The 576,716-nt window shown below is 29.7% G+C and overlaps 5 protein-coding genes and 1 pseudogene across 7 annotated transcripts; 2 read left to right on the forward strand and 4 right to left on the reverse strand.

Moving 5' to 3' along the window:
• The first annotated feature begins 6,166 nt into the window (after nt 1-6,166).
• On the forward strand, nt 6,167-7,629 carry LOC121115403 (venom allergen 5). The gene is made up of 6 exons (XM_040709619.2): nt 6,167-6,369; nt 6,430-6,588; nt 6,642-6,791; nt 6,858-7,009; nt 7,070-7,382; nt 7,439-7,629. Exons 1-6 carry the CDS (start codon nt 6,196-6,198, stop codon nt 7,550-7,552), a joined length of 1,062 nt encoding a protein of 353 aa, XP_040565553.2. The 5' UTR covers nt 6,167-6,195; the 3' UTR covers nt 7,553-7,629.
• Nucleotides 7,630-46,818: 39,189 nt separating this feature from the next.
• LOC121114098 (uncharacterized) lies at nt 46,819-483,401 on the forward strand. 3 transcript variants are annotated; one of them, XM_071887047.1, is made up of 7 exons: nt 46,823-47,002; nt 78,453-78,561; nt 144,931-144,985; nt 219,137-219,882; nt 299,426-299,791; nt 461,996-462,229; nt 480,610-483,401. In XM_071887047.1, exons 4-7 carry the CDS (start codon nt 219,262-219,264, stop codon nt 482,950-482,952), a joined length of 3,564 nt encoding a protein of 1,187 aa, XP_071743148.1. In that variant the 5' UTR covers nt 46,823-47,002; nt 78,453-78,561; nt 144,931-144,985; nt 219,137-219,261; the 3' UTR covers nt 482,953-483,401. The 3 variants fall into 3 exon arrangements, with proteins under 3 accessions (XP_071743147.1, XP_071743149.1, XP_071743148.1); XM_071887046.1 differs by lacking the exon at nt 78,453-78,561 and having other exon boundaries at nt 46,819-47,002; XM_071887048.1 differs by lacking the exons at nt 78,453-78,561; nt 144,931-144,985 and having other exon boundaries at nt 46,819-47,002.
• On the reverse strand, nt 190,909-192,494 carry LOC121115402 (venom allergen 5). Its single transcript, XM_040709618.2, has 6 exons — nt 192,313-192,494; nt 192,131-192,253; nt 191,921-192,070; nt 191,705-191,856; nt 191,314-191,638; nt 190,909-191,261 (listed from the first exon to the last, which is right to left on the reverse strand). The coding sequence occupies exons 1-6, from the start codon at nt 192,481-192,483 to the stop codon at nt 191,148-191,150; spliced, it is 1,035 nt and encodes a 344-aa protein (XP_040565552.1). The 5' UTR covers nt 192,484-192,494; the 3' UTR covers nt 190,909-191,147.
• Nucleotides 199,052-200,743, reverse strand: LOC121114099 (venom allergen 5). Its single transcript, XM_040707953.2, has 6 exons — nt 200,530-200,743; nt 200,193-200,471; nt 199,981-200,130; nt 199,775-199,926; nt 199,398-199,719; nt 199,052-199,346 (listed from the first exon to the last, which is right to left on the reverse strand). Exons 1-6 carry the CDS (start codon nt 200,707-200,709, stop codon nt 199,230-199,232), a joined length of 1,200 nt encoding a protein of 399 aa, XP_040563887.1. The 5' UTR covers nt 200,710-200,743; the 3' UTR covers nt 199,052-199,229.
• LOC121114097 (phospholipid hydroperoxide glutathione peroxidase-like) lies at nt 436,044-437,697 on the reverse strand (annotated as a pseudogene).
• An 82,019-nt stretch (nt 483,402-565,420) lies between the features above and the next one.
• On the reverse strand, nt 565,421-566,499 carry p23 (cytosolic prostaglandin E synthase). Its single transcript, XM_040707948.2, has one exon. The coding sequence runs from the start codon at nt 566,222-566,224 to the stop codon at nt 565,685-565,687; it is 540 nt and encodes a 179-aa protein (XP_040563882.1). The 5' UTR covers nt 566,225-566,499; the 3' UTR covers nt 565,421-565,684.
• Nucleotides 566,500-576,716: the final 10,217 nt, after the last annotated feature.

The raw sequence follows: 576,716 nt of genomic DNA on the forward strand, positions 1-576,716 counted from the left end.
AGAAATGTAGATTTTTGCTTCAATAAGAAGACAAATAAACTTTTTTATGTAAATGAAATATATATGAGCTTAGAGACTTTATCATATTGACTTCTTTAATTTCGGGGACTGGGAAGGACAACTTCAAAATATTTTTAGTTGAATTACATCTTAAGTGCCAAGAACTCTATATCATTTCTTTAATGGCCTAATGTTTTCATATCTATGAAAATGTGTATTCATAGTTAATAAAATAGCAATGAAATTGATGATACTTTGTAATTACTTAAATTAGATTCTTTTGATCCTTCGAAAATCATGAACTAAGGATATGAATAGTTGATTCAGTCTGTATGAAGTTTTTTATCCATTTTTGCTCGTCAACTAACATATGAATACAAAATCATCGTTATGAATTAATTACATTATTATTCAAAGATCAATGGCGGATATAATGTTTCATGTTATTTGATTTGAATTAATCTTACCTTTTAATCTTGTACAAACCCAAAACATTAAATTTACACTTTATTTTGAAAGGCACATTCATCATTTTAAATTATTTGTTTGATAAAGTTTTAAAAAAGTTTACTTTTTAAAACCCTTTAGAATATATCTACTTTTATTTTGAGCTGTTTACATAATGTCAATCCATAATTTTTTACTTAAAAACATTTCTTTAAAAAATCAAATATTATTCCAAGGTAAAAGAGCTGCTTAAAGTACCACATGATGTTGATATTAAATTATAATTCGCAAAAAAAATAACATTGCTTTATAATTGTACAAAGTGCATTTGAGTTCACCAAGTGAAATTTATTATCAAAATTGATGTTTGGCACTATAACAGGTTGGATGATTGGAGCTTGTACTCCTCCAGATAAAATTACAGCTCATTGGATAAAAATTATTATACTGTGTTCTTGATAATAAACAGTGGAATTTAATAACAACCTTCGAGGCTAGTTTTTATATATAGTAAAAGGAAAAAGGATATTGAATTTGTTATTTTTAATGAAATGAAATATTTGTTTTCTCAAAACGCATTAGAGACATTAAAATACCTCATTTTTACACCAGCAAAAGAAAGAAACTAAAAGCATTGGCATGACATTGAAAGTGTATAGTATGAAAAATAAAATCACTTGCTCTGAATCAGTTTATTTAAGGTGTTACTTTTTCTAGTTAACAATCTGAAAAGGCTTTATATTTTACTAAACTAAAAACAAAAGTATTTCATTGTTGAGAAGGGAATATCTAAGTATACAGACCTGCAAAGTAAATGGGGCATTTATTAGCATATTGGACATAGGATCCATAGTTAAGATGTTTCAAAATTGAGCTAATAGGATAATATTAACAATATGAATATAGTCTATTTCTATGATTCATAATTGTTTTTTGGAGTGATGTTTTAAAAACTTAAATATTGATATAGTTTTTGTTAGTAATGCATATTTGTTCAAAAGTTTGTTTATTGTTAAATTACAATACTTATACCGTATTTATTTAAGGACGTATTAATGTTGAAGGTCAATTCTATCTCCATATGATCTGCCCTAAAGAATAAAAATAAGAGTTTCAGAAAAAAAAATATGTAGGGAAGGTTGGTGCATAATTTAAACTTAAAGAGTGTTAATTAATAAAATAAACAAATGTAATTAATTTTAATATTAGTATCGGCTCCCAAAAATTTAGGATGAATTTAGAAAATAAGAATGCAATTGCTGTTCTAAAATATAAGCCAATTAAAGTTTGGTATAAAATCAAGTTGAAATGAAAGATAATTTTTGGGGATTGAAAAGTAATTTGTTCCGCTATGTGTTATTTATAAATTTGTAAATGTGGTTTTTGGGAAAGTTACGTTGATCAAAATCACCCAATACACTACAATTGCAATATTTATTTATTTTTCGAATTATACATTCATTAAAAATTTTCTTCTTTTGAAGTTATCCCATTCACCTCCTGACACGGTGAGGGGCACCCCAGTAAATTTAGTTACACGTCCCTATCTCGGATGTTTATTAATAATGAATAAAGTCATTTATATTCAATTAATAATCGCATCTCTACACATCCACTTTACCCCAAAAATTGTGTGGGCTGGTGGAATAGGGGAGGGGAACCCATTTTTTCACTGAAATTTATTCTAACCATTAACCCAACATTAAAGAGTATTGCAATGCTTATTTCCCCCAAAAAGTAGTTATAGTGACCATGTACAAGGTTGATCTTATCTATTTTCAATCTAGAAAAACATTGTTCGAAAATCAAAAAGGAAGAAAATAATAACTTGTATTTATGTACAGAGAGAGCTGAGATGGTTCGAAAAAGCATAGAATATATTTAATGTTTTCAAGGCCAAGAAAATTATTCACCGTTGAAGCCACTGCAAATACGCAAAACAGCTGTTACATCCCACAAAAAGGAGCAGACAATGTTTCAGCTTCAGTAAGACATGTCTTTAGAACAGAAAATCGAGCCGGAATCATGGTCTTCGGTGTTGTGGAATTTGCCCTCCCATTTTTGTGGAGGGGAAGAAGAAGCTAAAAACATAGGACTATTCCAAACTTTTGTATAAGAAAGTGCTACTTTGGACCAAAGAAATGTTTGGGGCACTTTGTTAAGGTATATACAAAATCCCGACCTACGGTGCAAAAAACAAACAAACTTGCAGCATGCGTGATCTGTGGTCTAAAAGAATTTTAGGGATCGCCATAGAATTGCTGAAAGTCAATAGTCAAATGGCGGGAATCAATTTTTTCGTAGAACATTTGACATGGATAAATTATTAATCTTAAGCAAATAATTTTTTTTTTCTATACGTCGCTCCGTTTAGTTGCACCATTTTCTGGAAAAAAGTCATCTAAAGATAGCCATAAAATTTACAGATAAGATATTATGGGTCAAATAAAGAAAACAATGGACGTGTATTAATTAAATTATGTAGTACCTTGTACATCAATTTTAAACCGACATTGGCACCTTCAATCATTATTACTGTACAATATGAAAGTACTTTATCTTATCATTTTTTTTAATTGCAGCTACTTAAAATTAACAACTTTTGCACAATACTTTACTCTTTAATTCCTGAAAATTTCATTCAATTATCTTAATGTTTAAGAAAGATATCTTGTTTAATTGAAATATCATCTCCATTAATGGCTTAAATCCCCTGTAAATCTTGACTATGTCCACTTTACCATGTACAAGAGTGATGACTGAGAAAAAATGTTTGTTTTTTTACGTCGTCATATTTCTTGAAAATGGTTACGATCAAGTCCCATATAAATTGTTTGTATTCTTTCGTTTCACTTATCATTTTTATAGTGTCAGTCCTTATTTATTTGTTTTAGTCAAGACTTAAAACCGGCCCTATCAGCCTTGGAAACCGATCCTTAAGACTTACGCTACATTGGACAGTCAGTACTCCCACTGATTAAAAATAGACAAAATAAAGCAGAGTGATTTCATCAAGGACTGAACATTATAAGTTTTTAGGACTGAACTGGACGATACTGCAGTCTTCAATACTAAATAAGTCTGACACAACATTACTCATCCCCAGGCTGGCCAAAATTAGTTCCAAAATTTGGGGAGGATGACATATAAATATGGCAACAAATCAGGGAAATTTTTACTTTTATTGCATTTAAAAGTAAGGTCAATGGCGCATATGTTAATGTTAGAGACATTACTTATATATATTAAAGCATAATTCTACTCTTCTGAAGGTTCTTTGTTATTAATGTTATATATCCACAAGGATTGAAAATACTTAGTTCGACCCAAATACGAAGTTTAATTAACCGTGTATGCCCCGTTCCATAAAAAATACCCAAAACCTAAGCCTCAGTTATACATAGATAATATGAATGTATTTTTTTTATATTAGTTCACATAATCGGATATACATTTTTACTTATACTTTTACGTACCATATGTTCTCTAAAGACTACTATATCTAAAATAGCTAAGAAATATCTTTTTTGTTAAATTATAAAAATATATTTTTCACATTTTTAAATTCATTTATCAACTTATCATCTAACAAATTAAATAAAATATTTATTTGACTTCAACTGGATTACGTAAGGAATATGATTAAACAGATGCAAAATAATATGAGTCACATAGAAAATAATATTTTAGATGTGCCTTTAGAAATATAAACAAACTTGTGAGTAATAAAACAAAAAATATCCCTTCTGTTACTATGATCTGAATTTTTTTTTTGTAAAAGTTAATTAACAAAACTCTACCAAAATACCTATAAAATATATTTAAAAAAAATTATTTTCTTAGTATTTATTTTAAAATAATCAAAATTCAGGCGTACTAATACTAATATGCCCTCAGTCGGAAAAAAAAATATTCAATTTTATTAAGTAGACCCCTTAAACTTGACTTCCTTTCACGTAGTCGACATATTTAGAGAATAGCAAGAAAACTGTTCCACTGAGCTCACAAAAATATTACACAACCTTTGAAAATAAAATAAAGTTTATACTCCACTCGAAGTATGAAGTAGAATGATAATTTAGTCTATCTGTAGATAAAAACAAATGTTCTATTTAATCATAACTTTTTTAAAGATAAAGTTGTATTACTATACATATTTAAAAAAAGGAATATGACACAAAATCTATTACTATTTTGTCGTTTTATGCATAGAGTTAAACAAAGGAAAAAATATGGGTCCCAAGAGAAATATAACTAAAAAGAAACAGAGGTAACAAATAAGAATTGAAGCAACGTTAAATTAAAAAATTGATCATTGAGAACTAATTATTTGTTTTTCAATCATTTTGAAATTGGAAAATTTATTAAGAACTACATCGATTTTGGTGTGCCTTCTGGAATGAGTTAATGCCGAGTTCTGAGCTTTTACTGCATGTTCTCTTTTTGGAAACTTTTCCACTCTATTGTATTGTGAAATATTATATATTATAACAAATTCGGTAATAAAATTCAATGTGACATAAAAAAAAAGTAATAAAGTTTTTCAATTTATTTGACGGATAACACAGAATAAAATTTGCAGGGTCAAAATTTGATTGTATAAATTAGAGCCAAGGATTGAATATATTTTTGAATGTTGAAACCAAAACAGATTATGGATTTTCTCAAATGTATCAGTTTTCAAAATATCTGGGATAATTGTAATTTGAGAATTTGATCATTCATACTCAGTGTTATTTTTTATCATTAAGACAATTAAAAGATATGTTTAATAAATCTATGCAAAATAGTTATATCATATTATAGCTTATATAATTAAAAAAGACATATCAAAGAAATATGCATTGTGTATAAGGGGGGCGGGGGTGAGGTGTTAGAATACTATTATTATCATAATAATGTTAACGATTAAAATATTAAATAATTATGTCATACTCTTTAATAAATTATAATAATTAATATCATATTATTTCTAACTTAATTAAAATTCAGTAATTATTTGTAATATTTGAAATCTTTTATCTGTATACTCTCCCTAAATTGATCTCTTCAATGTTTCGATCTTGAGTTGGCTCTTCTTTCTTATACATAAGACTAAGTGGTTTTACTCTTATCAATTTGCATACCCTCGTCTCTCTTGGCATCCGAATTCGAGGACATTACGAGATGTATGATCAAGTTACACGTATCCCCCTTCGACTGATTCTAATTTTCATTAAAACCTAACTTTTAGAGACATAGGAGTTCACTCACTGATTGAAAAATGATATCTTAGACAATAAATTTTTTTCAGTTAAAAGCATGTCTAGAACTCAAATTTTTATTTGTCTTAGTATAATGGTTATAACTTTATCTTGTAGTACGTAATATATCTTTCTTTTATATTTCACATGTTAATACCAAATTTTGAAATATGAAATTGTAATATAACCAAACCCCAAACTAGCCCAATTCAAACAAAACGGAGTATTATTATATTTCATCAGACGATAATTTTTCTAAAATATATCAGTTTTTTAAATTTAGCATATTTTACTTAATTGACCATACTTTTTTATGTCTATAATAACAAAACAAAAAAATATTTGGAAACTGAATTAAAACGTAATAAAATGTCAAATTCGAAATACTAAAAAAAGCTATTTAAAAAAAAAGCAAACACCTGTGTTTAAAAGCTCAATGAATCAATTTATCATATAAATACCGAGCAATGTTTAACTTAAACTAAAATCATTTCAATGATTAACAATGTTGAGAGGAATTTACTTCACAGTATGTTTTATCGTTTGCATTAAAGAAGCCTTCAGTGAATGCCAAACATTGTCTGGGAATCGATGCTTGACAAAGAATGATCCTGGAGCTGCTGAATATTTTAATTATTTCGGTTGGAAGTCTTCATGTTTTGATTACAATGGAGGAAAAGTAAGTTCAATCAAAATTTTTAATTGTTTTTTAATTACCAAATGGGATTTATTTTTCCAGTATTGTATGATCTCAATAGGTAATTTGAGACCTTGTAAATGTACAAATGGAGGCTCCGGAGGTGGAGGGAATGATGGTAGCAATGGTGGTACCGTTGGCCAGGGTGGAAGTGATAATGGTAGTGACAATCTAAAATGTGACAGCTCAACTGTTGAGAACGTATAACGAATTGACATATCCTTTCACTTTAAAATTAGTCCTATATTTATTAGTTTGGAGAATGTTCTGGATTAAAACAAGCATTCTGTCCTTTGACATTTTTTAAAAGTGGAGTTACTCACAGGAATACACTCTGTAAATATTGCGGAGAGGATAAACAAACATGCAGCAGCAAGATTTGTACGTATGACATAACTTCTGAGGTGCAATCATATATATTATATAAAAAATACTTTACAAAAACATAAAATAGCTTCATTTGACTCTAGGAAGATAAACAACGCATTGTCGATAAACATAATGATTTGAGATCCAATGTAGCATTAGGAAATGAAAAGAAAGGGATTGGTGGACCCCAGCCTTCAGCAGCAAACATGAACAGATTGAAATGGGACAGTGATCTCGCAAAAAGTGCACAAATGTAGATTCAATTTCTAATGAATAACTTTAATATATTTGTAACATCCCACATCCTCATCAGGTGGACTTTACAATGTCAGCGAGGTCATGATAATAATCGATTAACACCACAATTTGATGTTTGGGTCGGACAAAATATAGCCTCTTCATGGAACTCAGTCAAGACCTCATCAAGATATTATGAAACAATGATTCAGGGATGGTATAATGAAGTCAAAGATTTTCCTTCAAAAAACGTTGAAAAATATAGTTCTGAGGGAGCAACTGGACAAGTTGGACATTACACAGCACTGGTTTGGGCAGCCACTACACGAGTGGGATGTGGATTCATTATGTACTATGATGATACAATGCCTTTATATCCCTATAAAAAGGTGTGTGGTTCACTTCTCTGCTTAATCATTTCTAAATAATTTTTCTTACCTTGTAGATGTTGGTGTGTAACTATGGTGTAGGAGGAAATTTGTTTGGTGAGGCAGTGTATAAAATTGGGAAGCCAGGATCAGATTGTCCAAACGGGCACAGAGATGGCCTCTGCAATTAACTTATGTTTGGAAGTTCGATACAATAATAAATGTACTCTTTATTATTTATTTTTTTAAATACATTTAAATTTATGAATTTGTTCTTCAATATTACATCCTTATTATTCACAATCATGACATCGCCAACAAAAATGAATGAATAAATAAAACAAACAGTCCCAAAAATATAATTCCACGAGACTAAAATCATCAACCCATAACATTTGAAACCAAATACTTTTTTGAAAATTTTAGAAATACCGTTAAATATTTAATTGCATTATCCATGTGGTCTTTAGTGTATCTGTTTGTGTAAATGATTGGACCTATCTTCGTATTAGTACCGTCAATTTTAATTCTATTTTTCCCTCACAGAACATACTATAAGAATTTTTTTCCAGCGTCATAATTAAGTGTTATTTTGATCGTGCTTTTTATTTATTGAAAGTATCAAATTACATTTTTGTACAAACATTTAACAAAAATTTTGATCATTAACGATATATATTTCTAAAAAAAGGACATTCCATATTAAATTGAGATTGAGAGTTAAAAAATATCCGAAATATGTTCGCTTTTGGATTGAAAGGGGGTGTGTCACATTGCTCGAAACCCAAAATTTTCAATAAACAACTTTAAAATATTATTGATTTCACGGTGAGGTTTTATATTTTTACTTTACTATAAATCATTATTTTAATCTTGCAGTAAAAAATGAGGAATGACTTCAAAAGACAGGTTACGTTTTTTCTCTTTTTTTGTTTCTTATAGTACATATTCTCTGATTTGGAAATAATTAATATATTTTGTAAGCTGGAAATATAAACATATAAAATAATTTCATTCTTTTTTTGAAAAAGAAAATATAAAAGTTATACAAATTTGGTAAGGATAATAAGATTTTGAAACAAATCTAATGGTGTAAAAAACAGTTCTAAAATGTAAATAACATTTATTGTTGACCCAGCGCAAAAACATACTATCTAAAAAAAAAGCTTGAACTGTCAATATTTGATTGACTATATCTTCACAAAACTTAATTATTAAACTTTTGCTATCATCATTGAGTTACTAGACTCTAATTTTTTTTTTAAAGTTTATACTTGTTATAATTACAAAATATATAAAATGCACTTACCATATTTGCAAGAAAAATATATTAAATTAATCTAAATTAAATGAAATCTGTGTTGGATTGTGTAATAAAGATTTGATTTTAAGGACATATAACTATTTGATTAAAGTAAAAGGTGATACAATTTACTAAAAATGTTGTTATATACTAGTATATGTAGCTATTAAAAGTAAGATATTTTTATAATTATATGCGTAAAAAGCTTATATTATGGATTACACACTACTGCACCCTAATAGTAGGTGTAAAATAGTCACAACTTTTCAGAAGGAATGCAACAATGTATTGCAGATAGTATTGTTTAAGTCACAATTTATAATATAGATTGATAGTACGTTGCAGTTAGCATATTTTAGCTTCTGAAATGTGGAAAATATTTACTTTTGGCAAAAACATGTATAATCAAAACATCCAGTTATGATTACCACCAAAAAATTAGTAAAATCAACTTTTATGTATTCTCAGTTAGTATGTTTTCGCGCTGGGTCAACAATACAAATAACTATGTCATATAAAAAGTATTGAATAGGAGGTAAGCCTCATTTTCCTGACAAAATCATGAATGTTTGAAATTCCAAATTCTGATTATTTTTGTCATTGATCTGTTATATTTCAACTTTGCATTCTGTTCAAAAGCCAGCAAAACATTGTAATTAATATGCAAAAGAATTTAAAGTGATGTTTAGTTAAGATAATAAGTTAAAATATACATAGTTATAAGGAGGAACCAAAAAAGAAGATAATACATTATCCTAAATGTAGTGCAGGTTCATTGGCCTCAACACTCAACTAAGTGTTAATTTACATACATATTTAAAAAAATGAATTTTACATAAACGGTGATTTTTTTTCACTGTTTTTGTAAAATAAGTTTCCTTTTGCATATAATATAAATCCATACAAGCATGGATAATCATTAGAGAGTGATTTTAAGCTTTAAGTATTCTCTATAAAATGAGGATATATACATAAATCATCGAGAATATTTTAACATATATATATATACTCGTATTTGAATATTTATTTAATATTTGCATATAAAATTCACATGTATTTTGAACCCACTTCTGCAATAACATAAATGCATAATATTATTTATAGGAATGTTTTATATATAAATTTATTATATTGCTTAACATAATGCTTTATCATAAAGTCACACTTTCAAAACTTTTATAATCTTTAAAGTTGCAGAGTACTTTGTTGAAAAATAACACCGTAATTTATGTATTAAAACGATAACATTTTTTAAAAATGCAAGTGATAAAATAATAAAATATGATCCATTAAAAGAGTGGTTCTTAAACCTGTTTATTCTCATACCTCATGTTATGATTTCTTTATGTTTTTATAAAGTAAATTTCTTTTTTTTTAAACATCATAGCAAAGTTCTGAAACTTAGCAGCCGTTTGTGCCTGAAATTTCGGCTTTTAATACCTTACGTAGTGAAACAGTTTTTGAAATAAAGGATCACTTATGCAATGGTCAATCCTCAATCTTTGACCTCTTGTCTCAGTGTGTTCTGGATGTTAGATTGTCATGAAATGTCTGACAGTATAAAAATAATAATAGTTGTGTCTGTACATTTGTAATTGCATCCATGAATTTTCAGAACCTAAACTTTTTAAATAGATAATTCAAATATAATTTATAAGATATGAAATCCATGGAATTATAGAGTTTATCAAAAAGAAAGACATTTTTTATTAAAACTTCAAGTTAATGCATAGTTTTATACAAAATGATTGATTTTCTTCGTATAACATCTTTCTATATTGTTATACATTAAAAAAACACGTAAAATGTATTTGTAATTGCATCCAAAAAATTAGAGACATAAATTGTTTAAATAGAAAATTCAAATATAATTTATAAAATAAAAAATGCATAGAATTATAGTGTTTATAAAAAAAAGGAATTTTGTGCATTTGGGCATGCTAAAAAAAAAAAAAGAAAACCAAAAATCAACATAATTACCCAAAAAATTTGAGAAGTGCTTGGGAGAAAAGCAGCTTAACTGTCATGAGGTTTCATTTGATCAGCTACTATCAATTATGACAAGGGAAAGGGGTTACAGAAAGAAAAAACACTGAGCTAAGCAATAAATACTCCGATTTGGATCTTCAATGATGTTCTGAGTCCAACAAGGGCTTACAATTTTAACTCTCAATCCTCAAGGTAACTCTCCGTCTTTTATGAGTATAGATAAATGTTCAATCAGGCTTTGAATATATTTGAATGTAGTAGAAAATGAAGTTCACTACTTAGGAGTTAAATAAAAATGATAACAGCTTATTAAAAGAAAACTCATTCGTCAAATTATCAATTGTATTAAAAAAAAAAAAAAAAACGGTTAAGCTAAAAATACAAACGATTTATATCACTAGTTATTACTCAGGTATTACCACACTAAATATTATAAATTCATTGCACTTGTGCAACAGCCAGAGGAGAAAGCGAGACATATGTTATCACTGAATTAAAACTATTGTTAATATCAGATGCTTCTTGTATGATTTTTTTTTTTTCGTTGAAGGGGGGAGGGAGGGATGAATTACTTAGTGGAGAACGTTCTACATTTAACATAGCATAATTACAGGTAAAAAATAATCTCATATATAAATTTAAATGTTTAAATTTCGTTATGTGTTTGTTTTTAAATCAATTTTCACCAAAGATAGGCCAGAATTATTTTTTTTAGACAGAAATGTCATCACATCCACAACACTGGGAACTTTTGCCCTGGAAAGTTTCGCCCTCATACATATATTATAGCATAAATGTATCTTCCACGTATAATTTAAGGTCTTTCTTTACTTAAAGTCCTTTGTAATTACTTATGAAATTATGGCATTTGAGTAATTAATCTCAAATAATTATTGTTTCTTATTATAATGAATTCTATCCTTTTGATATTTTCCTTTTTAAAACATATTAAATTGATATTAAATACATTCACTTTACATTACTGAATGCAAAAATGCATTACAAATGATTTCAATTGGGGGAGACTGATTTTAAATCTTAAATTCCAAAGGCAAAACTGCCCGGGGCGTAATATCCTAGAACCAACGAGACACGATGAGTGATGCCTTTTCTTTTCAGCTGATCACGGGGGTACTTTAAATAAGAGTAATACACTTCACAGAGTTTAAACCTTTTCTACTTGAGATTCGCATAAGGAATTTAGTAAAAAAATAAATTTCAATAAAAAGTTCTAAAATTCGTAGTTAATAAAAAACTATCTCTTATCAATTTTTGTGGTATTTTACTATTCTTTATAGAGCTAATTGGACCAGATAAATTCTTGGAAATACTTTTATACACATATTTCATTGTTGTTGTACTAGGCAAACAAGATTGTACATGGTGAAAAAATTTGTTTACACATCATTAGTGTAAAATTACCATTTTTTATAACTCCAAAGCTGAAATTGATTAGGAAAAAACCAACAAACAAACACAGAAAGCTAATCAATAGAAAACTGTGTTAAAGAGAAAATAAAAATGTTAAAAACACATCAATTTGCAAAAAACGAGAAGGTATTATTTTTGAACTTATAGTAAGTTTCGTTTGTTAAACAAGTAAAAGTATAAAAATCTAAATCAAATGATGCATTTATCATGTATAGTTTAGTGAAAAATACCAATAATTAGCTTATTCCCAAAAAAAATAATTTGCTCCTAAATTGTAATTTGGAGCAGAATGAAACCATGTTAAAATATTTAGAGGTGTGCAAATTAAGAAATGGTTTTTGTTAAAAAGTTGATAATAAAAAATCCTAAGTGAAGAAAATATATTATTTAATCAACTAACTATTGCTCAAAATACCTGATTTTATAAAATAATGTCGATATGAAATTCATGAAAAATTATCTAACATTGTTTACTTTTTTCAAAATATTTATCACTATACTGTTGTTTTACAAAAAATACCATGACAAGTTTTTTGATAATTTCATTATGAAAATTATGATTATTGTTATCTTAAAAATTTATACCAGTGGTAAATGTTTTGCTTGTTACTATCAACGAGACAACTTAGTATATTAAAAAGCCAGATAAAATTATTTTTATAAATTCGTATGACGAGAAAAACTTATTTTACAAAAAGTTCGATTATTAATTTAAAAAAATACTAATTTAGTTCATTCATTTATAGAGTCCATACTATAGCAAATATAGTAATACGATGCTAGTAGTGCGCAAATTTTTATTTTTGATAAAAAAACAACAAGTGGAAATGCAATTATTTTTCTTGTAAAAAATACATAATTTAAATTGCAAGGCATTATGAACAAAAAATCATGTCTTTTTGTAAAATGTTCAAGAGTGAATAGGAAGTTTAAATATTTTATTACTTATTTCTTCCTACTAAAAAATGATAAATATATTTTTTATTTAAGAAAATGTACCTCTCCCCTTATTCAATTAAAAAAGTGGAAACGGAAGGAACTGAGATATGTCTCATTCTGTAGAAAAAAAAAGAAGAGTTATGACGTATAATTTGACAATAATGTAATAATAATTTATCATTTAAAGTCGACAAAGCTGATTATTCTTTTTATCAGCTTTTGTTTTTAGATTTTGAACGACCAGGTATGAAATATCGTGGTAAAATAGTATTCAATTTGTCCTCTGAAATCATTTGTAAAACGGCGAATCAAAATTTCTTGTCAAAATATCCGATAAGAATCATAGGAATCTACTATTTTTATCACTTTTTACTGTTTTATAAACTACTTTATTGATTTATCTTTTAATTTACAAACGAAATTTTCATGTTGTTTTCAATGAGCTAAGAATGAATAGGTACATGTCTTTTTTAAATTTTACAAATATGGCTTTTTTGATTGTTTTATTGCTCAAGTAAAAAAAAAGAAGAAAGTCAATACTTAACTCTAATTTGTGTATATAAAATAATATATGTAATCGGATAAAATAAAGATATATGAATAATATAAGTAGAATTGGGATTTTGTGAAAGTACTAGGAGAAAGTGGAAGCAAGACATATGGTGTTACTGAATTCACACCCTGTATAATATCAACTGTTTGTTAAAGGATTTTGTAAGAAGAAAATTAATAGCTGTTATAAAAAAAAGAAGATTCTACATATAAAATATCATTAGTGCAAAGAAAATATTATAATTATATTTAAATTCATATTTAAGAAAGAGCACACTCAACAACCGTTTTTCCTTTTCTAATTGCTAATTTTAGTTTTTTATTAACAGAGATTCCTTCTATCAACATTAAATAATATTTCATTGAAGTCCCGAATATATTATAGTTTTTAATTTTCAAGAATGCAGGTTTTCTTATACGTAGGCTACTATATTTATTTTTGGGCTAATAATGAAAAGGGGACTATTTATCATCAAAAATGATTTTATTGCTTTTCAAAGTATTCTCCAGCATGATTAATACACTTTCGCATGCGCTCAAACCAATTGTCGAAGCTCTTTTTCTACTCCGATTGAGACACCTCCAAAACATGGTTTTTAAACGCTTCAACATCATCTTCTGGCGACGAAAATCGTTTACCACACATTTTTTTCTTGATATATGGAAATAAAAAGAAGTCATTGCGTACCAAGTCAGGGTTGTACGGCGGATTACCGATCAGTTCGACGTTTTGGCCTCTCAAAAAAAGGCGCTGGTATAGGCCGATATGTGAAAGCTACAGCCGTTTTTCCTTTTGCAAACGTTAAACTTGGTTTTTTCTTAACGGAGTTTCCTTCTGTAAATATTATATAATATATGATAAAAGTCCCAAATATATTATAGTATTTTATTTTCAAGAATACAGGTTTTCTTTTAAAAGTTAGTTCACTAATCATCTTAGAAAACAAAAAATACCAAAATGAACTTAAACCAATGATGAATTATACTTAACTATTATAAGCTTACAAATATTTTATTTAATTATGTTGGGAAAAGACTATTTGCGTTCTTCCATTATTTATCTTTATTACAAAATTATGGCTTCCAGGAGGCGGTAGAAGGCCTGTCACCCCCTGGCCTTGTAGTCCTCTGTCGTGGCATCCAAGTGCTTTCTGATAGTGGCTTTGAATGTCTTAGTGCTTGGATTAGATACACTGCAGGTCACATGGGTGGATGTTGAGGGGTTTAGCATCAGGGTTCTAGGGCTGAGGCCAAAATGTCAATAAAGAGTTAAAAAGACTCATTCAAAGTGACCTTTCCACCTTGACAAGGCTTTTTCCACGAACTTTTTTGTTCTTTTGACAGTCTGGAATAAAACCACGAGATCTCTTCCATGGATCCTCATGCACTTGAGAGGATTGGCTTGGGCTGTTTTCTTTATATTTTCAGATCCAGTTTGGCTTTTTTGACGTTGATTACGTTCAAGTGAATCTTTCTCGACTTCTAAGTAAGCTAGAGTGCACAAACTTATTTTGTCTTTTAATTAATTTTTTATACTTTAATATATCGCAATATGTATTAATTTCAATCACAAAAACTTCATTAATTATTGAATTTGTAAGTGTTCATAATTCAATGCACCACCCGGTACATCAAGTAATACAGTCTCATTAGTCTCCATTTTAGGTTATTACTTGTAAATATCTTGTAGCAAGGAAAAAAAATGCATTGACTTTGATGAATTCAATCCATTTTCGATAATGTAGAATTAACAAAAAAAGAAATTGATATAATGCGTAACAGGAAGTTATATTTTAGTGTTGTACATGGATACATTGCCAAACTAAAAAAAAAAAAGAATACTCAAATAGAAAAGATATAGTAAATTTACTTATTAGCCTGTCAACATGAAATCAAGCTAAAATGATTTATATCAAAATTGAGTCAGTTTTACATTTTTATTCTTCAATGAATTATCGTCAAACTTATCTTCACATATTATTGTGATTAGTCTATTAAAGTGTTGCAAATTTCAGTTAAATTAAAAAAACTTCATCTTCACAATGAAAGAATGATAGTGGATCAATTATACTTAAAAACCCTTATTGGGCCAAATTAAGGTTTATAAGTTAAATGAAGATTATAAAATATATTTAACATTCTTGGGAATATCAAATAACCAAAAAAAAATAATTATAAGAAATATTTAATGGACCTAAATATGTCTATAAATAGTTGAGCAATAAGTATATAAGATATAAAAAATAATTTGGACATAATTCTTTTTTTACAGTTATGTTAAAGATAGTATTTTTTATTGTTAAATCATTTATGTACATTCACTGGGTAAATTTTTATACGCATCTACTTCTAATTTTATATTTTAGTCTGCTCTATTGATATTATTGAAGTCCTGATATTTGATATTATCGGATTGATATATGATATCTATAATATAGTTTGGGTATATTTGTATACTTATGTCGTTATGTGTCATATATACTCCAAAACTACTTTATGGATTGAGTTAACTTTTGATATGTAAGTGCCTACGGACATAAAAAAACATCACATAAAAAGTTACATAAGCCGTCGTTAAGTCAGTTTTTTGTTTTAATTTGATAATTTTATTAAACTGACCTGCCAACAAATTGTGGTTCTTCTTGCGTTAGTCCCTTGCTTGAAACTAGTAGTGTATATCTTAGAAAGTATTTTTTAAGAAAATAATTCTATGATAACAAAGCAAAACTAGAATGAACATTCCGTAGAGCTCAAAACATTCGCCATAAATCAAATTTAGATATGTATCTCAATTTTTTATCAGGTTTTATAGGCCAATTTCTAGCTGAATTATATAATCAATATTTTCTAAATAGACCTGCTCAAGGAGTAAAAACGGGAATCATAACTTTTTTCCCAAGAAAGCAAAATATTTATAAAAAATAGAAAACTTGAGCCCAGTAACTTTATTGGAAATATAATATAAAAATTATGGTGGATGTCTGACGGAACGTATGCAACCAATAATGGAAAGAGTGCCCCCGATACTCAGTTTGGCTTTAGAAAGTGCAGGCAAATTGAAGATGTAGTAATGTCTCTCCAATCGATTGTTAAATTTTCGAAGCAGAAAAGCTAAAGTTTTGTTTTTTTCTTCTTGGATTTTGAAAAAGTTTTCGATTCTATAGAACATTCCTTTCTGTTGAGTAAGATGAAAAATATAAGATATCCACAATTATATTGCAAGTCAATTAAAAATATAATATCCTATGCAACATCAATCATTGTTATGGAAGTAGACCTAGTGGTAGAATTGCAGAGAGGAATGCGTCAGGGGATCCCATAAGTCGTAGTCTCTTTTCTTTGGCAGTGAGAATAATACAAAGAAAAAATTGACCTGGCATGAGAGGGAATGGTCTTGGGAAATGGGGAATTAACTAACCTTTTTTTTGCAGATGATTGCACGGTCATACTAAAAAGCGACAAAATCAAGGAAGAAAGAGCTAGCCTATATAAGCTCCTGAAAGAATACGGAAAAGAGTCTGGCTTAGTAATTAATGATAAGAAAACATAGATATTGACAAACTCTGGAGAAAAAATAAACAAAATTACCCCTACAAATATCGTTCAAAAAGTGTAGGTCCTTAGCAATGTGGTTTCAATGGAGGATTGGATATCCCAAAACATACGTTGTATCGATGAGAAAATATCACACTCAATAACAAAAGTTCAGCTATGCATTAGTCTATTTTTTTTTCAAAAAAGAATGTAAATTCCAATATTTAATTATAAGAGAAAAAGTAATCTTGAGGAATAGAATCTACAAAAAAAACTAACATGTGCTTGCCATTTATAGATAGATATATATATATTGATCAGATGAAAATATCAAACAAAAAACTTTAATGTGCTAAGATTTAAAAAAACAAAAACTTACTGTATAAAGTCCCATTAATTCTACTGAGTAGAGACTAATTTAAATTTAACTTTTTATATTAATTAAAAAATATATAAAAAGTATCATTGTCTTTCTTTTTGTTCTTTTTGAGAATCTTGATGAAATTAAATACGAGAAAATTAGTTCACAATTTGAAGGAACACAATATAGTCGAGAGACATCAAAGCATTTAGAGGCTCAGAAAGGTATCTTGATCGTAGATATATTATAATACAAACTATCAGCCAAATAAGTATAATATTAAATATAAGTATTTGATGGGACTCTAATTTTCTACTATAATGTATATTTCATATATTTTGCTAACAAGTGAAATAAATTTCGAGACATTACTGATAACGTAATTTACTAATGAAGGCTTAAAGAGAAGGCTTGCGAGAGGATATACGAAATAAGATATTCTCATGTTTTACTTCATTGATAGGTATATCATTATTTATAAGAATAGAATGTATTTAATTTATGAATTTACTCAATATTAATAACAATATTTTACAATACAAGCGAAATTTTTATAAATGTTGATAATTATTTTTAATATTACTCATGAAAAAAATTATCATTGTAGTCCCCACCTCTCAATTTTTGAATATATTTGTATGGATTAGTTTTCATTTTAAAAGAAGTTTCTTCTATATGTTATAAAGCAATATCATTTACTTGACAAAGCTAAATTTCTTGCCATGTCCTTGAAAATTTGACTAAAATATAAAACAATAAAAGAAATGTTCTTCATCACATTCAATAATGAAAGTTTCCAGAATGTATAGGTCTTCTGCTATTAGTTTAAAAATATCAAAATTTATGAAATATTCTTTCGGATTTTTTTTCTTGAACATATAATTTTCTCGAACATAGATCTGTAGATTTGAATTTCTGAAAATATGGAAACAAACAACGTACACACTATAAAAAGCGAAACTAACCGGAACTATTTTTAGATTCCATGCCTTGTAATTACAACGACATTCTGGAATGAAACAATGATTGACTATATCAGTGGATTTCAATGCAAGTCACTTAGGAATAAACCTTTACCAATTAGAGTAGTCAACAACAATTGTACGTTTTTACTACATACCTACACATTTAGAAGTATATGTTTGTAATAAATGTAAATTGTGGTAAATTATGATTAAACTGATTTGGGACTATTATATTTCATAGTAATTTTTTACCATTACAACAATCCACTAATTAAAAGTTGTCTTTATAAAACTTATGTAAAAGTCTTCTAGTTGATTCTGTATCTTGTTCTGAACTCGATATATTTCCACTTTTAGGTTGAAAAATATTGAAAAACGACACTCTGCTTTAGCCCCTGATAACTTTTTCATAATACATTGTGATGAGGATATAATGCTTATATTATAGAAAAATATTTAATGTATACTTAAAAAAATCCCTATAAAAAATATCAATCTCTGAGGGTTTTTGTTCCATTTGTTTTTTTTAATTTATCACATTTTGAAATATTAAAACTATTTTCTTAGTTTGAAGTAATTACTTTATAATTTCGATTGTATTATAACATTCCCAAACAAGAAGTTTACTCTATTCCCTTATGAAGTTTGGTAGTTTTTATTGGATGAATTCCCTCCCGTTGTCCCTTGTTGAGTTCAGAATCCGATTTTGAACATCTCTTGAGATGCATGATCAAGTTCAAATTATATTCCTTTGATTACCTCGATCTTCCTTTTACGAGGCATGACGTCATGAAATTGTCATTGAAATAGAAAAAGTATGATGATAATTTTTTTTTCCTATTCTTACCCCCGGAGTATATGTGACGACAAAGCCACCACATGGTCACAGAAACTCCAATTTAATGCTGTAACCCGTATGTATAGCATATACCCCAGAAGTTGAGGTGTATTTCATATCAAAATGCAATCATCACATTGCTAGAAATAAAATAAAATCCCAAATGGAATACTTATATAAAAGACTTAAAACAAACACCACTTCCAAACCAAAAAATAAACTAAAAATTAAACATTAACATAAATACACCACAATGAAAATAAGATCCTCTGTTCAAGTAAATATCAACACACATAATGTCATTTCACAAAAGTTCCTGATTACTTACTTAATCACAAGCTCCTATAAAAACATTTCTAAAACGACCTCATTCGATCAATAACAAATAAAATGTCTTCCTTGTTCCATTGCAGATCTCAACTAAAGCCCTATATATTTCATATTGCACTTTGTAGGGCATCACATCTCGTTATAAGATGTATAGGAGATTCTGGTTCATCTCCACACAATCTGCATGAGTCATCCTCCACCATGCACATCCTCTTTAGATGTTTCTTCAAGGGAATATCAACTGTACCAAAACTTAAAACCTTTTTGATTGATGTTCTTCTCTCTTTATATATTTATATATCTCTGACAAAATATGATGATAATATTGACTATTTGATTGTAAACTCCCATAAAAATGGGATCACTACGAGTTACTGAGATCCGTTTTGGATTATGCACGCATAGATAGATTTGGTTATTATCTTCAATTTTTTTTACTAAATCTCCCCCCCCCCCATTAATTGTTCCCTTGTGTTATCAGGCTACACAATCATGAATAATTCATAATCAATGATGCATTACATTTAGTTACATAATTACATTTTTATATATAAATTGGTGCATTACATCATTACTAACTATCGATAAATTAGAAAATATTTTTTGTGTTTTATTGTCATATTTCTATGCGTTACAATTGGCAATGCACTTTTCATGATATTTTCAATATCATGAAAAGTGATTTACTACTTCAGAAAATGACTCTTGACTCATTAATTTTTTGAAATATGTTTATCGAAACTCATTTTCTAAAATAAGTCTACTTAAGTTATAAAATTACTGATTACACTATCCAACAAAATCATACATTTTTTATGTACAAGAACAGCATATGCCCAACTTAGTACAGTTTGATTCCACTGATTACAAATATAGCCCTTATTTTTCTCTCATAGCCCTTTGGCCTTCAGAAAAAGGCGATATATTTTTAAGGTTCAAAGCTGTTTAAGCCCTCAGTTTTTTCAGATAGGGTTAATAATGTTAATTTTTAAAATGTCTGCATCATACTGTTAACTCAAATTATCTTTGTTTTAAGTGGAAAATGAGTTCGTTATATTCAGAGGCACATAGCTTAAAGGTTCTTTTGAGGGTCGAAGTGTCTAGAATTACAGTAATAATTTAGCCTTGTTAACTGATTCAATGTCAGAGATCTAAGTAATTTGATTGTTGAGAACATCAACGGCACCAAAGGTTTCAAGTCGATAAAGTATTTTCTAAGCATACGATACAAAATGGAGTATACATTAAAAGTAGCTTCAATGACAGAGCAGTGGATGAAGGATAGGAATTATTTTTGTTCCTCACTGGGCAATTCATTCAAGTATTTGTATCTTTATTTAACTTCTATGTCCTTGTATAAGGATACAATTATTCTTTACTATATATACCATGAGCGACGAATGTGTATTAGGGTCTTAATTAAATAACTTTTGGTGAACATTAGGAAATTGTAAGTTCAATTGCGTTCGTTTAGATAAAAAAAATACGATTCACAAAGTTTGAACAATTTTTATGAATATTTAGTGCCAGCTCAACGGCCCTAAAGTTTTGAATTTTTTTGGAAAAAAACCTTATTTTGTTTGAATATCATTCGAATACTACACACCACGGATTGTTAGTAAAATTAATCACAGTTTCTTCCAAAAAGATGGACAATTTCAAAACTTAAGGGCCGTTGAGCTACCTCTAAATATTCATATAAATTTTTCAAACTGAGTAAATTGTATTTTTTTATCACAAGGAACATATTTTAAGCTTTAATTTCTTACTTTTTCACGAAAATGATTTTATTGGCACCTTTTGCACTCCTAAAGAAAAACTTCATTGCATATCATATTAAAAAAAGAGGGCACGGGTTAAGAACTGGTCTCTTAGAAAGGGGGCAAGATTTATTCTATGAGATGACAAATTGACTAAAGTTGTCAACTGATCAATTGATTTTCTGTAACAGTTCACATACTTCCTTGTAAAGTATGGGCAAACCTGCGAATTGGGGCATTGTTCTTATTGGGACTATAAGGAAAAACACATTTGAAGGACTTGATATGCATAGTAAATTTACATTGGCCAAAATAAAGAAAGAAGACAGAAAAACCATCTATATAGTCCAAGATTTTGGAATAAGAGCATAAAAATAATTGTAAGTGTATTTGTTGGTCCAAAGTTTCTAATTCTACTTTCTAAGCTTAATACTGACGTAAAATTAAACAATTTACGTGTATGTTGTTTGTAAGTATACTTCTCCTAAAATGCAGGTCCTATTTTTATTAAATGTAATATGGTGATCTAATATTCTCTTGAAAGTGTAAATACTAATTTTGTGAAAAGTCAGGTGTTCTCAAAATCTTTTTTGGAATAAAACTGCAAATAATAACATTATATAAATATTCTCTTTTCTTTCAGACTTTTTGATTTATCATATTTCCTATGAAATCATTTTAACCGCTCATTTGAGTCATTTTACACTTACTAGGAATTGCTCTTGGTTCACATCTCTTATTCAAAGTGATATATTTCATTTTTTTTGAATAAATATTACAAGTTTAAAAACCAATTTTTGTGATTTTATAATCAAAAAACTTTTTTAGCATAACATGTTATCAAAATAGTATGAATTTGAACATATTGCCAAATTGTATTGCTTATATAATCTAAATTTAAGTTAATTTAATTGATATTGAATCCCACCAAAAAAAAAAGACATTTCTTTGCTTTCCTAATAAGCTATTATATAATCAAGACTCTGAATATTTAAAGAATTCAGTTTTTAATTCTCCTTTATTTTAATTCAAGGTTTATTTGAAGAAAACTTTTAACAAAAAAAATTATATCAATGGGAAAATTATAAAATTACTTAATTTGTTCCTTTTTAGTAATATATTTTTAAAAGAAAACTGAAAACCCTTTATAGTAGATAGTTTCTATCCAGACTTTTTTGAGATGAGGTTATCAGCCATTTTTATATTCGAATTTACTTTTTGACAATAACAGAGAAGTTGATATGAGGTTTCTTTTAAGGTCTTCAAAAAAGCAGATAATGGTTTCTTTGTTAGTTTTGTGTTTATATTCAGAGGAGGTTCAAAGTCTATATGGGAACCATTTTTGCGGCCAAACTGTATAAGGGTTGGACATATTTATTTTGTAATATAATCAATCGTTACCTGACGCTTCTTCACTCTTCACAAAGACAATAATAGTTTGTTTATTATTCTAAATTTAGACTTACTTGAAATATGTTTCATATCCATTCGAACATTGATGGTGTAGAATGATTTGATGATAATATCTCTATCATTTAACTTCGACGAATTCTACGAGACGATTATTGTGTCCAAATCAAACGTTTCCTTCAAATTAAGGACGGCAACGGACAGGACGCCAAATTACGAGGCCAATACACTCCTATACGTTTGAGTTTTCAAAATAGGCAGGAATAATTTATAGGAACATTAAAATTTTGAAAATACTTATTTTTTCAAATTTACTCTTCTTAATGGATAACACTATGTAGCTAAATTTTGGCCTGACGGCTGGAACCAACATTAGTTAGCGTTATTTATCCCAATGACTTTTAAAACTCCAATTGCAGTAGATTCATCCCTTAAATATTTTTTTAATCACTTTCTTTAGTATAATTTGATTCAAAGAATAAAAAATAAAGCTAATAACAAATGATAAACATTCCTATATTCCAAAGGTTAAATTATTTACTAAGAAATCTTGAAAATAACTCCTCCAAAATGTGTTTGATTATACAAAATCCAGTATAAAGATGATCATATATGAGAGCTAATATATTCAATTGCTTTATATAACAGCTTAAACTATAAAAAAACATTATATAACAACTTCAAAAAAAATTATATCACAAGAAACTTCGATTTTGCTTAATTCCTTAAGTTTAAATTTAAATTTTCTAATATTGGACTCAAAATGTTTTTACGTTGTAATAAAAGATTTACTCTTTATTTTAAGCTATATTAAAATCCAACTGAAAAGATATCGATTTCTATAAACGACCCATTTTTAAAGAACAGTATTCAAGATGGGAGGGGGGGGGGCTACATTGAAATCTGAATAAATGAAGAAGATGAGTTACATGCCTGGATTTTGAAGCATTATACAACTCTAAATCTTTTATCTTCACGTCCGTGTGGATACCAAAGTTGCAGTTGAATAAGATTCAAGAGTGAATAAGTGTCTGTTCTAGGTAAGAACAAGTTATATTTAACGTTGCTTTATTTGTCAGATGGAGGTGCATTGATTAATTTTAATTAAATATCATAGTATTACAATTATTCCATCTGAACTAAGAGTTTTTGATGTCAGTATACATTAAGTATATTTCCTTCTCTAGGAACGATCAAAACAAAAACTTCAGCACATCGAGTTCAACAGAATAATTACTCCTGAGCGTGTTGTCCATACAAGTACGTCATTCAATTTTTTCTTTGAGTAGATAAGTTTTTTTTTTCAAATTTTCTGAATAATATATATTTTTTTCAGAATGATTCGTACTTTACAAACTACTGCTGTATTTTTTATAGTAAGCTAAATAAACGCATTTTCATTCGTAATTTATAAGAATTATTATTTAAAAAATACTTTAATGAATTTATTAATTCTACGTAGCCCATTTCATAAGAAAATTGAATAAATAACAAATATTTTTAGCGTAACATTAAATTTTAACAAGTTTGTTATAAAATTAAAAACAATTTTTTTACTTTAATGAACAAAGTTAGCTTTTTGACACAAAAAAATAAATATATAATATATTTATTAATAAGTATACCAAAAAAAGTATTAAAGTATTTATTAATAAAAAAAATATGCCCCTTAAAATGTGTTTTGTATTAGAAAATTAATTTTTCTAACAATATTAAAAATATTAACAACACAGGGGAAAAATAAGGTGGGGATGTTTTCTACAAATGAATTGAAGACAATTATTATTATTTATAAACAAGGTCTATATTAAAGATATACGTCTAAAAAAATTTTGCTCCATTTTGTAGTAATCCCATTTTTTACAGGATTGTACTAGCAAATAGTCAACATTATCATCATATTCTTTCTTGACATTAATGCCAAATTGTGACATCATGCATCATAAAAAGAAGATCGAAACAATCAGAGGAAAGTACTTCTAACTTGATCATCCATCTCAAGAGATGTTCGAATTTAGATTCCGAATTCTGCAAGGGACTACGTGAGGAGAATAAATATAAGGAAAACTAATAGACCTCATAAGGGAGTAAAGTGTACTTCATCGGTGGACATGAGATACCAGGATCCAAACAATAAAGTGATACATTCACTGTGAGTAGAGAGTTTTAATTTTTCAAAATAGGACCACTTAAAGAATACAAATGGAACTAATTTTTGAAAATGTATATTTTTTATATAGATCTTTTTTTTAAAATATACATTGAATATTTTTTATAATATAAACTATGATACTCCTCATCACTATGTATTATAAATAAGTTAAAAGGTTCTAAAGACAAGTGTCGTTTTTTATCATTTTTCAGACTAAAAATGGAAATGTATCGAGTTCAGAAGAAGATGAAGAATTATGAAAAACCACTTTATAACTATGTAAATTACTTTTACATATTTTTTATTAATCCTACTTTTCATTTGGGGATATTTCAGACTTCAGATGACTGAGACAAAACTGATCATTTTCGGATCCTGCACTCAAAGATAAATTCTTTTTTTGAGTTGATTTTATTTCTACTAAATGAGTGTTACCCTGTGTTATTGAACAATTTGATTATAATTTTTTATAATAGGTTTAAAAAAAAGGAATTCATATTTTTTTTTTTCTGTAATCAACAAAAATGTATTTTATTAACAAAAAAACAACAACTTAAAAACACACAACGCAACATGGGTCTTTAAATTGTTTAGCTGTAGATAATACATAGAAATAAATCAAAAAAGACGATTTGCAAAAAATCCATAGATGGGAACCATTGCAAATGTTTTTCAGACATCAAATGGAAAAAATAAAATAAATAAATCTAGAACTGACAATCAAAATATCCAAAAATTTTTAGGGTAAATACTTATACTAGTAACACATAGGCTAACAAATCTTGAAGAAAAGATATCTAAAAAAACATTATTTAGTTGTTTTTTTAATTAACAATAATTATTTCGACCCAATATATAACGGGGAATATTAAAATATCATAGGGAAAAATATATATAGTTGGCTAATAGATATAAGTACGACTATGACTCTATATTATGTATAATATAAGAGAAAAACTAAATAAGGAACGATACAAAAATAACCAAAATTTTAAAATATCAAAACATTTAATATGTGATATTATTTATAAATAGCGCTCCAAGGGTAAAAACTTACTGAACCGTTATGGTTCCACCAATTCGAACCGTGGTAGAACCCTCTACTATACTAGCCCTAGCTATAACTTTCTACTGTATCCTCTACTAATACAAAATTTATTTCCAAAATTTTTAATCCAAATGTTTTTCTAGTTTAGTGCTTAGGAGGTAGGACTTATTTGTGACTTCAACATATGCATACTACTTAAATAAGTCTACTATCCCTTATAACCATGGATATAATTTCAATTGAGTTTTGTCACACTTCATATCTTTTTAAACAAAGTAATGCGTATTTAGGCTTAAATATCCAAGCAAGCCTGTGTTATTGCATAATTTGTTTTAATGGCTCTCAATAACAATAGTAAGCTAAAGGATTACTGATATTATATTAATAGTTCTATGAAGAATATAAATAGAACAGTATACTCTATGCCAATGCAATAAAGTTAAATTAAATTGAAATGAAAATGGTAGAAGTTTTATCTAAATATACTTAAAAATAGATATAAGTATATAATTTTTTTTTGAATTATCCGTAAAAGTCTTGAATAAATTTGTCATAATAATATTTCTTATTCGATATTTTCTTACGTTTTTTTTAATCACATTATATATTCAATACTAAAAAAGAAAAGCAATATTTAACAATTAATAAAAATACATGATAAACATTTGATTTATTGTTTCATTATATATTTGATCCGAGCATTCTACATAACTAGTTTGAAGGATATGCTCGCCCCGGATGTTACAACAATAAATAGGCTAAAAATTAATTATTTTACGTAATAAAGCAAAATCTAAGCAAATTTAAACCAAACTGAATAAAGCTTTTATGTAAATTATACATTAGTTATGTAACGACACCAACTTTTTTTTATAAGTTTCACGTGAAAATTAGAATCAGTACAAAATGTTGTAAGGATAATTCCAACAACAATATTTCAAAAAGAATAAAAAATGATTGAACAAAAACATATACAAATTAATGGAGCGACGTAGCTCAATGGACAACGCGCTCGGGAGAAATTATTCTCCAGAACTCAATGTGAGTAGTTTTGCGCCCCACTCATTCCTAGAGAAGGAAATTTAATTTATGTTATGTACTTCAAAGAAGATTACTAGGTCAGATGTAGTAAATGTAATACTATAATGTTAACTTATATTTAATCAGTGCAATCTGAACAATTAAATGAACATTTAAAAAAAAAAACTTTGGGGGGGGATTTGATATGATGAAATTACAATCAAATAATGAATATTTATGTTTTTCAAATTCCCATTGGCTTAGTTTTATGTTTGTATTAAATTCCAAACAACCTTTTTAAAATAGAAATTATCCTTAAATTATATTCAATATTATTTATACAATAAAGCATTTTTTTTAATAAAATATAATAATTTTACAACCTATGCCAAATAATATTGTTAAACCGGTATACTAAAGGGGATAAATCAATTTGTCATTCAATGGCTTCATTTAATAAAGAGGCTTCTGTGTTTCCAGCAGATATTTTCACCATTACACAAGGTATAGAAGATCTTCTCAAGTACAAAAATACTGAAAAGTGTATTAATCAGTTCAGACTCCAAATCAGCAATTGCTACAATCTTTAATCCACTACTATAGAAGTTTTAAAATGTAAAGAAACCATTACCAAAGGCAAGAATGATAAATATATACATCTAGAATGGGCTAAGGATATTCTGAAAATAAAGGAAATGAATTTGCAGACCATTTTGCAAACAGGGGTACTGAGAGCCAAAACCAGTTTACTATTGGGACGCCTCCAGTTACACAAAGAAGATCATTCATGACTTCTTCCATCAATATTAGTGTGACCGGTACAAAAAAAATCAAAGTATGAAACATAAACATGCTATGCTTAATAAACCAAAGTCGAAGTGTATCAAGCTTGGAAGAGAAAAATTCAGACTCATTGTACAAGCTTACACTGGAAATGACCCTTTTCTAGCCCACCTAAGCAAGTGGAAAGACATAAGCTCGTGACGTGCAATGTATTTATGGAAGAATTAGAAAGTGCAGACCATGTCATCAATATATACATCGCCATATCTAACGAGAAACATCAAGCAATGAATGCGGAAAACAAAGACTTTCGTATTTTGAAATTTATGAAATGTAAAAAAGTATAAAATATAATTGAATGAAATTTTAATGTAACTAGGTTTTAGAATCTACTGGAGTAGCACAAATAACTTGTTGTGGTGTCGTGTTCGTTGTCTTATATTTGTGCAATTTTATTTTATGTATGTAGGCAGGCAATAAAAATATTTTCAACGCTGTAAATTTGCGATTTGGCATTGGACATTAAGATGTCTATTTGGGCAAATAGTAAAGTGTTCCATCAAGAGCTCAATCCCTCTTAGACCTTTTTAGGTACGACCGTTACTTATAACTCAGAGGAGTGTGCTAAACTGATCTTTGAAAAATTTTGATTTGAAATTTTTGAGTATTTTGATTCCTTTATTTTAGTCGAGCCAATTTTTAAAAAAATCAAAAAAAAAATCAATATAAAAATTTAATTTTGGTTTGGATCCTTTAATCGTAAGACAATGTAGTTTGAAGGTTATAAAACACTTTGCCATAGGATTTTGTTCAAAAGGAACTTATCGCTCAGTTTTTGAATTTTTAGTCACAAATGACAATCATTTTGAGCGTAAATATCACAAGTTTTATTTAAAACATGTATTTGGCATTATAAGCTATAATTCATCTGAAACTTTCATTTTTTTAAATTTTATTCAGGAAGATATCAATCAATCTTTGATAGCATAATAATTTTTTTTTTCTATAAAATTATACTTCTATCAATATAATTTTTTTATGCAATTTGATTTACTATCATGGAATCATAAAAGTCTTTTTTTCATAACTTAGGCCATAAAATAAGAAGTTCAATTCGATATTATTGCTAAACTAGACTTTTTAAACAAAATACTCTTTTATAAATTAGATCCAAATTATTATTCCTTTAAATAAACTTTTTTAGTGTTAAAAGAATTAATACCCAAGATGTGATTTTTTTAGACAAAAACTATAAAAGTATGGAGTTTTTGTAACTTTGAAACTGTATTTTGTCACAATTGGAAGATGGTAAATAAACTAAAAGCACAGTTATATAATCAAAATAAAATAAAAATTAAATTTTCTGTTATTTGAATAAAGTAGAATACCTCTAGTATTCTCTAAATAAATTTAATAGTCAAGGACATACGAGTGTCGTTGACAAGCCCTTGCAAATTCTGAATGGTGCTACTGGTACGTATTGAGGTTATGTTTAGTTAGTAACATCTCATGGAAGATTACACCAACTTTCAGACAGATCAGTCCAGTTATTTTTATTGATATTCTTTTGAATCAAGGAAGTGGAGTGCTTTTTAAAAAATGGACGAAAAATAATTTTCGGTGTTGATTAAAAGTTACTTTATGAAAGACAAAAAACCTCAAGGTACTAAAAAGAAGATTGATAAACATTATGGGGACTCTGCACCTTCAACTAGAACAGTTTATAAGTGATTTCAAATTTTCGGAGTTACTATATGGGCACAAGTGATGCTGAAATATTATCCAAGCCCTGTTGAGGTTACTACCACATATATCATTGATAAAATCCATGATTTAGTGATGGATGACAGAATAGTGAAAGTGTGTGGAAATTGCAATTGAAGTAGACATCTCGTGTTGGAACGGTAATTCCATTAATTTTGCGACCACAACTGCATTTTGTGTTAGCTGGTGCATTGTCGTGATAGAAAGGTCTATTTCATGGGAAAATCGTGGTCATTTTTATTGCATCTCGATTTTCAAACAGTCCAATAACAGTGAATAATAAGCTTCTGTCCTAGTTTTACCCTTTCCAAGATAGTCCAAATGACAGTTGCCATAATTTTTTGGGCCGATTCCTCGATTCAAACAAATACCAAAAAGAAAGAAATAGACAGATCTGGCTGAAAGTTGGTGTGTGTTCCTTCAAGACATGCTATTAACTAAAAATAATCTCGATACGTGTCAGTAGTATCATTTCTGGGACTTTACTCAGACTTTTCAAAGGATCCTCATTTGTAAGTATATTGGTTTACATTTTTCCGTGTCTAAGGTAAACCAGGTAAAATAGTGGACCAAAAACTAGAAAGTTTTGCAACTTTCCCTGATATCTCATAGCTATGTTACATGTTGATCTATTAAACATTTGCAACTTTCGCTGATTCAATCCCCCTATAAACTAGTTTTAACACAAACACCCACTAATTGAGAATAAGTCTGCTGCAAACTTTTGAGTATATAAATTGTCTAGGAAATCAAATATTAACTAACTAGTTAATTATGAACTGATGAATAATATAATCGAAGGCTTTTAAAAAATAAATAAGCAAGGCTGAAAAATGCTATTTCAAATCTATCTCGAACAGATTTTGCTTTGCTAATCTCCTTTTTACAAATCTTTTCTGCGTTGAGTCTATGAAAAATGGTATGGCCATTGAATTTCTATCAATTTAGGATCCTGGTAAGAATATCAAAGGGCGTATTTAACTGTGTGACAAGACAATAATTAAAGTAGGGTATGGGTCTTTTCCCTCTTTTTGAGATACCGGTATTCATAAATGGAGTTTATTCACTTTTTGAAAAATTACCTCGTAGACTTTTTCTAAAATTATGGAATGATGGATACTAAAAATTCTATAAAATTAAAATGGTAGATACGAGAGTCCTAGAGCCTTAAATTTTTCCTACTTTAGTTCATTAAAACTTAAATATTTCATCTTTATCAATTGGGACAGCTTAAATGATCTTTAATGGTTAGGTAATAAGATTTTCCTTTGCTTTGTTTAATGGCAAGTCTTTTTGAGCAATTTTTTAGGCACAGTTTATATGTACCTGAAAAGCAAAGAGGCCTGAGTTTATTTTTGATTTAGGTATCATTTTCAATCAGCTTGAAATTAATTTTCCCTTTTCTATTAGGTTCAATTAATTTTCCCTTTTCTATTAGGTTCAATTAATTTTCCCTTTTCTATTAGGTTCAATTAATTTTCTACATATTCTGATTAGTTAGTCTATAGTTTCATATTCCAAGATGGAGTCAAGCTCATTTTCTACATTAATATCGTTCAAGGCAATTAATTTTTGTAAGAATTCCAACGTCTGATAAGGCGAAGTTTTGTAATTTGATGATCAATTATGTTTTCAACCTTGGATTCAGTTGTATGACCGTCTGAAAGAGAAATATTTAGTTTCTAAAATGATCTCAAATCAGTGATAGGAATTATAAATTAAATATAAAGAGGCAAATGATTTTATATTTGGTGGATATTTTTTGTCAATTAACTTTTTACAAATTATTTCTTCTCTCTTACATCTTATTAGACTGGATTGGTAACCTAACGCCTTTTTCTCAAAACTAGTTTTTAGTCCTCTCTCAGAGAGTTGATTTTTTCCTCTTTAGTTCTGTTTGCATCTTTCTTTGTTTTGTATATAAAGATTCGTAGTTTCAAAGTCCAATGCCCCCATCCTTTGGATTCCCTTGTGAAGACTGATATCCTGTCTGAAATACGTTTCATGTCACCTAATTGTCTTATTTTTTGTTGTTCAGATATTTGGTCTTATATACAGTTATTTTTTTTGTATTTAATTTTAATTCGGTGATATTTCTCGTTTTAATATCTTTGGATGTAGTTTTGGTGAAAGCCGAATATTTGGTTCGTATGTGGGCATACTTAAGATATTTGTAGTACTGTATTTGATGAAATAATTCTACATAATTCATCTCCCCCTTCCCCTTCACTAGTAATATTGATGGGAGCATCAAAAAAGGTTTTATTTAAAACTTTAGTCAGCCTGAAAGAAGTTAATTGAATATTCTAGTACGCTCCCTTTTGTTTAATCTTTTAAGAGTGTGAATTAATAGAGGCTTCGTATTTAGTTATAGAGTACTATTCGAGGAACTGACAGTTCCCCATATGGACAAAAAAGTACTTTGTAGTCAATTTAATTTAATAAAATATATTTCACGTGGCTTTTATTTCACTACTGGGATTATACCTTTGATCAAAAGTGGACGAAAAAAAAAAGAACTTAAAAAAGAAGCTACCAACTGAAAATAAAAAACTTATAAAGCTAAAATATCAAGGTATTAATATATGAGCTAAAATAAACATATGAATTTAATTTGTCAATCAATGACATTTATTAGATGTGAATATTATATTAATTTGAATAAGCAGGTACATAATTGGTTGGATTAATACTTAACATTAATAATGAGATAGATTAAACATTTTTCTACTTAACCCTTCATTAGTAAACTGGAATTTTTCATAACCCAATATTTATAAAAATGTTTCTTATTCCTTTGAATGTACATTTTATCACCTAAATTTTCAGTATGGTACTGCAACATTCATTCAGGTAATAAGTAATTATTTATATATCTTGATAATGCCTTGTTAGGAGTTATTTCTAAATAAATCATTTTTTAAGGGATGTATAATGTTTTTAGTAAACTGTTTTACTTATAAGTCATTCCTTTTAATTTCTCGAATTCTTCTTTTTTTCAAAAAACAGTACCTATACAATTATAATATTTATTCTAATATTTTAAATAATACACGTAACTTCACCAAAAATAGAACTTAATTTTTAAAATTTGCCTAAAGTAATAAATATTTTATTGGCATTTTCTTAAAGATAAAAATTAATTTTTTATAATAAGAATAACAAATTATATCGTTGAAACTTCAAAAGTGTAATAGTTCAAAACAATAATGAAAATTTAAATGACCCAAGTCTTCTCACGGTTCAATTGTGTTTATCGTGTATTCGAAATTATATACGTTTTATTTTCGGTTTTTTTTTAGTGTCCACTAGTTTTGCCTCTAACTATTTTGTCTTAGGACATTTTGCCTTAAATTTTGCTTGAGGACATTTTGCTTTAAAGCCATTTTGAGTCAAATGTATAATATATTAATAAATAAAATTTATTGTCGTTATCGTTTACTTTTAGTTGAAATCAAAATATGTAATATTTATTACTATAAAATGCAATAAATGCTTATTTTCTGTGTGAAAAATAATGAAATTTTACTTTTGCCGTATATGGCGCTTCGTTTTCAATCCATGAATCTTTTCTAATATGAACAATCCATCATGTCTAATGATAATTACTTTTGCAAACTGATTAGCAATTCTTCGTTTCCTAATTTTATTACCTATCTTGCCTCAGGTTCGAATTCATTACATAGTTAGATTTTTTTGCTATATGCATAGAAATTTTGGACATTTTTCTTACAAATAATAACCATGCGTTTTATATTAATACACATTACAATTGTTATACTAAAAAAACCAAGGGATATTTTTTTAACAAAAAATAAAAAAGACGCGTATAAATATTCTTATATAAAACAATTCATAATAGTCCTGAGACAAAATGTCTGTAAGGCAAAACTTCCATAAGCAAATGGGCTAAGGTAAAATGTGGTGAGGCAAAATAATTTTTTACCTATTTCACAAATTTCGTTTTAAAAAGAATGATAACTAACGGAGAAAATTTTTTTGCTCTATTTTAAAAATTTACAAAGTTTTGTTAAAGATAAAAAACCCTAAACGAAGAAATGTTAATTAAATTCACTTTCCGTGCAAAAACCTTCAATTCCTATATATATTAACTATGCATACTACATTTAATTTACAAAACCATATGGTTTTTGTATTTTGTTTTTTTTTACAATTGTGTTGTATTTTTGTCAACAACTGTACCCTTTCATATAGTTTAATAAACAGAGACGATTATATTGGTTATGCCCATTGCTTAAAATGTAATTTGAACAAACAAGTAAGGGATAGTAAGTTTTGACTTTTACGTCTAATAAACCTATATTTACAATACCTAGATACATATATTCCCATCGTAAATATGTGGGAAAACAAGATTATTTTATGAGCTATAAATTTGATTAATATACAATTTACAACTTTTCATGTAAATACTCTTTTTTTCATTACATACAGTATTAATAGTTTTGGTATTTTGTATCTAGGCTGTTCAGTCTTTTGTTTTTAATACTCGGAGTTACATAAGTATATTTCAAAATAATGTAAGAAGGGTGGTGTTTCAACATAAAGACAATATTTAACAAAAAAAAAATGGAGCAAATCTAATATATATATCATATTGTACATTGTCTATGGCGTTAAGATCATATTAGTACTTGTGTGCAGAGGCAACTTACTGATGATGTATCTGTCTGATGGTGTTTTTTTTTAAATGTAGAAATATTGCTTCCCATCAAAATTTTAGTGCAGTTTAGAGCATCACGACAACAGCTGCTCCAGATATAAAGAATAATGCATTTAGAGAAGAGGATTATTTTTTCCGGGCTACGTTGAATCTAAAACAAATTAAACATATTGTGTCCTCTAGGACTCTCTGATTGCCTTCATCAAGGAGACAATTACCAACATGCTCAGGATCCCACTCATCAACGCTTGCTCCTCTTTCCCAGCCCAGATCCAGGTAGTGATTGATGCCTGTACATAGAAACCAATATTTTATACATATATTTGCGTCTACTATCGAGTTTATATTCAAATTTCTAAGTTATGTTACAAAATCAAGTATTTTAACTATTGTTTAAAACCTTTATTTGATTCAAGAGATTTATATTAGCCCCGACATAGCCCTTTTGAAATAAAACCTATCAATTACTCATTTATGTATATGGAAAATCAATTTTGGTTACTTGAATGTAATATGCGGTGCCTCCCTGGAGATAATAAGATTTTTTTTTCCAAAGAAAATGTAAAAGATTACAATATATATGATATACTTAACCCATAAGTGCCGATGTTCAAAACTAAATGGTAAAATACTTATGCTAAATTATAAGTAAAGACATCGACTTTATAAAATTAATCTTACTCCATTGAAACTAAATTTTATCTATGAACTTTTTAGTACACTCTTGAAAGATTTAAACAATAGGGATAGGAAATGAAATTTTGTTCATGTAATAAAGTATTTTCTAGAATTATTGGTCGGATTTTGGAATTTTAAATAAAAGTTTGGCTAATAAAATATATTATTTACTTAAAAAGTAGAATCGTGATGATATTTCAATGACATATTTGGTCAATTAGGGAATATATATTCAAATTTGTGAAATAAGTTAAGATCAACAAGAGTTTAAATATTATGTTTGAATTTTTTATGCGTAAGCATTGCATTAAAAATAATATAAATAATGTTTATGAGACAAAGTTTTGTAATTGTTGTTGTTATCCTGAAAAGTGTTATTTTCAATGTTCAATTTAAACAGAGAATACTAAAGTAATGGCAGAATCGACAAGAAGTCAAACCAAAGATATCTGGTTACTTGAACACGAAGAAGCCCAAATAACTGGTGCAAAGTTACATTTAAGAAGGCTGGTTTTGCTTGTTTTTTTGTATCACCATACAACATAGAAAAAAATCATTCATTATAGTGCTTCAAAAGTGAAAGTGGATGTTATATTTTTTTGGGAAAAAGCTGGAATTCCTGTTCGTCCTCAACCTAATGCTATTATACAACTCAAAAAGCTTCATTGTGAGTGGCAAAAGCTTAAAAAAGATAAAAATCGTACATCTAAAACTCATCAATCGTATATAATTACCTTCGAGAGTAAACTAGTAAATTTGTTTGACATTGCACATAAAATGCACTCATTCTTATCAAGAATCCAGAAGATAAAGAATTTATTTTGGCGCAGAGAGAGAAAGGACGTAGCAGATATATAGGCGTAGAAGATAAAGCCCATTCTAAAAAAGTAATGAAAAGAGCAAAGAGGCGAGATATAGAATCCAAAAGCCTACAAAAACCATAACATCCACTCAAAAAAAGAAATTTATTGCTTACCATAATATTGACGAAGAAAGTACATTGGTAGATAAGGATAAGGATTATGAAGTCCATCACAGATCACATCAAAAAGTCAAAAGTATTGTAATTCCTGAATTGGATGAATCGATAGACAGAGCAAAGCTATTTGATCGAAATACAACCTTTTTACTTGCATCAACAGTTAAACGTATTGGCAAAAGTATTCAGGATTTCAACATCATCAGGTCATCGATACGGAGGGCAAGGATACATGAGAGAAATAAAATACACAGTAACTTCAAAGACAATTTTTGTCCTAAATCTTCTTTAACTTTGCATTGGGATGGCAAATTATTGAAAGACCTAACAAAGAGAAAAATGGTAGATCGTGTACCTGTAATTTTATCTGGATTCCGTACTAGTCAACTTCGGGGTGTTCCTAAGTTGGCCTCTGTAACTGGTGAGGCCCACACAAAATTTATTTATCAGTTGCTATGATTGGAATGTCAAACATTTAGTGAGAGCTCTATGTCTTGATACAACAGCAAGCAACACTGGGAAAATCAATGATGAATGTGCATTACTTGATTAAAAATTGAAAAGAAAGCTTATATAATTACCCTGTCGACATCATGTATTTGAATTGGTTTTAGCAAGTATTTTCTCCATTTGTATGGGCCCCTCATCTTGGCCTGATATTCAAGTTTTTAAAAGGTTGCAGAAGAAGTCAGAAAAAATCGACAAAACATACTTTAAGACGGCCATGACTAACGATTTGAAAGTCATTTAAGATATTAATAATAATATAATTTACTTTACTAAGAGACAAATCCATAGTTTTCAAATAAGAAATGACAATAAAGAGTTGTTAGAACTGGCTATTATTTTTCTTGGAGGTATTCCTCCTCAAGGTATACCCTTTATTGCACCAGGAGCTATGCATCATGCTCGTTGAATGAGCAAGGTATTGTACGCTCTCAAGATTGATTTGTTTCGAGATCAATTCAAGCTCACTGCTAAGGAAATTATAGGAATTCGCAATATTTCTACTTTTATCGTGAAAATATATATCAGAGCTTGGTTCACAGCGCCTGATGTTATATTTGCACCACGGTATGATCTTGAATTTCTCTTAAGCTTGAAATTTATAGAAAGTACAAATCCAGAAATTTCAAAAGCTGCAACAAGAATTTTTTCAAGGCATCTGTGCTATTTAAACGATCATAATATAGCCTTGGCATTTTTTGAACCAAAAGTGTAATCTCAAGAAAAAAGTAATATGGACAAAGCAATTAACAATTCGCGAGGCCCATTAATCCATGAAATACACCAAAGTGAGTATTAATAAATTTAAAAAATATTGGGCAATTATCCTTATCAAATTTTATTTCAAAAAACACCCTAAGCTTTTTTACATGTTTGGAACAACAAATGCTTTCCGTCAAAACTTGGAATTCAAGAGAAGATTATAAGGGTGCATGTTCAATCATTAACAACCTAATAGGTGTTAATTATAGGTGTCCTTATGTCATTAATAATAAAAGTAAATAAAAGGCGAGAATGCATAAACATAACATTGATTATAAACAAGAGATCAACTTCCCATATGTCAATTTTATTTGTATATTTAGAAATGCTATCAGGAAATACTCGGTACATATGTTTTTTTACACCTCCATTCTGTTCTCTTGACTTAGTAAATGAAATATCCTTTAAACTGTTTATAATATTTTGTCAACAATAAGAATTTTTTTAGGAAAACAATATAATCTTCAAAAATCACTATGCTTACAATACTGGCAAGAGGTATATTCTTTTATTTTTTATTTAATATTATGTAAAGTACTGTTGACAACCGATGAACTAAAATTAATTAATAAATTTTGCATGTGGATTAAAAAAACTCATAGTTAGGTATATACGTAAGTAAATTAATTAATCTATCGCCTGTTATGGGGCAATTAAAAGAAGCTGCTCAATAATATTGTTATTTTTTCCATGAAAAAAGGTCCTTGAAATACACAAGAAGATACTCTCTATTTTTTTTTAAAGTGAAATGATTTTTTACAAAAATAATAATAATTTTTTTAAGTATCCCTCTTAGCTATGTTATTTTAAATGTTGAAAAAATAGTTAGTATTTATGAAGACAAAAATATTTTTCAATCATAAGTATATTCTTACATTTTTATCCGTAAGTGTAAGGGGGGGGGGTTATTTAGTTAAATGTTACGTATTAGTAAGTATGAAAATCATATGAATTTTTATCTGGCTCGTTTATTTTTCGGAATTACTAATCTTCAGAATTAATTTTCTTTTCCTGACATGTCGTCCTTTTTATTTAACGCCTGAGTTGTTAACTACTTTTCCTACTACATCCAATTATATTCAAAACCTAAATAATCATTCGTGTATGCTCATAAAGGACAGTGAGTAATCTTGAAATTCTGTTCCAGAGTTCTACTTGTAAGTCCTTGTTGGACTCAGAGTAGAATTGAAGATAAACATTGAGGTAATTCTTGTCAATGGCAATATTTATTCCTTTCTCCCCTCTTTCCTTGTCACAGCTGATTGTAGCTGGCTTAATGAAACGTCATGACAACTGAGCTAGTTCTCTCCAAATATTTTTTCACAGTTGTCAAGGTTACCATGTTAATTTTCTGTTTTATATTTTTAAGATGAAGAGAATATATACGATATTCATCGGTAATTATTTGTACTTTTTGTAAACCTTGCGTAAAAGCGTCATAGTGTGTTACATAGGGGCTTGTTTCTTTTCTTCAAGTGGTTTATAGTAAAAAAAAAAGTATTTGAGGGGAAAATGTATATATAATTATCTACATTGAGCAAATAATGATAAGGTTTTTTGAATATGAACTTTGATTGAATTCCTTGCCTTGAAATAGTAATTAATTATAAAATTTGTCATGTAGTCATAAACAGTTTGAATTTTTTACCGAAATATTATTGATACTTCATTCTTGACAACAATCATCCACTTATGTCGTAAATTTATGTAGCATAGTCTAATAATTAAAATTGTTAAAATATACCTTGTAGATCTATTTCTGTTATAAAAAGTTATATCGGCAACACACAAAGTATATAAAAAAAGTGCAAATTCCCAAGAACTTTATTGTATTATATACAATATACATATGTTACTTAATTTTTGCCATCGTCTTCAAAGTAACATCAAATTGTGTTGAACATTCTTTATTTTATGTTAATTAAAATATTTATCAGCACCTTCCCACCTCCTTCTAATTTTTTAATTAAAAACATTGTTTTTAATAGTAGTTATTACTTTAAATTAGATTATGTGGCTAGAATGGTTTACTTTGTTCATAAATGGTTCTTTTTTTTTTTTGTAACTGTAAATTATGAGTTGATAACATAAGTAAAGAAATTTTTTTTAAACCTGGAGTTTTGTAAAGATATCTTTTTTATTTGGGAAAAGTTTAATGACTTGTATAACGATGACATTTTCTTTCTTTTAACTCTCTTTTTTTTTGTTTAAGCCAATGAAGATTTGGTGACTTTGAATGTCCTTGAGGTATGACAGTTTGACTTAAATAAATTCAAAAACATTTTCATAAATTTTTCTGTTGTAATGACATTGGAATATTTAATTATCAAAAACGTTTTTTATGGATGTGTTGTGCTTTAGACAGCAATTCAATTATGTTTCCAAATGTTATTTTGTAAAAATACATTCTTACTAAATAACGCTGATTTGTTTCCAAATTTTTGAAACCACTTCCTACAACATCATACTAGTGCAAAAGTGTTTTTTAAGAACTATTTATCATCTAAACTATCACTTAAAACTTGCCAAAAAGTTTAAACATACAGTTTGCACGATCAAAATTGGTATGCTGCAAAAAAAGTTTATACTCTCCTATTTTTTGCAATGGCGAGGTTAAGTTCAGAAATTAAAAAAAAATATTATTTAAATAGTTTCTTATTGTTTTTGTTAGAAAAAAAAATGATTCAAAAATGGCACATCGCTAAGGAAAAAGATTAATAGTTGCTCTTTTTGACATCAAAATTTCTAAAAAGAAAATTGCAAAGCTCTGTGGAGTTGGAATTTAAACTGTGGAAGATATTGTAGTTGACAAAAAGGGAATGAAAGAAGCAAGAGCAAATGCAAAAAAGTTTATTTGTAAAATAAAAATAAATTGATGTATCAAAAACCTACTAATGCTTTAATATTTCACTGCTTTACTCACTATTTTGTTTACTGCGCCCTTTATATTAGTATTCCAATACATATAAAAGTCCTTTTTTTCTTCTTCAAAAACTTATTTGTAAACTTTTTTTTTAAACTTTGTATTGTAGTTCTATTTCAAAGCACATGTTTATACTATATTTGACATTTAGTATCTTACATCTAAATCAAAAAGTTAATGGATTTCTTAATAAGTTTATTGTTTTGATCCTAGAATCAATATTTTTTTCCAAATTATCTAGGTATTTATTCTTCTAAACATAATTTTGAATAATTTTGAACAAAACTACTATATGTATTTTGTTGTCAGGTTTGGATTTCCTATTGATGACTGCTGACGCCTTTAGGTGAGCCTGAGTCGTCGATAGTATAGCCACCAGCTAATTTTCTTTTTTCAATTATACTACGACTGCGTCGCTAACTTTCAGTTCCAAGATTTTTCTTACAGGTAAAACCCTCTACATTCATAAAAAAAAAAAATGGAAGGATGACTCTGTGCGATCCTTGAAGAAAAAGCAGAGCCTCTCCGTTTCATATTTTTTGACTTGTTATTGAAAACTGTTGACCTAGCAAGACGATATCTGAGCCATCTCTCTCTTAAATCGGTGAATGATTTCTCATGACAGATATCCCTCCCACTTTATCCCACTTGATCATTTTATTTAGACTTTGAAAACTAAAAGAATTGGGGATTTGATACTTTCATTTTCACGAGCTCCTTTTGAGCATATTGTAGATTAAGAGACTCTAAAGTAATGTAAAATGGAGGTGTGTGGACCCATATACTTCCTTCTTTTTTGTCTTGTTATATGACGTATGGAAATTATACTGTTGGTCGTAACAAAATTTAAAGAAGACACCAAAGGAATTAGTTTATTTACCCTAAGGAGAAAATTCCCAAATACTTCATTATCACATATCTACTTTTAAAGAGGTCATCCAATATGCCTCATTCTAAGGTATAGCGGAAAAAAGCTCTCCTGGACCCATGGTAATTATTTTCTCAAAAAAATAGGAGCCCATGTTGTTCTTAAAATAATTTCATATTCTTTTAGTACAGAAATACGGACTCAGCTTTAATCGTCTAAGCCTGGAATATGTTAAGAGCTTCCACTGTATTTCGGTACTACATAAACTGACGCCCCAGGATTATGAAGTCTTTCTTCCGATATAGAAAGTATTTTTTCATTCTAGAGGAACTGTCTTTTAACATGGTCAACGTCTACTCTAACTTCTTCCGTGAAAGGGATGTACCAAAGAAGATTAATTATCATTGGAAATACATTTACATTACAAGTCGTTACCTTCTTTAAGTAATTGAACTCAAATTTACGGAATTTTTTTATATATTTAGTTATTTGTAAAATAACTTAATGATAATTTTTTTCATGCCTTTTTCTTCGGTCGAGGAAACATGGATTCCATGCAACTTTGTTAAGGTAGTATATAAATTTTTTTGATACGCTTGCTACAAATAATCTTCAGCGGGTATAATTAAATTGGAGTTTTGGACATTAAGCATTTAGACCAGAGTCTTTTTTGAAGTCATCCAGTGTCTCAAGGAGTTCGCAAATCAACTTTTAAAGAGTGTGAGGGTCACTTGATAAAAACAATGTAACGTCATCGGCGTAAGTATGCATTTTAAATTTAAATCTTAGTGCTCATATTCATTTATCAACTTGTTGGAGGTATTTTGTTTATATAAGCTATTTACAGCTGCAATGAAATGATTTGGTGCAAGTATGTTACCTTGTCTAACTCCTCTTTTTATATTAAATTAGGGGTTGCATCCAGGTGCATTGATAAGGGAAGTTACTTTTCTCATGGTACAAGATATCATCTGAATAAATTTTGCTATCAAATGCCCTTTCAAAATATATTAGAAGCACTGCATAGTTTAATTATCTTTTATTTGATTCAACAATCGCATCTTGAATGCTTCTTGGGATATCCTCGGCAAGTCTGTTTTTACAAATCACTTCTGGTTTTGAGTGATGAATCATGGTAGAATATTAAGCAGTCTTTCATTTAGATTTCCAGGAAGTATCTTGAACCAAGTATTCAAAAGTGATATTTGTCTTTAGTTTTTTAAGTAAAATTTATATTTTCCTTTTATATGTAGATGAAGGAAGACGAAGGATGTAGCCTTTTTGAACGATTCCCTCCTAGCATAATTCCAATACGGCACTAAGCAACGAAACAAACTTTTGATATAATTCAATGTGGGACTGTATATTACTATCACTTCAGTCTTGGGTATGCATATCTCATTGTTCTACTGATTCTTAACAGTTTGGAACCCATTAACAATTTTTTGGAAGTACCAGTATTCAGAAAATGTGCACATTTTATAATCAATACACCCTTGGCATGCATATAATTTAGAATAATATTCCGTAGCTTGTTGTGCAATATATTGTAGATCATTTGAGATGTTTCCAGTGTCTATTATCAGGGCACTTAGTTTTGAAGATATTTGCTGTTGTTTTTCTAGATTTTAGATTTTTAAAGGGCATTTTTCAAATTAGGCGGGCCTCCACCAATTACTTTCTTAATAGGAGTCTTATTGTATCGTGTTACATACGAGTATGTATATTTCAAATTACAATATTGTATTGTTCATTTCATTAATTAAAAGTCGTCAATTTAAAAATCATTGATTATAAGAAATAATCAAAATAAGATATCATATAATTTTTAATTTGTACAGACCCTTAATTTCAGTTCTACATATGCCTTTAATATATCTTTTGAACCTCAAAATATTCGATTTTATAATGAAAATTCAGTATTTAACTCCATTTATGTGATATGCAGTCAATGATCATAAGTAAATCTTACTATTTGTGTAATTTTGTATTCAACAAATTATATTTTTTATGTACGTTGTTTAATGCTGATATAAATATACTTGAGATTGAAGAATTTTCTTAAGTTTTGAAAGTTACCATCAAGCATAAGCACTCTTAACAATTTTCAACAAACATTAAAGCTTGTTGTATAATTCATTATAATAAATATTTTGAAATAAACAAATAGTTTGCCTTTATTCTTAATTAAATAATATATTAGGTTTTTATTATTCTAATAAAGAGTGCATTTTTATGCTCCAAAAATATATTTTTGATGACGACACTAGTTTGATGTCAACAATGAAGTCATTAGTGAGCACAAATTGTTCCATTTAACGATTGTTTGGACTGTGTGAACGCCTACTTAAGACTTAAGAACCAATACTTTTTAATAGATTTAAGTCATCAGTCATATTATTGACACAATGCTACGTGGCAATAAGTAGATGGACCTCTAAAATATATAAGCATGATTAAAGTTTCTAAAAATATGACCTAAAACGCCTAAAAAGCTATTTGTATTTAGCAACCTATACAATGTTTTTGATTTTCTAAAGCTGCTTTCCTTATTTTTTAACGATTATAGAGAGAGCATATAAGCATGAAGTGTAACCGAGTGTGTTTGCTGATGAATGACGGAGAGTAACCGTGAGAATTTTTCCTGGAGAGTTAGAGCTGTAAATGAACTCAGAGTAGAATTGAGGATCAAAACAGAGTAATTTCTGTATATTTGCTATCTTAAAATATGATTTGGATTTGGAATTGTGTTTATTTATAGGGTTTTTCATTACGGATGATTTAATTCTTTCTCCCGTTCGGGAAAAAATGACGCCATATTTACTTTCTTCTTTTGACATTTAGAAGCTTCATTAGTATATATTTCATCAACAATAAAAAATAAAAGATTAAAAACGAAACTACTCATTGGAAAAGCTTGTAACCAACCTGTTGGACAGACTAGGTCTCCCAAGGGTTGACTTCAATACAAAAAAAACCTTTATTTCATGAAAGAAAAAATGGTTCCCCTTCAAAATTACTACCTCATCAATTTATGCAAATAAGTCAAATAATACAAATGAGAGTATGAACTACACATTCTCTAGCAAGAAAATTGAAACGACATCACATACTTTCTATGAGTGTTTGGGTGAGTCCTTTGGTAAGAATGTTTAAATTAAAATTAAAAGAAAAACTACGAGTGTCGACGTCAGTAACTGATTGGGTAGTGGCCACCCATCCTAATCTTCCCAGGGCTTTTATGATGGAGGCCATTATCAGTAAAGTGTAGATTATAATATATTCTTGCTGATGTAACAAGAAAGACATACCAACAAATCTGGAAGGTGTGATAGAGAAAGAACTCGACGTTTTATCTAACTTCCGACAATGGTCGTTAATTTGAACTTTTGGGTACTGGTATAAATGAAAAAAAAGGAGAAAAAAGCTGTGATTTCTATAGTCGTTTTTGTTATAGTTGTTTTTTCTTTAACCCATATCAGATATATGTAATGATTGTGTTATATTCAGTTAGAATGTTTGTCTATTTTTGTATGTCAGAATTATAAATAAAGATATGCCTATTGGCCTCTAAAAAAGTATACATTTCATCATAAAGCAAAATACACTACAAATTATCCAAATTTATTATCGGAATAACTATTCAATCCTGAGGCTGATTTTCATTGCAAAATCAACTTCTGCAGTAAAGGTTATTTTTAGCTCAATGGCTTTGTAAATAAGCAAAACACGCATTATTGCTCAGGGAGTAGTCTACAAGTGATTCACAATACATCCCGAAAAAAATACTATTAAGTTTGGATTTCATAATGAAGGGATCATTGGGAAATAGTTTTTCGTTGACGTTGATAAACGTCATGTTACCGTGAATGGAAATTGCTATTGAACAAGGATAATTGATTTTTGTATCTCAATTGTAAGGTATCAACTTGGCAAACATGTGGTTTAAACGGTTCCTCTTGTCCCATAGCAAACGTTACAATCGATTTACTGTAAATAAAATTTAGTGAGCACGTTTATTACGAGAAATGGACCAGTTGATTGTCAAACTTTACATAATTATCTTCTTGGTCAAATAAAAGTTATTGGTCTACACCATTGTTTCCCAAAGTGGGCAGTACCACCACCCCTCAGGGGTCGTTGCTGTGAGGTCGATTGGGGGCGGTAGAGCAAAAACCAGTGATTACATCAAATAAACAAATTTATCAATAATATTAAAAAAAATATGATAGCAAGGTAGCAGCTTTGAATATTTTGAATATTATTCGCATGATATGATAGAAAAACATAGTTTCGAGATGGTATTATTGTACTTCACTATTGGTGCCTTTATATTTTATCCTATCTCAGTATACTATTACTCTCAAATACAAGAAGTCTACAAACAATGAATACTTATACTTTAGTTAAAAACGTGGAATAAAAAAAAAGTAAGATCCATAACCTAAAACCTAAATTATGTACCTCAAAACTTGAAGCAAGTCCTGAAAGGGCGTCAAGTAATTATAAAACTGTATTATGATCATTTTAGCATCAATACTCTTTTATTTATTTAATTAATTAAACCACAAGTCTCTCAGAGTCATTAAATCTATTTGTCTGGTGCCGAGAAATGTTCGAGGCACGAAAAAAATAGTGGAAATATAAATTTAATCAGTTCTCAACTATCAACTAACAGTTTGCATGCTTCCTACAATATACTTTTGCTGATTCCTAGATCTGGTATTGCTAACACGATCGGGCAGTAAGCAAGATTATGCGAACAGTTGTACATAAGTCACCAGGCCAAATTATGATGTCTATACCTCTCACTAATAACTTAGTTTAAGGAAATATAGATTAAATGGCAGAACAAATAAAAAATAAATTGTGCAGCATTCTTGCTGCAACACCATTTACATTGCAGTTAGATTAGTCATTTTACTTGGAAATGAATATATGCTTCTAGCTTATGTTTGTGTTTGTCAAAGATGAAAAATTTGTTGAAGAAATGATATGTGTAAGACATCTTATAATAAATACTGAAGGAGAGTCGTTTTTTGATATCATTGATAATTTTTTTCAAGAGAAAAATAACTCAATTTCTAACATTCTTGCGGTGTAATAGATGGTGCACCATCCATGATAGTTCGTCATCGTTGTTTCTATAAGTTTTACGAAAAGTTATACCTTGTGTGTACTTGCAGTCCTCTTTGGAATCCACTGGCAACATCCTGTAGCATAAAAATATTAGAGGTCGACTTCACAAATCAATAAATACTGTTATCATAGCAGTAAATAAAATCCAAGTACATTCCCTCAGATCAAGAGTGTTCGACAGCTTGTTATTGAAAATAACAAAGAGCTTTAACATTTTTTTCCTACACACATAAGGTATACGGAGGCACACTAATGGCCATGTGGCGTTCGTATTTTGAAATTATCTCCAGGATTTATTGTTTTTTATACAGTTTTGTCAATTAAATAAAACAAACATACATTCATACAGATAGATCCTAGGGTTGCCAAGCTATTGAGATCTAAGTGTCTTGTAGATTTAAAATCCCAACCCTGTAATTCTAGTTATAGTTATCAAAGAAAGAAAAGAAGATGGGACAACGATCCATATCTTGTTGCAATGAAAATGTAAAGCATTTTGAAAAAGCGACCACGAGCAGAAAGAGGTAGAGTAAACATGTGAAACAATTTAGTAAAAGCAGAGGGGGCGGGGGGAGATACGAAGTTTGCATGACGGATGCAAAACTGTTACCAAATACTAAGGAATGTTTTACACTTATACAATCTCTCCCCCTTTTCACTCTTCTTCTCTTTTTCTCATAAAGAGCAACATCGTATCAAGAATTTTTTTTTTCCTTTTATTCTGTAGAAGAAAATGAATGGTAGTTTTATTTTACTCCTTGAATAGTGAAGGCTTCTTTTGCTCCTCGAGTTTCTTGAAATAATTGATCTCTTTTTGCTTAAACATACATCCTAGTTAATGAATTATATTTATTCAGTATTAGTGAGTTGTGTTAAGTGACATTGAAATTTAAATCAATTATTATTACCACCACATTATAAGGTAGAGTTTTTAAATTATTTTCATAGTTCATCTATTAATTTAGTAACATCTGATATTATTGCATAAATATCAATTTAAAGATAATAATTTTTTTGAAGTTGTCATTAAATAATCACCTAAAAGTTAAATATTTTATTATTTACTTGAAACATGAGTTAATATACATATTAAATGAATCCATGCTAAAATTGAAATACTCAGACAGAAAGATTGCCCCCTCTCCCCAATTGTAATCTTGACTTCATTCCAATATATATATAACTAATATCTATCTATTTAAAAAAATGTTAATATAAACTTTGTAAATCTAAAAAGTAAAAACCATCTTTACTTCAAACAAATCATTTTAAATTTACAAATTCTGATAAAATCATATACAAATTAAAATGTATATTGCACAACAAAACCCCATAAATTTGATGTAACAAAACAATGAAAATATTTCTCAAATATTGTTGATAACTGTATTTTTAGAACGTTGATCTTGTAACTATATCAATTATATACTTGGGTTTCAAAACTAAACATATGACCATTTTTGTGTCTTAAAATTTCGTAAGATAGTTTCTTATACAGACCAACGGATATTATTTGTTCGAACCCAGGGTTTTCTAATAATTTAGAGTATATAAATGCTCTTAAGACTAACTAATTTCATAAACTAATTGTTCATAATCAGAAGCGTGTAAAATCGATCATAAACATATTTTTACTAGTAGGTGATTTAAACAGGGTTGATTATATTCCAAACCGGATCTTCTTTATTTTTAAAAAGTTCATCATAATTCCCAAAGACATTCATTAGTAGAAATATATTAATATGCAATACAAATCGTGTGTATTTTATACATTTTCAAAAAAAAAAAAAAAAAAATGGTCACCCTGACGATTGGAAGAATCCTTTGGAGAAGAGCCCTTTAGCTGTCATGACGTTTAATTAGATCAGCTTTGACAAGGCAGGATTAGGAAAAGGAAATTAACAAAGACATTGTTAAGGAATTACTTGGATTTCAGCCCTCAATTCTACTGGGAGTCAAACTAGAAATTAACAATTATAGCTCCACCACAAATCCTCACAGGTTACTCTCCGTTTTTTATGAGCACAATTGAATGATCAAACGAAGTTCCCTACTCAATAGTTAAATAATAATGACAAAAGAAAATTCAGTCTTCAAATTACCAATTTAAAAAAACAAGGCACCAAAAAATGCACTCCATTTCCATCACAAATTATAAAATTTGTTTCTAGAAAGAGGGAGTGACTCTTTCTTGTTGGTAATCTGAACAGGACTTTTTTTTCTCCAAAGCTGTTGGCATCATCATTTAATTATCTAAGACAAAAATATAATTAAGAACTAATGCTTGTCCTCATGACAGACAAAGTGTTGTAATAAGAGTTTGCTCGGGAGTTTTAAGTGTAAATCTATGTTGAACTCAGGGTAGAATTGAGGACTGAGTAAGATTTTTCTTATTTCCTTCCTCTCATGGTAACTTGCCTCTAATATAATAAAATGTCATGAAGGCTTAGGTTCTCTCCTTCTTAAAGATTCTTCAAATTGTCAGGATTCACACGTTCAATATCGGTTGTTTTTGTTTTTTTTAATACCGGCAGGGAATGTTTCATGTATTACTGTTCATAATTTAATACGTTTCGCTAGCTGAAGTCCCACTCTATAGCTCCTATTTCATTTCACATCATAAATAGTTTGTACACTTCAAAAACACCATTACGGAAGTAACAACTTTTTATCATGCTACATGAGATCTCATAGTTAATATATACTTATATATTTTTGCTTACTAAGTAGGGATTGAATTGCATCTAAGTGTTTCAACTAAAAGTGCATTGATAGCATAAGTTGAAAGGTGATGACACTAGTGGTATATATATATTTAACAAGCATATTTATTATTTGTGAATATTAAATGCAATTCAGTACTTATAACGTTGGTTTTGTACATAACTTTATAAAAAAATTAAAATTATTTAGCGTAAGTCTGTGTTTCTTTTAACCACAATAGCTCTTTTTTAAAGGGAGGGGGAGAAAGAAATTAAATATATAATGTCAATAATTACTCAGATATAATTACTTAATTCTACTCTCAGTCCAGTACCGACTTATAATTTATTGTCCTCAAAGTTACTATTAATCTTTTATGAGCGGACACACATGTTCAATTAAGTTTTAAATATAATTGAATATAGAAAAAACGACACAACTCACTACTGTCACTAATAATGACAACAGTTGAGGAATACAAAAATCAATCTTTTTATTAGTAATTCCAAAAAAAACATGGCTACTAAAAATACACACGATTTACAACACTACTTATACCCTTGGTCTGAAGAAAAAGTACCTTTTCAAATATTATTGTTCTTTAATTTTATTTTTTTTAGGGAAAGAAAATGGTATTTTAGAAATAATCACTCTTATTACCAATCCCTTTTCCTGCAAATAAAAATCTTCCATAAGCCTACTACATATCATTTGCGCTTAAGGCCATTTTCGTTTAATATTTTTAGTAGAAAAAGTATCTAAAGTATATAATTGCCGATCTGATTTTGGTAACAGAGGTAGTACAAAAATATTCTTATCAAGAAACACTAGTTCGGACCCACAATAAGATAAAATTAGAATATAATAACAACAAAAGTGAAGAAATAATATTATTTTGTAGATTCTTATGGGTTTGATATCTGATTATATGGCAGTATGACTTGATATGTTTACTCATTTCTATGTTTGAGATATTTTTAAGGAGGAAAAAGTACATGAATACTAACGAAAAATGTTATTAAAATATAGTAAAATATTCTCAATTATAATAATTATATGATTATACTTGAAGTATACTTAAATATAATTGAATCCATAGATGAAGAATATTAAAAAAACTATCAAAAACATATTTTAAAAGTTGTAATAAAAGGCCTTAATATATATATTCTACTATTTTAATAGACTTTTTTACTTACTTTTCCTGGGTAATGAATTAAGTGCAACACGGGGGAAAACAGATATTGTATCTATGCATTGGGCTTTTAATTCTTGTCTTCACCTTGGAAGACAAGAATTAATGCTCTGTAAGATTTTGGTAAGATTTTTGTAAATGTATTCTGACAAACGTAACTTTTTACTGATTTTTTAAATCACTTAATTTAATTTTTATATCAAGTGAATTATACCATTTTTTAAATATAAAAACATTTTTGTTTTTGTTTTAAAGATGAACGTGAATGATCTTAAACTGGCTAAAAATGTATATTATATATATATAGTTAAGAAATCTCCTTAATAAATCCATAAAAACCATATTTAATAGAATAATATTATCTTAGTTGGACTATTTATATATATCAAAGTAGTATTTAGTCAAATAATTAACTGAAGGATTAATAAGACTTTATCAAAAATATTTCATATATTGCTAATATTTTTGATTTAACAACTTAAACTAACTTTAATAATTAGCTCAATGAAAGACATTGTGTGTAATTTTGATTTATAATCACTTTAAAAATAGTATTTGCAAAGAGGTATAAGGACCAACAAAATTATATTTTCTTCTTTTTCTCTATTAGTAGAATTGTTATGAAATGAATAGTAATATTGATTAAAAACATAGTGCGTTTTCAATGAGTAGATTATTTCTAGTACAATTGTATGTCTATTTTTTCTACTTCAAGAAACCTTTAAAAAAGTATTATTACAATATACATTGTGTACATATTTTAGAAAGTCTTTCCATATGAATGAAAAAAAAAACACCCTCACACAATTCAAAGTATCTAAAAAGGAACATTGATCCTTTTCCATACGGACCTAATGATTCAATTAATCTTAAATGTACTATTCATAAAGGAAAAACCAAACAGGGTACATCTATTGTAAAAAAGAAGCAAAAAATAAGAATATCAAAAATGAGGTCATTATATTATATACATAAATATACTTCAATTTTGATAGTTTCTCTTTTATTGTAAGAACGATCAAATTTTGTCATAATAAATGAATTTTTTTTTCTAAAATAATTATGTATTATATTTCAAATATACCTTTGAACGGTAAAAATGTAAGTATTGTTTCTCTTAATCAATTTTTTGTATGCACTAAACAAAAAAAAAAGTTTAAAAAGTAAACATTTATACTAGATTTAATAATAAGGATAAAACTATTCTGCATGTTTATAAATATTTAAATAAGTTGCATTTGAATTTAAAAAAAAGTTTTGAAGTCAACAAACAAAAAACTATATTTTTTTAATTAAGTATTGCTATTATTTGTTTGCATATAACAGGCACTCAATATCAAGGTGGTCTAAAACGTTTCTGACTTCAATGTGAAGAAGACAGATCTCGTAAATAATAGCAACAGACATATATCTAGCATCTGTTACCAAAGTTTCAGCCACTGAATGCGAAGTTGTTATACAATAGTCAAGTGTGACTAGCTTTTTTAAGAGTGGTACCATCTGTAAGTTGAAGTTGGAAACTTTTCATACCGTCTTTTGGTAGTCTAATAAATTGATCCGCTAATTTATATCAATATATTTTTTGTTTCAAAATAAATTATTTAAATAATGTTTAGATAATTTTGAGTGGACTAATGAAATGTTGAAATTTTGTTATTTAATTTGATGATTAAGTTATATATAAGAATGTCTTTATTTAATTAAAATAGTTGATTTATTAATCATTATTTGATGACATGAAATTATTACTTGAATATCAAAAGAATAACAATTTTCTATATGTACCATAACATAAAAGAGTATTATACAAAGTACCTTTTCAGATAATCATTATTAGAGATGTGAAAATTGCTAGAATCCGGACTAATGTAAATATTTAAAAAAAGTTAAGTTAGTAACTTGCAAATATTTGTTACCTTATTAATAATTTTCCACAATTTTGACACACTTAAACTGAATCAACAGACTAGGAAAAATATTGAGACTTCTGACATAAAATATGTTGTCCTTTTCATACTTTGATGATAATTTCTCTCTCACAGATTTTACACAAATCGGGATTCCATTAGTTTTGTTGATATTTTATATTTATTATCAATGATAAGGTTTGTGATTTTTGTTGAGGAAAGTGAGCACTTTTGCAATTGATATCTAGCTCATCCGTTTGATGCATTGCATTACAAAAGAGAATGGATCAATATATCCACTATTATTATTGTTTTCGTTTTTCCTTCTACGTTGATCAATCTCAACTATTCTTGCAGTCCCAATCAATGAAATAAATATGTAGACCGGTGTTCAATCCTAGGATTATAGACCACGCTAGTATTTGTGGTTGTTTCAAATGAAAATGATCATTATTTTGTATTTGTTTTCAAAATTGTAATAGCGATACAACCATTTTATTGCAATAAGTTATAATTAGTTCCAATCGAAAGGAAAATCTTAATGGACATCATAAAACATAAATTTTTTTAATGATTTACTTAATATAAAATTCAAGACATAAAATTTCAAAGAAAATAAGATTTGCATTATCTTAAAGTTCATTATTTTATTTTATTTTGCTTCTACCATCAGTGCTAAGATTAACTTTTAAATCTTGGCTTTCAGCTGCAAAAGTTGCCCCACTTTAGTTACTTTATTAGTTGACTCATCAACTTTATTAACTGATGGGGTGTACTTGTTAATAAGTTGGCATAATAAATTGATAAATTAATTAATGTTCAATTTACTTGAAGGTGTTTCAGCAAAAGTAATATCAATTTTTGTTAATATTTTTGTATGAAATATATTTTTTTTTGTTGGTTTATCAACTTTAAGACATTAAGGTGTTAATGTGATAATTATAGGATTATTTTTATCTATTGGACTCTATTTTTTTTTGTTTTGATTTCTGTGACTTTTTTACCCTGACCTTAAAATTTCTTCAATCAAGATTTTACTATTTTCTACAGCTAAAATGCTCTTAAAGCTCAGTTTTCATAATCGTTTATTATAAAGCAATTAATGAAATGATTATAAAATAAACCCCTCAATTTAATGTATTTAACAGTATAATAAACAAATGAACGAATATAATAATTACATCAATTTTATTACTTTGTTAGTTTTGTATCTATTCTATCATTTTTTGCACTAGCAAATATTTAAAAATCTAAAATGTAAGAAATTTACAAACTTCTTTTTTTAAACAATTTTAAAAACATAACGTGGGGTTTCAATAAAATAATTTTTTTTGTCAAAAAGCAAAAACATTAGTTGTTTTATTTATCATAAAAATTTACTAAAAATATTAATTACTTATTAATTACGAATTTTGGATTTTAATGAGATTGATATTATTTCCATTAATAAAAGCTACAATATTGCATTTGTTGTATCTACATTTGTACGCATTAGTCCGCACGTTGAAAGAAAACAATCCAAGATTTTATAAGGAAAAACACTAAATCTTGATTAATTATAACTAAATTTATCAATAAATCCTAAACAATAAATTATAAAATAAATTAATTAATACAAATAATCATATTGAATAAATAAAGAGAATACTGAAAAGTATTGGCGATAAAATTAAGACTACAAGGAATAATCAGCATTTTTATAATTGCAAGGTGTATTATATCTCAGTTTACTAATGAAGGGTTAAGAAGACATACAGTGGATACTCACAATTATGTTTTGGAGGCATTTTACTTGTAAAACATTTTTCTTTAAATTTTATATCAAATAACAAATTATTGAATCGTAGTCAAAGTTTTGGACAATATCCCAAAATATCTCCCTGGAATAAATCTGCCTGCAATTATTTCACTATAGTTTATACTTTTTGGTAAACATAAAAGTAATTATTTTCGCTGTATAGTGCACGGATATATCCTAAACATATTTTTATTTTTCTCAGCTATAGTTTATTTACTTTTCTTTTCACATATTTGTATTTTGAACGTTGATGACTGAGCTCAAACAAACGGTTGTAATCTTTTCTTAAAAATATACTGACTTATGTACATTAATAATATATTCAAAATATTGTAAAGTACAAACAATTTCTTTAAATATAGTTTACTTTCGATTTAGATTAATAACATGTAAATATAATTGGAACTACAATTAAATTCAATTAGGAGCTTATAATTATTCAATTTTCGATGTTATATATATTTTATACTATTCACCTTTTTGTACAATGACAATGGGTTTAATTAAGATAAACCAGTCAAAAAAAATTAAACACAAGTATTCTTTACATTCCTTTGTAGAAGAGTTGGAAGCATAAAATTTGGTTTAAAAATTTGAAATAAAAATAACAAATAATGTTTTGCTGCCAATGGTTTTTAATTATTAACAAAAGCAAACAATTATATTTAAATTATACAATGCCAAAAAAAATATATAACAAAATCACCTATGGATCGAAAATCCCGTGTAATTATTATTAATTTATATTATATAAAATGCTAACTCAACACAAAATTGAGGATTTTCTCCAACAAGAATATCCTCAATTGCTATGTATCATTGAAAAATAAAATAATATAAGGCAAAACATATGTTTAATTCTTAGATCTAAATATCAAATCAGTTGTAAATCTCGTTAAACTGAAAATAGAATAAGTAAATAGAGTTTGTAATGATTATAAAATTATTTTTATGTGTCTAAGCGATTTTTGTAAGATATATCATAGAGAAATAAATCCTTTGACATGATTTTTTTTCAATGTACTTTAAATTAGTCGTTTCATTTGTAGCTTTTGTTCTGTTTTTCGTCATTAAATGGATGTTTTAGATCATGATATTTTTTTGTGGTCAGAAAATTGACACTGAGAAAATAGTCATTATGGAAAATTTCTCATAATTTACTAACAAAATCAGAATATCTCTTCAAACATATATTTTGTCAAACTGAACACCGAGCTCATTGCTTCAAAAATTCAAGAGTACATTAATTACCCATCCATAAATAAAACAATTATTAATGTTGTATGTTATTTTTAAGTAATATATTCACGATAAAACCTGGAAGTCTGGTTAACCTACTATAAAACAAATGAAAATTCACATATTTACAATATTCTGGGACCTGAAAATTATATAGGAGTAATAGGAGAGGCCTACATACTTTTTAGAGTAATGACAGTGATTTTTAACTGCTTGGTTGCCCTGTCGAAGTTTTAATCAACCCATGGGCCCAGGCTTTATTTTATAAAATTTAAAATGGATTGTGAAGTGGCGGCAGTGGTTTTGAACCTGTTTGATGTCGTTGCCGTAGCCTTAATCAATCTATAGCTACGGGGTTCATTTGAATTATTAGGAGATATCTTTAATGCTTTGTGGAATGAGGAAGGGGGTTTAACGTCCAGGGTATCTTTGAAGTAGTCTTAAACTACCAATTGGCTCTGGGTTCATTTTGAAGTATTTTTGTGATGTAGCAGCAGTGGTTTTTAAGAAGCTGCTGCGTGGCACTGTCATTCAAAAACAAGTTTTGTACTCATATATTCTGATTTTGTAAGTAAATTACGGGAAACTTTTCAAATTGTTTGTATAACTATATTTTAAAAAAATGCAACGTTTCTTATTATATATAGAACGACAAATTTCATAATCTGTTCTTGTTAACAATTCAAAATAAGAATATTTTATGATTATAGTCCATTTTTGCATTAATCCATTTCAGGTGATAGGTAATTAATTAACTGCTACATATGTATATATACTTTTTTTAAAACATAAAATTGTTGGGCCTTGGAGGTTGAATCTTTTCATAGGCACATCCCTTGAACCTGATCAAGTTAAGACGGGGATGCTGATTTTGGGGAGGGTGGTCATATAAGGGGGCTTATTGTATATCAAAAACACAAATATTGTTTTTTACAGCCCAAAGAAAATATGTAGGGAGTTGATATATAAACCAAAACGTGATTGGCGTCTAAGAAACATTTTCTAAATTTATTCAAAGTTTGTAAAACTTATCTGGAAATTGGTTTGTTCATAAATTTTACACATAGAAATTAATATTTAGCTGAAATAAGTTCCATTATCTAAAACAAAATCATTTTCCCCCTTTTTTCATCAAACATACATTTTTCTTTTTTAATCTGAAATGCCACAAAACGATGAAGTTTTTACTGGAAATTATAAAACTCAACTTTTATAAATATTATTTTTAATTTCCAAAAAAAAAATTACATGATGTATTTAATCACTGCGTATATTGTCCTCTATCGTGGTGTACCAGTGTTAGCTGATTGAGGCATTGAGGGCCTTGGTGTTTCGATGACAGACAATGGCGTTCTTCCCCTCAGCATGTAAACCTTAGGTGTAGTAATCAGTGCAATAGTTAGGCTAGAATTGTAAAAAAAATAATCAAACGACTCATTCAAAAGAGTGTGGTAATGGTAGAGAGGGGGTTTCTTCATTGTTGGGTTTCAAAATGGTCTTTCCACCCTCACAAGGCTCTTTCCACCCACTTTTATGATAGTTCTTGGGGCAGTATGGTACAAAAACAGAGATATCTTGCATGGACCCTCATGGACTTGAGGGGATTGACCTGAGCTGTTTGTTTAACTCTTTCTTTTCCAGTTTGGCCTTTTTGCAGAGCCTTTCTTCCTTTCCAAAGTTTGGACTTGCTGATTGCGAAAATAATGGTCCTGGAGACTCCCAAGTGCTTGGAGTGTGTGAATGGAAATTCGTTAATCACGGTTAAGTGTCATTTTCTCAAATTGTACGTATAATAGAGACTTCAGGTTTATTGAGTTTTGTAACTATTTGCTTATACTTTGATATATCGAAATATGAATTGAATTCAATCAGTCAACCTTGATTAGTTATTGAATTAGTAAGTATTAAGATTTCATTGGACCATCAGGTTACAGAATATCTTAAATTACAGTTTAATTGATATTATTTACTTGTTACGTGAATTATAACCTAAACTGGACTATTTGATGAAGCAACCACGAATGTGATTTTTATGCATTGTTTAACTAACAAACGTAACAGATCGAACAAAGTTACTCTTATAAACTAGTTTTATACAATTTTTTGTAATCTAATGATAACGATAAGAAAACTCGAAAATTCATTATGAAAAGTATGTTTTATTTGCTTCATGCACAAACATAATTAAAAAAAACTATGCAAACTAAAATTTGATACTTTTTTATTCAGAATATATTTCATTAGAATTAAAAAAAGATAACCATATTTAAACATAAACTAAGAAAAACATACATTATGGGCAAACATAGCAAAGAATTAAAGGATTATTGAAGCATTATTAGCATGTGCCAAATGTCGATGATTATCTTTAAACATTTCAATATAATAATATTTAATATGTTCATATAAATTTTTACTAGTAAAGTCCATAAAAAGTCGGTTTAATAAATATTTATTTTCTATATAAAAATAATATTTATCTTATTTGAAATAGTAAGGCCTAATTTTAAACAATTGGAATATAATTTTTGATATTTCAGAAACAATGGAATACAGAGGGATGTTAAAATAAAATTCAATGATAGCCCAAATTAATTATGCAGGAGTATATCTTAAGCAATGTAAAAAAAAGTCGGGCCAATTATATTTTGGCTCAGACTTAGACTCAGAAAAAATAAACTATATAAAGTTCCTGACAACTAACACAAAGAAACATTATATATCACCAATATTTAAACAGAATTTGTATTTTGAGTTTACCGTTATGCTATGGTTTTGTTTTTTTATTTTTATTTTTGATTATTCCATTTAAATATTTAAAAACACAAAAGGTCTTGCATGTATTGTCAAATCAGGGAATATATTTGATATTAATTTATTGAACAGTGACATGAATTGTGAGATATTTATTTAATAGAATCGTTCCTTCAATAATTTTTAGCTCTTGTTAAACAAACAGAAAAAATCAATAGACAGAAGATAGATGTCTTTTTAATTTTGATGTGAAGCATTGTTTTTATAAATTCGTCTACTTCATCTTTAACCTAAGGAAGCTAAATCTAGTATAAAACAAAAATTAAAGAATAAAAATGTACCTAAATAGTATAATTTTGTATTGGAGAGCTCTTAAGAGAATTTTAAAACAACCAATGTACTTATAATATTTTGTATGGAGCAAAACAATAGACAGCGATGTAGGTAATAATAATAAAAAATTATTAATTCTAATTCCATAATACATTTACACTTATACTCAATATGAGATTATAGACAAGTTATATTGACACAACCATAGAAAAAGTAAAATAAATTGCAAAAATCTACTAAAGCTAAGTGTGGATTTCAATGTTCAACTCTCTTTAGTTAGTTTAAAATACTTTTTTTAAACTATTAAATGTGGCGAAACGGCAGAAAATTTATTATCTAATGATATGAATATTTATATTGAAGTGTTAAAAATAACAGGAAAGTATTAATGTTAGAAATAGAAGGAAAAGTAAAAAAAGAGTTTATTGACAAGGTATAATTTATACAGTTATGGGATTACAAAAATAGATTTTTTTTTTCATATGTTTAAAAAAATGTTTTCTTTTTGAGAGAATTAGCATAAAATTAGAAGCAATTTGCATAATTTTGTTACACAAATTTCTTTAAAATTATTATTGATATACAGCTTTCTAATAGAATTGTTGTAAGTATGCATAGAAGAATGAAAATTTTTGTTTGATAAGTATCTTTATATCTACGCAGCAAAGAATTTAATCTGATTATGCATCTTATCAATGAGATATGTTTATGCATTATGTCCCTTTTTATACTTTATTTTGCACTAACAAAAATTCGACAAATTACTATATATCCTTTACTTTCTCAAGAACTTTACATTAAAAAAAGTTGGCCGATACGGAAGGTATAACCTAGACTATAAAAGTATTCGGTCCAAAAACAAACAAAACCCTTGGTTTTAAGCTTGAGGGCGTTCATAGAATGTATCTTGGGGATAATATTTGACAAATCTTTAATTACTTTGACAAATTGTTGTTTTTTTCATAGAAAATTTGACAAATTTATGAAACTTTAAACGTAATGTTTTTTAAATGTAAATTTGTCAAATATAATTTAATAAAAAAAAACACATAATTTTACAAGTGTGACAAATGACAAATATTATTTTATACAAATGATAAAATGTGATATTTACCTTTTTTTTACTTAAAGAAAAAAAATTGAAAAGTAGAAAAGTTAAAAAAAAAAATCAAAGAAAATTGTTAAATTTATTTAAACTTTTCTTGTAAAAAATTTAAAAATTTACTTTTTATCAACTTAATCACAGTGTCATTAAAAAAAAACATAAATTCTCGGGTTTAAAAAAAAAAAAATTAAAATCGACAAAAGAACATTTTAATTCTTTTTATTCGATAATTGCATATATTGTTAATAAATGTGCCTAAAATGGTTTTTAAACTTCAAAGAGTAATTGCAAAACTTGCTTTAGACTAATTGATTGCATAATGTATTTTATAGATATGCATAAATGTTAAGAAAAGCTGTGTTATAAACAGTTGTGTAAAAAAATTTAATACATACATAGAACATGTTATTACAATTATTTAATATTACTTTATTTAACGACTAATAAAATGAAATTGTATGAATGTTTTCAATTATTCTTATATTCAGAAAATAAATTTAATTTGTAGAAAAAAAAATTAATTCGTACGCTTTATGTATGTTTTTTTTTTGTTTTTTTTTTTTGCACAGATAGATTGATATTAGTATTATTTACATAAAGAGTAATGTTATTTGCAGTTTTATCTTTAAGAAAAAGAAACAGTAAGCCAAGTTAAAAGCAAGTAAAAGTGGGTCACAGTTTATCAAATACAATAATAAACCACTAAGTCACTTACAAATGAGGGGGTAAGTATTATAACCTATCCTATTTGAGGAGAGGAAAGGGGATGATTTTAAATCTTGCATACCTGACATGTATGCCAATAGGGTATACATGTAATATAGGGAATAAGGGATCAAAATTAGGAAAATAATAACCCTGTTTACTTTTTGGAAAAGGTTTAAAAAAGAGTAATTTGAGAAAAATAGTAAAATATTTATTTTGTTATACAAAAAAAGTCAAAAAATTCGCCCAGTATTTTATTCATTTTTTTTAAGTGAGGGAGAGTAACAAAAATGTTCCAATGGAAATTAAAAAAAATATCACAAAAGTCTTTATGACAGGAGAGGGGAATTACGCTAAGAAAAAAAGCATATTAATATCTTTAAATATTAATAATTACCTCTGTTAAAATAAAGAAGCTTTGTAACATAAAATATTTTTTGGTTGGAGGAGAGAATGAGACACTTTAGTAATTTTTTACTTTCAAAATTAAATTTGTAAAAGCATTTCACATTCCATTGAAGACAAATTTTAAATTATATACCCTCCTTTTTTTTAAGGGAAAGTTGTTGTGGTTTGAAATGCAAAGTACTAAGAATTAAATTTGCTACACATATTAAACCAAATATTTTTATAAATATACTTTTTTGAATTATATATTTCTGCATTTTTTTTTCATAATTTAGAATGGAAGAATCTCGGAAGTTATTTTTCGGGATCTAAATATATAAAATACAGTGACGTATTTCCCGTAAAAATGGCTTCTATGCTACTTTTCCCCAACATTCTTCAGATTTCAATGTCACATATTACATATTTAATACATATATTGTCATGTATCTAATGTATATATATTTGTGCAAAAATGTCACTAGCACCTATATTAAGTCAAGCGATAACACTATTAAAAATTTAGTATCAATTTGATAAAGTGTAGTTAAATAATATCATTTCAGAGTAATAAGGTGTTATTCAAGGGTAATGACGACATATTAGGATCAGATTTGCATTCTCAATACAAAGAATTAGCCAATAAATATTTTTTTGAAGTGGATACCTTTTTAAATTTACATTATCTAAATAGACTCTGAAAATATGGAATGTTTTATTCTTCCTCATGATGAAAATAAACTGTACATTAAATTTTGCAGGGTTTCTCAAACTTTTTGAAACTAAGTGCTCCTTAGCTTCCACATAAACTTATATCGCCTCTCCCCCAGAAATACATAAAACGTTTTCTTCCAAAATGAAAACAACTGACCCATTATTAATTAATTATTCAATAAAACCTGACATCCCCCCGTTTATTTAATAATTCACTACTAAGCGACCTCCGATTTTTATATTTATTCTGTATTAAACCTGATTTCTTATAAACTTGAAAATATTTGTACCTCAGTCCCACTCTTACTGTTTTTCCCTCGTCTTCCCTTTCTCTACGTTTAGGATGTACCTATATAAAAACTTATTTAAAAAAAAAGTACATTCGGTTGAAACTTATTAATAAGAAGACATATATCCCCATATTGATAATTTTAAGTTGGTTCCTTTGCTTGGGAAGAAGTAAAGAAACTGCAGTGAAGGTCTGGAATCTTGAAAAACAATTAAATATATCTTCACCTTGTTTGATGGAGGTCAGATATATTTATTTTGGTATTATGGTTTGATAGAACAATTTGAGCTTTAGACTTAGGTCAAAGACGTATTTTATTGAGAAGGTATAATTTGTACGTTATTTCATAATTAACTCTTTTTTTTTTTTTTTAAATGCTTATTTAAAGGAAGTTTAAATTTAATACACACATTATTTCCAAAGTGGTTAATTTTTTTTCATATTGCAGTAAAGTTTATATAAATGGCGTATAACCTTTTTTCAAATTCGATGTATTGGAGCTGAATTAAGTATAACAAGACATAAATATATATAATAATTTCATTTGTCCTTCTTTCGTTTTTAAAATAAATTTTGTATGTTTTTCACATCACTAAGATTAAAAATAAACTTAAAACCATTTAATGATCATTGTATCTAGTCACTACAGGTTAAAAAAAATTTACACCAGTGTCTTATTCTACGAGGAGCTTAATTGTCATTTTTAGATTGACAAAAGCAATGAAAATTTCAAGTGCTCGATAAAAAACATATAAGAAATCCTAATTGAAATATTTTTGTCGTAGTATGAAATAATTGCTAATCAAGTAACTTGCAAGGTAGTATAACTTAACGACTTCAGTAATATGTTGTAACATTAATAGTCAATCTTTATAAAAATTTTGTAGATTTCTTATAATTATTTTTAACTTGCAAATGATTATAGACTTTCTTTAGAGTTGCAAACAATTATTGAGTTTTCTAAGTATTGTAAATGCTTATTTAGAAAATAAAAAAACTTAAATAAACTTCACAACATGCATTTGTTTTCTTTACAGGTAAGAATTGCCACTTTTTTAATGTCTAACTTTTACTAGGTAAATAGGATCTTAATTTTTCATTAGTCACATCCGACTAAAAGTAATGCCATTGTACAAAAAACATCAAATTTCATTACATAATAACTCCGTTAGCATAAAGGAGTAGGATAACGAAAAGAAAATCAAGATACTTATTTGCAATAAAGCAAAGGTTGAATAATTTTGTGACCCATATATAAAAACATGAAATGCCCCAAATTATACTTTTTTCCTGAAGTCATGTTAGTTTTATAATATTTTTAGTTTCTAGTAGCTAACAATTAACAAATTAACCTTATTTTAAATTATAAATGCTTTATTTATATAATTTAAATGCCCTAATCAAATGAACATATTGATTGATTTAATACCTTAGTAAATGAACTGCACCATATCGTTAAAGAAATGCGACTAATGTTTGTTGAAGATAAATAACATTGCTAATACAATTTCTTGCGTTTTATGGTAGTGTCAGTTCTTATGTCGTTTCCCATGATAACGTTTTTATAAACCATTTGAAGCTGCCTTTAATGTCCAATATTCCTCAAAATTGAAATTTGCATTTTTAAGAATATATTTACCAACATTGTGCAGTTTCATCATTACACCCATATCAATTTAGGATGAGCTAAACACGAATTTTAAAAACATTTTCCCGTGGTAATTATGATAAACTATTAAGCTTCTATAAAAATCAATAACTCATTTGCTACTTCTTGCCTCAGTTCTTATTTAATATCTATAAATTTTAAGAAATTAATCAATTTTATTTGTACCTACAGCCTGTACCCAAATGCCTGGATGGCCTTTATTAGTTTTTTTACAATAGAATTTGTAGACGCTAGTTCATTATTTTTTTACAATACTTTTGAATTTCTGTTAAGAAATGTTTAAATGTAACTATTTCGTAGTGTTTGTTTCGCATATAATGTATTTTTAGAAATTAAAATACATACTACATAAGAAATTGATAGATTTGCTTTAGTTTCTACCTTACTATGTTATATTTAGTACTTAATTAATTGTACTTTGGTTTGATGATTAAAATAGTTTACATTTATATATTAAACTTTAAGTCTTTGATTTAATATATGTATTAGGATTAAAAAATAATATTTATCCCATTTGAATCTAATTGCAATTTCGATGAAATTGATGAAATGTCGAATATATAACAGATTGAATATAATTTGCAAAGCAAAAATAATGATCAAAATATAGATTATATCATTGGTTAGTTACGACCCAATTTCGTAAATGATCTATTATTGGTAGGAAATTTAAATTTCTATCAGAGAAAACTCCTAAAAGTATATTTTTAAATTCCCAAAAAATATCACATCGCTGTCTTAATCCTTTTTTGCAACGTTTCCTTCAAAAAATATTTCCATCTTAAAAGGTTCTCTTTACTAATGGGGCGAACTTTGTTCTCAGTAAGTCAATGTTGTCAGCCGCAGTGAGGCAGTAGTCATTTGAGAACGAGATGAGGAGAGTCACAGCATTGTTAAATCTCCCTCCAAAAGGTTTTTGTACAATTCTTGATCAATAACTTTCTTCATGCCTTCTCCTGGAGACTTCTCTATGCTTTTGTTGTTTTTCATCCTCCTACGGACGTCGTACACAGTGAATCTGAATACACCGATTGGTAAGCAGTCTCTGTTTGACTCATCTCTGCACAAAGGAATTCTGATATCTGAATTTGTTTGTCCTTTTCCGTGATAATCTTAGACTTGAGAAAAATGTACATGTTATAACCACTGTGGCTGATTTATCAACCAAACTTTTGAATTTCAAACTTCTTGAATATACGTCATAAAACACATTAAGAAAGAAACTTAACTTTTTTTCAAAATTGAAAATCCGTACCCTATATACATATGTACATATTTGGAGTTATTAAACTTCAGAACTCTAGAGAAAGAGTGAACATCAAACCTTTTGAATAAAACAATGCATTTTATTTCTTAATTTCCCCCTGATAAAGACAAAGTTGAATTTTTCAATATAAGGGGAAAAGGCCCTTTGTCTTAGTTGAGTCATAAAATCTATGATTTATTCGTTCTACAAATTAGTGTTGTTGTCAAGATAGCAATATTTTTTTAGTAGTTCCGTTATCAAAATTGACATCGGTATTGTGATATTTTTTTGACTGAAAATTTATGCAAAAAAAATGTTATATTTTTTTGCTATTATTCTTTATTTTTAAAGGAGACAAAGATAAAATACAAATTTTTTTCAGTTCTATGTATATATAAAATAATATTTTAAGTCCATTTCTTAGGGATAAAGTTAAGTCGGAAAGGATTTCAAAATATTTCCTCTATTTTTATGTAAACTCTCAATATTTGTTAAATGAGCTAAAAATCTTTTTACATTTCCATATATCCAATAATAAAACTTATCTATGATCATATTTCAAAAAGATAAATTTATTAATCTTTTCACTGCTTCAAAAATATGAATTGAAATTGTTTATAATAATCTTATTCATGGATATTGTGTTTTTGATAGTTTTTAGCTCGATAATTATAAATTTTCCTAAAATATTTGCTTTTCGGGAATACAACCTGCTTTTTTGAAATTATTTTATACAAACTCTATATAATTTCGTTTCCCCCCCCCCTTGAAAGTTATATCTAGAAGAAAAAATGATAAAATATACTCTTTAGTCAAATGAGTTGAAAAAAAAGAAGTTTTTATTTATTTCTCTAAATCGTATAAAATATCGGGTGATTAAAGAAAATGAACCCATTCTAAGAAAGTCTTATAATTGTATAATTTTTATAGCAATGATAAAAATCATAGTTTGTTGTAAAATGAAAACATACCATTTTATAATAAAAATAAGAGCATTCTAAAAAAACTAAATACTTTAAAAGTTATTAAAGATTTGTTGGTTGAAAAAATGTATTATGATATTTATTAAGCTATCAAGATTAATTGATAGGCCATGGGTTGAAAAGTCAAGGCCTTAACAAAGAAAACATGTTTTTTTCGCTCAAAATTGGCCTAAAAAAAGATTATCAATATTATTTTATCTGCTTTATGAAGGGGAGTCCCCATAATACTTTTTGAGCAATTGCATGGCTTTAATGGTATTTTTTTACCATCAAGAAGCAGTCAGAAAATAAAACAAAAATTATATTTATCTATTGTTTTATAAATAAAAAAAGGTGCGTGATACTTAGCACAATAACTCACTGCACAAACTAAAAAACAGAAATTTTGACAGCTGTCATTTCAAGGTCGGTACTAACTAAAAATGGAATTAATGAAAGAAATAGCGCCATCTATGGTTGAATCTTGAGATTTCCAGACAATCTGTTAGTACATATATGATATTGAATATTTACTTTGGTTGGTGACAAAAGCAAGTATTTTGTGCTGATTTCTTTTTTTTTTCATGTTGATAAAGATAAATACAATTAGGAACACAACAATTTTATCCAAGACCAAAGATTTATTTACGAGTGTTACCTACAAATATTATTTACACAAACAATGTTTGTATATCATTTTTTCTTAATTTTTTATATATGTCTAGCTTTGTGAAATAAAACTGTTTGTATAGGAAGTGGTTGGTTTTAAATTCAGAATCATTTGTAGTCAGATCCCATTGAAATATTGGACAATTCAATCAATGTCAATTTAAATATATGGTATTTAATTATGCCTTATCTCCATTAAACCTTTCATTTAAACTACTTTGGTGATAAATTATCTTTTAGAGTCTTGCCAAAAAAAAGTGTTTAAATTTATCTCCCAGTAGCTATCACCATGACTATAAAAAGTTTGTTTAACTATGTGTAAAAAGTAATAATTTATGACCCATTACCACTTATATGAAATTGAAACTTATTTTATACTAGCTGAAGAGCCCGGCATTGATAGGAGTTATTATACATCCATGAACATAAAAATTGTATTATACAAATGATTATTTCCAAACAAATCCTTTGATGTTACTCTCCGTTTCATTGATACTTTCATTCATTTAGTACTTATTAAATTGCAATTGTTTAAGAAAAAAAAAACCTGGTAAAGGTATTATAATTTGGTATAAACTTTGCGTAAAGTACATCCTATTTTCTTTAAAAAAAGAGTTCAACTAAACATCTATAAGATTTCATTCATTTTATACACTGCTCCCTCTATATTAAACGCCTTAGTTTTTTTATACTTTATGTATGTGATTTACATTATGGAAACATATATACAGTGTACCCTGTGGCTATCTTACATATGTATAGACAAGCTTTGCTTTATTAACATGTTAATACTTTCTGAGTATTTTTCCAGCGCTACGATAATTTGTAAAATACGTTGCAGAAATTCACTAACAAATCATTTCGAAATTTCTTCTCTCAACATTTAGTATAACAAGTAATTTGATACAGTATTATTAAATTCATGGATTTAATAAAGCGAATACATTAATTTAAAGATCAAATACACATTTTACATAATCTACCACATAAATAATATAATTTTAACTTTTGTTTAGTCAAATGTGCATAATATTTCAAAAGGATCTATTCAGAATGAATAGATATATTGTAATTTGATGAATAGTTAATATGTTGATTATGGAAACAATATTTAGCTTAACAAATCCTTCTTAATGGGAGTATATATTATTAATTATAAGATGAGTTTCAAAAACCCTACTACATTTAATGACGTTTAGCAATAGGCCATAATGTATTAACTTAAAGATAAAAAATATTTCATAAATATTTAGTAGATATAAAATTAATATCTAAATTGGCTACGTAATAAATATTATTCTGCTTCATTTGGTATTAAAAGAGATTCCCCTAGCAATTGTTATGTGTTATATTTACAAAATAAAGTTTAATAAATAATAAAAGCACTATCATCTTGCAGATTAACAACATACAAAGAGATGTAAATTACATGAATATACAGTAGAATGCTCGCTATTTAGTAAAGTTGACCAAATTCAAAATGATTATTGATCACAAAATGTGTTTCAATATTGGTAAAGACTTACTTAAATAAATTTTCTGAGCCTTCAAAACTCTTTACCCAGCAGTCTTTTAAAATGAGAAAAAAAATCTTTTTAAATATATGGGCTATGAAGAGAAAAAAAATATCTTATAATTTTTTTAAATAGTCCTTAGTATGTAGTCAGTTTTGTGAGTTAAAATTTATGAAGTAATTATAGACGGGACACAAAAATAAATACATATATAATATTGACTTTTCAATTTTTTTAGTAATTTTAGAATATATTTTTTCAGGAATAAATTTTCTTTGTTATTTTTTTCTGATTATAACAAATTTTATTCAACACTTCTTTTCTATATTAAACTTACTAAGTGGCATAATTACTTAATACTCAGAAAATTAATTCAAGAAATCAGACTTTTGAAGTTTAGATTCCAAAATTCATCTTGAATTATGTGTAACAATTCAATTTTTATGTTTTTTCTCTGGATCATATGTTTTATGGGATTCCTTTGTTCTTGATGATACATATTCTTCAACCTTTTGAGAATGAGACCGAATATCTGATACAGTTAAATTTGCACCTTGTGGACATTGTAATAACTGATTATTTGCTGTATCAAATGGTTAGACAAGGTTGAGTTTTGTAATTTTCATGATTGGTCTTTAAGTTAATGTAATATAAGTAAATAGTTGGACGAAAATTTAGAAATTCTTTTGTAGGAAATAATAGTCCTTTTTGTCTTTTTTTGCGACCTTCTAAGATAAAGTCAACTTCTTTTTTCTTGTCTTAAGGTTTGAATCGAACCAAGTACATTTAAGGAGATCTACTGGATGCGCAAAGAAGGAATTTGTCTCAAATAAGGCTGATTGTACAATTTTTAATTCAGAGTTGAGATACTAGTTTATTTGATTTGTTGAGAAGAAAAAATGTTTTGATCCATATTTGATACGAAGGATCACTTTATATGGAGTAATGTAGATCATAGACATTTAAAATAATTATAAAATGTATTTTGAGGTTCATTGATAGATTTTTTGATTGACTGTATAATCTTTACATGGTAAAGCACTGGTAATGCAGATTGCATTCTTCACTGTTCAAAAAAAAATTTCATGTACATAATGTGGCCCGTTTGTACAATCTGATAAATCTGGAGAAAATACTGCTTATGTGTGGTCAAACTTTTATGTAAATATATATCTATGTCTGAAAAGTTTGAAATTTGAAGGCCTATCTTACTTGTAAAAGATTTTGGCCCTGTTGTTTTTGTATTATAGTATTCATTTTTTTTTTGAAAGTCAGTTCGTTCATGTGATGTAAACAAATAATTGATTGCAACAGTATTTCCGATTTTTATTCAATTTGTCTTATTATTCCAACTTGATCTACACTATCACTTCCAATAGATCTGAGGGAATTGACACTGCCAGATTTAGCAATGATGGCATTTAATTAATTCGCAATGTGTAGTTTTTTCCTCCTATTAGAGTGAAATGATCAATGTATATAGATTTTTGTTCTAAAATCATAGTAATAAGTTCTTCCAAGATTATACATTTTTTCGAGAAATGGAGATAAAAATGTTGTTCTATCTTTACATCCATTTTATTTTTGTGTTTGTCGAGTCACTAAGTAACAATATTTTCTGCTTGATTAAATACATTTGTTGTGGGGAGCAAATTTTCCTACCTACAAAATTTGAGATCTTTGACTAAGGTATTGCACTTGCAACTCTCACAGACAATACTCAAGAGTACTTGACTTGATTATGAGAAGTTGTAATTTTTTTTAAATTAGTATTGTTTCTTTTCGTAAGAGGAATCATCAGCAATTTTATCAATGGTTTCATCATCAGAATTTTCAAAGTTTTGACATTTTGGAGTATCTTTCTTTTCTTTCTCCAATATTTTGCAAAAAATATGCATGTATATGTCCATTTATATTTTAAATACTAAAAAAGTATACAGAATTTTAATAACTTTATATAATTTGTTGTAATAAGAAAAAAGTAAAAAATAAGTTTTAATCTTGACAAAATATATTATTCCACTAATATTTTTTGTGTGCCATAAAAAACAATAATCTTCCATTCGGTCAAAGTTCCAATGTACCGGAAGTACTTCAAAATGAGATTAGATTAAAATAAAGAATTTCTTATTACCAAAATGACCTATGAAAAGAAAAAAATATTTTACAATTTTATTTGCTTTATGAATTTGAAATTACAAAATGAATTATGTAAAGAAATTGTAGAATATTAATTTACATTTAAAATTGATTGAACATTCTTGTATGATCATAAAAGATAGAGAGTTATTTTGAGGATTTGTGTTGGGAGTTATATATGTAAGCGCCTGGTGAACTTGAAGTAGAATTGAGTAATTCTTTCCAATGTCCTATTTTTTTCCTTTCCTCCCTTGTCACTACTGAATTTAGCTGATATAATAAATGTCATGACAGCTAAGTTGCTCTTCTCCAACGCATTCTTCAAATTCTTAGGGCTACCATGTTGATTTTCGATTTCTTTTTTTAAAATATCCATAATACGCTAAATTTTTATAACTAATCATAATAATCTTGGAAGGATATAAAAAACTTATCATTTCTTATAATTTTAATTTTTATAAATCAAAATCCCTCATACCAATAAGTAATAATGGGTTTTTCAATAGGGACGCTTATATTTTACGTTGATAGGTTTCAAAAACGACGTCATATTTGTTATTGTTTCTTTGACAGCTGTGCTCAGAAATAATTTTAATTTCTTCATGGAGAAGCACACACTCGAGCAATACTTGCAAATGATTAAAAATTTGTTTGGTGAAAAAATTTGAGTCCACATACACGCTACATAATGTTCCTGTACCGGTGAGACACAAAAATGCATGAGGTGTAAAAAATAATGCTGCCGTAAGTGCATCAATTCAAGATAACCCAAATTTGTCTCTTACGCGCTGTTGTCAATCGTTGGGCATCTCTGTGACATCGTTTTGGCGAATTTTGCGAAAAGATCTTAGCCTACACCCGTATAAGATCAAGTTGACACAAGAACTGAAGCTGCTTGACCACTTGAAACGTCGGGAATTCGGAAAATGGGCTGAAGGAACATTCGAAAATGATCCTGATTTTCAACGTATAATCATCTTCAGCGATGAGGCACATTTTTGGCTCAATGGCTTTGTTAACCAGCAAAATATACGCTATAGGGCCGGAAAAAACTCACACGTGATTCATGAGGCCCCATTACATCCCCAAAAAATTACTGTTTGGTGTGAACTGTATGCTGGCGGTGTCATTGGGCCGTACTTTTTCGTCGACGATGACAATCGCCACGTTACTGTGAATGGAAATTGTTACTGCACCATGATAATCGATTTTTTTTTTTTGCCTTGAATTAGAAGATATGGACTTGGACGATATGTGGTTTCAACAAGACGGTACCACTTCACACACAGCAAATGTTACGATCGATTTATTGAAGAGTAAATTTGGTGAGCGTCTTATCTCCAGAAATGGACCAGTCAATTGGCCGTCTCGCTCCTGCGATTTAACGCCTCTAGACTATTTCTTTGAGGTCACGTGAAAGCCCTGGTCTACACCAATAATCGGTCGACGTTAAAAGAGCTCAGAACAAATATTCAACGTGAAATTGCTGCAGTTTCAGCCAATATATGCGGAAAAGTAGTCGAAAATTGTGTTCAAGTGGTGGTCATTCAAACGACATCGAATTTTATTCATAAATTAACTTGAATGTATTTTAACGGCAAGTAAAGACATCGTCGATATCTCAAACTGTTTTCGTTTTATTTATTTTTTTAAATATGGGCGCTGTTAATGAAAAACCCTTTTCCACATTTTTCATCATGTATTTAAATGTTTCTTCAGTATTGTTATAATAAATATACACCTTATGTGTCATAAACTAAATATGTTTTATGTATACATGCACATTTGTGGTTGCAAAGAAACAAAAACAAATGAAACATTCATCAATTGTTTGCAGTTCTACAAAATTGCAATATTAATTATTTATTTATGTGTTTACATATATTTGTTTCCTTGCTTTTCGTTCTTAATTCTTTTTTGAGGAAAAATCTTTTCTTTTTTTTTCAAATGTACAACTCAATAGTTACTACACAGCTCTTTAGCACGTTCCTGAACACGTTATCAACTGATCCACATCACTCCATTTTCAAGTTTTTATATTACCGGGACAATCAAGTTGTAAATCAATTAAGCAATTACTCCAATTAAATTTTTAGTACAAGGAAATATTAACCGTACTTTGATGTTGGACAGATTTTATAAATATACTTCAACTATAAAAGTTGGAACAGCTGAGTTTTAAGGAACAACAAGTGCTTCTACATATCAATGACGGAGAATAACACTGATGATTAGGTGGGGTGTTTTATGCGTTTATCCTTGCTCTACTTGGAGAAGACTTGAAGATTGACATCGTGGCAATTCCAGCCATGTTCTCTACTGCACATTGAAGGGTACTTTTGTTTATTCCCTTCCTTTCACTGATGCTTGTAAATAACTTACAAAAACGTAATGACTCTCCTCCAATCAATTTTCAAATTCCCATGGTTACAACTTTAGAGATATCATTGTCCCTATTTAATACACGTATATAGTATATTATATTACGTCATCATTATGGATGATGGTTATCTTGAAATACCCATAAACAACAAAATACTTTAATAATAATATAAACCCATATAGTCAACAACTATTTTTTTAAAAGCTATTATATTTTTTGTATGAAATTCCTTCATTTTTTTAAAGTAACTATAATAATAACTAAGATAACTAAATAGTAACTAAGTAATAGAATCATCTTCAATGTTGATTTTTTTACAATTCGACCTTAACTGATTAATTATACACCAATTTCGACAGATGTTTCAGATAAATTCTGATACGAACGTAATAAAATACACAATTTAGAATCACACATGACGTCATCAATACTTAATCTACAAAATTGATAGATACTGAATTTTAAATCAGATTATTATAATACAAACCTTTGTATGAGACCAGTCGAGACCAAGGCAATTCAAGAAAACACAATGCTAGTTACTAATTGTTTAAAAAAATTATTCCTTCATCTTAAGTTTATGATGCAATCTGCGATGTCCATAGAATGGGATTAATATAGAAATTATAATTCAAGGCTAGTTCTACTAGACTATTTTACATGATTAATTATGAGTATTTTCTACACACAAAATAACTTGTATTCCAATACCTTTTTTTATAACTAATTAATGCCTACAAATGGCATTAATACGTCTTACACTTCATTAATTGCAAGTTACCTATTTCATAAATAGACGATTTATGTTCGAAACATGTCAACTACTAATTGGTCCTAAGCATGTTTTCAAACTTTAGTACTTAAGTATAACACTTGTGATTATTTATTAAATTTAAATTTACGTATTTAATTTCTATTAAAATATGTAAAAGATTTTGTTTAAGTAAAAACTTTTACTAGTATAAGCAAATTGTACAAGTTTCAATTCTTTCGTCTTAAAATATATTACTAAAAACAACTTTTAGCATTCTAATTACCAACTATTAACTGATGCTATTATCGTATTTTGATGTGTTAAAACTTAACTGTTAATATGTATTTATTAATAACATAACTATGGGTCTTTGACCATTATAATGTACCACAGAATACTTATATATTTAGTTAATTGTTTTAAATCGCCAAAAATTACAGTATTAATTTACGAAAGACTGTTGGAATATTCAATTATTGACATACCCTCAATCCAAGTATTGTGAATCTTTCATTTGAAATTGGTTATCTGGTTTTTGGTTGTAACTTGTAGAAAATCAAAACTGGTAGACAATAAACATATACACAACATATCAAACCATTGAGAAATGTCATCGTTGTACAGTAGAACTTCGATTCTATGGAGTCCTCAAAAATTATCATCCTCAATAATCTAATAAATATTTCTGAATTTGTCGAACTAAAGGAATTTTGTTCAAGCGTTGATTACTAAAACTGTAAGAAATATGAGTTCTGAGATTGGAAAACTAAAATTAATCAAAAAATGAGTTGATAACCTTGATAGGGTGTAGAAAGAAATTAACCCTTTAAGACCCACAAAGAATTATTGATCTTTTTAATCTTATTAGAACTATTTTTTTAAATAACTTCCATAGGTTTGCCAGAATTTGATGGGACACTGGTGTCTTTCTGGGTGTGAACAATAACTTTTATTATTTATATACAAGATACTAAAGTTACGCTATGGAGTCGAATTCTATGTATTTATTAATTATTTCGATATACTTGATATTTATAATTCAAACAAGTATTGATTCTACCTTTGACAATTGATTATTATTGATATAATAAATGCTTCACATGTGAAATGTAATGAAGCAATTTTTATCTTTTTCCAAACATAAGGGTAGATTAAAAGCCATACAAACGACCAAAGTTCGATTTCCTATATCTGTTGCTTGCACAGTGAGGACATCTTTTTCTTTTTGTTCAAACTCCTGAATATGTCCACTATTATTGTCCAATTTAACAAATACATTTTTTCTTTTCATTGGTCTGGACAATTGGGTTGTCCTCTTTTGTTTAATATTTAATAACACTCTTGTCAATTATAACTTTGAGTTCAAGAAGCGAAAATTTATTTGAATATTTAATGTGGTAAGAGATATAGCTATTTAAGCAAACTATATTTAGAATATCAAATATGTATACTTCGTCTAAAATGCTATCAATTTGGTTCCTAATAGTGCTGTTAAAAAGGTTAAATTATCTGATTGTTTGGCTTTTGTTCCATCTATGAACAACTCTACATTCAAAAATAAAATATTTATAAAAATAGTTACATGTAGATGTATTACTTGCTTATCAGTCTACTAATGAAGAGTATTTTATTATGAATACTCTAAAAGGACAACACCATAATAACATCCCAAACAAATTTTAAAATGTAATAAAAAGAGAAGAAAATTACCTTTCAACCACAGAGGGACACCAGTGTCCCGACAACTTTAAACTGCCATAACATTTGCATTTATGATGAAAACATAACAAAATTTTGATCAATTACTACTGATAATATACAAATATTAAACAATCAATAAAAAGTTTAAATTATCCATATATAAAAAAAGCACATGATAAGTAGAATGTCATCTTATGGAATTTCAAAAAATGACACAGTTTGAAGACTTATATAGGATGAATAAAAAGTTCTATAATAAAAAGTTTTTTATAAATTTTAGAGATCTACTATTACTCTTTCCGGTAATTCAAAAATATCATAAATATAATGAAAAATAATGCGAGGACTAATGAATGAAAATACGGGACACCAGTGTCCTGTGGATGCGAAAGGGTTAACACAAATCCCATACTTAGTTAGTAAATGCTTAGACAGGAGTTACTTCAATAGCAATCCAAGGCTATATCCCCATTCTATCAAGGACTCACACATTATCCAATTCCCAAATAATAATCATCTTATCTCTCTGTTTATCATGAGTGTAAATACATTATATTTAAATGTTCTTTCTTCAAAAGTTAAATAGTAATGATAACTGCTTTTGAAAATAATAAAAACTGTTTAGGTAAGAACTTAAAAATTTATTGTGCTTGTCTTGTCAGTTGGCGAGTGATTCAATTGAGATTAATCAAAAATGTCTTTTTCTTTTCCTACTGCTTTTATATTCAAAAGCTGTGGTAGCTTCTTCCCAGTGCACACACATATTTGCACTGATTAAAGACAAACACAAAGGATCAATCTATATTTCTATGACACTGCCTACAATATTGTAATTTGTATTAGAAATTTGTCATACTTTTCAGTTATCTTATTGTTTTGACATTATTTAGTTTGCAATTTTTAGAAAATCCCTCTTATTTGACAACTTTATGGTTCACTGGTTTTGAATTGAACTAGCTAAGGAATTGTTGGTGTACCTGTTTCCAAAAATAACAGTTCTTAGACCCTTTGAAGGAAAAAATATTATTTGCAATACTATGTAATAATAAATCCCACTCAAATTACTCTGATTTTATATAATATAATGTTTAATTTCTTATCACAAATTTGCAATGATTAAGTATTAAAAAAAATAAAAGATTTCATTATGAAGATATTTTAACAGTTCCCATAAATCGCCAATAAAACTTTCCTAAAAAAAATCATGATAATGCCCAATAAATAACAACATTATCTCTCTGGCACATTATAAACAGTGTTTCTTGTTGTCAGCTGTCAATGCTTGAATTTCTTTGATGACTATTTTTAAATTTGCCTTTTGCATGAAATTGTGCTCCTTGTGCAGAATAAGTTTTTTGTCCAATAATAACACATCTTTTGAGTAATGTTGTTAGAAACTATAACTCATTAATTAACACTTATTCATTCCAAAATGACATGGTATTGCAGCATATATCATTATCATTAAAATATTTGCTATTTTTTCGGCAATGTGGCTTTTCGACAAAGTAACTTTAGAATAAAAGTCGGGAATTTCCCTTGCACGAAAAATTACAATATGTCACCCAAAAATAGTTCAAAACAGGTATTAACATCACTCATCTTTTAAGGAAATATAATAGGGTAATTCTAAGGTAATGTATTATAAATCTTTGTGGCTAAAAGTTGCCTTCATAAAGAATATATGTAGGTAATATATACATCAATCATATTTGACATGCTGTATTGCAAACTTATGAAGACCACACTAATACTTTGAAAACGTCATCCATTCCGCTATAAATAACAACGATTTGATAGGATTAAACTACAAATGTATAATGTTGCTTAAATTTATGTATTATTACAAAAAAAAAAAAAAAAAATGATGAATTATATTATTTAGATATAAAACCATCTTAGTTCTATTCCTTAAACCTTATTTACATTTTCCCATTTGTCGCTAAAATATGAAATAAATGTATGTTCATTGTAGGTACCGTAGAGCAGAATTTTTTTTTCCAATTTTTCGAATTTCGATTATGATAAGTGGAGAAAAGTTGTGATACGGTATGATAAATTACCTATGCAAAATTAAATTGTCCTACAATGTCATCTTTAGGTCGTATATCTCGATCAGTTTACGAAAAAAGACAAAAAAAATTACCTAGTACATATATAGATGCAAAAAATATATATTTACTTGACTTGCATAAATAATTTTGATAGACATTTTTTAAAACTATAATAAATGTAAAAAAGTTTTCATATAGTTATCCTATGGAAAAAAAGAAAAATTTGGTAATCTGCGTAGAGTGTGCATCATTTTTTTTTTAATTTTCAGAAAGAAAAGATAATTTTGTTTTGTTATTTTCTCTTTTAGCTCTATTAGCGTAGCTTTTTATAAAAAAAAACTTTTATTTTCATTGGTTATAACAGGATTCGGAAAACTATTACACGCTTGCAACTGCTGGTACACGTTAGCATATTCTCTGGCACGTACAAATTATAACACATTCCTGTTGTTTGCGTGTGTTTTTTACCATTATTGTTTATAGTGGTACACTCATTAATGAGAAAATTTGAAGTTGGCACTCCATGTCTCAGCGGTTGCCTAACCCTGGGATAAAACAATGTCTACCATATAACATTTAAACTAAATAATGATAAATGCTGTATTTTAATTTTTTGGTGGAATAAACACCTTTTGTCTCCTTTCAAACAGTGAATTCGATGTTTTACCTTAAGAATAATGAAATATACATCGATTTCTTAATAACAATTGACATCTTTTCTGAATTATACTTATTCAAATTCGAAAAATGTTGAAAAACAAATCACCTTATTGTGCATATTTCAAAAATTGCGACTAAGAATGGGAAAAACATACATGTATAAGTAAATATCATATAAAATTGTATCGAACAATTTTTGTAAAAAGAAGATATATTTATGAGGGTCATTTATTTTATGTAACAATGGTTTTATCTATTCCATTATTGTAGTTCCAATCTTTTATTTCTATCTAGAAAAAAAGTATTGATAATTATATTTCACATACACTAATGAACTAGCCTTATTGCCGGTACACATACATTTTCAATGTTATTTGAAATAATCACTTTGGAACAGTTTTTCAAACCCTAAACTAACTTATTTAATGGAAAAAAGTGTAAAAAGGAGTTCCAGTTCCTGATTATAGACATTTTTGTTATCTCAGGATCAAGTTTGACCTCTTGATCTAAGTGAAGACGATCTTCAAAGTTTTTCTAATCGTTTCAGGACATTGTAAATCATAAAGCGGTATATTTCTTGTTGTTTGATCATATCAGGAGTACTCTTGTCGGCGTGGAGAAAAGTTGGAACCTGTTACTCTTTTACTATCATCTTTTTTTTTTAAATTTGGTACAAATATGTTAAAATTCTTTGATTTGTGGGTAAATATACCTTGTTTTTTGTTTTAAAAAGTTATAGAAAATATTTGAGTCCTTAAAAAATAGAATTGACTAGGTGTTAAGAGACTTTGTAAACACTTGTACTTATTAGGTTTGGGATGTGGTAAAAAAAAACATATATCCTAGAAGTGTTGCTAAATAATAACGCCACTTGGTATATGAATTTGGTAATACTTTTTTAATTTGTTGTATAATGATTAAAAAAGAGTATAAGGATAACTTTTGAGTTTGAAAGTATTTACCTTATAAAAGGACTCCATACCAACAAATTTCAAAAATAAATGTTCTTTGAAGAATTATTTTAAATTTTTCACATTCCTATATTCGATATTGTTTGCACTACGAACTTATTTTTTAAGGTATTTATCTTAAAATATATAACAAAAGAAATACAACATAAAAAATATAAATATAAATAAACGTTGTAGTTTAAAAGATAAAGAATTTTTTAGTTACAAAAGTTCATAACATGTCTATACAAAAAATAAACATTCAAAAAAAAGCTCATCACTTAAAAATGCATTCTTCTTAAACTTTATGTGTACATTAGATTAATAAAAAAATACCAACAATAAAGAAAAACATAAAATGCCCCAAACAGTCATAAATCTCAAAATTGACACGTAGTATTTCCATATTTTAATGCCTATTGAAGACCCCGACAATGCAATAACAAAATTAATATAAACATTCCATTTTTAAATTTAATTCAAATTAAAAAAAATAAAGTCATTTAATTAAAAAAGAATTAACACTTTTTCCCCTACCACAGGACTACTACCCTTTTTTATATGCTACAACAGGGGTTCATATTGAGAAGGCTAACAAAGGTCTTGAGAGAGCATCTTCTTCCTTGGAGACAACACTACTTACAGAATAAGGTATGACATATTATTTAACAGGCTCATCTCCATTAGAGATGGTGCTTGATTATAATTTGAATAACTTATTATTTTTTATATACTTGAAAAATGTTTCAATGATCCTTACCATCTTAAAAAATCAAAATTAAACAAAAAATACTTTAAAATACTTGATCGATTTGCCAAGATTATATAGAAAAACACAATACAATTATATTTTAAAACAGCTTTTGTGATCTATTATGAAAAAATAACTTTGACTTGGGTGACAAAAAAGTTTAAATGTCAAATATGTATGCCTATTAAAATAATTATATATGTCTTCTGTATCAATCATAATGGCGCATATTAATGATTTTTGTCGTAGCTTTCGTCTAAGATTATATTTGCATACATTCAATATAAAAAAAAGATAAATTCTTATTGTTATTAGATGGATAGAAATAGGGTTATAACCCCTATACATATATGTATAAATACATAGTATGCTTTAATTATGTATGCAGTCAATTTAATTAAAATAAACAATGTGTCTGGTCGTTAAATTGTTCTCCATGTATATAACTTTATTTTCTCTTTTTGTACACAAGTCCATTCTTTGTTTTTGTTTGACTGATGTAACTATTACTAATTGTATCTGCAATAGACTGTGTCAAAAATTAAATAATTCAAATAAAACAATAGGACGAAAACGATTTCTGGTTCATTATGCTAACACTATAATGAATATATTTGTCCAAACTATATATATATATATGCAATTATTTGAAAGACAAATAAATTCCCTGTAAAAATTGTAGCTTTGTTCAAAGAAATTGTAAGAAGTTTAGTTAATTTTTAAATACCAAATACAATCATTTTCTCTTCTCTAATGATTACTATTCATTATTTATCAAGTGCAATATTTTTCTATAAAATTTAAAAAAATAATTAATATTATTCTCACGTACACAAAGTGATTATTTTAAAACCTTACTACTAATACAACTAATCTATTCCTTCTTGGAAACATAATCTTTTTTTACAATTAAATGCATTGCAATATTATTTTCATAAAAAGCAACAGGTGTAAAAATAAAGGATAATCTTTGGATTCTCAGACAACTTGACCTAATTTCTCTTAAAAAGGGATTAAATAATGAGGAAATAACCTTTACAGCCTGATAATGCTTTAAAAAATAGTAATTTCTCAAATATTTAATTAGTTTTTTTAGTTAAGTATTCTCCTTGAAAAAATCTAAGGTATGAACCAGATTGAAACAACGGAATATCGTAAATTTTCTATCATTGTCAAAATTTATTCATTAGATTTTTGAATAATCAGTCGAGCTCGAATACTTTAAAAAGCAGTTAAATATTGGCATTCCTCTTATCTTTGTATTAGAGAAAATAAAGATCCAAAAAGTGTTTATTTTAATTCCTCACAATCCTATATAACTATTTATGGTAAAATACATATTAGCTATAAAGCATATCAAAGCGTTATTAACATTAAGTCAGATATTGTAGTAATGTGCTGTCGATGCACAAATGAAATCCTCACAAGGTAAATAAAGATTTAAATTAAACAAATGAGGATCTCATATAGTTTTCTGAGGCGTATCCGTATGAAATCCCAATAATAATACTTTTTTTTAAATTCCATGCTTTGATTCTAAGAATTATTTAAGAGCTTTGATTTGGTTTTAAAAATACTTGTTGTATAATATGTGCTATCCATATATGACAATTAATTCTAGTTGTCTGCATATATGTTATACAGGTTGCAATATTATTTTTTTGGTTTCTGTTGCTCTGGATAGGCGGCAATCCCGTCTTTGGTTAGTGAACTTACAGTTATAACGCATTTAATGAACTAAGTTAAAATCAACCCCTAAAATAAAACGAAACGAAACTTTATCAATTCAGTACAACAATTATTGCAAATTCGTCATTTAAATTTTGTATTACTACTCCATCAATTTGCAACCATCATTATTAATTAAAATGGTAATTATACTTGTGAATTTTTTTTAAATTATATTTTAATTATTGGAATCTGACTTTTAGCCCTCCATTTTCATAAGGTTGTGTGTATCTTATAAATAATTTTTTACAGTTGTTTGATTATTTTTGTGCACCTCATTCCTCACATTCAAAAATGGAAGAATCTAAGAAATCAAAAGGAAAAACAAACAAACAATTTTATTTTTTATAACAGGTAATCATGGTTACAAAACTTCAATTCAAAATTACTAAGTATGCAAATAAATCCCAATCCAAATAAATAAAGAATTTTATTTCATCGGATTCAATGTTTTAGGAGAACAATAAAAAGGATTTGTGATTAGTTGTGGATTTAAGAGGATATGTAAGTAACTTATTATTGAATTATTTGAAATATCAAATTATATTTTCCTAGATCAAAATATCATTAATTTATAAAGATTGGAATACTCTTTTTTCGTTTAAACTTCCGTTGGTTAACTAAGATATTAAGATTGAGGACTCAAAAATTAGAAAATTTTAAAATCCTATTTCACTTTTACATATTTTTAAAGCAATTTTTGAAGTAAAAGTTGGCAATTCAACCGTTTTCTAGACATGTTATTCATATATCCATCTCCATTCTGAATGATGGCTTCAATAAAGTGACGAACAGAATCACAGCTGGCTTTGATGAAGTCTGAGGACAATTTTTTCCACTTCTTGGAGATCACGGCCTTAAGGGATCATCCTTTGGATGATAAGTCTTGTTCAAGTCTTGTTCGATTTACCCTCGAAAACGTATTAAACAAAAAGTCTAGGGGGGTTCATATGAGTTGAGGGCGAAAGCCAGAAATCTACCTTGGAGAAGGCAGCTATGTTCTCCCTGCAGAGATGCTGCACCTTCTTGGACGCTAGTTGTAACTGAAGAACGTGCTCTTCAACCATAGTAAGACATGGTAACTGGGGACCTTGTAGTAGACGCTTGTTATTGACTTCTTCGTTGACCTTGAAGAAGTAGGGAGCCATCTTGCTGCCGTTGGATACCAATATCCCATGACCTGAGCTGGGTATTTGGTCCTAAATGTTCCCTCGACCCAAACTTTTGATTCAGCCAAGAACTGATCATTTCTCTGTTCAGAACAGCGTCCACTGTGAAGATCGACATTTGCATAGAGGAGATCGCACACCCTTTGCCGTTTAGTTGTTCCATCCAACTTACAGTCCAGACACGGTACCAAGGGACTAATGACTGCTGCAATTTATTGCCATTACGCTTGAGAGTACAAATTTGGCCTCCATAAAGGCCTGTGAAATTTGTTGTCCCATTTTTTACGAAAAGGGAGAAGGGCATTATGAAGTTGGATTCTCTTTTGCAACAAGTTATCGGACAGAACAGGGTATATTTGCTTAGATCAGATTATTGTAACACCTCTTATTTTCAATTCAAATAAAGCGAAAAATAAGAAATTTGTTTTTCTCCTACCTATTATTATAAATATTTATGATAATATTCTAATCCTACATAGTACTTTCTTCGATGATGTAATTTAATATTACTTTCTATTATTTTATGAAAATGAAGCTACACATTTGTATTTTGATATGATATTATAAGTGTTTATCTTGTAATTAAATATTTATACAAGGGATCAACAAATAATGGGATTCCTGTCCTTTTGGCAACAGAAAATAAGTATAGAATAACATAATACTTTGTTTATTTATAAAAAGTATCAATTATGAAATAGTTATCGAGGTATCACTGTGCGAGGCAAACATCAGTAGCTACAATTTTTTTAATAGTGTAGCTAGTTTTCATAAAATACACGCAATCTCATTAAAAACTAATGTGTACTAACTTGTTTCCAAAAAAATCGTTTAAAATAATTAATATATCATTGAAATATTTGTAAAAAATAAACATTTAATAGTTTAATTATAAAAATAACAAATTATATCATGTTTTAAACCCGTGTTGTTAAGATTACTTTTATATAAGGATTTATTTTTCTTAATGAGGCCAAATGGATTAAATAGTTGAGAAAGAGTAACAATATATAGATATAAATAAGATTATATTTTTGCTTAACAGTTTATCTTGCAATACAATATGTTACATTATATTTTTAATGTTTATTTCTACCCAGTTCAGTAAAAAGGATGTTCACTAAAAGATGGTTAACATCTCAAGAATCACTCAAATTGTCAAAAGAAAAAATTGAAGCATCTAGCAGACTATAAAAGTGTACACAAAATATATTTATGAAAGACTGCCAATAAACTACCATAAAACTAATGACAGTGTCATTGTATTAACGGGTTTTGAATACCACTTAATGATGTCTATTAAGTTTTATAACGGGAAGAAAAAATGACTTTAGATGGTATTAAAATATATAAATATTTTTTTAAAGCAATCAATTTAATGTATTTAATTTCTTAAAAATAAAAGCAACTTTTTGGAACATTTTGTGTAAATGAATATTAGACTGGTTCATTTTTAACTTTTTTTAGAGATGTTGAGCTCTCATAGGGTTAAAGTATGCATTTGGGGGAAAACAATGCCTCACAAGTTTTCATTTTTTCACTTCTCTGTTAAGAAAGACGAGTATCTGGAGTAGTTCTTTTTCTAACATATCCTTTACATAGGGATTTGGACAGCTTTTGCAAAATGACTTTTGATAAAGTATTTCGCATATGTTTTAGGCTGACCCAGATAACTTATTCGGATCTTAAAATCCCTTTATGTTAAGAACACCTAGCAAGTCACACTTAGGTGATAAACTCAAAATTAAGTTTTAATTCTTTAGACCCTTTTATCCATTATGGAAGGCACTTTCTTTTTCTTGTTTCAAAATCATTCTCTATATTTCTCAAAAATCGAATTAATTTTTGATTTATTCACATCTTCATGAGGGAATGAACAAAAACATTCTTTTGGAAAAAAAACAATTTCTAAAAGCATCTTTACGTTGAGATTTTAGACTCCTCACAATTCTTTTCATACCACCTCCATTTTTTATCTAATTTTCTCAATATAAACGTATCCTCTACGTGAGAGAAAACAACACCAATACCTTATTAAGGCATACTACAAAAATATTTATAGAACCTGGACAAACATGAATACCCTGAAAAACTGAATGGTTCAGTTTCAGTGATTTGAAAATCATATTTTCTACTTCTATATAAGTGGGCCGTTTAGGAGAATGATCGCCATTAATCGGCTTTCTATCTAGTATAATCTTACTCTTCATCACTTTTGAAGCAAGATCTTGCTAAAGTGCCTTATGATAATTACATTCAGAATAAGCCCCACTCCTTTTGCAACCTTTTAAAACTTGAATATCAGGTCAAGATAAAATACCCATCAAAATTGAGAAAATACTTTCAAAATCCAATTTAAATGCATGATGTCAACTTGGTAAGTATAGAAGATTTTTTTTCAATTTTGTCTCAAGCAATGTACATTACACATACACCATTTATCTAACCAATGTTTTTAGGTGTAGTTTCAAAATATGGTGCTCCTACCAAATGATTTACATATGAATCCTCTAGCAGCTGGCATATTGCTTTTGCATGGGCCTTACCAGTTCCAGAGACTTACTTAGAAACACACAGAAGTTAACTTCTACCGAGTCCAGATATAGTTAGAGGTATTCGATCAGCCATTTTTTTTCCTGTATAATTGTTATCACAACCATGCACTGTACTTTCTTTGTCACATATCAATTCTTTACTTGAGTGCATGTTCTTGGTGGTTGTAGCTTTTTGAAGTCTGGGTCTTGCCTCTTCCCTGTTTTTGTTAATTTTTTGAAAGTTATATTCTACGTCCATATTCTGTCGATGTTTTGAGTGTTCTCTCTTTGCGCCAAAAGAAAGTAACTATCTTGTGGATTTTTTATAAGAATGACAGCATCTTTTTGTGTAATGTAGAACAAATCTCTTAGTTTACTCTCACAGGTATTTATATCTGATTGATGAGTCTTAGACATTTAGATTTTTATTCTTTGTAAGCTTCAGCCACTCAAAATAAAGCTTTTCTAATGGCATAATGACATGATCTTAAAGACAGACAGGAATTACAGCTTAAGCCCAAAGAATATAATTGCCAATATCACTTTTGAAGCAATATCATGATTTTTTTATGTTTTAACTCCTTGTCAATTGTGTTCTTTGTTTAAATTTAATTCTTATGAATAAGTTAAGTTGTAATATTACAAATCAAAAAGAAAAAGCTGTATTATTGAACATGATAATATGCAAAAGTAATCTAACCAATCAATGCCATAGTTATTTGTTAATAATCTAATACCAACATTGAATGACGAATAAATGTCTATCCCTTAAAATTATGTAGTTTTAACTTAAATATTTAGCTGCTAAAGTAAAGAAAAATAAATAACCTTTAGAGTTATTCTGTTACAAACAAAAAAAAACTAATTTATAAAAAGTAATATCAAAATTTCTTCTTAAGATAATCTACTTATATAAAATTAGTTGGAATTACATTTTATTATATTTGCTTGTAGTGAGTAGATAATGGAAAAAGAAAAATAAAGTTTATAATAAAAATCAATTAAAAACTGGGCGTTAGGCCATTTCTAAAACTTATTTATAATTCATCAAAATTTGCCAATTACCGTTTTTTTACCCTAATACATATTTTTAGCTGATAGGAGATCAACATTTCCGGGGAAAAATGGATCAGTCCAAAGCATATGATAAAAAGTTATATATTCAATGCTTGATTTTTGAGAATGAAATCACTTCTACATTATGTTTAAACATAAATGTAAAATGTGCTAATTAAATTAATAGGATTGATATTAAACGGTTAAGGACGCCATGTTGGAGGCATAGTTATTGATGTATTTTTACAAAAAATAATATGATGGCTTAAAAAGAGAAACATAGGTGTTTGTTACTATCAATTTTAAATTATTATCCCTCCAAGATTAAAAAATTCCGGAATCATAGAATCACGTAAAGAGTTTGATACGCTTTACGGTAATACCGGGTGTAGTCTTTAGAATCTAAAAGTTCTGAAGCTCCCTCACCCCCCAAAAATCCATGAAAAATGCACCTTATTTCATTGTTTTTTATTTGTAACTTAAATTAAATTGTTTTTGCAAAACTTAAATATAAAATTTCAGATATGTTACTGAATCCACTTGTGAGTTCAAAGCTCCTTTTCAAGATTAATTTGATTAAATAGCGTCATTAAAATCCTTGCATTTTTTATTGTAGTTGGTAAAACACTCAATTGATGGATGCATATAATACATCATTGGATAACTATTGAGTTATGAAAGAAAGAATCTATAAAAAAATAGAATTTTGTAATAAAAAAAAGTATGGTTATGAGGGACAATATTTTTTACCTAAAATATCTTAATTATCATATCTACTGATTTTGATTAAAAAAATACCAAAGCAAAATGAAATCACTAATCACTTAAGAAAAAATTATAATTATTTAACTAAATCCTTGGTTTTATAAATAAATTCTTATAATACACATTTAGGGTAATTTACAGAGGGTCCGAACGCCTCGAAGAAATGTTAACTTTAATGTTCTTTATAAAGAAATCGTGCATTCTATTTTTATTTTTTTTCAACATTCTTTATTTGGTTTATATATTATATAGAACATACATAAATAAAGAAACCGTAGCAATTGCGTAAAAAGTACATAAATAAACTTTATAGTTTATACTTAATGCTCCGGGGTAGAAAATCAACTAATATTCTACAAATAAATCCTTAAAAAAAACAGTAAACATGCAAATTAACAATTAGGATAAATATTTGTTAAAATTTTTTAACACCCATTTTAAAATACTTTTATGATTCTGTGAAGTAGATAGAAGATACCGGATTTCCTCTCCTGCAAAATTCCATGACTTACATCCTGATTTAGAAATTTGATTGTGAGAGAGACATAGCGGGCTGAAACTGCCAAGATGATATCTCTCAACACATTCTACCAAATAGTCTGATAGATAGTTGGTCGGTCAGTGATGAGGGCTTTACAATTAAGAATTACAAAGTTCAGAGCCTTGTTACCTCAAAATTTTCAACCTACTTTTTTGAAATTCTAAGACAAATAAGACCTTTAAAATAATCAGCTTTTTTAGATTTATGGGCACAAAATATTTAGGGATATATAATGTTTTGTTTTTAAAAAAGTACACCATCAATCGATTTGAAGTTTTACTAAATTATTTAGAAATGTTTGAAAGTTACATTAGAATCTCTATTGATATCGTAGGTTGAAGTAGTAAAGAATTGTTGTGACGTAGCCGTTAAGTGTCCTCCAATTTGGAACATCTAACGATGCATAACTTACACTATGACCATGAACATTACGCGTCAATTGGTTTAAAAACAAAAGATTTACTAAATTTTATGAAGATTACTTTTCTAAAAACTAATAAATGCAAAAAAAATAAAAATTATATGAACTTATAAAATTTTTCATTTATACAAAGCCCAATACTGAAAACCAAGGTAAAACATTTATTTTCAATTAAAAAAGCTTTTTTATAACAAACTTATTCATATTTAATTTAAATTTACAATGATTGGCCGATTTATTTTTTTCAAATTTTTGGTTAAAAGTCATGTTGATATATTTTTGTTATGTATGTACATTTTTTGCTAAAGTCAATTGTATAACTTGAATTTTTGTTTTTTGCAAGAAAAAATTATATTACACAATAATCTTCCATCATTTTTGAAAGAAAACTTAACTTAAGCAAATATACCACCCATTTTTTCATTCACTGACACATTTTTCAATTGCATTAAAATATTCGTTTTTTTCTATTCCAATTTATGCATTAAGAAGGACAACGAACTAATTACGGGAAAAATTTCACTTCACATTTAATTTATTGTTTAGAAAATGTATTTATTTATTTTAGGACATTGCAAAATTTATCAAACCTTCGTTGTGAAACATGTTTTGGCAACCATGACAACGCATATTTGTTTGTTTTGTTTATTTTAACATTTTTGTCATCCAACAAACAAAAGAACTTTTTGTACTTGTTAAAAGGTCGTTTTATTTTTTAGGATGACCCTGCAAATATTTGTTGAAAATTGGTATAATTTTTTAATACGTGTAATCGAGAACATATAAATACTTGGCTATTTTTATCATAATAAAAAAAAAGAGTTTTTTCATTTATGATGCGTCATCATCAATGTAATTTTGAACAAAAAACATTACAAACTATAAAACTATAAGGCCTAATATTTCATATAAATATTTTGGTTGTTACATTTGCTTTATATTCAATTTATTAAGATTTGGTGATATATCTTAGAATATTAAACGCACTTATTAGCCTTTAATGCACTTATAGCATTTTTCTTAACTCCAATATGATCTTTTCAAGAGTAATTGTCTATCATACATATTTTTTATTTTAATTACGATAAGGAATTTTGCAAAGTTATGTAAAATTTTCAGCGCCTCGTAAAATTTATAAAAATTATTTAATTATATCAAGAGAAGTTGATTAATTTTTTCAAATCCATAAATCTTCCTTAATTATACGTTGCCTGCCACATAATTAAATTAGAAACGATGCTATTCTATTAATATACTGTTTTTAATTAGTTTAATTGATAACATAAAAATACTACGGGAGTGTTATAATGATATCAAAAAATTTTTACATACGTGAATATAATAGTAATTTTGAAGAAAAATAAACATAATGATAAATTCTCAATTATATATAGTAGCCTTCATATTTAAATTTTTAGAATAGGTTACGAGAATGAAAAATTCCAGCTTCATTTGACGGAGTGATGACTCCAAATATGCAGTAACAATTAATTAAGATTTAATCAGGGTCATTTTAAATAACGAGGCTTCATTATGCAACTAAACTAGAGCTGGGACACAAAAAAAGAAGTCATGTTCTTATCCTATGTCTCTAAATGTAAGATGTCGGAGTAGTACCAAAAGGCAACTTGTGTGCTATCTCCTCAGCACCATTATCATTTCTAAAAATGCTGCAGAGACTGTTGCCACCTCACTTCAGACTGTCTATAACATAAAGAAGTTTATTACAGCAAATAAAAACCAAAGCTTTTAGAGCATCACTACAGGGTAGTTCTTTGAAAAATGAGCACTAACTAATTCCATAATTAATTAAGGTTGAGTGATTGAAAATAGCTCATATTTTGATATACTAAAGTGTAAACACTTAGTTGCAGAATAAAAAACTTGAGCTCTGTAGCTTATGCACAAGTCAAGAGTTAGACACTTGAACATGATCAACCAATTTCCATTCGCACACTCCAAACGATTAGGTGTCACCAGGACCAACGTCCATGACATAAGCAAGTCCAAAACTTTGGAGAGGAATAAGGGATCGGTCAAGAGGCCAACTGGAACCGGAGGAGTTAAAAAAAATCCCAGGACAATACCCTCAAGTCCATGAGGGTCCATGCAAGGGATCTCGGGGTTTAAAACACAAATATCCAGAAAACTACCTAAAAAGTGGATGGACAGAGCCTTTTGTGGGTGGAGAGTCAATTTTTGACACCAGCAATGAAATAAACCCATCTCCGCCAAATGCAAAACATATTTGAATGAACAATTTGAGTTATTTTGAACTCTTTTTTGACACTTTTGCCATTGATGCCAAACCCCTTAACTACACCTTTTGTGTACATGTCGAGGGAAAGTCCTCCAATATCCGCTATCCAACCACCGAGGCCCTCAATGCCACTGTCAATCATTAATAAAACTTATGACAGAGGAATACATCTGTACCATAACCTGGAAGCCATTTTTGCCACTACGATTGGCTACATTAATGGTTGTCAAAGCTCATACACACATCTATTTATATTACTAATTTAGTTGAAGTTCTATTGTTAATTAATAAGTTATATTTTGTTAATTCCAAGTATTGTCTTGAAGACTCAAGCCTATTTGATAAAAGAAATAATCTTTAAATGACGTATTACAAGAAAAATAAATCGAGCAAAGTAATGGGAAGCAGACTAGATTATATTCTTGTCTCATCTAACTTAGCAAAGTTCCTCATGGAATTCAGAGCTCTTACATCTCCGATCATTCACGAATTATGGCAAACTTTAATCTCTCTAAGCTAGAATATAAAACAAATTGAAATTAAATGTATAACTCCACAATAATAGTTCCACTCGTCAATAAATTGAAAAAGATATTAACGAATGCAGATACTTGCTTCACAATAAAATACTTTCCTTGCGCTCAGCCCTCCGACGTGTATAAGAAAGGTAAAAAAAAATTCGTTAGCATGGGTATAATTGTTGCATTCCAACAACCAAAGGAAACAAACTGTCATCAAGAGCTAAAAAAAGCAATAGTAGACTCAATATTCAAAAAATATCTGGATAACATCATTCGAAACAAAAACGAAAACAGAGCAATAAGATCTAAATCAAGGCTGATTGAAAAAAATATCAAGATTTACTGCCCTTCTCCACCAAAGAAAAAAATATTCTAAGTCCAATAAATTTTTTGCTTTACGACTGGAGAATGGAAAAGTATCTCAAAACTCCACACGAATTACACAAAAAATCTTGTCTTTTTGCTTCGAATTTTTTATATATGTAGTGACTAGAAAAACAAGGTACTTCCTGCTTTTATTTAAGATAGTGATAGTGCCAAGACGAGGATTTAGATGACGTTGGTAAGAATCAGCAGCAAAAAATTGATGGAAGCGGTCTCAATTCATCCATCTCATCCAAAGAAATACAAAAATATATACTGATTTATAGGAACTAATTTAAATTCCCAGGTTTATCGGGCTTGCCTTTTTAATTTCATAAGATATTTGTGATAAAACTATGTCTCACCTTAAAAGACTTTATCAAGAGATTTGGAAATTAAGTTCCATTCCAAAATTCATGAGTGAAAGGGTTTTAACTGTGATACTAAAGAAGGACAAAGACAAACTAAATATAGCAAATTAGAGACTGATAATACTTCTTAATACCTAGTACAACATTCTAACAGGAATTATGAACAATAGAGTAGTCCAGGCACTTCCATCCATTATACTGCAATCACAAAAGGGTTTCATGTAAGGATGACAAGCAGAAGAGATTTCAAGATCGATCCAAGACGCTATTGATACAGATATGGCGAATGGGAAGGACTTTTCAGTGATGCTGGTGGACCTTCAAAAGGCCCTCGACTCCATCTTCCATAAATATATACTGACGCAGATAAAAAGATTAGGGGTTTCCCTGAAAATGATTCGTATGGTAGCGGCTATATTAAGATACACTCTTCTTCTAAACTTAGGTCTTTATGTGGGAAAGATTATTTCGAGTTTACTTAAGGATGAAACCAAAGAGATCCTTTGTCTCCAACCCTTTTCTTTAAGGCATGGGACTATGCATTAACCAACCTTAAAAAACCTAGATACAACTATATTTCCACTTATTATTTTATAAAAACAATAAATTCGATTTTTTTTACTAATTAAATACAATATTTCGCAATATTACAGTAAAATCTTAAGGCAGTGGTGTTCTTGTGCATCTAAATTTACATATCAAAAATCGTCACATTCCAGTAAGGAATTTTTTTTTTCTTAATATGGGCCTGTTTAAAAATATGACAAATCTTATTTTCGTTTTACTTGATTGTACGGTACACTACAGCAATAATTTTTAAATGAACCTGTTGTATTCAAAGTATGGAGTAGGATAAAAATCACTTTATAAACAAATTGAATGTGATGAACCTTGATAATATATATTATTTGGGGTTTGTATGAATATATATACCTGTTTAAAATCATTCCAAAGTACAAAGGATAGATTCAAAATGGTAAAATAAATTTAAGGTATTTTGTATTATTTTGTCTTATTCTAAAAGATTTTTTTGTTGCTAACTCATAGATTTTTATTTTTTAACGGATTTATTTTCTTAAAAAAATCCAACAATGTTTTTAATTTAGTCACGTATTGTCAGAAAACTTGGATATTCTTTATTTTGAACATGGAAGAAAAAATACATTATAAAAGTTGAATTCTGCAGACATACTTCGAATGTAAAAATTAATTGATTTTTTTTGTTTTTTAAGAGCAAAAATATTTTAAAATATTTCAAATAAAGTCAAAAGTTCGATACAGTGTTACCAAGGGGATATGAAAGATGTATTTTTATCACGTTTACATACACAAATATAAATAATATTGTTGTGTCATTATACATAGAATGCCCCATTAAAAGTAACAACGTGTATTCAACTAGAAAAAAACAAGCTTTAGGTAACTCACGCTATCTTTGGGAAGATACATGTTTTAAAATGTTCGAAACATATTTTCCTTCAAATGATAAGAGGGTACTTGAGCCCCTTAAGAGTTTCTGAAGCCCGCTAACCCAATAAATGTATATCAAATCTTTTAAATATTTATGGGTTTGTTTTTGGTATGATTATATATGGAATCCAAACTGATCAAACATATCAGTTTGAAGTATGACAAGTAGACATATAACGTCACCAAGCTATTTGGTTCCTTCTAGATCATTAAGAACATGTTTTTGACCGCCACAACATCTCTTTTTTTCTATATTTATCTATATATACCTACTTTTTTCCGTACATTCTCTCTTCTGTCCTTCCTTTGTATCTTTCTGCATCATTTTTTGATTCTTTTTTTCTACTTTCATTCTATCTTTCTATTCCGTTGTATTCAGCCCAACAATCTAAGCACCCTCTGTTAGTATATTTATATATATATATAATAGTGTGTGTGTGTATTTTTATAATAGGTCCAACACTCTTGAGCATAGGAGGCTGAAAATTTGTATGAGTGCCTCTTTTGATCCTGGTAAGGCTAAAACGTGTGTGATGATTTCGGAGGGGCACTTTACATACTCAAAAGAAAAAATATTTATTGGGAACTTTATCTGTTATCTTTTTTACTCTTTTTTTTCGTTGCAAAAAAAAAAAAATTCCAATTAAATATTAAATTTGTAGATATAATAAAATTTGTAAGAATTAGTCAATATCTGTCAAGCTCTGAATACTTATTCTTCTTTTTCTCATCAAACGTTGATTTTTAATTTTTATAAAAAAATGCCACATGGTATTGTGAAAATAAACATTATAATTTTACTTAATACAATATAGACGATTTTCGACAAGACTTCCTGCTCCCTTGTTGGCTCAAGCAACCCCGGGTAACCCTTAGCTAGTGTATAAACAAAATAAAACATTATTGTAATAAGTAAATATATAATAGGGTGTTCATAAATTTCGACAATAAACTTGTAAAATATCTATAACATTTTTGTAATGTCATTTCTCAAGGAGCATAAACACACGGCATCCGCAATGGGTCACAGAAACTGCAATTTAATGCAGCAATCCGTGTAGCATATACTCTTAAGGTGGAATATATTTCAGTTATAGATTTTAATCATCCTATCCACAATAATAAAGGCACTTTAATCATGTTATATATATAACACATTCGTATCTAATTTTAATGGAAAAGGGTAGATTTAATGTGTGATAAGAATCTTTCATGAGTGAAAGCCAATTAGCCACATATATAGAATTTATAAGCAGAATATTAAAAATCTCAAAACCAGTCTTATAATAATTCTGAGTAATAAATAAATGAACTTTTAATTTATACCTACGTCGACTTGAAACTACTTTGTATGCATTTTGAAAGTAAAAATACTAAAATTTCTTTGTTCTTCTCAATACTTTTTTTTTAGCCAGCATTGGTTTCTCAACACCAATAATGTATATCCTCTGTAAATATTACAAAATAAATAAATACCAGATTTAATATATCGATTATATTGCATAAATCATAATTTTATTTATAGAAAATATTATTGCTTTACGTATAAAAATAAACAATATTTGTTGTATTGAAAAAAAATCTTTTTAATTTATCAAAGTATACTTACATGAATGTCCTGAAAGAAAATTACAGGAAAAAATATTTACAAAAGATTTTTATATACATAAAAATAACTAATATGCATACATGCATTTTTTAAACAGTTTTCAATTTATGTATAAAAAAGAAAGTATGATAAAACACTATTATTTTTTTATAAAAACACTGAAGTATTAATCAAACGGATATACCGTGAAATATTATGAGCCTGTTAGTCATTATGAAATACTTTGAAATTGAAGTCATTCTATATATGATTAATTCCATGGAAAATTTTCATTATTAATGTCCAATAACCTACAAATTATTGTAAAACTCAATAATGAAATTTTAGATCTGTATCTTAATCCAGCTCTTTGTTAAGATCCCCTATTTATAAATAATTTGATCAAAAATCTTAATTAAGAGCCTTACGCTTTACATTGTACCTTTTTATCTACTTCACTGTCTGATGTATATAACTCTTGTTTGACAGCTATTAAGGTATGCAATACAATAATATAATCTTTGAACCTCATTGTATAAAAATATGAGAAGTCTGTAAAAAGTTGTTTCTTTTGAATAAACTCAATGTGAAATTCTATGGCACAGATCATAGCCTTAAGTTGTTCTATTTTAAACTAGTGCATCTAACATTTTCTAGTGGAATATTATCCCAATCATCCTCTGCAGCTGCTTTTATGTAATCCTAGCTGACTCTTGGAACAGCATTTACATTCGTTTTGAACTTATCTTTTCCATGGAGTTGGAATCAGGAGAAGTAGGAAGCCAAACAAGCTTAAGGGCAAATTTTAAAAAGCTAAATGCAAGCCACAAACCACAACAGTACAATATGGACAGATGATCCATTTTGTTGGAATCAGAGAAGGAGTTACTCAAAACTCATTAAATATCAAAGGCAGTACCTTAACAATTTGAAAGTCAAAGTTGGAGTTCTTTTTTATCTAAACTCCTTTAGAAATACCAAAACCAAGGTATGTTTTTAAATTATGGTTATAATTTCTAATTTTGACCGGCTAAACTATTGAAACATCTTAGTGCATTCAAAAATCCCTATAAATTGAGAAAAAAGGTAGACAAACTGATGGAACTGTAATTTATCAAAAACCTATACACATGAGAAAAAAACAACTTTTATCTTGTTTATCATTTACAAAAGAGTAGTTATAATTCTCAAATATCGAGCTCTGAAGTAATATAGATTTGTTTTCAATTAAAGCATTATTTTTTATTGAAGAAAAAATAAAAATAAGAAAAAATAGATTTAGTTTATAATACCTCTGCAAATAATTTTTTCATTTATATAATTGAATACTAACCTAGAAAATACTAATACTATATTTTTTAAAATACTTTTGTTGTCAAATAAAGTAAAATTATTTATGCATTAAGTGAACTTTTTTTATTTATCATCAAGAAAAAGATAGACATCCTTCCTTATAAACTAAATCTTTGAAATGTTTTTTTTTTATATATATATATATTTTCTTGGTGTTTTCTTAGAATTGGATGGTATTAAATGAAATATTAAACCATATTTGGCATTCCTTTTTCGTTGAGTGAAGTTTTTTTTGAATTAGTCTTATTTTTCTTTTTAAAAATTAGCTGAAATGTATAAAAAAGCTGTAAATACTCAAAACATTCCAATTTAAAATTACTCCTTAAACTTTATTTAAGAATGATTTGTTTAGTTTTATAGAAAAACAACTACATATTATACTTATTAATCAAATTGCTATAACTGTGTTACAAATGAAGTAAACAGCTTATAAATAAATACACCAATAGAACAAAAGGTATAAGTAATGGAACATGAGCATTGTTAACTTATCAGTAGTTTGTTTGTATACTCTAAGATAGTGGCACCATCTTTGACTGAATGTTGTTTATTGCAGTTTGTAAAATTATTGGCTTATTTCAACTAGACCAACTGCATTTGAATTTAATGTTATTAAAATTTATCATTCGCTAATGGTTTTATGAATATACCAGACTGTTGTAAAAATTGATAACCTAAAACTTGTTACAGCATCTAATTACAAAATTATTCTTTTTATTTTCAACTGAAGGGGGTTATTACTTAACCAAACGACAGTTGGGAAAAAAACATGTTTTGTTTTTATTCCATATCTCTAAATGCAAAATTAACAAATAATACAATCTCCTCCCTGGCAGTGTCAGTGCCAAGAAGATTGAAAAAGCTGTTAGCATCTCCTTCAGAACAGGCTTCAATATCATTAAATTCATTATAGATTTTTACAGCCCAGAAGAAACAAAACTTTTGTACCACAATAAGGCTGAATTTTGGACACAGGCTTCATCGTCCAGAGCTGCCAATCTGTTCTCCAGCCTGTCGAGACTCTTATTGCTAATAAAGTAAAATATGTAGATTGAAAAATATTTTTAAATACAATATTTAAGCAAATCACAAGTTGGTTTTGAGAGGTATTGTCTTGCTTCCATAAAAATTACTGCAAGTTCCGGGTCCCAGCACTGTTGATTGTGACTAACATTTAAGGATTTTGCATTTAAAAGAAAAGAAAAATATTGATGGACTTTTCCTTTGAAACTCATATTGTAGCAAAATCCACTTCCATTTCATACTTTCTGAAAAATTTAGAAAAAAAATCTGAAATCCTACTTCTCCAAATTCATAAAGTTCTCTAGTAATATGCTTGGTTAAACATATGTTCAAGTGTATCCCTTTTTCATGGTGTAGTTATAAAACTTTTCTTTTTTTCCACTCACCCCAATAGACAATTGTATATTCACTTATCTAGCGTCAAGATTTACAATACTAAAGATTTTTTCTTATTTTATTATCTATACAGCCATAAATCATTTTTTTTAACAATATTTTCATACTGTTATTGTAAGATTTTTGTATTTTAGAACCACTGAATTTTTATGCTTTTTATATATTTCTTTCAATACAATACGTATATTGCTTATTTACATGAATAATTTGTATCTTATTTAGGCTAAATAAAGTTTATGAAACAATTGATTCGTGGGTAATTTATATGGTAATTTGTATCCGCATCACAGCATTATATTTATTGTTGACTTCCGGTCAGGAAATCTAAGACTGCTGTTAGGCTCTAATAATTTTTATTGGATCAAGCTAATTTGGTCTTTTTAAAAAGATCAAATTAGATCCATTCCACAGAAAAAAATTATAGATCTTTCACGGAAAAAAACCCCATTGAAAACTCAGTCTAGAGTCATTTGATAGGTGAAGTGTGGATAACATTATATGGTTTCAAAATTAAAAACATGGAAAGAATGGTATCTTATGAATTTGGAGGTATTTCATGGGCGCAAGCACTAAGATGATAACTAGCATGACCCAATCGATTGAGTCAGACCAAAAATATTGGCTCACATTTAGAACATGATCAAGTTTTGCACGACGGTCTGAGTCCAAAATATTGGTCCACAATAAGAAAATGATTAATTTTTGCACAACAGTTTTGACCAAAATATGGGTACAAATTGGTCTTGAAAAAAACCCCTAACCAAATGCTAAAAAAATTGGACCGTGTTTTACCATAGATTTTAGATGTTCGATACATAATTATTTCAATTTGAAACTATTTAAAAAAAAAAACATAATTATAAATTTGATATATCGCTACTTTGTTATTTCAGAATTGTCAGAAAAAATAATGAATTGTATATAGCTTTATTGATAAGTCTTTCAAATAGAAAGTTATTATGTTTTTTTACTTTTATCCACGAATCCATTTACGTGCTATGTTAAATTATCAAAATTGCCCAGGAAATTCTTATGGGTAAAGTTTTTCATCAAATATGTAAAGCGTAGGTATTTAATTGTATACAACATGCAAAAAAGGAAACTTTGTACAAAATCTCGAATAATGAGTTAATTAGGTATCCCCCTTCTCAAGAAAGCTGTATACTGTAATTTTTATAAATAGTAAATACCTTATATTAATAGTATTCATAACGTTTAAAATTTGGAGTTAATTTATTTTTTTAATATATTCGTTCTAAAATCTAAAAAAATCAATAAATTATAAGTTCAAATTGCAATAAAACTTAAGTAATTAAAAAGCCGAATACTCCATAAATAGTCCGTTCATGACCCAATATACATGTTTGGCTAAAAATAGTTTTAAAAATTTTAAACTTTCATAACTCATAAATATTTCGAGATATCATTGTAAAAATTTTCATAGTAAATAAGTAATCAATTTTCAACAAAACTATGTAAATTTGTGATTATTCATTAACGAGCATGGAAGGCAGGCGTGATATTGTCTGCATGATTCACTTCTTGGAGTAAAGTAACCTTGATATTTTTATGTCCTCAAAGGTCATGAAGATTAGCATAACCTTAATAAAACGCACGGTACACAGATACATGGAGATACAAAGTGTCAAAGATTGTCCTCGATATTGTATATAAAGGGGTCTGATACGCACTGTAGAATCTATCGGACGCAAAAAAGACAGTTTGTGATGGCTTGGGGAGCCATCAGCAGATCTTGTACGACAACTACAGTCGTTATACCCTCTGGAGTTAAAATTAAGAGCGTAGATTAAGTAAACACCATCGTGGAGAAAGGTTTTCTTCCATTGGCAAATTCCCACTTCAAAGAAGAGACTTAGATATTTCAACAGGATATAGCTCCTTTTCATACGTCTAATATGACGCAGGATTAGTGTAAGACTCATCTATCTAGCTTTTAAAGCCTGGACTTTTGGCCTCTATCCACTCTTGGTTTAAGACAATGTGTTTTTAATCTTGCCCATTTTGGAAAACAGGGCTAGCAAGAAACCTCATCCAATTTTGGATGCATCTTGGAAATCCTCTCTAATTCGAGAATAGGACAACATTCCCATGGATATAGTCCATGCCTCCTGCATTGCCTTTACTTACAGATTCAAGGCTTAAAAAAACTTTGATTCTTATAACTATTAATATTAGCCAATATCTAACATATACAGGATAGCCCTGACCATCACACCAATGTGTTTTAAAAATGCTATTATTTTAAATTCAATTGACTTATTTTTTAAGGAATGCATAATATATGTATATTATATTATTACTTTAATGATAAATGAAAAAGGTGTAAGAGAGTAAATTTTATGTGTTTAAGGGAGGAGGAATTTAAATTTTGGTTGAATATTTGTGAGTACCATTTATAAAAAATTAATTATGGACCTTGTATTTGAAAATACATTTGGAAACAATGACATTTCTTAATAACATTTTTTTTCAAATTATATTTTTTCTCTGCATTTTTCAACATTTTTTTTGAAATATTTGTAAAATGAAGTTTTTTATTAGTTTGGAGTCTTCAATAAAGTGCAGACATCTATTTACTAGATTATACTATACATTTTTTATATAAAATATCAATAATATTTTTAGTTTCCACAAGATTAGGAGAAGTAGGGGATTGCCCTCACTGCCCACATCCCGGACTTTGCGTCTATGATAAGTGAAAACCTTGAGATTAAAAAAATGCAACAAAATTTAATAAAATAAATACATTACTCTAAATATGTAGCTCAATAAACGTTTTGGTTTGGGGTGTTATTATTGCTCAAATAACAAGCATTAACTCTTTTTTATATCTTAACCTTTCCTGCAAAAAAATGTAGTTGGTTTATAGTCAATTATTCTTTATGGAATTATCATTCCATAGTTGTTGGGAATATTTATGAAGAAGGATAAACTGTGGGACAACTTAAGAGGGATTACGGTGGAATCAATATTTAGATTATCCAACCAACAGTAGAAGTTGCCACTAAAAACAAGATTTAAGAAGGATTTAGGCTACCTATTTCATTTTTCATGGAAATTTCTTAATTCGAAGAAAGATAAAGGGAGTGTTTGCGAAAATATAAATCGACGACTCAAAAAACTAGTTGACATTAAACAAGAAATATGCCCTCAAATCATTCATGCCAACCCCTAGACAAATAAGCTGCAAAAATTGTTCGAATATAATTTTGCAACCTCCTTCCTCTATACTTAAAAATCAGACAAGGATAACATTATCAGCTTTTTCTGTAAGACCTCAGTAGATATCTCATTTCATCTTCTTTTCGATTATAAAAATGTTTGATAACCGCATATCAGAAAAGTAAAGAAAGAAACTCTCTCCCACAGATGAACTCGTCGTACCCTCTATCGGAGGAAAAGTCGGATACGAGGTGGAGGCAACACTTGCTAATGTTCTACACCTGGATAAATAAATTAATTACCATTCCAGTTGGGCTGTAAGATATGATTGTGTGTTTTACGACCTATATTTAATAATTAATTTAAAATTGATATTATTTTACTTGTGTCTTTTAACAAGATTGGAAAATCAAAATTTATTTAATTTTGTATCAAAATTTAACTCTTTGATGCCAAATGTTTTCTGTTTTTCTAAATATTTCTAAATTATGCAATTCATTTAAAATATTTCAATAAAATTTAATTTTCTTTGGCATTATATAGTCAGAAAAGTTGTTGCAAACTGTTTACGGCTTACAAAAGCTAATGTAAATTAAACCAATCAAAGTTCAAAACACTGATTAAGAACAAGCATACAAAAAAAATTGACAGCTGACATCAAATTATTGTACATTTATTGAAGTAGCACAGTAATAACCTTTTTATTTTCTGTTAAATAATAATTAAAATGTTTTATTGTTTATGATGTAACTAAATTATGGCTCAAAACTATATATTATGAATAATGAAGTATTATATTTCCTACAATTTTTTTCATCAGTTAATGCCATGAACTGTAATGTGCAAAAAATATCCACTTTAAAACCATACAAAGAGTTAATTATGTAAATACATTCATAAATAAATATATTATTTAATATCTAATTTTGAAAAAAAATGATTTCATGTCTAAGATAATTTAAAATATTCATAATAATTACATATTAATATATATTTTATATTTCATAATTATTATTTTCAAAAAAAGTATAAAAATAGTTGTTTTTTTTAAACACAGTACTAGCAAGAACTAAAAGTAAGATAGTTATTGTGAAATAAATGCACGTTAAGTGAAACTGATTAACAAAGATAAGTTATTTGATACAAGTGTTTTTCAATAATTGAGCTGAAGGTTTCTTCCAAGCGGGATTTTTCGGTCTTATTCTTTTATTTTTATTATACATTGGACAATACAATTCAATAAGTTTCCTTAACTAAATGTATTATAATGTTGTGTCAACTTTTGTAAACTTAGGGGAGTCAAACCGAACCAGTTTAGGGTCGACTGAAGTCATTAAATAAAATAAGGAAATAAATAAATAATCACTTTTATTATTTTGGCAACTTTTTTGCTCAACTTTTGAGCAACTTTGATATTTTTCAAATTTGTTGTATTCTGTTTTTTTATATATTAAAAGAATCAGATATGAACAGCAACACGTGTTTAAAAAAATTGATGTAGTTTAATAGTTAAAAAGGAAGAAAAATCGATAAAAATATTAAAACTGATTGATTTTAATTTGAAAATCGACTTACAATTTATCGAGGTGAACCAAGTAAATAAGTGTTTGAATTGACACAATACATACTTATTACCTTGGGGTTAGTATAAACCTGTTTTAAAAAAGAATTAATATTTTCTTGTATACCTATATACACGACAATGCTATTTTATGGAAAACAAAATATTTCTTGTTTTGGGGTTGTATTCCCCAAATAATGTTTTCAAAATTCGGCAATGCTTACTCAAAACATCAACGTTCTGTCTTATAATCCCTTGAAATCCTACAAGAAGTGGACTTTTATTGACTCTTGAGGAATAAAAGACCTCCAAAACCATTTAAATAATTAGCTATATTTCTTGCTCCGTTTATTTAATGGATCTCTACTTTGGCGATTTTTTACAAATACACAAAGGCTCTGTCCAAACGCCATGTTACAATGAAAAAGCACACATATTTTCCTATTTTAGGCTTGTATACCCTGAAACGACATTAATTGCACCTGATTTCTTTGAATAAATTAAAGATATTTCATTCTTTTCTAAAAATTAGTTAGTTTCCAATATGGATAATAGTATTTAAATTAATAGTAAAATAATCAATTATTTATTAAGATCAAAATAATGAACAGCGGACTTCAATATGTGAAAAATAAAGGTTCTCTTGAAAAAATTAAGTTTTTAACTAATATTTCAAAGATAAGTCAACAAAACTTATTGATTTTTTAATACAATAATCAAATGATACTATAAATTTTGTGGCTATAGCTTTTTGATGTTTAAAAAAGGGCTAAATATTACTTTTCTTGTTGAGAATCGGCCAAGAGGAAATTTTTTCTCAAGTTTGGTCTGATATGATATTTTCTAGAGCGATTTTGACCAATATATCTGTCAAGATCACAATCTAAATTAGTAGACCAAAATTTTATCATTTTCAAATAGTTCATCAAATTTTTTAGTCTCAATAAACAAGCGTAAAGATAAAATCAGCACTTGTGTGCACCCCCGATTTGATGACAAGAATTTTGGTCAAAATCATGTCCACAAAAAACAAAATCAGTACTTGTGTGCACCCCCGATTTGATGACAAGAATTTTGGTCAAAATCATGTCCACAAAAAACAAAATCATCGCTGGCTTTCAATAAATCCAATGGATATCGTCATTGTCATAAAAACAAAGTTTCTAGTAACTATGATGGTACCTTGGATCGTCTGAAGTGAGGGTAATATCATGCATCCTCACATCTTCAGAATTGGTCTGAGGGTCAACACAGATATCTATTTGAAGGTGATGGAGAACATATTTGCTAGCTTTGGTGGAACAGAAAGACTCAGAACATTGTCATGTCTCAGACTAGTCACTAAAGTGGCTGAGTGAGAAATGCTATGACTTAATTGGGAAGGAAATATGGTCCCTATAAATCCAGATCCTAATCTTATGTTTGATTTTGTTTGAGTTCACGTTGAATCTAAAACAAATTGAGCATATCATACCATTAAAATCTCTCTGATTGCATCTATCAAGTAGAAAATGAACAACAGACCAAGGAACTGCCACGTCAACGCTTGTTTCTAGGCACGGATCTAGGCCATGATTGATGTTCAAGACAAATACATCAAATACGCTATATTTCAACATTCATATATCCAAATCTAGCAAATTTTAAGTAAGAGTGCCAGAAAATGTGATCTCAGTGACAGTTTAAATATTTTTGACATTGCGCCAATTTGATCTTAACACTTGTATGAAACTAATTTTTTCAATCACAATCAATAGACCGATGTTATTCTTATCCTCATTTTCGAATTGTAAAAATGTGATGCATCACATTTAACATCAAAAGGTAAGTACTGTTCCAATGTTCATAATTTTGAAACACGCATAATGTCATCAACAACTCATCTATAGAAACGGTGTAGACCGAATTTTAAATGAGAACGACCCATACCGCTTTTTTCATTGTCACCGATCTGAACTGATTTTTTTTTAATATCTGTTTATACAAAAGGCCCAAGATCAATAACTCTCCCTGCTTTCCCTTTCTACTCCCACACTTTTGACAAACAAATAAAAAATTTCATTATATTTTTTTTATTAATTTTCTTGTTATTTCTTAATTAATATACTTCTTATATAGCTTTATTATACACTTACTTTGAAAAGATTTACTTTTATTATTTCATTCTTTTCTAAAAATAATAGAAATTAGATAAGTGTATATTTTGAGTATGAAATGAGTATTGTTTATGTATACAAAAGTTTTCTTCTGGAGATTATAAATAGTATCTTCATTGTAGAACCAAAAAACATTCGATAGTCACGTCAAGTAGAGACGGAAAACCCCTTGTAAAATATTTTGTGTATGATATTTTTGTTTCATTTTCTATGCGAATTCTTAAGTTATCATATAATTCCTTTATACATTTTTGGGGAGATTGGGCTTTATCTGTTTCTATATTATTAACGATTTATGGAATTAAGTATCGAAGTTTGAAAAAATATTTTTATCATTTTTTATTATGTATCAACCCCAACAATCAATAGGAAAAAGAGAAAGGAAAAGAGTTGTAAAAAATATCTCTTACAAAGCGGGAGCGGATTTTTTTTAGTTTGCAAGCTGTACATAATATTTTATTTTGTAAGTATATTATAATCATTATGTATATTTCTTAGATATGTGAAAATTGTCGAAATCCTCATAACCATAAATTAAAAAAATATACGATAGTACTTTGTAAGATATATATACTTATTTTTAAGCCTTTGTTAGTGATATGGGATTTTCTGTACCCTATTTTTTTTTAAATTGATTCAAATTATTTAAATATAACTTATATCGGCTTAACTATTTATTATGCTTTTGAAACATCCTTCAAAAAATGCCATTTCTTAGAATAATCCGTAAATTTCGAAAAAAATTGGCTCTTAACTCATCCTTTTGCGTTTTCTCTTTTTTCCATTTAAGGTATACGTGTTGGTACAAATTTAATATCATCTGTTAATCTATACATCACACATAATCTTATCATTATAACTAGTACATTTTGGACATCTGAAGTTTGTAAAAAGTAATGAATATTTCATGGAATTTTTAATATAAAAAAATAAAATATTTTTTGACGATGATAATTATCAATTATATCCTTTTATTTTATTTATACCGCCATCCAACGTTTTTAAATTAGTTTTTTAAAATATAATTCGTTTAGATTTTGTGTAATGTTCTACCCCAGTTCAGTGACTACGTAGCAAAAGGATGTTAAAAAATAGAGGCTTAATTATTTATACCTATTTTTAAAATTAAACTGTCTTACAGAAAATGAGCACTATAGTTTTATTGAGATCACTGTTTGCAGATTGTCGTCGATCATAGTTTGCCTACATATAATTTTCCTTTTTATACGCAATCACAAGGATTAAGATAATTTTTACATATATTTGCTTTTTTCTGCACAGAACATGCCTAATAGTATATGTTTTACACAACGGAAAATCTGTATATGTGTTCTATGGTTATAAATTAAGTGGTCCATAAAGGTGAAGTAATATTTATTTACTGTTTTTTTAAGAAAAGGGAGTCATAGTTTTCGTACGAATATAACGAGATAAGTATTTTGGAACTCACAAACGGTTAATAGAATCTACACTCTGCAAAACTTTATATTTGTTGCTTCAACTACTATTCTAGATTATAAATCCACAAGTATAAAAAGTTACTCCGAAAATTTATGCAATTTGCTCACTAACATCTATATTATTACTATAATTCATAATTTATTAGGGACAGACAAAATTTAATATTAATTATATTTTACTTTGAAATGAAGTAACGGATACTGGCTTTGTCAAAATAATCATAACAAAATTTTGGATTTAAAAATATTCTTCCTTTTAGATAAATATGACATACGAGGTTGTAAATTTTTTATTTTTTGTATATAATGTTCCGCTAAATTCTTCATTCTTAACTTAACTCAGATTTTATTTTTCAACATATGTCAATTTGAGCAATTTAATTATTGCATTTATTCTGGCAATTGTATGTAATAAAAAAGATTTTCTTTTAATTAAATAAATGGTGGAAAGTACATTTATTAGCTTCTAGTATATATCAGAGTCTAAAATATACTAGAACCTATAATGTCTGTTAAAAATATATTAAAAGAATGACAATACATTTATTTGTATAAAAGTAAAGAATGAAGTGTCATTTCTGACATGGATAAACATTTAAGTGACTGTAATGTCTGAAACTTGGAACAGTTATTCTTTAAGAATAATTTATTCCCTTATTCCCTTTAAATTTAATTATTTAAAAAATCTAGAGAACAACATTTTAGAGTTAATATCATTGATATTTACTTGGATTGAATTGGTCCTTGATCTGAAACATAGAATTGGTAACGATCTACGTCCCGACATGTCCGTCACTGTTATTGGTACTTCAAAATACTTTAATATTTTAGATCAACCTCTGCAATAATTTTAACAAATACAAAAAAAGAATCGGTCATAGTTTTTCTCTTATAATAAAATACTTTGATTTGCCAATTAAGTGATTTCAAAAAAATATTAAAACATCTTATATTTTTGATAGTAGTTATCAATTATTTTTCATGGACGTTTAATTAAAGTGTATATGATTCATATAAAACTTGATGAAGATTGATCAATGATTACGTCAATGGTTATTATATATATGATACCATTATTTAACAAAGGTTAATGAAGGGGGGATACGTGGGGCTCTAAATTGTAAATGTTTTAAGTGTGTAAAAATAAAAGAAACTGAAAGTTAACATTTTAACATTGACATAATGAAGACTGTCTGGGAGAAGAAAAAAGTTAAACTCTCATGACCTTTCATTAGATTAGCTACAAGTAGTTAAGATAGGACGTGTATAATCACAAATCCTACTCAGTATTTTTCGAAAGACATATGTAGAAACTACACCTTTTTCGATCAACAAATCTACTCTGAGTCCAACAGAAAATAACACTAATTATACCCTAAAAATCTTCGTTGTTACACTCTGTCATCCATGAGCACCCACAGTTGTGGATACTTTTATTGCAAGTTTAAAGGAAATATCCTTAAAATCTAGGGTTAGGTCCTACGGAACGTTACAACTTTGGAATTACTACCTCCCTAGTATTTATCAAAAATAACTCGATATAAGAATCTCAGTTTTATTTAGTATATAAACTTAAGCAAATTATAAAACATATATTGCAAGGTGGTGTGACAGTCTCTTGCTTGCTATTTAGAATAGTTGCAGACTTTAAAAAAAAATACAGGGCCCTCTGTGTGAGTAAAATACACTTATTTTTTGTATTAAATAATATTATCGCACAAAAAACTTGCACTACTTTGCCACAATACTTTATAACTTTCTGTTGTTTTGTTAACAAACTAATATAACTAAACGAAGCTCATACCCGATTGACAACAAATGATGAAAGTAGTTACAAAAAACATTTATACTTTTTCATTAGTTATAAAACAATGTGAATATATATTAAAAATATGTCTTTTTAGTGTGGTCCTGAGACCTATTTAGTATGAAATGTAGATGCATAGCTCAGTGTTACTTTACAAACACAAAAATACACAAAGTTTTTTTGTTGATCAGCTGTCAATGCCGTAGTGTCACTTGATACGACATGGCTGTTTCATAGTTTATTATTTTTTGACATAAATATTCGAATTAATAAGTTATTTTGTACTTCTGCTCCGTTTCAAGAAGGACCGGTATACAATTTCTTGTTGATCCCTCGTAGGCGTTGCATATTTATGTATATACATATATTTTGGCCATTAATTATTTCTATGGATAATATTTGTCTATCATATACAAATGAAAATGTATAGCTACACCTATAATAAGCAATATTATAATACAGTATAGAATAAAGAATAATTTGTAGAATTTTAATATTATTCATATATATGTGTGTAATTCATTTTAAAAATTATGAAGAAATAATAGGATAATTATAGAGTGGTAGTAATTAAGAGATAATTAGCAGTTGGTATGATTTACTTATTTGACTAACTACATTTTGGGCAATTTTTTTAAATTATTTTCGGATGAAAGGTTACATTAAAAAATAAAGGTAACGACGTCAAGGGAATTTACAAAATTATGGTCCTTTAAAAAAAAAATCAATCCATCAATAAAATGAAGGATAATTTGATGTCTATCTCCGAATGATTTGTATAATTAGCGCATGTAGTGTCAAATGAAATTTTTCCCCCAAATTATATAAAGTAAGATGAATATTTTTATTAGTCACAGCCATTACTTAAAGAAAAACTAGAATTATTACCTACTTATTTCAAAACACGTAGTTGATTATTTAAGAATCTGATATATTTATGTGTAATTGTTTTTGGAAAACGTTGAGGTTCAAAGTGCTACAATTTGCATAGTTTATCAGAAACATTATTTATTGTTCAAACGCGATACATCATTTTATAAATGTAAAAGAAATCATACAACAATGTACATTTTTATCTTAAATATCTTTAAAACAAAATGTTTTATTTTAATTTTATTTTTATAGATAGAAGCATTTTTAAAAAGAAAAAATAAAACAACAGAATATTATGACACTTATAGAATCTACTGATTCAAATTTAACTTGCTAACAAAGTATCTGACAAGCTGAGGTATCATTTTTTTGTACCACTCACTACCAAAAAATGTGTATAAAATTACCTATATAAAATTTTATATATTATCCTTTTAATTCTCGTATGGAGGATTTTAACAATTTTTTGCCTTAAAAACTTCATGGGTGCGCAAATGTAGGTATTACGCAAATATATTTATAGAAAAAATGAAAATTTCTTATTAATGGCTTTCCAGTGTTGCAAATGTATCTTTGAAAAAAAAAATCCTTAATTTCTTCCTAAGAACATTTGTAAGAAAAGTCAATTAGTCACATGAATAAAAAAATATTTATCAATTTCAACCCAGAAATATAACTTTTTTATACAATAACAATGTCGATATATTTTTTTAATTAGGAAATTCAACTTTGCGTTGTTTAGTTACAATACAGTTAAACATATCTAGCATGTGTATACACTCAACTTATTTCTAAAAATTTGGCATATTATAATCTTGAAGCCTCAAAAATTATTCCTTCAAAAATGAAGAGGTTCTGTAACTCCAATTATTTTGGCGGAGAGAACATTTGAAAGTTTGTTAGTAATTTTTGTGTTTTCTAAATTTGATTTATTCGAATATTTTCACTCTAACAAAAAAGATACATTTTAAATCAAATAGCTACTTTATATGAAAAAGGAATTTGTTAAGAATTAAATATTAAATAGAGAATGTCATTAGAAATAAATTGTTTATTGGTCCATTCCAAAATGTTTTGTTTATTCATCCTGCACTAGTGAACATCATTTTTAAAGTGCAGTTGGTCAACTGACTTAAAAAGACTATTAAATATAACGTATATATATTAATTATAATATATATTTCAGTTAAACCATTATAATAATTACATCATTCAAATATTTTATCATTCTTTTAACTATTTCATTAATTTGGAAGGCTTAAATATCAATTCAAAGTTAAAAATACTTGTATGAATATAAGTCATTGAGCAAAAATAAAACAATATTTTAAAATAACTATTACAACAAGATTTTTTTGTTTCGTCAAAGTATAATTTGTTATCCTAATAAGAAAACGTTAAATAATGTTTCAATTAATGAATATTTCTTGAAATATTTATAAATTTATGCTTATTTTGGGAATAAAATTCATACGCATTAGTTTTGATGATAGTGCATGGATAATATATAAGTTTATACGCCTCTGGTATCACATTTGGAAAAGAAGAATCCAAGAGATCATAAGAAAAAACAAAGGAACGGCTTTGAAGCAAAGCATTTAAAAACAGGGTTGCCTACATAATTCCATTGATAGTAACACTAGTATCCTTGGACTGAGTTCACATCTGAGTGTCTGAATTAATAGGTTGCAGTATTTTATATAATATCATCAATTGACTGAGAAGCAGAAGGAGGTCAAGCTGGCCCACTGCAAGACTCTTTTCTATAGGCTTAAAACATCCAATGCAGGTCACACCATTATTTTCTCAGATGAGAAAATATTCACTATTCAACGCAAAAGTAACTCACAAAATGACAGATAGCCCAAGAAGTCCAATAATTCCAGCTCTATCAACTTCTTGGGCGTCATCACCAGCATAGGGAAGGTGATGCCACCGTTCTTCTTTTGAAGGGAGAAAAGGTTCATTCTACTGTGTGTGTGTGGAGTGCTTGAGGTCCATTTTAATTCTAGGATTGCAGGCAAACGTCCCTGAGTCCTACGTGTGGCTACAGGACTCTGCCTCCTACCACACGTCCAAAATAAGCCAAAAATTCATCAGGACCACCTTGTACGATATTAGGCCTCCAAGACCTGGGCGTCTAACTTTCCTGATTACAATCCATTGGATTACTTCTTCTTAGTAAAGTTGTAGAGGGAGGTATGATCAAAGAACCACAACAGCGTAGCAGCCTGAATGCAACCATGAAGAATGAGATGGCGAGGATCTCGTCTGCAGATGTGGAGAATGTCTGCAAGAGGTTCAGGGCCAGGATCGAGAAAGTGATTGCCGTTGAGGGCAGTTACATTGAATAAAATAATACATAAATGTCAAACATTACTTTATAGTTTGCATCTCTATGTAGTCTACAATTTTAAAAAGACACTTTAAAATTTTGTCCGAATTTATCTCGGCAACCCTGTAAATTCACAAAACTTTGATAAAGAATAAATCAATATACAAGTAAATCCTACAAAAGGCATTATTAAGATAAATTAATGATTACATATAATTTCATTAAATGTTTCAAAAGCATACTGACAAAAATTGGCGATAAAATCTATTTGTAAAGTATTATGAAACATTTGTTTATATCTCAGGGTGTGTGATATCCCTATTCACTAACAAAGGGTAAAGACATATCATCGGTAGTACTACAAGGGGATTCTTATCAAGCAAAACATAACCCAAAAGTATGTCAAAAGAACATGTAAAGAGTGGCCCACAAAACTTTTTTTTTTTATATTGCTATAAAAAAAACCAGATGGATATTTTTCAACAATTTTTTTTTATTTGAAAGCCTCAACATTCCAGCTAATGATGAAGCACCACTTTATTCATCTGGTCGCCGTGGCTGGCCTTACAGTAGTCCATTCTGTCGACCCAAGTTTTCAATACATTTTCGATTGTGTGAGCTTCAATAGTTGCAATGGCGACTCCAATTTCGTGCTTCAAATCATCAATCGTCTCAGGATGGTTGGCGTAATATTTATCCTTGACAGTTCCCCACAAAAAATAGTCCAACGGTGTCAAATCGCAGCTACGAGGTGGCTAGTTGACGTTGCCGTTTCGGCTTGTGATGCGATTGTCGAAGACAGTGCGCAAAAGATCTGTTGTAACGTTGGCTGTGTGGCCCGATAGCGCTCACCATTGACTGTAACGGCAGCTCCTTGCTCGTTTTCTTGTTTTTTGCTTTCGGCAACATCAGCAATGTTTTCAATTAAGCGCACTGGACAACCACAGGAACGCGTTGTTTTATCCATTAACGAACCAGTTTCGAAGACACACTTCACAAATTTATCTACAAACTACCTGAAATGCGCTTTATTTCGACCGACGTAATTTTCTTGCAGTTTCGTTTGAAGACTTTCCATTTTGGAAGTAAGTCTTCAGTATTTTCCAATTTTCTTCGAACGTAAACGTAACTATTTCGTAAGCCGGAGACCTTTTACAAAATATTAAACACAATGAAAATGTTACTACAGCTGTCAGACGTCAAAAAAATGGTAGTTCAAAATGCTACCGCTAAATGGCCACCTTGAAGGATGTTTCTAAGAAATATTTGGAATAGTTAAAACACACTATTACAATTTCATCTCAATAGGCACATGGTCCCCCAGCTCACAAAATGTGAGTCTTATGTAGAAGTTTGTATGGATCTTGTATATGGACCAATATGCACGTCTATGTCAGCCAGGTCTCCCTCATCAACACCATGAAGGAGGAGTGCTGCAGGTTTGAGAAAGTAATGATGAAAGTCCTTTGCAGCCGCTTCAAAAACCCTCAAATACGGTTATTGATGTTAATTGATGTTTCATTAAATAAAATTAATTTAATATTTCATAAGTTTGTAAAAAAATTGGCATTGGGAAAATATCATGTCTTTTAGGAATGAAATATACTAATTATTTTTTTATAGAACTATAAGTCAAGAACAAAATATTTAAATATGAAAAAATCGAAATAAACACTTAAAAAATAAAGCCACATTACATATGAATATTATATACATTGTAAAGAAAATATAAATTTGCAAAAATCCGCATAAAATAAATGCAAGTGATGGATTATTGAAACATTTTTTATTTGTGTTTATGACGTTGAAAATCCTTTCTTTTTTTTTGTTTGATAAGATGTACTGTCATAAAAAATTGTTTTTATTGACTTTATTTTAAAATAAAATATGGGTTATCATTTCCAAATGTTTTGATTATATCAACAAAGCCCGTAATGCCCTCTACCGTTACATAAATATATATATTTTTTAAATTAAGTGAAAATGATTAGTAATAACCACATAAGACATATTTTGTCAAAATGTTCGTATTTTTACGAATGCTTTTAAATCGTATTCATAAATCTTGATTTAACGTCTGCTGTCTTTTAATATATCGTGAAGTCTATTTTTTGAATTCACCAACTATTCATAGGTTAAATAAATTCAGGGTTTTTTTTTAAAAAATGGAAGTTAAAGTTAAAAAGCTCAATCTTAAAATATATAAGGTATATGTAAGGTGGTCTTTTTTTTATCGATCAAGATTAATACCCAAGGTTACGCCCTCCAAAGGTTTGTCTCTCCAACATCTTCTTTAAATTATTGTTGATTTCTCGGTTTGTACTTTATTTTGGTATATTTCCTCTCTCAACTTAAGGCGTCTACAGTCTCTCCATCCCACACCCTGAAGACACCCCTGCAGCCTCTTTTGTAAATAAAGCTTTATAAGGGATTAATCAATTTACTCTTTGAGAATAAATTTTTACCCATGATTCAAGCTCCGGAGACAATATCCTGTACATCACACTTAATGTAGCAAGTAAATTTGAAACGGAACTTATGAAACTACTTTATATGATATTTCCTGAATTGACTAAATTATTTTAAAAGCAGAAAGGTCATTTTTTTTTTTTTTTTTTTGCTTAGGTGAATATGATTAATCTGCTTAGCACTTATCCATTGATTTGAATCCCCATATGTTAAAAAAAACAGAGAGTTTTCTACGCAGAACGTAGCGTAGGATTTATCCCGAATAAACTTTACAGAGGAGAATCTAAGCAACTGAGATGTGCATCACCATTTCATGTCAAGGATGGATCAACAGATTTAATTTATAAAAAATCTTCAGAGTATGTTAAGAACTATAGAATGCTTGCTTACAAAGAAAGGAGAATTCCCAAAATTATGGTAGCATGAGTTTTAAATTAAACATATTTAAAAAACAAAGAATGCAAGCTAAAGAAATTGCAAATATTACTGAGTCTTGTAGGACAGATAACAACTTAAAAATTGGGTTAACTTTATAATATTAATAAAATTGTAGATTAAATATAAGAATAATCATAGATTAGAAATATATAATTTCAATAACTTAATAAAAATATTTTATTTTAAAACTAATTATCTTTCATTTTTTATGTCCAAGTTAATTGTTCTTTAAAACATTTCAAAAAGTAGTTTTTTTTAAAGTAAAAACAGTATTAAAAGCTTCATTATTAAATATGTGGGTATTTATGTGTATATTTGTAAATCCTAAGCAATTTTGGTTTGTAAAAAAAAGACATTGCAATTTTAAGAATGTTTAGGGAAAGAGTAGCTGAGCTATCATAGCGTTGCATTTGCTATAACCCGCTATAAGATGATGTAAATGTACACAAAGTCTACTTTATATTTTGCAAAAACATTGGGAAAAAATTACTTGGATGTGTGATCTTCAATTTACATTCCTTACAGCAAAGACTTCTACCAATAAAAATGGATTTTTAATCACTTATCGTGCGTGTAAAGTTTTTGAAAAAAAAAAACTTTTACGAATTATAAACTTCAACTACTCTCTATTTCAAAATGAAATGTTCTGTGATGTCAAATATATATTATTTGTAGAAGTGGAAAAGTCATGAAAAAATAAACTTTGGATCTACAAAAATTACAGACATAGCATTTTCTCTCCCTCATAAAAAAATATTTCACAAAAACTTCTAATTTTGACAGGGAATTTGCACATTAAAAATTCTTAGAACATATAACTTTAAAATGAAAATACGTACGGATGGGAAAATGTAGAAATTACATGAGTGGAAAAACCACCACTGAAAGAATGTCATAAAAAATAGGATCACATAGGGAAAAAGAATCAATGATGCTTAAATGTAGTATTTTTTTATTTTGCCCTTTTTTTGTGGTTGCAAAATGAAAAGTAATTGTGTTTTTTCGAAGCTACTATCACTAATACATAATTCCTGGAAAGGGATCTTCTTTTTCTACTTCTAGTGTTGTATCGGTCCTTATTTGAGACCGTGGACTGCATCCAGTCTGGTCCAGTCTCATCCAGCCCAGTCCCACTTTTCTGTACTTTAAGTAGGTAAAATCGATCCCGCATGCCGTCAATGAGGATGTTTTCCTTTTTTTATAGTTCTGCCATATAATGAAGTAAATAATATAATAAGTAACAATATAATATGTTCGTTTTATAATGGAAAAAAAGAATATTATCCCCATGATATGTACAATAATCTTAATAAATATTTTATATATCTTATTTGGCTTAATTAGCTATCAATATTTGTATGAAAAATTCCAAGGACGGGCTGTTAAGGACCTATATGACAGGGCCTAGGATGAAATCGAATAAAAAAGGACCGACACAACACTATCTATTACGTAAAATTATAAATAAAACTAGATGAAAAAATTGAGTTTGCCTAGTAAAGATGGAAAGTTACCTGGAGAATGTTTTTCGGAGTTATCATTAAAAGTACTAGATGGATTTAGAGTAAAATTGAAGATCAACATCGAATTAATTCTTACCTTATGTTCGTGGTTAGTTTTCTCTCCCCCTAGTTACAGCTGTTTGTAGCTGATCTAATGAAACATCATGACAGATAAACTCCTCTCCTCTACAATATTTTAAAATTATCTGGGTTCCCATGTTGATTTTCTTTTTAACGTGCCTAAAATACAACAAGTTAGAATCATTCGAGGTCAATATAAATAATGCTACTTCTTGCTTGTTAATGCGTTATATTTTTTAAAAATTGGAAAATTAATTGAATAGTTTTTAAATATCTTTCTGCTAGCAATATTTATTTTAATTTTTTTACTCACCAAAATTTAAGTAATACCTGTTCCTAGACAATTTGGATTCTAAAAAGTTTGCTATCTTTAATTATTATTGAGTCCAGCTAAAAAAACAACATTCTCCTTATTGAACTATAATTCCCACAAAACTAATTTATTGCAAATTTACAAGAATTGGTATTAATAGTCACTTTTGTATAATAAATACAATATCTAAAACCAATCTCTCTTTTACATTTTCAATATATAATGCATTAAGATTGTATGTATGTACAAAAAACCGATAAAATAGTATGAAGTACATATTTGCACCAGAAATTAAATAAAAAAATGTGTATTAGAATACCAGTAAGTTACCAACCACGTTAAATATTCATTTAAATAATGTATGAATAAAAAAATTTCGCAGATGTGTTCATAATTAAATTAACTTTTTTTTGCCGCATGAAATTCATTTCTCCATTTATTATTATGTTCTTTGTTTTTTTGGAACAAAAAAGTCAACAAAGTAAATCCCTTAAATCATTTATAGCATAATATGATCAATAATGTATCATGTTTGAAAAGGTGAATTCTCTTGATAAAGTTATTTTGTCGTTGAAGTATATATATTTATAGTTATATAAAATTTGATTTGTGTCTATTTATATAATAAAGTCAACCGAAAATAAAATGAATGACCGAAACAATTTGAAGAATCTGTGGATGAGATCAATTTAGCTGTAATTACGTTTTATTATATTAACTACAAGCAGCTATATGAGGACGGAAAGAAGAACTTATCCAAGTTTGTATGAAACAAAGACGTTGAAGAATATCCTATATACACAGTGTGCTTAGTAAAACTGTGGACTTAAATTTAAATCAATTAGGATGACTTTTACAAAATATTTTGAAATATTAAGTTACGCGGTTAAAAGTAGAAAATATTCCGGACAATAATGAAGCAAACTTTCAAAAATCAACATTTTGTCAGTATGAAGACGAAATTACAAAGGATGTTCTATTTGTTCCACCCCTAAGTGAGTATCAAGGAGATCAATAAGGTCGTGAGGTGCTCCCAGAGTCTGGTTAACAAGCTCAAAAGCATTAGTAGCTTAAAGTCAGAGCCTTGCAAGGTCCCCTGGCAGCAGTAGACTCCAGAAAATCAGGATCATGGAAGACATGGAGACTAAGATCACAAGAAGTCCGACTAAGTCAATGAAGCAGCATGCAAAGGCTCTCAATATCATTACTTTTATTAAGAGAGGAGGTATGTGAAGGTTTTGCCAACCTCATTTTATATATTACGACATCTGCAAATGCTTTCGACAACAACAGGAGACAACAAGGTCAAGAGATGCAAGCAATTGTTGACTTAGTTAAACAAACTGACCACCCTCCTCCCCGGATTGTTCTTCTGTCAACATTGTCATTTGGAGCGTAGTCCTAAAGAGGACCTGTGCTTCCCCTCAACGAAATTTGGATGACCTCAAGGCCTATGTCGAGTAGAAGTGGGCGCCCCTGTCCGAGGCCTTCATCAAATAAGTACTGCAGTACCTTTAAGACCATGTTGAACGGCAATACCAGGCAAAATAAATTATTGCGAAAAATAGAGTAATTTGTTGATAAAGAATTATGTGATAAATTATCATTGTTGTACACCTTTTCATTCTTGCAAAAGTTTACCCTATTTGTTCATTATCAAAAAGTCCTCGATTTTACCATAAATTTCATTGCTCTATGTACTTATGTATATATGTGTTTGTATGTGTATGATTTGGGATGTTCGTATAAAGTAATAATAAAATTTACAGGCTTTTTTATAAAGATCACTCTGGAGCAAGGTTCATGAGTTTCCTTTTAGTCATCAATACATAAATAATAAGACATGATTTCAATATTGATCTTCAATTCTTCACATAATCCAACTAGGACCAACATTTTCATTCATGCTTACACACACTTGATTTATACAAATACGTTCTCTCTTCAATGACAAAGTAGAATGATAACAGCTTTTGAAAATAAAAATACTACCCAGATTACCAACTAGAAAAATCTTAAACGCGTTTTATAGATTATATTTAATAAAACACTAGATATTGTTTAGTTAAGGTTTTTAGGTATGACAGTACTTTAGTATTTGAAAGAGTAAACTAATGTATTGTAAAAAAACTCAATAGATTGAAAATATTTTCATTTATATAATATAAACCTCAAAAGTAACAACCTAACAGTCGAAATGAGGAAATATTGCCACAGTTAATAATAAAGTCATTATATTTACAAATTCGAAAACTGGCAACGAGGTTACAACATACTAAATCCCGTTAACCCAATGTAATTTCCCAAGGTATATTTACTCCTTTCAGTTAAAATTAACAAATGTTGACTCCATGAGAGTGAATCTGTAAATAGATGAATATATAATGCCATAAAAATAATTATTTGCCTTGATTTTTATTTCAGGTATGTATATATTGTTGGTTCGATAAATCAAAAGTCAGAAGTTTAAACACAGCTGATGATCGTATAAGGCTATGTAAGAAAATAAAATTTGTTTATTATTAATATCTAAATAGTCATGTTTTTAGATATGCAATAAACTTCAATGGTATTGTGGGAGGAAGTTCTGACAGCCTATATATGTACATTGTAGACCTTAACTCATAATTATTCTAGATAGCATCTTCAAAATAAATTGATAAATAGCTACATCAATATAAAAATATATATATTAAGAATATTAAAAGTACTCGTTATAAAATTTGCATTGAAGTTTGATACCCTTCAGCACTACAGGGTAAGGGCTCTAAAATAATAAAAAAATTAAAGCCGATTTCACTTCTACATATTTTATTTTGTGCCATTTTTATGGCAAACTTTTGAAAAAAAAAGTTGGTCATTTAACAATTTTCTACACTTTTTTCTCATATATCCCCTCCATTCTACATGATTGCTTCAATTTGGTGACAACCAGAAGCACAGTCGGCCTGGATTAAGTCCAAGGACAAGTTGCTCCATTCCCCCGTGATCCCATCCACTGAATAGTTTCCACTGTGAAGATCTTCTTGTAGGATATCGACTTGTACGCGTAAGAGATCGCACATACCGTTTCACTTGTTGCTCGGACGTTTTTGATTGCACAAAAACAAAAACACATCAAATTTTAGATTTTTGTTAGCAATTTCGATTGGTGAAAATTACAAAATTTCAAAAATGAGGTAAAAGAGCCTGAAAAAGGATTTTAATTTTTGAGGATCTCCCCTTGAATGGAATTTTTTATTTTTCTTATTTTTTATTTATTCTCATACTTCATAAGCAGTATCCCTTATAGTTAGTTGACCAGCTTTTGTACATTTGATTTTGAAACTCCGCATAACATTAATTTCTATAACTTCAGCCACTTACAATAAAATTAACGACTGGGCTTTCATTTTTATTGATTTGATTTAGAGTTCAATAAGTTAATTCTGATCAATGAAAATTCAAAATTATACTCTTTTGTATCACATGAGAAAATGAATTTGAATCAGCCATGGAAAATCAGCAATATCACTTCCAAATTGAAACCTCTGAAACACTATAAAAATATTCAATTTCTTAAAAATATAATTTTCAAATGATTGTATGTTTCACAAAAATAGCCTTTAAAAAATAACTTTTTTCAATTATAATTTTTTTTATCAAAATACAACAGAAGATTGAATAATAAATCCCCCTAAAAATGGGATACCCTAATTCACACGCTAAAAACAAACATTTGGAAGAAGTTGATCTTTTTGTGACCTTTGATCTATATACGACATTAAAACTATACTTTTTTAAAGAATATTATAAAGTTATTGCTTTTTGTATTAAAGGGTTTTAATTGTCACAACATTGACGAGTTTTTTCTTATAACTTTAAAGATAAGTTACAAACACCAGGCATTCACGGTTAAAAATGTAATTTTTTGTGTTTGGTGGGTATTTATATATTGGAGAACCTCTGAAACCTCTGAAAGATAATACAAATTCCAAGGTGATCAAACTATCTCTGCCGCAAAATATTTTTTTTTTAATGTACTTTTTCGTCCAACCAATTATCAAATTAAAAAAAGATAACTAAATTCTTAAACATTTATCCATTATAATTTATTTTATTCAATAAATCACCTTAGAGTCAGAATCAGAGTCTCTATACGAGGCCGTAAGGACAAGAAGGCTACTCGGTACCTTGTAAAATCCTGGAGTTCCTACTTGATCCGACTGATAAGTTCGCCTTTGATCTTGCAGGGGGCTGGGTGAGTTTTCGGTTCAATTGTCCCCCACACAAAAAAAAAATCAATAGATTTAGATCTGGTGAGTTTGGAGACCAAAAGTGTGACGAGATAAAGTAGTCAAAATTGTCTCGGAGCCAATGCCGACTTTTTTTTTAAAGTGTGGTAGGGAGCCAAGTCCTGCTGCCATGCGTAGGTTCGCTTATTACAAACCATGCCGATCTAGGGCTTCACTTTAGTCTCTAGCACTTCCAGGAAAGCATAAGTGTTGACTTTGAGGGGATTGGGGAACAAATGAGGAAGCATGACGTGGCCTTCGAATTTAACCACCACAAACACCGTGATATAGTCTGAAAATTTCGTTTACATGACCATGATGGACATATCTCGGTCCTCATTGACGATTTCCTGGATTATGGCCACAAACTCCGGCCCCTATTTGACAATCACTTCGACCTTTGACATCATCCTGCATTTCTGTTGCTTCAAAATCACCTTTAGAGGCCTCAAATTCCCTTTTAATATTCCGAAATAACGTCAGACTGAGTCCCACATTCAGAGCAATTGTTATATTGTCGCTTCCGGTGCAAATTCAAAGGAGGCCTCTTTGTCTTATCCTAATATTTGGAACAACAAATCGTCAAAAGATTTTTTTTTTTTTGCAACTGGTACAAATTTGAGCAAGATATCTATAAAAAAAATCTGCTGTGTTTGCTTAAAAGAGTGCACCAAAGTGAAGGAATAGATAGCTTGTGCAGTTTGCACCCTGTATTTATACCACTACGCAACTTTTTCTATTCCCAAAATAATAGATCAATCCCACCCTCAAAGATTTTATTTTTATTTTGGTGCATTAATCTTAGTATTAAATTGAGTTAATAACTGTCTATTCACTTTACTTTCATAATATATAATTATACACTTCCTTTTTTCATATTATTAGCGTTCCATATTTTTTTAAAGTATTATTTCGCTTGCAACGTAGTTGTTTTTTTAAAATATTTTTATTAAATATGACGAACTAAACATTAGTTACACACACTTGTTGCTAATGTGTTATATTTTAGATAAAAATTAATTAACGGAAAACGTCCAAGCAAAGTTTTCTTGTTAATATTACGTGATACTTTATAACTAGATTAAGTCTCAAAATGATTTAGTAAGTCTATTCTGACAAATAAATATTGTTTATCGATTTGAAAAAAGGTCTAAAGCAAAAAGGACAAAACTAAATATATATTATATATATATTGAATGAGTGAATAAACTTATTGGTCAAAAAAGATAATCTCTTTATTTTCTATATAATACATATGTCTAATTTTCAAACTTGAAAAATCTGTAAGTAAATGAAAAAGTTACTTTTATTCAACCATATTTATGTATCCAGCTGGTTTTTCATCTTTTCTTGTTCGTTTATCTTATTTCCCCTTTTTTATTTAGTTTTTTTTGTCATTTTATAGTGATAAATTATTCAAAGGCTTATTTTTTATTTACAGATAGGTATAGTTTGTCCATTCTATTTCTAATATATATTTCTCTTCTTAATGTTGATGAGGAAAAAAAAGTTAAAAATTTTACAATATTTGTTGGGGATGTCGTAAAATACATATCTTGACAATTCTAACTACTAATTTTTGAAACATGAAACAACAAAGTTAAATTTTGTCTTTATTTATTTTTAAAAATATGTTCTTATCTTTCGAGAACTACCTTAGATTTTTTTCTCTGATGATTTATTATATCATTTCTTATCATTTTACCTTTTACAAAAAGATTTAAAGTCTAAGTATATTTGTTATTCAAATTATACAGTTATGGACAAGTACTTAAATTTCTTTATCTTACATAAAATCAAAAATTGTTCAATATCTGATCTGTTTGTAAAAAAAATCTACTTTCTAGAACAATTATAGATTGCTTCTATTTTTAATTCCCTAAGTATTCACAAAATAAGATCTGGTTCATATAAAATGAGAAAAGATTACTTCTTTAGTGATAATACTTATTTTCTACAAAATACTCAAAGTTTCCTATTGAAGTAAAACAGAAAATTGTTCTTCAAACTTTATTGAAAACGGGTTGGTAAAGACAGTAAGATCAAAATTAAATTAAATGGACGGTCTACCCTCTTTCTGAAGGCCGAACAAACCTTATGGATGTAGTCGTCATGCAACCTTGACAGAGGACTCAAAAGATCTCACATACCTGTGATGATTGCTAGAAGCAGCTTGCTCGACCTTTACCATGATGGAATAATCAAAAAGATTATAATTGTGGGAGCTGGGAGTCCACATGCTGCGGAACACAATCAATAGAACAACCTCTTCTCCATTGTGGCCGTTGTAATGAGATGTTTCTTTCTGTTTACTCTTGATTTTTCTTGCAAGTAATCTTAATTATACTTTAGAGCGTAACTTTGCTCACATACATCATCTTGCCATAATGTGAATCATCCATACAGGATTTCTGGTAACACAGTTATTGATATACTTAACCATTGCCTTTATTCTTATTAATCGTTTCCAACCTTGCCCAGACTTTCTGGCATTTGCTTTTCGGGTTTCAAATATCTATGAAATACTATACACGGTTATTTGATTGATCTTGTAGGTCTGTTGACATATCAGTTGATGTCTTATGACGCCCGAGCATTTCGAGCAGATGAATTCTATTGGCTTCAATTTGGTCGTCTTTGAAGAAAAAATCCAATATTTGTTTGTAATAACAATTGAAGAAGATTAGTAGAATATAACATCACCTCACTTTTGTAAAAACTCCTATCAAAATATTTTAACATGATTTGAAGTTAAAACTTAAATATGACACATGGGGTAAAAATGGCCCATAAAATACCTACCAAACATTTGTGATGTCAATTATAATTTTATGTACAACCTAAAGACAATTTATCGAAGTACATAGAAGCAGCCAAACCTATAAACAAAGTTGCAAAACGAACACCACATGAACAATATTTGATGACTAACCTATTCACCTGGATGTAAACACAAGAATACCCAACTTGTCAATTTATTAGGTATTGATAATTAGAAAAAAAAAATATGCAACACCATTATCACCCGTCAGCTAAAACCTTCATACCTTATTTTTATTTTCGCCTTTGAACACAAAAACGATCTTGATAATATTCAATTGCAGTAAGTTTGGCCTTTAACGCTTTTTTTTAAATCACGTTTTTAAGAGTATAATTTTGATATAACGACATATTTTGGAATAAAATAACTATATAGAGGAAAATTAAAGGTAATAAAAATGGATAATAAAACTTTCCCATACTCAAAAAATATTTAATATTAAATTATTTTGAATAAAGTTCTTACAAAATGGTTCTCGTATTACAAAAAAAATCAAATTTTTGACCAACTGTTAAAAGTAATGAATGATTTAGAGATATGGAAAGTTCAGAAGATAAACAAAAACAAGGTTCTTATTTTACTAACATTTAATCAATAGATACTAATAAAATACATTGGATATGGAACAAATGTAAATTGTGAATAATCTCTCGCCTCTAACAGATTAATTACATATTACAATGATTCAAATAGTCAACTTTAACTATATTTAATTTCGAAACATTTTTGAAAGGATTATTTCCACCGGACGTTCCAAGATCTGCATTATGTTATATAGTATAATTTATAGCTACGTCAAAAAAAATTGAAATGGGACTTTTGCTCTTGATACAGAAAAACTATATTAACTCAATATTTTAGAAAAAATAAAATATGGGTATGTGGGAAAAATATTATTTTTAAACAGAAAAAAAACCTTGAACTATTTGATTATTATAAACTAAAAAATTCAGTTAAATTTTAACTATAAACAATGATAATGGAATAAATATTTTAAAAATCTCCAAAAATAACAAATTTCCAAAATGATATCAATTATCCTGAAATTTGGAAAGCAATATTCTTTCATAATATTACAACTTTTTAATATGTACCTCTCATCATCGAATTGTAAAATTGTTATTTTTACCCACTCTAAAGTAGATTCAAATATGGGCACAGAGGAAAGTAAATTAGATTTGTCTTTATCAAAAGTACTCTTGTGCTTACATAATTAAGATTAATATAGAATGAGTTATATATTTAATTATAAATATTCTTAATCACCATTTCTAGAGGTATAAATTCTAAGCACTGCTGGTATGTAAGAAAAATTAATCAAAAAATGACTTTGTAACTCAGATAATTTGAAAAAAAGGTGTGGAGGAAAGCGGGATATTTGCCATACTGTGTAATTGTAATAAATTATAAGGACAGCAGTATGTTAAAAAGATGAAATTGATATTGGACATGTTCACACAGAACATTTGAATTTTTTTGGAAGAATAATGCCCTAGCCGTCATTACATTTTATTACGTTAGCTACAAAAACCTGCAATGAATGAAATACATACAAATGCTACTCCGTTTAAGTAAAGGCAAAGAGAAGAGTTACTCCGTTGTACATCCTCAAATATACTCAGAGTCTGAGTACTCACCTTAATAAGTTCACAGGTGAGGAAATGTTAAAATAATGCAAATATAAGTCGATCCCCAAGTCGTTGCTAACAAGTAAACTTACTTCAATATTTTCATTGAGTCAAGTTCAAGTCCTTCAGAAAACGAAAGATACTTTATCAGCTACCATTCATCCATAGACTGTGTGATCAATTCGAGTTGCAATTCTGGAGTCCAAGTCTCCATCTTGCCGTAACACTCCCTAACAAATACCTAATTTTACACTTAGATACTGTGACTTTAGTATTAGATGTTCTCTCCTCAAGTATTAAAGAATAATGATTACAGCTTAAGAAAATATAATAAAAATCATTGTTCATTTTACCGAATTAAAAAAATTAACACACGGAAAAATGATTAGAATGAAATTTTTTTTGGTTGTTTTAGATGAGAAATGACCTTTTTTTTGGTATATAAATATTTGTCAAAAGTCATTTTGTCGAAAAATATTTCTATAATTATGATTACAGAGGAGAAAATGAGCATATTTTAAGAATGTGAGAATACAATTTTCTTGTACAAGTTAAAACTTGGACTAATAGATTGTGCAAGTAATGAGAAGGTTTTCAATTTCCCTTCCTTAATTTTCCTTCATGGTACATTACTTAGTTGTTTTAATGCCTACTCATGTTGCTATTACATTGAAATTACAAATTGTTTTTTATTTGTTCTGAATTGAATGACACTTGTTTTTTTCATTTAATAACGAGAATACAGGGTGTCCACGATAAATTGGCACTACTTTAAACTTCATCCAGATCCATAATCTGGATATTCGGGGTTAAATCATACTAATATAAAAGGTTGCGTGAACAATACACTATAACTTCCACCACAATTGTTTTGACAACAAATAATAGTCATCATGGAAGATCTAAGGAGAGACGCCATCCTCGAATTGGCTCGCGTGGCACACAAGCCGTCCGCTATCTACAAGCTTCTCAACTACCCCAAGACCACGGCGTACCAGGTCTTCAATGCCTGGGAGGTTGAAAGGAAGGTCTGCCGCAAAGCCCACAACATGAGAAGTGACCGAATCCGCACTCCCCGCTTCCTTGAAGGCCTCCGGAAGTTCATCAAGGCTTCGCCGGGGACTTCCTTGACCAGGTTGACCAAGAACCGTGGAGTGAGCAAGCAGCTGGTCTCCAAGGCTGTGAATGAGGACCTCGGGTACAGGTCATACCGAATGGCCAAACAACCCATCCTCACGGCATCCATGATGGCCACCAGGCTCACCAACGGTAACCGTCTCATCAATGACCTGAAGAGCCATGGAGAAAGAATCATCTTCTTCTCCGACGAGAAGAACTGGGCTGTTGACAGAAGCTACAACGTCCAGAATGACAGGTGGCTCGCCAAGGAGGGAGAAGAAGTCCCTACGGTCTTCACCACAAAGTTCCTGGCCTCCGTGATGCCCCTGGGTGTCATCTGCAGCACCGGTGAGGTGATGCCTCCTTTCTTCTTCAATCCCAAGGAAAGGGTTAACACGATAAGGTACTGCAAAGTCATGGAGGAGTTCGTCATCCCCTGAATGAAGGATACGGCCGCTGGAAGGGAGTTCATATTCCAACAAGACTCAGCACCCGCACACATTGCCATGAGGACCACTAACCTCTTCAACTCCCACGACATCACTTTCTAGGATCGCAACACCTGGCCCTCCAACTCACCCGACCTCAATCTGTGTGACTACTACTAGTTGGGGAAGTTGGAGAGGGAGGTGTGCAAGGTCAGCCACAAGAGCATCGCGGCCCTGATGGGTTCCATTATGAGGAAGTGGAATGCTATCGATTCTTTGGAAGTCATCAGGGCATGCAAATCCTTTAGGGGCAGGATGGAGAAGATGGTGGCTGCTGAGGGAGGACATGTTGAATAAATTTATTGTTGAATATACACCCTGTAAAGGACTTTCTATAAATGTTGTTCCATATTTAAATTATAATTCCTAATTTATGCTGTTCATTTCCATTACGACAACATTCCTTTCTTCACATTCAGCACTTTTTATAATTTGTATATTATTATAATAACACAATAAACCATTTAGAACTATTTTAAATAGTGACATGAAAAATATAGGAATCCTCGTAAGTGTGAAAAATTACGTATGCTTGTAACTTATAAAAACTACATTTTGGCTTATCGAAATCACTAAATTATTTATAGGTATACAAAAGTGCAAAACTAGACTATTAGCTTGGAAATATCCTGGTTCCATTATAATCATACTTTTTTGAGAGGTGTTACTTTTTATACAACTACAAATTACGTCACATCATATTTCATTTTTTCTGCAGAATTCGCTCATTTTACCTTCTCAACTCATGATATATGTACTATTTTATCCTGTTATAGAATGCATTTAGTTAATATAGTTAAAAGAGTGAACTCATAGAGGTTGCATGTTTGTTGTAGACTAATATTCAAGTACACTCGAAACACTAGCGGGATAAAATTGTATAACTTAGCCCACTTATTTGGACAAATATTAGTCATGTGATATTCGTTTCGCCTCGTAGTTGATAACTTTGGTACTCCATTCTCACTTATACCTTTGCATTTTTTTATTTTGACATCGCAAGGATATAGATAATTTTCACATCTTTATAATATTGTTCATTTATGATATGTTGTCTCAAAATCTCATATTTGTTATATTTGCTTTTAAATCTTCATTTCACACAATTAAAAAATCAAAAAAATCTTCAAAACCATATTTCACCTTTAGGAATATGTCATTGACTCTAGAACAGCCAAGAATGTCAAAATTACACCCTTAGTTTCTTTAATATCAAATAAATAAAACTATTTCTTCCTTTGAGCTGTAATTTATGATTTTTCTCTTTTCATCTATAAAATATAGGCTAAAAATGCTTGAACATAACAAAGAAAAATTCAAAATTATTTTTTTTAAATTTATTATTATAGCTTAATTATTTTTTACTTTATTTTTTGTATGTGATTTATGGAGGGGACCCCCCATGACACTTTTAAAAGCTATTGCATAGCTGGAAGGTTTTTTTTATGAAAAGACAGTGTAAAATTAAAAAACGAAATTATTTAGGATCCATTGGTCGGAAAATTTCCAAAGAGCGTCACAATTAGAACAATAACTCACAAACTAAATAACTTTTTTTTACAAAAATTTTGCAGCTGCCATTTGAAGATTAGTACAAACTCAAAATGTATTTAATTTCAAATATTGACCCCCTCTATTGGTGAAAGCTAGAAATTTTAAACCCGTGTGTTACTTTCATCTTATGCAACAAAAAATTAATATTGTTAAAATTAACTGCAAATATACGTTAGAGCGGCTGAGAATATCATTTTAACATCACTTATGTTTTTGATTCGTTCAGAGTGACTAAACGCTACATGACATGCCGAGGTGCTACGCAAATACGGATAATCTAGTATTAATTAACCATAAAACTGAAAAAAGTAAGTTTATCTTTACTCATTTCAATCAATGGAAGCATCATAAAAAATTGATAAAATGACGTGCTTAACAAGTTTTCAAATATAAATGATGGATGGTATAAGATCTGTTATACATTAAACAAAACATTTCAAAATAAAAATAATAAGTTATCAGCTTTGATCTATTTGAACAAAAATATTTATTTTAGAAAGGGACAAGAACTTAAGTCGAATGCGCGTAAACTATAACTGTAAATTCAATGTTTTTATCAATTAAATGTTCAAGTTGACAAAACGCAAAATAATAAATATATATATATATATATATTTAAATTAAACCATATCAAATTTATTGCAATATCTTAAGTTTAAAGTCTTGTATATTGACTGTCTTATGTATGAAGCTATTTATTTTAAACCATATTAAAACATAATTATGAGAAAAATTGTTCGTATTTAAAACAAAGACAAATTTAATCACTTTAATATCATTAAGAACATGGGAGGTTCAAAATGGGCCCACATGTGTTTACATTCATTTTTAATCACTTTAAACATTTTAAACTCATAATGTATGGACAAGTAACTTTTGTTGTATGTGAACTTTTTTGAGGTTTATTAGAATCATACTAGAGTTATACAATTTAATAAATAAATAACATTTTTGCCAAGAAAATTATGAGTAAATGGCGTTCGTTTGGAAATTAATCCAGTTTTTTATGCTGAAAAAAATTAAGTTTAATTATTCATTTTTCATATATAATATATTTCAGTACTTATAATTCATAATCTATGAAATTGAGAAAGTAAATATTATAAAACTAATTGTAAGAAGTAATTACTATTTTAGAGGCAGGAAAATTTTATTAATTTAATTCAAAATAATTTGATTCGATTACTTATATTTAAATTTTAAATCTTCATACTTCTCAAAATATTCATTACTTAGTACTGGAGTGTATCGATCTATCGGTATTGGAATAGGCAGGAATTGGCTTTTTGTAAAGTATAGGCAGCTGCTTTATATTGCGGATTCCACATATACTTATAAATAATTATTTATATGGACAATTTGAGATCATTTTTGGAAACAAAATTACGGTACAAATAAAAAAATAGGTTGATCAGACAATGTAATTCAGACAAATTGAAAAAAAGTGGTAATCAACAAAGAAAAATAATAAAAATTTGCAGTTTATACACGAAATTTACTTGAAAGTAATAATGTAGAAATAAATTCAAATGATGAAATACTCTATACATTTGAATGTTTTAAAAAGACCGAAATGTTAGGAATGGGGTTGACTCTGAAATAATAAAGTAACTTTTTCACTGTATATTTGTTTTTGTATATTTGTTGAATAATATTGGTTATAACAGAACTGAAGTCGAGTACATATATTCTGAGTCCAGTTCAAGTCATCAGTATCTCTCAGTATCTTTTTTAATGGTACCATAAAAAACACGAGTTAGGAACTGAAGACAGTTCAGGAGCAATTGATCTCATGTGGCTGAAACACATAAAATAATTAAAATAACCTTTCGTTAGTGTCCCATGTATTTTTTTTAGTAGTGAAGCAGTAAAAATTATATCAGAGGCTGAGAGGAGAGAAGGTTGACTTTAAATATTGAACAAAAGAGTCCCAAATTCCCAATATGAGCCAACCAGAAATTAATTCGTTTCTTAGCACGGAGAGTAATTAACTTTTTTATATTAAAATTTATTAACAACAAATTATGAATGATACATTTTTGTATTTTTTTCCTATTTATAATTAATATAAAATTTGATCATGAAATAATATCTGTTATTTGATTATAAAATTCCGATATACATAATAAGGAATTGGATTTGGAGCCAGAATTGGCTGAGAAATTTATTTAAGTATATCCCTACTTATTACAAATAGTCAAATTACGTAAGTACTTATTGTTATAAGAAAATACTACTTATAAGTAAAATTTTATGTGATTTTAAAACGAATGCAATAGTTTTTATAATTGCAGCCTGAACAATTTTGTTTTATTTTCCAAGACTGTAATTATTAAAGTTAAACTTTTGAGGTTATAACTTTATAGTATAAGATTTTTAAACCTTATAAATAACAGAATGAAACAATTATGATTAGTTGGAAGTAAAAGTATTGATCCTTGTAGAACTCATAATAAAATTTAGAATCGACATGAGAGTAATTCCTGGATATATATTTCCTACATACTGAGTGGGATGTGAGTGGCTCTTCTCCCAAACATTCTTCCAATAGTCAGGATAACCATGTATTTTTTCAGCTTATTTTTTTATGCATTACGGAAGTTCATACTTTCTACAATATTGTATCGTATTATGATTCCATATGAATATTGTGATATCCTTTTATTTATATCAAGTTATGTGAAAATTAGATTGATATTGATAAGATAAATTTAAGATATAAAATAATCATCCTATAAATAATTAGCCTGGATAATTTATATCTATTACTTGTAATAGATTTTTTTCCCCTATTAATGTTTGTCCTCTCGAAAATTAAAGTAATACTTACATGACAGTCCGACTCAATAATTTCTATTATTATATATACATTTTCGAGCATTGACATTTCAGAGCGTCGTGTATCTTTAATATGCTAATTATATGAACAGAAACGATGAAATCAAAATCGTGCGTGATTGGTTTTTACATACTGTATCAGAACCATCAGCACTATTTACATTTTTAGCTGCATGGGCTACATTTTCCCCTTCTTTGAAGAAAAACCGTAAAATAAGGCCTATTTTCATTTTACTGCTGTCCATCTTTGACAATTGCTCAAACGAACCTAAGTCAAGAAAACACATAATCTTTTTAGCACCATTAATTATAAGTCGCTCAAACTTATACAAAACAAGATACACATTACTAAAGCCACCTAAAGGAAAAATGATGGATTTATTTTTGTTACACCAAGAGTTTTGTCGATTCTTATTTAGGAAAGAAAACTGCAGTCTCGACCAGTTCAGTCACCATAAGGTCCACTTAAGTCCTGCATATTAGTCTTAAAACGGAGTAAGTTTGTTCTTATATAACTTTAACCAACTTTATTTCTTCTTTTGTATTACGTCATCGTACTGACAGTACTAAAACACCGATATTTTTAATAACTGGTCCATGATAGGACTAATAGGACTCGAACAAAAGGTATAGGGACTGAGAAAATACTTACTTCAAATATTAGTTCTTATGTTTGTCTTTATAATATGTTTAATCTCAATTTAGTATGGAAACGTTTAAAAAAGTTTTTCTTTTTTCTTTTTTGAAAAAAGTTGTTAGAAAATTTCTGTTTAACAATTTTACGAAATAATTTTGTTTTACTCAAAATTTCAATCATGATTGTATCCTATGCATACATACAACTTAAGTTCGAAGAAAAGAAAGCTTTAGATTGGCATACATACATACTTACAAAAAATATGTAAGTATATTTATTGTATTGAGAATGGGGAAAAAAGTTTACCCTAAACTTAATTTAAAAAAACATGAATTTTTCGTCTTAGTTTTTTACTAAACTTAACTTTAATACACACCATATACTATACAAGCAAAGGCAAATAATCAATATAGACTGTACCTATGGACATAAAATAGTTAGAAAAACGATGTTGCTTAAGAAGATGGCAAATGGCTCGACAGACACGCTAGTCCCTGGCTAGTGACTAATCAGTCAGTCTAGTACAAAGTAGCATGTATCTATTCTATTTGGCTACGCATTACCATCTGTCAATATCATATACATAAAAAATATATTGAAAACAAATATTACTGTTGATTTTTTAGTAAAATATATTTTTAGAAAATAAATTTTGCAATATCTCATTTCCTGTGTAGCTCAGAAATGTTTTTTGAACCAAACTAACATTTCTAAGCGGTCCAGTATTCTTGACTAGTAGATTATATTCAGTGATAGCAAAAAATTGACAAACCCGGTGGTTAGTGGCTAACTTTAATGACTGTTTAACTTTCATATAACTCTTGTTTATAAAATTAATATCCGATTTGTATAGTTGAGGGTTTGCTACGTAGGAGCTAGTATGTAAAAATGCATAAATGTACACTTCTAAATTCGGTATAAAAATGGTTTACTTATTTTAAATGATAAGGTACCCTATAAAGCGGAAGTAAATATTATACAGAAAAACGTGGAGATGCCCTTTTTTACTGTGTAATGGTAACTGCTCACCATTTATTGTGGGAATGTCCTCATTGTAATATAAGATATAGATTCGTTCTAACGGTTTAAGTAACTCTTTTGCGTGCAAGCTTCAAAGGGAAGATTTTTTCACATTTTTAAGTGAGACAAACAGTCAAAAAGCTAATAATGTCCTTACCAAGGAACACTTTTGTACGCCCTAAGGTAACAAAATGAACAAGACATAACAGGACTTCTAATCATTTCTGATAAAAATCATGTGTATTTTGGACAAGTTAAAAAAGAAGAAACCAAAAATAAATACCAAAACTCTGACGATTCAAAAGATGTTTTTGAGGAGAGTAGTGTATCTGTTATGATGTTTTTATCAAATCAGTTATAATCAACTGTGAGAAGGAAGTCAGGTGGAGAAAGAAATAAACAAGAATATTGGCAAAAATGACTTTGATGTCGATCCTCAATTCTATTCTGGGTCCAACAAGGAATTACAATTCAAACTCTGTAATAAATTCTCAAAATTACTCTATGTCTTAAAAATTATACGTAAACGTTCCATCACTTTTTGAATATAATTGACTTTAATTAGGAAAGGAAATTCACTAACACAATTTTACTAAAGAGGTAGTGATAACAAATACTAAGTAAATGTACATTCATTCTTCAGATTACTTATTCCAAAAAACCAGTACAGTTAAGAATAAAAAACAAATTATATCACTATTTATAATATTGTACGTGAGTGTTGTAAAGTATTTATAAAAGTAGTTTTTATATGATCTTCATTATGAAATAAGTATTAATATTTTTTTATTATTGATTTTGCTGATTCTGTTTTGTTTGTGTTTCTGGACTTCATGTTAGTTTGTTAAAATTTGAAAATATATAAAGGGCAAACTAAAATAAAGTAGTATGTAATAATCCCCTAGGTATATTTATCAAAACACCAGTGGCGGTACCCGGTGTTGCTCAAAAATAATAAGCGTTGACGAACAAATGAACTTTGTTATAAAAATAGAGAAGATAAATCTTCAAGTAATCCTCAGTGTAATTATCTATTTTTCATGAGCACATTCAAAGGTAGTTACTCAATATTTAAATGGCATTTCTTCCAAAAATCGCCTAATAATAATTAATACATGATAAATGACGAGCCAGGGAGTACTTTACTCATGAAACTAAAGTACTCTCTGACTCAACATGACCTACACACGCTCGTTGTGAACCTTCATCTAGCTTTACATTAATTATTTTATAATATTATTTAATTTCCTTGTTTTAATAGGAGCTTTAGCTACACTCGCTTGTTGTTAAAAATGAGTCTTTAACTTATAATTTACAGTATAGAGTTGTATTTAATGAGTTATCATAAACGCTGCAAAGATTTTATTTATTTTTACATACCTATCTTTTACAATTCTATACACATATAATCAATTGCATTTTCTTCTTTAACCCTTTTGTGGTCTTCTTACTTTTTAAAAACAACTTTATTTTACGGGTCAAAATGACCTACTTTTAAATATTTACTTTAAATACCGTATTTTTTTAAGTTAAAGATAAATTATATTTTACAAGATGAATCAACAATATTATAACTATTTTTTAATTTTAATATTTATGAATTCTATATACAGTAATTATAAAAAACAAATTTAATTCTAAGTCACATAAATTTTTTTCATTTTTCTTTAATTTACTAATAATTGGTACAAAAAACAATACAATTGAAAATGTACAATAACACCATAAAAAGCTTAAACATGTTTGATTAAAGAAATAAATCCTACTTTTGGCTTAACAGATGTATTTTGAACGTGACGAACTTATTTTACAGTCTTTTTGGGAGTGAGACAATTGACATGCTCTTCTTTTTACTGATATTGTACTAATATCCTGAGTTTTTAAAAAATTTAATCTCTCTTGAATAGCTTTAACAATAGCCTTTGACAGTTCTGTACGTGGAAGCCTTTTTCTCCTTGCAACTTGTGATTCTACAAGAAGTTTGCTGAAATGATCCAAGGAAAAGCCTTCTTATGTACTTTTTTCCTACAAGCCAATCTGGTTTGGCATTGTCCCATATTGCAAAGGAATTATTAGCTGATATATTATTGATGTTGTGGAATATAATAAGAGGACATCAAGAAGTGACTACTTTGCAGCTTAAGTTCCTATAATATTTTGAGGTTATCTACACCTCCTTTAATTGCATTGTAATTAATCATAATATTTAGTTTCTTGTTATTTCAATTTCTTAAATAAGCGTTTTTATGAATTGTAATCATAAATACCATATTTTTGCTCTCTTTTTGGAGGATAAAAAATAATGAGGTGATTGGTGTATATGCAAACATTCACGAATAAATTTTCTTTTGTCTTTCTTGGAGAAATACAGGGTTTTTAATTCAACTTCTTTTTTTTAACTATTCCCACCAATGCCATTTTTCCCTTTTATAGCAGTTGATCAAAATCACAAGTAATTTTCAGCAAAATTGAAATTTTTTTAAATCTAATATTAAGGTCTATTTAGGAAAAGTCAAAAAACTTCAAGTCCGAAAAATGTCAAAAAGAGATAGTTGTCGTAGAGTAAAATTGAAAATAGGTCATTGTAACCAGGATGACAATATAAGTTCTATTATGATGCGCAAGTTTAATTTTATTATTATAGCTTGTATCAAGTATCTATGCAGTCATCAAAATACAATCAAAAATCACTTTACGGAAATGATAGACATATAAGTACAGACAAACTTTTTTTTATTAATATAGAAATTATTAATATAAAAATATTATATCATTTAAATTATTAATCAATTCCAATAAGATTATGAATTAATCATTATACTTTTCTGTAAGCATAAAATAGAGATTGTGTGTGTGTCCTTTATGCGTGCCCGCACTGTTGAATCTAGGAGACTGACATTTTGCATAGATTCTTCTTTTGAATCTGGTTCAAATAAGGGTTCCAATTTTGGGCGGGTTCATTTAAGGGGGATTAGGCTATACCCAAAAAGAAAAACCTTTTCTATGGAGATCAAAAAGACTAGATATATAGGTGCTTGATTTATAAATCAAAAAGTGACTAGGGTCTAAGAAAGCAACTAAATGAAAAATGTTAGTTGTTCTTTTTTCAAAATTAGTACTAAAAAAGTTTTTTTCTTTGCCAATTTCGATTTTGCAATTTTTCATTATAATTAAAATATAAACTTCTTATCCTTTTCAATTTTTTTATACATATATGTCGGTGTGTTATTTTATGTTTATATCAAAGTATATACATTTTTCTAAATCATAATTATACTACAAAGGTTACAAGAGCCAATAGTATTTAGATTAGATTATTTGGGAAGGGATGCTATGATGTGATATGATGATGAAAATGTGCGGATTACCTTACATAACCGAATTGATATAGTGGGATTAGCATATGAAGCTATCAAATATAGTCAATTTCCCGCTATATTGTTATTCTCATAACAAGAGAATTAGTATTGTCAGGATCTTTTTCGAAAACAACATAACATTCATGTTATAATTATTATCATATGTAGTAAACATAAATATTGTTTGAATAATTTTTCATTTATTAATAATTATTTCATCCATTGTTAATTATGATTTCCCAATCCTTCCTGGCCAGATTAACACTGGGTAATCCGTTCCTAGTACTTCATATTTGTGAAGTAAAAAACATTTTTTTGTTTTTCAAATACGCCAGGACCAGATACGAGTTGACAAAAGTATCAGAGAACCTTGCGCCTTCCCTTCGATACATATTTTAGAAATGTAGTATTTTGCCGAAGTGGTTATCTTCAATACGCAAAAGGAGAGGGGGTGGAAAAATAATAATAAAACAGTTTATAATTATTCACTCGACATGTAAAATAATATTAAGGGTTTGGAAATTTTTTTGTATTTCTAAGATTGATAATACTTTCACTTGACCCCCCTCTCTTTGTGATTGTTAATCGAGGCAGGCAATGGTAAAGACTAGGAAATATCACGGAATAAATCTTAACTGAGTTTTATGGACTTCATTGTATGGTGTCTTTTGGAAGTTTTGGCAGTTAAGATTTATTTCATTTTTTTAAGGTTGCAGCATAGCCCTAGTATAACTCAAGAACAGCGCTAATATATTAACAAATCATGACCGAGATTCGAATTTTTTTAACATTAATTCCAAGTCGAATGTATGTTTGTATTTTCATTTTTCTAAATTATGACGTGTTTTTAGCTTTGATTCTGAATTTTGAGCTTTAAGAAGATGGCTTAATTATCAATGGCACTTTTATAAAAATCTAATTTGAGGTTTAAGATCTGCTCAAAAATGATATTATTAATTGAACACGATTTTTTAATAAATTATGCATCTGTAATAAAACTAAATAACATTGGAAAGATCAATTGTTGTTCAAATCATCAATAACTTTATATTGGATAAGAGACAAGATGTGTTTAGTTCACATTTAGACAGTTAACAAATCAGGTTCAGCCTGCAGCATTACTATCTCAAAAGGACTTAGAAAATATTTTTTTATAATTATTGAGTTGTAAAGAGGAGACACTCCCTTAAATTACCCAAAAACTTTATAATAAATACTATAAAAAAAAATTCTTGTTTAAAAAAATATATATATTTATTTAAAAATAGAAAAAATCATTTACTTATATTTGATTTTTTTAAAAGGAGAGGAATAAATGGATAATCAGATTTAACACATTCAAAAATGAAAGTAGACGATAAAATTTAAAATGTATGCAAATTATATTTTTCAAAGAATTTTGATCATATATTTCTTAAAAAGAATTTAATTAAACTGTCAAGGAGTAGGTAAATATTAAGAGGAAATTTTTGAAATATATAAGCATTTTAATGGACTACTTACTTCAAAATATATCATTTTTTTTTAGTAAGTAAATAATCCATAAAATAAAAGCTTAACTTTAACACATAGATAATTTTTTAATTAACATATTTGACTATTGATAGTAATTTTTTGTAAATAAATAGCACATTACATTGAAATAAACGCTTGTAAAAACAAAACTTTTTTGTGGAAATTATTTCCAAAACTTTTGAAAGCTGTTACATATTTATTGATTTTAATATTTAACGATTTAAAAAGTTAATTTTTTTTAACCAGACATTGATTAATTTTAAACTTTTTTTAGTTTTTCTCTCCAATTTTGTGAATCGACATTTCTATTTCCAAAAAAATTACATTATCATTTAATGGTTCTTTAATTGGTTAGATGGAGTTGCACTGATTAAGTATAGGTAAATATGATAGTATTATAATTACTCCATCTAACCTAGGAATCTTTGGGGGAAATCCTTATACATAAAGTATATTTATTTCTCTAGAAATCACCTGGGCACAAACCTAAGTTTAAGAGAATAGCTTCTCAATTTATTTTTCTTCCAGAATTCCGTTTAAAACTGTTGTTTGAAAAAAAAAATCGATCTGTTCATTCTCAATAATAAAGAGAAAAAGTAAAAAAAAGTTTAAAAATAATTCTAAAATATTAATATTTTTGCACAAATGAGTTGAAATTTTATATAAGAACAATATTTTTTTATTTATTTTTTTAAAAATTCAAAAATTTTATTGTCATATACTTCAGAAAGTTGCAGACTATACGCAGTATATGTGTACAGGCTTCATGGTTATTATTATTTTTTTTAATAGAGAGGAGCCATTTTTGAAGGATAACATTTAAATATTAGGTTACGGAAAATGACATTTCTCATTTCTCGCTCTTTTTTTAAATTAAATATATCTTGTTCATTATTGGGCACATCCGATCATACAATAAAGCGTTGTAAAGATATACTGCAAACGCTTATTGAACAGTTTTGTAGTTAGTCGGTTCAGTCGATACTAAGTAAGTACTAAGTACGATCGTAAGTAGAGTATGTAGGTATCAACAGAAGATATTCGCTAAATTGTACATTTTTACTACTTGAAAGAGAAAAACGCGTCAAAAGCAACCAAGGAAATTTTCAATGTAGACGGGGCTAATATTTTATTGAGTTTTTGTTGCACAACAGTGGTTTGAGCGATTATTTCCCCAGCTCAATTCTGCTCTCTACTTTGAAGAACTCGATCGTTTGAAGCTATCAATCGAACAGAAGCGGCCAGCATTGGTGAATAGGAGACAACAAGGCATCATCAATTGAATTCCAGATCGCAGACTTGTTTAATGACGCGCCAGTAGCTCCAGAGCTCGGATGGAAGTTCTTATGCTTTCACCTTAACTGGCATCAAGAGACTACGACCTTTTCCTGTCTATTGCCAATACGTTTGGATGTACAAATTTGTCCCCAATAGATGCCTATGAAAATTGGTTGTCCTAGAAGGCATTATGAAGTTGGATTCTTGTTGTCAACAGAAACGTGCATACTTGGTTTAAATCGGATGATTGTAATTTTTCTCATAAAGCATTTCAATAAAGGGAATAAATACTAAAGTATTTATTCCCCAACCTATTATTAATGACAAGTTATGTGTCGTTCTATAAAACTTATTTTTTTCAAAAAGTTCATTCGAGTTCCTTGTACCTTATAAAAAGATACTCTTCTTTAAAGGTATCTAATTTCACCTAGAGAGTACTATAAAAAACAATTTAAAAATATTTTCTTTTCTAAATATTTTTAATTGTAACTTTACAACCTGTTAGTAATAAAACTATTTTACCTTTTAAATTTTTAAAGCATTTCTATAAATTGGAATTATGGAAGACTTATTACAGTACTAAAATTCGTTTTCACTTGTATATCAATATTTTATAACTTTAAAAAAATCTACTGAATTGAAAATATGTATAATTATATTTATTTATGGTTTAAAATACCCATTGTTAGAAGTTTTTCTTCTTTTTTTAGTTAGTACATGTATAATGTTAAACTTTGTATTTGTTCGTTGTGAACAATAGATAATTTAATGCGTATTATAGTGGAATACTAATAATATACAAATTTAGTGGAAATTAAATATAAATTATACTGTTTAAATTACTCTCCCTCCCCCTCAAAAAAAAATCATCATTCTTTTGAAAGAATTAGGGTATTCTTTATTCTCAAAATAACTTGAAGTTATCCTTTTTTCTTTCCCATGACATGCAGGTATATTTTCTATTATTTAAAAAAAAACCTTTTTAATTAAGTTAACATTCTTAAAAAAAATATTTTCACTAGTCTTCTCTAACCTTTAAACGTTTTTTTTGTTCTGAAAATAATTTTATCAAACATTTCATTGAAGTAATATAACAAAAAAATGATAACTAAAATCTACTCAGACTTACATAAGGTTTTTTTTTTTTTTAAATATATTATTTTATTCAACATAAATATATAAAATACAAATGGTGAACAAAAATTAAATTATAATTAAAAGAATATAATGTACGAACACATTTCCTTATAGTATGACATCCATCATCATATTTTAAACTTCAAATACTCTTATGTGAAAATATTAAAGGAAAATCAATAAGAACAAGAAAATAACAGCTGGCAAAGTACAACAAAGCTAGTTCGTGTGTATTACATAAATAGCATAGGATTACTGTGTTGTTTCTGATGTAAAAAATACTATTTGACTCATTTTACTTAAACATAATATAGAAAGGTTGTTTTTTTTGGTATCTTGCATATTTGAAAAAAACAAAAAACATAAAGGGTTTAAAAATAATTTTGTCATATTTACAGAAGGGTAATTTAAGATGAAATAATATTTGAAATATAAATGTACCATGCATAACATACACTTATTTTTACCTTTAAGCATATTTAAGTTAACCTTTAAGTTAATTTTGAATTGCTTATTTTATACTTAAAACTTTATTGTTGCAAATTTAAGTCAACTTATTTTATAATTACAGTTTTTTTTCTTTAAAATGATTGTTTTTAATTTTGTTGTTGTAAACTATCGGTAATGATTTTAATGTGTACTGTACTTGGTATCATTACATTTTTTTATCTTCTCATCTTACTTTTTTAAATATAGGTAGTATAAAAATGACAATAAAATATATTTACAAATTTTGAGACTCGTAGATTCATTTTTATACGAAAAAATATTTAATATAAATTAGGCAATTTCAATTTTTAAATTGTTTGAACTACAATTCAGAGTGTCTTCCGTATTTTTTTTCAACCCAACTTTTTTTATATCTGTACTTAACCCATTAAAGGCGATAGAATAATTAATTACCACCACATATAAGTATAAATATTTCAAATCTACATGCAGTATTTAACAAATCATTTTTATCTGTCGTCTGAAGTACTTTTCTTAATATTATTCAAAAAAGAAAGGTATAAATTATTTATTTGGGCGCTGTATTACTCAGCCTCACCTTAAATTGAGAGCTGGGTTCAAATGATAATAATGGTTCCTAGGAAAGGCCAATATCAAGTAAAGTAAAAAAAAACTACGTAATAAATTACAATTTGAAATGTTTTGTGATCCTTGATGTAGCTCCAACTCAACTTTTCATCATTTCCGTTCCTTTTTTACACTTCTATTTCATTTTGGAGTTAGATTGTTAAATAATGAAACTCGTGCAAGTGGGGTTTTATTTTTATACAAAATATCTCACTGTTAACAACATTTTAGAGACAGTTTAAAATATATCCATTTTCTAAGAAAATACATTAAAACTAATTTAAAAAAAGATATATAATCCTGACATTTTCTGACAGGGTTTCCAAATTATAAGAAGGGCATAGCAAGAGTTGATCTCTTGGATGCAATAACATTTATCTATGGAGTAGGAAGTATATCAAGGAATATGTCCTGAATAATTATCACTAGTATTGGGTTAAATTTGTATTTAATAGTCAGGGATAGGAGCAATTCTACCTTTCATCATTTGGGGGGTAGTGGGAGGTTAGTGGGGGTGGCTTAGTACAAAATTATCGATAGAGCTATATAAATAGGTTTTTAATATATAAACTTGCAGACGGTACCTGCATTGCAGCCCCGAATAAAGGGGCATAGACACAAAGCATGAAGCTATAAGAAAGAAAACAAAGAATAAACCTAGAAGTGCAGAAACAGAGAACAGATGTAAAAAGATACAGAGGGAGTAGGGAAGAAATAGAGAAAAGGCAAGAGATATTGAAAGAGATAAAGCAAATAAGGTTTTATTTTATTCAAAAACAGACTCTTATACACCTCAGAGGCCGAAAAAATATCATAGGAGCATGCTCATCTATTTTATAGGTCTACTTGCTAAATTACAGACTAATTTGCTCGACTGTTTTTGGATTCCATAATTACACACAAAACAGACCTATAAATATGTTTAATATATGGTTTAAAAATTTGGGAGTGGCAGTTTTCAGAAACTTTGTGAAGGGGAAAATGTCCTGCTTCAGCGAAAAATATGTAATAAAAACCTTAACAGCCGTAATGTTCCGTTTACAGTTGGTGATCAATGCCGAGGGTGATCATATTGCATAATACATCAGCTAATTGTTCAATTAAAATTTCATATTCCAGAAAAATCAAGACCAAGACTTTAACACTATAAGCCCGGCGATTATACACCTACCTCAGAGTACGGCGGAGGTCTTTGACGTTCTTCTACATAACAGTGTAAAAATATAATCTAATAATAATAAATTTGTTAGGTTTTTACTCAATGATACATTTTTATTGATACATTACAATATATTTCTACATCAAAACCTTATAAAAAAATATATTTATTTTTAACTTCTATAAAAATAGAATAACACTTTTTTGACTGTCTTGTTTATTTATTAATTTTGCTCTCAATATAAGAAACCACATATTTCCTTAAGGAATAAAATTTTACATAATTGCTGGAAACACATTTTCCACATACAAATCTTTATCCTTGACTGCATCTATCCTTTATTCTATTTAGTTTGGCTCTGGAGCATAACGGACTGATGATTTCTTTCTTCGTTGGTTTCAAAAATTTCCACACCGATTTCGTTGCAAAGAGGTTCAGCGTCATTTTCAACAAGTTCTTCAATTATTTTCTTAATATATTCTCGCCAGCTAATCTTTACACCAGTAACTTCTTTGTACAGAATGTTACAGTTGACTCCAGTAAAATCCAAAAGGTTTTAAAACACTTGAAGGGGCCATCGTTTTTATGGAAATTTTGTGAAATTTTGCTGTCCATCGTTTTTTTAACCTTTATAGAAGTGAAAAATTTGTCCCACATTATGTCCTGCTCTTTTCCCAAATATTGCTGCATCAATTTCATAACGATATGTTCAGACGCAAATGCATTGGTCGGCTGCTGTTGATCCTTTCTTAGGTATGGAAATACTTTGAGGAGGTACCTAATTTTTAAATCTACAGCGAGCCAAAATTTTATTCCAAACTTATCCGGTTTGCTTGCAATACATTGTCTGAAACGGCATCTTGCTTTCGTAGGGAAGAGTTGCTCATCAATATTAATACAGTCATTTGGAATATATTTTGTTTGACAGTTCTCAATAAATCGATCCCAAATGGTAGAAAATAAGGCAAATTTCTCATTTGTCAGGCGATCAGATCTAGTTGGCTTTTTATCAAATCTGATGTACCTCAATATATCATAATGACTATCTCCGGACATCATATTTTGAATAATAGGGCAGCTTCAATTTTTAGACCATATTGCTTTAGCTGGTGTGCCTTTTCCCATAACTCCTCGGCCGTAAGAAATAGCAAAAAATTTCAGTAGATCATTTTTACTTACAGTAAAACTATCATCATTTCTTTATCGATGAGCTTCTGAATTTGTGCAGGTTATAATATTTTCTATGATGAATTTATCTATGAATAGATGGAATGAACTGAGTGCTTTGTCTTTTTCAGCTTGTCGTTCGGAAAATGGTGGTGGGGTGGGTTTTGCAGAGAATACATTGTGTGAAGTTGCACGGCCTGTTTGTAAGTGAGAGGGTGACTATATTGTACATAGTATCTTCCTTACCAAACAAAACATTATCATGATCTGAAACGAATATATTTAATGTGTATATAAGAGAAAGTAGACGGGCATCGACTAGGAAATTTGAAATATTTTAAACTTATACAGATAATAATACACGCTTTCAATACGTTATTTGTAATACATAGGTAGAATAGAACGAAATCATTGAGATTTGACCTAGAAGGAGATTGCTATTTGATGGTACATTTTCATTATCGTCAATTAGATAATCTTGGGTATAGTCCTAGACTTTCATTCAGAAAAGAATTCAAGGATACTTCTTTGTCACTATCTATCCCAGATCTACAAACATAATAAGAAAAAATTATTGTTCCTTGTTGCACTTTTTATTGAAATAATAACTTGAATAGTATGGACGCCATTTGGACATCCCTTGGGCTTCTTGGTAGTTTTGTGTCTAGTTGTGAAGTAATTATCGAAAAAACTTAAAATTTTATCCAGTCGTAGACTGGAACAAAAAGTAAAAGTGGAGAAGACAAATATTCTTAGAGTTATAATAGTTTCAAAAAGGAAATGGACGTCATTTTGACTTTTAGCCTCTACAGTCCACTAATCTGAATCCTTTTTACTTCACAATATGGTTGCATATTAAGTCCATAACTTATAAAATCTGCAGCAACACCATCCCCAGCCTCAAGGCCTCTGTGCCATCCGGTTACAGGAGGATGTCCAAGACTTACTTTTGGAAAGTAAGTATTGTTTTATGACCTTGTCCAGACGCTGTAATTGAAGCATTTATATACCAAATTAAAATATAATCTTCATAATGAGTGAATGAAAATCTGTTTTTAAGATTTTCCAGTTCAACCTCATTCTGATCTGTTGATCATGGTTTTTGTGGTAAAATCATAGCAGTGAAACACTTTTTGGTCACTTGTTATATATAAATTCACTTAAAAATGAAAAACAAATATTTTAACTATTATATTGTCAGTATATACTCAAACCAAATTACAAATATGATTAATTTCAATATGGATGAATATTTCTTTCAAGAATTCAACTTATACAAGAATTTTAGTATTTTAATTCACAATTCTACGTGAAAAATGAAATAAATAGTGACGAACCTCTTACAAATTAAAAAAGCGTAATTTTGAATCTGTTTCATTACATGATTATTTTTTTTATTTTGGAGTACTATAAAATCCCATGTTGATTTAGTACTTTAAAAAAATAATTATCACTTATTCATAAGTATTTTAACAAAATAAAGTAAATATGATTAATTTGTTTTACCCATTGATTATTCATTAATTTTCCAATTATTTAGAATTTAAATCGTTTTAATTGAAATTCACGTATACAAATATAAAATATTAATATTTAATAAAAATTTTCATTTGTATTGATTTTTATTTTTTTCATAATATTACTATTCTTTAGAGAATAAGAAATTATTGAATTATTTTGGGAATATATTCATTTCAACTTATTTGTTGTTCCCATGAAAGTCCCTTTGGAATAGTAATTTTCCAATTTTGGAAGTCCTAGTGACTTTCCTGATGCTATTGTCAGCCTTGTCAAATCATACCCTTAAATCTATTTGCTTGTTGTTGATGGTGTCAACGGTAAAGGTATTTTCATCAGAGAAAAAATTTACCCGGTTGCTGTTGTGTCTAAGATTATTCAAGAGTTGCTCACATTGCTGAAGATTGAGCTTTTTTTACGTTGGCACAGGAGGCCTGTCAATTCTTATTAGCTACCTTCCTCCAGCCTCTTGTATGGCGTTTTCCACAGTTGAACGATGCACCTCTAGTACGTATGAGGACGATTTAAATAACCCAATTTATCTGAATATAGTAAGATTAAAAACAATATTTGGTGATATAGCTTGTTCACTAAACACCTTCTTCTTGGCTTACTCTGGCATCTTCATCGTTGGGTTGACCTTAAATTGCCTCCAGTATGTCTTCAGGTTTCAATTTGGTGGGTCTTCCACTCCTGAGTTTGTCTTTCAGGTTTTCCCATCAGCCAAACGATTTCTGATCAGACAGACTGTGGTATCTCTGATGTTTAAGGCCTTCATGACTTTAGAGCTTGCAAACGATACAAAACCAATTGTGACAGAAAAAAAATTACTTTCTAGGATTTATTGGTATTTAATTAATTATAATATATTGTATCGAAAAATATTTTTACATCTTTGATGTCGATAGGACGAACAATCAAATTTAGAAAATGTGTATTATGCCCCCACGTGGTAGTTTAAAGATTAATAATCTGTATTCGACAAAAAGAAGAAAAATTTGCAAAAGTTGCCAGGAAAAATGATAAAAGTTACGTCATTTGTGGTATCCAAAAAACGTGTGAAAAAATTATAGCGTAGCTTATGAAATTTTATCAATCTAACAATTGTATTTCGTCACTAAATTTGTTACGGTCCTCTAACATTGCAAATCTTATAAATTTATAATTTCCTTTCTTATAAAATGTACTTAAAATTTTATATAAACTTTTATTAATAAATAAGCCTATTGAATCCACAATTAAATGGTTTATGATTTCGTTACAGTTCCTTAATATTCTCATTCATAAGCTTAATTTTCATTTTTACAACTAAAATGCATTTTTATTTTGTTAGTCATATTAAAGACTTTCTCCTATTCATTTATATTTTTATTTATTATACCGTCTACAAAAAGATATCAAAGCCTCCAAACCCAAATTTATAGAGACCTTGAGGCTTATAAATATTTAACAAAGGCTAAATCTTCAGGGAGCAGATTTATATATACATAGCAATATGTTCATACATTTAAACGTTTGGTACATAATTTTAGCTATATATCTTATACGTTTAATATAGAGAAATTTACATGTGACCTTCTTAAAATTCTACACGGGCATTCATTTTGAATGAACAAGCATAATACTAATGGAACTCATATCCTAAATAATTATAATCCAAGCATGCGTTACTTATAGTTTAATCTATGACAATTTGAATATACATCTTTATGTAAATGTATTTAAAATTAGTTTCATTTAAAAAAATTAGATAAGACAATATATTTATCTCGCATGGGGAGATTCTTTGAAAAACTATTTTTAGTTTATATTCATATATATATTCAATAATAAACGTATTATATATTTATAAAACCATATATGATGTGTTTGTGTTGGAACAGCATTTATATCTACAGGGTGTGTGGAAATTCCGCTGATGGTTTTTTTGTTTTGTTTTTCAGGTAACTAACTTGTGGCTAAAGTTTACCGTTGTCCTTCAACAGCAACTTTCTCCTGGTAAGTATGAAAAAATCGTGTCTATAATGCACAAGTTAAAAAATAAGAAACTGAAAATCAAAATGGTAACTCTGACAGAATGTTTTGGAGGAGATCAGCTGAAATCAGCTGTCACAATGGAAGAGGGGAGAAGGATAAAAAATAGAACATTGTCAAGAATTACTCCGATGTAGATCTCGAATTCTACTATGAGTTCACTGAGGACTCCCAATTATATCTCTATAGTAAAATATCAAGGTTACTCTCCGTTTTTATGAACATAGGCGAATGTCTAATCACATTTTGAATCTTTTTGAGGTTTTTAGGTGCCACTCAGGATTGAAATAACAATGAAAACTACATAGGAAACGAAAATTCATTCTTGAAATTACCAATTACAAAAAAATTCACACAATTTACAGCTCTACTAATGGTTTTTCAAGAAAAATCAACTCCCTTGAGAGCCTCCTAACTGATGTTGAAGGGTTGGCTTCAATCAGAGCTCGTGTTCTTGTTATTTTTTGCCTCCCTGGTCTCTTTTTATCTCTGAAACTTGTGTTCCCTTTCTCAATATGTATATAACCTTGCACACGGTCTTGTCATATATACTGAATCTCATGGGAATGTCTTAGAAATTATTAACTACCGTAATCCGCTCTGAAACTTTTTTCGAAGAGCCTCCATTTTCAATCATTGTTTAGATTAAGTTAGAAACAAAGTTTTAATGCAAAATGATGTGAAAAAAGTTGTGCAACTTCTGTCAAAATTTAAAAGCAGTATCTTTACTCAAACCAAGCTATGAGTCTGTAAAGTTACATCTGCTTAATTTCCACACACCCAGTAGAGATGTATAAATTATGAGAACTAGTACGTAGGAAATAACCAAAATAACTAAAAAAATATTAAGGTAACCCTGTCAATTTGATAAACATTTAGACAGAGAGCATCTTAGCTTCTAGGACTTTTTTTTTCGGTTAATTGCATGTCGTTATGAGTGAGTGATGAAACACATAAATATGAACACAAATCTTCCATACTCCGTCTCCAGTATGGATATAGGCTGGAATTACTCCAGTATCCATCTTCAATCTAACCTGAGTCCAACAAGGACTTTCACTTATAACTTCCAAAAAGTCCTATGTGTAATTTTATATTTTTTAATGTGCCTTTAATAGGATGGAGTTGCTCTGATCAAGTATAATTAAACATTATAATATTACAACAACTCCATCTAACCTAGGAATATTTTGGTGAAATCCATTTACATATAGTATATTTCTTTCTCTAGGAATCATCGGGCGCGCGAACGTACACACATCAAGTTCAAGAGAATAACCCGAGCGGGCTGTCCATGAGCTATGACGAATCCATTATTATTGTTATAATTTTTTTTTTTACATTCCAGAGCTATCACACGTACAAGTGACTACTTTTTGTAATTGCAATCTGAACAGTGTTTTTTTGTTTTGCAAAGCTGTTATAATTATGCTTTAATTATTGATAAGAAAACGTCGAAATATAAAGTGTGTTTGATCATCAAAGACGTAGAATAAGACAAATGATAAGTGTAAGTACTTGTCAGGCTGATAGAAGATCGACATTAGAGTTGCTTACCGCCAATATAATAAAACTTTATGAGATTTAAGCTGTTCTTTTCCACTAAGATTCTTTAATCTGTGAGGGTTTCAAAGTACATAAAAAAAGTATAGATCATTTTTCAAGTCACTTCAGATTTGTTGATGTACGCCATCTTGAAAGACAAAACAAGAACCTTTTATAAGAATGTAATGCCTTTTTTTTAATAAGATTAAGAGAAATAATGAATTTCTCTACATTTGATATGGATGTCAAAATAGGACGGACAAACAATAAATTTGAACTCTTGACCAAGGAAATTATACGAAAGAAACAATAAAGTTACCAAAGTCATGAGGCGAAAAAAAAATCATAAGTCATCAGGAAAATGTCTGAAAAATATAAAACTATGATTTCTGGGTTATTAAAAAAACGACATGTTGATGAAATAAAAGATATTAATAAGATAAGATGTCTGCTCAAGCTAACATAGGCGTATTAAACTTGATTTCTAGCTTTGACTTGCTTTATGATACCGTAAAGCATTGTTTGTTAGGAAAACTGAGTAAAATTTGTCAGCCAATATAAAAAAAATGTCAAATACATGTTGATTTCTGACATAACTATAATTTGTATAGCTAACAAGGTTGTTAATAAAGTCATACCTACAATTTAATTAAATGTCCCTTCACTTGTATAAAGTAAATATGTATACTTTATGAATAAAAGGACAAACTTTGGAAAATTTATCTCTTTGTATAAGTGCATTATTAAATTTGGAATATGCATAGGACTATTAATATGCTAAGTATATTCAAAAGTATTTTAATTGAATTATAAATTAGTAGATTAATATCCTACGTCTTCTCCACACAAACATTACATTAACTAATTTGATAGTTTTTTGTTTCCGATAGATATATCATACAATAAATGGGTGTTGTTTTTTTAATTTACATATCCCAAAAAAATGTTAAAACAAAACAGTTATAACAAATGAACATCAAAGTAGCAATAAAACAGGGAATAAGCACCTGTTATTATGTAAAACACAACATCATATAAAACAGAACACTTTCCTTACAAATTTATTATTCAATATTAATGTGGTATTTGGTATAGCGGTACAATAGTCTTAATGCGTTATTGAAACGTTTACAACAGTATTTTACAAAATTGGTAATGAAACCAGTACGTTCAGTGTCACTAATTGTTCTTTAGAAATAAAAATCATTATAAAAATTGATGTTAATATAACGAAAGAAACTTAATTTGAATTCTGAGCCTCTGTTAGAGCATATGACGAAATGTTGATGCATTATGATTATTTATGAAGATCCCAAATGACACTATTGAACTGTTTCAGTGTCTAATTTATTAAAGTTTCCATACCTGAAAAACATAGTGTAACTAACTTTTTGTATAAAATTTTTCTACTAAAATTAATAAATGTAATCCCTACGCAAAATGAAATTGGCTTTCTATACATTTTGATAACCATCCAAAACATATTTATAGCTAATTGATTTCAAATCAATCTAAAAATAGTTTGTATTTGCATATTTCAGAATAATACATTTTGTGTTTGCCCTTTCTCACGGCTCAAGAAACCATTGTATACGTATATTTGAAGGAAAACTTGACTTTTTTTATTTGCTTCTTTCTTTACATTGTAATAACCTTTTTTGAATTGACCCGTAACTTAGAGGAACTAATCTATTAATACATTTGAACAATGAATATAGTACTTATTATATAAAAATTGACTATACTTTTTTTTATATAATTTAGTAAGCCTGATATATTTTGGATGAAAAATTATACCCAGCTCAAATGAGTTATGTTTAAAAAAATGACATGACATAAAAAATAAACATTTGAATTTTCTTAATATCCTCAAATAAGAGAAACTATCTCAATTGACATTCCTTACTATACACTAAATTTATATTTTTTTGAAATAAAGGTGATAATATTTGATTTATTTATATGGTAAAGTATGTGGAAACACGTAAGCAAATTTTACTCTATCAAAATTAATGCATTAATTGATAAAATTATTCAAATTGAATGAAAAATGCAACATATGTTTTTTATTTGACGCTTTAATATCAAAATAAGAAATAAAATATTGAAGATTTTTATAAGCTTGATTATTAAAGCACTATATGATGAATAGAGAAGTCAAAAAGTGTGAGGATACACTTTTACAAAATAGTTTGTATTTTTGTAAGCTAAAATATGAGTACATTTTCAATGATGAGCGTTATTTTACTTTTCTGTATTCTATAATAATTAGTTGAAAAATTAAACAAAGTAACACTAAACGATATCAATTAATATAAGTAGGCACATCTTTGTTTCTACTATATCACCTAGGTAACAAACGTGTATCATATAAATAATAAGCACCAAAACAATTTTAATGTGTATCAAAATGAAGAAGGTCGATTAACTAACACTTTTCGATCTTTTTTATATTATTACTTAAATAAATTCTTATTTTATATTTTGAACTCCTTCAATTACACTATTCTCCGATAAAGTTTAGTACATAATAGTTGAAATACGATCCTAACCTGAACATTCATTTTTCAGAAGGATCAATTATGTCACTTTTCGTCAAATTAAGATCATATTTTAATTATTAAGGACAATGCACAAATGAAATTCTCAATTTGAAATGAATTTTTCTTTCCAAAACTAATTGAATGGTTCAGTTAAAATCTTTAGTTTAATTGATACACATTGGTTTTGAACCCTGTTTTTTGTAAAAATGATAAAAGATATAAAAATAAATAGATAGGAATTTTATAAAAAATAAAATTACTTTATTTATTTTTCATTTTTCTTAAAATAAACTTTGTTTTATTGATATAGAAGAAAATATTTTTTAAAATTATTATGCTCTTCATATATAAAGCGGAATAATGCAGAATTATTTTAATTTCTCATTATGTTTTATTAAATGTCAACCTAGTTATAATAACTTAATTTATGATTACATTTTATCTTCAAAGACTCCTAAGTAAAATATTAAAAAAATATATATAAAAGAAAAAAGGGGTAGAGCACAAGAAAGCTAGAGCGTATATGTAAATAGATTATATAAAATTATTCAAGCAATATAACAAGCAAAGTGGATTAAAGAAGGGCCATCATATGAACATAATTTTTGAATGATTTAACTAAATACGGCGTAAGAAAGTTACTGCTCTGTTTATGTTCATAAATTAATTCTAGGAAGTCTGTTATTATACACTCAACTACATATTTTAATCAACTGGCGGATTTTAAAAGCTCTGTACACTTAATCTTTCACTTCATTACAGAAACGACTACTTTAGGGCAACTATAAAATATATCCACTTCGATTGTACAAAAAGTAAAGTATTTTTCTCGCAGATTAGACGTCTTATTATTTTTAAAAAAGTGTTAAGAAACCATTTGGGTAAAAATTTCAAAAATTCACAGCAACCTAATTTATAACCAAATCACTTTGTTTCGAGTTTGTGAAGGGATTTGGCATCCTGCATTATTTAGAATATGTTGATCGGGTGTTTCACATAACTAATCCAGATGTCTTTTGTTAAATATCGCGGGTTATTCTTCAGGAATCTTCAAAGGATCTTCTAAACCTGCTGATGCTCAATATTGACAGAGCAATAATACCTGGAGTGTAGGGTACCTGTATCAGGTAGTCCGAATGTACTTTAAGTCGTTGCTTTATTGCAAAGCCTCTATTCAAGAAGCTCTGGAACGTCAATGAGGGCGTTCTATTGTTTAGTTATCTGAATGAGTTGAGTTGATCAGATTTGTATAACTCTTTCTTACTATATATCCTGATATTATAATTTTTGGGTTCATATGGACCTAGTAAAGGAAGGACCAACGGGAAAACGGAGTCCTTAGACCGTACTATTTTGGCCCTGCAGGACTCTAAAGTCTTTATTGTTTTACTGGACCCATATGAGTTATTTTTTTTTTATGTAATGTATCTAGAAATAATGTATTTATTATTATAACAGCCCAAAGTTCCTTTCTTTCTACCAGCCTTAAAAATTGCGAGTTGTTGAATGATTTCCATAAGAATATCGTGTTAAAACATCCTAATCCCTGATAATATTACTTAAATATCATTACTTAAATCATAAGTCTGTCGGAAACTATTTTCTCTAAATATTGTATAAGCAAAAAGGTTTATAATAAATTGAAAGCCTGGAAAATAATGATTGAGCTTTTTTATGAAGCATCATCAATCAATCCAATATATTATAATTGAGTAGGAATTACATGTAATATTGATCATTTAAGTTGATGTTTAAGAAGTTTATTCATTGATTTATGTATGTACATAAATTACGAATAACACTATTAAGAAATAAAGTATCAATGAAATTGTAAAAAAATATAACCTAGAACAAATATGATATTTTTTACTGTCGAGAATCTGAGCAGTGTCTTTTTTTATAAGCTGCTACCATTATTATTTCTTTTTTTGAGGAGGAAACAAATAAGTAGTGATAAAAATCAGGTATGAATTTCATTTTACCTCTTTTCTTTCTTATTGCCAACCTTTGTAATCATTACTTAATTACTCATGAGTGAACACCCTTTTGTACTTGCTTCAATTAGATTAAAAACCTGATTGAATATTTGTGTCTGCTATAAAAGACAAAGAGTAACCCTGTTCAAGATTTCTTACATAGTTTTAATTGTAGGTTCATGTTAAATTCATTTTACATTTGTCCTTGTTTATATTTTTCTCTCCTAGTCACAGCTGAATGTAGTTGATCTAATGAAAATTAATAAAAGCAGAGCTGTTTTTCGACAAAATATTATTCAAATTTTCAGGGTTACCACATGTTGATTTTCGGGGTCTTTTTTTAGCATGCCCAAAATACACTCGATCTTCATTTCTACACTTGAGTATAACGTGCCGCTTTTCATGAATTTTGAAGCGTAAAACAGATTATTTGTTGAAGATGTATAACTATAAGTCCTTGTTGTACTAAAAGTAGAATAAATGATTGATATCGGTGTAATTACTATCTATATCTTTACTCAGTTTGAAATAATAACTTCGTATGTTCCCTTTCTCTCATAACTTCATACTTAGAGCTAATCATATAAAACATTGTGACATTTTCAAAAATGTTCTTTTAATTGTCAGAGTTACACCGTTAATTTTTGGTATTTTTCTTACTTTATATACTGTCATATTATTGTTTTTACATTTCTTTGTATCATCCTGGATTATGAGTAAGGAAATAAGTTTAATACCCATAAACGTGGGTAATATTTAGAGATAAGATATACACTTGAAATATCTAACCTCTTGTCGGTCAGATGAGGTTAATCATTTAGGTGATTTCATAATTGATCGCGACGATAGATAGTTACCATACATATTGTTTTTTTACTTTTGGTTCTAAAAAACATGGAATTTAATGAATTGCTAAACTATCGAATTTAAAGTATCAAAATATTTGGAATTTTTAATTCATTTTTTTGAATAATTACAAATACAACGCCGAAAAAGCTGAAATGACCACTCTATATTCAATGTTTATTAAATTTAAAAAATATATATATTTTTTGCTTTAATTAGCAAATTTACTTTAGATACACATAGAAAAGGTGGTTGGTAAAATAATAGGAAATAAAAATTAGAGTCATCTGACTATCTTTGCAGTTAAAAAAAAAGTTTAGTACATGTCACGATTTTGGCCAACACCATTAACAAGGAGGTAGAACTAATTCAAAATAAATTGGTAGTTTTCTCTCCAATAGTAGCTTTATTGATTTGATCATAATTAAATTGTTGTAAAATAGCTCGAGCTAAATTGCAGATTTTTTATAGATCCCCTGATTTTATATTTTATAATATTAACAAATAAATAAAGAAATTAGTTTACTTTTTTATATCAACCTAAATCAATTTCCATATATTAAAAAAATCCAATCAAATCATAATTGCTACTAAACTAAACTTTCTAAAAGAAAAAACTTTTATGTATATTAACAACAATTTTTTATTCTATTTTTACTCCTAAAGCACACGCAACGACACAGCCGTCTCAAGGATACGAAAACTCCTATTTAATGCAACAACCCGTGCGTTATAAATATACCCTGGAAGTTGATGTATATTTTAAATAAAAATGCAATCATTACATTGTTACAAATAAAATAATATCCCAAGGGAACAATTATATAAAACACTTAAACCAAACACCACTTCCAAACCAATACATAAACAGAAAATAAACTGAATATATATGTATATAAATATAACACACTGAAAATAAGATCATCTCTTAACCCTTTCAAACCCACAAGGAATTCAAAAGAAAATCAAAAATAATTATAGTCGATTCTTGATCTCTTAGATCATATTATAACTAATTAGAATTTTTTTTTTCATAACTTCTGTAGTTTCACCATAATTTGATGGGACACTGGTGTCCTCCTGGGTGTGAATAGTAACTTTTATTATTTATAAACAAAATACTAAAGTTACGCTATGGAGTCGAATTCTATGTATTTATTAATTATTTTGATATACTTGATATTTATAATTCAAACAAGTAATAATTATCCCTTTGACAATTGATTAGTATTAATATAATAAATGTTTCACATGTGAAATGTAATGAAGCAATTTCTATCTTTTACCCAGCATAAGGCTAGATTAAAAGCCATACAAACGACCTAAGTTCGATTTCCTATATTTGTTGCTTGCACAGTGAGGACATCTTTTTCTTTTTGTTCAAACTCCTGAATATGTCCACTATGATTGTCCAATTTAACAAATACATTTTTTCTTTTCATTGGTCTGGACAATTGGGTTGTCCTCTTTTGTTTAATATTTAATAACACTCTTGTCAAATACAACTTTGAGTTCAAGAAGCGACCATTTATTTGGATATTTAGTGTTATAAGAGATATAGCTATTTACGCATATTATATTTAGAAGATCGAAGAAGATTCTTAAATAAAATCGTGTTGATGACTTAATCTTAGTGATATGAAGCAGTTCTTTAATCTGTGAAATTGACTCCTGCATTCTTTTGTGATATAGCTTAACAATTGTAGGGTAAAAATTTTGTGAACCGATTGTTCAGATAGACTTTCAGTGGTTCTACTTCTTATGCTTTATCACTCTGAGATGATCATCAAAGTGGAAATTTGGTAGTATCATAATAACAACGTGAATGTTATCTTTATGAGACCATGAAGCATATATGCATTCGTTTTTGTAGTAACTTCTTCATCTGCTATAACTTAAGTATCAAAATCATATAATGCGTCAATTTTCTCTTCATAAGCACGTCAGTTTTGTCTAAAATGGTTTAAATTTGGTCACTAATATTGCTGCAAAACGGTTAAAATATCTTGTTCTTTGTTTTATTTCCATTTATAAACTACTCTACATTCAATAATAAAGTATAATAAAAATATTTGTAATTACATGTGTTACTTACTTATCTGTCTACTAATAAAGAGTACTCTAATATCCATCCTCTAAAGAGATAAAAACCAAAGATACGTGTCTCATCCTGAACAAATTTAAAATCTATTAAAAAGAACAAAAAATATACTTTTCAAACTCAGAGGGACACAATTATTCCAACAATTTTATACTGTCATAACATTTGCATTGACATCAAAACATAGCAAAATTTTCAATTATTACTCATAGACAAATATTTAACAACCAATAAAAAATTTAATTTACTATCTTTATATATTTTCCATCCCTCAATGAGACGAGGCAAAAAAATTACTTTGTTTGCAGACAACTTGAATTACCACGCCACTCGTTCAACCAGACATAATTTTTTTTTTTCAGTTTCTACTATTACCAGTGGTACATATACTATAGATTTTTCAGTCATTGTATATCCCATTTTAGCTAGTGTATTTACATACTCATTGTCCGTATTATTGTTTTAGCCTTTTACTCATAAATTGTTTACTGAATATTTCAATCTGCCAATCTCTGCTAGCATCCTTTCTTGCTGTCTAGTAAAGGTTCCTCTTTTTTTTGACAGACAATCTATGACAGTCATACTATCAGTATGAAATACCACCGGACAACTTGAATGATTTTCCATCCATCAAAGACCCGAAATGCTTGAAAAGTAAATTCCAACTCCGCTTGAAACACTGTCTTGTACAAATTTAAATTTCCATAGCGGTCAAGAATAGATTCATCCCTATACGAAATACACCAGCCATACCCAACCTTATCTTCAATGTTTAATCCATTAGTGAACACATTTACACATCAAGGATTTGCATATTTCCCTTCCTTCATAGTCCCAAAGAAGGACAGTAGTAAAGTTTTTGGATGATTTTTTTTAAGGGTGCATCAAATTTGTGGAGTATTTTGCCTAAATTTTAATTAAGAAGGTTTTGTACTTGACTGTGTAATCCATGTGATTGGAACATCATCCATAATTCTTAATCTAATTGTCATTACATGTCTTCTAATATTAAGATGTAAAATTTCCATTTTAAAAATAATCAACATTTTTTCGTTGGTGTTGACCTTCTTCACATCAAGAACAACAATTATTTTAATGTACTTTTTTATTTTAAATGAGGTATTATTCATCTGAAAAAAACCTTATAAAAGGGAGTTTCTACCGATAAATTGAATTATATGAACTATTGATGATCATAGATAAAATATCAGTCATATTTGAAGCATAAATTTTCCCATTTTATTGCAACTTTGGTTTTTTCTCGACAAAATTATACTTTTATTTCTCAACGTATAAAAAGTGTAAAAATACTAATATAAAACTAATTAAAAGTTCTTAAGCACAAAATTTGATATAAAAAAACTTAAAACATATTCCAAATTAACACGTCAAGCACTAAACAGCTAGATTGGTAAAATAAAGGAATTTACAAAGTTTAACAACGAACAACATGAGTAAATAACTTATCTATGAACAAAAAAAAAAGAATCTTTTAAAAAAAAATTAACTTAAAGGTAAATGCACTTCGAATAAGAATAAAATAAGAGAAAAGAGCAAAAAAATTCGTCATATGAAAATTCAAAATCTTATCAGGACTTTATTGTATTGATTACAAATCTTGTTGTACCCCACTTGAAGTTTTACCCCCGCCCCCCCATAGCTACGCGCAAGTATGAAGGGAAGGAGTTAAACACAAATGGTATTCCATATTTGTCAAGTACACCAACAGGAATGACTTTCAGGTCGATTTTCAATTCAACTAAAATCCCAATAGGGACATACTCGATTATTTATAATCAATCATGCTTATGGTTATCATTTTGGTCATGTAAAAGAAGAAATAAGAAATTAACAAGGAAACCCTGACAATTTGAAGAATTTTATGGAGGAGAGGTGCTTAGCCATCATGACGTTTCATTAAATCAGCTACAAACAGCTGTGAAAAAAGGGAGGGAAGAAAGGTATAATCAAGGACATAGTCTAGAATTATTCTTATGTAGACGCTCAATTCGACTCTAAATCCAAAAACGCCTTACAACTAAAACTCCATAACAAATCCACAGGGTTAATCTCTGTCTTCTATGGGCACACGCGAATTGTTAGTCCGATTATCTATGTATATATCAATGATAGCTTGTATGTAGTTAAAAAAGGAAGTTAACTCTTCATAAATTAGATGAGTATGAAAACAGACTAGGTAAAGATAATTCACTCTTTTGGTTGACAATTTAATAAAAAACAAAATGGGGACCTAAAAAAAGTACAAGCAAGTCATCGATGTTACTTTCTGTCTTTTATGAGTACTGGCACAAGATACGACTTTATATTTAGAAATTAACTCTTCCAAAATAAAATAAAGGGGTCATTCCACGTCAAGTGTTCACACTTTTTTTTGCAGTTTACGGCATGATCATCACCGATTTTGATGATTTTTGGTGAGCTGACCTAAATAAAAGAAGAGAGATTGTGAAATATTTAGATTCTGCCACTCACCTGGGCAATTCTGGGCCCACACAAAGTTGGAACTAATGTGTAGACCAGATTCGTTCAGAAAACCATAATTCCTTTTATAATGGCTTGATTTTAACAAAAAATACGTCAAAAGATGCATAAGAACACAAACTATAATTTAAATTTTATCATAATCTTATTCAAAATAAAAAAAATGTTTCCAGCTCTGGTGCGGCTTTCAAAATGGCGCCCCTCCCGAGCAGCAAACCCGATTAAGTTTTAATTTTGATAAAATATGTCTCAGTATATGTTTTCAAACATATCCAAAATTCAGAGTGGGATCCTAATGGGATAACTTCCACTGAGGGCATTAACTAGAGTATGTAGAGCTACTTTTAAAATAAGTTAATATTATTATTCTATATATTTCTTCTTTCATATAGAAAAGCCAGCTCACCAAAAATCATCAAAATTTGGGGATGGGCAAGCCGTGAGGGTGTGTATACTTGATACGGAATGACCCAAAAATAATTATCAGAGTTTCAGATAAAAAACCTATTGTTTTTTTGTGCTTTTATGGTCGATATATAATTTTGTGAAATAAAGGTCACAATAAAAATATAATAAATTGTTCAGTTTGCTAATCGTTACAAATCTAACAAACAAGTAAATGTTCAGAATTTATAACTCTAGCCTTTATAGTACTTTTCTCTCGTAAGGAGAGGTTTTACTGTAAGAGTATATAGACATCCACATCATTTATAATTTTCGAAAGAAAATAAACATCTCAAAAAAGAGTATAAATAAAAATATACATATGAATTGATTTAAATACCCTTAAGAAAAAAAAATTCTGTAGATTATAGACTTTAATGTAATTTTATTACATATTCAAAAGCCTAATAAACAAATATTGTTTAAAATGAATATTATCTGCACACTAACATAACTTGTACCATGTTGACAACATTTTTCGAAAAAAACTTCCTTTTTTATGCAACCATCTGACCAGGAAAAATGAACTACTTGAAATAAAAACAAATATTGATTTTCATCGCATGCAATGCCATGTTAAAAAATAAAAAGTATAACCTTTTTCAAAAGTAAGAAAAGGATGTGAATATTTTGATAAAGACTTATTTTGTTTTAAATTTTGATATACTACATTAGACCTATTCAAAAATATACTTTTTAAAATTTTGATATGTCTCTGCATACCCTTTTTTCCTATTATTTAAGATGTGAGAAGCTGAAAAATCATTTTTTTAGGGATCTTAGTATGTCTTAGATCCTTGTCTCATCACCCGTAAAGTTGTTTCCAAAATGGCTTTTTTGTTGATTTTGTGTAGTTTTCGGACAAAAAGAATAAATAAAACACACCATTGAATGGCAAATAAAGATATAAAACTTTAATATAAGCATTTTTGAATAATACTTGGATACATTTTATTATTTAAGTATAAAATTTGCACAGTAAAATGAAGCTAAAGAGTAACATTTAGGTGCGCGGACCGCAGTAATAAAGTTGTATTCTCAGATTTATCAATGTTATTTTGTCATCTATTTGGTCAATTTTTACGAAAAGGATATTAATTTGTTTCAAAGATTATACACCTATCTCAATTTCTTATTTTGAATAATTTTTTAATACCAATTTGAAAATAAAAAATAATATACATTATATATCTTTTCTTAGACTTCTTTAAATAAAAACATAAGAATCACAAAAAAATGATTATTTTTATTTTCTATTTACTTATTAAGGACATTCTTTTTCAAACAATCAAGTCATTGCGTATTATATTCTACGGCTTAAAGGAGATACTCTATCTGCTCGGGATTTGTAGTTATTATATTCGCATAGTCAGTCATCAGTTTTATTCCTCTCTCTGCAATACCCGAATATTATGTATATAATGTTTTGGTTTCATGTAGTCTTCATTTCCTGACCAATGTGCAATAGGCCCTTGAAGCCAATCTCACCCTATATTCATTATGGCAAAGACAAGATGCGATTCTGGACCAATAAGATTATTTAATTTAGTTTTTCAGTTATAATCTAGTTTATAGATTTGCCTCTTCTGAAGCTTTCAGATTGTTTAGTAAAATATAATTTCAGGGATATATTCCTCTTTTGGTCATACTCTAAAACATTGCTCAATAGAGTGAACAGAACTAACTCATGAGTAAAATAAAACATGTGATTATGCAGCTTCTTCATAAAGACCTTTGCTCAATCATTGTCAGTTCTGAAAAATTACATGTTTGGGAAAATTTTAAGACATTTATAGGATCATACACTGCAAATAATAAAGTCATCCACATTGGCGTATACAACAAAGTTAGAAATGTGTTAATTATATCCAGCTATTTCAATGTACCTTTATCATATTTCCTTTCCTAAATGAATAAAAAAATATTTTGGGAGTAAATATTTATGGCCATCCATCTTGCTTGATGAATTGCTCCTGGTTTCTTCCAGTAATTACCAAGGGGAGAAGTGAAATTATAGTGATTTCTACCATTTTTTGATAATCCAAATTTTTGAGATGTGTCTGATTTCAAAATGTTATCCATCTTCTTTGCCTTTTGCAATATCTTTTAATAGTGAGGCTTTTTGTAAGTTCTTTATTCAAGTTACCCTATTTGTACTTGTAGTGTTTAAATCAGAGATTTTCTAGAGACTAAATTTTCCTAAACAACTTTTCTTAAACTGAGCCAATAACAACCTACAGTAAATGCTGTCTACATCTTAGATAAAATAATTTTATGTATAATTGGTTTTATATAGGCTTAACAGTTCCTATGTCAATTCCACTATTCCTATAGGTTGTCGTAAAAACCTGAGCAGTAATCCTATCCGTGAATTTTTATGTAGTTAATCGATCTATCGGTCAATTGTCTTGGGATTCGACTGTTGAAATTAATAGCACACCCAGCAGATTTTCTTTAGGATGTCCAGGTTGGATCTATGAAAATCCCTCAAATTTTGACATCCCTGTGTAGTGTAGCATATGAAGAAAGATCACCAATGAATAATGTAAATGTATCTTAATTCAGCCTTGCCTGATTTTGCACATGAAAAAAGTACAGGCTATTAATGTGTTCGTAATATTCCTAAATCATCAACAGTATTGCATATTATTTCACACTTAAAAACTGGTTAAGTCATTCGCAGTGTAAATCACATTTGCCAAGTCATTTCAGTAATCTTAATTCATTAATAAAAACATCAAATTGCAAAACTACTTAATTAGTAACTGAATTCAATAACTCTTCTAAAAATTTTATGTTTTTAGTAATATAAGTCTAAGAAAATATGTAAAGTATTAAAAATTGTATATCATTTTAATTTTCAAATTGATATTAAAAAATTATTCAAACATACAAAATTGAGTTAATTGTATAGTCTTTCAAAAATATTTATATATTTCCAGTAAAAAATGGCCAAATATAAGAGAAAATAACGGTGATAGAAGAAAGTATACAATATTAGTCCTGCAGTGTACACACCTAGATGGGTCTCTTTACCTTCATTATTGTGTGGGGTTCTTTGAAAGAAAAAAAATTCCAAATTGTGTTTTATAGACCTCTTGATGGTCTTAGAAGCCACAGAGAATTCGTTGGCCAGGTGATTCATCGACTTAGTGGTATCCTCCATTATATTTTTCTTCAAACTTAACAAGAACTTCGTATCCCTCTTAAATTACGCCATCCACTTCCTGACATCGTGCAGATCCCGCACTCTAACACATTTTACAATATTTGTAATCTTCTTCACATCAACTCCAGCATCTAAAAGATCTGAGATGCTCTGCCTTTTTGCTTGTTGCAAAGAAAATAATGAACAGTCCACGTTTGTTATTTGCCTTTTTGATGCCTCTTTAATGACCATTTCGTTTACTCAACCATTTTTATTCGAAATTTGGTGATTTGAATCAACAGTTTTTGTTATAAGTCGTTCCTCATTCTTATGATTTCCTGAGTTCTTATTTTTTTCTAAATAAAAACAAAAGAATACACTTATTTTGCTATGGTTGTTTCTCGATGTCTCATACTTTCAGAATTTTAATTTATATATCCATAAATACAAAATGGATAAAATAATTTAAAAATGACATAAATATTATAATTGTTATAAATCTTTATCATGTAATCAAAAAGTTTTATTTAGCAGGTTTCTTTTTTCATGTTGATTAAGTAGGTTATAAAAAGAATGTTCACAAAAAGACATTTCAGAATTTACAGAGAAGGTTGATCAAAAAGTATACATGAAATAAAAAATATGACAGGGGCATACCAGTGTTCTGGGTTAGATTAGCATCCATCAGAAAATGAGAGAGGGCTAAACAAATTAAAAGTAAGGCCTTTAATTGGTACTTCTTTTAAAATAAAGGGTACAATATTTATATATATAGTTATATTTTAAATCTAAAGCAGAATTTTAATTATCTTCTTCTCAAATGAGAAAATCACAACCTTAAAAAAAACATCACTTATTTCTCTAGATTACTTATTTTTTAAAGAATTTTCTCCAATTTTTCCAAACTAGATAAAGAAATATCAATAACAATATGTTCCAATTTGGAACCTATTTATATACTCGTCGTTTTTATATGTTTTTTATATTAAAAAGTAAATATGAACTTTTAATATGCAGTAAAAAAATCAATTTTTAGAACACAAAAGCAAAAATTATTAATGTTCAATTTTGTATTTATCGACACAAAAGCAACTATTCAATAACTATTAAAATTCAGGAACAAAAAAACAATCTAATTTTGTTGTGTAGTGTACAACTTTGAATATATATTTTAGTTGTAGAGGCATCAGTACATACATACATTGCTTGCAAGTACTTAGTATACAATCTACCATGTAGAATATAATAAAAGGTTAATTTTAACCATTTCATTGTTAATTTTTTTTTTTTTCAATATGAAACTGATAATAACCCATTTGCCTCATGAAATATTTGTAAGTAATTTCAATATGAAACTTTTTAATTTAGAGGATATGGATATAAACAAGAACTATAAATATTTCTTCCGAAAAAATGGACTGACTCCCTTTGGAAGTGTTCGTATAATCACACTAATGGGATTTGAATATATTCTCAACATATTTTTTTATTATTTATAATTTCTCAATATAAATTAAACAAAAATTTTAAATATAAATTAAACAAAAATCTTAAATGTTAAATTAGCTCAATAGAAAAGTATTCCAAATGCATATCAATTACTTTGGTCCATATATGTGAATAATCTACTCTTAAGTTTAGAATAAGACATATTCCATATTTAAAATGATGTGGTCTTCGAAGCTAACTACACCAACTCTATGTTCTTGCCTCCAAATTATATTTACAGGGATCAAATTGCCTGTTAACCTTGAGAATAACGTCTCACTAACTCCCAGAGTTTGATCAATTGCTATAATGTCGATCCCAGCTCATATTTCAAGGAAGGCTTCGAGCCTTTCCCTAATATTTGGAATAATTAACACGTCAATTTGAAGAATGTTTTGGAGGAGAACAGCTTAGCCAGCATAACATTTCATTACATCAGCTAAGACAGGGGGGTAAAAGAAAGAAATAACCAGAACATTCCCAAGAATTATTCCGAAATCGTTCCTCAATTCTACTCTGAGCCCTTCAAGGACTTACGATTATATATCTGCAACAAATTATCAAAGTTACTCTCCGTCTTTTATAATAGCACTCGAGTATTCAACAAGGGTTCGAATATAGTCTTATGTAGTTTAAATGATGTTAACAACTCAAATAGTTATTTAATGATGAAAACAGCTCTAGATAAAAAAAATACTCGTACCAACTGCAAAAAAAAAAAAAAAGGACGAGCTAAAAATTACATCCCATTTGTAGCATTATATTTTTCCTTCTATAGAACGACAAACTATCGAACCAACCCACATTCAGTTACAGAAAAAATATTTCCTAAATGTATTTTTATTCATTTATTAACTTGAAACGACAACCCTCATATATTTTTGTACTAAGAGTAAAAAGTATCTTCATTAACTGTGTCTACTTCTTAAAGGGTAAAAATAATGATTTAATTCATTTATATAAATATATTTACTGCTGATTAATTGTTACATATAATATTCTTAATCTCATTTATTCAATTATATAATTAAATGAAACCAATTAATGTTTCATAATTGGAAAGCAAATATTGACTATTTACCATCATAAATGTTTTTTCCCTTGTATAAATATTTATAAAAAACATTATTGGAACATTAAATCGATTTAATTCCATTTTTATATATATTTTTCTGAAAGCATTTATATTGAGTTTATTTTTAGATAAATAGTGTTTATTGAAGAGATCTTATTTCAACACTCAAATCTGTTTTATCTCTGGGTGTATAAAATATTGAATATGTATTTGAAAGTAGTTTTTATATTGTCATAATGTTTATTTTAGAATAAAAAACAATATATTATGAAAAGAATAAACACTTTAACTGAAGTAACTTTTGATAAATTCAACAATAGACTTAAGATTTTAGAAAATCCATATTTAAGTTTTTGGAGGTATCTTTCGTGATATTGAGATCTTATATTTAAATGTACTGATATATGACAAAGTCTACATACACCGCTGAATATCAGACATGTTAGAATTTCTACAAAAATAAGGTGTTTTTTTAACATCCCGTAAAGATTTTTTTGTAAAACGTATATAATAAAAATTATTCTGCGATAATTTGTGAAATTACAACTCATTTTTTCATCCGTTACACCACTGTTTGTAAGAATGAGGAGTAATTAGTATGTTATTGCATCAAGCCACCAGCTAAAAAGTCAATTGGTATCCTCGATGGCAGGAACATGCGAAGGCGTGTTGTCTGTCTGTTCTAAGAGTCTAAATGTTAATATTAATTTAGTCATTTTTAAACCCTCTGTTAATGAAATGAGATATTATACACCTATGGATTTGTAATAATACTTTTTATTCTTTTGAGTCTACATTTTATTGTCAATAATTTACAGTATGCTCTTGAAATATGAAGTCTAATTGTATAAAAATCTATATTTATTGGGATAATGCCTCGTTTCAATTTTTATTCGTTGATTGAGCAATTTTAATCGAGGTATGGTTAATCTAATTTACTGTTTTGCTTTAAAGTAGTTCTTTGTTTTTCCTTTTCATTTAATGAATTCTTCTTTTTTTCAATGTTAGGAAAAGTAATATTATACTTATTCTTTTTTTTTTAACATAACATAAGTTTTGTTTGGCTAACTTACAGCTTTGAAATTATGTTTTACGATATATTGCTTATAAAATATTTATTAAGCATTACTTTTTGTATCTTTAAGGCCACAGAACTTTGATTTTGATTGAGTTACAGATCTTAAATTTCATTTCTGAGCATTTTTGAGCAAGACTACTACTAACAATTATACTATATACCAAATTTTGTGCAAATCCGTTACATTGTGAAAAAATCTCACGAAATGGCTGACATTTTATTATATATTACTTTAACCTGACATAAATTTTGACAATTTTATACCAACTTTATGAATAATTTAAAATTATAAACAATAAAAAGAGTGAATAACAAGAAAAGAAAATAATAGATAAAAATAATGAAATACGAGGGTGGTCTGAAAATTTTGATACTTAAAAAAACTACGTGACAATTTTCTGAATTTTTATTTTTATATTTAAACATAGTCTTTGTATAACTCTACACACACATTGCTCAGCAATACTTCCCTCTTTGTGACCTGTCCTATAGTAATTGGCGTTTTTCTCTGCAAAATAATTGTTCACAAGACATTTTTGTTTATGGCCCAATTACTCCGAGTTGAATTAACTTAAACACTTCAAATTTTAATACAATAAGCCGTTATAAGTTTTCCATTGTTCGAATCTATTTGAAAGTTTTTTGCTTTTTTCAAAAAACAAATATTTTGTGTTATTAGCTCGATATTCGATTTGGTCAATTTTCAAAAAAGCACTGACATAAACTCACTCAAACAACTTTTCATAACAACTGCCTGCCCATAATGGCTGAAACTTTGGTGAGTAACTTTCAACAGATACTACATAGACGTGATTAACTTTTATAAACAAGTGTTGCCATGTTCACATTGAGATTAAAAACTTTTCAGACAAACCTCACACAAAATAATTTGTTCCATTAGTAAAATATTTGTACAATTTGGTTTTCATATTGTTCGAAGCCGGGTTTGGAGATACACGACGACACTCAAATTTAAAATGAGCTCTTATTCTTTATCAAAAACCATAATATGCCAATTGATGTAATTTGAAAAAAAGAATGACATATGTAAGAGCTTTCTTTTTTCCTATAAAAAGAAAGAAAAATTGTAGTAAAAGATTATTTGATAACATTAATCAACCATAATAATCTTAGCTTATATAATTACATTTTACATTACGTACTATTACGAATCTGTAACTTTTTATATCAAATTTAATTTTTGATTTAAATTTTATCGGTTCTTTCAACTTTTTATATATTTAAAAAACATATTCAAAAACAGAAATCCACTTATTGATTATTATTATGAGACAGTCACAAGAAAGTTAAAAAGTCTACACGAGATAATAATAAAAAAGTTAAAACAAAAAGAATATAAAAAAGCATAATCAAGAATAAGATCTGACTAATAAGTTTAAGTTTTGATCAAACCAATGTAGAATGAATGAATAATTATGTAATAAAAAAATAAAAAAACGAATGTTAAAAATAGAAAATCATTTAGAGCATTAAATGCAATATTTCTATTTAGTTTAAATTCTTCAAAATTCGACCTTGCAATCATTCTTTGTAATATATTAGGATCCAATTCTGAACAAAAGAGCCAGGTCGTTAAAACCATATTTTGTTCTCTTTTTGGGTAGGCCTTTTCCTTAGATAATCTTACTTCAAGTTGTTTCACATCACAAAAAACACGGGCAAGCGTGTTTCTTCTTGTTGCCCTCCTTGCAAGACGTGTCTTTGTCTATATAGTACACTCCAAAAGCGATCCGTATCCTCAGGTAAGATCCGTTTAGAAGTGAGTACGGATCAAACAATGAAATCCCATATTGAGTCTTCTACATTCTATCAATTGTTATACATTTTATAGTTTTCAGAGGTTGTAAGAAAGCTTTTACTAACTCACTCCTTAATAGTTTTATTTTTAACATTTAGCGCTACTCTTGGAGGAAATTTTTTTTTTGTTGGGTTTTATTTGTGGGAGGGAATCGCATAGCATACGCACAATCGGGTGAATAATTTTACCCCTTGTAACTCTGACTTTATTAGAAAGACTTATTTTGACCTCTGGGTTTCCAACTAATGGACCATTGGCAACTTTTTTGTTCTTTCCGTATAAAATATGAGTTTATACTTTACACGGTGATTATTTATTTTGTACAAAAAATACTAAGTGAAGAAAAAAACTCATTTTTTTTTCTTCAAAGGTTTTATTCGGAGCATAGCTACGTTTTTTCTACAGAAATATTATTGTTAACTCCCATATTGATTTGATTTTAATGTTATTGAAAGAAAATATATTGAAATCGGTATGAAAGTATTTAAAAATTCCAATGTTAAACTATTTATATTTGCTTTTATTTTTATGCCTTTTAACAACAAAATCGATATCTTTAAAATTTTAAGTATTTAAACCATTTACCTTTGGCATCTTTTGTTCTCAAATCATTGAAATCGAATAAATATATGTAGATTCTGAACATAACTCTTAGTAAAATACTTTTACATTGTAAAAGTTATAAATGGTTTGACTTTTATTTTTTCTTTACTGCTAAATTTATAAAGGTATTGTTACAATTCGGAAACCTAAAATATAATGTTCCTAAAATTCACTTGCCAGCGTATTCAAATTGATTTTCTCCCTGGAATAATATCTTAATTCCTAGCGTAAAAATCTTTATATGTTAAGTTCAGGGTATTACAACTATTGTTGTCACAATATTGATATTTTTATCGGTTTCATTACTTAACTATGTATCGGAATTTTGGTACATATCCATCTCTTTTCGAATAAAAATATGAAAAAAAATGTCATTGATGGCAGTTAATATACGTATACAGAGTCATTCAAAGGATTTTTATTTGAAAAAGACAAGGAGTAGATATTTTGTTTGAATAATATATTTTTATGTTGTAGCAAGCTTCGAGATTTGGGAAAATACGCCATTAGTGGGTCAATTTTTTTTTAATTGTAGTGTCACTTTATCTACCGGTTTCAATATTTATTTAGTATAGGAGGGATTTGAATGTGTTAGTCTCCCATTACCACTATAGATAAAAGAACAATGGTTGTTCCGATATATTATTTATAATCACACTGCTAAACTATCGAATAACAATTTTATACAAGATATTTTTAACACATATTGAAACGTTGCGAGTTCCAAACTATGTTTTACTCTATATCAAATAAATGATTATATATCTTTGCATTGTTTGTTATCAGTACCACCTTGATGCTGTATAATCCAATTATTATTACCATAAAATGATGATAGGAAGATTGCGTGAGTTATAAATTCGTCCAAGGATTGTCTGGGCGGAACAGATAAAATATATTTAAAGAGAGCATTGGAAAAAATAAATATCAATAAATAGGAACATTGAGCTTAATTTTTTCATTTTACACATTTTTTAAAGATTCGAAGATATATTTTTAAAATTTGTCTCCTCTATGAATTTGTGAATGAAAATAAAGATGAGACTATTTCTATGAAAGGTTGAATATAAATTTCAATTTTGACAATCCTTCTTTATTCTCAATCAAACGCTATTAAAAAGAGCAAAAAAATTATATATTTAGAAGCTTCATATTGTAAATTGAGTCTTATATAGTCTTATCTTAAAAATAATTTATGAGCGAATCTCATATGGGCTGCTCGAGAATTTTGGACCAACAACTGATAAGAATACATTTTTAGGATTTTGTAGAAAAGGGAAGGGAAAGTCAACGTCATTATTGAAAAAACTCAATAATTAATATAAACAAAAACGACTTTGAAGGACTTAACCATTACGGACATCATCCCCATTATTAATTTACATATAAAAGTCATTAAAAATATGGACTTGTTTTTAAGTTAACTTAAGACTACGCCATTAACGGTATTTTATTTTTCGTTTTCTTCTGTTTGCTCATATTTTTAGTTGGGTTTTTTCTTATTTTTACCTTTGTTTTTAAGCTTAAAATTTTTATGATTTATGAGATGTTATAATCTTTTGGTTTTGGCAAATGTTTTATTTGATTCTTAATAAAGTTACAGCAACTGGACAAAAAAAAAGAAGGAAAAAAACTTTTTGCAGCAAAGACTTAAATATATTTAGTATATAAGTATATAATTCAATTATTTCAATCAAGATCTTTCAAATTTATATCAAGAAATCAACAGTAAAAACCAATTAATGTTTTGAAGGACAAATAAATTTATAGACAAAGTATTGATGTTGATTGGTAAATTTGGAATTTACTCAATTAAAATCAATATACATTAGTCTATTTAATCAATTTGTCAAGGATTTTCGTCTTTAATAATCCAACAAAGATTTGATAAATTGATTTGTGGTTATTATGGATACTTTTATTTTGTCACATTATAGTAAAAGTTTTAAATTAGCTCCAAAATATACATTAACATTTTGTACTAGGAATTGTGATTCATTTGGTGAACTAGGAACAAATCATTTCATTATGGTTTTTTTCTAATTTTTTTGAATTGTAAGCAAGTTTCCTATATAAAGTTAATAAAAAAGTACCTTATAGAAAATGGCTTCAGGAACCCTTCAATTAAGTTTTTTGACATATTATTCAATAGTTGTAGGTTAATTTTTTGTAGAGCAAAATGTTACAATTTGTTTTGGTGCATGAGAACTTAAACACGAATGTTACTCCTGATACAAAATAAAGATTGTGTTTTTGCAATTTATTTGTAGAAGTTTTAACTTAAAAACTAGTTCAACTTTATTTAACAAAAATAAATAATATGTTTTAAAATAAAAGTTCTACAAGTTGACAAATTGTAACAAATAATTGCACAAGTTACAATATGTATTATATATAGCCCTCATTTACTTACACTTCAATCAACTCAATAAACAATTATTAATTGCATGCTATCATTTTATTTTGAACTTTAAAATTGTTTATTTGTTATAATAGTAGAGTATAAACGAAATCTGTGGGCAATTAAGAATTATATAGTGTCAAACCTTATATATTTGTAATTTTATCAAAAATATCCAACAATTACTTACACCATATATATATATATATATATATAATGACAATTTAAAGGGAGTTGAAGTGTTGCATTATCCTTTAGTACTCTTTATTCATCTAATTTGTTATTTACAACTTGTGGACACCATTTCTAAAGAAACTCTTGTGCAACTATTCTTTTTTTTGTATCTTTATAAATGTTATCATGCAGAATCGGGGACGAAAATCCTTGACAAACAAAAGCTTTCGGTAGCATTAATAAAATACGAAAAATATAATTTTAAGAAAAAAAAAAACTCAAACCAATTTGTAATATGTTTAAATACTATGTTTTCGAATCAATATGCAATCCTTCACAAGCAATAACTGCCTTGACACTCCTGTGAAAAAAAGGAGAGCTTTTTACAATGAAGTACTTGTCCATGGCGTACTAAGCTGTCATGATGACTGTATGGAGACAATTAATTGTAGATTATATGAACAGCAGGCCTCTTTCTCCAAGACGGCTGGCTCTAAATGCAAAATCTGGGAGCTTGAGTTGAGGGCTAGAGGAAGGCCACATATAGAATGTCATTAGTCATATTATTACTTAACGAAATCTAAAATAATTAGATTTAAAATACAAATTTATAACAGCATTATAACCTTCATAGACTTCTTGATATTGTATACAGTTTAAGATGACAAAGGTATTTGTAGCGTTCTTTGTACTGACACTGGTGTTGCTTTTTTGATATTCAGACTTTTTACACTTAGAGACATGGAATAAAAGCAAAACTTGTTCATTATTGTTTTAGCTGTGGTTGGGTTGCATAATGAAAGCCCGTAATGAAAAATAACTGCCATACAATTGTTATTAAACTGCATGTTTTGAGTCCCCACCCTCTATATCTACATTAACCTGCATTTTAATAGAAAGCCATGCTTTAATGGTTGCATCTAGTTTTATATATAAAATAATTAATAACTTTGAGAATATACTTTTGGCAAAAGCAAATATGCCACAACTTTCTTAATAGGCAAACAATAAAAAAGAATTATGCATATATAAGTCTAATTTATCATTATAACCCCCTCCCCCCACATCCTTATTAACTATGTCAAAGTTTTGCCTTTATTTCAACTTTTTAGTTAAATGCAATATTAAAGTTTTAAAATTATTTTTTCTCATTTTTTTAGAATCACCTCATAATATTTGAATATTTAAAAAAAAAGTTATCTCATTTATAATAAATGTATATTTTTTTGTTATGGATCCATTGGCTTGTTTTTTATATGTGTGTTTCAATTTTGCACGGCATATTTTTTTTTTTACAAAAAATATCTTTGTTCTTCATGATTTTTTTAATAAATTATATTTTTTACAACAAATATAAAGTGATCCATTTTTCGATTCATAGGATCTGATTATAATAACATGACAAAGTATTATTTTTCCATAAATCAAACAGTTGATGCTGAACCAAACTATCAGGCTTACAGTACACTTCTTTACTCGTTTGAAAGTGGCTTGCTCCAATAGAAGTTATTTTTGAAAAAAAAATTGGTGTATCTCTACACAAGAAGGGTAGAAGTTCAAAAATTTCGTACCTGAATGTGACCAATTTTTAGCCCTTTTCACAACCTTTCTAAAACAATTCATCATTAGCAGCTGCTTGAATTTCAGATCTCGTGTAAAGGCCGTCATTGAAGCAAAAGGGTATATATAGTATAAAAGTTCTCCTTTAAGCATTTTTCCATAACGTGTCTAAAAGTGATTTGTCTTTAAAGTCGTTTATACATGGCAAATTTTACGAACAATAGAAGTTATTAAATTGATTAGGTTTTGCTTTTTCATACTGTTGTATATTTGATGTGTCTAAATTTTTTTTTATTGTCAGCGAAACTGTATCAAAATTAAAATAAAGAAACATATATGTATTATGATTTATAACATTTGATTACTAAATACAAATGCAACAAATCACGTCAGTGTGATTCATAACCGATTTAACTATTCAAATTTATTGATAATTTAACAAACTGTGGATTCAAAAATCGAATGTATGTACTAATTCACGTCATAAAAATGACTAATATAATTCAAATTTATGATTAGTCATTCCTAATACGTAATATCATTTCAACGACGAATAACAATTTATTTTTATAATTTTAATAAATTGGATTATGGTACAAAAAATAATTTCAATGCTCATCTCATATTGATTGGGTGGATCGACTGGTATCATAAAAATAATACTATTTCTAATAATTTTTATATATTTTCCTATACTCTTCATATCTGGCATCAAAAACTTCTAAAAATTGACGAATTTGAAAGAATAAATGTTTTGTTTTTTTAAATATACAAGCCCCTTCCATTCAATTGCCACAAATGGCGCGCCTTTGCTTTTTTTTTGTTATATTTCGATGCATCACCCTAATAATTTATTGTGAAAAATTATATATAAAAACTGTAAACAAGAAATAAGTACAGTCAAACGAAAAATAAGTACAGTCAAACGAAAAATAAGAGTGGCCTGGACAAAAATATGGAGCAAGACAGATCTGTAATTCTAGAGCTATTCGTACAAGGAAGATTCACCATCAAAGGTATCTAAAGTACTTGAATATAACTGCTCTACTTTGTACAAAGTGACTGCAAGAGGCCAACAAAAAGTTTTAAACGGTACAAGCAAGGCCAACGAGGGCCAAATAATCGGTTAAGCCATTAAAAATGCCATTGAAGCAGAAGAGGAAGGTGACTATCAATGACCTTGCTTCTGTATTTACAGCAGCCAGACCATGTAGTGCTTACATTAAATATTAATCCCTACAATTTATCCCCTTGTCAGAGTTTGAAGCCTTTGTATAGAGTAAAACGTGTAACCCGCTTCAAAATCCTCAACAATCTTGAAAAGTAAGACTCCTGGACTACCCAGAGCAGTTTGATGCACAAAAAAGGACCAAGTAAAGGCCGCCATCATCACTGCTTGAGCTAACCTAGAGCTGAACTTTGTAAAAAAACGGCTGTTGATTATATTGATAAATTAAATTTTTCAAACTTGATGATATTTTTTATTTATAAAATTCTTTTGTAATTCTCAAAAATTTGCATCAGCTTATAAGTTAAAAATGATAATAATTTTAATATTTATTTGATAAAACACAGATAAAATTAACACTAAAATGGCCAAGGGTTAATATTTATTTTTTAATTCATTTTTCCTCTGTTATAATCAGAACTTAACTTAAAAATTTTAATTAAAAATATTCAATTTTCTTATCCAATTATTTAATTTTAAAAAACATATTGATTTTTTAGTTATATAGGCAAGTATATTAGTAGCTAAAAAAATTTTTATGTAAAGATTGGTGTTGTTTCAATTGATATCTTAGAAAGAAAAATCAAATTTTATTTCTTTGTCTCATTTCAGAGACCTCGGTCATTTAAAGTATAAGAAATTAACGATTAATCTAGTGTTTTAATGTATTTAAATTATTTTAATATGTTAAAATAGTTACTGTACAGAGTAAGGATCTAAAACTAGCAGTAAGGGTTCATTCCAACTGGATATCCGTGATAAATAACGACTTTATTGCATTATGCAACCAAACAACAGCTGAAACAAATAAAAAAAGTTATGTTTTTATCCAATTTATCTAAGCACAGGTATCCTTCAGCCCTACCTTTGCAATTAAGGGTGTCTTGGAGAATAATGTCTGCCATATATATCTACTCCAAAAATTGAATTCGCTACAAGCTGCCATTATGAAAGCATGATACGCCATGAACACAGCCTTTATCGTCAAGAGCTGCTAATCTATTTGCATATAAGTTGAAGCTGGTATTACTTGTGTAGGAGCACATATTGTTGAATAAAAAATAAAACTATATAGTATTTAAACATATCACAAATTGGTTTAGAGCTGTTTTTTCTTGATTCCATAAAAATCAACCTTTTCGTTCTTTATTCATGCTACTGCAAGTTTTCAATCCCCACTCTTTCTATGAACATTTTTCTTTTAACTTCAATAGCAGCTTTTAATTATATTATTAAAAAAACTTAGACAATTATTTTACAAATATTATTTGCGACCTTAATTGTCATATTAAAAAAAAAAGCCTGACAAAGATACTTAAGTTGGTGTTTGGTAATTATATAAGAGTATAACAGTAATTTAGCAATCAAAATTGCAGCTTTCAAAAAAGTTAATGAATTCTCATTTCATGGTAATTTTTCGTTAACTAAATTTGATTTGAATCTGTTGAAATTTATAAATATATTTACAAATTTCCCTATCTTAATTGATCCTAAAAGATATATTGATATTACCAAAGATAATTGATATAATAAATATTTTTAATGTCATAAAGAACCAATTATTAAAATCAATAACTAATATAAAGTATTTATTACCACAGAGGCTGTATAATAAAAGTTTAAAATAGAAACATTTTTTAAGACTTTTTTCCTTTCTCGTAATGTATTTTCAGGTTTCCCATTTATTTTTTAAATCCAATTCAATTTAAGAAAATGAAATACAATTCCTTTTATAAAAACTACGGAAAAAAAACCTATGGTATTTTCTTTAAATAAGAGATCAAAGAGAATGGTTAACAAGTCAATGTTGTAAAAGTTTTAATGTAACCATTTGTTCTGTAGAAAAATAACCAATGACTTTTTTTTTTAAATTATAAATTCAATTTCGATGTATATATTTAAAAATATTTATTTTAATATCTCTATCTGTTGATTAAATTTGTATATATTTTTTTAAAATACAAAATTAGACAGGACTTAGAGATATTTTTTCAATTACTTTGAACGAATTGATGGGAGAAAAATATTTTTATACTTTTGTTTTTCTTTGTTTTGCTATTATAATGTTTATTGATATAAGATCATTTAAATAATATCTACAAATTACAATGAAGAATAGGTTTTTATTGGCACTGTACTGATACCTTTGAATACTTCGCCTCAATTTAACTATCCTGAGTGTACCCCTAGTTGAAACATAATTACTAATATAAAATTGTATCTATTTGTAATGTATTGCTACAGCAAATTAATAGATTCAATGCAGTATAAAAACAATTTTTTTATTGTTTCTAATAATACGACATATAAAGTTAAGTATTTTTAAATATTTGTTCTCGATTAACATAGTTTCTTACGAAATTCAATATTGGTTTTAGTTTACCTACAACATTATATGAAGTAGGACTGGTATTGTTCTCTCACTAACATGAGAATTCATAACATACACTTTTCACTTTTGGTGATTATAAATTAAATTTGATTTTGTACTCATTCATTTTTTTTTTACAACGAACATGTTTTTTATTTTCTTCAATATTTAGTGCTTGAAAAAATAAATTCAATAACCATTAAATACCAAAGAAAAAAGCTACGTTTATTGCTCTATGGATACACTACTACAATTGTTGAACAAGCAATTATCCTATCGATTTGTTCAGACTATACAAAAAAAGTTGTTGAGCTGTGGGAATCATCGTCACTTCTAACTTTGATTTTTATTATTTTTTTCATGCTTAAATTACAATTAAGCATTAATAATTAAGAATTTTTTTATGCCTTTCAATTTCTTAAATTAGAAATCACTTTCAAAATATTTATATTAGACATATTAGTAAATTCATTCTCATTTAAATGTTAGAGAATATCACTAAACAGGATAATTCTACGTCTAATTATAAACATACTTTTATTAACATATTTTTCTGCTACAATTGTAAATTAAATTCATGTAATTTATTTTTATTTTTTCTAAGTTTCAAAGATTAATAAATCAAAAATTGCTGAATACTTTTTTGAACTATTCACCAGCAATAGGTCTTAAAATTCAAATTAGTAAATGTCTCTTCATCTAGCATAAAATCAAGGAAAACTTAAAAACCTTTTCAAGCTAGCCGCAGTTTCAATCACCAAGAGTAGAAGAGTTATGAATGCTAACGTTTTGTTAACTAAAAATTAGTATTTTGACGGTACTAAGATTTTCGAACTGGTTCTAGTACCAAAGTTTTGATACTTTTCCGACAAGAAGCATAAGAACAAAATGTTCTTGTTAAAGGCAATACACATGGCCTTACAGGGGTGTACAGTGAGTATTTGTTTGGCATGGATGAGGAAGGGGTCTCATTGCTGTTATTGATTATAATATAAGTTTTTCTTTCTTTAAAATTGTACAGGTAATTTTGTATTTGGGGGGGACAAAGGAAATTTTGTTTCTTCGTTCCATCATCGAAAACTCCAATAAACAGGGTGGGTACCTATATTCAGAAAGCTTAAGAATAACGTATATTACAATTTATTTCCCAAAATTAATTCAGCCACTTACAAACCTTTTGCTCTTACGTGTAAAGGTCCATACTGAAGTCAATCACTCAAACCAACCACCCTCCAGCTTCAACCAAAGCCTCCAAGCTGGCCCTTAACCTTCCACATGCCTTGATGAGGAACTCCTTGTCCATGTTGACCACTGCCTCGAAAATAGAAGCCGACAAGGAGTGAACCGTGGTATATTTATTGGACTCTAACCAAGACACACTTGAGGACAGAGGGTTCAGATCCAATGAGATAGGAGGCCAAATTACATTTGCTCAAAAAGCTTTCAGGAAGTCGATAGTTGGTTTTTTGCTCTCAAAATGATCAGACTCCTTGAAAACCTTAGCAATATCATAATAATTTGAAAGGGTCACCCTCAATAATGTCTTTATCCGTGCGGCTGGACCGTTTTTTCAGCTAAATCTGAGTATTACACTTTGATAAATTCAAATCTCAGGGCTGCTAAGATATTGAAGTTTAAACTTGTTTCAGATTTAAAATCACCAACCTGTATATTTGTGACGTTACGATGCTACAAATACTTCTTTCAGTACTAATAGATATTACTACATAGTTTTAGGTAAATACATGTAAATTACTTCTCTGTATTTTCATTCCTGGTAATTTCATTTCCATCAAAATTCATCCCTGGACATTTCCTTCACATTTTTGAAGAAACATATTTTTTGTCGTCATACGGGTTGTGTTTCTAAACTAGTTAGTAGTTTGTGTTACGCTGTAGAGGGATGAGACCTCAAAACATGATTATGGCTTACGTAGATTTTAATTATGACGAAGGAAAAGTCATAGTCCTTTTATGTAAAGGAATAGTAATGAGCAAAGACAGGATTTACTTTCATTTCCCTTTGTACCTATAAAATCCAATGATTTATAATAACATCATTTCTAATCCATCAATTAATATTTGTCTTACATTTATCACTAACCAATAATATTTCCAGTGCCTACTGCCAAACCCATCTTGTACAGCAACTAACTAGTTAAAAAGCATAAATTGTGTGACTTGTCTAAACTACCTTGCTTCAAATTTGGAGTACAATGTCTTGGATGGAATTTTGCAAGGGATTCATTTGCTAGGGTTGAGTTTACTCAGAATCTAAAGAAATGGAATAAATCTACTAGATATGTAATAACTGGTCATGGATATTACTATAATATCAGTATACCGAACAACATAGCTCAAAATGTTAAAATAATCTGATTATAAATGAATTGGGGTATATTTTAATAATATCACACAAATATTCAACTAAATAATTCATTCTTTTGTAAGTCAATTATCTAAATTTTACATAATTAAAGCATAGTTTTATCCCTTTTTTTTATTTGTGAGTGTGAAATTCTTGACATTTTTCGTATATTACTTAAGCTTTTATTATAAAAATAGTTATTTCAAATACAATTTAGAAAATAGGACGATCTATTTTTTTTTGGTTTTTTAAATTCAAAAAGTGTATCTTTTTTCATTGATATAAAATCTATTTCATATTATTTTCTGCTAAAATGAGAATCTTATGTTTTTATTGAAGTAAAATTTTCACTATTTTTCTAAACAAAAAACTGTTTTTCCAAGTTAAAAATGAAATAAAGAAGTTTAAAAAAAAATATTCTAAAAATGAATGATTATTTTTTTTTTCTTCATCTGATTTTATTTGAGACAAAAAAAATAGTTTAACAAATAAACTTCTCTTGAGGACCTCAAAAAATATTTTTTCAGATCTGTTACTCAATCCACATTTTAGTTTTATGATCTTTTATAGGACGAAATTAATCAAAAAAAAAAAAAAATTATACATGTCTTTTGCGTTTGGAATTCTTGTTAATATTATTGTATTAATACAACAAGAGGTGTAGTTAAATCAATAATTTTGGTTAAAATTAATTTCCATCTAAACCAATTATGACAAAAAAATATTAAACTAAAAAAGTATTTTTTATATATGTATACTTAATAAAAGAATAGTTTTTAAATTAGTTCGATAATGCTAAAATAGTAAATTGCATTCAATTAAGCTATTTCTTTTGTTAATACTGTTTTTCAAAAGGCACATGCCAAAATATTTGTTTACATATAAAAAAAATAATGGGGAAAAAGTAATTTCGTGTTTTTCGCTGTATTTCAATAATTTATAAGAATTATTGGAGATCGTTCAATTTAAGCCAAGCTTTCCACGTTTTCTATGATAACTTGTTGCCAACGAGAATCCATCTTCATAATGCCCCTTTTATAGAATCCCTTGCCTTATTGGGAAAAAACAATTTTTACAGCCTCCATCGAGGCCAAATTTGTACCCCCAAGCGCGTTGGTCATACAAAGAAATGATACAAAGCAGTGGTATATTCTATACTGTAGGTAGGATGCATATTAGCTTCCCATCTCATCTCCAGGAGCTTTTTGCGCGTCATCAAAGATATATACGGACTGGCGTTAAGTTGAAGGTGTCTTTTTGTGTCCTATTTACCAATGATAACCACTTTTATTTTAGAGAGCAGAATAGAAAATTTAGGTAAAAAAATGCTTGAACCATCGTTTGTGCAACACGAATCGAAAAAATATCCGCCCCGTATGCATAGCACTTTTTTTTGGTTTCTTTAGATAGTATAAATATAAAATATAGCAAATTTCTTTATTTGAGACCTCCATACTAGACACACAATAATTCACGAGTAAAAGAGCTAAGCTCAATACTCACCAAAAAGCGTTCGTAGTATACTTTTACACCTTTACAAAACCTTATCGTATGTCTTGGTGTGACCATTAATGACTTAATTATAATAAATTGCTGGAAATACAAAATTACTTTTTCCCCGACCTAACATTTACGAAACCATTATAAGTTTAGTATTTGTTGTCATTAATAAAATAATTTATTTATAATTTATCCAATACCAAAACAATTGTTCCACTAAACCAGTAGTTGTATTAGTAAATCCGAAAACCAAAGAAATTATGCTATTATTTGTTTGCAAATATTTATTTATAACATCAACAGTTCCTTAGTATTTTTTTGTCAGTTATTGATTTTCCCTTATAAAGGTTATGATCGTTGACCTACTACGTTTGAATTACTTCTTTTTGTCCTATGAAAAAATCCCTACTAATAAATAAACTTGAAAATAGTTAGAGTGAGTTATGTTTGTATTGGCTAACTACAATAAATACACAATACCTTTTTTTAAATATAAGTGTGAAGATACATCAAAATTTTATTATAATTATATTTTAAAATTAATTTGGCCAACAGCACCAACAAAAAATAAACAGTCAAATGTTTGGCTTCAAACCTTAATACTTTGTCATTGTCATTTTTCAAACAAATAGATTTACTTTTGAAGCAATAAAATTTCTATAAAAACAGACATTGATTTTGATTATTAAATAAAATACGTTAGCTTTATCCTCTATGAAATCAATAAAAAAAATTACAATAATTTTGACACTTTTAATTCTGAAGTATGTGTTTGATTTCACTTTATTTTCTGTCTCTATGTAGCTATGTTACATATTTCGAAATTAATACTAAAGAATTTTATGTATTTTACTAGCAACATTAACTTAAAAATATTAGTATACTAGTTGTAGATACCAAAACGTTTAATTATAAAATTATAATACGAAAATAGTTATTTGTTAAATAATTAAAATAATAACAAGCTTAAAAGCACTAATAATTCTGAAAAAATCTTCAAAGTTACTCATCATCTTTAACACACTAATGATTACATTATAATTATGTTTTCTCTTCAAGAATAAAAGAATAATGTACAATCTACGAAAATAAAATAAAACATGTTACGGGAGCAATTACAAAATGAGTAAGATGTTTGATTTTTATGTATTTTACTTTCCCATATCTAACTCAATTATAGCTCTGCTAACTTCCCTTCCGCCATATTTTCAATTGTTGGCAACTTTTATTATTTCAAAAAATTGAATGAGTTGTTTTTCTTAAGTCATGAAGTATTTAACCATTTTTACAATTTTGGTCCTGTCATAAAAAAAAAATACTATAAAACCTATTCTTGATACATATCTATAATTATGGCAATTTTTGTTAGTGTAGGATTAAAATTGAGGACTTCATTATTTGCTCAGCTCACAAAATCTTAAATTTTTCCTGTATTTATAAAGATATTTTTTGATTTATGTTTTTTCCTGCATTCAATACCTTTCCTGTATGACAAAACTTTACCTCTAAAAAACAGGACCAAAATTACTTGGTAATTATCAAAAAAAGTCAATCACGCCCAGACTACCATTGTCTATTATTTCTCCACAATTTTTAAAATGAATTACATAGAATGTTCAAAATGCTCCTGCAATCAATTAAATTTTCAAATGAGTGGTCATTTTAAGTTTATTTACATTGTCAAGTAAAATGGTTGTGAGTAATTTGATTACACTAAGCAACAAAATGTAGGTTTTGGAATGCCTGCAGGACGAGACCCACAATTATTATTGTTATTTGACCCGTAAAATATCAAAAGGACCCTTAAAACTTACAAAAACAAAAAACTTATTTAAATATACTTTTCAGCATCATATTTTTTCCTAAACATGCACATATTAACCAAAAAAACTATTTTTTACAAAATGCTCTGCTTTGTAGCATTTGCTATTACATATGTTTTCCTTTCTTCATATGAACGTTTGGAGTTCATACAATTGTACTGCTTATAGCCTTGTCAATTTCCATCCACAAGAATTGATGCAGTCAGTTGCAATGTGACTTCCTTCTCTCTCAAAACTTTATTAATCCTGAGGAATTACTCTTTGCAAGGCTCAAATTGCTTACTCACATTGAGCTGTTTGAAGCCACCATTTTTTGTCCCTAACCTATAATATCTTTCTTTGCTATATGGATTACTACAGCTAAGATGTTGTGGGCTTCTATTTTCCAAGTTTGATACTTGGAACTTAGACTTTGACACACTCTACTACCTCAACCTCCTTAAACTGCCGTGATGGGAGTTACATCATCCTATTTGCTTGTTATTCTTGATAGTGATTAGATCGTTTCTGTTGCTCTTGACTGAGTGGATTGGCCATGTGAGTACTTTAGATATGCCCAATCATCTTCATTTCCCGCCAGGATAACGCTGAAAGGTTTTGAAGCGTGGAATTTAAGAGTGCAGATAAAACAATTTTATTTTCTGAATAAAGATTGTTGACAGATTACACCATTCTTGTCATGAACCGGTATTCCCTCTGCACCTTCCACTTCGGGCCTTTCCTGTTATACATTCTACACATCTGTAATATATGCTACTCCCTCTTTGGATAAATGTAAGCTGTCAAGTCTGACATTTTTCGAATGACCATACATTGTATGGTATGGATTTAGCCCATGACCAGAGTGAAAGTAGCGATTCTTGGCATACATTATGAAATAACCATGACATATCAAGTGAGACGAGGGAATCAAAAGCTGATAACAAAATACATAGGTTATTTTTGTGTTAGTGAGGTAACACCATGCCTGTTTCTAAAACTTGACTTTGAGTCGCAAAATGATTTTTTTTTTAATTTATAAGGTGAACATATTAAAAAAAATATATTGGGTTTTCCCCAAAAGACCAAAAAAATCATTTTTCATAGCATTCTAATTTTTAGATTTGTATATACATGTCTTTCCAAAAACTGGGATTGCACGAAAAGAAAACAAAATATCAAAAAGTGTATTGACACTTGGGACTCTTTTGCGTTTTTGGGTTAGCACATCTAACATGCAGATTATTTATTTAGACTTTGCATATTATAATCTTTAAGTCTAAAAAATTTACTGATTTTAAATAAAGAGTTTTCCAAATTAAAATGTTTACTCTTTGAAAAAGAGAAAGTACCACATTAATCATTTTAATGATTTCACAGTTTTATTATTGATTGCACTTTTCCTCCTAAAAACAAATCACATTTAAAATGCCAGATTCACTTTATTTTGAAAGGGAGACTTGTTGAGTTTTTGAATAAATTTTAATACGCAAAGTTCTTAAAATTGAATTGTATATTACTCTGTTTCAAAACTTCGCAAAGAGATAATTAGTAATAAAAATTGTGCGTCTTTTGGGCATCAAAAAAAAAGAAAACAAAAATCAACAAAGTAAATCTGTCAAGTTGAATAATTTTTTTGGAGAGAGCAAATTAACTGTTATGAGGATTCATTAGATCAGATACACTCACCTGTGACAAGGGGAGGGGGAGGAAAAGAAATTAAATAAGGACATAAGCAAGAATTCCTCCCGTGTCGTTTATCAACTTTACTCTGAGTCCAACAAGGACTTACAATAAAAACTATCCCACAAATCCTCAGTGTTACTCTCTGTCTTTTATGGGTACAAACGAATATTCAATAGTGTGTTGAATATTATAGAATGCAGCAAAAAAGGAAGTTCACTACTCAGGAGTAAATAATAATGACAACAGTAAAGGAAATTAATTTTTTTTTTTAGGCTACAAATTTTAAAAAAAGGGCCAGATAAAACATAACTACGATTTACATCACTAAATTTACGTGTAAACGCATGATGGATAAGTTGACTTATCTTATCTCTAACAACTAACCAGTACATGAAGGAAAAAAAATAATAAATTGTCGTTTTTGACTTCTACCTCAATACTAATTTTGTTATGAAAATGCTTTGATATTGGTTAAACCCATATTTTTTTAATAATTTTTGAAAATAAATGTGTTATACGTTTACATTTTTTTTTTAAATAATTACATATATACTGATTTCTATTTAAATACATACATCCCATTACAAGGGAAAATATAACTAAATATTAAGTAATGCATAAAATATGTTAATTTACAATTCATAAATAAATATCATTTTTTATATTGGAAATTTGATTTAGTCTTTTAAAAATAAAGGGAACAACGATTCATATGATCTAGTAATCAATTATGTATGTATATTACTCATTTTCTACCCATTATTATGTTACATATATTAAGCTTTTCTATTGAAATTCAATAACATTGTATCATTAAAATTCTATCATAATATATATATATATTGTAGTGTTGTTCAGTATACCAGTGTTAAAGTAAAACCGGGTTTTTGACGCATTAAAAAAGGCACTATACTACATTGATATTTTAATGAGTACTTCCAACACTATTATGTTAAGCATATATAGACATATTGATGAGGGAACTCCACACATTTATTAGTACAAAAATAGTTTGTGGCTTCAAAGAGCCACAAATTACTCGGATATAAAATTAGGACCCATAATTTAATATATAATAGCCTGAAATCAAGTACTGGTAAATTTCTTGATCTTAGATAGGAGTTTATTTAAAAATTAGAATAAAAATACAAAATTATAACCGGGGAAAAAAATCTACAATGTTCGGTTCCAGCACCAAGAACAGAATTTTTTTTACAAATTACCTAATTTAAAAATAAAAAAAGCAAAATTACCCGGATCCAAAATTAGGAACCGAAATTCATAATTGTATAAAAGGCAGCCTCAAGTCTAATCCTGGTTAATTTGTTGATTTTTGACACGAGTCCAAATGAAAGGTTAGCCTTAGAATATAACCAAAAGTGTTTATAAAAATAACTAAGAATGGAAAAATCTATACATTTGGATCTATCACTGAGAACCCAAAAATTATGCAAATTACCAAATTAAAAAGAAAAAAGAACATTTACTACACGGCTCTAAAGTTAAGAACGGAAATTCATCATCAAACAAAAGAAAACCTCAAGTCAAGTATTAGTAAATGTGTTGATCATTGACCCTTTACCATTTGAAATATAAATCTTAGAATATAACGTAGAATATTAATTAAAAAAATCGTTAAACAAAAATATATTATGTTCGGTTTTATCACTGAGAACTGCAAAATTATACAAATTACTTGATTTAAAAAACAAGCAAACGAAACTACCCGAATCTAAAATTAAAACCTGATATACATTTTTAATGACAGCACTTACAGGTATGTAGTACATAATAATATTTTTAATAGTTTATGGACCTTTCGATTGACTTTCTGTTTATGTTAGTATATAGTATTACATACATGATTATATATTCGAGTGCACAAATATGCAAGGATATGTAAATATTCTATGTGTATAATTATCAAAATTTTCATTATCTTTCATTCCTTAATTAAATATACATGTGCAAATAAAAGAATTAAACGTGTTTCATTAACATATAATTGCATAGTGATTAGTTATAGAAAAAATTCATTTATAAGCACATTAACAATTTATTTTTAACAAAATACATACTTGAAAAAAAATTAAAAAAATTAATTAAGTTTAATTCATTACATTTATTACTTTATTTATAATCATTTAATCATGAATATGTTAAATTATTCAAAAAAATAGATTCTCGTAAATTTTATTGTTGTGTCAATTAATAATCGAAAACATTTTTTTGACCTGTAATTTTTAGAAAACAAATAAACTTTGCCCTTCATTGAACCAATTCTAATCAAATTTAAGAGATTTAGCCTTTTTTTTTTTTTTTTTTTTTCAGACGAAGAAAAAAAAAAATATTATTCCTCGCTATAATTTATTCCGTTGACCAATCAAAAACTAATAATGTGTTGGTTGTCACTTGGTCCACAGTTCCCACAAGTTAAGCGCCTATTGAATAAAAGCTCTTTTTTTCAATCATAGTTTCAACAAAAATCAGATCAATCATCACATAGCAGTTATTTTTTTACCAGTGAATGCTAGAGCAGCCGCATAGAGATCTCTAAAATACATCTGATTTAGTGTGTCGTAGTTATCTATTCAAATTCCTCCTTTTTGAAAAGGGTTTACTGTTATTCTTGGTCCGTACATCATAACAAAAATCCCTTATAATCGGGTATCCATTTACAAGGAGTTCACTTTATGAAAGGTTTTTGAGGGAGATGCTCGAATTTTAACAGTCCCATAGTCCAAGATGATACATTTGCATATTTGTAAGACACACGTATCATAAAAAGAGGATGGCAAACATTGATCAAGCAAAGAACCTAACATACCAATCACAGGGCTGCTAGGATAGAAGTTAGTCTTTAGAAAATGGTACTTGAGATACTTACTGATGGAAAGCAAGAACACTGTGTTGGAATATTGAAAGAAGACAATTTAAGGTTTTTGGGTAACAATCCCTGTTAGAAGAAGGAAGTTTAAAAGTCATACTTTTTACAAAACAAAAATTTCCCTTTTCAGGGCTCTAAAATCACACACAAAAGACTAAAAACTCAAAATAATTTCCCCTCTCTAATCCTTCTATGCCACAAATTGTATTTTGCATACATTTAAAAAAGTTAAAGGTAGCTGGTTCTCCCAATTCTGTACCAAGTTCCAATATCATTGTGAAAGTATAAAAAGTTATATTTTAAAAGTTACGTCACACTAAAAAATAATTTAAAAGGTAATTTCATTATGAGTAAGTGGTTTTTGCGCAATTTTATAAAAAAAGTTATATATTTCAATTAAACACATAACATTACTCGATAATATGTTGGGTAATAAATAATGTTATTAAATATTTTTTTGCAAATTTTCTATAGTAGTCTTATGAGACAAAACATTGCAGTTTGTGACGGAATGGTTAAATAATTTAAAGCCCAATCTAAAACTGTTATGTAAAATTTAAAACTGCTAACATGTTTATGAATAATAAATTTACCTTGAAGCAAAATATAACATGATTAAGAAGTATGTAACTGATGGTCTGTCAACACTCGAATTAGATCATCATAAGGAAAGAAGTATGAAAATAAGACACATGATGACATAATATATTTTTCATTCGTATAACCTTTCTATATGTATAGCTATTAGTTATGAGTTGTTTGATTTCGTCAAATCCCCAAGTTCCATAAAGGGCGTTAACATCAAATCTGAACTTACGTGCGACATCGATTTTGATATGATACAGCTATCAGATGGCGTCTCTTTTTTCTTCCGCAGAAACAATGTCAAATAATCAAATTTTTGTAAAGTTTATGGTATCATGACGTCAGCTGCTCCAAATATGAAAAATATTACATTTAAATAGGAGGAACAGCGCTGCTTGGAGAGGTAGATTTTTGTCCACAAAAACATGAAAATTTCAAATTTGGAGGTCTCAAATGTCGTGGAGATCGGCTTAGGGTCCGGCAACAAGACTCAGCACATTGCATTGTCTCATACAAGTTGCTGAAGTATCTGAGTGAGCAATGGAATGACTTTGTTGGGAAAGGAATATGGGCCCTGCAGTCAGATCTCACTACTATGGATTATTTTGTGAGGGCTACGTTGAATCTAAAACAAATTGAACAATTCATGCCATTAAGAAATCACTGATTTCCTCCATCAAAAAGACACTGACCTTGGTAGTTCATTGATTTAAAAAAATGTTAAAACTGAGGATTATATGATTACTAAATTTTTCAATATAATTTATAATACTTTTGTGTTTTTATCCACCTTATTTTTTAATATCTATGAACATTTTTGACAAATCTTATGAACCATTTTCTCGGCCTTTTTTCAATTTTTTTTTAGTGAATACTTCATACTTTATTTTAATATTCTAAAATTGAGGCATAACAAGAGGACAGAAAAACTGGTTTACCGATGCAGGTCTAATTTTAAAATCAGATGTATATTTACTTTTTTATAATTCAATACCTCCAGTTATATATTTTACTATTAATTGATAACTTTTTAATTGTTGTATTATGTAATGGAAAATAATACAAGACCATATTAAAAAAAAATTAAATAGCCCGTAGTTGGTCAAAAAAGGAAATAAAAAAAATAGTGCAAGTTGCATGTGACCCATACGCTTAAGTACCAGGCTACACATATTGAGGCCACTATTTTTATTAATTCATTTAATTTTCTGAATAAAGCTGTCAAAATTTCATGACAATCTCTTATTTAGTTATTGAATTATTGTACTATGTGTAATAACAGTACTTTCGTTATTTCCAAAACAATGGATGAATAAAAAAATCCTTTTACAAATTTTTCACTATTATTTGATTGAAAAAATACTTTATTTTTCATTCCAAGTCGTTCTTCTAAAATTATTATCAGTATTTTTTTAATCACTTTATGTTCCGGAACACTTTTCCTGACAATTTTAAAAGAACAACTTTGAATGAAAAATAGTGGTTTTTTTCATTAAATCTACGTTTTTTCAATCCTTGTGTTATAGAAAATTTCTGGGTTGAGATCCAAGTCAGTGTCACATATAAAAATATAAGATTTTTATAATATTAAGTAATTAAAACAGTCTACATTAAAAAAAATTCCTTAATTGACAAAAATATTTTCAAGTAATTATTTTTAAATGGGTTCTAAATTTATCTAGACGAAATTAATGACATAAAGAAATGTACATTATAAATTCTTAAGAAAAATTATTTTTTGTTCGTTTTCAAAATGGCCATAATGACTGTAGTTATTACATTAAGATAGTAAAATAATTTACTTAGTTTTATCGTGAAAGCTTTTTCTTTTTTTTTTTGATAAATGACATTGACGGACAAAAAATATAATATATTACATTTTTTGTATGTACCTAATGCTAAATGAAAAATATAATTTAACAAATTGTCATTAGTGCAACAAAAAAATTTAAAAAAAGGCCAAGATTGCAATCTTTCTTCAATATAGACACAGCCTTTGATTTTCTTTATTTTTTTTAGGAGTTGTAATATCTCAAAAAATACATTATGTCATAAAAGTATGCCTCAAAATTCGGAATTTTTTTTTCCACAGATTTTAATAGTTCTTTTTATATTTTTTTAATGTCAAAAAACACGGAAATCTATTTTTTTAATGTATAGTTCATTTTGAGACTCGAAACTACAACATGAAAGAAAGAAAAACATTTAAATGAATTAAAACAAAGATTTTGTAGTTCTTATCAATGTTAGAAAAATATCAGTTTTTCTTCTTTTATATTCCCTTAAACTAAGAAATTTAAAAGCCCTGATTAATATTTATAATTTTTTGTCATTTTTACTAACTTTTAAGGGAATGTCTCAAATTCAAAACAAGATACATACATATATGAGTAGAGTTGACATATTTATAAAGAAAAAGTGAGGACAAGGAAAGGGTGGGAAACGGTGCGCAGTAAAGTTAGTACACTCATTAGTTATAAAAGAACAAAGATTTTAAGTTCGTCAATTTTTATGTTGCGCTACTGCAACAAGCGACTTAAATGTTTGAATATATATCATCAAAAACTTTAATTAAAGGTGTAGTGTATACGTAATCAATAGATATATTAATATTTATTTCCTTATAACACTAATAATAATATTTAACATTTGCCAATAAAAAAGATACCACATGTTTTTTTTTCTATTTTCTTTTGTCAGTCGAGGTTGTGATTGGATAAAAAAGCTATGTGTGATTAACAAGAGGTAATACAAAATCATCCCATCAAAATTTAAAACACAGAGAAGGGGAAAATAAGCAAAAATTAAGAGCTCATCAAAAAATATAGTTTAAATAATTTATGTTAGTTGAGTAACACTGTGTTTTCTCTTTTTGAAGGAAAGGTTGAGAGATACACTGAAAATATTTGTACAATAAAAGATGACAATGCTTCAAAAAGTTGAACTAAACGTTACATGAAGATGTAATAAAGGCCATAGCAAATAGTTATATGCACATATAGCACATGCTATATGCTATGTAGAGACATCAATGTTACAGAACGCTGTGGACGTTCAAATGATGTGGTAACATTAGAAAATATCAAATAAATCCAAAAAGTCATTTGATAGGCTCAGAAAGTAATGTTGTGTGAGTTAACTGACATGGAAAAAATAGCAAAAGAGTGTATTCGCTTTATATTGCATTAACATTGGTCCATGATAAAGATATGTTCAAAGTGGGTGCCGCGTTTGCCCATTGTTGACCAAAAACAAAAACAGATTGATCATACTACACAGTGTTTGTCCGCGTTTAAACATAACAAACCGGACTTTTTATATCGGTATATGATAATGGATAAAATATGGATCCATCAATTAATTCTGGAATACAAGAGAGCATCATATGATTGGACAGCATCTGTTGAACCTCGTCCAAAGCAATCCAAAAGCACAAGAACCAGCTGGAAAAGTTATGTCCTCGGAATTTGGGGATGTGAATGGGAATATAATATAACGAGAGTTTGAAGGACGAAATGACGAAAAATGGCAACTTGTGAGTGTTGTTTTATAAGGACAAATCACTGTTTTCACAAGTCAATAAAAAAATGGAAAAACTACATTAATTGAACATCAAATTACTTCAGCATCTACTTCACTCTACATATTTGGCTCCGAGTGACTACTAGCTGTTTGTTGATTTCCAAAAACTTGCTATTAAGACATTCCACTCCAATAAGTGTTATTGGGGAAGCTGAGTATTTTTTTGAAGTAAACTATAAATCATTTTATTGATATGTCATTGAAATGTACGAGCAGCACAAGTAGTTGCTCTTTATGGAGATAATATTGAGGAATAATGCCAATTTTTAACAAAAATAAAAATGTGTTGTTTATTTGTTAAGCTCAGGATTTTTCAACCCGTACGTTTTTGTTTGTTGTTGTTGTTTATGAGCGACAAAGTCCTTTAAATCTGTATATGAAATTGCAAACTTTAAGTAAATATATTTAAATTATGCAGATAAGCGTGCAAAAATAAATGTATAAAGGGTGATTTGATATCATGTACAAACATGGAAAAAAGTGTTAAATAGATGTATGTACATATGTATATTTAGGTCAAATATAATAGTATATTTTATGATAAAATGTAAAAAATCTTATAAATTTATAATTCCAATTATAAGTTTGCATTTTTGTTAGCTCAAGGGGTACCTATATGTGGCCCGTCAACAGATAAGCAAATTACAATTTTTTTACTTTGAAAAATTATGTCTGGACAAGGAATACTAGAGAAAAGGAGAGCGCACTAAAATTGCGTGTATACAAACTCAGGTCTATATTTAAAAAAAATAATTAGAGAAGGGGAATAAATAAAGAAGCCTAGTAATTAACTAAAAGTAAACCATAAAGATCGATCCTTTTTCATAGCATACTTTTAAATTTTTAACAGGTTCATATACTTATATAATTTTTATGCAGGTATAAAATAAATACAAAGGTAAAATTCTATTGAATAAATCCTTGTATTACAACTTGGATGCAACAAAGAAGTCAGACCATGTATATACTTAGTTTATATTACAGCATTTTAATATCAAATCATGTTTTCCCCAGAAAAATTGACTAATTTTATTGTTATAATTAATAGATAATTGGAAGCAGTTTTATGTCAGTCCTTATTAAGGACTGAAGACTACAGTACTGTCCATTTCTTTCTTGGTTTGGCTCAGTTCATTCCTGCATATCACTCCTAAAACTTTTAAAGTTTGGTCCTAGATGATATCACTCAGCTATATTTCTTTTTCTTTTTTTAATCAGTTCTAGGAATGTCAGTTCAAAGGACCGAAAGTCTTAAGGATCAGTCCTAAGGACTTCTAGGACCTGTCCAAATACTGGACTGGACTGAATATATAAGGACTGACACAACACTAAGTAGGAGCGTTATACCATTCCAATCCCCCAAAAAATATCTGATGCAAGGAGGAACAAAGAGCCAATAGTAAAATTTAATGTGTTTAATCATTGTATAGAGTGATGACTCAGAAATAGGTTTACATCGGCCATTTGGTGGAAGAATGAAATATGTTGCCTAATCAATAAATACTTTTTAGTCTTCTTACGTACAGTCGTTAATATTGATCCTTTGAAATTGATGAAATATAATGGACTCGAATTCCTCCAACTCCGGGGGTATTTCCCAATTTTGCAACACATAATAATTAATAACTATAACACAGTACTCCTTAGCTAACAACATCAAACATTATAATAAGCAATAAAATAATCATATATATAAACAAAAATAGTAAAAAACAATAATGTACTTTAGGCCTGAGGTGATATAACAGAAAACAACAAAACTGTATTATCTTTGTTTTAGGTGTTCTGGGTCTGGATTGCAATTGTGTTCTTCTTTATATCATGAATGAATCTTATAGAAACGCTGCAAATTGCACCCATAACAAAAATCATCGTCAGGTGGACAAATTTATAAACTTTATGTAAAATACCATATCACGGACAAATTATCTGCTATGCAATAAATGGAGCCTATAAACTATAATTAGTATTTTAAAATATATCAACTCAACTCAGAAGTATGAATACAACACTCATAACTATTGTAAATAATATATATGTTTTAAAAAACATAAATTTATTATCTCGTTCTTGTTTTTTGAACAATATTGTTTTAATGTTAACTCACAGCGTCAGAGTAATGGGCTGACAAATAGAGAAATTACCCCTAAAACAAGTTATAAAGTTGATTATACAAGGTATCATTTGAACTTCACTCATGCTTCAATATTCAGCAATGACTTATGACAGATGTGAAAACTATGTTCAATCTACAATATTATTATTATTTTATTTCTTTCCATTCAATAATCGGCAGTTTACAGCTTCCAATATTTGAAGTAAATAAAAAATTTCATTTCATGATTACTTTTAATCAATAATTGAAATTCGTACTGTCGTTGTTCAGTAGCCGAGTATATCATGCTCTAAATCTGACAACAATTTATCAACTTTTCAAATATGTTATTCAATACGTTTATATATTAATTGAATATATAGTTTGTCACATATTAATTTTATTTTTCATAAAATTGTTAAAATTTCATTTTTGGAGTTACTTTTGTTTAATTCGCCAATCTTCTAAAAAAAAATATACACTCAAATCCATGAACAAATAGAATTAAATAGTTAATGCATTTATTTATCAATTTTGCCATACCAATTTTTACTCTATCCATGTGTCTAAAGTTGACAACGTTAGAATGACATATTTCAAACATTTTAAATAATAATACTCTTATTTTGTTTTCCTTTAATAATATAACTTCAATACACTCAACTATGTATTTTTTAATGATAAGTTTTGTGTCCTTAAAGTTAATACATTGATATTCTTTAAAGGCATAAGCCTTTTTCATTTCCTTTTGGACATTTTGATCCTGGTTTGCCAATTTGATACACTTCTTGTCCTAGAATATTACCTCCTTTCCCATAATTACAAACCAGAGTCTACCAAGATAATAATGTATAAATTAATAATGCTGAAAGGTTGGATACTTACTTTTTTATAAGGATTATTAAGTTGAGTTCTATCATAGTGATGTACAAATCCACAGCCAATCTTTTTAGTTGATCCCCAAATCATTGTGGTATAATGTCCCACGACTCCCTTTGCTCCTGCATTGCTGTAGTTTTTGACATTTTTACTAGGGAAGTCGCTTACTTCGTTATACCATCCTTTTATCATATCCTCATAATTTCGATTCGAACTCTTGACAGAGCTCCATAAAAAGGCAAGATTTTGTCCTACCCAAACATATGGATGATCATGGAACTCTGGTGTTAGTCTATTTTTGTCATGCGCATTTGGACATTGAAGGGCCCACCTGTTTAAATAAGAGTAAAGGTGTATACATAGATAAAATTACCATTTTTTTAAATGAATAATTTACATTTGTGCACTAAGCGCCAAGTTATCATCCCATGTTAAACGATTCATATTAGCCGCTGGTGGTTGTGACCCACCTACCCCTCGATGCTCCTCTCCTCTAGCCACTTTTGATCTAAAGTCATTGTGTATTTTTAGAATGTCATCTTTATCTCCCTTTCGATTAGAGATATAATTATTTTGGTTAAATGTGTCATTGAAGTAAATAAATACAAATTACCTGTGTTAAAATATCTGAATCACAAATCTGTCCGCCACAAATCTGACGATTCTCCCCGCAGTATTGGCATAGAGTGTTGGGGTATGTTTGCCCATTACTTTTTGCTGTGAGAGGGCAAAATATTTTTTTAATGTTTTCACATCCACGATACTGAAAGGATTGTTAGTTAGTGTAAGAGTTAAATAACTATACAAGAAAAATCAGTGTTACATCTTTTACAGAGGAACTGTCGCATTTTAAGTCCTCAATCTCAACATTTTCCTTAGATTCCTTACAGCCACAATCTTGAGAGCAATCGCAGGGTTGTAAATAACCCAAATTAATCATACAGTACTATTAAAAAATGGGGTCGAATATATTTAAAATATGTTGCACGACAGTGAAATACTTACATGCCCATCTTGATAAGCAAAACAAGTCGAATTCCAATTAAAATACGCAAAATAAACTCTGGCTCCAGGGTCATCAATGGTCATACAATTTGTTCCAAATCGACTTTTACAGATCCCGAATACAAAAGGAAATCCAATTAGCGTTAATAGTCCTACCCAACTAAGATTCATTATATTCCTGAATGAAGGGTTACTTTCTAATAAGGTAAGGAAACATTAGGAAACAGGGTCTTATATACATATACTCCCTCAAAAACAGGGAAACCTTGTTTGTATACCACATCTCCCTTTGATTATTAGTTATGGTTATATATGATATAAACATCTACTTCAAAGATTTTGTTCGGTATATAAGTGATTACTGTAACTTATGTACATAAATACATGTGTTTTGATTAAAGAGACAAAAAAACAACATCACCTATTTACCGATGTTCTGCCCCTCATAAATTAACATATTTTCCCCCTTGTTTTTTCCATGTATGTCGTGTATTAGTAACTTTAACAACAAAAAAACCTTCTATAATTAACCCTAGTCGATATATCTTCACTTCATAATACATAAAGTTACAAATATTAATATCACTAACTATTTGAAATATATATTATGGGATGTAAATATATGTAAAGGGTGACCCATAATGATGTTTCATAATAAAATATGTCTTAATCCACTTTTAAAGGCTTAACAATTAGAATAGTCATGGTTACATACATTCCACCTTAATGGGTCATGCAATGTCCTTTAGACATCACTCCTAAAATTACAAAATGATAACTTATTTCAGAACTATTTCCATGACCATTCTAGATGATTACATTGATTGAGCTGCCATTATATATAAAAAAATTAGTAAAATAAAAGTATTTGATGAAATAAAATATGCCATAAAATTAGAGCTTAATCAAAAAAATGATGATTTACTTGTTTGGTGTTCAAGAAACAATATAAGAAATTTTGACATACCTGGCCATTATAGTGTTGTTATTGTCCCTCAAGTGATCAATATATCCCTCAAATTGCTGGCACCTGTTGTGAACAACTTTACAAAGACGTTTCATTATAGATTTAGAATTAGTATTTACAAAATTAACAAGGTAATGTGAAAATTTGCCTCCCTGAAAATGAAAAACTACGTCTTTTAGCTTATAAATGATTTAATTTTTCCATATAATCTCCCTTGACATCCACATACTTATTCTTGCATATCTTCAATATTTGTATTCCTTTCTGGAAGTAGGGGGAGGGAGGTGTCAAAATCAAATTCAATTTTAGATTTAGCATCTTTTAAGATTAAAAATTTTAATTTCCAGCCAAACCGACATTATTTTCTCATTTAAATACAAAACAATATCAAAATAACATATTACTCAATCAACAATGGGACACCCTAGTAAACATGCTAAAATAAAAATTTAATAGTATATAATCTTTTTTGTGGCCTTTGATATAATTTGCAAAGTTTTTTCTTATTACTTTGAAAATAGATTAAAAAATACTGATTCATGGGTTAAAAAGTAATTTTCGGGGTATTGGCATGAGGGTAGCCCTGAATTGTTTTCCAGGTTGATTAAAAGATCTTTTGGCATCCGAACTGTTAAGCTAAACTTTAATTTGTTTCTTGTCATGAAGGACCCCCCCCCCCTTCTATATTTTGTTGTTACTCGGCCTCTGTGCTGTGTCGACTCGCATTGAATTGACTCAAATGGTAGGTTGATTTTAAAATTTGAAAATCGGAGTCGGCTTCAAATTTTATTGTGCGGGCTTGATTTATATCACTAAACCTAATTATTTCTTTTGAGTTTTTAGTACTGTCTCTAAGTAATTTTTATAAATCTCAATTTCTATTGAGGTTCCTCTAATACCTGAGAATATGACAGGTTTTTACTCTTTACCTATATCTCCCATTTATTGCCCCTTTTACGATGATAAAAAAGATTTGATATGAAAAAAATCGAATATTTTTTATATTTACTTCACATGTGGACCGATTGTTTAAATTTTTAAATGCAAATAACTGACAACAGAACATTATGGGCATTTCTGGTGTAGAAGTAGTCAGTTATTCAGTTTGTATTCAATCTTTTACTCTGTCTTGAATTTTAATAATTAGCTTTTCATGAATTAGGATATTATACACCTCTACATTTTTATAAATATAATATTCTTTTGGATGTACACATTATCTCCAATACTTTTCTCTTGAAAGAATAAATTATATTTATTCAAATTTATCTTAAAAAATGCCTTATTTAGGATTTATTCTCATATTCAACAATTTTTAATCGAGGGTTAGTGAATATAATTATATGTTTCCCTTAAAAGTCGTTCTTTTAAATTTTCTTCTTTTAATTTTGTGAGTTCTTTGCATTTTTTATATGACGACTGAGGTGATAGAGAAAGAAAAACATAGGTGCGCAGAAGGTTAGTAACATTCTCCTTCTTAAAGCAGGGGTAGGTCCAAAGAAATGACGTCAGAGTTGATTTTTATTAATATATATTTATTTTAATGGACTTGTCTAGGAGCATGAAGACTTGGACTAATATGGGATTCAGCGATGTATTATCTTAGATATATCATGAGTTGGACTCATCTCAGACTCGGAGATTGGGGACTTGGACTCTGAAGAACAGTAACTTGGACATAGAAAAACTTAATGATATGGACATCTAAGGATCTCTGTGAGCCTGGTCTGACAAGAATGATACATTGCATGATATCAATTTGTTTATGAATGGATATTTTTATATATATTAAGTGAAAAAGGAAGTAATTATGGTCTCAGAGTGTTATAAAAAACTTCTCATTTAGTATTTTTGGCTTGAAATTGATTATATGACTTATTGAAGTAATATATTTTTCATATTGTCTGTATAGTGATTAAATCGTCTCCATATATTGCTATAAAAGGGATACGACCAAAACTGTAGTACTCAAGGGATTTTATCATAGATTTGGACTCTAAGTATTAGCTTGGAGACAAAGTTTGCTGTCGTGCTATGTAAAAACAAGTGCTCCTTTGAAAATTGAAAGAAAAATCATTTACTCCAGATTTGGTCACATCATTCTTCCGTAATTGAGCAGAGACTTCTTTTTAATTAATTGGCTTCTTTAGAGGATGCCAGATCCTGTGATGGAGTTCCCTCCCCTTTCCAATTTGCTATCCTTTTCACCAAAGCTGGCAGACGACGTTGATAATGACATTGTCACTGACGTCATCGTAGAAGAAATTTAACAAAAAAAATGCAGATGTGAATGAATAAGAAAATTGTCCAAAATGGCAATTTTTTAACCTTTTAATTTGGAAAGTTGATAAGTCCATTCCAATCGAGAATTGTTTATCAGACTATGACATTGCAGAAATCACAATACAAAATTTGGACTCACGAGCGTTCGGATATATTTTCTGAAATGGGTCCAAGAAAAGGTTTTATTGGGCTGGAGAGGCGCTGCGACATTGCAAAAAAAAATTAAATACATTACATTGCCTTTTGAGTATGTTCAGGAAACAACAGGTAAAAAAATCATGGTGGATATCAGGGGACTCCAAAATGCTCTGGAAAAGGGCTGCAGCAAAAAAATTTCTACGCTGTGTTGGGAAAAGTCACAATACCTATCCTAGAGAGGACCATAAGTCTTTTCTTGTCAAACGTGAGACAATTCGGCTTCGTACGTTCAGAAATGAATAAAGGGAAGCCTAATGAACATCCGGCTCTGAAGGTCCTTGCTAAAGATCTGGAGTTTGGCTCAGTTGAGTTCGAAGTGGTGGGAGAACCTCCAAAATTGTCTTTTCTTCTTCCAGTAAAGGGTCAGGTTATCAGGCTTCACTTCAATGAGGCAAAAAACGATGCTCAAACTATTTCAGATTTAATCATACTCCCCCTAACTGTTCAAGTGAGAGGGTTAAACTCAAAGATTACTACACTTTTCTTTTTGATGTGTTATAGGGTCGGGGAAAAATAGACAGGAATATAAAATCCTATGCTCAAGGAGCCAAGACGGATGCCCCTGTGTTGATTCAGTCAGAATCTAAAACACGGACAGAAATGCTCAATCAAGAGTCACTAATAGAACCAATCAGTGGCAAGTCAGTTAAGAGATCCAGGTCACCTGACCCTCATTCTGAAATATTATCTAACAAAATATTGAACAAAAAACTTCGAGGTTATCCGTGAGAATGCTCAAGAAGTTTCCCTGAGAACAGCTCATCTTCAAGACTTTTCTTCTTTTTACCCGGTGTCCCCCTCTCCATCAAGGAAGTCGACCGAAAGTGATTCAAGGAATGAGGACCAACCTCACTCCATGAAAGATGTCTCAATGAGCCCTCTGAGGCAATCTATCGATTAACTAAGAAGAAACACAACACCATCGAAAAGAGGCTCCACATTGGGCATTGAGAAGGGTCGGGATAGAAAAATCAAACAACCGAAAAAAAATGCAAAGCTTTTAATATTAATTATGTCTAGACTATTGACTTATAACGTAAACTCAATTTCAAAAATTGATAGAACAAAAAAGGTTTTAGGTTTTTAAAAGTAATTTCACTTCCGGACGTAAATTTTTTAACAGATAACATAATTGATGCTTATAATAGCTATCACACAGCCTCCCCCAATCACATGCATGCTTCTATGCCAAAGCTTCAAGGGCACAGTCCCATCCAGTCAGAGGCGTTATAATGTTACTTAACTTTCTTTAAATCCACAGCAGTTGGCTTCTGACCCATAGTTACCTTATGTTTTTATGAAATTTGACTTTCTTGGGATTAGAACAACATTGTATTGATATTTACGGAATTAATTATGATTAAAGGACTGGTTCTACAATATTTAAAAAAAAATACATACCGACTCACATTGGGGAATTTCTTATGGCTGGAGATCTAAGTATTACGCACAGACCAGAGAGGATGCAAGGAGATACAGAGGTTCAAATAATAAAATCAATGCAAGAGAATAAAAGAGGTCATCAGGGGGGAAAAAACTTTGTGATTTAGGTATAATATCAAACAAACCCCTCCCTAAAATGACATTTAAAAGAAGAACATTGTTAGGTAGAGAGATACATGGCTGACTGGACTACATTCTTGCTACTCTTCGGGTGGCTAATATGTTAGAAAAATTCTATGTTCTGTATTCAGGAATCCATATAAACCCAGAAGCTCGTTCTGGAAATTAAATGTATCACTCCTGGACTCTAGGAAAGCTTGTGATGAAATATCTAAAACTATAAGCAAAAATAAATGAAAGTTTGATTCTGGAAGTATTTCACCGTGGGAAACGTTAAAAAACATTAAGTTAAGTGGTAAAAAGATATCTATACTACGCGATAAAGAAGCTACCTTAGAAAGGAAAAAAGCGAGGATACGGTTAGAAAAAATGGTTGACAAATGTCTAGATACAGACTCAAAGTTGGAGGAAATAACCGAATACGAAACTAAAGGAGCCATGTTTAGATTAAGAAGGAAAATAGTGGATCTTAATACAAAGAGAAAGGTATCCTTCAAAAACATAGAAATTTGCTGGGGAAAAAAAATTATCCTGCTTAAGGTTGATCTCTGGTGAGGTTTCTCAGGATCCTGCTGAGGTATCGAAGGAAGTATGTAGTTTCTGCTATAAACTGTATGCTTGCTTGATAAAATGTGCGACTTCTGCTACTTTGGGAGAATTGTTAAAGACCCCATCAAGTGGAAACCCCTCCTATCCTAATTATCGGAACCAGTAAGGACTGAAAGAGTTTGCGTTGTTATTTCAGTAAAAGAGGATATTTTTAAGAATATAGACTTGCCCATAAACCATAACCCTTAAATTCATTAAAAATTACAAAAAATAATTAAAATCTCCTGAAGAATAATAACTTAGACAAACAACTTATAAAAAATGTTTATACAATTATTTATCATAGATTTTAATCCTAACTATTTATTCTAGAGTTCATTAGGACAATTTTGTTATATGTCTTTTGGAAAGTAAATCATTGTTTGATCCGTATTTCTTCAAAGAGCACAACACGTTCATCTTGCAAAATATTTATGTATTTTTTTTTTTTTTTCATGTGAGCGAGAAGTATTCCTTGAACATTAAAGTATAATTTTGTTAATTTCTTGTAAATCCAAGAAGAAGAAATCATCATTTGAAATGACATGAGGCATGACATTAGAATTGAAGTTTTTTTCTTAGTGGTTTTTATATCTGTCATTTGTCTCAGTCACCCTATCAAATTGATTTTTTGACTATCAAATTGCTAAATATTATAAGTTATTCCATTCTTTTTAAGCATTTTGGTCTTAAATATGAATTCAAAATGATGGAATATTGAAAATAATGTTATTAAATTTACAAGACGTAATTATTTTAATCGTTGAACTCTTTATCATGTAATTAAATAGACTAGATCTTATTCACTAACATGTTAGAAAAAAGATGTTCGCTAATTAAGGGTTAATACTTCTTGTAATAACGGCATCACTTCCGATGAATTTTGAAAGCATTTTAGGTCTAAAATATGAAAATCATTCTATAAAATTACAAATCCATATTCTTTAAGTTTCAAATGTATCATTTCTGAAAATAAAAATCACAAAACAATAGTCACCTACTGTACAGTGTAGCGCACATTTTACTATAAAACAAGTTCAATTCTATAAAACTATGTAAGCATATGATACTTACAAGAACAGATAAGGTCTTTTGGGTATTTAAATTTTGAAATAATAATTTAAGCCTCAACTTTTCAAATACTTTTTAAAGCATTCCATTATGTATTTTGCATTAAACTTTTAACAGATTCGTAAATTTAAATGTTTCTTTTTTTCTTAATTGTATAATTAATTTCATATTTTATTTTTTATGTGAAGTTAGTTTATTTATCAATCATCTTCAATTTTGTCCAATTTATTTGTTGATTGGCTAACAATTAATGATTGCAAAGACCATCTTTATGCCCATTGGGGCACTCGGATCCTGCTTTTCCAATCTCATATACTTTTGCTCTTAAAATGTTTCCTCCAGGTCCATAATTACAGATGAGTACCTAAAACAAATACATTTTTGAATAATAATTCTTTGGAGCTGTGTTGTTTACTTTTTTGTATGGATATCTGGGCTGAGTTGTATCATAGTACATCACATACCCACAGCCCACTTTGACTGAATTACCCCAAACCATAGCAGTGTAGTGTCCAACAACTCCAGTTGCTCCTTTTGTGCTATAGTGTTTCACGTTCTTTGCAGGGAAATCTTTGACTTCATCATACCATCCTTTTATCATTCCTTCATAGTCTCTGTTCATACTCTTCACAGAACTCCACGCTGATGCCATATTTTGTCCAACCCACATGTTTTCTCCACTAAATTCGGGAGTAATTCGATTCTTATCATGGCCTTTTGGGCATTGAAGAGCCCACCTAATAATGTAATAAAGTAACCACAAGTTCAACTGATATGTACGAGTATTCTTACATTTGTGCACCCTTGGCTAGTTCATCATCCCAATCTAGTCGGTACATATTTGCAGCAGGAGGTTGGGGTCCACCAACTCCTCTCTTTTCCTTTCCAAGGGCTACCTTTGATCTATGTTTATTATGTATCGAAACAATACGTTTCTGGTCTTCCTAAGATTTTTTAATCTTATCAATTATATAATTTTGATATTTTTGATTTTTTACCTTTGAAATTATTCCATGTGCACAAATTTTGCCTTTGCATGTATCCTGATTCTCTCCGCAGTATTTGCACAAGGTGTTTTTGTAAACCACGCCATTCTGTGTTGCAGTCAATTTACAGTATATTTTCTTAAGATCCTTACATCCTTTATACTATAAGATAAAAACCTTTATGTATATAAATATTACTTGTCATTAAATATTCAAAATATTACGTCTTTAACACTTGTACTATCACAGGCCCCAGATACTTCACTGGAACCTCCAGATTCACTACTTCCTTCTTCAGTTCCTCCACTGGATCCGCTGCTACCTCCTTCAGATCCTTCACCAGAACCTCCAGATTCACTGCCTTCTTCTTCTGTCTCACCACTTGACCCACTAGATCCACTGTTACCTCCTCCAGAGCCGCTACTTCCACTTTCTAAATTATTTGTACAACACTTATTTTCACATGTACAAGGTCGTAGCTGACCAAGTGAAATCATACACCACTTCAAATATTATTTAGGTAAATTGAAATTATTTAAATCGCTTTTTTATCTATCTTACCCTTTGTTCACTATGCTTAAAACATGTTGACTCCCACTTAAACCAATTAAAATATATAGCTGCTCCTTGATTGTTTTTGGTCATACATATCTCACCATTTACTGATTTACAAACTCCATTAGTTTGCTTTACAACACAAACACCAAGGATAAATAACGTTAAACAGACTTTCAATGACATTATAGTACAATTGGAATGCCTCTACAAATAATTTGTCAATTAAGGAGACAGTTAATATTTATACTTTGCGCCTTTTTTTCTTCAATATCCATCGGCAGATGTACATTTTTTTCGCATGTAAAAACATGCATATTGATATAATATGTAATTTGATGTAATAAACACTTTTTTTGATTTTTTTTTCGAGTGATAATATTTGTATTTGTTAAACATATATTTCTTTAGAAATTCATATTCATCCTATTGTGGTATCGACATTTGACAACTACAAAAATGAAAAAATTTTATGATTAAGGGATAGAAAGGAACCCTACATTTTGAGGCATCTTGAAATTTCCCTTTAACAAAATGATATATCCGGGACTATTTGCTTACTCCTCTAGGTATGAAAAAATGATTTATATATGAAGTTATACTTTTTTTCATTTTTTTATATATTAAATATATTGTACCAATATTATGTTAAGATCTTTTTAAATTATTAAAATTGATTTGAAAACAAAATATAGATTGCATACTCCCTCTCTTTTAGAGCCCTATAAGACTTTTGGCCCTTAATACTTTTGTGCAAACTCATGCGTCAAATTTAATTTTGTACCTAAGGAAATGCTCACAGAGCCAGTTTTGTTAGGCATATTTACAAAAGTGAGGATTCATTATATTGTAATAACCATTTGCAATTTTTTTTTATATAAATATTGACTGTATCTTGAAAGACAGCAAATTGGAAGCCAAAATATTTTTTGTGCTGGAGATGTTCGCAAGGCAGGATACCCAAACCTAGAATGGTAATTATCTAAGCAATTTGAAACATAAGGAACAGTCCTTTGAAAATCTGGAAAGGGTCAGAAACAAACATTAAGAACAAAAGACTATGATTATGAGGGTGAAGAAATTCCTTTAAAGAATTCCAGTGATGACGATTTGCAAAATGGCCAAGAAGATGAATGGTAGCGAGGTTATGCATTAAAGAAGACTTAGGATCCAAATTAGGAGCAAGGAAGATGAAACATTTCATTACAACAGCAACAAAGGAGCAGAAGAGGTTGTCTAGGTCCAAACATATTTTCAATTTGTACGAGAAAATGTGGCATCCCACCTCCACTTATATTAATCCTTTTTATTATTCCCATCTAGATAAACGCCAAGGGAACTAAATTCCTCAAGGGGATTTGATATTTTTGGAGTTGCCGTTAAGGCCGCATGGGGGAGTTGGTCAGTAAACTACAGCTGTAAGGTTTGTGTAGCCTTTAAGAAAATAATATTCCCGGTAAATTCTTAACAAATTTTCCTAAGCTAAACTGTATCAAGATTCTAAAAAAGTAAAATTAGAAAGGCCATGAGACTATACATATTTATTTTACTCAATATAAACAACAAAATTTCTCTGTCGATCCCTTGGCATCCACTATGGCATCTATCCATGAGCTTGAAAGCCTTACAGGTCCTCTTCACGTTATTTCCCAACATGTCAGGCCACTCTTTCTTCAGGGCAACCTTTAGTGCATCCACATGTGTGTTGAAGGTCGCATAGGCCTTCTCTTCACATATCCAAGTGTCTTGAAGTACGGCATAGGCCACAAAAGGGTCAAAAATTTGCCAAGTTGTCTTCACACCACTTTTGAGTTTTTTTTTGTTTTTTTTTCTAACTTGAGGGGGGAGATGTCATTATAATAAATTACCACTCCAAAAATCGCTGACAAACGATTTATTTTGCCTCCAACTCAGTTGGTCTTGGTCTGCTAAAGAAGTTTGTTCCAAAAATATTGTTTTGTTTTTATTGTTCGACCAGTTATATTACAGGAAAATATTTAGAAATTCAATGAAACCTCTCTAAAGTTTTATTCGTGAATAAAAGATGTAGTTGTAACGTATAAGAATAATCCTCTAAGAATTTCAGCAATCTTTTGAAAACTCAACTCAAATCATCTTTACTTACTAGGCTATAAAATAGCCTATTTCAATTCAATGATAATGAAGAAAGCTAAAACATCGATGATACCTAGTCACATATACTCACTGATCCTTAACATATATGGAAGGACATGAGATAAAAACTTGAAATTGGAGAAACCTATTACTGTTCACAATTGATACATAGTGGGAAAACTCGTCTGAAGAAACTATAAGAATTGATAGCTTGAATCAATGACAAGATTGGGAAGAATAAATGAAAGTATACTCCATTCAAACAATTTTAAAGCTTTAAACATAAAAAGCCCTACTGAGCAATCACATTATATCCAATTGCTATGAAGACAAAATTTACTTATTCTACATAGTAGAAAGCTAGAAGGTTTGCAAAATAAAATAAACTCCAAGACAACAAGTAGTAAACATAAATTACCAATAACCATGAGAATGGATAAACGATCAGAAAGAGAACTTCCAAGTACAATCTACATAAATCGGCAAAGTGAGTATTTAAGACAATAGGAAGTAATCACATTGATTAAAATGCTGGAGTAAGTATATTAAGAAATGTATGAATAATAAACAAACAGAAGCTTTCTTTATGTTTAAATTTTGACTAGCACTACAATCAATAATAAAATTAAAAACTGCAGGAATTTCAATATTAAAATAGAAATAAACAATTTTTTTTAAATTATATTTAGAGATACACAAGTTCTTCCGTTCTTTAGATATGTCTCAATTTTAAAAAGTCATAATAAAAGGAAGTATTTTAGGATGGAGATTATTCTTTAAATATGAGAAATGTTAAGCTTTTAGGGTAGCATTTTTTTTTTGTTTTAGACTAAACACATCCTTTAGAGTTTTTGAACGGTTTTTAAACAAAGTAAGAAGTAGATCAACGTCTTCAAGGTTGGAAAAGCTTTAATATTATGAAAGATAGCTATTTTTCTGCATGACTCATGACTGAATCAGGGGGTGAATGTTTTTGTAAAGAAAGTCATCCCTGCTACTTCAGAGTTCAAAAGAAGTCTATTGAATAGTTTATATATTAAATATAATTATATTACTACGATATGACCCAGGGGCTGGCTCTTAATTAAATTTTTATAAGTAAATTGAAACTTTTTATCCATCTTTTTTAGTTTATAACAAAAGAGTGACAAAATATCTAAAAAGAGTTTTCTATTTTCTAGTCTACCGACGTTTTCTTAAGATGTAATTCACTTCGTCTCAGGTGCTTATATCCTAATACCCTATTTGGCATCTATAAAAATAACTATCTCTGCATAAGGAGGAAAAAATCATTGAAATTGGCCGTTTTTAGGAAATTATATTTTCATATGTAACTTTATTACAACATGTCATGATTATGAAGACACTAAACGGCTTTTGTGGCATTCTTCTTATTTATTGGACGATGGATGTCTTTGAATTTACCGTCAATCGCTCAACACATACTATAACACGTATATTTCATTTTAATGTTAATGAATATGTATTGTATTATTGACTTTGTCAAACTATTAGGAGCTTTGCCATCTTATCATTAAAATAATTCAATGAGAATTATGCAAAAGTAGAACATTGGCCTTAAAGAGAATCAAAAGTTATTTGATAACAGAGTTGATTTTTAATATTTGTGTACACACAAATTTAATCACAATAATTAATTATATGAGGGCAGTTTATTTTTCTAATAAAATAAGAAAAAATATGAAACAAAGTGATGGTTATCATTGATAAGCCATACGGGTAAAAGAAAGAAATAGATATAATTTTATTTAATATAAACAAATATACAGCAAAAAGCGAGTAATATTTTACATCAAAAATATTATATTAGTTTGGGAAAAAACGAATGTCGTATTTATCGCTCTTTTTTTAAACTAAGTATATCTTTTGTAATATTGGTCACATCGGATAATACGATAAAGTGTTGTAAGGGTGTGAAGGAATACTACAAAAGCATTTGGAAAATATTACTCTGGTCGGTTTCAGTTGTGAATTATTGTGTATCGAGTAGGAGGTCTTAAAGGAAGAAATTCGCCATATTTTACATTTTTACTACCAGAAAAAGAAAAACACGTCAAAAGTGACCAAGATAACAATGGTTCGATCGATCCCCCTCCTCACTTATGCCCTCTACTCATAACAACTGAACCGTTTGAAGCTGGCTATCGAAGAAAAGGTGGCCAGAATCGGAGACACCAAGACAATGCCAAGCCACACACATCTTTGATGACAAGCCACAATCTCTGAGAGTTCGGATAGGAAGTTCTTTTACATCCGCCATACATTCCAGACATGTGCTAATTTTTCAGAAGATCAAGGCTAAAAGTCATGTAGCCGCTTCTAAGGCCGTGATGAATCTGATATTGAAAAGAAAAAGAATTCAATAAATAATTTTTTTTCTTAATAGATACAGCCATGCAATTGACAAAATATATTATTTTATCTTAGAGTTATAGAGATTTGGTTATCTTAAACACAAGGAACAATTTGTTTCTCACATCTTACATATTGTATATTTTATAATTATTAAAAACAAGTTATCAAAATTATGAAATAATGATACAATCAATTACAATTATGATAATTATTTAACTATCAAAACATGTAAGGGATACTCAGAACAGTTAAATACTTTTATTTTAGGTTAAGTTATAGGAAAGGGCTCTTGATTTTACACAACATATAAAAATATGTTTTGAGATTATTACATTGTGAATTGTGTTGGATCGGTCTAGCTCTGATTTCTTAATATATTCTCACTTTTCTGTCTCTTTTATCGGTCAGATCTTTTTTATCATTCAACGGTCCTACCTATTTTTATACTATTCTTCACTCATAGCTTGAATTCAATAATATAAGAACGAACAAAATGATAGCTGACAACAAAATACATAGAGTATTTTTGAGTATGGGAGGAAACGCCGTGATTTGGACTTATAATGTATTCTTGAGTTACATCTGATTTGCAACTTGTATAAAATAACGACCAAAGTGTGATACTGAAAGTAAATAGATCAAAATTTATTAAGAGTTAATATGGTTTTGAAAGACTGAATTGATTGAAAGTTATAAACTTTGTGGCAAAAGGAAGACCACGTGATCAATATTTTTCCAAAGGATTGGTTTACGCGAACCTTGTTTGTGTGTGAGAGGGGCATTTGATTTACTTTAATATTAATATCTATTTAACTATACAACATTTATTAATGTATCTTATTTTTACACAGCGAAAGGCAGTGTTTTATTCATCAATTGGGGGAAATAACATATCTAATTAATCTACTCTAGCTAACATACATTTTTCACCAATTATTGGTTTATACCTTTGAAATTGAATAAAAACTCGATCCACAATCACTGCCAATTTGTTCCTCCTCCAAGTATGGATTTTTGTGAATAATATGTGCATTGTTATATACGAGGAAGATGTATTATTTTAAATTGAACAGGTGCAGAGATGATAAAAAGATCTTATTATTAAATGTGTATGAAAAATTCATTGATTGACAATGTGATCCTCATTGGATATCTTATCCTTCTTATGTACAAAAAGAGAAATAAAAATGCCAACAATCAACTGGTAGTTAGCTAATGACACAACATTCTTTTAAACAGTTCGATGTATTTATATTTAGTAGTAGGTGTATTTTCACAAATTAAGCTCTACAACCCAACTTTAATAATAATACATATTAGGAAACAAGAGTGCCCAAAAGAGTATCTTCTTTAAGTCCACTTAGGAGGTTAATAATTTGTTGTCTTCGTTTTTGGAAGCAGAATCATCTTGCTCAATATTTGTATTCCTATGAAACATTTTCATTGGCAAAGAAAAAATTTGACAAATTACATTCAAAATTAATTTAATTAAGCAAACTAAGGTATTTGTAATAGATTAATAATAAGAATTGTAGTAAGTTGTGATATTTATTTAAATTATAACAGCAAAATTATCAATTCTTGAAATAACATAAGTTATAGTAAAAAGTGATTAGACTGAGGATTTTTGAATATTTTTGACTAATTTGTGCAGAAAAAAGAGCCATATAAGTTTTATATATAAAGACCCTAAATATATTAATTTAGCAAATGGCATAGAAACAAAAATACAATTTTGTAAGCAAATTTTAAGTCGCTAAGTTTTCTTTAATAGTTGTCATAATCTTTTCCTAAATTTTCCGGTACTTTATGAGCAAATCAAGATTTTGTTCTTCTTATGTCCCATTTCTCTACTTAGCTAGCTGCTGAAATCTGGCTCCTTCAAATATCCGATCATATATTCTTTTTATGAACAATGGTTTTTTGGAGGTGAATTATCCATGGAAAATATAAACAAAGAATCATCAGAAGCTTTTGTCTAATCCTACTATAATCCAAATTTATTTAGTACCAGTTTTTGAAATGATGATTTTTTACTCAAACGAGGTTAAATAATCAATTTTCCCCCAAAATATCAAAATCAGTTATGTTTTGAGCAATTGAGGAATTGCTCACAAATACTAAGTTTAGTAATAACCTTAAGACAAAAATACCTTTATTTAATTACTTTTACTTCTAAAAATATGTTTACAAATTATTTTTAAAATCAGAATTATAGTGCATAATGTCGAAAAATAGGGCTCTTGAAAACTTATGTACCTGGTTTCACTTCATAGATTATTTTATCACTCAAAAACAAATTTTCATTCAAAAGGAAGGAGGATTAGATAGTTTTCCAGATTATGATTATTTTTTATTTTAATTTATTTTGCAAAAAAATTGAATGTATAGATTAAAAAATTTAAGCTCAATACAAAACATGTACATACAGTAACATGTACACGACTCACTTTTGAGGTTTTTTCTTTCATTTAGTCTACAAAATAAAGTTAGTAGAGCCCCTATTGCATAAATTTATTTATAACTCATCTGCATATTTGGCTATGTTTTCATTATGATTATGACAAAAAGTCTGGTATGTGTAACGTAGATGCAAATCTAACATTAATAATCTCTATTTTAAATGTAAGAAAATAAGCAGACCATTTTGGGGCTAGGAATACGTTTGAGTTACCTACACGTTATCACGTCGTTACCTTTATTGTATAACGCAACCTTTCCTTCAAAAAGAAATATGAAAATGCCCGAAATCATCTGGTAGTTAGGCAAAACACATTTATACCAACTGCTATTTATATTTTTTATACTCGCAGACTATCACTGTCATACTATTTCTTCACCATTTTTAAAATAAATTTCATATTATTAAAATCTAAATGGTATTTTATTTGATACTGTATTATAATATTATTTACTAATATTTTATTGAATGAGTATTTATTATTATATTATTTCTGTGAAAAAATAGCTCAAAATTTCCTCATAGAAATCATAAAATGGCCAATATATACTTTATATAAGCAACGATGAATTAGTAAGAAATTGTATTCCTGTTCTTTCGGAAATAGAGCATAATTAAAGAACAACTTGTTAATTTGTGTTTTTATGAAAAAGAATAAAATATGAAATAGCCATGACGTATCAAGGGAGAAGAGAGAATCAAAGCTGACAACAAAATATATAGAATATTTTTGTGCTAGTGAGGTAACGCCGTGTTTTGGACTTGTTATGTGTATTCTTGAGTTACATCTAATTTACAACTTGTATAAAATAACGACGCAAAATGTGATATTGAAGGTAATGAGATCAAAATTAATTTTGGGTTAATATGGTTTTGAAAGACTGAATTGGTCAAAGCTATAAGCTTTGTGGCAAAAGGAAGACCACGTGATCAATATTTTTCCAAAGGATTGGTTTACGCGAACCTTGTTTGTGTGTGAGAGGGGCATTTGATATACTTTAATATTAATATCTATTTAACTATACAACATTTATTAATGTATCTTATTTTTACACAGCGAAAGGCAGTGTCTTATTCATCCATTGGGGGTGGGGGGAATCACATATCTAATTAATTTACTCTAGCTAACAGACATTATCCACCAAATATTGGTTTATACCTTTGAAATTGAATAAAAAATCGATCCACAATCACTGCCAATTTGTTTCCTCTCCAAATATGGATTTTTCTGAATACCATGTGCATTGTTATATAGGAGGAAATTAAATCAACGATGTATTTTTTTTAAATTGAACAGGTGCAGCGATGATAAAAATATCTTATTATTAAATGTGTAAAATGTTTTATGTACAAAAAGATAAATAAAAATGTCCAAAATCAACTGGTATTCAATGACACAACATCCTTTTAAACAGTTCGATGTATTTATGTTTAGTAGTAGGGGTATTTTCACAAATTAAGCTCTACAAACCAACTTTAATAATAATACCTATAGGGAAACAAGAGTGCCCAAAAGAGTATCTTCTTTAAGTCCACTTAGGCGGTTAATAATATGTTGTCTTCGTTTTTGGATGCAGAATTATCTTGCTCAATATTTGTATTCCTATGAAACATTTTCATTTGCAAAGCCAAAATTTAGAGGAGGGGTATTTGAAAAAGTATGTGCTTCAAGAGTACCTTCAAACACGTACTTTTTATAAAGTTTCATATCCATAAGAAGAGTATAGAAAATATGGCCTAAAACGAGTGCAATACTTTAGGACTGTTTTTTTGTTTCTAAAACACAAATCATTATTTTGGCCTTCATAAAAGGGAATATCTAACTATAAAGTGCACGTACTGTTGATGAGTAACTCTGATTTATAAGCTTTAGTCCTTGCAATAACTCATAGTAGAATAAATGATTTTACTTGGAGTAATTCTTGTTCTTGCCCTTGCTAGATGCGAAGTGAAATTTCTGTCTATTTCCGTCAACTCAGAGCTGTTTGTAGCTCATCTCATCAACTGGATAATAATTCATCATTTGATCCCAAAATAAGTTATAGTTAAAGTTAAGTCATTTATGAGTAAATGACTTGTAAGGTATAATTTATAAGCAAGTAATAAGATCCTTTATATTCAAATTAATTGAACCTATATTCCGCCACTCAAAAAAATTATTTATCAAATTTTTTCTCGCGCTCTTTTTATAATTGCTCTTTTAAAATATTTTTTTAACCAAAGTTTATATCATTATTGTTTTAAATAACGCAGATAGTTTGAAAGATCATGAGTAAATCTAAGAATTTTTGCAGAGCAATAAGCATAATTTCTTGTTGTACTCGGAGTAGAACCAAGAATCGACATCGCTGTTATTCCTCTCTATATGATTACAAGATACAAAGTGGAGTTTCTGTTTATTTCCTCCATCTCATACCTGTCTGCAGTTAACTTAATAACATGTTAAGACGCTAATGTTGCTCTCATCACAAATTGACCACGGTAATTGTCAGTTTCTTGTTTTTACATACTGGCGCTTCATATTTTTTGAATCACTATGTAAAGTGTTATGAATTTCCAAGTACAGGATATCTTGAAAAAAAAGTATTTAATTTGGTTACTAATGCTAATAGCAGTTATCCTACGAAACATCTACAAGGGAAAAATAATTTTTATTTTTATGAAAATAACTTTGTTAATGTGTGGGTATTTGATTTCAGTCTGGAAATCCTAGACCGGTCTGATACCGTTATATTTTGGTTGGACCAAATTAGTTTGGTCCAACAAAAATCTTCGTCTGGACCGGTCTCATATAAAAATTTGGTCTAGATCAGTCCGAATGAAAAATTCCGTCTAGTTTGGTCCCCAAAAAAATCGGTCTACACCGATTTTAAAGATAAATTGTTTATAACATGACATCATTTGTTTTTTCAAATACAATGACGTCATACAAAGTTTAAACAGAGATACCTCGGATTAATTTTGATCCCGCCGTCTCTAATATGTATATAGTATTTGTTTTAGAACTTATCGCATACTTTTGAGATTAAAAAAAAAAAAATGACGATTACTCTAAAAAAAAGTTGGTCTCTCATAATATCGGTACATAAATTGATACAGAAAAAAAAAATCGGTCCATAAAGTGGGACTGAAGCAATCAGTCCACAGTATGAGACAGAAAAACCCGGTACATAAATTGAGACAGAAAAAAAATCGGTCCATAAAGTGACACCAAAATAATTGGTCCACAGTCTGAGACTGCAGTTTAGACCGAAAGTCGGTCCAAATCGGTCTAGAAAAAATAATTTAAACCGAACTGGAAAAAAACAAAATTGCTACCGTACCGAGTCTCAACACAACTAAACACCCTAGAGAAGTCCACGTACAAGGTTTAAAAGAAGTAATCCAGGGTTAAAAAATCAAATAAGATTGAAGATTGGTTGAGAAAAAAGATTAATATAGATTTTTTGATCGGAATATAACCTATTGGTATTATTAAAATAATTATCTATATTTGAACACCTTGGGATATTAACAAAATGTATATTTTGTAATGCCTTTATTTTTAAAATTAATTGGACACATTTTTTATCGAGCAATCTTTCTTGTTATTTCATAGCTGATGTAATATGTATCTTACAATTATTATATTTTATTTGAATTAAATTATAACCTTAGTACAACACAGTAATGATGCATATTAATAGATACAAGTTAATTTATAAATATAAGTTAGACTCTGCTACAGAGACTCTTTTTTTTTCATACAGGTATTGGGTTTTTTATCATAGTGTGTCAAATCCATACCACCAATTTACCCCGGATTTATCGTAATTAAAGGTGTCTATGTGTGAAAAAAATTGTTGTACAGAATAGACAAAAGCGTAATATTAAAAGCGTGGTGGTAGTCAAACATCAATCGTACACGCGTTATGGTATAACCTTGTATTTCTATTAACCTTGTACTATACCCAATCATTAAAAAAATCTATATGTGCGAAATTGCCGTTCAAAATATTAATTTTCCTTTTGATGTCATCACAAACCATATCGTTACCATAGGAACTTTCTTATTTGCTTTCGATATAACGCTATTATTGTGAAAGCTGTAATTTTAAAACGCTTGATGGTAGGAAGAGCGTCGAAAAAAATAACACCAGTGATGTAACGGCTTAGCTCAATTGACTATGCGCTCGAGAGAGATTATTCTCTGGAACTCAATGTGCTCAGGTTTGTATCCGGTCGTTCTTGAGAAGTCCATTTATTTATGTATATGGTTAACAGTGATGATTTCTAGGTCAGATGGAGTAAAAATATGATGTTTACTTATAATTCATTAGTGCAACGGCATCTCACCGATTAAAGGAACATTCAGAACAAAAAAACAAAAACAAAAAATGCTTGATGACGAAATATTTTTTATTAATTAACATAAAAAATTTCAAATTTAACATTTTCTTCTAGAAAAAAGAGGTTTGGTTTAAAAAATTGTCCATATACTACACATCACAGTTTTTTAATTAAATTCAAAAATTTAATGTTAAAAAATTGCTCTCAATAGTTTTTTGTTATTTAAATTCATAAGCACTCAGTTTTTATCTATATGAATGAACGGTAATAGTATTTAAAGTAATTGCAGCCTTCTACCCATCGGTTTGTTTGTTATCTTATCACAGTCAAACGGTTTGAGTCATTTATACCAAAATTTGATGGACCATTTTTTTTTTTTTTTGTTTATATGAAATAATGATATTTTGGACGACTTTAATCTGAATGATCTATTTTATAGGCTTTTTGATAAATTAAAAAAAAAACATACAGCCACATTGAAAAAAAAATGAAATTGATGTGAAATTAAATTAAGCTTATATTTAATGCATGTGAACATATCACTATATTTTTACATCTTCACTCTAATAACATTTAGGTTGGAAATCATAAGAGATTGTCCGATATTTCTATAACAATTTGACTTAAAAATGATTTCCGGTATATATATAAAGAAAATAAAGAAAAAATATTTGCTTTGTTGCCTTAGGATCAAATAGTTTTATTATATTTCCAATTAAGGAAACAATACTTCAAAAAGATGAAAGGCAATTGTGTATCCCTTTTTTAGAGCAAAACCTATAAGTAGATGTTGTGTTTAAAAGGTATATTATGGTGAAGCTTATCTAACAACTTTGTCCAAACAAGTTTTACCATTTTGTGGTACCTTTTAATGTAATAAAGAACAAAACTATTCAATTTCATTTAAATATATTTACCTTAGTAAAAGTGACAAAAACTATACACTAATATTTCTAATTTACTTCTGACACTTAAATTCCTAAGCAGTTCGTAAAAATATAAACATAATGACATATTTTAGTTTAAGTTTACAGCTTAGAGGTAGGATAATATCGCAATGTTACAAAATTTCCCACAAAATACGTATGTAAAACTAATGAAATCAATACTATTGGAGGTACAATTACGGCTTTCTCAATAAAACTAAATGAATTGATGAAACTACAAAAAAAGTACCCTCGAATTTCAATTTTAGATTACATATTTTTTTAATTCTCTAATAATATTTTTACAAAAAAAAGTTAAAATGAAGCATAATATCGGAATAAAGAAGGAAAATAATTTATTATATTGATGTTGCCCACAGCTACTAAAGTCCATAAACGTTGATTTTTTCTTTAAATCAACATCAATTATTTTGTAAAAATAGTAACTGTTGGAACTCATTGGAAGAAATGATGTTAATGTTTTTAAATAATTAAATATTTATCCAATGTATATTATTTTCTAAAAAAATTTTGGCCGGACTCAAATAATCCAAAAATAAGATTTGTACAGGGTCATCATTCTTTTTGGAACAAACTTAGACTTTTCCAGATCCCAGCATAAGTACATCACGGCCAAGTTGTTCCTACCAATACAAGAAGTTTGGGGACTAATAAAATAAATTCCTGCTTGTTATCATTTAAGTCACTTGTCGAGATGGCCTCTTCCAAAGTTCTTAACTGTTTAATTTCCTGCGTTGTGACGTCAACAGAAAGTGATAGATACTAATATGACATCGTAATATGACATCCCACATAGTGATTGATGTATTGGAAGAAAGAAAAATAGGGAATAAAATAGGACGAAATAAAATTACTGCAGTGCAAAGTTTTTTGACTGGAGAGCAAAATTTTGACGAATAACTTTTTTTTGGGATAAAAAAAATTGCACCTAACGAATTGGACTGTAAAATCAACATTATCAACTCTGGGACCGTTTATGCTAGATTACTTTTTTTATAAAGTAAAATGGTCACTCCGTGTAAGAATTGAGGCCCATGGCAGTCATATTGAAAATTTATGTCATTATCATCTATGCCCATATATGTATAGCAGCAAAAAATTCGTAACAATGCATTTGTCCAGGATTTGGTTGATATCTTATAGTGTTGTAATTGTAGTGCACGATATTGTAATGTTTTTGGTAATTTTTCCAAAAGTATAATAAGGCTCAGGGCCATTCATAAAAAATTTATGAGCTTATAGGGCACCCTAATGTGCCGTCATGTATATTTGAAGAAAGTATTTTTTCAACAAAAAAGGGGGAAACTACAATGAATATAAGTTTGTTGCAAGTTACTACATTGGTAGATGTGTTGATATATAGGTATTACTCACTTCAAAAGTAGCAACTCACATTTATAACAATTTATAAACTCAAGTTTAAAGTAAAATTGTTCTTTCTTTAAAAAATATAAATGTACATAAATAATTTTTGAAATAGAAACTCTATGAAGTTCTAAAAAGTTTTTTTTCTCCACTTCTTCAGAGTACAACTTATGAAATAAACTTTAAACATGACATTTTTCTGTTTGTTCTGCGATTTAACTATACATACATACAGGGTGAGAACTCAAAAATAAGAACTCTATTCGAGGCCGTCTAGCTTCAGTTCTAAAAGTCTAACAATTTTGTTCTTGGCGCCATTCGAAAGAGCTGACAAAAAGCTATAATTAAATGTTTGTTTTGTTTTTGTACCATCAAAAATGTTCTAGCAACCAGCAAAACGTCAGAGGAAGTTCGATCACGTCCGTGCACTGTTCTGTGGATACTGTTTTGAACAGGAGAAAAGATCGCTTCTTGGCTAAATCAAGAGTTCTAGTCAAGAGAACATTTAGAACACAACATCCAGCTCAGGTCATAGTCCTCGGCGTCGTGCAGTTGTTTGGCAGTAAGATGTTTCCCTACTTTTTCAGGGCCCACTAAAAAGTCAACACGTACGTCTAATACAAGGCCCTCGGGGTCCATTTCTTTCCACCGTTGAAGAGCACCTTCACCAGGGAAACCCATGTGTTTACCCAAGATCGCGCCCGGCACACAAGCCCAAGAAGGTGCAGTATTTCTGAAGGGAGAACATGGCTGTATTCTGGCCGGCAGACTTCTTGCCTTTGTCCTTGCCCGGCGTGAATACCTTGGACTTTGCTGTTTGATGTGTCTTGGAGGTGAGACACACAATACTTATCACACGACTTTTCATGCTAATCACGGAGGAGTGGAACAACTTGTCATCGGACTTCATCAAGACCTTTTGCGCTTCTGTTTATCCCTGTAATGAATCCATCATTCAGAATGTAGGGGAATATAATGAACAATAAGATTTGAAAATTGTTGAATTACCAACTTTTGCTTCAAAATCTTGCCATAAAAATGGCATGAAATTTGTAAAAATAAAAACAGCTTTAAAATTTTCCAGTTTTTGAGCCCTTGTCTTTTATATTGAAAAAGGTTAAGTAGATTGTGCATACTCAGTCCGTCAAAAAAACAAAAACAAGCTAAAATGTACTTGTTTTTTTCAAAATTAAATTTGAGTTATACTTTTATTTTTTCAACAAACGATGCTATGCTTCTTACAACAAATTATTCAGAATAATATTTTAAAGGCACTACAAATTGTAATTACATCTATAAAAAATCATTGTCACAATGAAAGAATTAGATAAACTGATAAAATTTATTTGTAATATCATATCAAGAGCAAATTTAGTTTTATAAATCATATAACAGTTTCAAACTATAGTGAATATTTTTGGGTACTTCAATTCATCTCAGAAATTGGAATACAAAGCAAATAATTGAGTTAAATATTAATTTCATATATTTATGATGTACTAAAATAAATTATACCTTTCCTAACCCAAATGCATATTTACAGCCTATAAGTGCACAACAATTCCAAAAAAAAATTAGAAATAAACCAATTTATTATGCATACTTAAATCATAAAATGCTTTTGCACAAAAAACTTACAAAATTGCTGGTTGCATAGCTAATTTCGTTGGAGCCGACATCAAAAGAAGGAGAATGTAATGTTTATACAAATAGGTTCCGTTGAAATAATATAATGTTCCGTCATATTTTTACTACCAATTAGTAAGTTCCCTCATTTATTTGCTTTTCTAAATAGTTACTTCATGTTATTTAATGTCCCTTTATTCTAGATTAATCTGAGTAAAATATCGTTATTTTGTATTTATGTTTTTGTATTTGATATTTATCAAAGTTTCTACCAGCATCTCTATTGTATTTTACAACACATATATTTAGAACAATAATTTACGGGATATTTTTGTATTTATGATCGTAATAATTCTGAGAGTCGTTGACATGATTTACCATTTTTTTCGATTAAATGAATGAGTATGTGGATTATTTATTTTACTTTTAACAGACGTCAGCGTTGTTGATGTCAATCAATTTGAGGGCCTAAACAACCAAGTTTAATAATAATGGAAACACTTTTCCATTTATATTAAGAAAATATTAAAGTTTTGTCGTGTATTTCGCTGTCAAAATGAAAATGACAAAAATAAAAGAATTTAAGGCAAACAGTATCAAAAATGTATCCTTCGAATGAGTATTTTAATTATATATCAGACCTTAATAAATTTATTAACAATATATAATTACATCGTTAAATAATTATATTTACACAGTGTCGACAGTAAATAAACTATTTCAATGAAAATAATAAGATACTTTTCTTGTTAGTCAATTCAAAACAATACAAATCAATTGGAATATTTTAGCCATTTCATAAGGATTTTCAGTACATATTATAATGAGTTAAACAAATATTAGTGTGTATCAAGAGCATTCTTTCATTGGGAGGGGGCTTCAGACCCTTTTAACCTTTTGAACAAAGAAAAAATATCACTGTGGAAGAAATAATTAAATATTTATGATTTATATTTTTATAAAGGTTGTTAATAGTAAATGTATTTTTTTCCCCTTTTTTTAAAATAAACCTCTCCCTTCTAAAAAAAATATATACCTGCAAACGCCCCTGTTATCATTAAGTAGTATTTAATGTAGCTGTCAATTATTTTATTTTTTTCTTAAAACCATTTGTTAGAGGTTAAACGTTTATTTAAATGTGTACCATATATTTAGTAAAAATACCCAATATAATCCTAAATTATGGTGGCAACTTAAATCATGATGCAATCTATGACTTTAGTGAAGACGTTCTATAAGCTATCCCGTAAAATAGTTATAATTGGAGAAAATATTTTCAAAAAATTTACGAAAATTTTTTTCAATTTTTTTTATTTTATTATCTAAAGATGTTAGAATTATTCTTTCATTCTTGAAAAGAGATTTGTTGGGGAGTTAAAAGAATAACTCTTTTTTTCACTCAAAATACATTTCAGAATTGGCATCGTAGTCTTTCATGTCCATGTCCCTCTTTTAGATATCGAGTGGGATTTGTGTTTATTAATTTCCTTTTATAGCTGCTTGGGTAAATTTTATTAAATATGTGATTTTTTTAAGCATACCGGCTAGTCATATATTCTACAGCTCTGAACATAGTCTCATTTCGATATATTTTGTACTTTTTATTATTTTCCTCCGATGAAATAAGTATTTTTTTGTTTATTTGCTTGAGTTATTTTTAAATTTATGTAACTCAAGTGGAAAAAAATATAAAGCGACTTCCTTTTTATAAGAATCTTCAAACTTTTAAAAGCTTTTTCCTTTCGAAAAATTTTTAAGGAATGTTTGTACTAATTTATAGCTGAACAAATTGTTATTATTTAAGAGTTAAATCCTTTTAATGTATAGAATCTACAAAATGAACCATCGACTAGCATTTAATCCATACATACTTTATCAAATCATTGGTGATAAAACTTCGAATGTTAATTAACAAATTTATGTAAGTTTGAAAGAATTACAATATATTTTGCTTAATATATAGTAGGTTTAGTGAATAAATATATATTAGATTGAAATTAAGTTTTTCATCATAATTTGATGATTATGTATGACACAATGAAATTTTAAAAAAATGACCATTAAAATTAACTCTATTAACCTTCCATTTCTACCCTTCTATTCCTAACACAGGTTGTTCACAGGGCTACTTAGTCATCCCAGTATTAAAATTTCTATTGTAAAAACATTATTCGCTGTTAATAGTTTTTAAAGATAATACTATAAGCATCAATAGAAAGATTAAGCACTTTTTTATTATTCTATGATATACTTGTGAGTTCATTGAGTAAAATAATAACAAGAAAATAATATTAAACTTTTTAAATTGTAGATCAAACTTTATTTTTAAATTAGTAAAATTATTTTTAAACAGAATAAGATTTGTCCTACACCCCCCTACTTCTATTTTAAGTGTTGTATGGGTTCTTATTTAGGATTGAGGACCATTGTGCAGTCTTGTTCAGTCTGGTCTAGTCCATTCCACTTTGTAGTCCTTAAAAATAAGGAAAACTCTATCTCTGTTGAAGTGAATAATGAGTTAATATTATTCAGTTGTACTTGGAACCGTTCTTAGACTGAATCGGACAAAAGAAAAACGAACACCGAAACAACACTATGTTTCTTTTTATACATATTGTTTGCATAGATAAATAATAAGAACATATCGAAACATTCTTCGAAACCTCGATAATGAATTAAATGATTTCTTATTGACTCAGAAACTAATAAAGTATTATCACAAAAATATTTGATATAGGAAGTATATGGTAAATAGAGAAATTTCTCGGAAGGTGAAGCGTAACTATGATACACAAAATATAAAAAAAAAGATATTTCCGCTTTTTGATTGGCTAAAGACTCCCCCGGAAGTAATGTGTTAAGAGTTTGAGCAAAAATGTTATAAAATAGTTTGTACTTTCTCCAATAGGAGGCACAAATAGCATGATGTGAAAAGAGAAAGCAAGGTATGTAGAGCCGTCTATTGGTATATTATGGTACTTTTTGAATTACGATAGAATATGTTGCTTTTCTTTATCTAAAAAAATAAAGATACATAAGCAACAATTGTAATATTACAATTAGAAGAAATGGAACAAAGAAGAAAAAACGTCTAAATTATTGATTGTAGCAAGGGGAAAACAAGGGATTAATGAATTGATAGCTCTATTATATAAATATTTTAGTATACAGTTTACTAAATTATTTAATTTATTTGATGCATTCGAATAAAAGTTTATCTGATTAAACAGATATTTTTTTATGATTACGATCTGAGAACTTATTAATGATTCCTCGTTTTGTAGACTTATAATAAAAAAATACCTTTATTTTTCTATGACTTCAATTTATCAAGTTACTTTGATTAATAGTTAATTTTTTAGACTTATCTAACGGTGATCATTTCTAATTTCAGCTCGACAAAATTAACCTTCTAATTCATCAAACAGAGATAACCTTTAGTCGACAAGAACGCCATAGAATGAACTCAATTGGACCCTTGTCTAAGGCTAATTAAATAATGCAGTTCTTCTGCAAATTATGTTTCGCTCTAGAGTCGACTCCGTATTCACTTTAACTCTCATGATGTTGTACCTTGGAGTCATTGGAGAATGCCCTCCAGGCTGCGTTTGTATGTGGAAATCCGGGAAGGAGTCCACAGAGTGCATAAATCAATCCAAAAATTCAATACCCACAGGTATTGAACCCAGCACACAGGTCCTCAATATTCGTGGAAACTCTATAAAAGTCTTCGAAGACAATATATTCCTACAACTGGGGATCACGAATCTTCAAAAGATATTTTGCTCCTATTGTAGCGTTCGGGAAATTCAACCAAGAGCCTTTCGACGCCTTACAAATTTGATAGAGTTGGATTTGTCGGAAAATGTACTCAAGGAAATTCCAACAGAGTCATGGAAGTATACTAAGGCTCTCATGAAGTTGAATTTAAGTGGCAATCCTATTAAACTCATTCGTGCTGGAGCCTTTAAAAGACTTACTTTTGTTACGAATTTGTATTTAGCACATTGTGAAATTGAAACTATTGAGGCTGAGGCGTTTACGAGCCTAGAGGCTTTATTAGAACTCAAGTTAGAAAATAATCGACTTAATTACATACAGGGAGCAGGTTTATTTCCTAGAAGTTTGCATCACATTGAGGTAAGTTGATTTATATTAATAGTGGAGTCAATATTTTTTTTTTTTTTGTATATTTTAATGCATTTAAGTCAATAAGGTAATAGTATTAAAACCAATGTAATAATTGATTCAATGAATTACTAAATGGGTCGATCATATTATACGTGATTGTAGAAATTGGTTTTTTTTGTTAATTGCTATTACTTTTTTTGATATATGTAGACTGTAAATGAATTGATTGTATTTAAATACTTGAATTGAAAGAAATTACAAAATAAATAAAAAACTCATAAAAACAAACACTTACATCTAAACTAAAAAAATGTTGATAATATGTAGCGTACCAACTCTTGATCAAGTTATTCATAAACAAATTTATAAATTTTAAGCACTTGTTTTTTTGTAATTGGCAAACTGAACCGTATTTTTTATTTTCCATAGATGTTATAATTATTAATGAAGAGAAAATGTCAAAATATGATGTAGTCATGTGCTAGAGTGCTCTTGAGAGACAAAGAGTAATATTTATAATTTGTGAAAGACTTATAAGTGTGAGTCCATGTTGGGCTCAGAGTAGTATTGAGTGTCTGCAGAAAAATAATTCCTTTACATGTGCTCAACTGATACCGAGTGGTCCAAGTGATGTGAACACTTGGAATTTTTAATCTTAAACAAGATATAATTTATTAATTAACATATGTGTCTGAACACTCTTAATCATTAATGTAACTGTCCTTAGCGGTAATGATGGCTTCAATACGGCGGTGGAATTCCTGACACCCACTGCAGATATAGTCATTTGTTATGGTGTCCCAGTACTGGATGACAGTGGCATTGAGGGCTTCGGTATTTGGTTGACGGACAGTGGCGGCCTTCCCCTCTACATGCCTTCAAAAGGTATAGTCAAGGAGGTTGGCTTCAGGGCTCTGGAGGAGCCAAAAGTTGTAGAAAAGACTTCAAAATACTCATTTAAAACTCATTAAAGATAACTTTTGTAACGGAGGAGATAGGTTTCTCTAATATCTTTTGTCAAAAGTGGGCTCTTCACCCTCACAAGGCTCTTTACCCACTTTTTTGATAGGTTTCTCGACAATCTGATGTGAAACACCGAGATCTCTTGTATTGGCCCTCATGGACTTGAGGAAATTGACTTGGGATGTTTCCTTGAACTCTTCTGGGTCCAGTAAGGCCCTTCTGAAAGATCTCTTCTTCCTCTCCAAACGTTTCGGACTTGCTAATGGCGTAGACTGTGGTCCTGGAAACCCCCAACTGCATAGAATGTGTGAATGGAAATTCGTCGATCCCGTTCAAGTGTCAAATTCTCGACTTGTCAAGTTTGTTTTGTTTTTTGAAACTAATTGTTAATACTTTAATATATCAATATATGAATTAATTTCAGTAACTTAACCTTAATTAATTATTTTTTATGAAACTGCAAAATTAAAACAACTTTGTGGAGGGCACAATTTTTTTTTTTAAATGACTTACTTTTTTTGACTAAATCCATAGCAATGACCTTTAAATTAAGTTATGTGTAAGTTTTTTATATATTGTTTTCAAACCATGGTTATTAGTGCAATTGATTCACAAAAGCTAAAAGAGTAAAAACTATCTACTCTTTTAGACGTCATCGACCAATGAACAATTATATATCTGAAATGATAAGATAGATGTCACTAATTTTGAGTAAGTTAATGCAGTAGAATGAAAATATGTCATCTCATCCAGATAAACTCCTTTATTTCTTGTATTGAACAAAATCTTATAGATAAATTTCCTTATAATGTTACAAATTATGATCTTGTATTTAAATTTTGTATGTATGTACATACATCTGCATGGATAAACTAGGACAAACAGTCCTTTAAAAGCAAAAAATCTTGTTCTTTCCCCCATCTCCCTTCATAGGCTATAATTAGAGACACGATAAAAAATTCTAATAAATATTCATATGAATTCATCTCGAGCCATTTAACAGCATATAACATAAATTAACTTTCCAAATATAAATTTTTTTACCATTAGATAAAGATATTTAAGGGGTTTTAATTCACTTGTTAGACCTTTTAGTATGTTAAACTTCTTCTTTTTTTTGGATAGGTCTAATGCTCAATCAAATTAAGGACATAGAATATATGAAGGTGATAAAATATACGGAAACTTTCCTAACTATATACTGTACCTTTATATCATAGATATATCAATTAGAATGAGTTCTCTTTCAAAGGGATGCAAATATCTAGAGAATAACTCTGTCAGTTTGAAAAGTTCCCCTCTCACCTTCCCCCCTTCTTAGGAAGTGTAGTGTATTTATCAAATAATAGGATTTGACGAACTGTACAGAAGAAAACATTTACAAATACTTTTTTTATGTAAACTTCTATGGACACTCTTTAGAATTTTTATATTTAAGCACCACGCTGATATCAAGGGAAATACATAGTTTCTTCTATAAATGTAGTCTGTAGTGTATAAAAATAAATTATCTTGCTATCATAAATACTTAATGACCCAATTGGTTCTTATATTTATAGTCATAATTTAAAATGTTGATTAAATTAATACTTTATAAGTTTGTCTATGTCTATGGAGTAATAACCCTCCTTCCATTTACAAAATAGTACATCAAAAAATCCTAAATCACCTATATGCTTGTAGGCTAAATATAAAAATTTGTTTAAAAGTTCCAGATTTCGCTAAGAGATGGCGCTATTTTTTAATTAACTTAATTTTTAGTTTTAAATAGCCATCAAAAGAATCCTGTGAAAATTTAGTGGCAATCTTTTCTTTCAATTGTGAGTTATTCTGCTAAGTGTGGCTCTACTTTTGTTATTTCCAAAACTATGGATCATAAACAATTTTGTGTTTTAATTTTACACTGCTTCTTGATGGTACAAAATACCATTCATGTTAAGCAATGGATTAAAAAGTGTAAGTGAGACTTGTTCCATATAGCAAGTAAAACAATAATAATAATTAAAAAGAACAATTTTCCATGAAAAAAGAATTGTATTTTCTTTGTTTAATCATGTGTTACAATATCATGTTTGTTTCTAAGTTTAAAATTTGGTAGTGAAACAACTTTTAACTCTCCGTAAAGTTGGCTATAATATCTATCACATGTGCTCACTAGGTTTTTGAATAATCTTAAATTTATTGATCTGGCCTCGCAAACTATAGACTTTTTGCTAAAACTCACATAAATTATTTTTTTTTTTGCCACGTTTATAAAATACTTCATGCATCTTAGACAATTTTACATCACAAGTTCAACATCATTAAGGATTGATTTTAAATTTAATAGGCTATAAAAGCAATGCTTAAAAAAATGAATAATTAGAGACCCATAATTTACTAATAATCAAATTACTATAGAATCGGAATTAAGCAAATTAATATTAGATGATTTAGAATGACATAAAACGTTAAAATCAGTAACTATAATAATTTCATCATAAATAAATAATTCTTATAAAATTAGTTGGTTAGTTTCCCGCAACTACAATGACAAAGTAGTTGTTTTTTCTCTGAGTATAATTTCCTGTCGAAATTACGGTAAAAAAAATGAATATACTTAATCAAATGCATGTGGAAGCTTACAGTGGACATGCTCTATGTAGAGCATAGTGCTTCAGGTTGTTTGAAAATTCCAAAGTGGTGAGTTTGACGTGAGAAATGAAGAGCACCGAAAAAGTTTGACGATGCCGAATCGCAAGCATTGCTTAGATGATGGCCAAACGCAAGAACGCTGTTAATGGTGATCGCTACCAACAACAATTGGCCGATTTATACCATGCTATACCCCTAAACGGCTAAAATATGAAGCAAGCAAACACAAGGTACTTTTCCTTGATGACAATGCACCACCGCATCTCTATAGCCACCTGCCACCTTGTTGAATCGTACAACTAGGAAATTCTTGCTCATGAGGCTTACACACCAGACCTGGCACTATCCAATTATCACTTGTTTGCATCGATGGACCACACATTTATTGATTTAGGCTTTGATTCTCACGCTGAAGCCAAAAAATGGATCAATGTCTGTTTTGCAGAACAAAGACGAACATTTTTTTTTTTTTGGGGGAAAGGCATCCATAAATTGCCTGAAAGAGGGGAAATGTGTGGCAAGCGAAGGCGGAAACTTTGAAAATAATTTCAAACCATTTTTTCACAATAAACATTCAAAAAAAATTTAAGGCTCACTTCATAGGCGCATATCTGGTACTTAGTAATAAAAAAGTTCGAATTAAAAAAAAAATCTATAATTTTATTTAAAGCTGCTAGGTGTTATTAACTTCTTCAACGTGAATTATGTTCCAAGACTTTCTGACGATATAGATTTCACACAACATTCCTAGGCTAAATGGAGTAAATGTCATACTATTATGTTTATGTATACTTAATCAGTGCAACTCAATCTAATCAATTAAAGGTACATAAAAAACAAATAAAATATCGAGGTTGTATAATTATCTCAAATAGTAGTAACAATTATATTATTTCTTAAAAGCACAAATTGAATCTATGTTTATATAACTCTTAATGAGTGAATCCAAAGTTAGAATAACCAATATTTTTTTACTTCAAAATTTGTTGCAATAGGTTAATCAATTCCTTTTTATTATTTCTTAAAATTTAATACTCTTATTTGTGTTATAAATAGATAAACAATATTGTTTAATTTTTCAAGATAGTACTAAATAATTAGCGCCTGAATTCATTAATTTGATAATTTTATTCATAGAAGTTACATTCATACTACATTAATATTTGTTAAACAAACTTAATATATCTTCTTTCTTTTTTACATTCTTGCACATTGTACATTATTTCATACATTTGACAAAGTTTTCAAGCAATTAGAAAACCATTTGTATTTTTTTATTATGTTGTCCACCATACAATATATGAAAGTATGGGGAAAAAACGGATTTACTAAAGAAAAACTAAGTTGAGTGATTAAAATATGAAAAAAATTCGTCGCATGTGCCCTTTCTTCTATATTGTTCATTATTTAATAGGTTTTCGTGCTGTTAAATTCTCCCTCTGAAGTAAGCATTCTCGCCTATATTTGCTGTCAATTAATTTAAAAATATATAACAAAATAAATACATATGGATTTGAAAATAATTGTAATATTTATCCACCACTAATGTTATTTTAAATGTAGAAGACTCCTCTCTTGACAGTAGTAATTCATTTTATCCCCCTCCCCCCACCCAAAAAAAATAAATATATATATAATAGGCAGTTAATATTTAATTGCTTGAAATTACCACTCATGATGTTAGTGGTCATTTGTGACCTAAATGAAAATAAGAAATAATACAAGTTTTTAGCAAGTTTGTTAACAACTTTTAAAGGATTGTTTTTTCTTCAAAATTTAATATTTTGTTCAAAATAATTATTTTGTGAGAATATACATTCTTTTACAAGTGTTTAAAGAATTTACTCCAAAACAGATTTTTCCCCATTTTTTTATTTGTAGAAAATATGTCAAAAGTTTTGAAAAGTTGTGGACATAAGTACTAATATAATAAAAAATATTTGCGTTACAAGAAAGAAATTAACTATGAAATAAAAGAATAATGCTTTCTGTTTGATCAGACCCCGTACACTTGTCAAAAAGTAATTAGAGATATCATGTTGTAATTAATTGCATCTCTGCTTACACTGTTTTAATTATATGGATCTCAATCAACAAGTAGTAGAATGAAAAACGATATCATATGAAAAGACTCATTAGAGGTAGTTTTAGTTAGTTCTCATATTCTACAAAGTAATCGTTATCTTCAAAATAAAATAAAGTATCAATCAATAAAAAACTCAAAACTTGAGTAAAATATCTAAGTTACAAAAATTTGATTTCTATGGAATCAACAAAAGATAACTCAAAACCAAATTGTGAAAATTTGTGTGATCAAAAAGTCAACGACAAAGAGAGGTTAATAATTTTATTTAACAGAGTTGTAATACAATTGTAACCTTCTACAAATAACAACCAAACTAATTACTGTGTTTCTTAATGTAATACCTTTCAAGTATATTTACTGTTGTAATTATAAATTACAAGGAACAATTCCAAATTGGCAAATAAATATATATTTAACGTGAAACGTTATGATAACTAAGCTGATTTTCTCCAAACATTACATTAATTTTCAGTTTCTTTTTTTTAAAGATGTCAAAAATACACTGGATGTTCATCACTAATTATTTCTGTGTAAGTCTTAATATTGAATATTGTACTCTTATGTTTGATGAATTTGAGCAAGACAAAAATGAATACAAAAGTATGGAGGGGTATAGATACATTCTTCTACCCATCAATGTACATGTATAATTAGATTAATGTTACTCAATATGAAGAAGTAGTGCTTAAACAAACTAAGCCTTTTATTACTTGATGTGCTATTCTTCATCATGTATGTAATTGATATATGGCTACCTTTTGTTAATTTAATTCTATCGATGAATGCATTCAAAACAAGCTAATCGACTGATACTTCCGTGGAATGTTTATCCATCCTAGAGACAGATATATCATAACAATATTTTCTGAATAAATTTGATTTTTCCTGTTTCCATTTGGAATGTTAATAGATTAGTTCTCTGATTTAATTTCAATTTCAAAAAATAAATTGTAGAGGTTTCAAAGAAAGTTATTTATCCGTTCTTTTATTTATATACTCTAACGCTGAACAAGAAACATTAAGATAAAAAGGGAGTAAGAACCTTTTTTAACAGTGGCCAGTCAACGCAGACCAGGGGGCGGGTGAAATAAGGTAATAATTAAGGTAAATCTACTGTCTACTCATGTGGTAATTTATTAGGACATTACTCCAATATTACTATGTTATTATAACATTAGCAAATAATAACCTTATTAACAGATTGCTCAAAAAAATAACACTATGAAAACATCAAAACTTTTCATAACACGAAATCCATTGAAGCACCGAGCTTTCTCCTTCTTAACTAAATGGTACCATCTGAGGGGATGTTTCTAACTTATCTAGCATGGATAACATTGCAAATCGTCTTCCTCCAGGCTCTAGTCTGCTCCTGGGTGGTATTCTGGGACAATCCCGGGCGGAGGCGCGCTATCTCAATCCTCAATGTTTGTCTCAATACTTTGTACATTATTGCTCTTATGAAATTGTTAAAAATAATTAGGAAGATTTCGACTAATCATGACAATGTTTGTCATTTGTTCATTCATTTGAGTGATAATCAGAAGTGCGGTGACAGTCCAGACAGATTTTACAAAATCCACCCTCTTTTCGAAATGGTTCAAGAGCAGTGCCTCCTGATACCATCCACTTACAAGCACAGTGTTGATAAGGTTATGGTCGCATATAAAGGACAAGGACTGGTACTCTCTGTCAGTATATTGACAACAAGCTAGAATAATGGGGCTTTAAGTTGTTTTGCCAGACCAGTTCATCCGGCATCATCCATGATCTACTGCTGTATTAAGGGACATCCCCCTTTTTCAATGTTGATCTAAGTGAACAATAACAGGCTCTACTTCAAATGGCCAAACTTGTAATAACTTTATGCAAGACAGTAACACTTTCACGGGTTTCAATTTTGTTCTGTGACTATTACTTTACAAGTTTCAACTTGGTCCAGAACCTAAATTCAACACTAGGTATTAGGTGCATCGGTACTGTTGGATGAAACTGCATCGGTGGAGCATTTGATTATAGGTCTGCTGAAGGGGTGATTGCAGTCAAAAGGCTTGAGAAAAAATTTGTTAACCTTTTCAGAAATACATGTTGGATCGAGCCTATTTCAACATTAAAACGGTGGAGCAAAGAGGACCATGCAAAGATCAAGGTATCATGCCCATCACTCATTCCTGCCTACAATGAGCATATAGGAGGTATTGATTTGTCTAAGATGCTGTTTCACTTGTACAAGACCCCAGGAAAGTAAAGGCATTGGTACATTCACCTCTTCGGAAACGTCCTTTACCTGTGTATCTCAAATTCCTGGCTAGTCTACAAGAGGGACTGTGCCCTACTGGATGAGAAACCAATGCCTCTTACAAGGTTCCGACTCGCAGTTGCCCACAGCTTGAAGCAAGCCAACAAGCCAGCATCCAAAGTTGGGCAAACATCAACCTCCTCCCCCCATGAAATGTACCTAAGAAGAAACGATATGCCCCAAGACCCTCAGAACCCCAACCAGATGTTTTGCGTGATGACTGTGGACAGTTGCAACTCTACTGTAACAAACAGGGCTGATGCAACCTCTTCCAAAGGGCTTGTACCCATGGAAATGTAAAAAATGTCTGGTTTCCTATGTTAGAATGCAAACTAGTAATTCCTTGTATTATACTACAAAAAGTTAAGTGGATTTTGTGGCCCAAAATACTATGTGTATTTGAAACATTCGATATTTAAACAATTCTATCAAGTTTATTTCTACTACAGTTTGCAATTTATTTGATTTTTTTTACATTTTTTTGTATTTACAAATGTATTTTTACAAATAGGCTAACATAGTATTTTTATTATTTTAAAAGTATATTTTAATTTTAAGGTTTTGTTCATTCAGTTATGTTCACAAACAGTTATATATGAAAAATTAATTTTAAGGTTTTGTACATTCAATTATGTTCACAAACAGTTATGAATGAAAAATATTTTCTTCAGTTTTATGTATAAAAATCTATGATCGTTCATTAAAATGCACTTTTACCGTGAAACGACATCTCAACCGTTTGGTAGAAATCTATAAAAGAAATGTGGGGCTTTTAAAATGAAATGGTTGTTGTCATTTCCCTAGTGAAATAAAAAATCTAAACAAAAAAAAATTCCAATACTTCTTTCTTGGTGAGGACGTTAAAGGTTTAATCTCTCAAAATTTCCATAAAAGATATGAATATATAATAACGGTTGGCCCGGTATAGTAGACATTGTAGCTGGTTGCCCGTGAAATCTAATGATTCAATTCAAAATTATTAACCCAAAAATAATAAGCAAATACCTCTTACAATTAGTTATCTTTTATATTTATAATGTTTTTCTTCTTATATCAACTGTAGATGAATTAGAAAATCCCGTTTTATTTTTGTTCCAGAACTTGATAATAAATAAAACAGAAATAACATACAAATTCCTGTGCAGCCATGTACTGATGGATCCATGTATGTGTACTAATCTGTAGACCTGGGGTTGGGGACCACTGCTCTACAGTCTATAAAATTATTAATATTATTTAATAAAAAATATTAGTCAAACAATTTACAGTTATTTAATTAGTATCAGACTAAAAATATGATCGGTCTTACATCAGTGTAATGCCTCACAAAGTAAATTTGTTTGACGTCATGAACTGCAGCTTAAAAATATCGGTCCCCACCAAATTTTTTTATGTGACAGATCCAATTAAATATTTTTATTAGTATTTACTATGAAACGTAATTGGAAAGGTCCAAGAAAACTTTAAAGGTAAAAGTATTTCTAATCTGAATTGAAATAATACTTATGGCATTTATCAAATCAACTTCCTTTCACTTTTTTTATTTTTGCACTCGTATCGTCCCTATGGTAAAAGTGATAGAGGGTGAGATTTGCAGTCATTTTAATGACTGCAAATCCAAGGTTTTACATTTTTTCTTAATTTGATCAGCTCCTTTTTTTTTTTTTAAATGATTTTTTAAAAAATTAAAAATAAATCGATAAGGCTCAAAATTTGTACATATATTCTTTGACTATTACTTAACAATTAAGTAATTATATGCAAAAAGTTATTCCTAACAAAAATTAAACAAGATACTCTTTTAATTGTTGTCCAATCAGGGAGAAATTTGATAAAGCTTTCCTCATATCCGTAATCATATTAAAAAAAAAAAATGGATTTACGAGTCTTAAAATTTGTACATAATTTTACTCTTTTTATTCTTCTAAATGATTGTACAAAATAAAATAAAAAAATGCCTAAAAAAAAATGCCAGAATGTTCTTACACTACGTTTAATATGTGAGGCACGATGAACTTAGCTACAAATTGTAATTTAAAAGTACTTCATTTCTAAAAAAAATATGATAATAATGTATTATCTCGATCATAATGAGCGTTCTACACAAAACAAAAGTTCAAATAAATTAAATATTCATGGAGATATTACCAGTTCAAACTGGTATATGTAAGTAGCCATGTAGAAAAATCTACTCTTTGGTCTTAATGGGTAAAGAAGAGATTGAATCCTACGACTGGAGTGTTATTAAACAATAAGGATATATAACCAGTTTATCTGGGAAAGAAGGAGAGAAGATACTTTGCTTTTGTATTTGTGTGGCGATAACATAAAAGCAAGCTGGGATTTTTTTGATGAAACAGAGAAAAATGCATTGGGGACATTTACTAAAATCTACCATCACCACTTTATTTTTCTAATTATTCTTCCTTTTTTTCTCTCTCTTTCTATACCAAGAACTTTTTTTCCCTAGACTTAACTAGATATTAAATACCCTGTAATATAGAAAAGTATAGATGTAGGACATTAATGAATTAGATACTTCAATTTTTTATTTTTCTAATTTGAATGAGTATGAATCATTGAAGTAGCTAAGAATAAACGTTACTAATTTATTTGTTTTGGTTTGGTTTATACATATTTATATGTTTCGGTTTGGGTTGCTGTAGTAGAAACCGTTGATAATTTCGACCAATGATCATAATATAATGTTTAAAAGAAATGTTACTTATTTAAAAAAAAGTTTTTTTAATTGAATATATTTTTCTACAAGATGCTCGAGAACACCTGCACGCAATACTTCCTTACAATTACTGCTGCCCGAACAAATCAAAAACGATGGAAGAAGTCCTCGGGCTTGAAACCATCAAATTGTAGCCTCACCGGATGCATTGAAGATTTTTGCACGCCTGTTTCCTTTACTAAATATCCCGAATAGAATGAAACAATGGGGAATTATGAGTATAGTAGTGATAGCTGGTGTACTTTGAACGATCCAAATTATCAAGTTAATAATCATGGTGATGATTAACATCTAGTTGAGTCTAGGGAAAATAGTTCTTAGTATAGAAAGAGAGATAGATAAAAAAAGAATAATTAAAAAGAAAAAGTTGTTATGGTAGATTTTAGGAAACGTGCCCATAAGTTTTTTTACTTCAATAAAAACCAAACATGATTTTTTTAAAGAGCCAAATACAAAACCACTAAAAAACTGTCTAACAAGTTATTAATATGATTGATATTTGTTTAAATTTTTACATAAACACATTATAAACAATTTCAGTCAATTTGATCGTGCGGTATTTGAACTTTAAATCAAATTTTGATATCATCAATATAATCAATTTTATTTGGTGAGGCATGCTTTTAACAAGGTAGTACCTTTCTTTTTTTCATTGTTTTGGCAACGTGAATACTTATACACTCTTATTTAATAATAACTTTCACGTCATGACGTCTCAGTATCATATATGATCAGTGTTACCAAATATCCGATTTTATCAGGTTCAGTTAACCTAAAAAAACTGCAGCTCCTAAGAACTTTATTTTTTTTTTTGAATTAAAATAAATTATAGTAATAATATTAACAGATACGTTTATCATACTGTCGCAATAGTGAGAAAATGTAACCCAGCTTGTTTTTTATGGTATTACCACACATATATTAATCTCTTTTATATGTGTTTTTATTGTAATTTTAATTTTACAATATTTTGCTCGTCTTCTCCCAAAATCATCTTTGGTCACCAACGACCGTCTGGGAGGGTGAGAAATCTCAAATAACATCACACAAGGTGTTGTGTTTTATGTATTTATAAAGATGGGACAGGCGTGTACTGCCTGTGTGTGTGACTGGGGCAGAAAAAAATAAATGCTCACAAAAATAATCGAAGTACTCTTACTCAGTTAGAAAAGTCTTATAGATGATAAATTTATTTCAAAAGTTTAATTTGTTCATATGGGAAGTTATTTAATTAGATAAAATGTATATGTAAAAAAACATCTACGAATAAAAATTACAAAAATAAGTTTAATGACAAATAACATCTTATAATTTGTATATATTTATAATACCTTATTTTTTCAATCGATCTCCCTGTTTGAAAATGAATAATTAATTATATTTGTAATATTTGTTAAATAACAATCTGTGATATTACGTTTATTATGTTAAATATTAGTTAATTTGATTTATAGTTGTTTTATTTTCAAAATTGTTTACTTATATATTTAAAAAAAACTTATTTCGAATCAAAATTTAATAAAATACTTCTGATTGTATATTTAGAGAGGACGTAAAACGTAATATTGTGGGCATTGCTTAGACAAGTTAACAACAAAGGATTTGTAAAAACTGTTTTATTGTGCCAACCTACAAAAAGAGGCTTGATTGATTATTCTATGGAAAGGAAATCATATACTCATTTTTGCAACATCTTCCTAAAGATTAACAAGTACATATTTTCAATTGGCAAATGCTATCATCTTGATTGCCCTCCCATTTTGTTTAGTCTTACAATCTGAAAAATACTTACATATATAGAATAATAGATGTAAAACAAAGTTGAAAAATGGTGAAAGTGTTCAATAATACAAATAACTACTGGTTATGGACACGGATAAATTTGAAAGATTCATGTCCATGGTTATCTCTGCCGTTGAGAGATCCTACCACTCTTTTTAGACTTTTAGTACAGCTTCCGTGTACGACCACTCTTTAGGGCTTTTCCGAGATACTCACTCTTACCCAGGCCTCTTTGACTCGGTAGAAGGTTGCTTTTGAACCATATTAGGCCACATTAACTGTTTTTGAGGACGTTTCAACGGCAAGCAAGGTTGGAATATTTTGTTTGTATTGCTTTTAAGACATGACCTTATCCTTCTAGAAACTACCTGGTGAAGTCCTTGAAACAGGGACAAGCTAAGTTTTTGTCGTTTTTTTCCTAATTGAGAGATAAAAAAAAAACTATCAATGAAAAATCAAAAGACATAAACGTTTCATAAGGATTTTATTATGCTGTCTTCCACGAAACAATAGTCTCTGTTCACAATTATATATATTATAATATAGACATTTTAATGCATATTTTTAATTATAAATTAATTAGTCAGTAGAATATTTTAACTTAATACTTCTGTCAGGGAAGTGAGGCTGACCTCAAGTGTACTTTATTTTACTATTATTTAATATGACATATTCATAAATATATCATTTGGGATTATTTTATTTTCTAGTTTATTCTTTTTTCTCTTATGCTATTACTAAAGTTTTAATTTTTATAAAAAATGTATTGCTTACGCAAAGAATTATAATTGTTCAATTTTATGAACACTAACTATAAGTCAACCGTTTTAGGCTTTGATTCGCGCGTCTGGTTGTGAAAAAAAATATTTTTTGAATATAACGTAAACAAAAACAGGAGACTATTCGATATCTGTAGAAACAAGAATAATCAAATTGTTGAAGTGACGCTGAGTTATTAAGTCATAAAAGTTGTCTTAAAATTTAAGCACGACCCAGTACATTAGATCTAGAGTATCTCGTAAAACAAACTATGTTTCAAAATGTTCATAAAAATGGCTTAACATTTTAATATTATGAAAATCCCCCAGCAAATATTTGTGACTAAAGTAACGATGGTTTAGAGGAGCCAACAAAAAGAAAACGAAACACAACATAGATACGGGAGTCTTATTCATAGGGGGCATATGTTATTATTATTTTAAGTTAGTTCAACTCAACATTTAATTGAAATAAAAAATAACTACATATTGATATTATCTATTTTTGTTAGGTAGTTAGTCTCTTAGTTAGTACAGACGGGGATTTTGAAAGAACAACATAATCCTTAACATGTTGAATTTATTCATTCGACAAAGGTACATGAACAAATTATGCATTGAAAAGAAGTACAAAAAATGTACTCGTTTTATATATACACACTTTACTTTCATATGTACATATTATTCAAATATTATAAATACTTGCAAAATTAATATATGAATATAAATAAGACTGTTCCGTTTGAGGTAAATATTTTTACATTTGAACAAAAAAAACTTTCCTGCTAGGAAGAATCAACTTTAACAAAGTTAGATGCCTCTCAAGCCATTTAAATTTGATAATATCGTATATTTTTTTGTGTCGAAATTTAACATTTTAAGCTTTTTCTACCCTCCAAAAATGTTAGTATTAATCAAAGGTTGTTATTTTTAGTATTTGGTTTTTTATCAAATAGTATTTCTATATTTTTGATAATATAAGTAGTATTTTTTTTTTTTTTTTTTTTGAAAAAAAGGGGTTTTTGAGTAGAAATTGTATAACGTTAAAATATTTGTATCTTTTAAATATGATATTATTAGTTAAAAATTGTAATATATATATTTTTTAGTTTTTACTTTATCAGTTAAAAGTATTTTGCACCTTGTTTTTAAAAATGTAAGAAGTGTAAGATGTTATAAGTCATCAATAGTCTTGAAAATTATACATCAAGAAACGTCATAAATACTTATAAATCATTCTTGCCCGCTTATAGACCTAAGAACAAATTCAAATCTGGGTATGCGGGGCAGTATAATATAAAAAAAGACATTTATGGTTGTCTATATTATAAGATGACATTTCAAGGGGTTAAACAAAAAAATGTAAAATGTTGTGTGGGGTACTTTCGTCTATAGAACGCTGTCAGGTCTAGCTTTAACAACACACCCTCATTTAAAGTCACAATCATTATTTTTATGCAAATGTATGTATGTACTTCCGTTTCCTGTTCTTTTTTAAATAAGAAAAAATGACTTTAGAGATTATGCACATCCATCATTTTTTTTTCAGGCTAGATGGTTCTTAAGTTGTTTCAATGTTACAGGGATTATCAACATTTTTGTAGCCATGTACCACTTGTAAAAATATTTATTTTACCCAAGCACCCCCTCACCAGGACAAACAATGTTTTGCTACATGGATGTACCAATTGTAACATATTCTTTTAAAATCTCAAGTACCCCCCTGGAGTGTTTCTAAGTACCCCAAGGTGTACACATGTCCCCATTTGAGAACCACTGCTCTATATGATTATACATACTTTTTGCAATAAATAAAAGTGATGAAATGACTAATTCAAATTGAAATCGGAGAACCTTGTTTTTCTTAAGAAATCGGGATCGGCATCAGGGAAATAATGCTTAATTTGCGATTCCGATTATTATTCATTATTCTTTTAAATTATGGAAAAAATAACCCCCCCCCCAAATTAAAGATTTTTTGCTTGTAACTAGAACATCTAATATTTATTTTTATTTTACAAAAAAAGTAAATTTTCACATTTTTTCCCTAAAATTTAATTTTCTGTAGATAGCTTTGTATATTTAAAATTTTTTGAAAAAAAAATTTATTGTAAAAATGGAATTTTTGATTTTTTTTTTTTTAAAAAAATTTCAATAACAAGGTCCCCCCCCCCTCCTAAAAAAATATATATATAAATTGATAAAGATAAAGAACTGGAATCGACTTTTTTTTTTTTTTGAATCGTCCCATCACTAACAAATAGTAAGATTTTTTTAAATAAATAACTCAATTCAGTCAAACTGTATCAACTCCGTGAATACTTAGATGGTCACATAATGAAATGCCTTAATTTCTATAATGGAACATTATTTTAGATTCAAGTAAGCAAGAGTTCATATTGTTATAAATATTTAATACTGTACGTAATTACGTTAGTACTGACAAATATTGCTTTATTAATAAAGATTGGTAGTAATAACTTATAGAGCAATTCAATTACTATATTGGAAAAAAAAGATAAATATTTTCATGTCTTATTGGTGTATAAGTATACAACGCTCAAAAACAATCTTAAGAGGAATTATGTTTCATAATCCCTAATATTTTTTATGCTCATATATCTTGGCTAGAAATGAAATGAATTATTGTTCAAGATATATGGGAATCTTAATGCAATTACTTAATATTTTCTTTTCAAAGAGAATTAAAAATGCCTGAAGTCATGGGGTGGCTGGGGATAAAAAAAGGATAATATGAAAGATTTTTTTTTAATATTTGTTTTATTGATGCCTTTTTAGCAGTGAAAATACCAGAATTTACCTATTTCTGGATTGTTTCACTCCTTTCATTTCCAATAATCTCCATATAATTATTGAAATAGTAAGTAAATTATTTATTACTCTAAAATCATATATTGGGTTTTATTATATAAAATTCTTCGTAGCATTTTTAATTAGTAATACATGGATTTCCAGTCTAAATTATATTTATAATTATTGTTGTATATACATTCTAATATTGTAATAATTTTAAACATTTTTTAAATTTTATTAATTTAGGTAGATTTTTTATACTGAAAACATTGCTAACAAGAAATATAAAATGTTATAATTCATTTATTTATTAATTCATAAAAGAAAGCGTTAAATAAACTTTTAATGTTCCAAATAAATAATGAAAGGGAAATTTTTTATATATATAAACAGCAAATTGTTCCAAATTATTGATATTCAATGTTGAGCGAGTATACCCAGTATTAAACCATTAGTTAAATAATGGTGCCTAGATGTATTTTCTTTATTTTACTTTTAAAACGCCGACTAGACTTCTGAGCGATTACTAAAAATTATCGAATCTACAATTATAAGTGATCAATTTTCAAAAAAGTAAAAAACAAACAAAAGTGTACAAATCGTCTAAAAATGAAAGCTAATATGAAAAAGAGAATCAAAAAACTTTGTTAAACCTCCAAATTCATGTAGTTAAGATAGTTTTAAAATAAGGATTCATTTTTTCTCTATGTATATATACATTCATATATTGGTCGTATTTTAGTTGATATTTTTATGTACAAAATGGATTTAATAGTGAACAAAAAATAACAAAAAAATATTATAAAAATTATTATTTTTAATTGTTCAACTGTTTATCATATAATTAAATACGTTTTTTATTTTATTTTTTAACAATTACCGTGTTACAAATATATGTTCACAATTGAACGTAATCGCAACTAAGGGTTTTATATGGTTTGCTAAAATATACATTTTAAAAATACTCACAGAAGGATATGAAACGAAGTAATGAAAGATTAAATGGCAAATTTACAATTTTAACATCAGATAATATTTAAATAATTTTGTCTTATTTGCAATATAATATATATGCATTTTAATAAAGGATTTTTGATTGAGGACAAAAAACTTTTGAAAAAAACAAAAAAACTTTTCTTATTCATTCACGTAGAAAAGTTATTTCTTTAAAAAAGAGAAGTAAATACTATTAAAGGGGTTTTTTTTTTCTTTTGGAAAATTCCAACGAGAATGAACTAATATGTCTTTAAATAATTAATGTATCTAACATTCGAAATGACATCCACCGACTCACTGAATTACTCTTCTTAAAAAAAAACATCAATGAAATATTTATTGAAGGAAATTAATTTCTGATTCGAAAACCTTTTACGCCGTATGTGACTAATTTACACATCATAATTTTCGCAAAAAAAAAATCAAAAATCAATACATATTCACAGAAAAAAAATTGGAAAAGAAATCAAATGTTAAATTATTTGAATAAAATTTTTAAAAAACCATAACTATTCACTAAAAAAGAAATGTATTTTTTTTTACAAATAGGCTATCCACACCCTAATATTTATGTTTAAGATTTTTTTTTAAATTCCATTTAAAACATAATTCAGGGCGTAAAGGGATAGGAACTTTTAGCGTAAGTCATTCATATGCAAAAACCTTGTTCAATGTTATTAGTTTGATTGATTTCTGAAAATAAATTGTTCTGATTAATCATTCAAAGACGTTGCAGATTACGTTTAAAATCAGAAATGTTCATTATCACTGTGAAATAATTAGAGAGGGATGAATTTTATTTGAGAGATCTTATTGGGGTTAAATTAAGTCTCATTAATTAAATAAAAAGTTTTATACTATATTTCACACTCTTGGATATTTAAAATCATCTGAGAAAATGAAGCACTAGTTCTATAATTGACCAGAAAACATCTATCATATATTCTGTTATATTATGTGAAAAATATATATGTATTTTTTTTTTTTTTTTTGTTCAAGATTGTTTTTGTCGTCACTCAAAACATATCTTAAGCATAATGATTTATGAAAATGTTATAATGATGTTTTTGAGAAATAGTCCGATCTGCATACACGTGAATACGAAAAGAAAAATATTAAAATTCTACCATATAATCCATAGCTAACTAAAGACATCATCACATAAAGGGGGAAAACTAGGTAAAGGTAAAATTAGTTGAGCACCCTATGTGCAGAACTGATTGTCCTATGAGCAAGGCATATATATTTGTAAAGCCGTTTTTTTATTATTTTAGATTTGAATTTATATATTAATTTTTTTGTATTTATAAAAGATGCTTCAAATCTTGGAAATAACTGACATAAATTTGAATGAGAAATCGTTAATGAACTTGGGATTTGTGGCAAATTTCTCCGACAATGAATATTAACATACGTTACTGGACAGAGAAATGTAGCAAAATCAACGTTGTTCAGTTTGTGTACCATTTCAATTCAATATTATTAGACCTTAAATTATAAAAGATGGAGGCGGAAAATCGAATAAAATGAAAATAAATAAATAATTTTTAGATGGTTTTGTCTTGTTTTTCTATAAAAAACAATATTTTCTATTTAATAATGGTAATTTTTTTAGATCAAAATAGTTTTTGGTTATTTTTGTTCTTTTTATACTGTTTAAGTATGTCTTAACAAATATTTCTTAACTTGATGTTAGTCTTATTTGTTATAATTTTTATTATATTTGTTTAAATGTGTTGTTATAGCATACGTTGTCTTCTACTTCAAAGGAAAGTAATTTGAAACTAAAATAGTTATTTATAATCATGTAAGATGCAACTTTTCTTGATTAGTCAAGTTGGGTGGGAGGGGGGAAGGGGGGTTATAAAAAGACGAAGACACTTTTAAAAATGTATAATTAATTTGTAAAAGAAAAATCAAGTTGGTTATTTTATAACGACATACATTCTACCTTTTAAAAAAAGACCCAAAAGTTTTTATTCATTATGTTGCTAAACAAAAAAAAAAGGCTAATTATTCCTTTTTATATACAAAAAGCAGACCATTTGGACCTTTATATCCTTTATTTTTCTTTAATCTTAATAGTGCCCCCAATAACTCTTTCAGATGCAATATCATCACTTTTATGATTACATATACTTAAATGAGAAATTGCCCAGTGGTGGTAAAAAGTAATATATCCATGAACCACAGGAGTAGTAATGTGTAATTTACCAGTACCATAGGGTACAATGTAGCGACAAATTTAAAACAGTACTACAATTAGTTTAAATTGAAACCAATACTAAAAAATCATGAAAATACATGACTGCCAGTCAAGTGACTCCTATATATTTAAGCTAGAAAATTATCCTACATAAAACAAACCAAGAATTAAAAACGTTTTCTTAAAAAAACAATAAATTATGACCTTTAGTCCTTTCTAAAAAATACTGTTCATCATAAGTAAAAAAAAAAACAATAAAGGTAATGGCCATACATATTTTTTAAAGTCTTTAAAGTTATAAGTAAGCTATACACTTCCCACAGACTATCAATCCTTTTATATTTATTGTTAGTTCAAAAATACCGAAATTTATTTTATACCCGAGCCGGTACAAAAATATTGATATTTTCGCAATATTTCACAAGAGACAAAGTTAGACAATGTTAAAACTTATTTATAAAGGTGAAAGCTTAAGTATATTTTTAAATTATTGTATACAATTTTTGTTAACATTTCTTAATTAAAAATATAAAATAATGATTAACATTATAAATTTACAAATAATTTCTGTCATTTTTGTTAATAAATATTTACTTTCTTTCAACACTTCATTAAAATATTTAACAGGTATTTTTCAAGTATACATTAAACAATGCCCCTTAATTATAATTAGTGCTATAGATAAACTAAACTGTTAAACCTAATTGTACCAACTAGACTTAAATTAAAACTTGTAACACATGATGTATACATTTATGCTGTATTAGCTTTAAGTTCGAATTGGTATAGGCGATTCTAGGTGATAAAAACCATAATGTTAATATTTTAGTATTTAAATAATGAATTTAATTAATAAGGAAATTCGGAATGATCTAATCTGGTCTTAATTGTCTCTGTTATGTAGTTAAAATCTAAATGAATACAAAAGGAAACACGCTTCTACTTGTAGAGCGTTTTCATGTAATGGCATAGTTGTGAAAGTTTTTGTAAAATACAAATACTTGATCTTCTTTAAACTAAAAATAATGATTGTTGACAGTGTATTTGTATATTACATAACATAAGGAATTTAACCTTTTTTGTCAAACAAAAATGTATCTTAATTTATTACTCCTCAGATTTGAATATTTATTGCGTATTTGTTAAAGATTTACATCTAGTATAATTAATACATTATTATCTTTTCAAGGACTGGATCTGTTTTCTTTTTTTCCAAATATCCCACTTTCACGGTACTTTATTCATTCCAATCAAAATTCATTCTCAAAATTTAGTCCTTCTAAGTTTTATAAGTCATAAACAAAGTAAATACTCTGTTAAAGTATAAAAAAAACTAATTATTTATATTTAAGTGAGTTTTAACGTGATAATACTGCATAATATACAAGCATTTTTATTGACAAAAAAACAAAAATTTAAAGCAATAAAAAAGTAATTAAATAGAAAAGTTTCTTATATTTCTCATACGGATAAACAGCACTTATTCATTTCATTTTATTCAAACAAATACAAGATATTTTTCTTTGGCATCAATTCGTTTTATGTTCAAGTGTTTGCTTTTTTAAAATATTATTTTCAACAATTAGATTCAGTTTCTTAGCTGTTTAACAATATACTTTTCGATTTGCATGAAAAACTTTATGGATGGAATTGCAAATATATATTTAATGGATCATTGAACAAAAAATTAGGGCTATTTTACTTTATGATCTTTTAGTGCTGCAAACGTATTGCATCATCGGAAAAGTGGTAAATCTACCTGCTATTTTGAAAAGTTTTACATTTAGTTTTTTAGGTATTTCATGAAATAAAATCATTCATTTTTTAAACATCATTAAACATCAGCATGTACAGTCACAATTACTTTGAAAAATGAAAAAGAATTTTTTTTTTTTTTCAAAAGGAACAAGAATTATGAAAATCCTTACGAAGCATTAATATAACGACAGTTAGAAAGTTAATTTTGTATTTAAGTTTGCACATTATATTTCAACAACTTTGCAATCAACCAGACGCTGCCTTCACCTTATTAATCAATCTGTAATCTCTAAGGTATATTTCTATTAACACTTAAAACACCAGAACATTTACTACAACAATAAACCTCACCAGGGTCTACAGTATACTACTATTCGTCATCATAGTCTGCCTTCATATGAAAATATGGTTTTTTTACAGAGTTTCTCTCTAGAGTATATTTCATAACAAAATCGATTACATATTTATAGAATAACCGATTAATATCCAAAAGAACAAAGAAATTAGTAATTATTAAAGAATTATATTATTTTGCCTCAATTAGTATCGAATTTGTTTAGTGGAGTAACTACACTAAAATAAGTTTTTGAAGTTTATTTGGATTATACATCATTTAAATAAATCAAGTTTTTTATATATATTTTTTTCTATAATTCATGCAATGTCCAGCTAGAATGTAAAATTTAACAAACAAATAAAACAAAACAATTATCAAAAAAACAAAACAAAAAAAAGTAGAATTGACATAAATTGAGGTAAATATATCAACCTTGATTAATTATAAATATGGAAATTTTTAATACTCGATCGATTCTATAATAGGGTTAGGTTATAAGTTATGTAAATAAGGTGTATATGCTTTTAAAGGGTTCATTGCACACATTACCATTAAAAGCTAAAATGTACTTTTTATATGTTTCTTTAATTGGTCAGATGGAGCTGTTGCACTGATTAAGTATAAGTAAACATTATAGTATTACAGGTACTCCATCTTACCTAGGAATCTTCTTTGAATTACATATCCATAATGTAGGTATATTTTCTTCTGTAGGAACGATGGAGGTGCAAACCTACAGACATAGAGTTCAAGCTAATAATTTTTCCTCAGCGGATGTCCATTGAGCTATGACGTTCCCTTATTCTATATTTGTATGTATGTCGAATTATATTATAAAAACCTAAACTTTAACTAAATATATAGAGGTGCAAACAAAATAATGGTTAACTGAGCCCCATAGGCGAAGTAGGAAAAATAATCAATTTAAAAAAAAAGATCAAATTTACCTTATAGGTATTTTAAGGGTGATGTACTTCATTAAAAATCGCCTTGGAGTATAATTTCTGAAGTTATTTATATTTAAAGTTAAGAAAATCTTTCTTTTAATAATATAGAATAATTTTACAGAACTGTTTGAAGACAAAGAAAACTACAATGTATAAATTTCTCTCTCTTATTAGATTATTTATAGTCACAATTAAATTTTCTTTTTACAAAACCTCATAACTTTGAAAGGGAAAGAGTTTTTCATTTTCAGGATAAAAATACAAAGAGAATATGTTTCTAAATTATACCTAAATGAATTACAAAGTACTGCTCCATTCTTTGTTAATCAACATGGATGTGCAATACCCCAAATTTTATAAAACTTTGTTCATTCTGTTTTAACTACATTTTATGACTAAAACTTTTCAGTGCGCTCCTGAAACGCCCAGTCTGGATAAATTGTATATTTTTTGTTTTTTCTTGAAAAAATATTCTACATTATATTAGCATATTTTGAAATTTTTAATCAAGATTTAATTAATAAAATTAATTTGTTTGCTTGAAGGTGTTCTTTTATTTTTTCATTTTCTGCTTTTTTAAATCTGAGGCATACACCTTTGATTTAATTAACATATTTTGTAAATCACTCATAACCTAGTCAAAAGTGTATCTAATATTCGTTTCATAAATACAATATATATATATTTTAACAATAGTTTTTTTTAAAAACTGTTATTCTTTTGTGTTTTCAAACAAATGTTGTTAAGATGATTTTAATAAAAAGTATGCATTTTCTCTTCATTTATTCAACTTATCCAAGTAATTTAAGCATTGATATTTACGGTTAGAAAAAGGATGTAAAATAATTAGATAATTAACTAAATATTACAAATTTAAATAAATGTAATTTGAATTATATATCGTCTCTGGTTCATGAAATTAATTATTTATAATTATTGGGGTAATTGTCTAGCCAGAACTAAATATGCTAAAAATAATCTTTACTATGATAGGGTTAGGAATAGAGTAGTTTATTTGTCATGATATTAGCTATTTAAACCTATAGCTACCTCATAAATTATCAGTGCTACTCTTGGGCATTCATGAGCACGTGCACTTGTTTTGATGTTTTTAATTCATGAATGAATTAAGATCTAAATTTGTTTATTGTTTAACTCCTGGTATATACCAATAAAACCAAAGGAAAATTAGCTTAGTCAACAATATAAAAAAAATCTGTTGGTGTAAATCAGATTAGCTTTTTGGACATTTAATTAGATTGACTAATAGTAGCAATAAGAATTTGAAAATAAACGCAAATTTAACTCGGTATTTAGCAAGGAATTAATCTAATGGTAATACTCAATTCTATTGTGAGTCAAACTAAGACTTACTCTTATTAATCTCTATCAACTCCATCATCTTTCATTAGTGATTACTTTATAGATTTAACTACTTTCAATTAAAGAATAATAAGAATAGCTGTAGAATATAAAATTAAATACTTTACAGATTCCCAACTAGAAAAAATATTGCACATATTCAGGTAATATTTCATACAGATGTAATTATAGCAGCCTTGGAAAATAAAAATCACTACTAAGATTGTCAATAAGAAAACATCTGAGACGTGTTTTAGGTTATATTTTATACAACACTATAAATATATTAAAAGAAGCCTAAATAGATTGTCTCAGTAATGTTTTAAAATTCAATTGATCATACTTGGATTCTTGGACTCATAATTATATTATAATTGGACATTGAAACATGTTTATATTATAACGTGAGTTATAATTATAATAGTCTATTATATGTATCATTAACCTAAAATAAATTGTTGTGGGTACAAAATATGTTTATTATCGGGGGAAATGTCCAATATTTTTACATCACTACACTTATATATCTATACACATATTAAATAATGGTATTTCTTATACATACATAACATTGTTTAATTTAAAAAAGAAACAGCTTTAGCATCTTGGAATATTTATGCAAATAATATTGGAAACATACAATATGGAGGAAAAAATGGTTGGTTAGAGTGTTGAATTCATTTATTGTACATGAAGTTTCGAACATTTAAATATAAATTATTAAACTATCCGATGAACTTTCCCATATATCGAACGTATAAATTGTATACATTAAAGTGTGTATACTTTTGGAATGGATCAATGTACTATTTATTTCAAAGAAGTGGGCAATAACAATATTCCAACTTCAGTAATTTGTATTTTCAAAATGAAGAGGATCTGTGATTTTAAATTTTTCTTATTTTTAGTAGGAAAAACATCACAATAAATTAAATTTTGGAAGCTCCACAGTTACTACCGTGTTTAAAAAATTTATTTTTTTCCAGAACCGTTTCATTTTGAAGGTGATAATTGTTGAAGTTTCTAGATTATAGCACACACAAGTCGTAGGAATTAAGTATCAAATTCAAACACATCGGGACATGTACATGTCTCAAAAATTAAATCTCAAAAATATATCCAATTCATCTCCGTTTAACATATTTTTACCACACGAGTCAAAATAGTGTTGGGTTAAATTATCGATTCATAGATTTTTGAAATGATTTTTAGGATTAGTTTATTTATTTTTTGCAATATATGTTTCAATTGATATCCTTTTTTAAATAAATATGTAGTGTTGATTCATTTTTAGATCAAGGCCAAATTCCAAAAAGTATTTGAAATAATTTCAAATAGGATTTAGATTTAATGGGGAATTTATAAAAAAAAGTTGTTGTGATACAAATAAAAAATAATAATTTTGCAAATTTGAAACACACCTTTCAAAAAACATTTATTACTTGTCTCAAGTTACTTCCTTTGTAATTAGCAAAATGTGTCCACTTCTTTCTTTTTTTTGTTTTTTACTTTGTTGAGAGAGTTCTTCGTTTTACACATTTTCTTATACGTTAACGTTTTGAAAAGTTTTGATTTGTTTTCATTTAAATTTTTCGTGTATTTTAATTATATTTATTTTCTTACTGATGATTATTTTTATAATAATAATAATTGGAAGCAAACAGCATAAACTAATTTGAAAGAAAATCCATTAGAATAATTGTTCTATAGGCCACTAAATTTTCTGATGTGACTAGTTCTGATTAAGTATTTTTTATTCATTCATGATTATTTTTATTGAAGTTGATACTCAAATTTGAGTATTTTAGCTATTACTATTACTAAAAATAGAATGTACTAAATATAATTCGCGTGTTTCTTATTTATTCAGATTATAAGTACTCATTGACTCTTTAAAATACATACATATCTGATAAAAGATACAATTAACAAACTAATAGCTACTTAAAGAGTTCAAGAAAGTGAGGAGAGGCAATTTTATTATAAAATCATAAGTAGTGTTGTAAATTATTAGTATTTTTTTAGCATGCACGTTTTTCTGTAGTGGCAATCTTAACAATATTTTATTTTTCTTAATCAGATATATTTTAAGACGTAAAATGCTTACAAACACATTTTTTGAATGTTTAAATCCGATTTTAGTTTAGTAATATTTGAAAAATTACCTTTTTGGATACATTTTGAGGTAGAAGTTTTTCTGTATTTGAATAATTAGCATGGGACTTAGACAATAGGATTCGAAATTTTAATTATAGATAAAATGATAAAAAGCATATCTAATATATATTTGATAATAAATAAATATAGACTTTTGTTAAAAATATGAACAATATCATATTTATTCCACAAAACCTATACTTGCTAAATATCTATATAATTCCAATATCCTGGAATCTTGATAACAAGTAATATTTTTTATCATGAAGATTTTGTAAATTATTAAAATTAGTCCAAACTTACTTTTCATCATTCCTCATTTTAACCCTCAGCCAGTGATTTATGATGTGTGTTCCATGATAGTAAAGTCCTTAATACCATTGAAGTAGTCTGCAAATTTCCCTCTTTTTTGACATAGGATATTGGAAATCTATATTTTTGCCTAATACCGCATATTTTCATTAATTTAATGCAGCATCATGCCATACTCTCCTCCCCCGAATTTTTAAAAAAATTATCATGGTTGCCCTGTCATTTTTGTCAATTTCTGTATGTTTAACATACTGAAAGTGCTTTAAGTTTAAAATTCTAGCTATGAATATTTGAAGTGTGCATTTAAAACATCAATGTATCCTTATACATTCTATTTGATACCAAGTAGGAGAGAGCAGATACTCTGCTAAGAGCCATTCTTTGCACCTTATACATGAAATATTTGATCCTTAGATACTCACTGTAATCGGAGGAGGTAGATATAAAGTATTTTACAGATTGTTTCAGGTCTTGCTTATATCATATCTTAGTTTCGCAAACTCTACAAGTCAAACTTTACTATCTAAGCCACCTAAGGACTATCGTAGAGAAAATGAGAAGTTTTATTGTACTTTCTTTTTTTAACTATTCATTGGTAGCAGTCATTTTTTGTATAGAAAGTCGCATTAAGCTTGTAAGAAGAGTCAAATTAATATATATTTATAATTTCTTGAAATTGTCTATCCTTTTAAAAATAATGCATCATATGTGTTTCATTTAATTTTGTGAGTTTGTCTATATTTCTTAATGTATTTGTTCTTTTTGTGGTTTTGTCTCTTTGTATATTGTTCACAACTTTTTTTCCTTCATCACAAAAAAGCTTAAAAAAGTAATCAAGAAAGACGAATGGGGAGAGACAAAAAAATAAATAACAAATTATTATTGTGAATGCTTTCTCCTTAGAATTTCCTTTGGTTTTTACAATGTTTTAATGATTTGTTTGTTTATATCTAGATAAGCAGCTATCTTAGATGATAAATCATACAAAAAATTTACTGAAATTGTTAAAACAACGTGGCTCAAAATTTTAAATAGATGATTAATTCACAATGACCTTACTCAACAGTAAATACCTTATTGTATACGCTACCTTTCCTTTAAAAATAAACATATTACAGAACACCAATCAGTTATAAGTTTTTCAATTCATTCAAACTATGGAATTGTATTTGAATAATTGTTGCAAATTATTGATAGTTTAACAAGAGTTAATTGTAATTTAACTAATAAGCGTCCAGAATACTTATAGGTAGCAATAATATAATACTATGTACATTTTTTTAAAGTGAGAGTCCAGCAGGGTTATCAGAATAAGCGGATCCTAATTTTGGTACTGTATATAGAGAAGTAGGAATACAAATACAAAACTTTAGCAAATTTGGCGTTTTACCACTTGAACAAAAGCGATTTCCAATTGTGTATAGAGTTTTTCCATATTCGTTGTTTTAAATCATGTATAAAAGTAAAACATTTCTATGATCAAATAATCTTATTTTGTTTCACTACTTTTTTGTCACTCTACAATCTTTGATTGTAGCAAGCAATAAGGGATCGCACCTATACCATTTATTAAATAACAGATACATTTTTAAACTTCAAGAAAAGAAAAGAAAAAAACCCAATAGTTTTCCCTTTTTAGTTATTTTCTTTTTGATTTATTACCATCTTACTATGATAATAAAAAATTACATTTAAATGAATAACTAATTTATACATGTAAATAGATCATTCGCCAATTTTTAAATACTGATTACTTTTTTTTCTTCTTTTTTTCTGTTTCTTTGATTTGGAAGTGAATATCTACAGTTCTCAACGACCTGAAAGATGTTTTATAAGTTTTCCTCTTATCTACTTTGGCTCAAAAGTATAATTCTATCTTCACCCCCTTTCTGCTACACCGTTAACCACAGACGGGTTATCGAGTATATCTTTGTTTATGTAAAAGAGAGGATTTGATTCCCATTTTTGTCAACTGTTTCCTGCAAGAACCTTTTGTCTAGTCTAATGATATCAACAAAAGACCAGAAATCTTCGCCAACAAGCCATGATAAATCCAGGTTGTCTAAAGTATCTTTCCGGGCATGTTGGAACGTTGGTTTTCTATATTTTGACCCATGCCTCTTGCAGCATATCCTTTGCTTTAAAGTCAGTAATTTTGATACTGTCTTTGTTTTCATGTCGTTGCCAACTTGATAAAAAAATAATAATACATGCACGAGTTCTTCAGTTAGGTACTACAAATGTACTGAGACTGCCCTGATTGTTGCATCTGCACAATTCTTCGCAAAGAGCTGTAACCCTTTTAGCCATCTTCATGTTGATGAACGTATTATTGCAAGCCTTTTGGTAATGTTTTCATCATTTCTTCAACAATAAACTTTGCGGCTGGATATTTTGGTAAATATTCTTACATTCTCCCTTCTAAATTTCTACAAGTTTCCTATATAAGATAGTAGTAATTGATTCCATGTAGGGAGTCTAGATCCAGTCATCTTGATATTTTTGAGCCTTGGCGTCTAGTTTACAATATCTAACCAAGTATCAGAACATTTAGTTCACATATGAATCAACTAATGAAATATTCAACAAAATAATGACTTAGCCTAAGTATTCGTTTAATCCAACACTCAAATGTTTACCAATGCTACTAATGAACAAAGCTTATACTTTGTATGTAAATTTTTCTCTAAGTAATACATACTTGAAACAACAATAATAATTATTATTATAGTATCATAAAAAGGGCATTCTCATTCTGACCATTCTTACCATTCCAACTTTCTGTGAATGTTAAAATATATATGCAATATTTACATTATATAGGTTGTATATTATTTATATATAACTTTCATGTAAATAAATATATATTTATCTATATTTGACGTAACTGGTTTACACTTACCACTTAATTTGATTTCCCCCTCTTTTTGGATTAGGATGAGAGGTTAAGAGAGGCACTATGAAGATTGTTATGTGATATGATTGTATATTACAGTAAAAAGTTTAGATATTCGGTTTCAAAGTAGATGGGTAGGTATAAATATGTAGATATATATACACTTATGAAAATTGAAAGTGATATTTGTCACTTCTGGAAAGCCTCAACTAAGAATGTGAAGGAATAAACATTAAAGTCAAGAAAAAAATGTAGTATGTTGGTATTCGACATTTTCATTTTGAATACCGTTATTATGTTTCACTGGTATTTTTTTGTCTTTTAAACCTTAAAAAACCTGTAATTATCCTCTTATAACTTCCCACGAAATTTCAACTCTTCCCTTGAGTTTTTAGCCAACCCAATATTAAAAATGATATTTTAGTAATATAGAACATAATTTGCACTTATAAGCTTTTTCATTTGATTACTTTTTAAGCATATATAAACAAATTGAATCTATTTTACAATTATATTTTAGAGTCTGTAAATTTATAGCGGACGATAATAGTTTGAGAAGAGAATGTTAAAAATTATCAAATAGCGGATACAATATCCCCACTGCCCTTCCATCTATCTATTTTGTATTACAGAGGGATTTTTTGTGGTGTCACTCAACTACGTCCAACACAAGGAAGTCCATAGAATTGAGGTTGGGCAAGCTTGGAGGTCAAACACTGTGCCCAGCAAAGACAAAAAAATAATATAGGGAGCTGCACGGTTTGCTGTGTACTCATAATCACCTTTAGTCTCCTCCAGTTCCTTCCGGACTCACCAGACAAAGTAATTTTCCAGCTTTAAGAAGTTTCGGCGTACATCGCAACTAAGGCATTGTGTAATAAATACTACTTTTATTAAATACTCCGTTAACCATTAGTGATAATGAGTAAGACGAGAATGAAGAAAATATATCTTAAACTAGCCACAAATTTAACATTTCTTTTTATAATTAAAAAAAAAAAATTCATATACATGTACAAGCAAATATTTATGTTATTGAAATTCTAAGTATATATAAGAGTCTAAATATTAATTATTATATCCGTTAAACATTTCTATTAGAATATAATACAATTCTTAATGATGTAATTCAATGTTGAAAGCCTTTAATGTAAAAAATAATCTCAGAAGATTAATAGTATTTGCAAATGAAATATAGTAAAGGAATGCTGAAAACGACAAGAGAATTCATTCTTTAGTTTATAATAAATATGAATGTATGTATGTAGTTAACATCTATTATGCAAAATAAATAAAAAACTAACATGCATATTGTGTTGGAATTAATGAAACATGCATAAAAACATATTAATAATCATTATTATTATAAAGGCCTAAACATCTTTTTATAACAAAATAAAAGTTAATATGCTTGAAATATAGAACGAGCAAATTATTCAATTTACACTTTTAGACATGAAATAGTAGCAATTGGTAGTAAACCAAGCTGATTCACTTCTTAAATTACTTTCCTGAACGTAATATTAATTTAAAAAAAAGTTATTTGTTTTTAAATATAATTTTTTTCTCAAGTAGGAAAATAAAGAAATAATATTTTACAGAGTACATGCTGAGTACAGTGGTAGAGTCAAACTAATTTTGCTTTTAAAGGCTGCAAACCGCTATTGTCTCCATTAATTAATACAATTATAGTTGTATAAAATACAACCTAACGCGTCTCATACTTATATGATAATATAAGTCTGCCATTTTTTTTAAATTGTTATTGTTCTGGGCATGCTTAAAAAGCATAACTGAAAATCAATATGATAATTCTAACAATTTGAGGCATGTTTTGGAAGAGAGCATCTTAGCTCTCATGAATTTTGGTTATATCAGATATAGTAAGCTGTGAGGAGGTAAGAAAGGAAAATGGAAATAACAAGAATATGAGCAAGAATTGATATGGTGTTGATCCTCAATTCCACTTGGAGTCCAACAAGAACTTAACATTATAACTCAACAACAAAAAGCTACTGTCCAGCTTTAGTGTCTACACACAAATGTTCAATCCGTGTTTATATATAATTGTATTTAGAAGAAAATGAAGTTTATTCACAAAGAGATAAATAATCATGACAGTTATAATGTATGATGTTTTTTGCTTTAATGATTTGGTTATGAGACGATATAATTTGAAAATGAGGACTCATAGATATCCTTAATCAAAGCTACAATAAGTTAACTAAGGATTTTTAAGGAAATATCCATATTAAATATATAAGCTGTATGTATATTTGAAAAAAAATAGAACACAACTTTATATACTATTAACGTTCAGCGCATCCATTGATTCGTGACCCTAGAGTATCGTGGTAAAACCATGTATTTGCCACAAAATAGTTTTTCTAAGGGTTTCTGTGGAAAGAGCTATTCATTTTTTTTGTTTTGATATATTCTATAATAACTCCACTTACAAATGTGGACTCACTGAGAGCCGCCATAGTGGCTGCGTGAAACAACTTAACTTATAAGTTTGTCATCAACTCCTGCAAGGCTTTCAAGCTACGTGTAAAGGCTTTGATGGATTCTGAAGAGGACAATATCGCGTGATCAAATTTGCAAAGGCCTTGTTTAAAAGATTTATAATTTTTTTTTTTATTATTAAAAGTAACAAATTATTATAGTTTTTTTAAAGCAACCTCTCAAGGAAACTATAAAAAACTAACAAATTATAAATTTATTTGACAAGAATGCCAATGTACATTATTTTAAGATTGTTTTACATGTATGAAAATCTATTACATATATTTCAAAAAAAAAACTTTGTTGAATAAATCTATATTTTTTTTAGGCTGAATGATTTTTCGTCAAAATATATATACATACAAATATATTTGAAACTTTTAAGTGAACATTTATGAATTCACAACTATTTAAAAAGCTTATTATAATACATACTTTTTATTATATCAAAGGAATGCACTTATTTATAAATATTTATACTGTATACAATAAAGTGTATAGGTATGTAGGTATTGAACCAAATGTTACCTCAGCAATATAACATAAATAAGAACATTATTAGAAAATACTTTTGCAAATATTTTTATTTCCTTACTATCTAAAGCAAATTTTATATAAAAAAAATACTTTTTTTGTATATTAACTTTTCTTTGCTGGACAAAAGATATGCTTTTACACCTTTGTACTTAAATAAGAATTTAAAAGAATTTTTTTATTATTTAAAAAGTATTGTTTGATACAAGATCTCTTTTTTTTAATGGATCAAAAAACCACAGTTGACAACATTTTTTTTTCAATGACCATTTAAGATGTATTTTTAAATCTCCGTAAATGGACATTCTTTATTACATAGTTATTGTAATGAGATAAATCGTGACCCCCAATATTAAACAAATTTTATTCCATGATTAACAATCATGTACTCACAAATGGTCAATCAGTGTTTATATACAGGGAGCGGGGATCAAATTGTCGCCAAAATAATTTTCTACAAAAACAACACAAAATATACATTTTTTAACTTCTTTATTGAAAATTAAAACTATGACGAGCATATAGGTATAGAGTAGCCATTCATTTGATATAATCACCGTTGGCATCAATAACGGCCTCAATACGGCCTCTGAGCCGGCCGCAGGCTCTTCTGACCATCTCATTGTCCATGTTGCCGAATACATCCTTGATGGAGTGCATCAGGCTGGCCTTGGTGCTATGGGGATGTCTGTTGGTATGTCTCTCGACATAGCCCCAGACAAAATACTCCAAAGGATTAAGGTCGTGAGAGTTAGGAGGCCACAAATCATTTGTTACGACGTCATAACAGTTCTCGTTTAACCACTGTATGGATATTTTGGACACATGGCAGGGTGCTGAGTCCTGTTGCCACACCCAGGGGTTGTCTCCAGCCAACCCTTGGATCCAGGACAGAACAATCTTCTCCATAACATCCAGGTAGATCTCTGTATTGACCTCGTCGGTGTCCTTGACCTTCCTGTTGGCGCCCTCCTCCTTGGGTGCCCTCTTTATGGCGGCATCAACATCCCAGGTGTCATCTAGCTTCTGACGGATACGCTGAACAGTCCGTAAATTCACTCCTAAGGTTGAAGCAATCGTTGAATTGGAGATTTCACCTCCATTATTAACCAATGCCATGACTACGGCGGACCTCTTATAGCTCTTTATCTCCTCATATGATGACGGCATGATGCTAACTGAACTACATATTGTCAGCTGACAAGAATATATCTCCTATTTGTTAACCGGTTTTTTATTTGGTAATGTCGTCTTCAAGTTATCAAGGTTTAAAGTAGGCGACAATCTGATCCCCGCTCACTGTATAATTGTATTTAGAAGAAAATGAAGTTTATTTCCAAAGAGTGAAATAATAATGATAACAGTTAAATCACGCTTTGGAATTACTCATACATTTTGATCGACACCAACCACAAGAATGGAGGCAGTTTTGAATGTTGCTCCTCTAGACATATACATCGAGGAACAGGTGACGAAATCAAGATGAAGAACGAAGTATTTCTTACGTGATACCTGGACTAGAATTGGTAATTTGCCAAAACATCTTGGACATCTGTTCCATAGCGAGAAAATATTTATTAAAGTCGGAATGGATCAACAAAGGGACTACATAAAAAGTAATTGCATTCGGATAGATAATAATCAGATTAAAAATCCTGACACAATCATCAATACGGAAGGGTCTTCAGATGAAGAGGGGAACACTGGGGAGGGATGGGCTATCACCAAAGGTAATGTATCAATTTGTCATTCAATGACTTCATTAAATAAAGAGGCTTTTATGTTTCTGGCAGAGATTTTTGTAATAACACAAGATATAGAAGCCTTTTTCAAGTACAAAAAACACTGAACAATGTAATAAATGTAACAATTAGATCAGACTACCAATAAGCAATTGCGGCAATATTTAATCCATTTACTACTGGTAAAAAAAAAATTTAAAGGTATATAAAACTTCATCAAAGGAATTCGTCAATAAATATATATTTGGAATGGTGAAAAGGAAATTCTGACATTACAAGAAATAAATTGGCGACCATTTTGCAAAGAGGGCTACTGAGAGCCAAAATCAGTTTGCTATTCGGACGCATCCAAGCTCCATAAAGAAGGTTATTCATAGTTTCTTCAATCAATATTGGTGTGACCGATATAAAAAAGATCAAAGTATGAAACATACACTTATACACTTACTATACTTAATAACCCGAAGTTGAAGTGTATCAAGCTCAAAAGAGAAAAATTGAGACTCATTGTACAGACCTTCACTGAACATGGCCCTTTATTAGCCCCCCTAAGCAAGTGGAATGACATAAGCTCAACGTGCATTGTCTTTATGGAAGAATTATAAAGTGCACACCATCTCATAAATAAATGGCATGTCCTACCTTACGAGAAACATCAAGCCATGAATGAGGAAAACAAAGACATTTGTATTTTAAAATTAATGAAATGTAACAAAAAGAAAATATTATCGGACAAAATTTTAATTCAAACAAGGTTAAATGATCTGCTATTATTGCACAAATATCTCGTTGTGTGGTCGTGTTAGTTGCCTTATTTTATTTTATGTTTGTATGGTAAAAAGTAATAAATATTTCACTAACTAACTAGTTAAAACATTTTATTTTATTTTTTTGATAAATATTTAAATGAATCATTTTTAGTGCATATTAAAGATTTATGCACTTTGACAGCATAAAAATGAAGTGATTGAAAAAAACTAAATAAATAAAAAGTTGTAAAATAAATTCCAAGTTATATAAATGTTTTAAAAATTTATGTGTCCAGTTCTGAGTCTGTAAAAGTTGCTTGGAAATAATTGAAATATAAAAAAATCCCCTTTTGATTTCAGGCTTAAAATTTCCGTATTTTGGATGTCTTATTTTAATGATTAAATAATGTTAAACTTTTAAAATACTTAACTACGAGTACGGGATATTTTTCAAAAAATTCAACTCTGATATTGTATATTAATTGGCCCCCATCATCATAAATTGGATTATAGCAAATATATTAAATTGAAACATTGTAAGATTGATTCATTATCATAATTTTCAGTAGATTTGAAGACTACATGAGCAAAAAAATTACTTTCCCCTTTTATTCGACATACAAGCAGATCTTAAATAATCATTAAAACCGGAAAAAATAGTTAAAGTTTTGTTGCATAATGTTATCATTCTTAGAGAATAGATATATTATTCAAATTTTAAGTTAAAGAGAGAACAATTAAGAAAAATGTTGAAATATCTAGTATGCTAAAATTATTCGTGCAAAATTATTATTATTATTATTTGCATAGTCTGAAAATGACATCTGCAAAATATATATCATTATAAGACTACTTATGACTAATAAGTAATAACATAGAATATGCAACAAAAGTATATAGTTTTGAAGAAATTTTTAATTTTTTTTTTTTACTTAAGTAGGTAGTGTTTTAAAAATTAAATAGCTATAGAAATATAAACTAATGCAGTTGTTGGAATAATTGAAACATATTGAGTTTTAGGTAACTCTCTATATGTAAATTGGGATATTATATACACGAGATTCATAAAAATGCTGCTCATTACTTTAAATGAACATTTTATCTCCAATACTTTTCAATATGCTCCTCAACCATTCAATTTCAGCAACTCTTTATTTATTGTGTTAATGTCTTATTTAGAATTTAATAGCATATTTAACAATATTTATTGAAGGTTGAGTGAATTTAAGTAATTATTTTACTTAAAAGGCGTCACTATGTTTTTCATTTTGATTTCTTGAATTCTTCTTTTTTTTAATGTATGTTCTGAGGCCTATTAGTTATTTTAAATGGAATAAGAGCAACTTCATCAAAGCTAATAGGTACGAATTTGATTCTCAAAATGTTGGTACAGTAATTAAATTAAAAAAAAAAAAAAAAATTACTATAAAAATAACGAATTATCTCTTCTCGAAACTCCAAATCTATGGTGTTAACATTGTGATAAGAATTGGATGTATTCTTTTTGTATATTTTATATATATGCAAGTTTTTTTTAAACATTTCAACTGATGTTTACAATGTAAAAAATGGATGGAATAGTAACCATATTTAAATTTAAATGACTTAATTACAATAATTGTTTAACTTTTTATCATGTAATTATACACTTGAATGTCTTATTTGTTAATATAATGTGGTTATTTTCAGGGCTTTGAGAGAAGTCATTCGGTCACAGCTATACAAAAATGTATTTCTTTGGCAACAACTTATTGGTTAAAGATGCACTGAAAAATTGTCATTAATCGAACGCATTGTTCATTAATTGATAATGTGAAATAGACAGTTAAAAAAACGTTAAATTTTCATTCTATATTCAATTGTAATGGTAATTTACATGCTAATCAAAAAAAAATTGTATTAAATATGGTATAACAAAAGAATTTAATTTGAAATTTCGAGGAATTTAAAACTTTTAATAGGGTTTGAATTTTGAAAAAATAAATAATTTACATAAAAGTTCGTTTTCTTTTTGCAAAATTTAATGTTAATTCAGATGTACGCTTCTATTTCATATGCAGTAATGCAATTCTGAGAAAATGTAAAAAGATACAAAGCCTTTTTTTTTTAAAAGTTTTTGTATGAAAAAAAAAAAACGCAGCGGGCTTTTATTTATTTTTACTTCAAAGGAACATATTTGAAGCGTAAAAAATAAGGGTTAATTTGTAAAAGAGTATTTGGTTCTAAAAGATCTACTTTGGCCATAATTATAATTATAATTTAATACTATTAAAGAAAGAATCAATTAAAGTTTAATAAATTAATATTTAAAAGCTCAATGTTCTACTTATTTATATATTTCAGTACTAAGCTTTAATCAATTTCTGTTAGCAAAAAAATATATATTTATATATAATTTAAAATACAAATCTTTTTTGTCCACTTATATAATACATTGATTTAGATTATAATTCATATCTTCAAGTATTTATTTACCAAAAATGATATAATCAGTAAAAATGTACCATATGTTTATAAGAATACAAAAATAGCTTATGCTATATTTTCTTCTCAAAAAAAGGTCATCGTATATGTATTTTTAAAATGTATTTGTTTTTCGTATTTGTTTATTGGAATTTTTTTTATTAAAGTAGATGGTATCTGCATTGCGCTGCTTATTTTTTCAATGTCATAATTAAGACATACAGTTTCTTTTTTTATGTCTGTGCATATTTTTTTAAATAGTGGCTGCATTTTTTTGTAATAGTGTTAAGAAACCTCACATTCAATCCGTAAGGAAAATCCCTTTTAGAAGAAACAAGCAATTATTATTCACATCATTTTTTGCTCCTCCTTTAACAATTTTTTTTTTTTTTAGCTAGCTTTATTTCGAACACGCTAATACACTAAGACACACTGAATTACACTAATAAATTTGACTTTGTTTTGTCTTAAAACTGACATGCCCTTGATTGTATTAACTATGCTTGCTTCTAGGCCTCCCATCTAACAATTTTTCTTGAACTGCTCTACAATACCATTCAATGTTTTGAAGTGGTATATTCATCTTGAAGGAGACAATTGGATTTTGTTTTCGGGGTATGTTAAAGCCCCAAAAAATATTGACGTTTTAATTAGGGAGGAACAATGATATTTTTTAGAGCAAAGAAGAAGTTTTCTAGTAAAAATATCTTATTAATCAGCAGTTTTAAACATAAAATGTTTGTTTCTTTCTTTGCTGACTTTATACATTAAGTCCTTAAAAAGTGGATGGTATAATGTTAAATGTTCCATTGATGTAAAAAATCATTTTTTTATCTTTTCAAAAAATTGTCTGATTGTATTTTATCTTTTAATGTTATATATATTTTTGTCGTCATTTAAAAATCAAAATTCTTTTAGAACGACAATATTACAAATGTGAACTCCCAGTTTTAAACTCTTTGGTCATTATTCTTTGTTCTTCTTATATATTTTCATATAAATAGGTTTAGTGACTTGTGTATAAATGTTCCGTGTATATTTATATATATATAATAATATGGGAGTCATTCTGGATCCTCCTCATGTAGAATAAAGTATATTTATAAACTCCATATCCTCATATATCTCATATCCACGTATATTTTATAGCGCAGTCGATAATCCCGAATCAATCTGAAGAAATATAATGGAAGAACTTAAAACAAAGAAGTTTGGCTTTATAAAATCAAAAGTTAAGGTATATAAAGGCCATGCTAGACGGAACTTTAATGTACTTAAGCGTTCAAACAGAATTGAATTTGTATAAATTTTTCATCCAAGGGCCCGTGGAAGATTAAATGTCTTAAAGGATATTTTAGAATTAATGAAGTTCAAGTCTGAAATAAAGGGGGCAACTAGAGGATGTCTTGATGTTCATGGAAGAGAGAGATTGCATGGATGAAGAAATTATGGAGGAACTCACAAAGAAAATGGAGGATCTAGCTGGCAAGGACGTTCATAATCTGCCTTCAAAGTATAGAGCCTGTAAAGTATACGGAAAAATTGCATATGAGGAACCGGAACTATTGAGAGGAAGCATGGATTTCAATGAGTGTATTGAATGGAAACTCAGTTTTGAAGACTACAGGCAACTAGGAGGAGTTGATAGCAACTCTCACGCAAACAACTAGCGAGTTTAAGACCCTTCATTGATATAGAAATGAGAGAGAAATTAAGAGTTTCAATTGGGATTAAAGAAAACACAGAGTTATCTGTTCCTGAAATTTTAGAAAAATAATTGAAGAAATATTTTCACTAACAATATAACATCATTCTTGACAAAATTAAATGTCATTCCTTTCATCAAAAAGAAGGTCAATCATTCGAGGACTTCTATCTAGAGGTAACTCGAACGTTAATTAATTGTAGGATTTCGGGATGAAGAAACGAGGAAAAACCTTATAGCCATAGAAGAAAAAGAATGTACACTTCAAATAGTTATTGATAGATGTCGAGCTGAGGATATGTCAAAGAGCGATAATGAAAAGTTAAATTCTGTATAAGTCAAGAAGATTGCAGGAGAAATATTCAGGGAAAAACAAATAAAGGATTGCATATTCTGCTCAAGAGACCATATTATTAATAAATGTCCTGCTTGGAAACAGGAATGTAGAAATTTTATGTACTTATAGATATGCAGTTCCAGACTCTGGTAGTGAGGTATCTATTGCGGATGAGAGTTTTTTAAAAGAAATTGGAATACCACTTAAAGATATAAATATACCTTCAGATTTTCGTTTAAATAGAGTTACTGAAAGGCGAAATGCGCACCGATAAAAATATCTTTAATGGAAGAAGTAGAACCTTGGAAAATCTACACAGCAAGGGCGATTCCGTTTGCTTATACATAAGCTACGAAGTAGGAATTCGAATAATTGTTAACAAAAGGAATATTGAGATCCTGGGAAATGAACCTACGGAATGGTGCCACCCCATGCTTGTGGTGGTAAAGACAAATGGTAAGGTTAGACTAACAGTGGATCTAACAAAATTAAATAAGTTTGTCAAAAGACCTATACATCATATGACTAATCCCAAGGAGATAATTTCAAACATTCAACCTGGAAATAAGTATTTTTCCAAGTTTGATGCAATTAAAGGATATTGGCAGGTCCCTTTACACCATGAGAGCCAAGACCTAATAACGTTCCTAACTCCGTTGTGAAGATTCAAGTTTAAAAGTTGGCCCGTGTTATTAAATGCAACTGGTGACATATTCAATCTTATAGTGGACTAAGCTTATGGGGAATTGCCAAATACAAAGAAGTTGATTGATGATATTATAAAATGTTATGAGACATTTGAACAACATGCTAAAAGAGTCAAAGAATTTCTTGATCGAAGGGAAGTTTGGAATATCACTCAATAAAGAAAAATTTCAATTTGCTAAGCCAAAGGTTGAGTATATTGGTTATATCGTAGGAGAACATGGAATTAATATCGATCCCATAAAAACAGAAGCCCTTTCAAAAATACCAGCTCCTCAAAACAAAACTGAGTTGAGGTCGTTCTTGGGAATAGTCAATCAAATGAGCGGATATTCAAAGGAAATTGCCAACTTATCTGTCACATGGAAACTTTTATTATCCAACAAGAATGAGTACATCTGGACTAAAGAACAGTATGCCACATTTGAAGATGTCAAGAAGTATATGGTTAAAAGTCCTCAAAAGAGTCACTTCATGCCGTATAAAAAACTATTTTAGAGACTGATACTTCAAAGCTTCAAAGAAAAAAGGTATTGGTTATATCTTAAGACAAGAAGATAGTGAAGGATAATGGCATCTTAATGAACAAAATTCTAGATGGTTGAGTGCAGCAGAAGAGAATTATGGAATGACAACGCATGAGATTATGGCTATTTATTGGGCAACAAAAAAATTGAATGTTTATCTTCAAGGATTACCCCATTTTCATATTGAAAAAGATCAACAGGTATTTGTAACTATATTCAACAAGAAAACTTTGGACGAAATTGAGAATCCAAGACAAAAAGAAATCAAAGAAAGGACGCAAATGCGTTATAAATTCACCGTTGTTTATAAACAGGAAGAAAAATGTTAGTAGCTCATAATTTGTCAAGAAATCCATATTGGAATCCGAAGGAGGACGACAAATTGGAGGATGTGCATACCAATGAGGTTGCAAGAAGAATATTAATATAGGATGTATGTAGTAAAAAAAATTCATACAAATGAAATAAAGGATCGAAGATTAATAAAATTGAAAGACCAAGCACAAGAAGATGTTAATTATCTAAAATTGATAAATTTTATTAAATAAGGGTTTTGGAAATAATATCAAAAATCTTACTGAAGAATTAAGACTCTACTGGAATTTGAGAGATAGTGTATCGGTTTATGAAGGTTTGATCATCGTCAATAATAAAAGAACTTTTATACCACGAGTAGCTCGAAAAGAAATATTGGAAGATCTACATGTGTCTTATCAAGGTATAGTGAAGACTATACAGCGTGCCAGAGATATAATTTATAGGCCGGGAAGAAATATGGACAACGAAGATATGGTGAGAAAGTGTGATGAATACCTGAAGTTGTTACCTAGTTTATTTTTATTTTAGTAGACTCAAATTAAAGGACCGAAAATGATGAGGCCATTTCAAGAAATAGTTGTGGATATATTTTCCGTAAGTGGAAAGAATTTCTCGGTTTATGTAGATCAACTTTCTGGATGCCCCCCTTTGCATTATTTTGGGCATAGTGGATGCTCATCAAGCGTGATAAAGAAAGTAATGGAGAGATTTTTCATTGATTATGGTATACCGGAAGTGTCAGAATCAGATGGCAGAACAAACTTCTCGTCCAGGGAATTTCAAGAATTTTTATCCTTTTGGGGAGTTGAATGGTGATGTTTTTCTCCACATAACCAACAATTCAATGGCTTGGCTGAAGCTTGTGTGAATAAATTAAAATATTTAGTAAAGAAAACTATGAATGGAAATGATATAGATCAATCAAAAATCAATCTTGGAATTTTGGAAATGAGGAATACTCCGAGAATAGAAGATGGATTGAGTCCAACTAAAATCTTCTTTGGTCGTAGTACTAGATCTATTATACCAATATGTACTAACTGAATTCCATCAAAAGAGAAGCCAAGAACTTTGTAAGGTTCCAAAACAAATTTCAAAAAAAGGGGATGGGAAGAAGTTATCCGTACTGAAGATAGGCGAATCAGTTCGGATACAAGATCGTAAGACCAAAAGATGGACCCATTTAGGTACAATTCAAACACAGGAATCTTAAATAAAGATCTTGTATCCGAACTGATTGGCCTATCTTCAGTACGGATAACTTTTTCCCATCCCCTTTTTTTGAAATTTTGTGTGTTTTTTGTTGGATACATCGTATAAGTTTGCCAGCCCGTCGTAATTTATCTTTACCTCTCGAAATTGCAGACAACGACTATGGAAAGTTGTAATTCAATCATTGCAACATTTTCGAAATAAGAAAGTAACTTCGCTTGGTAAAGTGAAGTGGATCAAATTGATACAAAAAATGTATAAATAGAGTAAGATATATTCGATCATTGGATGATCATAAAAGTTGATGGAATGTCTCCTTTAGTGGAGGAGAATGAGTTTGACTGTTTTGGAGTCTAGACGAAGTGGGGTCGGAGGTCGATCCGTGAACTGAGATATCCGGCCGAAAGAGATCATTATGTAAGATTCTACAACTTTTTTGTGTCTACCATGAATTAAGACTAAACATTCTTTAAGTATACTTTAGAGGATCCAATTGAATAAGATGTAATAAAATATCATTAAGCTACTTGACGAAGTTTTATTTTATAATTATAAGGTAGCCATAAATAAAATTCAACTTATATTAAATCCAATTTCGAAATAAAAAGAGAAAGTATGACGTGCGGCAAACTAATACAATTTACTGATTTTAGTATTTCTTTGCATAAATTCCTAGTGTATCTTTATTATTTTCTGAATTTATAACTTTTTCTAGAATATTTTTGAAGTAACTGTCGCTTACGTAAATAGGCTTAAAAATTATTTTTACTTAACATATTTTTAATTAATGTTTGTCCAAATTTTTCCTGGTATTGAATCTGGTTTTCAAGAATTTCTAATTTGAATATCTTATGGATTTATTTTCTCTTATAGATTTGAGCCAACTTTCGACAAAGAAACAAAATATATGTAATCAACAAAAACACTTTCTATTGTGTATAAATCTAATGTTAATTTGACTTTATATTACATTTCCAAGTAATATGAGCCAATCCTGACAAAATTGAATCTAAAAATGAAAAACTCTATTTTTAAGGGGTTTTTTCTTTCATTATAAAGCTAAATATACCGTTTGTTTAAAAAAAAATCATGATAAAAAGATTCAAAAAGTGAAAGTGATGAGAACCATTTTTCCTAATGTTCACTCGCTCTCTTTTTTTTAATGGTTGAACCATAAATTACATCACATATAATTTTCTTTTTGTTGATAAGAAAGGATAGTTGGTCATTAGTTTTTCTCATTGCTTAATTTGGAATGGTTTATTCACTTAGATATAAGACTTGTCATCCCATAATATATTTCCTTTAAGATATATGAGACTATTTTGTAATAAAATAACTTGAACTTATCTCTCCTTCTTAAGTTATAAGGAACTTTGAAAATCAATAAGTTTATTGAATTCGTCTCTTTCTTTAAAAAAAAAAAGGGAATAGGTTGAATGTTTTTTATTTTCATAAATGGATATATACTTTTTATACAAAAATGTATATCTAAGAAAATTGTTAGTGAAGCATAATACATAGAAATAGAAAAAATTATTTTTTTTTAAGTACATAAGTACTCAATTACGATTACACCAATATTTGTACAGGATTTTTTCCCAACGTCGACTTATCTCTTTTGGATATAGTTTAAGGGTGGAGTACTAGTGGTATAATATTCCGGTTTTTTTTTAGAAATGGGTCAGAAATTATTTATTCATCTCGTATTAAATCTTATTGATGCATTCGAATTTGACAAAATAGACAAACTATTGAACAATCCTTAATATATGTAAATAGGAGTTAATGAACTCATCGTCAAACTACGTCAGGTTTCTTGAATTACTTGCATAATAAACTTATAAAAATGATAAATAATTGAATTTAAGAATAGTGGCAAGGTCCACCCTGAAAATAGTTTAAGTTCTTTCCGTAAAAGAGAGATTGAGACTTCCTCACATATATTTTATGATTGTCACAAAGTTACTCTGGTAATATAAATGGTGGAGAGTTCAATAAGAAAAAATCCGAAGCAAAGCTATTTCACTCCGGTTGTCTCATTGCTACATCTCCAAAAATACGTAGAGTCAGGCAATATTGAGCGCCTCACATCCGAAGTGTAGGGGATCCTTCATGCTGTAAGGTTTAAACTTAGTCTTTTTCATGTAGTCTACAAAAGTATGTTTTGAGGTCCATCAAAACATACAATGCAATTACATAGTTACTTTACGTCCAATCTTTACAAAAATAATTTATTAAGGACTGTTCAATAAATTGATGAACATACTGACCATGTGTGTTTAAGAGACGGAAAGAGAGAATGGACAAGAGCGTGACAGATGTGAGTATTACACTACTTCGCTTTTATGTCAGACCATTACTTGTTTGAATTAAATAGTAATAATAAAAAGTAATATATGTTATATTAAAATTATAAAATTCTGTTTGCAAAACAAAATTTGTTTTAAAATGTTATCCTATTTTGTCTATAAGAATATGTTGTTTTTAGTTCAATTAATTGCAATAAATTATAAAGAATAATTTAAATGATTTAATATTTGCAATTATAATGCTATGGAAAGTGAAATTAAAAAGGGTGCACTTTTTAATGGGACAATTACATGGACGGTACAGGACAGAATATGGTATATAATATAATATTGGTTTATTAATATAGATTCATAGTCAATACCAAGTAGCTCATAGAATAAAACAAAACAAGAAGATAACAACTGCTAGTTGGCTCAATCCCCCCGAAAAGATTATTTAAAGATCATAATTGGTGAGTCAACTAGATATGACTCCAGAAGGGTTTTTCTCGAAAGAAGTGTGGTATAAAACTAATTATTTTCCATTTTTTTAAATTACTTTTATTAGCCATACAGAGGCCCGGTTATTTATACTTAAAGATGGCAACAATTTACAGTCACACTAAATTAAAATAAAACATATGTTTTCCTTGAATTAATTTTCTTTTGACATAGTGGGGTGTCAACATACAAGCAATATTGAACATAAATCAGAATAAGGAAAAATTTCCTATTTATTTTCTACTAAATTTACTATAATTTAAAATAAACTAGCTTTATAATATTTGCGAAGTCAATGATAGGATAATCAATGATTATTTTCAATAATGAAGAGAGTATTTGAGCCGCTAATCTTCAATGAAACACCTAATTTGGAAATCCTTAGAAAAAACGAATCCCTTTTCTATAATTTGAGGTGTATATATAGTCGATATTAAAGAGCGAGAAATTCTTTAAATATTTGTATACTGCTGATGATTGGAAATGTATCCTCTTCAGTGATGAAAGTTAATTTGAGATATTCTTTGCCGCAAATCCTTAAACAGATCGGGCTTGGGTAAGAGATAAGGGAGATGTGGAACCCACTCCAACTGTGAAATTTCCTCTGAAAATTCAGGTTTAGGTCTTTATCAGCCACCAGGCAGTGCCAGATCTTCAACTGATTCCACGAAATCAAATTGTGACGGCCGAGTACTACGTAACGGAGATCCTCAGCATGTCTCTGATGTCAGCTTTGTCTCGTACTGAAGAAACTGGACCTCCTTTGACGAGGAAAATGTTGTGCGACACATAAAAAGCCATTTTCCAGTAGGATGGTGCCCCTGCCCACCACTCCAAAAAGGCACAAAAGTGGTGTTCAGACAACTTGGATTCTTTCTTGGGCCAAGGCATGTAGCCTGCGGACAGTCCTGATTTGTCTCCCATTAAAAATTTGTGAGCCTTGGTCCAGAGGGAACTCAATGAAAATGCGTCAGCAACTTAAGTGAATGAATTAAAAAAAACTGACAAAAGCTTGGGTTTCAAGTTCTCCAGATACTTTGAATAATATGTATGAAGGGAAGCCAAAACGAATAAAAATGTATTAAGCTTAAAGGTCATCATATTATATAAATAAAGTTTTTCGGCAAAAAATATCACTTGTTTAGGTTATTTCATGATTTTTTTTTTAAACCACACAGATTCAAGAGATGAGAATGCTGTCTTTCAATCCGTGAGTTGCATTAAGAATTTCACATGTATACAATCCCTAGCTGTACCAAAAAAAAAAATCTTCTTTAAATATAAAAAAAAAAGTTAACTTTTACTTTATCTATTATTTATAATCCTGGAATTTAAAAATTTGTATCCAAGGAAATGATACTCCTTATTTCATACTGCCAACCTAGATTTGTACTTTTACCTATATATTGAGGTAATAAATTCAATAAACTCCCATAAATATATATTTAAACAATAAATTACATTTGCATACCAACAAAACCGTATAAATCTTGTTAAATCACCAAGAATTGAATTTACACATGGTACGTAGAACCTTCATATACACGTTTATAAGAATAATAATCTTTAAAAAGGCTGCTATGTTGTGTATTAAAATGTACATATATCATGTGATTAAATTACAAAGAAGTATTTATTTAAATATGTGGCAAGTTAACACAAAAACAGTATAGAATGTTTGTTTTTTTCAAAATTGAGTTATTTTTCTATTTCTATCATCAAATGAAGTTGATAAATCATTTAGAGGCGCCACAAGGTAGCACCTAAAAGAAAATTTGAAAAAAAACAATTTTTTTGACCAAATCTCCCAAATTAAACTTTAGCAAAATGTCCATTCGGTAAATTCTCCTCTGAAGAATGCCCTGTCTATAAGTTGTTCTTTAGCAAAATGTTTTCGGACTAAAGACCAACATGAATTTATCCAAAATATACAAATTGGACATTTATCTTTTCTCTCCATGTCTGTTTTAACTCACAATAGCTGTCATATGCAATTGAAATCAATTTGTTCTTTTACAATGCCAATTCATTACGTATAATAACGAAACTTATAACTCTAGGTTAATATTTTGCTTTCAACACAAAAGTAAGCAAAAATTATTTTGGTTAATCATTTAAAGGGGCTGAAAATCAGATTTACAGAATCAAAATGTATTGTAACAACAAATAGTTAGGTATTGACTAATTTTTTTCCAAAGGAGTCTATATAGGAGTCAAATTAAATATCATAAACTAAATTAAGTTTGAAGCTATAGTTAACATTATTAGCTCTCTCTTACCATTAATTTTGTTTACAATGCCTAAATTTGATCAAAATGTCTCATAAAATATTGAATTATACGGATTTTAAAATTGAAATAGTAATTTATTTTAAATAAAAATAAATAAATTTTGTTCAAAGAAAAGCACATTTTAGTATTTATTGATGATGATATATTTGCATATCAATATTGATTAATAAATATATTTTTTTATCAAACATTGTCTTTTATATTAAAGTAATTTTAATTTTGATGGCTTTTCTTTATTCAATTTATTAATATATTTTCCGGTACCACAAAATAAACAGGGTAGAATAGCAAAACGTGCATTGATAATTAATGTTAATTTTCTATATACTATGCATGATATACGTGGATATGAGATATATGAAGATATAGAGTTTATATATATACTTTATTCTACACGCGGAGAATAATCATTTAGTAATTTCATCATCATGAGCGAACAACAAATAAACGGCAGCGCCTCCTTCTGACAGGGGCATGAAAGCCAGGAACTTCGAAAGGTACGAGAAAATCCTCACATGGAATGAAACAATTTTTTTTCAGACAATAAGATTTTCATACTTGATCAATTTCATAACTGCCGAAACGACCGCTAGCTTCTAGAAACATAAAAAAGACAGTTTTACCAGATAAAATATTCGGTCTAAAAAATGGCCCTCGTCATTGTAACCTCCGATGGAAAGAACATACCTCCGTTATTTTCCAAAGTTGGACAGAAAATCGACTAAAAGGCCTACTATAAGGTGCTTAGGCATAGCACCTTACAATGGCTAAGGACCAACTACCCGGGCAACTACCTGTGAATTCAGGACGACCCCCCTTCTCACACGTCTACTTAGTGTTAAAAGTTCTGCACAGATAACGTGATAGCTCAATTCTGGTGCAAAGAGTTATGGCCCCTTCCTCACCAGATTTGATCCAACTGTGCTTTTCTATATGAGTCACTTTAGAGAGGGAAACCCACAAGACCTCACACCCAAATGTAGACTCACTAAATTCATCCACAGTGGCTGTATTGGAGGAGGAGTTTATCATCAACTCCTGCATAGCCTTTAGGCAACGTGTAAAGACTGTGATTGGTATTGAAGTTGGCCATATTTTGCAAAAACCTAGTTTACATTATTTTTTACCTATTATTGAAAATTTAAAAATTATTGATACATTTTTAAATCCATATTTCGAGTCCACGTTTTGCTACCCTACCCTGTACATTATTTGAAAGAATTAAAAAACTCTAATAATTTATAGAAACTGTCTATTTTTCGTTTAAAGTTATTGGGAAAAAAATCGTTTGAAGGTTTAAAATCTGCGAAATATGTTTTTCAAGCTTATGAAGAAAAGCTGTAGTATTTTTCTTGAATTGTATTTTAGGTTCCGATGAAATCAGAGATTTGAAAATACTGCAAGGATAAATTACAAAGAAAGACTGCAGATATGTTGATAACATGAAAAATATTTGGCTTTCATTTATTATTTTGAAAATTCAATTCAAGTGGGCTCAGACAATAAGAAGCACAATTGTGATTTCTATAAGTAGAAATTATCTTCCGTGTTATTTTTACACTCACAGGGATTTCAACCTTATTCACATCTTTTCGTTTAACATTATTAAGAATGAGATTTTTTTTACATGCTGGGCTTACCTAATTTTTGACAAATTCTAATAACTATACAAAGACACATTTGGCAAAATATATGTAGGTTCGTGACCAGGGGTATTTTTCAAGATTGCAATGATGAATTTAGAGATATTTATTCACTTCTTATGAAAAATAATCTTATCAATTTCTCATCATGAATCCTTCTCTCATCTATTAAATCTATTCTCAACGTATCTGTAAAACATTTATTTCGTATCTTGTAAGAATGAAAATTAGTTTACAAAATGTTGCATATTACATGTTCCCGTACAATTTTGAAAGGCAAACATGATACGGATAATGTGGAATTGGCGGTTTAGATTTTATTCCTGTGTGATAAAGAGATCCATTAATTAAAATGGATATTTTTTCAATCTAAAAAAAAAAATCAAAATCCTCGTTGCATGAAATATCTTGTTATAAGTAAAAAATCTGTCATTAGTTAGTACATTGATAATAATATATTTGTAACTTCTAAGCACAATTGCTATGTTAAAAATATATATATATATGCCAAACCTGACCATTTGAGATTGGTTTGTATGCTCCTGAAAAATAAAATCCGATTGAATAAAATTAGAAATTTATCATAATTATACCTTGATTAGGTTGTATTCTTATATTTTGCCATTTTTTTAACAAAAAATTTAATTAATTCCTCTTATTTTCTTATGCGTTTTGTTTTTTAATGCTATTTTAAATTACTTACAAGAAGCTTTGAGAAATATAAATTAACACAATTTGCTCACAAAAGCTAATAAAAAGCATCTTATTAAAGGGTAAGGGCAATTTTAACCCTTTGTAAGTGAATTGAGATATTATAAGCCCCAAAATTCTTAAAATTACTTGTTGTTCCTTTATATCTCATTATTGCCGCCATTCCTTTTCAGTTTTTTATTCGTAATTTATCTATTTTTAAAACGAGGTTTAGTTCAATATATTAATTGTCTTGCTTCTAAATTGTTCTATTCTACTTTATATTTTCTTTGACTATTCTTTTTCAATGTAAGGACTAAGGCATACAACGGTAGTTACAACTTAAAAATTATTCTAGCGGTTATATTATAATATACCTAGCCTCATGAAAAACTCATGTGTACACGTCTCATTTATATTAGGTAATTAATATTTTATTTTTCTTAAAACTAAAAATATAATGTTTTTATTACAATAATAATAAATTATATCTTTTTAAAACCATGAATTCATGTTAAGATTATTTTTTTAAAAATACCTTGTGTCTTAATCTATACATTACTTCTATCATTTTAATCAATTTAACAGTTCAAAATGGATAGAATAGTTAAAAAAATGATACATAGTTTAAATGTCGTATTTATTCTAACTGTTCAACTGTTTATCAGGTAATTAATTTTTTCTCGGTGTTTCTTTCTTATTCAATCACTAACTGCGCTATAAAAAGGATGTTCTCTAACAAAGTATTTAATCGTCAAATGATTTTACATACATTAAAGTAATTTTGATGCTGTTAACTTCTATAATACATTCAAATGATTGTTTCTTTTTTTGGAGGGGGGAGGGGCTAAAATTAATCATTTTTCATTTGGAGAAGGGAAGATTTGTTTCAAATGCAGCCGCACGGTTAATTTTGAACACAAAATCGAATTTAGGGGTAATTTTTGTCTCTGCTTTTATGCCAGAGTAGCACAAATACTCCATGGTGTGGATTGTCTTTTACCTAAATATTTTTTATTTTATTTCCACGTGTATGTCTACGGTAAACAACAACAAATTTTAACTTATTTTATGTTGGAGTTGGTTTATTTCTTTCATTTCACGCATTAGCTGCTTTCAATAAATTTAATGAACCATTATGACAGCTAATTAGCGCTCTTTTTAAAAATTCTACAAGTTTAGGGCTTCACGTTTATTGTCGTCTATATTTTTAACAACTCTACTCATCAATACCTTAAAAGTTCCATTGATGATATTAAAAATATATATGTAGTATCTTACTTTTATCAAATATTTAAAATATGAAAGTAGACATTTTAATAAATAAATACACACGTATTCAAGAAGTTGTAAAAATGTAACTAAAAAAATATGCTCGAAAATGGTCACATATAAGACTTACAAATACAAAAATAATTTATATGTACATCAGTGTTCTTCTTTATTATTCTTATAAGAAAAAGTATCTTGCAAGAAAGTTTGTATAGAACTGTTTAGTGTATGTACCTTCTCTTTCCAACACATTCTAAAAAGGATAGTTATTTTGAAAAGAAAAAAAACAAAAAATATTATGTAAATTTGATATATTCAAGATTTTTTTATTGAATGTATAGTTTGTTAGAACATGTGTTCATAAGCGATGTTTGGACTTTTACTACAGCGTGTCACAAAGAATCAAAAATGAAACATTGTAGAGATATAAAAATGAATAAGTCTTGTGATACAAATAACTTCATTAGACAAGGACAACTGAGATGGAGACCAAAAAAAAAATTGGCATCTCCGCTTTTTGGCGTGTGAATAAGTTATAACGAGATCTCCCGTCTTGTTCTTTGTTCCAAAGGTATTATTACCTAGATTAAAAAGCTGAAGGACGACATAACTGCATTGAAAGGAAGCCTGGAAGCCACAAGGCAAGAAAAAAAGTTAAAAGGGGTATGAATACAACTCGGCGAATTTTTGGACTTGGTAAATGTGGGCTCCATCCTTCTTGACTATAAGATTAGGGGCACCATCGATAAGAAGACCTGAGCCACTTTCCATGTAAATGGTAATGCCCTAAACGTATTTCATGGAGGACAAGTAGGTTGGCATGTCGGAAGAATACGTGAAGAATACTTGCATGGCCTTCAGGCCAAGGATGAGACTTTAAACAATTTATTGTTTATAATCCGTGTAGTAAAAAGAAATCAATTATTTTTTAATGGTTGATTTTTTTAATTTTTAATGAAGCATTGAAAAAAAAACGTTCCCTTTTTCGCCAGGACACACTGTGTTGTTATCTTGAAGATGTATACTTCTTACAAGACTAACAACTTAATAGTGTAAGTTTTTCTATCTCAATATAAGTTTGAATTTGTCCTTAAGAAAATTGTAATAGCCTACATTTAAAGTGATATAAGCTTTAAATACTTGAGGTAAAATTAAGATATGTTATTTATTTGTCAAGCAATGAAAAAATCTGAGGATAAAAGGAATTGGACAGTATAAAATCCCTGGATTTTTATCCACATAATTTTTCTTCTCCACCTTCCATATTAATGACAAATTTTTCATATACTTCCTAAATCCAATTATTTAAGAATTGTATTTCATGGGGACATCCTGTATTTTACAAATAAGTCCTTGGAATATCCTAAGGAGATAAATTGTTATTTTTGCCAAAAGGAATTGGAGACCTCTTTTCATTTATTCTACCAATGTTTAAAAGTTAACCCGATCCTTAGGATGGGGGAAGAAGAAGTCTGGATAAAGTTTTATGTGAGATTGAATCCCTCAGATTGACTCATTGTAACATCCTCACGATATAAGAATAGGTGGAAGATTGAGTGGCTTATTTCCAAAATAAATGTATAATATGTGCAATGAAGCACAAGAACCATGAGCTCCCTTTGTGGTTCCATGATTACGTCTCTGGGGCTATGATAATCCTCCGTTCCTTTCCATCGATGGGAAATACTAATACACAATGTTTTAGAATGTTTATTAATAATTATTTGTCAGAACTAGCTCCTCTCTTTATAATGTTATCTATTTATTAGATATCTTTGTTTCCATTGTTTTATAAACTTATTGTTTAAAATGAATAAATATATTTAACCCTTAAAAAAATGGTATTTCATTTTTTTCTTAGTCATTAAGAAGTAATATATTAATAAGTTTTCAAAGAATTTTATTAGGTGCCCTTATGATATATCTATACCGGCGATGAATATACAACAGGGAGAAGAAAAAGAGGAGTGATAAATGTATAACAAAGAGAAAACTCATTTTCTACAAATAAATTCAAGCAAAAAAAAAAAGGAATTCATCTTTGAGCACAGAATCCGCAAACTGATCTCAGTTTTTCTTTCAGTCATCGGAATTCTGAAATATCTTGAATTATAATAATTCGGGACAATTATGGCTGAGAGTTCTGTTTTACTCTTAAAACAAACCCCAAATTAAAAGTAGGATTAAGAAAAAGTGTATTTTATTGATTCTGTATCTTGTTTTCCACTCGATATATTTCAATTTTGCTAAGTTACGTCATGAAATTGGCATTGAAATCCAAAAAAATAATATGCTAATTTTGACTATTAATTGGTTTAACCACTATAAAAAATCAGATCAATTAAAAAATACAAAATGGAACAAAAATCCTTAGAAATGCATTTTTTTAAGTAGATCTTTTTTTTAAACTATACATTGAATATTTTTCTATTATATAAGCTATAATATTCCTTATCACTATGTATTATGAATAAATTATAAGGGTCTGAAGGAAAGTGTGGATTTTTATCATTTTTCAGCTTAAAAATGTAAATATATCTAGTTCAAAACAAGATCAATGATGCTATAAAAACACTAAATAACCATAAGAAACCTTTTGACATTAGTTACACTAATTGGTGATTATACGATAATAGTCCAAAATTACTATAATCCCAGATTTTGGATATGAATATAATTTTATATCCTTAAAAATCTTAGTTCATTATTCATTTTTATTATATTTTTAAGTACTTTTTTTTAATGTTCTACTATGAAAACATACGACAAATGATAAATTGCACAAAATATGATAGTAATTTGGCATAAAAAAACAAATAGTTTTACTCGTTCATGTAATAAATTAATATAAAATGTTACAATTGCTATTTTTGGAAGTACTTATATAATTTAGTATACAAGTGAAAAAGAACATAACAAGCCATGCATACGACAAATATTTGTTTATTATTTATTTTTTCTATCACAATGCATACATTTCATCTGGGTTTATCTGGGTTTTTATCAATAACTTTATCCAATATTTTAATAAAAGTTGTATCCCTAAAAGTAGTTTGATCAAGCTATCAAAGTTTTTTTTGTTTTTTTTGGGGGAAATTAGGACCACTTAAAATTGTGTTAGCTTTTGAAATCTATTTATTGGCTTTTATAAATCTCTTAAACCTTTCAATGAGAATTTTTAGTTCATGGAATCTTTTTATCAACAATAATTTTCTCATATTAATCATTTACCAAATTCTCAATACCTTTTTTGTCTCCATTTGAAATAATGGTACATAATTGGTAACTAGTAAAGCCATAATTAATTTTGAAAATATATTTGATTGTCTATGTTTGCTATCACGTATATTTAATTCAAAGAAATATACTCATATACAATAATTATAAGCACAACAATTGATATTACGTGGAAGAAAGCTATAACATACCAGTTGATACATTTATATAAAAGCTACATTCACAGACAAAGAAGTTTATTGTGTATATGTTAGACCTTAATAATATTTAAACCATAAAAATCTAAATTTTAGTACATTAAATCATACATCCCATTTTATATTGCTTATTTGTAAAATAAAGAATATTAAATGGTTGAAATTTGATTTTTTGATGTGAAAAGAAATATATTATTCCAAAGCCAATAAATAATATATTCAAAAACACATTTGCAGAATTGTCACAAAATATGAAAGTTAGTAACATCTAACTTATTAAAAAAAATCCTTTTAAAAGCAAGCCAAAAACAATATCGAATATATGAAACACTGGTGTCTCCTCTGTGCAAAAGGGTATACTGGTAGTTGCATAAATACGCGGATTAATTTTTGAACGCTTATATCTCGAGGTTGCGTGACCAAAAATAAGAAATTCCACCACAAGTAACACAGTAAATTTTTTGGCTTTGTTTTTGTTTTTCTTACTTGCATCAAGCAAAGTCGTTTAAGATGAATGACAAGGCCAAACGCACTGGACTATCCAAGACTACTATGTTCAATGTCCAAAAGCTTGTCTAAGATCTGAAAGACCTGCCCATACCTCTAGAATGACTCAGGATTGGCTTGCTGCCAACATGTCATTTTGGAACAAAAACATTTGGCCATTTCAATCACCTGATTTGAATTCCCTGGACTACAGTATGTGGTGGCAAATTGAGAAGAAGGCCTGTGCTACCCGCCACCCGAATTTGGGCTCATTGAAGGCCAGCGTCAATGAGCAATGAGTAGCCATGGAAGACCATCACATCATCAATGTGCGCAAGGCCTTCCGCGGGCCCTTGGAGGGTATCATAGCAGCTGATATCTGTTATATTCAGTAATTATATTAAATTTTATACCAGAATAAATTTTTATTATATAATTCTCAAAAAAAATACGTCAGACGAATTTTATTACACATTTAATTATGTGCCACAAATAGTCTGCGTATTTATGATATTTAGATTTTCTGCCGTCTGCCTTGCTTTTTCGCATTGTTCGGAAAAAAACTGTAAGCTAAAGGTTTATTTCCTCTTTGATGGTATGTCCATCTTTGTCACTTGCCCAAATAATACTGAGTCAAACAATCAAAAAACTGTGGTAAAAAGGTTTTTTAGTACGAAATCTTATCTTTTTTAAGGGACATCTAGTATAAAACAATCATAGTGTTAAAACGTGAAATAGAAATTACTAAAGCCATCATCTATTGGATGAATAATAGATTTATTTTTATAACACCTCTTATCATCATAAAAGTATTCAATTTGTTCACTGACACTTATGGTATCATATGTAAAAACTGCTAAGAGCAAAAAAAGTTTGCTAGAGTATTCATTTTAATGCTAGAATAGCTAAGTATCTCTTATTTTTTCGACGTATAGGATTTGAACAGAAGTAACGGAGGAATAATACTGAAAAAATAATGAAATAAATTTAATAAATACAATATATTTTGATATTTAACTAAATTATATAAATACTACCTAATAATTAGTAATGGGGCGATAAATTGGAATTGGAGAATCGGGTATTTTTTTGGAATCGGAAACGGTATCAGGAAAACAATGCTTAATTTGCAATTTCGATTCTTATGTAATATTATTTACATATGACTGTTATTTAACTACTTATTACTTTTATAAGTTATGAAAAAAAAAATTATTAATGTATCCGTCAAGATAAACTCACATAATGTGATATTATAACTTGTGTCTTATTATTTTAAAAATATTAGCATAATGTAATTTGTGATAAAAAAAAATGCATGGAAATTGAGACAAAAACAAATTGAACACAAATTAAATGTGAACAAAAAGTGCTAAACACATGGGGTCGGTGAAGATGTTGTTATTTTGGGGGAATACATTTTGCAAAGGGATTTAAAAAGCTCCGTTTTGAAAAATTTACCTTTGGAAGGTTTGCTATGGGATTACTCCCCCCTGGAAAAAGTTATCCAGGCTGCTGTGGAATTGTGCCTTCTTTTATTTAATGAGTTTATTATTTTATTTAATATTGTTATAAAATAAAGGAATGGAATTAATTATATCACTTGTAATTCTTAGAAATTTATAGCCAAGTGGTATTTTGTAACTATAATTTAAAATATTAAAGATCGTCATCCCAAATTTTTACAAGAATCGTATTGGAATCGGCATTGGAATTTTTTAGGAATGGTCTTTTCACTACGTATAACTAAGAAAATATAGCGTATTACCATTAAGGCATAGTCAAATCCCTTCTATTATTAGATTATTTAAATTTTTCAATTTAAAATGTCATATGTCATTTTTTTTTAAATGAAAGAAAATACACAATAACTATTATAGCTCCAGCAAAAAAAAGTTACAATTTTATTACATACTGTATGTTATGAAACATGTCAATCAGGATTACAACAATGACTTTAGTTGGAGCTTTGACGGGAAAAAAAAGTAAGAAATATATATTTATATGTATAATGAAATTACGTATTCTTTTACAAGTATATTTTAATGACTATTATTCTAGTTATATGATTTATTGCATACATATGGATGTATATACGATTAAATACAAGACAAACTATGTAGAGACAAAAAAAAAAACTCTTACCATAAACAGCACTTTGTTTTTTTTTTTTTAGTAGAAAGCTGTTGAAAAATATGAGATAATAAATACTCTTTTTTGTTATGTTGGGCTCCGACAAAAAATATATTTTTTTTTCTGAATACGCAATATATATTATTATAGAAAAAAATAATTAGATTTTTTCATAAGTATATTTCATCCCAATTTAACTCCACTTTCAACAAGAAAATAAGAAAAATAGCAGCAACATTCATTGAAACGTTTGCATTTCCTAGTTGGAATGATCTTTTTCTTGCAAACTTTTAATGCTAGCTGTTACTTGCAGCTTTGTAAATTCATTCTGTCCAGTCTAAACCAAAGTTCTTCATTACAATAATTAGTTTACATCAGTTAAAATACAAGACGACTATTCAGTAGGACTATGGGCATTATTCCACCATCTATTTTGCAACCCATAATTAATCTTTTATTTTGGCTCAAAAGATTTCTTCCGATATGCGGCCTCCTGTCTCCTTTGTGGATCCGAAAAGAAAAGTCTACGACTTTTCCTATAAATTTAAAATCCATAAAATCTTTGAACATGTCATTTTAAAATCTATTGTTTTCTCACAATCCGTAAAAATATGAAACTGTGTGTCCAATTTTTCACATTTAAAAGTGTATCATTTTTCTTCTGACAATTTTCCGATCAAATAGTTGTGAAATAAAGACTTGCTGTTGATATGAGTTTGTAAATTTCTACACAATCCATCTTGAAAATGTTTAAAATCATTTCCACTCCCTCTTTCTTCATCAAGACGGCATAATTACTATTAATAATAAATATTCAAATCTTTAGAGACGAAAATAATAGCAAATAAAACAATATATTCACCTTGAATTCTGATTGACATAAAAATTATGAATACGCTATCTTGATATTTTGTCTCTTGCCATTGGTTGTGATGAGATTTTTGTTAAGGTAAATTGCATTTTTTTCTCCTCACGCACTACAAAAGCCAATTGTCATTTTTATCATAGTTTCGTGAATAAGTGACCATAAATTTGGTATATGTTTTGTTTTTTTCATTTCAACTATCGTTTCGCTTACTTCAAAAGAATGAATGATAATACTTTTAATTTATAATACAAACTTTTTCATAAAAGAATAGGAAAGAAAGCCTATAAATCAGTCGATAGTTACCCAATTATTCACTACAACTACGGAACTATTATTCAGATAATTGTCAGTAATAATAGGTTTGTTTTGTTTTTTTATTATTCAAAAAATTTAATTAATAATCAAGTAAACTTATTCAAACATAACCTATTCAGCGTGATAAATATAATAATTGATATCCAGACATGGAGATCACTTGAAAAAAATTAAGTACTTATATACAAATGATAAGATTGTATTAGTTATTAAATACTTGGAATTAATCATTATATTTCTAGATTCTTAGATGTTGAAGATCTTAGGTAAAAAGTCAAGATTGTCTGTTTTAAGCAAAGTTTCCTAAAATATTCACATCTCTTTTCATAACTTTCTCTAAATATATGTATTGGAATTAGAACTTGATTTCATCTAGAAGAATAAATGTTTTCTTCAATTTTGTTCAGAATCGTTTCTAATTGGATTTTTAGGAGAATTAGGACTGGTTCGTATGACCCCGTCAACTTCTGTTAACCTAGCTTTCATGTTTTCCTCTACTTTTTAACAACTTTAGATCAGCAATAAAGTAAGAGTGCTCAAGTTTTAATACTGTTTTGGCAGAAGGAATAAGTCTTGTTTCCTCTTTCAGTGCACGTTTTGTTACAATTCGATAAACAGACACATCTGCTTTGTTATAGTAAATAGATTTTTAGATATAATTATGTGACTGACGGTTTTTTTCTGAGAATTGAGGATAATACTCTTACAAATAATCAAGGTTTTGAACACTGATTTAAAAAAAAAAAAACACGACATAAACAATAAAATACCCTGTATATATATTTATGAGCGAGGTATTAATATTATTTTAAAATGTTATGTAATACAGGGACATAGCTGAGAAGGAAAATAATAATAATTTCCCCATACACAGTGTATTTCTAACTATACCAGATTCGCCTCTGTTATGACGCCATGGTTCCACCTTTATTATTTTCATATGTTCATTAGTTATAAGTGAACATTATATGCCTTATGATATCAATGCATGAAAATAATTCAGGATGAACCTTGAATTCAACAATCATGAAGTTTGAATTTCTATAAGACTCGATTTCCTAAGCAATTGTTTAGTTTTATAAACTTATATAATATTGATAAATGTATATCAAGTGGCGCCCTGTAACTTTGCCTTAAATAATTTTGTCTATGGACATTTTTCTTTAACTCATTTTACCTTAAAGCCTTTTACTTTAAGGATATTTCGCCTTAATATAAATACCGGTAGTTGCATAAATACGCGGACTATTTCTAGCAAATAATTAAATGTGTTAAAAAATTCGTTTGACGTATTTTTTTTGAGAATTATATAATAGATAATTTATTCTGGTATAAAATTTAATATAATTACTGAATATAACAGATATCAGCTGCTATGACACCCTCCAAGGGCCCGCGGAAGGCCTTGCGCACATTGATGATGTGATGGTCTTCCATGGCTATCCATTGCTCATTGACGCTGGCCTTCAATGAGCACAAATTCGGGTGGCGGTAGCACAGGCCTTCTTCTCAATTTGCCACCACACACTGTAGTCAAGGGGATTCAAATCAGGTGATTGAGGTGGCCAAATGTTTTTGTTCCAAAATGGCATGTTGGCAGCGAGCCAATCCTGAGTCATTCCAGAGGTATGGGCAAGTCTTTCAGATCTTAGACAAGCTTCTGGATAGTCCAGTGTCCTTGATTATCTCCTTGACAGACCTACCGGCGCGGAGGAGAGTGGCAACCATATAATGTTTGGCCTCGTCATTCATCGTAAATGACTTTTTTTGATGCGAGTAAGAAAAACAAAAGCAAAGCCAAATGATTTACCGTGTTACTTGTGCTGGAATTTTGCATTTCCGGTCACGGAACCTCGAGATATAAGCGTTTAAAAATTAGCCCGCGTATTTATGCAACTACCAGACTACCGGTAAAACAAAATGACATTTATACGTCATTATTGTATATTTTTGGTTGAAGTTGATGTTCCCATTGAATTGTCTTAATCAAAATATATAATATTTATTACTATCAAATCCAATAAATTTTGGTTTTCTGTAAGAATAATGATGCAATAATGCCCTTCCCTCCCGTAATATTTGTATGTCATGCCATGAGTGTTTTGTAGTAAGAGTAATTCATCATTTATCATTATAATGAATATCACTTCGTCTATTCGAATTATTATCGGGTTATTTGTTTTTTTAGTTATATTTTGTATGTATATACATTAAAACTTTGAGGCATTATTCTTTTCATTTTCTAACAGAAAACAACAATTTAATTCAATACATATTTTCATTAAAAAAACTCAAAAGGAACATCAGTTTTATTTAAAATAATACAATAACAGCGTATAAATCTCATTTATTTATATATTAAGGTAAAATTTCCTTGAGGTAAATGGGTTTCAAAATGTCCTATGGCAAAATGGTTTAAGGTAAAATGTCTTGAGGCAAAATAGTTTCAGACAAAGTTTTCTAGAGCCATTAAAATTATCAGAGAAGTAATTTCTAAGATTGTAAATTGTCAACATTTTCGATTTTTGGAAGTAAAGAAACCAAAAATGTTCATATTAACCATTAGAATATAAAGGAATGTTTTAAAACAGAGCAGATTAGCTTTCATGAAGTTACATTAGATTAACTTGAAGTAATCATAAGAGTCAGGAATTAAAGTTCTACTCAGTATCAAGGAAGGATATAAGGAGAAATTACTCTGTTCTCTATCATCCTCAAGTCTACTTCGAGTCCAACAATGGCTTACAATTATAACTCCACAACAAATCCTCAAGGTTACCCTCCATTATTAATGAGCACACTATCCATTGTTACACTGAATACTAAGATTTTCTCTCCTCAAGAATGAAAGAACAATTATAAAAGCATTGAAAATAAAATAAAACACATTTTAGGTTACCAACAACAAGAAAACTTGGAATGCAAAAAAATGTTGAGGTTTTTACATATCCTTCTTTTTTACGAGTAAAAACCAACTTAATTTATGCTGTGATATTCCCTTTAGAACAATAAACTCAGTGAACAATTTCTAATTATTTTAAAAATTCAAGAGAAAAAACTAATGAACAGACTAAGGGGGGGTCTTTATTTTTGTAACCTTTCATATGTTTACTACAGCCATTATTTTAGACCAATCCGTATGTAAAGGGCATTGTTATAATGAAAGACAATCTCTAGGATCTTATATTTTAATTATGGTTCATAAATATTAAGTCAGAAAGGGAAAACAGATATAAATGTCTTTTTTGAGATATGACTGTAACGATGAATAATAAGTAAAAAAAGACGACAAAGATCAAAAAAGTTTTTTGAAGCGTACAAGGAACAATTTCATTTTCCTCTCCCTTCTCCTAAAGAAAACAATGAATTTATGTACATTTATACATTTATTCTGAATTTTTAAATTGTAGCAAACTTTTAAAAATAAATGAAATACACACATACTAGACTGGCCCTTAGGTTTACTTCTTTCAAAATGTTGTGAGTGAATGGTTCAAAAATGTTTCTTTTGATGAAAAAAAGGAAGAATTATTTAATTTGAGTCATATTGACAATTTTTAAATAAGTTTAAATAATTAAATAAAAGGTGTAGGAAAAAATACACAGTATGTTTAATAGATTTTTTTTTCTCCATTAATGATCATCACCTAGACTATCAAAACAGTGGTTCCATGAAGGTCGAAATCAATTATTTCTATTATTTTATTTACATTTTTGATACTTGGCCTTCAGAGTTGTGCATCTTGAATATACAAATTATCAGAGTGGAATCCACGAAACCAAAATACCGCGTTATTGGATGTTACAGTATCATAAATTTAATCACTACTCACATTTTCAGCCGTATGGCTTGTGTTTTGCCTATATCGTAGGAAAAACTATACAATATGGCGTATTTGGTTTTTACGTGACAGTCGCTCAAACAATAGTGAGCTAAAGATTTTTTTTTTTTAAATCTCAAAATAGTTTTTTAGTACCACATCTGATCTTACAAACATTAACGCAGTTATACACCTCGAGATTAACATTACTAAATCCATATATTGGAAAAAAATGCATTTAATTGTAATATCCTATTGTATGCTATGGACTGTTTCAAAATTATATAATTTAAATAAAATTATTATTTATTCGAAGATTTAAAAAAAAAATATTTATTTATCACTATGAAAAAAATTGATGAAAATGTGCTCTAAGACGTTTTCACAACTTAACAAATTAATTAAAAGATTTGATTTTTACTTGCTTGATCCTCTAATTATCTTATATATTACCTGAAAGATCATGCTGATCAAGTGAGCACTTAAGTCTATCAGTGGAAGCCTTATAAAGGAAACGCTAGCAAAATTAGTCAAGAGGATGTTCAAACGTCTTGGACGCCTTTCTAATGAAAATTCTTCAGAAATTCTTACGCCATTCAAAAGTAGAAATGTGTTTCCTACAGTCTGGAAACCTCTTCAGTATTAACCAATAAGCCAATAAAAGGGAAGAAGATTAAAGGTTCCTCTATTGTTTAAAGGAGAAAATTTATTTTCATTCATTTTACGATTGTCCAAAATTAAAGAACGTGGTAAAATTGGCTGAGAAGCTATTGAAAGCTTCGTTTTAAACTTTGATCTCTAAGATTGTTTGGCTGCTGTTATCATCCACTTGTATTAAAAATTCAACAAAATTGAGCGTATCATTACAAAAGTCATACTTTTTTTCCTACTCTGCACGTTCAAATAAGTCCAGGATTACAGTTGGCCTCAATAAGTTATTCGGGAAATAGTTTAATCGTTTTGAAAAGTTTGAGCATAAGGAAAACTTTTGTTTTATTTTCGGAAATACGTAATAATCAAACTAGTGCATAATCTTCCATCCTGTTTAGGGTTGGATATTTTAGTTAGCTTTTATTTAGTATTTACAATTAATCAAGTTTTCAATTATAAATTTTTGTTTTCTAAACCTCTTTTAGTTAATTGACATATTATACAACACGAGACAAATGAAATGCTATGCATTTCAATTAAATCTACATTTGATCACCAAATAATTTCAGTATACTTTTCAAAGTATACTACTGTTTATATGAAATGCTTTATAAATATATATAGAACAATTTTTAATCGAGTTTTTCGCGAATTTAAATAACTATGTCCCTTACATTTTTTATTTTTCCTTTCGAGTAAATGTGGCATTATAACTATTATTTTATGTAAAACGCGCAACCTCCTTAAAACTGATGTGTAATAATTTTATACCCAAAATTTTGCAGAAGGTTTTACATATTTATAGAATTTTTTAACAAAAATAAAATTTAATATTTATAATATAAGAATAGCAAATTATATCTTGTTGAAACACTTATCACATATTATTAAGATTATTATTTTGAAATTTAGATTAATTATTCCTGGATGTATTATATTTATACAAGTATTGTTAGCACTTTATTTGATATTTGCGAGTGCAAAATAGATGGAATAGTTTAAAAATAATAAAAAATTAAATGACATAGTCATTCAAGTGTTTAAAATGTAATAAAATAGATTTTGGGGTTACTATTTTACCTAGTTTACTAACCGTGTTAATTTTTTTTTTTGTTAATTAACGAAGGTGTAATAAAAGGATGTGTGTTTAAATAATTTTGTATGTTATGTTCAAATGTATACCATTTCAGAAGTGTTTAAATATATAATTGTTGATTAAAAAAGAAAAAATGGAGGATTAAACAAGTGCGTGCTTTACGCAATACAGGATTTTTTTATTTTAAATAATCACTTTTAAGATAAAACTTATAAAAAGCTTTTAAATGCTTGTATTTTCCTCTAAATATTTTGATATTTAATTACTCTATTTGGACAAATAAGTATAAGTATAATTAATTTGAAAATTATGTGTTTTGGACACTGTCCCCCTATTGCTTCTAAAAAAGAACAAATTTAATTAATTCTCTAATATATATACACAATGTTATATATATGTTATGTAAATAGGAGCAAATAATATTTGGTTTCAATTATAAATTTAATTAAATAGATTCCAAATGGTAGTTGTATAAAAATAAATATACAATAAATCAATTGACGAAATCGAAAATAACGAGAATTATTATTGTACGAACATTCTGTTTTCATATATTATTTCACTTTGGTAAGAAAAAAATGCGTGAAAAAAAAAAGATTTGCATGGCTTTGATTTTCTTTTTTTTTCATTATCATTCTGAAATAAACTTAATATATATATATATAATTTTTTTTTAAAGATAAAAAGGTGTGCAATTATTCATTTGAGTAAAATATGTAATATTTCAATTTTTATCCATACTCTTGTATTTTCAATATTGGCTTCATGCGTTACATGTACAGTAATAGTCTAAATTGTTAAAAAATAGGATCAAGACACGTATATAATTTTTTTTGGTTTCAATCACAACAGTGTTTTTTACTCTCCAATGTTATTAATTCTACTCCTTAATTACACTATCCAACAGAATTTCGATCTTGGCACGCCTGCCGGCTAAAACCTACGTTCAATATTGTTATTTAAGTTATAAAACCAGGAAAGAGATATGATTTTTTTTAGATTTACGTTTTTAGGGTATAATTTAGATTAAGAAACATTCATTAAAATAAAAACCATATATTGGAAAATAAAAGATAATAACAATTGACAAAAACATTGCATTTTTGAAAAATAAAAGATTTATCAAGTTTTGTTGAATCCAACCCCGACAGAATAGGTCTCATTATACAAAAATCAAACGAAATGAAGAGTTTATTTGGAATCTGATATTTCAGCATATTTTTTCCAATCGCAATATTTTAAAGTTAAAACTAAAGAATAAACTTTCTTTGACAACTTGTAGAGATTTGATACAAAAAAATCGATTTTAATTGGTGTTTTCGCATTTGAGGACTTGAGCAAAAATGATTAGACTCATAATTTTAAAGTTGTTGGCATTATTTTATGTTACACACACAAACTCTTCAAAATATACATAGTACTAATTTGAGTCTCAAAATTCGTATAGAGTAATATATATATATCATAAAGAAAAATAATAAAAAATACAAGTTTAATATTTTAATTTTAAAAATATACATTGAAATCTTGTTAAACCCCCAAATTCATGCTGTCAAGATTATTTAAAAAAAAGTATTTATTGATTATGCATGATTTATATTTATAGAAGTATTTTTAACATTTAAATTCATGTTTACGAATGAAAAATAAATGAACTAGCTAAAAAAATAATACAAAATTTGAATGATATTTATATTATAATTGTTTAACTATTTATTTTGTTATAAAATAAGTTTTACTTTGGGATTTATTTTTAACCACGTTCACTACTTGTGTAATAAAAATGATAATTTATAATGCAGTGTTAATTATAATGTATTGATTAGCAAATTTTATAGTTGATATAAAATTGTTTCTTAAATTAAATATATATTTTGAACAAATGAAACATACTTTAAATTAGTAATCCCAACACCCGGTCCATGGATCAATCGGAATTAAATTAGGGTCCAAAAGAACTATTTAGATTCTTTTTATTTATTTATTATCTAAGTTTGAGACGATAATGAAGGGGGACTTACACCATCATCTATAGTTGGTAGGAGAAAAAGTAACCTAAAAGTTGGACAGATTAGGTCCCCAGAGGTCCGACATCGATACAAAAACACTTTTCAAGAACCTTTTTACTAAATCTAAGCAAAAATGGATCCGTTATAGAATCGCTACTTCAACAATTTATACGAATAAGTCGAATAATTAGGATGAGTGTATCAATTGCATATTATGTAACGATAAAATAGAAACGTCAGTACACATTCTCTACGAGTGTAATAAGATAAGTCCTTTGATAAGAATGATTGGCTTAAAAAAAAGACAATCTAAAAGTCACAACCATACTAACTGATTGGGTAGAGGCCACAGATAAGAATCTTCCTAGGGCTTTTAAGGTGTGGCCATTATCAGCAAAGTGCAGAAGATAATTTATTCTTGTAGATGAAATATGAAACCTGTTCCAACACATTAGGGTGGTGTAATCGAGACAGAACTTGTCGTTTTGGGCAAAAAATTTCAGACAATATTCGTTAATTTGGATTTTTAAATATTTGTATAAAAAATAAAAAGAAGCTGTTACTTATAGTATCGTTTTGTGGTGGTTTTCCTTTTCTTATACTATTGGGATATGCGGTGGGATTTTATTTTATTTTGTTAACATGAGTATTTTAAATCAAAATAAAGGTAGGTCTATGGGGCTTCAAAAAAAATTATTAGTGAATTCCCCTTCAATTATAGTCCCAGTTTAACTTTATTGGTCATTTAAGTATTTTGAAATAACCATATTCTCCCCGCTTGACCGTCAAAATGTAACCCAACTAGCAAAATGAGTATAAAACAGGGTCCCAGATGGTACCATCTATTTATATAGCGTTATGGACAGTTTTTTATTTTATAATACCGTTATATTGTTGAAGCAATTTAAAAATAAATTTACTATTTCCTAATGTAATAATAGCATAATAATGATAGAGTAATGTGTTTATAAAGTTCCATATGAATTCTTAGTGGATTCATGTTTATTATTTCACCCCCTCCGCTCTTGTCCGCAGTAAAATTCACAAGTATTGACAAAGCTTCAGTTTGAAAAAGGTTGGGGACCACTCCTCTAAGTATATGAAGAATAATTAGGGCACCATATTTATAAATTCACCAATGCAGAATAATATTTGATTTTGAAAATATATCAATATTTGATGTAAAATCTCTAAAGTAACCATTTCGAAATTGAATCTTATTATTCATTTTCAAAACTATGTATGTACATTAGCCTATACAAATATATGCAAAAAATTTCTTGTTTATAATAATATTTACTTATCTATTTTGACATCTATACAATTCTATAATACTGTAACTCTTTATATTTCGTATTATTATATGTAAATTTTGTTATTGTTTTTTTTTTTTTTTTTCTTCAGTGAAGAAAACTTTGTCTCTCTCAATCAGAACAATATGGTATCAAAAACTTGATTGAAATTAAATTAAACTTTTTCTTTACATATAATTAATTGGCATTGTACAATAACAAATAGCAATTTTTAACAAAAAAATCAACTCATGTCATTATTTAACCTAAAAGCAATGTTGAACAAGAATTAAGAATAGCAGAAATGTTTTTAAAAAATTAAATCATATTACACATAGATGGCCCTATTTTTTATATTCACCTTATTTTCAGTTAATACTAATGTTCAAAAGACAGCTGTAAAATTATCATGACAATTTGTCTTTAGTTTGTGATATCTGCAAAATGGAGAACGTGGATACTGCAATCACCAGAATTCCAGCCAAGTAAATAAGTCAGTATGCCAAAGCTTTCTGTGATGAGATATTTGAAGGTTTGAGGGAAGGCCTTCTATGTACGATAACCTGGGCAACTGCTTTCAACAGCAACAAAGGCCAACTGGGTGAAGAGAAGCAATAAATTTTTGACTTAGTAATTGGATATTGGATCAACAGTCTGTTTGACCACCCTCCTCCTCAGACTGTACTCCTCTTGACTATGCCATTTAGGATGCAGTAGAGAAAAGAGCCTGTTCTACCCCTCGCTTAAATTTGGAAGACCTCAAGGCCTTCATCGAGCAGCGGTAGGCGGCCATGTCTGAGCCGTTCATCTAGAAGTACGATAGCGCCTTTAGGCTCAGGTTGGGAGCCCTGGTAGCAGCCAAAAGAAATAACTTAAAAAGAATATATATTGACTTTATTATGAAAGTCTATGATCAAGCCCCAACGTTGTACTTCTTTTCATTTTTGCACATGTTTACAGACTATGTTCATTAAGAAGAAGTTTACTATTCGCACACTTTACATAACATCTGTAAATTTTCTTCTTTTCGAACGATAGGGTATTTAATCCACACACATAGATCTCAGTATAAAAATTCATGCCGTGCAAGTTTTCTACTAAGCTACGCCGCTTGCTTTTGTGTTGTTTACCCACAAATATAAATAAAGTGTAAATAGGTTTAAAATTGTTCGTTATTTAGTTCAGGCTAAAAAAATGAATTTTAAGATAATTTTCCTCCTCTGTATCAAAATATGTTTTGGTGTAACATATGCAGTAATTCTCATGGTTTATTAGATTAAAAAAATAGGCTAATAATGTACTTACATATAATATATGTAAATATCTGTTTGATATGAGTAATTTTTTTACACAAAATACAAGGAGATAACGCAATATTGAATTTATTCCTAAATTAAATTACAATAATTGAATAAAAAGAATAGACAATATTTTAACATTTTCCTGGTCGTTGTACTAATGAAATTGTCCACATCAATTTGTTTGTATGAAATTGTTATGTATTTGTTGAACTTTAGAGTAGATAATCTAATTTTGAAAAAAAAAAAATTGTAGAAGGGAATTTAATTTTACTTTCCTTTTAAACCATAAAATGTAATACTTCCCTTGGTTTTTCCAACAGCCCAACTCATAAAGTACTCTACTAAACATGATAAAAATGGAACAAAATAGTTAAGTGTAAAATTAATCTCTTTAACTCAATCAGTATAGGTTCGATTTAAAGTCCCTCCACGAGAGAAAATAGGTATACACTACCAGGTAGTTTGTAGATTCAAATGAACAAATTAAACAATGATATATAGTTTTGTATACATACAATATACCAAAAAGAAAAATCAATATAATCTAAAATAATAATGTAAAGAAAAAATAATCTGAAATATAAACACCATAGGCGTCAAACACGGGTTCTAGGCGGTGGTGTAATTTGACCCAAGTGCTTTTGATATAAGTCTCTAACATTGCAGCCCACTCCTTATTGACAGAATCATTTAAGACCTCAACATTTGGGTGTCAGACTCTGTGGATTTTTTTCAAAAAAAACAACGAGCTGGGGGGGTATGGGGGTGGGGGACAGACTCTGTAGGCCTCGTATACCACCAAAAACCTCTTTAAAATAAATGCAGGATCTTTTTGTACTCCGTTTACTTATTTTCTTTGTTGATAGGTTCAGGGATTTTGGCAATAAAGAAATACTAGGACTGACCTTACAAAATATGTTCATAGAAGGTATTTTTAGAGGCGTGTGCCCATCAATTAATCGCCCTTAAGTGATAATATAGGAATATATATATATATAAATGATGTTGGAAGAAGAGTTGCTCTCAGTAAAATATCATTTATATATATTTATATTTTCCCTTAGACGTGTAGATGTGGTAAACTACCTTAATACAGGAGTTGAAAAGTCTAAAGTCTATATTTCTTTTCACCTGTATTACATTTAAAAATTGTCTTTACTGCTAAAAGGCACAATTTCTTTTGTCAAACAAAATTATTTAAAAAAATAAAAGCCTTGACAACCGATTGAATATATTTTATATACCAAATCCCACTACGAAAATTTAATTTAATATAATTTATTTAAACCATTTATATTGACTTTAAAAAAAACCATGGTATTATTTTAATGGGTTTTTATTCTTTCATAATATATGAAAAGCTCTTTATACTTTTTTAAACATTTCATTGTCATTTTTGGAAATTTAGCATGGTGAGATTAATCTAATAACATTCTATTTATATCTACAGGATGATCCATCATCCAAAAAAATTTTTTTTAGTTTCATAGTGTTTACATTTAAAGTTTTTTTTTCTCAGAGTTTTAAATATTATATTAAATAGTTGACGTCTTCCATTGTCCATACAGCGAATAAACTGATCTTTTGAATTTTGATACCCTTTGATTTTTTGTTTATTTTTTTCTTTGATTAATTTTCCATTATGAGGTTTTAAAGGGACAACTATTTTAACAAAGATATCCAAAATTTAAACGCAAAATATGTGTATAAATATACATGAATGATTAGTTTGTTAGGTAATTTGTTTTTGGCGATTTTGCAAAGGTCTTAAATATATATGATTTTTCCAAAACAAATTCTGTTTCAAATACACGATTTGAACAATTTGCACCAATGTAAAATTCTTGTATGTCACCGACTCTAGCAATTTTAGCTGTCTAGCATTATGATCCATAGAGATATTTGCATTCAAATAACTTTTCAAATCATGAAAATAAATTGAAAAAATCGGGATTAGTATATTCAAAAAATTAAATAAAACTCAGGAGCTAAACTAATTTTTTTGGCAATATTTGGGTTAAAAACAAAATTATAAAAACTGAAGAGATATTTTTATAATTTTTTTAACATTTACAATGCATTTTCTAAGGATTAGATTATTTTTAATAATATATATATATATATATATATTTGGAATGATATGGTCTTAAGTACAAAATAAGTATTTACATAAAATTGTAGGATGACACGTTTAGAATCTTCCTACTTTCAAAATTTAATTGCTTATGGTACTGTCACTTTCAGAAACAAGAAACATTTTAAATCACAGAATTTCGTCAAATAGAAAGGGAAAACTGTTGATTTTTGAAGATTATAATATTTTAATAAAATTTAATAGAATTTTGAATAATAAATGTATTATTCATATCTTCAATAATCCTTCTCAAAGTAAAAAGTGAACAGTACTAGGAAAATTGCATGAGGTGGAATGCATCAACTTTTCTGCAAATATAGAATCGAAAAAAAAAACATGAAATTTTTTTTAAAAACAAATATACCACCATAGTTTCACATTTTTTCTTCTGTTTCAAAGCCTTCATTAGATTACATTTTCTGTGTACTCAAAAAGGTTTCTCTCCATAGTTTAGTTTTTCCTATTTTAAATGTGTTTTGTTTAACATGGAAATCCATTCGAAAAATCAAATTATTTATATTCAAAGTTTAAAAAGCTAGTTTCTAAATAGCCTCTAAATTATTTCACTGAAACATTTTTGTTTTTTTTAAAGCTAACATACATTTGTTTTAATCAATATATTTTTAGCAAAAATAAATATAAATACTTTCACAATTTTTTGAAACACAGAAATTTTTAAATTAAGAAGGCTTTGGAACAAAAGAATGATTGGGACACAAATGTTAGTCTATTTAATGAGTTTCATTCTGCCAATTTTTTTATTTTTTGAAATCCAAAATATAATGATGAAACTTGTCTCATTTATGAATTTGTATATAAAGATAAGGCTGATATTATTTTTGTCAGAGAATAAAAATAAATATGAATTTAAACCATCCTCCTGTATTTCCAATCAAATGCTATTCAAAAAAATAATGCAATTAGAAGCTTAATATCGTAAACTAAGACTTTTTATGATAAGGGTAATTGATGGGAACTTCAAAGGTTCAGTTAAAATTATTTTCGTATATGCAAAGCTAACTAAAAATTCGACTTTTTGCTGACAATGTTCTGCCCAGGTCAACTTTTCCTCTTGAGGCAATTTGCATACAGTTTATTTTCCTTCAAGCCATTTTCTTTGTAATAATATAAATATAACCTAAGATTGCATTTATATTATTGGTTTAAAAAAGAAATTAACGAAGTGAGCGAAGAAATCAAACAAAAACGGCCGTTTTTGGCTGAACAATACACCTGTTCACAAATACGCTATTTCAAGGCCCAAAATTAATAAATTAATTTTTTGAAATACAACTTATCACACCTTATTGCTAGATTTAGCCCCCTTAGATTATTTGCTCGCTCAAACTTGAAAAAATGGATCAGGGGTCAACGATTTTCGAACAATGTAGAAGTTATTTCCGCAGTTCATTACTATTTTGCTAAAAAAACGAGTTATTATTTATAAAGAGGATATCAAACTTTTTGATCATTGCTATGAAAAGTGTATATAGATTGAAGGAGATTATGTCGAAAAATAATTTTATTTCCTTAAATTTTATGTCTTATCATTGTTGGGTCGGGTAGTTCTAGGACTTCCCTCGTAGACTAATAGACTATCCTTGACGATTGAATAAATAAAGTATTATACATGCACATCAATGAATGCATTCCCCGACACTTTAGTCTTTCCCTCCTGTCTATCTGAGAATAAATGTTATTGTATTCTTTTATTCACTATTTTTAACTTTTGAATTATTCAAAAAAAATATACATGTATTGTTTATTTATCATAAAAATTATAAATATTTTTATAAATTATACAATTGAAACATTTGAGTACATCAAAATTTTTTATTAAAGAATATTTGTTAGGTTATTTGAAATATTTGTTTTCTTTTATCACATCCCTGAATTATGAGAATAGTTTTGACACTTTTCAAGAGTCTATAAATTTTATTTGAAATTTCATTATCGAAAGTCGGTATAAAATAATAATTCATGAACTTTAAAATAGTACTTTACTTTTATATATTCATTCTGATATTTTCTAATTTGGTAGGTTAAAAAGAAAACAGCAACAATAACCAAAGACTAAATGTAGTGAAACATATGAGTAATTTTTCCTGACGAAAATATTTTTGCTGAGAAGAAGACATCAAATTTTAAGCACGTAGGCAAATTTTATAAGAATAAGGAGACTTCATTTTGTCTCCGTTCTAAATTTATAAAGGGCGTAATTATATATTTGCTAAAAACATCGATTACTTTTTTTTATCATATTGAAACCATTGAGAACAGTGATCTTTTGGTAGTAGTGAATTATATAAGTGGAGGTTTCTTGTTCACCTTAATGGAATGATGGCCTGGTGATCTCATTTTTTCTCTTAAAAATTTGTAGGTGACTAGCGACGAGGTTAGATTGTATCTTAGCCACTTTTTAGGGGAAATGTGTGAACTTGTTAGGAAATAAAATTTTGAAATTTAAATGTATATTTGGAGGTTCAAGTCCTTCATCTACATAACATCTACTTCAAGATATTTGTTTGTTTTTACCCCCGGGTATTCTTCATACTCAAACCCTCCTCGTAATGATTATCTCTAATCTTACGGTTGTTTATTTTTTCCATTGTAATATAAAAAGACATAACCGTAGAAATACCTTCCTTTGTATAAATTTCATTCCAAGTAACTGGATTCACTGAAAAAATTATCCTCCGACAATTCAATTTAATTTTGAAGAGTGAAAAACGACAATTTATTCTATTCGACGTGTCATTAAAAAATAACGAAAGTACTATTAAAGCTAGGTCGATAGGGAATTCTTAATTAAATATTACGAGTTACTTAGTAAAGAATATGGTTGCGGGGGATATTCGTGCTATTTTAATTTGGGGGTTGGCAAGATGAAATACATTCGAATTGAACGCATCAATACATTTTTGGACTTTTTTTTTGGATTTAGCGGAAAACGCTCAAAAAGTTTAGAAAGAGCAAAAAAAAAAAAAAACGAGCTAGCTGATAGTTTGAGAGAAAACTTGCTCGTAATGTTACATGCTTGTATTTAATTGATTTCAGATTGGATATATGAATCTTGAATATTTTATGTTTTTGTAAGCCTTAATCTGAGAAGAAATTTTAAATTATAATGTTTAATCATATTTTTGTAAATGAATCTTCCCCATCAAAGTTTACATAATTCTATTTGTTATAAATTATTTACGGTCTAAATAAAGGTTGAAAAAAATCATTTGGAATTGTTTTTATTTATCATTATTGACTGGATCCTCAATGAAGACAAAATGGAAGCCAAAAGAGTTCTATTGATGGAAATGCTCGCACACCAGAGATCCCAACCAAAATGGACCTAAGGTTCAGGCGGACTGCTGTGTGTAGTATAAAAACGATTTAAAACCCAAGGAACAATTGCCAGACAGTCTGGTTAAGGTTGGAAACAAACAGTAAGAAAAAATGTCATGATTATGGGTGTTAAAAACACTCTTGCTAGAAATCCAGTGAGAACGATTCACTGTATGGACAAGAAGATGAGTCATAGCGAAGTTACGTTCTGAAGGATCATTAAAGATGATTTGGGAGAAGAATCGAGAGCAAGAAGGAAGAAACATATTATGACGAGGGAACAAAGTAGAGGAGGTTGTCTAAAGCCATGTTTATTTTGAATATTTTTAAGAACATGTGGCTTACAGATTTTCCGATCTTAATCCTTGAGATAATTCAATTTAGTAAAGTTTGAGGGAAAATAAGTTAAATCCTGATAACATGTATAAATTATTATATATATAACATGCAGCCTTTAAAATGAGAAGAAAGAAAAATGATATTTATGACGAATGGGTTAAGTGAATCCTTCATGGAAAATTCCTTTAAATAAATCATTCTCCGAAAAAGGATTTATGATAAATGAATTTAGGAATAAATCTGAATCAACGATGTAAAGAGTCTTCCTTTGTAAATGGATTATATAGAATACTCAAACACCTATTCGAGGGAGTATTAATGGTATATTTTTATTGATGTAATAAGAATCAGACAAATATTTACTTGACACTTTTATTTGTATATACGAGTATAAAACGTAGTTACATGGAATTGTATAATTAATTTATTAATGACAAAAGAGATTAACATCGATGACATTACTTTGATGTTTTTACCTCATTTTCAGTTAGCACCAACCTTCAAAAGACAGCTGTCAAAATTTCACCACAATCCGAGGTTTAGTTTGTGAGTTATTATATTAAGCGTGTCAATACTTTTGTTATTTCCAAAACAATAGATCAAAAACAATGGTGTGTTTTAATTTACACTGCTTTATATGTGAAAAAACACCGTTCAAGCTAAGCACTGGCTTGAAAAGTGTTATGAGGACTCCACTCCATAGAGCAAATAAAACATGAAATAAATAAATAGCAATAATAATTTTAAAAAAGCCAATTTTGAGAGAAAAAAATGTGTTTTCTTTTTTATGCCCGGTACTTTTTTGATCCTATGTATTTTATAAGGTGTGCTTATTTGGAAAAGTATAATTAATTTATGTATGACTTTAGAAAAAACAGGATAAAGGAGACAGTCGCAATAAATTTTGTTTCTGGCTCAATTACCTTAGGTTGGTTTTAGTTACTCACTAAATTTTAACAAACCTATAAGGTTATTTACTCAAGATGACATTTTCACTGCATGAATCGTGGTTTTATTCCCAAAAAATTCTGCAGTTAATTAATTTGAAAAAAATCAATTTATTTATAATCAACAGAAAAAAAATAGTTTATACATCACTTACTATTTAATTTATTTGGCGGGTCGGATCGGGTTAAAGAATTTTCAAAAAAAGTAAGAATTGCAGGATCTAAAAGGCACCTCGCTCTCTTTTATTGATCATGATAAAAATGTACAACATGCCATATGAGAATATGTGTGTATGATTAGTTTAAAACATATTATTTATTCTTAAACTTTAGGGTTGTGCACTACAAGTAGAACAAACTTTGAACTCATCCAGATTCCGTATGAGTGTAACACGACCGGGTCTTTCCTGCACATACCAAAGGCTAGGTGACTCATATAATAAACTTCCATTTGTTTCATCTTCGCAAATGACATATTCTCTCGCCAAACACACTGGCTACCCCAGAAACACAGTCTGAAGTGTAGCTAAAAAGCTGTAGACCTCTGACAACATTGCCAGGAAAGGCTAGGACGGGTATGGGGTAAAGAAAGCAACTCCTACCTTTAAGCCAAAGCTAAATAAACTTATACAGGCTTCCATGCCCTTATACCCTGTGGATATCTATGTGTTGAAGAGGCCCACATGCGCCACCACACGCGACAATACGAAGTTTATCAAGGACGCCATCAAGCGCGTGGCTGCAAAGCACTCTTTTGCAGACATCATCTAAGTCTGTCGAGCATTACGCGGGAAAATTTATGCATTGATGAAGGCCAATGAAGGCTGTAATAAAAAAATAATATGCCTTTAAAATCTATGCAAATAAATAAATAAAAAATCGTTGCAATGGATTTGTTTAGGATCTAGATGAGGTCAAAGTTTGTTTTAATTTTAATGTACGACCCTGTATCATACACAATCACTTCAAATTCATTATATTTATAGTTTACTGTATTTCAAGAAATGAGGAACCCTGATCTCTACATATGTTTTCTATTATTTGAATACATTTAAAAGTTATACCAGTAAATCATTTGTAAACAAATTGTGTTTTAATGCAATGTGGCATCGTAGCCAATAATGGATTCAATAGGTTGAAAAATATCAAATTGGAGTAAGAAATTTAAATGATGAATTTAATTATGAACAAATAACTAGACTTTTCATTACATTGAGTTATTAAAACTAACGTACTATAGCAGATTTAGGTTTATGTAATCATTTCTATATAGATAACTGACCCGTAATATTGATGAGATAAATTCCCTCTCACAAGTTTCTTCAGAGTCCTAATCAGTTCAAATAACATACAAGCCACTGAATTCTTTTTTCCGAGTACTATAATAGCACATATTTCCCCCCAATTAGTAAGTTTTGATCTTTGATCAAGTTTTATCAACTGATTGCAAAAGATTCAATAATTCAAATGAAGTATGTTATAGGAAAACAATAAAAAAATGACGACATTAGTACAAAAAAATAATCATAAAAAAAGTTATTTTCCACCACTAAAAAAAGTTTTTAGTGAATATTTCGTATAAAAATATATATATTTTTATTACTATAATCTTAAAATGTAATGGAAAAAAAAGAAATAAAGACTGTTGCAACTGTCTCCGGTTTCCATTCTATTAAAAACAATATTTATTATTATTATTTTACAAATTATCTAGACATTTATTCTTCTAAACATAATATTGAATCATAAGAGTTGACAAAATTTTTGTAATACGCTTAGAAATACTTAAGAAGAAAATATAACATAAATAAAAGCAATAATTAACATTCAATATATGAAATAATTATTTATCCCTCCTATGTCCTTCTTTGTATACATACAAATAACATATTTAAAGCCTGTAGATCTGATAGGCAAGCTACCACGTGACTGAAGAGAACAGAGGATCTCCACCCAGTTCTCATAAATAATTATCTATCAACCGTGTTCAAAACGGTTGAAGGACCCTGGGTTTTATGTCAATGAAATCCTCGAGTCCTTTCGTCTTTATTATAGAGCCCACTGTCCGGGTGAAGTATAAAATGCAAATAACTTTTGTGATGACTGTGTCAGCCTTTAGTTATCCTGCGTCGTCAATGGGATAGCCAAAAGCCAATCTTCTTCTTTTTTTTAGTTCTATTCCGAGTGCATCCGTAATTTTAAGTTCCAGGATTTCCCTTACATGTATAACTCTACTGCATTCATAAAAAAAATGGAAGGATGACTCTGTGCGATCCTTGAAGAAAGAGCAGAGCCTCTCTGTTTTATCTTTTTTCCACTTGTTGTTGAGGGCTGTTGACGTAGTGGGACAATATCCTAGGCATCTCTCTTTTTAATCTGTGAATGGTATTCTCATGACCAATCTCCCTCCCACTATATTGATCCCCGTGTTTGTTCGTTTTATTCAGCTTTTGGAGTCGTTTGGAAACTAAAAGAATTGGTGGGGAGGGGGTTGACACTTCAATTTTCACGAGCTCCTTTTGAACATATCGATACATGATATTTTTTAATATAATTTCCATTTCTGTCCTTAACTTTCTATATTATTATTGTAAAAGCTGTTTAAAAAAGGAACTATAATTATTATTATTCTTTTTTTTTTTTTAAAGAATAAAATTTTAAATTTTAATTCAAGTTTTATCTACAAATAGATTTATTAGCTTACAAATATATATTTCAATGTTATTATTCCCTCTCATTACTTTATAAGATATTTAGGACCCACAAATACTTTATTTTGCTAGTATGCAGTCTTTTACTAACCATGTAAAGAATCTGACTTCTTTTCAACTCCTTGCATATCTTATTCTGTATTAAATATTTTAAAATGTTATCATCAATTAAATGAAATAGGTGAATTCTTCCTTTCCTCCACACTTTTGTAAAAATTTGTTTTAAAAAAAAAAAACTTTATTATTATATATAATGTTTTGATGGTTAATTTTATGTCATACAAGCTATTTGCCTTTTGCATCAATACCAAATAAAAGAAAGAGGATTTTGTAGAGTATTCATGTTTAAAAAAAGTAAAGTTTAAATTATTTCATGTTTTTTCCTTCCACCAATATGTAAGAGTGGGGATTTTAAATCGGGAGTAAGTTTAGACCACAATATCATGAAAACCCTCAAATTTATATTTAAAAAAGTGTACTCATCAAATTCAACTGAAAAAGTGAATCAGTAATTAAACAAAATCCTGACTATTATAGCGTGCCTCCGAGCCAGGCGTACACCCAAACAGGTTAATAAGTTTACAAACATGACCAAATTAACAGTTTACAATGTTGCTAAGGCTTTCAATGTGTCTGATGCGTCAGGAACAGGAGATTCATGATCATTTTGAACCAACAACTCATAATTATGTCTTTTTTAAGCCCCAAATTAATGTCGTTAAATATATTTTCGATAAGGATTTATTTTTACCCAATGTTTTATATTCATATAAGTATTTCTACTTGTTTCATTCATATTTTTGTCTGTAAAACGAAAATAATAGTTGCAAAAAATATTTCAAATTTGATTGTTAAAACAATTTAACCGTATTATCATATAATAGAATAAGTTATATTTTTGGGGTTTCTTTTTTAAAGCGGGTTAACATATCTACGTATAAGTGTATATTTATAGTTATAAAAGAAAAAAAGTATCATTTATACATATATATACACTTAGACGTGTACACGCTCGATATATGAAGTAACCTGCCTTTATCCAGTTCACTAACCGGGCTATAAAAAATATGTTCACTAAGGAAGGTTAATTTGTTGTATTATATCGATACTTAATAATTTTTGACCCTTAGAAAGCCTTAGTTCTTTATTCTTCAAAAAAAAGGTTTTAATCTAATTTCCTTAAGTTTTAGCTCTAATTTGATTTTTCATTACTGTTTTCCTAGACTTTGGGAATAGGAGCAACATTTAATGAGTTTTATTTCTTTGTAAAATGTCGAAAAAAGTAGTAATTTATATCATATTTAGTAATAATCAAACAATAGCATGCATTTGTTGATCACATTTGTCTTATCAACTTTGAGCAAATGAGCCTAAAGCGTTCCAACTGTTCTTGGTCTATTTTGTTTATTCTTTTTTAATATTTTATATGTTTACATTTCACAGCAAATATGTTTGTTAACCAGAAAAAGGCTCTGAAGTGAATGAATTGATGCTGCCTTTATTTGCTTTATAATGTAAATCAGTGTTTTATAATATTAATTCAATTATATCTACATCTACCATTAGTGAACTGGGATTTTAAACAACCAGATATTTATGGAAATGCGTCTTATTCCTTTGGACTTACATTTTCAGTATACTCCTGAAACTTTAAATCATACGATTGTGAAGATTTTCTCTTTTATGCTGGGCTATTGTATATATTTCATTATATCTCTCAATGATGAAATGATTGATAATTAATTATCATAATTACACAAACTTTGAATAATGATTAATCATCTTTGAAGTATGTACATTGATATATTGTAATACAATGAAGGGGAATGAGGTTTGGAGATTTGAATATTTTTGGTAAACATTTTTTAATGAATGATGCTCAAACAAATAGTTGAATCACTCTCCTTATTTATTTCTCTCTTTGCTTCTCTAAGGATGTCGTTTTGTATAGACCCTTTTTCTCTCTCGCTCTAAATTTTCTTCTGCTCCTATTCGATTTCTTTTGCAATGAGAGTAAAATTTCAGTATGGGATGTAAAGCCTTATAAGAAAAACTAATATATATTTGTGTGCATATATATTATATTTAAAAAAATCATTATATAACTATCGTTCCTATTCTCCACTTTTTTTTTTCTTTTCAAGATCCACGGAAATCCTTTTCACTGTGATTGTCGACTCCTAGACTTTGTAGGTTGGATCCAAGGATCCGGAATACCACGAAGTGTAGAGCCTGTCTGCTACCGACCTTTACGCCTCGAAAATGTTTCTATAGCATCTCTATCATTGGGAGAACTTGCTTGTCTTCCTCAAGTGGAGCCGGCGGTGCTTAAAACCGTCGTTGTTCAAGGTTCGACCAACGTAACATTGAGATGCTCCGTTTTTGGCGTTCCAAGAGCCATTGTGTCTTGGTGGCATGCAAATCGACTTGTAGCCAACGGTACAAATCTGGATCATCCTTGGGAAAGGCAGTACTATCTCGTCAAAGAGATCAAAGTCAATCAACACAAGGTAAGGCAGACGTTTTTTATGTGTGGTTTTTAGTATCATAATATATATTTTGCTTTATTTTTTATTTATTTTATATCATTTACTTTTAAGAAATGATTACGGAGAAATTTTTTTACATCTAAATAATGAATTAATATCACATTTAAAAGAAATGAAAGGAAAAATATGGTTTGTGTGTCTATTACCAATACATTAATGCAGAAAAACCCTGGTTCTTTCTTCCATTTATTTACTACCATATATATTGAATGAACGATTTAGCTAAATATAGATGTATACCTTTATATATAGGCTAAAATATTAAGCAAATATTGATTAACATATATATGAAAATTATTTTTTAGTCAAACATGAGATATTAAACAAAGCTTTACAAAGTTGAATAACTTAAAAAAGTACAAGAAAAAAAAGAAAGATTTTACTAAATCTATTGATTTAAGAATTTGTACATTCATCAAACAGATAACTGCAATTTTTTTTATGTAAACGCTGGTATTGAGAGATATAACTCAACTTAGATGTCATGACATTGACATTTAATTAGATTAGCTTCTAGATGTTACAAAATTAAGGAAATACAGACAAATTCCACTCTTTATTTAGGAAGACAATTTGTAGATAGGAATGATGACGTTTGAATCATACACATTCAAGGGAGTATAGCTTCAAAAATACACGAATAAAATGACAATTTCCACAAGTTGAATCCGTCACACGTCAAAATCTATCTTTTCTTAGATATATAGGTACAGATATATATGGTAGCATTTCAGTTGATACCCCTTAGTTCTAAGTTTAAATAGAAGGAAAATAAGTTGTTTTGTTTTATTTCAACGTATCTATGCTATTTACATAAATCGTCCTAAAAAAAATTGTATAAGAAGTCTAAGGAAATGTGAATTTTATCACATTTTTTAATCATTATAATCAAATGTATCTTCACAGTAAATAATAATGAATAAAAAAGCCTCCCATAAAATATAATTAATAAATGTTTGTTTTTGTATGTTTTTTATGCACTGTTGTAATGTATTTGAATGTCAAAGAAGGACTGATAAATAAAACGACCAATAACTTTGTAGCGAAAATGAGCGCATTCAGCCTGTAGAAGTGCACTCTTGCTGTTAATTTGTAAAATCAAATTGTATATGCGGGGTAAAAAAGATATGAAAATTTATTACTGTGCTCTCCTTTTGTAATTGTTGTCCCAATTTTTTTTTTTTTTTCATTTACCAAAGTTGTTATTATAATTTTTTTATTCTTGAAAAGAGAACAATAAGTTTAAAGTAGTCACTTGTGCGTGAATGACAAAGAGTAACTCTGTGGAGTTAGAGTTGTAAATCTTTATGTGACCCAGAGTAGAATTGAGGATTGACATTGTAGTAATTCCTGCCTATATCATTGCAAGCTACGGAGTGGAGTATTTGTTTATTTCCCAATTCATAGCAGCAACAACCTAAGTCAATACAACATCCTGACAGCTAAGCTTCTTTCCTTCGAAACAGTCTTCCAATTGTTATAGGATGACGTTAATTTTCAGTTTATTTTTTTTAACAAACCAACAGTTCATTTTACTTGAATAACTCCTTCTTTTTTTTAACCGTCATTAAATGATTCTAGTAGTCAATAACAGTATATCAATATTAAAACTATCTTATACATATCCTATTTTTTATAAATCATATAAATTATTCACTAACATTAAAATGATGGAAAAAAACGACCAAAATCCTAGTTCATTAACATTTCTAAGTGGGTTCATACTATGTTTCAAACCGATTTACCAATTTCAATTTCCTTTGCCTTGATGACATACAAACAATATAGAAGTTTTACGATCCCAGTATTCTGTGTTAGCTTACTTTTTGATGCGAAGACAAAAATCCTTCCTTTCTTATGCTTTCCAAAAATAACTGATAGTTATGTTGCCAGTGTATATTGGCTGTAGTGTTTTACATACTTTTAAGGGATAGAATATTGTTTATTTCTCTTCGCGGAAAAAGTACCTAAGGGTATCGTTAATTAAAATAGCTGACACTTCCAGAGTGCCAGTAATCGAACGGTAAGAAAAAACCATTCATTTCATCGCATGTTAACACCTCTTTTCTTTATAATACCAACCCTATTCCTCCCAGCTTAACAAAATATATATATTTTTCCCCAAATATCAAGTCTAATATTTGCAATCTTGTCTATTGTTTAATAAGATGAAAAATATATACCAATACTCTTACATCTGTTATAATTTTGATGTCATTATGATCAACTCTTTGATTCAAAAATAAGGAAAACTCTTCATTAGATTTGATTTATACATTTTTTTTAATATAAATGATATTATATTTTGATGTAAAACGTAGATTGTACATACATATATTTGAATAAATGAAGTTGATTATAAAAACTCCCTTTTTCAATTCGTATGATTTCTTTAGAGACATGAGAAAAAACTTATTGGTAGATACCTATCTTTGTATATGTATGTAAACATACAATTTCATTATATCTCTGTAGAAACAGAACATAATTTGAAATCAATTTACTCTCGAGGATTCCAAATTTAATATTAATTTTTATTGTATGAAAGAAGCCTAAGGTAAAATATGCTTCACATGTACGTAGTAGTTTCTAAGAGTATGTAACAAAATAAGCAAAATAGAGTGGATTGAAATACAGTATTTGAGAAATCAATGATGGAATTTGTTGTTTGAAAAAGTATTTTCTTATATTTATTAAGCAATCAAGGTATGGTGATAGTGTATTAGATATCTTCCTTAGTCGATCACAAACCAAACAATAAATTTTTATTTGATGATTTGTTATGATAGAGATAAAATCTTAGGAACACACTGATATTATCCATGAGTAAAACATTGTATGAAATTGTTTAATTCATCAAGGAATAGGAACAAACTTTCATACTCTATTTTGATGAAGTCATTCTTGCTTAGTTTTGTATTAACGTGCTACATATATAATATGGTTATTAAATATATTTGAAAGTTTTGTACGTATGATAATGTATTGTTTAATAGCATTTCTTCTTTCTCTTCATATATATTTGCGTAATTAGTAAAAAGTTATACTAAAAATATTATCCATGGGTTTTTTGAAATTGTTTAATCAAGGAATGGAACAAACTTTCATACTTCTATTTTGATGAAGTCATTCTTGCTTAGTTTTGTAATATTTCTATTAATCATACTTGACGGAAGCATCTGGGTTTTTTTAATATTTCTATTAATATCTACTGTTTTATCCTTAAAGGAAAAGTATGTGAGTTAAAAAAATTGATTTGACTCAAAATGAAACTTAATTTAAAGTAAAATAGAAATCATAATCTGTAACTCAAACTTACAGATAGATCAAACATACACTTTCGCAAAAGATTTCAAAAGAGTGTCAATGAGATTTTTTCTGTGTGTACAAAAAGTCCATTATGTGTTAAGGATCTGCAAGAACCTTTAAATACGTTCATCCCCAGAATCGTCCAAAGGCTTATTTCACTCCTTTTTTGAGGAGGAAATATTTTAAATTTCTGCAAACATTTCAAAAATTAAATTGTGATACTTTGAAAAATAATTTAGACCTGTTTTCCCATTAAAAAGTTTTCTTTCACTACGATTACTTTTTTGAGAAAAAAAATCCTCCCTCATTGCAGTTGCCCCTGATCCCTAGGCGAGACTGCCATTTTTATTTCCTGTGATTTCCGGCAACTGACTTTTTTTTCATGACTTGACATAGAAACTTAAAAACACAAGTATTTTATCGTTGAGAATCAGCTATTTTCAATGAAATATCTAATAAAAAATTGTGCCTATGTTCGTGCTCTAAATACTCTACGCGATCCGTTGGAGAGGTATGGGGATCCCATGCAGTTTCAAGAAATATATGGAGTAATCGATACGTATCCTCGGATATTTTACAGATAGGGGAGCCTGGCTTGGATCGGGAGAATGGACGGACGAATGTGAATAGTAAAGGATGGAGGGCGGGAAAAAATATATATAATAAAAGTGTTTGTGTATATAAGTCTTCAAAGATCAACCGGAATTTCTACAAGGAAGGGATGAACACGAAGTATAAAATTGTGTGTTTAACGTTTATATTAATGTGTATTAGATGTTCCTGTGATAAATGATAATAATAATTTTTTTTTAAATGAGCCTATGTTTAAGTTTTCAATTAGATCAACAGATATAGCTTATAATATTTATTAAAAAAAATAAAAACCTTTAAAGTATTAAAGGACTAGAAATTTCACGCTAAAATTTAGCATATCTACATATAATGTACATAGGAACATTTCCACAAAATGAATGTTAAAATTTTATATGCTATGTGTCAACATTTTATTGATTTACCTCTTTTAAACCCAATTGAATCTATATTTATTTTCCCTTATTAAAGCTCTCGATTGCTTTCACTTCAATTCTTAATTGAAATGTTTTCCTGGAAATTATGAATACCCCAGTACAAAATGTTTTAATATGGTTATTAAAAAAAACACATAAACAATATATATTCCAATACTTCTGTATAAATAAAAACTCTATTAAAACGTTAAAACTCATTAATTTTATAGGTAAAATGTTATTTTGCAGATTATAATACCAAAAAATAAAAATAAATAACATAAATATCATATATATGTACTGTAATATTGAATGTTATTTCATGTTACTTCATATAATAAAAGGTTTGTAAAAATTAAAAAATAGTTTATTAATTTGTTAAGAGATTTGGTCGTCGTTCATTATTTTGTGTATATTTTCCTTCTTTCCCGTCGTGTCTTTTATATTTAACTTCAACAATCTAGTTCAATTTGAACTTTATTCTTCATAAACTTTCAATCAAGAAGGGCAAAAAAACCAACTCAAGAATGTTTAATAACTGCCAAAATATATCGACAAATAGCCAGAAAATTCTGACATATATTGTGGAATTTATGTTAAATAGGAGCAAAAAATTTAAATGAAACAAAGAATGAACAAGTGTTTTTTTAATACTCGTGTTTTAAAAGATCCCAGTAGAGTAACAGAGTGTTAAGACCATTGAGAGAGCATTGTTGTACTGTTGTATTACATGCTGAAAATGTTCTTTATTTATCTAACATTTTTGTGGAGTGCCCCTTGGTTTCCTTTTGACTTGAATTTATTTATCTTAATGTAGAGGGGGAAATGTTAATACCTCAAAGACAATCATTTTGTTGGGCTGGCTGATAAAACAAAAACAGGAAAGCGCAGAGGGGGGAATGTTAATACCTCAAAGACAATCATTTTGTTGGGCTGGCTGATAAAACAAAAACAGAAAAGCGCTAAGCATTGGGCAATGCTTCTTTTCGCTCTTTTGAGCGCCAAAGCTCTCATTGCCATAAGTCGACATGTGGAGAGCCATAAGAAAACTTGAGTGCAATAGTTATTTCATCTATTGACATAGTCAAATATAAAATGTATGATTCAACTAAATTGATTACTAGTTTCAAATATTTGTTTGGAGATATGGGAGACCAATGGGCTGATTACTAAGATTAAAGAAGATTAACATCCGGGGCTCTAGGGTTGTGCCTACTCTTACTTTCCCCAGAAATTAATATTTTAGGCCTAAAATGATTTAGTGATCCTTGCATTCTATGATCCTTCTTTTTGATGTTCCCATTATCTTTCAAGTACTTCTTTACATTTTAAACAGTCTTCCTGTCCCTTTCAATTATTTTTGCCATATCAGCTGGATGTGGGGCAACGTAGCTTAATGGACAAGTTACAAGATTTAGTACACATTTAATTGTCTTTTTCATCTTTTTAAGAGCCTCTTCCGGTTCATTCATAAGATTACCAAATCCACAGAAGTTTATTTTTCAGCCAAATGGCCTAATACTATTGAATACTACAGATATTCTGCTTTCTTATTTCTTTTTCTTTAAATATAAAGTAGGAGCTCCATTTGATCTTAAAGCTTTTCAAACCTTGCCACTAAAAGTCCTTCCGTAGTTAAATATGATTTCCGCCTTTAGATTTCTCTGAAAGCAGTCTTCCTCAAAATGTATAGAGCCAAACTCTGGCAGTTTCGGAATTGAATAGGTCTTGTCTATGATAAGGTTGTAAGCATTTTGCATGAATGTCCTTTGCTTTGAGAAATCAATGGTAATAATAGCTTTCACCAGTAGCAGATTGACACAGCACAAGGTAAAATATTTCTCTCCTGAGTGTTCATTTCGAAAGAATTAGGAAAATCGTTGGTGCTAGACTTTTAAAGTAAATGATGATTATATATAAATTAATTAAATAACGCAATTTTTATAAATTATTTTAAATCAGATGACGTCAGATTTCATGAGTGGGTTTCAATAACAAATGGAAAAAAAATTCAGAAGAACATATTTGAATATATATACCTTCATAATTGACGTACGGTAATTCACAACTGAACTGAATAAGTACAAGACTATCTCAAAGTACACACTCACACCTTTACAGCACTTCATAGTATGATCCGATGTGACCAAAAATGAACCAAATATAATTAGTTTAAAAAAATAGCGGGAAATAGTAATTTACATTTATTTTTCGACTTAATACATAAAAGTTTAACATGATCCTTAAACCAAATGAAAATAGATTAGTTTATAAATATCATCTAACATACATATCTACATAATATATTTATTCAAAAAATCCTTTTAGATCTTATCAAATATTCTTCAAATCTGCTTCCATATTTTGTTTTCTTTGTTGAGATAATTTGAATAACATATTTTTACATATTGCTAAACATTTACATTTGGCGTCCAACGCACTAATGCATGAATGTTTTACTATACATAATATATATTTAAATGCATATGCTTATCATCAATGGATTATTCGGGGGATAACATATTCAATTGTACATATAATTTATAATAAGAAATTAATGAATTCTTTTAACAAAAGATTTATTGCTATTACACAAAGATTTTTGTTGGTTATACATGGTTATTTTACTTTATTTTTTTAAATTAGAAAAGAAATTAATATATATACATTTGTGTGACCCATGTATATAAACATAAAAAAAACTTTATTCAACAATAAAGTATACGTTCATTTTTTTGAATTACATTTCTAAATAACATTTTTCATAAGAAATTGTATAAAATTGGATATTAAAACTTATATAAGAAGCCCAGTGCTCAATAGTATAGTAATTTTATGGGTTATTATAAAAAACCCATGAATAGTACATTGTGTAAAGTTGAACTCATGTCTATGAATATTTTTACTATACATCAATATATGTAGAATATATCAGGATAAGTGTAATAGGTGTCCTTAACACTAGGTTAAGAGAAAAGTTCTGAGCGGTTTTTCCTTGATTTTTTTTATTAGTTTTATGTCACGATTAATACATTGCATTAAAAAATTTGTAAGCAAAGCTTCAAGATTAAGCGTATACTTAAAAAAAGTTAATTTATAGTTTTTTGTTTTCACTTTACCTATTATATTGTCTTACTAATGGGAGTGGATGATTTAAGTGAGGGAAACGAAATGAAAATAAATAAATAAACATCATGCCAATAGTTTGGGGTAGATTCATTTGAATGCAATTTATCTTGGGGTAACGCTAGATAAAGTTATCTGTCTAAGTCTTAGCTACACGTTCGTTGTAAAAAAAAATGAGCCTTCAACTTATATTTTATAGTATAGAGTTGAATAAAATAGAGGTGGACCAAAATTATATACCTATGTAGATATTATATTTTCTTTTACAATACTGCTACATACAAAACACCTGCAAGATTTCACAAACATGACTATACTGTTATTTTTTTAATCAAAAATGACTGTATCACAGAAAACCATCCATAATTCCAGAAAAAAGACACATAGAAACTGTTTCTTTTAAATATGTAAATATATTTTAAAAATATATATTTTTTAAATCTTGATAGATACATTTTTATTAACGAGGGCAGGACTGTGAAAGTGATTCTTTCTTTCACATAATACACATTTTATCATAATCTGATAGTATATTGAAAGAAAATAATCGTACACATTGAAAATAATACTTGATCATTCCTCAAAAAAATTTACATATTGACTCTAATTTTTCTTAATATACAACTGAAACTCTTTTTTAAATGTATAAACCCCCCTTGGTATGAAGAACAATATAAAAACTTTACGAGTCGTATCCAAATTCAATTTATGGAACAGCTCTAAATAGTTTCCAACAATAATAGCTTTATATTGATTAATCCAAATTTATTATATCCATATACGTAGCTGTATAAGATATGAAAAAAACACGATTTATATTTTTTTCTTGCTGGTCAGTTATATATATATATTTTTTGTTAATTTTCCAAGCATGATATTATTATTCTTTAACTCTTGAAAAGAGCACGCTCAAGTATAGAGAAATCACTGGTGTGTTTTCTCATAAAAGACAACGAGTAACAATGATGATTTGTTAGGCAATTAAAATTGTATATCCTTGTTGGACACGGAATAAAATTCAGGATAGCCATTGTAGTAATTCCAGCCGAAGTCTAGACACTGAGTAGAATTGTGCCAACTTCTTTTCTCTTTTTACAAGTGCTTGCAGCTGATTTAATAAAACGTCATGACAGATTGACTGCTTTTCCCCTCCCCCCTCAAAAAAAAAAAATATATATATATATTCTAATTGTCATGATTTCTACGTAAATTTACAGTTTCTTTCATTTTTACATACTGGGAGGTCATATTTTATGCAAATCTAATTAATAAATTAATTTAATGTGTTAGACATATAGGTATGAAAAAGACATGATCAATTATAGATTTACTAAGGCCGATAAGACTGTTTTTGGGTATACAAAATCTGATTAAATTTAGTTATTCCCCCTTCACACACAAAAATTATAAACTTCTATATGTGTTACATATTTGCTTTGAAAAAAAAAATATGAAAATCCCTGCCTTTATTTAAATATGTATGTAAGTTAGAAAAAAAATTGTGAGTCACTATTTAATTTTCTTGAATAAATTATTTAGCCTCATAATTTGTATCAAAGCACTGGTTTAATAATGTTATGATATGCATGAGTTTTTTTTGGTCATTGCTCGATTTCAGTTCAAGTTATTTACAAAAAATTAAATAAAAATTACTTAACACATTTTAAATATACAATGTTGAGAAAATTTATAGATCAAAATTTATGGGTACAAAATAGTTTTACCTAAATATATATTTTTATACTGTTTTTACAACAAACGAGCTGTTTATATATTCCAATAGTTAAACAACAAAAGTCTGCTGATTAACAATTATTTAGTAGAATTTTATATATTATGAACCAAATCAATCAGTTTGCTGAAATATATTCATCTTATCATATTAACAATTCATCAAAGCCATTACTTATATATGTGTCAGAAATTTGATCACGTCTTATCATTAATAATAAAGCTTTTTATACTTTAATCATATTGATATATTTGTGATATTTGAGAGCATTTTCTCTATTTAGACCATTATTAACAAACCATAGTTATGTCTGGTATTTAATAGGAATATTCATGATGAAGTAACAATATAAAAGCCTTCAAAAATTAAGGATGAAAAATGTTTAGAAATATTGAATTGACAAATTGAATATTATTATTGTTCAATATTTTATATTACCATCTAATATAAAAATAATTTATAGAGGATTAAGGCTCCAAATAAACGTTATTTTACTTCTTTGAGATCTTTCCCATAGACTAAAATAACATGTTTCTATATTTGTATCTTTATTTGTTGCTACATCTAACTTGAAATTTCATTTTTTTGGGGATGACACTGTCAATATATTCTGTTATTAATTATCAAGGTTTCAAAGAATGTTTTTATACGTTCATATTATTTATATCAATATGAAAAGGAAGATGAAAAGAGAGTGGAAGATATCATATTCCGTATCGAACATATCCTGTTATATAATCCTTGATAAATTTAGAAATAATTAATATTATGCTGTTTACAAAAGCTTTTACTTTTTTCTCCTAATACTATTTTGATTTCGCAGTCTTATAGTTTAAAGTGTTCAATTTGTTTACATATCCTTACAGCATCATATTAAAAAGTACTAAAGACAAAAAAAGTTTAACAAACATAGATACATTTTAACCGTTGGGGTGAAAGCATTGGATACATTGTATAAGTTTGCCTTCAGGTCATACTTTCTCTTTCTATCTCAAAATTGGAGACAGTGACGGCGGATAGTTGAAATTCAAATATTGCAACCTTTTAATGATAAAGAAATAAATTTGCAAAGCAAAGAATATATTATTGTATATCGAATTTTTCGAAATACCTGGACTATTAGCACTTTGGAAGGGGATGAACGTAAATGAAAGGATGCATTATGTGACGAAGGTTCTGATTTTGTCTCTTTTGAAGTATTCTGGATTTTTTTTGTGATAACGACTAGTTCAATAGCTCTCTAGGCATCATCAATTTGGACCACTAGCTAAAACCCACATTTATTATTGTTAGTTTAAGCCATAGAAAATGTAAATGACCATTGAAATTTTCAATTTTATCAGGTTTGACCTTTAGAGATTTTCTTTTATATCACGCTTTTGAGTTAAATTTCAATTCAAAGCTATACTTTTATATAAAATAAATATTTATATGAAAATTTAAGGTAAAAACAATTTATAAAACATTTTACCATTCAAAAGATAAATTATTTATTAGTTTATGTTGAATACAGCTCATACAAAATGTTTCTAATGATATAAAAATCTAAGGAATAGGACGGATAATTTTAAGAAGATAATATTTTTTATATTTTTTCTATAGTTTTATAAATATCATAGTTTAGACTAAAGAATAGACCGAACACTACAATTTTAAAAGATTTTCTGTCAAAAAAGAGTTCAATTTTGATATATTTTTTGTTAATTTTTATTTTCTTTATAGATTATTCAAAAAATAAGGATGTAAGGTTGCTTGAAAATGTTTCGAAGTTAAATCATATTAGGGCGAATATTTGACTAATAGTAATAAGTAATTATTATTTTATTATAGATAGGACGATTAACCCCAATTTAAATATGTATCCTATCCAATGTATTTTATTAGTATTTATTGATTAGATGTCAGTAATCTAATCCAATTATATATATTTAATTTTTGAACTTTACATCCCTCTGAAATATTCATTATTGCTTACAATTAGTAAAATAGTTTGAAAGATCATTTTTGTGTTTTATGGGTTAAACAACAATAGTAAATGTGGGTTTCAGCATTAAGACGTTCCAAGATTTTCTCGCACAGTGTAATTTGCTAATTTTTTTGATAAATAATCTCAATATTTTTTGTATTTGGGTAAGAAATTTGATGGGTTATGCAATCGACGGCGCAACTTTTTATGAGGCCTATTATACCATTTTAAATGTGTCAGAAGGTTGGTAGCAATGGAGTACAAGTATACCAAACAACAAAAAATTGGGAGACCACAATTTTGATCTTGCATCACTTTTTAATAAAATTTACAGTAATCAGACAGTCCATTAGGTCGTTATGTCAAAAAAAAATAATGGTAAAAATAATTTGGATGAATTTTGAAGGAAAATATCCAATGAATGTACATATGTTTGTTCCAACTTATGCAGATATATAAAATGTATTTATTCAAACTGCATATAGAATAAATTTAATATAAAACTTTATATCTGATTGTTTTTCTATCTATCTACTGCATAAATACTTTTGTTAATGCAAAGGCATTGATGCAAACGTCAACTATATACCTACATCTAAACTTAACATGTACATTGAGGTTATATGCAATGCATAAGTTGCCAATATTTGGGAAGCATATTGAATGAGAATATTTATACTCGTGAATAATGTGTCTAAATATATCGAAGGAATATTCAGATATGTCATTATCTTGATACAAATCAATATGTCAAATTGAGAATGAGTTGATTTTTTGGTTGTATTTGTTCGATGAACACATTTAATACAATGCTATAAAGATATTGGGGTCTAAAAAAACATCTCCCTCCTTGCAACAGTTTAAGATAGTTATATTTTTTAAACTCAACTATTGTGTTACCAGACAAATATATACATTTTAATGAAAGGCCACTAATTCAAATAATGAATTAATTATCTGAAAAAAAAGAGAATTCATTAGATAATGAAAATTGCTTATTTAACGCTTTAAAACTTGTATTGTAATATTTAATTAAGTATCAATACCATTGACGTAATTGTAGTAATTTGGTTATATTTATTAAATAAGGTGTTCAATTTATTAATTTCTAACTCTGGAACTTGTGGAAATGGAACGACGTATCTCAATGGACAACGTGATTGGGAGAAATTATTCTCTTGAACTCAATGTACTTAGGTTTGTAGATCAGTCGTTCCTAGATAAGGAAATATACACTTCAAAAAAAGTAAGATTGAGTAAATTTAATACTATAATGCTTACTCGCGGTACCTTAAGAAAATATTTATTTTTTGGCAACAAGTTTGAAACTAAAATACTCATTTCAAGAGACAAGTTGAAGATAAATTGTGTACCTTCACTTCTTTATTTTTAAATCTCTTGAGTTAGAAAGTAATGCAAATTAAAAACTGAATTATTTATTTTCTGGTGGTATGTACCCTTTTTCAGTTTTTGTATTTAAGTTAAGAGTTATTACTGAAAAAATTTCCCAGCTGGGACTTTGTCCTGACACTTCTTAATATTTATAACGTGTCGTAATATTCCATCCTTATTTACAAAATTATTAATCCAGATGTATTAAGGGACGGAAAAATAACTATATTTTAAAAGAGGAATAGTTTTCGAGAACACTTTGATGTGACATTACTTCTAAATGAGTAAATTTAAATCTATTTAAAAATAATCTGATATTAAAAATTTATAATAGGTAGTGATGGGAGTATTAATTGAAATCGGCAATTTAAGAATCAGGTTTTTTTTAATTTTTGGAATTGGAATTAGCATCAGGAAAATTATGTTTAATTTGCAATTCCAATTCTTATTTATTACAGGTATTTAATTATTTATTACTTTTTTAAGTTATGAAAATATAATGTCACCTCAAATTTAGAAATTTATGTTTTTTTCTACAAAATTTAATTTTTTGATTTTTTTTTCAAAAAAATTTATATTAGAAATTTAATTTTTGAATTTTGTTTCTAAAAAATTTTTTTGTAGACGTTGTTCGAATCATTTTTCTTTATTTGTGACACAATGAAAGAGCAAAAACATAAAAGAAAAAAATACATACGAGTTTATATGCAGCTTTGAATATTTACCTCTATCACACTGGAAAGAAAATACATGATAACAGTGCTGATGTGTTGGTGAGATGGATATTTTCAAAACCCCCCTAATTATATATCCTGGTGTAAAACCAGCATTCTACTTTAAAGGCGTAGATCCATCGAAGTACGATATTGGAGTTCCACCATATAGAAAAAGTATCGCCCAATGCTGTTTTTCTTTAAACCCAAAGGGAATCAAATTTTCTATTATTGTATTGATAGGGATATACTTCTCATGTTAACATGTCCATTGTAGATTTTGGCCGAGAATATAAAGTTGTTCTTTTTTTTCCCCCTCCTCACGCTTCCAAATCGTTCAACCTCTCGACCAAGCATATTTTAATGATGACAGAGACACATTTTTTCCCTGCTTTCAACGAGGGTCTTGAGTAAGCCAAAGTCGTCCGAACAGTGTGATGTCTGGATTCAGAAAATGTAGAATTATTCCATACTGAGTCTCTAAATTACTCTAGACTTATAGATCCAGTGCAGGCCAAATATCAATTAAAAATGCTGCTTCTGCTGATCAAAAATTGGGGTCTCAAAACCTATATAATGATTTAAGTGAATTAATATTAAATTATTCGAAAACAGATACAAAGAAAACTTCGATTATACTGACACTACTCACTTAAATCAATTTTAGCGGTCATACAAGGCCCTTAGAAAAATAACCAAATCTCCAATTGTAATCATTAGTAAGATTGCTGTACATCTTATTGAAATTTTTAAATCATGATGAACCAATATTTGAATATAAAGATGAATTAGCAAATAATGGTACTCCTATTGATGCTTCTTCATGGAATAAGTTCTTCGCCACGAATGGAAGGCATCCATTTTTTCCCAACAACGCCTGGTCTGTTCGGGTAATCATCAAGCTCTCTTTTATCTAATTATACTACTCTCTATGTGCCCAAAGACACAAGTAAATCTATCAACAACTCTATCTCCCTGCTAATGATATTTGAAAATCAACGACAATGAAATCATTGACAGAAAAAATACAAAAAAAAATTAATTTTTTTTAACTTCGAACAATTTTTGCTACATTAAATTTAATTAAAATAACTATTGCTACAAAACTAGGCCTGCTTGGAAAAAATACTCATTTTAAATAAAATACCACTTACTCACGCTTCAAATAAATTATTTTAACTGAAAAATAAATGAAAAACCCAGGTGTTGTTCCTCGGCAAACAGAACCCTTATAAAAATGGTTTTTTTAACTTTAAATTATATTTTCTTAGGGTTGAATGATGTCATGTAAGATATTAACTCATATTTGAATAAGCATTACTTTTTTTTTAAAACATTGTTTCAATTATAAAGAAGTTGTAACAATAAATTAAATATTTAAATAGAAATTTATCTAAAATTAGAAAAAACAAATTTAGAAATCAGAGAGTGAAGTACTTCTAGAAAGAAAGTATATTTTTGGGTTGACTACTCAAGGTCAATGTTGTGTTTAATCTTTCTTTTGTTTGTTTTTATTTTATTTTTCATCTCATATTAGTCAGATGGAGGTTTTTTTAATACTACATGAGCTTTGTTTCCTTATATTCGTTTGTAAACAAAGCGACGAAGAGTGGCGCTGTCTTGCGGCAAAATGATTCTCCTGGAATGATAATATTATTTCATAAAAACTATAACATGTACTTATGTTTCCCACATAGGGGCTGTCAAAATTCTTTATAGCACACGCTAGTTTTAAATAACAAATTGCAGAATATCTATTTACTTGTGGATGATATATAGATTTTTAGTTTGCTCATAGTCTATGAATCCATTTGACTTAGAAAAATTGAGGTCAGTGTACCGCATAGTCCATTGAAATATGAACACTTACTAATTCAATAGTTAATTAAGGTTGGGCCGATGAAATTAATTCATATTCCGTTATATTAAAGCATACAAAATTAGTTACAAAACAAAATAAAGCTGAGCTCTATGGCTTACGTAAAAGCCGAGAAAAGGACACTTGAAGTGTTGACGGATTTCCATTCGCACACTTTAAGTAGTTTGGCGTCTCCAGAACCACTCTTTACGCCGTCAATAAGTCCGCAACGTCGGAGAGGAAGAAGGGATTTTTCAAAAAGGCCTAACCGAACCCGGAGGAGTTAAAGAAAACATCCTAAGCCAATCTTCTCAAGTCCAGTAGGGTCTATGCAAGAAATCTCAGGGTTTCATGCAGACTGTCCAGAGAGCTATAAAAAAGTGGGTGGAAAGAGCCTTGTGCTGGTGTAGAGGCCACTTTTGACAACAGCAATTAAAGAAATTTATCTTGTCTGTTTCAAAAATCTTTTGAATGAGTCGTTTGAATTCTTTTTACCTCTTTGTAGATTTCTGACATGGCTATATCCCTGATGCCAACCCCTTTGACTACACCCTTTGGGTGCATTTTGAGTAGAAGGACAGCCGTGTTTTTTTTTTTTTTCAAGTACATGAATATTTATCCATTCTTATTTAATATAAGTAAAAGGAAGAAGATGTGAAAAAAAAGGGTAGAAGCAGGAAGGGAAGAAGGCACACAAATATAAGCCTTGATAGCAAATATTTCATCCATTCCATCCCTTCCCATCTCCTGCAGACTATTGACGGAGCGTGACAGCAGTTTTCTTCATTCAAACACCAAGGCCCTCAAATCCACTGTCAGCCAGTACTGTGACGCCATGGTAGAGGGCTACATCTTTGGTGGGTGCCAGGCCTTCTGTCGCTGTCTGAAAGCCATCATAGCCACTAAAGGCGGATACATTAATCATTAAGAGAGCTTGGGCATATATTTATTTATATAATTAATGTTGTTAAAATTCAATTGTTAATTAATAAATTATATTTTTTTGAAGTTTAAAATTCATAGTGTTCAGATTTTAATTGACCACTCGGTACATATAATATGTTTCAATAATATCTTAACAACTAAAAATAAAAGGTTTTTACATTGCTTAAGCATTTAAAAATTTTAATTTTAGCTACAAAAATAATGAGCTACCATTCTACCGCCTATTTACATATTATTACCAATAATTGTATTCAAAAATGTGACGTATTACTGAGTATACAAGCTTATTTCAATTTCTTATTGTGTTTTCGAATTTTATATATAAAGATTCGAATTTAATTGAAAAGATTGATCATGTAAAAATATCTTTATATATGAAGGGAAAAATTTGAATGTAAATTGATTGAAGTGGACTTACTTGTCCATCTGAAATGATATTTTTAATTTGCTCTAATGCAATTAAAATATTTTTGGAATGAATATGAGTCAATTTTAAAAGACATACCTTTTTCAAAATATTTTTGATTAATTTATGAAAATGTTAACAGATGGCCTTTATGCATTTGAAATTATTGAATCAGAATGTGATGATGATTATTAGTTTCAATAATTCATCCCTCTTATTAGAAGTAAAATATTCAATTGCATGGCCAAAAATGTTATTTCAGAGGTTAATGATAATATAAAGAAAAAGAGAAAAAAAATGAATATCCTGAATTTTTTAATTGTTAATTTTTTTGTCAAGAAATACCAGAACAATAATAAGATATTATAATAAAAATTTAAAAAAATTGATAGGAAACATTTATTAAAATCTGTAATAAATTCATTAGTGATCATATGTCTTCTCAATGGTAACATTTGAATAAAGTGATATAAAATTTAGTAATCTAAACTCAATAACTTTTGAAATTGCAATGACTTTCATGTTGTCCAATGGCATACATGCCTCAAAAGTAGTAAAGAAATTGAGAATAAGGCTGTAAGATTCTAGGATGTATAGTAACTAATAATTCGTACAGAGTGTACAGCACGAATTCATTATCGTAAATAGAATTACAATCAGATAAGGATGCTAGAGATGATAAATTTGTTTGTTAAGGGCACTAAAGAACTCAAATCAATAAAATACTCCTAATAGTAGGAGACGAAGTGGAATTGACTGTAGGAAGAATCACTCTACGATTTGTTTTAGGAACTGTGGATGGAGGATGGACTCCGACTTATGTCATTTATAATTGACGTTATTGATCACTAAGGGATGTTCCACGAAGTTAGAAGTCATTGTAACATACCTTGATGGAAAAAGTAATCTCTACTATGAATGTACCTTCCATAATTGGAGGTGGGATCCACTGAGTAAGACATATAATCCTCTTCATAAAAGGACGATATCCCTGAACATTAAGTTCAAGGCTGTAGGTGTGTGGCTATGATATCCAAATGAAAATACATTAATTCAAAGGAACAATGGATGAATGCAGATCCATATAATAGGAGATTAATCTAGTTAATCAACAAATTAGAGGACCGAATTGTCAAGATATTTATTTACACTTGACACACTGACCATCTAAAAATACAATATACGCGCTTCTATCTTTCTGCCTATTTTTTTAATTTCTACCTTTTACTTGCACCTCTTTATGTAGTTATCCACGGCAGCCTTTCCTTCCTTCTTGTTTAAGTATTTATTGAATATGTATATTTTACTTCCTAAGAGAAACAGAGCCCACGCACATTGCTTTTACGGGTATAATTTCTCCAAAGCGAGTTGCCTTCTAAGCTACGAACATACTGTATTTTTAATAGATTTGAGATTTTTTTGCAAAGAATATAATTTATCAAACCATTTAAGAATGGATTTGATGTTCTGCAAAATGGAAATGAAAAAAAAAATATATATATATATTTTAAAAGAAATATTGACTTTATTCAGATTTTCTTAAAGGCATAAATTACTAAAGATCAATTATCAATATTTAAATCATTCTTTAAAAATGAATGAACATCCATTAGACATCGAAAACATGATCTAAATACAAATTTTAATAGAAAAAAAAAAAAATTAAATATTTTAGTGTACCCATTTATATAAAGATTTTATGGTATTTTGCTTGATTACACTATTAATTGAAGTCAATAATATATATTAAAATATTCATTAATACTTTTATAAAGTAGACAAATTTATGTACGATCAACAATAAAATTATTCCAAATGGGGTACATTTGCAGAAATTACAACCTTGAGTCTGTTAGGTAAGGCATAACTTTGGAAACGGACATCTTCCATGAGAAGATTGCCCCAATCCCAAATTAGGGAGGGCTCAGTACATCCAAATTTGAATTGGCATTTTACTGACCCTGTACTCCAAAACTGAGCATATTCCAAAATCCATCAGATTCAAATGAAGGCTAAAATTTGTTGCTCCAAAGGTAGAAAATGAGTTTCACAGCATATTATATTCTTCCATCATATTGGTCGTTTTATAGGGAGCAGCATCATGTTGAAAGATTTAAGTATCTTCCCTTATGTAGGAATTGGGCCATGGCAAAAGACCTTTCTGAATGATGGTGCTGCTCACGTAATCAATGCTTGTTAATTTTGAACCCCAAGAGCAAAAAACGTAATGACTGTCTTGCCTGACCGCCTAATGCCCCCCTATACTATCACTGACTCTGATTTCTCCTTTTAATAGATCCTATAGAACAAATCAGATCCTTTTTTGATAAAACTTAATCATTTTGTGATTTAAATATGACCTCAACGGGAAAACTTTACTTTTTCAATAAAAACCATATTGGCAGACATGGCAGATTATAAAAAAATGAGAGATTTAATCCTTCTACTGACTCTCTTTTTTCTCATAAATGAAAGGTCACGAATTTTTTTTTAAGAAAACATTATTAATATTTGATCAATTATTTATTCTGAAACTTTGTAAAATTCTATCTATAAACTTCTATAAGCTATATAAGTTAAATTTTTAAAGTATTTAGGCTCCACCCTATAAATATGTGCTTTTATTTTTATATGCTTATATCCCAAGGCCTCTATGTTGAGATAGATAGCAATAATCAATTATATATATATAATAATAATGGACGTCAAAAGAGAAGCCTCATTGTCTGGCCTTTATACAAACATATCCTAAACTATCTCTTTATTGATAAATATTATAACTCAAAGCCCTTGTAATATGAGTCTATTTTTTGGATAATATATAAAGATAAAATTTATTATATAAATCCATCAATATACATATGATCCATACATATTGAAAATTTCCTCTTAATTTTGTGCCTCTTTTCATTCAAATATCCAAGATGCTTTAGAATATGATATTTTTAGCCTTTGTATACATTATATTAAATATATATATGATGATATTTTTAGGGCGTCTTTATTTAACTATACACAAAAATATATATCATCAAGGTTATTCGTATTATGATAAGTTTATTGAATGATAAAAAACTATTCGATTTTTTTATGAGGTGTAGTTACAAAAAACTATAGTCTTTTATAATGGTATTAAAAATTTCATTATTAACACGTAGAAAGGGCTATGTGTTTCTCATTTTCAAAAAATGGTTTGTTAATATACATGTGTGGAGAAAAAATGGAAATTTTTCGAAAATCTCTTTATATTGTTTATGTCTTTTTGATCAATATTTACAATAAATCTGCTATGTTCTATTTGCGTTCTCTGTAATGTATTTGTAAATTATGTACAATATATTATCAATCCCTAATATTTAATTATTATTATGCTATCAAAAAATTAATGTTTTTGGTTATATTTGATGACAAAATATTTACAAAACCACTGCCACATAACTCTTAGAATGACAGACTATTTACTACAAATAGAATATATCCTCGATTTATTCCAACAATATTAACTCTACAATATCTTTTTATGCCTGCATCCCCAAATATGGCAAATAGCAATAGAAAAATAAAACATTTACTATATGAATGGATTAACCGATTCATACACAAAATAAAATGTGTTTTAATATAATATTACTTTTTGTTCTGTTAACTTATTAGAGAAACAACAGTTAAATTAGTTTTTAAAGCTTATTGTAATACAAGTTAAAATTAGTTGACGTTTAATTTTTGTCAAAATGATATATGATATTACTTCAATTTTTCTCAAAAAAGGCTTTAAGTTTTGTATAAAAGTATATAAGCTTTTAATTAGACAAATGGACCTAAAAGTATCTTCAGGATTAACTAATTTTACAAAAAAAAAATCTGATTGAATAGGAGTAACTTGATGACCTGCCTTTTTGTTTGTCTGTATCTAACACGTTTGAAAGTCTTTATAAATAATTTTTTAAGAGTTTTTATGCTAATTTAAGATATATGAACTTGTTTATAAGATTTTTTTTTTTTAAATATAATTCACTAAATTTTTTTTATTCAAGGTTGAGTATTAATTAGTTAAGAAGACAAAATTGGTTTAACCCCTTATATATTTATTTGGGATTTCGTAGGCCTACTTTGCAAGTAAACTTAAGGAAAACTGCCTATAATTTAAACTCTAGCTCAGGTTGGATACAATATAAATTCAGCTTTTGTAATGACCGTTATATAGAGCTCAATGACGATAAAACCACTTCATGTGATGACCATACTACTACCCCAAAAAAGCTTTCACAGTAAGCCAAGAAACCGACGCTTTATTTAAAGTACAATTTTTAAATGCTTTTTATATTTTAAAAAAAAAATCCCAGTAAAATAGAAAAAGGGTTTTACTATTTAAAATTTGATTGATTACGTTTTCAATACGATCAACTTCTATATTGATGACGTCACGTAAAACATGAAACGTAGGACAATGAGGAAATTTGTTGTCCGTCTAAGAAGGGCAAGGTTTTGCTCTAATTTTCCCATGTTTTCACTAAGGAAGTCGTGGGACAGGAAATCCTCTATTTATGTTCATAAACAGATTATAAGATTTTTTTTTTATGCAGTCATACTTCATATTTTTATCTACTGCCAAGTCCATAATTATGAGCCAATCCCTTATATAGATCATCTCTAAGAGCGTACTTTTTTACTCGTCGGGAATCTTTCATTTTCACAGCTCTACCAATGAATAATGTGAATAGTTTTTACATATATTTAACACTCTAAGATTTTTCTCTTTTCGATGTAATAACCTTTAATCTTTATATGGGCAAAATAGAAAGTTACTATGGAAAAAGAGTTGTATAGATAGTATTACTAAAGGTACACTTATAATATTATACTTAAAGGTCACTTCAAATATTGTACCAGATGAAAGCCGTTAAAGATAATGAAATAACCAGTATTTTTTTTTATCATAGCCTATTTGATAAATTATTAATGCAATGCTTGTCATTTTTTGCACATTTATTATCTTATACTCAAATAAAAACAAGATTATACAATATGTAGAGATGTTGAAAAGGGCCCTTTTTGGTTAGTGTCCAGTAATCCAACATCAAATATGTATTTTTTTCAAACTATTGTCATTCTAGATATTTTAAATAGAAGGACATATATATTAAGTCCTTTGTTACGTTTCTTCAAAATTTAAAATAATTCTTAGCCTTTCCAATATAAAATGAATAGAGTGGTAATATAAAACTATATTTTCCTTCAGTACTTTTTAAATTTGACACCTACTATATGCATCAGTGAAGAGATTGAATACTTTTTACTGTTATACCTAATGTATACGTGTGAATTAATAATTTAAAAAAAGTCAATCTAACTGGATGTCACTAAATTCTACTATCTACAAAAGAGGAAAGGATGGAAAAGTTTTAACATTCTCAAAGGGATTGATATTTTTATAATATCCAAATTGCTCCCTTGGTGTTATATAAAGCTCATTCGTCACCCTCTTGGCTGAAAAAGCAATTAAGGAAGAAAATATTTTTCTAAAAACCCTTTTCCATCATAAATATCAAACCCATCGCATAAGACAAAGGAACTGCATTGTTGGTAGAATTATTGTGTTGTCCACCATAATTCCTAAAATGTATCGAAAAGTATTTCATGATATAATTCATAAACCGGATATTAAATGGAGAGCAATTGTCTCAAATACATCTCTCTACAAATTTTTTATCATGGGAACTATTCTATCTAATGAAGCTATTGGAAAAATATCCACATCATCGGTTGCTTCTCTTCGTATCCTTTGACCAGGAACACATATATATGAGTCCAATACAACGATTGACATAGTTCATCAGAAAACATAAAAAAAAAATATTTCTTCCAAAATACAGAGGGACCCCGTTTCCTGGAGGATCTAGCCTTACGCGATGATATTATAATAGTTCATGATCTTGATAAACAACCCTCTTCATTCTTTGTACGAGGTAAATTTAGTTTTCCTCTAAAACAATCTGTCTCCGTGGCACTTGAAAATGTGTTATGAGCAACAGTTAGGGAAGTCATGTCAATAAACTATGCGACTATTATATGGATACTTTAGACTTACCTTAACCCTGACACAAAAAAAATCCAGGCTTGCTGCTCCACATTATCGGTGACAAGGGGCTCATAGTACAACTTCAAATCTTATATTTTACGGCTCTCCATGTAAAGATAGTGGGGAGAACTTTTAAATCTACCATTCATGTCTTTTTTGATTGCCTCCATGTTTGGATTTTAATGGGAGTCATTTGATTGAATGTCAACGTGGAAGAAAACAAAGAATCTAATTTAACAAAAGCAATGATATAGTTTGGAGTATCACATAGTGGGAATTCCTCTGATAATATTATGATTTTACTTTGTATAATGCTGAAACCGTTATTGCGAACAAGTTATGCACCAATCAACCACTGGAAGCTGAAGAATTAGGAACGATTCTTCTATCAGCTTCAGTGCGATAATCAGCCTTCTCATTGAGGATTCCAAATGTGTCGGGTAATGAATGGCAATATGGAGCAGATTTGGTATGATACTACCCCAAAATATCAGCAAGATATTTGAACAGTTTAAAAATAATTAATAGGTCTTATGAAACTTTTGGAAAGTAATTGTTTATAATATGCATTTTAGACTCTTTACACGGTTTTTAATTGTTTTATTGTTTATGGATGTTTCACTCGTCATACTCTATTTTTATTTCTTTTTCAACATCTAAACATGTTTTATTAATTATCTAATTTTTTTTATTGCCGTACATAAAGATTCTTCGGGAGGTGAATAATTTCAAACTAAAATGTTTATTTATGTTACATAACTCAATTCTTCTACCTACTTATTTTATATTATAATAGAAATGTTTATGAGCCTAAAAAAATGATTTAAAAAAATTAAAATAGTATTTGAGGAAAATAATTTCAAAATTTTGTAGATACAATATATATTATTTGAGAATTAATAAATAATCCATCATGACTTTTAATGTGGATAGGGAAACTTGGAGTTTTTTATAACATGAAGAAAGATTATTTCTTAGCCTTTTATCTGTAAAAAAGGAAAAGATCATTTACACAGCTATAACAAAGGCTCATCATATTTTTTGCGAAACGTACTTCCTCAGTCTATGATATATCCGGTGTTTTATCCGTCGTAACTTCACCTTCATGCTGTAAAACAGATATACTTTTTATTAACAAACTCTACAATTCAGTATTTTAGATAAGCTTTTATTTCATTTTTGTGTGATAAATGATATTTTTAAGTTCCTTTTATTGGTCAGATTGAGTTGCATTTACTAAATATAAGTAAACACTTTTTTATAGTATTAAATTTACTCAAACTAATCTAGGAATCTTCCTTGAATTCCATATTCTTAAGTATATATCCTTCTCTAAGAATGAATGGGGTGCGAACCTACGCACATTAAATTCTAGGGAATAATTTATCCAGAGTGTGTTGTCCATGAGTTACGTCGATCCATTGAATTTTTATTGACCATATCCCTTTGATTAATTTTCAGTGTCTTTTTTAATGGATTTTTTATACGTTTTTGATATGAATAATTTATTTTTTGTCTTTGTATTAAATTGAAATATCGATAAGCGCTGTTGGCTAAGAAAAAACCAAAAATATCCAGCTAGACATATTTGATACAAAAAACAGACATTATCTTGTCCCCCCTTCTCTATTCCGTCTCCCTGTTTCATATTCATCGTTGGGGTAGTTGAATAATAAGAACATTAAAAAAATACTTTTAAATTAATTTTTTACATTTCAGAAACTAATGAAGTATTATCCTAAAAATATATTAGATAGAGGAGGTATTTGATAAATTAAGAAAACACGGAGTGTTTAAGAATCATATTTATGTTCTGATATGCGTTTTTTTTTTACTAATATCCATAAGTTTTACGTTAATTCCAAAATGTCTGAGAAAGAAAAAAAAAAAGATGTATGTCTGATTTTTTTTGGCTCACGAGTGCCCCGAATAAATTCCCACAGATGTTTTGGCGTGTCCTTGATCATATTCAACAGCATTTTAATGAGAAAGTTGACTTTAAAATTCGAAATTGACGGGAAGACCATGAAAACCCTGTTCATAGGAGATTTATCTTTGAAATTATATGCAAAAACTATACCTTTTGACAGATTATTATTTGATAGAAATAGCCATAAAGTGAATATTGTAATCCAGAAAATTTGAAGAATGTTTTGGAGGAGATAAGATACAATCGGCAGTGACAATAGAGGAGGGTGATAAATAAAAAGAGCTAATCCATCGCCAAGAATAACTCCTATTTCGATCCACAATTCTACTCTGCGTACAACAAAGACGTATAATTATAAGCCTGCAACAAATCCTTAGGTTACTCACAGTCTTTTATGAGCACGCACAAATGTTCAATCAGGTTTTAAATATAATTTTATCTTTTTAGGAGAGGAAGATCATTTCTAAGGCATTAAGTAATAATGATAACTGCTAAGGAAAATAAAATTTATTCTTCAGATTACCAATTTCAGAATAAACAGACCAGCTAAATAAATGACACTATTTACATAACTATTTATCACATCTTTTCCGATGTAGCTTTTATGCTCACCTGGAATTGTTTTTTTTTACAATTATATCAACTTCATAATGTGTACTAAATATATAATAACCATTGATATGCAGATTTGTTAGACATTAATTTTACTATGATGTAATCTATAACCATGAATAAAAAATGTAACGTCTTATACTCTTACAATGTCATAAAAATAGTTTCACGTCATTCATACAAATATTAAATTACCTCAAAGAATATTATTGAGTAAAACTTGATCTTGTTTCTTGAAACAAAAAAAATCAAATTTATTTTTCAAATTGTAACAAAAAGACTATGTTAAAGGGCGTGAAAAAAAACCCCACTATCAACTTTTTGTTTTACTTTGGATTAGATTAAGATATTGTGCACAAAAATAAGTTTTCATTCTACGTGCTTAGCATATTTGAAATTGGAATAATAGGAATTAATATACATTCATACGTTTTCTTTACCTATTTATCAAGTTTTACACAAAACATTCAAAGTTCCAGTTAACTATGAAATTGTACTTGAACACAAACAAAAATTATTTAACTCCCTTCAAGAATGAAAAGTTAACCCTTCATCGTGAGTAAAATTTACTGTCTAAAAAACTGATGGGATTAATGTTATTGTGCTTGCACCAGTACTCAATTCTGAGGATAATTGAGGACTGGTGTATGAGCAATAATATTAATCACAAGCTGTCACGAGCACGGTGGTCATTCTGAATGCTCAGTACGGGAAATGAAGCATATATTCGAGGAAAAAAATGTTACAAAGGCTTTCATTTTGCTCTTTTGGAATGGTGTAAGACACCTTGCATTGACAAGCTTTCACCAACTTAATGGTTATTTGGCCGTTACCAGAAAACAGAAACTCCTGCTTTACCTTCAATTTATGAACGTCTTTATAACTTTACAGTCTCGATTCATGAAGCTCACCGGGATTATGGAAAAGCAAAAACAGCATAACAATAAACTGTCAATATCCTTGTAGTCCTCTTGTAATTAGATCATCAGTATTAGTGCAAAATCCTTTGAACAAGCGATGAAATCAAAAGTCATCAATAATATCAAAACTTAATTACATATATTACGTGGTTTCTCATAATGGGAGAAACTATGTCCGAAATAGAAAATTCTTACATTCATTATCTAAACAATCAAAACGTAAAATTACTTTAAATAAAAATGATCAGTTCTTGTTTTATTAAATTTACAGTTATTAATATATGTTTTTCATCACCTGTCAATTCCTATTTTATCATTGTTTTTATTTAAACTTTGAGATTTCATTAATTAGTTGTCTTCTAGAAAATTACACAAATGCATGTATTTTATATAGAAAACTACATATCGACTCCTCACTGAATAGTTTTAAAACTAATATTTGCAAAATTATTTAAAAAAAAAATCTTCATTTATTACATAGAAGTAGTGTTGTGTCAATTCGAATTTATTGAGTCTAGTCCATTGTTAGGTCTGGTCCTATCTGTCCTTGGGTTAATCAGTACTAGAACTGATTAAAAAATTTGGGTGACGTCATCAAGAACCGAACTTTATCAGTCTTACAACTGATGTGCAGGTCTGAACTGGACCGGACAGTAGTACTCCATCCCAAATAACGACCGACACAAAACTCCGTAAAGTATCTGGAGACGAAATTGGTGCAAAAAAACCTTTCTCACAAAAAGTGTAGTAAAATCCTTATGAATTAGAATTTTACTTTTTTTATACAAAAGTAAGCTTATAATGTTTTACATTTACTCGAGCAAAATAATTTCCTTCAACATTATTTATCTTGTTATTCACAAATTTTGGAAGAAAGTGACGCCTTTTAGTATTTTTATTTCATTAGCATTAACAAGAATTTGTTTTTCGTAATTAATATTTTTTTATTTTCAAAGAAAAGTAAATTGTCCCCGATATCCTCAACAATATAATCAATTTGAAATTTGTAAAAAAATCTAACATAAAAAGCGTGCAGGATCTTGTGTAGTCGGGCACTTCACTAGTGCTATATTTTTATCATTATTTTTTCATTCTTGAGGAGATAACATTCAAGTACAAATGCGAGTGCTTATAAAAAGTGGAAAGTTACAAGCTAGAGTAAAATTTAGGATCAGCATTGAAGTAATACTTGCTTATTTCCTTTTTATCAAAACTGTTGGTCGCTAATCAAATCAAATGATATAAAATTACAAAGCTACTTTCCTTTTTTTTTTTTTTAAACAGTTTTTAAGTTGTCAAACTTAGAATGTCATTTTTGGCGCTTTTTTTTACAAACAAAAAATGCTTAGAATTTAAAAATTTTATAACTTTTTGACGGGCTCCGAATAAAATTCCTGAGTGACATTGAATTAGTTTCTGTATGTTTCCTTGATTGAAACGGACTAGAAATTGTTTTTATTGCCTTCCTTCTATAGCTGTTTGCATTGAAACTAATATAATGTTATGTCAGTTAAGTTGTTTTTTTCCAAAAAAAAAAAAAAATCATGGTTACCATTTCATTTTTTGTATGATTTACAGCTCTAATCATAGTAATTCCTGAATTATGGCCCAAATTCTGATGTGGATATTTTAACGAAACTAACTAATATGAAGGGATGATACTTTTTTTAGACCACGAAAACAAGGCAGTAGCTAAATATATGGTATAATTGATTTGAAGACCTTTTTTTCACATCAGCTACTAGCTATATTAATGAGAGGGAAAATAATATGTTACATTTCTAAGGAGTAAAGTCTACTCATTTATAGTAGCATTATCGTAGGTTGAACATTAAAATTATATTTTATAAAAATTGTTTGTATAATTAGTATGTAACCCCGACAATTTGAATAATTTTTTGGGGGAAAGAAAGGAATAACGCTGTGCCATGGAAGGGAGAGGAGAAATAAACTAATAAACTAGAATTATGTCCAACAGGGCTCATAATTATAACTCTGCAACAAATCTTCATGTTTACTTCCTGTCTTTTAAAAGCAAACAAGAATGTTCAATCAAGTTTTGAATATAATTCAATTTGTAGGAAAGAAGTTCACTACTCAGGAACGAAATAATAATCACAACTGCTAAGGAAAAGAAAATTTATACTTCAGATAAACTTCAAATAAAACAAACCACCTTAAAAATTCCCACAATTTACATCACTAAATATATATCATCTAATCAAAATATTAGATAAATTGCAGTGTTTGTAATTATGTTCGAAAAGGTATATTTTTGTGAAGCAAAATATGAATGCCTTTTTAATAATTCCTTCCTATTTGGAAAATTCTAACGTATTAAGGAGCTCTAAAGTGTATTGTCATACATACAGATAAAAAAATGTATTAATCCTCATTAGTGTAAATCATAAAGTAAAGTATATGTTGGCAACTTTGATAAACGAAATATATCTTCTTACAGAGATCACTTAAGATTCAAAAGTCTATATAACACGCCTTGTATGTTATTCAAAAACCAAAAATTAACATGGTCACCCTAAGCAATTGAAATTTTTTTGGAAGAAGAGCAGCTTACCTGTCATTAAGTTTTATTAAATCAGTTGTAAGTCGTTATGATATTAAATGAAAACCCAACTCCGTAAATAGCAATGATAAAGGCGGGAATTAAAGCGATGTCGATCTTCAATTCTGCTATTTGTCCAACAAGGACTTACACTTTTACGCATTAGAGATTATTTTATACTACTTTGTGGTCTCTCTTCAAGAACAAATAAATAATGATCACAGCTTTGGAGAATGCAAAATTATTTTCATGGAGAAATTACAAAGAGAGCGCGATTTTTAAATTTCATATTTTTTTACTTCTAGAAATCACGATAAAAACCATATTGCTCCATACTCTATAATATGCCTTTAATTTTCAAAATATAATTACAATATTATTTAGAACGCTATCAATATCTTGTCTGTTTCTGACATATACTTTTTTAAATATCACTCACAAAGATTTCGACATTTTCACATCTCTGTCAGCAAATATAACGCCCTCAATGTCACCATATTTTATATGATATTCTTTCTGGCGTGGTTTTTACACCCACTACAATTTAGCCAATATTTACATCCCTAATGATAATCATTTAAAGAATAAAAATAAATAACATCCGCTTTTCCTTTTGTAATTGCCATCTGTATTTTTCTCTACAAGAGTTGTATTAATATGAGTAATACGAATTTAAACTTCATTTTAACTGAAAATAATATTTTAAAATAATGGGATTAAGAATTTTTTTTTCTTTTTTGGGTATAAATATTTTTTATACTTTTTCAACATAGGTATATGAAAGGGAAAGAGTAGTCACAAATATGTATTCTAGTACATAAATACATTATATAAACATATTTTCTAAACTATTTGCTATTCTCCAGAGTTTAAAAGAATTATGCGTATATACCAGTATGTAAAGGGGTTGTTAGTTTAGAGGCACCATTCTTATTAAGACAATACAAGCATGATACTAGAAATTAGAAACATATAAAAATGTTTACTTACAGGGTGGCCGGAAATAAACTTTGATGACTTTGATGCTAATTTACACCATTTGGCAAACAATTTGGTTAATGTAAAGAAATAGTAAACTATTCTTCTTCTTTTTTCTCGCCAAGTTTTGTTCAGAAGCTAGAAAAATGAATTCATAAGAACAAATCAGAAATTTTTTGTCACTCTCCTTTAAGAAGACCTTCATAGTAGACAAGCTTCACAACCTTAGAAAAAAACTCTACAGTGTCAAGAGTCGAGAAAAAGTCAGAGAGATTGGCCACAAGAAGCATCTTACCTCTTTCATGGTCATCGGGTGTCATCTGCCTTTTTTATAAAAGCAAGTTTTTACTGTATAACTACGATCAGAGCCATATTTCGACATGGTAGAACTATATAGACGAAAATCAAAATGAATAACAAATTGAAACAAACTTTTTTGCATTTGAAAATGAATAATTTGTTACATTCTCTTGATTATCATACATAAAAAACATCTTAGAGTTAAAACAATGCTAAATCTACTTATCATACGCACTAAAGCTTTAAGACAAAGTAACGAAAGGAAGACCATATGATTAATAGTTGTAATGGCACTTTTTTTGCCCACTAGGAGCATTGAATATTATTCCATAACTAACTAAACAGCCTCGATGACTTTATCCTTTTAATTGAATTCACAAGGTGAATTGAGCAAAGGGATGAAAAAGTTACAAACTTAATGAAAGAAAATGACACAAAGATGAAGTGACGTCATTTGTTATATAATAAAAAGTTGGATCTTGAATGGAATGAAAAATATCATTGCCGCCATATAACATATACTCTCAAACTAACAGATGTATGTTTTCCTTTGTTTTAAAGCTTTAACAAGTGATACTTTAAATAAATCATTAAAAACGTTTCATCTCATTTTCTTTATTGTAACTTTATTACTCTACAATTTGCTGGTACATTTAACAACTTGTACAAAATCCCTATCTTGCTTAATATATATATATATATATTTACATAAAACTACCATATATAATAATGTGTAAATATTATATATTTATAAAATTACATCATTTTTTGTTACGTAGCAAAAATGATAAATAATTTGATTTTCTTAGCTTCTTGTTATTTTATAAGAAACTTTTTAAAAAGTATATGGATATTTTTATTGTACAAACTTAGATGAAAAAATGGGCTTTTAACATCCTCCCCCCTCTTCATACTGGGGTATCTCATTTCCCAGGAAGTTTTTGTTGAACATTCCCAAAGTAATTAGTGAATATTCTGAAATTTATGAATAAATTTTTATATTCTAAGAAGATAAAATACATTTCAACATACTCTTACTCAGAGGCTATCATCCCTGATTTTGTTCCATTATCACTTGTATTGTACAGGTATTTTTTTAACGCCCACAAGACCATGTTTTTTTTTAATTCCGTAACCCAATCGACCTACAACAACAAAACTTATATAATAAGTGATTTACGAGCTATTATTGATTCATCATATACCGCATCATTTGCATAGCATAAATTTTAAACTATTTTATTACTAGAGTATGTTTGCCCAGCATTGCCCTGGAACATTAAGAAATTAAAACTAATTCTGAACTCTTCTTCTTCATATGGAAAAAAAGAAAAAAAATACCGTAAGATTTTAAGAATTATTTTCATTATTGTCAAAAATCCCTTGCATTACTTTCAATTCTCTAAACCTTATAATCTCATTTCTTTAAAGTGTGCTTTATGCAGCACGAATAATTCATAGAATTTTACTGCCTTTATTTTTTGTTTTATTGAAAGTAGTCGTAAGTTATACTAATTTTTTTTAAATGATATTATAAGGCTACCATGGTCTTGAAGGCCAAAAAAATGTTAGCGAAAGTAATTTTTAGCCTTAAAAAGGTCCATGAAAAAATTAAACAAAATCTATTCATTGGATTGGCTGTTTTTCACGGACATTGGTTTTAATATACAGACATATTCAACGATTAATTTAGTAAATTATATGTAATCAAATTCATTGAAGATTATATTATGAAGTAATTCTGTGTAGGATATCCTGGACACTTCTAGTAGTAATAGAACCCCAAGAAATCACGGGAAAACTGGTTCCTTTGAGGAAAACTCCCAATACATAGAATGAAAATTTACTTAATGAGCATGTGAATAATAATGGTGGGGAGAAAGGCTCAAATAGAGACAGTTTATCAAGTGGAGAAAATTTATCGAATCGTAACCTTTCTTGTGTCATGCAACCTTACATTTAAGAATAAACTGCAAAAAGGTCTAAAATCAGTTGTTAGTCCGCCAGTTCTTTCTATCCATAGAACTATTCAAAAAGTGTTGGAAATTGTTAACATGTTAAAATACACTAATTATAATTCAAGATTTAACGTTCAAAATACATTATTTAGGAGAAAAGAATCTGAAACGTCGAAATATGACAACAAAATCCAATCTATGTTTTTGTGTTAGCAAAGTAATTATATTAATAACTTTTAGTAACTTTTAAATTACAATTAGTTTTTTTAAATTATAATAAATAAATAAATTACTTAATTAATGCAATACTCATTGGATAGTTAACTTTAAGTTAGTAGTTTTCTGTCTATGATACATTCGTTATTGGTGGAACATGAGCTCCTTTTAGGATACGTAGATATAAATTCTAAATAAGTCAATCATCTATTGTACAGACCTGTGCAGATAAATTTGGAGAAAGTTTATTGCCGTCAAGAGCAATAACAGTGGCATCTACAAGTAGATTTTTTATCTGAAGAATTTCACTATAGTGTATTTATAAGTTTCCAGGGAAAAAAATCCTCTTCATGAGGATGGAGCACAAAAAAAGGTCCACTTTGATCGAACTCCATGGATCAGGACACTATGCCTAAGTATAATCAGACTATGGATTTACCCAAAAAGCACCTCCACACCATCATCAAGAGGTACAAAACAAGGCATGTCCAGCCGGTCCAATCACAGTCCCAAGACAGTTCCTGGATGGGCTCAAGAGGTCCATCAAAACGGACCCCGTCAAATCCATGTCCTTCGTTGCCAAACACCGCTCCGTGCACCTCAGTACCATCTCCATGGATATCAATGAGAACTTAGGGTACAAGAGCTACGTCCGAAGGGTGAGCCACTTGTTAACAGATTCAATGAAGCTCAACAGAGATGTTAGATGCAAGAAGATCCTGCTTTTCATGAAGAACACTGAAAGATATTTCGTTTTTTCTTAGATAAGAAGATATTCACTGTTGACAAGAAAAGAAAGAATCAGAATGACAAATGGATATGAAAAGAACATTCTGAAGTCGCCTTAGTGTTTAGGACAAATGAACTACTCGATCTGATGGTTCTGAGGGGCATTACCTGTGAAAGTCACGTCTTGCAATCCTACTTCTTCTAGCTAAAGCAGAAGGTGAACAAAGAGATCTACCTGGATGTTCACAAAAAAGTGGTTTTCCCTGGATGGACAAAGTGTTTGTATTGAAAAGGTACACCTTCTAACAGGACTCGGCCAATCCATCAGGCTAAGATTGTGCGAGAATGGCTAATATACCATTTTCCCTCATTTTTTGGATTTTAAAACCTCTCCAACGCTCTTGATCTTATTCTTTGTGATTTTTATCGGTAGGGCAAGTTGGAGGGGGAGGCCTGTGTAATCTACCAAAACTCAGGCCCTGAAGTTGTCCTTCAGGTCTGTGGACAGCTCCATAGAAGCTGCAAAGTTCCCAAAATCTATTAAAGCTTTCAAGTCCCGAGTCGAGGCAGTCCTTGAAGCAGGAGGAGAACATCATTAAAAAAATGATATTTATCATTGTCACACGCTCATTCTTACAATAAAGTATTATCCAGAACCATTTGTTATGGGTCTTGATGACTTTAAATTTAAATGACCAAATTTATCTGTAAGACCTTAAAAACATTTGCCCCAATAGTGCCCCTAAAAAGGCAGTCATATGCACCTCCCCCTTCATCTACCTTAATACGATTTGTCCATTTTTTTCTAAATAATTTAATGGTCTTATAAACTATAGTATTCCTTGTTTTCTACTACGTTTGAACTTTTAAAATAGGGAGAAAAAATTAATTAGCAGGTAACAGTTTATACTTTTTTTTTAAATTTTCTACTGCAAGGATATAATTCTTTTAATATTTCTAATAAAACGATGGTGGAGTATACATCAAACATTTTTTCAAAGCTCGATTAAATAGACGGTCGTATCATTCAGCGTTATCTCAGCATTTATGTAGAAAAAGTCGAATCATGAAACCGACTCTTTAATTGTATAGACGTAATTTTTCTTTTGAAAAAATATTCAAAATCATTTATTAATCCTTGCTAGTATATTGGTTGTTTCACTCATTCGTTGCAAGCTCTTGTTTCTACCAATTATGAATAACAAGAGTTCATTGACTCCTGTGTTACAATAACCTCATTAAACTACTGAAATTATCGTTGAATAAAAGTTGTTTATTTTTTGAGTAATTGCTCCTTGTTCTTGATTGATTTAATGCTTTGCATTAAAGAATTATCTTTTAGTGAGTTCACTATTATTTTGGTAAACAAAATATTTGTAAATAAAAATGGTACACAAGTATGTAGCCTTTAGTATTTACAAGAAGTGTCTGTGTATTATATTTTGTAGTCATAACTTTTATCAAAAAAAAATTATTTGTTAAGTTGACTTATATTTACATGTAATTTGAATATATTCATTTTAAATCATGTGCAATATGTACTATCTTTTTTATCAAGTTTAGTAGACATTTCAATAAATAAAGTTTTATGTGATTTAACACTTTGTTGGGTATTCCAATTGCTAACAGATCTTTGGCAAATACCTGAAATAATTAAACATATACATACAAAAAGATATTCGATCCATTGTGTTGGTTTACAAAACATCAATGGAATCTATCCCAATTTGGATTGGCTTATCACTAGAAGTACCAGGATGTAAAAATGATATTATGTCGGACTTCAACTTAATTTAGTATGAAAACAATTGGTTCCCCTATTTATAATAGTGGATATCTTTGATTTTTTTTTATTAGCGGGTACCCATAAGTACATTATAGAAATAGCTGATACACCATTTCTAAGGTAGAGATGACACTCTCAAAAAAAAACACCAAGACGTCATGGTGTCGTTCTTTTCGTCAGTCCTGAAAACCAATTATTAAGTTCTATAGTTTTTGTTATTTTTTTATTTTCTTCACTCCTAGCTAAGAATGAAGAAAAAATTAATAATAGCTTAAAAGTATAATACTTGAGTATTATACACACCTATTTCAACTTTAAGTATATCATCTCATTGAAAAAGACGTAGTTAATAATATTGTTATTTCAGTTGTTGTAATTACCATAAAAGACCGAGATAAGAGCCGGTCTTAGAACATAATTTAATAATCAGGACCGGACTGATAAAACTAAAGTCTTTTAAATACAAATCGAACACTATATGTAAGCGATTATGTTATTTCAAATGCAAAAATTGCATAATTATAAATGTGCATTTAATTGGAACGTCAATTTGACAAAATAATACTTTGTGGTATAGATAAGTATCTGCAGTGCTTTCAGTTTTAATTTAAACATATCACATTATTGAATTAAAAAAACCAAGTTCATATATACACAAATCAAATTTATGTTTTAATTTACTTTATACGTAAATGATAAATTCAAATTAAATTTGGAAATTGTTTGATATGAAATCAATGATGCTTATTATTAAAAAAATATTAACAGATTTAATTGTGATTATAAAAAAATATGTGAATCTTGACCTATTGCGTTTGTTTGCTAAAAATTTAACACATTAGGTTTAGTAAAATAATAAGTAGATTGAATATTCATGGATTTACCAAGGAAATATATAGAAAAATGTCTTATAGTAGAATATTTAGAAAATATATGAGGGAATTTAGTAAAAGCAATAGTTTAATCAATGTCTAACGGAATAAAATATTTTTTTGGGTTGATCTATTTATTGTATGTTATATAAATATTTATATACAGTATGCAAGGTAAAATTGTGGACTTTTTGATTATAAAAAAAAGGGTTATCTTTTGAAAATGAAAAGGAGGACAATATTAAGGTTTTATCACATACTCATTTATTGATAATAGTTTTCTATTTTTTTAAATTATTTCCTTTGGCTACTACCATGGTAACTCACCATGATCGCCATGTCCTCCATGATCCCGGTATCCGACGTTTGCCGTTGCTATGGGTCCTCTTTAGGCTCTTACCTGAAGTCACCATGCTTTTAGTCTTGTAAACAAGACTTCGGGTGTACCCTACTACCTTCATGTTTTACTTGAAACTCGCTTGGCATTTGAGCAAATCAGATACCCTTTGCCTTTTTTCGCCTTCATGCTAACAACAGTTGAATTTGGAAAGTTTGTTGTTTATTTTTTATTAGCCGTAATAGTCCTTTTTTCTAATATCGCAACCCCCTATTTTTAAATATTCACTCTAAAGTAATTAAGATTAGTTTAAAGTCAAGTCTGCGTTATGACCTCGCACACTGTACTTAAATAAATTATTTCAGATATTTATTAAACCACTTTTTTAATTCAAATCCCGTTTTAATGACATGAATATTCCAATAAAGTTACAGTCTTAAGTTTTGTCAAAAAAAATAAAAATAATAATAGTGAATGTTACATTCTTACAGTATTTTTTATTTTAACTAACAACGAATATTAAACCATTCAAATTCATTTTCTAAGTACCGTCATAAATAAATATTAACGTTTAATTTTCACTTTAGTATGAATAATTATTTATTTTGTCGTAATTGCTTGAATTGGTAAAAAAACGAACAATATGTATCATTACCAGTCATTCTCACTGTGTCCATTCGCTACAGACAGGGCCGAATTTTTTTCGCACGTTTTGTGCACACGACTTCAACCAGCCCCTTTTCTTGACTCAGCTGTCTAATAAAAAAAGTATTTACACATAAATGTCAAATTAACACGTAGAAGCACATTTTGTTGAATATTTATATTGTATTATTGTAGTAGTAATTTGCCGTAATGATAATTTCCAATCTCTTCCTAAAAGCTCCACAGCATTTTTTGATTAACATCTTAGACTTGTAACTCGAAAGTCCAGTTTTCTTTGACACAGTTCTTTAGAGTATCAAGATTGGGGTAGTGAATGCAGCAAGCTTTAGACCCAATTTACCTTTAAAAAGTGTAATAAAAAAGATTTGCAATTGACGGGTGTAGTGGCCACACGTTTTTAGCCCATAAGTCTAGAAATTTCCTGTTTTGTCTACAAAAGATAAGACTTTGGAGATGCAAATATTTAATTTTGTCAGTCAGTAATTGCATCTTCAGCCTCAATATGCTCTTGTAATCTAAGTTATTGACCTTTTCCTTCAAGGTAGATCTTGTAACGCTCATATTCTTTGCATGAAATCGAAAGTACTTCATAGGATTGGACTCTGCAATCTCCTTCTTTTTCTGAGCATCCAATTCCATATCTGCCTTTGGCATCGTAAACAGTGTGTTTAGACACCCTTAAGACCCTAGAGATCTCGGTTGGATATTTCCTATGTTCAAAAGAGGGTGGACTAAGTAAAATGTTCAAACACCATTTTTCTTAAAGGAGTGAAAATTTTGAATGATTTACTTTCCCAGTTTATTTTTCATCAATGACAAAATAAAATTGATAATACAACCATTTGAGAGGGTAAACTGCTATATGGTACATCCAATAGTTAATTGAATCATTATCTTGTAATTACCGTTAAGGAGTTACAAAATTAAAGTTTTCTTTTTTACAACTTTATTTACATAATAAGTAAACACTGCAACACAAAAAGACATTGATAAACTATTGCAATTTTTTAATATGATGTAGACTCATAACTCTAACTAACTATGTTTGTACATATTATTACATTGTTCTGACATGCTTCTCATATTAATTTATCAAGAGTTTTTAGGCAAATGTCCCTGGGAATAAGAATTGCATTATAACATATGTATGTAAGTTTATTAATGAATATTGGAGTATTTTTTTTTATTTTTTCCAAATTGTGGCCATTGACTAGAACAACGTCCAGCGAATATGTACTTTTTCACTAGAGCTAATTTTATCTTCCACTCCCTGCCCAATGGGCTACCAAAAAAGAGTGCCCGATATCTTCCTTGGCTGGAAATGAGAAACGACGGAAATAAAAAATAGATCGATATAAAAATGGTACTTTCAGGACACCGCAATAGCAAGCAAAAACCTGTTGTGTGTGATGTTGCTAATTAATGTTAGCACTAAGTACATCAATAGCTATCTTTGGAACCAGTCTTAGTTCTCCTAATGCTTTCAAAGTAAAGCCGATTCTCTTTGCGGAAAAGGGTTAATACTTACTTCTTACCTAAGATTTTCAACATCTAAGTAATATAATAAAAAATTATTAGTTGTATATAAATACCATATTTTTTAATCGATATTTTTATTTGGATACCAATGATTATAATATTTTTATTATCAATTTGTGATATCACGTTAATTATAAGTGTTAAGCTTAATTGATAATTTGTTTTCAATAACTCGTTATTTTTTTCATTTTCAATACATTTTATTTGTTGAAAAAAAAGGGTTTGTAAGAGGAGATTTTAATGTATTTATTCGTGTAAAATAGCATATTACAAAAGTTTCGTTGGTGAAATATTGAATGACCTCTTGTCATTGTCTCTGCGACAATAATTCAATTCTGAATATTGAGCACAAAGGCTAATAGGCATATTGTACACAAAATAGTGATCAGAGAAGAGGTGAGAGTGACATGAAATGTAATGTTTGAAGGAAACAGACTCTTCTGTGAACAACAGTAGCTAGCACTTTTTTAGTTTGACAGAATATCAATTTTTTTGTTCTTGTTCTGTATTAACTGTCCGTTAGATATTACACATCCCCAAGTTATAAAAAATGATTATTGATCCTTTAAATCTAAATTTTACCACCAATACTTTTTAGTAGGCTTCAGAAACAGTAAAACTGATTATATGCAATACTTTATTTATCTTATTAATGTTTTGTTTAGGATTTATTCGTATATTTAACTATTTTTAATCAAAGTTTATAGATGTAATCATTTTGATGCAATTACTTGGAATTAACGTCCTTGTTGATGGTGCTTAAGGACAGTCTTACTCAAAGGAGTTTCCTTTGAGAATCTTCTCTTGTCTTGAAATTGTAATAGCCTTATTTTACTTCAATGAAAAGAAAAACTTTGATTTGTTCATCAAAAATATTATTTTTACCTCATTTCCTTATTATTTTTTTAGATATCTCAATTCCAACAAAATGACTTTTTGTTAAAAATTAACTTTAGTAATTATAATTCGATAATATAGATCCTTGCATATTCATTTGCAATTACGTAACGGTTCTTTATAGACAATTTAACTATCCATATCTTCTGCAGATGAGTTTATTCGGACAAGGTACTGCTACAATCAGCAATGCAAAATGAAACTCAAATAATTTAATACTTATCTTTACTATGCATTTATTTTTGTGCAAAATCATATAACTTTTGAACTTTTAATTATAATATATAAAAATTATTTTATTTTAGTGTATATCTTGATTAAATCCTTTTATAGTTCAAAGTATGAACTAAAAAGCTGCTCTTGAACAAGAGAAGGAAATTAATTATATTTGAAATTTTTTATTTACCATTTTCTTCAACTTGACAACCAAGGCATTCAAAAAAAAATAACATTTTTAACATAGGCATATGTTAGTGGCACAGGAGAACCAAAAATTGTTAACAACAAGTTGGCTAACTTCTGGCCTGCCCCTATGTGGCCCTCCTCCAGCCCCGACATAAACCCCCTGGACTTTGCAGTTTTGTTGTGTACTGCAGAAGAATGTCTACCGCACTTCTAATCAAAATTTTGATTGGCTCCGAGCTGTCATGATGGCAGCATGGTACCCCATGGGGACATGCTACATTATCAAGAGCCGCCATTCTGTTCACTTACATTTTGAGGTTGCTAATGCTTGAGAAGGAGAGTTATTCAGTAAAAATATATCTAAATATCGCATATAAACATATCACAAAGGGGTGTTGAGTTGTCTTTTCTTAATTCCATAAAAACTACGTTTTACGTAATTTAGTCATACGACGACGACTTTTAGGTCCTTACACATTATTTTCAGAGTACTCAACAGTCCATGTAAATTGAAAAAAGTGGATGTTAGAATTAGGATATCCTATGTAGTAGACGTTATAATCTGTGTTACCGGTGTTTCTAGTGCACTCTTAATACAGTTTTCTTTTGTTATGAAGTCCCTGCGTAAGAACTCGATATTACCGCTAAGTGTGGCGACACGCTTTAATCAAGTGATTGTTAGACCGTGTTTGACAGTGTATACTTATATTAGAAATCAAAGTAAATGCATTATCATTATATTCATTTAAATTAGTTTAATTAACTTTAAGTATGACGAAATAAATGTAGGATTGAAAGTTTTTTCAAGAAAATTCAAAAATAATTTTTAATGAAATCCTAAAGGACATATAATTCAATTTAATAATAATTATTTTGAATGAAACTTTTAATTAAAGAAATATCTTAAGTCTTTAATTAAAAGTGTATCTGTCTACTTAATATATTTACTTTTTAAGAAAATCTTTATTTGTCAAAAAATAACAAATTGAATATTCCTTTTTTTAGAAAAAAGTTTAAGAGCTGCTCAATTTTGACATGTGTTACAAACTGCATTTAAATATTAAGATATTTCATATCAAAATTACTTTTAATTATGTTTTTCCCTTTCATTCTTAAAGTATTTTGTTTGTAGGGGGGTTCAGGAAGGAAAAGAGAGAAAAAAATATAACATTTAAATTTAGACTTTGTTTCACAAAATAATTAAGAAACTGTTTTGTAAAGAACTCTATAAAATATGACTTCTCACAATGTACTATAAATTGAAACCGAAATTTTATATACCACCCTACAAAATTGAAGAATATTTGGGGAAAGAGTATTTCGATGTTATGACATTTTATAAGGTCAAAACTCGATTATTAATAGGGATATAATTTTTATAGAGAAAAAAACAGTTGTTCGTCTTTTTTAAATTCTTAAATAGATCGTTATTGTGTTGACATCGATCGTAAGAGGAAGAATTAAAACTTATTTTCGTTGATTTTTTTAAAGATGCAATATAAAATAATTATATATTTAAATATTTGGCAACATATTTTCTACGCACTCATGCTATTTTAATTATGAAAGATTCTTCTCTTTAGAACAGGTATAATAAAATCATTAAGTATTGAACAATATCAATCAATACACCCCCCCCCCCCTAAAATCACAATAGTGGCAGCTGATATTAACAAAAGACTTTATTCAGTACAACCATATGTCTCATTCCTGCTTTCTTATAACACTTACTAAAAATATCATCCCCTTAATTATTAATATTGTTTTTTTATGTGGTCTTTTTTTATTAGCTATAAAAAAACACTCCAATTTATATTTTATCAATTAATAATTAAATAAATAAGTGTAGGATTTGCATTATAAAAATAAATTAAAACTTCTGAGTTTAAAATTTGACTTTCAGAAATATACCAATTCTTCCAATTAAAAAAAAAAGTATGAAATATTTACTTAACAATATTTATTAAAAAAAGGTTAATAATTCATTACATTCATAAAAAATATTCACATAAATATTTAAAAATTAGATACAAATATACAGAAACGTAATAAAATCAGCACAACTACGACATTTTATATGAACAATGATGCTTTCTAAAAAAACTAACAATAAGTTTTTAATTTATCAAACGACGTTCTGATACAGAGCGTATGAAGCTCACAAAGTCTCATAAATGTCCATAGAGTCTCAGTATTTAGATATTAAAACCAACTGTGACATCTATAACAATGGTTATAAAATTTCTACTCTGATTGGCTGCCTCAAATTGAGTTTTTGTTGCAATATATACCTTGAAAGTTATAAGTCCAAGTAAAGTTTTTTTTAGTTTTTGAGGCAAATTCTTTCTCGCAGGTAATTCAAAAATTAACGTGAGTGATTTTTTTTTTATAAAATCAGAAAATACAATGCAGAATCCGAATAACAATTAATCTATTAATTATAAATGCAAACGTTTATAAATCAGTGCAAAAGTTATATATTCGATTGAATAAGTTTAATGTTAAATATGTTTATTAATGTTTATCTATTATAGGTTGAAATTATTCGTATTTACAAATTACTTGGGGAAAAGTGAATTATTATCTAATGCAAAAAAATAAATATTTGCTCTAAATTAGTTTTATCAGCTTTATTCTATTTATATCACTTATAAAGTGTTGATTAAGCAGTTAAATCTCCTAATTTAATGCTATAAATCTGCAATGCAGCACTAAAATTATTCCCCCTCCCAATGAAATATACAAAAGTAAATGTTGATTTCTTTTAAAATAAAGGCTTACGTGATTAATACGAAAAAGTATAATAGAATCTTTACCAATTTTAAATTAATTAGAACTAATGAAGGAAAATATTTGTATTTGTTCTCCTAAATAAATTAAAAAAGTTAAATTTTATATATTTGTTGAACTTATAAGTGATTAGGGGCGTGTTGACACAATTAATTACAACGATCTCTGTTCCAGCACTTTCATGAAATAATCACCTGTTAGTGTTGTGTCGGTCTTGTTTATTATATACATATTTACTGGTTGTATCTGTACTTAGAGCCTATCATTACGACCATATTTTCTTAGGATCATTCGTACTTGAACATATTAGAATGATCATAATTAAAGTTAAAGTGTCGTATATTTTTTTTAGGTTTATTAGTTTTTTTTCTGAAACTCAAGTATTATACTAGATCCTTAAATCATTTTTATTACATTAAAGAATGCATATTTTTAGTTAAATGGAGTTAATTGGTTAAGTATTGAGTAAAATTTAGTAATTAAAGTCAAAAGGTTTTTAAAGGGAAAGTAAACACATTCTAATAGGGTAGACATAGAAAGGGTAAAAAAAGTCATAAATACACTATTTTTATATTTCTAAACAAAAACTGAGCCTTAAATGTTATCACAAATTAAATTTTGTTTCAAATATGTTTCAAAAAACACTATTTTTTTCATTTAGTATGAATCAATAGTAACAATAATCTTAACGTGCCCCATAGATAAGGAAAGTTGAAACAAAAAATTGAGTGTAAAACTGTTTGTATTTAATTCAAAGATAATTTTATCCCAAATATTGGACACACTAATAAGTACTCTGGTTCCTAAAGAAATATATATATATATATATGTAGTTGTGAACTATTTTTGTGTATAGCCATTATTTAAACCTACAAGGAAAGTAAGTTAATGTTCAAGTGAGTCTTTTGTACATTTGTGTTCTACATAAAAAAAAGTATATTTATAAATTTTTTGATTAGTCCAAACGAGGCACTTAAATTCGCAAAAAATACGATGTTTTAATTAAAGATAGAGAAATGCTCTTTTTCAAAGTTCAAAAAAAGAGTGAAAAGTCAAATAAGGGATCCACATAAACCATGGCTAATAACGCTGAATACCTCATTTATCACATATATGTGAATATATAGGCCCTAATTGACCAAATTATTATATCTATTAAATATTTGCCCGTTTTTATGTATGATCCATAAAAAAACGACAAAGCATTTAGGATAACCTCTTCAAAAGAAGTTATGCTCTTGACCTCAATATATATAGATTCGATTCCCTGTTTCTTCTTGAGAGGGAAAAGTCTGACTTCAAGTAATTATAATTATAATGCTATGGTATTTTGGTTTCTGAAATGCTTTATCCCCATGAATTTTCAACCTAGGAATTTTCCCCCTCATATATATATTATGGTAGAAATATATCTTCTCACAAATTATTTAAGGTTTAAAAAGGGTTTTTTTCTAATTGAAGTCAACTGTAATGCATTTGTGCATTCATTAGCGTAAAAGGAGCTCATTTAAAATAATTTTGATATATTTTTAATAGAAACTAACAAACATTAATATTGCACCTTTTTATAATGAGTTCAAATCGATTTTTTATTACTGTTGTATTTCTGATGAGAGAAAAGAGGAAAAAAAAATATACAAAAATAAAACATCATGAGATGAGGTCTTATCACATCGCCAAGAAGGTCAGTCATGCAAAGGCTTTCGGTTAGTGCAAAAAGGTTAGAGAAAAAACAAACCATCTTAACCGAGTCGTGAAGAAAATCCTTTAAGAGTCAGGTGGTGTTCGTCTCTTTGACAGGTTTATGGAGTTTTTACCCAGATTCGGAGTCAAAAAGATCCATTAAAGTTGAACTAGTTTATATTTATTTTTATTTTTTCACTCAGCTAAAGTACATCGGTAAAAACGGTTTGAATTCATCGTAATAGAAACAACATTCATTTAATATGAAAGCTATAGTTCTAAATTGATTTAAAATGTCCTTATTTCATGTTATTAAAAAAAAAATCACAAAGGACTTTAAGTGAAGGAAGACCCATTTTATGCTATAATTTATATATAAAGGGAAAGTTCCTGGGGCAAAAAATCATTAGCGAATCTTCCAGTCATTAGTTAAACATATGTATGAGATTTTTGTTGAGAAAAATACAATTTTGTAAATAAAAAAAGGAGACACTGTTGTGGTATGCCCCTTTTTAAGTTATCTTCATCCTTTCAGGAATCAGGGAGATATTTATATCTATCTTTAAAAGGAGTATTATAGCCTACTATGGTTGTAATTTCTGCCTATATCCTTGCAAGATACAGTGCGGGATTTATGTTTACTTCCTTCATCAAATGGATGCTATTATTTGATCTAGTAAAAAGTAATGACAGCTCACTTTCAAAACATTCTTCAAATTTTCTGAATTTCCATGTAAATTTTCAGATACTTTTTTAAGCACTAAATATGTTCTAAACCAATAACAAAAATACTTTTTTCCACCTATGTCAGTTTTGTATTATGTACTATGAGGACTTGTTTTTTTTTGGTTTTAATCTAAGTAAAATATCTTTTAAAAATACTTTGTAAAGAGTGGCCTACGAAACTCTTTTTTTTTTTATATCACTATAAAAAAAGGACAATAGGATATTTTTCTATAATTTTTTATTTATTTGAAAGCATCAACATTCTGGTTAATAATACAAATACAACTTTATTCATATGGCGGCCGTGGCTGGCCTTACAGTAGCTTATTCTGTCGACCAAATTTTTCAATACATTTTCGATTGTGTGAGCTTCAATAGCTGCAATGGCGACTCTAACTTCGTGTTTCAAATCGTCAATCGTGTCTGGATGGTTGGCATAACATTTATCCTTGACGGTTCCCCACAAAAAATAGTCCAACGGAGTCAAATTGCAGCTATGAGGTCGCCAGTTGACGTTGCCGTTTCGGCTTATGATACTGGGCCATGCAGAATTATTTTCCGATTTTTGTTCAGAACATATTGCAGACAATAATGACATTTCGAATGACTTGAGAAACAATTTATTCATACATTTTTAGAATAATAAAATAATTTGTGATCAAATTTAATCAATGTAGCCACCATTTGACTCAACGTGCGCCCAGATAGAGAAGTCTAGTGGGTTCAGATCTGAGCTCTGAGGGGGTCAGTAGTCCTTGGTCAAAAGTTTATGTTGTCCTGGAGCTTTCTTGGAAGCGTGGGCAGGTGCTCCATCTTGTTGAAAAACCCAAAGAGAGTTGCCGACTATGGATTTGATCCACGGAAGGACCTTGGACGCCAGAATCTTCACATAATCCTCCACTGTTAATATGTAGCCAGTGGGGAACCATACTGGCTTCATGGCCTTCCTGTTGGATCTCCAAAGCTCACAACACGGTCATTTTGCCTGTTGAAAACAGGATCGACCGTAAAAGTTTTCTCATATGAAAAAATGATGATGCGTCCAGATGAGATCTTGATATCATTCAATATTTTCTTGGCACGCAGAAGTCTGACTTCTCGCTGACGTTCAGTTAGCAGAGGGCGTTCAGTACACCTCAGGGATTTTCCTCCAGACCTTTTCAATGCCCTTGAAACAGTTGATCTCGACGTTCCCATCTTTCTGGCCATGTCGGCAATGGAACTGTTGGGAGTCCTCTTGAACACTGCCTTTACTTGCCTTGTTGAGACGGTGGGCTTCCTGCCAGCCCCAGGAGAATGCTTGAGATCACCCCCAGCCTCCAAGCGCTTGGAAACGTCATAAATTGTCTTCAACGAGACTGCAACCTGTTCCTTAATGTTGTTATGAGGTATTCCCGCTCGGAGGAGGGCTGCAATTTGGATCTTCTTTGTTTCCTGATTGGACATGGTCTCACGTGTGGAAGTTGTTACGCTCTCACAGGATGGATTTTTGTTTATTTTAACAATAAGAATACGAAAAAATCAGATTGGTTGCCACAAAACCTCTTAAAAAGTATATTTACATCATCGGTAAATAATTTTGCACGGCCCGGTAAGATTGTCGAAGACAGTGCGCAGAAGATCCACTGTAACGTTGACTGTGTTGCACGTAGTACAATCCTGCTGGAACCAAATGTCGTCGATGTGTTTCTTTTCCATTTAAGGAAACAAAAATCTTCCAACATGGCGCGATAGTGCTCAACATTGACCGTAACGGCAGCTCCTTGCTCGTTTTTTCGCTTTCGGCAACAGCAGCAATGTTTTCGATTGAGCCCACTGGACGAACACGGGAACGCGTTGTTTTATCCATTCACAAACCCGTTTCGCGCACACGCTTCACAAATTTATCCACAAACTGCCTGGAAGGCGCTTTATTTCGACCGACGTAATTTTCTTGAAGTTTCGTTTGAAGATTCTCCATTTTGGAAGTAAGTCTTCAGTATTTCCCAATTTTCTTCGAGCGTAAACTCTTATTTTTCAAAATGTTAAACTTGGATGTCAACGTGATACAAGAGAATTTCAGTTTGAAATATATATAAAGCATTCCTTGAATAAATAGGAAATAGTGAGTCTATCTTTGGTCTTTTTTGTAAGAAGTCATCTATAAATATATATTTATAAATATTTACACATTACTATAGGAAAAAGAATGAAGGGCATTTATTTACCCATTATATCTAGTAAATCTTGAATAAAACCTTTGTATTTACGTACAGAAAGTGAAAAAAAAATCAATTTAATTGGTTATAAATCTCTCTTCTCATTGGTTCTACCTTTGAACTTCAATCACAATACCCTTTTTTATGGAGGAGGGAATACATAAGAGTAGGAATAAGGCGATATTAAAAACTCAATCCATTTTTTTATTCATAATGAATCCAAAATCCAAGGTGAATAACCTTTTGAATGATCTTTCCTTTCATATCGAAAAAAAATATATTTTTTTATGGGTGAGGGACGCTTCCCAGAAGAAAGAAATATTTAATAATAATGATCTATCATCATGTCAGCCATCAATGTATTATTTTCCGTATATAATTTAGAGTTTATGAGTGGATTCATATGCTCAGAAAAAAACAAAGAAAAAGTGTAAATAATATTTTTTTTAGATATATTGCCTTACTGGTTCTATAATAATGTTCTTATTTTATGTACATACAATACATATTATATTTTGAATAATGGTTTTGATGATTTGAGTCATGTTTTAAGGAAATATTCCAATAAATCGATATAAAGAAATATGTTATTTGTCGTCACATTTATAAGAAAATTATACATTAGACAGCCGAGGTGGATTCTGTCGTTGCCTAAACCCAAAAGTCCACTCTCCCAACCTCATTTTGCCAATCCCAAAAAATTCAATGGCCCGAACTTTCCAGCCATACATGTATTTTTAATGTAAAATAATTCCTTTACATCTAATTCATTACATCAACTTCGATTCGACACCTTACAAAAAATAAGTTGATGATGAGGATATTGTTTACTTGTAAGTGTTACAATTACAAATGGGAAGGATTGACTGTTTTGGCTATTTCAACTCTTCTTGAACATATGTTTAAAAGTTCAAGGATTGATGGAGGATCTGAGCAAATTAAGAGCTGTGTTGTTAGAGTTAAGTTCAGAATAGATCAAACTGTATGAAAATGAAAATACAAATTTCTAAAATACAGATAAAATCCATGCTTCAAATACTTCATTTGAATCTTTCATTTTCGTGGTATTCTTTTGGGGAAGAATTTAATTCCCGGGAGAGGAAGTAAATTTCAAACCCTCTTATTCTGAAATTGAAAATAGCTTCGACATTCCCCTACATCTTAGAACTTCAAATCCTCTGCAGTGGTGGCTCTACAAAAAACGATAAAAATTTGCTCTTATTATACGACTTGCTAGGAAATATTTGTCAATACAAGCAAATGGTATTGTATTTGTATTATTAATTTCATACCGGTATACATTAAAAACCTAAAATGTTTAATCAACCAGCTTCAAATATTAGAAATAAAAAATAGGGGTGTTTGTAAGATCAGAAGTCACAACTCATATTGAAATAACTTTATCAAGATGTAAAGCTCCCAAAATTAATCCCTTTTGATTAAATTGAACGTGTGGTATTTGACTTCATGAATTAGTTATTACATGTTGATGATTTAAACAAATTTAGCTTTCATGATTGTATAATGAAATGAGTTCATTACATCATATTTTAGATCGAAAGCTCGTGTATTTCACTGAAACCTGATGCTTCGCAGCCGACATGGATCTAATCCTAATATTTTCTAGCCCAATCCAACTATACTAGACATTGCAGCACATTTTTCATTACGGAACTCAAAATATAATATTGTCTATTATTTATCATATATGAAGAGGTTTTTTTTTTTAAATTTCCATTAATAGAAAATAAATATGTGTTTCAATACCCCCCTTGGTTTTTTATAAAATTATAGTAAGACAGAATAAAGCAAATTTTTGAACCAACGCTAAAAATTATATTAACTATAAAATATTCTGTTTAGGATTATTCATCTAAGAATAAATGGATAAATTTTAAAACGTCAACAATGGAAGGCCTTGAGTTGACCTATTTAAAAATATTAATATACGGTCACTATAAAATAACATCAACTTTATGACTTTTTAGTCTTTAAACATAAGATTATAAAAAGATTGATCAACCAACGCTATCACTGTAAAAATACTTACAAAATTCCGGCAGACGAATATACGTGATTTTTATGGAATCAAGAAAAGACAAATGAAAAATATGGAATCGACGTAGCTCAATGGACAACGTATTCGGGAAAAAATATTATCTTAAACTCAATGTTCGCGGCCGGTTGTTCATAGAGAAATAAATATACTTTATATATGGGGAATTCACAAAATATTTCTAGGTCAGATGGAGTAAATGTAGTAGTATAATATTTACTTATATTTAATCACTGCAACTCCATCTCACAAATTAAATTAATATAAAAAAAAAGTTGTGACATGTTTAAATATTGAATTTAGATACATTTTTATTAAATATGTTCTCCTTCACAAGCAATAACAGCCTCAACACGCCGTCCAACAAATTAAAAAGCTCTTGACGATTAATGCGGTGTCCATGGGATCCCTGCTGTCATGATGGAAGCTCGTAGCGAATTCAAATTTGGACAAGAGGTGGAGCAGAAACTTTAAACAGCAAAGTCAAAAGGATTGAAGCCAAGGCTGTAGAATGGACACATGGAGGTAGACCAAAAGTTAACTATATTGTTGCAGCAGAAGTTTCAGTTCTTCCTGGCTTTATGGGGTTTTTCTATATTTGATAGTGTTGTAGACAGTCCGAATGGAAATAAAAAAGAATTTAGTAGCCTTCTGGGTGATGTCATTTTTGTTATTGCTCTGAATTTTTTATATTTAGAGAATGGAATAAAACAAAATTTGTTTATTTTTGTTTCAGCCGTCATTTGTTTGCGTAATGGAACCTTTTCATTACAAATAACGGAGATTAAATTGTAATCATATGCTATGCAGGTTTTGGGTCCTTACACTGTAGGTATATATCTTTGTTTATTCGCATATACTTTAATGGTGAAACCAAGAGCAGATATTTATCAAATTGAATAATATTTAAAACTCTTCTCCCCTTTTGGGTTATTACAGAGGGGCTGAAAAGATCCATGTTTCACACATAGTTGGAGCTATTCTTTTTAAATCACCTCATTTTCAGTTAGTACTAACCTTCACACAACAGCTGATAAAATTTACAACACTAACCAACGATGAAAAGATAGCAACACCCCTTCTACATCATATCGACAATACTTTTATCAACTCCTACTTACTTAGGTGTGTCTAACTTTTTTATTTTTAAACTTTTAGATCCGGGCCTGAATTTGCACAAACTATCTTTTTTTAAATAAATACCTCAAAAATCTATTTCCTTGTTTTCACATTTTAAATTTTCCCATGGAGGGAAAATTTTAATTCATAAATATAAAGATTCATTGATTTTGAAAAGGGTTAAAGCCTTTACTAATTTAAATAAATCTTTTAATGATGTAGATTTTCAACATTAAGAAATACTTTTCGTGAGTTTGTAAGTAATGATATATTTTATTTATTTATGTGTTTATAAATAATATGTAAAAACATATAACTTTTCATATAAGACAATATTTTTTTTTCTCGCAAATTACAGTTTCTACTGTATAATTTTTTCTTTAATTTTTTATGCAAAAATAAAATTATTTACATATGAATATATGTTCATATCATATTATATAAAAATACAAAATAATAATAGAAGAAAAAGGTTTTTGTAAAAAGGTTAAATTACAAATTTATAAGGATATTATGTTCTTTCCTTAGTAGATCATTTAAGATTGATGTTATTATGGTGAACATATACAGCGTGCAGCCGTTGTTTAACAACGAACTTTCAGCGCCTACGACAATTGTGCTGCACGTTGTTTGTTATTTGGCGTCCGATTAAAAAAATGTCATCCATGAATGACGTATTTATTCCACAATCATGGAAAAGGCAGAATGTCCTTTTTGCGCAAATCTACCAAAAAAGACTAATCAGAACTGCTCCCGAGTCAAGATCGTTATTGACACCTAAGGCGATTAAATAAAGTCAGAATTTTTTAATCAATTTTCATTAAGCATTGGTTCTTATTAAGAATTGCATGATTAATTAAGCAGAAAATCTATTTAACCCTTCATTATTTTACGGGAATTTAATATACCCCAAATTTTATAAAATTGCTTCAAATCTGTTTGAAATAAATTTTATTGCCAAAAATTTCAGTATGCTTTTAAAACATATTTCAGAATAAATGCAAATTTTAAATGTTGTAATTTTTTTGCATAAAGTTATTCATAAATTTTGTAATTTTTAAATAACTATTTGCTTAATTTGATAAAAATTTTCTGTTTGAAATTGTTATTTTCCCCGATTTCCTTTGTTCAATTTAATTCTTTCTCTCATAACGTTGGCCAGGTGCAAAAATTCAGGAAATAGTCTTTATGTCAAAAAATATTAAAGAAAGGATGGTTTGCAAGAATTATTGTGTTAATGTGTGCTTAGGGATAAAAGTTTAATGCATTTCAGCATCGGAAATACTGGAGTTTACCAGTTTCACGATTTTTTAATCCTTTTATTTTCTATAAGCTTTATATGATTCTGTCTAGGAAATTGTAACTAAATTATATATTTTTTGAATAATAATAAGAAATATGTTTTATGAAATGAAATTTCATAACAAATATATAAAATAATAATTATAATGGAATTTAAAAGAAAAAAAATAATTCTATTTTTGTAGCAATTATGGACCTCAACTTCATAATGTTGCGTGAGGGCAGCATTTCATAACTTTTTCTTAAATAGTAACTTTTGTTTCTGGGGTGTGTTTCTTATACTCAAAATATTAAAATATAGATTTTTTTTTTATTCCACCTATGAGAGAAAGGGCCAAGATATACGCTTTGCTACTAAAATAATAATTTATATAAGACGCTCAACATCATGAAAATTACTAAGTACATTTTTGGTGTCTAAAATTTTTCAAACTATAACTTTCATAAACTATTGTTGATACACTAAACTAATAGTCTTAACATTCAATAAAAAATTAATGTTTTTTCTTCTTGTCTTGAACTCAAGCAAGGATTTTTTATATTTTAATTCATATTTTCGATTGAAAAATGAACTCAATAGTTAAAAAAATATTACAAGTTTAAATAAATTAATTTTGATTCTATGTTGAGTGTCTTGCAACTCATAAAATTTGTTTAATATTTCGGGTAATTTTCAACAGCGGAGGATGAAAAAAAATTGTGTTGGTTGTTAAATAAAGGTTGCAATCTGTACATAGAGTTATACAAGCAAAGCCATAAAATTGTTATGATGTATGATACCTGACTATTAGGTTACATTTACAAAGCTTGATAATAAATTTGAGGTGACTTAGATTAGTAATTTTACCAACACATCACTAGAGATTTAAAATAGTTGGATGGACTGTTTATGATGTACAAAATCAGACCTGGGTATTATGCTCAATAAAATGACTCACAATTGACATGTTTTTGAAAAAAAAAATTATAGATAGCTTAAAAAAATAATTTAGATTACTGACTAAGATATTGTAGTTAGATTTTGTCATCTTTCGACGGAAATCCTTCTTTATTCTTACTGTGTGATTATTTAAAGGAAGGATATACTAATATCTAAAGATTGAGGCAATCAGCTACGAAAAGTTAGTTATAATTCATTTTTTTATCAAGGTAGTATTTTTTTTAGAAACATTTTAATTGATTTTTTATAAATGAAATCTTTTTAAATTTATCCATTTGATGACATTTTTTTATAAAATATATTGATCAGATAATCTTTTCAATAATTTGACGGTAATCACTGTATTTAACCAAATATTAAATCCAAAATCAAAGCGTTCATGCTGCTCAAGGAATCAAAACTACACTCACGCTCTTCCTCATTAGGATACTTTTTTTTAAACAATTATTTTCATATATAAACAAGCAGAAAAGCTATTGTTTTCAGTCGCCTAAACTCATTTGCGCCTCATCCTTATGAAAAGAAGTTAGAAAAATATGGAATTGGAAGATGGAAGTGCTGCTTGAAAAGATTTTTTTTATTGTTCAAAGGTGTCATCATTATTATTTTATTCTTGAAGAAAGAACCTTAATTATAAAATAATGACTAGGTCGTTAAAGATAAATAGTATCTCCAAAGATTTGTTGTGGAGTTACAACTAAAGGTCATATTCGACTACATGTAAGTAGAACTGAGGATCGACATCACGGTAATTCCTGCCTATATCCTTGCTATATACAGTGTAAGCTTTGTGTTTAAATCCTTCATATCAACTAATTTAATGAAAAATGTATGATCTCAAAGCTGGTCTCTTTTTGGATATTTTTCAGTTTTCCTGTAGTCATGACTTCGTGAATACAAAGTGATTGCTTGAATATTGTTTGACTTTCCAAAATATGGGAGGGTGTATAAATTTTCAAATCGATGAAAACAAGAAAACAGTTACTTGGAAACAGCAAGTTTCTCGAAAATAAAACAAAATTGGGAATTCTTGTAGAAGGATGAAAATTATTTTCCTTGTATTGCAATTATAACAGCATATAATATAAAAGGTCATATTTCAGTTTTTCGTCACATAGTTACACAAGTCCAACAATATTTTCCCTTGATTGGAAACCCACGGCTCCTGATGGCTTTTACTTAAAGAGCCATCAAAATAATATTTATAAACCCAAAATTTCTACTTTTGTGGCACACAAAGTATAACATTTCATATAATTCCAACGAACTCAATAGCTTAATATCGTTAAAAATTAATATCTTTTAAAGTAATAAGTTTAAATTAACTTTTGAAATATAAATAGTTAAAGGTACTATTTTGTATATGTTAGCTAACAGATTATGTTATTTTATCATTGTGATAAAAAGTCAAAAAGTATTACATCGAGTTATAAAAGTAAAAACCATCAGGAGCTCATTATGATAATCCAAGAGAATACTAAGTTTCCTTTTTTTAAATGTGCTGCAATCAGGCTGTAAAAGTAGTAACACGGTGGAAATCGTTTTCTATCATGCGCTGGAGAAGTGAGGAATGTGGATTTGCTCTAGAAAATTAATATAGCAAAAAAATGGGTTGGTAGAAAATTTTACTAAATTAAACTAACTGCAGTTTAGGTTTTTGTATTTCTATTTTTGTGGTTTATGAAAATCTGTTAATTGTTTTGATTTCTAATAAACAAAAAATTAAAATTTCAATTAATTTTCGAAATATGAAATGATCGAATAACTCCACAGATAATAATGCTAGAAAGCTTAAATTAGTACTCTCAGATCCGGTATCATGCAAGAATTTTAAATTAGTGAAATTTGTAAAAATCAAGTAAAATGAAATTAGATGCATTCTGGAAAAAGCAATAATTTTAAGACCTTTGCGTACTCGCAAATAATTAATTATTTAATCAACTAATCATCCACAAATATAAAATGTCATATTTCATTGATAAAATTTAGCATTTATTTATAAAAAATATATCCCATATAAAAATCTTAATAAAAAGTAATTTTAAATAAAGCAAAAAAATTAAAAAAACCGTTTGTTTTAAAAGGTTAAGACTCTTTTTCGTAAAATTTTCCTAAAAGCAATGTTGTAGAAAACATAACTAGCTGTCGATTACTAAGTAAAACATTGTCTTAGTCGTCACCATTAGCGTACTCTATGAGAAGAGGATTGAGATTGTAGCGCTCCTCATCGCGGCACTGTTAGCAATCCATATCTGTTCTACAACATTGCTCATAGCGAAATTGTAAAAAAATATTCTTAACCTCTCAAAATATGCATAATAGAGATGAGGAAATAATAACAGTCGGCCCATTATTTAGTGTAAGGACAACACCTATCTCTTAAAAATATGAAAAACAAACTTTTGAATGTGTACAATCATTATGAAACAATAATAAAACTTTTCCAATTCATAAAACTTAATTTATTGCCTTAGCAAAAAAGTTATGTTGTTGAACACTGTATCAATAAACTTTATAGTTACAATATCTCCATTTGACTTAGGATTTGACTTTTGAGTTCACATACATTATGTATATTTCTTTCTTTGGAAAACTATTAAATATTCTACCTACGCACACTGAGTTGAACAGAAAAATTATACACTTAGTCAAATCCCTCCATAAGTTTTTTGTTATAAGCTCTGAAATTTCTACGTCGGCTAATCAATACTAACAACTTTATAAACAATATAAAAAGAAGTTAAAGGAATATTGATGACGATATTTTAAAGTACATATTTTTTAACTTCCATTTTAAAACTAAATTATATGCGTCACAAAAGTTCATAAATGAATAAAAAGTATTTATGCAAATTGAAAATGTAGAGTGCATACATTAAATATATATATAAAAATTATTTAACAGATAATTAAAGTATTTTTGGCATATAAACTTAAAGAAAGTTTTATATAAAGTTATTTATTTTTTCAAATAATGTTTTTTGGGATAATGTATTGGGAATTAGGGTGCATCAAACCCCCTTATGCTCTTTGATTTTTTTATTTATTCTATCAAATGTGACACTTGCTGATAAATAACATATATTTAACAAGTCAACGAATTAGATATGGTTCTGGGTGGCCACTGAGCACTTATACCTGGTTATTTGAAAAGTCTTTGACCACCAATAGGAAACCAATTTGAGATGTTTTGTAAAGTTTCACTCAGTTTTTACTATTTATACAAGGTGAAGCTGAATTTCTAAGCTAACAAAAAAGTGGTGTAGTATTGCTTTTTGTAGGTTATTATTAAAAATGGAAGTAAAAATGTTACCGATTACTAAATTGGTCTGCGCCAGCCAAAGAAACTCTGACATTGTTAAGAGGCTGAAGGTTGGAGCAATTATATTTCGAGCAGTTTTCCTTCGAGCAATTTTCCTTCGAGCATTTTTTCTACTCGAGCAAAGTTCCGAGTATCACCCTCTATATTCTACAAAATTTAATATTATCTTTCTACAAATACTTTTAGAAATATTATGCATTTACAAAATATTCCTCAAATCCTCTATACGACATTGCATGAATATACCAAGTGTATAGCGTTTTGTTGGTACTTATTTATTCGGTCCAGTTTAGTCTTAGGACTGGTCTTGATACCATTGGTCCTACGGACACGTACTTAACTATCAGGCCCTTTAATATTTCTTAAAAATGTCGATGGTGCATCATTATATCGAATAGTATTTATCATAAGTATAATAAAAGCATTGAACATTTCTAGCAAAAAATATTCATATCTTTACTTGTTGCAAAATAATAGGGACTTATATTATTTTAATTTAGTTACAACATATGGCCCGAAAAAAATCAGGCTTCAAATAGAAAACACTTTTTTTTTTGTTCAAAATTTGGGTATTTAAAAAAATATTTTATTTGCTTAATGGAAAAGAGTCCGCATAACACGTTCAACCCATTCCTTGGCCAGAACGATATTTTTCCCCTTCAAGAAGCAGTCTAAAATTAAAAGAAGAAATTGTTTTTAAACCATTGTTTTGGAAATAACAAAAGTAGCGTCATACTTAACACAATAACTCAGAAATTCAACAACAGATTATCATAAATATTGCCAGTGTTTTTTTATGGGAGGTACTTACTAAAAATGAGGCAAATTAAAAATAATGCCATCTATGCGTTAATCCCGGGCCTTTTTAGCCCATATATTATAATTTATAACGTTATGATTTAAAAAAAGGAAGAACACCTTTAATAACGTCTTGACGGATAAATTTATCCTTCTATAAGTACCGACAAATGAGACTGAACTGGATGGGACCTTACTAGACTGCAGTTATTGTGCCTAAATTAGGACCAACACAACGCTAATAGCTATAAACAAGGCGTATCAGAGTGTTTCATAACGACACAAGTAAGAGAGACTTGATATTGCAAGACTGAGATTTTCATTGACAACTAGATTTAGCTAGAAATTTGAACTTATGTAGACCATTTAGATTGATGCATTTGATTTTTATTAATTAAATGTCCAAGAATGTTATATAATAGGTATGTGGTTCATCAACTTAAAATGTATTCGGAACTAAAGTGAAAAAAATGACAAATTTCTCCCAAAAATTGTAGTTCAACATAAATTTAATTGACCCATTGTACATTTTATATTTTACTCGATTATGGGCTTGATAAAAATTTTTGTGTAGCACGTAAAGATACATAGGAATGTTAGCTATTCTTTATCTTTAATTTGATGTATGATACTTTATTTGGGTCCGATATTGCCTTTTACCTAGAGCCATACTATTTATTAAAACTGGGACTTTTTGAAGGCTTTAAGTCCATATAGTTGTACCTTCATTTCATAAATCAGAACAGCTTATGAATAGTAATGACAGATACTTAATTAAAAATGTAATTTTAAAGAGGCATTGCACTTCAAACACCTAAAGTGAGTGACTTTAATCATATTGAAAATGGTGAATTTTCTAAACATAACTGCATTTTAACTTGAATTGGGAATATAACCAGAGCTGCCAAGATAAAATCTCCAGTAACATAATCCAATCGAGTCCAAACAAGTTTTTACACAATAGTTCCTAAACCATGTGTCCAATTTTTGTTTGTAGTTGAAATCAAGTAAAAATATATACGGAAAGACTCAAAAGGAATCTGATTTTTCACATTCAATTCTTAATTAAAATCAAAGATCCTTCCTGGTTGATTCAATGTATGTACAAACTAAATACTTATTCTTAAATTGGCAGTTGATATGTTGGTTATTTTACCTTTCATTTTCTTAGTTCTCAACTCCAATCTGTCTTTAACGACTCCACTCAGTTGATTTTTAGACGAATATAATACTATTTCCAACCCCTACAAATAATGACATTAATCATATTTAGAAACATTTTCTATAATTTTTACATTAGTAAGCAATTTAATTTAACTATATTTGTAGACATTGTATACTAAAAGAGAATTATTTAAAACTTTTATATTTAGACTGTGATTTGAATACTAATGTGTATCCGTTACATGTATGTAAAAATATACATTTTATTCTATCTTAACAGGGCTTTAATATTATACAATGCATATTTGCTTTGATATATAAGGTTGGTTTTTTTTTTTTTTGTGACACTTTGTAGAAGAGAAAGGAAAGTAGATTTAAAAGAGATCATAACCTACCTCTGAAACCTTGACAACATCTTTAAAAATGGAAGGAGAAGCATTTGTTTATACAGAATGTAGAATTCTAGAGGTACATTATAGGAAATGTTTATTTTTCACAAAAATATAATCCTGATATGTTGTTGAAAAATTTATCATATAAATATATGTTCCTTTTATTCGGCAGATTAGGTCTGCGTCTTGGTCGTACTTAGAAAAGGTAATATACTTAATGTATATTAAATAAAAAATGTATCATATAAAAACTCCATTTATGTGTTGTTTTTTTAATGTTCCTTAAATTGGTCAAATGGAGTTATACAGATTGATTATGAGTAAGTATTATAACATTATATGTAGTTACTCTGTCTGACCTAGGAATGGTCTTTGAAGTTTATATTTATTAAGTATACTTCCTTCTCTGGGAACGCCTGACAAGCAACCCTTTGCACATTGAGTTAAAGACATTAATCTCTTCCTAGCATTTTATCCATTGAGATACGTTGTTCAACTTTCCTAATATTAATTTTGAGAACAAGTTTACCTGAAGAAAAATGAGTTCTGTATTTGTTCTAGGCCCTACTATACTAAATACAGGAGCACCCTATTTTTGAAGCTGTAAGTGAGAATGTAAAAAGTTACAAAAAAAGTATCAAAATACTCTTAAATTGGAGAAATATACTCTGGATGACCTTCAAATCAGTTTTCAGACTATTAAATCGATTCTCAAATGAAATTTTTTGCTGAAAAAACCAATCAAACTTACTATGGAATAAAGCTTCATTCCCTAAAAGGGATATCATTAGGCAATACTTGTATTTTACCCTTGGAGCAATGAAATAAAAAAAGTAGCTGGAGGAAGATTTTCTTATTCTCTGTAAAAAATAAATCAATTTTGCGTCTTCCCCTGTCCTTGACTCTTTCGATTATGGCATATGGGGTGTAATTGAGACCAAAGTCTGTGCTAACCCTCACGGCATTTTATTGATTCTGAAGGAAAGCATTATTTTTTCGTTAAACAATTTGACTGAGGATATATCCTTAATATTAGATCTACATTCAGACCTAGTTCAAATTCCATGCTCAAATATGGAGCCTGGCAAACGTGTATAGAAAAAAGATAAGGAAATGATAATGTAAAAAATACTTACAAGTATTAATAGTAATATAATAAAAAATTTAATTATTCTAGACATTAAATATTGGGTAAAAAAAATCATTTTAAATGTTAAGGATTAAAGACACTGAAAATTCGATTGGGTTGTTTCGAGAGGGTTTGATAATAATTATTATTGTTTTGCTCATGATGTATAAAGATGAAAAATAGCACAATATTTAAGAGAAGGTACACAATTTGATTTGTTAAACCAAATTTTGTTTTTCAATAAGAAAAAACTTGAACAATTCCACGAGTTAAATTTACAAGTCAAGTGTCTCCAGGAACAAAATTTCAGAGAATCATTGGTAATAATAATAGAAGAAATATTTAAAACACGCACAATATATAAAAATAAGTAAAGCTTAAACTAAAATGGGGAATTTTTAAATTCGTTTAATTGTCCTGAAATTGGGCAAGGCATATCCCCAATCATCGATTTTTCAAATTTTGATGTATGGCACAGAGTGATGACCCAAAGCTTACATTTAGTTACGATTGTATCCATATTATCTCTTACGATTAGGTTTGATTACCCAACCAAACGAGGGCTGAATCAACAAAGAACAAGTTTTGTTTTTACTCCATGTCTCTAGCTAAAACAAAAAAAAAGCAACACGTGAGTGTCAGTACCGAGGAGACTGCAAAGACTGTTGCATATCCCTCTGGCCTATTGACAGTATCAATTACTCAATTACATTCACATAGAGATCAGAAAAACCAAACTTCTGCAGCAACAGTATGGATAACTTATGGTCTGTCTCTATTTAACCTTAGTACAGCTCTGACTTGAGCCACCTGGACTTTTAGTTTTAGGCGTCTTAGAGATGAATGTTTCCCGCACATCCAATTTGAGATTAGCTCTGAGCTCCCACCATCACAACATTACACTCCATGAACACGTCACAAGCTGCTAAATATAGAACTTAATTATTTCATAAATTGGTTTTGAGTTGTCCTTTCTTGATTTCATAAAAATCAGTTTGTTCGTAATTTCATCATGCAATAGCAAGTTTTGGGCCACACTCAGCAGATTTGTAGCACGTTTCTTGCCTTTGAAAAAATCTTTTTAGAAAAAGCAGTCCTTTAAAGAAGGGGAAAAATGATGTGCAATTTTGTGTACATTGTTTTATGTACATAAAATAATGCTGATAATATCTTGAAACAGTCAGATATCTGTCAGAAACAAGTTTAAAAAATAACATTTTTCCAAAATAAATTATTTACTCTACATATTTTGTGACATACAATGAAGATAAAGTTGACTGAAATGTGTACGACTAAAAAATACAAAATTTTTCCTATGAAAGCACATACATACTATTAAGTACAATTACATTATCTTTGTAAAAGAAGACGATAATTATACAAGATAAATAAATATTCTTTATTAGAATTTTTTTTTTTTTTTCATAAAGAAGAAGCGTTAATCATCTTTATTTACGATCATATAGTTTAAATATATCTTATCAGTCCGAATATTTGCATCTTTAATTTTCAGATGCGTAAATTTCGTGACTTTCAGGGACTTAAATACCTACACCTAGATACCACATATGGCCGAAATCTTAAAACTACGGCTATAAATAATATGTTAGTTTTGAACATGAAATAAAAAAAAATATTAATTGAAAATATGTTATCATAAATTTTCAAAGATATAATCAAGAATAACTAGTGAAAAAAATTGGTTGTATCTTCTAACTTGTCTCTTTCTTTTTTCTTTTTAGAGTTTGTAAACTAAAGAATGTTTTTTTTGCCTAAACTTTTGTAATTATTATTTAATTTGAAAGGATTGAACTTCCTTTTCAACTAGATTCTATTATTTTTTAAGCCGGATAGAAATGTGTGTGCTCATAAAAGATGGAGAATACCATTGAAGATTTATGGAATTGTCAGTCTTTATTCGACCTAGAGTAGAATTGAGGATCGATATTAAAATAACTCTTGCCTAAGTCCTTTTTTATTTCCTTCTCTCCTTGCCACAGCTGTTTCTAGCTGATCTAATGAAACGTCATAACAGCTAAGCTACTCTCCTAATAAACAAAAATTTGTCAGGGTTACCAATATGACTTTCGGTTGATTTTTTTTTTTTCAACAAACCCAAAATGCTTCTCATTAGCGTTAGTATAAATAACTCTAAAAGCTTACATCTACTTTTATAATCACATTAAACATGTGAAAGGACAGTGAAATATTTGAAAATTGAGACAAAAGTTCACTAAAATATATGCAGTACTAATTAATTCTAAATACTTATGGAAAATATAGTATGCAAACATTAAATGCAAATTAAGTTGATGTCACATATATAACACGTCGTAGTTAGATTAAATGGAATCAAATATTGAAACCTTATATATTTTCTTACAAAATTAAGTATCTTGTATTACATGTATCTTCTACCTTGTTGCTTACTTAGAAGAAGTCATATAATTTATAGGGAAAATATCTAGTTAATATGTTAACTCCTTTACTTAAATAATCATTGCTATATTAGCTTAAAAGTATACATAAATGAATATACGAAAAACAGAGAGTAACACTAAGGATTCCTTAGTGAGTGATTTTCTATATTATCACAGCAAAATTTTTGAAGTATCTTAAGCTGAATTACTCTGAAAAATGCAGGTTACAGACTTTAGTAGAATAATAAAGATGAATAAGATATATTTGTTGAAAGAGATGCAACAAAACTGTTCCTAATTATTGGGGTTTCTATTTACGTCGGTAAAGTAACGTAGTGTTGAAAAAAAATGAAATACAGCCTCATAGTTAAGAATTAACACAAAATATGATTTGAAAGTTCAATCCTCAAAGGTATTTTTTGTATTTCTTAATGTAAGCGGATCAAAAAATACTAAAAGATTACACAACATTCTCGTTGCAAATATAAGATTTCATCAAAAACTACTAATTGAATTACATTGCTTCTTTTCTGAAATGAAAGTTTAGTAGTTTTTCAAATGATCTTTCTAAGCTTAAAAAAAAAAAACATTTATCGAAATAACAATTTTAACAAAAAAACAAATATATATATAGCGAAGTTTTTATTTGATTTATGAAGTAAAACTACTTATAGAGTTTAATTTTGTTTTTATAAATGAATTTATAGCCTAATAGTTCATTATATTATATTTAACCATCAATAAGAAAAAGATTTTACATAAACCATTATTCATGTCATATAAAAAGTATAAACTTTTTACTTCAATTAAATTCAATTGATATGTGGCCCATCTACACAAAAGCCAACTGGAATAAAAAAATTAGAAATAAGTTTGAAAGGTCACACTGGAGTCAAATTAAGTCCTCAAAATCAAAAAAAAGTTTCTAAAGTATTATTAAAATTTTAGTTATGTAAAATTATTTAACAAATGTATATGCAAAGTCTATAATAGGACAAAATATTCTATGAAATATTGGATATTATGCCCATATAAAGTTTTAAAAAACTGGGCATTTCTACTTTCCTTGATTTTTGCTTCAAACTATTCTTTAACTTTACTCACCTTAAATATTATTGTATACATAAATGAAAACTTTGTGTTCTGTCAAATAATAATTTTTTTTTAATTAAAACTGTTTTGTAGTCCAAATTGATAAATAGTAATAATAGTGTTTCTTATTTGTCATAGATAAATTTTGGAAGTATATTCAATATTAGTATATTAGGCACTTGCTATCCAACAGCAAGATTAGAGTATTAAAAATGAAGAAAAAAATCACAATATATGCTCGTAATACGCGGTAAAAAAAGATTATATATATTTACTTGCGACATCTTAGGACTAAACTACTCATACTGGGGACTAATTAGAGCAATATTATTTAAATATTGTTGAAAAAAATACTAATAATCTATAATAGTTCAATTTATAAAAATCATTGATCTGGATTCAATTCGATAATTTTAAATGAACAATATGAAAAAATCTTTTTTTTTATAGTGTACAGATTTTTAAATAAAAAAAGTCCTTAAAGGGTGTTTTTTTGGATGATTTTTTAGAGGAATAGAATATAAAAATCCAGCATCATTGATTTATATAGGTTTACAAAATGAAAGATTTCTCCTCTCTTTTATTTTTTTTGAAGATTATGTTTGCCTAAAATCCCCACGTATAGTATTATATATGTAAATTCAAACCTTGTGGTATGTGTTAAAATAAATGAAAGATGATTAAAGTCTTGTCTACAAAAACATATCAAAGGAATTGTTCAACTCCATATATGTTCCTTGTACACTTCAAAGGATACAAAAACATTTCATCGAAATAAGAACCAATAAGAAAATACCACACACAGAGTAAGCAAAATAAGTCTAAAAATAGCGCAAATGTGAAATCGAAATGTTAATTTAAAGTGTTACAATAAACATCTTGGGCATGTCATATGAGAAAGAACTCAAATCTAGATTCTTCTAGGGTTATGTGTGTGCCACGGGGAGGGCAGCTGTTCTACTTTTTTTGATTATAGAAAACAATTATTTAGAGCTGTTTGACACAACATATCAAAAAAAGTATTTCATTAATTGAATATATCTATAGATTATACTTAAGTATTTTTTCCAACAAATTGTATTTGAATAAAATCAGTTAATTATTACGAATATTAGAAAATTAGACAAATAATAATATTTTTTTAGGAAGAATAACTCGACCCTTCTAGTTTTTTTATAATATAAGTTGAGGATATATTTCAATACATATTAAAAGCCAAGTTTTATTTAGCTAATATAAATACTTGGTTACATACTAGATTGAATAATTAATAAATATGGCATGAATTCATAATGTTTGATGCAGTTGAAACTATCTCATTAAGACACAAAAGAACAGATCTGTTAATAATCTTTTAAATATTTTCAATTGGATCAAATTATAAGATAATTAACGAAAGTCGCTATGATTATTATCAGAGCATGTCCAATTTTGAGTTGATATCTGTTTTAGACTGGCCTCTTTCAACTTTGAGACGTTTTATCCAGTAAAATGCGTAGAGAGTTGGAAAAGAATTTCCCCATGTGCATTACGTTAGATGGGGTTAAAGGTTTTTGGGACCTGGGAACAGGGGATCTTGATCTTTGATTTGTGTATATACATACAATGACGAGTTTGGTTAACACGGCAGTTGATGGAAGGGGTGAGGAGGTTATCCTTATTGGATCATTAGCTATGTTGAACCACTGAGCTGGTTCATACATAATTCATACATTTTGGTCGAATTTGACGTACTCTAAAGGGGCAGTCACAATTCTGAAGAAAGAGATGAAGCATGAAAGCACCTTAAAGGTTATTGAATTGTCAACTTTCAAAATATTATTGCAGATTAGTATATAGTGACATTAATATATTTTGAATTTAAATATTAAACTATATCAACTGATAGCGAAAACTCGATAATTTAAATAGTAAATATTATAGTAAAAGCAATAATTACGTTGTTGAATAAATATTATTTATCCAAAAAATTATTTTTACAACTCAAGATCATTTTTTATTTAGTATCTGGAAAATATCTTAATATGTTTGTTTTTTACAAACTAAAAGTCGACCTTTATAGGCTTTTGCCGTGTATTGGATATAAAATAAATAAATAATTCTCCAAGTTCTTGTTATCTAGATGTTATAAGATATCTATCAAAATTACAGTCGAGGGTATAAAAATCTTGTTGACATGTTTCTTCCTCAGATATGTACAAGTTCACAATAGAATGGCTTATATGAATTAGCATAATTTCAAAATTTATTTGATACCAAATTATGAAATGTTCGTATCCAAATGAACCATTGTTTTGGGGCAATTGGAGAAGTGGTTCTGGTATTGAAACAAGTTTGTTCTAAATAATTGTTCATTTAAACGTTCACAAGCCGAAAAAATAAATAAAACGACGATGTGGCCATATTTTTTAACCGATTATTTAATTTTCAGAAAAATCAACACCATAACAAAAATTCGACATTCAATCAATAAAAGCGTCGTTAGCTCGGACAACACATTAACAACGTCCCCCGACACGTTCCACTGCTTTCTTGACCCTCCAACTATGTTAAGTAAGGAATGCCCTCCTTATCCAAGATCTCAAGGATCTAGTGGTTCTGTGAGAACCTTCATTGGAAACCCATTCAACATTACACCAGACAAAATGATCTAAAGAGTCTTATTTCGGTGGTTTAGAGGGCCAAGAACTCAATGGGACTACATTAGATTATCAGAATCCAGGAACTAGTGTGACAGGGTGTCCTGTCTTCCTGCTATATCTAAGGCCGTTCTTTCATGATGTTGCAGATCCAGGAAATACTTTGGTGTTCAGAATTCTGATGTAGACCTTTTCTCTCTGCTTGACGGGGTTAGAAGCTGAACTTTACAAAGTGCATAACTGCGGTACCGTAGATTTTCAATAATGAAACGATGGACAGTTGAATAATATGTAATGTTAATACTGTTAGTGATGACATTCATCAATTGGGCGGGATTCTTCTCAATTTTTTACCTCAACACAACAGGACTTTGAGCGATTTTAACCTCCTCCAAGTCTTTAGACATCCGGGGAATCATCGTCAGTGGTCCTCACTACCTTTATCCATAGGTTTTCCGAATTTTTAAACGAATTGAGTAGTGCACTGGGCCCCTTAGCCAAAAACGCGTTATCTAATATAAAATTTTAATTGAACGCAATAGACAAGAGTGGACAAAAAAAATTTGTTTCGTAATTTAAAGAAGACGGGGGATGTATTTGTAAGGAAGCATTATGAGCAAATGACTTGGTAAAGTAAGTCCCTATTAATGCTGTTTTTATTAAAAACGGTTTGTGGGGCGAAATGAAAAGACCAAAGAACATTGCTAAGGCTTTAAAAAACTACTCTTAGGAGAACTAGCAACAGATTTCGGTTCTTATTCCACCTTTTTAAAGAAAATTTAAATAACTATCTTATTTGATATATTTACAACAAACATATATTATACATCACTTATAATTTACCAAAATGTAGACAAGTATAATAATAAGTCAAGCTACACAAATAGCCAAGAGGGACCAATATATCCCACAAGTCATTCACATTGTTCTAGTTTATTTTTAAAATAAAATTTAAACTATTGTAAAAATAATAAAAAAACCGTACATATTACATAGAATGTTATTTTTATTGACTTATAGTATCTTTGTATCGATATTTGACTTCACAATATAAATAAGTTTTTATTAAAGTATATGTATACATTTTACATTTAAAAGAACATAACTCAATAAAAGATTTTAAGATATTTCAATGGTTTATGATTAAATATATTTTATTCATTGGTAGGTTCATATAATGATTATTTCTATACGACCTATTGTCCTTTATATTTTTGCAATTTCTATATATATTTTCAAATAATAAGAAAAATAATGGACTTACAGTTCACTTGTAACTGTGTTCACGTGTTCATTTGAATATGAAACCTGAAATGAATTAATAATTTTTTGTTAAAATGATATTTTCATTAAGACAAAAAAATTTATATAATTCAGATATATATAGAAAAACAATAATATTTTTTAATTACAACTAAGCATTATGACTTTACTGTATGTATAAAGTATGACTGCCACTATATCTATCTGTACTAGCAAATAGTACAATTAACTCTTGAAAATGTATGCCTCTTCACTTCTCTTGATATTATGTATTGAAGTATTCCTATTATCAGTGATGCTAATCGTAAGCATTTTTTATATAGCCAGTTTTTTGTTTTTTTGTTGTTGTTTTTTTGAGTTGGTAAATTAACAGTGTTTTTTTTCTTTTCCAAAGGTGCAATAGTTATTATTTAATTCATGAGAAGGGAACATTGAAGTATTTATAAAGTAATAGCTAGGGAATAACAATAAGGTTTTGGTTTTGTTTAGGAGTTGGAAGTCTTTCTTTGACTCAGAATAGAATTGAGGATCCACATTGGAGTCATTCTTGCTTATGTCTTTGTTTATTTCCTTCTATCCCTCATCATAGCTGCTTGTATATGATCAAATAGAACGTCCTGACAGCTAATCTGCTCTCCTCAACACATTATTCAAGCTGTCAGGGTTATCATATTGATTTTTGGTTGTTCTTTATAATCTGCCCTTAATGTTTGTGGTCTTTATCATTTCTTATTATAATACATCGATAATTTAAACGCCCCATATATCGCTACGATTTGTTTAAACAAGTTGTACTAGCATGTATTTACATTGTAACTCAATATATTATGATTATAGGATAAAAAGTTATGAAATTTGAAGATTGGGTTCTCTTTAATCCTCAATACTGTAATCATTATTAGTTTATTCTTGAACAGAAAATAATAAGTATAATCAAACCACAGGTGCGAGGAAGACGAAAAAAAACCACTAAAGATTTGTAGCATAATTATATGATTAAGTTCTTTTCGGATTTGGAGAAGAATTAAGGATCGAAATTATTGTAATTCCTGTATATACCATTGCTAAGTACAGATTGGGATTTTTTTAGCTCACTGTGCTTTTCACCCAAACCTTCTTCAACTTGATCAGGGAGATCATTTCATCTTTTTTTTAATTTTTAGATACTGACATTTCATACAGTTGAATCAATGCTTAAGATTTCAATAATCACTTGACACACCTTCTTAAAGTAAAAGTGCTTACCATTTACAGATGGATATGTTGTTGTTTTTTGTTTTTTTTTAAACATAGAAATAAATGGGGGAAAAATCACTTCGTGATGGTTATTCATTATAAACCATTTTTTCCTCGCCATGATTGGTACTAAAAAAATAATTATACAAGTTGCAGTAAATAATAACTAGAAGCTCACTTCCTCCAGTTGGGACCTTCATTGGAAACTCATTCAAGATTACCCTAGGCAAAATATTCTAAACAATTCGACTTCCTAAATTATAATGTGAGTTTTCATACGCAAATTTTATAAAACTGCATTTCAATTTTAAATCCAGTACTTTCTTGTATGACCCAAAAATGTCCTTCCAGAATATATGAAATTTAATTATGTTTGTCGAATTGATTTTCTTAAAACAATGCTAAATGCAATGCTTAAATTAAATTAATTTGATTCTTTGTTTTCTTTCCTACCTTTTTTCTTAATCTGAAGAGTACATCTAATGTAATATAAGCTTTTATTATTAATATAATATGCAACCTTACCCCAATTGATGAGTATCTACTTATCTATTTATTGAAGCAGGCATTTATGAGAGAGTGAGGTGAAGGCGGGAGTCATACATATTGTAACAATGAACTACAACCCATGTTAACATCAGCTGCCCATTATATGATTTTGGAGTGATACAATTTATTACTACAATGGATAGTAGAACCTTCCACATTTAAAATGCCATTAGGGCGGGAAAAATATTATAAATAATTATGTTTATATTCATATATATATTTTTTTGCTATGCATTTTTAAAGCGGTTCACACTAAAGATAGGCAAGAATGCTTACTTAGAAGAAGAAGTTAACTCCATACCGACCTATAAAATAATAAACTATAATGGGCACATGTTGGAGTACAAAACCTCCACTTAGATCATTTTTCCTACGTTTAATATCGTTTCTGATGTATGTTAAAGTCAAAAAATTTACCAAGTTGAATCTAAGAAAACTTAAAATTGCATTTATACTTAAATATATGCACCTCAATATGAGTTAATGTTATAAAATGGAGAACTTCCAACTTTTATTGTAAAATTAGTGCAGGGAAAATATTGTAAATTATATCTCAACATATATATTTTATTATTACACTATCATATTTATAATAAAAAACCGAAAAATGGGAGGGAATTATTCATTCAGAAAAAGTTGTTAAAATCACGACGATCTACTAAAGAATGGAAAAAAGGAGCACATGCAAAAACCATTTTTTCCATTTCTAGTCTCAAAACTATTTTTTTCTTTTGGTTTTGCCAAGCCCTACCAATTTGGTAGAAAAAATGTTAAAAATAATTCATCCGCCCACCCAATACCAAGCCAAACCAAAGCCACTGTCAGTGCCAAACAAAATTATACTTATAAAATAAGCAACCCACAACTGTGACATCAATATTATCATAAATAGTAATGCATTATATATATGTACGTACTGCTGTTATGTAAAAAAAATCAGCGTGTCCACCTTACAATTTGAAAAATATCTGGAAGGAAAGCAGCTTAGCTGTCAAGACGTTTTATTAGATCAACAATAAGCACCTATGAAAGGAAGGAAATAAATACAAACCCCATTCCGTACTGGGTGGTCTATTTAAACCTGAACACTTCCTTTTTCAATAATTAGTTAACGTTAAGTTATTGAAATTAGTTCATACTTCAATATACAAAAGCATAACCAAATAGTTACAAAACAGAAAGAACCTGAGCTCTTTATATTAGGTACAAGTCCAGAAAATGACGCTTGAACGTGATCCATGAATTTATATTCGTACACTCCAAACAGTTGAGCATCTCCAGGACCACTGTCTACTACGCCGTGAGCAAGTCCAAAACGTTGAATAGGAAGAAGGGATCTGTCAAAAAGGGCAAACTGGACAAGGAGGAGTTAAAGAAAATAGGGACCGCTAATCCCCTCAATTCCATGAGGGCCTATGGAAAAGATCTCAGGGTTTCACACTTGACTATCCAAAAAGCAATAAAAATGTCGATAAAAAGAGCTCTGTGAGGGTGGAGAGGCCCCTTTTGATACCAGCAAACAAAGAACCCCATTCCTCCGTTGCAAGACTCTTTGGAATGAGTCTTTTGAGCTCTTTAGAACTACTTTTCGACACTTTTGGTCCCCTAGAGCCCAAATTCTAACCCCTTCAACTACACCTTTCGTTTGTATTGTCAGGAGAAGGCCTGTAGTGTCCTTCATCTCTAGCACTGATAACATATCTATTTAAAGTATTGATTTTGTTGAAATTCTATCGTTAATTTAAAAATTAAATCTTGTTGATGTTTAAAATTCAAAGATTGGCTGGAATTACTTTATTCGCAATCTTCAATTTTTCTCTAAACCTGATAGAGACTTACAGATATAACTTCCAAGGAAACCTTATTATTACTCTTCGTCATTTATGAGTACATACACTAGTTAAAACTATATACTTATATTTTTCCTCCTTAATATTTAAATAATAATCATAACAGCTTTGGAGAATAAAAAACCTCTTTAGATTAACAACTTATAAAATATGTTACTACTTTCTAAAATATGTTTTATACACCTCTAATCAATAACATTTCTATTAATGCTTTTTTCAAATTGTAATTTCAATGGCTACTATTTTTAATACTTTTTGACAAAATAAATACACATTATTTCAGTTAATTAAGTTTTTAAATGTTAATTTATATAAATTTATAATAACTTTTATTATTAAAATAAATTTAAGCTGAAATGTCTACATCAAATGAATTCAAGATTTACCTTTTCATATAACAAATAAGCATTTTTGCATTTTCTAACAAAATTATTAATTAAATTAAACGATAATAAAAACTTATTTTGCTATTTATGTATGCAAAATCATTCCGGCTTAAAATTATTTACATTACTGATTAACATACCTAGTTTTAATAATTATTAAAATATTAATTGATTTCTAAAGAAATATTTAACAAAAATACATTTCTTTTAAAACTTGTTATATTTTAGTTCACATATACAATATTTTTTACTATTAATAATAGTTGTTTTATAATATGAAAATTGATAAAAATATGCTTACAAAATTTATTAAAAATTAAGAATGATATAAAAGAATTTGAAAAAAGTATAAATATATAAAAATAAAACTTTTTTACAAAATTAATCTACTTTCAGTAAAGTTCAAGAGTACTTAATTATAAATGTGTATGCAAGTGATTTTTCACAAGGTAGTATTCAAACAGAAACAGCATTTGCTTCAAGAAGTTTAACTCTACATTTCCTTTTTGGTCAGCCCAGTGATCTAAATCCAGTAATTCTCCAATCTATAAAGAATGTCTATAACCCCCTTTGAATTGTAAAGCAAGACTTAAATCAAACTCGTTCTGGTAAATGGTTTAAAAGAGGGTCTTATTTAAGAACTGCTGATTTAATTTTGTCAATATGGGAGCAATTCAGAAAAGTGGTCAGGGAAGTCAAAAGTAACCACAAAACAAATACCAATGTGATTTTAGATGATTTAGAGATGAATGGGATTGTCATTTCACGAAGAACAGTATCTAGAATAGTTCACAAAGAAGGTTATCATGGGAGACGTCCATGAAATACACCATTATACAAACTTTGACAACTTAGATAAAAATTAAAGCTTGCCAAATAACACTTCGAGAAGGTTATGACTTTCTGGTCAATATTATTAAATAATATATGAAAAAAATTCTGTTTATTTAAGTAGACAAAAGTTTAGATTATTAATTATCTTTAAAAAATATAATTATTATAATTTTATCCTATCATGTTTTTTTTAGATATAATATTAGAGTATGTAGGTAAAAATGTGGGTTGTCAATACTTATACGAATGACTGTATATATTAAATACGAATGTCTGTATGTGGGTGTCCTGGAATTATGGGTAAAGCAATCAACAAATTTTGCTGACATTTTCAAATAGGTTCCTAAGGCTCAAGAAATTTGTCCCAGTAACAAAGTTCAACGGTCGGCGTTTGAGTATATTTTCCTCTCTAAATCCTTATAGTCTTCTTAAAAAAAAGTGTGCAAAGGTGCAATGCCAGCATGCAACAAGAATAATTCTTAAATTTTACGGTCTTTGTTTTTTGATTCAAATGAAGCAGAAAATTTCAGAGTTAATTTTAATTTATCAAAGTCCCAGGCAAGCAAACTTACTCATGTAATTATGATATTTTCCTGCACTAATACAATTTGTAAATATAAAAGTTTATCCTCTGTATAGTATTGATTCATTTTATCCACCCAAAATCATATAACAAGCAGCTGATACTAGTAAGGTTTTTAGTTCAGGTGCATCTCAGGTCTCGCTTTTACCTTTCCCTAACAAACATACAAATCCCACGTATCAGCGAGCAAGGAGCCCTATCGTTTTTGTCATCTTTTTCAGCAGATATGTCATCTGAAAGTTACAATACTTTTTATGACATTATCTCAGGCGTAGTTTTTACATTCATCGCCATTTTTCCAATATTTGCAACCCTGGTGATTACCTGAAAAGTTACTCTTTTCACTAGTAATCCCTAACCTATAGATACTATTACAACACTTTAGAAAATTTTATCTGATGAAATCCGATAAATTAGATATCTATCTTTGTTGGATACAATATACATACATCCTTATACATATTCAAATATTGAGAAATAAGAGACTAATATGTAAGTTTTGAGTTACATTTGATTACAATATGGATATGTACTTTGGGCATGGAATTTTACATACATAGAAGTCAATCAACGTAATTTGGTTTTCCTTTTCCACTCGAGTAATAGAACATTCTTTTAATATTTTTTTTCTTAGTGAATAATTTGTATTTAGATTAACTTTTCAAGGGTAATTCTTTGGAAAGAAAAAATTTAGTAATTATTTTTTTAATTTAGAATTATGAAAAATTAAAAAAATAATGGTTAAGATTAATATTTGGAAAAAAAAATTCTGAGGAAGACAAATTTTTACTGAAATTTCTAGTTTGACATTTTAAAAATGTTAGACAAAATTTATAGGAGCACAATTCTACTCTGATATATTATTTTACATATATAGTTAAAGAATGAGATGAATAATTTTGAAAGAAAGATGAGGATGATGCGATAATTGAATTTTCTATGGATAATATTTATTTTTTGAAAAATAACCACACCTGATTGGATAGATCTACTAGAAAGGATCCTCTTTTAAAACAATCTATGAATCCATTTTGCTCATCCCATACGGAGTCATCATAATCATAGATTCACTTTTCAATGACGGTCAAAAAAATGCATCAATTTCCATGTCTTTGAAGTTTATGGATTCTCTTCCAATTGTCTTTGAAGTTTATGGATTCTCTTCCGCTTTATAGTCCCGCCCTAATCTAATTTATCAACTTGGCATATAAAGGACTTATCTATACCAACTGGTTATATTTCGGAGCACTTGAATACATGTCTAAGCTCACAGGAATTATCAAACCTTTTTTGTATATAATTTTTTTTTAAAGACAAATTATCGCAAAAAAAAGTAGAATAATTAGAGAAAAATGTGTTATTGCTTCCATTATAATAATTAATTTATTGTCTACAATATGCAAATAAGATTTTCTGTGATTAAATAACATATTTTTATATTTTTAGAATCTGATATATAAAAAAACTAAGTATAAGAGTGATAGGTGACCTACGAAAGTGAGGTGGAATCAAAATGAGCTATAATTAGTAGGATAGCAAGAATTGAGGCAAAGATAATGATGGAAGTGGTGGATATAACTTCAGATTTTTTTTTTTTTTTTTGGGGGATGAAGAATATCTTATGGCTATGACGAACAATATCAATGATTAGGTCAACCCATTAGCTATAAAGTTAATTATGGCACTCCAGATTCCTATAAAAGATATTGAGAAAATACTGACACAGTCAGACATATAACTAACTTAGGAGCAGCCGATAATAATTTTTATATCAACAGGGGTACTACAGAAAGGCATGGCTAAAGCTGACCCTATGGTTGAGAATACTACTAGAGCATTTGATACTACTCCTAAGAGAAGATAGTTTATGAAAATCAAGTGAATTTAAAAGTCCTTTTATATGTTAATCCCATTCACTATGTTCCTTAACAATACTGAAAAAAATATTTTCATTGGTGTTAAATATAGTTGTTGAGGCCCCCAAAATGGCTGTAATCGACAATTCGGTTGTCACGTGAAAACTCTCAATTAAATAAGTCCATATCTGTTCGAATATTTCAAGTTATATTACGTATAGATTCTGAACAGGCAATTTAGTAAATATTGACCTTTTTGTATGTGATTTGTATAGTCCTTTGTCAATTTTTTCAAATTTAATCGACTTTGTACCCTTTTACATCTTAGTATATTTTAATGAAATTACAGCGATGGATTAACTAGTCACAAAGACAGTAATAGCAAAAGTGTAACTTTGTATAAACAAATTTGGGACATCAGCGTTATCCTTATGTACATATATACCTATATTAATTAATGAAGATAAAGCAATTCGTATTAGCACAAAGATATTTGTATAAATATATATTATATATATACAAATTAGGATATTAAATATAATTGACACCATCAATGATATATTATATACATAATATTCTAAATTATTCGTTATGTTGCCAAATAATTTTGTATAAAAGTTAGCTCATTTATATTATCTTTGCAGGTATGTTATTTTTGTATTACAAAGTAATCATTAATGAATGAATTTAATATCTTTTGCAAACAGTTAAGTATTACATATATTAAAATTGTACTTTTTTGTTACTAAAATGAAACACAGCTACAAAATATTTATTTTATACATAAAGTATTTAATTAAAATGTGTAGAATAGCAACTTGTTGGTAATTGTGAGTAGTTATTGGTAGAGATGGGCACTTCATAGAGTACGAGGAGAAGGTGCCAAAGAGGTTTATATTACTACTGAATTATGATTATTAATTGTTAGAATCAGTTATCAATTTTATGATTTTGAAGAGAAAAAATTATTTACTGCTATAAAGAGAGTATTTTTTAAATTTTAAAGAGCATTAGATTAGAGAAATAATGGTGATATTTATATAGGGACATTGTGGGTCCTAAAACTTACAGTATGTAGCATGATTAATTTAGAAAAATCGTGATTTTTACCGAATCAAAAAAAGACAACTCAAAACCATTTTGTAATTTGTTTCAAAACTATATTTTGCTATACTTTTTGTTCAATATGTTCTCCTTAAAAAGTAATAATATTCTACACATATTGGCGAACAGATCAGCAGATCTTAATGATGAAGGTCATGTTCATGACGTACGGCGCTGTCATGAAGACCTTAAATTGAATTTAGAGGTGGGGCAGACATTATTCTCGAACTCAAGGGCGTTGAACTCAGGGCTGAAGTCAGCCATATTGCTGAGCATAAGTATTAGTTCGTTTTGGATATATGGGGCAGTAATTGACTAGTTGAATTGAAGGTCGTCCGGATGTAGATGTCAACGATCTCTACAGCCTTCTTGGCACTGACACAAGCATAGAGGAGATTGCCCTGACGGTGTTTTTTTTTTGTTCCGACATTTTAACGCTTAGAGGCATTTGATAAAAACAAAACTTGTTTTTTTTTGTTTGTTTTAGCTATCGTTTGAATATATAATGGAGCATTGCAATTAAAGACAACAGCTTTCGAGGTCCGCCGTAGTCATGGCATTGGTTAATAATGGAGGTGAAATCTCCAATTCAACGATTGCTTCAACCTTAGGAGTGATTTTTCGGACTGTTCAGCGTATCCTTCAGAAGCTAGAGGACACCTGGGATGTTGATGCCACGATAAAGAGGGCACCCAAGGAGGAGGGCGCCGACAGGAAGGTGAGGGACACCGACTTTGTCGACAAGGTGAAGAAGATGGTTGAGGATGACCCTACCAGGTCCATGAAGGCCATGGCGAGGGATCTGGGCTACCATGAGAAAACAATAAGGGACTTTGTATCTGAGGATTGAAGGTGCAGGAGCTACAAGATGCAGGTGGGCCAGATCTTGACCCAGAAGGCAAAGCACAACAGGCTGATAAAGTAAACAAAATTGCTCAACAAGCTCAAGCACCAAAAGCAGCCCGGGAGGCTGTGGTTTTTCTCTGATGAAAAGAATTTCTGTCAAGCTCAGAAAATCAACAAGCAGAACAACTGGTGGATAGCCACCTGCACCAGCCATGTGAGGAAGGTAATGAAGACCAAGTTCCCTGCAATGGTCATGGTGTTCGGGGTGGTCAGCAGTGAAGGTCATGTTATGCCTCCCCACGTGTTTAAAACGGGTCTAAAGGTCAATATAGAGGTCAACCTGGATGTTATGGAGAAGGTGGTTCTGCTCTGGATCCAAGGGGTGGCCGGAGACTGGCCATGGATGTGGCAACAGGACTCAGTACCCTGCATGTGTCCAAAATCTCCATGCAGTGGTTAACCGAGAACTGTTATGACGTCATAACCAAGGATTTGTGGCCTCCTAACTCTCGCGACCTTAATCCTTTGGACTATTTTGTCTGGGGCTTTGTCGAGAGACATACCAACAGACATCCCCATAGCACCAAGGTCAGCCTGATGGACTCCATCTAGGAGGTATTCGGCAACATGGACAATGAGATGGTCAGAAGAGCCTGCGGCCGGTTCAGAGGCCGTATTGAGGCTGTTATTGACTCCAACGGTGATTATATCGAATGAATGGCGTATACGTATATGTTCGTCATAGTTTTGATTTTCAATAAAAAAGTTAAAAAATGTATATTTTGTGTTGTTTTTTGTAGAAAAATATTTTGGCGACATTTTATATATACTCATTTTAGTAAGGACCCTAAAAAAATGCTTTAGATTAATATATTTAAATTATTGTCAAACTATAATAAAACATTCTAAAAGTTTGTTGAGTATTTTTCAACAAATGAAAAAGAAATTTCTTATATATATATTACTTACATACATTTCCATTGAGTAAAAATCAATGTGGCTCACATACATATTCAAGCATACATTTTCCTTTGAATCATTTAATATTCTTCAAATTATATTTTTACAATTTTATTATTGTAAAATTAGTTCATAGAACATCCTTACAAAAAAAACATATCCTTGGAAATTATTTGAATTGTATTTAAGTATCCAAACTCACATAAAATAAATTATATTCATTCTTTAAAATTTTCATATAATTTTTTAAAATATTTTTTTTTTATTCTTCTTTTTTTCCCATACCTTAAATAAAGACATGCCCCTAAAATATATATACACTCCACATAATAAGCCCAAAAAAGTATAAGTATACTTATTCAAATGAATTTCTATGCGGATTTATATTATGTAAGACAGACGGCAAAGTCAATTGACAAATAAATATTTATATATATATTTTAGTGATTGATGTATATTACTCCAATGAATTTTTCAACTTTATAAAGCTAAATTATATTTTAGTCCAAAAAGTAAAATATATAAAATACATTTCTATTTAGATTTATGAACAACATTCATATCTTTTTAGAGACACACCGATAAACCAAAAATGATGAACTGCTTGTATCTATATGATATAAAGGGTCCCCAGAAAGTTCTGTTAAATGCTTATTAAAGTACTCTTCATATAAATAGTTACATAATTTGCAAATAATTATAGACGTAGGTTTACACAAGTTGAAAAACATGGGGCATACCTTTCTTTCGAAATGGTCACCCACCCTAAGACTTGACAACAGGCCGAAGTATCTATGGAAAGGACTTGTATGTTGTATGCACCATGTCCACTGACATGGAGTCCCAGGCAGCCACCAATTTGGCCATCATTCTTTGTGGGGGGTCACACAGGCTCTGTTCTCAAGAATGGACCACATGGAGAAATCCATGACGTTTAGGTCGGGTTGGAGGAGGCCAGACTTTTATGGTTTTCTTAAAAAATCCTCGGAACAATTAAAAAGTTAGAAGTTGACATATTTAATTTGAATAAAAGTCATATTGGGGCCTAATGAAGTCTCATACATTTATAAAAGGCAATAAACTATAGTCAAGAATTTTTGACTGACACAACTTATCCTATACATTTTAATACGAAGTCTATAACTGACCGAAATATGATTATGAATATTTTGCTGTAAGTACAGAGTAGTGATTTTAAATCCAGAACAAGTGTAAACCTTATTACCTTGGAAATCCTAAGATTTATGTTTATAAAAGTGTACTGATCAGATTCAAATGGCAACACTTCATAAGAGAAAACACAAAAACTTTGAGTGATGACTTCACTTTGTACCTCTACATCTAAAAGAAAAGATTTCAGAATTGTTGAATTCATTATCCTTAAATTTTTCGGATATAAAACCCCAAACTGTATATAGTATCAAAGAATATAAGTTGGGCAATTATTCTTTTTTTTATTAACTCAAAACATACAAAAATAATATTGTAAATTTGATCATTTTAATATATAATCCTATTGTAAATACTAAGATTTCCTCAATAACATATCTTTATATCTTATAACAATAATAAATTATCAAAAAAAAGAAGTTTTTTCATATAAATCTTGTATTCCATTTTTCCATAGTATCATTTTAAGCTTCATTTATATAATTTAATCAATGGCAGGTTAAATACATATCATATATTCTCTTAAGATAAAGTTATAAACGATTTATGATGTGCAAATGATGCCAAAATAAATAATTTTAAAAATGACGAATTATATAATTTATTATCGAGGTTTAAAGAATGTTTTTATGTGCTATTATTCTTTATTTCCCCTTCAAATAATATATGAAAAGGAATATTACTGTTTCTGAATAGAATAATAGTGTATTATTTAGAAATAATCTATCTTCTACAGTCTACAAAATTTAATAACTATTTTTCCAAATACTTATTTAAATTATAAATTCACAGGAATAATATATAATTGTAAGAAAGTCTTCAATGGGTTTGCTTATGCTTATAGTATCATTTGTAAGAACTACGAAGTTTTACTTTCCTAATATAGTAATAGTAATATTGAAATGGTTTATCATTCTAAGGATGTACTCGTGTAAGGATTTGAAGGGAAATCAAGAAAAAATTATTACTTATTTAAATAGGTTGATATATATATATATATATTACTTTTTGTGATGGGTGGGGCATATTTACCAATCTGTAACTCATAATTTTAAGCTTTATATTTTCATTAGAAGGTATTTTATTTATTTTTGGAATGCAAGAAAATATAAAAAATACGGTCATATCAAAAACACAAAAATTTCTTATATGCAACAAGAGAAGTTCCTCTGATTTTAACATTTCATATATTTTATTAATAGTTTAACTTCACATGAGAATTTTAAAGAATACAACTGAATGATCTTCTTTAATAACGTGTTTTTCATGTTCGTTTTCTTAGAGTAATTTTATTTACTATTATTATTTAAAGTATTTGTTTATTTTATGTCGTATCATGCATTCGAAGGACCAACCTAAAGTCCCTCCGCCGTATACATGTGTTTTACTTTTATGCGCCTCTCCTTTAAACATTTCATTCGTGTTGTACTTTGGATATGATGAGTTGCTTCTATTATTCAATGAAACAATAGACAAGAAAAAAATAACTCATTACTGCTAATTAAAACAGAACACAATATAAAATAACATTATATTGTAATATAAAATTATTATTCTATCATACCTTCAAGTTTCATAAAATTCTAATTAATATTTACCGAATTGTATGGTTCTAAAATGTAAAATAAAAATATCATTGCTGAGTGAATAACACAAAGATAATATCTTTTTAATGCAATTATTTTTCCATCAAATAAAGGCAGAAATAAAAACATATGCTTATTACAACAACAACGGCGCTATCTGCATTAGTAAAGAGGAGAAAACAATAGTCAAACATTTATCTCCGAAAGGTAAACCACCTTTCTCCATTAGAAATTGTATGGCTCTATTTTTTTATATCATTTGAAAACAGTAAATAATATGCTAATTACAGGCCTTTAATCCAATTTGTTGATTCCCAGTACATAGCAACACTTCACTGGGTATTATTGGATGTGGTTTTTAAATAAAAATACGATTCTACATAAATAGACAACTCCTCATTTCTCAGAGATTATATTTCTTGATGAAAGATTTATAATGCCTCTCAAGGTTTTCAATGTACTTTTATAGATGGCTTGCTTCACATTTAAATGAAATATGTATATATTATTCATTTATGCAATCTATAACCATACATTAACAAAATTTCAAATAATTTTGCTATATGCAAGTAAGTCTTTTCTAACTCTATAAAATTCAATATTGTATCTTATGTAAGATATATATTATGTAGTTCTGTAGAAGATTGATTAGTTTTAACGATAATCAATTTGAAAAGAATTGTCTATGTATGCACGAAAATATTGCAAAATGCGAACCAAAATATGGGCTGAAGAGTTCCTGGCTTAACAGATATAACACTTTATTTTTAATTGAAAAAGAGTTGGTTTTTTTATTCACTGTATAAAGAGGAGACCTCATAACACTTTTCAAGCCAATGCTTAAATTGAACGTTATTTTTTCATATCATTCAGCATTATAAGAATAAAATATGATACTTTTCTGATCCATTGTTTTAGAAGTAATCAAAATAGCGTCACACTTTGTAGAATAACTCACAAACTAAAAGAGTTGAAAAAAAATAGCGAACTCGATGTGTGAAGCATGTGAATCTTCATTTGTTATCTATTAGGCAAAAAAAATTGCAAGCAGATTTGATGGGGCCTTGAGCACAAGCAAGAGGCTCGAATGGTTTGAGTATAACTCAAATATATATTTCTTTTATAAATAAATACTCAGAAATGGAGAGTTTCTAAGCCAAAATATTTTTTGAAATTGTATTTATTTCACTTTAAATTGTATTTTCTCGGGATTTAATTTTTATTAATATTTTATGTCTTTAACGTTAACATTTTTTTTAATAAAATAACTCTACTTTTAGGTATATTTTGAGGATTTTTTCTTAATCAAAAGTTAGTTCAAACCTATAATAAGAGGGAAAAAACCTCAAAAAGTTCAAATTGAAAATTCTCAAAAGGCAAATTTGAATCAAAAAGAACTAATTACAAATCCTTATTATTGTTGTTATGAACGTAGAGTTGCATATATAACTTAAAATATTTTTCCCTTGACTTGTACATAGAAATCTATATCAGGAATTAAGACAGTATTTTTTCTTTTTCTTATATGAGTCATACCATAATAATAAAATTCTGCTTCACATTTATTCACAGCATTTAATATAGCTTTGACTGATAGTGATGCTAATCTGTACAATTTTAGGACATGTTTAAAAAAAGAAACCGAAAATCTACTTGGTAACCCTTAGAATTTAATGAATGTTTTGAAGTAAAGCAAGTTAACAGTCATGACGTTATATTAGATCAGCGACAGCAGCTGTGAGGGGGTGGAAATAAACGGAAATGTAGTGAAGAATTACTCTTATATCGATCCTGAATTATACCCCTAGTCCAACGAGGATTTACAGATATAACTCTGCAAGAAAATCCTCAGCTGTCCTTACTGTCCATCTTTTATGATCACACGCAACTATGTCTTAATATCAATAATATTTTGAACATAGTAGAAAAGTAAGTTAACTCTCAAGCATTAGATTATAATGACATTAGCTTAGGAAAAGAAAATTCAATCTTCAGTTTGTCAACTCCAAAAAAAAAAATCCATAAGCTAAAAAAATCCACGCATTTTTCATCACTTCCATCTATTTATACTGAAAGGACTTACTTTATAAAAAAAAATTACAGTTGCACTAGTTAAAAGATAGTATTAAATTAGATTATATTTCTACATATCTTTGGATATCCATTTTGTATGTAATTAGATCGTGTTTGTATGTGTATACAGGTTGGCAAAATATATGGAATCTTATGAGAACGTATGGTTGAAAAATCATTAATAATTCTTGAGTGTACATGTTTTTTTTTTGGATACTGGTAAACAGATATTGTTTACGTATACAATTTGGATAAATAGATGATAATATTTTGAATCTTATATATATGCTGGTTAAAAGTAGGTATCTGAAGAAGGCAAAAATAAGGAGCTGACAATATTGTCCAGTTCATCAATGTTTTATAATTACATAATGTCTGTCAATTATAATCTGTATATTCGTATTTCTGGAACCTTTTGCAGAAAAAAGAATGTTAACTAATGTTAGGAGCTTTTACTTGATTAATGGCTATAATGTGGAGAAAAAACCAGAAACATCACTTTAAGTACCTATATCCTTATGGTTTATATTCAAATACTTCTTTTTATGGTATCAACGTCTTAAAAGTGAACAAACTTGGCAATTTTGATCACTCAACAATTTTATGTCAAAACCTTAGTTCACGATAGATTTACTCGATGCGCAACACTCAGCAGGAGATATTTGCCATATTATTCCATGCTCAAGGAAGCTTGATACTTTTCTCAAGAAGTTTGGCGAGGGTGGAGGTGAAGACTTTAATATGGAGCCTTGTAATGGATGGCATAACAGAATAAGCAATGATGATTTATTTACAGTTTCATTGGCGAAAATCGAAGTCAAGGCAACCACAAGGATACAATTCCTTGCTAAGGAACTTCAAGTCGATCCTATGATGACCCAATCGGCTGTAATGAGTTTAGGTTGTTCATGTTGATGCACAGAAAACCAATGGTCTAAAATTGTTGAGAAAAAGTTCTGTAATTGGTAAATGTGCCACTTTCATCATCTAACCTTTGCCCTCCCGAATATGGTGCTGGGGAGGGGGGGAAGTTGAGAGAAAGGCTTGTGCAACACCTCAACAAATTGTAGAAGATCTCAAAGCTATAGTTGAGAAAGAGTGGACCAATATGTTCGAAGATTCATTGATTTTGTTGTATAAAGCGTTTGGAGGCCGTGTTGAGGCAATATTGACTGCAGAGGGGGCAAGAGGCATTTTGAAAAATTATGTTTGTACCTACAGTTAATATCTTGCAAAAATCATTATTATTTTTATAAAATGTGATCCAGAATTTTAGAAACATTTGAGTACAATTTGTGGTATCTCTGAAAGATTTGTCAGATTAATTTATTGATCAGAATGAGTAATTATTTACTCATTAGAAGAAGAATACAAAATTTAATTCAGATTCAGTTATTTAAAAAAAGTCATTCAAGTTAACGCTTCCATGTTGGTAAGCCACATATGTACATTTAATCAAAATTTAATTGGATTACGAGCAATTAAGGGGACGTGTTTTTTTAACAAAAACAATGTAGAGCCTGCAACTAAATAATAACTTTACTGCAATTTAATTAAAACATCAACATTTCAAAGTTGCAAGAAGCCTCATATGAGTGCCTAATATAATATGGGTTGTTTTTTAACACTCTATGATGACGTAATTCCTTATAGAAAATGGTGTTTAGTACCAAATTTCCAATGATTATCATAAATAAGATTACGTTAGAAAGGTATCACATATAATATGCATTATACAGCTCAAGATTAAAGACTACAAAAAATATATATTTAAGAAACCTATGACATATCAAAAGTCTTTTATAAAATTTGCAATGATGTTATGATCCCATTTTATTTTTGGATTGTTTCCCATACCAAAATTTGGATCAGTATTTTGAAACGTTTTCCACTAAAACTATCAAACAAATATGGCGTTAAAGAAAATTCCCTTGCAATCACAAGGACGGTAACAAAAGTGAGAGATTGGGAAGCTAGCCCAAATGTGAGAATGGGCCAGTTTTAAAGCTTGGTGAAATTACAAAATTACAGTTAAATTTAACTCTAAATTTTAGAAAATTACACCATCCGGAGGACAATTTTTGTGGCATTACGGCGTTACATGTACTGTTTCCAATATCAATTTATTACCGTACTAAAAGCGTCTGTACTATCCCAGTACCAATATGGTTCAGGTATACCGAGCAATACTTCTAAGGACATATTGATGTGATATGATTCAATTTTTATTTATTTGTTATTTGTACACTAATTTCCAAGAGGAAACACAACATGGATGAAGCTAAATCTTACTCATCGCTAGAAAATCTACACAAAAACACTCGAGAAATAAAAGATCTAACTCTTGACAAACATAGAAAAATGAAAACACTACCGCAACGAAAAAGAAGATCATACAAAAAGCAATTTACTCCATGTCATGACTGATGTTGCAAAAGAATGTTGTTGTTTTTTTGTTTTTTTTTAATATCTAGAGGTAACACATTCCACAACTTTTCACATTTTACACGAACCTTTTTTGTGTTTTACCTATGTTTTTGGGACTTTTACATTCCTTTTAAATGTATACTTTAAAGAAATGCCTATGTTGAGTAGATGGTTCATTCACATTGGGAAATGTGGTATTTTTCAAGACTACTTAAATTTTGATTTATTCCACTTTTCTGTTTCCATAACTCACGCGAATCAAGTTTTTATATTTGATTTATATTCTTGCCATTGATGTGTTTAGTTAATCTTAAGAGCTTATTCTTCCTCTCCCTCCCCCTAGAAGGCCAGTCCATGCAAAGTTATGAATGTGGTAAGATCTCTTTCAGACGCTTGATAAAGAAAGATATGGAATTTTATTCTTTTTCTAGCTGAATTTGGTATTTGTTCCATTAAAAATCACTGGATATATACCAGTAGTTGCATAAATACGCAGACTAATTTTTAAACGCTTATATCTGGAGGTTCCGTGACAGGAAATAAAAAAATTTAACACAAGTAACTCGGTAAATCTTTTGGCTTTGTTTTTATTTTTCTTACTAGCATCAAACAAAGTTGTTTACGATGAATGACGAGGCCAAACGTAATACGGTTGCCACTCTCCTCCGCGCCGGTAGGTATGTCATGTAGATAATCAAGAACACTGGACTATCCAGGACTACTGTGTTCAAGGTCCAGAAGCTTGTCAAGGAGGGAAAAGATCTGAAAGAGGGTGTTCAGACCGGCAGACCACGGAAAATCAATGTGAATGAGGTGAAGGAGGCCTTCAAAAAAACATTTGGCCACCTCAGTCACCTGATTTGAATCCCCTTGACTACAGTGTGTGGTGGCAAATTGAGAAGAAGGTCTGTGCTACCCGCCACCCGAATTGGACTCATCGAAGGCCAGCATCAATGAGCAATGGGCAGCCATGGAAGACCATTACATCATCAATGTGTGCAAGATCTTCCGCGGGCGCTGGGAGGGTGTCATAGCAGCTGATGATGGTTATATTAAGTAGTTATATTAAATTTTATACCAAAATAAATTCTCTATTATGTAATTCTCTGAAAAAATACGTCATACGAATTTTATTACACATTTAATTATTTGCCACAAATAGTCCGCGTATTTATGCAACTACCGGTATGTAACTCTAATATTTGGTATGATCTTTCTTCGTGACTAAATTTTTTGCCGTATTTATTACAACTGTACCATTTTGAGGCTTGAATTCATTAGGAACTCATTTTTATGTAGGTTGATGAAGAAAAAGTTAGTTTTTGTAAGTGTAAATCGAAAGAAATAGATTATAAATAATTATTAACAAAATGATAAAGTTAACGTTATCAATGTACAAATATTGTATTTATGTCAATTAAAATATTTTTTTTTTAATAAAAATATATGTAGGAAAAAAAATATTTATTAATTATGATCCTGTATTTTTGCTCAGAAAACCATACAAATTATATAATAACAACTGGTGTATAGTGTATATAACTTATTTGTTTCCTTTTTAATCTAAAATTTAGACGGTTTAACACATAAAAGTAACAGCAACAGATTTACCACCTAAAACAAACAACTAAACATTTAAAACGATACATTTCAACAACATAAGTATTAAAATGCCAAGATGAAATATTTACATATCTAAAATGAATCTTTCATTCATAAATGACCATTCATATTCAATGAAACTCCCATCGAGAGTTTTGGTTACTTGACAATCGATAAAATCCTATAAATTGTAGGCACAAGATCCAGCGTAATAATATTAGCTCTCGTTCAGTCTGACGTCAAGTAAACATACTCCTTATCAAAAAATTCAAATAGTGTTAAATCTCATTCTTACATTTTGTGAATAAGGACACTTCTAGAATATGTAAATTTAATATCTTTCTTTCCCCTCATGCCAAATGCAAATACTAGCTACTACCTTTGATTTTCACTCATTTATTTGTAGGCAACAAATTTGTAATTAGCCAGATATTTACCAAACATGTGTATTGGGAAATTAGAGGGCATTGAATGCACGTGTACATATTTTTATTAATATAAGTGTACAAATAGGTATTAATATTTAAAACAGTAATGTATCAAATGAGTACAAAGATTTGTAAGAAACTAATTAGTTTTGTGACAAACCCCTATGTTATTATCTAGACTGTATCTTTTAATGGGGATTTTGGAGAGTGAAGAAAGAAAGCGAAAGTGATACATATTATTCTACTGAATTAATACTACTGTTAATATCAGCTGCCTATTGAATGGTTATCTTTTTTTTTTTTTGGGGGGGGGTTATAGAAAATCATGTTATTGAGAGGAGAATTTTATTCATTTAAAATGACATTCGTTGAAGGAAAGTATTGTAAAACTATTTTCCACTTTTAAATTAAGTTGTGAAAAAATTATTTAATATTTCTGGACCCCTCTTTTAACCTAAGTATATTTTGTTCATTATTTCTCACGTTTTTTTATAGTATAGCACTTGGTAGGTAAAGTCGTAAATTATTGTGTGTCAAGTAGTATGGAGTTCACACATGAAAAAATTCGCCATATTTTGCAATTTTACTACCTTAGAGGGAAAAACGACTTCAAAGCTACCAAAAAAGGTTGCACAAATCGGATCATTTTGCTCATTTAAAGCCTGTTTTTCAGTGAAAGTCTTCTCATCATTGAATACAATGTTGGGAGCCGTGCCAGTCCTCAGCCTCTGAAATATAACATTTCTTCTCTCAAGTTTATTGCCCTTGACCTTACTTATCAGGTGGGGTTGTCTCTTTAATTTTTAGGGATACATCCCAAGGTCATTTCGGATAAGGTCATCATTAAAGTTGCACCCATATTGAAATCCTTAGCCATCTTTATGAGGTTCCTCCTGGAAAATCTTGCAATCCTTGTTTAGACGGCCATGGGTTTCCTTTTTTACCTTGACCTGCCTGATCTGGGTAGGTCATTGATAGGTTAGGTCTCCTCATACCTCTCAATTTTAAACTTAGTTTAATTCTAATTTTTATTTGGAAATACAGTCAGTTAGTATGAAGACTTGGAGTAGTAAGAAATTTGATTTTCTGTAGAAAATTAATATTATCAAACAATGATCTGCCATAATATTTATAAAATAAAAAAAATGTAGTTTAGCTACTTAGTTTTAATTGGTGGAATTTATTAAATTGCTTAAATTTCTAATATAAAAAAGTAATTATTTGTACTAATTTGAAAAAATTAGAAATAATGCTTTGATTACGAATAACTCCAAGGATAATGATGCCATCGGATCTGGTGGAATTCTTAATTGAGGGGATTTTTTACAATCAAATAATTATTACCATTTTTTACCCAACTTTTTTAAGAACTTTGCAGAATTGCCAAACACTCATTTAACTAATAATTCATAATAAGTTGTAATGCAAATTAAATTTAAAGATGAATAAAATTGGTAAATGAAAAAGTTATCCAAAGAGAAACAAAATAATTTTAAAAAATCACCGGGTATTTAAATACCAAAGTTGGATAAATGGACAATGAGGAGTTGCCGTTCTGATATGATATTAAAACCTTTAATGGTTTATCATTATGAAACCAAAATAAAACTTTTCTTATTTATAAAACTTGTATTAAAGCCATTTGGAAAGAGAAAAAAAAGTTAGGTTGCAGTATCCTGTATAATATGCTTCATACTTCACGGACATATTTTTGTCAAATATTGTTTTTGTATTCAAATTTTTGGCCATAAGTTGAGATATTTCAGAATGTCAAGTATAGTTTAGAACCTTCATTTGATTCATGAGACTTAATTTGGCCACGATGGCATGGGCTTTCGGCACTAAATTTTTATTCCTTTAACTGCAATTTGCATTTCCTCCGAAAGAAGAATTAATTGATATAAATCGACGATAATTATTTGTCGAAGAATAAATGTAATCCAGAATCCATTATGAGAAAAATATTCGAGCTTGATTTTATGTTGACACAAGACATTTTTAATGAGATTTATAACATTATTGTTAACGATCAAGACCAATCAATGTCCTTAAAATGTTTTTCATCTCTTTTTTATTCGTCTAGTATTTTCTTAAATGGATTCTCCAAAGTTAACAGATTTTTACTTAAATATATATATGTTGAGCCTTACATGAACCATGTTAACGAACTGTGATAGATCGAGATTTAAAAAAAAGACTGATGTACTATTAATAGAAATAAAAACCCATAAAATGAGTACTTACATACTTTATATACATTATAATGTTAAAGGTGAATTATATATCTACATATACTACACAGGAAATAATAATGAATAGCTCTCGTTGAAAAGGGAATGGACTTGACACATGTATTTGAGTCAATGAAATAAATGTTGTTTCTTATTATGATGAATTACAACGACTTGTAAAGAAGTTGGTTCGAACTCATTATAAAAAGGTGCAATATTCATATTTGATATTTTCTATGTTAAAATATACTAAAATTGAATTAAATGTGCTCATTTTATGTTACACTAACGAATCCAAAAATGCATTACAAATGACTTCAAGTGGGAGGATAAATTCATTCTATAATATATGTATGAGGGTGTAACTTCCAAAGGGCAAAACTTCCATGTGTGAAACTACCAGGGGCATAACATGGTAGAACCCTAATTTCTTTATGCTTATAATGATTTAACTAATTATATATTACTTAAATTAATTTGTTTCTTTTTTTTGTAAAATAACTTTTATATATATATTACATTTTAAACGAATATTCATTTTGATAAGGATACGTGCATAATATAAAATTAATGCACGTTTTTTATGCAAATATGAAAGAATAATCAGTATATTATAACGGTTTTGGGTAGTTTATTTAAATATATGTATGGATGTAAAATAATTAAACAGTAAAATAATTTTTGAAATGACATTATCACATTAAAATACATTTCTTTATTAAATCCCGTTCAATGTTATATCATTAAATGTATATGTCATAGGAAATGTGGAAAATTGGGCATTTTGCAAAATTCAGATTGCAATAGAGTGGTCAATTTACTTAGATTTATGTTCATTGCAAGCAATTTTCTTGTCTCCACATTCTCTGAAATATATATTATATTACGGCAATTAAACAATTGGATGATATGAATTGCAAGTGGTACACCTGCATAATAAGTGGGCTGGAGTGTATTATAGAATATTTAAAGGGGTCCTTGATGCTAAGAGAAGCAGTGTTGATAGGTAATGACCTCCTCTTTATAAATTTTGTATATTCTTCGCGCTAACAGGCATTTTGAAAAAAGTTCGATTTTCCAAATTGCCTGTAACATATATATATATATATGATTATCAGTTGGTTGTCTTAGGCCCTCACTCTTTTGAAAAAGATGGATGTCATACAATACTACTTTATTGTCTCACTCAACCTTTCCTTCTCCAAATAATTGTTCCATCAGGTTTTGAGTATAATTAAATGTACTAGAAAATGAAATTGACAAATCTTTGGAGAACAAAATAGATTTTTCAGATGACCCAGTCCATAAAAAACGGGAGAGCTAAAATATACACACCATTTTCCTCAGTACGTATACTCCATAGCAAATACATATTAATACTCTACATCGTTCAAAACCTTATACTTACATGTTCCCTCCTGAAGAATTAATGAATAATAATAATAGCTTATGAAAATAAAAATAAACTAATTAAATTGTAAAACAGGAAAAAAATTTGTATGCATATTGGATCATAATTTCTACAATTCTATGTATTAGCATACAAATCAACAAGGGACATAAAAATAATCAGAAAATGTGGTTTTTTGAGTTAGTGGTTTTTGAAATGTATGTATACTTTTTTTTTTCAGATAGCAAAAGAAAGATTAAAATATTTATTCAATAAACTTTTCTTCTGTTGGTGGTTTTTTTTTGTTCTTTGAATTAGAATTATAAATGCTTTGGAGTCGATGTGGTTTTATTATTTTTTTTTTTACAAAAAAACCAAAAGTTAAATCTTGTTGCAAAAAACTTAAGAAATGCAATATCATTCATTTTTTATATGTACATTTATTTCGAAATATATTGTAAAAGGTTTCAATATCAGTTGAAACCACAATGGTTTTTTCTATAGTAACTTTTTCTATACAAAGAAACCTTATTTTATAATTTGACGGTTTTAGGATTTTTTGACTAAGAATTGTTAAAGAATGCATCAGAGATGGACACTTGCAAAGAAAAAAAATCTCCATATTTTACAGCTTTTCTTATATAAATGGTAAAACGCCAGCCAATAGGCTGAAAATATGAATAGTATGTATGATTGTTATACTATAACAGACAATTACGTGCAATTTTGGTTTCGTCAATTCCGTTCTGTTAATTTTGATGTCAATGATAGAACAACCTCTGGAAGGTCAATAGTCGAAAATGTGGATAAAATAATTGAAATTGTCGAGTCTGACTGTTATGTAAGCAATTTTTTGATTGCGAAGGAGTTAAACATTAATAGTTTTTTAGTGTATTCGATCGAAAATAGAGGATTTATTTTTATTGCATTTTTAAAATATTAATTCAATATATTAGCGCCCTGCTTTATTCTGATATATTATTGTATAAAAAAATGACTCATTTTGGAAATTGAAAAATGTGTTTTTATTCCCGGTATCTACATTTCAATGTTACAAATCTATTCAAAATAGAATAATAAATAGATTAATATTACTCTCAGAATCGAAAAGAGAAAGTTGACAGGATTTGAACATTGAGCAATTCCAATAAAATCTTCAAAGCAACAATATGGTGCAAATATTTCTAATCTATGCTCTTAGATAGTAAAAAAAAGACAAGTTAACAGCGAACGTACTCAGTCCATGTCCACTCAAAGAAGTAATCTTTTAAATCCGAGCCATTTAAGAAAGATAAATCTACTGGAAATATTATTATTTTAGTTTGGATAATAAGCGCATTCGGAGTGTAAAAATTAAATCCTCTTCTTAAATTGCACAATTTCCCCATACAAGTTACAACTTTTACAAGATCATGTCACTTCAAAAGCCGTTATCCAATAATATTGTTTAGGTGAAACGGAACACTGGCATCATTTAGATACCAGGCCATGCAGAATTATTTACCGATTTTTGTTCAGAACATATCGGGGACAATAATGACATTTCGAATGACTTGAGAAACAATTTATTCATACATTTTTAGAATAATAAAATAGTTTGTGATCAAATTTAATCAATGTAGCCACCATTTGACTCAATGACACTGCTCAGGCGACGTCTGAAGCTGCCACAGACTTGCTGGATGTAATCGGCGTCCATTGAGGCCTAGGCCTTGTTGACAGCCGCCTTTTAGGCATTTATGTTCTTGTGTCGTTTTTTGCAGGCCTTGGTCTCCAAGTGAGCTTAGATAGGGAAGTATAGTGGGCTCATATCTGGGCTCTGAGGGGTCCAGTAGTCCTTGGCCGAAAGTTCATGTTGCCCTTGAGCCGCTCCTGAGCTTTCTTGGAAGGGTGGGCGGGTGCTCCATCTTGTTGAAACCCCCAAGGAGAGTTGCCGACTATGGATTTGATCCACGGAAGGACCTTGGACGCCAGAATCTTCACATAATCCTCTGCTGTTAATCTGTAGCCAGTGGGGAACCATACTGGCTTCATGGCCTTCCCGTTGGATCTCCAAAGCTCACAACACGGTCATTTTGCCTGTTGAAAACAGGATCGACCGTAAAAGTTTTCTCATCTGAAAAAATGATGATGCGTCCAGAGGAGCTCTTGATATCATTCAAGATTTTCTTGGCACGCTCAAGTCTGACTTCTCGCTGACGTTCAGTTAGTAGAGGGCGTTCAGTACGCCTCAGGGACTTTCCTCCAGCCCTTTTCAATGCCCTTGAGACAGTTGATCTCGACGTTCCCATCTTTCTGGCCATGTCGGCAATGGACCTGTTGGAAGTCCTCTTGAACACTACCTTTACTTACCTTGTTGAGACAGTGGGCTTCCTGCCAGCCCCATGGGAATGCTTGAGATATCCCTCAGCCTCCAAGCGCTTGGAAAAGTTGTAAATTGTCTTCAACGAGGCCCCAAACTGTTCCTTAATGTTGTTATGAGGCACTCCCGCTCGGAGGAGGGCTGCAATTTCGATCCTCTTTGTTTTGATTGGACATGGTCTCACGTGTGGAAGTTGTTACACTCTCAGAGGAAGGATTTTTGTTTATTTTAACAGTAAAAATACGAAACAATCAGATTGGTTTGCCACAAAACCTCTGAAAAAGTATATTTATATCATTGGTAAATAATTTTGCACGGCCCGGTACAACTACAAAATGAATTAATATTATTCATTTTTTTTCCATAAACATTTCGTCGAAATATAGCAATCTATATATAGCTGGAATGAAAATCTTGCAGTATAATGCCTATAAATTACAGAAAATGTGCTTTCTATGGAATCAAGAAAATAAAGCTTAAAACCAATTTACGAAATGTATACATGCTATATTTTTTTTATTTAACAACCTCTACATGGTGGCAAACAGATTGGGAGCTTTTAAAAGTGAAGGTTGTGTCCATAGCGTACCAGGCTGTCATGAGGGCAACTTTGAGGCAATACAAATTTGGATGAGAGGTGAACAGATATTCTTCTTAAAGGCATCATAAACTGCAAATTCCAGGGGGTGGAGGTCAGAGCTGAAATAGGGGTACATGTGGGGAGGGCCAGAAGTCAGCAATATTGGTTGCTTCATAAGTTTTGGGCTCTCATTGGATATATGGAAGGGGCTGTTATTAATAGACTTTTGATGTTGTAGCAAGTCCGGATGGAAACAATCCCTGTATCCTCCTCAATACTGGCACCGGTGCAGAGGATATTGCGTACGCGTTGCCTTTTTTTTGTTACTCCGACATTTTTATACTAAGAAACAATGGATAAAAACAACACTTTTTATTTTTGTTTCAGCTGTTCTTTGGTGTCGTCATAAAACCTTGTAATTAAATATGACAGAAAAATCCTAATTGAAGGATACTACAAATTTAGAGTACCACATTTTATGCATGTAGATAGCAGCAATGTTGACTCTGGGAAGGGTTTTGTGTACAGTGCTTCTATAGCTTTATACCAGTGGTATCTATCCATGAATGCTACTTCTTTTTATATATTCGACATTCAATTGTGAGCGTAGAGGTAGTAGTTTTTCCTCCGCATTTTAAAACTAGCATATAGGTATCAATACACTTTTTTTATAAGCTGGGCATATTTTAGCTAAATATATATCAGCTAGTATTGTAGTTTTTTTGAGTACTTTAAAAGTAGACTTTATTTGTTCCTTTTGAAGAAAGATTTTGTTATATATTATTTTGTTTATATTATTATTTGAATCTCTGATGTATTCACTCATCTTCTACTTTCCTTCATTTTTAATAATTAGATTACGTCTTTAAAATTAGGGGGAAGTAGACTAAATAAAATGAAGTTAAACGTACTGACTATAATTATTCCTATAGTAAAAGTTATATTAGGTTTGGCCATTCCTCATTTATTTGAATAATAAAAATGATTAATGATATGGTTAAGCTCTTAAATAAAATATTCTCCTAATAATTCTCCATTATATATACACATATATAAATTTCTATTTTCATACGTATAATGTATTAAAGGTAAAATAATTCATCAATTTAAGCTCTCAACTTTTATTTACATATTTTGTAGTTAAACTAATTATTATTTATAAGATTTTCAATTATCAAATTTGTAATTTAATTACATCTATAAATGCCCATTAAATTTCTGCGTGGTCGGAATTGCCTGATTTTGAAAAAAAAATCTATTGCCTCTTCTATGAACAAATTTTTTTATGATATTTGCAAATATTTTTGAGTTATTGATTAGAAATTGATTTTTACCTTATTGGTCAGCTGTAAATCCACTGATTAGCAGGGCATTGTCCCTAAAATTATCAACCAGATAATTCAATTATGTATATCAATTGGTTTAATATATATATATATAATAACAATTTGGAGGGAGGGCTGGAGGTCCTCAAAAATGGCTAGCTACAGCACTACTGATATACACTTGTCCAAAAAATTATTCATATACTTGTTAATTTTTAACTCTAACGTAAAATCATCTGACAACAAGACGGTTTACCAAAAGTTGGGATCTTGCTTCTGATAACCTCTACCAAAGTCCAGGCAAGTGTCTACATGTTTCTTTCCTGAGTAGCAGTGTCTTTCGTGGCCTATGTCCATGGAGACTTCCTCTGTGCAAGACTCACTCGGTGGTGGACCAGGATACCTTCGTCCATGCCGGGTCAAACGTCTTAGTTGTTGTCCACCAAGGGTTCTTCTTGACATTATTTTCAGGGGAATGAATAATTTTGAACATCGCAACTTTTGGTTATCAATAAATAAAATAACCATTCAATCAAAAGTTGTGGAATTGTGTACGGATGTCATCCTTTCACTTGTTGGTACAATAGTTCATAAGCACACTTGAGATAAATGCAACAGTTTAATCACTAAAATGAAATATTAAAAGGGGTATGAAAGAAGTGCGTGTATTTGAAACTATATAATTAATTAAATTTTCTGAAATTTATCTTCTTCTTTTTTTTCTATTTTCTTCATAAAAGGAAGAGTCAGTTTTCTTCTTTATTTCTTGCGTTCAATATATAGTACTATAAAGAAATAAAGTTGTTGAAAAATGAAATAATAATTAATGTGCAAAAAAATAATTTTGAGGACCAGTAAGAAGACAATTGCTATTTTAAAAGTAGAAAGTTCTCCTCTTAATACCATAAATTCGTTCTCTCCTTCAAAATCATATAACATACATATTCACAAGGATATTCATTCAGAGTTTCCAAATGTCTCGCTCCAGTCTTCTCCTTGCTCCTATTTTTTCGTTACAAATATCTCAACACTGCACAAAGGAACAATTTAGGGTTTTTTCCTGTTAAATCATCCACGGACTATAAATTTGTCATTACCTTTTTGAAGATTTTGAGCCAAAAAATTAACAAACTAATTAAATCGAGAATTCCAAAACTCGTTCATCAGCAATGACGTCATAAGATAAATATAGACATTTTTGTATCGAGCTTATTGCACCAATCATATAAATTTGCAGTATTGGTTGGATAACTTGAACTTAAATATATGGAACCCCAATTTTCTTCATGCATAGATGTAGTAAAATATATTCAAAGACATATCTCGAACAAAGTCTTACAACTCGAATTGATTAAATTGAATAAGTAAATTTTATAAGAAATATAAATATTTAAAAAAAGTTAAATAATGAGTTTTTATGACATATGTTACTAAATATCAACATTGAGAATAAATGATCTACATCAAATATTTATAATTAAATCAATATTGCGACTAAATCAGATATGTTAGAAGCAAATACTATTTTTTTTAAAAGAAAGGGTAATTTTTTACGCTCCCAATGTGGTTTTTTTGGTTTAAAAACAAACAAAAAAATTGAACTTATATTTCTTTTCAAATAAATCATTTTAAAAAAAGTGGTTTTTTAAAATTTAAATTACAATTTCTTTAGAATACTTGTTGCTCTATTAAAAACTAAATACTTATTAATTCAATAATTAATTCAGATTGAGTGATTTAAATTAATTCATAATTCGATATATTAAAGCAGAAACAATTAGTTACATAACAAACTTGAGATCCTAGATTTCAAGTTCAAGTCGAGAAATAACACTTGAATTTAGATCGACGAATTTCCATTTGCGCACTCCAAGTAGTTGGGCGTCTTCAAGACCACCGTCTACGCCGTGAGAAAGTCAGAAAATTGGAAAAGTAAGAAAGGCTCTGCCAACAAGGCCAAACTGGACCTAGAGTAGTTAAAGAAAACATTCCAGGTCAATCCCCTAAAGTCCAATAGGGGCCATGCAAAAGATCTCAGGGCTTCACATAAGACTGTCTAGAGTGCTATAAAAAAGCGGATGGAAAGAGTTTTTTGAAGGTGGAGTCCACTTTTGACAGCAATAATGAAGGAAATTTATTCTTCCGTTGCAAGTCACTTTTGGAATGAGTTTTGAATTCGCGTTTGAATTCTTCTGAACTGTTTTTTGACACTTTTGGCCCTCCTACAGCTCCGAAAGAGACCCATCTCTTCCGTTGCAATATTCCTTTGAATATATCTTCTGAACACTTTTATCACCTTTGCCCCCCTTACAGCTTGTTTCCAACTCCCTTGACTACAAATTTTCCATCAATCAAACATCGAGGCCCTCAAAGCCATTGTCAGCCAGCACTGGTACTCCATGTCCAAGGACTACATTTGCAGTGGCTTGTGTAGCTAATTTAATTATTAAGAGAGCTCAGACACACATCTATTTATCGTATTTATTTTGTTGAAATTATATAGATAAATAATAAATTATACTTGTTGAAGTTTAGAATTTAAAGTGTTCAGATTTTAAAGGACCACTTGGTAAATGATTCCACAAATAATATTAGCTCATATTTATATTAAAATCAAAGTTTGCAGGAAATAAGTTAACTTTTATTTAAAAAAAAAAAATATCATCATAAAATCGGACATAGAATGAACATGATAAATTAATGTTATACACACTAAATAAGAAAGATATATTTTATTATATGAGATAGAACAACAGAGATTTAAATAATATGAAACGCTGCAGTGTTAAAAATAAATAAATTGAAAATTAATGTAGTCAGCTTAATTATTTTAAGAATGTTTGACAGGAGAGCGGCGTTTCATAAAATTAGCCGCGAGCAGCGATGATATGAATCAAATAAAGAACAACCCCACTCTTTATCATGAAATTATATAGGTAAGAATTATTCTTATGACGATATTCAATCTACTTAAAGTCCAACAAGGACTTAAATTTATAACTCCACAACAAATCATCATAGATACTATTCGTTTTTCGCACAAGAGTGATTATTTTTCTCTCTTCAAGAGAAATAAAATGAATTATTTTGGTATTTAAATAAATACAAAAAGAGCTCAATCTTAAAATTTCATATTTCTTTTATCTCTGCGGATAAATATCCCAGGGAAATAATGTAGGGCTCAGAAATGTTACAACTTTAAAGGACAAAATTATCAAAGTCTTTATTAGATTCAGGCATCATATTGAAGTTATTATTGCTTCTAATGGAGACCATGTTGAATAAGATGAAGCCTCTTTGTTCAGCTGAAAATTTATATATATATAAAACCAGTTTATAAGATTATGAGTTTTGAGCCGGAAAGTTTTGTCTTACTACCTGGAAAATTTGCTTCCCTACCCAATAAATTCAAATATTTGCGATAATATGTAGTTTAAAGAAATTATGAGCATTTTTATCAAGCTCCTCTGGCTGTACAATATCCCAGTTCACTAACAGAGAGTTAAAATAACATTAGAAGTAATTGAGGGAGCAGCTACATACCCAAACTCCTAATATTTTTCTTTTTACTTACAGGTATGTATTTGTCAATCTATTGGCATTCTCACCAATAACTACCTTCAAGCATAGGCATGATTTTAATTGAAAAATAAATGTGAAATACAAATTAGGATTTATTTTTTTTCGCACATTTATTGGGTGTTTTATTTTGGTAATGTTTAAATAACTTTAAGATATATAAATATGTTTATATACAAAGTATATGTGTAAAAGAGTGATGTGTCAGATACAATACTCGGGATGAAAAATTCTCAAGTTGTATATAGTAATCAAAAAAGCCTTTCAACCTCAGGTAATAATACTTTTCGGAACTTAAAAATTCCTAAGAGTTTCATTCATCACAAATCCCTAATCACCAATATCTTTTGGAGAAATGTAATAACCAATTTGATATTTCTGCATACGATTTGATATCAAATTAGATGTCGTCTTGATAGTTTTATAGCTTAGCTCAAACTGTGAATTAAAAAAAAGTTGTGTTTCAAACATCTCATGATGTCTCCCATAAAAAATAATCGATGAACAAATATATATTTACAAGTGTTGGGTTTCGGTCTGGAGATCCTAGACCGGTCTGAGACCGTTGTATATTTTGTTGGACCGAATTATTACTTCCAACAAAAAAGCTCGATCTGGACCTGTATCATAGAAAAATTTGGTCTAGATCGGTGTATAGAAAAATTTGGTCTAGATCGGTGTATAGAAAAATTTCAATCGAGATCAGTCTAAAGAAAAAGTGTGGTCTACGCTGATCCAAAAGAAAAACTGTCCCAACTCTGTCCAAAAAAAATTGGACTAGCCCGATTTGACAGATAATTTGGTTATAACATGACATCAAATGTATTTTCAAGTACAATGACATGATACAAAGTTAAAACAGAGATAGTTTCGATGATTTTTAATCCCTTCGTCTCTAATATGTATACAGTATTTCTTCTTGAACGTATTGTGTAGTTTTGATATTTTTTTCAAAAAATTCAAGACAATTGATCAAGAAAAAAAATATAGTCTCTCATAATATATGAAACTGAAAAAATCGGTTCACAGGGTAAAACTAAAAACATCGGTCCAGAAATTGATACCAAAAAAATATCGGTCTATAGAGTGAGACACAAAAAAATCTGCCCAGAAAGTGAGAAACACAAAATCGGTTCACGGTCCTATACCGCGGTATGGTTAAAAAAAATCGGTGCTGGACTGAGTATCAACACTAATATCCACGCGCAACTGCCTTAAATTGTTAAACCTGGTTCAAAACTGGTTCAGACTGTAAATGAAATAGTGATACTAGCAAGCAATGCTCGTCATAAAATTATCAAGTGTTATTTGGTAATAAAAAAAAAAACTTAGAATTTTATTATGTATTTATGAAAAAGGCTGCATATATTTTAGTCAGGTCTGCTTATAGCGTGAGCGGGATCTGTGTTAAAAATAAATTTGTAGGGGCTTTTCTTTTCTTTCCTTTTTCAAAATTTGATTTTTTTAATAATAGTTTCACATCTTTCAGAAAATTAAATGCAAGGTCTTGCTGTTTTGTTTTTTGCACATGATATTTGTTAGGAAAAAAGAAGGTCTCAATTGATTTTTTTAAATAAATAATTACCACATTTTATCAGATGACTTTTTTACAATAGATTATTTTATTTTATTTCTTAAAATACTTTTTTGTTGGAGAAAGTTTATACTTTCATGTATATTATATACATTTTTCATAAGATTACTTTTTAAAAAACAACTTTACAGACTTTTTTTTTAATACGGTTAATCTTTTTTTAATTCCATTTTTTAAACATCCCCATTGTGGACACATATATATTTAAATCTTCTAATAATTATGTAGCTTTTGATGCAAATGCCCCTATGCTTTCCCTCTTTATGCTGTCAAACAAAATGGCAAGCACAATTATTAGTTGAGTAGATATAATGTATTTTTCAAATATTTTTTGAAACAATATATGGTTTTTTTATGATACCACAAATTACGTCACTATACGATTTTCTGTCATTTTTCGTTGTGACGTATTCAACTATTTCTTCCTTCTGCAGAATTAATCTGGAACTTTCCATGCCCCATATTGAATAAGTGAAGGCTGTATAGTTCATTAGAGCAGCATTTTCACATGACGACTAAAACCCACATTTATTATAGTTATTTAATAAATAGAAACCCAAAATAACCATTAAAATTTTCAATTGCAGTAGGTTTGGCCTTTAAAGCTTTTTTTATCACGTATTTTACAGGAAAATTTCTATTTTAACCATATTTTGAAATTAAAATTTAAGGGAATTACAATTGATAAATATCGTTCCGGCATTCGGAAAATATAATATTTAGTAAGTTATTTTGAATATAGTTCCTCCAAAATGTATCCAATTATGTAATTGAACAAATATTTGCTCTGATTGCTGTGAAAATAATACATTTCAGTGACTGAAAGTCTAATAAATAACTAGAAGTGGGTCATTCATCTATTATTAGATATTAGCTATATTTTGCTTGCAACGCCAAAATAATTCTATGTACACATGAAAAAATGTCAATAAAATGGCATTTTCTAAGCTTTTTAGAGACAAATTTATTCGCTATAAGAATATATGTAGTATATAAAAATGTGTATCTTGTGGAAATAGATTAGTTTTATATATATTTTTTTCATATATTTCCAATATTTTCTATTTATCCATGTTATATATCATCCTACAACGAAGCTTGTATCTTTGAGTGTACATTAGGGTGTTACTAATTTTCCAACTTTTAAAAAAATAAGCATAACCTTTTTTTAGTATTGTAAATGGTCCTTATGAACCTATCTCTGCAATTTAATTGAGATATAGATTCAAACCTGTATTAACAGAGTCAGGGATGAGGAAACAGAATAAGTGAATGCTTAGTGCAGGTGCCTACTTAAACCAGTTTTTTTTTGTTTTTTTTGAACAATTCAAAAGTTTAAAATAGTGGATAATAAATAACAATAAATGATAAATTTACGTCTTGGTACTATTAACTCATATTGAGAGGGTGGGAAAAACAGAAATGTGGGGAAAAAATTCATTTATGTGCATGTATCTATCCTCAACCCCATACACTTTTTTTGTGTAAGGCACACTTGAGAAACAAACCAACAGATCCTCGAGCAACACAAAAATCTTAGCTGATATCCAGGAACCGAGAGGAATTCCGGAAATTGTCAAATAAGACTGTCATCAAGAACTGCTCTCACATACGATGTGGAGAGGAGGATGATGTTCACAAAAAATGAAATTATATGGAATAATAATTTTCTAAAAATAGTTAAGCTCTCATGTGGCAAATCGAATGATTTGTTAAGAGTAAAATCCATTCTTTTATACATCATTTTGGATGTTAAATTGAGGTCGCAGCATATATATCTGCTCACAGATTGCAGATCTTCTCTGTGCCTATCACTCTGTTAAGGAGGTAGTATATATTGTGAATTACTCTGTTGAACTTGTCTATAAGTTTCATTAAAAGGGATGAGACCCTCTCCAGGATGACAGAAATTTGAGGATACAATAAGATTTCTCACTGAATAACTCTTGACTTCAAAAGGTCAGGGAAGGGGCCAAGGAGTACCAAGAGAAAATAAAAGAGGTTGTAAAGCCTTGGTTGGATACCACGTATCCCGAAGGGGATTACTGTTGGCAACAAGACTCACACATGGACAAAAGGTCATAACAAATCCAACTTGGTCCTAGAAAAACCTCATAAATTTCTTCCCTCCAAACTTGGGTTCCCTTCGTCACCGGACTGTTCGCTACTGGAATATGGGGCTTCATTATTAAGAGCGAGGCCCTGAGAAATAAAAGTTGATATTATAAGGTTAAATTATCAGGAATTGGGATCTTGTACATTGTACATATTGTTTTGATTAAGTTAATTTAAATCCTTTCATTCGATCCATACACAGTACCACAAAAAGTTAAGGCTTATCTGTCAAAATTAAAGAATTTCTTGGTACTAGCATCATACTAATCTACATATCCATTTATAAATATTATATATGAGTACAAGTATAATATGGAGTCACTACTTAGAGAGTAAAAATAACAATATGAAAGCTCCTAAATAATTTGGTTGCTTCCTCCTCTGCAGAAAAACATTCATATCTCATGTATGTATAGTTTTATGTCATTTCCAATACGTACATAGGAATGTAGTTATGATGGCAGATGGATAAATATTAGGGTGTGTCAATTTGAAGAAAATTGGATTTATATAAGGAGATCCCGTTCGTAAATAATAAATAGTATGAAAATAAAGTAATTCTTTTTTATTTTATGTAAAAATACTTCATTTTAAGATAATCCTACCCATATATTCTCATGTTTTTCACATGAATCATTAGAGCTGTATGACCTGCTCAAATGGGAAAAAAATGGAAAATCAACATTTTAAACCTGACAATCTAATGCATACTTTGGAGGAGAGCAGCTTAGCTGTCATAGCTTTTCATTTCAATAGCTAAAGAGAAGAAGATTAGTTAGAAGAGGAAAAAAATAAATACCACTCATATCTAGCAAGGATATGGGCAGGAATTACCCGATATCGATCATCAATTCATTCTCTGTGCCCAACGAGTGCTTACACCTATTCATTAAGAAATCGGGGTGGATCTTTTGTAGAGCACGAAGAAAACAAACTGCAATTTATTTTCTCCACAAAAATTATATCCCTAAAAATGGCCCAGGCCTAAAGATTAACATAAAACAGTAAACAATTTGAAATTAATTAAAAATATGGGTTATTATTTTTATTTCTATAGATGTGTTTGTTATCACTTATTTGATAACAAACAAACTTTGAGGTGTTTTATATACATATATATTTGATACATTTTTCAATAAAAAGATTTATTGATCTAATTTATTATTTAATAAAGATTTATAATTAAAAATCTCTACATGACCTCCCTCTCAGACCTCCTTTGGGTTACATTCCACAGTTTTAGATACGTTGTATTATCATAATGATAACAAATTTCTACCTACTTCATCTTCATTACCGCATAAATGCATCATTTTTAACTTCTTATTTAAAAAAATATAGAAAATATGTGGTTGCGTCATTTCAAATGAAAGTTAATTATGGAGGAACATTCTTGGAAACTTTCCTTTCCATAAATTGAGAAAGATTCTGCTATAATGAAGTCTTTTGTTTCCAAACTAAGAATCTACTGAAAAAGTAAATAGAAACAAGCCTTAAGCCATGAAAAAATTAGAAACTCTATCGGACATAGTAACTTAGGTCCTACAAATTGACTGATGCTAAAAAATAAAATATTTGTTCAATGTTTGTTACTCTTTGTGTGTACACAAAATAAAATTAGTGTACTTTTTTTTGGAGCATTATTTTTTATATAGTATGAGTATGTTGCTATGTCATTTCTTACTTGGAGTGAAAAGAATATGAAGAAAATAAGATTAATGAAAAAAGGTTCAAGCTACATGAAAATAATGAATAATTGATTCTACTATGGAAACAAAAGTATGTTAAAGAAATCCCTCCAAATAAAGAGAAGATAAAATACATAAAACCCAGGACATTTTGATATTATAAAAAAGGGAAATGTAATACATCTGACCAATGGAAGGGGGCTTAGGATATGCGATATTTATCAACGATGAAAGGATGTTATTATGCATTATAATGAGTTTATTGTCGGAAAAAATATGAAGAAAAGGACAGCTAAATAAAGGGTTCTCAACACAGTAAAGTAAAAAAGATAGCTTTCAATATGTCAAAGAGCTCATCAAGAGCATTTTTCTATATGTGACCTTACATACATTGCATACCTAGAGTTGAAGAAAATATGACTAAGCAATATGTAAAAAAAAATTATAAAATCATCATGGTATCCATAACAATTTGAGAAATGTTTTGGAGGAGACTAACTTAGCTTTCATCACGTAGTCGTCTTGAATTATATCCGACCTACTACCAAACGGTCCATTAAAATGTGAAGACCTTGAATTTTAAACTTCAAAAAAATATAATTTATAAATTAATAATAGAATTTCTACAAAAGTAATACTATAAATATAAGTCTGTCTTAGCCTTTTTAATCATTAATATAGCTGCCCACAGTGGCAATACGGCTTCCAGGTGGCCTGGTGTTCACTGCAGATATAGTCCTCTGTCATGGCGTCCCAGTGCTGGCTGACAGTGGTGTTAAGTGCCTCAGTGTTTGGAGGGCAGACATTGCAGGCCTTCATCTCGACATATAGCCAAAAGGTGTATTTGTGTGGGCTGGTATTAGGGATATAGGGGTCAAAATGTCAAAATAGTTCAAAAGAACTCAAAAGAGTCTTACAACATAAGAACTAGGTTGTTATCATTGCTGGTATCAAAAGTGGCCTCTCCACCCTAACAAGGCTTTTTCTACACACTTTTCGATACTTTTCTGAATATTCTGGTTAGAAACTTCAAGATCTCTTTTACAGACCTTCATGGGCTGTAGAGGATTGGCCTGAGTTGTTTTCTTTGACTCCTCCAGATTGAGTATCGCCTTTTTAACATTGCCCTCTTCCTCTCCAACTTTTTGGACTTACTTACGGCATAGACGGTGGTCTTGGAGACGCTCAACAGCATGGAAAGCGCGTACGGAAATTACATCCATCACGTTTAATTGTTATTTCCTCGACTTAAAAATAAATATAAAACTCAGGTGTGTTTTGTATTGTAACATTTTTTTCCCCCTCTAATATATCGAAATATGTAATATCGATATCGACTTCAATCACTCAACCTTTATTAATGATTGAATTAGTAGTTGCTCAAATTTCAATTGACCACCCATTATGAGATGAAGGAAATAAATACTAATCCTGCTCCGTTTATAGCAAGAACATAGGCAGTAAGTGCAATGCTCTAAACTTTACGAAAATATGTGACATTTGAGAGTCATTATGCTATGTATTTTTTTATTTGCTTTATTCGAATTCCCGTTATCTTTCCATTCCTTCAACAAATTGAATACCTCTAAGTTTGTAATTGTTCCTGCAGATACACTTCTTTTGTAATATGTAAATTACTGGGTGGTCTATTGAAATCTGATTCAAATTGTAACCATAAGTTACAAAAGACAAAGCATTTGTGGGGGAGCTATCTTCTATATTAATAAAGCAAATATATGTAATTAAAGCAAGGTGTGCATTAACACCTAATAACTTCGGACAATCCCGGGTATTACCTAGCAGAGCTATGAAATGAAACAAGTAATTGAATTAAATAATTGGCTAATGAATGGTTCATTTAATTAAAAGAAATTTTTTGATTAATAAATTATTATTCTTATGTTAGTTAAACAATAAAAAATGTTCTTTTAATTCCTTAGGACATGCATTACACGATTAATTACACAACCAATTCTTTCTTTTCTCAACTATTCTACTCTAAATTGAAAATACATTAAATAAATGAAACTATAAAGATATTAAAATAATATTTTTTATTTATGAATTAATTTTATATTATCAGAATAACAATTCATACATAAAGTTCTTTTAAATTCTTAAGACGTTCACTAAACAATTGTTTAAATTGAATGTATATTTTCTTTTCATTACTATATTTCCAAAGTTGATAACTGAATGAAAACATATAAAGTCAAAAATTCCTTTAATTAATTATTATTATCTGGGAATAACAATTTGATTTTTATCAATTAATTAATTTATTTGAAACACGAGTAATGGTTTTTTTTTTTATAATTATTATTAGTTATGAATTTGATTCCATGTTTAGTATAATAATACAGAAATACGATATGTATTGTGTTGTCAACAGTCGATTCCCTAGTCTTACTTGATCTGTCATGGCTATTTCATCATTTATTCTTTTTGATAAATGAACAAAGTAATACGTTATGATTACGCAAGCAAGAAAACTACCTCAAAACTTTAATATATCCGTTAATAACTAAACATATCTTCTTTCTTTTATTATGAAAAAAAATAAAATGAAGAACACTCATAGATTAAACAATAAAATAAAAACAAATTTGCCAAATTATAAAATAACTATAATATACTTTATTGTGTGTAGTTAAAAAGTTTCGATTAAAAAAAGTAAAGTTTTGATAATTGATTAATTATTAACCCCAAGTCAAAGTTTCTGAAGAAAAAGTATTACTTTTTAACATTTTTGCATATATCTAATTATGTATCAATAAAAATATTTGAAAGAGTAACCACGTGATCAATATTTGTACAAATATAGCCTAGCTAAGTAGCAAATTTTTGTATACTAAGAGCGTTAAGTTTGCCTTCCAACTCTTTATTGTTAAATTATGAAGCTGTCAGCAACTATAATTTTTGCAGGAAAGGATCTTTGTGATTTAAATTAGATTCAAGGAAAAAAAAAATATATTGTATTTTACCTTTTTTGAATACGGTTACATTTGGCATCATTGAACGTTAGAGTGTCAAAATTTAGATACATATTTCAGCTTTTAATTAAAATTAAATTTAATTTAATTTCTAATTTTTTTTTTCGAAAATCTGAGACATTGCCTTTCAGTGATGGCATAATTATATTCAAAAAAAGAATTTGATTACAACATGATTACAATTTGTATGATTTTTGCATTATAATATACAACCTTTCAATGTCATTATCCTCTTGAATTTGAAAGGTTGGTCATGAATTATGATCCAATAAACACAAGATTTAAGGATAATCCATTTACGTTCCCTAATATAAATCATGTAAGGATAATTTTTATTAATTTTATAGTTGAAGGCCAAGCAGTTTGTTGAATCCTGACAAAGGATTGTACACACCATTAGTGTAATAGCTTGATCCGTTTGGATAACAGATAATGTCACAGTTTCTTTTTCCAAAGTATATCTGGGTAAAACCTTGATTCATTTAGAATACGCTAAAACTACTATAAAATTGCAATTGAGTTGATTTACAAATTTATCTTCTTTTTTTTTAAATTAAATCAATCTTGTTCATTATTGGTTATATCGGATCATGCAATCCAGGCTTGTAAAGATGTGAGTGTATATAAAAACAATTTTTGATAGTACTGCGCTTGGCCAGTTCAGTCGTGAAGTATCGTGCGTCGAGTATAGCGGTCTCAAAGAAAGAAATTTGCTATGTTTTACATCTTTACTACCTGAAAGGGAAAAACGTGACAAAAGCGACCAAGAAAATTTGCGATGTATACAAGGCGGATATTTTTTCTGTTAGTGTTGCACAACAGTGCTTTGAGCCATATTTTCCCCGTTCCTAAATTCTGTTCTCTACTGTGAACAACTCAACCATTGCAAGATGGCATCGAACAGAATTGGTTAGTATTGGCTCAAGGAACTCAGATGGGAAGTTTTTAGGCATCCACTCTAGAGTTCGAAACTGGCAACAAGTGAACTCCACCTGTTCTTGTCTATAGTCAACGTTCTTGGGGTTACAATTTTTGTCTCAATAGAGGGCTGTGAAAATTGGTAGTCAGAGTTTTTCGCTAATTGGGTCAAGTGTTTCTACGACAAGGGCATTATAAAGTTAGATTCTTGTTGGCACCACGTTATAAAACAGAACACGGCATATTTGGCTTAAATCGGATGATTGTAACACTTCTTCTGATTCTGGAGAAGATCTGGATGAATGTATGCTTATGAACAATTATAACTGAGATAAAAAGGCACTATGGCAGACTTGGATATTAAGAGGTATCCGCACATTGAACTATCTTTCCATTAAACAAGATGAGATCCAACGATTGAAACACTTGTTCATGGGATCTCACCATAAGAGTCGAGATTCCTTGAACAGACCATGGCTTGAAGAGAGTATGTATCATCTACCCCTTGATAAATTATCAACTCACATTATTATTGTTTTCATTTCTGAGTGAATAGTACATTTGTGACGTAACTCAGTTCAGCAAATCAGAATGCAGAATCTAATCGACACAACTTCACCTTCCACCACCTTACTTAATGTAAATGAGGTTCAGCTACGAGAAAAAAAAATCCCAAAGTTAAATGTATTTAATTACATAATGAACAGTCAGTTTTTTACCATTACATTCATTTTGCATTCGTAAATGAGAACTAAATGCTAAAAATACTTGTTGGAATATAAGATATCGATAAAAAATAAATCCTTATTATTAAATAATCTTAACAACATTGTTTGGGATTACAACAAGATATATTTTTTTATTCTTAAGGGGGCTTAGAATACCTATTGTGCGTGTACATGTCTAAGAATATATATGGGTATACACAGTGATAAAAATTCACTGTATTGGTTAGCTGGCAATTTTTTTGGAATTGGTAATCTGAAGAATGAATTTTCTTATCCTTAATAGCTGTTACTATTATTTAATTCCTGGGAGGCGAAAATTATTTTCTAAATAGATTCAATTATATTCAAGACCAGATTGAACATGTGTGGCTGCTAATAAAAGACAGAGCGTACCCCTGAGGATTTGAAGTTGATTTATAATTGTAAGTACTTGTTGGACTCTGTAGGGATTTTATTAGTTTACTAAACAGATAGGAACGTCGCTCTATCTAGCACTAGGTACTGGGAGAGTAGAATGATTATTAATATGGGATTTACCACGACGGTGTATATTTAATTTATTGATTATTAGTTAATGATATAATATGGTATAGTTGTATAAATAAGATAATAATCAGTCTTCATCATTATTGGATGGTTCTCAACATAACATGGCGCAGTAAATAGGATTTTGAAAATTGAGTTAATAGAAAGTTTCAAGAATGCCTCCTAAGGTGAGTTAGAAAAAAAGAAAACTAGGTTTGATAGAGAAAGTCAAAATGTTAGAAGGAAATCTATCATCTGTCGATGAAAATAAGAAGGACGATGAGAATGATGAATATCTCGATGGAAAAGCAAAAATTAGCTCGTGAAGAATCCACAAGAAGAGATGAACAGCACTGTGATATGTTGGAAAGAATGTGTAAAGCATTTCATGGTAAAAATTCTGACAAAATATAAAACCTTTGGAGGAAGAAGGTGTCACAAAAATAAATCAAGAAAGAAAATACTTATAAAATCTCCACCTCAACTTAAAGAAAACATAGGTTATAAACAATTTGTAAATTGGAAGATTTTATGGGATAATTATGTGTTAGCTCTTGGATTTGGGGATCAGAATTAAATAAAAAAATAGACAGCTGTTAAATCATTGTGTTCTCCGGAAATGCTGGAAAAAATAGAGCATGCCATGTCAATCAAAATGGATGGAGAAAATTCTTTAAAATAAAATATGGATCTTATCGAAAATTACCTTAAGAAGCAAATTAATATAGAGAAAAGATAATAATATATTAATATATAAAAATGAGTCAATAGAAGCTACCGTGTCCGATTAGAGTCTGGGAAAATATTGTGGAGAAACCGGGGATTCATAGCCCTCTACGGACGAACTTTTTTGCTTTGTCCAAAAAAAAAATTGTTTTGTTTTTCTTCATTGATACCCCTAGAGTAATAATTTAATTTTATCTATTATTTTGTAAATGTTATGGCTAGTGTTTTTATTAAACATGAATAATTATTTACACTCGTCGTAAAAGGTAACAGATGAACAATTATTCTTACTTATTTTCTATCAGGGACGCAGTTATTTAAATTCTAACTTTCAAATAATTGACTGAGTAAAAAAAAAAAAATTTTAAACAGCCTTTATAAATATGGTTATATTTTCTCATTAAAAGTTTGGAAACAATTTCTCTTTTTACTAATACATAAATTAATTTTACATTTTGTAAAAAAAAAACACTATGATACATTTATAAGAAGAGTTTTTACACCGTTCACTTTTTTCTAAGACCTTAGGAAAAGGTTCAAAACTATCACATCTTATTTCATTTGGAGGGATTTTGTGTGTGACAGCTCCTTGCCTTTTTTTTATTAACATGCCGAACCGTAATTGTCAATGATGGTCAACCCTGTGGTTGAGGTATGAATGGCGCTTGCTCGATGAGTACATTTGCAATTGCCATTTTAAACGTTTGTAAATTCGTTACTTTTTTGGAACCAATTCCATTTTCACTACTGTCTTTTCTGTAACTTATCCAAGAACTTACGACAGATACATCAATAAAATGGAATAAGAAACGGTAATAATTTTTTTAGATATTGTTTGAGTTCTATATAGAGCAATTAAGGAATCCATTAAATGGACACCTCTCATAAATTTGTTATAGGTTTTAACAATATTTGGACAAGAAATTTCAATCATTTTTTGTATTTTTTGTTTAAACGACGACAAAGTTGTGTGGGTTGAGCGAAAGCAAATGTTGATACAAGGGTCACACCTGTTTTGACAACTCATTTTACTAATTTAATTTCCGTTTCATCATCAATCAATCGACCTCTTTAGCAAATAATTGCAATCATTAAAGTCAATGAGTAAGGAAGCCCACTTGTATTCAAAATAACTTATTTATGGTCAATAAATTTTGATTAGAAAAAGAAAATAAAGGAGCAACAAAGATTCAAAGTACTCCTAGATGGTAGATCAACAAGATAATAGCCATATTAAAATTTGTCAAATTTATCTTTCGAGTAAGAAAAGGGACCATTTCAAACGTAAATAATTCTTTACATTCGTCCTTATAGGGTTAAGAGTGAAATATTGAGTCAGTAAACCAAAGAAGACTATCGACAATCATAAATGTAAAGTGTACCGAAAATCGGTGAGAGTTCAAAAGAATTTGAACTAAGAAGGGAGATGTTGGGTTTTAGTAGTTTACTAAACAGGTTAGAACGTCGCTTTCTCTAGCAATAGTTCCAGGAAGAGGAGAATGATTATTGTTATGGGATTTACCATGGCGTTGTATATTTAATGTATTGATTATTATTTAATGATATAACATAATATAGTTGTCTAAATAAAATAACAATGGGTCGTCATCATTATTGGATCCTTCAAAACAGACTCAGAGTAGAATTGAGGATTGACATCAGAGTAATTCTAGCAAATGTTCTTGTATATAAATCCTTTTCTCCTTCCTCTCTTGTTACAGCTGAATATATCTTGTGGAATTATCTTCCATACTATTAAATCAAAGTTTTTCTGTTCTTTCACCCTTAGTAATCCCGTCAATGGCTGATACTATTGCCAATATACAATAAAATTATCATTATTACCAAAATATAGCTTTTTAAAAAGAGAAAAAAAAAAAAATTCGGACGTTTTCGCTGAGATAATATATATTTATAATCTTGCAACAGTTTTTATCATTGTTACTACATAATGTTCTTTTAACAAAGGGCATTTTTTTGCCTTTCCTCTTATTGCTATAATTGTTTTTGTTCGAAAAAGACTCATTAGTTCGAACAACAATGCATTTTCTATAAATATTGTATATAAATTTTTGAAAGTAAGCAAAGAAAAACATTTAAAGGGGTTTTTGGGTTGTTTTTTTTACTTAGTAATAATTATGATGATAGAACTTGAACAAAATTGATATTTTTCATTCCTTTGTTATTTTATAATGTACCATACCCCCACGCAAATATATCGTTGGTATACCTATGGCATATATGACAATAGAAAACTACACTTTGTGTTAAACTGTTTTTACAGCACTATTACAGTTATATGCCATAGTCCATACTCAAATACATCTTTTACTTTAGGCCATGTTTGAAAAATACAAGTGCGAATATTTACTTAGTAAATAGTACATAGTTTTTGTTTTATTTAAACAACGTTCTGTTCACTAGATAAATATTCCCACTTATTTTTTAGATTTCAGATCCTTATATAAAATATTTCCTTGCTACAAATCATGAGACGAAACAAGCTTTTAGCTTGTGCAAATTCCATGTCCACCCTTGTTTTCAAGATTATTCATACTCTGTTTAATTATTATGATTATTATGAGTGTATACGTTTTAGGGACAACAATACTCGATTCGAAAATCTCTTAGTCCCATTTTTTTTTTTACTGAGGAATAAAATAAAAATGCAATGCTCATAATAATTAATACCCCTGACAATATCTAGAAAATTGATACAATAAGAAATAATTGCATTTTTCCATCATCATAGTCAAGAAAATGGAGATCAGTGAGGACAAACGTCAGTTTCTTGTGTGTCCCTACAGTGAAGGAAGGGGTTACAAGTTGTTTTCAAGACAGTACTTTGTACCTGTGGCTACCGTCCAGAGCATAATAAACAAACGCAAAAACTTCAAAACTGATCAAAACTTGAGAGGATGTGGCAGGAAGTGTAAGGTATTCTGCAAACTTGCAAGAAAACTATCCTGATGGTTCAACAACAACCCCCAGACCACAACTAAGTCGCAAATGGAAACACTTGACGTGGCAAGGAGAAAGGTAAAGGTTATCTAAAGTAAGATACCAACATTCGGTCAACCCTCCTGTGGTCTGATGAGACAAAGATAGTTATTTGCCATATGGATGTTCAGTATGATTGGTCTCTTAATCAAGCATGGTAGATGAAGCATAATGTAATGGGAATGGTTCTCTGGTTGTCGTATAGGGAGCCTCGTAAAGGTACTAAGAATAATAAAAAATAAGGATGACATCAGGATATTTGATAAAACTGTGAAGGAATATGCTGATAATCTCCATCTAGGCCACAACTGATAGTATCAGCAGACAGTTAACATAAAAATACCCCTGGGTAGTGAAAAAATTGTTCCAGGACAATGATGCCAAGTCCTTTAATGTCCAAGTCAGAGTCCTATCCTGAATCAAATTAAGAATTTGTTTGAGATTTGAAGATCTTGAGTAATGACTGGGAATTCGACCAACCTGACATAGCTTAAGGTCTTTGCCAAGGAAGAGTAGGGCAACATTCTAGAAAAGACATGCAAGAAGCTCGTGGGCACGTGCAAAAGTCGTTTAGAAGTAGGGATAAAAAACAAAGGATATGCTATTTACTATTCAAATATATAGATCTGTAGGGTATGAATAATTTGGTATGTAGTATTTTTTTTTATCCTTGAGAAGTGAGTAATATGAGTGGTTACTTATAACTCATAAACAAGCTTTAAAGAAAATGCATTATTTTCATTGCAAAAATAATAAATCACAGTATGATATATGTGAAGCATTTTGCCCTCACATGATATCACTTTTTATTATATAGTTATCTGTATATTATACAAAATGTATACTGTTAATTCAATGAAGAATGTACTTATTTCTATATACAGCTATATTTAAAACATCTCAACGAGTCGCAAAGACAGACTACTTTAGCAAAATATGTATCACAACATTTTCATTTCAACAATTGTTGTATGTATTTGACCTACGTTATTTAAACATTAGTTAAATATAAGAACGCTAAATGTCCATCTGTTATCATACTACTAAAACATCCCTCTAGGTTTATTTATACAAATACTCTGTCCGACAATGTTATAAGTAATATTGATCAATTGAGTAATTTTTATATTGAATCATTTCTTTTTTAATCAATAATTGCTTTTAATTAGTTAGTATAGAAACTAGAATAACCAATGATCATATACAACGATCTTGATAATAAAATATATTTAATTTGTGCCCACAAGATTATTTTATGAAAATAGAAATATTTGAAAAAGTGACCCAAAATACAGGAAGGATGAGATAAACCAAGGAGGGAGAGTGGATTCGGAAATTCAACACAAAAAGAGTAGGACTAAATGGGAAATCATGAGGAAACTACGTCCACAATTGTATCCAAGTTTCTTTTTTTTAAATTAAAATACCAAATTGCCATTATGTATGTTTTTTATTTTATTTTTATATGTAATTATTATAATCAGTTACAATTGAAAATGACTCTCATGAAGGAGTAAAATGTATTTTTCTATAATCAAAGAAATTATACTTGTTTTCTTCTAAGTCCAACCAGGAGAATTGCTGGTTGTCTTACACGAAAATTGAACTACAATGAAAGAAACTCTAAGAAATAAACGACAAGCCCATTAAAACAACCACAAAAATGGTAGGGAATCAGAAAAATCGATTGCTTATACACAGTGACCTCTTATACAACTTTTGTAATAACTTTAATTCAGAAAAAGGGATATGACCACTTAATGCGGTGACACGCTTAAACGGGTACATTGAGGTCAGGTTTCATTAATAATTAAATATGTTTACTCATTCCCACACCTGCAATGAAAAAATGACTAAAAATGGAACTATTTAAAGTGCGAGGAGAATAAAACTGTATGTTTCAAATCTATTACAATTCAAGTTGATGATTGATTTTTCCATTGATTTGTTTGTGGCATCTTTCCGTAGTTTTCCTTTGCAATAGTTAAATATTGAATTGCTTTTTGTTTTGTTTTTGTTGTTTTTGAGTACTTCTTATTTATGACAAAAAGACTTACCCTTACATAAGATATACTTTCTATTTAGGTTTACAAGATAAATATGAATGAACTAAATATGGCTATGAAACTTACACACAAATATATTTTTTTTTCTCCTCGTCGATTAAACAAATTTATATACAACTTAGTGGTTCTCCAACTCCTTAACTTCCTTAGGGAATGACCTATCAAGAGAGTCTACCATATATGTACGATAATAAAAATAACAAAGTGAATATCATTTCGTATATATATGATCACGTTAATGGCTCTACCTAAAAAAATTATACAGTTTTATTAGAAAGTGTACCCTATATAAGGTGGAAGCTTAAAACTTACAGACTTGTATTATATTGATTTGGGAGGTTATGTGTTACAAAACTAGAGTAGTCAGGAATTGTATAGGTAGACATATATCTCAAGCACCTCCTGTTTTTTCAGCGTTTTTAAATCGACGAGAAATGTCATCGCAGCATGATTCAAGGCTAAGAGTGTAATCACTTCTTCGTGCGGGTCTCACACTAACAAAGGTGGCCAATATGACGGGAATGGCATAGTTAAGAAGAGGCTAGACCATAACGAAACTATAGAGAGGAACGAGGATTCTGTAAAACCCTGATTTTTGCAGATTCCCTCAAAAACTCTACAAAAACGGGCCCAACCAAGTCTCAGCACGCCCATGCCAAGAATTCTAACTTCAGTTAGTCAAAAATATCAAAAAGTTGGACGAAAAAATCTTGGTGAGATTATAGAGCAACTAGTGAAGATGGTTCGTCTTCAACGTTTCCACAGACTACTCAACAACATGAAGAGTTCAGTGCTAGGCAGAGGTATCCTCTTCTCAGACGATAATACTTTTGACGTTAATCGCGTCTACCATCTCTGTTATGAACTGTTATGTAAGCTTTGGAAAATCAATGAGGACGTTCAAACAGTGACACCTCCCAGAAATACAGCACCAGCCATTACGCCAGGCAGTGTTGTCTCCAACGGCATTGTGACACCCCTGATCTAGTTCCCCGAGGATATTTTGCTCACTACAGCTTTGTACATCGACGTTGTCAAGCCCAAAGTGCTCCCCTGGTTCCAGTCGAATTTCTGCAAGACAACGTCATCTTTAAGCAGGGTGGTCCCCCACTCACAATGCAAAATTACTCAAGCCTACTCTGCTAACAACATCGCTCCCTGGGACGAGAGAATGTGGTCACCATACAGTCCAGATGTCAATCCTTTCGACTATTCTTTTTCTCCGCACATCGAAAAAAAAGGACCTGTAACATCGGTCATCCAAACGTTGAAGCCATGAATGCATCCGTTGACGAGGAGTAGGCTGCCATGTACCTGAACTTCATTTGCAAAACTTGCAACTCTTTTTGTAAGAGGCTTGTCAAAATCTGTATGGTCAATGCCGGGTGAATAGAACAAATCAATATGGCATTGGGTATGTACTAGAATAATATTCATAAAGATTTTTGTGAAATGTATAATTAAAGAATGGCAGTTTATTTGTTTTTTTCTTTACTAGTTTAATGTTTCCATCCAGTTCCTATGATGCAGGAGAGAGAATTTCTATTAAATATAATCAAATTGTTGACAAACAGACTTACTCACCTGTTCATTAATATATTCAATTAATAACATCAATTACATGCAAGAGGTGACAAGAAGAAAGAACATATCTTACGTGTCAATTAAAACTAATTAAAAAAATTGAAGAAAGGATGATCTAAAATGTGCGTTTAATCTTAACATTGTTTTATTTTTTTCCTATGTTGTTATCCTTAAAAAAGTTATATAATTAAAGTTACAAAGTATAAAGTTAGTGTTGTGGCAGTTCTTTTATTTATTTGGTCCAGTACTTATTATTAAGAGCCATCCTAGCAATCGTTGGGACTGGTTCTTAAGACTATCGGTCTTTCGGACTCTCTGTACTAGAACTTATTTTAAAAGATACATTAGAGGTACGTAATCAGTATCATCACTGCGTTCGAATGGGCCAAGACTGAACTGGACAGGACTGCAGTCTCCACTTCTAAATATGGATCGACACAACACTTTATTAAGTGTTTTTCTCATGAATGACAAAACAATAGATTGGAATGTTAACAATATCAAACACTCAATTTCGAACAATGATCCCTTTCAAAATATAGAAGTTCTGTGATGTAATTGAGAATTGAGCATTATAATTTGCCAAGTAATTTGTTTATTACAAAACATGTAAACTCTCATTATGAGTATTGTCTTTTTTAGAGAGCGAGGAAAAGGTAGGAGATGTACTTATATTACTACTGAGCTAGAACCTTTTTTAACATCAAATGCTTGTTTTATTATTGTGTGAAAGAAAATGAATTATTGATATAGAGAGGACAATCTTTATGATATAAAATTGCATTAGTACAGGGATAATCTTATAGTAATTATATTCAAATGTTGTTTATATTTTATAATTAAATTACACTCAAAGTAGACGTAAATTGTTCTAATAACATGAAATCTATCAAAGAATGAACATAAAAAAGAGTAATTTTTTCCATTCCTAATCAGAAAACTGTATTTTTTCTCTAGTAAAATCACATTTCTAATCATTTAGTTGTATATTTAAAAATATGTACTATCTAGAAATAAAAATGCACATAAAAATCGTCAAACTACATACATTATAAATTAAAAAAAGTCTCTTAAAATAATAAATAAAAACTATTTTGTCTAAGTAATAAATGAAATATTAGTTGCTGTTTTTAAAAGAAAAAGCAACTTACATTTTAATTTATTTTACACTTAGGATTTTGAAGTATGCATGTAGTTTTATCTAAGTTATAAAATATCATATGTAAAAACAGTTTCATTAATATTTAACGAATTTCAAATAAAATTCAAAACTATTTACATTAGATAGCATAAGAATATCATTTATTCATATAATGGTTGATATTCTTTAGAAAAACCTTTTGCAAAAAGAAAAAAAAATTACCCTGAGTTATTTTGCCAACCTTTCGTTAGGATATATATTTTTTTGTATATATATATTCTTTTAGCATATACACATAAATTTCCATATCCCTTCTTCCCGCCTATTTTCATTTACTTCAATCTCTTTAACTAAACACACACCCCTGCACCGAAAAAAAAATTAATTTGAAAGGTATCTTCCAATAGATTTTTTAACATAATTTCCAATTGTACATATTTATTAGAGATTCATAATTTTGGGGAAATTTATTGAAAATGAATCCCGAGAAATCAATTTTTTTTACTCATAGCAACATCATACTACAAGAGGCTTAAAATTGGCTAACTTTTTTTTAAATTAAAAGTACATATAGTACGCCAAAAACAACTTGTGAGGCCTTTAGCTTTACTAAACTCAGTTTTTGATGATCCTCACCCGAGATGTGACTAGCATTAATCATTTGGGTATAAAATGATTGTAAAGATTATCAACAATATATAATTATTAATATATACTCTACACAAATGACACAAGTTAAGAATTTTGTAAATAGGGATATTTTTATTTAGTATTTTATTCATTTAAACAAGAAAGTATTCTTCAATCCTCCGAAAAAAAGGTCGTTCATTGATATAAAATCTGTAAAAATATAGCAAAAAAAATATTTTTTAGTATTGTTCCTTAAAAATAATCAAGTTGAATTGAAATACGGGATTTTTGTAGAACTAAGTATTGTAGATTGGAAGTATTTATTTTCAATTATATTATATAAATGTTACTCCAACTTACCACACGTTATGAGTACATTAGTATTAAAGATATCACAAGTATTTTCGTGCTGCTTATTACGCGCATATATAGTGTTTGTTTTTTTCATTTTTAATATTCGAATCCTACTTTTTGATACTAAGGGTTTTATATTTTATCAAATATACTTGTACATCCAAAGTTATTTTATTATATGAAATAAAAAACTTTATTTTACCCATTTACCATTCCTAAATCAGAATCTATCAAATAAAGATTGAATCAAACAATCTCGATCAATGGAATACAAAGTGGACCAATTGAGTTGGGAAAAAGTTGTAGACAGGGCTCCCCACTTCAGCTAGCATATAAATCCCTTGAAGAAGAAATAAAAAAGATATTTGCTTCTAAGTAAAGTACCTTATTTCACTCGATTTTTTAGTGGTTCTATACATTTTTTTATTAATTATAATCAAAGTAAAGAAATAAATAATTTATTTTTCAAATGGTTAATTTTTTTATCGATTTGTTATTTACTTTGATTCTCATCTATGTAGTTCTTTTATGGCACTGAATTGTAGCAATACCTTAAAAACTTGATTTTTTTAAAGGGGTTAAAGGTTGAAAGTTTTAATGTTCATTTTTGTGTACTTAACATTAATAATAATAATAAATTAAATGTGGGTTTCAGCTTCCACGCAAAAATGCTGTTTCATGCTGTTATTTTTTACTATTAGTAGAATATTTAATTAATGAGAAAATTTTATTAAAGAATCGTGTAATAAATGTCTTAATAAATTAAAATACTTTTTAAAATTATTGTTCTGATGAAATAAATCCTCAAACTTTCAAAACACGATTGTTTCAACTCTTTCAACTTTTTCATTTCATAACTATTCAACACTTAAAAAAGTGCTTTAAGTTGGTCAAAAAAAGAGTGTGTGTTCTTTGTATAGAGTATTCCTTGATAACCCTCATATATCATTTTGTTAATAAGTTACCCCTTTTAACCAACTATAGATATAGATTACTGTCTATAAATAAGTAAATTTACCATAAGCAACCTAATATTGTATGGAAACTGTTAGAAATTATTGCAGTTATTTTTTATTCTTTGTAAATGCATTAACTCATATCTTTTCTTTTTTTTTTGTTCATAGTGCATGCAATCCGACAAAATCTTTTTGCATTAATGTATATAAATGCAATAAATATGAAGATAAACAACATCCCTGTAAAAAATAATATTAAAGATTATTAAAAAAAAAAAGCAATATGAAGAACAAAACACCTTTAAAGTTGGGAAAATGTTTTAAAATCAATCCTTTTACTTTTTTTAGGTATGTTTCTTGGAATCAAACATTTATGCAAGCAGGTTGATTTTTCTTTTTTTTTTTTAATCTACAAAGTTTTACCATAATAAGATTTAAAAAATACTTGGATAAATAATGACTTTAAAATCTTCATTTTTTTCACATTATCAATAGACATAATGTTAAGAACATATATATAATATTTAATCAATTACATTATATAATGAAACTCTATGAATGTGAATGTACAAAAGGATAGACCCAACATAAATTGGAGAAGGCCAACTAACTTTTCTCTTTCCCCCAAATTTATTGCCTTTTTATTATTTATTGATAGGGGTTTCCTTGATTTTCTTTTCCAAGGTGGACAAGAACTCTGGATCCCTCTTTAAATTGTACCCTCCACGTCCTGCTTTCCTGAAAAGGTCTTCTTCATCGTATTCACCTTCAAAATCGGGCTCTTGGAGCACTTCACAATGTACATCATCCTCAGCACCTCAATTTCAGCATCTAGGAGGTCAGAGATCCACTGCCTTTTGGCTTTTTGCTCATTCCTGATGATGAGTTGACGAAATCTTTATTTTATCTTGTTTATTCACAGATGATGACTGAAACAATATGACTGATAATTTTTGTCTTAACCGTCTTAACACTGGGAATTGGTTAGGGGAGTTGTCAATAGATATTATCCACCTCGAGATTAATAAAAAAATTTCTCAATCTTATTAATCTAGATTTTATCGCCAATACTTCTACTGAAAAAGGAAACCAGATTAATTGCAATTCTTTATTTATTTTGTAAATTCCTTGTATAAGATTTATTTGTATATTTAGTCATTTTTTAGTTCAGGTTTAGTTAGTTTAATTATCTGTTTCACTGAACGGGCGTTCCTTTGTTTTTCCATGCGATTTCATGAATTCTTCTTCTTTTTTGTTTGTTTGTGAGGAAGTGTAATATTTTAGCAATTATTTTATATAATACATGCAACTTCATCAAAATTGATCATTACTAATTTGATTCCAAATGTCTGCAAAAAGTAATGACTATTTAATATGAAAATAAAAGTTTAACTTTATTACTACAAGAATAACAAATTTTATCTTTTTAACCCCCAGAAATTAATGTTGTAGTATTATTTTAGAATCAGAATTTATTTTTTCTTGATGTTTTATTTATGGTTAAAGGAATATATCTCACAAATGAGTTTGAATATATATGATCTCAGATTTGCCAAGGGAATTCTTACCCTGGGTATAACTTGTCGGGTGGAAAATTCGCCTTCTTGTATTTTATAAAAATAATATTATTTTAAAACCTTTTTTTGAAGCATGACTAAATCAGTTTACTGTAATTTGATTTGAATATATATATTCTGAATGCTGATTTGAGGGGATTCTTTAGTATGTAATTAAGGTAAACAAATATGTAAAATGTTTTCCATCAATCATAAAAGATTATCATAGATTGACCTACTAATTCATCCCTTACTTAATCTAATATGACAAATATTATTTAGAACATAATAATTAGTTTATAACTGAGTTTCTAATACAACTTTTGTCAATGTCACACACACAGAATACTTTTTATTCAAAGGCTCTCACAGGCATTAATAAGTTATGTTTAAAGTGTATTTATTTTATTTAAATGTACTATATTTCTACATATATTACTAAGAACCTTGACCAGATATTAAGCATGTCATTCACACAGATCTAAAATGTATTCCCAAAATCAAAATAACACACATGATATGTGAGATTTTTGAATGAATACTATCAAAATCTCTTTTAAATTTAATAAATTTGAACCATGAATTATAGATTTGTGGTAATTATATCTAAAAAGTATCGTAGGCAAAGTATCTGTAAAGTTTGAAATACAATACCGGTAAGAGATATATAATGCTCCTGACATTATTAAAGTGATAATAATATAATTTTGTTTTTGACAAACTTATTATTTATAATAAATAAAGTAAGTCGATTTTTTGGTCCAGTGAGTTTTATCCAGGAAAACTTTCCAGATTACGATTTTTTTAACGGGAAATTTGCTAAAAGGTAACTTATCTCAAGGCAAATTTTTCAAATGAGTACGAATCGACGTAGCTCATGGACAACACGCTCCGGAGAAATTAGTCTTTTGAACTCAATTTGTGTAGGTTTGTGCCTTGATCATTCCTAGAGAAAGAAATATACATTATTTATATGGACTTCTTCCCACAAAATTCCTAAGTAAGATTGAGTAAATGTAATACCATAATGTTTACTAATACTTAATCAGTGCAACTCCATCTAACCATTTAAAAAAGCAAGCATTCCTGACACCCATTATATCTAATGAAGTTGATGGATTGGGACATCACTTTGCAAAAAAAAAAGTTAAATATTACGACTGAGCTATAGCTATACACACTCGTTATTACGCACACTCAAAAATAAGGTCTTGATGGACAGACACACTTTTCTTTATTAATATAGAAGCTATTCGTTACAGTCTTAAATCTCAATATTTAGTTGTTTTACTATTGTTAGCGATTTAAACATAGATACATTTTAGCAATGTAATTTTGCAGTGTTGAGTGAAGATTCACATATTTTTTTATTTACTATTACATTTATTGTATTGTGTTTAGTTTTAACCAGCAATTATAATGATTAAATAATTAGCCACGATAATTTTCAAAAGTGAAATTGGGGGATTAAATTAAACATTTAAAAGCTTTCAAAATCTTTTTAAAAAATAGAGTAATGCCAGGGAGTTTAAGGCATTACTGCCCCAGAGATTTGTAGAAGAAACGACTACTTTATGGTAACGTTGATTTTGATGACTCCGTTCTCAATAATTCAAAACAAATTTTAAATAACCCCTTTACAAACTCACATCAGAAGCTGTTTCTATAGGGATTGACGACGGGTTCTCTCCTTACGAATTACTCTCCCGTAGAAGAAAGAAAATGAAGTGGAAACGTTCTCTCACTTCTTTATGGTTTACCGGGAGCTATCGGAGCTACGATGTATGTTCAAGGAAAGAGTTAAGGAAGGCTACGGAGTAACATTGAAGGAGAAGGACTGGGTTTTTTTATGAATTGCTGCATAAGACATTAAGATAGAGACACTTAATACGTGCTTTCTTTTTAATATATACATAATATTTGTATACATAAATAAATGCCGTGCAGTCCAGTTAAACAGTTTAATAATACCGAAATTGATTGAGGAGGAAATGCGTACACTCGCACACCAAACCTGTCTCGCAAGTCACAAAAATGTTTCAATTTTTTTTTTTTTTTATCACTCGTTATGTATTCCTTTTTTCTTTCCTTTTTTTTGATAATTGATCTGTTTATTTGGGAAGGAGAGAGAAAAATATTACATGGGTAGTTAGAAAAGGGAAACGAAAAGAAGAAGAAAAAATGAATGAAACTACCACTTTAAGAAAGTAAATTTTCTTAATTTTTATTCACGTTTAGAAACTTCTCAGTGAAAATGCGAATGAATTTGTAAAAATCCCTTTTATTATAGTTTAATGTATTTGTATTTTAGTATTTATATGGACTTATTTATTGGTATAATTATGTTCGCCTGTTTTGGTTGAGAAAAAACAAAGTAAAAAAAAACAAAAGAGTAACAATTTTTTTTTTTTTTTTTTTTTTTTTTTTTTTTTTTTTTTTTTAATAAATGTAATACCCAATAAAGTCATTTAATTTGGATTTACAAGATAATAATACTGAATCAGAAGAATGTTCAAACACTCTGTGTGAATAACAAACCGACAATTTCCAATCGCAACTATAGAGGTACTATGATTCATTATCACTTTTGAGACACACACTTAGATGCCAGCGGTCTCTACAGCCTTCTCGTAACTTACTCAAGTGCGGAGAAAATCTTCTTCTTTTTGTTCTTGCTCCTAAATTATCACACTTTGAAACATGGGAAAAAAAACTAAACATGTTGTTTTTTTTGGTAGTTTGGTTGTGTAATAAGTCAACGTAAATAAAAATGACGGGGATAAAATCGAAATTTAATACGACTGCAAGTTATGGGTTCCTACTCTGTACACATTCTGCTACACCCATACTTAGCTATGTTTTACACCAACGTTGTTTGTTTTTTTGTCTTTTAAAGTTATGTTTTAACAAAGTTACATGAATCAATTGGGCCACATATTTTAAAAATTTGTATATCTCTAGCCTTTTTGTAGGTTTTGTGGTACTTTACCACATTTACAATGGGTTTAGAGGTTCAAAAAATGGTATTTAAAACAGAAAATGTGATAACATAATGTACAAATATTGTGTGGATTTTTTAAATATTTTTTCTATTATGATCAATCGTGATCTGAAATATGATTCTTGGAGAAACTTGAATGGTACTTAAACACATACTTATCAACTGGTTCAAGTTTTGTTCTCATTACAAAAATGCATAGTTCCCACAAACCGCATTATGTACTTTTTCTTAAATACTGTGTTATTTTCTTCTTAATGATGCAGGAGGGAATCAATAATATTTCACACTATTTAAATAAAATATTCAGTGATGATTAATTATATCAATACCGAATAAATGATTAACCTTACTTGTAAAAAAATTGTCTTTGCTATATACTTACTAATAAGGTTGGCTATCTTAACAAAAATAATTAATTAGAGTTGGTGTTTGTAAAATGTAGCACGTGATATCAAAAATAAAAACTTTTATTTTTTTAGAATTAACGAACGTATCCGTATGCTTTCCCCCCCCCCTTTTTTTTAAGATACTTATAACACTGTTTATCTTAATTACTGTATATGATCTCCATGGGCTAGAAATATCAACGCAACCTATGAACGGAGCACACTGCGGATGTTTTTGATGAAGTTCAGCTCCAATTTGGGTCAAGTGGTCTTCAAAGAAACCTTGAGTTGTTCATATTGGACACCCGATAACATGCGCGTCATATAGCCAAAAATAAAAAAGTAAAGTGAGGGAGGTCATGGCTGTAGGGATGCCACAAGCATTGGCTAATTTCATAGGGGGTTTCCTTTAACTTAGTGGGCTTAGGCTTGCACCCCTGTCGTTTTCTAGAGAAGGAAATATACACTATGCATATGGAATTCACAGACATTTCCTAGGTGAGATCGAGTAATTGTAATACTATAATATTTTTTACCTTTATTTTGTTAGTGCAACTCCATCTGACTAATTAAAGGACCATACAAAAATACTGTGTTTCCTGTTTTTAGAAATCTAGGGTATCATTAGGGATATGACAGGTTGCCCCATCATGTTGCCACCACAATTGGTTTCCATAGGTTTCCCTGGTACATGAAAATATTTTTTTCTTTCAATTAATTCATATATATGCCTGTTATCCGGTTCTATGAACAACAGATCGCATTTGGGGCATCAGATCCAACTGCAAAAAAAAATTTAAAGTAACTAAAATGGAGTTCTTTAGCAAACTGAACTATATCATTATCACTATAACCTTTTGTTCAGCAAGGTAGAATCCCGTGGCATAGATTCACATTTTCTCTCAACTTTAATCTTAAAAAATGATGATTGTCTCTACTGGGTTTTTCTTCAATTTGTTCAAAACCTTTTTGCAAAGAGTAGCCTTTTTTCTTTCTCAGAAGGTATTAAACCTTATCTTTTGGTTCTATTGAAGCTTTAAAAGCCTAGGTCTTATTATATCAATCAGATCAAGAGTCTCAAATTCTTTTGCAAGACCTCTTTTTTCCTAAAGACTACCTTTTCCATTGGTCTTGAAGTGTTCTCTTAGACCCTGTTGGTAGCTTTTGAGGTCTCCCAATTGATCACTCGGTATATAGTAGAACGATTACATCCTAAAATTATTCAACATTATTGCTGTTGGAGTTGGGCCTTGCGCAAAACAAGCTAGAATTACAGCTCGCCTCTGCTCCAAAAAAATCGAAGGAAAAAATTACAAATCGAGAATCCAGAAAAAAAAGAAAAATAACCAGAGTTGCATTTTACGAGCACCCACCTGTATATAATAAATATAAAATTTATAAATCTTTAAACTCCATAGACTCGAGCTCATATTTTACATAATTATTTTTGTACTAATACACAACTTTTCCCGATACCCCATCATTAAAATTCTAAAAAGTTAATCAAATTTCTCCAGAACAATTCACCCATATATGCATAAAAGTTTTTTCTTTGCTTAAATATATATATTTTTTTTTAATTTTGTTTTTGCGTCTGACAACAACAAATATTTTATTGCATTGTTCCTTCGAAATATATTTTTTGTTTGCATATTTGTGTATTTTTGCTGAATATTTAATATAATAAAGTTTTTGAATATGGATATTGAATGAAAGTATGTTAGCCCAAAAAGTCAAAGCAGAATATAATTTTACACATTTATACAAGATGCAACCTCTATTTAACAACACTTTTATTTTTAATGGATATTCTCCTAAACAAATTGTCGGATTAAAAAAAAACACAATGCAAGATGAAATTTAATATATATATATCATTATATAATATAATCGCCTTTGGTGTAAATAACAACCTCGACTCAACCTCAAATATGGAAGCCGGTCTTGACGACCTTCTCCTTTGGCAAATTCCGGAATTCCTTCCTAATTCTGGATATCAGCTCAGATTTTATGTTGCAGGATAATCTGTAGGTGTGTTACTCAACTGATCCCCACAAAAAGAAAGTCTATTGGGTTAAGGTCCGTTGAGTTTAAAAGCCAAACACTGGATTTAACAAAGGCTGACCCCATTTTATGATCAACACGCATTACTATGATTAATAATCACCTCCAAACTCATTTAGTTCCTTCCTCATTTTCTTGACAAAAGACCTGTCCAGATTTAAGAAGTTTGCAAACCCAACATTTTATCGTCTGGTGCAGATCGCAGCAATGGCACTCTACCTTATGCATGATTGCGTAATAAATAAATCGTTGACCAATGCCATTTTTTTAAATGACTCCAAACACTTCTACCTAGTTGATAAAACAACCAACAACACCTTACCTGTTCAACAAAATGTGTGATATACACTCCCAAGTTCGTTGTTAAGCAACGGCTCCAACCTATACAACATATGTGGTGATTTAAAACAAAAACAATCTCCAACCAATATGAAGGAAAAGAGAAATGCCCAATTTATTTTTTTAAATCCTATGAATATACATACGGTCCAATATTTTATATAGGCGTTGTATTCAAATTTCTGGAATGAAATGAAAACCCCTAGACTCTTTAATATACTTTATAATCTTTATTAAATTGATGAACTTTAATTTAGCCCCGATTTGGTCTTTATATAAAATCTTTGAATTTCTAATTGCTACATTGTGAGAATGAATCTTTGCTACTTCAATTACAATTTTCAGTCCCTCCATAGGATTACTATGACTAATTTGTTCATACAAATATACAATATTCGTTGTAGAATACAAATGTAATTTTTTTTTAAACAAGACGTAGTTTTGTATTGACGAGCCAGATAAATAAATAGTTTGTGAATGAGAGTTTCTAACATTATCGATTAATAATTTCTTTTTTCAACTAATATTCTTCAACATTTGATACCTTTTTCGTGAGCATATATTATATCCTGGGCATGTATGAATATGCAAAAGCTCTTAAACTATTATATATTGAGAAGTTCAATTTCCTTAGATGAAGATAAAAAAACGTACATTAATATTCATTTTTACCTACAAAGTTGAAGCCTGTAGGAGTAGGAAGTCTCAATTTTGATGGAAGGAATTAGGATCTCCTTGTGTATCAATTCAAAAGGATTTATGTCATAATTATACAATAAATAGTAGTATTATTGATAATAGACCACCTTTCGGAATAATAGCATTAGTAATTGACAAAATTAGTGATTTCAGCTATCATATACAGGGTTGTTCAGATAAATCCGGACTATATTTAACAAAATATTATCAATAGGGGAAGCAAGTAGAAGTTTGAAATATTATATATAAGTTAAAATTATACAAAAAAAAAAAATTAGTCTATGTGTTCACCATCTTGGCCAATCATTTGCGCTATCCGAGGCCTAAAGTGTTTGCAGGGATTGAACACGTCCGCGGAGGAGACTTTGTGCAGCACTTGATTATGGAGGCCTTCTAAGAGCCGATGCTGTTGTGTGAATTGGCTGAGAACTTCCTTTCGAACTCCCCCTACAAGAATTAATCCATGGGATCAAATCGGGAGAGTGTCTAAATGACACCCCCTCATGGTTGTACAAGTTTTTGGATCTTGCGGGCCCTATGAGAAGGGACAGGGTCTTGTTAAAACAGGACCCCGACACTATTGGCCCCTGCTATCATCACAGGTATCACTTAGTCATACAGGAGTTCACAGTACCTGTCGGCACACCCCCTTACCTTTGGCATGATCCAAATGACTTAAAGGGGCCTTATGCTGGCTGGACTCATGGTTTTAAAGACATAGAGAATATTAGCTCTCACTGTGGCCAACTATCTGTCGTTTTGGATATTGTACGATTTGTCAACTGTCCATTGTCCGAATTAAAGATGATTTGGTCACTATGGGCATTTATATTGTTCAGCAATTTTCCTCCACGGACAGCCACAGTGGGCCTCACTTTGTTTGTAAGGATATATGTCTTTTGAAGAGACATGCCTTGATCCTCAGGTTATTTTTATGGCCTGAAGACTGTTTCACAGCTTCGTTGGCGCTCTTTGGTAGGAGTATTAGTCGGGAGTCCTATAAGATAACTTCAAGGAACGTTTCAGGCCTACGAAAAATATGTGAGTGCGTTTTTTTCTTACTCCCTTACTTGTGGGCTTTACTTTTATATGATCTCTCCTCCTTCTAATGGTTGTAACCATATTATATCTTTGGATCTCTGAACATATTCCTGATGTACACTGGGCTGTTTCCCGCGTGAGCAAATTCGATGATGGTGTTCCTCCAGGTCTACTGTAACGTAAATACTTGTTTTGAATTATAAGCTACGCATTTTACTCAAAGCTAAGGCACAACCTCTCACTTTAAAATTGAAATAACCGAGTTAAAGGTTTTTCTCATTGTTCAAGATGCAGCTAAAGAGGATCCAGATTTACCTAAATGACCTTATACATTGTAAAATATTTAATTTCATTATGTAATTGAAATAAGGCCTTCAGTAAATATTTTTGGTAATTGAATTATAAATATAATTTTTTTAAACCTCTGTTAGTGAGATACATTGAAAAAGGTGTGCTGTCAAAACGTCGCCCGACAGAACATCGATAGACAAAACGTCAAATGGACAAAAAGTTGAATAGACAAAACGTCGAATAGATTAAGCATTTAATCGACAAAATGTCGACCAGACAAAACGTCGACCGTAGAAAATGAAATAAGGGGGTCCTCCAAATGGTGTTAGGATATATCCAATTCAGACATTTCCCAACTGAAACATACCCCATAGAACATAGAAAAAGTTTCAAAGATATTACATTTTTTAAGGGAGAGAGTAAAATAGAATATAGGAATATGAAAAGTTGATCTGTTGTATGGAATGTTCAGTTGTCAATGGATGGAGAATTAGATTAAGGAAGGATTGGTAGTCTATATTTAAAACGGTAGTGGTATTTCTGCTGTTCAATTCTGGCGACTCATGAAAGCTAGAACAAATTTATATATATATATTAAATGATTTAATCCAGTAATTTAATCACCCCTATTTATACCAATCAAATAGTACTTCTTACATCGAAATGCTACTGATACTGGCGATAGATTAATTAATTAACTATCTCCTATCGGGGACACAAAGACCTTTTCAGATTTTTTTAATATATAAAATTATCATATTTTAGTCGTATATATATAAACTTTATCCTAGAACTGTTTCTAACTGTCCCAAATAATTATTGCCTGTAATGAGTTTCGTTAGTTAATAAGATATCACCTTTAGTAATCACATTATTTTTGATAAAAAATTCTATTAAATATTCATTACTTTATTCAAACATTGGGAATCAAATTAGTCTTGTTATTCTTATAATTGAGGAAAAAAATGAAAAGCAACGACTTTTAGGAAAAGCAGTTAATTAAATTCGCTAAGCCTCAATTAAATAAGCTTAAAATACAAAAAAAAACTACAAACAAGGTGTCATCAAGATAAATAAAGACTCAAATTTAATTATTCAAGAGCATAATAAAAAGTTTTTGCGATAAAATATAGATTCTAAGGAATAAGAACCCTTTTCATTATTGTGAGGGTGTATAATATCCCGGTTCACTAACGATGGGTAATCATTGGAATTTTTGAATTATATATAGCAAATTGATTATTATAAGGGACTTGTTTGATAACATTATTACTCGAGTAAATCTTCAGCTTCGTGTTGTGTTTACACTTTGGACATAGATTAATATGTACAAAAAATATGGAATAAATAATCATAATTGCTATTAAAAATATATTTTTCTGTAAGCAAATATAATACTTACAACATAGAGAAACTCTTTTCATATTTCTTTCTATCTGGCAAATAATCAATCACATTATTTTTCTTATCAATCCCCCTTTCTCATATCCTAGTCTTAGGATAATACATTGTGACATAAATGTGGATTACACAATAGAAGTATCATATAGGAACAAGAGAAATATTTTTCTATGAGCTATACATTAGTTGTCAAATTATTCTCTTCTTCCTTTCTATAAGTTAATATACTTACTCATTCAAATGAACTAAGATAATATATAATTATTATTGAAAAATTTTTCACGCTTAACATTTATTAAGCTTTGGACTTTCATTATTGTAAAAATGTCAGACCCGGCATTTAAAACAGTTCATTCAGGTAATCAAAAAAAGGAAAATATATTATGTTCAATTAAGTTCTCTTCGAATCACAAAGGTATAGTGCAATGGATTGAGGCATTGAAAAAGTTAGGGCACATCCTTTAAGCAATCAAAAAACCTACTATTGTGAATTCCATCAAGTTTGTTATTTGTAATTGTATTTATAAGCAATTTATTTATATAAGTTAGGAAAAACATTATCCTTCATTAATATATATTATAAATTTGTAAAGCATTCAATCTTTATTTGCTGCTGCCACTACTCAGAAAATTTATGTGAAATACTTAACATACCTAATATCAAAAAAGAACGCTAATTTTAGTCATAGTTTTCGTAACAAAACTTGTATCATTGCTAGAAAAATGCTTTCTTTATTTATGAGAAATTTTGTTACTAATTGGAGAAGTCCTTTCAGCAAAGTAACTTTTATTAGAAAAATTGTACTACTTATGCAAAAAAAAAAGTATCAAAATTCAACTATACGTTGTAAATAAATATAAATAGAGTATTATTAAATAAACTTTTTCCTATGAATGTTGTGTTTCCAGTAACGCAATATATAGTCTATAAATTAAGGACAGTAAAGGAAAACAACCTTGTTAGAATTTTACATATTGCTAATCTTAATGCAAATATTTTATTGAAGATTAAAACTCTTTCATTTTTTAGTTCATCGTCTAATTAATGTTATTTCTAAATTATTTATTTTTAATACCCTTGGTCATGTTATATTTTAAAATGGTCTTTTTAATTTTCCTTTGTCTACATGTTTTAAAGGAATTAATATTCGAGTATATTGTGTTATATTATAATAAGATAACTGCTCACAGCTTGACATAAAAGTTTGTTTAAATTCAACACATCAACGTTTCCAACACTGATAATGAGAAAAGAAGCGGACACATCGACAGCTGATAACAAAATTTAGTGTATTTTCTTGTGTTAGTGAGGTAAAGCCGTAAATACTCTATTTATTTGTTAGATGTCGGGTTTTTTTCCGCTTATTTTTTCCTTGTCAGTGTTTAGAGAGTTGATTGGCTGAATGCGAGTTATCTTTTGTTCGGCAGTTTTGAAAAATTCTCTACAAATATTGAATAATAATTCCATAGTTGAAAAGAATTGGCTAACAATTACGTTTTTTCTGTTTCTTTCCATATATAAGTAAAATATACAATGAAGGTAAAGGCGTAGTTGATAAAATGGCGGTTATCAGATGTCATAAATCAATTTACATAGGTAGGTCTACATAATATTTACTTCTAACTGTGTAAGTAGTTAATTAACTAAGTAAGCCAAGTGGTCAAATAAAAATCCTTGTTGCCACTATATATTTCTTTCTCAATAAGGATTGTGTAACGTCCTCACGACTTGTCTGTAGATGTACAGAAATCAAAGTAAAACTCTATAGCATTTTTAAGGATAATGATGTTTGAAAATATTTTGAAATGTGAAAAATTCAACCTCAAATTCCAGCGTTACGGACTGTCAGTACTAGCACTGACTAAAGAAAGAATAACTAAAGTTGAACCAAACTCTATAAGTTTTAGGATTGATATGCGCGGCTGAACTAGACCGTACCGAGACTGAACTGGACAAGACTGCAGTCTTCAGTCTTAAATAAGTACTAACACCAAAATATATGTGTACAGGATCCATGGAAAATCCTGTTAAATTAACTTTATATAATATAATTATATATGAGGTTGTAAGATATTATGTTTAAGCTCTAGTTGCATCGAAACTAGATTTTAAAAAAAACAGTTTTGTTAAGCACAATGGAAGCAAAAAGAGAGGCTATAATCAAGGAGGACCTGAAGAGCCTGGAGGTCAGTCCCAATCAAGCTTGAATCAGAGGGAACCATCCATCCCCAGATCAGGCAGACCAAGGTAAAAAAAACGCCCGGAGTCGTCAAGGATGTCAAGACAAGGATTGCAAGAAATCCCAGGAGGAACCTGGCCATGATGGCCAAGCATTTCAACATGGGTGCAACAACAATGGGACACCTTATCTGAGATGACCTTGGGATGTATCTCTACAAATTGAACCTGTCAAGCAAGGTCAAGGCTAAAAGACTTGAGAGAAGCAAAGGCATTCTTCAAAATCTGAGGACTGGCACGTTTCCTAACATTGTGTTGAGTGATGAGAAGATTTTCACCGTAGTACAGGTTTTTAACCAACAAAATAATCGGATTCTGGCCAAAAAGGTAAGCTGGGTGACCATGGAGTCAACAGAGTGTAGAAGCTACAGTCTGTGATGGTTTGGGTGGCCTGCCCCATTCTAGCCCCGACCTCAACGTGATAGATTACTCCACGTGGTTCATTCTTGAGAGTAGAGCCATGGTGACCCCCAGCAAGAATTTAGATCACCTGAAGATCAAACTAGGGGATGCCTTGCACTCTATGCCTATGGACATGGTGCATGCAGTATACAAGTCCTTTTCATAGAGACTTCAGAATGTTGTCAAGGCCAAGGGTGAACAACAATCAGCAAAAAGCAAAAATGGTACAAAACAAGTGTATACTCAACTCAGTACAATTAGATCCCCTGATTCCAAATATGGCCTTATTTTTTCTCTCATAGGCGCTTGGCTTCCAGAAAAAGGCCAGAAAAAGTTTAAAAGAATCTCATTGGATAGCTAAAAGTATGAATTGTAATTTTTTAAAAATAGTATCTCCATGAAGGCTCTATATCGTTGCCAATTTGAGATAAGGCCACGAGAATATTTCAAGGAAAAAACTCATTTTTGAATTGATCTCATAATAAAAGTGCATAAGTATTCGTATTTCCAACTGCAAGAGATAGAAATAAAAACAGTGAAGAAGAAATGAAAAAGAAAAAGAAAAAGGAGACAAAGAAAATATATATTATACAATTTGTTATAAAATTAAGCCTCATGTCTCAAACTGTATAAATAAATTACTTCAGCTTCATGGACACAAGATGACTCGTAGGATCCCCCTAGTGAGTGAGGGATTCCAAACGTCACTCTTGTTCGATGGAGAGAAAATAGGATCGTTACTTTTGCCCAACATTATATGGAAAGGACCCATTGAAAATGGGACGTCGGTACAACAAAGAAAAAGGTGGTAGATTTAACATAGAACAGCCAAATGCAATTTTAGTACATAATACATATATGGGGGGAGCAAGTATATAATTAATTTACGAACTAGAAAGTGGTGGTGGCCTTTTTTTCGATTTTTTGTAGATGCATCGGTCAATAATGTTTATCAACTTTACCGTTTGCAGCCTCTAGACAAAGACAAAAAAAGTTGACTTTTTAGGATTTAGGAGAGAAATAGTATACTATAAAAGATTCAAATCAGTAAGGATGAATATTATGCTGAATAACCAAAAGTAAATTTTGATATTCACTATGATAAAATAGACCACTGGATTCTCAAAGGAAATCAGAGGCAATGTGAGAAATGTTTGAAAAAGAGTAAATATTATTGTCAAAAATGCACCGTTGGACTCCATTCTGATTGTTTCAAAGATTTTCACGTAAAATAATCCAAATAAAGTATATATAGGTTAATATGTATATAGTTATCAATATATAAATATAAATAAATTTATATTGAATTTCTAATTTTGTTTTTCATTCACCTAAATAAAATATAGACAAAAAATTTACATTTTTGGACTAATTTTATGTGACCAGTGTCAGTTAAAACTGACGTAAAGAAATCAGGCCCTTAAGGCCCTAAAAAATTCCAAACTTTACAAAAAGTGCATTTTACATTTAACCCAACAAGATGTGACAAATCTTTTATATCTTTTGATACGAAAATCTTAGTTGGGATAATATGGGTTAATAAACATTAAACAGAACTTTTTGTGAACCATTTATAAACATGAAATTCTTTATTAGGGTTTTAATTAGGGTGAATTAATTCGAATGGATTACTAAGAGCTAAATAAAAAACCCTGGAAGAAGAAAAAAATATATAATGAATTAAATAAGAATGCATACTACAGAAGCATAGAATAATTAGTAGACTTAATTAATGAAAAGTAGAAAAGCTTTTTTTCCAAATTAAGAGAAAAGGAGTGATAATAACTAAATGATATGTATTAATGTTGAAGTTAATCTATTTCATTTCGAGGAGTAAACACCCAATACTTTATATATGTATATATATATATAAGTAAGATATTAATTGCACAATTTAATAATTTTCTAAGTATTTAATTAAAGATTAGAACTAATACATTATGCCCTTCAAATTACGTTAATAGGATCAATTATTAAGTAAAGAAGGTCTGCTTTCTTCAAATATGTAGTTCCAAACAGAATTAGGCTTAATTATAGAGAGAGAAAATATGGAGAGGCAATTTGGCATAGTGAGGTAGTCGTATATTAAAAATTTTAGTCTACTGCTATGAACAACAGCTACGGAAAAGGGTAATTAAGTTTAAAGTCAGCCTAGTTGAAGAAGTTGGTTGGTAAATTTTTGATATTACCAATGTATGGGGAATCTCTGAATTTTAATCCACGCAGTGTGAATTTTTGATGAGACGAGATTGACAACACTGGGAGAATGTCATTTGTGGTGTGGTTATGGTCCCATCAAGAATTTTATTCTCGAGTTCATGGTGACACAGAGCAAATGGAAAAATAGCAAAGCATTTATCAACCCACCGACTCAACTCTCCATTTCTTTTTTACTCGGGACAATGACCTCAAAAACAATAATAGACGCATTAAAAATGGCAAAATCTCAGAGGTCAAACTGAACATCATCAATTGTGACGGACGATAAAGTAGACCGGGAACAAAAGTGGTTCCATTATCAAATAGCTACGTCCTCCCTCTAAACTAACAAATCAGAAGTGGGGAATAAATACTTCACTTTCTGTCCCTTGGCAATTTAAATTTCAGAACGCCTCTTCTTCCTATTCTGTTCGTACTGCAAATAATTAACAGATTGGATGAGATAGTAGCAAAAAATGGAACTGCAGAATTACAAAGGTCGATTGCGCCAAGTCACCAAGAAAAATTCAAAATAGAAGCCTTGATATCAATAGTCATTCATGTATGCAGTAATGACGAATAAAAATGTAATACATCAAAGGATGAAAAAGATGGTCAAAAGATCAATATCCATGATGGAGAGTTTTGATGATAATGGGATACTGGTTAAGAAGTGAAGTGTTGAATTTGTATATTTTACTTCTTCTTTTTTTCGCTATAATTTTATAAGTTAGTCTTATTTTTCAAAATCAAAATATTTAATACAAAATAAGTTGATTTATTGGGATTAGAGGTTTTTTTACATATAAATTTGAGACAGTGAAATGGCAGTTGGAAAAATGGGATATCAGTCAAAAAATTAATGAATTTGTTACTTGGATGTGAATAATTTATAATATTTATTAGCTTGGAAAGAGGGGGGAATACAATATTGCTTATAAATAAAGGTCATATTACAAAACGTTAACCGTCTTTTATAAAAACAATATCAATTAATTTCAATACTTTTTTTTAAATGTTTAACGATTCCAAAGAATAGCCTCGAAATGGCCTTGGTTAAGTATTCAAATCGGCAAACATTGACAGTCAGCAATTTTTTTTTTTTAATGTGGCTGGATTGAATCATGAAAATAAAATTATCTGATCAAATTTTTGTTTATAACATCTATAAACTTTATTATTTGAATAAAATTAAAATAATACATTCTTATATGAATAAAACAGATTTTTTATCTTTTTAAAACATTTAGTATATTAGAGTATTTTTTATTTCAATGATAAGTCAATAATTTATTTTTGTTTTCAAATCAACAATGCTCTAAAAAGGGTTTTCTAAAAATATAATCCTACTTAATATCACAAAGATAACATAAACGCGACGCTTACAATACAAAGTGTCAGATATTACAAAAATACTTAGTAAATATTATGGACTCTTATCATATTACGTAAATGTCATGTACAAGATTTTGGACTTCTTAAAACGTAGTTTCTTCATGAAATACCTATATATGATTAAATATCCAAATTCTTGTTTTGTCGAGATCAATCCAGTTACATTAGTAATAATAATTTATTAATACTTCTTCTCTTTACAATAACTATTACTTTAAAATAATACTTATTTTTGCATTATCAATAGACATAATTTTAAGAAAATAATTATTTTTGACTCTTATACAATTTATAAATCTGATTTTAGTGTTATCCTACATGGAATACAAAACGATCTAAAAGATTAGTCTGAAATTTAGCAAGTAGACGTATAAAACAACCAAGGATGTAATTATTATATTTTTTTTTTTGGGCCTCTGAGTTAACTAAGATGCTGTTTTTGACCAAAAAAAACTGATTTCCCTTCTCTCTGTCCTCTCATCTTCTCTCTGTGTCTCTTTCTACATTCCTATCTCTGTGTTTCTTTACTTTTTTTAACCTTCATTCTTTGTTTATATTATCTTCTATTCAGCCCTGCGATGCAAACACCCTCTCCTAGTAAATTATATTATGAATCTGTACAGGCAATAGACCCCCAATAAATATGAATAAGCTGATCAACTATACTCCTTTTCCCAAAAAAAGTCGTCTATTTGAATACTTAGAGAAAGAAATCCTAGGAATTAAGAATAAGCTTGAATATATCTCTGTTCATGGATTGTTACCTCAAATAGAAAATGGAAATGTAGGTCGTTGTTGTTTTTGTTTAGTTTTTTGTAGACTCGAATTGGATATGTAGTATAAGAACTTTTTCCCACATCTATGATTTTTACACTTCCTTCTACAAAAAATAACGTAAAGATGATAATTGACAGCCCATTGGCCCATAAACTTGAACTTAAAAAAATTGCATTCACTATTTTTTTCATTTATATTTTGATTTAATTCAAAGAAAAGGGTACCTTTACAAAGAACAACAAAATCTATGCAGAAAAAAAATTAGGAAAAACCGTAGAAAAACTTATTAAAAAATAACACGGATTCGATACAGAAACAAATATGATAAGTGAATAAACATCAGATTTGCACCACTTTTACAAAAAGTTGAGGTGACTTTCGTCATAAGATCAAACTCGTTCATATTTCTTAAATGATCGTCAGGCATTATTCGATTTAAAAGTACTTCTTGATTTCTTCTTCAACAATCTGTAAGAAAAAGAGACGCAAATGAATGATTAAATCATGGAGTAATTCATATTTTATAGTGTTTTTACTGGTATGGGGTCTTGAGAAGGAGAGAATCTGGCAACGGGAACACCATTTTTATCGATAATGAACTTGGTGAAATTCCATTTGATAGACCTAAATGAAAAAAAAATATATATAGAAGTAATCAAGCAAGTGTGTCAAGGCCATACTCTCCAGATTCATCAGTTAGTTTGCTCTTCAAATACTTAAACAATGGATGAGCGTCCTCTCCATTGACATCAATTTTTGAAAACATGTCAAACGTGACACCGTATGTAGCTGCAAATTCTTTGATTTCTGCATTTGTTCCGGGCTCTTGACTACCAAATTGATTGCAAGGAAAGGCTAAAATCCGTAAACCCTCAGTTTCAGAGTATTTTTTGAATAACTCTACCAATTGAGTATAGTTTACTTTGGTCCTGCCTCATTCGGTGGCAACGTTGACAATGATGCAGACATGGCCCCTGTATTTCTCCATGGATACTTCATTACCATCAATATCAAGAGCTGTGAAGCCATAAATATTATCCTGTGTATGTCAAGAACGAATAATTTAAGTTACTTTAGAAACAAAAATGTGTTGTATTTGAGAAACTTACATTAATTTTTGCTGAAGTCACTGATCCCAGACTTGCCGTAGCAAGCAGGAATGAAATTAATAATTTCATTTTAACAAGATGAGTTGCTTTACGGAACTGACGAATTGATATTTTAGACTGAAATAAATAATTGTTTTTGTTAACAAAAAGTTATATTATCTACTCATTTCAATGATTCAAAGTTATCTTGTTTTGAGTTTATTTAGTTATCTCAAAGGAGAACTTCCTTTGACACTTTTTAACATATTACACAAAAAACTATGACTAATTTTCTCAATCTTTATCAAAAATATTCTCCTGGCCTCTTTTTGAGTATCCAATGAACATGATTGTGGTTTACTTATATTAGTATAGCGACTTTATTGTTACTTAAACTTAGTAGGCCTGATTGAATGTTGGCGGAAAAAAAAGAATCTAAAGGTACTACAAAATATGTTTGGCCATTTTTAAAAGAAATGAAAATACAAAAAGATATATAAGTCTTTGGATCAATTCAAATCTATGACCCTCAAAGTGAATACGCAGTAAACAAAATGTTTCATTAAAACAATTGGGGTTATATTCTAAAATATGGCTTACTAGGAGTTTAATTAAAGAGTTTGGACTCGAAGAAAAGATGAGTTAAACTTGATGAGTTTTAATAAGAGCGTTTATTAACACTTACGTAAAGGAGTTAGAAAATACTAATGTGTATATGAAATTTAAAAGTAGGAGCTTATATAGTCGCAAATAACCTGTGGGTTGTTATCGTTTTCTTTATTTCGTGCCAAAAATAGATTTGAAACCTGTTTCTTGTTTATGCGGTCTTCCTTTGTTCTCATGAGTAAAAAGAGAATGTATTTTTATGACCTGACCATTGACATAGGTGTGGGGGTACTATAGATGTTCCCCCTTTGTGAAATTGCGTCCTTCCAATTTATGTTTTTTTGGGATGTTGAACTTCCTGGTTCAACTTCCTGGTTCATTTGATCCATATTTTGTAGAAATCCATACAATTGGACGAGTGAAACGGAAGGTCCCATTTCTTGTCCAGTGATTTCTTCGATTACTTTGTCTATAAAATCTGGAAGTAAATAATTAATATTTAACACTGACTCTTTCTCCATTAATTAATCATTCCTTGTACTTCCGCGCTTGAATCTAAGAAGATTTGTATTTCACTCATAATGATTTTCTTAGATCCTTAAGCGATGTAATAACCCTCTATCTTGAGGTCACAATTGAAAGATATTTTTAATTTTTCAATTCCCAAGATCCTTGTAGAATAGCAAGTGTAGTGTTTGTCATGGTACCATTTTTCCGCCAGCATTGAGCCTGAGCTATTTGTTCAATGTTAGTTGCCATTAGAATCTTATCCACATCGATTTGTTTGATCCAAACCCCATGTGAGTGATGCATTTTTTCTGACAAAACTTATTAATCGACTGTTTATCCAGATGTAATAAAACAGGTAAACACTCTGTCTTTCATGTTCGAAGGACTCGAAGGTGAGAACATAGCCGTAGTCGCCTGAATTGATTATAATAAGTAAGATCTGTTACCTTAAATTCCAAAAAGGTTCATTCGAATTTAACTGGTAACCTGCATATTAGAGTTAGTTATTAGTAATTTTTTTGGACTTTATTAAGTAGTCGGTTTTGTAAGTTAAAACTCATGATGTAACTTTTGACAGAATACAAATATAGATAAATAATTATGAATTTTATATTTATTCATCCATTTAAATATAAATTTTTCAACAACAAATACAAGATTCAGTTTGGTCAACATTACAAAATAGCAAACACTCTACTGTATATAGAGGCTACTCCTTCATCTTCAGCTGAATTAAGAAAAAGTGACACCAAGGTTGCTCCAACTCGATCCCCTAGTTTCTTGGCGTGCTTAATTGGCAGTAGATTCGGTGTTAATACTCTACACAGAGCTTGTTGAATTCTGTAATTTTATTCTTAACTGATTTCTAGGATTACCGTTACGTTCGCTGCATTCTCGATTTGGCATATCCTGTAGTTCATCCGACGTCCTTTTTCTAGGAATTGTTTCTCAACATTGGCTAGTATTATAAGCAATATTTGAAGAGTTATCATATTCTTCCCCAATCTCATAACTGTCTTGAGCATATCCAGTTCATAATGATGATCTTCTCCATGTACAAATAGTCCGTCTATTATGCTTTTTGAATGTAAAACCTCCAAGTAATCCAATTCTGACTGCTGCTTGGTTCTTTGAGGTTTGTTGGTTGTCTCTATTCCATATCCAGAAACTTGTCATCTTGTCCTGCCTGACCTGAGGGTTGAAGAAATACGTTTTGACTCATTATCACTTGTTGCTGGGGAAGAGGCCCTTCTTTTTTCTCCTTGACATCGTTGATTTTTCTCTTCAATTTCATCAAGTTCTTTGAAGGATGTCTCGTTCTTCTTATTCTCTGCCAGTTTTTTGCTAATCTAATTTTCTTCGTCGGTTGTATCACGTGAGTGTTTGAGTTGTCTTCTTATCTCTTCTGTGAGTTGCCCTTCACTCATCCTCTTCCCTGTTGTGTGACCTCCTTGCAGGGCTGTCTCCATAATTTTTTTTTTTTTCTTCCCTTTTTTGTTAGTTTTCTTCTATTTCCTATGAATATGTCTGTGTTTCCATTTTTTTTTTCACAGACATCATCTTCTTGTTGATTTCATTGATATGTGCATTCAAATTTTTCACCTTTTTTACATTTAGTACCTCGTAATCTGTCCTTAGCTATTACTTTAATAAATTTATATATCTGGATCCTCCCTTGGCCAGCATTTATAACTTCTAATACTTTGTATGGTCTATTATAATATGTCGCAAGCTTTCTGGGTTTGAAGTTCCCATAGATATGCATTGTCATTTGTTCAAAGATGTTGGTTGAACTTTTACTTTCTTGTTGAATATTTCAAGATTCTTGAGGTGTTCATCTAATTGTTGGATTCTAATGAGTTCGTTGGTTAGTAGTGGTATTATTCTTAAGTGTTGAATCAATTGGAATTGTAGGAACTATTGGATGTGAGCCTGTAAGTAAATAGAATGGTGATTAACCTATACTATGGAGTATTATAAGCCTAGCTTGGGATGATGCTCCTAGTTGACACTTGTGTCATTTGTTTATGTGTGAGTCTTCTTGATCCAGAAATACTCTGATGCTACTTTCCAAGTCTAGGTGTAGTCTCTCAACTGGATTGGTGTGTGGTTAATATGCTTGAGTTTCATGTTTCACAATACCCAATTCGAAAAAACTTGCTTATAATGTTTTGAGACGAATTGACTTACTTGATATGTAACCAATCTCCATCCTGTACCATAACGGGGAATTAATTATGGAACTAATATATCAATTACTCTTTCCGTTGTCACATCTTTGATTGCAAAATCTTCTGGTTCATTTGTACATGCATCGATGAAGGTAAGCATGTACCTGGGATGAGTAGCATATCCATTATAGATAGGTCCAATTATATTGTGTATATATGTAAAATTCTTTTCATCTTTCTCCGATCGCTGATAATGTTTGTCTCATTTTTTTATTTGCTTTTGGATTTCTCAACTTTGCTTATAAATAAACCAACATCCTCCATTAGTTGTTTCAATTTATTTGTTTTGGTTATTTCTGGATGTGCACATATGCATTGGTTCGTCTTTCCAGTTTTGTAAACCATTTCAAATTAATATTCAGCTAATTTAGTTTGCCATCTATAAAGTATTCCTGAAAGAGAATTTGTTTTCATTAACCATGGCAAGAGTTGATGATCAGTTTGGATAATGAATTTTCTCACTAAAATTAAGTATTTAATATGTTTTAGAAATGTTACTTTTGCAGATTGTTATTTTTTCAACATTGTATAATTTTGTTGGCTCTTGTTGAGTATTTTGCTTCCATATGCAATAAGATGTTCTTAGTTCTTTATTGTTATCTCCCATTTGTGTTAGTACAACTCCAATTGCAAAGTTTGTGCTGCCGTTTCTACTATAAACTATTGTTGAAATTTGTAGTAAATAGTATTGATTTTTCCATTACCTTTTCTTTGAATGCTTTGAAAAGTTTTTCTTGTTCTTCACTCCAATTGTATTGGGCTTCTTGTTGTACCAACTTTGTGAGAAGCTCTGCTGTTTTGATGTAAGAAACAATTACATTCCTATAATAATGGGTTTTACTGAGACCTGTTTGAAGATCTTTGATGTTTTCTGGCTTGGGCCAATCCTTGAATGCTTCAATTAATTTCTCGTATGGTAAAATTTGAATTTTAGTAATGGTATGCCCTAACCATGTTGTTTGAGGGACAAATAAGTCAGTCTTGTCATCTTAACCCTGAGGCTAGCTTGATCAGGTCTGAGAAAAATTCTGAAAATGTTGATAAGGTTTCTATAAACGTCTTAAGAATAATGAGGTTGTCATCAAAGAATCCCTATTGTCCTCTCCTGTCAATATATGGTCCGTATATCCTTTTCATAAATCTTACGTAACTTCCACACGAATTCTTTGGTCCAAAAGGCATACTTAGGAATATGTACATTCCCAGCAGAGATACTAGTGTAAGCCTCTCCAAGTTGAGGATTGGTAAGCAGTTCAAGTAAATGAGCTATAGGACATAAAACGGATATAAATGACGATAATATTTGGCAAATATGAGGGATCTGTCTTTCTTCTTCACTTGGATGATTGCAGATACCCATTTGGAAATTGTAACTGTCACTATTTATACATCTTGGCATTTATCGAATTGCTGTTTTATTGATTCTCTCATTACTGGGTTCATTGGTGATTGGTTTACGTCTTTGTCAGGTCGTTCTATATTCATGGGCTGGTTGTTACCTGATCATTTTATCATTGTGAGAGTTCATTCCAATTATTCACTCAGGTACGCTTTGAGAGAAAACTCCTCATCCACAACGTCGAATCATTGGTTTCTTTTGTCCACAAAGCCTTGAAACCGGGATGAACCCATATTTTTCCATAAAAATACGAGTTGTCTATCCAACTTTTCTTTGATTACTGATATCGTTTGTACAATGGCTTCACTATGGAAAGGAACTTATAGTTAATTTCCCCTTGCTTCCCTTTTCCCAATCTTTGGATTTTGTTAAGGAGGTTTGATCCCCTGTAACCAGTCTTTTAAATTGTCCTTAGAGTATTCACTTCAGTAGTGACCTATCTTGTTACACTTAGAACATTTGACAATTTTCCATCTTTGCTTATAACTATAGGCCTTTTTTTTGATGTCCTGGTGTCTGGATAAATCTTTTTCTTCAGTTATTTGTTGTGCAATCACCGTACTCTCTAATGTAACGTGAGCCGAGGACAGATGAAGAATGCAGGTTTTCTTCTGCATCTTAGATGTTGAAGTTATAGTAAAGGGTACCAGACATGGTAGGGATATTGCGTCAACCTCTATTGGTTACTCAGCCATAAAACGTTGATTCCTTGTTTTTTTAAGCCTCAATATGTCCTCTTTTATCAAATGTCATGTCACACATCAGATCCCGATTTCCAATTCCCTTTTTTTAATATTTCAAATCTCTTATTTAATTCTGTTCTCAATGGTTCTCGCCATATTGAGGGCTTCATTATCTGTGAGATTTGGCATTTTTTCAATTTGTATGTGAGTTTTCTCAGCTACCTTTCGATCACGAAGACCCCTGATGAAGGAGAGTTTAAAGGAATCTTAAGCCGGTTTAGCTGTGTTGTGATATGCTGATGTCCATAGAGCCTGGCATACTGTGAAATACCTTTACAGGTCTTCATTGTCTCTTTGAACTATACCCTCCAATTCAATGAGAGCCTGCTCCCGTGCCCCAATCTTGTTTAGTTGTCTATCAAGTTTATCTATAAACTGATCCAGTGATGATATCTTCTCCAGCGGTTTTCCATCTTTTATACGACTCCTTACTATATTTTCTATAGCCCCTTGAATACTACAGTCTCATCAAGTGAGTATAGCCCTGACCTTCCCTGCCATTTGCTTGTAAGTCCAGTTTCAAGATGATCAGCAATTGGGTCTTCCAAGCTCAGAAGTTTCCATCAATCTTATAAGTGGGTTATGATTCACAGATCTGAATCGTCATCTTTGTTATTACCTTGATTTAAGTTGGAATAATAAGTTTCACAATATGTCGTTCCGTTCCCCTAAGATTTATCAGCTTTCTTGAAAATTTCCAGATCATGATAATAAAAAAAGAACTATAATTAATTTTCCAGAGAGGATTATACTGAACAAAAATTGTGGTAGGTGGGTAAAAAGAAATGATTACTTCATTTGTAATTCAAATATAATAGTTTAAAAATCGCGGGGGAAAAAGTACACGTAAATGCATGGACTCTGTATCAATTAATAGATAACAAACGCTACCAGTAGTTCTAAAAAAGAATTTATTAGAACTCAAGATTTCCTTATTGGATCAGTCGGCCGTAGAACCAAGGGATAGTTCCCAAAATTTCAATTATATTGGTTTTTTATAATTTATCATGACTATAGTCATACTTGAGCTAAAATATCTAAATGCAGCGCCCCTCCCGACCATATATTTGTGCCTCTTATTAAAAAATTGCTTCCTACGGCCCTAAATCATAAGGGGAAATACGACACGTTTTGTCATCATCATTTGTATATCCTAACAATACAAAATTATAACCATTTTCGTTTTCAAAAAAGTATCTGCGTAGAATTTATTATTTTGATAAACTTTGTTCGAAAGTTTAAATGTACATTGTGAATAACATATTTGATTACTGCATATTCAAATGTTAGAATGGATCTACATACTTGCCAGCTACTCACTCGATTTGGTTTATGGCAGTTAAACTATAATTTGAACTTTGTTTTTGTTACTTTTATTAACATAGTCCCTCATTGAACTTGAATAAAATATCCTGTTGATAAGACTTAAGAGTAATGATTCTTACACTTTTTAGAGTGTGTATCACATGAGCAAAGAATATTTAGATTTATAAATGGATGAAGGCCATCCAAAAGTTAAGGCCGATTTGAATGATCCTTCAAATATCAAGAAACCTCTAGTGCTGAATTTCTTTATATATGCATTGGAGGTTTGGAACCTCTATGCATCCTCAAAAAATGTTATATGGAGAACTTTGATCTGTAAGATATTTCTTTGAAGACATTTGTAAAAACCATCTCCTTTGAAAATATATTATAAATTCAAAAAACGATCAATCTTTATTTTTCCACAGCCACTACTCAGCATAGGGAGATATATTTGGTAATAATTTTCCTAACAGGGAAAACATCAATGCTACATTAAATTTGTTTACTTAAAAGAAGGATCTTTCATTTAAAAGTAAATAGAAGGAAATCCGTAATGAGAAAGATTTACTTCTCATCAAATAAGGAAAATTAAATGGTAAATTATATTATATGAAAAATAAGTCATTTATTTTCTATTAATGTTAATTTCCCAATTTTTTATAGTCATATATATTATTTTTGATAAAAATTATTTTGATTGATTCTAATTTCTTACAAAGTTTTCAAAACTTTAGTTTATGTAGCTATGTTTCTTAGTACAACTAAGTGGTTTTATCTGTTTTATTCCTTGTTAAAGATACATGAGAAACATAGAAGGGGGCACTCAAAAATTAGATAACTTACGTTCAGGTTATCCTCTATTATTTTTTTTAAATCTATATACCTCTTCTATTATTAATTACTTTTTATTTGACTACTTTATATTAACCATGCTGTTACAGGGGATTAATATATATAAAATATGTCTTTTAAAGCATAAATTAAAAAAAATATATTGATATCCATCCACTACTAGAAATCTCCGGTCTACTTATGATAGGTACCGGTCAACTACTCTTATATATTATTGGATTTGTAATATTTTGTATCTAAATCACACTTTAGTTGGTTGGCTACTTAGCACAGAGAAAAAAATAGTTGTAACTAATCCATGGCATAAATACACTTTTTTTTATGAGCTACAAGTATTTTTAAAATATTTGAGTTTCAATATATCTAATGCATTCAAAATCCACTTTTTAAAATGTATGTTTTTTAATCATTAAGGGTTTATCCAACAAATATATTGGATTTTGATATGAACAAAATTCTACAGTCAACATGCATTGCAGGAACCTATTTTAGACCCATGTTCCCTTTTAATATTTGTAACGTACCAACGTATTGGCACTTTTGGAGAGGATGGGCCTATTAATACATCGTTGAGATTAAGCATTCTTAGTGAATGATGGAGTCGGAAAGACAGATATTCTTAAAAAATTAGTAGTAGATCCTAACAAAGTCAAATCCTAGTGGATAGGGAAATTCGGCGTGGATTTCGTTACCAGAGGTCCCCCTGCATATGAGCACTTCTATGTTCATGAACTTAGAAAACTGCAAGCGGGTAAGGAGTAACAATGACGTAACATAAGTTCAAAAATGCCCTTTTTCATATTTTTATTGAAAAAAAAACACACAATTTTCAGTTTTATTTGACAAATGTATACTTATACTTAAAACAGAGGCCTGTGATACCCCTAATATTGGAATTAAGTAGTTTTATAAAATCTGTGAAATATGAATTTCATGGGCCTTATTTTTATAGATAACTATATGCGTGAATATTTATATCTAAATAATACTTTTTACCCATAATAATATGACATATGACCTTTTGAACTTATGGTATGCCATTGTTGTAGTTTCTCAGTTTGTCAACCCCATTTGGAGCAGGATCGCTGGAGCCTTTGCTTACAGGTTTATAAGGCTTATATGGATGAATACGAGTCCCGAATTCGAGTTTCTACCCTCAAGAGGATTTAATTTGAGACTTTTTGAGTTGGGTTTAAAAATAGTTTTGAAATCTTTCAAAATTAACATGGAAATATATATAAATAGTTTATCCTTACACCAAGTGATCAAAAAATAAAAAATAAATAGAGAAAAAAACAGGAGATATTTGGGAATAAAATATCAAATTTTGATATATCGATTTATCATGGTGTAAAATTTACACCATCTAAATCAGTCAGAGTTAAAGTAACCTTTTTTTTTAGTTAGAACAACGGATTATTATATTAATGAAGTTCATAACCTTTTAATGTAATAAAAATAAACAATTGTGACGTCATATATCCTATTTGTCAGCAAAAGTATTTGTTCAATCCTGAGCCCATTTTGTTGCCCCTATTCATTTTAATAACAATTCTTAATTTTGTCTCAATTTTGCCTCCCTTTCGATGAAAGTCTATATTCCAATGATATCCTCACCTTTCCATATTATTACCAGGAAGACCCTAGAAACCTTTCACTTTGTTTAAGCTTCCAAAAGATCACTTTTATACACAGATCTGCACTCCTCAATAATAAAAGACGTGTGTGGAAATTCATAATGAGGATTTGTTTGGGAATTATAACTGTAAATTAAACTGGGAGTAGAATTGAAGAATTCTACAGCATAATTCCTGATCGTCCTTATTTGATACTCAGTGGGATTTGTGTTCATTACCTTCATCTCATAGCTGCTTACAGCTAAGTTAATGAAACGGCATGGCAATTAACCTGCTCTCGTCTCAAACATTCTTCAAATTGTCTTAGTTACCATGTAAATTTTAAATTTATTAAACATACCGAACATGCAAACAATTTACAACCCAACTTATGCAAGAGAAAACTGTAGCTATTTCTATGTGTGAACTCATTCTTGTATGTGTTTAAATGTATTTGCATAATATCTAGATTGTAGTAACACAAACAAAAATTATTTCCGGTTGTTGTTCGTAATAGACAAAAATACAAGGTTTTATTTGAACAAAATTACAATATTTGTAGCAAAAATAAAGGATTAAGTATACAAAAGTATATTATTTTTCATCCATGTATTTTTTTTATAATATAATTATTATACATAAGCAACGCTACAAATTATGTGGAAAATATCCCATTTTAATATAATCAAATTATGCTACAAATTTATTAGACATGTTATTCGATAGTATCAGCAATTATTTGATTATTATGCAGTAAAGGGGTGGTTCATATTAAAGCTTGCAAGCCAGTTGAAAAAAATAAAACGCTGTAGTGACTTTATTTCTAAACTGATTTTATTAAAATGTTCACAAAAATCAGCATTATATACTCTCCTCCAAAGATTCTTCAAATTGTCAGAATTACCTTTTTTTTTGTTGTGTTGTTGTTGTTTTTTGGCATTTTTACAAATATCCGTAGGTTTTCCATCTGTAGTTTGAAAAAGTTGATATCTTTTGTCCCTATTTAATTTCATACCCATTTTATATCATAGGTCTTGAGGAGGAGAGAGATAAAAAGAGAGTTGTGGAGGAAGAGCATCACCACTCTTCCACATCTACTAAAGTACCAGGATCTCTAAATTCATCTGATGTGTGATATCAAATGTCACAGATTATCTGCTTGTTCCCTTTTCCATCCATAAATTTCAAAAAAGTAGACGCCACGAACTCGATTTGATACATCAGTAATATTTGGAAAGCAAAAATTTATTATGCTTATAAACAGATATATTGATATATATATATATATAATGACAGTTGTATATAAAATCACTAATAATTGTTTGCTTCCTAAGCAAAATTTGATTACTTTCTAATACATTGGATATTTATTTTCTCTAAAGAGTTATTTAACCTATAAATGAACAACTTCGGAACAAATTAATCACTACCAACAAAATAAGACTAGAACAAGTACATATGTCACAAAATAGAACTTCTGAGTAGTTATTGAAATCATTACATAAGTGAAATATAATAATATTCTGTTTGTATCATTATATAAAAGAGTTTGTGTATCATTTTTCATTATACAGCTATTATTTTATAGTTAGAAAGTCCCGTTCAATTAGTATGCTGTACTTGCGCATACAAAAATAATGTATATTTTAGTACATGTACATAGGGTTAAAGTACATTCAATGTAAGTGCTAAAAAAAAGTCCCTTTAATGGTTAATCAAATGGCACATCATAAAGATAAATGGAAAAAAGTTTCTTTTTTTGGCAAGAGTTTGAATGGAAAATAATATACTTTTTAATTAAATGAAATAGTATCTTATGAAAACATATACAAAGTACGGGAAATTAACTTTTTTTTTTATTATGCATGGTAACCAGCCTGTAGAAAAAGTAGTGTAGTGGGCGTACTTTCATTGAAGAGATGTCATTATAAAGTTTTCTTAAAAATAGTGCCAATTACTTTCATGCATTAAAGTGGTGAGAAATGTTCGTTTGCCGTCGAAAATAAATAATACCAAAAATGACAGAATGTTTCATAAAATTAAACTAATTGCAATTTAATTTGAAATCTTGAGATTTATTTGTAAAATTTATAAAAATAAGTATGTATACTCCTTTTAATGATATACAAAATGAAGATTTTTATTGGTTCTTTAATTGGTGCAATGGAGTTGCACTGATTAAGAATAAGTCAATATTACACATTTACTCCATGTGATCTAAGAATCTTCTTTGAATTCCATATACATAAAGTATATTTCCTTCTGTAGGAACGACTGGGGCGAGAAACTACGTACATTGACTTCAAGAGAATAATTTTTCCTTAATTTTTTTTAAATCGGGTAATAGGAACCGTGTTTTTCATGGAAAACAACATTTTTAAGTTCTTTGCGAGATTGCAAAAACCAATTACGTAATCAACTAATTATTTGTAATTTTAATTAAACTTGGCATCTTTTGTAAATAATAATTACAGCACTAAAATCTCTCAAAAAAAGTTATTTAAAGAGGAATAAAAATATCACTGGGTATTAAAATACTGACGTTTGGTTCATTCAGAATGTGGAGAATGATTCGAATTGATTAAGATTTTCAGAACTATGAAAAAAAACCTTTAAATTATGTAAGAAAAATCAAACTTTTTAAATTCCCTATTGAAAAAAGGAAGCTATGTTGCTCCACCCTATATTATGTGGTTGACTATTCACTAAAGATTTTGTGCTCTGTAGTGTTGCATTCAAGATCAAACCTGAAACGAGACAGTATGAACTGTTGATCTAAAAAAACGAAGTATTTTATTTTTTTAAATATTGTCAATTTATGCATAAATAATGAAAAATATATATTTGGAGTAGAGTGTTTTCATGTGACATCTTTACATCAGTAACTATTAATTTGCTTAAATTCAAATGTAACTGTCTTTCTTTGACATCAAGTAGTATTCAGTTAAGGCGCTTAGTTTTCTTTATTTTTAAATCCGTTTAATGCAGTTTCGGTAAGATTTGTTGGAGATTGATTCATTATATTTAGTTTTAAAAATATCAACTATGAGCCCCAATATGGTGGCGTCTTGAATCATGATGCAATATATAACGTCAATGAAAGCACTCATTATTGAAGTAATTGACATATTTTAATATAAATACTTCCAACTCATTACTAGTTGACTGCATTGTTTGCTCATCAATTTAAATGGTCCAGACTCGTAATCTTATTTATTTATATTGATACGGTAAGCCAAAAAAAAACATATTTATTGTTATTTAAAAAGCATGTAAACTTTTAGAATGTCTAAATCAGTTTGATTCATTATAAGTATCCTAAACCGAACATTAGTTGGAAACCTGTAGATGAAATTTATTTCATTCAATGCCTGCTTAAAATTAAATTACGGCGTTACCTCAAAAACACATAAATTTACATAATATTTTACTTCAGCTGTCGATGTTTCCTCTTCTTTTCTTCAAATTTGTGCTCATGACGTTGGTTGGTTAAGTTCAAAGGAGCTGTAATTAAGCTATTGAGTACTACCCAAACATTATTGAATAATAAATCCATAGGTTGGAAAAATTTGGCTAACGACCAATAGATTTTGAGTCTCCTTTCTATTTATTTTCCCAGAAAAGGTTGCAAAATACAATAAAGGTAACAACATTCTCTATCCTAAGAAGAAAAATCAACTTTATGTCTATTATTTGTATTCAATTCTTTATATTAACACATAAACTAAAGTGACAGACTTTGTTTTATGACTTTAAGGATATGTGTAAACGCTGTACTTTATTTCTATATAAGAACAAAGCTGTTGTCAATTGAAGAAGATTTTCAAAAGCAATACGTCATAACAAAGAATGTATATTATAATCTCCCCTAATTATTAACATCCATAGGTAAACATCAGACCATCCCATTTTTTTTTTTTTTTTTTTTTTTTTTTAAATAAATCTTTTGTATAAAGACCTCTTCTACTTGGGAGAATATAAAATGACTTGGCAAAAGTTTGAAACTTTTCAACCCATTTCATTCAAAGATGCATTCAAAAAAGCAAAAAAAGTGTATAGAGAAATAATTAATTAGATCATACATATTTTTCTCTTAACAACACATCATTTTTTGAATTAATGCTTAACTCAATTTAGCCAGTAATCCCATCCTAGAATAATTATAGCACCCTCAACTATACGATTACGCTTCTAGAATACTTTTACATTCAGTCAAAACAAATAAGAATCCCTGATCATTGCGAAAGACTCGAGTGTATCCCACTCTTACAAGTAAAGTATCGTTTATCCATACGCATATTTCTTTTTTTAAATTTATTACATTCGCTTCATATATAATAAAAAATATAATTCCAATATCTTATAATTTTATAAAAAACACAATTTCCAATTATTAATCATGTTTATTAAAATATATTTTTGAAAGTGATCCTTTTACATACACTCATACACCTTTGGGAGTAAATATGCAGAGAATAGCTTTAGGTTATATCTCCCATCAACTTTGCCGGGTGACTTAGAAGGAGAATGCTACCTTGGGTGCATTTCATTTTAAGATGAGTAAAGTGTCTTTCTAGAATTGGCCAAATACGCAATGATTTTATCCCTTTCCTTTTCTTCAGCTTATGCCCAAGCCTATGAATAGACATAATAATAGTTACGTTGTATCTTTTAGAGTAATATTAAAAGTAATCTCACGTATAGGTGATTGGGCATGAGTAGTTTGTTTACATACGACAGGATAGGGGCGCCACCTTTAGGTTACTTAATGTTTGTGTACGTATTTGTTTTTTATGACACCTTAGTACATCTGCGACATCTTGCTAATATTATTTTTTGTATATTTAGACAAATATGAATCACGTGGTCTTTGTTTTGCTACGTGCTAATGGCTTTGATTTTACTCCCATATTAGTATGTTCTAAACGTAGATTAATTGAGCTCGGAGTATCTATAGTTAGAGGTGTGTAAAACTTGTCTTAGAAAGCGGGAACGGTCTTTTCTAGTTGTTAATCTTTTCCGAATCTGATGTCTTAATTATTTAATTCGTGAAGACAATACACCAAAGTAGTAACTAGCATTTGAGCTCATGAAAAGTGAGCTACAATGTGGGTTTGGTCTGGAGTTTTAAGTAACGGTCCTTATTTAGGACTTAAAAACGAAGTTCCGTCTCGGTCTGGAGCAATTCAGTCCTACATATCAGCGCTAAAAACTTATACAGTTCGCTCCTATCTACTTTATATCTTATTTTTGTCAATCAGTTCTAGTACTCACAGCCAAAAGGGACAGATAGTCTTAAGGAACGTATGAAAACTAAACTGGACCAAATAAAAAAGGATCACCACAATATTAGTTATAAGTTTAAGTCTTTGTTAGACTCAATGTAGAATTAAGGATTGACATCAAAGTAATTCAAGTCTATATGTCCTTGCTATATAGGAAATGAGATTGGTGTTTATTACCTTTCCTTCATTACTACTTTCATCAAATGAAACGTCATGACAGCTACACGGCTCTCATCTCAAACATTTTAATATTGAACATGTCCATTTTTTTATTTTAACATACCAGCAATTCACAAAATCCCTACAAAATAATTGTCCATCTTTTTTTGTCTTATTTTAGTAAAAGAAAAGGTTGCGAGATCCCATATGAAAATCTCCATTTGTTTTTTCAAGGTTTTTGTACTAATCATTATATATATATATGGTTATATTTACCTTAAGTTAGATTAGAGTAAAAATAAAATATATGTGATAGTAAAAAAATAAAAAAAGACTCTCGACTAAAAGAAATTATTCATCATGTTATATTAAATTAACCATAAAAGATGATAGCTCTTTTGTGAGAATGAACAAAAATATACCATAATGTGTCTCTGGTAAAATCCCCTCTCCTTAATCCATGTCATTTTATTTTATTTCTATACAAAGAAAAAAGGCTCACATCAATATTTTTTGTTTTTAGTTCGAAATAATTTTATAGATAAGATAATTTCTTTATTCTAATTATACATAAAAATATATTGCCTATGGTGTAAAGGTTCTTTTTAACTACATATTAGACTATTCTTACTTTAACAGTTACGAACTCTTCTTTGTTGGACTAAGTAGTACAGTAGAACGGTTTGATTTTCAACTTTTTCAAATTTAGATTACGGGTAGTTCGGAAAAGCTGTCTTAATGTATGAAGATTACCAATACAAAATTTTATTTTTCTGCTCTGTCATCTTAGATAGCACATCTCGTTCAAAGTTTGAAAGGAGACAAAAGTTTTTGATTTGCTTAATAAGGATTAATTATTATTTTGTATTGATTGATTATGATAGACATTATTCTTACACATAAAAACATTCATAAAGTTGTTTTTTTCCTACAGCTGCCTTATGGAACAAAAAGAGAGAATAACATAAAAAATGATCTTTTTCTCCTAAAATGTAAAAAAAAGGATGCACGCTATGCGTGGATCATCAAATTTTTCTTACTCTTTATCATTTTTTGCTCAATAAAACAGTTTTAAAAAAAGGCTTTAATGATACTTTTTATAGGTTAAAAAAATGTTTATCTAAATTATTGTATACAAAATAAGTAAAAATGTATTTTTAGTATCTATATTCACAAGGTAAAGAGTTTTTGCCTTTTTTATAATTTGATCGAGATGTACGAACGTAAGAAAATGCAATTATAAATTGGTAATTTTTATACACCAAGGTAACTTTTCTACTCTACTTTAAATCGAAATTTAAAAAAAGTTGAAAATCAAACCTTTCTATTGTGTAGTTTTCCTAGAAAACTGTTATTCACTGACATCTTAGGAAATCCATTGTTATTTCTCAGAAAACTCTGAAATTTATCATAGGACGAGTAAAGTTTTCTTAGCCTAAAACGCTTTATTTATTATTTAAGTAAAAACTTCTTAGCATTTTTCACTAGATGTCTCTAGTGAACAATATCTAACAATTAATAAGTTGTGCTTAAATTATGCTTAAAGGTTAAGCATTCTAAAATGTAAGTAAAACAAAAGATCATTGGATACATTCTGGAGTATCTCTACGACAAACCTGATAAGTTGGAGTAGGTTACCAAAATAATTTGTGTTCGTTATAAGTCCAATACGGTTTCGAATGAAATAGTAAATCTGGGATTCCAAAGATTCCGTTTTGGTAATATGGACAACGTCGAAAATATTGATAAAATAATGGAAATCGTCGAGTTAGACGGACATGTAATTACTTATTCCATAAGGAACTGATAATTAGCCAGAAAACCTTTGGAACTATCAAAAATCGGATAATCCGAACTATGTTGATTTATTGCCAAAATAAAGTGAAAAAACACTCAGAACTTTTTACTTCACGTATTATTTTTTTGCTTGAATTTTCTTTTCAGATGTATGTAAAACGTTTCATAGAAGTAATATAATGATATAAAAAAATGATTTTTGGATTTTTATTTGTTATTACTCATTAATAATTACTTACTTAGCGTAATTGCGGACGCAAAATCAGTATATGTCCCCACTAAATAGCAGGGTTATTTCAGATGTACAAAAAAGTTGCAATTTTACACATTTCATTAAATAATACATAAAAAGGTATTTTTTTGTTATGTCGGATATGTGGAAGGAAAATCGTTTAAGGGATTAGGCAGGTCATATATGGGGACCCTAAAACCTATATAATTCATCTCTTGATCCTATCTCATGAAATTCTTAGAGTCCACTATGCAGAGGATTCGGAGAAAAGGATTTCCAAATTTTTACCAATTGACATAAAATAAATTTAGTTATAAAATTTATTCAAAAATAATTATTGCCCGACTGGCTCCTGAGTGATGTTCTGGCATTCTGCTTTTGAACTATTTTTTCTTGGTATTTATTAGCATACATTCTTCATGTAATTAAAAATTATTCAACAATATTAAGAACAAAAACAGCGCAATCGCATCAAATATATCATAGTAAACCCTCTCAGGTAGAAAGTTAAAAGAGATATTCATCTAAAATTCCAATTTAAATGAAATTAAAAGTACTCCTTCCAAGTTTCTTACCATGTTGCTCTTCAATGAATTGTCTAATATACAATATATGTTAAATGTAGTTGGACGCATTCCCACATGACGTTATCTGCCGTTTCATGTATTTCTTTGCAGAAAAATTATACATTTCATTCGTCTTTGAAAAACATGTCAGCGATTTCAAGTGTAGCTGCTAGTAATAGATATTTAAACTATTTTTAAGGAGAAGTGAGGAATTTAATTGTTATAGCATTTATGAAATCTGCTTTTGAGCTAAATTGATTTTGTATTAAAGAAAATCAAATGCTTTATTGTCTATGATACAGGATGCCAAAATATAACTATTAAAATGACTTTAAAAAAATAGATGTTAAATGTAGAAATTAAATAAGTTATCTTAATTTAATAAATCGTACCAATATAACCTCAAAAGCTAAATTTAAATTAGTTAAATTTAATAAAATATTTTGTGCAACTCTTTCCAGCAATATTTATTTTCCTATGGTTGTAGGTTTTTCTCCAAAATGGTACTCAATGCTGTTAGTTTAGACCAAGAGGGCACAAAGATAAGGAGCATCAAACTAGACCGGCTGATGGTAACTTATGCCATTATTGACTCTTGTTTTTGCATTCAATAGATCCTAGAGGGGGATTCAGATTGTGAACAAAATCCAATCATATTGTGAGGTTGAATTGACCTCTATAGAAAAAATTTGGGTATTACTTAAAGCAATGTTAGAAGATGTGTAAGACATCAACAAACTGAGGATCTTTTTACCCATGCATTAGAAATATGGGCAAAAAAAAATTCAGCCGACGTTGTTGACAATTCATCAATAATTTATCACGAATTATTTTATGAGTCAGGATCCATCCTTTTAATGCGAGATTTCCCTGAAGTTTTTATCAGAATTAAACTCTGAGAAATCCATATTTAACAAAGGCTAATGTAAGTTCAGTTGATACACAGCCTTCAAAACCAATTGTCAAGAACTGACAAAAAAACTCAAATTAATTATATATGTAATGAGGGAAGCGTTTTTGTTGTTTTTTGCAAGAAATTGCACGTAAATGTATTATGGATATATTTATGATAAATGTCATTAGTTGTTCGTCTAATCTTGCGTGTTATTACTCTCCATCAAATTATTCCCTTAAAAAAATAGAAGGAATTGTAAGAAGAATATATAACTACAAGGAAACTATTAATTTAAAAAATGTATACCTTGTCCACAGTGTTATCCCATGCGTATAAAAATTCTGATGGTGTTTTTGTTATCAGTTGGTTGAAATATAATTATCTTTTGTTAAGTTGTGAACAATTATCAACAACTATTGAATAATGATTCAATAGTTGAGAAAAAATGGTCATCCATGAAACAATGTGATGCCTTTTTTTTTCTGTGGGAAAGTTTATGAAATACTATAAAATAATGCCATGCGTCCTATATCTAAAAATATATTATATATATCTTGAAAGCAAAAAATAACTCCATCTTAAGTCCATCTATAGGAAATTGGTAGTTCAAATAAAAAATTAATGAATGAACTGGAAAATATTTTTTGTTAAGGTCCTTTAAAATTTCATTATTTGGTGCTTGTTTTTTAAATAAATACAATTTTTGATTAATACAGTTGTAAATATAATAAGAAATTGTACATGTTCACAAACATATTGCGTCCAAACAAATCACATATTTATATAATAATATATAAATATATTTAAATCTAGTCTTACAACCTCAAAAATTCATATTTTGATAAAACTTTACATAATACTAGCTTATCCCTGGGGTACTAACTATAGCATTCAATTCTTTGGATACACTATGAAAAGGATTCTGAGAAATTGGCTTGCAAAGTTTTTACAATCGAAAATATACCAAATGAAGTTATAAAAATCATTCCCTTGTAGATGCAAGTCATCTTTCTCCAAGGTTACGATCTAGCACACTGTTTGAGAGCTAAATGGGTAATGTGTAAAACAAAAAATACCCTATTTTATTGTCTATGACACATATATTGTAGTCCATTTTCTCGGAGTCCTCTGGAAAATAACATAATTATTTAATCTTTTCTTGGAAAAACACATATGTTTCCTATTTATACTGAATTATCGAATACTATGTAAACACAATTTCGTATCTTTTTATTAAGTAGTTCAAACAATGAAGTAAAGTAATAAAATAGGGAATGACGATAGTTGATTCGCAGAATGCATTTCTTTTATACTTTAATGTACTTTATGTGATTAAGTGGGGCTGTCATTTTCCTTAATGTTTTTGTGTGTGCACGTGGATTTTACAGCATTAATCATGTCCATAAACAATGAACAATGATATCACCATAATAGTCCATGGTTAATAACGTGGGTTTTTTTTCTATTCTTTATGTTGATGTGTCATTTTGATAAACTCATCCATTCAAGTCTTTTAGCATCTTGTATAAATTGAGTTATAGCTCTTTTCCTTGAACATTTCGCATAGTATAATGAGATTTCATAAATGACATCATTAGAGTATATTAAAGTAGTATAATATTCTTAATTCATGCATCTAAAGAATGATACATTTAATACAATTATACTTAGATACATTTGTAAAATATATTTTTCTTCATAAATGTAGGATAAAAAAAGTGTTACATATCAGTAGAGATAAAAAAATGAGTGTATTGGGCGTATTAAAAAAAATAATCATCCTCTTAAGGACATCAAAAACAATATGGAAGCCCTGGAAGTCAGCTTATTTTATGTTTGTATAGCGTTAGGAATGAGAAGGCAACGGTATAAATATACGTAAAATAAGAAGATCACGCTTTATTTGAAATTGTTATCTGAAGAGATTTTTTTTTATTATCCTTTCCTATTATCATTATGCTTTTATTCTTTTAAAGATAAAAATAAGTCTAAATAATCACTAGTGTGTGAAAGACAAGGGTAACTACGTATAAGCATTAGTTAAAGAGTTTTGAGTATATGTCGTACTTGGAGTATACATAGTCAAACAAATAAATCCAAAAGAACTTTGAATTTGTCAATATGAATAACGAGATTAAGACGGTCAAGGTCCTTTATTCAACAATATTGGCATATTTACGGAGGTATAAAACTTTACGTTCTAGAAATCATTTGTTATTTGTCTCGTATTTATAGCCTTCAAGCCTAGCTAGGAGTTAATTAAGTAAAAAGATAGATAGGACTGTGGAAGAGTAAAAAAGATCGAACTGATAAAAATTAAGGACTGAAAGTAGAGGGAGAAAAGACTAATTAGAAAGTGAGTCCTAGGACCAATCCAACACAGATTGTTAGGAACACGACTTTTGTAGAGTGATAGAGGAAGCACAGTTAATTTATCATGTAGGACTAGAAGAAATGTATTCTTCAACAAATGATTTCGTATGATGAAAACGAGACAATACAATATCTTCCCTGTTTTTGTATGATTAAAACAAAACTTCTTTTTTTTTCATAAATATTTATTTATGCATAATGACACGAAAAAGTGAGGAAATTTAACAAAAAGGTGTAAGACCTAGAAGAAAAAACAAGAATGTTATCTTAAATATCAATGAAATGTTTCAAAAATTCAAAATTCAGACGAAATACGATTTAATGAAATGAATTAACAGATTCTTGACAAAATTAGTACTCGGGAGAATGTGAAAGCGAGACTGATGGTCCTACTATTAATAACAATACTCGTTTACAACCTTGCCTGTTTTATGATTTTTGAAGAAGAAAGTTGAAGAAAAACTAGAGATGAAAAAAGTGTTTGGGATTTCGATATTTTTTCAAATATCTGTTTAAATGGAAATAGTCCATGAGGAAAGCTCTTTATTTTCAAATCCTTCTTTTGCAACAAAGTGCCTGACACTTTTCCTGTTTTTGTTGCAAATTTGCAACAAATTATCTAAGCTACTAAATTTAAATGATGTTGCAATTACCAATTCCAAATGAGCTTATAATTTTTCTATACCTAGAATTGATTTTGATTTATTTCTTTGTTTGTTAATTTCACGAATATGCATTTTTCCCCCTAGAATTTAGCAGTATTAAGTATTACATATTAAACAACATGTTTTTCAGAAAAAGTTTAAAAAGAGAATAACAACATAGGTTCTTATTTTTAATATGTGATAATATTCTAAAGCTTTCTTGTATATAAAGTCAGTTGCTACCATGCAACTAAATGCATTAAATCTATTATTCAATTAAAGTTAATTATTTATAAAAATACTTTCTTAGGTCTATTGAAGTAAAATGTTGCATATTTGAAACAATGTTAATTTGAAGTACTTTTTTTTCATCAATTTTAAAATTATCAACCGCATTAAATTATATTATAAAGATTGAAATATGCATAAATTGTTGATTCTCTTTAGTTCATTAATATTGTTTTTGTAAATGTCAAAAACTAATTAGTTTTTGACATTTACAAAAACAATATTTATGAACTATAAATGAAAAAAAATAACTTGAAGGGGTTAAACTGAGTGCTTGAGTGGATGAATTTGGATCTAGTTTCAAAACGTTCCTTTCAGCAATCAATAATCATTAGTGTTGTGGCAGTCCTTATTTATTACGTCTATTCCAGTCTTAGAACTGGTGCAATCAATCCTTGGGACCAGTCCTTCGAACTGTCAATAGTAGAACAGATATTTTTAAAAAAAGTAAAGTTGATTGACGTCATCAAGGACTGTAGATTATAAGTTTTTTTTCTTCTTTATTATTCCTTTAATTGGTCAAATGGAGTTGTACTGATTCAGTATACGTAAACATTATGGTATTGAATATACTCCATCTATCCTAGGAATCTTCATTGAAACATAAAGTACATTTTCTTCTCTAGAATAGATTGGCGCATACTTACGATCATTGAGTCCAAGAGAATAATTTCTCCCAAGTTCGTTGTCTATTGAGCACCGTCGTTCTATATAAGCTTTATGATTGAACTGGGCCGGACTAAGACTTAGCTGGAGGGGACAACAGACTGCAGTCCTAAATAAGGACTGAAACTACACTACTAATCATACAAAAGAAATATTTCTTTTTAATATCTGAGATGCTCTGAATATGGAAGGGAATGGTTTCATTGAGAATCAGAACTTGAAAAATTATTGGAATTAAAAGTTTAGGAATCAATGTTTTTGAGGAAAATACTAATAAAGTATAACATAAAAGATGTATTAAAAATAAATTCCTCAATTTTAAGGGATTTTTTTTACATATATATTTTTCTCCTTCGAAATCAAAAAAGTGCTCACATGACGATTTCTATTATTTTATCTATACTTTCGACTATTTGACTCCCAGAGCGTGATGCATCTTTGACATCAAAATCACCAGAACGGGATTGACGAAACCAAAATTTACATGATTGGCTGTCACAGTATCAGGACCATGAGCAATTCACATATCGTGCTAAATCTTATATTTATAACACTAGCCAACGTAAACCGATCACACTTACAGAGCGCGAGATACACATAAATAAAGCCACCTATTGGAATAATATTGTATTTATTGCTGCTACACGTATTATGAAATTAAAAAAAAAAAAAAAAACATTTCTTTCTTTTTCTAATTATACAACAGTAATTCTTCTCCACATTGCCCTAAGCAAGCTTAAGGACCTAATGTATTTTAAATCCCAATAGTGACATGAATACGTGTGTACATCTTTTAACTTTAAAATGAAGATTAATATGGGAGATAACAAAATACCAACCCAACAACAAAGAAGTCATTTTTTCTAATTCCCATTTTTTGCAGTGTTTTGTTTCTTCTACGAGAATAAACATACATAATCCTATTTCGAATGAGATTGTCAAAATGAATAAAAATAAAGAAGTTTCTACATATTATATACAACATGCATGAGACTTTACATTTGAGATGGAAAAAAAATGAATCCCACAAGACCTAACTGGATTTCATTAATCATTCGAGATCTTTATTACAACTTTTTAAGTAAATATTTTAGAATGAATGGTTTGTAAAGTCATTCTATAAGATTTGTGTGGTGGTACGCGGCATTGCCAAAGTTATTAGGTGTCCACGAAGATACAAACTTTTCAATATAAATATAAAAGGTAACTCCCAAAGAAAACATCATTCTTCTTCTCCGATTTTCATGAATATACTCAAACTTAGTTACTCAATGATATGATTTTCTGTCCTCAAAGCTCTCAAATCTATAGGTGTTCAGACTCGGTCTGAGGACTGAAATTTAATGTTTTTTTTTCATAATGTGGACATTTTGACAACTTTTATTTATTTAATAAGTAGTGCTAGTTCTTGTCTTTGACTGGAGAAATTAGGCATAGACAAACAGACGCACATTGTTTAAGTAAGAAAAAAGATAACTCGAGCCCTCAGTATTGCTTTCTGTTTTTTGTGGGTACAATCACACATAGTTACGCAATATTTGGATATGTTCTCCTCAAAAATAAAAGGATATTTATAACAATTTTTTTTTTTCGGGGGTAAAAAATTATATGACATGATGAGTACTTTAGTCTCTAGAGCGCCCTCTTGCTGAGATTTAACCACACACGCCCTTTTTTAATAATGAGTTCTCAACATGCATTAAAAAGGTTTAGTTGAGGGGGTTTGGAATCAGGCCTGTCAGGGAGCCAAAATTGTCAAAAAAGAGTTCAAAAGATTCTTGCAAGGGAGGGGATGGGTTTCTTTCATTGCTGGTATCAAAAAAGACCTCTCCCACCTCACAAGGGTATTTCTGCCATGTTTTTGATAGCCTTCTAGACAGTCTGTTGTGAAACTCCGAAATCTTTCGCTTGGGTTCTCACAAGCTGGAAGGAAATATGTCTGGGCTTTATTCCTTAGCTCGTACGGGTTCAGTTTGGCCTTCTTAAAGGAACTCTTCTTCCTCTCCAATTAACATTAAAAACTCTGCAACAAATCCCCAAAAGGTTACTACTCTCTGTCTTTTATGAGCAAGCATGAATGTACAATCAGGTTTTAAACATAATTGAATGAAGGAGAAAAGGAAGTTTACTACTCAGGAGTTAAATAAAAATGACAAGAGCTCATGGAAAAGAAAATTTATTCTTTAGATTACCAATTCAAAAAAAAAAACATACAGGTGAGCTTTAAAATACATCAGATTTTTTATGAATCCACTGTTCGGTGTTTCCAGTTTCCTTATCTAAAAGCAATGTTTAATCAACAAACAAAATCCATTTATTTCCATTCTCTTGAAATTACAAAACTGGGATCACAAAAAGTATTGTAACTTCTAAACTAACAGTGAGAATACAATGCAATTTTGACACAAATTTATGAAGATTAGTAATAACGAGTAATTACGTTGGTCTGTCAACAACTAATAAAACAATGAGTTATTATCATTTTGTTAAATAAATGAATCTCCTTTTGCAATAAATTCCAAACAAACATATTCGACCTTAAATCTCTTCAAATAGTCTACTAAATCGAATAGTTTTTTATAAAAGAATTATAAAAGGGTACAAATGCGTATATATAAATCAAATGTACATGCATATATCAACACATTACTTTAAAAAATGCATATAATATGCAAATGGAGTTGCATTACATTTTATGAAGGATTTTTATGTCTCATTCTTCAAAAATATCATACACTTTTATTTCATATTTTTATTTGTTTATAAATATACATACATACTTATTATTTAAAATGAAGCGATGTAGACTTCATTTATTTTGGAAAAACCATTAATTAATGTGTTATTGTTTTTTATATATATTTTCAGTTGATTTCCGAAATTGTCATATTCGAAATTCGTCCAGAGGACAACGGATTTTTTTATTGTTCGGCAGCAAATCCGGCTGGAGTTGTACGCGCAAATTTTACTCTTCAAGTACTATCCAAATCTAATATTGATCCTCAAGGCAAGACAACAAAGGACGTGTCCCTGGATGTTTCATCCATAAACTCTCAGACAGAAGAAGAAGAAAACTCAGAGACAGTTGTTGAAATGTTAAAGGTATTGTGTGATCTATGCATGTTCGTTATACATATATGTAAACCATCAAAATAAAAAGAAATGTCTGTATTAAATGTTTTGTATTCTTCCACCAATTACTCATTTTGTACAAATGAATTCAACCCAAAAAAGGAATTTATCGTTGAGCGATGAATCTAAAACTGATTTCAGTTTTTCTCTCAGTCTGAATTCTGAAATATCTGGGATTACAGTAATTCGGGACTATTATCATCCAGGGGCATTTTTTACCTTTAAAACAATACCCAAATGAAAAGAAGGATTAATGAATCTGCATCTTGTTCTGAAATCAATATATTTTCTTTTTTAGGCTGAAAAATCATGACAAACAACATTTTTCTTTAGACCCTTATATCTTAATCATAAGATATGGAGATGATGTATATCATAGCTGATATTATAGAAAAATATTCAATGTATAATTTAAAAAATAGGCATATCCAATGATTTTTATCCATTTTGATTTTTCTTAAATTCTCTACTCATCATGAACGGATTGCTTTATTGTTTCGATCCTGGTATATCATTCCCAAGGAAGGAGTTCACTCTACTCCCTTATGAGGTCCGGTAGTTTTCCTCCGATAAATTATCTACCCGTCGTCCTTTGTGGAATTCGGAATCCGAGTTCGAACCTCTCTTTAGATGGATGATCAAGTTAGAAGTATCTTCCTTCAACTCGTTGATCTTCCTTTGACGAGGCATTACGTCATGAAATTGGCATTTAAATCGGAAAAAAAATATTATAATAATGTTGACTCTTTGCTAGTAGACCCCATAAAAAGTGGAATCCTACCAGTTGGAACAAAAATCTTTGTAGATGCATAGATTTACCCAATTGTTCCCCTGTGTATTGGTCAATTTCTATCGACAAATGCAGTAAATCCAGTTAAAAGTAATTGTTATTTATTAAATTAAAAGTTAAGTATGTCATTTTATATATGAGGCTGCGATAATATACTGGTTTTAGATGTGCTCTAAACAAAACTCATCTTCAGAACATTAACACTTGACTACGAGTATGGTCAACAAAACAAATCGCTAATTGTTGACTATACTCTATTTTGCGTTGATCATCGACTAAAACAAATATAATTCATTATTTATGTGAGTATTTAACAATACATATGTTGACTTTTCACATTTACATAGTGAAATATAATTTTTTACATCTAAAATCAATATATTCTCGTAACCTCATACAAAATGGGCCAAAATATTTGAAATGGTTATGGTATTTTTTTAATAAATTGGAAACTTAATATACTACTTTGAAATCTAATGTCATATTTGAAGTTAAAAAATGTTCTCAAAAGTTTCAACATTTACATTATTAATTTGGCTTTTAATGTAATTGTAACTCGGGCTTTGATTGACAATACTTGGCAGATATTTTAATTTCTATAACTCATTGTTTTTTTTAATTTTTTATCATTATTTCTTCTAAAGAGTAAAGATCCAAACTTCCATTTCATAGAAAAAAATATAAACTTATTCCGTTATTATTGTTTTTCTCATATCATTATATTCTCAATGAAATTATATTAATATAACTTTATATTTAAGACTTGGATATGAGTCTCTTGGGTAATCAGAAGAGTATTTGAGCAGATCTTCTACAATAAGAATAATGTCTAATGCTGTTCTAGGAATCAATCAATGGGCCCCATGGAGATTCATCTCTCTTAATTATGTACCAACCTAAAATGAGTGATTATTTTTCCAAGTTGAGATAGATAATGTATATTATTTAAGTATAAAGAACAAAATAACACATTTTCGTTGAACTATAGAATGATGAATTTCTAAGGCTTTTGCTATCAACATTGTAAGTAGAATTTCAGAGTAAGAAGCCACTTTAAAAATACTATTTCAATAGGTGTTGTTAAGTTTGTTATCCGAAACCATCGCTTGTTTTGTAAAAGTAGTTTGCAAAAATATCGATTGATATCGAAATAGGTGATATTTTGTAATAGGATTACGATCATTACAATATAATTGCCATTAAAACAGCAATATGAAATTATTGAGCCTAAGAGATCTCAATGAAGACTCTTAATTTATTTATTTCAAATATATCCAAGCGAACGTTCTGTTGGTATCTATCAAGATTCATGCAAATAGAGAACAGCGTTATATGCTAGCCTTAATTTATCATTAGTTTAAAAATAGTCCCTAAATATTTCTCATTTTATCTACTTAAACACTATCTGAGTTTTTTTACATATATATACTTTCTAGAGTTAGCAGTTTTTTTGCTTAGCGTTTAAACTGTAGCAAGTATTTATAGTTGGACAACTTTTCAATAACATGGCATACTTTAGCTATATGCTAGCGTTGAAGATTGAAATATTTATTGAATATACTCTATTTTATAGGAAGTAGCTATTTCTGCAAGGAATAGGCATTTTAACACTGTCTTATTCTATGAGCATGAAAATGGTAACTATATTATTTTGTGATTTTTCTACTCTTTTTGCTTCTAAGAATGATTGTAAAGGTTGATTGGTTGACTGAAATTAGAATTTAGTTAAACTCAGAGCTGTTGATTTGATCAAAACTATCATGAGTGTTCTGAACGTTGATTTGTTGAACAATGGAAAAATCCCAATCATGATAAACCAAAAGTTTGGAGAAACGATATGATTGTTCGTTACCATAATATATTAATGTGTTTTTTTCTTTCTAATGTTTATCTTATTAGTCAGATGGAGTTGCATTGATTAAGTATAAGTAATCAATTTAGTATTACAATTTCTCCATCTGATCTAGGAAATGTCTTTAATGTTCATATCATGGGGTGTAGAGGAGGTGAAAAGGAGAATGAAGAGACTCCTTTTTACCTCTGTTAGATGCCACTGGGATATTTTAATAAAAATATAAAGAAATAAGTCCTTTTATAATATGTAAATACGTTTGATATCTTGATAATTAATAGAATACTCACTACACATAGTAGTGATAATAGTAGGGAAGTTTTAGTCTCTTAATACATTCCACAAGGGAAGAGGCGGGAAAAAGGAGAGGGTTATAGAAAGAGAAAAAAAGATTTTTTTTTTAGGTCAAAAATATAGTTTTAATAACCTCAGAGGACCAAAAAAATATCATAAGAACATGCTTGGTTATTTTATACGTCTATTTGCTAAATTTCTGACTGATCAGTTCGGCAATTTATAATTCCATATATGATATCCACATGTGATAACACCAAAAGGAGATTTATACCTATATAACATATGAAAAAAATTGACATGGGGCTTCAGAAAATTTTAGGGTATACAAGCCCCCTTCCCCCTGAGGGGCTAGCGACGCCACTGAGATAATTTCTAAATAATTATCACCTTTAATGGATAATATGGGACTTAAAGTCAGTCCTAAAAAAGTTGAAAATTTTAGAGTCCTCTCTAAAAGGCAACAATATTACGTATATTGTTCCCTTGAAATACCTCAGTTTCACAAATGATTTGCTTTAGTAAATATTTTTGAAAAAAAAATTAAAAAATTGGTGAAATTGATTGACTATGACATCACTGGCTGATATATATTCATGATTACATATACAGTAATAACGAAGTTACTTTAACTCTGACCTTATCTTTGGTGTCATTTAGCAAAAAAAAAATCTAGAAAGGGTATGGGGATATTTAGTTAAGCAAATATTGAGAAATCAACAGGCATCATTATTGAGAAATATAATGAAGATTGTCTTGTGGTAAACAATGTCCTACAATAAAATATAAAATAGATATTCAGTTGAAAATGACTAATGAACTCCCAGGCGATTTTGAGTCATTTTTTCTTCCTTTTTTTTTTTGTAAGAAAGGTTGAGAGATTCAATAAATATCACAACGTATAGCAAGACTAGTTTTTTACCCCATCACATACTCAACTTTTTTTAAAAAGGAAAAATATGACAAAAACATATTATAGCTATGTGAAGTTTCAATATGCGAAGGTTGCTCCGGGCAAGCGGAGATGTATGATCTTTTTTAATTAAAAAGGCAAAGGGGCAACTGTCAAAAACAACTCAAGCGAAAATACATAGTATTTCTGTGTATCCAAAAAAGAAAGTCTTGTTTAATATTAATTTTTTTATTCCTTTTAACTCATGTATTTTAACAATTTTTTCGAATTATTTTTCATTTATGATTTATTTCTTCTTATTTAAAAATAACCATTAACCATTCAATTTTGGATTTCTGATTAATCCATCATTTATATCATTTCTTTAAAAAATATGAAAGGAGTTTTGAATTATGGAAGTATATTAGTTATTTTCTTGAATGGAAGCATTTGTGAAGTTCAAAATAAAAAATCATTTGTTACCCATGAATGGTCAGGATGACTATGTTTTTATATTATGCGAATTTCATAACCTTTTAATGTACAAAAAATATATTAATCATTTTGTTTGATATATGGGTCTTGATCTTCTACACTTTGTATAAAATTTGTTATTTAGAGTTACAATAGTATCAAATAAATATAAACAGTGAAATCAAAGTCCAGTAAAACTAACTCTTCATCTGATCTTAACCACCATGACTTTCCCACATAGGGTATGGTTGAGGGGAGGTAAATGCAGTTTCCATACTCAACAAAGAGAACCAATTGCAGCTGCAGAGGCAACGTGGGGAAAATACTTTCGAATTATTAATGTGTAACAACGAGGGATAACAACGAAATCCCGCGCTTTTGATCTATCCTCTTGAATAATAATAAAATAGTCTTTTTTTAAAGTTTATCCAAAAAACAAAAACTGAAAAATATGGAAAATTATGGAAAAAGTTTGAAGACCATGAATTGAGAGCGCTCAAACTCAAGAAGAACAAGTGTCCATAAACAAATGATCAATTTCAATATATCTTTGTTTGAAAAACGACCATAATATCAAAAAAAAGGCAGCACAAAGTTAATGTGCTAAGTCACCGTCAAACACAGCAACACTGGTCAAGGAAATGATTGAGACGTTTAGTTGGGAAATACTTTCGCCTGCGGCTTGCTCGCCAGACTTGGCTCCGTCTGATTAACACCTATTTGCATCGATAGGATATGCACTTGCTCAGCAGCACAGTACTTCGTACAAAGATGTTCTAAAATGGCTAGATGGTTGGTTTATCTCAAAGAGCAACCATTTTTTGAGGTGGTATCCACAAATTGTCGAACAAGTGGGAAATTTAAAGCTAGCAATGAGCAATACTTAGAAGAAAATATTATGCATCATTTTTATACAGTAAGCCTGTACTTTCTATAAAAAAATCCTAGTTTTATATTTTCACACCTGGTATATGATTGTGGAGGCATTTTTCTTTATGTCCCATTAACGTTTTCTCATAGATAAGAAGAAGATATATATCTTATAATTATCAAATTTTCTAACAAAGAATATAAATAAAACGTATGAAAGAATTAAATTTTTACTAAGTCGGCAAACTTTTGTCATTTTGATTTTATATCTGCAAAAAAAAAAAGTAACAACTTTAATTTTCTTTCCAAAAATAAGATTTTTATTCATGGAGACTATTTTCTTAGTTTAAGATAGTTCATCCATTATTTTGATGAAATTAAAGTAATCAAAAAGCAACATTGATGAGATATGCCAAATTATATATATTAGCCCAATAAAAAAATTATCTATAATTTATTTCTAATAATTTTTTTAATGCATTTTCATTAATATTACAGATTAGATAATTAATCGAAAGCAGTGCTATTTTAGAAGTATATGTAGTTATAAATATCAGTGTTGAGACTCGCTCTGATAGCAATTGTTATCTCCTTTAATTCTTAAATTATTTTTCTATACTGATTAAGACCGATCTTTCAGTCCTTCATGCCGTCTCAAAGCTTGAAAAAAACTTGACCGTTTTCAAATCGTGGACCTATTTTTTAAAGAACTCAGCCAATGAATCGCTTTATATCCTTATGAAACACAGATGATAATGTCATGAATAATGTATTCTTAAAATTGGCTTTGATGTGTCTGTGATGAAAATTCAATCTAGGCTATTCTTTTTTGGGACCAAAATAATTTATTTTTTGCATTCGAACCGATTAAAATTGTATTGTTTCAATGAGATCGGTCTTAAACGACCTTCTTTTAAGAGCTTAAATGATTTGGTCCAACAAAATTTATTACGGTTTCAGATCAGTCTAGGATTTCCCGACCAAAACCAACACTAATAGACTAGAGTATCTTGACAAAAATTATTGCAAATGTTCCTTTAAAAAAACCTTAAGTCAATTTCACCTTATATAAATAGAAAAATTTACAAACATAGTTGCTGTCGGGAAGAGGGAAAAATATGATAAATGGTAGTAGGGTTGTATCGATCCTTATTGAGGAGTGAAGACTGCAGTCCAGTTCAGACTCGGTCCGGTCCAGTTTAGTGATGTACATCAGTCCTACAACTTATAGAGATTTTTGTCCTTCATTATCTCACTCATACTTTATTTTTTCAGTTATAGTACTGACAGTCTGAAGGACTGATGTTCTTATGGACTTGTCCCATACACTGATAGGAACAGTCCTAAGCCTAAATTGGACCAAAAAAATAAGGACTGACACAACACATGTAGAGTGGTAGGAAATTTACATAAATATGTTGTTAAGAGGCTATTTATTATATTTTCTACAAAAATATAATAATAAAATAAAGATTAAAAACATTTCTATGCAAGATTTTGTAATATAGGTGAAGGGGGTTAAAAGTTATAAAAACAATAACTATTACTACGTCTCTAACATTAAAATGCATACTGTTGTTGGTTGTCGATTTTTCTTCTTAATTCTCTTCTTAAAACGTTGATTGATTGAATTTAGCAATTGTTGTTAAACTGTTCAGTCCTTGTTGGACTCTGAATAGAATTGAGGATCGACATTGGAGTCATTCCTGCTTATTTTATTTATTGATACGAAGTGGGATTGGTTTTTATTTCCTTATTTGCGTAACTACCTGTAGCTAATCAAATAAAACGTGCACTCACATCCTAAATGTTTTTCAAATTGTAAAGGGAAAAATCCATATCTATTTTGGTTTCTTTCTTTTTTCAGCATACCGACAGGGCATATTTTTTAAAACTCTATAAGGATAATGCAGTACAAAGCTAACAAAATTTTAGTCAACTACCTTTCCTTTTTTAAAGAAGAAGGATTGGGTAAAATATGGAGTTGCGTGTGTCAACACATTTGCTATGAATACTTAAATTAGTTAAATGTATATATATAATTAATATAATGTTATCAAATTATCCTTAGAGCTCTGTTATCTATGAATATTTTATAAGTATATTTTCTTGAGACGTATCTAATACCAATGTATCATAATCATTCAGGATTTTTATTAGAGTGATGGGAATATTAAACATTATAACCAAGATATTAAAAAAGAAAGCTGGGATAAAAGATTACTAAGAAAAGGAAATACATTTTTCCTCATTTTTTTACGTCAAATATACATAATTTTTTTTAAATATTAGGCCAACTATCTTTTCTTTTTTTCAATAGCTACTCAGCTACTTCAAGGCTTTCCTTTAAAAGCATAGTTTTTTTTTTTCTAAGCGATACAACCCCATATGAAAATTAAACAATGTTCTACAAACTTTGAAACTATTCTCATTTTTCATAAGGATACATAATCTTGACTATTAAACATAGCATCCAATAATGAATGCCTCCTCTGTTTCTTCCCTAGAACGAAAAAGATATATAGAAACTTTATTTCTTTATTTTTATTATAGGTAGACTAATGTTAATTGCAATTTGTTGATTCAAAAGAATAAATTTACTTTAGGGATATTGCCTACATCCTAAAGTTACTTTATTTTTTTTTATTTTTAAAAGGATAAAAAACACTAGTAATTTGAAGAAAAAAAAACAATTTAAATAATGATCCTTGAGTAAAACTTTCTCTTATAGAAATAAAAGAATGAAAAATAATGTTAAGTGACTTTTTCGTAAAGGCTTTGTGAAGAATTGTTCAATAAATTTATTACACATGTATGTGTGCACGTGAATGATAATTACCAAGTTGGATTTTGTTTTATGGAAATATTGATCAATTTGAATTAACATGGCTTTATTTCGGGATTATTATGCATTACGTATTATGCGTACGCGTTTTGATGATATTGCTAACATAGTCAGGAAGATGAACAAGTCCCCATCTTTTGATATCCGGGACTCTATAAAGAGGCAGTACCAAAGTGTCTGCGGCGTAGTCAATGGTCTCTATTGACGGAACAGAAGAGAAAAGTCCGTGGGGGGCGTGCAAAAAAAGATCTTGAACTCAATGACCAGTTGACTCATTGTGATCTTTTCTGATGAGAAGACCTTTTTCTGTTTACCATGTCTTCCACAGGAGCACCGATATGTCTCCACCACCAAACACCCTGCTTCAGTGATGATGTTAGGCCTGGTTGCATCTAACGGGAAGGCCATGAATCCATGCAGTTCCCTCTAGGATACCGGCTGAAGGCTGATAAGTACGTCAAAATTATGAGAATCAAGTTTATCTTCCCTTAGTTTTTCAAAAAGATGGAGCATTTGCCCACACCGCAAAACAAAAACCAAGAGTTTCTCCAGACCAACATGGACTTATGGCAAGGTATGTCTGGTCGTCGCCGAGCCCAGACCTCAACCCCGTAGACTATACCATCTAGACACACGTACAGTCCACGACCTGCAGAAGACGCCACAACAGCACCAACCCCTTGAATACCTCTGTAAACTAGCCCTGGACATCCATGAGTGTCGAGTACATCCAGAGAGTCCGCAGCAGCTTCTTCTATCGCCTGGAACTCCCCATCAATTATGAGGACAGATACATTGACTAAAACCTGTTGTTCGGGTTTCAATTACTAGTTGATAAACCTGTATTCTGATTCGCCCAGGATTTTGCCTTGGACTTCAATACATTGTGTGTTAAAATGAATGTATCATCATGGTTGGCACGGTATGGCCCCTTTGAAGTAAAATCTATCGACTTCTAATTCTTTTATTGTGATAATGAATTTTGGGCTACTTTACGTGCAATTTACAACAATACCTGAGTAATTTATTCCTATAAATTGACAGTAATTCGTCGAAAATACAAACGTAATCCAGACTCAACTTAAAGAAATGTCCTTATTTTGTATTAGCTAAAATATGGCCCAAAATACACAAATACATATTTATTTAATTGGCTTATGTTTTTCGCCAAATGTGAGACTATTGCTTATCCCATGGATTCTCAACATGCAGCCCATTGGCCTGTCAATGCATTTCATAAGGCCGGCAAAAACTATGTAATAACAATAATAAAATTAAAATAAATGCATTTGATGCTGTTATAATTAGCCTAAATCAGTGGCGGCATAAATAGTTTGCACATCCTGTATATAATAATATGGGATTTCACGCTACATAACATAGTATGCATGAGTTCGGGTAATCCCTAATATATAGAATATTTGGCATTCTCTCACACAAAATGTTTCGAATAGATGTATTGTACAATGAGGCATATCTGTTGTTTACTTATTAGTAGTTTCTATAAATAGGCAATGATGTATGCATTATTTTGCATTTATTATTGCAGATAATCCTGCCATTTGTTATGTTTGTTTTGTACAAGCTATGATGTCTTTACAAGTTGCAGCTTGTACAAGTTGCATCTTCTTTGTCTTAAAATGCATTATTTAATTACAGTATTAGTCATTTTAAGTACCAAATAGCTATTAATTGATATTATCATTACATTTTGATGAATTAAAATCCCATTATTATTATCATGTATTTCTGAATAGCATAACTGTGAGCAATTGAACTTTATAATGTGCAACAGAATACTTATATTTAAGTCAATTGTATAAAAATAGTTAGAAGTTACAGTATTAATAAATGGGCCATCCATGGAATGTTCAATTATTGGATTAGCCTTATCCCAAGTACTGTAAATTCTTTATTAAAGAATAAATTCATCTCATTTATTGGTTGTAACTTGTACAAACCGTTTGGGAAGAAAGCAGCTTATTTGTCATGACGTTTCATTGAATTAGCTGTGAGCAGATATGAGATCAAGGAAATAAGCAAAAACTCAACTCATTATTTTGCAATGATATAGGCAGGAATTACGAAGATGTGAACCTCAATTATACTCCAAGTCCAACAAGAACTTACACTTGTAACACCACAACAAATCCTGAGAGTTTTTTCAAGAACAAAAGAATAATAATTATTTCCTGGCAGCAATTTTAACTCTTGATACAGAATAAAAGAATCATCTTTATCCGAACTTATGTTCATTGTTCAATAATTATATGTCTATTCATTTCCTTCAAGTTACGCAGTGTTATTTGTAGCATGAAATACTCAACAAAAATGTTTCTTATTTCATTGGAAGCGGAGGAAATAATATTTATTTTGCATGAAAATATTGCATTATTAATCCGATTTACTCTTTTTTATAATATTAACTATACTCACAATGCTGAACCCCAGTTCTTGTTGCAAATACATACATATGTATATAAAATGCGGGAATTGAGGACTTTTATTTTTATAAAATATCTATATATCCCATAAAGTGACTTTATATTATACAATAGACATCATTGGCATCGAATACCACTCATAAGTCCCTTGAAATACGGAATGAGATACTTTATAATGTAATTCCATGTTATTGTCCAAAAATAAATGGAGTAAGTAAATTGGGAGTGGGTCATAGAATGAAATATACATACATATTCAAAATGTATGGGTGTTTTTATATTGAGCATAAAAATAATTGAATTCCTTGAGGCCATCTCATAGTATTCCATTTATAAGATGCTCCAGGATGTCATCATTTTTTAAAAGTGATCTCTTATACTCATATTATATAATGTATAAGCTTAATCTTTATAAGAACTCTCGGCTTTTTCATATCAGTTAAAAGCTCTTTGCAAGCTACTCAAATACAAAGAAAGAGTATTATAGATATAAAAATTTGGCCAAGAAGCAAGTTTATAAGATCTTGAGGGTTGTGATTGAAGATGAAATGTTATATCATTAAGTCTATACATAATCTCTTTCCTTTTCTATTCTTCAACGCAGCCCATTAAAGTATTATAGAAGGATACTGGTCAAAAAGAACATTTCCTTCAAGGTTTTTATAGATGATTTATCACACAGTTCATACTCTCCGCAAGATCAACCATAACGTCTGTTGCTTCGGTATTTACTTCACAAAATTTTAACATCCCTTTCTTGAACAAATTTAAAAAATATTTGCCAAATGACGTCAACAACAAAGTCAGAATGAAAGTTAGAACTATCCACTTCATTGCTACTGTATTCGTTCTCCTTATTTCTATAAGAATAGGTAACTCTTTAATCTATCTGTCATTAACAATAATGGCAAAATATTATCTGGTATAAAAAGCCTTAAATTTTAACTGAACTGACTCATTTGGTAAACTGAGGTACTTAACCATATTATAAGTAAAAATGCTCCTTCTAGAGGATGTTCTCAAAATTGGGAACTTTTCAAAGACTTATTTTATTCCCATATTAACACATTAAACGTAATAATTAGTTAGAGCAGTTATATGTATTTGAGAATGAATTTTATCTATTTATGACTCGAATAAAAAAATTACGTTTTTTTAAGTTCTAAAGAGACTTCTGAGAAGATATTTCTTTTAAATTCAATATCATCTTATAAACCACTTTAGTTACCCTTGGTTAAATTTTTAACCTACGAAATTTAAAATGAAATAAATCCATAGAAATGATTAAAAAATGATTTTGTGCAACATCAAGGATCAAAAAAACATTTCCAATTGAAATTTATTAAGTAGACATAATACTTTACGAGATATTTGGATTTTCCTAAAGCCATAATTTTAAATTGAACAATTGGCTCGATTCAAAATAGACTCTAGCATAATTTAAAATCCGGAGAACAGATAATTAGAAATTAATTAATAAATATTGAATGTAGATTTAAAAATGGCTCAATATTACCATACTTTGTACCAAATTGTAGCAAAGTTCACTTGTATCTCTAAAAACCTTTCCTTCAAAAAGAAAGAACGCAAGAGGCTAAAAACCCGTATATGGTTAACCCAATTACTTTAGTCTTCCCAAATATAAATAGTAGGAATACCCTTTAACTAAGATATAAAAAAAGAAAATTCAAAACAATTTTTAATTTTAAACAAAGTTTAATTTGGCAGAGTACTTGTGGACTGATGTAACCAGAAAAGTTTCATTGATTAGGTTAAACTTATTAATTTTAGTAGGTTTCTCCAGGATTTTTTTTCAAAGTATTTTGATTATACATAGGTCCATAGAGTTGTTTTTTTAGTACTATTCATCCCAAGTTTTCAGCCATTTTGATAAAAAATATTCAAATATAACAAAAGAAAAAAACCAATGATTAATAATTAATAGGGCATAAAATAGCTTTAAACAATAAAAGAGGAGCTCACACTTCCTCGATGGGATGATTCTGTGCTTCGTCTGTAGAATATTTCCCTAGGGTTGACATTTTTTAAGGAAAAAAAAGAGTGCAAGAAGAAGGCGGGAGTGGGACATATGGTACCAATGAAATAAGACCCTTTTTTATATAAGCTGCGTGTCATGTAATTAGGGGGATAAAATGAATTACTGCTATATACCTTCTACATTTAAAATAGCATTAGTGGAAGGAAAATATTGTAATCATACATAGTATTAAAACAATTTATTTGGGTGTGTGATATCTGTTTGCTTAGAAAAACAATAATAAAACAGCATATATTTAAAAACGGAGACTTTAAACATATGTTAAAAGTTTTTCAGAATTCTTAGCTGCGAACGTAGGGCTATGTTTAATTTATATCGGACACAATTCCTGTGCTCTGGAGGGGATATTTGTGTTTTCGCTAATAAGTTGATTTTTTCATATAAAAAGATCGATTCCCCATGTCTCAATGTTGTTTATTTTAAGATATGCGTTGTCGGTTCAAAAATGCACTAAAAAAATTGCAATCTAAAAATGAATTATTGTACTAACAGAAAAAGGGAGAACGTATACTAAATACAAATTATAAAGGATTAGCGAGTTAGTCTTAGTATGTATCTTCATTTTGGTTGAAAAGGGAAATTGGCAAGTTAGTAATGGCAATGAGATTTAAATAAAACAATAATTCAAACATTTAAAAATGGTTTTATTCTAAACAAAATCAGTATTTTGATTAGGTCAATTATGTGATGGATTTTCAAGAGTGTCAAAAAGGGGTGCAGGTTTCTTTAGATTTATATAAAATGGACAGAAATCAATAAAAAAAATTGTAAACAAGGAGATTTTAAATAGTTATTTACCTATTATATATTGATAGTTTATAGTGGATTGTTTTGGTTGATAATTTTAACATACACATTAAACATTACTAAAATCTTTTTAATTTTTCATTGGATATATTTAAAATAGTGTGGTTGCACTAGTTATTTTTAAATCCATATATATTTATTTTATGATGCATTTTTTAATCAATTTACAGCAAAGATAGGCGATTTTTTCTATTTTTTTAGGGATATGTTACACCCCCGACTTATAAAATAATGAACAAGAAAGAGAACACACAACGATCGTTTTTCCTTTTCTAATTTTTAAACGTAGTTTTTTCGTTACAAACATGTCAATTGTATATATAGATTAGGGTTTACCGTAATGACAAAATTTGGGAATTTGGTATCGCCGGATATTTTTATTCTGCATTTTATTGCATTAAACAAGAAAATCATGGACGCATTTTGATTTGAAAATTTATAAAATGTTCAAAAAAAGGACGTTTTAATGTTGTTTCCTAAAAATTATCGATTTGAATACAGTTACAAGATTTTTATCTTTTTAAGTGGTATAGATAAAACATATTTTTTGCAACAATATTTCAACTATCTTTCTCTAACTTTGCTCATGAGATGAGTATTTTAGTTCCAAACATGCTTCCAATAAATAAATATAATTTTTTGGTTCCGCGTATTACGCGCATTTATTTTGATGTTTCTAATCATTTTTATTACTTACATCTCATTTATTTGATACCAAATGCCCAACATAGTATTAAAAAATATACTTTTGTTCTTCATTTACGCCAAATAAGACAACCAATTTATAATTTGGGACTACGAAAACTGTCAATTAAACTCTTAAAAATATTATTTTTTATGTATTATTCCTTAATTTATAAGGTTGATTTTTTATTTAAGCATATTTTATTTTTATATTCTATAAGTTGAATATTTTTCATTCATTATGAATATTTAATTCCTTCTTTTTTTTCTGGATAAAGTTAGTCAGTTGACTTTGAGGACTGCTTACTGTGATAAAAGGTCCAGTGGCGTTGTTCGAATACTGGATATTAATAAATGAAGTACATCCCCATTGAGATTAAGGCCGTACACTGATATCTCCCAAATCCCTTCCATTTCTTTTGTCACTCATTTTTAATATCCCGAATTGTCTATCTTCTTGATAGAGCTAGATAGTTAACATTAGATAGTAGAACATGCTCAGAGTACAACTTTATGGATAAATTTTTGGTCCATAGCCTTGTTCAATTAGTTTGTGAACTCTATACCTATAAATTACCGGTATGAAACATAATAACTGAGCTCGATGGTCTCAAAAGCTGAGATAACCCGTTTTCAGGTGTTCTAGATTATATGCATAATATATATCAACTTTATTATCCATTTCTTTATTATGAATCGGGAAACTTATTTATGGTAACGTTCACGACTGCGAATTTAATCATAAATTCATAAAAATAAGTACAAGTTTCCCACTGCGTGAAATGTCTGAAAGAGTTGTTGATGATTTGTCTAATGATCCATTTTATGCTTATCGCATTACAAAAATGATTATTTTAGGAATTGCAGATGAATAAATTCTTAAAATTAAAATCGTCAGTGTTTTACATTCAATATGGTTCATATAGGCAATTTGTTTCGTACGACTCTAATTCTCAAAGCATTGGATGGCCGGAGATAAAACAAAAAAGTTGCGTCTTATAGTCGAGTTCCTTGCGAATTGTAAGTTGCATGTGTGGTTATAAATTAAAGTAGATTCCAATATTTTAAACGGTCCATCACATACATTATAGCAAATATAATTAATTCAGAATATTAAAAAAAGATACACATTTAAAAAAGTAAAAAGTATCGCCATGAAATTTGTAGAGAAAGATGTGTGGCATGCTCACTCTCAGCATGTGTTACTATCTTTACAATCAAGCTCTAAGAACGAAGATAGGCAATTCAGGATATCAAAAATTAAAGACATAAGAGATAAAAGTGATTTGGGAGATATCAGTGTACGACCATACTGTTCACCTAACCTCAATTAGGAAGCACTTCAATTATTAATATCCAGGATTGGAACAACGTCACAGGACCTTTTATCACAGTAGTCCTTCCTCAAAGTCAACTGATTAGTTTTGTATCTTAACTGCTTCTACTTCTCAAAATAACATGCCACACACAAAGTTGTGAACATGCAGTAGAAAAAGTAATCAATTTATAGTTTATTTTTGAGAGGTCATACAAAAAAAGAGGAATTAAATATTCATACAAAAATAAACAAATAAAAATCAAATAAAAACAAAACAAATTTTTATACCTATATATGTAAGGATATGGAGAGGCTCGAAATCCAAGCGAACGTAAACTCAAATAAAAAGTATAGGACTCTAATACAGCGACGTGGCGTGGGGTAGACGCTATTTTTTATTATTATTAGAAAGCTACATTTCATGATTTTCCATTATTCATAATAAAATCTGCATTTTATAATCACCAGGATTTCAAACTATTGCACATCCATATCTAGAAGTATCGTGCCCATTCATCTTCAACATCAAAAGTACAGAAAAAAAAATTAATGACGTTTTTTAATTGTTAAATATCGATGCTATAAAGTCTATAAGCAGCGTTTTTAAACAGTCTTTTCTCCCAACATCCCATTCAATACAACAGACTGCTAGTTTTGTTGATGTGAGTGGGCACACACGCAATGGAAATTTGGGTTATCTGTTTCATTCTATCAATTATTAGCCATAAGTAATAGAAAATAATGATTCAACTTATCAAAGTACACGCACCAACTGTTTTTTTTATCTCAACATTTATCGCGCCTCTAGTGAAACATAAAATTGTACATTTATATTAATAGAATCAAAATGTTAATCATGTCATCAAAGTTAAATAATAACAATTTTATTTACACCTTCTTGTATATGTTACATGGTTGTTGATCACCAGAAACAGAAAATGAGAGGGGTTGTAATAGTTTTGAACAAGTCTATATATTCTTTGTTTTTCTTCTTCCAAGTACAGAGTACAGCCACATAACTTCCTTTGTCCAAAAAAAATTAAAACAAGCTTTATAAATCAGATAAGTTTGTTTTTTTTGTTCATAATGATAGTACAAATTTAAAGTCGTGTTATACACAACTTTGAGGTGTTGTGTATAGAAACTTTATTTAAAATGTATTCTTGGTACAATGCAGAACCGTTTTTTATACTCAGGGTTTAGCTTCTAGAAAATACCATTATTTATGTATGGAAAACCAGCATATAATGATGGTTTCTTTCTCTTTTAAGTATATAGACTTTTGGTGTTTCTAAGTAAAAGTTATTTGAGGAAATTGAAAGGGATGTCAATAAAAAGATTAAATATGACATCCGTGTTGAATACAAGTTTTAACCATTAATAAATCATTTCAGTTTTTTGGGTATACATATACATATATTGGGTATATATTGAACACATGTAAGAAGCTTAAATAAGATTGGAAAAAAGAGGCGGAAAATCATTTTTTTCTGAACACTTGTTTCATTCTTAATAATCTAGCTAAGTCAAGTTTAACAAATCAGCATTCAAATTACACAAATCTTACCATTGCTACTTTTTTTTCTGCCCTTTGATTGAGATGGTGTGTAATTGATCTTTCATCCCAAGAAACATGAGAAAGACCTTCACATATAATCCGAATTTTCTTAAAATAGTGACCTACAGACAGAGTTGACATTATTTGTAAGGAAAAAAAGAGTGCATAAAGAAGAATTATGGTACACCTGAACTAAGACCTTTTTTAATATCAATTCCCTGTTATATGATTTTGGGGAGAGAAAATGAATTACTGCTATAAGGAGTAGACCCTCTTGTATTTTTAAATAGCATTAATGGAAAGAAAATATGGTAATTATATTTAAATTCATATATATTTATGTATTTTTAAAACAATTTACAATAAAAATAGGAGATAATGCTTGCTTCATAGAAATAAGTTAACATCAAGACAACCTATTAAATAATGAGCAAAAATAAATAAAGAGTATCCACGACAATATTTTTTTCTTTTATATTTTTAAACCTAGTTTTTTCATTACAAACATGTCAATTCTATGTACAAATAGTTTTTTTAAATATTTTTTTGACAGGATTTACATGTTTCAGTGATATTTTTGTATTGAAAAATCTAAATAAAAGAAAATAACTCAAGGTTAGTTTGTAATTACATATCTCCAGATTCAAACATTGTTTAATTATTTTTCCATCTTTTTCTTAATCCGAAACCGGTTTTCTATCGTCAAAAATAATGACAAAAAATAGACCCATTTTTGAAAGTTTGAAAAGTCTAATCAATGCTTTATTTTATATTAGAATGGTAAAATTATAATTTGTCATAAAGTGAAGATATAGAACTTTCTTATAAAAAAGTCTTATATTCAAAAAATAATATTACAAAAGTTATTAAAGACTATTAATTGAAAAAAAATATTCTTGTATATTCATCAAGTTATGAAGGTTTATTAATAGTAGATCAAAATTTCAATTCTGTAAGCCACAAAAATAGAAATTGAGGGTTATAATGGACATTTTACATGTTTTTTGAGGTGTACAAATCTAGAACAAAATCAATCCAAGTGCCTAAATTTTTTGACAAAATAAAAACTTGGCAGTTGACAAAACAAATTACTTAGTAAATGTTTATATTTATGTTACAAAATGTACTCAGTGATTTTTTATAAATTTTGTAGAAATCAATAATTTTTTGTTTCCAAACGATTGAACAATATATAAAAATTAAATAAATTAAATGACAAATCGGAATGGATCATTAATTTAAATAAATTACCTATAATATTTTTATATAGATACATATTTATTGTCATAATTTTTATGAGATCAATACGTCTACTTTTTAAGAGAAATATTATTACCTCTAACAATGGTATTAAATGGTATACTTTATTAATGATCGATTGATTTAAAATATATAAATATTTATTTCAGATCTTTTGTTAAATATAAAATGATTATTAATGTTTTTCTTTTACCTCTCATTAGGTGGAGTATATATTGGGCTTTGGAGCAGCTGCTGTGGTTGTACTGACAATTATCATTATAATGATTCTCTACTTGGTGCTCCAATGTCGATCACGTCGCTATAAATCTCGTCTTTCGAGAGCCCTTCACTGTGATAGTAATTCAAACTCAAACTCATATATTGAGCGCTCAACAGTGGATTTCATTGTTCCAGGAGAAATGGAGCTCACCTCCGCTGTTCGAAGTGTGTCTTGCTCCTCTGTTCTTTCCAAATGTAACGGAAACAAGGACGGGCCAAATAACAACAGTAATAATCCTAATATCAGCAGTAGCAACCACATGACTGATGATGAGGAGGAGGACAGAGATAAAGATGAGGACGAATATGGAGGACGGAAAAGGAGGACACCACGAGCTGTTCGACATTCCAGTTTATCTGAGAGGTCACATTATATGGATGGACCTCCGAGTTATAAACATCCTCCACCTCCGGCATCCCGATCGGAGCCATTATGCAGATGTTGTGGAGAGCCACAATGGCGACATCCATCTGCTGGTAATATGGGATTCATCCCTCCACGGTTTGTTACTCCCTATCAAGAAGCACAACATATCCGAGATTGCCCTCGAAATCAGATGCATTTGTCACACTCTCGAGGAGAGTGGAACTGCGGGAGCTATCCGCCACTTTCTCAAAACTATAATTACTTTGATACTAACAATCATGCCATGTACAATATGCCAAATGGCGATGTGATGAGCCAAGAGAGTCCAACGAAGAACATGCGCTACAGGTCAAACTCCTTGCGGAATCCCAAAAAGTATAATAATCCCTACAATTCCAGACCCTATGTGTACCCTGGTATGCATAACAGCAACAATAATCTTCATTATGTGACCATGAGTCGAGGAATGCCAGGATATCCCAGGACTGATCTTATTCGCTATGCGACCTCCCAACCTCATCTAAATGGTAACTACCCTCAACCCAGATCCATCAATTCCATGCACCCAAATCATCAAAATATTTTGACTCCCATGAGCCTAGAAACCTCAATAACTCTTCCACGTTCATCTCCAAATGCAACAATTTCCACACCCAGGTATCCATACTTACCTCGTCAACCTCCACGCTATAATATGAACAATAGCTATGCTAATCAACACAAACCAAATCTTCCTCATCGCCATCAGTCCAACCAAATTGAGAACGGGGACGTTGCCCAACACTCCAACATTATTTATGATCGGAATGAACAAAAGAAGCGAGATGACTACCTTTTTCCAGATCTTCCTCCTCCTCCAGATGCTAACCTACCCATTATTAAAAATGGATCACGCTCTTCCAGTTTAGATGATCTCAGCAGTGACTCTCGAGGCCATGATAACTCCCAGAGACCTTTTTATACACTCCCCAACCAACCTGGATTATCAATGAACAATAGTAGCTCCTCTTCACGACGAAGAAATAGCTACAAGAATCGAAACTCGAGTAGCATGAGTAATAGCAGCCTCAATAACAATAATAATATTGCAGAGTCTGCTGTTAGAATTGATCTCAGTGACGCAGATAGGGCAATTCGACGACCTGGCTCAGCAACTGATCTAACATTAGCGAATGTGGCTGCTAGTCCTGTTAGATCTGTGCTCCGATCGAATCGACAAGGTACTTTAGAATGTTCTGCATCCATTGATCGACGAAGCATCATTATCAATCCCTCAACTAAGGGAACAAATAAAAAAGTGATGTTCACGGGTGTAAGCGATGAAGGTGAAGAGAACAGTAATAGCAGCGCGCAGGACATTATGCCTGTAGAGGAGGATCCCGTATGGGTCCTTCGTACTGACAAAACGGAGGAATGTTCTCTTAAGAACACAGATTCAAGATATCTGAGTACCAATTTGGGAAACGACGTCCCCATTACAGGGATCGTCATCGCTCAGCCGAATAAGTACATTACAGCTGGATATCCACCCTCTGTGATGCCGCCAAAGATAATACCCAATCCCCTCAACTTGCTATCCGTCAATGCCATGTCCATACAGCAAATTTCCTCACATCCTCATCACAGCAGTAGTGAAAGCAGTTCCGGAACTGTATCAAATTTACCACGTCCAAACATAGGAAGGGGTAGTCTAACTCTAGGCTCAAGTGCTGGATCCTCTTCTTCAGTCACATCCGTTGCAACACCTCCCATGATGAACCCTATACTACAACAGCAACAGCCCCTATTACAGCATCAACAACAAATGCAAGGACTCAGACCCGGAAATCCTGCACTTCAGAGACCAATTCAACCCCATTTTCATGAAAGTCCAGATGAGGGATATCATGAAGAGGATGGAGGAAGTGAGACACTGTGACATAGACCTATCTCTCATCATTGACATCAATGATCTGAGGGAGGAAGAAGGAGTGTAAGCTGTTACGATACAAACATAAACTACAAATTTAATAATGAACGTGTGTGAATGAACAAATATCTAAAACCTAAATAAAATACTATAATCATCATGACGATTTTTTTTTTTTCATATTTTTATTTATAAACTAGATTATATTATATGTGCGATGTACATGCATAAGCTTATTTAGGGCACATGATTGTACACAATAACGGATTTTTAATAATTTTATGAGTATACATACATAATTATGATTTACCTGCATAATTACAAATAATAATTAATTTACAAATTAAACAAAATAATTATCTGTGTGTTGATGAGGAGTATTCATTTAAATACTTTATACCAATGTTAATATTTTCTAAAAAAACATATGAGTTGAAAAAATAAAAAAATATTTGCAAGAGTTTGAGAATCATTAATTACAATGGTCATTATTTAAAATGTTTTATTCGTCAATTACGATTCATGTATTTTTGGGATATTGAATATCAATTCCTTCGAACAGACAAATATAATTTAATGTAAATTAATGATTTAATAGTAATATGTTAAATGTATTCTTTTTAAAGACGTATTAAATATTATTTAAAATAAATGTGGGGAAATTGTGGTACTTCTATTTTTTTTTTTTTAATAGTCGTTGAAATAGCATGTAGGGGAGACCGTAGAAAATCGAGAAACTTTTTGTTATTGAATCAATTACCCTTACCAAGAGCTGATTTGAGGTCAGATAGATCTGGACGTCAGTTATTTTTAATACCATATATGCCTAACTAATTTTTTTAAATATATGAAACCAGCTTTGTAAATTGCGATAAGCATATCCAGGAACTGATCAAGTTTATAAGCTAGCTTAAGCTGTAGAAGGGGTTCCCAAAAAAAATTTGAATCACTTATCCTTTTGATAATCTAGCTAATAATACATTGTAAAATGATTATACTAAATAAGTTGCGAACAAAATCGTTGGGATAATGTTGTTGCTGGTAAAATCGTGGTATACATTATTGCTCTGAGACAAATTTGCTGTGGCTAATATATTCGTGGAGCAACATCATTGCAGGCAATATGACTGTGAGGAATTTCATTTCAAGACAATATTATTCTGTGCCTATTTTTTGTAATTTATATTATATTCAGATGATAAAACAATTGAGGTCTGAAGGAACATGGTATGAAAGATTCCATTTAAATATCCCAAAATATAACTCATCCTCAGGTAGTGAAGTTAACGTGCTGGGTAGGGTAGACCTTATTTTTTAAATTTGAGAAATAGGGAGCTGGGACGGTTGCAAATTTTTCCTTTAAGACCAAAGATATCGTATACAAATTTTGAATTTTACGACTTTTTCAAAAATTTGTTTTTTAACTTAAATATCATCTAAACACTTCGTATTATAAAAAACTTTTTAATACTTGAAATTTAGATAAATAAATTAGCTATCGAAAATATTTTAAGATTTATTCACTGACGTTTTGTGCAAATTGTTCAAAAAGAGCAGAGACTACCATAACTTGCATTTTTTGCTGTATGTATATCTGATGCTTGTTAAAAGAAATGATATCAACAATTTATGTTTCCCAAATTCTTAGCAATTGTTGATTTATTATTGGAATACAAAAACCCTGTTAAGTTAGGATAAGTTTGACCTCTTTCCTATTTTTTACTTACATTTTTTAATAAAAAGACTTTATAAGCTAAATCTATTTAATAATTTTTAGTTTAGTATTAAGAAATACTCATCGGAAAGATGTTGACCATTTTCTGACCTTTCTTTGATCCAAAAAGTCGTAATAGCAAAATTTTTATAAATAAGTAAAGTAATTCAACCTTATTTATTTTAAACTGAGATAAATTTCTGAGTATGTCTATTCAGTTCAAATTTTTCATGACGAAAAATACATGATCAAATACAAGGTATTTGCTTTCATACAAAAAATTTCAAATACGGGTAGGACTCCTAAAGTTTGAGTTTTTCTTCTGAAAAAAAAAAAAGGGAAAAACTTTGTACCTCATGCGTGTAGGCACCATCGTATGAAATTAATAATAAGCACAGCATTTTAGTCATTTTTGGGACCTACGTCTTCTCTTGATCTTCAAATGTTCAAAATATTTCAAGAAAAATGGTCCTCCATATATAATGTAAGTATGATACTAGAATTGAAGATCGTGAGATAGCTAGTCTTGTAGAATATGTGTGACAAGAGACCATTGATTATGTCAAAATTATGTCACCTGGTTGCTATACCCCATGCCTATCAAAAGTTTTATACTGCGTAAAAATACGGATGTTTCGATTTCAATTCAAATTGGCAGACATAGAAGAGCAAGGATTGCTAATATTTGTGTGTTTAAAGTGAGAGTATCTCTCCAAGCCTTGATGCCGGCTCCTCAAGCATTAAGTACACCTAATAATGACTCCTCATACATTCCTCCATTAACTAAGAAATATCGAATTTCAACATCAAAAAAAATATTCAACCACTGATGGAACTTGTTGGATAGGCTCTATTTGACAGTGAATTAAGTTCAGAATCAAAAATACGTATAACAAAGTCCATACAAAATTTGAGTGATGAAACTTAAGAAAGGCCGCTCTCTACTCACAAATGAATTAAAATACAAAACTTGGAAGATTTTGCTATAGAAAAATAAATGATAGTGTTTCAAAGTCTGTATTTCCAAGAGAAATTTCTTGAGACGATCCTGACTTATAAAATGATCGAGATGACCACCGATAAGATATTGATACTATTGTTCATTTAAAAGATGTTAATGATTATGCTGATCTTGGAGTCGGTCTCATTAAAGAATATTGTGGTCTAATAATATCCGATGAAGAGCAGCAGCTCCAATTCTTCTTCCAAGTGGTCGAAGATAATCGAAGCTCATATTTCCTTGATTCAAGAAAAAAACTCTTTCACAATTTTAATTTAAAACATATGTGCAATGAAATTATTAGAACTTCTTTACATTATATTTAATATTTAGATGAATGATCAGTTAGGAAAATATATTATCATTATCAAAGTTTTATCATTGAAAAAAAAATCAAATCTTGACGCTGTGATATTTCTAAAGTTTAGCCCATAATAATCTTGCTTTAAAATTCTTTCAACTAAGACTACCCCAGAATAATTTTTAATAATGATTAGTACGAAAATTTTGGATATATAAGAGGAATTTAGGTTATAAAGGCTTTTTTTATCGAAAAAAAGTTAGAAAAAGGACATATTTTTAGTAATTTAACTCTCTCTTTCTGCTTCAAGTAATAAATTGACCATTGCTAATGATTTTGGGAACATAAATTGTAAATATAGATAATATTTTTTAAACAAGGAGACATATAGTAAAAATTGCAACTATTGGGAAACTTTAGTCTTTTTGACGAATTAAAACGAAACGTAAGCAAAAAAAACTTAAATTTGTCTAACTCAATTTTTTGTATTATAAAGTAACACTACAGTTTAAGTTGATATTCAGGTCAAAACACTTTCTGTCGAATAAAAAAAACTCGTAACATTTCAAAATTTTGGACCCATTGAGCTGCCTCTAAATATTTTTCAAACCCGTTCAAAATTTATGTGCCATGTCTTTTACCTAAAAGGAAAATTTTGCGATCCTAGCAACTTAACATTTCTAAAATTTAAAAACAAGCTCCATCTTAATGCTGGGTTCCAAGACAGGTCAAACTCCACCGTTTTTTTGAGCATCAATGACTTATTATAATATGTTATTATAAAGCCCGACTCACGGATTGACCAAATTGAACATTTGGTACTCAAGGCAGGTTAAATTCCTCCACGGTCGCTTACTTGAGTCTCAATGATCCCTTGTAATATCCTGGTCCGCGGTTGTGCATGTGAACCACTGCACTCCAAGGCCAAATTGCTGTAACCTCATGCTAGAAACTAACTCAATCTATAACCAATTCTAACATATATGATACCAAAGGCCCTCATGGAATCAACGGCTTAAAATATTGCACAAGGCATGTAGGAGTAATCCCTTTATTTATTCATTAATTCACTTTTGTTACAATCTAAATTGATAACCCGGTGGGGAGCTGTATTTTGGGATATTAGAAGAGCTCCTTGATGTTAAGGTAAGTAGTAGTGGAGAAATTTAAACTGTCATGGGACCCAGCACTTCACCAGTACAGCCTGAAGGCAGGGTTGTTATTTAATAGTTTGACTGTCCGAATATATAATAAATTGAACACGATAACATTGTCTTTCAATGAAATAATTCAGAATAATATTGCTTACAATAATCTTGATTCACAAAGATATTACCCAAAATGTAATAATCACAATGATAGTTATGTACACCACAATTACACGACGCAACAATATTACCCTAACAATATTTTCCACAACCTTTTCATCATAATCATTTTATGGGACACATATGTAGGAAATATCAAAATTTATAGCGTTTCACTCAGAAAACGATTTTTTTTACCAATAAATTACGAGCATTTTAGGAATATCCATTATTTTGGGTTTGAGCCTGCTGCGTGATATTTGCACTTTGTAAATGTAGTTTAGTTATTTTGGTTTATAGGTGTATATTTTTTGGTGAAAACGAATTTTATTAAATTAGTTTATTGGAAATATTAAGACTGGGAGACAAAAAAAAGCTTTCTGATAGGTTTTTAATTTATCTTATTTTGTCTTCATCACATTGCGTCTTGTCTACTATAGTATTTCATCCAAAAGAAGAAAAAAGTAAGTACTTTTATCTTATCAAAAATAATTTTCATTTTTTAAAAAGTTTCTTTTAATATATAAGATAATTTTAATTTCCTTTTACGAAGACACTATTGTTTTGTTCTCAGTATTAATTTCTTCCAAAAAAAAATTCATTTTTTTCGTTTTCATATCATTAAACATTGTACAGACTGTCTCCCTTTTGTTTTTTCACATAAAGTAAAATATTAATTTTTGTCAAACAGGGAAATGTTTTTTTAGTCCCTGTCTACGTGGCAATGTTTTCTGAGGGAAACGCTGCAAATTTATCAAGTTTGCGTTTGCATCCACACGATGCGGGTGTTCAGTTTAATCTATTGCATATATATACTGTCCATCTTACTATTATATGAAAATGTTTTGATTATCAAATAGAAATACAAATGTATAGCTATGCATCTAATAAAATATTAGTAAGCAATATTGAAATACTATTTACAATCTACATAGTATTTCAATATTGCTGTTTATTCAATAGACTTGTTCAATTTACACTTTGTTTGGAAATGTTGAGACGTTATAGGCTTAAAATATGCATTTGGTTAAAATAGAGGAGTTTTGAACAATTTAAAAAAAGTTTTAGATTTTGAGCGCCAAACTTAAAGTTTTGAAAATTGACGATTTTTTGGAAAATTTGTATTCTTCTTTTTTTTTAAATTGACAAAACTAAATATTATGTACATTGTACAATGAGTGTTGTTGATATTTAAGAAAAAATTATAATCTTTCCTACGTAAATTACTTTTTTTCTAATCGGGAAATCTCTGTCGAGTGTCTTGGACAACATGTAATAAATATTGCATCTGCTCTTTATCAGTTATTATTAAAGAGTTGAATTCTTTTATGAGAGCAACCTCTCTTTCAGCCAAATCATTAACACCTATTAAATAGTTAATGATTGAACTTGCAGCCTTATATTATTCTCTTGAATTCCAAGTTTCAGGGTTAGGTTTAAGAAAATTATTTGTTATATGCAAACATGAAAAAAGTTTATGGCGTTTTTTGAAATAAAATGATAAGTAAAATTTCTCCAATATTTTTCATGCTTATTATTACTCGCTTTGGTGTATTTGATGTCGACAGGGTAAGTATATAAGATTTATTTTAAATTTTGATTCAAGTAATGCACGTACACCCTTGATTGTCCCAATTTTGCTAGCTGTTATATCAAAATATAGGACTCTCATCAAATGTTTCACATTCCAATCCTATAGCAACTGATAAATAGCTATTGCCTGGGCTTCGCAAGTTTCATTGTTCATATAGTGTTGGATTGGTCGTGGGACTGATTTACTAATCAGTCTGTTTTCTCCCTTTTTAATCTTTTTTTATATCAAACGATTGTTAGTAACATTCAACGGTACTAAGAACCGATTAGTCAGTCCTTCAGTCTATCTTTTTATTTTCTTCACTCTTAGATATGATTGAAGAATATAAAAACGAAAAAAATCATAAATGATAGCTAGAACGTATAATAATAAGTTCTAGTCACCTAGATCTTACCTCAAACTTCAGATATCTTGTCTCTTTGAAAGAGGTTGTTTCGAAACTTCCTCAACTTAAATGCTATAGTTATTAAATAAATCATTTCTGCTTGTTGTATTTACTTTAAAATACCAGTAACGACTGGTCCTAGATCTGACAAATATCATTTGGACCGAAAAGATAGATTTGCAGTCTTTTCAGATTTTTTTTAGGCGGATCCAACAGTAAATATGTGGGATTTTATTGTTATTATTTATATGTGAAGCAATTACAAGAAAACAACACATAGATGTCCCATAATACACAATTTGGGACACACAGTCCTCCAACGACAAATGAAACGGGAAATACTGTAATATTTATCTTACTCTTGATCAAAACATGATTATTTATACTTATGATATACAAGTTTCCTATACCAATGACTTGGGAAACGAATTGCTTTAAGATCATAATAAGATGCTACTCTTCCTGGTAAAAAAATTCTGTGATATTTTCTTAGGTTTTTCAGAAAATGTTTAAACCTTCTCTTTTTTCATAAATATTTCCATTGTACGGGTTATTAAATGGATTTCAGCAAACTAATATTGCTTATGAGTAAACTCATTCTTCTAATAGTGAGTGTAAAGTCCCTGAACTCTGGATTTTTCCATATTCATGAGGAAAGAAAAAATTGTGAGACAAACTCTGCATCCACCAATTTTGAATGATATCTTTTGATCTTCCTTGTGCACGGCAGCAAAATGTCCAGATACATAGGCTTCATCAATCAATGGAGAATTAGAAGATATTGATTCGGTGATAAGAAACACATTAGTAATCAGATCAATTAAAACAAGGAGGTTTTCCTAGAGAACAGGAACACACATTTTGGAGGTAGAATTTTACGACTTTCTTCATCATCCACATCACGTAATGTAACGTCTCCATGCTCCAAAGTTTGGATATCAGAGATATCGTCAATAGATCAAATTTGGAAATTCATAACAAAATTTGTATATTATAATTCATATCAATATAACAATGGTGTCGAAAGATTGAAAACATAAGAAAAAAAAGCATTCCACATCAGGCGATAAAGAGCTTAATCCTACCAACATATATTCTAATTGGATCCTATAATCTATTTTGATGCTGTGCCATCTTTAAAAGGCTATTGCGGCTCCTCTGAAGCAATATACTTTTAAAAATGTATTCAAATTGAAGGTAAGATTCTAAGCAAAACAGTTGGGTTTTTTTTTGCAATTTTTAGAACTTCTGCTTAAAAGGGGTGAAATTTTGTGTAACAAGAATAGTTTATCCCTTTCTTATGAGAAAAAAATAGCTAGAAATATAAAAACCTGTTTTCCCTCCTTTTCACATATTTTTTTAGGAGTTGATTTCTTATGATGGCCTTACTTATGTTAATCATTTTAAAAAAGTGTGGATAAATTATGTAACAATGACAGTCTGAGAGTACTTAAGAGATAAATAACAGTTGACTTATTTGTCTATCTACCAAATAATGTTGTGCCTTTTTTCTTCTTTTTGGAAATCATAAAGCTGGCAGCTGATGGTAAAGAAAGGTCTTAATTCACAAATACCATATGTATTGTTCCCACATTCTCCTTCCGCTCCTTTTTTCTTTACAAAGATAGCATCCTTGATAATTAGATTTTCATTGCAATAAATATATATACATTCTAATCCGAACCAAATTATCCAGATTTACCTAACTTTTTGAATCCGAATAAAATAGATACAACGTCGTTTTAAAAATGTTGCTCTACCGAGTGGTCCATTAAAATCTGAACACTCCTCCAGGTGTCGGGGGAAGCCTGGCAACCACTGCGGATTTAGTCATTTATTCCAGTACTGGCTGACATTGAATTTGAGAGCTTCGGTGTTTGGATGACTGACACACTGCAGGCCTTCTCCTTGACATGCAAACAAAAGTTGTAGTCGAGGGGTTGGTATCTTAGCTGTAGGGGGCCAAAGTGGCAAAACATAGTTCAAAAGAGTGTTGCAATGGAGGAGATGGGTTTCTTTTATTGCCAGTGTCAAAGGTGGTTCTTTCCATCCACTTTTTTGAAAGTTTATTGCACAATTTGGTATGAAACCCCGGGATCTTTTGCAGGGGTCCTTATGGAATTGAGGAGATTGGCCTGGGTTGGTTTTTTTTTAACTCCTCTGGGTTCGGTTTGGTCTTTCGTCCTCTCCAACTTATTTATGGCGTAGAAGGTATTCCTAGAGACACCTAACTTCTTGGGCGGTGCGAATGAAAATTAGTCTATCACGTTCAAGTGTCATTTTCTTGACTTGTACATATGCTAGAGAGCTCAGGTTTGTTTCGTTTTGTAACAAATAGTTCATGCAATTACTCAAATTTCATTCATTATTTAATTAGTACGTGTTCAAACTTGAATGAACATCCGGTATTGAATGAGCTTTAGTCTGACAAAACATTTCAAAATAATTGTTTTGTTTTGTCCTGGCTGACCAAATTAACATTGAATTGAGCTAGCCTTTAAGAAGTTTCCAACTGTGTATAAATATTAAAGGATCTGAATAACTTTACAAGTAAATGAATAAAATGATTGATTGAATGTTCAATATTTTGAGGAATTGAATTGTTGTAATATAGTTCTTTGAAGTTAGCTTACAAATGAATCTTCTTTCTAAAAGAAGAAAGAAAAAAAAAATTATCAAAAAAACGAAAAAAAAAAAAAAGATATTTGAATTAGAAATGAATATATTTATAAATACATACATTACTTTACTTAACCCATAATTTATGGCCTTTTCCCCTACTAAAACTTATTTTTCAAAGGTTATCTTTTTAATATAAAAACACCCTTCTCCCTCGTTCTACATTCATGTATTTATTATTCAAAGGAATTCTTTTTCATCTGTGAAATTCCAATTAAATTGTGTAATAAATTACACATTATAGGAAAAGATACTTTTAGCCGCAAGAAATATTGAAGGTATAGTAAAAAAAAGTACTTCAAGATAAGTATATAAATTAATAATAGTAAATAATAATAAATATATAAAGGTACATAATGAGTTTGGGTGGTCACCAGAGGGCTAGCTGGTTATCAACATTTGGGGAGAGGGGTGTTGGGGCTTTGTTCCAAAAACTATAAGCTCTGTTATATAAATAATAGAAGAGGGCTCCCGCGTTGTAGGGCTGAATAGAAGAGAATAGAAACAAAGAATGAAGGTAGAAGAAAAGAAACAGAGAGAGGGAGGAAGAAAAATATAGAAGAAGATGAGAAAAGGGAAAAAACAGAGAGGAGGATAGAGATACGGAAAGAGAGAAGGAAAACAAAGTTTCATTTTGGTCAAAAATAGGCTCTTAATTACCTCAGAGGCCCAAAATAGTATCATAGGAACATGCTTGGTTATTTTATACACTTATTTGCAAAATTTTATGCAAAATTGATATGTTCGACCATCATGGATTCTATGAGTGATAACACCAAAACATACTCATAAATAATAAAACATGAGCGGAAAAGTCCTGAGCTTCTCACATAGATGGCACTTTCTTTGTTAATTAGTTTTTTCAGTTAGTACCAAACTTCAAAAGACGGCTAGAGAGCACGACATGAGCTTATTTAAGGATGTTATTTAAATAGACAATGCGTTGGGGAGAAAATATCATCTTGAACTCCATGTGTGTCCCATCTCGTCTTGGAGTACTTAAGAGATAAATAACAGTTGGTGTGATTGACTTGTTTGGCTATCTACCAAATAATTTCGTGCCTTTTTTCTTCTTTTTTGAATCAGAGAAATTGTCTTGTAGGTACAAAAAATGACAGGAAAAATCGACCTTGTCTTTGGAGTCGAATAAATTCCTCATTTTGGATAACAATTTTTAAAAATCATAATTTCTCGTAAAGTGAAGAAATACAGATTTATAATTAAAAAAAAGAACTCATTCAAAAAAGTATACTTCAAAAGTTAATGAAGATTTGTTGTTTGAGGAAATATTTTTATATATTTATGAAGCTACCAAGACATATCGTAATGATAAAAGTGGGGAATTGAGTATCGCAGGATATTTTTATTTTGGCATTTTATTCTTCTAAACAAAAGAGTGATAATCAAACATCCAAAATAAGTCAGTCCTTCATGGACGCGTTTTGATTTGAAAATCTGAAAAATGTATTAAAAAAATGAAATTTTGATGTTGTTGTTTTGTTTTTTTTAATTACAGGATTTTTATTTACTAAGTATTATAGATGAAACATATATAATTTTCCAACAATATTTGACAATCTTTCTCGAACTTACCTCTTAGTATGAGTATTTAACTTCCAAACTGTACTGCCCATAAATAGATATTTTCTTTAGGCACCGTGCATTATGAGCATTTATTTTGATGTTTAACTTCATTTTTACTACTCAAATCTCGTTGTTTTACACCAAGTGTCGTAATATATTATTACCTAATAAATTTATGACGAATAAAATAACCAATTATAATCATTTATAATTTTGGACTGCAAAAAACTTTCATATAACTCTTAATACGACTTCTAAGGATCTACATATTTATTATTCATGGCAGTGTTTTAATCAATATTATCGATAGTTTATTCATATTAATCATTATAAGATATTGAATTTCCGTACGAACTGCCGCTCACATTGCTACAAGTGTTTTAATTGATTCCAAAGTTATTGCACCCGACCAAAGAATAATATCAAAAGGTAGATTTTGTAAATAAATTTAAAAATTTATTGAAGAAAATCAAGAGCTAAAATTAGACTTAAATATACAATTTTGTGTATTTTTATGGGTGATTGGACATAACAAATTTCTTTCTGTCCTGTAATAATGGCAAAAGTTATCTTTCATTAGAAAATCAAGAACATGTAACTTTAATATCCGAACATCCGAACCAGGATGTTCCTATAATGGGCATCTTGCTACCGAAGGAAAATATGTCAAATCAACGTATGGTTCTTTATTTTCATTTTTATCTGAACATGGAATCGAAACCCAGGGGCTTATGCTGGTATCATGCAACTAGTAGAGAAAATTTTAGGCCATATAATTGTTTGAATAGTTTGTGAACATCATACCTATGAGTTACCATAAATTCTAACAATTAGTGAGCTTAACTAACTCGTTTCATGTTTAATAGATTATATGAATAATATTTGAATTTATTATATGTTTATAAAAAATTACATTCACGACGTAGAATTTGATGATGAATTCAGGAAAATATGTGCAATTTTTCCCCTACATGTATGTGAAATGTCTGAAAGTATTGTTGATGATTTTTCTAATGATGAATTTTATACTTATCACATTACGAAAATGGTTATCTAAGGATTTGCAGAGGAAGATCTTCTTAAAATCAAAGTCGACAGTGTTTCACATTCAAGATGTCTCACAACAGCAAGTCGTTTTGTACAGCTCTACATCTCAATACATGGGCTGACTGGAGATTAAGCAAAAAAGTTGCACACTATCGTCGAGTTCATTGGTATTTTTTACAGCCATACGTGGTTTGAAATTAAAGTATTCAAATTTTTATTTTTTTTCCCCAACAGCAAGGTCTTTATTTATTAATATTTTTCATGTACAAAAATAAAAAATAAACACATAAAAGGAAATTTGTGTTTGTAAAAAAAAAACATCATTTAACATTTTATTTAAAAATTAATTTCCCTCTAAAAGACCTACAAAATCAAAAACAATTAAATAATCAAACTAACAAAGAATACGTCTCACATAATCACATATACATAATCAAATACTGTAACACAATGTACTTAACAAATAATACAACAACAACAAAAAAACAGCAAAACAACCCAAATAAATAAAACAGGAAAAGAAACACCCAACTTAATCCGTATTTTCATTCCTATACTTCTTATATCGCCGAATAATTATTCTAAGGGTACGTTCATACCGAAGTGATATCGATGGAAAGTATCTAATTAATTCGGCGGCATAATTCCACGATGAGTCTTACGATTGGGGTATCCTCAGAGATAAAGGGGTGTATTTAGCTGCAGCCGATATTCAGATAGTCCTTATATTTCTTCGTTCAATTACCCTATCTTCGGTGAGCTGTTGAGCAATAAAAGCTTTGCAATTACTGACAGCCATACTAATTGCTTTTTCCTCTTCTGAACTCTGCTTCGTGTTAGAAGGAATACCAAACAGCAGAAATGCTTCCCAATATACTGCCTCAAAATTTAAAATATACTCGGAATTAAGAAATATAAAATCCTTTATAATTTTCAAAAGTGTACAGGAAACAAAAGCGTGTTTGACATCGTTATATATTCATCCACAGTCTTTGCAATATTGATAAAAACTAATTAGCCTAGTCTATATCTGAAATTGTGAGGTGAATTTTCGACCGTCATTGATACCTTTCAGAGAACGCATAATCCTCCTCTCCCATGTTTGAGGAAGACCTCAGCTCCTTATATATTCCTTAGTTATAAGACACACAACAGGAGATTTAAAAACTTCAAAATTAAATTTCAAATACCAAGGAGTAAGCGGAAGATGCCACTTTGATGATCCTTGCAGAGGGTAGTAAAATCTTCCAGTGTTCAGAATAGATTCGTGATTCATATCATGAAATGTAAGAACGTCCTCACTGATGGCAATAGTTCCCAGCTCTCTCGGTTGTTTTTGGAGGTTCTTAAAGAATGGCTTCTTGTTTACATTTTGGCGTATGACATCAATTGTACTATTGGAATCAAACACAGGTGATTTACTCCATATAATTTTTTGTGCAGCTGCCCAGTCCATGGAGTGCAATGCCACTGCATCGATGGAATAATCCGTACCAAACATCAACATCTTATAGAAGGATGACTCTGTGATGAATCTCCTTCATTCCAACTGAGGTTTGGACGTGAGGTCTATAAAAATCTTTATATAAATCTTTGGTAAAATATTTGATAGTAGCGCTAGTCCTTCTCCTAGTTGAGACTGAGGTCTCTTCAGGGCAGGTACGTATCTTTTATCAAATAATCTATATAGCCCCTCTACCATCAGTGTAAGATCATCTGCATAAAGGTCAATTAAATGTTTTTTACTTCCTATGGAAACACCAAAACCTCCATATTTCCGCATAAGTGTACAACTTAATTGTTCCATTGCAGCCACAAACAGTAACGGAGATACGGAACATCCTTGTCTACAGCTTTTTGCCAAGACTATATGGTTACTCTGTAAACCATCAATCACTATAGTTGAAGTTCCATTGAATAGGAGAGCACGGATTGGATTAAAAAAACTTCTTGGAAGGTACTTCTTTACAGCACGTAGGATAAAATTATGATTTATCGAGTCAAAAGATTTGCTGAAGTCAATCGCAATGATTGCTCCAATTTTTTTTTCTCATTTTAACGGAATTAATAGTTGTCTGAATATTTCGTGAAATATCAGCAATACATCGTTTGTTTTATTTAAACCTTTTTGTTCTGAACCCAACTTTTTGTTAAGTATAGGCTCGATTTGTTTTGCTAAAACACCTGCTAAAATTCTGTATGATTCATTAAGTATTGTCAAAGGCCTCCAATGACTAAGTGATGTCCCATTACCTTTTTTGGGGATGAGGGAAATCCTACCTCGAGTTAGCGCTGAGGGGAGCATACCCCTCTTTTCCATCTCCAATTCAAACCTAAGTAAATAGGGAACAATATACTCAGTACATAGGGTATATATTTTTCCTTTTATATTGTCAGGTCCAGAAGCTTTGTCATCTCTGTAAAAATTATTGATACAGTCCAATATATTATCATATGTAAAGATAGAACAAGATGCAACTTTTTTGGTCTAGGAAATCCACTCCTAGAGCATCTCAATATTCCTTGATACTTATCCTGAAACACTTTGAGAATAGATTTCGGATTTGTAATTACTTTATTATTTACAATAATCTTTTCAATTCTTTGAGCAGAAATTCTTGTTTTCATCGATAAATGTTTTCATCTCTAATACGGATTTCTTTCCGTATCTACTTTCTTCTTCATCTCTTTTTCGGCAATTTCGGCAATCCCGAATGTATTCATATTTTCCGAAGTTAGCATACGGACAAGTTAGGATCCTTTATTCATGATTTCATCTATGTCTTCCTCTAATTGTTTCACTCTTTTCCTCTTCTCACTAATAAAAGTAATAGTTGTGTCACGAATAATTTTATTGAAGACACATAACCATCTATTACAGGATAAAGTGTGATCGTAGGAAATTCTTAATCTATTATTTAATTTTATTTTAAATTCTTCTAAACCAATGAGTCAACCAGGAATCACCATTTTGTGGTCAGAAGATGGTTCGAATTGGTAGGACGCTTTTTTAATATAAGAGCATAAGCATGTAGATATCAACGCATGATCGATCCTTGATGACTGCTTCCCCTTTCTCCAAGAAAAAATATCATTCTCATTATTTAATTTCTTTATAACGTCAACTAGATTCAGTTCATGAATTAATTTTCTAAGCATAGCAGTATTCGGATTTACGTATGGTATTTTATCAATATCAACATTGAGGTCGCCAATTAAAACAGAGGGGAAATAATCCCTTTTTATATTATTGATTGAAAAAAAGGGGGATGACTTTACATTAGGCCCATATGCGTTTATAATAATAAAATTGAAATACACCAGACGATATTAGGGTTTGGTGCCACTCACTTTTATAGGAGTATTCTTTAACACACTTTGATTTCCCCACCGACTTAGCAAAAAAAGTGATTATTCCTCGAATTGGGCTGCATCCCGTGTAGTACATTTTAAAATCGAAGGGAAGGCATAATGTACATGAACTTAAACAAGAGGAAGACACTTTTGCTCGTATATCCTGTAAGCATATTACGTTTGGTTGTAGAGCGAGAATCCTTTTCATCATAGTATGTCTAGTTCTCCGTTCTCTCCCTCCTCTAGTATTTAATAAAACTATTCTTTTCATACCCATATTCCTTTTGATGTCATCTGCATATGATGTACGGATGTTGTAATTCGCTGTCATTTGACTTGACTGCTTTTGAAGCTTATTAAAATACATCATGTTAAAAAAACTAGTTGATATAATGAACGGTAATAATAAATTATCCAATATTAATCCTGATTTTTCTTAAATTTTTTGAGGAGTCCTCTTGTTAGGAGATAATTCTGAGTTCAAGGCCGTCCTCTTAGAAATCGATCCAGACCTAGTCCTAGAAGACATTATAACCTCATCCACGATGGGTGGTTTTGTATGTTTTTTTGGTCTAATCAATTTATCATTAGTCACTCGTTTTGACTATTCCTCCATTCCATCCATCCCCATATTTGAAGGTACGCTTTCTACTTCAGAAACAGCAGCGGGATTATTCTTTTCTGCAGAACTTTTATTCATTTCATCCATCTGTGTAGCGGAATATGTAGACATATCATTTTCCTTGCGTTGCGAATTCCTTTCCCCGTCATTACTTGACACCTTTGTTGAAGAATCTTCGCCATCTTTTTCCATACTATTAATATTATCAGTCACCTGAGAGTATGCAGTTTCCTCCTTCCTTTCGTTTTGATTCCCAGTCTTGAATGTTTCCACATAACTACTCCATTTTACAAAATTATTAGGACATTCTCTAGCAAAGTGCCCAACTTCATAGCATTTTCCACAATATCTGTCTTGTCCCACATATGTTACTCTTGTCCTAAAACCTCTGATAGGTAGGAAACCAGGAATATCATATCTTAGGGTAGCCTTGACGCTAAAATTTCCATTTAAAAGGCCTCTCAGTCTTCCATCCTTAAAACAATCTTCTCTGACCGGACCCACAACCTCTCCGAACTCTTTCACCACATTAAACACATCTTCACCCTTAATATCTTCATGTGGATAATGAATCGTAATAACTTTTTCATAAATAATGGATTTCCCTCCCTGTCTCTCCGTTGGGCCTTCAGACCTCTTATAGAGCCTTTCAACCCTTTGTAGTGGCCTTCCACTTTCTGAATTATAAATTCATCTTCAACACGTGTGAAAAAAATCCCAATATCCAATTCCTTCTTTAACTCGATGATGATTAAGTGTTTATACCCAGGACAAGCACTAACTTTTTGAATAATGCCCCGATCCAACTTCAGAATCTCGAAAATCATATTTTCCAGATCTACAGCCGTAGGTCTATTGGGAGCTAAATCACTATCCAAAGACTTCAGGTCAACAATTATTCTGTTCCTAACTGCCTTGCCAGTTAAATTTTTCTTTAGAGCTTGCAAGTAATTCGAAGCAAAAGGAACTTTTCTGTTCTTGATTCCTGTATTATCACTCTTTTCTTCTCCTTCCATTTTATTTATATCTTTCTTCTTTAATGATCCTCTGATCCTTTCCTTATTACACCTTTGTGTATTATTTCATTTGAGTCCTCTTCAGGAGGGCGATCAGTAGCATTTGATTCCATTTCAATTACGAGATGAGCAATATGTGACTAAGCACAGGTAAGTTTATAACTAAAGAAGAGAATGAAGCACACGCGTACGAGTCAAGACCCGCTCCTTATAGGCAGGAGAGAGAAGACTATGAAACAAAAATGGCGTTTGCCCTTCTTATAAATGTTATAGACTTCTTTATCTTACTCTTATGCTTTAAGATTTTGGCCTCGTAGAGCCTAGTTGTTTGCACTAAACCGTATATTAAATCACTTAACAAATGTAAGGTAATCTTACGTATTCAATGATGTGAGAAATCCTCTTCTATGCACTCTATGTCGATCAATATTAAATTATCGCAATGGAGCAAAAAAAAAAAGACGCCTCCGCACTCTTAAATACATACTGATCAAGTATTCAAATATTTTAACCGATCTATCACATGCGTTACATCAAAAATTCAGAATATGAAAAAAAAAAAAAGATGCACTTTCAAAACAAATATCTCAAGGAAATTGTAGAGAAAGTTGCGTGGCATTCTAACTCTATACATGTTTTACTATCTTAGTTACCAAGCTCTAAACAAGAAGATAAAAAATTTGGTAAATCAAAGATAAGATATGAAAGTGATACGGGAGATATGAGTGTACATTCTACAACCATACCGTTCACCAATACTCAATTGATATTCTTCTCCAGTTATTAATATTCAGGATTGGAACAACGTTGTGGACCTTTTATCACGGTAGTCATTCTACAAAGGCAACTGATTCGTGTTGACTCTTCACCGTTTTGAATTTACAAAATGCCATGCCACACTCAATGTTGTGAACGTGTAGTAAAATAAGTAATCAACGCTTCAGGTTTATGCCAAACCCTAGAAATTATTGGTACTAAATGCCATTTTCATATATGTAAGTAAAAGCAAACAGGAACACACTAACTGGACCCCGTAATTTAAACATTTTTTTCTTGGTACACTGTTCCAAGACAATTTCCTGGGAAATAAGGAAATGATCACGTGAGCTGAAGGATCTTGCTTACCATTTAAAATACTCTACAGTTGTTGGATAATAAAAACTAAAAATCTTGAGTTTGTCTATGTTAGTTAGTCTTTTTTTTTTTTCATAAACAGACCCGAACCCCCATATTTGGCTATATATTTTTTTTTTTTTTAAGTCAAAGTTATAGTAATATTCACACTTCACAAAAGTTTGTCAGCATCACCAAACTTTATGTAAGTTTTGATGACCCCTATAGTCAAGAAAAATACGGGGAAAAAAGAAGAAAAACTTATGTGATAAGTCCTATGTTTTGGTAGTTTCAATTTTATTCTTCAAAGCAAAATTATAGTTAATCTATTGTTGGACCTTATTTATTCGGTCCAGTCTACTCAGTATATCATTAAAATATTTTTGCATTCATGAACTATTGCAGATAAAATATATATATAGCATCAAACGTGTATGCAAAGACATGTCTTCCTTAAAATAATTTGAGACTGAGATAAATAGTACTTTATAAAAGATTATATATCTATCCTCCCCTCCCTCCCCCCTTTTCAATAAAAAATCAAAAATCAAATAAAACTTTTCGTCTTTTGATGAATAATAAAAGAATATTTTGTTTTTAATTTTATCTTAATTAGTGGCATTCACTTCGTATCATCAAATCCTATTCATTTTTAGTAAGTATAATATTTAAAAAAAGCAAACTAAATCTCAAACTATGACTCTTGACTAGGAACGTACTAGGTTAGAAATTTACAACGGGTTTTCTCCGGCAAGGTGCACTTAAAGGGGAAGAGGACCAGATTCAGAGAGGTAAAACAAACTTATTTATTAATGAGGATAAATCACCAACGCTTCTACTTCCCATAGGTTGGGTCTATTTACGGGGAATATAGGCTAAAAACAAATTAGGAGAGAGTAAAAATTGTTATTTATTACATTTAATATAAGGAAATAACGTTTTTCATCCACCAAAGAAAGAAGTCATCAGGGTAAAGTAAAAAAGGCGCAGCCTAAATACTACTAGGGTCGGCCTTTCCACTATTTTCCTCCAAAAAAAATTCCTGTGTGTAACAAATCGCACTCCAAGGACAGGGATAGGACTTTTCACTTCTATGGATCTTCAACTCTACTTTTAGTCCACCAAAAGCTTATCATTGTAACTAGGGATGTAATTCCTATATATTTTTTGGTGTGAGAGTTTTTTAGGGTTATTGGTAACCTCAACAGTGTTGTTTTTATTATTATTTTCGAAAGCTGTTATCATCATTCATCAATTCTTGAGGGGATAAGATCAAAGTTAAAGTAATTACAAGAGAGTGTGCTCATAAATGATGGAGTGTAATTCAAAAAAATTGTTGGGAGTTTTTGGATTGTTGTAATACAAAAGGATATCGGGAGAATAACTTTTACTACTATGACTTCCTTTAATCAACTCACTAAAGATTTATATATTATATAGATACACGAGATTCAATATAAACAAACAAGGACAAATATATACACGGACTACTTCAATCATAAAACACTAAGCATATATATATATATACAGATCAGCATTTACATAATTATAATACTAACAGGAGTTACAAGTAGCAATGTGAAAACTGTCCAAATCCTCATATATTCATAGAAATACATATACTCATACAAATCCTATACATTCAAAAGAAAAGTATATGTTGTTAATCTGCAAGATATTTGTGTTTTATTAATTATTTCTCCTTATTTGAAAATTCAAATGTATTAACGAATATGAATCAATTTACTTTATTTGGTGACCTTTGTCAGTAGATATATCGTTGATCAAAGATGTCAAAATATGTATACTTTTCTGTTTGATTTAGACTCAACAGGATGTAAACAATTTTCCCATCTTTGGTTTTAAGTGTATGTCCCTGTTGAACTCAGAGTAGAATTGCAAATAGACAAAGAAGTAATTCATGCCTCTGTCCTTAGGATAAGGAGTGGGACTTGTATTTATTTCCTTCTCTCATAGTTACTAGCACCTGATATCATGAAACATCACGACAGCTCTGCAAACATTTTTCAAATTGTAAGGGTTACCAGGTTATTATTTGTTTGTTTGTTTTTACATATCAAAAATGCATGCAAAATAATAAAATTAGTGAAATACCTAAAATAGTCAGGTGTTACTAATTAAACTATTGAAGATTCTCATTTCTAGAGTAGAAACTCTTCATATTCTATCCTCAAAAATCCTTACATACTAGGGAGGTCATTTTTAAAAATAGACATTCATCAATAATACCATATGTGACACTCCCGCCCTCTCCTCTCACTCAATTATATGGCCAGCCCTACTCATCAGTAACTTAGCTACATTACTGCATAATTCGGCACTTGTGAAGGTACTTTGTAATTTCGACTATATACCCACAAATTTAATGAGTGTATTAAAATACCCTTTCATACCGAGTTCTACCCGATCACAAAGTTCACGTAACCGATTTGTTTTAGGTAAAGTGAGGATGAGTATTCTTAGAAATAGTTTTGAGTAAAAGAAAAGAAAGAAAAAGAAAATTTGGTACTACTAACTTGATGAATAATTTGAATTGAGTCTTGCCTAATATTGTGTTGGTCCTTATGAAGGACTGAAGACTGCAGTCCCTTCCAGTTCAGTATTGGTCTGGTACAGTTAACTCCTACATATCAGTTCTAAAACTTATAAATTCTGTCCTAGATGACGTCACTCAACTTTATTTCTTTATTTTTTAAATTAATTATAATAATGACAGCCCGATAGGATCTACGGTGCTATCTTGGTTACCCAAAAATACCCTAGTTTTTGTTGTCAGCTATCGATTTCTTGGTCTTACTTGAAGTGACATGGGTATTTCATAATTATTTTTTTTTGATAAATTAACAAAGTAAAAAGTAATGCAATCCCTATGCTCCGTTTAAAAAAGGACAAAAATACAATTTCTAGTTGATTCCTCATCGTATTTATATTGGCCATCTTATTATTTCTATGAAGACATTTTGGCTATCATATAAAATACAAATGTATAAGAATAAGATACGCTTACAATAAATTATTACAAAGTGTTTTTATAATACAGTATGGAATAAAATACTATGTACAATTGTAGTATTATGAAAAATATACATGGAATTAATTTTAGAAATAAAATTACAATGAGAGTTTAGAAGCATTAAGAGATAAATAGAGTTGGTATAATTGACTTATTTTGCTAACTACCAACTTATTTGGGGCACATTTTTTTATGTAAGAAAGTTCCGTGATACAATTAATATATCGATATGGACTAGTCCTAATACTGGAGTGGACTGGACCAAATAAATAAGGACTTACACAACACTAATCGTACCAGTATTGTTGAAGAAATAATTTTTTCAATAATAGTCATCCTTCCATATCCTTTAAAGACACTTTCTTGGGGCACTTTAAACGTTCCGTTTTTAACTCCCAACTCCGGAAATTGATTTTCAAATTCACTTTTGTCTTCTTTAGTTTTGGTTACTGAGTATTATTTATTATTCTTAACAACAAGCAGCTGATTGACTGAAACAGAGGAACCAGATAGACGCTGTGGAAACATTATTAAATATCGCATTTCTACTTAATGCAAGAAACAGATAGAGGCTAAGGTTCTTAAAGGAATCGCTTTTAAAGTCGTAGTAGGTATATTCATTAAGAAATAATAAACTTTTTTCTTAATTAGATCCATTAGTACTAAGTTTCTTTATCTTACTCATTATGATTTTGATTAAAAATAATAATATCAGAGCATTATTTTACTTTTAAGAAGCAAAGGTAGAAAGGGGTTGTACTAAGGGGTTCTTGTTCCCCTGGAAATGGTCTTTGATTGGGATTCCAAGAAGCTTGAGTATTTTTTTAAAGGTTTTAACAAGAAAATAGGATACACTTTAAGCTTATCATACAATTAACTAATTATTTCCCGGAAAATGAGCGTAGTAATCCAGACAATTGGAGAAATGTTTGGAAGGAAAGCAGCTTGACTGGCATGACGCTGTATTAAGTCAGTTAAAGGGAGCCGATAAATGAAAGAAATAAACACAAATCTAGTAAAGACATGGGCTATAACTACTCCGTTGTCGATCCTCAATTCTACACCGAGTTCATCGAGGAATTATACTTATAACTCCACAACAAATCCTCACTGATACTCTCCTTCTTCCATGAGCCCACGTAATAAAAATCAGTTAATAATTAGATGTTCCCTTCTCAATAATTACGTAATAACGACAACAGCTTTGGAAAATAAACAAACCTATTCAGATTGTCAACTAGATAAAGACTTTCTAGAAAAAATTTATACACCTTCAATCTACAAGATTTAAATTTGATACATGAGTTTTGAATCCTCCATTTGAGTCATTTGAAAATCTTTTGGCATCAGAAACGGTGAAGGTGCAATTGCAAAAGTATAATCAATGGTTCGTTAACAAATGTAAATGTATTGCCTATCATTAGGGAAGGGGGAAATGAGAGCATTCGCGATTAAAAATGAACTCTTCCTCTTGGGTTGTACAAATGTTTTTGACAAGTTACAACTTGTAAATAAAGATTGTACAAGTTAAGAGGAGGAGATCATTTTTAGAGGCCGAGTGCACTCATTTTCTATTCTCTACTTATGACCTTTCAGTGTTGAAAGCCTATTGCTTCATCAAAAAGTGCTACAACCATATGAGAAATGACTAATCTAATTTTAATTTTGTATATACATCAGCCAAGGTAGTCGGTCAATTATTTTGAATAAGAAAAAGCTCTTAGTTTTTAAGGATTTTTTTAACATTAAAAAACAACAACATTTTTGTTCTAAGAAATTAACAAGGATTCTAGTTTCAAAAAATAAGGAAATTCTGATAAGATCGATGGGTAAACGTTGGATAGTGTCAAAAAGATAAGATTTCGTACTAAAAAACTTGTAACAAACTTTTGTGATTGTTTGACTAAGTATTGTTTTAGTGTACGTCAAAGATGAGTATCAGCACAGAGGAAATACGCCATATTTTATAGTTTTTCTTCACACCAGTCAAAACCGCAATCCAAGCAGCTGAAAACGTGAATAGTGATTATAACTCTGACACAATTGCCTCGCAATTTTGATTTCGTCCAATACGTTCCGGTAATTTTAATGCAAGGCATTGATTGCCAAGGTGAAAGTCATTAATTAAAAAAGATAAAAATCCATTAAAAATAATAGATTTATTTTTATTATATCTAATATTTTGAGAAAAAAGTGAGAAGCTTTTTTATTTTATGATAGTTATCGGTAATGGAGTAAATAAACTTACTAAAAAACACAAATTTAATGTAGATTACTACATAATTACCATGTAGAAAATATGACTTTCTAAGAGGCTTTAAAAAGAAAGCAAAAAGGAGAGTAGCATAGCTGTCATTACGTTCCATTAAGTTAGTTGATAACATCGGTGAGGAGCACAACATATACAAAAAGCACCTCTTTGTCCTCTCGGGAAATGAACTACCTCAACTCTGCTCCGAGTCAAACAAGGACTTACACTTATAACTACTGTACAAACCATCAGGATTACTCTCTGTCTTTCATGGCCATGTGAACTAGTGATTACCTTATACTTTGATATTCCCTTCTCAATAATTAAAAAATATTAATAACAGATTAGAAAATATATAGGCACTATTTGTGTTGCAACTACAAAAAGTATAATGTCAATTATACTTTTTACAACTATAGATGAATGCATATTTTTGAAGGATCGGGGCTCGACGATTATTCGACTTTTTTTTACATCTATATTGATGGCTGTAGGGATCCTTCATATGTAAAGAAAAATGGTCGATATTGTTGTTCTTTTTCTTCATTCTTTGTAAGACAGTTTAGGAGATAACATCTTTCTCAAATACATTGGACATTAACCAACTAAAGGGGTTCTGGGAAGAGAAATTAGATTTTGCTTTAAAACGTCCATTAAAAATCATGTTATATAAAGGGTGCTCCAGATAAATTGGTAAAAATATATCAATACTTAAACGGAACGAACTGCATGGGGGTAAAACCTATATATTTATTCATACTTAAAAGCTAAAATGAATAACATTAAATGCTTTATAATGAGATGTACCTCTCTTGATAACTTCAGCCACATGGTGCCGGAAGTTCTGGCAAGTCCAGGCGACCTCGTACAGATCCAGTTTTGTTATTGAAAGGATTCTTCAGGGTCTCCACATACTTCGTAAAGGCCTCATGCTCGACCCACCCCTAGAGTTAGAAATGGCATGGGTCTGGTCTGGGCTTTTTGCCGGCCAAAAATTCGAGCTCCAAAAGTAAGGACATTTTATGCCTAAAATATCCTTCACTTTTTTTGACCTTTTGGGGCGGTGTACTGTCTAGCTGGCAGGTGTAATTTCTTCCTTGAGCTACTTCATCCAACCAGGGAATGTAAATACGGATCCCCACAAGGTCATGGAGGCCTGCCAATGCTTCTGGCGATATCATTATAAATAATTGAATGCTATTAAATGTAGCTTTCAAATAATAACAAAACTATGGTTTTTACCCCCATCTAGTTCGTTCGTTGTAAGCCTTTAATGATTTTACAAATTTATCTGGATCACTCCATAGTATGTATTCTTGTATATAAATATAAGAATGGAAGAGAATGAAATTAGGAAATGGAAGTAAAAAGTTTTAGAACCACTGCTCTAAAAAAAGATTTAAGGAATTCCCATCTACTTTTGTTGTTAATTTTGTTAAAAATACATTATAAAACTTTAATATATATTCATTTTTATACAATAGAATATAATATAATCATTCTCCTTGATGTAATACTGTTGAAAATAAGTGTTGAAGTTTAGCCCACTCAGAGCAGTAATACATTTTCTTAGCTCCAAAAACATATAACAGACAGTTGATGAAAGGTTCTTAAATCAATAGTGGTGAGGGTGTGCTTAGGGACAGTTATAATAGGCCCTTTTTCCAACATCAAAAATGTTTGTGTAATAAAATGTATCTTACAATTTATAAACTGAAAACAGATAATTGGGCAAGGAGAAAACTCATAACTTTTGCAAAATTTTCTTCGAGATATTTTGGGTAAAAATGTACTTTGAGGTGCAAAAGTAATTTTGGGCATTCAGCATATTTTCACTCCTTTCTTTGTGAACTGGGATTTTCTATCTTCTAAGAGTAGCGCCATACAATGAAGACTCTCTTAAAAATATATCAACTATAATGAGCTCATTTCTCCAAGCGAAAAGGAGAAGAAGCATCTCCTATAATAGGATTCACGGTCTACTGAATAGTGGATGACTGTTTGGGATGAGCGTCTCAGAAATATGGATGGTTCTGAACTGTTATTGGGATGTAAAAATGTGGAATAGCGAGGAACCTGGGTGTTTTATTCTCAATGACTTCCTGAAAGATTCAGAGAGAAGAGTCTGTATTATGTGTACCCCTTTTTTAGTTTCAAAAAAGTTATGAAGAATCTTGCATAATACTACAAACGAATACAGTATCTATGCAAAAGGTGCATAGATGTTACTATGAAGTTTGAATTGTCTCTCAGTTAGGAACTGCCCAAAAGAGTATACTTTAATTTCCTGGAAATTCGAACTGTCTCCGCTGATATTGCGGTGGACGTTTGATGGTCAACCTCACTTATGGATAAAATGCTGATTAGTCCTTTAGATCAAGGTTAGGTAATTTTAAGGATGTCGAAAAGGCCCTGGTGCCGTTCAGTATGAAAGTCTTGATTTTTTTCTACGTAAGAGATAAGAAGATGTTTCAAAAAATCAACTTTGAAGCTTCAACAAAGGAGCATATAACAGCATCAATGTAATAAAGAGTAAATATTTTACATCTTATAAGGGATGGGTCAAATATCGATTACTTTCAGGAACGTTGGAGGTTCGGGCAAAATTATTAAATGATCAGAGTAATATTTACCCGTTTTGCTATGAAGCAAAAGAGATTACGGACCATCACTTCGGGAGCTGCAGGCTTTTAACTGTAACTTATGTGCAGATCTCATATGGACTGGTGGAGAATTTGGGAGCAACATCTGGCAATGATGAATTTTAGGACACCCTAGGGGGGGGAGCAAAGTCAACACCATTGGTATAAAAACTCACCAATTAATATAAGCAAAAAGGACTAAGAAGGATTTCAACCTTACAGATGTCGTCCCTATTATTAATTTACATATCAAAGTTATTAAAGATATGGACTAGTTCTTCAGTTAACTCAAGACTATGACACTAACGTTATTTAATTTTTAATATTTTTTATATATTATATTTTATTTAGTTTTATCTTCATGTTAGTTTGATGATTTTCTTATTTTTACAGTTGTTTTTTCAAGCTTTAAATTTTATGTTTTAGGCGATGTGGTAAGCTTTAGGTTTTGTCGAAAATATCATATTTGGTTCTGAATAAAACTACGCGATGTGGCCCAATATACCTTAGATTATATAAACTTATCTATAATTCATTTATTATGTTGCAACTCTTAAAAGTAGATTCCTGAAACGTTTAGTTAAAAACAAGAAAAAATAAATTTGGTTGTTGATGTGATAATAATTTTTCTTATAATTATTTAGAATGGCATTCTTTAGCTCATGTGACTATTTTTAGCATTTTCATTAATTTTACAAAATTTAAAAAAATCTTACAAACTTAATTTGTGCAACTTTGATTCTATGTAAACCTCTTCACGTACTTTGTACTCATGGTGGCGACTACAACAATGTTTTTCTTATCCATCGACAGCTAATTGTGTGTTGTACAACATTCCTCTTCCGAACATTATAGAAAAATGACTCTTAACCTTTCAAAATTGGCGTAATAGAGATGAGTAAACAAATACGGTTGGTCCAATATAGTGTTATAAATTATGTTTTATTATTGGGTTAATCTTTTACCCCAGTTCAATAACTGTGTTAAAAAGGTTTGCAATAACGGAGGATTAGAAATGGAATGACTTTTTCATTGTTAGTACTTTAACTTATAACACTATTACATAAATATTGACATCTAATCTATATTTTAATCAGATCATCAGCTAACAAAAAAAAATATTTTGAAGTTGTACATACACATATCAATAAATACTGATTCCTCCCATTTCACAGCATTTCCTCCAAAAAGAAAGTGCCATTGCCATGCAAAGTTGGATGTTAATTATGACGCCATTTTTATAAGGTTACTCCCCAGCAACAAATGAATGGTTTTAATACTCCTGGTGTAGGAATACTAAAAAACAAGTATTTTGTATGATCGGTCTTGGTATTGAGACCAATTTTGAAGGCTTTTTCGGACTTGAGCTATTTAAGTTTTGTTATTGGTCACTTTTAGGCTTGTTCCAATGTAAATGTGAGTCTCTTAAAGTATTGTTAAAGTAAAGTATTGAGCCTTTGTTTCGAACAGAGGTATAGGAGATTATCTTTTTTGGTTCACGTTGGGGATAACACAGTGAAGGCATAGGCCCCATCCAATACTCTATCATTTAACTGGAATGAGATACACAAACTGGATGGAGAGCAAAATATAAAATGGCCCAGTTTCCCACACCATGTACACTCCTTGCTAAAGGCAGGGCATTATAACTTCTGGAAGACATTGTTTCTCCCACAAAACTTGCAATTCCTTCTGTCCATCTTTGGTTACACTTGATGTATTTCAAATTCCTTTGGAACGAAGGATACATTTTGGACCCCTATATTCGGATGTCATAAGAGATTAACTCAATCACATTTCTTTGGCGTGGCTGATGGAGGTTTCCAAATATCTTATTATAAGCAGCTGTCAACATTGTGCTGCCCCTCTCGAAGACAGTTTGGCAGAGCCGTACGGACAAAGAGTTATTCAACACGTCAAGAATAATATTGTCCTCGAACCCATCGAAAATCGGCCAAACTTTGCTTGGCCACGCAACCAAGTTAGTTGTCATCCATAGAATCCCCGACTCCCTGCTTCATCTTCAACACCCGGAAACGTTCGAATAGCAGATTTTCCCTTGGAGAGAAACCATCACGAATCGCCATTACTGTCGAGGTAAAGAGGGCCTCTTAAGGCAAGGCAACAATTTGTATGGTGTTCAACCATTGCTGGACCTCTAAACCAGCAAAATGAAGCAGGAGACTTTTTCTGTTCCGGGGATCATTCCCCGAACAAGGATACGTAAATTTTAAGCTCGTCCCACCATGACGACCATCTATATCCCATTCGTGCACCATCCACCACGAATGGGGAATGCTGTCTTACCCCCAGCTTACCCGTCATACCTGACACACCATCCCAAGAGGCTCAAGTACCATAACTAAATTATGAGGACTTGGGATCATAGCCACAACCCTCGATGTAATTTTTGACAAATGCCGCAAGTTTTATTTTCTTCTTTCCCCTGAACTCGTCCTCACTTCCACGTTCCAACCGGGAATATTCACATCTCAGCTCTGCGAGTGTGAGCTTGGATAATAATTTTACCATCTTCGTTGCCACTTGTAGTGTTGCAGAAATGCTAGCTAATTATGGAGGTAACAGACCAGAGGAAGAGTTAATAAAGCAGACGATTGGATTTGGGGTACAATCATACACTAACTTATATTTGTCACGGATTACTATATAAAAGTATGTACATAAAATATATATTACAAATCGACACTGCTGCTAAAAAGGTACATTTGTTTACTATGGCTAAAACGAATACCTACGTCATATTAATATAAGTAAGTAAAGCAATGTTGATACATAACAATAACTCCCGAGTAAACTCTTTTTGTTACTCTTCGTCTTTTTTGAGCACTTGCATTTATTACTGTATAATTAGATGTTCTGTCTTCCCGAATTGACAATTAATAATGACAACAGTTTTTGGAAAAAAAATCATATTCAGATTACTAACTAGAAAAAACTGCTCCCACTTCAACAGCCCTCTGACAAGTATTTATGGGATAGAGAGAAAATTGACTGAAAGTAAAGGAACCAAGTAGAGTCGTCGAAAAACTTCAAAGTCGCGATCGTTTGCAAACAGTATTATATTTATGCTAATTTTTTATAGTTAACACAAATATTTTTTAACCCTCATAATATGTACAGGACACATATATTGAAGAGATACACATTTAGATACTTGTTTTGACACTTTATAAATAAGATAAAATAAAGTCACAAAATAATTCTACATTAATACACTGATTTGATTTCGTAAATGTGTTTGAATGGATTATAGGGATGTTACTCTAATTATTACTTACTTACTTTATAATTTAAGACATCCTGTGATATTTTTCGTAGTTACCGTCTACTTAAAATTATAAGTGGGATTTTTTATAGAAAAAAATTACAGTTTAGCGATTAAAAAATCTACTAAGTCACTACTCAAATTATATTTGACTACCTTCAGTGATATTGACTTAAGAGACTAAAAAGTATAGAGGAGACAAAATGCTTGAATTAAAAAATAAACAAAACTATTTAAATGAATTATGTTCAGGATTTCAGACATGTCTATGTATTTTTTTTAGAATAAACCCAAACATGCTAAAATTAATTAAAACCATAGTTCATTGTATCTTAATCATAATTATCCACTAAAAAGTTATTAAGAAAAACAAAAAAACGTGAGCATAACCATCTACGAAGGGTATTTTTATTAATTGTGCTCAAAAGTTGGGATAAATCTGCCATTCAATTATTTCATATTATAATATATATTTTTGAGAAATTATTTGTCTCCCAAGCCATAATCATAAACATAAACCTAAGTTCATATAAATGTGACTTCTCCTAGTAAAAAATATATGGAAAAGACTCTAAGATATGTATTAAGAAAACCCCTTAAAAATATAATTTTAACGATAGAATAAATTACGTCCAGAACACCAAAATCTATTGTTTAACCCCCTACCCGCTAATCAATAGCTAGGAAGTCCAATTATTTTTACCTGTAATAAAGGCATATACCCATTATGTAAGCCATTTGCAATTATATTTAAGTAATTTTTTGACGTAGTTATAATTCTATACTAACAACACGTGGTATTTTAATCCACATTTCATTTTGGGATCATATTTCAAATCCTTAAAAATGGTTTTCCAGAGAAATAAAATGTTGTACTCACTGAAAGTATACAACACAAAATCAAAGTAGATATTTATTGAAGGTATTTTTAAAGAAAATATTCAAAAAGGTATGGAGTTAATTATTTAAACTGAAAAGTTTGTCCTTCTCAAATAATATTTCAACCTCAGTTTGTGTTTCTAAAAGAGTTGTTGTAAAATGTTTTACAATCTATTATGGTAAAATTTATTTAAATAAATAGAAACTGGTCAAACAAGGAATGAATAGAAATGTCTAACAATGACTTTGGTCATATTAGTATCACGTAAATATGTAATACTTGAGACAAAAACATCCCTAGTATATTTTTTTAACTTGCATAATACATGCACATCTATGGGTGGAAATAAGTATTAAAAACGGAGCAAATCCTCACATAAGACAAGCTGCATACCAAAAAACAATACCTCATACTTTTTCAAATTAAGATGAAACTAGTATGCACATTATTAACATGTACTCAAATACATACATTGCTTAAGAGACAATACGTGTTGCAATTCTTAAGCAAATATTAAATCATCACGTCTTACATACTTATAGGGGGGACATGACTCTTTAAAAACTTCTATTTGAGAGCACATATCGATAAAGGATCTATTAATATATTTTCTAGAGCTAGAAAATTACCTTAAGCTTACAGCTAAATAATTCGCTATTTAGTAATATTGTATAAGTCCATATTATGACACAAAAATAAGACACTTCACACTGAAGTCGAGGGGATTGAGATCAGGACTGGGAGAGGGCCAGAATGTCTTGTCCCAGAAGTTCTGTGTCTTCAATGTCCTATGGCTTGGGGCACCGTCTTGCGTCCACACATAATTATTCTCAGGATAGTTAGCCTTCGGCTAGGGCAAGATTTTCCACTTCAGGACCTTAAAGTAGGGCTCAGCCCCAATTTTATCATTGGGCTTGAAGAAGAAGTGATCAATTTCCTTATCGCACTCTGTATATCATATAAAAGGTAGGGAAGCTTCAATTTTTTTCTGTTAGGGAAAAATAAACGCCATATTTCTTTTCTTCCTTTGACATTTAGAAACTACATTAGTATTCATTTAATCTTCGAGCGATATACACTTGATCAGCGATTACAATTTATCCAAATTTATTATGAAAATAACTTTAATAAAAAATAACTGATTTTCATGGCAAACCGTCTTCATTGATAAAGCCCATTTTTGGCTTAATGTCTTTTTTAATAAGCAAAACATGCGTTAAAAGCGATTGTCATTTCGACCGAATTCAAAGTCGCCAGGGTTTCGACATTTTTCACATCTTTTATGTTTAGATCCGTTACTCATGAAAATTAATGATAATCATGAGTAAAATGGATCATGTTAAAAAAAAGAAACCGAAAATCAACATGGTAACCCTCTCAATTTGAAGAATATTTTGGAGGAGAGTAAGAATAATTTTCAGGACGTTTCTTTCGATCAGCTACAGTCAGCTGGGACAAGGGAGGAAAGAGAAAAGGGTAAAAACAAGGGCATTTGCTATAATTACTCCGATGTCGACTCCCAATTCTACTCTGAGTCAAACAAGGACTTACAATTATAACTCCGCAACAAATCGTCAGGGTTATATCACCCTCTTTGGATAAATGTAAGCCCTCAAGTCCGACCTGCATTAGATGGTCATACATTGCTTGGTTTGAAGTTCGTCCAATATAAGACTGAAAGTGATGATTCTTGTTCAACTGAACAAACCACTGTCCATCAGCCAACTTACTTGTCTTGTTGTCACATTGCCACATCGTAAGAATGTTTTAAAGGTGTCCATTTGCTCTTTCGTATGATTCCTGAGATTGTGAGGGATTGGGATTTCCATGAACAAGTTCACTTGCACAATCCGTGGGTCAAAGTATATTATAGATTACTTAATGGCTAATGACCGATCTTTTCGACCGGTGGTTCACTTGCACATCCCATAGGCTGGGGGGTTTTATACGATATTGAATGGGGTCCTTGATACTCAGAAAAACGGTGGGGGTAGGGAATAATACACCTTTTTGACCAGAGATTCACTTGCACAACCCATAGGCAAGGGGGTATTATAGAATATTAGAAAGGTCCTTGATACTCAGGATAGCGATTTATTTTGATCCCCTTGTGGACAAGCGGTTAACTTACGTAACTTGTGGGCCATGGTGTATTATAATATATTTGAAGGGTTCCTTGATACTCAGGATAGTGGTGGTATTAGATTTTGATACACCTGCAAAACCTGTTGACTGAGTTATATTTTTCAAAATAAAATGAAGTTTCTTGTGACAATCTCTTATACTATAGTTTGATTGTCTGAATAAAATATAAATTTCAGTAAAAATGTAATTGATCAGGATGTCTAACCCATTTAATATGCTGGGACGTTTTGTTACTTGAAGTATTTCAATAGGGCATAGAACCTATTTAGTTAAATTTCCTAAAAAATTGCTATATAAAACAAAATTATTAAATACAAATTTATTTTAACTTTAGACCAAATATAAATAAAGGCCAAATTTAATTTTTGATGGCCAAATGACTTTAAAAAAAAGCTAAACTGCCACCCCTATTAGAGTCTGAGAAAATATGAGATACTCTCGAATATTTTTCAACGTTTGTACGAATTATGAGCGTTCTACGCATTTTGATGATAGTGCGATAAGTTTGCTAAAAGATACTACTTGAAGTAAGAATGAGTATTGCGCCACACCTAAACATTTGGCAGGCCGATATGTTTCCGGTTATACACAGGTTGGGCATCCCTGCACTAGATTATCAAATTGCTTGCAATGAAATATTATCTTAATCAAATCCTTAATGATCAAATTGCTTACAGCGAATTGCTTAATAATCAAATAACTCAAAATCATTTTACCTGACAATGTAAATGAAGTTAAAATATTGGAAATTTTATAGATTGCCAGGGCATTTTGTACATTGCCCGCTCAAACAGGCATTTTGCACATTGCCCGTAACATATATATTAACTCTTGATAGTTGATTAAAGGAAGTATGTGTGAGAGCAACTCTTTTCCCTATATCCGTCTATATTATTACAATTCAACATATATTGCATATCTACGCACGATAGATGTGATAACCGTTCTTGGTTTAAAAAAAAATTTTTTAATAAAATATAAAAAGAAATACTTATATTTCATAGTATTTAATATTTACTAAGGGGATTATCATTATTTTTTTATAATTATTTCCCGGAAATGGAGAAACCTTTATGGTTGTTGCTAGCCCCAACTTCTTGCAATTTTATCGGAAATGTATAATCAGTAATGAATTTAACGATCAGAGATATTAAAATAATCGAAATTCTGGCGAACTTAAATTTAAAAAAAAAAAAATTATATTGGTAATCTGCAAGATTACTTTGTTTTCATAAAAAATTCCTTTCTTTTTTGAAAATTGGTATTTTGAAGCAGTGACCTTCATAGTGATCTTTCTTAGTTGTGGCTTAGAGTTTTATTTTTTATGGTATTAGGCGTGGTTTTTCTGGAAATCGGAATTTTGACCTTCTTCACACCTTTACTTATGAAATAAATAATATTTAGTGACAATTTTCAACGTATCATGTAGACCAGTGGTTCTCAAATGGGGATGCGCGTACCCCTTGGGGTACTTGAACATTTGAAAGAATATTTTACAAGTAGTACATAACTCAAGATCGTCCGCAGGAGATGGAATGGAGGGGATGTAGCCCCCCAAATCAAAGAATTTTTGTTTCGCACTATGAAATTTAATATATGATTTTTTTTTCATATTTAAAATTTAACGGCTCGCCCAAAAATTTAATATTTGATTTTTTTCCGCAAAAAATTTAATGTTTAATTATTTCTTTTTTTTTTAATTTCATATCTTGTTGAAAAGTGTATTTTTTTGTGAACAGCAGTGGATTTTGATTCTTTTTCAAAAAGAACTTAAATTTTGGAGAATAAATATGGGTTTTTGAAATTATTTTCCAAAAATATTTAATTTTTTTGAAAATCTAAGGTTTTTAGAATTTTTTTCCAAAAATTTAATTTTTTGAGGATAGCTATAGATTTTTCGTTATTTTTTTTTTTTTTTGTTGAAAATAAATGTGGATTTTCGATTTTTTTTAATTAACAATTTGAAATTTTTTCAAAAAATGTAGTTTTGAATTTTTTTGTAAAAAAAAATACTTTTGGATTTATTTTCAAAATAAAATCCAAAAACCCGGCCCTCCTCCAAAATATAATCCTGCAAACGTTTTTGACACTGAAGCTAAAAATATTATTTTTGTGCTAGTACGGAGATTCTTGGGTTAAATAAATATTTTACAAGTCACTAAAAAATTTTAATGATTAAGTGTCCATTAAGTAATTATCGTCTCGGATTCTATCATTCTTAATATGGGTTCGCCATTTGAAGAGAAGCTTTCACTACACAAGAAGCACAAGTCCCTTTCAAATGCAATACGAAAAATATTCAGCCAAGCAATCCAATACTAATAGCAGATAATAAAATAAACTCTATACTTTTGAGTTAGAAAGTTGACTCCTAAATTTATTATCCGATTGACCCAACTATTTAAGCACTCAGGTAATGAATTAATTAATGAACACTGAATAATTGCAATCCGTAGCTAATATTTAATACTTATCTTTTTGAATTAGAGTGACATGATTGAAAATCATAATTGAACAGTATTGCTGCATGATTCATGATAAAATATATTTAGAATTGGTTTCACGCAAAGTTTTTCGTTCAGCAATGTGATCATTTGGCAAAATGGCATTCTGCAAAGTGTCCGTGCACAATATTTTTTCATAGGGCTTATGGTTCATCGTATAAATATTTATAAATGTTGTCAAAACTTAATTTTGTCACATATTTATTGATATATTTTCTAACCTTTATTATGACATCTCTTTTATACAAAAGTATACCCACCATATATATTATATATATAAATTGCACAATCACCCCAAAATTTATAAATCCATGTTCTTACGCATATTTATGGTCTATATAAAAGTGTAAGGAATATTTACATATTAATGAAAGAATATATTAATGTGGATCATGACTAAGAAATTGTGTAAAAGACAAATAAATTTTGTAGTTACTGACAAATCATGTGATTTGCAAAGTAAATGAATAACATTTATTAGTTAATGAAGTAACAATGAATTTTCAAAAAAATAGAAATTATACATTTTATATCAGAGTATTTCATGTGTACACTTCATAAAAAGCTAGACATATTCTGTTCATTGGAAATGTGAATAAAATTTCGTCTCCATGAAGTATGTAATTGGGGCTCACAGGGATTTTAGAGAGTCTTTTAATACATTTAGTGATAAACTAATATTTATATAAAAGTTAAAATACACTTTGACAAAAAAAATATATATAGTGTCGTTCAGGTAAATCCGGACCATTTGTAACTACAATCTGAACAATAAAAAGCATTGGTTTTTGTTTGGGCATTCAAAACGAAAGGGATCTCCGGGAAAGACGAAGGCGTTAAGATACCCAAAAATTTTACCTACTGTTTAAAACCTTTATTTGATTTAAGAGACTTATATTGACCCAGAAAAGACCCCTTTCTAATCAAATCTATCAATTTCTCCTTTTTTTATTATGAAGATCAATTTGGCAATCTTGAAATGCAATTTGTAGCCCTAGAAAGGATTAATAAGAATAAGTTGTAGATAGAAATAGAGGTTAATTCGTCCAAGAGTACAAATATAATCCACATTTAATTTTTAAGAAAGTCATTCTAGATTGGTTTTGTGTGGACGGGCCACATATATTGTATGTTGGTAAAAAAGCAGAATCATTTTATTCCACCCTTTTTTTAAAGAACTCCGGAAATTAGTTCTTACATTTTATGTATAACATATAGATATATAAATACCAAAATATATATTCTACATTCGTTTCTCTATAAATATACATATATACTATATAAAAGGTTGAAAAAATTTAATATATTTCTTAAATTACAAACAAATTAAGTTGATTTCTTTTTACGCTTTTCTTTTTGGACAGAGTATTTGATGGAGAGAAAGAAAGAATATATAATTTATATATAAAGGATACAAAATTGACGAGATTTTTTTATTTTTATATATATATAAAAGTGTTAAAGACATAGTAGGTAGAAACTTACAAGTTCTTATAAACTACAAGACACTTTTATGTAATAATTTTAATGGAAAAACAAAGGAGGAAAGGCTCTTTTAAATGTGGTAAAATCGGCATGGAACTTCATATTTTTACGTCGCGTGAAATGACGAAAGATTTAAGACATCTTGCATCTAAGATCTTGGAAAAATTAAAATTAAGAAAAGAAACTTTCCTTTTTGGGCCTAAAGAAGGAGGCAGGGAGGCGGCCATAGCACGAAATTTAATAGTTTCAATTAAAAAATCAATAATGATTAATAAAATGGATAGATGAAAGAGGCCCTTGGAGCCGCTGAAATGTCACCTGTCTTTCAACCTCATATCAATTGGATAATTCAATGAAGGAATATGGTTTCTACTTGACAACCCAATTTTACAAAACTTCTTAAAAAACCAATAATTTGGTTCAAAGAAATCCAGAAGAAGTACAGAATCATCCCAACGAGGAACTGTGAACGCCTCTTTTATTGTTGAAAGCTATCTTATGTCCTATTAATTATTAATCGTGGTTTTTTTTTTTGTTACATTTAAATATTCTTTCTAAAAATGGCTTAAACATGTGAAGATTTTTATATATGTTGTCTATACTCAGAAGAACAATTACTTTTTCCCTCATAATTAAAAAAATATAAAAAACACAGCCCAGAACTGATCGTAAGACAAAATTAACACAGCTACAATATAATTTTACTTGCTAAACCATTGAATAAGTTGTAGACTTGTCCAAATGCAATTATAACATACAGTGGAGGTAATATGTATTTGATTAGTGTTGAGTTGGCCTTACTGAAGACTATAGTCCCGTCCAGTTCATTGAAACTCTGTTTCAGTTCGTTATACAATATATAAAACTTTTCAAGTTGGGTCCTTCATTACGCCACTCAACTTTATTTCTTTTTTTTAAGTCAGTGCTAGAATTGAGGGTCCCAAGGACTGAAAAGAATAGTCCTAAGACTGGACTGGATTGGAGCGTATAAGTAAGGACTGACACAAAATCCCTTGCTGATTTTGTAAGTGTGCCCACTGATACAGAATTTCCATGGAGTCGAGCCTCGGCGACCGTTTGGTCGTTTAGTTTTGTGTCAGTGTCGTATTTGAAGACCCATTACACATCCCATTTCTAGTGCACCAGTTTGAGAGAATGAGGTTATCATCCTTAAATTCTATCCTTGATGACGTCACTCATCTTTATTTCTTTTATGAATGACAGTTCCAGTACTTACAGGCAAAGGACCGGTCCTCAGGCTGGACTGAACCAAATAAATAAGGACCTACACAACACTAGTAATTACTGTCTCTCCTCCGACAAAATATTGTTTTGTCGATAAAATATTTGTTTTTGTGGAAATAATTATTAAAAACTCGCATCATTATACAATATGGTTTTTTATGCACAATATAGTAATACTAGAATGACAGTAAAACCTTGGATTGTGAGACTATTGGCTAGCAACAGTAACTATGTGATTTCCATTGGATTATGAGTCATTAGTAACAAGTTTACATGCTTTAGTCACTCTATGAAAAGAGTAAATTATAGCAGCACCTTAAACTAGGATAGTGATGCAAGAACAATTGAGCTTCTTGTGATTAGACAGCGTGGTTTTTTAAACGGCCCCATACTAAATTTAAAATGAGACAAATCTGATTGAAATAGTTGACGAATTTTACTAATAAATTTTGAAGATTTAATTACGCAAAAGAAAATACATTCTTTTAAAGATTCCCCGTTCCAATTCGAATTCGAACATTATTTATATCATTACATCTTATAATATTTTTAATAACCTAAAACAATCACTGTTTAGAATGTAATAAGTACGGTTGGACACATATAGTTTTACTAATGTTACAGTACTACTAGCAAGTCTAACCAAAAATTTGAAAAACTAAATTTTTCTTTAAAAAATTTGGAAAAAAAATTATTTGAAAAAAAAAAATTCAAAGATTAAAAAAAAATTCAAAAACCCACATTTATTCACAGAAAGTTAAATATTTTTTTTAAATTTACAAATTCATTCCCAAATATTAAATTTTTGAAAAAAAAACCATAATTCACAGCTACTCACAAAAGAATTAATTTTTTCAAAAAACACTTTCAAATATTTAATTTTTGGGGAAAAAATCAAAAATTTACAGCTGCTCACAAACTATTGAAAAAATTTCTAAGAAATTGTTAATTTCAATATAAAATTTTTCGAAAAACAAATTAAATGTTAAAGTTTGGGAGAAAATTTTTTTATAAAATCCATAGATATGAACAGAAAATTAATTTTTTTGTAAAAAATATTCAAAAATTAAATTTTTTGAAAAAAAAATTCTAGTATTACATTTTCTATTAAAAAAAGCAAAAATTCCTTAATTTTGGGAGGGGAGTTACAGCCTACCAACCCGCTCCATGCAGAAGCCCCAGCGTAAATAACCATTGTTCGACCAACTGCATGTGTTTAGAACACGTTTCTATAATTTCAATTTGTATTCCTTCTTTTTCTCAGTTTTCAAGCATTTTTATATAGTCAGTCATTTTTTTACAATTGGAAGACTAAAATCATAAATTCACATGGTCGACAGAAATATTTTTTTTATATTATTATCAATTACTTTTTTAAGTAATTGATAATAATGCATAAGAATCGGAATAGGAAAATCGGAAATGACACTTATTTTCCCAATGTTGATTTCAGAAAAAGCATCCAATTCTCCGATTTCATCATCACGTCACTAATATAAAGTTTATTCAAAAAAGGCCACTTTATGCCTTGGTAACTTTGTTCGAACGCTTTGCATGTGACCAGCATAGTTTCTTCCTGTATTCTTTCCCAAGATGACTTAATATTGGTCAAAAGATTTTCCTGCCTGGTTTTGGATACTTTGCTTCAGATTTATTCTCAACTATTCCTTGTATGAGAAATCCAGGCGGTATAATCTGGAGAAGAAGTTGGTCACTTACTTTTGTTTAAAATTGGAGAAAATCATTCTTACACAGAGGGATTCTACTTTTAAAGCGGTATAAACAGACTATTAGAAGCAAGCATCTTTTTTTTGAGAAGGACCCATGGCAGTACACTTGTATTCAAAAACTCCAAATAGATCTCTTGATTTATTTTCACACCGCATGGAATCCGATGTTTGTGGAACATCGTGAATTCATTTCTTAATCATCATCTTCCTTATCGATCCCCTTGTCCATTTGGGGGGAAGGGGACAAGACAAACTTTCTTTACATTCAAACAACAAAGTTATGATGTCTACTCTAACGTCGATCTATCAATACAAGTGGTGTAAATGCCGAGAAATGGTGATGGATCCATTTTACAGAAGCAAGGATTTAATTAATTTTTAACAAAGATGCCCCTCGTAATCTTAGAGGTTTCCTTTCAAAAAAAAATATATTTTACATACTGAGAACTAATGCATTACTTTACCACCCTCCCCTCAAGCCATTAGCAAATTTTTAGATTATATTTGAATGTTATTTATGGTAAATTCCATGCGACACAAATTGTGACAGATTTTTGCAATGTTGTATATGGGTTTGCCCACATTTATCAAGTCATGCTGCATTAACATGAAATAAGCAAGAAATCAAAATACTTTAGTGTATTTATAAATTTCCTCCGATATGAAAAATACTTCAAATTAGTTGCTAATTCTACCCAACTGTTGGTGCCTTTTTAGTATGGACTTGCTGAGAGCTTAAAAAGAGGTCATTGGAGTGGAGAGGGTGTAGCCCTCCCCAAATTAAGGAGTTTGTGCTTTTTACTAACAAATTTAATATTGATTTTTTTTTTTAAACGTAAAGTTTGAAGTTTAATTTATGGAAGTTTTTATGAATAGCTGCAGATATGAAAAGACAAAAAACCAAAAAACATAATTTTTTGTGAATGGTCGTGAATTTTCGAAAAAAAATTCTATAAATTTAATTTTTGTATTTTTTTTTAAATAATTTTTTTTTGTGAATAGAAGTGAATTTTTAATTTTTTTTTTTTTTAAATTTAATCTTTGAAGTTGAATTTTTGAAATCTTTTTTATATAGCTGTGGATTTTTGAAAAATTTTTTTTTTTTTTAATCCAAAAACCAAGCCCTTCCCCCAAAATATAATCATGCAGACGCCCCTGATGTATGTATTACCTTGGCCGACTCAAGTACCTCTTCACATTGAATAAGAGAAAAACAAAATCACAATCTAAAAGCGTACAATTTAATATAAATCTTCAAAGCTTCATTATAAATTGTAAAATATACAAATAGTTCATTGTAACCATTAGAGCAAAAAATGTTTTATTTACACTGACTGGACATTTCAACGGCATATTTATAATGTAAAATTGTATCTTAAAAATTGTTTTAAAGAATTTAGGGTACAAAAAACCCATTTTCACCTCCGAAGGGTTATGGTATAAAGCCCTATTTACATAAGTGATTATGGATAGAGTTGTTACAAATATTACCTTAAACGTGTGAACTTCTTGTAGTTGGTAATTTGAGCAGTTTTTTTTATATTTTTCAATGCAATTAGAATTATTATTTAATTCTTAAGGAGAAGACATCTAAGTATAATGTAAACACGGGTTAATTTTATAGCATTTTCCAATCCGATAAAATTAAAAAAATATTTTTTTATCCGATATTCCAATTTGATCTCATATTTTACAAATGATTAGATGTGCATCCATAAGAGCATTTATGTTGACTTGTCACGATTGTTTCATTTCCTTTGCCAACAAATTGATTTCCTAAGGGGTGTACGGTAACTTTGTATAAAACACATTCGTATAAGGACATTTTGTAGAACAACAATTTCGTATAAAACTATTTTGCATAAATTTATAAGGAAACGGGGAATAAACTTTATTTATGAATTGTCATTTTGTACCCCGAATGTTGGAGGGGGGGGGCATACTGTCGATACTTAAGTAAATCCCAAAGCCCCTCACAACTCGCTAATTGTATTCCGGATGTTTCGGGTGTTTTGGAGTACCCCTGGGTCCCATAACAGGATGCAATCCACTGATGATACTTGAAGTAACTAATAAACGCCACTCACAACTCCGAATTGTACCCTAAATGTGTGGGGGTATTTTTGGGTTCACCATGTCCCAAAACAGGATGTAACTAACCGCCAATACTTGGAGAAACTACTAAGAGCCCCCACCATACCCCAATTGTACCCTAAAATCTTGGGGGTATTTTCGGGGCTTAGTAGTTCTCAATTCTGATTGGCTTCAAATTATAATCTGCTAGTTGTTCCTCCTTTGACTCGATAAAAAAATATAACAAAATACAATCATTTATAATGAATAACAATATTTTTGACACAATGGTTTCAGATCCTTATCACAGTATAGTTATATAGGTTTTGGGACCCATAAATACCCGAAAACACCCCCAACGTTCGGGATGCAATTGGGGTTTTTGTGTGGGTTATTAGTTATTTCTTCAAGAATTGGCGGTAAGTTGCATCCTATTTTGAGCCTGGCAGTACCTGAAACCCCCACACATTTAGGGTACAACTTGGGGGAGGTTGTAACGGGATCTTAGTAGATTCTTCAACTATTGGCAGTGGTTTGCATCCCGTATTAGGAGCCGGCGGTACCCAAAAACACCCCCAACATTCGGAGTACAAAATGACAATTCATAAAGACTATCCCCCATTTCCACATGAATCTATACAAAATGGTTTAATATGAAATTGTTGTTATACAACATGTCCTTATACGAATTGTCTTTATACTAATTTATTTTATACAAAATTACCTATTACCATTCTAAGGATACAATTTAAAAAAAATCAAAACTAAATATTTATTAGTAGCTTTTCAGTAACAAGTATTTTACCAGACTCTGTAAACTGACTGGTTTTATTTTGTAGTTGTAATCATTTCAGAAAATGTTTCATATTTATCTTTTTTTATCCCTTGTTATTTAATGCTTTACTTTTTCGAAAAATTTGACTCGTAAGAGACAAATATATTTGAATAAAAATATTTTAGTTCTCGGGATATAACAATTTAATTTAAGTGAAGTAATGTTATCATCAGGAATGTTTAAAAATAAGATCAATTTTAATGGAAAACAAACTTGACAAGCCATGGTGATTAATAAATCTAATCTTGAATCTTTTACCTGATTTAATGACCCGAGAGGCAAAATTTCTAAGTACTTTGTGTCGCACTCTTTATAAGATTACATAAATCATAAAAAATGCATTCATTTAAGTGTATATTAAGCATTCTATAAAATTTGAACAACAATTTATGTTCAGTTTCCTGCTTTGTTCTGATTGTATCATATAAAATATCGAAGCAAATATCTAAACATCTAAAAAAAATTGTCATATATCGATACGATTTTGTCCCGATATATCATTTCACGTCTAGTAACCACGTGCGCCTATGTCCATGAAAGACGAAGATAAACATCGAGAATTTATTTGGGAAGTTATTGATAAACTTGAAGTATTGAAACTTGGGTAAACTGAAACTTCAGATTCAACCCGAAACTCAAGCTCAACTTGAGAATTGGCTCGGTATGATGCACAACTTGCTGTAGGAATATTCATTAAAGGTTTTGGGATTTTAGTTTGAATGAGAGAACAGTTGAGTTTCCCTTGTTTAAGTAGTATTTATGTAAATGCATGCCGAATAAGGAAAAATCCTATAAATACAAATTACATATTAGAATCTATTTCCCTTATCCCTCCTTATCATACTCAAACAAACGACTTGGCAGTAGTAGAATCTTGGCCCCTCGACTAACATCATTAAGTAGCATGTGAAGATAATATTTATTCACTTATATAAGAGCAAAATGAAAATCCCTAACGGGATCTAGATATTTTTTTTTTTCATTTTATATGGGTACTGTGCATTTCCCTTTCCTTTAATAGAACTTATTATGACTTAATTAAATGATATAGTATTTGCTAATGTGTTTAAAATAGATTCCAGATGGTTCATTAACGGTAGCAAATAGTGTCTTGGCATCTACTTTCAATATACGCAATATTTGAAGGATGACTATTTATGTAGAAAGGTCCCGTCCTTAATCGTAAGGACGTATTCGAATGAGATGCAAATTTTGTCCTATTAAATGATATCATCTTAGATATCTTCCCATTATGTCACAATCCATTGAGTTTTTTATCCGCACACAACCTCGATTGTCAAAAGGGAAAGGAAATATTTGGAAAAATGTATGGTAGCCTTTCTTTTGTATTATTGTTATTACGAACTGTTAATTATAATGTACAAATGTATTATTTAGACATTAGTATAGAGAAAATAATGTTACTTTATCCATTAATATTATATATATTGAATTGAAGTCATTTCTAAACATTTATATATATCAAACCTCTTTTTAGTTCATAATACCTATAGTCAATTACTTTGAATCATACAAGAGTCAACTTATGGAAACAGGTGAAAAGAAATTAACATTGATCTTACTAATATCTGGAGTGGAAAAAGGCTCAGTTTCTCAACTTCAGGTTGAGGGAAGTGTATTTTCTCTAGCTCAAATTTAAATGGCAAAACATTATTGACTTTCCACAATATTAATCCCTTGTTATTTCATCAGCATTTGATAATCTATGTGAAATCACGTGGAACAATTCATACCTCTTCCATGAAGACAATATTTTATAACTGACAAAAAGACAGTTTTTGATTAAAACCTCACTCAAACGGCCTTGGCTTGTCTAAGTTTATTTTACCTCTGCGCCTTAACCTATAGCCTAGCCTTATCACTAGTAATACAAAAATAAATCTCATAATTATAGCTCACGTAAAAATAAAAATTATTATTAGGTAGAATCCTCTTTACAAATTTTATATAGCACTCTGTATAAGTTATGATAATCAAAAACCTAAGGGCATTTATTGTCAGTTTTGAAGACTGATTGTTTTATTAACTTAAGCTTACCAGACTAAAAGAGTTTTCTTTTTTTTTTAGCTTGGCAAACTAATATTTTATATAAATTACTAATCTATCAGAGAACTTAAATTTTTCTTTAACTTCCAAAGTTAATATTTTTATAAACTACCCTAATAATATCAGCTCTTTACTAAACAATAAACCCCTAGAAATCAAAACAACCAAACCACATCAACAAAGTGTCAATATTAAAGTGTTTCAACCTAGGATTGCTGCAGATATTAACTTAAACATTTTCTACAAGTCAATTACCAACAACTTACCAAAAATGAAGATTTTGATTGAATATTTTATCCGTTAAAGTCAAAAATATTTTTTTGACAAAAGATGTACAGTATAAATCTTTAATATAGAACTAACAAAGAAAGCTAGAGGATCGTAAGGATGAAAAATGATTAATTGATTAACAATATTAATATTATAGTATACAATATTGTATGCTTGTCATTTTCCTTTTTTCCCTGAATATTATGAATTATTTTTGCTTTATATGTATGTATTCTATTTCAAATTGTGAAATGTTCACATCAAAGTATTAGGTATATTTTTTGAATAAATGAATAACCCAAAAGTACATTTAATTATAAAATAATAACACTACAATTATCTATTGCATACATAGGCCAGGAATTGATGATTTTTTATAGGTCCAATCCCACTTTGCCTATCATTTAACATAGAAAATTATAATATCGGAAGATTTTATTTCATATTCCAAATATGGTGATGTTTATAAGAATAATAGACTAGACCTAAATTAAGAATAATGACAACCACTTTTGTGCATGAAATATACTTAAAGTTTTACTAAACTAATTCAATTAGTAATCGAAAGTACTCTAATGCAATATTATCAATAATGATGCTATGTAGAGGGTGTTTTCAAAGACCAATAACAGGAGCAGAGTTGGACGTAATGGAGCGTGCGACGGGAATGATTCTTAGGACCAATACCGTCATAGTACAAAAATAATTTTTAAATCCTCCAATAAACGAAAACTGAAGAAATAACTTAGAGAAAGCTCCATATTTTAAGTGAAATTGATATTATTAGAGCAAAGTTTGTCTGTGTGTATGAATGAAAAATACTCACCGGGTGCACTCTATATAGGGGTCCATGATGTAAATCATATAAACATATTTTGATCTAAGAAATAACAATGTAGGTAGTCGTATAATTGAAATAATTCGATATATTAAAGTATTAAGCATTAGTTGCAAAACAAACCTGAGCTCTCTACCTCACGTACAGGTTGAGAAAATGACACTTGAATTTCCACTCGCACACTCCGAGCAGTTGGGCGTATACAAGACCACCATCTACTCGGCCAGCAAGTTCAAAAGTTGGAGAGGAAAAAGTACTCTGTCAAAAAGGCCAAACTGGACACAGAGGAGTGAAAGAAAACATGTCCAGGCCAATCCCCTCAATTTCATGAGGGCCCATGCAGGAGATGATCTTGGGGTTTCTCACCAGACTGTCAAGAGTACTGTAAAAAAAGTTAGAGGAAAGAACCTTGTGATGGTGGAGAGGCCACTTTTGAACATATCCTCTGTTGTAAGATTCTTTTAATGAGTCTTTAATAAAACTATTCAAACTTTTCTCGAATGTTTTTTGTACACATATGAACAATTTCTTAACTTAAGCAATTTGCTTTTCAAAAAAAAAAGGTTTTATTGTCATCCTAATTTACAGTATATGTAAATTGAATAAAATATAAACCCTTGTATGTTAAAACTTATTTTGTTAGTTACGCCTAATTACTTCAGCCAATGAGGGTACTGCTCCTAGTCTTTAAATATATTGGAGCAAGTTTTGTTACGGATGAGGTTGTGTGATAATGATTTACCTTGTGGTTTTTATTATTTTTTTAAATATCATTCCTATTTACAACATGGGCGAAATCAAATCAAAAAGAAATCTTGTGGTAGACTTATACTCCCAATTGAAATTTCTCCAAATAGTGTTCAAAACGCACATCGAAAATTCCAAAAATATACAAACCAAACTGATCTTATGACAAATTTTATCACGGTTTTATGAACTATTGAGAATTTTAAAAGACCAACTGTATTTCAAAAAGCTGCCTTTAAATTTTCAAATGATTCCTTAAAAAAAGAATGCAAAAGTTGCCTATTGAAAAGTTTGAACTATATATTCTCAATGTTACTCTTATTTTGAAAATATTATTCTTTAAGTATGGAATCATCGAAATGAAACAATACATCGACTTCATTCCTATAAAGAAAATATTTTTTCTAAAAACAATTTATCTATCTTAATTAATACTAGCAAATCTGTAATATTAGAAGGCAGTAGTCACGGTTTTGTTTTGGTAACCCTGATTGAAGGGACGAGGAATGACTCAACATTTATAGAGCAATAAATACTAATAATGAAAAAATATTGGGCCAAATATATACAGAAGAGGGGCCCCAAATCTTGCATTAGCATGAATAAATTACAAAATACGTGATTTTTATTAAATCAAGAAAATACCCGTCAAAATCAATTGGTGAGATGTTTGAATAATATATTTAACTAAATTTGACAAGCAATAACAGCTTCGACACACGGGGAAAGAGATTGGCAGCTTTTGACGATGAAGGCCGTGTCCATGGCGTACCACGATGTCATGATGGCAGATTGAAGGCAGTCTAAATTTGGATGAGAGGTGCGGCAGACGTTCTTCTCCAAAACAACTTAAACTGCAAAGTCAAGGGCTTTTAGGTTAGTGCTAGAGGAGGACCGTATGAAGACTGGTCAACCAATTGTTGCTCAAACGAGTTGTGTTTGGGACTGTAATGCACTTATTGATGTTATAGGTACTCTGGATGGAGTTGCCAACGATCAGTGCCAATACTGACACTGGGGCGGAGGAGATGGCGCACGCTTTGGCTTTTTTTTCTTAAAAGAAGGTTATTTTAAAAATAATATGCACTATTCTTTTGTTTCAAAATACTGTTATCAAATTAAATATGGAAACGATTAATAAAAATGCCCAAAATCAAATATTTCTGAAATATTTTGTTGAACCAATAGTCATGAAGATTACTTTATATTCAAGTCGGAGATATTGTTGTATGTACTCATTCGTCATGGTGTTACCCAGAGATAAAGTAATACATAGATCAGAGTCTGCCAAAAATATGAAAGCTATTACTAAAGTTGTAAAAAAAAGTTATGATCAAAGAATATATATAAAGAACTTGAAGGGTAACGTGTCTGTCGAATGAAAGGAGAGAGCAATAGAAAAGAAGAAACCTTAATGCAGTAGTAAAGTTTTGAACTTTATAGATTATACTTTCCTTATAAGTTTTGAATTAGGGTTCTTATAAACATTTTTATTAATTATTCTCTAGTAATCTATGATATTATTGTTCAATGATTATGTAATAAGCACTAATTTTAATTTATAATATTTATTTTACACAAATAAAATCTTCGATTTTATTTGTGTACAGAAACTATTAAAATTCTTGTACTTGAAGGACAATTTGGGATTTAAAAGAATACCATTTATGTGTTTATTATTTTTATTTGTTCAATTAATACTCAAACAATCGTATTATTATTTTGATATATTTTAACTATTGTCTTCAAACTTATTGTTAGATCATATAGCACACATTTAATAATTTATTTATTTTTGTAAAGATCCTACATCTTCGAGAGAGTTATATTCCTAGATGATAACAAGCAGTTTCGCTGATTAGAAGAAGATTCCTGCGTCAATAATTTTGAAAATTGCAGCGACATTCAGATATTACAATAGAAACTTATTAAAGTTAAGAAGTCACTTAACTTCTTAAAGGACATTGTCGCTTAACAGTTCTCAATATATATTTATAGGTAATAGAATAATGCATCGTAGACCAAAATATGGAGAAAAGAGGAACACACTATCATTGACTGTAAAATAATTTTCTACGTGTTTACAAAGGCAAATAGTCTTACTAGTTCTAAAGAAATTGGTAGTGTGGCTTGAAGTGTTTAAGATATGTCATTCATTATCAACATTTGCAGTACAGCACGTATTCAAACCAACAAATGGAATTTATATTTGCAATATAGATTATTTAGTAGTGATTTATACGTTATAGACATTAAGGACACTAAAAAACTCTTATCAAGGAAAAAGTTTACTTAAAGTAGGAATTGATTTTAGGAGGATTGAACAACAAGTATTTTTTTTTTTTTTTTTGATGGAGAATAATAAATTTCTTTGTTCCTCACTGTATTTTCCATTATATATTTCTTTGTGTACGTATATAACTCTTCAGTTGAATAATATAAGTATAGGATGATTTGATACAAAATACAACAAGTATTTATATGCAATAGCAGAATAGAATATGCTTTGCAGACTAAACTATTGGAAAAGAGAGGCACATTATTTCTAAGAGACTAGAATCATCTTCCACTTGTTTTCCAAAGACAAGAGACTCACAAGTATTGAATAAATCCCTAATCAGAGATGAGGCTTAAAGTGTCCAGGTTATATAGTTTTGCATTTGAACATACATCTCAAACTCCACCTTATAAATTGAATTGATATCAATGTGACTGAGATGAATTATGTCTGAATTATAAACATCAAGAACACTATCAATGAAATAGTTTTCTTAACGAAGCACAGTTGACTAAAGGAGAAAAAAGACTCAAGAACTTCAATAAAGGAGCAGTGGATAGTGCATGAGACCTCTCTCTGTTCCTCACTGGATCTTTAGTCGATTATTCTGTCGTTTTATGGAACTCTATCATTCATATATATAGAAGTATACAATGATACCATAGAAGATCTGGAGGAATTTATGCATTCTTGAGCCTAGAAACAATGACTCACAAGGTCAGCAACAAGGCATTTCCATCTTTTAGATGAAAATATATTATTTATTCACAATAAACTTATATAATATTGCTTAACTAATAAGTAATAATAACTATGTATAATATACCCGAGACTGGGGTAGATATTTTAAAAAGTTCAATCAGTTGTTCACCTTAATTTCAGCTGTTTAACAGGCGAAAAAAGAAGATTGCCAATTAATCAGAACTGCCCGTATTGCTGTTCTGGCTCTTTATATATATTCTTTGGTTATAATTTAATAAAACGTCATCACAGCCAAACTACCCCCCCAAAAAAAAAAAAAAATATATATATATATATATACATTCTTAAAATTGTTAGTGTGACCACGTAAAATTATTTTCTTACCAGTATAACAATGTAGCTGTCGCTTTTACTTATTTCATAGCTAAGTTTTGTCTTTTTATATATTGTTTTGATATTTTTTTCATGTTGTGATGAGCCAAATAGTGCATTAGTATTTTTGGAAATATTGACTATTCTATGTTAATGAAACAAAGTTTGTCTATATGAATTTATATATACTTGTATGTTTGTATACGAAATGTTAGTTGAACCTTACCTTTTTAGTTAGTTGAGCAACCTTTTATTCAAAATATTTACAGGATGTCCACGATAAATTGGAACTACTTTAAACTTAATCCAGATTCATAATGTGGATATTTGGGGTGAAATCATACTAATATAAAAGGTTGCCTGAACAATACACTATAACTTCCACCACAATTGTTTTGACAACAAAGAATAGTCATCATGGAACAAGCAAGGAGAGACGCCATCGTCGAATTGGCTCGCGCAGGACACAAGCCCTCTGCTATCTACGAGCTTCTTAACTACCCCAAGACCACGGTGTACCGGATCTTCAATGCTTGGGAGGTTGAGGGGAAGGTCTGCCGCAAGGTCCACAACATAAGAAGAGACCGAATCCGCACTTCCGCTTCCTTGAAGTCCTCAGGAAGTCCATCAAGGCTTCGCCGGGGACTTCCTTGTCCAGGTTGGCCAAGAACCGTGGAGTGAGCGAGTAGTTGGTATACAAGGCTGTGAATGAGGACCTGTGGTACAAGTCATACCGAATGGCCAAACAATACATCCTCACGGCATCCATGAAGGCCACCAGGCTCACCAAGAGTAAGCTTCTCGTCAATGACCTGAAGAGCCATGGAGGAAGAATCATCTTCTTCTCCAACGAGAAGAACTGGACTGTCGACAGAAGCTACAACGTCCAGAATGACAGGTGGCTTCCCAAGGAGAGAGAAGAGGTCCCTGCAGTCTTCACCACAAAGTTCCCAGCCTCTGTGATGACCCTGGGTGTCATCTGCAGCACCGGTGAGGTGATGTCTCCTTTCTTCTTCAATCCCAAGGAAGAGGTTAACGCGATAAGGTACTGCGAAGTCATGGAGGAGTTTGTCATCCCCGGAGGAAGGATACGGCCGCTGGAAGGGAGTTCATAATCCAACAAGACTCCGCGCCCACACACATCGCCATGAGGACCACTAACCTCTTCAACTCCCACGACATCCCTCTCTGGGATTGCAACACCTGGCCCTCCAACTCGCCCGACCTCAACCCGTGTGATTACTATTGGTAGGGAAAGTTGGAGAGGTAGGTGTGCAAGGTCAGCCACAAGAGCATCGCCGCCCTGAAGGGCTCCATTACAAGGGAGTTGAATGCTGTCGATTCCGCAGAAGTCATCAGGGTATGCAAATCCTTTAGGAGCAGGATGGACAAGATGGTGGCAGATGAGGGAGGACATGTTGAATAAATTTATTGTTTAATATAATGTGTAACTTTTTCATATTAACAAATACACTCCAAATTCCATTTCTATCAAGCAGGTTGAATTTTAAGATAGTTCCAATTCTTCGTGGACACCCTGAATTTACGATGTAGAAGACGGGCAGGAATACCATCATCGAATTTACTTCCATGGAACACAGCCCAGCCTACATCAAGAAGATGCTCAGATACACAGTCGAGAATGTCTATAACCACTGAATATCAACCTGTTATTCTTATTATTTTATTCTAGAGAAGAAAACATCAAAGTATTGATTGTGAGTATGCTCACGAAAAAATGAAGTAACGTTGAGGATTTATAGGGAAGTATTTCCTATATTATTAAAATATATATAAAAATTAGTCTGTTCGTCGACACCTAATAGCTCCGTGCAATGTGGGAAACGACTGTTAGTTCTTAATAAAGAGATATATTGGGCTAACTTCGTAACATATTATAACATTATTACGGATATATTTAGATATTTCTGCTCTTTCCTAATCCTTTCGTGAGGAACAAATTACTCAGACTTTTTTATTCGCCCTGTATAATCTACAAAGTAGGTCAGCAAAATATGGACTCGAGAGATGGATTTAGAAATAAATCAATAATCTTATATTTTCAATAATAGGCAGAAAAATAATGTCAACAAATCATGTACCACCTCAGACATCATGAAGGCCTTAAACATCAGCAAGGCCACAGTCTGTGTGATCAAAAATTGTATGTCTGATGGAGATAACCTTAAGGGCAACCTCAAGAGTGGAAGCCAAGCCAAAGTGAAGCCTGAAGACATCATGTAGGCCTTTAAGGTCAATCCGATGAACAATGACGGTATTAGAGTACACCAAGAAGAAGGTCGCTTAGAAGCACTGAGAGGCAACTCCTGTCCCTATCTCAACAACTCTTGAATAATCTGAAGCACAACAGCAACCGGATTATTGTTTCCTTACTGAAAAGACCTTTACCATTGAACCCGTCTACAACAACCAAAATAATCGGGTGGTATGCTTTGGCAAGGCTGACAATAGCACCAGGACAGTCACCAAGACTAAACATCCGATCTCTGTGATGATGTTGGGAGTTGTGGCATCTACTAAAGAAAAAGTGCTTCCTGTTGGGTACTGGTTAACCGCGGCCGACTCACCATGAAGAAGTCAAACAAGGCCAAGTACGCATTTCAGCAGGACAGGGCTCGTACTATACTGCTAATATTGTACTAAAGTGGATAGGTAGTAAAATGAACTTCTGGTCCAAGACCCCTTGGCCCCCTCAGAGCCCAGATCTGAATTCACTGGATTAATCAATTTGGTGGCAAATTGAGAACAAGGCCTGCAAAGTCCGTGTTGATGTAGTTCATACTTGTACATATCGTATTGTTAATATGTGTACATATGTTGTTATGTGGGGGGTATATATGTCATACAAGATGATCGGGTAAAGGAATAATAAAGTGTACAATTTTAATAGAGACTACGATGGAGCAAGGTGCATAAGTCTTACTCTGAAAGATTATAATAGTCCACCACCCCAATATTGATGCCCTGAAGACTTCTGTTAACCAGCAGTGGAGGATCATGAAAAAGGACCCAATGTGGGTAAGGGGTTCCAGAGGCGGATTGAGGGTGTCATTGAGGCTGATAGTGGCTAGATTAATTTATCAATCTTCATTGTTATTGTAAAAAATATTATAAAACAAAATTTTCGATGTACAAAATCTTCCTGATTGATAATAAGTATTTTGATGATTATTTCGAGGCAGGTTCCAGTACTTTTTCTACACTCGGTAGATAAGGATTTTGCAAAACTTTTTCACTCAATATGGCCACCTTCATTATCAAACACAGTTTTTACACGTCGCCTGAAGGCCATGCAGGAGTTGATGACAAACTCTTCTGATAATTTGTCCCATGCAGCCACTATGTGAGGTCCTGTTGGGTTCCCTCTTCAAAGTGTCCCATATAGAAAAGTCTAGTGGGTTTAAATATCAGGAGGAAAAGGGCAATATCTCTTTGGATGAGAATCGAGTGATGTTATCTGTCCAGCCTTGAAAAAGAACGGAGGCATCTTCTTTCCATCAGAGACCACAACGCCGAGGACCATTATTTGGGCAGGATATTTAGTGTGGTAAATTCCTTGTACCTCTTCTTTTGTTTCTGCAAGCCAGCGGTCGTTCCGGTGGTTGTAGAATTGATCAACTGTGAAAATATTATTGTCATAATTTTCACAATTGACCCATGTGAGTATTTTCTTGCACGTCTCTATCCTCCTGGCTTTCATGCCCTCTATGAGAAGGTGGTGTGGGATCCTTGTGTACGAAATTAATCCCAAGTTGTGCTTTATGGTCCTTCCGATGGTCCCAGGAGCCACAGACAAATCATTGGTGAGGTGATTCATCGACTTAGTGGGATCCTCCTTTATATTCTTATCCAAACATAACAAGAATTTCGTATCCCTCTTTAAATTATACCTCCACTTCTTCACATCCTCGAGAGGTATTTTTCCTTTTTTTTCATGTTGGCCAACATAAAAAACAGGCTCCTAAAACACTTTACAATGTCCGTTTTCTTCATCACATCAACTCCAGCATCTAGGAGATGTGAGATGCGCTGCCTTTTTGCTTTTTGCTCGCTCATGATGATGAAATGACCAAATTATTAGTTTAGTTTGTTTATGTAAAAAGGACGGCGGAAGCAGAATATCTAAAAATAATGATTAAACCTTTTCTTAGTAATGACGAAATAAACATTAATTAACAGTCCTACCCTGTATATTTTTATTTTTTTAAACGGAATAAAAAGTTTGAAAATGTAAAATGATATGCAGAACAATTTTGAACTTCATAACAAATTTTATACAAGTTATTTTACTTAGAAGTTAATGTTTCACATACTCTGCGTCATACCAAATGTAAAACATTTGATTTCTTACACAAAAGATTACTTTTTCTTGCTTTGTTTTAATCAATTAGTCTTCTAATTAGTTCTATGTTGTATATGTATTCTACCGCAGACTGTAAATATGATTTTTTCTTTTTTCTCTTATGTTTGTTCATCATTGTCCCTTGAGCCTTCTTCAATTTTTACTTTTTTATGATGTATGTACAATGTACATAAGTGTTTATTTATTTGCAGAAATGAGAGTATTGGCTAAATCAGGGTGAGCATAAAAACCTCGCTTGAGGGAAAAATAGGGAGGAATAGTAATTCATATTTTGCTCCTACAATTTAGCCAATATTCACATCTCTATTTATTAGTAATGTTGTGTTGGTCCTTATTTATTCGGTCCAGTACAGTCTTAAGAATCGGTCCTTTGAATTTTTCATAAAATGCAGATAGGTTATTAAGCCAAATAAGATATAAAATATATGTATAATGACCATTGCACACATTTTACAACAAAAATCATCTTTTCATTATCTGTATATTTAAAAAATAAAGTTCGTATGTATCCTTTATAGGTGCCCACATCGTTGAACCTAGGAGGCTGAAATTTTGCAAGTGAGTTTCTTTTGAACTTATTCAGTCTAAAACAGAGGCCCCAATTTTTGGGGGTCATATAAAATACAAAAACAGACTAGATAGGGGGTTGAGTTACAAATAAAAAAGTGACTGGCCTCTCAAAAACAATTATACGACGAATTATACTACGTTTTCTAAATTTATTCAAAATCAAAAAATTTATGATCAAAAAGAAAAATCGGTAAAAATTTCAGGTACAAAAAAATTGAGTTCTCAATGAGATATTGGATTAGTAGATAAAATTAGTTTATAGAAATTTTTCTGGAGATTTGTTTGTATATAAATTTGACACACAAAAATTATGTTTAACTGAAATATCATTTTCTGAATAATTGTTCAACTTTTTTTATTTTTTTCTCACTTTTTCCATCAAACATCAATCTTCAATTTTATGAAGAAAAGCCACAAAACATTGCATTTTGTACAAAAAATTAGACTCTTAACAGTACTATAAAATATTGACAAGCTTGTGTCAATCACCATGTGTCTTAACCATACCAATAAATCTTTTTACTAGTTTTTTTTTGTAAAATTAGTGCAAAACAGTTTTTTGCAAATTTCAATTTGACACTTTATTGAAAAAAAAATAAAAGATAGACTTCTCATCTAGACAAATTTTTTCATGCTTACATGTTTCAATGTTTTTTGAGGTTTATAACACATTTTCTTAAGTAATAATGATGCATACATATATTAAATACAGGCGCCATATTTATGTAATTAAAATACTTGCCTACGTGACTAATGACTAAGTGGGAAAATATGGTCACCCTGAGCCCATAACATATTGCATGTGAATTGGGTTTAATAAAATTTTTGCTCAGATATTTTTATTCTAAAAGTATCGAAATACCGATATCAATTTTGATACCAGGGCCAGTACAAAAATATTGGTATCATAACAACACTAATTACTACTTTTACATGACAATATTCATTCCCGACTAACGTATTATTTATGTCCCATTTTCTTTCTGTTTTGTGAAGTAAGGTTAAGAATGAAACACTTCTGGCATTGCTGGCTGACAGTAGCTCCGATGTGTTTGGATAACGGGCACTGCAACCCTTCCCTGACAGGTTTGGCATCAGGGCTGTAGGAGTACGAAAGAGTTAAAATAACTCAAAAGGCACATTCAAAATTTTGGACTTTTTTGACAGAGCTTTTCTTCCTCTCCAACGTTTCGGACTTGATGATTGTATAGATGGTGATCCAGGAGACTCCCAACTGCTTGGAGTGTAAGTGGAAATTCCCTCATCACGTTCAAGTGTCATTTTCTCAACTAGAGGGCTCGGTTTTTTTCGTTTTTGTAACTAATTGCTTATATTTTAATATATTGAAATATAAATTAATTGAAATCACTCAGCCTCGATAAAATATTGAATAACTAGGTTTTCAGATTTCAAATGACCACCCGGTATGTAAATCGAGGGAAAAAAAAAGTCTAAAACCTAAAAGATATTACTTGATTAATTACAAAGAAAAATGGACTTCAGTCCATATTTTGAAGATATAAGACTGAGCTTTCAATGTACCACCCGGTAATGAGGCTTTGGCTCTAAACCAAATTTTGTTTTAATCATAAAGAAGATATCTTCACAAGAAATCCTCACTGTTATTCTCAGTTTTTCATGAGAAGTACGGCGCGAAAGAATGAAAGCACAAAAATGAAAGCTTGTGAAAAAAATAATAATATGTTAGGATGGCGGATAAGTACTTTAGTCTTAAGATCACTCACTAATAAAAACAAATAAAAGTCATTTTAACATATCAGATTTAATATTTAACTCAAATCTTAACATATACTAAAAATGCATCTGAATAATAATATTTCCTACTTAAGAGACCAATAACAAAAACAAACTGAAACTGTGCTCTTGTCATACATGCACACGCCGACAATATTTCATTAATTCGACTAAAATATTATTTCTTATATGAAAAATATGTTTATGATGGACATCATTATATACAGTGTCCCCAATGACTCGTTTTCATATATACATTCATACAGACAAACTTTGTTAATAGATATTTGAGTTAAACAAGGACAATCAATCTTACTGCACCTAGTTAATTTAAACTAAGATGTTGCCTTCTTAGTTGTTAAATAATAATGATAGTATCTTATTCTTAATACACTTGTCAGATTGCCAAATACAAAATTTTGCAAGCATTTAAGTTCATATTTTTTACTGCTCAATATATATGGATGTATTCACTAGTGTATTCAACTGAATTCCCCCTATTTCTACTAATAAAGAAATGCACACTTTATCTAATGATGTCCAATTTCTTGGTAGAGCTTCTTTTTTTACAATAAACTTCCCATAACAAATATATGTATATCATGCAGTGAGTGAATGCATCCATCTTTTTAAAAGCATTACTAATTTATAATGAAGAGTGATTAATGTGCAAATATTTTTAATACATATTTGATAATTAGGGTAATTGATATATATACGTATGCATTGTACTTCCTCATTCCAGGATTTGATTAAGGATATATATAAGAAAGCAATTGTTAATCAATTATTACCAAACGTTAAAAAAACGCTCCTTGATTAGGAAATATAATTTAATTGCAGGGATCCAAAAAGGGAAATATTCAAACTGGTTTTCTATTCTGCGTATTGCATATAACCGATTAAGGCTCCAAAATTGTCAAAATCCAGAATACAGTGTATTACTGTCTGATGACGTTATTTAACAACGAATTTTGAGCACATGTGGAGGTAGGACGTTGTTGATTGTTTTGGTAGCTAGCCAGTTCCATTTGCGTCTGTTAAAAAATCGCATCGATCAACGAAGTATTTATTCCACAATTCTGAAAAAGGTAGAGCGTCCTTGTCACGATCCGCACCGTCCGAAACAATATTGAGATTGCAAACTTCTGTATCCTCAACAAGTCCTTTGTCGGGAGAGTCAGGAAGAAAACTGGAAGAATCTAGAGGTGCTTATGACTCTTTTCATGCCACACTGCAAAGTAAGCGTTGACCTGGTTATCATCATTTTTTTTTTTTTTTCTTGTTGGACTCAGTTTTTGGCCTTTAAGCTAACCAGACCTAAACTTCATAGACTTCTTTGTGTAGTACACAGTTGATTGATACACCAACAATACTCCTGTAATAAAAAATCTGAGCTGATGTCCATGATCCGGGAGGAATTACGGAATCTGCCTAAGGAGAATATCATCAAACCCTGCTCAATAGAGACCGTTATTGACGTCAAAGTCGATTACATTGAATTATTAATTCATTTAAAAGAATTGATTTTTTGTTTGGGGTTAGTTTTTATTAAAGTTAGATGATTTCTGTAGGATAAAATCTTTTTCTTTTTAAATCGTATGGGTAGTTAAATAGAGGTCGCATCCTATATATAGGTTGCTATGTCCTTAGAGTATCTTCCTTTACCTCTTTTATATACCATACAGCTTCCAATATTGTTATTTATCTTCACGAATATCAAGTTAAAATCTTAGGAACTTTTGTTTATAATATGCTTTAGAAAATAGAAAACATGGTTATATAATAAATACATTAGGGACCACAAAGGTGCGGGTGAAGGACAGGATTTGATCCAGTGAGTGGAAAATAAGGTGATTGTTTATAAATACACGCATGGGTATGTATAGTGAAAAAAATAAGGAGCATTTTTTAGCTCGCCTGTTCTTCTGGAGTTGGTAAACTAAAGAGTAAATTTTCTGTTCCGAAGCAGCTGTTGTCCTTATTATGAAATTTATTTTCTACTACATAAAACAAATAGTTTATATATCTGCACATAAAAGACAGAATGTAACCCTGAGGATCTGTTGCGGAGTTACAATTGTAAGTCCTTGTCGAACTTAAAGTATAATTGAGGGTAGACAACGGTGAAATTCTTGCCTCCTTGTTTATTTCCTTCTTTCCCGACCCCTTGCGACAGCTGATTGTAGCGGATCTAATGAAACGTCATAACAGCGATATTTCTCTCCTCCAAAATATTTTTCAAAATTATCAGGGTTACCACGTTTATTTTCGGTTTTGTTTCTTAAGTTCCCCAAAAAGCTCCAAGTTAGCATGACTAGTATTTAAGATATACAGGGTTGGGATTTTCAACCCAAAGCAAATTTAGATCTCAATATTTTGGCAACCCTGGGATCTATGTTTATAAAAGTGTACTCATCAGATTCAACAAACAAAACTGTATGAGGAAAAATACAACATCCTTTATATATATACATACTATTAATACATATTATTCAGCGTACGAAGCTGCCCAAATCAACTGTTTACTATGTTGTTAAGGCTTTCAAGGAGTCTGATGGTTCAAGAACACCTGCAAGGAAAACTCAGGATTGTTTTGAGATTTTAAAAAAGCTCCAAACTTCCTAAAGCAAAAAAACAAATGAAATATGGCCTCTGAGCTCACCGGATCTGAACCCTTTTCACTCTTATGTTTGGGGCATCTTGGAGAGAGAGTTCAATAAACGTGCACATAACACTTTTGACTCCTTGCAAGCTTCCATTCTCAAGGAAGTGGCTGACAGGGACAAGGATTTGACCATCAAGGTTAAGGTGAATGGCCAGGTTCGAGACTGTGCCTGCAGCTGGAAGTGTTTGTTTTGAGTGATTGATTTCACAATAGACCCCTACTACATGTGAGAGAAAAAGATTTGTGAGTTGCTGAATTAAATTTGGTAAATAAATTGTATAGTATGTACATTATACTTAAACTTTTTTGATTTGAAATCCCCACCCTGTAGATATTAGGGACATTCTCCCGAGACCATGGGATTTCTCATGGTTTACACAAACGTAAAATTCCATATAAATATTTATTTTCTCAGAAAATCCTGCATTTAATTATTTCTTACTATAAGTTTCATATTATTACAGTTCAACCTGTATTATGCAGTCTGGTAAAGGAAACATAAAAAGTGACCCATTTGTGCCGGCGACCTTTTAAGCCAGGCTTGCTTTTTTGTACAAACTCATAACTTGAAACAAAAGGAGCAAAGAATACAATAAGGGATGAAATTGACGTTGGAGCAGGGGTGGTATTACATTCCAGATATTTCCGTAGGGTGTGGGTTGATTATATAGATTTTACGTGAAAATAAGTTTATTTTTATTTTTTTTTAAATATTTATTTTCATTGAAAAAAACAAATTATTCGTTCATATTTTGCTGGAGAGAAAACAAAAATTAATTTAATTTTTTATGAATAGCTATAAATTTTTGAATTTAAAAAAAAAAAATTTAAATTTGAAATATATTTTCCATATTATTCTACATTTTGCATCATGGCCCATGTTATTATATGCCAGTTTTCACCTTTACTATTAAGTTGTACAGGTGAATCCTTGTACGCTTAAAAATGCACTCATTTTCAGATATCAAATGAAGATTAAATATTCAATTGGGATGGGGCATAATAACTAAAGAGTGTATCTTAAGCGAATCTTCAAAATCTATTTGATTATTTATTTATGAATCTTCTGTATATATATAAAATAGTGTGTCCTTTATCCCACAGTTGAACCTAGTAGGCGAAATGGGAGCCTCTTTTGAACCTGGGCAGGCTAAGACGGCTGTGCTGATTTTTGGGGTATCGTATAAGGGCCCTATTTTATACTCAAAACACAAAAACAGTTTTTGAAGCTCAAGGAGACTTGATAGGGGGTTAAATTATAAATCCAAAAGTGACTCCCATCACAAAAAACAACTATACAAATAACTACGTTTTCTAGATTTATTCAAAATCAAAAAAGTTTGGGCAAAAAAAGAAATCAATGAAAATTGCATTATCGTTTGTTTTTTTTTGTTTTTTTTCAGATGAAAAAAAAATCAACTTCCAATGAAATATTGTATTTATGAATTAAATAAAGTTTTTATAAATTTGTCTGGAAATTTGTTTCCATGTCTATTTAACACATAAAAATATTTTTTAACTGAACTACTTTCCCTCTTTGTACCGTTAGGTATAGGCCTATAAAAACCCTGTGAGGTCTCTTTAAAAAAACATCAATTGTTTTTTGTTTGTTTGTGAGGTCATTTAACAGCATGGGCCTGGGTTATTCCATGGTATCCCTGCCGTATTCTTAAATGACCCATGGGGATGGGGTGTGCTTTTGGGAAGTAGCTGCAGTGGTTTTTAACCTGCTTGGTGGCCACGAAATTGCTTATAAAACAAGTTTTGGACTGAGGTATTGTGATTTTATTAGTAAATGACGGAAAAGGTATTCCCAATAGCAATTTTTTTAGTCTGGGAATTTTCTCTAGTGCAATTTCAAGACTTTACTACTGAGGAAGAATATCTAAGCTTTTATTATAGAAAAATATTCAATATATAGTTTTAAAAAATAAAAGGAAGATCGAGGCGATCGAAGGAAGATACTTTTATTTTGATCATCGATCTCAAGAGATGTTCGAATTCAGATTCCGAATTTGAAGAGGGGCGAACTTGGAGAATTCATCCAAGGAAAAATACTAGACCTTATAATGGAGAAAAGTGGAAATTTTAAAATTTCAAAATGGAATCACTTAAAAAATACAATATGGAACAAAAATCCTTGGAGATGCATATTTTTTAAATAGATCTTGTTTGAAGTTATAGATTGAACATTTTTCTATGATATTCCTCATCACTATATATTATGAATAGATTATAAGGGCCTAAAGAAGATTGTTGTTTTTCATCATTTTTTAGCCTAAACATAGAAAAACATCGAATTCAGAATAAAATACAGAATCAATAAAAACTCTTTTTAATCATAAAAAAACTTTTCCATAAGTTTTATTAATCCTACTTTTTATTTGGGGATTGTTTTAATGGCTAAAAAGAACTTTGAACGATAAAAGTACGGAATTATTATAATTCTAGATATTTCAGAGATCAGATGACTGACAGAAAAACGTAGATCAGTTTTGGATTCTGTGCTCAAAGATAAATTAATTTTTTTCTTGAATTAATTTGTACAAAATTAGTGTTCCCCTGTGTATATTATGTGTCAACATAATTTACATTTTGCAAAACAAAAAAGTTTAAATTTTCGTTTCATAATGACAGTACACATTTAAAATTTTGTTTTATACAGATTTGAAAAGTATATCAGATAAGTAACGTATATCCCATTGTCCATACAATAAAGAACCCCAAAAAAGCGTAACAGAAGTAGTGTTGTGTCCGTCCTTATTTAGGACTGAAGACGCACAGTCCCTTCCAGATCAATCTACGTCCGGTTTAGTTCGGTCCTGCTTATCTGTGCTAAAAACTCATAAATTTTAGTCATATATGACGTCACTCAACAATATTTATTCTTTGTTTAATCAGTTCCAGTACTTGCAGTTCTAAACAAACAGAAGTGTAGACTGCATTTTCATACTGTAGGACAGGTGCCTTTCTTTATAGGACAGCTAAAATTATAAAAAATTAATCTAAAACCTTGAATTATGTTGCCGTACACTGTATAATAAATTAAACAATTATTATGAAATAATTAACTGCAAGATTTTCCCAGAAGACAAATTTTTTCCAATAATTTCACGTAGGTGTAAAATCCTGATAAACCTCGGGATATCTTCTTTTCCCAAGGTTTATGTACATAATGTATATGTACATAATTAATCTGATCCCGTGAGGGACACCCTAGAATCTAGCAGATTAATTATGTACATATACAATTTATTTTGATTGACAATTTGTGAATGATTTTATAGACTTTATTGTGTATCCCTTTATACTAGTCATATTATTTATTGCTTTTTTAGTATACCCAAAATAGTGTGTTGCTATACACTATACCTACATAGATATACCTAATAATCAATATACATACATACAGAATATTAAATGTAACAGGTTGCTCCTTGAAATCTGAACACTTACTAGTTCAATAATTAATGAAGGTGGAGGGATTGAAATTAATTGATATTTCGTTTGATTAAAGCATAAATAATTAGTAAAAAAAAACCAAAAAAATCTGAGTGCTCTAGCTGATGTACAAGTCGTGAAAATGATACTTGAACGTGCTCAACGAATTTCCATTCGCACACTCGTAAAAATCGGGCGGTGTACGCCGTGAGCAATTCCAAAACGTTAGACAAGAAGAAGGGCACAGTTAAAAAGGCCAAACTGGACACAGATGAGTTAAAGAACATAGCACAGGCAAATCCCCTCAAGTCCATCAAGGCCTTTGCAAGAGATCTCAGGGTTTCACACCAGAGTGTCCAGAGAGCTATCAAAAAGGGGGTGGAAAGAGCCTTGTGAGGGTGCAGAGGCCACTTTTGACAAACGAAATAAAAGAAACCCATCTCCTCCGTTGCAGAACTCTTCTGAGTTCTTTTGACCTCTTTTTTGACAGTTTAATCCCCACCCCCTGATGGCAATCACTTTGACTACCTTTTGGTTGCATGTCGAGAGGAAGGTCTGCAGTGTTTGCCATCGAGACATTGAGGCCCTCAAAGCCACTGTCAGCCGCACTGGGACGCCTGACAGAGATCTACATCCAAAGCGGACACCAGGCCTTCCACTGCCCCCTGGAAGTCATCATTACCGCTAAGGATGGGCTACATAAATATTAACAGAGCTCAGACACACATCTTTTTATAGTAATCATTTTGTCGAAATTCTATTGTTAATGAATAAATTACATATATTTTGTTAAAGTTTAAAATTCAAAGTGTTCTGCTTTTAATGAACCACTTGGTATGTATATTAAAATATATTTGAGGCCTCCACATCAAATAGACTTAAACATGCAAGCCATTAAGCCATATTACCGAAAATATCCAACATATATATTTCCATGTGCAAATTGAATATCTACGATGTTTGTAAATATTTGGAACATTTGAAATTTTTAAAATAAGCGATTGTTTGAAGCACTAGCTTTTACAAAATATATGGTTAGCTTTTCATTATATCTTGAAATTCTGGTGAGAAAGTCTTCGGTGCTAACAATTGTCGATGAGTCATACAATGAGTTCCGATGGCTTTTGGGTGATGGATTGATTTCCGAATGTTGAAATCCATACCTACACACTCGCATTGCTGGAGTACCGTCTGTGCAAACACTAACTAAAACCATTTCCTTATGAAATTTCATGATTTTACAGAAATGAACCAATATTGTTGAAAACAATATTGGTTGCAATAGTTGTCGGTTAAAGTGATCACAAAAACTCATTTTTGAAATCGTCTTACCACACGTACACCAGTAACTGAGAATAGTTTGGCACATCTATTGATTCATCAAGCTGGATACTAAATATTCCAAACGCAGATGATTTCATCGCCTGAATTACTTTCTCCATAACATTAGCAGAAATGGCGTATATTCTTCTACTGAAGGTATTAATAGACAAGGATATTGTATTCAATTTGTTGACAAATTTAGCTCCAAGTATAACTCGAACAATGTATTTGGTTACAGGCAGTAGCAACTCCTCGGCAATAGGGTGAGGTTTCGTGGCTTGGGCGGTTCGAAAAGGCAAAAAATATAAATGTTCAATGGCTTATTTATTTTTCTCATGTTACTTGCCGCCAAAAATAAGTCGTTTTTTTGTTTGTTTTTTTAGCTTTGTTCTTAAAACACTAGACATTAGTCCTGCAAAGTTAGGATTTTTAGCGTCAAGATGGCGTTTAGTTTTGTTGGGCTTCATCGATTTGACTGACATAATTTAGTTGCAAATGACAGATTGTACCTTTTCAATTCCTGCTTCAACTATGAAAGAAATCCATACTTTAAAAATCCCTCACTATATTTTATTTTCATAATACATACTTGTCTCTCGATTCATCAGGGGCAATCTGAAATTTTACAAAATAAATTTTCGTTTAGTTGACAAGGATACAATATTTTAGAAGGTATTCAGCGACCCCATTTGGGGCCACGATCTACAGGTTGGGAACCGCTGTCCTAGACCAATAAAATTCATCCGTTAATAAGGTTGAGCAAAAAAGTAATTTCGTATTTTTCATTTTATTTCAATGTTTTACAACAAGTGTTACAATCATCCGATTTGTGCAAAGCCCTGTTCTCTTAGTTCTCTTTTTGCCAAAGAGAATCCAACTTCATAATACCCTTGTCCCTATTGACAAAAACTAGGATAACCTACCTTCACAGGTCCCTATTGAGATTAAATTTGTACGCCCAAGCACGTTGGCCATATACAAGAACAGGTGGAAGTTACTTGGTGCAAGGTCCGAACTGTAGGGTAGATGCATGATAACTTCCCATCCTGATCTTCTGGTGTGTCATCAAAAGATGTATACGACCTAGCATTGTCTTGATGATGTCTTGTTGTATCTTATACACCAATGCTGGCTACTTCTGTTCAATCTCCAGCTTGAATCGGTCGAGTTGATATCAGTAGAGGGAGAATGGACCAGGTAAAAAGATCGCTCTAACACGAAGCGAAATAGTATTGGCACTGCATACATTGCAAACTTTCTTGGTTAAGTATAAAGGTAAAATATGGCGAATTTCTTCCTTTGAGACCTCATACACGAATGAACAGCCCCAGAAAAATACTATCCGGAAAGTGCTAGTAGTATACACTCACACCTTTACAATACATTATTGTATGATCCGATGACAACAATAATCAACAAGATATACTTAGTTAGAGAAAGGGCGGGAAATATGAAATTACTTTTTTCCCATTACGTTCATTGTATGAAAGCGTTGTAATAATTTTTACTTTCTTAAAGAAGTATTAAACGAATTATATTTTTCTATACTTAACTGTATTATGTAAAAAAAATCGTGTGAATTCGAGGGCCTTACATAATTAGTCAATGAGGAATCTTAAGGGGTTTTTTTCACAAATGTTTTCATTCATTTACTATTATTATGATAGCAGAAGCTATTAAATATTAATTGTTACCATACCTAGTTTTTTTCTTTATATTAAATCTGCTTTCTATAGAATGTATTATATTATGAGAAAAGTTTATATTTGTACTTAAAACCAAGCAATTCTTGTGACATTGTGTTTCTTCTTCAAATGAAGGCAAATGACATGGAGACAAATAGAAATCGCATGTAAGTACTTTTTGAGACGGGAATGAGTTATGACAAGATTTCTGCATCGTCCCCTACTCCAAGGGTCTCATTTCCGAGATAAAAAATGTGAAGGACAACAATAGAGTCTTGACAGGAAGTCTCAGCATGAGGACCTTTGCCAAAAAGTTCAATGTGAGAAAAAGCACAATCATTAAGGCCGTAGATAACAAAGGGAAGATTCTTTTATGTTCTCCGCGCCGATAGCTCGTAACAAAGGGCAGCATGGAGCCCAGGATTGTCAGAAGCAAGAAGATTGTCAACTGAATAAAGAGCTATCCATTGACAATTTGGATCTTCTCTGAAAAGAAGCCTTGGACGGTGTACCAACCCAGGCACAACCGTGTATAGTCCTTCTGTGTTGAAATAATGTCTCCCATCAATGCAACAAACCACCAAGCATTGTGACATCTGATGGGAAGAGGATGCCTCCTTATTTCTTACCAAATAGCCTCAAAATTAGAGGGGATGTATATCTGGAGGTCATGGAGACAGTGATTTTTACTTTGCAGAAGGCCAACTACACCTAGGGCAATTATATTTTCCACAATGCCAAAAGAAAGTACGATCCGTCCTCACCAGACTGCAACCCTCTTGACTATAGAATGTTGGGTGCCATCAAGAGGAAAGCCTTGGTCACGTAATACCTAAATCGTACCACTGACATATTGGAGGAATACATAAAGAAGACCTGCAAGGCATTTAGGTGTAGGATCGAGGCTATGGTGGAGGTCAAGTGTAGTCACTTTAATATTTCGTTGTTTGTATAAATTTATATATTATTGTAAAGTCATACTGTTTTACTACATGTAGTTTTTGAGAAAGTTGAGGTTGGAAAAATTCGTTCCCCATTCCCAGGGATACATTGGAGTACCAGTATAACGAACAATACTAATGTAAAGTAATCACTTGTACGTATACTGATGAAAGAACAGTGGGGATTTGTTGGGCAGTTATTGGTGGTGTAAGTCCTTGTTAGCAGGGGCGTCTGCAGAATTATATTTGGGGAGGGGGGCTTGGCTTATGGTATTTTTTTAAACCCATTAATGACGATTTTGTTTTTTTTTGGTTTTAGAAATCGGTGAAATTTTTATTATCTCCTCACATGGATCTAATTTACATATTCTTTTTCTTTTTTTTTTTTTTTTTTTTTTTTTTTTGTGAACTGGTTTTGCAGAACCATGAAGTGTTCATATTATCACTTAGGCATATTATGGTACAAAATTTTTGTACATATGTTTATTCTTTTTAGTCACAGTGGAACAAATAATATTTATTTTTGATGAAATGGAAGAAAGCATTTTATACAGAGGCCCAGATTACATTTTGAACATTCTGTTCGAACTGTTTTTTTTTTTTTAAATTCCCTGACACCTTCTCAGACTACTTTCTTGAACAAGATGGCCAATATTGTCAAATCTAAAATCATTTTCTCCTGGTACAGATGTAGATTTTCTCCCATATCTTTTTGCCTTACATTGGTATCTTCCTAAGTAACTTATTGCAACAGATCTGGGAAATTATAATTGGCCTTTTTTTATCCTTTTTTCCTTCCTATTATCGATACATTTCGAATGGAGGCGTCTATCATCCAAGTGAACAAACACAACCACCATTTCTTCCTCTAACTCCAATTCTATAACAGTTAATATTGTGATCCATTCTATCTGTTCCTCCCATTGACTTGTTATACTCTTTGATTTTAGATGGCACGTCAATTTTGATAAAAATTTTTTTGCAGTTTTGACCATCTCTTCACTTTACCGGTAGGATGTTGGCCAAAAACAGTTGAAGCAACAATTACAATAGGGTTATCTTTCCAACGACTAATTTTCAATTTAAAATCTTTCGTTGTTCCTGTGGCACATTCCAAATATCCTCTTTCTTCATTTACAAATAATTTTGGAGAGGATATTGGGCATTTTTGTAAATTCTGTTTGATCAAATGGTATCAGTTCCTTCATATCCTCGTTTCTTAAGCTCTTCCAATAAAAGATTGTCGGTGAAATGATGATAAAGTAGAGATTTTTTTTATCATCTGTATAGGTATTCAAAAGTTAAAGAACGATTGCAGCACATTCGCCTAATTTATTTTCAAGATTCGCATCTCCAGTCTGAGATTTTCCTTGGTAAGGATCAAATGCAATTAAACATCCGAGAACTGTGTTTTGGCACAATTTTGTACTCAAAACAAATGGGTTTGTTGGGTATAGAATGCTTGCAGCTATGTTTTCCAAAATATTCCCCCATAGCCTCATCATGAGATATCCTTTTTTCAGGAATGAAATGTTCGAGGAATTTTTTTTTGAAGATACTTGATAAGAGACGGCAATTTATGGTATTTATCTTTCTTATTTGAATTTTCGGGAGAATTGAAATGCACGCTTTTCATTATTTTTTCAAATTGGTCCCTAATAGCGCTGCTTATGACTTGATTTTGAACGTCAGGGTCTTTGGACCAATAATGCCTTTTACGATGTAAATCATTATATCCAGACACAATTAAAATCCCAATAAAAACTTTCCATTATTCTTTTGATGCTTTAACATCATTCCAATTTCTAAAAAGACAATATTTGCTCATTTCTTTGGATATCCATTCCAGAATAGTTTCATCAAAAAAAGTTCAAAAAGCTCAGTATTTGAAAATTGACAATAGCTAGAATAATCTCCTTGTAAAAATTATTTTGGTAAAGTTTCATCATCATTCTAGGCCCATTTAACTTGATTTAATTTGCTGATTTTCTTCCTTTTCCTTAGTGGGAAATAATTTTCGATGTCATAATCTTTATATTTTCTTTTCCGTGAGCGATATTCGCCTGATGCAAGAAGTTGATTTCCAGATAGGCTTGAGGGGCCCCACTCCGTTCCTTCTTCCTCGTTTCCAGCATCCTCGTCTGAAATATTGGTGGGGATCAGGTGGCTCAATAAATAAATCATACTGACCATCATCATCGTCTTGTAAAATATCAAGAATTTCCGTCACCGTAAGACCTTTTTTCCTGCATAAATAAAATATATATGTATTCATATGAATGCGCTAAATTGAAAGTAAAAATTCAAGAAAAATAAATTAATTTTACTCAAGTGTTTGATTACATAAAGAAGTACTAGAGTCTCAGAAATAGAGTTTTTTTCTGTATTTGGGTAAAATGTTTTACAAATTTTCAAATAGAATCAATTACCTTACACAAGAATCCATGGCCCGTTTTTGATGTGTGAAGGTGCACCTCAATAATGGAATGAAAATAAAATGATTGTCAAGTGCAGGATCTATATAAGTTTAGTAAGAATTATCTTGTTAATACGAATTAATATGAATTCAAACATAAAAACGCCTACTGTGATCATATGAACACAGTAGGCGTTAATGGATTAAAGAAAAATCCAAAAATTATAACTTCTTTAAAAAAAAATTCAAAAAACCATACATAGTTATTCTTATAGAAAATTTAATTTTTCAATGTTCAATTTTTCATAGAAAAATTACAAAAATTCATAGCAATTCAGAAAAAATTAAATTTTTGGAAAAAAATATAAAAATCACGACCATATCAGAAAAAACTCAAATATTTTTGGCAACAAAATTTCTAAAATTACATTTAATATATTAAACTTTTCGGAAAAAACTTCAAATATTATATTTTGGGAAAAAAACTTCAAAAATCCATAGCTATTGACAAAAAAAATTAATTTATGGAACAAATATTTCAAAAATCCTGAGTTGTTCAGAAAAAAATGAAGTTTTTTGGAAAATAATTTCTAAGATTAAGTTTAAAATATAAGATTTTTAGGAAACAAATCCATACATTAAATTTTTTGGAGATAAATTTCACAAATGTATAGTTATTCACAAAAAAAAATTGAAAATTTTTTTTAGATTTTACCAATTACTTCTGAATTCACGTACAATAATTGAGAGCTTAAATAAATATTACATGCATATTTGAGAGAGTAAAAAAATTTGCAGATTGCGCACTATAACTTAAGCTTCGGAAGGGATTATGCTCCTATAAAAAAAAATATTGCATAATATGTATTCATAAATTTAATGAAAACAAAAGCTTCTCGAAAGATGTGATTTTTTTTTCTTGAAATACTGCGGCAATTTCTCTGAATAAGCTCCATTAGCTTCTAACACTTTATTTATACGTGAATTCAATGACAAAAAACATTTTCAGATGAATTTCTAAGGTTATATATCGAGCCTTATGTTTAGAATAGCGGAAAATATGAAATATTTCAAACCACACTAGAGGAGAGTTTATATAAAAATTATTGAAATTCCCAGTATCAGGAATATTGATTTACAACCATTAACTTTGAGATTTATTACATTTCCTCGCTTAAAGTAGTAAATATGATATATTATACGACGAGGAATCAGAAAATAATGATTACACTTTACTCGTACAAGAAGACTTGATAAAAAACCTAAGTAGTGCTGAAAATCCTTTGCATTTAGGGCATGTTAAAAAAACAAAAATCGACATAGTAACACAGACAATTTGAATAATGTTTTGGAAGAGAGTGGCTTAGCTGTCATCACGTTTCATTGGATCAGCTACAGGCAGCTGTCACGAGGAAAAATGTAATAAAAATGATGTGTTTGACTTTTTCTTTTGCACTTGAAACAGGAGTGTCGCTACGATATTTCTGTAGTGAAGTCTATCTTAGTACACATTCTTCAGAATTCACTGAATTGAAGAATATCCGAATACCACAATATTTCATCCGTCACACTATTCATCATCCTCATCATCGATTTTTGACAATCCAGAGAAAATATGCAGATCTCCCTTCTACTGTGATAACTTTCAACGGCTTTAAAATGTTTCTTAGAGGTATAAGGGATGCACAGTTTTCAAATTTTCTGATGAACGCGGAGTTTATCTATCCCATCGTCCGAAAACGAGGGTGGTCTGAAAAGTGTCCGGCTCATCAAAGATACAAGGCATTTTTTTGAATTTTTATATTTATTTTTAACATAGTCTCCTTGTAATTTTACAGGCTATTCCCAGTGATGCTTCCATCTCGTTTACCCGTCCAAATAGTACTTGGCGTTTTTCTATGAGAAATAAATGTTCAAGAGACACATTTTTTGTCTTTCAATTTTAATACAGCAAGTCTTTATATGTCTGCTATTGTCTAAATCAATTTAAAGGTTACACTTTCAAAAAATATTGAAGGGCAGCTCTATACTCGATCTTGTCCATTTTTACATAAACATTCACATCAACTCACTCAAACCAAGGTCAATAGAAATATAAGGTTAAAAAACCTTTTTTGACTAAGTATTAAAGAAGATGTGTCTTTATAACGGAGTTTTTAATATTGTATTGATCATAGTTTTAGTGCTGAGATCTTTCCTTTTCTTACCTCTGCATAATTAATAGTAAGTGAGCTTTCAAAATATTTGGTTAATTAGCCCGTATCGGTTGCCTTGTGGGCGATAATTGACTGATTAATTGATAGCTATGTCGTTACGTCATTCCTTCCCTTCGGTGACGTCATTACTCTTAGGGTGACCGGCTTCTTCTTAACTCTGTGCTATCTTAGCAGAAGAATATGTCTAATCTATTCCTACATTCGAAAGAACCGCCCAACAAAGAAAGTAACTCTGAAAGGGATGCAAGCCCTAGCACACTTTATTCAAGAGCGTTAGGTATGCAAGTAAATGAAAATCCAAGGAAGGAAAATTAATTAACTTGAATAGTAATAGAAGATTTATGTGGGAGACTTTTGTGCTCTCATTGAAGATAAAGAGGGATCACCTTTTAGAAAAGACCATTTACGGTATATCGATGTTTATGACATTGCTATTAAATTTGGTTTTAAAGAACACAAATTAGCAGGTGCTAACCCTAGATTTGGTTTTGGACAGGCATGTTTTTACTCAAAGTATCCAATTGACGTTAGAGGACAGTTAGATGACTTAAAAGAAATAAACCCTTGTGCTGGGGATATGGCCATAGATGTTAATTTTAAATTGAAGGGAATCGATAAAATAAATTATAACACGGAAAAAAATAAGACAATGCGCTCAAGCACAAGTCAAACTTGCGCTTGTTTTGTATAAAGCAACATCACTCTGCTTATAGCAGCCGATAAAGCTTCAAATGCAGAAAATAAATGGTAGTCTTACCTTTTCCATAAATCTTATATTTCTGGTCTAAGTAGGCCTAGTATTCAGTTAGGGGGAGGACTCTTTCACTTGGTATCGATTCTTTCAAAAAATTATGATTGATCTTTCATCTAAGGTGGCCTAAGAGTGGAGAACATTTGTCTCCAGCTCACCCGTTTATAAGTGGGTAATGATAGATTTTGATATTTCCTATGGTTTTATTGAATCATTTCCCCCTACATGGGATGCGGTACGGAGGGTAGTTTGGATTGGTCAGCCTAAGTATGATATAACTGATATAATTAATAAAAATTGCAGGAAAAAAATGGATCCAATAACCTGATGGATCCAGTAAATTTGGAGATTGAAGCTCTCTCAAAAAATATCTTAAATATCCATGATATAACTGATAGCTCTGTTTTCAATTGTGGTCGGTTTTTAGTTCCTCTGCAAAGGTATTCATGTTCTTATGGATTGCCAATGCCCTAGCACTTGAAAATGAAATATAGGACGGAAGATGAGGATGAGCTGAAGAGATTATGCAACAGGTTTTTGGATACCCTTGTGCTATCGGAGTCTTGACGAAGTCGTATTTTAAAATCTCTTACTAGTATCGAAGATGGTAAGAAGTTTAAGGCACATATTCAAATATCCTCGGATGTATTTATTTCAATTCTCCCAATAAAGACTGTGGTAAGCTATTTAACTCTGTGGTTCATGCTTTTAGTAATTGTCAGGCTCTGCGGATACTAAGAGAGTTTATTTTGCTCAATTTGAAGGGAATTACAGAAAGAACGATTTCTCCAATTCTACTATTTGGATTATTGAATAGAAAAGTTAATGATCCAGAAAAGCCCAAAGCAATGGAGTATGCCATTTTAAATTGTAAGATCTTATCACGGAGAAAATGACAAATTTTAAACCTATAAACGTGGGGGAATAAAGAGGAATTATCATTGGTACAGCTGCTTGCTATACTGTTTTTTCGCTTAAAATTCTAGATGATAACTGGGAAATTTGCTGGAGATCTAATTAAATTTCATCCTTCAATCTCAGCAAGATACTTGATGGTTTTTTGTGAGATCATTCACAATTTTAGGAAGTTCAAATCTTTTTTTCCAAAATAGTAATTTGCAGGTTTTCAATATTTATTTTTTTACGTTATTCTAATCATTTTTTGTTAATTTTATAGTTGCTTTTTGAACTTTCAAAAACTTGTTTTTGGCTTATTGGTTAATGTAGTGTGCTTAGAAACTACAAAGGTTCTTCTTTCCTTCCTTCTTTCTCTCTTCTTATTCTTGTTATTATTTAATATGTAAAGTACTGTTTTAGCTTCTATCTTAATAGTATAAATGCTGTAACTCTCATGTATTTATCAGAGTAGTGTCGAGTAACGATGATGTTTAGGATAAACTTGTTTATATATAACTCCTTTTACTCTCATCCCTCCTCATTCTTCTTGTTTCTCTGGGTCGTCCTGGATTCCCGGTATTGAATGGTTTGTGACTTTCAACCTCGTCAAAGACAGCAGTTATTCATCGTTTTAAACGTCTGTATTGGAGTGAATTGATGTATTTTGTTGTTCTTTTTTCAGGAAAGTAATTTTAAACTAAAATGTTTATTTATATCTGTATGATGCAACTTTTATAAAAAATGAATAAAGAGATTACAAAAATACAAGGTTAGACCATCATTTAATTGGGCTTACTAGAATTTTCAATCTGATGTATTGTACTGACTACTAGGAAAGACAGGCGATTTTGACATAACTCGTAACCACTTATAGTCTATGACGTCACTATCGCTAGAGTTTTCAATTTGATATATAGTACTGACTGTTGGGGAAGAAAAACATATTTTGACAAAACTTGGAACCACTTATTAAATTTAGAGATGCTATATTTTATTAAAAATGTTGCTGTAGATGCATTATGCATTATTACCCTGTAATTCTGTTAGACTTGACTCAAACGACTGTTACATAACAACTTTGGTGTGTAAATGTCAACAGATGCTAGATAGATGTCAAAGACAAAATATGTCACCTTGTACGTATTCGCCTTGGAACACTTTTGCCTTGTGACATGTTCGCCATCGGATGTTTTAGCACTGTACTGTTTTGTCTTGCAGCGTTTTACCTTTGATACTTTTTTGCCTTGGATAATAATAATGGAATTACAACTTCTTGTGTGTGTAATTTTTATCGCTTTATTCCACCTTTGAGAAATTTGAAACAAAAGCTAAAGAAGCTAGACAATCACTATTATTAAAACCATAATATGTAAATTACAAAGCATTTGGAGGGAATCGCAGAATTCTACAGCTACCGTCTGTTACGAAAAATTTATATTTCTTCATCAAAAGGCAGTGAAGATATATTGAAATCACTACTTATATCAATGGTTGAGCTAGAGTTATTGATCAAGATTGGTACCTCACACATGAAAGTCTACATAAATTTGTGAATATGATATATTATGTACCTCCATGATTTATTCATTCTTCCCTCACTGTTCCCAGGGGTAGTAACATTACCTTTACTATTATCAAGGGCAAAAAAAGTCCAAATTAAAAATATTACATTTCTTGATTTTTTTTCCAAAAATCAACCACTGCTAATAAAAAAATATATTTTTTGAAAAAAAAGTCGAAAAATTAATTTATAAGAAAAAAATTTCAAATATTGGATTTTTTTTTTTAATGTTCCTTTAATTGGTTAGATAGAGTTGCTCTGAGCAAGTATAATTAAACATTATAATATTACAACAACTCCATCTAACCTAGGAATCTTTTGGTGAAATCCATATATATATAGTATATTTATTTCCGGGGCGCGGACGTACACACATCAAGTGCAAGGGAATTCTTGTAACAAATTTTTAAAAGTCCGCAATGGTTCACAAAAATTAATTTTGTTGGAAAAAAATTTCAAATATTAAATTTTCATTTTTGATTATTTTTGCAAAAAAATTGATATTCGAAAAAATAGTGATAAAAATTAATAATGATTAGTATAAAAATTTCAAAAATCCACAATTGTTCACATAAAATCAAATTTTTTGGGAAAAAAATTTCAAAAATTAATTTATAAATATTAAATTTAAAAAAAATTCAAATATTAATTTTGTGTAAAAAGAATTCAAATATTAATTTTGTGTAAAAAAATTCAAATATTAATTTTGTGTAAAAAAATTCAAATATTAATTTTGTGTAAAAAAAATTCAAAAATCCATAGCTATTCACAGACAATTAATTTTTTTCGTAAAAAAATTTAAGAATTAATTTTTTGGAAATTAAGACATTTGAGGAGCCCCTCAATCCCACCCCCTGAGGACGCCCTGAAAGTATAGATTTAAAATAATCAAACGATACATTTTGGAGATACAAATTTAAATTATAATGTATTTTCAATTCCTAGAACATTTTATTACATATTTTTTGCAATATTTACTCTTTACATTCCAATTAAACGCTATTTGCAACTTTTTTTTTTGCAAAATTAGTTTAAAAAAAGTTTGGCGATTTTCTCCACATATTTCCATTTTGGAATTTTTTTATGTAAATAAAAAATGAACTTCTCATCTAGACCATTTTTTTGATACATATATTTTGGTATGTTATTTGAAATTCATCACACAATATATATATTTTTTAATTCATAATAATACTCCTTATCCTAAAGTTACAAGAGCATCCGCAAAATTATATCCTTTTTTTGGGCTTGGTTTTTTTACACAGCATAATTTGTTCGATTGACCTTTTTTTTAATAAATCCCTAAACTGATATGGGTGCCTAATTTTCATTCCATATTATACTATTTTTTAATTCCTTGATTTCGCTACAGCCCTCTAGCTACCCCCTCCCCCTCTGGACCCCCCTGAAGAGACAATAGTAATAGTATTTAGGGTTTCGTATGATGAGATTTTGTGGATTACCTCATTTAACCGGATTGATATAGGGTGATTAGTATTTGTGCAATATACATAGTCAATTTCCCTCTCAATTATCGTTAATACAAGATTACAAGAGAATTAGAATTATCCAGATTTTTCTCGACAACAAGGAAATATTCATATTAGCTACTATAATAATATAATATTATACTACATGTATGTCACGCGGTTAAGCAAGTTTTTGTAAGTATAAAGTATATAAAACAGGTACATTCTTTCTACTATAATATAATATTATAGTACGTCGATGTATGAATGTCACGCGGATTAGTAAATTATACGAATGAAAAAAGGGAATTGTGAAGAGGAATAGCGAGTTTGTCTTAGTATATATTAGTAAAATCTATAATAGGGGTACATGCTAGTAATTATAATTATTATTTATTAGTATATGTAGTATTTTCTGGATATTTTTTCAATTTTTTTCTTTTTACTAGCGTCATTTTGATTTCCCACTCCCTCCTTGGTACGAGTAACGCCAAGTAATCTTTTGCTAGTATACTATATAAATGAATGGCCTACCGTCTCCTCTTATGTTAGTATTTCCAAAGGTTAATAGAAATAGAAGGCATTAACTAAGTCTACTGAATTAATGTCATATTTTATTAAAAGCGTACCTCTACATTTGTAATTCCATTCTACCCTAGCTATGTATTTTAGAAACAGACACCAAAATTTTACAATAAGAATCGGATCACCCTGAATCTCACCCCTCTACGACATATGTTCCTTCTCTTACATCATCCTCTTTCTGTTGATAGCACCAACCTATGGCTATATAATAACTGGATGCACAGCCTATAGAATAAAAAGGAGAAAAAGATATAATCCACATCTGCCGCCGGATATAACATTTTCAAGTGCCAGGGCATTGGCCATCCATAAGAACACGAATACCTTTTCAGAGGAGCTAAAACCCGACCACAATTGAAAACAGAGCTATCAGTTATATCATGGATATTTAAGACATTTTTTGATAGAGCTTCAATCTCCAAATTTACTGGATCCATCAAGTTTTTAAAATACTTTTTTTTTCCTGCAATTTTTATTAATTATATCCACTGTCGTACAGGAATCATACTTAGGCTAACCATTCCAACCTACCCTCGGTACTGCATCCCATGTAGGGGAAAATAATTCAATAAAACCATAGGAGAGATCAAAATCCATCATTACCCACTTATAAACGGGTGAGCTGGAGACAAAATGTTCTCCACTCTTAGGCCACCTTAGATGAAAGATCAATAATAATTTTTTTATACATTTTTGGAAGAATCATCATCAAGAAATCTCCTCAAGAGAAAGAGTCCTCCCTCTAACTGATTTCTAGGCCTACTTAGACCAGAAATATAAGATTTATGGAAAAGGTAAGACAACTATTTATTTTCTGCATTTGAAGCTTTATCGGCAACTATAGGCAGAGCGATGTTGCCTTATAAAAACCATGTGGAACAATTCGGGTATTTTAAAGATCAATACGATTTTGTAAGTTATAGTTTCTCTATTTTTCAACCTTATAACTACTTTAACGTTTGGAGAAGTCCAATGTTAGTCTGGAGGCTTAAGGATGGCATTGCTTTGCTTTGGCCAAACTGAGGGGACAACATCATTTTTCAAGCGTCTGCAAGTCATAAATTAATAAATAATACATCAATTACGAGAAATTTGAGTTGTTTTACCGAATACGAAGTTGTCTTCTATACTCCCGGCCTTTCCCATGTCGCTTGTCAACGGAATTAGCAATGAACTCTTCCTCTTTAAAATGTAGGCAACATATCCTTGAATTTTCTGTTATTGTCTAAATGGTTGTTCTGGTTTTAATATCGGTGACTGATCTTGGTATTGCCCTATTCCAGTATGACTGAAGATGAAGATTAGGGGGTACATTGAAACAAGGAAATTTGTGATAACTAATGTCAGGGTTCTAGGGGGTAACGTCATACCCCCTGTTTACATCCTGGGGCACAGTATTTCCATCCCATTCTTTTCCAAGAAAAAACAATTATATAATTAAAAATCACTATATCCAATATTATTGAAAACAATAACGTCGTCATATCAGAACTAAGTACTTCTTCTTCTAAAGAGTGAATAATTTTAATAACACGCGGCAAAACGTCCAGCCACTTTATGGAGCCGGCGTGCGTTTCTTCTTCTGAAGAGTGCATTCTAGATGCTTAGAAACATCCATGCTTAAGTCTTCAAAATATGGCTGCCGCCTGTAAGCTATCATTTCCGCTAAGAGGAGCTACATTAATGTTTAAGAGAGATCAGACAAACACCTATTTATTGTATTAATTTTGTTGAAATTCTATTGCTAATTAATATATTGTTGAAGTTTAAAATTCAAAGTGTTGAGATTTTAATGGACCACTCTGTTTTATGTTAGTAACTCCTGTTTTTGATCGGTCAGATCAAGAAACAAGTACAAAAGTATTATGTGAACATCTTTTATTTAGGGTTTAGTTTCTGGCAAAAACTCATAAAAAGCAATTATAATAAACTTTAATGTTTATAACGTAAAAAAATAAAATGAACTTTAAATTAATTCATATATATTATTTTAATATTATGTTAATGAGTTTTTAATTATAAAAATATAGAAGAGGCAGGGTAAACTACTTACAAAGTAAGAAAAAAAAACTTTTTTAATTGCTCATATATTTGTAGATGTTTTAACTAAAATTATATTTTATAAAATATATAATTATAATTCAAAGAAACAAAAATGTTTGAAAATTATCCCAGGTGATCATAATGGATATGCCAAATTGCATTTATAAATCATAACTTTATGAAACTTTTTAAACTAAATATTTTGTTTCCAATCTATGATCGGCACTTTTGAATTATCAACTGCAATAGCGGAATCTAATATATTTTCAAATACTCGCAACCTTTATCACGTTTATAAAATAATTATTTAATGAATTTTGAAAGAGCAATCAATATTTGATATTAGTACCAAGGATGAGAATAGAGAATATTGGAAAAAAGCAGGCATTGGAGCATTTGGAAAAATATACGGTAAAATGAAGAGTAGCTATATATTAAGCTATATGTTATATTGCCTTCCTAGGATAAAATATTACATATATGAAGGAATTTTTCCAGTTTTGAGTGTTGTAATCGGTTTGATTATGAGACTGGAAACATAAGGGCTCCAAGGGATTATAAAGAGAAAATTGGGTATTGATTAGTCAGACTTGGAAATTGAACCAAAAAAATGAAAGACGTTTACACTTTCCGTAAATTTTATAAAGAATACACGATGAATAAGAAGGAAAAATATGTACCACGTTACTTTTCTTAAAGGCTATAAGTTGGGTTGCCAACCGTCCATTGAAAAGTTGAATTGTCCCGTATTTAGAAAATAAAATCCTCCGTTGAGCTGAAACAGGACGCAATTTGTACTGTAGTACAGCTAGTTTTATAAAATGGTCAGTAAAATGCCTCTGGAAAATGAATTTGAGGCACAAACATGTTAACAATTTTTCCACAGATGTTCTATAGATACATTATTTCAGGATGGATCTTCTACTTTCCATCTATCGTTTTATATTAATGTATAAAAGTTTTATGTAAGCAAGACAAGTTTCTGTTTGAGAAAGATTCTTATTTTATTCAGTTGATTTGGTTTATTATTAAAGTGAATTGCTGGATAATAGTTGGTTTTCCATGTGTTCATATCACTCAAAAATATGCATCTAATTCAATTCATGGTAAAATAAGTAAAAAATCGGAAAAAATTTGTTGCCAACAGACCGATGAAAAACAGAATTATCCCTTATTGATTTTTCAGAAAATTGGCAGCCCAAGCTATAAGAAGCACCGACCCCAGAATGTATTTGAAAGGGGGGCAACTATATAGGGATGACTTCATAGAGGAGTCTGTAGTATGGAGGGTGGAGGGTCTTTCTTGACCATTTCAGGATAATTTTTTTCTTTTAGAAATTCCAAATTTGAGACAAAAATGTTCTTGAAAAATATATCAGTAATTTGAACGATTTTTTTTTTTAATATTAAATTTTCGAGTATTTTGACAAACTCTTAAAACAAGTTTGCTATTTTGTAAAAATTCTAAATTTGAAAACTGGATATGGATACTTAATACAGTGACACGCTTAAATATGTGGCTGTTAGACTAGATTTGACATTTATATAAATATTTTTTTTTAGGAAATACCTATATAAATGGATCTTTTGTGAAACATTTATTGACAAGCTCTAAATTTACCCTTATTCTCAATAAACCCTTATTGCCATGTATTGTGGAACAATTATTTTGACAGTTTCCAAAGAATGTTTTTTTTTCTAGAGTTCAAAAATTAATGAACGGGAAAAGGGTTAACGGGTACAAGGCTATGACTATTTCAGGATTTTTTGATTTTCTTACTGATGTTACATTTATATATATATTTTTTTTTTTTTCAGGATAGAAATTTTTAAATTTATTTTTTAACAGAAAAAAATCAATTTATAATTTATTTTCTGGATGTCAAATCCTACGATAAATTTCTTAAAAACCGCCGCCCCACCCCCTAACTTTATTAATCAGACTTTAGAGGTAAAATTAAAAATAAATTTTGGGTTGTGCAATGTACTTGGGGGTACCCCTGAATCCTTAAAAACTACCGCCAATACATCCAAGAGCCCCTCTAATAACAAAAAATAGTTCCAAGCTCTCGGGTTTGACGGGGTGGGGTGTTCCCCTGGATCATTAAAAAATCTGCCAATACATCCAAGGAACCCCTCTTATACCAAAAAATAGATCCAAACCCTCGGGTTGCTCGAGGTACTTGGTGGTCACCCTGGATCCTTAAAAACCCCCGCCAGTTCATCCAAGGAACCCCTCTAATAACAAAATATAGTTATAAGCCCTGGGGGTATTGGGGGGTACCCCTGGATCATTAAAAAATCCGCCAATACATCCAAGGAACCCCTCTTATACCAAAAAATAGATCCAAACCCTCGGGTTGCTCGAGGTACTTGGTGGTCACCCTGGATCCTTAAAAACCCCCGCCAGTTCATCCAAGGAACCCCTCTAATAACAAAATATAGTTCTAAGCCCTCGGGTTGTTGGGGGTACTGGGGTTACCCCTGGATTATTAAAAAAACCCGCCAATTCATCCAAAGAACCCCTTTTATATCAAAAAATAGTTTAAGCACTTGGGTTGCAAATTGAAAACTGCATTTATTCTGTTTTTTTACGCCATTTAACTCTTTCATCTTATGGTTGCTACGTTACAGTCAAATAATATTATTTATATTTCAATAGTCATATAAATAATTGTTTTTCTTTAATTTTGTAATGGGTACACTCAATTTTAAATTACTTTTTTGTTTTTCTTTTTGGAAAGGTCAGAGTATCTAACTGATTTCTGTTGGAAATAATTTATCTGATCCTGTGAGTAAATTGTAAATAAAATAAAATTTTAATGATTTTAATTTTGCTGAAACAAATATCTATATTTTAGAAATTCTTACATAAAATAATACAATAAATTTCTTCAAATATTTTTTAAAGACCTAAAATAAATGCAAATCATATGATAAATCTATTATCATTAAAATATTGTCATCATATTCGTCATATTTTCTAACAATATTGAGAATACGCTTATTAATTTCTTTAAATTTGTTATTTAGTTGAAAAATATCACCTCTCTCTACCTTGTTGAATAAGCTTCGATCTGGAAAATAAATTCTTTTTTTTAAATGTTGCATTTAGATGCCAAAGATTAGTATGCGAAGATGTAACACACTTATTAATTGCATTATAGAATCCCTCCACCTCATTGTTCGTCCTGGGCTCACTATTTTTTGTTCGATCAAACACATTTTATAATTTAATGGGGTATCTTGGTGCATCTCTTCGCATGTCGTTTCTTCTTCCTCTTAATTTCCCGACGTATTTCAATTTGAAATATGCAATAGATTCAATGGGGATTGTTTCATCTTTAGTTAGTTCTTCAAATATATCGATCCATTATTTGGTGGTAGAAGTACCAGCAAGGAAAATTGTCTCATTCTTAAACTGAAGTCACTCTCTATGATAACGTTGTTTAAAGCCAAGATCGACAAATTTTTGGTATAAATTTTGTGTGAAATGAATAATACAACCATTCGATTCATATTGTTAATAAGGATTGTCGTTGTAGGTTTTTTAAATTGAATGTTATATAAGGATCACGGGAGTATACCAAAAAATAATTATTATTGTAAGAAAAGTTGTATCTATATCCGAAAATGAAACAATTCACGATGTTAATAAAATGTAACCTATTATAGTTTATAAGATATAGGCAAATAATACTCACAAATACATGGTAAATCTTAATAATTGTACAAAAAATAACATTCTTACTAATAATAATCCTGCTATCAAGTGTTGCAAAATAAATATATAGATAATATTATATTAGGCAACATTTATAATATCCTATGTAGACTTATAATAGACTCGTAAAAACCTTACAACTATCAACAATTTTATCACACGAGTTCTCAGTCTTCTACACAAATAGTCGAATTACCGAATAAGCTCTTTTTGATCCACAAATGTGTGTGGATGAGATTCCGATAAGTTATAATTCTAATAATATATTCTAGGTATGTATAAATGTGAGTTTTTATTCGACAAATACATATAATATATATCCATATTTAATATCTCAGGAATTTTACTGATGGAAATAAACTAAGGGATTCCGGGAAGCAATCTCTAAATTCGTTAAAAAATGAAACAAGCTATATGCTTCATTTACAAGCCAAATCGATATACTTATATTACAAATGTTTGGCTACTCCTTTAATACAATATTAGACTTAGTTAATGTCTACTATTAATACTTCTTGCCATACAGAGAATCAGTTTATTTATAAAGATAAGGGTTACCTTATGGGAATACAGCAAGACATAAATCTAATCGATTTAAATTATTTTAATATTTATGTCTCAATTAACGAGTTTTTCGAACTCTTATTTTTAAATAATAGCCATTTTAAATAGAAGCTTCCATCAGATTCTTTTTTCTTCTATAGGATTACGTAATGCGGAGACGCACGCCAACTAATACCTGGTATACTATTTAATAAGATATTAAGTTCTAGTATTCAGCAAGAATTCCTCTTCTCTCATGGGTGGATATTGCACCATCAAGCCCATTTGAACCTCACTATACCCTGGAAGTTGTACCGCATAACTTATGTATGTCAAGAATCCTTTAGCAAAACAACAACCCAAACAAGTCAGAATATAAAATGTAAAATGCAAACATAAAGAACATTTAGTTGTTAAAATTATTTATTTAATTTTAATTTTTTTACAATTTTTTTCTCCACATTTTATAGCTTCATTCGATAGAGGGAGTGAAACTTCAAGAAATCCCTTGGAAAGCTGAGTAGTGCATTACTTGAGTAGTAGTAAATCGTAAAAATAACTTGAACGTTATATACAAAATGCTAATGTAAACCATGAAAAAAGACTGAAAACGACGGGATTCATCTTAGACAGATAGATAGATTGATAATAGTAGATTAAGGAATCGTGTTAGTTCATGAGACCGGGAATGTCCTCTTCGTCATCTTCCCCGCTATCAGATTGGTCCAAGTCATTGAGATCTGGGTGCATTTTCATAATATCCTGAACAGACCCCGAAGAGAGATTTTCCTGCATCCCCTGCATCCCCTGCATCCCCGCCAAGCCATCTAAATTGACATCTAAATCCGCCTCAGAATCCTCGTCCGACTCGCCCCTCCATTTCAAGAAGTCTAAGCTGAGCCAATGCTGCCGTTTCTTGTCTTGAATCAGCCGGGTCCAATAGCCTTTGTTCACGTCCTTCTTCTGGAGAGTGATTTCTATGACTCTATCGAGGAAGAGTTTCGTGGTCTCTTCAGGAACGACCTCGTCGAAGAGCTCCATTGTCACCTCATACTCGCTTTTCTCCTTTCCGCCCACGCCACTAAAGAACAGCTTCTTCTCCTCGACATTAACTGTGGGATCTTTGCAATCTTCCAGACACACAGTGACCAGTACTTTGGCTGCGGTTTGAGCCCAAATCACCTTGGGAGGGCACTTGGAGGATGACATTCTCGGTTTGTTGACGTTCAATGCGTGATAAGAAGTAAGTAAAGAATCGGAGACTCACTCTAGCTCATCTGTCTCTTTCTTTCTCTCCTTCTGTGTCTCTGTCTCTGTGCGCGAGTGTGCGAGTCTCTCTCTCTCCCTCTTTCTATGTCTGTTCAGTATATCACAGGTGGGGGAGCTGCAGGAGGAAGAGGAAAGAGAAGAGGAAAAGGAAAACCGGGAGAATTACAGAGAAGAAAGAGGAAAGGAAGAGAGAAGAGACCCTAGCTACTGCATGCAATACAAGAAAGGAACAGCTAATAAAAAAGGGAGGGCGAAAATGCACTAACAATTCAATGGAGAGAAAGAAATCGATGTGCCGCATATAGAATTCATAATAATTATAATGTAAATTTAAAACCGGGAACAGAAAGTGGAAAAGCTCTCAAATTATTATTATAATAAATAATAGGAATTGCTTGTATTTCAATTTGTCTTGAGAGTCAGTAGGATCTGCATCATTTGAAATAATATTGATATTTCATATAATATTGCTTTACTGAACCGCTTTTAAGGCCACATTGTTGATTTAATATTATGATATGAATGTTGCAGGAAGTAGAGTGCAAGAATGCACAAGTAGCAGCTTTCTCAACTAAAGAAATGTGTCAAGTCATGTCCATAAATAACTACGACAATACAAGCTCATTACGTCACAATTGTTGTATAATATAAAATAAGAATTTATAGGCTGGTACAAGTGCGAACCACTCTGTAGGGATCCCGTTCACGACATATTATCTAATATCTAGCAAGAGGATGTCCTGTAAAATGATAGTGGTAAAAAGGTAGAAGACAAAGTTGATGGAGTAATATCGCTGTTTTAAAATCGTGGTGAACATTAAATTGTTAACAAAGTTGTTGTGGGAAATATTATTGTGAAGCAACATCATTGCAAGACAAAATTATGCATTGTTATTTCATTGAAATTATATTATTTTCAAACTTATGAATAATAAAAAAAATCACCGCCGCCGCTTCCTGTGCATTATGGATCTAAAAATACACCCTGACCCGCAGGTTGTACAGCTAAATTGCTTGGCCTGAAGACAGTTAAAATTGCACCGCCGCTTCGTTTCTAAGCATCAAGGACCCCCTTCTAATATGCTATATTACAACCTGGTCCATCGATTTTGAAGGTTGACCTGTAGGGGCCTAACTAGATGATATAAACTATAACAGGAAACAAAAGTGAATAGATGAAGTGATTACTCTCACACACCTTCTGCAACAATTTAACTACATTGATTCCTTCAGGGCCCTTTGCTATCATTTGTGTTAGAATAGGATATGGATGTGTTGTGTCTTGATGAGGGAGAGGAGACACAAACTATTTATAGGTGGAGAGATCCAGGACGATCGAGAGAAGTGAGGAGAAGGAAAGGCGTAATTAGACAACGATTATTTAAATTATACATCTGTATTCTTTATAATACAAAAAACTACTCTAATAAATACAATAAATACATGACTATTTATACTAGGGAAAACACTGTACTTTAAACACATATATATATATATATATATACAAGAAAATAAGAGACGAGAAGAAGAAGAACAAGAAGGGGGAAGGAAATACGCATACATTATAAGGTGGAGATGGTTCCAAACACAATATTAAACATGAAGATATAAAGCCAGTTTTCTTGCTCACCAAGTGGGCTGGGGTGTAGTTTGGGAAATTAACAATGGCCCCTGGTGCTCAAGGAAGCGGTTGTCAAGGAATTTATCCTGAAATGTGGTCTAGCAGTTCCCTTTCACTACCCGTGGGACGGGATGTATTATAAAATAAATTATATGGGGTCATTCATGGGATGGCTTGATGGTCAGAAAAGTCGTGATGGTCGAATTTTATCTACCTGGGGGTCCAGCGGTTCTCCTCCGCAACTTGTGGGCCGTGGTGTATTATGGGATATTATATGGGGTCTTTCATGGCATTTTTTTTCATCATTAAATAGCTATACCGGGCCGTGAAGAATTATTTACCGATTTTTGTTCAGAACATATCGCGGACAATAATGGCATTTGAATGACTTGAGAAACAATTTATTCATACATTTTTAGAATAATAAAATAGTTTGTGATCAAATTTAATCAATGTAGCCACCATTTGACTCAATGACACTGGTCAGGCGACGTCTGAAGCTGCCACAGACTTGCTGGATGTAATCGGCGTCCATGGAGGCCCAGGCCTTGTTGACAGCAGCCTTTAAGGCATTTATGTTCTTGTGTCGTTTTTTGCAGGCCTTGGTCTCCACGTGCGCCTAGATATGGAAGCCTAGTGGGTTCAGATCTGGGCTCTGAGGGGGCCATTAGTCCTTGGCCAAAAGTTCATGTTGTCCTTGAGCCACTCCTGAGCTTTCTTGGAAGCGTGGGTTGGTGCTCCATCTTGTTGAAAAACCCAAGGAGAGTTGCCGACTATGGATTTGATCCACGGAAGGACCTTGGACGCCAGAATTTTCACATAATCCTCCGCTGTTAATCTGAGCCAGTGGGGAACCATACCGGCTTCATGGCCTTCCCGTTGGATCTCCAAAGCTCACAACACGGTCATTTTGCCTCATGAAAACAGGATCGACCGTAAAAGTGTTCTCATCTGAAAAAATGATGATGCGTCCAGATGAGCTCTTGATATCATTCAAGATTTTCTTGGCACGCTCAAGTCTGACTTCTCGCTGACGTTCACCTAGCAGAGGGCGTTCAGTACGCCTCAGGGACTTTCCTCCAGCCCTTTTCAATGCCCTTGAAGCACTTGATGTCGACGTTCCCACCTTTCTGGCCATGTCGGCAATGACCCTGTTGGGAGTCCTCTTGAACACTGCCTTTACTTGCCTTGTTGAGACAGTGGGCTTCCTGCCAGCCCCAGGGGAATGCTTGAGATCACGCCCAGCCTCAAAGCGCTTGGAAACGTTGTAAATTGTCTTCAACGAGGCCCCAACCTGTTCCTTAATGTTGTTATGAGGCACTCCCGCTCGGAAGAGGGCTGCAATTTCGATCCTCTTTGTTTCCTGATTGGACATGGTCTCACGTGTGGAAGTTGTTACGCTCTCACAGGAAGGATTTTTGTTTATTTTAACAGTAAAAATACGAAACAATCAGATTGGTTGCAACAAAACCTCTTAAAAAGTATATTTACATCATCGGTAAATAATTTTGCACGGCCCGGTACTGTCCGAATATAATATAAATTACAACGAAATTGTAAATCATAATATTGTTTTACAAATGAAATTACACAAAATCCTATTGCTTACAATTATGTTGCTTCGTGATGATCTTATCCATTACAATTTTGTTTCACAATGATAATTAATGTACAATACGATTTTATAAGGCAGCGATATTATCTGCAATTTTTTTAAAGTCAAACATTATAGTGACCAACCGTCCGCTTTTCCCAGGGTATGCCACGTTTTTACGTTCTACACGGGTTTTTATAAATTCATCAAATATCTCATTTTACTAAGTACACATGCTGTATATGTTATAAATCGACTTTAACAAAACATAGAATTTAAATTCAAGAATGACAAAAAAAAGAAAAAATGCTTTTGAGCCAAAAATATAAAATATCATTTATGAAAAGCAAGATCCAAATATTTCCCCCCTTGTTATTGCTCAGGTTGATCTTTTTTGGAAATCAAAATATGGTCGCCTTAAGTTGCGTACTATCCTCGTCTAACACAAATTCATTTGGCTGATAACATTGGACGAATCTTAAATTTAATCAATTATATCCTATGAAATAAATCCAGGTGCTGGGAGTCCTACATTTATATAATGACTCCTTCAATTCATATCTGTTACGAATACAAACCGACATGTCCTTCGTTTACATCATATCAGGGTTTTTTTAAATTTATTTGTTAATGAAATGTACGGTTTTATGTGGAATAAATATTCAATCTTCATCCAGTCCCACAACCAGAATTGTAAAAATTATTATTTACTTGATTAATATGACATAATAAAATTATTTTGCACTTTAGTCACAATAAGTACACGCTAAAAGAAAAGATCGTTCTATATTAATTTCAGTTTTCCCTGTCCTATGATTTGCTTGGCAGATGACTAAATAAGTCACGCTCCAAAGTACGACTGATAAAGGTGAATAATAGACGTCCCAAAAACCGGGAGTGCCTTTTTCTAATTGGTAATCTGAACAGGATTTGTGTTGATATATTTCTTTTCTAATGTCATGACAAATAAGCTGTTCTCCTCCCAAACATTTTTCAAGTTGTCAGGGTGGCCACGTAATAAATGTTGCCCTAATCGTGACCATGTTCTCATTCTGCGTCAACCATTAGTTTCATTCCAGTTTCTGAGATATCTTATATTTTGTCACAAAATGTAGCTACAAAAGAAGCTCTTGGGTTTGGTGTATTATGTAGGCAGTCCTTTACTTTCTGTTTGCTGGTGATGAAGAAGAACAGAGATTGAGCGTAGAGACAGGTGAAAAACAGTTGGAATTTACAGCCCTCCTCAGCAGTTAATGTCAATGAACTTACCTAGATCTATGTATCTGCCGAATTTTTCGTCGATGTTGTTGGATTGCAAAATGGCAAGCCATATGTATATGGAGTCCTCCTCAACTGGGTCCAGCTAGTGCTTGGCAAGATCCACTGAATCAAGGAATGCTAAAAAAGTTTAAGTAGTTTCCCTTCCACCACTTTCTTCCAAGGTGGTGAAGAAGTCAGCAAACTCGTTGAGGAAAAGCAAACCAAGCAGGTTTCTTCTTGTGATCGGTTTTCTGATCCCCTCTTTTTTCCTCGGTCCAACTGCTGTGACCTTAAAATTCAAAATGTTCCATATGAATTCCGGCTTTTAATTTGAGGGAACTTCAATGGTTGATTCATGGAAAACAATGTCAACTATCTTCATATTTTTCTTCTCAATAGCTATCCGATGGATTACCTTCAGATAGTTCTTGCTTGACTTTAAATTTGGACTATTTGTGATAGATCTCTATCATGTATGTCAAGTTTGGGTGTAAAATTAATTTGACTTAGGGACAGCCCAGGGTATTGTTGAAGTATTTTTTCCTCTGGAAATAGTTGTAAATGTTCTTGAAGCTGTGAATAGGGTCAAAGAAGAGGTGTACCTTCCTGATGTTGTTGTGTAGGTGATTAATTGAGGTCTGGAGCTCATCATTACAAAGAGATTTCGAATAAAAGCTCTTACTGGCTGGGTGGTTGTAAACTGAAACTCTCACAATTAATCCAATTTGGAAAGGGTTTTCATGATTGGAGTGTATTGTCGGTAGATAAATTCTACATTTATATTTCCCTCTGAAACCAGTGCGACTACGTGTCTATACTTCCCTATACCTGAATTGATCATGAATGTGAAGACAATTTTGGTTCTTCTCATAACCAAGAAGCTTGCCGATTTTATATTCTTTTACACAAATTAAAACAAATGGAGCGCTGAAAACTCACTAGATATCAAATTTTAAACACTAAGAGGAAGTTTGAAATTTCTGTTGAAGAATTAAGATTACTCTGTCACTGTCGAATAAATAGAGAAAATATTAGCATTACTGAAATCAACAGAAAAAAAAGCTATATCGAAAACAGCCTTCTAATCTTTTTTTTTTTTTTTTGAATTGTTTAGGAACCTTAATAGTAAACGATACTTAAAATATATAAAATGCATTTGTTCTTCACTTGATTCTTTTCTATCACATTATAGCGAAACATGTTTTTAATATTTAAGTAGATTTATTTGCCTTATAATGAAATTAATATCCATAAAAAGAGACATCCTTATTACATACGAATCTAAACCCAATTCTACTCTGAGCCCAACAAGGACTTGCATTTATAACTCCGCAATCAATCCTCAGGATTACACTCCTGGCTTTATCAAAACTATTTCCCGATTCGGAACCCCGAATTTAATAAAGAACTATGTACTTCATGAGTCCAATGTTTTTATACCTTTTTATATTGCAGTACTTTTTAAGTAAAGTTTAGGTTTATTACAGCTCAATATGGCCTCTATTAGCCTTAATGATGGTCTCCGTACTGGCCCCAAAGGTAGAGCATGACATCTTTGCCAGTTCCTCTTTCATATTGTCCCAAATTTTGTTCACAGAGGCTTTTAGGGCCTCAGTATTGAGATGGCTTTTGGCACAGGCCATAGTCTCAACATGCGCCCAGAAGAAAAAGTCCAATTGGTTCATGTTTGCTGAGTACGATAGCCACATTTTGTTGCTCCAAAAAGCCATGTTCTTCTGGAGAAAGGAATCTTTGGCAAAATGTGCAGGTGCTCCGTTCTGTTGGAGAAAGACATTGTTTTTGGCGGAGCTTGCCACCTTACTTTTTGATGCCCCTTCTGACAGTGTCCTTAGAAAGATTCAGATCGTTGGCATATTCTTTGGTGCAGCCAAGACGGCCTCTTTGATAATAGATTTTTATGCGGCAAATATCTCCAGGCTTTTTGTCCAGCACCTCTTTGGCTTTTCTGTAGCTTTTTGACGTTCCACGCAGCCTTGAGGACGGTTTGCTTGACAATTTCCTTCTAAGTGCTCGCGCACAGAGCAAAGCGGCAACTTTTACGCTATTCCCTTGCTCCATAGTTTTAAAATAACAAAACAAAACAGAGGATCAACAGCTATTATTCTAACATTCTATTAGCTATCATTTCCTGTTAGAAGTTTTAAAATAAAACAACGCAACTTCGAGCTAATAGCATAAAAATAATCAGGAAGTATTTTTGATAAGCTGGGTATAACGATTCATAAGAGATAATCGGTAAGATCGATAATGGTCCTAAGTGTTCATCTATAAATTTATAGCTTATTAGGGATGGGTTTCAGGTATTTTTTTAACATGGTAAACACGAATAATTAAACTTCAGACTCGGATAGAACTGGTTATTCGTCCAAGTATTTTAATATCAGTGAATAATAGTAGGTGGTCCATTGAAATCAGAATACTTACTAATTCAATTATTAATTAACGTTGAGTGATTGAAATTAATACAAATGCTATTTGGAGGCTCCAGAACTACCGTCTATGCCGTCAGCAAGTCCAAAACATTAAAGAGGAAAAAAGGCACTATCAAAAAGGCAATCTTATGTTAACTTCTCCCTCTAAAGTAAGGATTCTAGGTTATCTTTTGTGTAAATCGTAAAAAAAGTGTTTAATAAAATAAACAAAAATGAATTTATGTATAAATATAATATTTCACCCTTCACTAATGATATTTTGAATGTGGAAGGTTCTTCACTTTATAGTAGTAATTTGTTTTCTCCCCAAAAATCATATAACAGGCAGCTGATACTAACAAGTGTTTTCAGCAGAATGCACTTTATAAAAAAATAAAACAATGAAAAGTTATGTAATAATGTAGCATCAATATATGAAGTCATTTTCATTAAGCTGATTCCTCACTTTTGAATAGGTTCCCAGCACCTCTGGTAATGAGTGAGAGTGGATTGATAAAAGAATTGTATAGCAACAAAAATCAATGGGATCTTAAACAATTAAATTATTACTGAAAACATTATTAAATGTGACAAATCCAAGCTCAAAGCAAAGTATATATCACAAGAAAAGTCTGAAAAGGAGTCATTTGAAATTTTGGACAGATATTTGAATACATTTTAGTGTTTAAAATTGAAGATCCTCTCATATTTTGATTGGATAGAGGGTACTCTATCTAGTGGATATTCTTGTATATAAAACTGTCCCTATATAGGCGAGAAGTTGGCAAATCACAGCATTACCTCACTAAGAAAGAATATACAGTTTATTTTGTTGTCAGCGGTCAGGTTCTTTCCCCCACTCAGTGTTATGAACGTTGATTGGTTGAATTATAATTACTTCTTGCTTAGCCATGGGAAATTATTTAAAGTTTGAGAAGAATTAGATGACTAACAACGGATTTTGGGCCTTTCTCCCGGTTTCTTTTTGTATGAAAGGTTGTGTGACATAATAAAGACGTGAAATATCTCCACTTAAATAAAAACTGTTTACAAATATCGATGTTGTAAAGCTCCATCTACCTCACAATACCAAATTGCCATCAAAAATAACTTGTCTCCTCTTTATATTTCTTTCTCCATGGTTCAATATGTTATCAGGAGTTATCTTCTATACTATTAGAGCAAAAAGTGACTTTAGTCTGGGCAATGCCAGGTACTTTCGCAATAAAATACATAAGTTCAGATGATATTCTAGACAGTGACTAGACTTTTGGATTCCGGGAAGGAAAGCCACTTAAATACAGATATTGATACATGGAATTTTAGATCATGTTTCGAGTTGCATGATTGATATTTCAATTACTACTTTCTATTCATGGAATAATATGTTATTATATATATTTTTTTAAAGCAAAGAAGCTATTGAAATATTTTTAAAAAGTCATATTCAGTTCATGGGTGCATTAGTATAACTACCCAAGGACTGCTCTATAACGGTGCACACACTTCTTTTCACACTTTTCTTTTCTTTGACCAACTAAAGCTATTTTTTAGAGTAAAATTCTTATAAAATTATAGAGATACTTGAATTAAAAGAATCGTGTAATGAATATCTAAATGAGTTAAAATATTTTTTTTGGGGGGTTTATTTTTTTTAGTTTATGTTATTCAAATATAATCATTAATAAATAAAGTTATTTAAATTCCTGAATACATTCATTAGACGATTTTATTAATTCATTTAATAACTCTTCTGCTAATTAAAAGAAAAAAAGAGCCTTTAGTTCGTAAAAAAAATGTCAGGGAAAAAAAGAGTGCACCTTCAATGTATGGAGTATTCCTTTACCCATCAACTATCTATTACATTTCTAGGAAAATAACAACCCTAGACAATTTGCCTCTGACCTTCTACCCTCCCCCCTGCCCGATAACTACCGCCCCAACATCATTCCCGTCCCTATGACATTTACCCCCGCCTTAAGGAAATTCGCTTTGTGAATATCATTATCATTATTTTATAATTATTTTTTTCGTATGGAAAGTCATCATTTATGACGTAGCTAGCTTTATTGTATCTCGCAACCTTTTTCTAAATAGAAAAAGAAAACGACGCAAAATCACATGGTAATTAGGAAATCCTTATCAACTTCTGTTATTGAACAAATGATGATAATTGTTTTCATTTGCTATACAAAAACTCTTTCAAATCCACCTAATCAACGTTCAGAATACTCAGAATGATAAAAAAGCAAACATATCGACAGCTGACAATCAAATAGGCAGTAAATTTTTATGATAGTAAGGTTATCAATCAAAAATACGGAAAGTTTTTCCACAAAAACGATACTTTTTATAGTATTATAAATGTACAACAAAACTATTCAAATAAAGGAAAATGACGATATTTGGTATCACTAAATAAAATACTTAATGACTTTCTTCTTTTTTGAAAGTCTACTAACGTTAGGAGCGGGATCCCTTTCAATATACAAAAATTAATAATCAATATGGGCGTGGCAGGAATCATGATATTATTACCATGCAAATGCACCACCTTTCTCTTTCAGAGAACCATCGTTGGTAGTCTAATTCGTCCGATAATATTTCATATTTTTTATGCAATGACAATAGGACCGGCCATAGGCCTCGCACTTGATTGAAAAAACAAATTTTCAAAAATAAAATTATTTGAGAAAAATAATAAATGTATCTTGGAAAAAAGGTAATTGATCTAAATGAGAAAATGACTTGCTAAAAAAAGATAATTGTAAATATATAGACAAGAATATAAAAAAACGTACAGAATACAGAAATTCAATTTTAAATTATTAATATAAAATCTATTGATGTAGGGGCGACTGAATTTTTTTCCAGGACTAGTTTTTTATTTATTTCGAAAATATACATTTTTTATTTCAAAAAAGAGCTTATCCTTTTTTAGAATGACCTTCTATTTTTCCTAATCAGATGCCTCATAAATGGATGCTGACCAGTGTTGTGTCGGTTTTTAGTAGGGACCAAGGACCACAGTCCAGTCCCACTTGCCAGTCCTTAAAGAAGATAAAATTAAACCCTCGTGACGTCAATGAGTGTGTTTTTCCTTTTCTAAATTATTCAGTGATATAATAGAAGAAATTATGCTCGTATTGTATTTTATTATAATGAAAATATAATATTTTTTGCAAGATATATACAATAATCTTAATATATATTTCATATAAAATAAAATCCAAATTAGTTGTTTGTCTTAATAAACCATCGATATTTTATGAAAAATTTCAAGGACCAACGATCTTAGCAACGGGCTCCAACGGTCTTAAGAACTAGCGCCAATGATCGACAGTCCTAAGGACCAATAGAAACGGTCCTAAGATTGAACTGGACCGAACAAATAAGTACCAACACAACACTAGTGTATCCCCCTTCCTTATAGCACCGCCTCTGGATTTGCTCTTTCATTTTGGACAAACCAAAAACGATTGTTTTATATAGGTCCGTATGCGGGATATGCACATCTGAACAATT

The sequence above is a fragment of the Lepeophtheirus salmonis genome, chromosome 3, assembly GCF_016086655.4.
Source record: "Lepeophtheirus salmonis chromosome 3, UVic_Lsal_1.4, whole genome shotgun sequence".
Taxonomy (NCBI): Eukaryota; Metazoa; Arthropoda; class Copepoda; order Siphonostomatoida; family Caligidae; genus Lepeophtheirus; species Lepeophtheirus salmonis.

Coding starts and splice junctions, on each gene's coding strand:
- LOC121115403 (XM_040709619.2), top strand. CDS start 6,196: ATGTTGAGAGGAATTTACTTCACAGTATGTTTTATCGTTTGCATTAAA. Junction 6,589..6,641: donor ACAGCTCAACTGTTGAGAAC/GTATAACGAATT, acceptor TATATTTATTAG/TTTGGAGAATGTTCTGGATT. Junction 7,383..7,438: donor CTTTATATCCCTATAAAAAG/GTGTGTGGTTCA, acceptor CTTACCTTGTAG/ATGTTGGTGTGTAACTATGG.
- LOC121115402 (XM_040709618.2), bottom strand. CDS start 192,483: ATGAATCTTAGTTGGGTAGGACTATTAACGCTAATTGGATTTCCTTTT. Junction 192,071..192,130: donor ACAGTTCCTCTGTAAAAGAT/GTAACACTGATT, acceptor CAATCCTTTCAG/TATCGTGGATGTGAAAACAT. Junction 191,262..191,313: donor TTAATAATCCTTATAAAAAA/GTAAGTATCCAA, acceptor TTATCTTGGTAG/ACTCTGGTTTGTAATTATGG.
- LOC121114099 (XM_040707953.2), bottom strand. CDS start 200,709: ATGTCATTGAAAGTCTGTTTAACGTTATTTATCCTTGGTGTTTGTGTT. Junction 200,131..200,192: donor ATAGTACAAGTGTTAAAGAC/GTAATATTTTGA, acceptor TTTATCTTATAG/TATAAAGGATGTAAGGATCT. Junction 199,720..199,774: donor CTAGCCAAGGGTGCACAAAT/GTAAGAATACTC, acceptor TTACATTATTAG/GTGGGCTCTTCAATGCCCAA.
- LOC121114098 (XM_071887046.1), top strand. CDS start 219,262: ATGTTTCGCTCTAGAGTCGACTCCGTATTCACTTTAACTCTCATGATG. Junction 219,883..299,425: donor GAAGTTTGCATCACATTGAG/GTAAGTTGATTT, acceptor TTTCTTTTCAAG/ATCCACGGAAATCCTTTTCA. Junction 462,230..480,609: donor CAGTTGTTGAAATGTTAAAG/GTATTGTGTGAT, acceptor ACCTCTCATTAG/GTGGAGTATATATTGGGCTT.
- p23 (XM_040707948.2), bottom strand. CDS start 566,224: ATGTCATCCTCCAAGTGCCCTCCCAAGGTGATTTGGGCTCAAACCGCA.